The sequence below is a fragment of the Pan troglodytes genome, chromosome 5, assembly GCF_028858775.2.
Source record: "Pan troglodytes isolate AG18354 chromosome 5, NHGRI_mPanTro3-v2.0_pri, whole genome shotgun sequence".
NCBI classification, from domain to species: Eukaryota; Metazoa; Chordata; class Mammalia; order Primates; family Hominidae; genus Pan; species Pan troglodytes.
The window spans coordinates 160,507,568-161,084,283 of record NC_072403.2 but is presented as its reverse complement, the minus strand read 5'-3'; the positions used below and the strand labels follow the sequence as shown (position 1 = coordinate 161,084,283).

Below are 576,716 nucleotides of genomic sequence, written 5' to 3'. Positions count from 1 at the left end.
GCCAATTCTTGTACCATTTCTCTAATAGGTCTTTTTGTATCAGGTCTTTAAAAAAAATCATAGAAGGAAATTTTGCCTTGTCCAAAGTGGTTTGAAATATCTCACATGGGAAGGTTTCTCAATGAGAAAACAATTATGTAATTACACTCATGTTTATCTCATTTCTGTATACTTTGACTTACTAGAATTAAAGCTTCTTGCTGAAGGAACTTCCCAGAAACTTCCCCAATCCTAAAACAGAACTTTGGAATGGTACCTTCAGTTGGGAAAGCTGATGGCTTTAGACGTAGGGCTTTGTGTTGGCTTGTGAAGTGTCAGTGGGAGGGGAGCTTGACTGCATTTTAGTCACCCATGTATAACTGGCTTCTAGTAGACAGACCTCCTACCGGCTCACAATCTACGGAACCTGCTTGTCACCCATACCCTAAATCACTGTTCTTCCCCCAGGTGACTTAGTAAGTGGTTCACACACAGCTTGCCAGCACATGAAGGGAGGAGTACAAATGGCCCCTCTGGGCAGCTGCGACTGCCCTCTCAGTGTCCCCCAGCACTTCTGACCATGCTGGAGTGGCACAGAGATGACTCAGTGGTGCTCAGCTATACTCAGAAAGCATTTAGGCAATTTTCCCGAAAGCTGAGCCTGGTCAGCTTCAGAAATCTGCCCTGGCCCTGCCCTTTTAGGAGGGCACAGATCACTCAATTTTACAAAGCCCATTGAGATGTAAGCCCACACCCAGAAGTTCATATTTGACTGCTGAATATACCCCATTGTGGCTTTGTATATGTCTTTGCTGCCAGTGGGTATTCTGTAAAAGGCCTGTTTGTATAAGCTGGTGGAAAGGGTTTAAGTATGACAGAATTGCTGCGTTCTGGGGAAGCGAGGATGGAAAAGCAAGGTTTTCTAGGGCTCAACCAGAAGAGCCTGGAGACTTGGCAATCAGGTGTTTGTGGAGAAGATAGGAAGAGGTGAGCAGGCGTAGCAAGAGACAGACAATGGGGGAGGGAGGGCTGACAGCTGGAAATGCGAGTTCATGGAGTCCCCTCATTGGAGATGGGGGTGAAAAGGGAGGGGAGGAGGACAGGAGTCAGGCAGAGAGACCCACTCAGGTGCTTCTATGGAGCTGGGGTCATTCACGTGCACGTGCCTTTCTGGAGTCTCCCCTTCCTCTCCCATAGGACCCCAGTAGTGCCCTGTGCTTCAGTGTGTGAACCGTGGCTTTTATTTTCTCTATTCTGATGCTTTGACATCCGGAGCCTTGTGTCCCCTGGAGGGACTGCCCCTTTCAGGGTTAGCCAATTCGTAGGGATAGTAAACAACCCGCCCAAGGGCACAATTTTCAAATACAAACCAACCAACCTAGAGTCCACACCCCAACCACCTTCTTTGCTGGGCTCTCATACTCTGAGTCACTACCCATCTGCCCTAATCCCCCCAGGCCCAGGTACTAGACAACTAGGGACAGACCCTCTTCCCAGAGCCCACTGAAATAATTCAAGCCATCCGATGCTAACTAGCTTACCCCGTCTTTCCTGTTCCTTCCCACAGAAACCACAGTCGAGGCGCTTGCCTGTAGTTTCTCTGCTCCCTCTGCCTCCTGATGGTCCCTGGTTCATCCCCATGTGGCCCTCATGGTGCTGTGCCCTCCTCCCCTTGGGAACTGTGAGTAACAAACTATCTTTTTAATGGCGATTGTCTCTCAATCTGTTGGTCTCACCATACCTAAATAGTAACAAAGTCTGTTAAAACATTCAGTTCCAAAAAAATCTCATGAGCCAGTGCCCTGCCCCAGTCATGTCCCCATAGTCCTAGGTCACCCCTCTGACTGCTCTCCTCTCTCTCTTAGTATTAGAGACATTGTCTGGGTGATAAGTAAGTCATTAAACAAAATAAAAGTAAGAACTTAGTTACCAGGTCACAAAAGAGCCCAATACTGTCTTAAAATTATGTATTTAAGGCTACAGTGAAAGCTGAAGAATTGATTTTCTTAGATGTCCAATATTTGGCTTGGGAGCAGAAAGGAGGTGACATTAACAAGGAGATTGGATATCCATTGACTTGGAGAGATCCAGGCCATAAATGGGCTGGGCTTGGGTGGCCATCCTGAGAGATGCAAGGACAAGAAAAGTCTAAGATTTATTGAATGATTACTATATGCCAGGACTGTTCCAAGGACTTCACAATGTATTTAATCCTCCAACAAAACTTTGAGGAAAATACTCTTATTCCCATTTTAAATATAGGAATGGGGCCAGGCACGGTGGCTCATGCCTGTAATCCCAGCACTTTGGGAGGCTGAGGCAGGCAGATCACGAGGTCAGGAGTTCGAGACCAGCCTGACCAACATGGTGAAACCCCATTTCTACTAAAAATATAAAAATTAGCTGGGCGTGGTGGTGTGTGCCTGTAATCCCAGCGACTCAGGAGGTTGAGGCAGAAGAATCACTTGAACTCGGGAGGCAGAGGTTGCAGTGAGCTGAGATTGTACCATTGCACTCTAGCCTGGATGACAGAGCGAGACTTGGTCTCAAAATATATATATATGTGTGTGTGTGTATATATATAAATATATATGTATATATAAAAAATATATATGTATATATATAAATATATATGTATATATGTATATATTTTATATTTATATATATTTATATATATATTTATATATACATATATTTATATGTATATATATTTATATATATACATTATATATATATGGAGACTGAGGCATAGAGATGTTGAGTAACTTGCCTAAGCTCACATAGCTAAGTGGCAGAGATAATCTCGAAATCCAGGCAGTGTGGCTTCAGGGCCTATGCTCAACCACTACCCCGTCTAGTACAGTAGAAATAGCCAGACAGACTCATAAAGACACTTTGGTTCTACCAATTTTTAGTTGTGTGAATATGGGTTAGTAATTTGACCATCTATGATATAAGGGTCCAACTATAATATGAAGGTGATAATATTTATCCATTTTCTCCATATGTAAGTATGATAATACTTATCCAATAGGATTATTTTGAGGAGTAAGTAAGATAATCATGAAAACTGAGCACCATGTCTGGTGCATAAATGAGTGGTAGATAAATACCAGTGTCCCTTTTTATTCCTAAGCAAGACATAGCTGGCCATTGCATTGTTACTGTACACTGGTGATCCCATGGCTGCCCATACCTGGATTATTCTACATGGGCAGATTTAAAAAACTGGAAAATGTGTTACTAAGGTGGGGTGCAGGCAGGCAAGGCTGACATTCAGCCAGTATGCTCTGTATGCTCCTGTCAGTTGTTAAAATATGGAAATAGGTCCACATGGGTTGGTAATTTGATGTTGTCCTCAGCCTTTTCCAGGGGTCCCTGTCACTCCAATCACCCAGTTTTCTCTGCAGGGACACCTGGCCCAGGCCAGGCCTCCAGGATGCTGCGTGCAGAGCCCTGGCCGGTGCCCATCCTGGTCCCTCGGCGCCTGTGCTGTCCTGGTTGTTAAATGCTCAGATAACCACTGCAGGCAACAGCAGCAGAAGAGCTGCATTGCAGCCCTCAGGACTTGCTGAAGACCCCAGATCCTTGGGTGTAGGCCAGCAAAAGCAGGAAGCATAAGCCGGGCATTCTGCCATCCTTTTACGTGCTTAGTGATCAAAGAGAGAAAGCAAGAAAGCAAGGTTTTCCTCCTTCCTTTCTTCCCCCTCCTCATCCTCACCTTCGAAAAGTTACCTCTTCAGAGGCAGGTTAACATTTCTAGGCCGTTAGCAAAAATGAAAATGTCTATGTTTATGAAATCAATGTTCCAAAGTGGATCTATGCCACATTAATTTGACCTGAGAGATAAAAATCACCTCTTGGGCTCAAGTCAAATTGCATGTGGGCTCTGAACCATAATGACTTGCAATTACAAGGGCCACTTCTTGAAAACACCCTACCACAAATTCCATCTGCACTGGGACCACCCGGCCTCATTCCCATTTACTATCAGTCTGGATACAGTTGGCTTTGATTGTATCTTTTGAAAACGTAACTGCAGTTTCCTGTGAGCTGAGCCACGAAGCCAGGAGGCATCTTAACAATCACATTTGAGCTGTCACAGTGGAGCACGGTTAGGTTACTTTGGAGTCTGAGCCAAGACTTTATCCACTTTGCTGCAGGCATTTGGGGGAAGGCTTCTGAGATTTGGCAAACTAAGCTAAAGATTGTTTATGAAGCATATTTATCACACCACTTTCAGAGAGAAACACCTGAATCATATTTCCTTTTATATGTAAAAACTGGACAGCTAGCCAAGTAATTCTTCATGCATAATCTTGGGCTGCTTTCTCAAAAATCCTGTAATGTATCCCACTTTACAGATGAAGAAAATGACATTTAGAGACATTGATTTCCTTGCTCAGTGGTGGAATGTAAATAAAATCTTTCTATGTAATATTTTGCCCTCAATCAAATTGCTTGGAACTGAGGAACAAAGATCAGTCAATAATATTTCCTAGGAGGTAAAAATCCTTTAAATTTATTTTGACTTTGTTTTTAACGAGAAGGTTGATTAACTCATATCCGCCTTCTTAATACATTGAAAATCTAAGAAAGGAGGATGATAAGTTTGTATGTGAAGGCTTGTCATTTTCATATATTGCAAGAACTCGGAAGGGCCTTAGCGATTAGCTAGTCCAGTTTTTCCCAAAGTATATGTCTTAAGGTGTTGGTAGATGTTATGCATTAAGAGAATTTCATGATCAGATAAAGTTCAGAACAGTCACTTATACAGTTAAACGGGTGTGTTTACCGTAGGGCTATCCGGAGATCAGGAGTTTCTTTCTCTCTCTCTCTCTTTCTCTCTTTCTGTCTGTCTTTCTTTTTTTTTTTTTTTTGACAGAGTTTTGCTCTGTTGCCCAGGCTGGAGTGAAGCGGTAAGATCTCAGCTCACTGCAACTTCTGCCCCCTGGGTTCAAGTGATTCTCCTGCCTCAGCCTCCTGAGTAGCTGGGATTATAGGCACCCACCACCACACCTGGCTAATTTTTGTATTTTTAGTAGTGACGGGGTTTCGCCATGTTGGCCGGGCTGGTCCCGAACTCCTGACCTCAGGTGATCCACCCGTCTCGGCCTCCCAAAGTGCTGGGATTACAGGCGTGAGCCACCATGCTTTGTTTAACAGACCGACATGTTTGGGACTAGGAATATGCTGCTAAATGCTTGACCACCAGTTCTTTGGAGAAAAAGCCCTGCTTTTGCAGCAGCTGCTGATTTCTGTGGTGTAAATATTCCCACTACAGCCAATATCCAGCTACCAACATATCAATGATTGTGAAGTTGGGGAGAGATACATAGCAGCACACATTCCCCAGCACTTCCACAAGACAGTGCAATAGACATAAACAAGAGCACACCTAACAGTAAAAGGTGGTAAATTAATTAGGAAGTCTTGTGTTCTGTAATCATTGCCTTTTTAATAGAGTTTATTTAATTGGAAGTTTATGCAGTTTAATTTTGAATAATGACCATGTTTAAAAACAGGCTCACAAACTTCCTAGACATTTAACAATTGACTTTTGCAAGCTGGAACAAGCTAGCTCCAGCACACCACTGCTTATGGTCCCCAAAAGGATTTGGGTGGGTGGGAATAGATCATGTGGTGCTCCACAAAATTATTTGACCCAAGACCCTTCCTTCAGGTAGTATTTTATAGGATTTGTGTTCTGCAGAGAACACTTCAGTAAGCGCTGAGCTAGTCCAACTTTGTCAATTTTTTCCCCCTAATTTTTCTTCATTTTCAAAGCTCCCATGGTTTCCCGACTACTCACTGGGAGCTTAACATACCGCACTTCCATGAAATTCAATTCAATAAATATTTATTGGGCTCCTGTTATGCACAAAACATTATGCGAGTACTCCAGAGAATTCTAGATGACTAAGACTTAGTTCCTGTCCTTGGGGGGTAAACTGTAGGACACAGACACAAAGAACCACAGAGGGAAGCAACATAGGCTGAGTGCCCCTACAGCGGTACAAGCCATAACTTTGAGAGGTTGAAGAAAACGAAATCACATCCAGCTGGAGATGTTAGGATGGGAGACGCTCAAGTCCAAAGGGGGCCTGAGATTTAGCTGTGCCTCTTGCCTGGGACTGGAAGAGACACAGGTAGACAGAGGAGCCGGCGTGTGGTTCTCTTGTTCAAAGAGTGTGTACTCACTCATTTACCACTTCATTCAGCAGGCAAGGATTGGGAGGTTCTGGGGCGAGGCCAGTAAAGCCTGTCTTTTTAAAACTTTGCATGTTTTCATTACCAGCTGCGTCGAGCATCTGTTCACATACTAGTTAGCTATTTGGGTTTTCTCTTCTGATGAATTGCTTGTTTGTATCTTTTGCCCATGTTTGACAGGCTTTCCTTTTTCCTCCCTTGCCAGTTTGCAGGGGTTTCTTGTATATTCTTTTGTGTAAGTTATAGATATTTAAAATGTTTTCCCCCAGTCTATCACCCACGTGTTTAATTTGTCTCTGTTGTCTTCTGGCGGCAATGTAGTGTAGTGGTTAAACCCGAGGGCTCTCTCTTCAGCTCCTAAATTACTGATGTGGTCTTGGACAAGCTATTTAACCAACTTGTGCCTGACTCCTCACCTCTAAGATACAGTAATGACAGCTTCTACTTCTTATGGGCGTTTCTACTTCTTATGGGCGTTAGGAAGATTAGTTTAATCAATACACATTAACAACTTTACTTGATAAATATTAAGCTTTATTTGTTGACCCCAAATCTTTAATTTTGATTTCGTTAATCTGTCAGTTTTTACTTTTCTGGTTTATGTTTTTGGGGGATTTTCCCAAAAATCCCCCAACATTTTCTTCTATTAATTTTATATTTTTATTTTTGCATTTATTTCTTTATTTTGTCTTGAGACAAGGTCTCGCTGTCACTCAGGCTAGAGTGCAGTGGTGTGATCATGGTTCACTGCAGCCTCAACCTCTGGGCTCAAGCAATCCTCCCACCTCAGCCTCCTGAGTAGCTGGGATTACAAGGCACATGCCACCACGCTCAAATAATTTTTAAATTTTATGTAGAGATAGGGTCTTACTATGTTGCTCAGGTTGGTCTCAAACTCCGGGGAATAAGTGATCTTCCTGCCTCAGCCTCCCAAAATGCTGGGATTATAGGCATGAGCCACTGTGCTCAGACCATTTATCCTTTAATGGTGTGAGGTAGGCCTCTAAATTTATTATTTTTCATGTAATAAGCCAATGCCTTTTCTAAATAATCCATCTTTTTGCAAGCAATATATCTTATGATTTCTTTTACTTTTAAATTCTATTTTCTCCAATATTAGTATTAGATTAAATATATTATATGTTAATATTAAAACTGCTGTCTCATCTTTCTTTGATCCATATTTGATTAGTTTATTATTTTTCCATCACTTCAACTTTTCTGTATTTTTAAAAAACATGTGTCTTGGAAGTAATATTAATAAGTAATATTAATTACAAATAAGCTATTACCAATATTAATAATCAATAATAAATGCTAAAAGTCTCTGCCTTTTGATCTGTTTTAACTCTTTGACATTTTAATAATTACATTATGTATAACATGATATATAATGGTATATAATAATCATCATATTAGAATATATAATAAATATTTCTGCCATCTGATTTCATGTTTTCCATTTACCATGGCTTCTTTTAGCTTATTCTTCTTTCCTATTTTCCACTGGCCATATCAAATTTAAAAGTTTGATAATATCCAGGGATGGGGAAGGTGCCTGGAAACAGCCGCTGTTGGTGGGGCATAAAATGGTGCAAACATTTTGGAGGTAATTTGACAAATATCTATTAGAATTTAAAAAGCACACGCTCTTTGATCCATCATTTCTACCTCCGGGAATGCATCCAATGGATAAGGACTTTTATTGTAACATTTTTTGTTGTAGTAAAAATCCATACTCTTTTCAACCTTCTGTACTATTTGAATTTCTTACTATGAACATGTATCACTTTTATCATTAAAAACATACTATATAAAAATTATACATATAATTTATATAGTGCCTTTGTATATATATTTATAATTTTTATATAGTACATATATAGGTGTTTATATATACTTGGAAAGGAGAGAAATGTAAAGATCTCACAAAGCCAAACAAAGAATTTCTTTGTGAAAAATCTGGGAACCTCTAACCTAATGTATCACTTTAATCATTTTCTAAATAATATTGTATCTCAACGAAATAAAAATGGGGTTTTCTCTATTCTTATATCATCTTTCATCTGATTTTCCAAAAATTCAATGTATAGTTTTTCTCATTTATTTCTACAGGTGGATTATCTAAGCTAGGAAGAAGTTAAAATAGCTTGACTAACTCCCCACAGTGAGTTAATGCAGCTGTAGGCAGAGCTCTGAGCTCTGATTGGCCACCATTACCTCTGGGAGGTGCACTCATCTAAGAGAAACATCACCGAGGTAACAGTGACTTTCATTTGTCAGTCATTGTTCAGTGTTTTGCATATCTGTATCAGGAGGAATAAACTCTATCAGGAATTTATCAATAAATTTCATTTATTTTTAATTTAATAGACTGTTTCAGTCCATTTTTGTGTGGCTACAACAAAGTACCCGAGACTGGGTAATTGATAAAAGAACAGAAGTTTATTTCTCATGGTTCTGGAGGCTGAGAGTCCAAGATCAAGAAGCCAGTAGAAGTGGTGTCTGTTGAGGGCTGCTCTCTGCTTTCAAGATGGCGCCTTGTTGCTGCATCCTCCCCAGAGGAGGAAAGCAATGTCCTTACATGGAGGAAGAGATAGGAAGGCAAGAGGGTGCTCCCTTCATCCCTGAGCCCTTTTATAAGGTGCTAATGCCATAGATGACTTAATCACCTCCCAAAGAACACACCTCTTAATATCACCACAATGGGGATTAAGTTTGAACATGGATTTTGGGGAAGAAACGAAGATTCAAACCATAGTGTGGACCTTTCAAACTGGCCAGTCATCTACATGGCTTGGTAATCAATGAAATTTGACAATTTTACTGGCTTTCTATTAGAAAGAATTGCGTAATATTCCATGAAATTTTAATTTTGCATTGCATTCTTGAAACAGCCCTAGAAGCTTCAGAATGAAAGCAATGGGAAGCATGGGTTTGGCATAGACAGACTTGTTGAAGCCATGTTCCTGAGGTCTGGAAGCAAGGATTTGGTGATGGAATTCACAGAGTCAAGAGGGCTTCAGAACAGGGAGTCTAGGCAGCCCCCACTTCCAGCTTTGATTTATGTTCTGTTCAAACGAAACATCTTGCTTCCTGAATGACACTTTGGCTTAATTTCACCAGAGTAGCAATTCTTAATCCAAAGCAGTCAAGAAGAATTTGCTCAGTGGTCAAACAGCATTTTTCTGCTTGGAAACCATGAAGGTCCACTGTTGCACAATATTCTTGAGCAAACAAGGTAAAGGTGTCTATAGGAAAGAGGAAAACCAGTAAATGTACCAGACTAGGCTGGGGTCAGCACAATTCATTCACCTTACAACTGCCATTCCAGTCTAGTCCCAAGGAGGCAGATTTAATTTTGGTTAATTCTCAACTTTTGAGGAATATATTATTCACTACTTCCTCTATGCCTCCAAAGCACTTAGTCCATATTTTCGTTAATGTATTAGCCACATTCTGTCATTGTTAATAATTTATTCACCTATTTCCACAAATAGACTTTAAGCCCTTGCGGGTAGAGACTGTGTCTTCATCTTCACATTTTTCAAAGTCAAATGGAATGCCTGGCACATATTAGGTACTATATATTGTCTAAAGAATAAAAGTATAAACCAATGACTGAAGTCTACTTATATTCTGATCATGTAGTTACAAGATACTTTGAAGGAATAAATATAACATTCACCAATGCAAAGATTCAAAATAGGTGTGTGATATAATATTAGAAGACAAGATACAGCAAGGGGCTCTTTTTTGGCTCAAAAAGAAAAATCTAATTTAAATCAAATCTAAATCGTTATCTCTAGATTTGGACAAGTTACAGCAACTTTCATTCCGATTATTCATTACCTAAACTCCTGGCCACTTGGGTGACTGGAATGTCAAAGGCATACAAGTTTGCATTATTTAAAAATATTTTCTTAAAGCTCTTTGCTCTTTGGGATATTAGTAAGGTCACAGAAAAAGCCAGTGTCACAGGTCAATTCAAATCCTCTATTTTCGTTCACAAAATTTTCCTTTATGAGAGGAAATAGTTTGAATTATTACCCACCTTGAATCATTAACCCTAATAATTTGTTTACTAAATGTAAATTTTTTTTTTTTTTTTGAGTCTGGATCTTGCTTTGTCTGCCAGGCCAGAGTATAGTGGCACCATCACAACTCACTGCACCCTCAACTTGCTGGGCTGAAGCAATCCTCCCACCTCAGCCCACAAGTAGCTGGGACTTCAGGTGTGCACCATCACATCTGGCCACTATTTTAATTTTTCATAGAGACAGGGTCTCACTATGTTGCCTAAGTTGGTTTTGAACTTCTGAGCTCAAGTGATCCTCCCACCCTGGCCTCCCAAAGTGCTGGGATTACGACCATGAGCCACCAGACCCAACCCGAATGTACATTTCTTATTTCAAATTAATTTAATGAACAAAATAATGCCAGTTATAATATATCCCTAAATTTCAGTTACTCCCACTACTCATTTATATAATGGCAACTTAGAAGGAGAATTTATATACTAATAGCATATTCACAGGCCTCTGTGTTGAAAGGAACTTGTATTTCAAGTGAGGGGTAAAACATCTTTTATCAAGCCAGTAGGGAGGAATTAATTTGAATTAATGGGATTTTAGGAATGGATCTTTAGACAATTGGGTATAATTGGTTAATAATTTTTAGAGTTGGAAATAATTAGATCATAACTTCTAACAGAGAAAACCTCCGGACTAGATGAGTAGTGTTCTTTACTCTGAGATTCAGTATCAACATTTGCACCACTTACTCATCAAGGAGATTTGAGGATGGGGGCAAGCACAGAAGACAGTAAGAGACACCTGCCACATGGCATCTCAAAAGGTCAACGTTAGGACTCAGGAGAAACAGATGAAATCAAGATCGTGATCAATAAGATCAGGTACTTTGGTTTCTTAGATGTAATGATGGCATTTATGAGAAAGGACTGATATGGACCTGAAGGAGAGAAGAGTGGGGCCTGGGAAATGATGCAGAGAAAAGGATACCTGGTTCTAGGGATCAGCAGACTGTCCCTCACCCCCAAATTTAGGGGTGGTTTGAAAAATAAGAGAAGCACTTTGAGTGGTAGTCCTTGAATTCCCAGGGGGGACCAAGGGCTCCACCCAACATGACAGGAAGCTTTGTGATATAACTGGCACTTTGACATTCCCGCTGCGAGGCAATTCTGTTTTGTTAAGATACTGGTCATTTTCTAAATGGGAACATCAAGCCACCTGTCTTTCTAGATTTTGCCTGCCAAACGACTGCCATCTCATGAGCAAGAATATTTCTCCTAGACAGAGACTATACTAAGCTTAGGGCCCTCCAGGTATCTAGATGGGTGGAAGGGGAGGGATGAGCTTCTGGAACTGTTCCTAGCTAGTGAGACAGAGCAGGGGCCCCTCTTGGGGACCTGCAGCCACCTCACCACCCAACAAGAATGGAATTAAAAGAAAATCTTGAGTTCCTTCAAGGGAAGTTGCAGGCACTTAGCTAGCCCTGAGAAGTAAATGAGCAACTTGATAAGCAAGAAGGTAATAGTAGCTTAAACAGTATCCAAGGACGTTAGAATCACGAAATGTTTGGCTCCTCTACAGAAACTAAAGATAACATCTTAGCCTATGTCCCTTAGTTGTTTTTCAGAATCCTAGAACCCCCCACCCCCACCCAAATGGATCTCCTCCAGATAAGGGGGAACCAAAGACGGAACTCTTTGTTCTAAATTTCTTCTTGAGGGGCCTGGAGGAGGTCACATCCCTGGCCCAGAACATTCTACTAATCTCAAATTTTTAGATGACGCTTTGCCTTCTTAACTAATTGCAAATCAGAAAATCTTTGAATCCACTTATGATCTTGCTTGGGCTCATGCTTGGAGATATCCCACCTTTTGAGGTCCAGCCAATGTATAGCATCCATGTATTAATTTATGACTTTGCCTCCAACCTCTGCCCCCTGTCTTAAAAAGCCTTTACCCCTAAGCCATCTGGAGGTTTGACTCTTAAGCAATAGCTGCCAATTGTCCTTGCTTAGCACCCTGCGAATAAATGCCTTCCTTTCTCCTGCTGCAAACCTCAGTGTGGATATCTCATCTTACTGCGCTGGGCAGGTGGAGTCCAGTTTGGTTAGATAACATCAGGGCCTGGGAGAGTATGCATTCCTGTTATAGTCACAGTAAGACCCTAATGCTTGAGGTGACTTGGATGAGTTCCTTGAGCTGAAGGAGTTGAACGAGAGTGTGTGTCTTTGCATGGCACCATTCCTGATGTCCAAATTATATTTGTCGATGGAAGCCGAATTAAGTTTAACTGACTTCCTGCCTTTTCCTCAAGGATGAAATCTGTGAGAGAATTGTTGCTGCTGCTACTGATGATGATCAAGATATTTAAATTGAACCGCATTTTAAGGTTTTAGTCCTTTATTTCATAACAAACATGTGACGTAAATAGGTAGCTACAATTGCACATTCCAGCTAAGGTAGCCTCCCAAATTCCCAGAGGTTATCTAGGCATGCAAATTAAATTTAGCTGAATGCAAATGCACTTCCCTGTTTTGTTTCAATGTCCTGCAAATGAGAAAAAAAAAAAAGAGAGAGAAAGACAAAGAAAAGGCCTTTAAAACATTTTCCATCTTTCTCGCTTTTCCATATCTTTCTGACTGGGGTAGTTCAAATTAGCATAACTCTAAGATACTATTTTAGATCACTTCTTCAAGTCAGTGCTCTTAAGACTGATATTGTCAAAGGGCAAAGGCTAAACCTGATATATATGTGCTGCTGCAGCCCCTGTAACAGAGCCTGGAACTCACTTAATTTTTTTTTTTAAGTGATCCAAATGCCCAGTTCAGAGTTGTTAGATTGGAAGACTGTACACTTATTCCAATGATTCTACCATTAATCTAATCCCTTTTGGAATTCTCTTATTGGAATTCCTATCCTAGACCAAGGCATGTGGTTTGAAAGATTTATTGGTGGCAAACTTTGGTTTTGCGAGAGAATCTATTTAGAAAATGCAAAAGGCATCTGGTGCCCAGTCTGGTAAATAAGTTGAGTAATCTAACTTTTTAATCTGATTCATATGTGATTAGAAATGAACGAGACTAATTTTCTGATGTATTTCTCCATAAACTATATCTGAAAGCGATTCCAAAACAGAAATTTCACAGATGTTTCGAAGAATGGTGGTACCACTGGAATATGTGTGTATCTAGGTGGGCAACCACCTTAAATGGAATTGCATTCCTATTATGAATATTGTTAAAAAACCTTACAAGGTTTTGAGACTAAAAAACAAAATTCCAAGCGGTCTTTATTCCATATTCATGGGCACTGCCTGGAATGGGCCTGATTGTTGTGATGAGTTTGAGTTTGTGGCCATTCTTGCTGGTCCTTCAAGGTAGCAGAAAGGATGGTGCTCGTACCTTAGCTGCTTGAGCCAATTATGTTTTTACTGGAATTGGAGTAACAAGCTTCTGTGCTACCTATTAACTTCCTACATGCTGAGATGAGAATAGCTTGAAGCTGTGGAAAAATGCTGATATACTTAAAATAAAGAACCAAAATAGCCATATAAAGAAACCTCAGGGAATTTTAACCAAGAAATTACTGCCAAATAAATCTGCAGCCAGTCAAAATGCTGAATATTTTATTTTGAAAAGGAACTATATTTTTAGTCTCTGCCATGCTTGTCAACACTCCACCGTAATAATAAACTAAACCATTCATTAAAAAAAAAAAGATGGAAGTGACCTTTTTCACAAACCCAATTAGCCACACCATGCATTAGTGGAGACAGAAATGCACAAGTGACTGTTGGCGATCATAAACACGAGGTCAGGGCATTTGTAGTTCATAACAAGGAATAAGAAGCATCTACTGTCAGATCAGAGTTCCACCAAAACTGTTGGCTTCTGTGGGCCCTTCCCACAACAACAAAAGATGAGCTGAAAAATAAAAGTCAACTCTGGTCATGCTTCATGGTAGTTCAGTAATCTTTTCTTCTCTCTTTTCTTCTTGAATGTTCATTTTATTGCATTCACTGTTGTGAGGTGAAAGGCTGAAGAAACTAATTATAAAAACAATATGCATCCATCTGAGATAATTTGGAAAATAAGCCAATAATAAAAAAGAAAATAAAAGTTACCCATCCCTCACCATTCAGAAATAATCGCTGTTAACATTTTGATATATTGCCTTCTTATCTTCTTTAAATGCATTATAGGTAAATTATTTAAAATACAATTAGGAGGATGCATATGATTTTGTTTTTTTCCCTTAGCATATTATAAACATTTTCCTATGTGAGTAAATACTCTTCAAAAAGATAATTTGTAAAGGCTGCACAATAGCCAACCCCATGCATAGAACATAAATTCATCATTGGAATTCCTATTAATAGATATGCAACTTCTTTTCATTTATATTAATACATATCTATAATGAATATCTCTTTATAATGTTTTATGTACTTGTATTAGTCTGTTTTCACACTGCTGATAAAGACATACCTGAGACTGGGTAATTTATAAAAGAAAGAGGTTTAATGGACTCACATTTCCACAAGGCTGGGGAGGCCTCACGATCACGGCCGAAGACGAAGGAAGAGCAAAGGGATGTCTTACATGGGAGAAGACAAGAGAGCATGTGCAGGGAAACTCCCCTTTATAGACCCATCAGATCTTGTGAGACTTATTTACTATCAGGAGAACAGCACAAGAAAGACCCACTCTCATGATTCAATTACGTCCCATGGGGTCCCACCCATGACACATGGGAATTATGAGAGCTACAATTAGAGATTTGGGTGGGGACATAGCCAAACCATATCAGTACTGTTATGATTGTTTCCTTAGTATGCATTCTGAGAAGTGGAATTCCTAAGTCAAAGGGTTCTGTGCATGTTTTAGCTAGTAAGTTTCTTGTTAAAAATAAATGATGCTTCTACTAATACATTGAAAACTATTATAATAATTACCCCCCTCCATCTACTTTTCTTTCAAAGATAAGCATTATCCCTTGAACCTCAGGATTATCAGTCCCATCTCTACTGGGTGCTGCCATATAAAACCAAACATGATATATAGGTTCACTGAGATGGATAATTTGTCTCTCGCCTCACTGTCTGCCAGAAGGAATATGGTGGAATTTGCTAAGGGATTCAAATGTATATCCAAGAAATGTGACAAATACTTCTGGGGTGCCTGAAAAGGTCAACCTCCATCCTTAGACAGGTGTCTGCATAAGCTTTCCTGAACAATGGGGCTGGGCATTTTATTTTTATAACAGGTAGATCAGGGATATCTGACTCTACCCAAAGCACTCAGATAGAAATCACAAAAGTTTGACTTAAGAGGCTACGAGACTATATTCCATGAAGGTGACTTCTTCTAGAAGACTAAGCTGCAGCAGCCTTTTTGGGCCATGAGGACTGGTGATGAAGCAGAGAGAGCCAGAGGCAATCTGCAAAGGAAGCCAGAGGAGGGAGCAAAGGGACAGAGGGAAGCAGAGAGACATTGGGGTGGGATAGGGAAGGGAGAGAAAAATAGACAGAGCAAGCATTTAGTTACCAAAGATTTGACTTCCTGTGTATATTCTTCAAGTTTCATGAAATACTCCTCTCATCTTGCAGTAAGTTCCCTTTTACTCAAGCTGACTGAAATGTGAGCAAGTTATCCTGACTCAAACAATGGGACTGATGTTGATCAATCTTCCCACTGTGGCAATCTAAGGCACATGCTCTTTGTTATATGGCTAGGTGCTGGTCAGTATATATTTTTTAAAACAAGAATGTATAATTGCTGAATGTACCTTAATTTGAAAATGTTTTTTTTCTCCCTGTAGATAGGTCATATTGGTCAGACCACATGCTGACATGTGAATTTGTTCCCACCAAATGAGTCAGTTGAGATTTTAAAAAGCAAAAACAAAAAACCCAAACACCTCCCAATTGTTCTGGAGGATAAAAAAAATGAGCTAGTTGGTCTTACTGGCTTGTACTAACAAAAAATAACCCAAAAAAACCTGGCTTCAGTATACTTAAAACAATAACATTAGCTCTTTCTGCTATCCCAGTGGGAACAGAGTTGTAATAAACTGCACATTGTCCAGATTGGTGTGATTTTAATCTGGTAGTGGGATAAAAAATATTTGTTACATGGTTTAAAGTTGAAATAGCAAGAACAAGTCTTTCTTATTCACATTTTCTTAAGAAGCTCTCTGTGCATAGAAGAGTGTGAGCCTGGGATGGGACAGGTGAGACACACTTTGAGGGATGTCAGCTCCTGCTCATTGCTATCTAGATAACGTATATACTAGAACTGAGACAAGACGCTGGGGAGGCTGGAGTGGCTTTGGCTTTTGCTTTTATTTTGGAATAGCAAAATATAGATGAGGAGAAGACGATGCAATTTTTGTAGGAGAAAAGAGTGAAGGGACAGGGTGAGGAAACAGCAGAAGTTGTTGTTTCTCTTTCCCCGTCTTCTTCCAAAATTGAAATACTGAAGTATCTTAGGCACAGTTTTCTGTGAAAATGCACAGAGATTGTGTCTTAGTCTGTTTTGGGCTGCTGTAAAAGGACACCCAGAGCCTGGGTATTTGATAAGGAACAGAATTTTATTTCTTATAGTTCTGAAGGCTAAACATCCAGGACTGAGGGGCTGGCATCTGGTGAGGGCCTTCTTGCTGTGTCATCCCATGGCAGGAGCAGAAGGGCAAGAGAATGGGGACACATGGGAGAAAGGAAGCAAGAGAGGGCCAAATTTGCTTTTCTAATAAATCCACTCTCACAATAATGAAACTACTCGCATGATAGCAGCATTAATCCATTCATGAGGGCAGAGCTCTCATGACCTAATCACCTCTTAAAAGTCCCACCTCTCAGCTTGGTTGCATTGGGGATTAAGTTTCCAACACATGCACTTTGGGGGACACATTTAAACCACAGCAGATGGAGATGTGCATGTGGGAGGATCACGAGGAAGCACTCTTGGAAAGAGCATCTATGAGGAAATAAATAAAGCAGGTTTGGGAAAGGCAGAAGTGAAGCTGCAATACAGCTACAACAGAGGTCTCAGCTGATCTCATGGTTTCTGGAGCTGGGCTGGCCCTTCGGAGTTAGCTCAAATTCAGGCAAGGGGAGTGGTCCTTATACTCTGCATTATCTACCAGTCATTGGATGTGGGCTGCTCCTGTGTCTTCAGCAGGGGGCATAACCTTGGGCAAAGCAGCTTCTTTCTACTTAGAACTTTTCCTGTGGAGGTTCAATTGTGAGCTGTTTGCAGCCAATGCTCCTGACAGCTAGAAGCAAATGCCTCATCCAGGGGGATCTGAGCAGTGCACCACAGTAGCCACTGGAGTCCACACCTCCCACCACTTGGGGCCACTTGCTTCATATAGTAAGTTTATCCCAACTGGGATAAGCTCCTCCAGGGTTCCTGGATAACTCTGCCAAAGATAGGTTATTAGGATAAACTATAGCCCCTGCTACTGCACCTGGTCCTGAGGCTTCAACTTATACACATTGTCTTTCCTATGACCCATTCTTGATTCCCTTCACCCTTGGCTAGCACCTGTCTTGGTCGAGGTGTCTTGTCTGGTGTGAGCAGACTTCATTCCTGAGAGGTCTGAGCCCCTGGCCACAATGCCCTGCTTAGGCTATGGCTGCTGCATTTGCCCATTTACCATTAAAATTAGGCCTGGAAGTATAAAGAGACGCTTCATTATATCACTTAGGTGCCCAATATATTCCTTCCTGCCCTATTGTATCACTTCAGTCACACCTGTGATGATCTGGGTCACTTTGCCCAGATGATTTACAGCATCAAGGATGATGACCTTTTCCTTGTCTGCTGGTCTCTTGGCACAAGGCTCTTGAAGTAACTGGGTGGCAGCTACAGTTTAAGGTTTACTGAGACCCTTACTTTGTTCCCTGGTGGAAGCGTTGCCCTCTGGGGATCAGGATCTCTAGACTACAGAGCCAACTGTTGCAGGGATGGGCAATTTCAAGTCCCCATGCTGGAGTTGTGATAAACAGGGCTGCTCCTACTTCCACCCCTTGGTTCCTCCTGGACCTGGGTTATAGAATATATCAGGGGACACAGCTCAGTAATGTTTATTGATTTAGGATGTGTACAGCATTCTGGAGAAGAGTGCTCCATATTTGCAGAGTGTCATTTCTAAGCTAGCGCCTCAGCTGCACCTTCAAAAAGCTGTTTAATTTTTATCAGGCACAAATGTTCTAGGCGGGACTGTATGTGATAGAATCAGTGGATCCCGTGGTTAAGTGCCCACTGCTATACTTCCTTTGTTGCATAGTAAGACCCTTGTCCAAGACGATGTTAAGCAAGATCCCATATCAATGGTCCAACACTCAGTAAGGCCTGTGATCATGGTGATGGCTGAGGCTTGGCAGGCAGGAGAGCAAACTTGTACTTGAAATACATATTTGCTCTCAGTCAATATGAACGACTGCTCATTCCTGGGTAGAAATGGTCCACTGAAGTCAAGTTGTCACCAAGTAGCTGATCTCCTTGAGGAATGGTGCCAAACTGGGGTCTCAATGTTGGCTTTGTTCCTGTAAAGTTGGTTGCAGCAATAGCAGCACTATTGGGCCCAAATATAGCCTGCATTCCTGCCCCCATGGCCTCTGTCCATGAGCCCATTGTGCCAACACTTGGCATAGCTGGTGACAGAAGCTGGCTGTTGTCAACGGGTCAAATCATTCCATCTCCTTGGTTGTTTAGTGAGTCTTCTATGATGAATGTTCTGTGATGGACATTAACATGGGAAACAAAGTCCCTCCCACGTGATTTCTGCTCCCCTATGTCCATCTGCAGCCTCTTCTCCAGACCCCCTTGTCTCTGACCTTCCAAACTTTCTTTTGACAGATCCAACCAACCAGTCACATGGTTTATCACTGTCCATGAAACCACCTATCATCTTGACTCAAGCTACTCTCTTACCACATCGTGGATGACTAAGTGTGCTGCCTAAAGCTCTGCTCACTGGGAGATCCCTCCCCACTGCTGCTTTCAGTGCCATTTGTGAGAGGGTCTGTGACACAGAAGCCACCTGTCTTTAGCTTGTACTCACACACCAAGACAACCATCCATGGGTGAACCCTGCTCAGCCTTTTAAAAAATTCCTTTAGCTTCTCAAAAGGATCTCCCTCCCCCATGCAGCTGAATTGGTGAGCTCAGGGAGAGTGCATGTGTGGTACTGTTAGATGTCATGTGGGGTTGGGCCACCTCTTCATGCAGCTTCATTGAGCGCTCTGATCCAGATGTACCACTGCCGTCTTATGATGCATTGCTGTTGGGCATGCCGCTGAGCTTCTTAGTGAGGCTTGCTCCCTTCTAACCAGCTCTGTCCTTGCTGCTCAGGTGAACAGGCTTTTTGGCTGCATGTGGAAGATCCATTCTGGCATGCTCACCTCTACAAGCCTCTTCTCCCCTTCACTGTTTGCTGCAGCAGCTCTAGCATTTCTCCTACATTTATTGCAAATATATTTTCAAGAGGCTGAGAGCCTCCTAGCAGCATATCAGCATCATCTTCTGGGATCCTTGCAGGAGTGTTGAATTCTGAATTACAAGATGATGCTCCCATATCAATGAGCCCTCCCCCGCTTATCTGAGTTGATCTTGTCTTCCTTGACGCATCACCTTGGGATCCAGCCCCATGCATGTCCCCCAAACCCCAGCTCTAGCTAGCACTAGTCGGCTAGGTCTTGTGGCTTTTTTTAAGCATAGAGACCCTGTCCTGGCTTAATAAGCTCAGCACTTCCCATGCTGGCTCATGTGACTTGATCCTGTGTATTGGTGTGATGTCCAGGACAGATAGGGTAGATCCTGAGAGGCTCTCGTGCTGTCTTTAAGTTAGAGGATCCTGTAATGTCTTCAAGCAAGAGGTCAATGTCAGTCTTAGTAGAAGGCAGTAGACTACTTCTGCAATCCCAGAGCACCAAAATGCTCTGGATTTTTAAAGTTCTTGAGCACATCAAGACAAATCTTCACATTGCAAGTCTTAGGGTCCCCCACGCACTCTCAATTTTTTGTAAATAGAATAATATGATTTTTGGCAATTCTGTATGCTCCTTTTTCCACTCAAAAATATTTCCAGGATATCTTTCTATGTCAACATAGATACATTTACGTTAGGTTAAACTATATGAAAAGACGGATATTCAAATGTTTTGAACCTGCAAAAATGGCACTAGAGTTTAACCTAATGGAACTTGTTCTTCCTGCAGAATTCCCATTTCGGTAAATAGCTGTTCCATCTTTCTGGTTGCTTAGGCCAGAAAACTTGGAGTCATTTTTTTCCTCCTTATTTTTTTCTCAGACCTCTAAACCAATGTGTCAGCAAATTCCATCTACTCTACCTTCAAAATGTATCCAGATCTTACTCAAACTGTTTCACCTTCATGGCTACCATTCTGAATCATCATTTCTCACCTGGGTTATTCTAATAGCCTCCTAACTGGTAACCTTTCTACTGCCTTTATCTTCCTTCTAGCCATACTTTAAAACAATTTTTAAAAATATTTTGTAGAGACGGGGTCTCTCCATGATGACCAGGCTGGTCTCAAACTCCTAGCCTCAAGTGATTCTCCAACCTTGGCCTCCTAAAGTGCTGGTATTGCAGGCATGAGGCACCGTGCCCAACCCCTTATACCCAATCTTAACAAAGGAGCCAGAGGGATCCTGTAAAACATAAATAAGATCATGGCTCTTGTCTGCTCAAAATTGTCCAAAGATCTCCCATGTCACTTAGAATAAAAGCTAAAGTCTATGACAAGCCCTGTGTAACTTGGCATCTCTGATCTTGTTGATCCTCTAGTTTACTTCTCTGCTGCTCACTTGCTTCTCTTATTCAACCAGTCTCCTTTCTGTTCCTTGGGCACATCCGGCTTGCTCCTGCCTCAGCACCCTTGCATCTGCTGTTCCATAACCCTAGAAGGCAGCTTACCCTAATATCCATGTGGCTCTCCCTTTTCTCCTTCACATTTTTACTCAAATGTCACCTTCCCTCATCTCCCTATTTTAAATGCATCCTCCTTTGGCCTCCCTAGTCCTCTTGCCTGCTTTATTTGTATCCATAGTGCTTCTTGACATCTAACATATATTTTCCTTACTTATTTTGTTTACTGTCTCTCCCCACTAGACTGTAAGGTCAAGGAGAGCAGAACGTTTTGCCGGCTTTGTTTACCTCTGAAGAAACTAGAATAGTGCCTGACATACAGTTACCATTCAAAAAAAAAATGTTGAATGAACGAATGGATGAATGGATCATTCTTAATGACTTCATCATCTTTATAGATCTTAATTTACCCAGTTCACTCACTGGTGGACATTTGTTTCGATTCGTTTCCATCATGAAAAAAGCATCCTCAAATATCCTTGTGAAAACATTTTTGGGGACAATCTTCTAATTCTAATGGAACTGATGTTTCCCAAAAGAGAAAATGGAGTTTAATAACTGTAACAACACTAATAAACAGAATTTCATTGTTTTGACTTTATCCTAGGGCTACAAAGCTTGCAAAATACACATGAGAAAATAGATGTCAACTGAAGAACCACAAATACATTTCCTTCTCAAAACGTTGAGGTGAGGTTTGTGTGAAGGCATGCCGAAGTACATGAAGGAAGTTAAGAGAAAAGTTCTTATCTTTCTCCTGTGTACAATCCATCCTCCCTCTTTGTTATTTACTGTCTTGGCAACAGCCGAGAAACTCTAATTTCACTTTGACTCCTCTTTAATCCCCATCACCACAATCCATCATAAGGTGTCATCTTCATGTGTGAATGCTGGTGCTTATCATCTCTTACATTTTTTTCTTCTCTATATTTCCCTTCCCAGTCCCTGCCTGCCCTATTTAGCTCTTGTCTTAGCTGAATCCCTGCAAAGCTAAAAGCTAAAAGAAAAGCTGAAAGAATCATTTCCCCAAACTATTTCCCCAAATTCCGTACCCAAAGGGATTCTAATCTGGAAACCTTCTTGCAGAATGAACCCATGTCATCCAGGGTCTGGAGCACATTGGGGCAGTCACTGAAAAATGCTTAAATTAAATTAGGACTGGGTGCAGTGACTCATTCCTGTAATCCCAGCTACTCAGAGGTCTTGAGCCCAGGAGGTCGAGGCTGCAGTAAGCTATGATCACACCACTGCACTCCAGTCTGGGCAAGAGAATGAGATCCTATCTCTGAAAAATAAAAACGTTGCCTCAACTGCATAAGTGATTTTGTTTATGAAAACATGTGAGACATTTGTGGGGGACCCCAGGAAATATTTGGATGGAATTTAGAGGTGCCCAAGGTCTTGCACGAGCAGGTAGGGGTAATAAGTCATTACATTTTGGATTATTGCTGTTACTGTAACAGCATCTGCATATCCTCAGTGAGGTCCGCATTGGACAGAGACAAATGCAGTGACATTTTACAAATCTTAAGCTAGCAACCAGCACTGAAGTGTTTTTTATTTGTCAATCCCTGCATGTCAGAAACAATTGGAAACTCCTTAACCCATAGTTTCAAGATGTTTGTAAATTCTTTTTTCTTTATTTTAGATACTTTATAGTCTAAGAATAATTTTTATCTCCAGCTCATCCTCTAGCCAAGTGTCTAATGCCTTTGTGAATTTATAATTCAAAATTAATTCCCCCCGAGTTAGCCTTGTATAAACAAATGATTATAGAAATGAGAAAACAAATGTCAAAGTAAAATATTAAAGAGTACAGAATTTCACGAATGAAAAGACATAAAAGTGTTGCAATCTGGGTGGGGCAGGGAATTGGAGAGGAGTGTGGGTATGCAGAAAAACGTTATGAAAGTATTTCAGTAAGTGATTGGGTAAGAAGACAGAGTCTAAGTTAAATCAGGGCTCAACTTGTTGGCTTGTGGCTTGGGCAGTATCATCTGGTCAGCAGTGGCCAGTCCAATGTCAAAATCTTTAAGTGGACATGTCCCAGCTCCTGTGGCCAGCCAGAGGTGCTAATGCTGGCCTTCACTGGGCAAGTGTGTAAATCCAGAACAAAAATTCTAATGTAATATTGCTATTGTTATGTAGGGTATGTATTTGTAGGGATTGTATGAATGTAGTAAGTTTTGTCATTACTATATCACTTTAAATATGCTTTATCTGATTTTAAGATATGTGAGATTAAAGTAATTGACTTTATTAATGGAACAGAACAGAGGCCTCAAAAATAACACCACACGTCTACCACCATCTGATCTTTGACAAACCTGACACACACAAACAATGGGGAAAAGATTCCCTATTTAATAAATGGTGTTGGGAAAACTGGCTAGCCACATGCAGAAAACTGAAACTGGACCCCTTCCTTACACCTTATAGAAAAATCAACTCAAGATGGATCAAATACTTAAACATAAGACCTAGAAAACCTAGAAGAAAATCTAGAAGAAAACCTGGGCATAAAATCCTAGAAGAAAACCTGGGCATAAAAATCCTAGAAGAAAACCTGGGCAATACCATTCAGGACATAGGTGTGGGCAAAGACTTCATGTCTAAAACACCAAAAGCAATGGCAACAAAAGCCAAAATTGACAAATGGGATCTAATTAAACTAAAGAGCTGCACAGCAAAAGAAACTACCATCAGAGTGAACAGGCAACCTACAGAATGGGAGAAATTTTTTGCAATCCTTCCATCTGACAAAGGGCTAATATCCAGAATCTACAAAGAACTTAAACAAATTTACAAGATAAAAGCAAACAACCCCATCAAAAAATGGGCAAAGGATATGAACAGACAGGCTTCTCAAAAGAAGACATTTATGCAGCCAACAGATATATGAAAAAACGCTCCTCATCGCTGGTCATTAGGGAAATGCAAATCAAAACCACAATGAGATACCATCTCACGCCAGTTAGAATGGTGATCATTAAAAAGTCAGGTGCTGGAGAGATTGTGGAAAAATAGGAATGCTTTTACACTATTGGTGGGAGTGTAAATTAGCTCAACCATTGTGGAAGACAGTGTGGCCTTTCCTCAAGGATCTAGAACTAGAAATACCATTTGACCCAGCAGTCCCATCACTGGGCATATACCCAAAGGATTATAAACCATTCTACAATAAAGACACATGCACACGTATGTTTATTGTGGCACTATTCACAATAGCAAAGACTTGAAACCAACCAAAATGTCCATCAATGACAGACTGGATTAAGAAAATGTGGCACATATACACCATGGAATACTATGCATCCATAAAAAAGGATGAGTTGATGTCCTTTGCAGGAACATGGATGAAGCTGGAAACCATCATTCTCAGCAAACTATCACAAGATCAGAAAACCAAACACTGCATGTTCTCACTCATAAGTGGGAGTTGAACAATGAGAACACATGGACACACGAAGGGGAACATCAAACACTGGGGCCTGTTGGGGGTGGGGGACTAGGGAAGGGATAACTTTAGGAGAAATACCTAATGTAGGTGATGGGTTGATGGGTACAGCAAACCACCACGGCACGTGTATACCTATGTAACAAAATTGCATGTTCTGCACATGTAACCCAGAACTTAAAGTATTAATGATAAAAAAAAAGAGAAAACACATACACACACACACACCTACAAGTTATTGGCTTTATTATATTTTAAAGTTTATTAGAGTTATCATATAGATTGAATGCTAGGAAAGAACGTTCTTATTAAATTTATTAAATCTGCATGATAGGCATTTGAGCAATTCAGATGTGTTAAATATCTAATTGTAGTTCGAAGTGTCTAAGAAAATTTTGTTATTTAAGATAGGACATTTTAGTTTTTTAACTTATGAACTAATTTAAACATTTATCAAGGAATGTGAAAATAGCTCTTCTGATTTTTGGACAATTGCTATATTTCTAAATAAAAAAGAAAGAAGATTTGCAAACTGAATTTAAATGTTCAGAAAAATGGAGATTCTTAATTTATAGCTTTAATAACTTGAATACTAATGTTAAATCCTGCTACAGTCAATGATTGGGCAAGCAGACAGAATCTTTCTTTCTGGACATACAAACTCTGATTTTTAAGAATTTCAATGATAATTCCCATTGTGATCTCAGAGACACAGAGTAACTTAGTCCACATAGACCGAGTTCCACATTGGGGAAACGTGCCATGGGGGACGGGTTGTGCACGTGCAGTTCCCATGTGGGTCATGCTGTTCCTAGACGCTGACTGGAATGTCTAACTCACTCCTCATTTTTCAAAGTTTCATCTTTTCATAACTGCTTGAATTCTTCAAGGTCTTTCTTCTCCCCCACATTGTTTAGACTCATTTATATTGCCATATGTAGTCATTTAATATTCATTCCATTCTATGAATGTACCACTGTTATTTATTCATTTTACTATTGATGGAAATTTCAGGTTGTTTTCAGCTTTTTATTTATTATAAGCAATTTCTACTATAAATAATCTTATACTCATCACCTGTTTGCACATGCAAGACTTTTGCTAGTATCCGTAAATGTCCAGGATTGGAATTGAAGGGTGAATTAAAATAGGTGATGCCAAAGATTGTACTGATTTCTGCTGTACATCAGCATAGGAGACATCCTGTTGCTTTATGTCTTTATGAATACTTGATAGTGCCAAGATTTTTAATATTTGCCAGTCATGTGGGACTAAAATTTTATACCAGTGGGGTTTTAATTTGTATTTCTCTGATTACAAATGTGCTGAGCATCTTTTAATGTTTTTAATATTTGGTTTCCTTCCTTTGTGAAATATTCATTTTGGCCCACTTTTTCATTGGGTTATTTATTATTTTTAATAGACCTTGACACACAGGAAGAGATACATATTGTATGTGTTATTAATTCATAGGAGTTCTTTATATATTCATGATCCTGGTCCTTTGTCAGTTTGATGTGTGGCAAATATCTCCTTCCAGTTGATGGTATGTATTTTTTCTCTCTTTTAATGGCTATTTTTGATGAACATAAATTCTTTTAATGTAATTTATTTTGTCAATATTTTCCTTTATAATTTCTATCCTTTGAATTGTGTTCAAGAGTGGCCTAAGTACCCTGAGGTGATAAAGCTATTCTCCTATATTTTCTTCTAAAGATTTTTTGTAAAAACACCCTTTTATTTTGAAACACCTTCAAGCTAATAGATATGTTGAAAAGATAAAAATAGTACAAAGGACCTCAGTATACCCTATTCCCAGATGCACATATTATTTACATTTTACTCCCATTTTCTTTTGCATTCTCTCTCTCAACTTTTGAAAATCTCTTTCTTGAAACCTTTAATGGTAAAGTAAGTAAATCATGGCCCTTTACCCAAAATGCTTCTAATATATATTTTTAGGAATAGGGATATGTTTCTAAAAGTTTAAAAAATTTGCTTCCCCCATTTAAATTCTTGGTCCATCAATAATTCATTTTTGAGTAAGTTATGAGGCAGAGATACAATATAAATTTTTATTGAAATATCTAAGAGTCCCGCACTCTCTGCAAATAATCCAACATTTCCTCTGTAATGTTACTTGCAACAAATATCAAGATTTCACATGTGCATGGATCTGAGTCTGGGCCCTTCAGTTTGTCCCTTTGGTCTGTTTGTCTGTCCTATTAAGACAGACTACATTATCTTAATTACTATAGCATTGTAGTAAGTCTTGATATCTGGCTGGGGAAATCTCTCTACATACTTTGTCTTCTTTAAGGGTGTTTTAATGACCATAAGATCTTTACTCTTTTATATAAATTTTAGAATTAGTTTATCAATTGCCAGGAAAAGTCACTTGGGGATTTTGATTAGAAATTCATGAAATCCATTGTTAAATTAAATAAGCAGGAGGCCAGTAAACTGAGGTTGTCTTTGTACCTTGATTTCCTATGCAACAAACTGCAGCCTAACTTAGCGTGTACTAAACTCAACACTTTTTTCTAACAAATGGCTGGGTTTCAGCCAATCACAGGTAGCCAACTGATTACATCATGAGAAAATAAGCCAAATGCCAGCTGTAGCGATTCAGATGCTTTCTCTACTTGGCTTCCATATTCAGTCTATTTCCATAGCTCACTGCTCATGCTTCTGGGTAGAGCTCTCTGAACCTCTTCTGGTTCTGAGTGCTGCCTGATTCATGAAATGTTCTTTGCTCAAATAAATTCTGCTAAACTTAATTTGTCTGAAGTTTTTCTGTTAATACTATAAATCAATTTTCTAGGAACTGACATCTTTGCAAAATTGAGCCTTCTGATCTATGAAGTTAGTATGTTCCTCCATTTAGTTATTTTAAAAATCTCTGCAATAAATGTTTGTAGAATATTTTTGCAGAAAAATATTGCACATCTTTTTCATATTTATGCATCAGTATTGTATATATTTCTTGATATTATAAATGGTATTTTTAAAAAATATAAAATTCTAAATGTTTGTTATCAGTATATAGAATACAAATTGGTATTATAGCTAGTAAGCTGGCTAGAAGCTCTAATGTTAATAATATATCTGTAAATTTTTTAGGTGGTCTATGCATACAATTATATGATTTGCATATAGTAACAATTTTGTTTCTTTTTTCCCGATATTTATATCTTTCATTTGTTTCTTATTTATCTAGGATGACTAGGACTCTTAAAATAATATTGAATAGAAGTGAGAGTAAATGTTCTTGAATTGCTCCTAATTTCAAAGGGAATAATTTGTAGTATTTCAACATTGGGTGTTTACTGTCATTTTTTTGTGAAGGTCTTTGATCAAACTAGAAAGTTTTCTTCTATTCTTAGTCTATTGCATATTGAATTTCATTGAATGCTTTTCCTGAATCTCTATGATGATTAATTGGCCCTCTTTAATCTGTTAGATCTGTTATATTAATAGATTTTTCTGAGTTTGAACTAACCCTGCATTCCTAGAATAAACCTAACTTGATTGTGATATAATACATATTATGTAGGATTATATTATATAGAATTCAGTCTGTCAATATTTTGTTGAGAGTTTTGCTTCTATTTTTATGCATTAGTTTTTTTTCCTGATTTTACAAATTTTGTAAAATAAGTTGAGATAATGTTTTCTCTTTTTCTGCTTGCTGAAAGAATTTGGTAAGATTGAAAGTATCTATTCCTAAATTTAGTGAGAACTCACCTGTAGAAACATTTAGGCTTAGAGTTTCTTGTGGGAAGATTTTTAATTACTGACTTAATTTTGTTAACAGTTATCAAGCCAGTCAGATTTTCTATTATTGCCTGAGTCATTTTTGGTAATTTATATTTTTCTGAGAAGTTGGCTGCTTCATATAATTTTTCAAATTATTTTTATAAACTTACTCATAATATTCTTCTTTTATCTTTATAATTACTGCTACATCTGTGGTTTGGTCCTCTTTTTATCTCAGTCTTAATATTGTTTATTTATAACTTCTCTGTCTTTTCTTGATCAGTTTTGCTGGAAGTTTATCCATTTATTAGTGTTTTTAAAGATATAACTCTTAGCATCTTGATCCTCTTTATAGCTTTTATGTTTCCTATTTTATTAACTTCTTCTCTTGCCTTTATTATTTCTTTTTTCCTACTATCTTTGGGTCTATATTGTTTTTCAAAGTTAACTTCTTAAATTGAATGTTTAGTGCAGTCATCTTTAATTTTTATTTCTTAAATATAATCAACATAATGATTATAGAAATTTATAAAATAAGTTGCCTTATCTGTACTGCTTTTTTCCCCTCTACTAGTTTGGAAGTTATGCAGTTTATTTCTAGTCTTTTAGTGTATCCCTAGAATTTTTTCATGTATATTTAATCAATGCGTCTAATGTTAGTGAATATTTTATTCTCTTGAATAATCTAAATATATCCATATGCTTTTCCTTCAATTACCTCTCAATCAATTTACATGCTATTATTGTCAGCAGGTAAGAGCTATATTTAACTCAGTCTGGTTTTTATTTTCTCATCTCCATAAATTAGACATTGTTATCTCTAAGTTACTTCATGATTAAAAAAAAAGTCATCACCATTTTGCGTTCCAAGGTAATTATTGCAAGTCCTAATTATTGCAAGACTTATACTGGCCTTCATTGTCCTAAGGAGTGCAGACTTTTAGTCTAGGCCTGATTTGGAGGATACAAAAACTATTTTAAAAATCAAGTCTGTGAAACTATTGCTGTTTCTGAGAACTGTTTACCTCAGACAAATTTCCCCTTGATTGAGATGATCAAACAACGGCTACTCTCTCACCCTTTCCTGTTTTCATACTCTGACACATACTGTGTTTTCTTTCTAATGAAACAAGTCTGGGGAATTTTCTAGTACCCCTAAAAACCTGCTTTTAAAAATAAAGTTCATGAAATATTTCCCCTCTTACTGGGATTCCACTGATTTCCACTGGTTCCCTTTCCTTTCCTTGCACCTGAAGCCTTGGGTCTTTATTGGCAAATAAAGTATTTGGGTAAGGCATGAGATATTTAATATGTGAAAACAAAAAGCCTCAGTAAATAGTGGAGATGTGGGCTCTACTTGTCAGAGTGCATTCCATGTGTTTCCTGAGTAAACGTTTCAGAAAAACCCTTAAAGACAACAGACTCTAATCAGGCCAGCACAGCACACACACACAAAAAGGCCAAGTGAAAGCGTAAGATAAGAGAGAATTATGACTATTCTCTCTAAAAAGGAAAGCTCTATTTCTGAAAGTGTAGAGTCAAAACAGTTGAATTCTTCATCCTTACAGTCCTGCTGGGAGTGAAGAACTACCAGATTTCTGACCCGAACAAGAGCAACGACCTGCCTCCAAGCTGTCGGACTCTAAAACTCATGCCCTGATGCAAATGACCCTCTCAATGGATCCCTGGTACACACGTTGGGTTCCTTGATTTTGGTCTCACTCAAAGTTTATTGTGTGTCAAATTTATAAAAAGGGAAAAGCCCGTCTGTGACCAGATGAAGAGACAATGCAACTCTTACCTGGCTATGACGGTGCTGGATCACAGCAGGCCTGCAGGCCCTCAGGGAGGCAACATAGCTTCCCTGCAGACGTCCTGCGGGTGCTGGGGTGAGAAGACAACAGGCCTTTGGAAGACGTGGCTGCAAAGTCAAGCCACAAAGTGACAATGATGACCTCTGACTGAGAATTAGAAGACTGAAGGGAGAATGTTAAAATGTGGTCAAGATTTTGATTGCAAAATCTACACTCAAAATGATCTTTTAGGTTGTTTTTTTTTTTAAATCCATAAAATGGGTTTATCTGAGATAAAGAGACATCTCTTTGTTCAGTATGGGGAAATTTCTTCCATAAATATGCAGTAATAGAGGATGTTTTTCACTTTGAAGTTTACTGCTTATAGTATTTCTAGATCTCAACTTGTGAACATTACCAATATTGCAACATTTTGCTTCATCACTGAGTGTTTTAAGTTTTACCTCTCATTTCTTGAATGGTTGTAGAGACTGTCAAATGGAAGTCTGGGGCATATCTTTTCTAAACTTGCTTAGAATCCTTCTAGAGCTTATCTTTTTCTTAAGATTGAGGGCTGTCATAGATGAATTTAAATTTCTTTCTATGTTTCCAATAGAAAATTCATGTTTAATTTCTAAATGAATATAAGGTATTCTTTTTGAGAGTAGTTTTATTTTTTTAATCATAATCACTTAAAAATATCTAAGTGTTTTGTGAGGATAGAAACTTTATAATTTTATATTTGTATTTATTTATTTAGACGTTGTCTCGCTCTGTCACCCAGGCTGGAGTACAATGGCACAATCTTGGCTCACTGCAACCTCCACCTCCTGGGTTCAAACAATTCTCCTGCCTCAGCGTCCCAAGTATCTGGGATTACAGGCATGTACCACCATGCCCAGCTAATTTTTGTATTTTTAGTAGAGATGAGGTTTCGCCATGTTGGCTAGGCTGGTCTCGAACTCTTGACCTCAGGTGATATGTCCACCTCGGCCTCCCAAAGTGCTGGGATTACAGGCATGAGCCTGTAATCATGTATTTAGACATATGTTCATGTGTGTGCTTTATTTTAAATTATATTAATATTTTTCCAGTGTCCCCAGTGTGCCAGGTACTACTGTGTCTTACATATAGTAATTTATTTGATCCTTATGAAAGCCCTATGAATATGTACTGTCATTATTTCCATTTCGTATGTGAAGAAGCCTGGGCACAGAGAGGTTAAGTGACTTCCCCCAGTCACACAGCTCATGACGCCGGACCTATAGCGCTGCTGACTCTCGTGATGCTCTGCTGTAATATAATAACTCTCTGGCCAGATGCGCTGAGCATTTAACCTGTTTCCCAGGTTCATCCACATGTGGAAGCTGCATTGACTTCTAGAACCACCAGGACGTTATACTAAGCCAGACACCAAAGGACAAATGCTGTCTGATTCTACTGGCGTGGCGTCCCTAGAATAGGCAAATTCATGGAGACAGAAAGTAGAATGATGGCTGCCGGGGGCTGGGGCAGGAGGCGTGGGAATTGTTTAATGGGTATAGGGTTTCATTTTGTTGGGGAAAGGAGTTCTGGAGATAGATGGGGGGCTGGTTGTACCACATGTAAATGTACTTACTGCTACTGAACGGTGCACTTACAATGGTTAAAAATGCTATTTTTTTTTTTTTACCATAGTTTAAAGCACCCCACTAAAATTATCTTCAATAGGCCAATGATTCAGGGAACACAGAGCATCTCCTGTTACTGGGAGCTGCTGGGTAATGGAAAAGTTGTGTTCAGCTACTTTGAACCCTTCAGAAGCAAGGGAGACTTCAAACTGGGGATTGACCTGAGAGACAGCTATAACTTGGAAAACTGTGCGTGGCTTTGATTTTCTCATGTGCATTTCACCTTTTGGTTTCTGCTGTGGATTGGTGGAAAAGAGAGGCTAGAGCTGCGTCTGGTGGGAGGGCTGGAGACCGTGGCTACGGCGCACTTCTACCGTACTGGGAGTAGGGGAATTGGCTTGCCTGCTGGCAGGCCTCCCCGGGCTCGGCTCTGTGAGCCTCTCTCGCAGGTCTGGGCTTCAGTTCTTGGACATTTTTGCCCCTGAGTGACCGTGTCTGGCTGCTGTGGTCTCTGTGTGTCCCAGCCTGCTGCCTCCCTGCAGTGCTCCAGGACTGGGCCTCCACCACAATAATAATCACCACCGTTTTATCAGGCACCAGGGCACACACAGTCAGGTGTAATCTTCACAGCAGCCCCTTCAGGTCAGTGCCAGTACCCCCAATTATCAGAGGAAGACCCTTCCTTCAATCCCCACTGATGAAATTAGGGCCCCCAAATACACTTTCTCATAGTACCCTGTACATTTGATCCCAGCCCTTTCCTCCACGTAGTTGCCAGATGGGCGTAATTTGTTGTGATGTCTAGCTCCCCTGTTAGTAAGCTCTGCCTCCGTTTTTGTTCCTAAAAGTAACTCCAGCAAGAGGCAACACAGTGCTGGGCTGCATTAGGCTTTTGGCCAACATTTATAGAGTGAAGAAATGAGTTGCATAACATGTCCAAGGTCCTGTTGCAAATCAATGACAGGTTAAAAAACAGGATTAAAATAAAACCCTATCACATATCTCTTCCTTGTTCTCTGTTTTAAAAATTATATATGTACGCACACATGTATATATGTATATGTGTGTACATATGAGTGCCTGTGCGTATCTGTGTATGTGTGTATGCATACATGCTTTTTAAAAAATACGGCAGGAAGGGCTGGGTGTGGTGGCTCAAGCCTGTAATCCCAGCAGTTTGGGAGGCCCAGAGAGATGGATCACCTGAGGTCAGGAGTTCAAGACCAGCCTGGCCAACGTGGTGAAACCTGTCTCTATTAAAAATAAAAAAAATTAGCTGGGCGTGGTGGCAGGCGCCTGTAATCCCAGCTACTCGGGAGACTGAGGCAGGAGAGTCATTTGAATCCGGGAGGCAGAGGTTGTAGTGAGCTGATATTGTGCCATTGCACTCCAGCCTGGGCAACAGGAGCGAAACTCCATCTCAAAAAATAAATAAAATAAAATAAAATAAAAATAGGGCAGGAAGAAGAGAAGAGGAAGACCTGCAATTCCCTAAGGGAAGAAGCAAGCGGGGGTGAATGACAGCCTTCAGTGACAGGCAGGGGATGTCAGAGAGAGTCAATGCCAGAGGCTTGGCTCCTGGTTGGGCCGCAGAGGCCCTCAGGGTGACAGCCCTCCCTCCCAAGGCTGGGATACATCAAGAATCAGGTGGAACTATTGATTGAGATCAGAGTCCATCAAGTCCCCACTGCATGAAGCTCAGTTCTCCTCCACACTGACTAGGCTGTCTCTGTCAGCACCTTCCCCCACTGTCCCTGTCCCCTGCTATGGCCTGAATGTTTGTGCCCCCCCAAATTTATATGTTGATACAAAATCCCCAATGCAGTAGTCTTAAGAGGTGGAGCCTTTGAGAGGTGATTAGGTCATGAAGGCTCTGCCCTCATGAATAGGGTTAGCGCTCTTACAAAAGAGGCTTGGCAGAGCTTGTTTGCCCCTTCCCCTTCTGCCATGTGAGGAACATACAAGGCATCATCTATGAGGAATGGGCCCTCACCAGACACTAAATCTGCTGGCGCTTTGATCTTGGACTTCCCAGCCTCCAGAACTGTGAGCAATACATTTCTGCTGTTTATAGATTACCCAGTCCAAGGTATTTCACTGTAGCAGCCTGAAATGGACTAACATATACCCTATTCACACATTAACACACACACTCAGACACGTAACACGTACCTGCACACACACAAACACACCCTCAAATCTACACATATGCACACTCACAGACACATACACTTATACACACCCACACAGATCCACATATGAACATACACACACACACACACACACACAGACTCAAACCTGCACATACACTCACACATACACCCACACATAGTCACACACACTTGCCCATGTGGGAGTCTGAAAACATTTTCATGCTTTCTGAGGCTCCCTATTTCCCGTGGAATTAAGTTCAAACTCCTTGGCATAGCATTTGGGGCCTGTCACATGGAATCTGAACATGTCTTTCTGACCCTTTCTTCTCCCACATAGCTCTATCCATGACATCCATCAGGAGGCAATTGGGTTCCCAGCCTGGATTTCACTGGTTTGCAGGAAGGCTGTGAGTTGGAAGCCTGACATCGGGAGCCCTCTTTCCTTGTCTATGCCATCAAAGCCTTCCATCATTGTGACATCCCTGAGGGCTGTCTAAGGGAGCAAACCACCTGGTAGGACTTTTCACATGTTTGCTCAAGATTTTTTAATCTGCCCTAATCCTCCCTATACCAGTTCAACCCTTCAAAAAAACGCAGACAAAAGCACTACTTAGCAAATCTTTCCTCAGTCCCTTCACTTAGGGGAAAACCCTTTCAAGCCCTTCCTCCATACAGAGAACTTCCATACACGTCTCTGTATGCCACCCTGTGCCACATACCAGCCCCACACTGAAGATGCTTGGCTTACTTCTTTCATGAAGTCTGCAGTCCTCGGACTCAGGATGGTTAAGTGCTGTGTTTGTGTCATTTCAAAGAGTTTAACAGGACACCTTGTACAAATCAGGTGCTCTAAAAAATCATTTATTTCTCTTTGATATAAAAAGGCTACTAGATTTTGTGGTCAGTAAATTCTTCCATAGTTATTTGGCTCAATTGATAACATTGTGTGTTGAAATGTATCTAAGGCAACCATTTGAGTGTAAATCTCATCTGATCGGGAAAAATCACTAGGCCAATAACTTCTTCCTGAGGTTGGTTTACATGAATAGCTCTTCCCTGGGCTGGTCTTAGGGGAAATGGAATCCTGGGGAGACCAGATGTGCAAGGGTATCAGGGAAGGGCCAGTTTTATGGGATCAAGTTCTTGGTGGGAAGCAGGAAGAGGCAGCTAGGTCATAAGATAAAAGTGAAAATTTTAGAAAAAGGAATGCAGGGAAGGAAGGAGACAGGAAAAAAGACAGAACTTGACAGAACTTAAAAGTCCCATTTCTCTTAATTAAACATTTTTGCCTTGGCTGGGCATGTCAGGCCATAGGGTCAAAACTGAACTAAGAGGTTTGTGCAAAAGTATTCCCATCACACTTTCTAAGTATTTGTTGAAGTGAAAGTGTTCTCACTAGAACAGTTCAGTGATTTTTGCTTCGTTGTCCATTATTTTAAAAATGATCTCCCACATGAATAGCATATCAGCTTTTATATAAGCTACCATGGGTTATGAGCTCTTAAGAGGAAAATGTCTATCCCAGTAAAAAAAAATATTATTATTGCTACTTTACTACTTTTGAATTCAGCTGAAGCTTCGTGTTGGGGCCACTGGGACATCTTACATGCATTGCTTTGATCTCTACGTTATTTATTTCCATATCAGCATGAGTTTTTCCTAGGGAATCTCTAGTTTCTGGCTGAGGGACTCTTTGGCAGTGCAGATGCTGTGTCGAAAAGAGTAGGTCCCTGGGATTTGCCATACAGTTCAGCATGTAGATTTACCTTTGAAGGCTTAAAAACTATCCGAAGTGGGGTTGGGAAGAAAAGAGTTATTTTTTTTCCTCTTACCTCTGAGTCCAATTACCTAATAAAGATTCATCATTCCTTTTGTCCGAGAAGCCCTGTGACCTAATTTTGCTCCTTGCCTCGTTTCAGATATCGCAACCCATTTTTGTGCATTCTGCTTCCCTAATGAAATCCACATGTCTTAAATCAATAAAGCCATTGTTTAACTTCCTTCTCTTAAGCAGTGCCTTTTGCAGGGTCTATTTTGTTTGCATACTTGTTTGTAGGAAACACGTCTCCTTATCTAGAATCTTCCCCTTCTCCCCCCAACTTTGAGATCTTTTTCTTATCCTTCCTTTTAATGATTATCAGTTTGATGGTGTGCAGCTATTAAATGCTCTTTAATGGACTAGTCAACAGAAAATTTTGTTTATACAGGTTTTCTTTCTTGTTAATTGTTTGTTTTAGATAGGTCAAAAAATTAACAGTGGAAAATTCAATGTGTTTGTTCAGTATCTTTGTATACACTTAGAATGTAAAAACCCCCTGTGCAAACTTCAGAAACTCAGGTTTTATTGCCTGTTTCCAGACCCCCCAGTCTGTCCCTTTTTCCATTCAAGAGCCACCACTAAGGACTACTGAGTATTAGATCTTTTTGTACTTTTGAGGCTCCTAGATCATGACAAGACCCTCTTAGTGGTTTTCTGTTCCTAATAAACCTAAAACTCATGAAAGTTGCCTGATGTGAAAGTCAGGCTACTTTCACAGGGAACATTTTACTTATCTCAAAATCCAGGGATTCAACATAGAAGCCAACTTGAGTGGAAGAAGAAAACACCCATTTGTACCATCTCTGGGGCTTTGAGCCTCGCTGTAAATTCTAAGTAGTTCTCCATCCCATCACTGACTTTCAACAGAGTTGGTCAAGGGCTGGCCCCACAGCACTTCCTGTGAATCTGCTGGGACTCTTTCCTTTCTGGTTTCTCATGGAAGAAAGTGTGAGCTGGGTTATCAAGTACGTGCTTGAATATGGAGGATGAGGATGAGGATGGTGGAACACTGAGTTCCACTTATCGTCCTACAAATTCTCTTGGATTCAACCTTGCCCAATGGGAGAACTAGAAGAAGGGATAAACAAATGGTGGGTCAGACCTTCTACTGTTCACACATTCTTTGTGACCCCGTTGTTTTTTCTTCCTTCATTATCTTTCTTGGCCTTTTTGTGGGCTCCTGCCTGCATCTCTTTTTCTCATTTTAAGCCTCTTGCCAGAGTCAGGGCAACTGTCCTCTTCCCACATCATCTTCGTTTTCTGAAGTTTTATTTAAATCATATCATAAAAAATGCCTTTTCTTTTTCTGAAAAGGTCTACTGTTACCATTCTGGACTTGATGTGAGAAGGTGAGCTTGGAATTAAATCCTCACACGCAGCAAAAGTAACTAGCTAGTCACTTTAAAAATAAACAAAAACCCAAAACCCCAAACCTTTCCTCTACTGCTTTATGGACATCTTTCCTTTCAGGGCAGTCACTGAAATGTAAAGGAATGAGCACAATGTCCTGCTTTGTTTATCTGAGAAACACCAGCAGCTCCCAGACGCTTCTGTTTTCTTCAAGAAAGACAGAAAGAGAGAATCTGGCCGTATTTGCTGTGACCAAGGGTCAACCCCTTCTTCTGTCTTCCATATTCTCTCCTGCTGGGCTCTTCCTTCTTCTGAAACATTCCCTGTTCGATGTCTAGGATGACCTCTCTCACTTCAAGTCCTTTCAAGAGTCAAACATTTCCCACGGGTTGGCCTCCCTTGGCACTCCACTTCCTTTCTTTCTTTGAACTGGGGAGGCAAGAAGACAATCAAAGTGGAGCCAGAAGGCCAAGCTTAGCTTCACGGTGCCTGATGTCCTGTAAAAGGGGACACCATGTGGAAAAGCCGAGAGAGTTCCAGGAGTAGGGTTCAAGACATTCTGCTTTCTGCTGGTGACAAGATCCACAGGTGGTTTGCAGGACTGCAGTAAGCCTGGAGAAGCCTCACGGACCCTCCACATCTAATACTAGTTTGAGGCCAAGCTCCCCATCTCCCTCTCCAGCACACTCTTCTCTGTACACGGGTATTTGTTTCTACCTCTTCCCTTAATTGGCCTAGGCAGCAAAATGGGGTGCTCTGAACATTATCAGGGGCTGCACGGGGATTGCAGTGGTGGTGGCACAGCAGAGCTGGTGTAACCAGCTGGTCACACCCTTATTGTTGTCATCATGATTTACTGACTGGGCGTTGCTGCTATGGTTAATGTATGCCTGAGTTAGAAATGGGTCTGAGATGTCTTAAAACAAGACAGATTGTGTGTAAGGAGAGGAACAGCAAACAGGTTTCATTTTGATTGCTAGTCCCAGTACTGGCACCTAGAGTGAGAAGTTAACAAAGATTTTGAAGCTTTCTTCTGGCCCAACAAGCGAGTGATTGGTTATGGGAGGGGGGAGTGGCAGCGAGAGTGTTTTCCTTTGGGTTTACTTCTTCTGCTACCAGAGGAGGACATGATTGAAAGGCAAAGGGATTAGCCTTCTCCCTTGATTCCTGGTCTGAGCCTCTCATTCCTTGGTATGTTTCTCAGGGGCTCTTTGGTGCCTCCCAGTCCTGATGTATCCAGTCTCACCCCATAAGTTCATTGGAAAGAAGAGTGAAGAGAGAACCAAGGGAGCAGAGACTCAAGAAAGAGAACAGAGCCTCATACGTCACACTCCCAGGGAGTATAAGGAGTGTGTGCCCAACTCCTCCACCCGTAGCTGGGAAAGTTGGAATGATTCTAACCTCTTTGTGCGATAACTCCTCAAATTCTAGCACGGGGATAATAGAGGCTTGTTGTGAGAATTAGATGAGATAATGTATAAAAGCTGTTGGAATATTTTACTGGCTTTATAAATGTCAACTATTTTCATTAAAGTATATATAAGCTCTTGCTTTTCCTAGTATAAGCTCTTCTCCTATGGTGGCCCAATGGCATCCCTAATGATTTCACCATGCCCTGGTTCATGTCAGGGTTCCTCCCTTTTGGGATTCTCTGAGCTTCTTTTGTAGATAGAATGTGTGGCTTTTGGGGAAAAAGAGGCATTGCAGGATCGGAGCATAAGTCCAGAAGGAACCTTGACAGTCTTCTAATTCCCACATTAGAAATTCATAGGATGGAGCGAGAGCTGGGCTGGAGAGGATTTTCAGCATTCCTCTCCAGCCCAGCAGGTCGATGGGGACTTTGATAAAACCATAATGAAGATGATGAGGGGTGCAGGTTCTTCCTGCTTCCCTTTCATCCTCTCCAACTTCCCAGCTGCCCTTCCTTCTGGTACCCAGGGCCACCTTCAGTGTGTGGTCCAGGATGGATCCAGGCCTTTTCTCATGAGCTCAATAAACCTCATTCCCTGGGAGAAGCATCGTGATTGGGCTTTAGGAGGTCATCTGATTCTGGTGATATTTACTGGTAGAAATGGCTGATATATGGGATCACTTGGCAGTATTTAATACCTTTTAAAAGAGAAGCCCATTAACCAAGATTATGGTAGAATGTGGTACATTTTTTAGCTTGGAGGGCCTTTCATTCTCCACCAATATTTCAGAAAATCAGGAGTTAGTAAATCAGTACTGTTGGCTGCTAGTCACTGATTCAGAGAGCCTTCTCCTCAGCCATGTTGGGGTTTTATTAAAAAAATATTCGGGAAGGAGATTGTCTACTTCATCACATAACTCTCCTTGACTGTTCAATAATCCTCACTATCAGGATGTTTTCTCTTGTATCTAAGCTAAATCCTGTCCGTGTTGTTTGATCCATTTTATTTCCTCTTGTCCTGCCCTTAGTGGAAACAGAAAACAGCTGGTGACTGTTTCTTGCATACAACAAAGGATTCTGGCTTCTAAGCCTATTCAATTAAAAGGAAACTCACTAAAGCAGCCACCCCCATTGCAGAGCTCTGGGGCCCCAACTCTAACTGCTGGGCTAGGGTCTTGCACTTCAGAAAACCAGAGGCACCACCATATACCAGTTTTATGTCCTTGCCGTGTGTGTGACAAATCCTGTGTTTAACTTGGGCGAGCTTCAGAAGGTTCTCGTTGTACCACATTCCAACTAAGAGCCTGCCACAGGAGGCCTGCATTTGAACTCTGTTGATGTTCTCCACAACCTTTCAGACTTCCCTAATGGAGCCGACAAAGTAGCTGCCACGGAGGACATGGATACTGTCACCATCGTGGAAACATAGTGTTTATCCACTTGGAAAAAAGGGGGAGTATGGAGAGTGTCAATACATAAAACTGCAGGGCCAATTCCCTGTGCACTCTCCTTTATACTATTCAGCATTTCATTTCATGGAGCAAGACTCCTTAGCCAGCTTGGTGAAAAAAAAAGGGGAGACACGTTTCATTTGTAATGAACTCAGGACTCTGACTTGAATGTGGTTAGAACACAAGTCTATGCCGAAAGGTTCTTGCAAATGCAGCAAAAACACTCTGAAATAGGAATCAATGTTCAGGTTTTTCCCTGGCAAGTTTATCTTTGCTGTGTCATCCACTGCTTTTCAAGTAGGATCTAGGGACTGGTGTAGAGTTCCAGAAAGTAACTCATAATAATAAAAATGAACATTTAGTGAACACACATGCCAAGTATTTGATGCATATTAACTCCTAATCCTTTCAACAATGCTCTGAGGTAGGCACTGCTGCTATCCCCATGATAAAAAGAAACTGAGGCACAGAAAGATTAGGAACTTGCCCAAAGTATCTGTTATAGCAAGAGGTAGAGACATAACTTGAATCCAGGCAGTTTAGTTCCAGAGCCCAGACTCTCAGCCAAGCATGACATGACATCTGTGCCCAAAGCCATGAGTCAAATATGGCCACCGCTCTGAAAATTCCTGTTGCTCAATGATGAGTAGTTCGACACATCATTTTTTTTTTACAATGATAAAACAGATGTAGCATGGAGTCTTACGCAAACATGCAAAATCAAAGAATTTTTAGTATGCAGTGAATTGCTTCGAGCTGCACCTTGGGGTCCCCTGGGGCATGTACTTCACCTCCTCTGATGTCTGGGGTAGTACTCTGATGAAAAATGTAAGAGCTACAGTGGCGTGCCTTACCTCTTCCTCTTCTCAGTTCCCCTGCACTGAAGCCAGAGGTCAGAGGTCAGATGTTAGGTGCTGATAAGACAATCTCCTGTCATGTTTTTTTCGACCATTGCTCTACCTCCTTTTTTCTAGTATGGTCAAGGATAGGAAAGGGGTTGTGATGGTTAATACTGAGTGTCAACTTGATTGGATTGAAGGATACAAAGTATTGATCCTGGGCATGTCTGTGAGAGTGTTGCTAAAAGAGATTAACGTTTGAGTCCCTGAGCTGGGGAAGGCAGATCAACCCTTAATCTGGTGGGCTCAATCTAATCAGCTGCCAGCGAATATAAGGCAGGAAGAAAAACGTGAAAAGGAGAGATGGGCCTAGCCTCCCAGCCTACATCTTTCTCCTGCGCTGGATGCTCCTTGCCCTCGAACATCGAACTGCAAGTTCTTCAGTTCTGGGACTCTGACTGGCTCTCCTTGTCAGCTTGCAGACAGCCTATTGTGGGACCTTGTGATCATGTAAGTTAATACTTAGTAAACTCCCCTTTATATCTATCTGTGTATCTGTGTATCTATCTATGTATCTATGTATGTATGTGTCTATTATCTATCTATCTATCTATCTATCTATCTATCTATCTATCATCTATCATCTATCTATCTGTCCTATAGGTTCTGTCCCTCTAGAGGACCCTGACTAATACAGAGGCAGAGCTGGGTCATGCCAGTGGCCTTATCACAGGGTGAGGAGGGAGCATTTCCTTAGATGCTGGGGCCCACATCCCAGAAGTAGGGTCTGTGTACCGTGGCTGCTCAGTCACTCTTTGTGTCCTTCCCGGGCTCCTGATGCCCCACCACTGGTGGGTTGCCCTCCCTCCCCAGTGCTCTGGGCAGGAAGAAATGGAGCTACTCTCCATGCTCGTCTGCATCTCAGCTGTCTGTTGACGACACCACAAAACTGTCAAAAGATGAGGAGAGTCCTTTCTGGTCTTGATATGTGTTTGTGCCACACTTCACCACACTTCCTGCCTTTCTGGGAATCAGGAACACAGGGTTCAGCAAAGCGGGACCCTTATCAGCTCTTCCCCCATTGCCTGTTTACAAGAAGAAGCCAACACACAGCTGGAGGACCTCCTGTGGGTGGGGCTTGAACACCACCAAAAGCTGTGCTCCCTTTCTCACTCAAGGCTCAATTGCTGGTGAGCAGCAAGTTTGCGTTGGCAAAACAAATTCACTCTGCTGACCTTGTTTTACTCCTTTCTCTTCCCCATTGGATTATTACAAACAAAATGCTAAGAAAGACTGTGCTTATAAAATGCACCTGGATCACGAATAGTGTGCTGAACCAGAGTCTCATTTGAGAATTTTCTCCTTCTACTGTTTATATGACCTTTTTCTCTTTCATGTGTGTGTTTTTAATTAAACCTTTTATTTTTAAATAACCATAGATTCACATGCAGTTATAAAAAAAAACAAAGAGAGATCTCCTGTACCCTTTACCCAGTTTCCCCCAATATTAACATTCTATAAAACAGTAGTACAGTATCACAACCAGGATATTGATATTGATATAGTCAACGTACAGAACAATTCCATCATTGTCAGGATCCCTCGTGTTGGTCTTTTATAGCCACATCTATTTCCCTCTCTTCTTAACCACTGCCACCCACTAATCTGTTCCCCATTTCTATAATTTTGTCATTTAAATATGCATGGAATTAAATGTGGGATTGGCTTTTTTACTGAGCATAATTCTCTAGAGACTATGTGTATCAATAGCTAAATTCTTTTTATTACTGAGGAGTATTCCTTGGTAAGAATGTACCAAAGTTTGTTTAACCATTCACTCATTGAAAGACATCTAGGTTGGCTGGGTGTGGTGGCTCACATCTGTAATCCCAGCACTTTGGGAGGCCGAGGAGGGCGGATCACGAGGTCAGGAGTTAGAGACCATCCTGGTTAACACAGTGAAACCCCGTCTCTACTAAAAATACAAAAATTAGCCGGGTGTGGTGGTGGGTGCCTGTAGTCCCAGCTACTCAGGAGGTTGAGGCAGAAGAATGGCTTGAACTCAGGAGGCAGAGCTTGCAGTGAATCGAGATAGCACCACTGCACTCCAGTCTGGGCAACAGAGTGAGACTCCTTCCCCCACAAAAAAGAAAGACATCTAGGTTGTTTTTAGTTTTTGACTATTAGTAAGAAATCAGATATAAAAACTTGTGCTCAGGTATTGGTATGAATGTAAGTTTTATTTCTCTGGGATAAATGCCCAGGAATGTAATTGCTGAGTCATATGGTAGTTGCAAGTTTATTTTTTTAAGAAACTGCCAACTGTTTTACAAAGTGGCTATACCATTTTACATTCCCACCAGCAATGCATGAATGATGCAGTTTCTCTGCATCCTGGTTATCCTGATAGATTGCAGTAATATCTCATTGTGGTTTTAATTTACATTTCCCTGATAGCAAAAGATGTTGAATATCTTTTTGTTTAACTTCATTGTCATCTGAATACCCTCTTCTGTGAAATGCCCCTTATGTCTTTTCCCCATTTTTCAACCAGGACTGTTGAGTTTTTTTACTGATGAGTTTTGAGAGTTCTTTATATATTCTAGATACTAATCCTTTGTTGGATATGTGGTTTGCAAATATTTACTCCCAATCTGTGGTTTGTCTCTTTAACCTCTTAACAGTGTTTTTTGCAAAACAAAAACTTTTAATTTTGATGAAATCAAATTTATCAATTTTTCTTTTATGGATCATGATTATGGTATCAAGCTTAAGAAGTCTTTGCCTAGCTCTAAATCATGAAAATTTGATTATATTTCCCCCTAAACATCTTATAGTTTTACATTTAAGCCTGTGGCCCATTTTGAATTAATTTTTGGAGAAGGTGTGAGACAGAGGTCTAGGTTCATTTTTTTTGCCTGTGGATGTCCAATTGCTCTAACACCATTTATTGAAAATGACTCTTTACTCTGCTGGACTGCATGTTCATCATTGTCAAAAGTCGATTGGGCATATTTGTCTGAGTTGAGTTCTTCCTTTTTTTTTTTTTTTCTGGAGATGGGGTTTCACAACGTTGCCAAGGTTGAAGTACAATGGCTATTCACAGGTGCAATCGTAGTGCACCCCACCCTCAAACTCCTGGCCTCAAGCGATCCTCCTGTCTCAGCCTCCTGAGGAGCTGGGACTATAGGCACTAGCTATTGTGTCTGGCTTGTGTGAGTCCAGTTTTAGGTTCTCTATTCTGTTTCATTGATCAATGTGTCCATTCCTCTGCCAATACCATACAGTATTGATTACTTATATAATATTCCTTATTTCAGAAGTAACATTTAACATTACATATTATGTAATGGCTCAAAATTAGATAGATTTCTCCCACTATTCTTTTTTTCAATTTTTTAAGCTAGTCTAGTTCCTTTGCTTTGTCATATATATTTTAGAACAATATTTTGTCTCTCTTGCAAGGACTTTGATAGAAATTGCATTCAAACTTTATGCCAATTTGGGGAGAATTGATACCATTATGTTGAGTCTTCTAATCTGTGCATATATGTCTATTTATATAGATCCTTTTTAATTTCTCTGATCAGCATTGTGCATTTTTCAGCATATGGATCACATATATAGTTTTCCAGATTTACACCTAAGTATTTAATTTTTAAAGTAATCATAAATAGTATTATATGTGTTTTAATTTTCTTTGTTAAAAATAAATTTAATTGTGTATATTTGAGATTTACAACATGATGTTATGAGACAGATATAGATAGTAAAATCATCATCTGTGAGATGATAAATACGTAAATTTGTTTTACTGTAGCAAATATTTTACTATCTATGGTAACATAGTTGTGTTACTATAGATAACAAGAGCAGCTACAATCTACTTATTTAACAAAAATTCTCAATACCATATGATTTTATTAACTGTAGTTCTCCTGTACATTAGATCTCTCGTCCTGTTCATCCTATGTATCTGCTACTTTGTGACTTGACCCCATCTCTCCATTTCCTCCCTTCTCCTGTCCCTCACTCTAGTAACCACTGTTTTATTCTATATCTCTGTATATTTAGACTTTTTTAAAAAAGGATTCCACATATAAGTGGGATCATCCAACATTTTTCTTTCTGTGTCTGGTTTATCTCAGCATGATATCCTTTAGGTCCATTCATGTTGTGGCAAATGGTAGGATCTCCTTTTTTAAGGCTGAATAATATTCCATTGTGTGCGTGTGTGGATACATACACCAACACTACATTTTCTTTTTTTCTTTATCCATTCATTTATTGACAGAGACTTGGGTTGTTTTCATATCTTGGCTATTGTGAATGATGCTGCAGTGAACATTGGAGCAGATATTTTTATGAGGTAGTGATTTTATCTCCTTCGGGTATATACCAGAAAAGAGGAATTTCTAGGCCATGCAGTAGTTTTAATTTTTAATTTCTTTAGGAACCCCCACACAGGCATACCTTGGAGATATTGTGGGTTGAGTTCCAGACCACCACAATGAAGCAAATATTGCAATAAAGTGAGTCACACATTTTTTTGTTCTCCATTAAAAATAAAAGTTATGTTTATATTGTACTGTAGTCTATTAGGTGTGTAATAGCATTTTGTCTAAAAACACAATGTACATACTTTAATTAAAAAATATTTTATTACTAAAACATGCCAATGATTATCTGAACCTTCAGTGAGTCATGATCTTTTTGCTGGTGGAGGGTCTTGCCTTGATGTTGACTATTGACTAATCACAGTGGTGGTTGCTGAAAGTTGGGGAGGCTATGGCCATTTCTAAAAATACAACAACAATGAAGTTTGCCACATCAATAAACTCTTCCTTTCATGACGGATTTCTCTGTAGTGTGCAATGCTGTTTGATAGGATTTTTACCTGTAGTAGAATTTGTTTCAAAATTGGAGTCAATCCTCTCAAATCTTGCTGCTGCTTTATCAACTGGGTTTATGTAATCTTCTAAATCCTTTGTTGTCATTTCAACAATGTTCACAGCATCTTCAGCAGGCTTAGATTTCATCTAAAGAAACCATTTTAGTTGCCCATCCTTAAAAAGCAACTCCTCATCAATTCAATTTTTATCATGAGATTTTGGCAATTCAGTCCCATCTTCAGGCTCCACTTTTAATTCTAGTTCTCTTGCTATTTCCACCACATCTGCAGTTACATCCTCAAATAAAGTCTTGGACCCTTCAAAGACATCCATGAGGGCTGGAATCAACTTCTTCCAAACTCCTGTGAATGTTGATATTTTGACCTCCTCTCTTCAATCATGAATGTCCTCAATGGCATCTGGAATGGTGAATCCTTTCCAGAAGCCTTACAATTTGCTTTGCCCAGATCCATCAGGGGAATAACGATCTATGGCAGCTATAGTGTTACAAAATGTATGCTTAAATAACAGAACTTGAAAGGCTAAATTGCTCCTTGATCCATGGGCTGCAGAATGGATCTTGTGTTAGCAGGCATTCATCTCCTTGTACATCTCCATCAGAGGTCTTCGTGACCAAGTGCATTGTCAATGAGCAATAATCTTTTGGAAGGAATATTTTTCATCTGGGCAGTAGATCTCAACAGTGGGCTTGAAATACTCAGCAAACCATGCTATAAACAGATGTGCTATCATCCAGGCTTTGTTTTTCCACTTATAGAACACAGGGAGAGTAGATTTAGCATAATTCTTAAGGGCCCTAGGATTTTCAGAATGGTCAATGAGCATTGGCTTCAACTTAAAGTCACCAGCTGCATTAGCCCCTAACAAGAAAGTCGGCCTGTCCTTTGAAGCTTTAAAGCCAGGCATTGACTTCTCTTTAGAAATGAAAGTCCTAGAAGGTATCTTTTTCCAACTTAATGTTGTTTTGTCTACATTGAAAACCTGTTGTTTTGTGTAGCCATGTTCATCAATTAGCTAGATCTTCTAGATATCTTGGTATAGCTTCTATATCAGCACTTGCAGTTTCATATTGTATTTTTATGTTACGGAGATGGTTTCTTTCTTTAAACTTCATAAGCCAACCTCAGCTAGCTTCCAACTTTTCTTCTACAACTTCCTCATCTCTCGCAGCCTTCAGAGAATTGAAGAGAGTTAGGGCCTTGTTCTGGATAAGGCTTTGGCTTAAGAGAATGTTGTGGTTGGTTTGATCTTCTATCCAGACCACTAGCACCTTTTCCATATCAACAATGAGGCTTTTTCGCTTTTTTATCATTTGTGTATTCACTGAGTACCACTTTTAAATATCCTTCAAGAAATTTTCCCTTGCATTAACAATTTGGCTAACTGTTTGGTGCAAGAGCCCTAGCTTTTGGTCTGTTTTGGCTTTCAACATGCCTTCCTCACTAAGCTTAATCATTTCTAGCTTTTGATTTAAAGTGAAAGATGAGAGACTCTTCCCTTCACTTGAACACTTAGAGGCCATTGTAGGGTTATTAACTGGCCTAATTTAAATATGTTGTATCTCAGGGAATATGGAGGCTTGAAGGAGAGAGATGGAGAAACAGCCAGCTGGTGGAGCAGTCAGAACACACACATTTATTGATTAAATTTGTCATCTTATATGGGCATGGTTTATGGCGCCCTAAAGCAATTACTGTGGCAACATAAAAGATCCTTGATGAGATCACCATAACACATATAATAATAATGAAAAAGTTTGAAAATATCGTGAGAATTGCCAAAATGGGACACAGAGACAGGAAGTGAGTACATGCTTTGGAAAAATTGTGTTGATAGACTTGCTTGACACAGAGTTGCCATAAACATTCAATTTGTAAAAAAGAAAAAAAAAGTAGAATCTGCAAAACATTACAAAATGAAGTATGTCTGTAGTGTTTTCCATAATGGCTGTACAATCTATATTCCCACCAACTGTGGACAAGGGTTCCCTTTTCTCCAGACCCTCACCAACATTTGTTATCACTTTCCTTTTTGATAATAGTCATCCTAACAGGTGTGAAATGATACCTTATGGTGGTTTTAATTTACATTATATTTTTACTTTTAGTCCCCATGTGTTCATTTCTAATATATAGAAATATAATTGGTTTTTGTATGTTAATTTTGTGTCTTGTGAACTTGCTGAACTCATTTATTTACTCTAGAAGTTTTTTTGTATATTCTTGGGATTTCCTATGTAGACAGTCTTACCATCTGCAAATAGGAACAGTTTTGTTTCTTTTTTTCCAATCTGCATGCCTTTTATTTCTTTTTCTTTTTCTTCACTTATTGCTCTGTCTAGCACTTGGAGCGCTATGTTGAATTAGAGTAGTGCATGTGGATATTCTTGCCTTGTCCCTAATCTTAGGTGGAAAGTGTTCAATGCTTGTAAATGACATAAACACACCAATCAAAAGGCAGAGACTGGCAAAGTGGATTTTAAAAAATCACCAAAATCTATCCTATGTACAAGAAACTTGCTTTAGTATAAGGATATAGGCAAGTTGGAAATAAAAAGAGAAAGAGAAAGTGGATTTTCAAGCAAAGAAAATTACCAGACACAGATAAAGACATTATATAATGATCAAAATGTCAATGCATCAAGAAGACATAATAGTTCACTCTTCTTTAGTTTCCAAGTCTCTGGAGATTTTCTTATCTTTCTGTTACTGATTTCTAGTTTGATTCTTTTGTGATTAGAGGACATACTCTGTATGATTTCAACTATTTTAAATTTATTGGGAGTGTGTGTGTGTGTTTATGACCCAGGGTATGTTCTATCTTGGTATATGTTCTGTAGGCGCATGTAAAGAATGTGCATTCTGCAGTTGATGGGTGGTGTTGCTACTATCCTATGGGGTGAAGTCCTGTCCCCTTTTCAGCTTTGTCTGACATCACCCTGGCATGAGGTAGGGGTGGAGAGTGGGGCTGGGGTACCTTGTTGCAGTTTGTAAAGACGAAAGTCTAGGCTCCCCTCTTGGCTTTTTCTGGTGTGAGTGAGCCATAGTTTTTTCTGCGGTGTTTGTAGGAGAGTGGTTATTGTTTAAAATAACCAGTCCTACTTGGATGCCCTTTCCTGGCCCTTTGGCTAGAGAAAGTAGGCTTTGATTGAGACTTTCTTTTGTCTGTGCCCATTGGCATTCCCAGTTGCCAGCTTCTTCAGCTCCAAGTCTGGGCTTTACGAGGCAAGAAGAAAACCCAGGGAACTCACCACCATGTCATTCTTTGGGTCCCAAGTTCTCCAGCTGATTTGCCCTCTTCTTTCTACCTTTCAGGGTTTCCCGATGTTTGTTTTATACAGAATGTTCAGGGTTTTTAGAAGTACTTAGCAGAAGGAATAGGGGAAAACACTTCTACCCCATCGTCTGGGAAGTAGAAGTCAGTCTTTCATGGTTTGACAAATGCTGTTAACATGGAAAGATACATGATGTTCTAGATCTCTCCTGATTGGTTGTCCAATTCTTTCTTTTTCTGAAAAAGAGTCCCCAAATAAGGCCAAATAATTACTTCCCTTTGGGAGAGTCTTGACGTGAATGAGGCTGCGATGTTGCTTGGGTCACTGTGAGTTTGTTAGACTCCACCCCCTACCCTTCTTTTTCCAGAAAGTAAAACTTGGGCTTCCTGTATTTGTCTAAAGCGGTTTGTTCTTGGAGTATGTTCTGCATCCAGAGTGCCAAATATTTTCTGGAACTGAGGTCTGGACACAGATTAAGGATAAAGTTAAGGCTACTTAGGTGAAGTAGCCATACCACGTGGAAGCCAGAGTTGGAATGTGAGTGGTCGCAACCAGGAGAAAGGCCCTGTATTAATTTGCTAGGGTTGCCATAACAAAGTACCATGGACTGGGTGGCTTAAATAACAGGAATTTATTTTCTCACAGTTCTGGAGGCTAGAAGTTCAAGATCAAGGTCTCAGCAGGATTTCTTTCTTCAGAGGCCTCTCTCCTTGGCTTGTAGATGGTCATCTTCTTCCTGCATCTTTAGGTGGTCCTTCCCCTGGGGCCTGATCTCCTCTTTTTATAAGGACGCCAGTTAGATTGAATTAGGGCCCACCCAAATGACCTCATTTTAACTTAGTTACTTCTTTGAGACCCTGTCTCCAAATACTGTCACATTCTGAGGTACTGAGAGTTAGGACCTCAACATGTAAATTTGGAGAAACATAATTAAGCCCGTAACAATCCCCAAATCAGGAAAACGAGAGATGGAGGCAAAAAAGGGTAGAATGAGCCCCATGTTGAGAGACTTCAGGATGGGCCAGGTCAGCAGACGAAGTTCTGTGAATTTTGCTGAATAGTTTTTCCAGCTGACCCTGATGTGATGTTTAATCCCTGTTCCTCTTCCAAAGGGTCCTGGCCTTGCCTAATTCAACTTCTAACTTTTGTTTTTTAAACCAAAAAGGAAAGTTAGGTGCCTAGGGAAAATTTCCCAGACACTCAATATATGTCAAATATATTTTAATTTTTTATTGTGATATACAAGTGATATACATAAACTACACCAATCTAAAGTGTGTCGCTCACTGTTTAAACATGTGTACATATTTGTAGCCACCATCTGGATCAAGGCATCACAAGTCCAGCACTCCAGAAAGTTCCTCATACTCTTTCCAGTCAATCCCTGCCTCTCCACCTGGAGGTAACCACTCCAGACATGTGCTCCTGACCTTCATATAAGTGAAATAATAAAAGACATATTATTTTGTGACTGGCTTCTATCTTCTATTGTGAGACTCATCTGTGTTGTGAGTATTAGAAGTGTGTTGCCTTTATTGCTAAGTATTATCTTATTATGTGGATATAGCATGAGTTATTTATTCATTCTTTTGTTGACAGACATGTGAGCTATTTCCAATTTGGGGCTATTTTACATAAAGCTGCTATGAACATTCTCGTACATATCTTTTGGTGGATCTATGGACAAATTGCTCTCAGGTACATAAACCTAGGAGTGGAATTGCTGGGTCATTTCAAAGCTACTCATTAAATTAAATTTGATAAACATATACATGAATTTAAGTCAATTCTTCCTTTTGTTAGGTTATTTTTAGCATCAATTCTGTGGACTCCAATCATGACTTTCATATGTCTTTGCAATATCTAGTTATGTCATAAATTTAATTGAAGGTGCAATAAACTATTTTTAAAATGCCCTCTTAAAAATGTACTGATTGACATTTTACATTAGCAGTAAGATGCAATAAGGTGGGAGCCATTAAAAACAAAATAGAAGATGTGTCTTGAGACCTTTTGGTGGGGTGTCACCAATCAAAATACAACAGTTTTTTTTTTTGCCACAGGCTTTATGGAAGGAAGAGATAAAGTACAAACTGCCCAGTAATGGTATGAATCATACAACTTCTCTTCCTTCATTTCCTAGGGGACTGTTGACTTTTTGGCTATAAGAGAGAAACAGAATTGATAATGTATGATCAGAATGACCCTTGATCATCGGGAGTTCAGAGCTGCTGAGTGATTTTTAGACTGAGGTGAAGTCGAGGCTCAGAGAGGGAAGGTTTTAGAAAGCTGCTCCAGACACCATGTAGCTGTGTTGGTTCCTGAGCTGCCCAGGGGAAAAATACACACATCTGTGACAACAGGATTGAGCTCCTCTGGATTTTCATCAACCCTTCTATTGCCTGGACTACAGGCTCCCAATGGTGTGCCCAGACTTGGGTTCCTTTTTCTCAGTGAGGCCTGGTGGGGTATGGGGTTTCCAGAGCTTCCTGGCCTGTTGTTTCTGGCTGTGAGTGGCCCTGCTTATTTACCTTGTTCCCCAGTGTGTGGTTCAAATACGATCATGTTTCCCATGCACCATGACAACAGAGAGGATGGGAAGCACTGTATTGGACCATGTTCCCTAAAGTTCAGTTGTACAATGCACCCCACACTTTTCTGGGAGAACTTAAGTTTCATTGATTCCCGTTTCCAGAGGCTCGATACACAGAATCTTCCTTTCTGTTCCAACTTTTTTCTTCGGTGCCCCACATGAAATAACTTTTGTAAACAGGTATGGTATAGACAAGCCATCCGCTTATTTCCCTTTCAGGCCAAGCACTCCCAAGAGAACTGTAAGACCTGGGGTAGACACGCATGATGTCTACCTGGGAGGACATGAAAGAACTGGGCATCTTGTGGCCATTTGCTGGGAAACGGCGAAGACCACTATAGACATGGAAGTCCTCTTCTGTGGATCAGTGGCACTGCCCCAAGCCATAGAACAAAGAATGATGACCAGAGAGGGGTATGGGGGTTCCTAATGCTGGTGAGGAGTGAGGGATGGGCAAGGAGACCTGAGCCCACAGGATCAGCAGATTGCTACCTCTCCTTCCAGAGACAGAACACAAGGGCCACTGTGGAAATCTTTACTTGATGGGGATCAGTTTGGGGAGCAGTACGCAGACCCTTTCTGCCCCAGTGCCTTTTGCAAATGCCGTTGGGGCAGTGAGGGTCTGTGTACTGCCCCCTGTATGATTATTAAATGATTATTAAATCTAAGTCATTTTTTAAAAGAGAGAGATATAGAACCACTGATTATAGTTTTTGATGAGCACAAGATAAGTGGCCACCACCTGGAGCTGATGTGACTCTTGCCAGGAGCAAGGCAACTCAGCATTTTGAAACTTTTCTGCCTAACCGTAGTGCAGAACTAGGTATGATTTCTCCTAGCTCTTATAGAATATCTAAACTAGCTAAGGGATCCCCTGTTTCTGCCACTGTGGATACCAGCTGTCTGGGGGAGCTATGGCTGTTATGTAATCACCAGAGACCTTAGTCTGTGTCACTAGCAGACTCCAGGGAAATTTCTTCTGTAGCACACATCCCCTGGGGTTCTGGCCTGATCCCAGGTTCTCTGAGATATGGTGTCTACTCTGCCTTCTCCTCTCCGCCCCTGCCCCACCCTTGATGCGGGTATTTAAGGAACTTAGGACAATTTGGAACTTTCAGGGCTCAGCACATTGTGACTGGAAAGAGAATAGGGTTTGGGATCAGACAGACCCGTGCTGGCCATACAGTCTTGTTATTTACATTTGCTAAACCTGTGTCCTCATCTCCCAAATGGAAAAGATAATAGGATTCACTTCCTAGGTTCTCATGAGGCTTCAGGGAGAAAGTGTCTAAAGCACCTGGCACACAGTAGGCTTTTCAATGATGTCCTGTTCCCATGTCATGGTTTCTCTGTGCCCTCAGAAGAGCATGGGACTGAGGGTGTGTGAAGGCTCTGCTTCAGCAACTCAAAACCAAGGGCATCTCAGAGCTAACCCAGGACCTACATTCTGAACCACTGGCAAGTGGAGCAGCTTCCCAGGGAAGCTCCAGGTTGGCCCAATAATAGACTGAATCTGATGAAATTAGAATGGAGCCAGGCCAGCTAGACAGAAGACAGTAACTAGAAAGTCAGCAGCCTGTCATGAAAACTAAATGGCCCCATCTAGGACAGTAAATAACAATCTGGAGACTCGGGGCAGCATGAAATACCTTACCATCTATGCAAGCAATTTACTTCTTGACAGGATCAACATTTTCACATCTCCACTAATGCTAGCAACTGCCACTAAGAAAAATTAAACCTCATGGTTCTTTGAAGCCACTATTTAGTCAGGTTTCTGTTACTTAGAGCTGAACATAAACACTAACCAACCCAAGATGGGGTGATGGTGAAGAAGGTTCTAGAAATGGAGTAGCAAAATCAATCAAAGAACCAAAGAGATGAGAATGAAAACTTGGTTGGAAGAGATGCAACACTTGGCAATCTGCATTTTGTGGGGAGACAGAGATTTTATGAACATCCAGAACTCATTTGCATACATCCCTGGGCCAAATGGGTATCTCAGGGAAAGAGAAATCACAAGTAGCCTGATTGAGCAGCCAGTGCAAGTCCTATATGCAAATTAACACTTTGGGCATATCAGGCAATCGATAATGAACTTTATTTGCCTGGCTTGCCATCCGGGCTGGATCACACCTAGGGACACATAGTATTGCCAGTTTCCTAATATAATCTAACTTTAAACATATTACCATCATTCTGGATGTAACAACATGCTCTTAGTTTTCCTTTCATAATATCCTGGATGGACTCCACTTGCCTTCCTGGAACCAAGCCCCCATCGGGCAGTGGAAAAACCAAAGCTTGAAGCCACAGCCATTTGCTTAACCCAGCACAACTAAGCAGCTGGAAGACCTTGACCAAGCCACCTAAATACCCTGTGCTTCGGGTTTCTCATCTGTCAAAAGACAACAGCCATCCTGACTTCAGTGGATTGTCATAGAGCATGGCGGAAAGGGCTTAGCACAACGCTGGTCACGCTGCAGGCAAAGAACTAATGAGTGGTACCTACTCCCTGCCTTGCCAACTCCCCTGTCTCCCCTCACTGCTCATACTAAATTGACTCTGAGTTTTACCTGCTCTTTTAAATCTGACATCAAACCAGGAATTCTCCACTTTGAAACGCTTCCATATGTGGACTCTGCCTGTGCTGGTACCTGAGATTGCTTTCCCATGCATCAAGTGATGAGTTTGGCCCTTTCCTCTCTGCAACCTGAGTTCCTGAGCTATCACTAATGATTGCTAATGGTCAGCATCCCCCATACTCTGTGAGGCCCTGAGGTTAGGACCCTGTTGTGTCTGTTGTTCTATCTCCAGCCCCTAAGACAGTTCTTGATCCATAGTTAATGCTCATAGACTCATGAAACAAATGAGTGAATGAATGAAGTCCTTGAGCATCGCATAGGTAGCACGGAAATGTCCTAATAAAGTACTTTGTGTAGGCAAAGGCTCAGAAAACTTTTGTGGAACAAACACATTTCAGTCCTACCTTCCCAGCTTTGGTGACTCTAATTGCTATGAATTCTTACCACTTCCTTCTTTTTTTTTTTTTTTTTTTGAGACAGAGTCTAGCTCTGTCGCCAGGCTGGAGTGCAGCAGTGTGATTTCGTCTCACTGCAACCTCTGCCTCCCGGGTTCAAGCAATTCTCCTGCCTCAGCCACCCAAGTAGCTGGGACTACAGGCGCATGCCACCACACCTGGCTAATTTTTGTATTTTTAGTAGAGACGGAGTTTCACCATGTTGGCCAGGATGGTCTCGATCTCTTGACCTCGTGATCTGCCAGCCTCAGCCTCCCAAACACTTCCTTCTTTTTCAGCAAGAGAAGTAACCAGGGCAGCACAGAAACCCTCTAGAGCTATACAACCTTGTAACTATGTTTTATAATAGCTCCGTTCTTTCACAAACCTTCCTCCTTCCTGACCTACTCAAGGGAGGGAAACTGGGAGCATTATCAAAATATCAGTAGCTTATCTCTGAAAAAAACATTTTTCCCTGGCTGTCAAATTGAGCATAGCTAAGCACATTTAAGAGATTACAATGGAACCTTGAAATTATACCTTGTAATAGTGACAACTACCACCACAACTGACATTAACAAGCTCCAGGATATGCCAGGCAGTGTCCTAAGCATTTTATTTATCAGCTCTTCCCAACAACCTTATGACAGAGGCAACATCGGCATTTTACTGATGAAAAAACCAAGATACAAAGCGGTTAAAGAACTTGCCTAGAGTTACTAGTAACTGATGAAGCTGAGATTTGAATCAAGGCTATCTAATCTAGAACTGGAACTCTTTTTTTTTTTTTTTTTTTTGAGATGGGGTCTAGCTCTGTCGCCCAGGCTGGAGTGCAGTGGTGCGATCTCGGCTCACTGCAAGCTCCGCCTCCCGGGTTCACGCCATTCTCCAGCCTCAGCCTCCCAAGTAGCTGGGACTACAGGCGTCCGCCACCACACCCAGCTAATTTTTTTGTATTTTTAGTAGAGATGGGGTTTCACCGTGTTAGCCAGGATGGTCTCAATCTCCTGACCTTGTGATCCGCCCGCCTCGGCCTCCCAAAGTGCTGGGATTACAGGCATGAGCCACCGCTCCCGGCCTAGAACTGGAACTCTTAACCACTGAGCTATACCAAAGTTTATTATTATTATTTTGGCCCCAAAATTGGGTAACACTGATCCAATCAAAAGACTTCTTAGTTTTTGGCTTACTGAATAAAACTCCTGAAAGTACAATTTCACATACATGTCACCCCGCTTCCCCCAACTGGCTCTCAAAGATAATATCAAAGTGAAATTCTGCATTAGCTTGCGTAGTCCTATTATGGCCTAGTAAATGTTTTTCTATTTTGTTTAGAAGAACTTGTAATCTGGTTCCCATTCTTCTTTCTTTGCATGTTTTACAGAACACATCGTGCTTGCAGAGAGAGCAAACCATGCCTGTCTCTTGTGGAGCCCACAGTGCTATGTGCTTAGTGTGGCAGTTGGGCCAGGAATGAAAACAACTACACCATAGTAACAATCCGTCATTCTGTCCATCTGCTACCCAAGAGGGATCTTAAAATAGTTTCAATTCACCTTTAAAATCCACTGCTCTATGAAGGGCTTGTAACACTTGGCGGCCTTGGAAGCCTGCCTGAGAAACAGGACCGCTATTCGGACTACTGGTGTCCAGCTGTAAGCCTCCTTGGAGGGAAACAAGCCATCCATTCATTGGGCTGTTGTGAAATTTTCCTTCCCCACCAGCCCTCTGAGCCAAGAAGCAGAATACCTGGAGGAATGGCATTCTGAATTTTTGTTCTTCCTAATGTAGGGCCTGAGTTTTTATTTTCTTAATGGCCTACTCTTTTTTCCTTCTTCCTGCTTAACCCTCTTCTGCTCCAACTCCCCAACCCTACAGCTTTCCCCTTCTTTTAGCTTTTCTTTCTTCAGCTGAGGGATTGGGTGTGAGTCGAGATTTTATGGTCTAGAATTTCCAAATTGATTGATGGGGTAACTATCCCCAAACCAGCACAGTTTTAATTAGGGTAGGAGTAATGAAATGGGAGACTCCCTGGACCCCTTTGTGGGACTTTCAACAGGGGTGTGGCTTGTTTGCTCTGCCACCACATGCTCAAACCACTTACAGGAGGGGAGCATGCCGGTGAGCAGGTGCCGGAGCCAGGGTGAGCACTTTTGGGCTCTGGCCCCATGGCAGTGTCTACGAGTATTACAGTGCTCTTTCAGCCCTGCTGTCCAGGGATGGCTTAAGTGTTAAACAGCTCAGTGAAGAGTCAGGGTGACAGCCTTTTTGGGATTCTGCACCCAGTGCATCCCAAATTCTTGCCTTGCATCCAGGAAGAATCAGGTTACATGTACTTGAAAGATGGTGAATGCGGGGATTTTACTGGGTGATGGAGGTGGCTCTCAGTGGGATGGGAAGCTGGAGAGGGGATGGAGTGGGAAGATGATCTTCCCCTGGAGTTCAGCCATCCTGAAGCTGATCTCCTCTCCAACCGCCCCCAGCCGAACTCCTCTCAGGTGCTTCCTCTCTTCTCTCATTCTCTGCCATGCCGCTCTGCTGCTCTGCCATGCTTCTGCTCGTGGAGCAGATTTTTATGGGTACAGGATGGGGGGTGTGGTGGGCCAGGGTGGTCTTGGAAAAGGCAACAGTTGGGGGCAAAAACAGGAATGCCTATTCCCATTTAAGGCCTTGGGTGTCCAGGCTTGAGGGTGGGGCCTTTGCTGGGGAACCACCCTCTACTACCCGGTATTTCCTTGCCTCCTGTGCATATCAGTAGTACGAGTGAAGTGAGACCTTCCTGGGCAAACCCAGACATCTGGTCCCTGGGGTTAGCTCTGGCTCCACTGAGCAGCACCAAAGAGCACGGAGATGCTCAGCATGTGGCAGCTGGAGAGAACAGCATCACCCTTTGTTGGCTCCTGGTTCTGGTGCCTAATTGTGTTCTAGATCTCGACAGGGCACGGCCAGTGGGGATTAAAACAGGACAGAAGATTCTCCTTTTTGCTATTTCCATTTTTTTAAAGGTTGCATTCTCAATATTCTAGTAGTCTAGCCTATCAAATCTCTGTGTGAATTTGAAAGTTAGATCGTAAAATTTCAGTCTCACACATTTTTTTTTCCATTTTAATTTTCGTTTAGGCTGTGAAACCTAGCTTAAAATAAACAGAGTAGTTTTTGTTTCTTACGGGAGATGGCATAGGCCTTAGATTATTTACTGTCTCTTTCTGAAGAATTTAACGCAAACATGGATATCGGACCAAATCATACAATTTATATCAACAATATGAATGACAAAATTAAAAAGGAAGAATTGAAGAGATGCCTATATGCCCTGTTTTCTCAGTTTGGTCATGTGGTGGACTTTGTGGCTTTAAAGACCATGAAGATGAGGGGCAGGGCTTTGTCATATTTAAGGAACTGGGCTCGTCCACAAATGCTTAGAGACAGTCACAAGGATTTCCATTTTATGGTAAACCAATGCGAATACATATGCAAAAACAGATTTGGATATAATATCTGAAATGTGTGGCACTTTTGCTGACAAAGAAAAGAAAAAAGCCAAAACTGTGGAACAGACTGCAACAACCACAAACAAAAGGCCTGGCTAGGGAACTCCAAATTCAGCTAGTACCCAAGGAAATTCAACACCAAATCCTCAGGTCCTCGATTACCCTCCAAACTATATTTTATTCCTTAATAACTTACCAGAAGAGACTAATGAGATGATGTTATCCATGCTGTTTAATCAGTTCCCTGGCTTCAAGGAAGTACGTCTAGTACCAGGGAGGCATGACATTGCTTTTGTTGAATTTGAAAATGATGGGCAGGCTGGAGCTGCCAGGGATGCTTTACAGGGATTTAAGATCACAACATCCCATGCTATGAAGATCACCTATGCCAAGACATAACATTTGGGAGAGTCATCTTTAAAGGACTTGGTGTTATTTATAGTGTTTGTTTTGCTAACATTTGGTTGGGTCATTGTAATAGAGATTAGGGGAAGTGAAAGTGAAATTTTTGTGAAGGACTTAAATTATCTAGTATTTCTTTAGCCTTGGTGAATTATGAAATACGAAGGCCTTAATTTTGTACAATAAACTTTGATTTGTATTCTGTGAAAAATAAATAAATAAACTTAGAGCTACGCTTCATATGCATTCTCTGGGGATAATGCTATCAGATCAAGAATATCTTAGAGGTGTAATTGCATATATTCTCACTTGTCACCCACACCAAAGCCATGAGGTAGGTGGCACAGTTGAATCATTTTTGAACATAGAACATGCCATTTTGATTTAAAATCAAATTATGGCAACTAGAGCTGGGCATGGTGGCTCATGCTTGTAATCCCAACATCTTGGGAGGCCGAGGTGGGAGGATCACTTGAGTCCAAGAGTTCAAGACCAGCCTGGGCAACATAGAGAGACCCTTGTCTCTACAGAAAAAGAAAAAATTAGCTATGCATGGTGGCACAGCTGTAGTCCTAGCTACTTGGGAGTTGGAGGTAGGCGGATGGCTTGAGCTCAGAAGGTTGAGCCTGCAGTAAGTTGTGATCGTGCCACTGAACTCCAGCCTGGGCAACAGAACAAGACCTTGTCTCAAAAAAAGAAAAACAAAACAAAAACAAAAAACAAACAAAAACCAATAAATTGTGGCAACTAGGAAGAAAAAGGGTATGGAGAATCAATACCATTAAACATAGTCTCAACTTTTGGTTGAAGTATAAACATATAGATATATCATTCTAAAACCTACCATTTGTTAGGTGTTTTTTGTTCTGAGTAATCATAGCAAGCAGTTATGTTTGCAACCAACAGCCATTTGCACCTGTGCCCCCTGAGTCCCCTGTCCAGAGCCTCACCAGCAGAGCCACCTGTATTTAATACTGAAAACACTAGCTTTCCCAGCTCCCCTTATTGCCATCAGCATCTAGTTAAATCCCGGTGAATTAAACCTGAATGAAAGTCTTCCCTGGAGCTTCTGGAAAAAACCTTCCTCTTTAGTTAAAAGATCTATGCAAGGGAAAATTAGTGCCTCTTCCTTTTGGATAGAGACTGAGCTGCAGCAGTTCTCTTGCAACCTCGAAGGGACAATCCTGAAGATAAATGACAACTCACTGAAGGTAGCCGAGCAGAAAGATGACAGTCACCTGGGTTCTTTTCCACCTCATTAAGCCACTAAGCCAACACTGAAAATACCTACCTCTGGGCTTCTTGTTTTATGAGAAAACTAACATCTTTATTTTTCAAACCACATTTAGCATGATGTTACTTGCATCTAAAAGCATCCTTAATGATTCACCATATAAATGGTGTTGCTGTAGTTCACTGTCAGACTTAATTTCCTTTTTATAGGAAACTTTTTGTAACATTTCTTTTAATCTCTTGAAATTAAACATCTAGGTAACAAAACTTCTAAACATAATTTTGAAATTCAATAGAATATTCTTAGTGGAATATAAATGAGAAATGTTAAAAAATAATTTTAAAGAAGAATATACATTTAAATATGTAAATGCTTGGGTACAACTACAACAGATGACATGATAAAGTAGTCAGAGCTTGCATACCTATGTAGAATCACTGAATATAATGGTTCTCACATGTAGCATGTTACAGGTGTGCTTCGCCACTGGCTCAAATCCCAACAGAGGTGTAGACATTAGCATTGAGATTTTTCAAAAGGTGAACAGCTCTTGGTAAAGTTCCAACCAAACAATCTACAATCTCACATGGACTTATGTGGTAGCTGCATTTTTGGAAAATTCAGTGTACCTTTAGAACTGTACAAAAATTACTTTGTAACACAGAGTTAGGATCCAGAATCACAGATCTATAAATATGTTTTCATCAGATATGAATATCTGATGGTACAATTGGGAGTCATGTGAGACTTTGGACAATTCTTTGCAATGCAGAATTAGCCTAGACATTGCAACATGTCTGGTGTCTCACCCAATAAACATTGACGGTGGCCCCCTGATTATTGTGACAACCAAAACATGCCCCCATAGGTTTAGAAAGCATCCTCTGGGGACAGTCCTGCAACCGTCTCCCTCACCACAGAGGACAATGTCCTGGGGCAGGCACTCTTGGTAGTTTGCTCTGCATAGATGTCAGAAGCACTCCTTATTTCTGACTCTGCAAGTCTTAGACATGCTTCCATGGGTGGGTAGGTGGAGGGAAAGTACAGAAGCAAATGGTGGATTGCTTAGGATCGGTGCTATTACTGTATTTCAAGAGTCACTGGTTCATTGCTTTCTCGGTTTGTGTGCATTTTTTTCAAGGGATCCCCACTATGTGCAAGGAATGATGGTAGACACAGAGTTGACTAAGATTTCCTTCCTGCCCTCAGGGAGGTAGAAGACTAAAATAGAAGCAGAGAAAAGTATCAAATTTTAAGATGGCGCAGGTGTTCTTAGCCTGAGGTCCCAGAAATGTGCTTCAGGGGATCCTCTAAAACTCTTGAAATTACAGACAACAATGCATGTATGTGTGTGTGTGTGTGTGTGTGTGTGTGTGTGTGTGTGTGTGTGTGTGTGTGTATTTTTGAATAAAGGGTGTATAGATTTAATCACATTCTCAAAGAACTCCAAGACACAATAAAGGTTACAGCTGATGCACAGGGCAGGCTGATACACAGGTGGCAGCCTATCTGATGGATTTTTGGAAGTTGCCCTCTGCTCCAAATATCTCTTTTACTCACATTTCTTTCACTGAACTTCTACCGATAGAGATTCATTCTAATGAATGGATAGTTAACATGGATCTCTCCAACACTGACGCTCCAACAACTTTCAAGAAATGTCTATTGAGCTTCTGCTGAGTAGCAGGCACTGAACTAAGGACCAGGGATGCAGCAGTGAACAGAATGGAGCTCACAGCCTGGTGAAGGAGCTGGAGTAGGAGCAATATGCAGATACAGGGAGCACTGAGGGGCAACTTGACCCCAAGGCAGTGGAGAGGTTCTCAGGAAGAGATAAGCAATCCTGGGCTGTGCTGATGTAGCTTGAGTAACAGCTAGCCATCTTGTGTGAACAGAGGGTCCCAGTCCATGAGGACACTGCCTTGGGCCTGAGGACACTGCTTTGGGCCTGTGGACGTGGGCAGGCTGCTGAGGTGGGAGGTGGAAAGCCTCTTCCAGCATGGGGCCTCAGCTGTGCCTCAGTTTTGCTTGGGTGGGCCTCTGGGGGAACAGGGGGCCTTGCAGGATGACCCTGATAGCATAATCTGCGTTTTGGTGTGTATTTAAGATTCCAGTTCACATGGGTTTCTAGTCATATGTTGCAAGAGTGTTTGTAAAGCAGGCTGCAGACTCTCTGGGATTGAAGGGTGAAGGGGGAGGGAGGTTTATAACCTGGAAACTATGTGCTGACTGTGGCCCTGTTGAGATGCAGTGTGGTTTCTATGGGGTTCCTTCTGGACCTCATACATTTCAGTTTCCCCTGGAACAAGGCCTTTGCTGAGAAGGAAAACATACATTGGCCATGAAAATGCAGAAGCGCTCCCTGGGTTGCTCCAAGCAGCTCTCTAAGCAGAGGCTTAACTTGTCCTGAGGCCATCTTGTCTTTGGAAACCCTAACCAAGCAAAACACATATCTTTTTATGCCTTTCCTTTCTTTACACAGACATTGACTAAAAAGGAGCAGGAATAACTGCCAATTCAGTAGGCTCCTTGCTCTTTTGTGCATTTTAAAGGCATTTGGTGTTTGGGATTTGGAAGAAAGTCATGAGAACTGAGAAGCTCTGGCTGTCTTGGCGGGAAGCAGGCTCATTGTTTGCAGAGAGAGCTGGTTTCCATGGTTTTGGACTATAGACAGCTGCGTTTTTGTTTTTCGTTTTTTTTTAAAGAGTAGTTTCTACTTGCAATTGGATCTAATAAATAGTCAAGGTAGCCAGTCTCCCAACAGCAAAAGGTCTTTGAGTTATTTGGAAATACCCTAGTATGTTATCATTCACGACCAACTGTACCTGGTTTTTAGTTATTAAAAGTCATGCATTCTCTCAGGATAGGGCCTGTTTGGCCCAAATTCTGCTTTATCGAGGGCAGCCAATTATATTTCAGGCTTAAGGTTCTAGTCTTAAAAGTAAACACATTCCTTTCTTTTAAACGACAGGAGACTTGGGATGGTCTGGGATAGAAACGCAGGGTGGGGACCTGCAGTCCTGCAGGCCTGAGAGGCAAGTGCTGGAGCTGAGGCCATGGGAGGCTCATGGTTTCCCCTCCTCCCCTAAGCCCGCCGGCACAGCAACCATATGGTGCACTGTAGGGAAACCAACAAGTGAAAAGTGGCCATTTTACTTCTGCCACTGAAGTAGGACACAGGACAAACTTTTGCTTCTTTTTTTCATGACCTATAAAGAAGAACAAACTAAACTAAAATGAAAATAATATTTTTCAGCCAGGTGCAGTGGCTCATGCCTATAATTTCAGCACTTTGGGATGCCAAGGCAGGCAGATCACTTGAGGTCAGGAGTTCGAGACTGGCCTGTGGTGAAACCCCATCTCTACTAAAAATGCATCTCATGCTGAGGCATGAGAATCGCTTGAACCCGGGAGGTGGAGGCTGCAGTGAGCTGAGATGGTGCCACTGCACTCCAACCTGGGTGACAGAGCAAGACTTCATCTCAAAAAAAAAAAAAAAAAAAAAGAAATAACTTTTTTTTTTTTTAATTGGGACACTGACTTGGAATTTAGAGGGATCAGGGAATGAATTTAATAATTTCCATGTTAGCAGCAATATTAAAGCAATTACAGGGTCCCTTGTATCTCGAGCAGCAGGCTTGGCATAGTGGATGGAACAGTGCAAAAGTCTAGGTCTCACCAGCATGCCAACATTACCTGTGGCCCTTACAACCTTTTAGCAGAAACCTATACTCTTTCTAAACAGGGGTGAACTGTGTGATTATGCTCAAAACCTTTAATGTTGCCCCAAAAAATCTTCTGTAGGATGTTATGTTCTTTTCTCCCTTTCCTGAACTTATGGCTGGTGTTCTGGCTTACTTTTTATTTTGTTGGCTTTATTGTCATTGGCCCTTTGCTTGCTATTAGATTTTCTTCTGTCTAGATCTTGGTTTCCAACTGGATTTTTAGTCCTTTGGGATCAGAGACTACCAGATCATTTAATTTTCTAATGTGCTCTGTTTCCCCACCTAAGATGGATTTCTGAGTCTGGCACAAAACCAACTGGGAATACATCAGACTTTCCTTCCAATGACACTTTTGTCAAAGAGAACAAGAGATAACCCTTTCCCCATCTTCTTTAAGCATCATGGTTGTTGTGGGTTAGCAGTTTCTTAGGATCACTTACACACAAATTTACCACCAAATATATAAACTGCAGAATGGGATCTATTGGAGAGCCTTGGTAGAATTAGATTAGTGGTGACTTAGAGTGGGATTGGAGAAGCTGAGGGGCTGATGCTTTAATCAGTGCTGTAAGCACTGCAACAACTTGTTTTTTCGCAGCCACTGCCTGTCCTTTTGGCTAGAACAAGATTTCTCCCCTAAGTGACTTACATTTTCTCACTCTCAGTGGAAGATACATTTGGCTCAGGAACTATTATTTCTCTTCCTTGGGGACCAATCTGAAAGTAAAAATATTAATCATCTTCATAATCACAGACATTTCTTTTCATGTAACATAGCACCAAACCCTTCATGGCCAGGTAGGTATGTTCAAATTAATTTGACTCACCCTGAAAAGAGAATTCCTAGGAGAAGAAGAAACTCAAAGATGTGCCCTCCAGGGTGAGGGTCCCAAAGACCTTCAGCCCAAACCCATTCTCGCCTCCCTGCAAACTCTGTAGCTTGGTTGACAGATGTGGTCCAGACTCAGGAAGATTGTCCTTAACCCAATCCAATCTTGTAAAATGATATGTAAGTCACTTTCTCAAGTACACTTTCAGGTAATCAATACTATTTAAAAAAAACTCATTGCAAGCTCAATGATAGCATGTTAAAATTAGTGCATTTAATGTTGTTTTCCATTTATCGGAAATCTGAGTTACTGCTATGGTGAAATAAAAAGTGTCTACCTGTAGTCTATCGATGTATGTAAGAGAAGATGATAGATGGGAAGGTAGATAAGAGTGAAGAGGAGAGTGGATGACAGGATAGAAGAGGAGGGAACAGGAAGGGACAGGGGAGAAATGGCAAGTAGACACACACGTATGGAACTGGTTAAAAAAAAAAAAAAAAAAAAAAAAAAGCAGCCCCCACAGCATGCTTGGAAGTGAGAATTGATTTTAGTCACCTCCCTTTTTCTAATATTCAGTGTCTTCTGCAATTGAGAATGTTAAGTTAGAAGGAATACTGGTACATGATGTATGGTGTATGGAATTTGGAATCAGAAGACCTCGATTTGAATCCCAGCTCTGCTTTCTTCTAAGCAATGTTGAGTTCAGGTAATTTACTTCATTTCTTGCATCTGAGTGGCCACATGTGTGAAATACAGATAATACCCCCTCAGAATTACTGTAAGGACTCAACTATTAGGTTGATGCAAAAGTAACTGCCGTTTTCGAAATGACTTTTAATGGCAACACCGCAATTACTTTTGCATCAATCTAATAGCATGTGCACTTTGAGACCATCAAAGAATGCTAGTTATTATCACATCCAGAGTCCTCTTAAAAGAGTCTTGTTGCTCTGTAAGAACTTACCCGCCTTGAAGACAAATAACAGACATAAAATAGGTACTCTTCATTGTGTGTTTCACTATACAGAGAAACTTAATATCTTGAAAGAACCTGAATAAGCAAAGATGTAATCATATTTTTAAAAATGTTAACATGTATTTCTGTAAAATGTGAAAGAAGTACTCATTTAATATATATTTTTATTTTAAAAAGTTTTAAAATTGTATATAGTTGGTGGGTACAAGTGCAGATTTCTTCCATGCATACATTGCATAGGGTGAAGTCTAGGCTTTTAGTGTGCTTATTACCCTAATAGTGAACATTTTACCCAATAGGTAAGTTTTCAACCCTCACCCTCTCACCCCTTCCCACCTTTTGTCATCTCCGATGTCTATTATTCCACTCTGTGTGTCCATGTGTATCCATTATTCAGCTCCCACTTCTAAGTGAGAATATGTGATGTTTGACTTTCTGTTTCTGAGTTATTTCACTAAGGATAATGGCCTCCAGTTCCATCCATGGATGTTTCATCCATATTGCTGCAAAAGACATGACTTCATTCTTTTTTATGACTAAGTAGTATTCACACACACCACAGAATACTACTCAGTCATAAAAAAGAATAAAGTTATATATATATCTTTTAGATATATATATATGTGTGTGTATATATATGTATATTAATATATATATGAGATCCAAAATATGAGATCTAGATGTAGATCTCACATTTTCTTCATTCAGTCCACCATTGATGGAGTTAGGTTGATTCTATATCTTTGCTGTTGTGAATAGTGCTGCAATAAACACATAAGTGCAGGTATCTTTTTTTTTTTTTTTTTTTTTTTTTGAGACAGAGTCTTGCACTGTCACCCAGGCTGAAGTGCAGTGGTGCAATCTCAGCTCATGGCAAACTCTGCCTCCCAAGTTCTAGTGATTCTTCTGCCTCAGCCTCCCAAGTAGCTGGGATTACAGGCATCCACCATCATGACCGGCTAATTTTTTTTTGTATTCTTAGTAGAGACAGGGTTTCACCATGTTGGCCAGGCTGGTCTTGAACTCCTGACCTCAGGGATCCACCCACCTCAGCCTCCCAAAGTGCTGGAATTACAGATGTGAGCCACTGTGCCCAGTCAGCATTTTTTTGATATAATAATATTTTTCCCTTTCGATAAATACCTAGTAGTGGGATTGTGGATTGAATAATAGCTCTATTTTTAGTTCTTTGAGAAAGTTTCATACTGTTTTCCATGGTGGTTGTTCTAATTTACATTCCCATCAACAATGTATAAGCATTTCCTTTTCTCCACATCCTCACCCACATCTATTGTTTTTAGCAGTTTTAATAATAATAATAACCATACTGACTGGTGTAAGATGGTATCTTATTATGGTTTTAATTTGTATTTCTCTGATGATTAGTGATGGTGAGCATATTTTAATATGTTTGTTGGCCACTTTATGTCTTATTTTTTTTGAGACGGAGTCTTGCTCTGTTGCCCAGGCTGGAGTGCAGTGGCGCGATCTCAGCTCACCACAACCTCTGCTTCCCAAGTTCAAGCGATTCTCCTGCCTCAGCCTCTCTAGTAGTTGGGACTACAGGTGTGCACCACCATGCCTGGCTAATTTTTGTATTTTTAGTAGAGACGGGGTTTCATTATGTTGGCCAGACTGGTCTCAAACTCCTGACCTTGTGACCTGCCCACCTTAGCCTCCCAAAATGCTGGGATTACAGGCGTGAGCCACTGAGCCTGGCCTCACTTTATGTCTTCTTTTGATGAATGTCTATTCATGTCCTATGCCCACTTTTTCATGAGGTTATTTGCTTTTTTCTTCTTGAGTTGTTTGAGTTCCTTGCAGATTCTGGATGTTAGCCCTTTGTTGGATGCGCAGTTTGCAAATACTTTTCCCATTCTGTAGGTTGTCTGTTTACTCTGTTGATTGTTTCTTTTGCTGTGCAGAAGCTTTTTAGTTTAATTAAGTCCCATTTGTCTACCTTTGTTTTTATTGTGTTTGCTTTTCAGGACTTGGTCATAAATTCTTCACCTAGGCCAATGTCCAGAAGAGTTTTTCCTAGGTTTTCTTATTTTTATGAAAACGAGGGTTTTTATAGTATCAGGTCTTATGTTTAGGTTGTTCATCTACCTTTTGTTAATTTTCATATGTGGTGAGAGGTACGGATCTAGTTTCATTCTTCTGCATATGGCTATCCAATTTTGCTGGCACCATTTATCGAATAGAATATCACTTCCCCAATGTACATTTTTGTTGACTTTGTCAAAGATCACTTGGTTGTAGGGATGTGGCTTTATTTCTGGGTTCTCTATTCTGTTCCATTGATATATGTGTTTATTTTTATAACAGTACCACACTGTTTTGGTTACTATAGCCCTTGTAGTATAACTTGAAGTCAGGTAATGTGATGCCTCCAGATTTGTTCTTTGTGCTTAGGATTACGTTCATTATTTGGGCTCTTTTCTGGTTCCATGTGAATTTTAGGATCATTTTTTCTAATTCTGTGAAAAATGACATGGGTAATTTGATAGGAATTGCATTGACTCTGTAGATTGCTTTGGGTACTATGGTCATTTTAACAATATTGATTTTTCCTGTTCAAGAGCATGGGATGTGATATGGTTTGGCTGTTAAAATCTCAACTTGAATTCTAATTCCCATAATCCCCACGTCAAGGGAGAGACCAGGTGTGGGTGATTGAATCAGGGGGGTGGTTTCCCCCATGCTGTTCTCATGATAGTGAGTGAGTTCTCATGAGATCTGATAGTTTTATAAGGATATCTTCCCCCTTTGCTGGGCACTTCTTCCTGCTGCCTTGTGAAGAAGGTGCCTTTCTTCCCCTTTGCCTTGCACCATGATTGTAAATTTCCTGAGGCCCCCCCAGCCAAGCTGAACTGTGAGTCAATTAAACCTCTTTCCTTTATAAAATTACCCAGACTTGGGCAGTTCCTTATAGCAGTGTGAAAATGAACTAATACAGGATGTTTTTCCATTTGTTTGTGTCATCTATGATTTCTTTCATCAGTGTTTTGTCACTCTCCTTATAGAGACCATTATTCTCCTTGGTTAAATGTATTCCTAGGTATTTTATTTTTCTTATAGCTATTGTAAATGGGATTGCTTTCTTGATTTGGTCCTTGCCTAGGTCATGATTGTTGTATAGAAATGTGTCTGATTTCTGTATGTTAATTTTGTATCCTAAAACTTCGCTAAATTCATTTATCAAGTCTAAGAATTTTTTGGGTAGAGTCTTTAGGGTTTTCTAGAGATAAGATTAATCATCAGCAAAAAGGGATAATTTGACTTCTTCTTTTCTGATTTTGATGCCTTTTACTTTTTTTTTCTTTTGCCTGATTGCACTGGTGAGGACTTCCACTGCTATGTTGAATAAGAATTATGAAAGTGGACATCCGGCATTAATCACAATAGCAAAGACTTGGAACCAACCCAAATGTCCAACAATGATAGACTGGATTAAGAAAATGTGGCACATATACACCATGAAATACTATGCAGTCATAAAAAATGATGAGTTCATGTCCTTTGTAGGGACATGGATGAAATTGGAAATCATCATTGTCAGTAAACTATTGCAAGAACAAAAAACCAAACACCGCATATTCTCACTCATAGGTGGGAATTGAACAATGAGATCACATGGACACAGGAAGGGGAATATCACACTCTGGGGACTGTTGTGGGGTGGGGGGAGTGGGGAGGGATAGTATTGGGAGATATACCTAATGCTAGATGACGAGTTAGTGGGTGCAGCGCACCAGCATGGCACATGTATACATATGTAACTAACCTGCACAATGTGCACATGTACCCTAGAACTTAAAATATAATTAAAAAAATAAATAAATAAAAAAGAAAGTGGACATCCTTGTCTTGTTCCAGTTCTTATAGGGGATACTTTCAACTTTTCCCCATTAAATATGATGTTGGCTGTGGGTTTGTTGTATGTGGCCTTTATTATGTTGGAGTAAATTCTTTCCAGGCCTAGGTTCTTTTCATCTTTCTTGAAGATTTTTATCACTAAGGCATGCTGAATTCTATTGAATGCTTTTTCTGCATCTATTGAGATAATTATATGGTTTTTGCCCTTAATTCTGTTTATTTGATGTATAACATTTATTGATTTTCATATGTTGAAACATCCTTACATCCCTGGGACACAACCCAACTGATTATAGTGTATTAACTTTTTGATGCACTGTAGGATTTGATTTGCTAGTATTTTGTTGAAGATTTTTTCATTTATGTTCATCAGGGATATTGATCTATAGTTTTATTTTTGTGATGTGCCATTGTCTGGTTTTGATATCAGGTTGATACTGGCTTGTAGAATGAGTTAGGGAGAATACCTTACTCCTTAATTTTTTTTTAAATAATTTCAGGAGGATTGGTATTAGTTCTTTGTATATTTGGTACAATTTGGCTGTGAATCCATCTGGTCCTGGGCTTTTTTTGTTGGAAGATTTTTTACATTACTGCTTCAATTTCACTACTTACTATTGCTCCATCCAGGAGTCCTATTTCTTCCTGGTTCAATCTCAGGAGGTTGGTGTGTTTCCAGGAATTTGTCCATTTCCTCTAGATTTTCTTAGTTTGTGAGCATATAGTTGTTCATACAGTAATAATAATAGTCTCTGCTGAGGCTATTATTTCTTTTTCTTTTTGTATTTCTGTGGTATCAATTGTAATGTCTCCTTTTTCACTTCTGATTGTGTTTATTTGGATCTTCTCTCCTTTTTCTTGGTTATTCTAGCTAGTGGGTTATCAATTTTGTTTATCTTTTTGAAGAACTTACTTTTCATTTCATTGATCCTTTATATTATTTTGTTCTCTATTTCATTTAGTTCTGCTCTGATCTTTGTTATGTCTTTTCTTCCGCTAACGTTGGCTTCGTTTTGTTCTTGCTTTTCTATTTCCTTGAGGTGCAACATTGGGTTGTTATTTGTTATTTCTACTTTTTTTCCAAAGTATTTTTTAATTTTAATATTTGTGGGTACATAGTAGGTGTATATATTTATGGGTTACATGAGATGTTTTGATACAGGCACATAATGCATAATAATATTATGTAAAATGGGGATATCTATCCCTTCAAGTATTTATCCTTTGTGTTACAAACAATCCAGTTATGCTCTTTTAGTTATTTTAAAATGTACAATTAAATTATTATTGACCATAGTCATCCTACTATTGTATTTCTCGATGTAGGCATTTAATATTATAAATTTAACTCTTAGCACTGCTTTTGCTGTATCTCCCAGGTTTTGGAATGTTTTATTTTCATTTTCATTCATTTCAAAAAATATCTTAATTTCTGTTTTAATTTTTTCATTGACACAGTGAGTTTTTCAGGAGCATGAATTTTAATGTCCAGGGGTTGGTATGAGAAAGCTCTAAAGTACCTTTTGGTATTGATTTCTAGCTTTATTTCACTATGATGCAAAAAGATACTTCATGGAATTTTGATTTTTAAAAACTTGTTCAGGATTGTTTTGTGGCCTAACATGTGATCTGTCTTGGAGAATGTTTCATGTGCTGATGAAAAGAATGTGTATTCTGTAGTTTTGGGGTAAAATGTTTAATAAATGTCTGTTAAGTTCATTTGGTCTGAAATCCAATTTACCCCAATGTTTTTGTTAATTTTCTGTCTTGACAATCTGTTTAGTGCTGTGAGTTGGGTGTTAAAATGCTCCACTCTTATTTGTATTGCTTTATTTCTTTCTTTAGGTCTAGTAACATTTATTTTATGAATTAAAGTGCTGCAATGTTGAGTGCTTATATATTTAGAATTGTTATATTCTCCTGTTGAAGGATCCCTTTATCATTACATAATGACCTCCTTCATCTTATTCTAAATTGTTTTTTATTTAAAGTCTGTTTTATCTGTTATCCGTATAGCTACTCGTCAGTTTTGGTTTCTTCTTGTGTGGAATATTTTTCCACCCCTTTACTTTTAGTTTATATGTGTCTTTATGAGTAAAGTGAGTTTCTTATAGGCAGCATATACTTGGATCATGACTTTTTGTCCATTCTGCCAATCAGTATCTTTTAAGTGGAGCATTTAATCTATTTATATTCAAGGTTAACATTGATATGTGAGGTTAACATTGCTTTGATCCTGTCATATTGCTAATTGTTTTCTAGTTTTTTAAAAGTTCATTTCTCTCTTTTTCTCTGTCTTGTTGTCCTTGTGGTTGGATGAAATTCTATCATGTTGTCATTTGATTCATTTCTTTTCCTCCTTCGTGTGATTGTTTTATAAGAACAGTGCATTTTACAGTTCCATGTGTTTTGTGATGGTGAATATTGACCTTTTGTTTCCATATTTAAGATCCCTTTGGACATTTCCTGTAGAGTGGGTCTAGTGGTGACAAATTCCCTCAACGTTTGCTTGTCTAGGAAAGCCTATATGTCTTCTTCATTTATGAAGCTTATTATGGCAGGATATAAAATTCTTGACTGACAGTTATTTATTTTATTTTATTTTTTTCATTTCAGTACTTTGAAAATGCAATCTCATTCTCTTCTGGCCTGTGAGGTTTCTGCTGAAAAGCGTGATGGTGTTTCCTTCATAGGAGACTAGACAATTTTTCTCTTGCTAATTTTAAAATTATTTCTTTCACTTTGACTTTAGACATTCTAAATATAATATGCCATGATGAAGTCCTTTGTGCAATGTATTTACCTGGAGATCATTGGGCTTCCTGGATCTCGATGTCTAAATGTCTTGATAGACTTGGGAAGTTTTCATCAATTATTTTCTTAAATAGGTTTTCTAAACGTTTTGATGTCTCTTCCTCCTTGGGAATAGTGATAATTCATAAGTTTGCTTGTTTTATATAGTGCCAGTCATCTTGAAGACTTTGTTCATTTTAAAATTCTTTTTTCCTTATTTTTGTCTCACTGGATTATTTCAAAAGACCTGACCTCAAGTTTTGAGATTCTGTGTTCTACTTGGTGTAATCTATTATTGAATCTTTTGAATGTATTTTGCATTTTCTTCAATAAATGTTTTAGTTCCAGAATTTCTGCCTTTTAAAAAGATATCTGCCTGCTTGGTAAGTTTCTCATTCATAGCCTGAGTTGACTTTCTAGTTTCTTTGTATTGGTTTTCAGATTATCTTGCATCTCATTGAGCTTCTTTAAAATCAATATTTTGAATTCTTTATCTGGCATTTTGGGGAATTCGTTTTGATTGGGATCTGTTGCTGGGCAATTCTTATTGTCCTTCGATGATGTCATATTTCCCTGTTTTTCATGTTTCCTGTGTCTTTCTGTTGATATCTGCTCATCTAGTATAGTAGTTGCTTGTTTCATTTTTTTTGAAATTGCTTTTGTGGGGGAGAATTTTTTCTTAGGAATGTATGTATGTTGATTGAGTAAACTACTTTGAATTTGATTTTGGTTGCCTGTGGTACTGTGATCTTTGTGTGACTTCCTTGGCAATATACAGTATCAGTGGTATCTGTGATTTCCTTGGTGACTTAGGGTACAGTTATTAGTTGAGGTTGTGGTGAAGTTTTGCTGGGGACTTGGACACCAACTGAGCCAGTCTTCAGGCCCAAGTATCAGCAGTGGAATAAATGTGCCTCTTTTTAGGCACTGGCTCTGGTGTTAGTGGACTCTGGAGCACTGATTCTTGGGGCTCCAGGTGGCTTGCTTAGAAGCTAGTAGTAATAGTAGTGGGCTAGGTGTGTGGGTGGGTTCTCAGGCCCCTGGGAAGCTGGTGTCATGTGGGTGATGGCAGTAGCAGTGGTGGAGCAACCCACTGGGACCCAAGCAGTTCAAATAGGTATTGCTAGAAGCTGCAATAGGTTGGGTGAGCCAGTCCTCCACCCCACAGATGCCTGTAGAAGGGTAGTGGGTATTGTCCTAAGTGTGCTTAAGGGCGCTTGGTCTCCCCTGTCCCTTCCCTGGCTGGGTGGCAGCTGCAGCCTCATCACCTCTACTTGGTCTGAGGGTGGGGCACAGCCCAGGGTTAAACTCTAAAAATCATGCTAGCTGTGGGCTTGTGACAAGAGAATATGAGGGCCCACTAAGGCAAGCAGTGTGTGCAAGAAGCTATGGGGAGTGCAGCCCATTCAAGTCTGAGTTTCATAGCAGCCCATAGCAGAGTGGTGGATATTGTTTTAGGTATGCATAGGGGAACCTGGTTTTCCTGTCCCTCCTTGGCCAGGTGGTGGCTGCAGCCATGTTAGCCCAAGCTCAGCCCAAAAGTCTCAAGCCCAGCATTAATGTCTTAAAATAGTGTCTTGGGCTTGGGACCAGGGAGGATGGTATCCATCCCAGGCAAGCAGCATAGGCCAGAAGCTGTGGGGAGTGTAATCTACTCACATCTCAGTTTCATAGCAGCCCACTGCAGGGCAGTGAGTATTCTCCTGGATGTGCATAAAATAGCCTGGTTTCCCTGTCTCTCCTTGGCTGGGCAGGAGCTGCCACCATGTCAGCCTGAACTCAAACCAAGGGTGGGGCATAGCACAGTGTTAAATTCTCAAAATGGCACCCTCGGCTTACCAGAAGGAGCAGGGCCTTAAGGGCAAGAAGCTGTGGGAGGTAATACACATTTTTGGAATGTCTCCAAATGTGAAGTTCTGAGTAGCCACTGGTAGGTGAATGAAGGAATAAGCCCTGCAGAAGTTCACAGGGTAGCTGGGGGAGCCAGACATGAATGCAAACTCTGAGGGCAATATTAATAGAACTGAGTAAATAGCTATTAGAATGAATAGACAATTAGCTAGAATGCTTTTATCCACAATAACTTTGGATCAATGGGGATTCATTATCTGTAACCTCCAGGCTCTTCACTCTGAACATGGACAAAGACACCTGGATCATTGAGATTCTCAGTTAAACAGCACATAGCTGAGTATACAGTCACCAGAAATCCTAAGATCTTACTTGAATGGTCATTGTATTGTCTTAGTTCTTACAATCTCAATGATTGGTGCTTCTTTAATGACTGAGAGTCTGGCTTGGGTGCCCCTTCTCTTTTTTTCCATGACACCCTTTGGCTGAAGAGAATAGACACAGCAGTAAAGGGAAGGACAGGAGAAACAGTGTCCCTGGAGGGTCCTTAAGACTGGTCATTTCCTTATGCTTCTTTAAGAGTTGAATGTGTGATGAGAATTTCCCCTTTCTGAAGGTGCAGGCTGCTGGGAAAGAATGTGTGTGCAGGGGTAGTGGTGGGGGAGATGTGTGGGGAGATAGGACAGGAGCACACTTCTTTCTGTTTTATGCATGAAGGGAAAACCACACAGATCTATCCCATCGTGCTTTAAGCCTCCTTAACACTGGAAAGCACTATCTCTACTCAGGGCACCAGCCACTCTGACCTTGAATGTTTTCTATACAAAGTATACACATCAATAGACAGCTGGCGTCCACCATTTTTAACTACACTGGACCTGTCTGGGAACAATAATAAACCTTTATCATCCCACGCAGCATTTCCAAGCATATGGTCATTGATGCTTGCTCCAAACTTGTTCAATAAATTTTAGAATAAATTCTTTTTTTCTTATGTTGGCTTAGAATTCAAATAATTTCTGTTGCAGTGTGATCTCAACCTCAGTGCCAGAAGCTTTCCTATGCAGCTTCCTTTTCTTTATATAGTGACTGTGATTTTCAGTGTATGGATTTGTTTGATTCCTGTGATCCCAATTATTCCTCAGCTTATGAAGATGTATCTAACCTGGTATCTGTAGAGTTAATGTTCAGCTTCCTTTAAAATCTCTTAGCAACTAGTATGATAGATGAAGCCCAACAAAACACTTACGCTCTTGCTTGAGGATGTCTATCTATCTAAAATGTTATTTAAAATTATAAAAATTATATACTTCACACACACACACACACGAAATGCTTGTCCATTGAGTGAGTGGATTTAGCTGTTACTCAAAGGGGAGAAATATGTAACTTCAGGTCATTTTTCAGGCTAAGAATTAGACTTCCTGAGTTCTGGGTAGTACGAGGGTTTGTTTCAGATTCCTTGAATCAGAGCCCTGAGTCTGCACACTGGCCCCATGGCAGTTACATTACTGGAATCTTGATCTCCTTCCAAGAATGCTCAAAAATTACATGAAAAGGTTGAGTGAGCTGACCTGAAAAAAATTAGATGAAAGAAATAGTGTTTTTCATCTTTAGTATGTTGCTGTTTAACTATCAAGGACATCTAGATTTCTAGTCATCAAATGCTCAGTGACCTTCAGAAGTGTGCTTTCCTCCCCCAGTAGACAGTAATACTGTAGTTGCCGAAGTCAGAATACACAGGTATTTACTTGCCATGTAATCAGCATAATTGCAGAGGATTGTTCTGTGTATAACTTGGAAAGTATTTTTTAACCTCTGGAAGCTCTGCTATCTAATTACTGATTTTCTGTTTCACTTACCACTTCCCTCTACACATAAATCTGTGATGATGTTTTTAACAAATAAGATCCACTAAAATTCTAGATGATTTGCAGGCATCCCAATTTCAGTTAACCTTTTCTTTCACAGACTAGTTTAGGTTATTACCCCAGTAGCTAAACATACTGTATTTATCTTTAGTTTAACAAAAATTCTAACAAAACCACTTATTAATGATTAGTTGGGTTCTCCATTGCTTACCAAGCTATAATGCTGTTGAAAGACAACTTTTAACTCCTGCATGGGTGTGTCACACTTCAAGTTCTTGAAAAGCTCTATAGGCATTTTCTTCCTTTTTTCCTTTCTTATTTAATTAAATTATTTGCGTAGTGTGTCAGGTTTAGCTGCTGGAGGTTTTATGGGAAATGTCACTTGCAGGCTGCAATGTGCTGTAGGTTAGAGCTTAGCCATTCTTTTCAGAATTAGCGAATTCAGCATTCCTTTCTTTGGACCTCCCCTGGGCACCAGCCTACTTTCTTTAAGGGAAATCATCAAGGTTTCACTTGGCTTTTTCATACCTCCCACTCTCCTCCATCCAAACTCCAAGTACTCCAAGGTCATGACCACTTGGAGGGCCTTTTGCCAGCAGTGCTGTGGACCTGTGGCTGGAGGAACCTCTCAAAGACACAGGCAGACTTTACTACTGCTGATGATCAATATACCATGAATGCATGGACAAAGGAAGAGAGGCAGTCATGCCCAAGAAGAGAGAAATGAGAAAGCCAGGAGCAGCATCAAGGTGATGGGAAAAGCTAACCTCCTATCAAGGTTGGAGGAGACCAGGCACATTTCAGAGCTACTGCAGAGGGGCAGTAGCACAAGAGCCCAGCCACAGTTTCACGCTAGGCCTGGGGTATCTGCAGGTATCTTGGCCTGGTTTATTGGATCTGTCTTCCTTCTTTGGGCAAATACAATCTAGTCCCAATGAAGAAAAGCTTGCTGCACGTTTCCTCCCCAGGCTTTGGAATGCTACCAAAACTGGAAAAGTAAATTCCATAAATCTCTGCTCATCCAGATCTTTCTTGTTCTGAAAAAAAAAAAAACAAACAAAAACTCAGCATGAGTTCCACAACTCCTGCAGCCCACACTGCATTCTCCCTGTGAGCCTTGCAGATTCGGGTCTGAACCATAAAATTCAGCAGTTCATTATCCTCTGACATGAACCATTCAAGAGGGAGTGTGGAACTGAGAATTCCCTGGGCACAGGATGGGGGACTGGGGGGCTGACAGCCGTGTCCAGGGCAGCTCTGCTCCTGAGCACCATTACAGTTGTACTGTCTCGGTATCCTCCTCTGCATCATTAGAAACACAGGCTCAGTATCTGTAAGTTGACTTGTTGCTGTAAAGACTTCAAATCTGTGCATTGCTTTCTCACTGGGCTTATTTCAAGTCCCAGGAGCAGAAATTGTGTTTTATATTGTTTCCTCTTCCTCTTCACACGGCATCAGTAGTTTGCCTGTTCGTTTATTTAACAAGTATTTATTGAACCTTTGCTATCCACAGGCACTATGCTGGTGGAAGGTGGGCATGCTGCTGGTCCTTTGACAGGTCAGTGGTTCTCACACTTCAGCCAGTATCAGAATCACCTGGAGGCTTCTGTTAAAAACAGATTGCTGGGCTGCACTTCCAAGAGTGTCTGATGGTCCCCAAATTGGTTGTTTTTTTTTTTTTTTTTGATGGAGTCTCGCTCTGTTGCCCAGGCTGGAGTGCAGTGGCGCAGTTTCGGCTCACTGCAACCTCCTTTTCCTGGGTTCAAGCAATTCTCCTGCTTCAGACTCCTGAGTAGCTGGGATTACAGGTGCCTGCCACCATGCCCGGCTAATTTTTTGTATTTTTAATAGAGAAGGAGTTTCACCACATTGGCCAGGCCTCATGATCCTCCTGCGTCAGCCTCCCAAAGTGCTAGGATTACAGGTGTGAGCCACTGCACCTGGCCCAAATCTGTATTTTTAGTAAGTGGCCAGGTGATGCTGAGGCTGCTGGTGTTGGGGTGTGAGGACCACATTTTGAGAAGCATTGGTTTATTCACATAGCAGTTGGTGACAGCACTGTTTTACCCAACGGCTCTTAACAGCTGGCATCTAAACTCCTCCTGAGGAAGGATCTTCCTTTGTCTGAAAAAATTCCTTTAAAAACCTGCTTGGATGGGCAACACCTTTGGATGCCAGCCAGCAGCAAGATGTCAGGAAAGGAAACATGCTCTTCAGTATACATTGGGGAATTGGAGGGTTTCACACCTGAAGAAGAGGGCAGATGAATGAAGAGGGTGAGAAGAAAGGAATGAGAAAAAGGGCCAGGCAGGTGAGGGGCCAATCATCCATGTGAAGGCTTGTTTTATGGGGCTTCCTTGTGTGCTGTAAAACCTGTCTTTGTTTATTATCTTTTTTTTGAGACAGTCTTCCTCTGTTGCCCAGGCTAGAGTGCAGTGGCGTGATCTCAGCTCACTGCAACCTCCGCCTCGCAGGTTCAAGCAATTCTCCCTGCCTCAGCCTCCCGAGTAGCTGGGATTACAGGCACCCGCTACCACACATGGCTAACTTTTGTATATTTAGTAGAGATGGGGTTTTGCCATGTTGGCCAGGCTGATCTTGAACTCCTCACCTCAAGTGATCTGCCCACCTCGGCCTCCCAATGTGCTGAGATTACAGGCATGAGCGACCATGCATTGCCTGTCTTTGTTTATTCTCTATTCCCTCCTTGCCCTCCCCCAAACCTTGAATCCAAAGAAGCAGGAACCAAAGGGCGTAGAGGCCACAAAAAGATAAAGCTCTCTAGAAAACACAAGAACCCTAAGGAGCATCTTGAGGTTCCACAGGCTAAGGAACTGGAATTCGTGGTGGGGCAGAAGCCCATGTGGCCTGGCTCTCCAAGGGGCCAGAGCCCCTTGATGGCTTCTGAGTAAGCCACGGCTGAAAGCTAAGTTCTCAGTGAGGTCTTGAAGGCCTGAACAATATTTATTTTATTTTATTTTACTATTTTGTTTGAGATGGAGTCTCTCTATGTTGCAGGGTGGTCCTGAACTCCTGGGCTCAAGCTCTCCTCCCACCTCAGCCTCCCAAGTAGCTGGGACCACTGATGTGAGCCGTTGCACCTGAAATTTTATTTAAAGTGTTTTTATTTTAAACTTTAAACCTTAAAAGAAAGAATGAAGCTGAAAATTCCATAAACATGACCATAATCAAAATTATAGCTTATTGTACTAGTGCTATGAACTTTCTCAAATGTATAGTTTTCTTTGGTCTTTACCATAGTCTTGTCAGAAGAAAACACTAGTATTAGTCATATATTCCTATTGGGAAACTGTGGCATAAAAGATGAACAATAAAGCCATGGTTTCAAGCCCGGGTCTCCTGACAGCCAGTCCAGGGGGTTTTCCTAAGGAGATGCTGGGAAAAGCCTTTGTTCTCAGAGCTCTATTTTCCTCTCAAATGAGGTAGCTGCAGAGTTCAATTTGAATTCTGAGCAAATTAATATTTGGAATAGTATCTCAGCATATCCCAGGGAGAAGGTTAAATCATTTTGTCCCTAACTTAACGTCCGACTCTCAAACCCAGAGCCTTAGCTTTTTCCTTAAAAACCTGCCTGTCATTTGCCTGCAGGAGGGAAACAGGGAGGGCTGTGATCAAACCTAACTCTCTTTACATTTGCAGCCGCATGTTACACTCTGATATCAATCTTGTAGCTGGAAAGGTCTATATAAGAAATAGCCATGGCCAAATTCTCTGTTTTTTGGCAACCCTTACTCCATCTGTCTTGATAGCTGACAGGCAAATCAGTTTTATTCTAAATCAAAATGATGGGTGTCCTAGCAGTTCCTGGCCAGGCCAAGGAGAACTGAGGATGGGAGGATGCAGAGGGCCCCTCTCCCTCTTAACTCTCCTCTTCAGGTATCTTCTTTAGCCAGGTGAGATCAGGTTTAAATTAGACTCTCTAACAGGGAGGAAGAGGACAAGACTCCACAAAACCCAGGCCTGAGCAGAGTTTGTGATTCAAAAGAGGTGAGCCTTCACACTGGGGAGCAGGGTACTGAGAGTGAGGCCTTCTCTCTCCCCATGTCTCCAAACCCCACACATCTAGTCTTGACGGCCAAAAATCCTCACCAGAAGAAGGTGCTAGCATTTATTACGCCTTAATGTATCTGTCTCAGTTCCTTCTCACAATTACCTGTGAAGTACATATGCCTCTTTCACAGAAGACAGATCCTAGGTCTCAGGAACCTGAAGTTACCTGCCCTCGTTAATAGGTGGCAGGATTGATATTTGAACTGTTACTACAAAGCCCATATTCTTCTCCACTCTTCCATCCCCTGGTTCCCCAAAGCCTGCCTGTGAGAAAAGAACAATGAATGACTGTTTTCTTAAATACAAAATCACATCTTTTTAAATTTGGAGATTATGGTCTTAGTTTTTTGATGTGAAAATATCTATTCTTTGCCCCAAATCCTGGTGACGGTAGATAGTAATTCCCTTCTCTCCTCTTCCTTTTTTTGCTTCATATTTTTACTTGACCAATGGGGAAAGGAAGCTGACAGTCCTATTTTGGTTCCATGTTTCTATTAATTTTTTTTTCTTGGTTCATAAATCAAAAGTCTGGGACCCCTGCTTTACACAGGGGTAACTCATCATAGCAAAAGAATAGCATAGCGGCTGGAACGCAGGGCCGCAGCCGTGTCCTAGGTAACATGCTGATCATTCGATTTAGGATTTACTAACTGACACTGTACAATTGGTTCGAGTTTGGTGATAAGCTTTAAGTATGACTACTAGGGACTTCTTAGTCAAAGGTCATCTCTTCTCTAACCTGAAGCTTCTTCTTCCTTTAAGATTCCCACTTTCCTTCCTGGTTGTGCCCGTATATCTGGGTTCTAGTTTCTTAACTCAATAGAATGTGTTAATCAGCTAATATTCTTCTGAACTCATTTTTATTCTGTTCTATACACAGTTATTTTTCTAGGTTGAAGCTTGAACATATTTTTTCTATATTAAATGTTCTCATGATTTTTACAAGTGGTATGAAATTGCTACAGGCCATATTAAATATTACAATGCCCTTAAACTTGAACAAAGCCAGTCTGGGACAGACAGTAAGTCCACAGCCTGACAGGCAGCCCCCCCTTGCTGACTGTACATTCCGTTGCGTTAATCAGCCGTGGGACAGAGCCACTGCTGACGCCGCTCCTCTTTTGAACACCATCACCTGTGGGCTCAGGGCAGCTGCAGACCCTCCAGTCCCGGGAGCCACATCTTCAGACACAGCTCTGTGTCTGTGCCATACCAGTTTCAGGGCCTCCGGAGTGTCTCTCAGCTCTAAGTCCTGCAATTTCCTTTATGGATGCAGTAAATCATTCCACACACCATGGAGCAGAGGAACAGTCTGAATTATTAGACCTACCTGCTTGGCTCCTTTAGAGGGGGATTCTCATATTGAATGATTTTCCCTCTTCACTTATTATTATTTTTTAGATTTTTTAAATGTTTTTTTGAGACGGAGTCGCCCTCTGTCGCCCAGGCTGGAGTGCAATGGCGCGATCTCGGCTCACTGCAACCTCCACCTACTGGGTTAAGTGATTCTCCTGCCTCAGCCTCCCAGAGTAGCTGGGACTACAGGTGCACACCACCACACTCAACTAATTATTTTTGTATTTTTTAGTAGAGATGAGGTTTCACCATGTTGGCCAGGCTGGTCTCGAACTCTTGACCTCAGGTGATCCTCTCGCCTTGGTCTCCCAAAGTGCTGGGATTACAGGCGTGAGCCATGTGAAATGTTTACATACAACACCCGTAGAGTGTTCCTTAGAAGCTGACCAGGGGGATTCTGGTCATGTTGGGCCACTAGTGTTGGTTTCCCAGACGTGGCAAGTCTCTGTCACTTTCTTTCTCTATCTCTCCTGTTTACTCTGCCCTCCTGTTTCTCACTCCAAGTTCTCCGCCTTCCTTTGCTCAGTGAAAAAGAATTAGTTCACTGCATTCATTCAGCCACTCACCCATTGGCTCATTTGTTCACTCCTTCATTCTGAATGCTGCATTTAAGTGCCATGGACACTGCAGTGAACAAGACAAGGTGTTGCCCTCACAGAGGGTGTGGTCTGGGGGGTGAGACAATGGTTAAATGGGCATTTACAATGTAGCGTGGTGAGTGCTACCCTGGGGGAGAGCACCAAGGGGCCCTGTCTAGCCTTGGCCAGGCCAGGCAGGGCTTCCAGGAGGCCTGCACTAAACTGAAGTCTGAGTCCTCAGCACTGGGGAGGGAGCCAGGCAGCTAGGCAAATGCTAGTGTCTTTGGCTCTCTGGAATCTTTGCTTATGGGCCGTTATGTTTTCTGTTTGGTGACTTTAAACTGGTTATCTGACCATGATAGGAAACTTGGTGGCAGATGTGACAGGTAGAGGAAATAATGGCATGCAGAAGCTGAGAGCGCATCCCTTAAAGGGGCAGAGATGCCTGATTTTGATGCAGTTAAATAAGCAAAAGTGCAAATGGCCATTTGAGTGTGTACGTGTGTTTTGTGTTGTGTGCTCTTGTGTGTGTGTGTACTACTCATTTCTTGTTTCTCGTAATTAATCCAGTTTTCATATTCTTGTGAATTAAAAGCATCACTGAACTGAGACTAGATTTTCCCCAAAACCAAAATAAGGTGCTGAATTAAGAGTTTAAGAATTTAGGAATCTTTGGTTTCAAAATCAAGATCAACACTGTCTCTTGCCCTTTGATTTTTCTTTTTCTCTTGATGGGAGCATTATTTTGATATATTTTTGCCATTCAAGTATTCATAAAAGATTTCTGGAAGTCACTTTTTACCTTAATGAGTTGAAGCATCATTTCTGATCAAACTTGCTTTGCTTTGTAGTCTTCTTTTCACTCCTTGAATCCGTTTTCATACTTAGGAATACATGGATGCAGAGAACAGAAAAACATCTTAGCAGGAAGTGGACTATGCTCCATGAGTTACATCATGTACATCTTCCTTCTTTCCATGATGTGGGTTTGTTAAAATTCAAGTCAGGCAATTTTAACACAGGATGGCATTCGGTACGTTTTCCTGGCTGCTGCGTCAGAAAGAGGCCATACATGGCTACTCTGATTGTTAGTTAGTACAGGTGCAATTATTCTTAGTCAAAGGTCTTGGTTTCCCTTAATCTCTAAAAGGGAGAAGAGAATGGGAATCTGTCCTCCAGCTAGATTATGAAAAGCAATGAAAACGGTTGTTAGAAATTGGTGATTAAAAATCTAAACAATAGGATGACTATAAGTAGCAACAATTCAGTGTGTATATTCAATTAGCTAGAAGAGAGGACTTCGAATATTCTCAACACAAATTACCCGGATTTATTATCCATTGTATACATGTATTGAAATATCACAATGTACCCCATGAATATGTACAATTATATGTCAGTTAAAAATAATAATAAAAGAAAAAAGCCCAAGCCAACCAATCAGGTGACAATCCAAACTCTAACAAAACTTCCCTAGTAATTGGAAAAAAATTGATTTTGATTTCTAGCACATAAAATCTGTGCATTTCCCTTACGTAAATAATACCTCAATAAAAATAAATTATTAAAATATATACACAAAAAAGCTTTCTAAAAAACCCACTCCTCTTTCTGGCATCTAGAAGAGTTTAATTGAAATTCATCCTGAAATTGTAAGGGAAATTGTTTAAATAAATGAATTAGCTGCCTAACTAAAGCCTACCCCAGTCCAATGATCTTTTACCATATTACTCGGTTTTATTTTCCTGATAATATCCATCATTATCAAATTATCTTTCTTATTTGTTTCCTTATTTATTACCTTTCTCCCTTAGAATGTTAGCTTCTTGAGGTCAGAGACTTTGTCTCGGTAACTGCTAAATCTTCCTCTTCTAGCATGGATCTTGGCACATGGCAGGGTCTTCATAAGCATATGTTGAATAAATGAATGAATATTTCCATCAGCAACAACTTCCTTGGGTACATTTTTTTTTTTTACTATTATATAATCAAGATTGCTTAAGTAACTTGGGTTCGGGGGCTGAAAAAAATTGAATTGTCATAGGCTTAAGGATCAGGAGCCCAGAGCCCACTGACATTTGTGTATAAACTTCGGTTAGATGTTAGATTGCACTTAATGTCAGTTTGTCGTGTGAAAATGCAACGTTAGTTTTTATGACATACTAATAGCTCCTGAGGATTGTAATTAAATAGAAGCAATTTTTGTGAGATATCAGTATTAGGTCTGGAAATAACAGATTAATGAATAAAGAAAACAGAAGATAGTAAATAGGGACTTTGACACAACATAGGCTCTTACATTTATGGAAATGGAAGTAAGTGACATTTGAGGGATTAAAAAAATCATTCACAAGTATTTTTTTATCCACACAAGTGGATTTGGCTTACTGAAACCCTGATTACTATATAGAATAATACTTTAACTCAATCATAGGGGAAGAGCAAGTTTTTTCATCATACATATTTAGTGGAACTGAAAGCTATTTTAGCAATGTGCTCTTATGTGATATTAGGTCATTTTCTTTGGAAAGAAAGCCCTTTTCAGCAGAATTTCAGAATTACTCTTCACATTCCAAGGAGGAGATGGTGACATTGTATCATTAAAAACATGAGAAACTAGGCCCAGGGGAGCCTGTCTCAAAATCAGGATGGCGTTCCGAGGATCAGCTAGAATACAACGTGGGCCTTATAATTCCCAGCTGTCTCCCCTGGATTTTCTCAGTTATTTGATCCAGTTGCTTTCCAAGTGGCAAAGAACCTATTTGATCAACATACCTTTTTTATTCATCAATGTAAACTCTAAATTTTGCTTCACATGGGCTGAATGGAATCAAATAAGAAACACTTGAGAAGCCTAAAATAATTTTATAATTGAGAAGTGGATCTTCCCATCTCTGAGGAAAATGACTGTGATGAACACCTAACAGTATGGCAGAGAATGGGATGGAATGAATGGAGGCACTGAAGCAACAGAGATGACGCAAAGCGGCTCAAGACCTGAGAAAGCGCTGTTCAAGTGGCAGCTGCAGCTTGTCCACCCTCAGCCTGGGCTCCCTGGGGCAACACAGACCCAAGGTGAGCTGAAATTGTACCCGCAGTTCTTCTTGAGCAAGAAAGGGTTTTCCTGGTGGAATTCCACAACTGAGTTGGAAAAATAAAGATTAAGATACAAGCGTGTGCCAAGGGACAGAGAACGTGACTTCTGTGAAGTGGAGAGAAGAGAGCTATGCTGCACAAAGTGGAAAGGAAACTTTGTCACCGTTAAATAAATGTAACCAGAACAGACTCAAGGAGGGCTCTGAAGGGTGGAGTCCACTGAAGTTGTGTACAATTCATTATGGAAGCGAGACTCGAATAATAGCTGACTTAGTTTAATTTACATAGGTGAATCAATAATTTGCCTGAGAGATCCAATTTTGGGTTTAAATGATCGGAATAGTCTTGCCCTAAAATCAAGCTCTGTCCAGGAGCCCTAGTGATTGAGGCAGTGGAACAGCTCTGGGCTAAACTGGTTGGGTCAGCTCTATCCACGCCTTTGTAAGCTGTTTTAACCATTTCACAAGAGTGAGGCATGATGTGAGGTTAAGGGAGCTTTCCTGCAATGGGAGGCTGGGGAACGGGACGGCTCACCCACAAGCTAAGGGTCTGGCTTGAGCATTTGTGGTTCAAGTGCATGCATTTGCAAGGTACGGTTTGCCTTGCGTCAATGAACCTTTAAATGTCACCTGAGATCAGTTAAAAGTAAAATATTAAATATGTAGCAGCTGTGAGTGTATTGTAATTTATGTGAAAGTGCTTTGAAAACTTAAATGCTGTAGTGTTTAACCTTTTTCTTTGGTAACAGACCATTTTGAGAATCTGATGAAAATATGGACCCCCTTCCCAAAAGAAGTACACACCAATATGCTTATACCTTTATGATTCTCTACACAAATTCAAGAAGTTCACAGATATTCTGATGTCACAGCTTCCCTGATATAGAGATTTATAAGTATAAAATGTTATTGAGTATTCTTTTTACATATTAAGTGAATGGTGGTATGTAGAGTTGTATATTTAACATGATCTCAATGAATATTATATGTATAGAAAAGGATATACGCACATGGAACAGACTGGAAGGATATGCACTAAAATGTAAATAGTGCTTATATTTGGGTGATGAGATTGTGGGTGATCTTAATTTTCTTCTCTAAGTCTTGTTTGAAAATTTTTTCACTATTTTATTGTTAACAAGTGTCGCTGTGCCTTGTGACAGGCTATAGAAATACTGGGCAGAGCTTTCAAAAGCAAATCTAGGCTGGGCGTGGTGGCTCATGCCTGTAATCCCAGCACTTTGGGAGGCCGAGGCGGGCAGATCATGAGGTCAGGAGTTCGAGACCAGCCTGGCCAACATGGTGAAACTCCATCTCTACTTAAAATACAAAAATTAGCTGGGCATGGTGGTGTGCGCCTGTAATCCCAGCTACTCAGGAGTCTGAGGCAGGAGAATCGCTTGAACCTGGGAGGCAGAGGTTGCAGTGAGCCAAGATGGCGCCACTGCACTCCAGCCTGGGCGACAGACAGCAAATCTAAAAAGACCCTGTAGTGGAACCTCTTTTGGGTGGCGGCTCTATTCACAGTAGTCTCCCGTATTCTCTGTTTCACTTATTGCAGTTTAAGTTACCCTCAGTTAACCTCGGTCCAAAAATATTAAGTTATTTGGCCTGGGGGTGGGTGGTAGTGGGTTGGGGGAGGGGGAAGCACATTCACTTACTTTTATTACAGTATTTTGTTATAAGTGTTCTATTTTATTATGAGTTATTGTTAATCTCTGATAGTGCCTAATTTATTAATAAAAATTAAACTTTTTTCATAGGTATGTATGTATAGAAAAACACATAAGCATATACACGGTTTGGTACTATTCTTGAGTCCAGGCAACGACTGGGGGTCTTGGAACATATCTTCCTTATCCACGAGGACTACTGTATTTACCAGTCTCTGAGATCTAGTGATTTATACCATGGGAACATTCCTCCTGGCCTTCTGATTGGTTCAAGGATGGGGGTCCCTGACTAGCTAAACCAATCATTGTCTTTCCCCAAGACTTTTCTGAACTGTAACTAGCAAGAAGCCAGCTCCTCTGTGGTGACAGAAGCTGTGAGAGTGAGGTTTGGAAGCTTTTTATTTTTTGGTAAGGGAAAGGGGGCACATTTTCTGCTGGTCTGGAAAAGAGAAAAAGAGAGAAGGGTGGGAGAGAGAGGGAGAAACACCAGGTAGCATTTCAGTCCCTGGTTCCAGTTGCCCTTGAGCCCCATTGCACCCTTGTCCTGCTTGCATTTTTGCTTTTTCAATTCTTTTTCTGATTTTATAGATACCCTTCTGCTCTTCCAATAGATTTTCTTTTTGTCTGAACTTGTTAGAGTTGGATTATTTCTGGCACCCGAAACCAACAAGTACATACAATTAACAAAAGTATAAGTAGTCATATAATATAACTTGGATTATATTTATAACCCCAATTGTGGAGTACAGAAAATCACCAATATTACTTGACACACAAAGTGATTGGCTTTGTGTGCCTGGCCCTGTGCAGGACAGAGGGAGGGGGAAAAAAAAAACCCAGACAAATTGAAAATTTTGGTTCAGATCCTGAAATCATCTCGTTTGTTAAGGAGGCAAAACTTGTCTTCTTGGCTCTATGCAGAAACAGACAATAGGGGATTGTTTAAACCCTAGGTTATGACCATTTAAATTACAAGTCTATTCTCTCATTTATGAATGTGATGCTTCAGATAACACATTTACATGGGTATAAAAGAGAAATATCTTTTCTAACTTAATGAGCTGGAAAAGAATCTCTGCATGAACTTGGCAAACTGAAGATATCTGAGCTCTGCTAAAGAGAAAATCCAGCAAATCTGTAGAGATTCTCTACAAGAATAATTACTCTCACATGGGTTTGTGCTCTTCACAACCAATTCTATTTCAACAAATGTTTAACTATAATGAAATTAGCAAGAGATACTGGGACAATATTCTAGAAACATTTGACCTAGTGGAATTTCATAATGACCTTCTTAATTAAAATATAACCCACCTAAGTGAAAAGCTCCAGCTTCAAATCTGGTCCTACCTGTATCCACTATGAAAGTGTGGAAAATTATATCTGCCTTTGGCAAATGTATGTTTCTACTGGGCTTAGAAATGGCCTGTCCAGGATAGTGTGCTAAGCTGGTGATGATGAAATCATTTCCACCTTTGGAGGCTGGTTATGGTGGCACAATCAGAAGGAAAGAGTTTTGAGGTTTACATCTAGAGTGACTATAAGATAATGAGATTAAATTTTTTTTTAGTCTCATTTAGACTAAATTTAGACTCAATTTTTTTCTTTAGGCAATGTACTATAACCTACATATTCTAATTCAAGTAAAAGCTATGTTCACGTTTCTTGAAGGTTGAGAGATATTGTTATCAAAGCATTTTAGACTACGACTTTGAGTAATTTGATCTTACATGACTAATATCTTTAGATGATTCTAGATTTTGGATTTGATGCTATAGCTACGAAATAAGTATTCGGGGTAGGGCTTTCAAAATAGTTAAAATCTCAGTGTTTATTGTAGGTTTTTATCTGAGTTACCAAATTACTTTTCAGAAATGTATCAATTTTACTCCCATCAGCAGAGCGAGAGTGAGTACCTCACTAACCTCTCTCCTCATCTCAGGCATTCACATACCTAAATATGTTTGCCCCAAAGCATCTCCAGTGATGCCACGTTGCTTCTGTTCAAACTTCTTTGATTACTAATGAGGATGAACACTTTTCTTGTTTCTTAGCTTTTGAAATAGCTAAGGTCCGAGAATGAATGTGTCATTTGCACATTTTTTTTTATTGATTTATGTAAGTTCCTTAAGATTAGCAGTTTCAGTTTTTTATCTGCCATGTCTGCTACAAATGTTTCCCCTCATTTGTTTACTTTTTAACTGAGTTCTTTTTTATTTGAAACTCAGAGATTCTAGTATTTTTTTCTTTGTGATTTCTTTCATTTTGCCTATGTTTAAAGTTCATCTCCACCCCCAAAATCAAATTCATTTGATTTACTTTGATAGCATAAATAAATCCTGTCAATTCACTGGAGCACAAAGATATATTTGAAGTAATAAACTCATTTTAATTTTGAATTGTATTTTTCATTTATGCTATTTTAAAAAGAAAGAAAGGAGAAGCCAAGAAAAGAGGGCAGATAGAAAAGGCAAACATCGGTACTCCCAGGATCTAAGAGTGTTTGGGGGATCCAAGGCTCTATGTAGAGGCAGAAGCCTCCAGTGACTTACCTCTGCCCTGGCAGTTACTTCTGGGTTTCAGGTTAGTGTTCTGACCAGTCTGGAAAATAGCTAGAGGCCTGGATTTGCTGACAACAGCCCCAGTGCAAGTTATAACTGAAACAGGAACCTCTCCTATCTCACCTGACCATCACAGGGGTTAAGTACCTGGAAATCCAGAGATGAAATGAAGAGGAGTCTTTGGGGGAAGGGAGGTTAAGTGGCAGAGAGACTGCGAAGCCTGGATTCCTGACTTCTTTTCCTTCTGCCCCACTCCTCCCCTTCTCCACTCGATATCCTGCACCCAAGAGTTGGATACTGATTTACAGGGAGTGGGAAAAGGGGACATTTTTAATTTGTATTCAACCAAGTTTATGTCTAAACCTAACCACACTGCCCTTTTTTCTCTTTACATCCTTGAAATTCAGGTTTGTGCAAAAAGGCGTAGGTAGAATGTAGTAAAGATCAAATCAGGTAAGACACAGGTTTTAGTTTGGTAGGGTCTTCTCATTTCAGGTTTGTGTCTGGAATTAGAGCCTTCAAAACTGCCCCAAATGAACAGTAGTTGTCTCTATTATGTTTAATCAAACTCTCAGACCAAGAGTCCAACTGCTGTTCACCGAGGAACCCTGAAGTTATTATGTGATAAACATATTCAATGAATGATGAAAATGACTTTCTATACATTGGCTATGGCAGCATAATGTAGACAAAAGAGTGCTAGATAAGCAGCCAGAAGGTTCTAGAATCAACTATACCCACTATGTGACCTCTTGAAAATCAATTTGCCTCTTTGAGCCTTAGTTTCCTAATCCATATAACCATCTACACAGAGATTAGAGATCTGCAAAGAAGTAGGCAGGGCTGGGGGAGATACACAGGGTGCTAATTAATTTAGAAGAAGGAAAATGATTTCTTCATGTCACTTTTGTGTTCTGAAATGCCCAAGGCTTACTCATTGCCCTTATAATAAATAAAAATTTCTTCCAAAATTTTTAGCAATCTGGCTCAATCTTATCTTGCCTCCTACAAGCAATAAAAAAAAGCAAGAGCATGTTACATTCGAGTGTGCATCCTGGTTTTGCTCCTTACTGTGCTGTCATGGGCTCATTGTTTAACTTCATGGAGCCTTTGTTTCCTGTTATACACATAGGGATGACAATGCCTCTTTCTTGCAAATCTGCTGCAAGGGCCGAGTGATATTTCTGCTTATGATCTGCCTTGCTATTATCTGCAAATTCCGCTGCTCTAGCTCAAATCCCACATGAGGTCTTCTCCTTACTGAGGTCTTTACTGACCTCCCATGTAGCCCCTATGTGTGCCAATAAATTTTTGTAGATGAAAATAATTTAAACTGAGAGTTACCTGAATCCTTTTCTAGTGTGGCCGGCCTTGATAACAGGGCAATGCCTCTTTCTTGACATCTTCCTATATCCTTGTTTTTTGCATTAAACACACTTTCTACTTATCTTTATTGTGGCAATTATGGTATTGCCTGAAGGTTATCTGGGACAGTCATCACATGGGTCACCTCTTGATTACTGAACCAGAATTGTCATCATGTTTTAGTTATACAACAAACTCAGGAAAGATGATCTGATAAAGACTGATTTTAAAAATACAACGCTAATCTAAAAATAATAGCAACAAAACTTAAATCAGGCCAGAAGACCTGGGAACGCTAATAACTTATTGATCAACAGTGTGTATGTACACTGGTAAATGTACCAGGTAAATGCACCAACCATGAGTTTCTTCTGGGCCATACTGCTTTAAAGCAATAAAGGAAAATGAGCAAGTGAGAGAGAGAAAGGAGGTTTGGAAAGAACTTGTGATTTCTTGAGTAAATTGTTATGGATACGGCGCCCCCTAGTGCACTGAACAACACAGGTGCCCCAGTGTGTAGTAGCTGAGAGCTCCGGAGCTGAGCAATCTCATCCCCATCACCAACCTTACTTGAAACACCTGCGATTTCTGTTTCATCATAGATTTCCTTTCCACTGCACAAGCAACTGTAGCCCAAGGAAGAAAGGGGGACAGATGTCCTTTATTTGGTTGGATTTAATCACTGATCCTCATGGGAGTCATGAATTAATTCAAGGTACCCAAATAATATTGAAAAGTATAAAAAATTTTACCTTGAAAAGAGTTTCTACTTTTTCCCGAGATAGAGAAATGTAATTAGGAGAATAAGCAAAACTGAAAGATGAATCCTTGTTATTTTCTAAAAATGTTATTTGTCCCCATCTTTTTTTTTTATCAACATGTTCGTCATCTGATGCAAATATATTTTCTTCAAGCACGATGCACGGACCAAAATTGAACCACAGCAAAAGGAAAACAACTCTTCCAATGAGGAAAAATGTAATCCAATAATTTGCATTAAAGCATTGTTTCTCAAAGTGTAGTCTCCAGAACACTACTTCCACAGGATATCAATGGGTCTTATGCAAATAAGGGTTTCATGGCAAATACTTTTGAGAAATTTGAAATTCAACAAAAGATCAATTAATTTTTAAAAATGCTTCAGTATGCATGAGTCCTTAGTATACTCTGAATATACTACCATACTGTGTAACACCACACTATGAACTGCAGCACTTCCAAAATTATTTAACACGATTTTTTTTCATGCCTATCTCACACACTTGGTTCATGAATTATCCTTTGAGAATACACATTGGACTAGAATTTCACTAGTTTCCAAAGATGGACACCATATAGGAAAGTGTGCCAAAAGGAGAAAAAGCAAATAGTAAATCTGATATGTGCAAAACTTAAGGTGACTATAAGGAAGTTTGTGGTCAGTGTCTTAACTCTCTTCTGCATTTGAAAGATTAGTAATACAACACATTAAAGTTTTTCAACATGGCAGTCCTATGGGGAATCAACCATGCTGGAAACATCACCAGCCCACAAAATCATTGCCAGATTTTTCCCACATCACAGCAGTAACGCTACTTCTGAGAATGAGAAATGACCCTCCAAGAAGTTTAGTACCCCCGTCCTGCCAGGTTTCCAATTTTTACTAACACTTTTCTTTGTGCACAACCTGTATTAATTCACATGGATGTTTTAGGCTCATTATTACCATTAGTCATGGGATCACAGATACACACAGTAGTTTAAATAAGTTAGAGGAAGCCTGTATTTAGTACAAGCTGTGAATTAGAGCTGAATCTTGTAACTTGCAGCTAGACAAACTCGTCCCAAAGAATGCTTGAGAAAAGTGGAATTCCACAGCCTGGTTTATCTTGGATAATGGCACAGTAAACAGAACAGTGGAAACCAGGCCAGGAGGAAGGGACCGATGCTTCTTCAGGACAGGTCCTTGCTGCATTTGCTCTATCTCATGCCCAGGAGGATGTGCCTACTCCTGGGAGCTCAATTCACATTTCAGAAATGCTGCTGTCTATCGACTCACAGCATACTGGGCAATGTCACTTGCAGACATGAAGGAACGGGGGCTTCAGGCAACCTGGAATGACTATATGTAATTCTATGCCCTCTTGCTGGGGATACAGTGTTTTGTGGTGAGAACAAACCTTTTATCAGCTTAGGAAGTGTTGTGGCTCAGTCTTTTAGCATTTAGGGGTCAAGGGTGGGAAATGGTTCATCCCAGAAGCAGCTCTTGGTTTTCAGTAGATGTTTTATTTTCTTTCTAATGTTTTCCAGCTGAGTCGATTTCAGACAGATGGAGGTCAAATGATTTACACTGATGCCCAGTGAAACAGAACAGCTGGGACTTGAACTCAGGGACTTGACTGGTGGGCAGCCCCCAGCCTAGTCAGTCAAATGCTCTCCTCCCAGGTTTTTACTGCCTCTCTGGTTGCACCTCAAAGGCAGCCTGCTGTGTCTGGCAGGGCCCATCTCCTGGGCCGTGTCTGCTCATGACTGGAATAAGAGGCCTGTGACAGGTCAAGTCTGAATGTTCTGGCAGAGCGGCACAGGGCAGACTGCTCCACCCCTGCTCAAAGCACACAGCGTCTGGTGAAAGCCAGATTGAAGATAGCTAAATGCGCATGCCAAGATTCCAAAAGGAAAAACTTAGCTCACAACTTTCCTTTGCATGGTGATTTTTCATCCTCTCCTTTTTCTTTTTGTGAAAAGGGAATCCCCGTGTTTACAAGTTGAAATCCAAAATGCACAAGTGGTCAGTTCACAATTCTGTGACCCACGAACATCTGTGGGCCTGGGTGTTCCTTGGGAATTTGCAGTGCTTGGAGCAGTGAGCCAAGCCTGCCCTGGCAGAAGGGAATTCTCCAGTGAGTCAAATAGTCCTGCGAGTGCCCGGGGTCTGCTTCTCCTCTGGTTCTGCTTTCCTGGGACATGTCTGTACTTGACTTCCCCTAGTTTTATGAACTGCATTTTGACTATATTTTTGGAGGTGGGTCCATCTGAAACTCGTTACAGGAAGTAGGACAAGAATCTTCATTTTGCCTTTAAGAGAAATAAAACTCTGTAATCTGAGATGGGCAAACATGCTCCAAGTCTGTTTACCAAGGAACAAGAACCTCTCTGTGTCTTTTGAGCAGACAGAAAAATTAAAAATAAAATATTTATTTGGGATTTGTCTCTGAGGACTTAAGTGACTGAAAACCAATAGGGCCTCCCCTCCCTCTGTGGAAAGGCGAGTTCCAAAGCCCTGGCTCCCAGGAGAGCCCTATGGTGAGGCTGCTCCAGTGCAGCAGGTGGCAGTGGGTGTGGTTGAAAGTGCCTCATCACTTTCATTCTGGATCCTAGGTCTGTAGATGGGCTTTGGCTATATCATCTTTTTAAAGTTTTAATTTGGTAGCTGTTTCAAAAGTTAAGGGAACCCTCAATGGGCAAAGTCAGCATGTGACATATTTGTGTCTCCTCTTTTGACCTTGGTTTTCCTTGTCTGTAAAATGAGGGAATGGACCAGATCACTGCTCCAGAGCCCCAATGCAACTATAGGAATCTGCACTTTGAGGCTTGCTTCTCTCCTAGTAGGAATTCAGTTCCTCTGCCCTAACTTTTCTGCTATAGTCTGGGTGTTATGGGCTGAATTGTGTGTCCCCCACAAATTCATATATGAAAGTCTTAACCAAGTATCTCAGAATGTGAGCATTTTTGGAAATAGGATCTGTATTAGTCTGTTTTCACACTGCTAATAAAGACATACCCAAGACTGGATAATTAATAAAGGAAAGAGGTTTGATTGATTCACTGTTCAGCATGGTTGGAGAGGCCTCAGGAAACTTACAATCATGGCAGAAGGGGAAGCAAACATGTCCTTCTTCACATGGTGGCAGCAGCAAGAAGAAGCGCCCAGCAAAAGGGGAAAAGCCCCTTATAAAACCATCAGATCTCATGAGAACTCACTATCACGAGAACAACAGCATGGGGGTAACCACCCCCATGATTCAATTATCCATCACCGGGTCCCTTTCACATGTGGGGATTATGGGAACTACAATTCAATATGAGATTTGGGTGGGGACACAGCCAAACCATATTAGGGTCTTAAACGAAGTCATTAAGTTAAAATGAGGTCATTAGAGTGAGCCCTAATCCAATATGATTGCGGTCCTTAGAAGAAGAGATCAAGACACAGACAAGCGCGGGGGAAGGACACGGGAGGATGCAGGGATAAGGTGCCCTCTGCAAGCCCAGGAGAGAGGCCTCAGGAGGAACCAACCCTGCCAGCACTTCAATCTCAGACTTCCAGCCTCCAGAACTATGGGACAATACACTTCTGTTGTTTAAGGCAACCAGTCCGCAGCACTTTGTTACGGTAGGCCTAGCTGACTAACACCACGTGATATCACAATGAATGTGCTGGGCTGTGAAAGAAGTTCTGTGTGTTTTTCTTAACAGACTTGGATTTTTGGTTTTAGCCCAAAAAAGACTTTTCTGTAGCAGGATATTTAAAACATTATGTTTGTTTATTTTTTAGAGATTTCTTTATCATCTGATGTGAAATAAGCTGTGTTAGTAAAATAACTCCTCTTTATCTTTACTTGAAGGGGGTTTCACAATTTTGACCCAGAGGGCTATTTTTCTTAATAGCTATGGATTGTCATCCTGCTTTTTTTTTGTTTTGTTTTTTTGTTTCTTTCTTTCTTTTTTTTTTTTTTTTGATGGAGTGTCGCTCTGTCACCCAGGCTGGAGTACAGTGGCATGATCTCGGCTCACTGCAACCTCTGCCTTCCAGGTTCAAGTGATTCTCCTGCCTCAGCCTACTGAGTGACTGGGACTACAGGCGCGCGCCACCACACCCAGCTAATTTTTTGTATTTTTAGTAGAGATGGGGTTTCACTGTGTTAGCCAGGACTGTCTCAATCTCTGGACCTCGTGATCCGCACGCCTCGGCCTCCCAAAGTGCTGGGATTACAGGCATAAGCCACCGCGCTCGGCTGTCATCCTGCCTTTTAAGAAATACTGTCATTATCTATAAAATTCATTTAAGGCCAAATAGCTCATTGGATAAACCCGCAGGTGATGGCACATGTATAAAGAACTTCAGACCACACAAGCAACCCCAGATACGGCACGGTCCAGTTTTTCTTGAGTATTTTTGGCTCTAAAGTTGATTGAGTCAAACATCATTTGATTGAGTTACAGAAGGACAAACAAAATGAACAAAGGTCACCACTTATCACCTGCTGTTTAAGATTCTCATATTCTTACTTGAAATAAAGCATGCCATTACCAAAGTGGATTTTTCTTTCCTTTTGTATCAGCATTCTGATTCTTTTATATAACAGTCACATATAATTGGAATGTAGCATCAGACACACAGGGAGCACAGTTTGTTTCTCTTTGTCAGCTCCATTTGACCACAGCAGTGAAATGTCCCAAGAACGGTGTTTCAAGATCAAGACTACTCACTTGAGAGCTTAGAGTGGTCCAGGTTTTGAAGTGCTACATGTCTGAGAAACAGATCATCGTAGACACTGAGAACTGGGGCACATCCTTCCTTTCCTACCTGACGGTAGACATGCCCCGTAGATGCTGGATAACAGAGACAGATGATTCAGATGTAGCACCCCGACATGAAACCAACTGTGGAAATACTGATAAAATCACCTGTTTGCTTTTTAAAATATGCAACAACATGAGTAAATGACTAGTTCATTTTATCAGCCCCCTTTTTTTTTGCTGTCGTATAATTACAAGAATGAAAATTGATACACTTTTTAAAATACAGCTTTTCAAAATCCCATCTTGAGGAAAAAAGCTTGGCCAATTAAGAAGGCTGAGGGGAGGAACTGCAGGCACTTTTATTTCCAGCTGTCAAGAGGATGGAAAAAATATGTCAACTTATGTATATTTATTTATTTATATGGGTGATGAATAAGTTAAGGAACGCTTCATCTCAAACACAGATTGCTTTTATTTTAGCTAAGTTAATGTTTCAGTTCCATATATATTTTTGAATTTCCATCAATGTCAAACACCATTTTTTTCTTTCTTCTTAAAAAAAAAAAAGATTTACAAGCACTTTTACGGCACTCAAGAAAGTAGGCTGAAGGTTCATAATAATAATTTTCCTTTTAAAAAACATCCATCAGACCAAAATAAAATCATTTTAATTAACTCCTTCCTGAGTAACTAAAACCTTGGAATGTGCTGAAAGGTTATAATAAATAAGACAGTCAAAGATCAACTAGCTTAAAAGGTATTTTTTAAATTAAACTATGTAAAATGTACAATATGTTTCATGAAGTACAAACTGTTGGGCCCAGGGCCAAAAAAAAATGTTGTCATGTTTGCCAAATAAACTGAAGTACCTTGACTTTTAGGACCTAGAGGGTGTTGGCTGGGACAAAATAACATTAAGGCCCTGTAAGTAAATCCGTCAGCATCTTTTTTTGTGAAGTTATAATGATCACTGCTGAAAAGAAATGCCTTTGAACACACAGGTAAAAGTACCCAGATAAACTTGCAGTAAGAGGATGAATGTTTTTGAACGACCAATTGTCCCAATGTTCTGACAAGAGCAGAGAAAACACAGCCAACTCAACTTTATTTTCAGATTGCGAGATTGCACAGTGTGTAAACTTATCATCATTCTTTATATGGAATTTCATAGAAATGACTCACAGGGTACCAGGCAGCAGTTCTGGTACTGGTTTTGAATATGATTGATAGCTGTTCTCCAGGTTGCTTTTGAAAGTATGCCTAATGGTGGGGCCCTGGTCTCTCTGAACAGGACAAAGGATATTTCCTCCTCTGAGAACATTTCCCTTAATCGCTTCTCTGCCCCCGTCCTCTGAGGCAGAAAGAAGGCCCATGAGCGGCCAAGTGCTGGACTCTGTGCCTCTGTGGTCCCCGCCTTCCCTGGACTCCTGTGGGCTGCAGCCTTCTTAACAAACATCTCATGATAAAGTAGCTTCAGTGCTCACTCGGCAGGTTCCAAATGACTTGCTTTATATCTTGGCTACAGTCCAATTTTAGTGAAGGCAGAAAAAATTCGAGAGACTTGGTGGTTTATGAAAAGTAGAAAATGTGTAGCTTGTGTAAAGTCAGAGTCTTATTTACTATTAACTACTCCCAACTCACACATTTGCTAGGGCTGGCTCTAGGGGACAAATATGAAATAGACAAAATTTGTTGCAAGTATCCTTCCTGCTGCCACCACTGAACCTCGGCTTCTTAGCTAGCTGTTTATCGTCTTCCCAGGAGAATGTGTATTTTCAGCATTTTTTTTAAGGTGAAAATATTTCAGAACTCAAAGCAACAGATTTCTAATGACTGAACCAAGGCATCATTGATAGGTGGCAGGGGAGGGGCAGTGGGAGGTGGAAAGAAGACATACCTTAGGACAGTGAGACTGCCCAACATGTACTCACATCACGTTGGAGGCAGCCACTTACTTACAAAGCTGGCCAAGCAGTCTCTGTCCCAGAAGCTCTTGCTGCTTCTTTTTGATGTCTCAAGTAAGAGTTCTCAGGAGCACACAGGTCCCATAAGAAATGGGACTCTACCTGCACAGAACTCAGGTAGTTCTCGGGTAGCTCTGCCACCTGCACAGAACTCAGGACCCCTTTTTACTGAAAACAGGTACCTCTTAGGGAACTAGAAGTTACAATAGTACATAGTACCAGGTCCTATAGGACCCAACTTGGCCAGGGTGTGTTTGATAGATTACACACCATCTGTGGTCAGGCTCAGAACTTCTGCTGTAGGAGTCAAATGCCTGAGCTAAATTGGTTCCTAGAACTTCCATTAAAGCAGTGTTGGGAGAAGATGTTTCATATTGGGTGCAAAAGACACAGCCATGCCCTTTCCCTGATGCCACATGACCTTCAGATTTATCGGTCTTGTCTACATTCTTCCTTACACAGCAAACAAATTATTTTCCCTGCTAGAGTACTTTGATATCTGTCAGCATGGTGCTTTGAAATGGAATGTCTCAATGGAGCTGGCCATGCACTTTGACCTTGAAAGGTACTCCAGGCTGTGGATTGGTTGGGGATGCGGCACAAGCTGACTTGCTCTTTCAGAGATAATTACACTGCTCTTGGTGAAAGTGCCCCCTGAGAAGGACCAGAGGCAGAACTCTACCCATGCGGGTAGAAACCACTTACCCATGGAGATCCTCCTCCTTTAAAAAAAAAAAAATTAATTGAGACAGAGTCTCACTCTGTCACCCAGGCTGGAGTGCAGTGGTGTGATCACAGCTCACTGCAACCTCAAACTCCTGGGCTCAAGTGATCCTCCCACCTCAGCCTCGGATTATAGGCTCAAGCCATGGCACCTGGCTCCATCCTCCTTTTCGATGTCCTAATCTGTCTTACCTTCTCTTAGATCCTTCCAGAGGAGATACCCTGGTCTCTGAAGTGGTTTTGTATTTCCACTGAAATATACAAGTCTGGATGTCTCCTACCATTGAGGTAATATTTTTATAAGTCATTTTACAAATGATAAGTTATTAGGCTAGGGGCTATATTTCTCCCCCTTTTCCCATGATATGGGGTGCGGGGAAAGCTGTTTTATGACAAGATGCCTTGGGATGGAGCCATCTAGTGTACCCGGGAAAGACCCAAAGAGCCAAGAGAAAACACAGAATAAAATTAAACAAATAAAACCCGCAAAACCGGGCATCTCCCAATGACCCCAACATGTGGGAATGTTTTGTTCTTTTTAATGCACCCAAGCATTAATTTAGTCCCTTAAGGATTTTACTTCCCCAAACAAAGAACTTTCTGGAAAAGGGAGATAAAGCCATAGAGGCAACACAGTCACATCACCTCTTATAGATATCTTCCAGCCACTTTTCATCATCCTGTTCTTCATCGTCGATTGGCTCCTCGGTTTCCAGTGGAGTTGGGATAAAGAAGTGTGGCCTCAGGGGGGGCTTGCTGACATGAGACTTAAGTCCAAACTTGCGCTTCAGCAGGTGGAACTGCTCTTTGACGTAGTGGTAAAACTCGTACTCGTATCTCATCCGCTGGTAGAGGATCTGCACAGCCTCAGGAGAGGGGACAGTCTTCTTCACCGTCACAGTCATGTTTCCAAGCTTCCTGTGCTCTGGAAGAGAACCGGGGTTGCACATGAGCCATCATTTGCAGTAGCTTAGAAGGGATCCCGGCGAGGACCCACATTACCTGTACAACTCTGGTAGCACCTAAGGAAGCAACTGCATATCCAAGTATTAGAAGAGAAGAAGGGTTCCTGACAAGATTTGGAAAGACTTACCAACTCTAGGTGTTAATGTCAACATGAGTTGACGAAGCACAAGCTATCAAATTTCCTTTCATCAGATGTGAACCATGCGATTGGCCCAAATTCAATTGTTAACTCTGAGTTCTACATTCTTTTGAACAGCAGAATCTATCCATTTTCCCTCTTTTATTTCTTGATACACCAGAAAACGGCTTTACCCTCAGAAGGAGGCATGGAAGAGCTGTCTAACCACTTTCTAATAATCTTGTTTTGTCAGTTTTAAAATATTGACATAAAGTTTAATTTGATACAAAATCCATTTCCATTTTACTATTTCAACAATGCATTTGTCCAGAAAAGGAAAGGAAGGGCTGCCAGATTTCTTAAGTATAATTTACAAATTTTTAAAATTTATTTTTATTTTTTGTAGAGACAGGTTCTTACTATGTTGCCCAGGCTGGTCTCAGCATCAAGAGATCCTTCTGCCTTGGCATCCCAAAGTGCTGGGATTATGGCACGAGCCACTGCACCCAGTCTAAATATAATTTTAACCCTTGTAAATTTTAAATTTTTTATTGTGGTAAAATATATACAAATAAAATATGCTTAATTTTATACTAATGCTTAATAACAAAATATTTTATATTCATTGCTGAATAGCATGAAAATGTTATATATAGAGTGTACAATTTTAACTATTTTTAAGTGTACACTTCAGTGGCATTAATTATATTTACAGTGTTGTGCAACCATCACCACTGTTTTAAAAATCCTTTCATGAGTCTATACAGAAACTTGATAGCCATTAAACAATAACTCCCAATTCCTTTCCTTTCCTTACCCCACCCTACTTACCCCATCGATTAGATAGAACCTCTAATCCATGTTCTATCTTTATGAATTTGCCTATTCTCAGTACTTCATGTAGGCGGAATCATACAATATTTGTCCTTTTTTTGTCTAGCTTATTTCACTAAACATGTTTTCAAGGTTCTTCCATGTTGTAGTGTGTATCAGAGCTTCATTCCTTTTTTTTTTTTTTTTTTTTTGAGATGGAGTTTTGCTCTTGTTGTCCAGGCTGGAGTGCAATGGCGCAATCTTGGCTCACTACAACCTCTACCTCCCGGGTTCAAGTGATTCTCCTGCCTCAGCCTCCTGAGTAGCTGAGATTACAGGCATGCACCACCATGCCTGGCTAATTTTGTATTTTTAGTAGAGATGGGGTTTCTCCATGTTGGTCAGGCTGGTCTCGAACTCCCGACCTCAGGTGATCCGCCTGCCTCGGCCTCCCAAAGTGCTGGTATTACAGGTGTGAGCCACCATGCCTGGGCCAGAACTTCATTCCTTTTAAGGTTGAATAACATTCCATTGTATAGATAGAACGCAATTTGTTTATCCTTTCATCCTTGGAGAGACACTTGGGTTGTTTCCATCTTTTGCTTATTATAATGAACATTTGCATTCTAGTATCTGAGTCCCTGTTTCCACTTATTTTGGGTATATACCTAGGAGCAGAATTGCTGGGTCATGCGGTAATTCTAAGTTTAATGTTTTGAAGAACTGCCAAATTATTTTCCACAGTGTTTGCACCATTTTACATTCCTACCAGCAATGTGTGAAGGTTACAATTTCTTCGAATTCTCTCCTACGATTGTTATTTTCCTCCCTTTTTAAAATTGTAGCCATCCCAGTAAGTGTGGAGTGGTATCTCACTGTGGTTTTGATTTGCATTTCCCTAATGACTCCTGTAGTGATGCTGATGCTAATGGTTTCCCTAATTTCTAATGACCTTTTCATGTGCTTTTTGACAAGCATGTGTCCAACAAATGCTGTTTGTTTGTATATCTTCTTTAGAGAGATGTCTATTCAAGTCCTTTGCCCATTTTTGAAGTGGGTTTTTTTTTGTTTGCTTTTGTTTGTTTTTATTGTTGAGTTGAAGGAGTTATTTACATATTTTAGATAATCTGCACATATATCAGGTATATAATTTACAAATATTTTCTTCCATTCCATAGGCTGTCTTTTCACTCTGTTGATAGTGTTCTTTGATGCATCAAAGTTTTTAATTTTAATGAAGACTATTTTATCCATTTTTCTCATATTGCCTGACTTTTGGTGTCATATTAAAAAAAATTGCCAAATCCAAGGTTGACACATAGAAGTTTTTAATTGTAATGGAGACCATTTTATCTGTTTTCTTCTTATTGCCTGTCTTTTGGTGTCATATTAAAGAAGCCATTGCCAAATCCAAGGTCATGAAGATTTGCCCTCACATTTTCTTTTATAATCTTGCTTTTGACTAAAATTTTTGTCATCAAATTTGAATAGGTATATAATTTACTAAATACAGTTCCAAATGGCTATTTCCAAAATCAGACTCATCTGAAAGGACATAGACTTCCCAATTTTTAGGATATTTGAGGTACCTTCTGAAGCCTCCAGTAGCAATTCTAAAGAAGGAATTTGAAAAATTGTCTATGTAGAGGCTAAGAAGGGTAGTGGGGGATTGGGGACAGGTGGGGATGGTTCATAGGTACAAAAAAAATAGAAAAATGAATAAGACCTATTATTTGATAGCACAACAGGGTGACTATAGTCAATAATAATTTAATTGTACATTTAAAAATAACTAAAAGAGCCGGGTATGGTGGCTCATGCCTGTAATCCCAGCACTTTGGGAGGACGAGGCAGGTGGATCACGAGGTCAAGAGATCGAGACCATCCAGGCCAACGTGGGGAAACCCCGTCTCTACTAAAAATACACAAATTAGCTGGGCATGGTGGCGTGCACCTGTAGTCCCAGCTACTCGGGAGCCTGAGGCAGGAGAATTGCTTGAACCTGGGAGGCAGAGGTTGCAGTGAGCTGAGATTGCGCCACTGCACTCCAGCCTGGCGACAGAGCGAGATTCTGTCTAAAATTAATAATAATAATAATAAAATAACTAAAAGAGCATAACTGGATTGTTTGTAATGCAAAGGATAAATGCTTGAGGGGATGGACACCCCATTCTCCATGATGAGATTATTATGCATTGCATGCCTGTATCAAAACATCTCATGTACCCCATTAGGTATTAATTAAAATAAAAAATAAATAAATTCTCTATGTGGCCAACAGCCTCATTGAATAAGGGTATTACTTTTCAAACTGACTCTTTTGAAAGTCCTTTGCCAGGTTGGGTCCTTTGCACAGGGGAACCTAGATCCTTGTAAATAGATAACATGGTCTTCATTGAAATTAAAAACATAACACACATTGAACACTCTAGAATTTCTGTTAAATAACTTGGCATAGACTCTTCTGAAATGGGCTCCTAACAGAACATTTTATAATATCTGTCTTCTCTGAAGATATGAACTCTAGCTAATCTGGGGCGGGTCATTGTTCACAGGTCTTAGGTGTTCATTTTTGTTTTTTAAATAGAGCTAAAAAATCTTATGAAAGACAGACAAGAAATAAAGAGTTTTAAGTCAAACATTGAGAGGCAGAGGAAAAATAATTCTCTCATTGAAAGCCTCCTTCAATCCCTTCCTCTTAGAGCACTATACATTGTGTAGGGTTTTGTTATCTGATACACAAAAAAGTAAGACTCCTGTGATTTAAAATAAATTCATTACTTAAATTATTTGGCCCAAACTGGCAAAGGATCCAAGGGGATAAGCAAAGGGGAGCCTAGATCCTTGTAAAGAAGTAATTTGGAAATCTGTTCTATTTCACAGCCTCAAAGCTCTTGGTCGTAAGGTTGAAACAGTAATTTCCTAAAAACAATGGACAGCAAGTGTAATCATATAAATACCCTGAGTACAAAACTATCTGAGAAATACCAATCACATTTTACTAGTCTTCAATCACTTGCAAAATGTTGGTCTATATAATGGATTGAGTTGATTTGCTATATAAATGATTATTAATTTCAGGCCAGAAAAACTTTGGGAATATTCTTTAAAGTTACAGCATAATAGATTTATACATTTCTTTCTTTGATTACGATTAGGTGACTGGGTCAACTGCCATAAGGTTACTCCTAGTTCGTGACAATAAAACTCTCTTCCCTGAATGCCTTCCTCTATGGTTAGGATGGGGGAGTTGGTGGATGGGCAGAGCAGGTAAATAACTCTGTCAAAAGTGACATTATATCCTTCCGAATAGACATTTCTCAAAATAAGACATACAAATGGCCAAGAGGTATATGAAAAAACTCAACATGCTAATCATCAAGGAAATGCAAATCAAAACCACAATGAGCTATCATTCTTACTCCAGTTAGAATAGCTATTATTAAAAGCCAATAAATAACAGATGCTGGTGAGGATGTGGAGAAAAGGGAACTCTTATACACTGTTGGTGGGAAGGCCAATTAGAACAGCCACTATGGTAAACAGTATGGAGAGTTCTCAAAAAACTAAAAATAGAACTACCATGATCCAGCAACCCTTCTACTATGTATCTATCCAAAGGAAATGAAATCAACATATCAAAGGGATACCTGCACTTGCATGCTCACGTGTTTACTGTAGTAATATTCGCAATGGTAAAGATATGGAATCAACCTGTGTCCATCAATGAATGAATGAAGAAAATGTGGTATTATACACAATGGAATACTATTTGGCCATAAAAAAGAAAGAAATCATGTCATTTGCATCAACATGGATGGAACTGGAGGTCATCATGTTAAATGAAATAATCCAGGCACAGAAAGACAAAGATCGTGTATTTTCACTCATATATGGGAGCTAAAGAAGTTGACCACAAGGAGGGAGTAGGATGATAGATACCAGAGGCTGGGAAGGGTGCCTGGGTTGGAGAGTGGGCTGAAGAGAGGTTGGTTAATGGGTACAAATGTACAGTTATATAGAAGGTGTAAGTTCTCATGCTCCATAGCAGAGTAGGGTGACTATAGTTAGCAACGATGTATTGTATATTTCAAAGTAGCTAGAAAAAAAAAACTTCAAATGTTCCTAACACATAGAAATGATAAATACTCAAGGTGATGGATACCCTAAACACCCTGATTTGATCATTGCACATTCTATGCATGGAAAAAAATATCATACATATCCCATAAATATGTAAAATATTGTATATCAATAAAATGTGATATTGTGTCCTTCAAGTACAAGTGAAAAGAACCAGGACATATTTGCGTGATTAGTTAACTGATATGGTGCGAGATGGTGACAGTCCTGGCTGAGCCTAATGCTTTGTGGTATATTTTTATAGTAACAGCTACAGTTAATGGGAACTAATGTGTAGCAAGCACTGAGCTAAGCACTTGTACACACAATCATACTTAATCCTCACAATAACCCCTTGATGGAAGAGCCATTTTACACATGTGGAAACTGAGGCCAAGACTATAACTCATTCAAGGTCATGCAGCCAGAAAGTGGCAGAGGTAGGAGGCTCCTCATGACAATCAGCTGCTGTGCTTTTGCTGTGTTGTTTCTTGGTGTGGACAGGTGAGAGGGCTATTACTGCTTCTCACACCTTTCTTCACAGTGTGGTAGAGCATAATGGTCAATGTCCAGGCCTAGAGCCTACTACTCCTCATGCTGACTGAGGCACCCAAACTTAACAACAGATCTCACAGGAAACTGGCAGGTGTTTTGGAGGGAATGGCTAATGGCTTTATAGTTTGGGAGGAGAAAAGGGCCGATTAAAAAAAAATTGGGCACGATCATCTCTGGGTCCAATACTCAGAGTCAGTGATGAAAACCACCCCAACAACCACTATTTGGAGAGTTCCACCTGAGAGGTAAAACTGCGTCCTGGTGGTTTATTTAGATTAAACTTGTAATTATGTGTTTCCAGTAGGAAACATTCTATCCCAGGCAGAAATTGACCTAGGATTTACCATGTTCAGAAAACGACAGACTTCTGGTGATAACCAGCATCTAAAATCCCAGTGCACTCCATCGACTCTATGACTGGAAAGTACTGGCTCTTATGATTCCACTCAGAGCCCCCTATGTTGACATATCTTATCCAACTTTTATACAGTAATGAGAGGTCTTAATAAGACTGATATTTGATAAGATCCCAGATAGCCTTTCCAACCAAATTTTAATTGCATGTCACCTTACCAGCCTGACAAAAGTGCTTTGGCTATTTGATAGTGCTAGTCAGAACATGAGGAGGCTCAGCCCTATGTTTGCTAGAACACTCCACAGAGAGGACAGACTTTTAAGACAAGAGGGAAGGGGGACTTTTTCATGTTTGGCTACAAGGCAAGAGCTTTAAAAGATCCTTTCTTGAATAGTTAAGGATCCAGGGAGGGTGACTGCCAAATATGGCAACTTGGTATGGCGATATTTCAAATTGAAGGCCATTGGAGACCAGTACATCCTGGATGAAGCTGTTCTCTGAAGTTCCCTTATCTACCTAGAAATTGGACCTGCCAAAGAGGAACAAAATTGCCTTCAGTCGCCTCCCCTAAAATTTCATTAACCAGAGAAGATCAAAACTCATGTCACAGAGGAAGGGACTGAAGATTAAACACCACACTCAGAGCTCAGATGAACGTTGTCCCAAACTATTGCCTGTTCTTGGGTCCCATTCAGTTCCCAAAGAGAATTATTTACCTTCCATTGTCTGAGCATTGGGCCCATTCATTCCCCTTAAATATCATTTACTACTCTTCAAAATTGCCACATTTAACCTCCATTTCCCCTTTCCCTATGAAGAAAGGTATAGAAAAAGCTGGACCTCCCTGGGTTATGAGGTAACCACTCTCCTGTGATTTTCTCCTGTGTAGCATTTTATTTTTAAGAGGTAGGGTCTTGCTCTGTTGCCCAGGCTAGAGTGCAGTGGTGGCTCACTGCAGCCTCAAACTCCTGGGCTCAAGCGATCCTCCCCTCAACCTCCTGAGTATTTGGGACTACAGGAGTGAGCTACCATGCTCAGTTTCATGCATATTAATAAATTTTATTCCTTTTTTTTCCTGTTAATCTGCCTATTGTAAGTTCATTTTCAAGTAAGCTTCAGAGGGTGGAGGAGAAGCTTTTCCTGTTACCCCTCCAATAACAACAGATTGTCTCGTGTATTTCAGTTGCTTCAGTCTTCTTTACTCTTCTTAATCCCTCCCTAAAACCCCCGTCTAAACGTGAGGGTCAGTATCAGCTGGTTTGGCAGATTCTTATGGGATCTAATGTTTCCCCAAGCTCTAGTTTTGCATTAATATCCAATTCTTGCTTCATTTATCTACCCACCCTGCCTCCTTGGAGTTTCCTTCTCTCCCTCATCCACCCCCTCTTCTTCATTGTCAACCTCTCCCTCTCAACTGGCTCCTTGCCATCAAAACTCACTTCCCTTCTTGAAAAAACCCTTGTCTCATGCACCCTCCCTCTTTCATCTTTTCTCTCTCCTCCCCATCACAGCCCAACTTCCTGAAGAGCTGTCTACATTTGTTATAACATTTTCAGCTTACGTACGTGACTGAACTCACCAAAACCTGCTTTCTGTTCCTTCTGCACTCCATTCAGTTACTCTCGCTTCCTTGTTGGTAGCTCAGAGGGCGCCTCTCAGCATGACCCCATCACACTGTGGGCCACACACTCCATTTTGAAGCCCTCTCCTCCCCCTGCATCTGCAACAGTGTTTTCCTGGCACCCTCACCTCCCTCTGATCACTCCCTTTCCATCTTCTCTATGCCCTCCTCTTTCCCAGCCTGTCTTATAAAGACCAGTCCTCCTCAGGCTCTGTTCCAGCCTCTTCCCTTCTCCCTGGTTACTCCCTGGGTGGCAGCATCCAACCCTCTATCCTTTAGTCCTCATAGCACTGTGAACAACAAAATGAACAGTTTATATAAACAATGACAGCTTTTTTGACCTTCGTTTTCCACAGAGCTGCCAAATTTAGTAAGGTTAATGACATTGCCAGAGGGTTATGTCGCGGTCAGAAACAGGAGTGCTATTTTGTGCCAGGAGAAACAGAGACTCAGATTCAACCAATATTGATGGGGAACACCCATTATGAGTTTGGATCATCATATACATTACTTTATTTGATATTCTCAATAACCCTGTGAGGTGAATATCATGACCCCTCTTTTGCAGATGGAGAAATAGAAACTTACCCAAGGTCACATAGCTGGCTGGTAAGTGAAAAAACGAATTTGAATCTGGGTCCCCATCTATGTTGAGATTTTTCCCTAACTTTCAGTACTGCACCATAACCAGGGCAGCTTTCATGAGCCTGTAGAAAACTATCACCTTCATATGGAAAGACCAGAGGTGGTTTGTCTTGTATAATAAGCAGAGAATTCTTAAAAATCTCATTTCAAAGACATATGGATGTGTGTCTTGCTGTACGATAATCGGTGCTATGGAAAAGTCATTCCATTGCTAAGTGTTCCACATTTTTGTAAAATGCCAGACTTTCCATCCAAACAAAACAAAGCTACATGGACTATGGAATCAGCCTCTCTCCGGATTGCCATAATAGCAGCTCTAGAGGAAGTTGTTAGGATTTTTTTTCAAACTGTTGTTATTTCAGCCACAAAACAATTATGCTTTAAAAATCTATACTTATTAGTAGCATTCCTTGGGAAGGGAAGAAGCCCTCGTTAGGTGAGCACATACTGTCGGATTAACCATGAAGAAGTGAAGACCTCACTCCATGAGCATTCTCTGATCCTAGCAGGAACTGAGAGTAACTTCAAGGGGCTCATGTCTCTTGTGCCCACTGATAAACATTTTAAAAGAAAGAGACGAATACAGAGCTCCTCCCTTTAAGGCAGGGTGGCAAAAAGGCAGCCCAAGATCGGACTGGCAGGCAATGTGTGGTTTGGCCCGTGGGGTATTTTTTTTTTAGAAATGGATTCAGTTGTTGTAAGGCTTGGTCTATTTCATATGGAAAGCTGGATTTCTGGCTTTTCTCAAAGGGCGGCTACATTCTTCTGGAGCCAAGTGTGACTGCCCCCGTGAAAGAGGCCAGGGCTTTCCAGTTTGCCTCAGACCCTAAATGCCGGTTCATTCTTTTATGTTACCTGACTGGCTGTTATAGAAAGTCGAGTTTTATGCTTCTGCTTTAAAGATTCTAAAATTTAGGCTTTCATAAACCTAGAGAGTAAGTGCTTCTCGTCAAAATCAAGGCTTCAATTAGGCCTCACTGGTGTGCCCAATATCATCTTCCTTTCCGCTTTCTGCAAAGATTTGTTGAATAGCTATTCTGCACCATGCACAGGAATTGTCGCAGTGAATGGGGCATCATCATCATCACCATCATCATCATCATCAGTTGGCACTTTGAGAGCTTTCTCTGTGCCAAGAATTGTAAGATATCTAAACACACATTTAATCCTTATAAAGCTCCCAGTGCTGTAGAGGTCTCTTATTATCACCATTTAAAGCTGTGGCATTGGAATTTAGAAGTTTGTGCAGGCTCACACAGCCGGTAAGTGGTGAAGCCCGAAGTTGGGTGTGGGGAAGTCTGACTAATGAGCCCAGGTTCTTAACTCTCCACATTGCTGACAAGTGGATGGAGCTCACAGTCTAAGGGAGATGCCTGCTCACAAGGCTTGTCACCATGGGGGCAGAGAGGGCATCTCACTCTGATTCATTTGCTGGAGTCAACATTTCTTCTGTTTGGTCAGAAATCCTCACCAGGGAGACCAGGCTTAATGGGCTTATCTTAAATACTCTGCATGGAGTTGGGTCTTTCATACTTACTATAAGATCATGAAGATTTGCCGTATGTGCTGTGTGTGCACGTCTGAGAGTATAGATTCTGTGTGTGTTTCAATCAAGAGATGGAAAACTTTTAGGAGGTCTCTGAGGCACTATCCACCTCCTAAAAAATTTTCTCTAGATTTTATTCTTAACATCTCCACCAGGTTTCATTTAGCTGTTCTTCCAAAGAGGCTTTTTATACTGAGTGATCAGGACAAAAGCGATACCCCATTTATCTTTGTATTTCCACAGCGCAGCACCTGGGGAAACACAATTCTCCTCTATACAGGCTTCTTGAGGGAATAAAAGAAACCATCAGAAGGACGAGGGTGCTGTCAGATTCAAGGAAGGCTTGGCTGTGTCTGTGAGATGGAGACAGACAGCTAGCTGGGCACAAAGGCAGTATCTGAAGGAGTTTCACAGAAATTCCTAGGAGACCCACAAATGCTGGGTCCTTAGCGAGAAGCAGTCTACCCTCCCATCTGGCTGGGGTCTGTACATTTCAGTGTTTAACTTTGTGGTTTGGTTGCCTTTTGGGACCAATAGTGCTGGCAAGGCACATTTTTCTGCCTCTCTACTTTAATTCATCAATACTTTTTGGCAAAAAGAAGCTGTGGCTTCAGGATGTTTTTGATATTTTTTTAAAAAGTTTTTTCTTATTACCTTTAGGGGTTGGTCAAATAATCCCCTTAGTTAATTTCATGATAATTACTGAAATTTTCCTCAAAATAGGCACTGGTTTTGAGCTATGAAATGTTCAGAAGAGGGAAAACAAAGTAAAAAAACAAACTTTGACCTTTGTATTTAAAGAACACAATAGAGATTGTTTTTTCTTTATAGACATGTCCAATCAGCCATAGAGTCAGGGCCACAGGGGGATAGACTTCCAGGCTCTGCGCTGTCCCTGGGGAGGGAGTGGCAGGGACACTACAGAGTAGTTATGGTCCTGAGTGGAGATTCTTCTAACAGCCAGCACCCAGTGACATAAAAATCTGTAGTTGGCCACCCAATGTTGGTAGAGAATAAAACCTGGCATGAGGCCAGGAGGGGGCTGCTTTCTGTATTATTAAAACTTTACAAATAGTGGCCCGAACAGTGCAACTTCTCATACAAGTCCTGCGGAGAAGCACATCCCTCTCATTTTCATAGGGCTCTGTGGATTAATGTGCTTTCACATCGCCCCTCACTACCTTGCTCAATCTTCCCAGTACCCATTTTACTTACAGATACCAAGGGCCCCAGAGGTCACAAGACCAGCTCAAGGCTGTACGGCCAGGACGTTTCAGTCCAAGCACTGGAAAGTGGGCTTTCTGATTCTCAGCCTTGCACCTTTTTGCTACACCACAGGTTGTTAATTTCCAAATTGAGTGGAAATCTATAACCACCCACTTCTCCTTGCCCTGTGTGTATTCTGGCATTCAGGGAATCCATTGAAAAGAAGGGCTTGAGTGTTCTAAGATGAGGGGAATGCTTTGGTAAGTCTGGGAGGATCTGGTGAAAAACTTACAAGCCAGCAAAAATGTTTTCACACTGAGAGGGACTGTGTCTTTTTCATTTTTAGTTCCCCAGTGTCCAGCTCCATGCCTGGCACCTAACCACCCTCCATAAATGTTTGTTGATTTGAAACCTGTATTTTAAATCCATCTGCAAGCCTGGATTAACCCAAAGGGCAACTTTCAGTGTTGACTATGCATACTTCACTTTTTAGCTAAATTCCTTCCTTAGTTGAGGGTCCTTCCTGAGCAAACTTTCCATTTCTGGAAATTGAATTTCTGGATAGCAGGCTGACAGAGAAGGTTTGGATCACAGGTTGTTCTGGAGAGGTAGTGGTATTTGCTTTTCTTAGCCACTCTGTTGAAGAACATTATGTTATGGTGACAGAACGCTTGCAAATACTTAACCAAGCTTAAGACATGCCATGATAAGGAAGGTTCACCACAAACACAAATAGCTATGTAGAAGCCACCGTCTTGCAGCTAATGAATTTGTGCTGGGTGTGATATTTACCCCAGCCATTAACTGAAGATTCAAACACTGTTGGGTAAAAAGACATTTATTTGTGTGACCTGACTTTGCTGTATGAATGCTGGTCACTTACTTAACTTGCCATCACTTTTGGTACTTTTTAGTGATGTTTCTCCATTAGCAAAATGAAAGTGTTTTATTTAGAAGGAAAACAGTCATTCAATCACATTCATTTGACCTATGTGCCAAGGACTTTGCTGTGGATACAATGTGAACTGTGGCTCTTTGGTCAGTCTTGAACACTTCCTGGTGGAAGAACCTAGCCCAGGCTTTTGGGAGTATCCACAGAAAGCTGGTGGCTCAGGGAAAAGGCTGCAGGGAAAAAGTTCTACTGGGACCTTGGAAACACATCTCTGCCCGGCACCAGGCACACCCATCTGCATGAAATGCATATGTCAGTGGATTGCACACAGATTCTGGTTTGCCAACTCAGGGGCTCCTCCCAATGCCCTGCCAAACAAACACTGGGAACTTAACTTCTGGATGTGATGATAAATATCACTCGCCAGTAACCTGTCTGCATGCAAGACTGGGCAGTGACAAGCACGATGTGCTCACTGCCCAAGATTTTGCTTTGATTTTGTTTTACTGCCCAAGATCTGAACATTTTTGCAAACATAGCAGCTTCTCTACCTCTGCTGCATTGACATATGTTTGAACTGGTTCATAATCTTCAGTACTCCTAAAAGTCCCTTTAATGTAAATAAAAAGGAAATCACAGACCTGTTCCTGGGAGTCCCCCTTCCCACCTCTCTTCATCTGTCAAACATGCATAATGGAAAAATGATGTAGCCCTGGCTCTGGGCCAGAATAAACAATCTGGAAATACTGTATAAACCCAGCTGCTGCACCGGAGGACAGAGGCCTCGCTTTATGACCTCCGAGATGGTTAACCATATGCAAAATAACAAAAGCTCACCACCAACTTGCAGTGTATTTTGATGCTGGGCTGGCTCTGGCATTCCTTTCCTTGATCCGAGTGTATGCACACTCCACGCTGACCAGAGCCCTCTTCCCTTAACAATCTGCACTTGTTTTAACCTGGTCCAGCAGAGATTATGTGCACCAAACAAATACTAGTTTAATAACAACCAAAAGAGGGGCCAAAGTTTACCACCGAAAAAAAATAAGCATGGTCAAAAGACAGGCATCAATTCTACAGCTTCAGGGGAGCTGAGTGGTGATCAACTGAGAGGCCTTGCTGTTTTAAGATGCGCCCTGTCTAAGAAACTGACTTACTCATCTCAGGTTAGATTACAGCCAGAGATTTCCAGCACATGGGGATAAAGCACACTTTCTCAGGCAACAGGTGTGCCGAAAGTCACGGTCAAGTGGAGCACTCGGCAGTGGGAGAGGAAGTACCGTCGGTGTACTCCCCAGGGTTGGCAAACGCCTGCCACCTCCATTCCCATACAGCCCTGCACCACGCTGGCCGCTCCCAAAACTGTGTGAACATGATGCTTGTCACAGATAGAGTAAACTCATTTCCTGAATTATAGGGGAGGCCACACAGTTCAAAGAGATGAAATACAGCTGCAGGGCCGCCGGACTCCCTAGGGCTGCCTCCAGCGGAAATGAATGTGTGTCACTGCGGCTCACAGCGATATGTGCTGGGCTGGCCGGGCCAGCGCTACATTTGCCACTCAGATATGATCGATGGCATGTTAAGACCACCTTCCTGGTGGTATGGCCACGAAGGGAGAAAAGAACAAAAAGCACTTCATGGCTGCCTTGGTGCTGAGGGTTGATAAAGTAAACAGAAAACTTTTGGGGTGTGTTTTGCAGTCTTTTATTCAGATCTGGAAATATAAATAATTAAAAATAATTTGAGATCACTTGGACCTTCAAGAGAATCTTTGATCTATGTAGCCAAGTAAAAGTTCATGATTTACTTTCTTGTTGTTTAAAAATGCAGAAACCGCTAGGTTCCTTTGATGAAAGAGAATGAAGGGTTTCTAATGCACACACTTTGCTTGGATTTTTGGAAGCAGGGAACACAGTAAAAGGAACGAGGAAGAGAAAGTATTGGCCTGTGTGGGGTAGGTCGCTGAGGGCCCACCAAAACCAGGGCACTGGGCCCCTGTGGAATGGAAATCAGCCCTGTGGAATGGAAATCAGGAGGAATGCATTTTCAGAAACATCACGGAGGCGGGTCCTAACCCCATGGAATTGGAGATGAGGGCAGCTCGTTGGACGGGCTTCTAGGTTATTGCCTGGGGGATCCAACTCCACACTACTTATGCTCAGAATCTGCCGAAATTGCTAGCGGGGGTGGGCGGTGGTGGTAGTTAGTTATTTTCTTGCCTGGATTCTTTTTGCTTAGTCATCAATGCTGTACTGAGCACCGACTAAGCTCAATGCTTGATTCCAGGAAATAAGAGAAATAAAATAAAATAAAAGCTAAAAACACAGGCTCTTTCTTCTAGAAGGAGTACACAATAAAGGGAGAGCAAATGTGCAATCCTTCCAACAACTTCCTGGGCAATCTGGAGATCTCTGTTTCACTGCGGATGGGAAGGATGCTCCTCACAGTGGGGCACCACAGGAGGGAGAGAAAGGGGGATCACAAGGAGGGGGCACTGATGGCCGCAGATGTCCACCTTTCGTGTCCTTCTGCAGAGCCAGGTGAACACCTTGCCGGACAAACTTAATGTGCAACAATTCACCGGAAGGGCCCGACACTTGTAGAGGTTTCGGTTCATGAGTTGCTGATCAGCATCCCAGCTTCTGTTGACGTGGGAGCCTCCCAACCTCACCCTCAGATCCTAATGCCTAGACTTGAACATGACAGGGCTGGAGGAGATGGCCAAGCTCAACTCCTCCTGGCCCAGACACACACGCTGAGGGTAGTGAGTCCTGGGGTGGCTTCAGTTCCCTCCACAACCACCCCCCTAAGTCAGCAGCTCTGGCTTCCTGGCTTTCCCTGCTGCCTGTATTTACCGAATGAAGGGCAAGTTGCTATGTTTCTTTTCTCCCCAAGTTCAGCATCATGGCCCAGACCATTAAAAAGCTGACAGATTTGTTTGAAAGTATGTGCTACGGTAAATACATACTTGTTTGAAAGTATGTGCTACAGTAAAATTTGTTTGAAAGTATGTGCTACGGTAAAATTTGTTTGAAAGTATGTGCTACGTGTGTGTTTTCCTCAGCACAGTTTTTACCACTAAAATACTGGCTTATATATGAGGATGGCAATAAAAGAAGGATTTATTTTCACAACAACAATTGAAGCAGATATTTCTGTTTAAAAATATCTACTTCTAAAAAAACTTATTGGAAAAATTACTATGTCTTTATCAACAACAAAATGTATCTCTTTCTTAAAATATACTTTTAATTTGATATAAGTATTGAGAAATGTGTTTTTATTACTTTTGTTACTTTATTTGAAATCGTATTATGAAGGCTAGACCCAGTGACTGATAAGGATATCCTGATCAAACTGGTTTTTCATCTGGATAAAGAAGATCGAGAGAAATACTATTGCAGCAGTTCTAAATTCTTTTGGTATCTGAAAATTTCATAAGCTCTGCTTTTGCTTTATGGACAGGATTCTTTTTCTCTACTCCTCATAGTCTGTGTGGCATTTGCAGGCCTAGGGTACTTCTCTCTCTCCCTCTCTTACACATAGACACACGTGCACGTGCACACACACACACACACACACACACACACACACGCTCCTCCTTTGGCAGGGAGGAGGCCCTCTCCTGAAATCACACTTCATTACCTACATCTAGCCCTGATGATGTTAAAGCCAGTTGCTGACACCGTCACTCTGGGCACTCCACAGATGGTGATATGGCCACAGGACAGTTCCTTGTCTCATTTTTTCATGTTGGTCTATTACTTTTTTTCCTCTGGGGTTTCATACAGATCAAGCTACTATCTAGATCCACACAGGATCATCAGAAAGCCCTTGGGAAGTTTATAAGCTTTGAGCTTTAAACCTTATTTCTTGGAGAAAAATAATTTAAAACATAAACATTTATTTTTCTGATTGTGATGTACCCATATAAACATACTATGTACATGTATACATGATGTGCAGCTATATGTATATACTTACCTATATGTACATATATACATATGCAAATACATAGTAAAGTTTTTAGGAAACTTAGGAAAACAAGAATATAAAATAACTTTCAATCAAGCCACAGTTATGATTGTAGTAGTACATTTCCTTCTAGTCTTTTTCTTATTTATGCCTATTCATTGTAAAACACATCTGTGCCATATTGTTTATTTAGTTTTATCATCTTTAAAATTTAACTAACCATGACCATTTCTCCTATATCTTTAATTATTACCAATTACATTTTGCAATGTGTTTTTATATGCTCCATGTTATAGATGCCTTAAAGGTCATATAACCATCTGCTACTGTTAGATGATTGGGTTTTCTGTTTCTATGACTCTCAATAATATGAGATGCACATCCTTGTTCATAAGCGATCATGTGCCTTTTTGCTTGTTTCCCTAAGGTCAATGGCAGCTTCAGATATTGAGCAGTAACTTTTCTTCTTATAGCTGATAAGGTCTTCAATTCTGCCAACTCTAAGATACCACCTATCTTCTATTGTCAGAGATCCTGAAACTTTAAGACATTTTATTGTTACATGAAATCAATCTATCACCTACCTTGCTAAAGTTTCAAAATGCACAGGGCCTTTTGAAATCCTGCATCTCCTGACTCTGAGAATGTAAAGGAGTACAGCAGTGCCCTTAATATGGGAGTATGGTTGCTCGTAAAACATTTAGTGCACTTGAAATTCTTAGCAAATTACACCACATGATGACTACAATCACGGAGAAGAAATCTTTTCTCATTTTTGGATTCTATGAACTGGGTACTCAGATAGGGCTATCACAGAACTTTGTATTTTTATAGTTAATTCAAAATGCATTTTCTTTAACAGAATGTATCCTATTGCATTTTTTGTTTTAAGATTATATTAGTCACAATCATCAGCCTCAGTGAGTGAACCAATGGTGAGTCTCAAGAGCCAACAACCTGGATGTTCTCTCTGGAATGTTAAACATGGGGAAATTTTGATAAACCCTTGAAGGGCTGTGAATGAAGCAGCTGTTCATGGAGGCCGAACATGTAGATAAGTGAGATATTTAACCTTCTGTCCAGGCATTAAGAAGTTAGGTTAATAGGAGGTGCTACTCAAAATAACCATTCCCAAGTCAGGAAAGTGTGAAATGAAGTTCCAAGGATGCTGTCAATTCTACTGGGAGAGTTTGCAATGTTACTTTAAAATTAAATGTACTTTATCTGGGCAACCTGTAGCCCACTGGTAGTACTCAGTCTTAGGGGAATGCAAATTAACAGTCCTACCTCTTCCTTCTCTCCCTGTTAAAAATCAGATTTGCAACTGCACACTAAATAAGACAGTGTGAATATCTAAAAACATCCAAATTGCTTTAACCAGGCAAAACTCTAAGAAAAAATGAGATGAAACTGCAACCTTCCCATTTGTATAGGAGGCCCATTTGTTTTGCTTAAGGAAAGTTTGAAATTGATAAGCTAATGTCAGTAGACACCAGGACCATGTGAGGGAAAAATGACTGGGTATCATGGCTATGACTTTGAAAAGCAGGGGTAGGCTGGGTGCGGTGGCTTAGGCCTGTAATCCCAGCACTTTGAGAGGCCAAGGCGGTGGATCACTTGAGGTCAGGAATTTGAGACCAGCTTGGCCAACATGGCAAAACCTCGTGTCCACTAAAAATGCAAAAATTAGGTGGGCATGGTGGTGCATGCCTGTAATCCCAGCCACTCAGGAGGCTGAGAGTCGCTTGAACCCGGGAGGCAGAGGTTGCAGTGAGCTAAGATCACGCCACCGCACTGCAGCGACATAGCGAGACTCCATTTCAAAAAAAAAAAAAAGAAAAGCAGAGTAACAGAGTTAAATGTTTGATATGGATACTGATATACTATAAAAATGTTACAGACATATTAAAACTTGCAAATGCAGTCTGGGAAAAAAATTAAAACATTTTAATTAAGTTCTTTCATTTTTCTGACATATGAGAGAAGAAAAAGAGAAGAGCACTGACATGCATTAGGTTTTAGGTCAACAACAGGCTATAAATGAAGGTAGTTGAGATGACTTCTTGATCTGAACTTTCATGGCCAACGGCTGTGAGAAACTGCAGAAGCTTCTGATGTCAGATGGAAGAGAAGGGACTGATTGTCAGGTCAGACTTTTGATGCAGCACAAGCATGAAATTGCGGTGCAATGCACTGACCATTAACCACCAACCTTCCCCTTTGATAAGACATGGGTGGGAGTGATAAAGGGGAAATGAAAAAGAAACAATCAGCCAGTGCTAGAAAGGCCTTTACATGAATTAGAAGCAGGTAAGAAAGAGGTGCTAGTGTTACTAAGAAACGTGCTCATAGGTATCATTAGGTTCTAGGATTGGTTCACTTTGGAAACTGCATTAGAGACAGGTGGGGGAGGGGACAGGAGAAACGGGTAACTTGAATGACATTCAAAGCATTCTTAAAAAGTGTGTTCAATGAATGGAAAATCAAAGATGTTTGAAAGAGAAAAGTCAACAAATGGAAAAGCTGTAACCCATTCCATTTTAGTTTAGTTTTATTGGGGCATGAAATGAAATTTCATGATGTTCTAAAAACAACAACTTAACTGCATAAAACTGAATAAGTGAACCGGCATTAAATCCATACCGTATTTTTAAAAATCTCATTTTGATATAATAATAGTAACTGGTTAGTTAGGTCATAGTCCTCTTCCTCAAGTCATGCACAGTTAAAGAAATATTTCTAAAAATTTCTAATTGCTCCTACATTCTAGCAAAACCATACATCGACTTGCTGGTTAATTTATGACTTTCTAGTAACCTTTACTCTCAAATGGCTTCTACCAAATGATTTATTTACTTGGTCTATGCTGAGGTAACCTCCTGGCTGGGCTGACTGCCGTCCTTTCAGCTCGAAATGCAAAGGATTGAGTCCCCTCACTAAGACATTTCTTGAGTTTCTGTGAGAGCCATGGGTTCTCATGCGATAAACCGTGAGTCTTAGGTTCAATTTTGAAATGTCTCTCTTTCAGATTGCTTGAGCCGGGGAGGTCTAGGCTGCAGTGAGCTGTGACTGCACCACTGTACTCCAGTCTGGGCAACAGAGTGAGACCTTGTCCAAAACAAACAATAAACAAACACCCAGAACAAACAAAAAATGTCTCTCCTTCCTCATCATTTCTCTTTGGAGAAAAAAGAAAATCTTTGACAATTTCTGACCCACGGAACAATGTAAAGTGGCAAAGTTTCACACTTTTGCCAAAGGCTTCTAATTTCAAGCCTTTTTCTGGTCCACGGTGCTGCTTCACCTCACTCTTGTCTTTCCTGCCCAGTTTCCTCTCTTAGATTACAAACTTAATCTACTAAATGCCTCCCCCCCACAATAGCAGAGTTTTATAAGATCTGTATAAAGTCATTAGTTTTCCCATTAAGCATCGGTGTCCCCCAGCTCCAGCCTGTAAGATGCACACAGTATCTGGAACCACAGAAGATTGCTAAGACAATGTTAGGTGTCTGACACCTTTTAGCTATAAGTGCAAGATGATGTGGTTGAACATCAAAGGCTGTGGAACATGCAACCAGGAATCAGCATATCCTCATTGAAAACTTTTACACCATTTCTACCAAAAAAGATTAAATTCTAATTGAATGCTACTAACTCATCACTTCTCGAGTTTTACATGTGACAATAAAATGAAGGCCTACTGGTTACTGGTTGGCTAGAAGGGAAAGCAAGTGAAAGCTCTTTGGCTCTTCTTTGGGTAGATTTAATTCTACCGCACCCCCCTCCCTTTCTGAACATTTACAAAACCCTCAAGTACTTTTCTTTCCCTCCTTCTCCATTTTTTTCCCACGAGGTCCAAAGTCCCAGGGAGAGAGCTGCTGGGCATGGGGGGATGGGGTGAGAACAGGGTAGGGAACCACAGCTGCTCTCAAATTGTGCTGGTGTCTTGGACAGGGGTGACAGATGGTGGCAGGAGAGCCATTATTCCCACCCTGCCAAGCTCATGACAGCCATTTCACAGAGGTCATGGCCAGGCTCCGCCTGACAATACTTGTGCCAATGTTTCTAAGCTTCTGTGACCAACTGTCCAGAAAGGCACTAGATATGAGCCCCAATTCTTGTACTTTTTAGCTGAGAGAATGCTTTGAAGGCTTTTCAACCATCAGGCTTCTGTGCATTCCCTGAGGTATTTAGACCCGGTGCTTCGATAAATTAGTGGTTGCAACTGAGCACATAATTCCTTATATCCACTTAGAATGTTTATGAGATAATTAGTTCTCAATTTCATACAGCACCATCGGTTCACCTCCTGATCAGACAGATACATGAGTGGCTATTTTTTTGGAAGTATGGCAAACATAGTTGAAATCAGTTGACATTAGGTTATACCTCATAGAGCATATAGTAAATAAGTCATATCCATAATTGTCATAGAAAAAACACACAACACATAAGTTTGGGTTTATAGCCACAAAGAGGAACATAGAAGACAGGGAAAAATATGACCCTGAACATGAGCATGGAATGTTTTCAAACTTATTGATATTCACAGTCTTTATTCATAGCATCTTGATGGGATTCATGAGTAACAAAGGGCTTTGTGGAAATATCTGAAGGCCAATAATTCTTTTTAACAGACTAACAAGACCAAATTACTATTAAATTGATTTCAGTAGTTGGTAACCATACTTATTTCTGGTAGACTACATATTTCAATAAACAACTTTAAAAACAAATGTCACTGAATGTCAATTCACTATAAATTTAACAGTGAATATGTCATAAAATATTTTTATATCTAAACAACTAAAATAATAATAGGACCCTAAAAAGACTTTTAAAAAGTGTTCATTAATCAAGTTTTGTTCTATATGATAAATGATGTACTCTAAGAATTTTTAAAACTCCAATAGATACTTGCTGTAACTAAACTGGAAAGGGTTCCCATTTTTGCTTTGCTATTTTAGAAAAATAAGGAGTATTCCTTGGATTGTTTGCTTTCTTAAATTCCACTCTCCGATTCATTAAAACCCTTATGAAAACCAAAGTTGCTGACATGACTGAAACAAATGGCTTTACTGTTAACCAGATTGAGTCTTTGCAAGCACTTTATTAAAGCGATTTTAGTAATTCCAACTAGTAAAGTCTTCCCCCGCCGACAAAAAAATTAAACAAAGTAACACATTTAGAATATCAATGAACATCACCTCAACAGAACCACTAAGCTTTCCAGAAACACTGTGTTCTTGAGAATTCAGCAGAATAACATTTCATAGAATCCTACTTTACTAGCTACCCCATCTCCCTCAGATAATCATGTTTTAGATTTTGCCCTTTTCAGAGAGAGAGAGAGACCAGTTAAGAGCTTACGAGCACGGTGTTGCAAGTCACCTGGGCCTGGGTTGAATGTTCAATCAGTTGAGTGCTGCTAGCGACCAGCTCAGTAACATAGAAGCGTTATGAATCATCTCTAAGTTGGTGGTTTCCTTATCTGTACAATGGACATAATAATAGTATCTTCCTCACAGGGTTGTTCCTAGGATTAAATGAAATAGTACATCTAAAGGACTTAACAAGATTCCTGAGACACAAGAAGCTCCCAATGAGTGTTAAATATAATAACAACAACTATTAATATTATGACTGTTATCCTCAAAATATATTCCCTTGAAACATCAGTATTCTGCCACTGAAATAGAAAAATGCTAATCTCCCCAAATGAAACAATTAATTTCAATTTAGTTGAAACTTAATGTGTTAATGATACTTTATGAAATTACAGACATCAAGACTTTGAGATGCTCTGCTCCTATAAAATTTTAAGGTCTGGTGGTTCAGTGAAAGTAAAGATTCATATCCCTTACAGTATACATGTGCATTTATAGATCAACTTTCCCCACCTATACATTCATTAGCTGCATAAAATTCCAAAGCACTTCTTGATCATGAATACCGTATAATCTATAATTATTTAATTCTGTAAAAATGTCAAAAATATATTTTGGATGTTTCACATATTTTTCCCTCCCTAATAGAGTTCCATTTGGGTAGTACTATCTCTTTTCTATTCATTTTTTATCTTCTACTATATCTTCTTGCCTGTATTAGGTAAATAATAAACATTCAAAAATCATTCATGACTGCAGCATCTGAAACACTTTAATAAAAAAGGAAGAAAAGTAAAGTTTTGTCAGACACCCCCCCATCGCCACTGCAATAGCTGGATGGTTTAGGGCAAAGAGAAAATGCAGTCAGATACAAAGTGGAGATACAAAGGGGAAACCATAGCCTGCTGAGATCAGGAACTGTGCCATTCAATCCTCTGCTCAATTTCCTGGGCTATGTAGTTTAGGCAAAACCAATTCAGGTTTGCTTTCTTACGGAATGACATGCTATTTAACTAAGTAATGAAATGCACAGAGGATCCACTTAAGATCTTGGGTCAAAAGACCCAATGGTGCCCCTGAATTGGTGTTAGAAAAATCAGGACCATTTGCAGGCCTGTCACTTCTCTGTGTTGGCCTTTCCACTTTTTCCAGAATGCTCGCCACCACTTGGCAGAGGCACCCATGGGGTTCTGAGGGCCTGCCTGACTTTCTACATCATGTCTGGTCAGCTGCATCTTTCACAGGGATGACCAGTGTGTGGCTGTAAGCTGTTGTGGAATTCTCTCCTCTTGAGCATAGATGTTTCTCCAACGATATGGCTGTGAAATTGAGATCACAATGACTATTAAATGAGACTTTTCTTGGCTGCTGAGTCCAAGCTCATGGAATCCATATTTCACCATGGAGGCTTCTGGTCGATGCTGGTCTGTGGCCTTCACTCTTAGCATTATTCCTCAACTCCACCATCTTTCCCTGGGTTGCCTGATCTGTGTCTCTAGACTGAAGCCACCTGATGTTCCCAGAGCTTGGACTGCTTGTGCCTTCTGCCCAACTGCCACCCCTGCCTAGATAACCACCTGCCCAGCAGTCTCCCTGGCTCTGGCCCCACAACTAGCCTTGGCATGTGGGCCTTTACAACACTTTCAACAAAGGAAAGAATTAGGAAGAGATGCTAAAATAGTCAGTCACACCATAGTCCAAATCAAATGGAAGAAAAGGCACACCAATTCACCTCCACATCCAGTATTCTAACATCTTCTGACTCTCAATGTTTTTGTACAATTCATGATTTATTTTATAAAAACTCAGAATCAATTTATATTTACCAGAGGCATGATGGTTTTGGCTAATATGTATCCAAAGAAAAGTCCAAAGTTTTATTTTTGTCATTTTATTTTGGAGGATAGTGTAATGAGGAATATATTTTATTGAAAAATATCAAGCCTAAACTTCACTCCTGAATAATGCTGGTGTTTACCTCTCAGAAAGGATCCTCATCAGTCACTAGAAAAAGCAAATAGGCAAATGTCATTTTAACATTCCTTGTGGTATGTAATGTGAAGGAGGTTGACTAGAGTTGGAGTGTCCACACTTACCAAACATAAATCAATGGCTTCAAGATATCACAGCATGAAGACTTTATTAGGTGCCATCTGTAATCACTCAATGAAAAACAAATAAAGGATGCATATTTCAACCTCAGTTCTTGATATGAAAATAGCTGATGAGTCCCCATCCGATTTGCTAAACCATCATTATAATATTTAATCTTACTACTACAGCGACTTGTGAGGAGGAGGGTGTGTCAGCTACTGCAGAGTTAAGACAATGTGTTTTCAGATTCAAGACAGTTATGCTGCAATGGAAAAGATCTATGAGCTACCTTCTTGTAATTCAATTATTTTAAATACCTGCATTCAGGCCTGGAAAGCCAAGTCCTGCCCTTAATGGTGTTTGTACCGTAGTTCATATGGTAGATAAAATGTCAAGATTATTAAAGAGTTAAGTACAGAATTATAGAACTTTAGTATTTCAGGGCTAGAAATCTACACACATTTTATAGCTTCTGTATACAAGAAAAGGCTGTGTGTGTGTGTGTGTGTGTGTGTGTGTGTGTGAGAGAGAGAGAGAGACAAGGTGAGTTTTTAAAAAACTACTGGCTAGAATTTGCCAGGTGAACTGATGAAATCCAAAGGACAGTTGCCAAAAAGAGGTTAGATATCTTAGAGAGAGGGGCTGGTAAAGTGACAAAAAGTGGAACCCAGGATTTTGTGTGCACACAATTGTGCTGCCCCCTCGAGAATGATGTTCTTTACTTGCCCCATTTTCATCAGTGTTGCTGCGGGTGCAGGAAAGAACACGGAAGAGAGAGGGATAAAAATTCTGTGTGCTCCCAGCAATTCCACAGTAAGCCAGTGGGCTCTCCTTCTGCTTCCATATAATTTGTATCTGAACATTCAATTATTTTCCTAAAATTCATGCTTTTCCTGTAATTTAAAATGCTACGTGCTTACTATCTAACAGTTGGGAAATGAAGAAAATAAATTACTAATAATCCCACCACCCAGAGATATGACTAACAACATCAACATTCTGAGCATTTCAATTTAATCATTTCCTGTGCTCACATAGTTTTTCTAGTAAAACTGGTATCATATTGTAAATACGATTTACTATCCTTTTCTCCTTTACTTCATGTCACATCATATTTCAAGCAATCAGCTATGTCATTTAACTGTTTTTGGTATATCAAAATGTATTTAGCTATTCTTCTATTTTTACAGTTGTCTTTTTGTTGTACAATGGTAAACTATCCTGTGAGGAACATCCTTATAATAGTTTTTATGTACCTGTATGATTTTTTTTTTCTAGCATTGAAATGGGTCAAAGATTGTAAACATTATTTCCTAGCCAAGAAATCAAGGAATCACTTATATTTAATTAACACATCAATTTTAATATACAATTTGATGAGTTTTGACAGCTATATATACCTATACCCCTACTACCACAATCAAGATACAGGATTTTTCTATCAGTTCTGCTGCTATGGACATTTTGAAGGCTTTTAAGATTATCACTAACTTGCCTTTACCCCAGGGGTTAACAATGTGCTCTCCCTCTAGGAGTCTCCTGAGGCGCCATTTATCTTCATCCTCATCATCGGGGACTCCATGACTGCTCAGTGTTTGTTCACATAACAGACAATAATAATTTCATAGAAAATATGGTCTCATTTTAATATGCACTTCTTAGATTATGAATGTGGTTGGGTTATTTCTTAGTGTATTTGTTGGTAACTTGTATTTCTCTTTCTCCATTGTTTTCTGTTAGTGATTTTCTTATGGATTTGTAAAAAATGCTTCATGTTTTGGTAAAATATAATCATATGATGTCATTGTTGCAAATATTTTGCCAACTTAAGTATGTTTTAAACATGCTTAAAGTTTCAATTAAACATATTTATTCTTTACTCTGTCTCTCTCTCTCTTTTTTTTTCTTTTGGAGACAGTCTCACTCTATTGCCCAGGCTGGAATGCAGTGGCCCCATCTCGGCTCACTACAACCTCTGCCTCCCAGGTTCAAGCGATTCTCCTGCCTCAGCGTCCTGAGTAGCTGGGATTACAGGCATCCGCCACCACGCCCAGCTGATTTTTGTATTTTTTAGTATAGATGGGGTTTTGGTCAGGCTGGTCGCGAACTCCTGACCTCAAGTGATCCACTTGCCTTGGCCTCCTAAAGTGCTAGGATTACATGCATGAGCCACCATGCCAGCCCTTTACTTTCTCTTTGTATAAATATGTGTTTTACTGCTTTTATGCTCAGTAAATCCTTAGCAAAACCCCATCCCCCCAAAAAACAGTCAACTATATTTTCCTCTATTCCTTTCATGTTTTCATTAAAAAAAAATAATAATAACTCTTTAGACCATCTGGAATTTATTAAGGCCCATGATATAAGGAGACTATTTTTTCCCTAAACATTTAGCCAACTAATTTAGACCTTTATTTATTCTTTCTTTTTAATGATCTTTACCATAGAGCACATTACCTTTTGCATTAGCAACTGTTTCTGTTACTGTTTCACTGACTTGTCTATCTGAGCTTGTGCTTTTACACCATTATTTTAAACCCAAGAGCTTTCTAGTATTTTTGAATCTTGTTGGGCAAATCTCCTCTCATTACTTTAAAAAAAGATCACTGGCCATGTCACTTGTTTATTTTTTCCAGATGAGCTTGAGAATCACTTTAAGTTAAAAAAAAATACTTTAAATTATATGCTAAGGTGAGGAAAATGGCATTTTTGTGATATTCCATATTTTCATGCATGAACATGGTCTGTCCTCTTGGTTTGCATTTCTTTGGTTGTTGTTGTTCCCAAAGTAAAGTTTGGTGCTCACATTTCAAGTAGAAATTCTGGGCTAGAATTTCTCACAAGGGCTTGAACTGTTAATGAAAAACTCTGACCTCATTTAAATACCCCAAAATGGCCAAGGGGTGGGAGAACACATAAGATTAGATTTCAGAGAGCCAAAAGGACTTTTAAATTTTGAAATGCTCCATAAATGATTATGAAAATGTGTTTCCTTGACTCTGACTAATGAGCCTTAGTGTGGAAAATCCTACTTCTATTGGATTTCTAATGAAATCCTAAATCTATTTCATTAAAGACATAAAGACTATAATTGCAGCACCATTCTGTACACATTCCTTAATTTTTCCTAAAAACTCAATGCTATTTTGACATTAGCAACTACTAGCAAACTATGTCTAAGTATTAGGCATAATTTTTTTCCCCTTTAGTTAGCTTACTCCATTTCACAGATATGTAGAAACAAAGTCTGGCTTCAATTTGCATCTGAAATGGGGTGTGTATATATTTTTACTCTTGGTTTGTATTAAAAATAAACTAGAAGAGCAAGTGGGAATGTGCCACAGGATGTGGTCACTCAACTTCATGTGACCTTGACATTTGCATTTGAAAACAACTCTAACTAGTGACTTCAAAGGTGATTTTCAAAATAATGCACAAGGAAAATCATTCCTCTTTAACTCCAAACAGAGACACGGCCAAGAAGTCAAGTCCACTCAGATCAGTAGGCACTAGATGGGCAATTCTACTGCCACCAGAAAAGCTGAAGCCAGTAGAGTCCTCATGCCACACTTCACAAGGAATCACACCAGGGAATGCTGGAATCTGCATCATGAGAGACTTTGGAACAATTGTGTTGGTCTCTCCTTTCAAACTCAAAAACTTGACTAAGTTGAGCACTTGAAAACCCTGCCCTATTGCAGACGGAAATGGAAGAATCAAATGAGATGATTAGAAAAGTGCCTTGGAGACTGTACATCGGTGCACGGGCACATTATCTCCATTAATCCTCAAAACAGCTTTGTGAAGTCACCATTCTCTGCTTTCAGATGAAGAAACAGACATTCAGAGAGGTTAAGGAGCCTGCCGACAGTTAAACAGCTGGTAAGAATTAGAGCTGGGATTCAAACCCATGTCTACTGACTGCAAAGACCATGATTGCCCTATGTACTATACCATTTTCACATCTCAGGAAAGGAGAAGAAAACTTCACAAATAGAAGATGTCTTCTTGTTAAAGAGCAGCTTTTAGCTTCCTAGCAGATGATCCAGAACAAGCTGAAGTGAAACAGGATCCCAAAGATCAGCCAATTCCTTGGCCTGCTAACAGGCAGTGGTGGCCCTACCCCTGGCCAGTAGACTGGTTTTGGGACCAACTTATAACACTAATTGTGTGTGACCTGCATATTCCCAACAGAAAGAAGCCTCTGAGCTTGCTTTTGTTAAACTTCCAGGATAGGACTGAAGCCATTCTTGCTTACATTTTGTTCACCAAATAAGACTCTAGGCTCCATAAACAGGGATGCACGATATACTCCAGGCACAGGTATGTTCTAAGTGCATTAAAGCTGTGTATGGATTTGAAGGGAAAATCTCTTTCCAATTTTCTATTGAATACTTCTTGACTGTGGCCTGCAGAAAACAATAGTTGTTGACAGTCACATGCCTGGCATTCAGCAATCTGGCTTCTATGATGGTTTCCCAGCTCTATGGTGAGCTGGGAAAATATCTAGAACATATCTAAGCAGATATTCTGGGAGATGGCTTTTTTTAAGGTATAATTGAAAGGACTTCAAGCTTCCAGACTTGGGCGACTGGCAAAATTGTGGCACTGTGGAGTAATCTGCATCCCTTTAAATAAATAAAACACAAAATCCTACATAGATGATTAAAGAAAATGGAGAACTAGAAGGGGGTTGCCTTGCTCTTAAAACCCCATCTCTCCTTCTCAGAGATTTTTGCTGGCTTTAAGCTCAGTCTTTCAACTGCAGGAGAGAGATGTTCTGTATATGAGAAGGCAATAGTGAACCAGAATAATTTGGGGCTTCCTGGCACCTTCCAGTCACCTCCCTGCGGTGGACAAGAGAATTGTTACTAAGCCTGTGCCTAGAGATCCTCAGGGTACCCACACACACTTCCTGGTGAGCACCATCCGTCTCCTCTCTGTTCATTGTGTGACTAGCAGGGTTGGGTGCATCATCGGGGCTCAAAAATATGTTTGCCCTTACTTTTCATGACAAAAACCACAATTACTTTTGCACCAACCTAATACAATAAATTGAGTTTGTGGACCAAATAAATCCCTTTTCCTTATTTCTATGTAGCATTGCATCTTAAGTAAAAATGAAGTTTAGTACACCATGAAGGGGAACTCATGGAAAAATAAGGAACACAGGAGCAACTCTCAAAATAACAACCCAGTTTCACAAAAAATGACAAATTTCAAATGCACAGGTTTCTGAGCCCCAGATAGCTAATGCTACTGCTTATAGCCAGGAAAGCCTGTCCACACATCCACACTTTGTGTAAAGACCCTGCCCTGGGACTTAACTTCAGAATGCCTAAATCTCTCTGAATCTGAAAATAGGACTAGATTATAAAAGCAGTGCTCGATTAGTTATACCCCTAATAAAAAAAAAGGTACTTATCAACTTACAGAATTTGGCATACAGTTGAGACATTGATTGTTTCAGCAATGTGTGCTCACTAGGTGCTCACTTTGTAAAGCAAAACAAAACAAAACACTAAGCCTTTGATGCTGGCATATTGGCCTTTTTCTCTTGGGTGGATTCCACTTTGCAAGTGTTTCCTGCCCCAGATTAATCTGATATCCAAAGCACGTGTTATTGGAAGAGCTTTTCGCTATTTGTGCCCAAAACATTAGACTACTGAGCACATTATTAAGCAAACTTGGATCCTTTTTAGGAGCTCTCCAGATGGGTTACTGCCTTTCAGCTGCGCCCAGCATTCTTGTCTCTGGTGGTATTAAGCTGGAGCCACAGGCATGCAGCAGACGCCATTTCCCCAGTAAACCCCATGGCCGAATGAGGCAGAGCGGGCACCAGTCACACTTCATATTAAGTTCAGCCTATGGATGCTGATATCTGAATAACATTCCCACCGACCCTCATCCCCCTCAAAAGCAAAATGTAGAAATGCAGCGAACTACATTTGAGGTTGAAGCCAGCAGTACAGATCCAGTTGTTCAGACTGTCATTTGACATTGTGTTTCCTCACTGATACTAGGGAAAAAGAGAGTGAGGGGAAATGGGAGACTTTAACCACAATACCATAATGGAGGCCACAAATAAGCTACTGTATGTCAACAGAAGTCAGACACTGACAAGAGGTTTTTTTTTTGAAATGAAAAGACATTGACATTTTAAAAGAATATGCTAATATTGCTTGAGATTTAAGAACTGGTAGAAGTCTCAGGCTGAACAGAGGGAAATGTTTAGCAAAACCCTCATGAAATTGATTCAAGTTTTACGAGGAATTAAGTTACAGTTTTTGACTCTGAACCATTAAAACCAACCATTCAGCCAAAAATGTATTTGGGATTTAACATTTTCTTTTGGAAAAACATCTTAAAAGTGATGTACCCTAGTCACTTAAAGGCTGTGAAACTCTATTTTAACAATATGATGGGGCCCACTTTCAACCAAAGCAAAGCTAATAATAATATGGTCTAAGATCAAGACTAATAACACATGTGGTTTTGTATCTACTTATAGACACTCTGGGAGTTGTGTGGTCTTTTGTGATAGCCACTGGGACTGATTCTGAGTTGGTGAAAGTAAGCTAATCTTCCATGGCTGATGCCAGGAACCAACGCACATGCCCTATTATACTTAGGCAAACAATATCCTATGTTATAATGTGGAAATATAGAAGCATGGCAGAGCCAGAAGTCAACCCGCATAAACAAAAGGCTTGGTCACCATTTGGAGTGCCAGCGCCACATCCTGGCTCTGAACAAGATGGCCGGCCTCAGGGCCTCGGGCCAGTTCTCCCGACTGACAGCAGCCAGTGGCTCCTCCTGGTGGCTCTCCGTCAGATGACGCCTGTCCACATCAAGGCTCCCACCAGAGTGCTTCCTCTCCCGTGGTAGGGCCAGCCCTCAGAAAAGGAGGCCACAGCACTGGCCTTCCACACAGACTGGAATGCTCACTGTTCTAGGGGATGCGGATGCCTGTGAAAATCTGAAAATTCTTTGCTTCCCAGAAAAAAAGCAGGAATATGAAAATTTTTTCTGATAAACTGGATGGCAGCCAGGTGTCGTGGTTCACACCTGTTATGCTAACACTTTGGGAGGTCAAGGTGGGTGGATTGCTTGAACCCAAGAGTTTGAGATCAGCCTGGGCAGCACAGTGAGACCTCACCTCTATAAAAAATAAACAAAATAAGTGGGCATGGCAGCACAAACCTGTGGTCCTAGCTACTTGGGAGGCTGAGGCAGGAGGACCGAATTTGGTCCCAAGAGGTTGAGGCTGCAGTGAGCCGAGATCATGCCACCATACTCTAGCCTGGGTAACAGAGTGAGACCCTGTCTCCAGAAAAAAGAAAGAAAGAAAGAATGAAAAGAAACAAGAGAAAGAAAAAGAAAGAAAGAAAGAAGGAAAGAAGGAAAGAAAGAAAAGGATGGTGATGGAGCAGCTGAAAGATTCCCTGAAAGGCCAGGTGTGGTGGCTCATGTCTATAATCCTAGCACTTTGGGAGACCAAGGAAAGAGGATCACGTGAGTCCAGGAGTTTGAGACAAGCCTGGGCAACACAGTGAGACCCCATCTCACATTTAGGAAAAAATATATATCAAATCAAATAAAAATTCCCTGAAAACCATGTGGTGGACTTCAGGTTAAGAACTTCTGCTGTGGGCCACACTTAGTGTTGTAGGAATGGCATAGTTTGTGGCGAGGAGGAAAAGTACTACTGAAAATCTGCTCTTTTGCAAAAAGCCCTCACTCTTAGTAGCACAGGCCATGCCTGGACATCCACCATGAATGACTCCTTCCTTTGAAGTGGAGTGACCTGCCTCAGAGCCCTGCTGGACCACGGGTGGCAGGGTGGCGCAGTGCTATGCCTGGGTCCAGGTCCTGGTGCAGTGTGGACCAGGGCAAGCTACCCACAAATAGGGTTTCTCACCATATCCCACGGCAGCCAAGATTTAACCCTCTGCCCACATTGCTAATGAAAGGAATGGCAGGAAGGGCCAAAGATGTGAGATAATGAACCTGCTTAAATGGCCAACAGTTCACATCACATCACCTGTATTTTTAGTGCACCAAATTTAGATGAATAAAATAACATACTTCCTACTAAAAAAAAGCTCTTTAAAATAATTATCAGTACATGTATAGTAAAAAGTGCCTAAAATGATTTTTTTTCTAAGGAGCCTCCCATAAAATAGTGACGTCATATACAAACTTCAGTTTCCTCATCTGTAAAATGGGAATAATAAAAGTGCCTAAGTCACTGGATTATTCTGATAATTACCTTAGGTAGCCCACATAAAATGTTTATCACAGTACATGCATTCAGTATTAATTCAACACATTTTTACTGTACACCCACTACGTGGAAAGTACCGTTCTAGTATTTCTGTGATCACTATTCTCATTATTAGAAATTCCCCTGGGAAGGACAAATTGTGTTATTATCAGCTGTCAATATATTGTATTCTAGATCATTCTAGATCTTTGTTCTAGAATGATCTATTAGGGTCCTCGGGGAGTGGGCCACAGGACAGTCGAGTTTTAGGAGAGGACGGTTCTGGTGCCAAGGGTGGTCAGCATGGAGAGGGTGGTCTAGGGTGTGGGAATGGAGGCCTGGAGGCAGGCATGAAGCGGGGGAATCTGTCCAGGAAGATGGAGTAGCAGGATGCAGAAGAGAAACTCTCTTTGTTCTGGTCATGGTCTCCAGTTGTGGGAGAGAACAAGCGATGAAGAGGCATCTGAACAGCGGCGCATTTCACCATGACCAGAGATTGTCACCAACACTCTGTGTCACTGTGGAAAGGATCTCCATGACTAAACTGAAGGCCTGGTGTGCAGGGGCTACCCTGGAGGAGAGGGGTTCCCTCCAGAAGAGCAAGGGGCATGGACAAGGGGACAAAAGGTAGAACATCCCAGCTCCAGGTCTCTTCCTTGGCTATGAACCTCAACAGGCCAGTCAGACTTACTGGCCTCACTGCATTTGTGCTCCTATCTCATGCCTTTGCCCTCTGCTCTCCTGCAGATGTTGCAGCGATAGCTCGCTGGGCTGGAGGTCCAAGAGGAGGTGTTCTTTGCCCACTAGTGAGCCAGCAGATTCCAACTCCTCCTGGAGTGGATCACAGGCAGCCAGCAGTGGCTAGCAAGAGGTCCCAGGCAAGGAGGAAGTCAGCACAGAGATCAGGACTATTAAATGCATCAATATCCATAAAGCCCTCATGATGCTGTCTGGCCCACAGTAAGGGCACCATCACTAGTGTTTGTTAAATAAATGGCCCAGCTGCCTCTCCCTCAGGAAATTTCCTTTTCAAGGCCGGCCTGGGAAACATGGACTTTCTTTAGGTTTTATTTAAAAGGGCAATGTTTCTGTATAACAGAGGTCCACCCAGGGTCTTACGGGGATGCACAGGCTGTATCTCACAGCAAGGAGGAGGCTGTCACGCAATCCACTCACTGGGGCAAAGAGTGTCTGTCTCTACTATCACAACTTAGTAAGATGGCTGAGAAAATGCATTCAGATCATGGAAACAGAAACCAGTAAGGAGAGGCCTTGGGAGTCTTTACCTGGATGTTTCTGAGCCCTTACAAAGCCACGCCGTGGAGTTCAGTTTGTTGGCACCTGTGCTTAGGGGGACCACATGCTGGAGAATGCACTGAATCGCAGGTCTTTCACTGACTGACTACATACAAAATACAATTTTATTTTAATTAATTAACTAATTAATTGAGAAGGAGTTTCACTTTTGTTGCCCAGGCTGGAGTACAATGGCATGGTCTCAACTCACTGCAACCTCCGCCTCCTGGGTCCAAGCGATAATCCTGCCTCAGCCTCCCGAGTAGCTGGGATTACAGGCATGCACCACCATGCCTGGCTCATTTTTGTATTTTTAGTAGAGACGGTGTTTTACCATGTTGGCCAGGCTGGTCTTGAACTCCTGCCCTCGTGATCCGCCCGCCCGGCCTCCCAAACTGTTGAGATTACAGGGGTGAGTCACTGCGCCCGGCCTACAGTTTTATTTTTACAATGCTTACCTGCTAGTATCTACAGACATTTTGCAGGAAAAAATACAAATAATACAGGTAAAAATCAGATCAAAATACTGGAAAGAAAGAATGAGACAAGTGAAAATTAAAATGCTAGGGTGACACTGTGATATACAAATGGAATCAAACTAGTTTCAGTACTTTATTTAAAAAGCTATTAAATACTTAACTTTGTTACCGCCAAGGTTTGAGTTGTTTGAGTTGGAAGAGCTCAGGTCTGTATGAAAAAGAGAACAGTGGCAATTTTTATCTTTATGCCTAACCAGCCTTCAGATCTGGGGGTGGTGGAGGAACAGGCCACCCAGCGACCCAGGTAGGCATGTCCAGGTATTTGTCCCAGACACGCTCGGTGAGTAACCATGTTTTACATGCTGTTCTGAAAACTCTGCCAGGCAGGAGGTCAGAAAGGAGAGGAGGATGGGAGAAGGAGAGCCAGTCACGACTTTTGATGGAAGTGACGGGTCATGGCCCCTGTCTTCAAGAAGCCTCTGTGGAGTTAACTGCCAAAAAAAAGAGGACTCCTCCACTTCGTGCAAATGACAGAGGACAGAGCACAAGCAAGCCCTCCCTTAAGGGGCCACAGCGACAGTTTCCTCGCTGCTCAGTTGTGGCCCTTCTCACTGTCGTCCTTTTTTTTTGTTTGATCACAAAAATAGAAAAAGCTACAAAGCGTGGTGGGAAGCCCACAGGGTTTGGAGCCAGACAGACTCTGCCTTGCACCAGCTATGAGACCCTGAGTATGGTCCTTAGACTTTAGACTGTCTGGCTGTGTTTTGTCCTTTGTAGAATAGCAATGCTAATATCTAACTTGCCGTGCTGCTGTGACTATTAGAAATACACATGTATAATCCCAGCACTTTGGGAGGCTGAGGCGGGTGGATCACCTAAGGTCGGGAGTTCGAGACCAGCCTGACCAACATGGAGAAACCCCGTCTCTACTAAAAACACAAAATTAGCTGGGCGTGGTGGTGCATGCCTGTAAACCCAGCTACTCAGGAGGCTGAGGCAGGAGAATCTCTTGAACCTGAGAGGCGAAGGTTGCGATGAGTCAAGATCGTGTCACTGTACTCCACCCTGGGCAACAAGAGTGAAACTCCATCTCAAAAAAAAAATGAAAAGAAAAAGAAATATGTACATATATCACAGCGCATAGTGTCTGGACAGGGATGGTCCCTAATACATGTGGCTCTCTGTAATGCACGTGTGTTACAGGAAAGGCAGAGAACACAGGAAAGTCTACAGGAGAAACTAAAACCATGCAGAAACCACCACAACTAACAACTGCAGTTCTCTTGGTATTTTTCCTTCTAGTTTGTTCTGCTAAGCATATTGTGTGTGTGTGTATACAACAAGTACATAAAAATATTGTATAATATAAATATAAATATTGTGTCAGATTTTTCATTGTTTTTCTATTTTCCAATATATTAACATTCTTCAAACTAAAACTCCAACCGCCTCACTATATTTCATTGCATCACTGCAAAATCACTTATAAAGCTTTCCCCAAATATTAGACATCTTCCCCCCCCCCCAATTCCTTTCTACAACAAAGAAAGGCAATCCAGAGGACAATGTTCATCTTTGAAGGCTCTTTGTCCTAATCCAGGGTTTGCTCCTCATAGCTGTTTGAACGTCGGCAGATTTTGAACATGAACAGACCCTCCAGGTCTTCCCCTGGAAACGGGGAGGAAGAGGACTTCTAACTGCATTAGTTTCCTATGATAACAAGTTGCCACAAACCAGGTAGCTTAAGACAACAGAAGTTTATCCTCTCATAGTTTTGAAAACTAGAATTGATGGGTAGGAAGAGTTGTGTTTCCCTCGAGGGGAGAATCCTTCCTCCTCTTCTGGTTTCCAGGGGTGGCTGCAAATTCTTGGTGCTCCCTGGCTTGTGACAGCATCACTCCAGTCTCTGCCTCCATCTTCACTGGCCTTCATCCTTGAGCCTCAGTCTCTCTCTCCTTTTAAGGGCACAAGTCATTGGATTTAGGGTCCACCCTAATCTAGTATGACCTCATCTTAACTTGATTACATCTGCAAAGTCTCTACTTCCAAATAAGGTCTCATTCACAGATATAGGGGATTAGGACTTCAACATATTTTGCAGGGGAAGGGGTCTCAATTCTTGGGTAACGTTAGGGGATTCACAACACTACCTAACAGAGATGTGAACAAGTGAACCAATGTAAGTCTAAGGTACTTTGCTAACTGTAAAAGCGCTATCCAAATGCAAATTGCCACTTTTAAAGGTTTTGGGTCAAAAAGGAACCAGTTTTAGGAAGACAGAGTTTCTCTCTCTTTAGGTTTGGGCGTCTGGCCATTGCTATGGGGCAGCACATGTTTGAGCTTTGAAGCCAAGAAGGCCAAACCCTATGGAAGAATCATGGCGCCTCGGAGGCCCCAGATGCCTTAGGAGTGGTCTTGCCCACTGGCTGGCCTTCTACCTTGCTGACCCAGGCAGCCCACGCTGGGAGGAAAATCTACGGCAGTGCTTCTCCAATAACCTTGGATTGTTTTCCCTACCTAATCCATTTCAGATTGACACTTTTGTAAATGACGATAAAAATAAATTGTCAGAAAAATGACCACAGCCACGTAAAATTCCCATCAAAGCTTCCAAATGCTGCTTCTTAATTTCTGCCCTTATCTCGTCACGGGCTGGTAGCAAGCAGCTTGCGGACTGGCACTGGTCCGTGGACCACACTTTGAGTCGCGGTGCTTGGCTGTGGCCAGGCCGCCGCAGGCACAGGGGCCCCACTGAACACATTCCTGCTCCCAGGCAAGAACACTCTTCCTTCTGTGCTGGAAGAGTGTTCGCCAGCCTCCAGCCTCATTCCAGGGGTCCTGCCTGGCTGGGGAAAACCCCCTCCCCCACACCTGGGCCTCCGTGTTTTCTTTGAGTTTGTTTTCCCACTGATTGACTTTCCCTTCAGTCTGGGCTTTAACAACAGTTTTCTGAGTGAACGCAGGCCAGCAACCCTGACACCACGGCTCATATGGAATGTATTTAGAGCGGGGAAAAAACTCAAATGGAGTGGTTATACGATTTTGAACTGGCTTGGACATAACATGGCTGGAATTTCGGAGCTGGCTTTTGTTTGCATTCGTCATGAAACATTTGTTATATGAGCTGCTGCTCCTGCTACCGGAGCAGCTGCGGCAGACGAGCCTTCACGATGGCTGCTTTTCCTTCTGTCCATGAGCAGACTGGCTGTGCTCACCCCCCGAGGCCTTCACTCCCCCACTCCATGCCTGTGCCGCCATCTGTGCATAACCTGGGGAACACGTTTCCCCCAAACTGACACCTAACAGCACAGGAAACAAAGATGTCCTTTTCCACCAGGTTATGTGGAATGATACCTTTAAATGGTCATACGCTCTGCCTCTGATCACAGGAGTCTCTTTTTATCAGTTCTTATAATTTACATTTCCTCCCACAAGAAACCTCCAGTACAGCCCTGATTTGTCTTCTAGGTAATTTTAAAATCATAGTATTAAGTGTGGAGCTTCATCATGGTAATGTCATCCAGTAAAAACCCAAAAGGGATTAATTAATCAATTACCGTTAAAGGAACTTGTTTTTGTTAGTTTTGCTTTTGAAATTTTACCAGTACTATAATCCCAAGATACAGATGCTGAAGGCAGTGCTACGGTAGCTTGATTCACATCATGGCTACACAGATACTGCATAAAAGATATGTGTGTGACAGATCTAGCTAAGAACTGTAAACACAAAACTGGCAGCAGAATCTTAAAGTTCAGGTAGTTAGAACATTCCCAGTTAAATGTAGTGGGCTGATTACATGCCTTCAATGCCTGTCCTTTGAAAAACTTCTCTAAAATGACAGTGAAGGAATGATAATTTTATTAAAGATGGCATTTTATTAAAAGACGGATAAAATGCTGGAGAAGGATTATCAGTGGAAGGCAGGCCTCCACCAATTTCTGGAAGATGAAATGCGGTTGGAGGCACGCATCCGATTAGGCAAAGCAGACGAAGAGAGTCTGAAGTGCTGACGAAAAGGGACATGGCTCGGGAGTGTCAGCTCACCCAGCTGAGAGTCAGAGATGGAGTACCACTGGGTGTCCCCGACAGGAGAGCTGGGTCTGAGGCTGGCAGTCTAGGTATGAAGCAGCTGGGACCCCAGTTCCCTCCATAGGCAGGGGCAGGCAATCTTAGGATCAGTCTCCAGAGAGTTTGGGCAGAGGCTCCATACTGATTTGCTAACCCAGAGGAGCGGGAAGGAGAGGTATGGGCTAAAATCCCAGCACTGGGGAAACTGGTGCATTCAGTGGGAACCTTCAGCGCCTGTTCCCACACCAGCAACCAGTTGCATGCATGCTCCACTCTCCTACCACACTTCATCTCCCATCCCCAAAGCAAATGTTTGGATAATTTTTCAGTGGGAAAACTGGACAAACTCCAGAGAGAAAAAAACTACAATCACTAACAAATATTTTTCCAGCAAAACCTCTATTGCTATTTGATTATCCTCAAGCGAGGTCCACTGGCCAATGAGCCTCCTTCATTGCACAGCACTTGCAATTAGCTTTTCTTTGCTTTTTTTTTTTTTAAAGATGGGGTCTTACTCTGTCACCCAGGCTGAAGCGCAGTGGCACAATCTTGGCTCACAGCAACCCTGCAACCTCTGCCTCTGGGGCTCAAGCGATCCTCCCACCTCAGCCTCTCAAATAGCTGGGACTATGACTGTACACCCCCACACCCAGCTAATTTTTGTATTTTCTTTTTGTAGAGACAGGTTTCACCATGTTGTCCAGGCTGGTCTTGAACTCCTGAGCTCAAGAGATCCACCCACCTTGGCTTCCCAAAGTGCTGGGATTCCAGGTGTGAGCCACCATGTCCGGCTGCAATTAGCTCTTTAGTGCCTCACTCTTAAAATGAAAGACAGACAAGTGTCAGCAGAGGAAAGCCTTCAGACTGAAAAAGAGAGCCCAAACCAACCAAAACAGTACAAAGGAATCTGGAGCAAATAGAGATACAGCGGGGAATAAATGAAAACGCTTAAACCAATCTCTATAATTTTTAGACTTTTAAGGTAATATTGCATCCACCCACTAACAAGAACAAGATGTTATATAAAAAGAAGAAAGAAAGGCTGAAAAAGAGAAGATTCAACAGAGTGGCTGGAATACAAATTGAGGAACTCTTCCAGAGAAAAAAATGTTCAAAAGATGGCAATTGAGGGAGGAAAAAACAGCGAAGCGCATAGAAAGGATGAATCTAGAGGTTCAAGTATCTGACCACTAAAAGCATTCCAGAAAAGAAGCAGAACATGGTGGTAAAATCATCAAAGAAACAAAATGTTAAGAATTCCCAGAAATAGAAGACAAGAGTTTTAAGCCTGAAAGTATCCACTAAATATTTAGCACACATACCGAGTCATATTGTAAAATTTCATAAAAGGAATAAAGAGACAATCCAAGGAGAGAGAGAGAGAGAGAGAGAGAGAGAGAGAGAGAGAGAATGAGCATGAATATGAGAACCAAACTAGCCATCAAGTTAGAGTAGAATACTGAGCTTTTCAGACCTTCAATGACTCAAAAAAATTTCCCTCCCATGCACCTTTCATGAGGAGGCAACTTAGGAACATCTTGAAGTAAAATGAGTTATTAAATCAAGAAACAGCATCCCCGAGATTAAGAAAACTGGACCCAACTGAGAAATATAGTAAAGGGAAGCAGCAGTAAAGCTGTGTTTAGAGTAATGAACCCAGATATACTAGGAGCAGGAGCTTTCTCGGTGGAAAGAGGAGAGGGCCTCTGGGGGAAGGGAGGGCAGGTTGGGATGGAGCTTAAAGAGCTGTCGGTGGAAAGAGGAGAGGGCCTCTGGGGGAAGGGAGGGCAGGCTGGGATAGAGCTTAAAGAGCTCTGGGTGGAAAGAGGAGAGGGCCTCTGGGGGAAGGGAGGGCAGGTTGCGATGGAGCTTAAAGAGCTCTGGGTGGAAAGAGGAGAGGGCCTCTGGGGGAAGGGAGGGCAGGTTGCGATGGAGCTTAAAGAGCTCTGGGTGGAAAGAGGAGAGGGCCTCTGGGGGAAGGGAGGGCAGGTTGGGATGGAACTGACATACTTATCTGGTAATTAATATTTAAATAATACCAAAAGTAATACTGAATGCAGCAGATCTAATGGCACATACGAAAATTTTGGCACATACAAAATTTTTGATAGGTACAAATAAATCTAGGCAAATAAATGAAGGCAATAAATAATTCCAGGAAAAACAATTAAGTTGTGCAAGAAATGAAACAAAATCATGATGTACTACTCAGATCAGCAGCCAACAAAATGTATATAGTCACAGCAACGTCAGCAGGACCATGCATCTCAAATGTGGGTATGACCATCTTAGGAAGATGGAGAGGAGCAAGGAAGTAGAAGTAAAGGTAATGGAATAAGAGAATGAGATCATGACCCCAGTAAATCAAGAAACAGCAGCCTGTGCATACTAGTTACAGATAGCGCGGTGATTATCCAAAGAAACATCTAGCTGCGCTGAAAGTGATTGGCTCTGCAACATCAGACTTCATCTTTGGGAGGGTTGGAATAGGAAACTGCTGCTTTTCATTATACATCTTATAGGACTATTTGATTTTTAATTATACACATGCATTACTTAATAGATATAGCAAAAAATGCAGGGAGGTAAAATCCTAGGTACACATGTTTTGAAAAACAGTTCTGGTAGAGTCTGGCTGACAATGCAGCAGAAGCATCTAGAAGCGTATGCTATGGTAAAGACGAGGGGCGGGGTGAGACCTTCAAGTCAAGTGAAACTACCCCACCTGACAAACAACCCTCTCTTCTTCTCATCAGTGGGGGATTATGTTGGATTTTTCTATGCGTTTGTAGGTAATGAAATGAACGTTCTTACTAGAACCCACAAGAAACCACACATAAAAATCCCCAGCAATGGTATATACACAGGTATATTTCTAGCTTTTTGCTGTATTCTTTCACAATTCTGTGCCATTTGCAAGATGTGAAAAGCTAGGACATTATGTATTGATAAAAATGTCTGAGACATGAAAAATATACAGACCAAGAAATATTTTTATTTGAAAAAGATTTAGCCAGACAAAAATAGAAGCTTCCATTATAAAATGTTGAGTCATGCAAAATGGGTAAGGATTGTACTTCGCCCCGGCAGGGGGTACATTTTATAAGCAAAGAATGTCAGAGAGCTAAGGCCACGAGCCAAGGGCCCAAAGACAGTTTTGAAATCCTTTGTCTAGTGCTCTTTCCACATCACCACATTAATTCCTGGGGTGGACAGGGACCTTGACAATTTAAGCATAAAAGAACAAACTGACCACAAGGTCGTTTTTATAAAGATCAACCATCAACCCCTGGGGTCAAGTTTCCAATCTTTGCTCAAGCTTTAGAAGCCTTTCAGCTTTGTGGAGTTATCAGGAAAGTCCAAAAATTGAAATTTGTGGTGACTAATTCCACCCCCTACAAATACTCAATGCAGAGCATATTACTGTCAGCTCAGCTAAAAACTGCTCAAAGTAGAAGTGATTAAATTCTAAAGTAGAAAAAAATTCACCTCCAAACACAGAAACACACTGGTACCTCCCCCGCACACCCAGATATTATTAGCCAGCTTTTTGCCTGGGGAAATGAATCATGAGACAGAAAACTGTACAACCCCCAAGTCTGACCACACTGAGTAACTGGGGTAGACACAGAGGGGGGCATCTGGGGCTCTCCCGAGGCCAAGGTTGGGACCCAGAAGGGATGAATTTCCCTGGGTGCACAGGGTGGGAGGGAGGTGGGGCTGGAAGAACTTGCTCTGGAGGGATGATCCCGATGGCTCCCAGCGAAGAAGGCCAGGAAGAGCAGAGGATGGTGCCAGGAGGATGATGTCGGGGGACACAGGCAGCTCAGGCCTGGATCAGGCAGTGACTGGTAACAGAAGGAGAGTCCATGCTGGTGGGCCCAGGGGAACATAGGTGGTCAAGCAGGGCAGTACTTGGTGTCTGGGGATGCAGTGTGCGACCTCCTGTATTCGGTGCGAGGCACATGGGGCCAGCAGGAGCTGGTGTGAGCCCGGGTCTGAAGGGTGGTGGGATCTTAGTGGGGAAGACTGGGAAGACAGCAGGGAGGAAGAACTCAGGCTGGAGGAGGATGGGAGCCTGGGAGGATCCCTGCCACACTGTTAGGAAGCCAGGGAGCTTGGGTGGTGGTGAGGATGGGAAGAGGGCAGGGAAACGGGGGGAGGGTGACACAGGCCCTCCGGCAGCAGCGGCTTGGCCACTGGCACTGAGATTGGTATGAGTGACTCAGTGCCAGGTTGCGCCACAGAAAGCTGAGGCTGCGGATCCTTCTGCCTCTGGTAGGGCCGTCTTAAAGGCAGGGTGAGTGAGCCTGGCTCCGGGAGGCTGGGTCCGCAGGCAGGGGCTGACGGGGGCTGGCCCAAGCCCCAGCTCTCCTCACTCTGAGTGCTTCTATGCTTTCTCACCTCCACGCTTCCAATCATGTTATTTTCCTCTTATTAAAATGCCTCCTTCCACGTCCACTTGGCAAACTCCTACGCACCCTTTAAGGCCGGGCACAAATGTCTCCACAGGGTTACGCGCCCCAGCCCTGTTAGTGACGGCCTTCCAGCTAGACATGATTTTCATCTTTATACTGCCCTTCTCCAGGAAAGGGACATCACAGACACTCAGATATTTATTTGCTGGAGGTGTTTGTTGAATTTTTCTGGTAGTTTCAGATTATACCTATTTAAATATTAGTTTTCAGAGAAGAGAAATATTTTTGTAAAGTTATTCCTAGAACATCAATGTCTGTGAAGGAAGTTCTATTTTCCTGTTAATCTTTCATAATAAAATTGGAAATGCTTTCTCCTGGAGGAGAGATGATCCCAACGCAAGAACAAATCAGTAAGCAAGAGTAAAACATGTTTAAAGATTACATAACTTAAAGTAATTATCTTTTCCAATAAAACAAATAGTAATAGTTGAAATAGGCCAAACGCACATATATTATGCTGCAATTTAAGCTTTCATAAAGTAAATTAAACAAGCCTAGAGGCTGAATTCTTGTGAATTGGTGATGTTTGTGTAAACTGAATGATGTTATCAGCCTGTGGTTATACTGTTCCCCTCAGAAAAATGTTCACTAAAAAAAATCACAAGTGTTTAGAAGTTAATTTAAAGGGGTTTACATTATGTGTTCATTTTTAATGAACTATTTGCCCAGTAGCTACAGTTGAAACAGTTATATGCCTTCAGCTTAGATTTTTTTTTTTCTTTTTTTGAGATGAGTCTTGCTCTGTGGCCCAGGCTGGAGTGCAATGGCTCGATCTCAGCTCACTGCAACCTCCACCTTCCGGGTTCAGGCAATTCTCCTGCCTCAGCCTCCTGAGTAGCTGGGATTACAGGCATGTGTTGCCATGCCTGGCTAATTTTTGTATTTTTAGTAGAGATGGGGTTTCACCATGTTGGCCAGGCTGGTCTCGAACTCCTGACCTTGTGATCCACCCGCCTTGGCTTAACAAAACGTTGAGATTACAGGCATGAGCCAGCATGCCTAGCCCAGCTTAGATTTTTAGACACTATCTTAAAGACCTTGCACTGCTATTCCCTATGTCCCCGCAACCCCCACTGGAAAGACGTCAGGTGTTGTCAAACAGATCTATTCTCAAAATTATTTTTTTCTGTGTGTATTGCCTCGTATTGGCTTAAGATAACACATCTTGTGTGTGTGTTAAGATAACACACACGCAAGATCCAGTGCTGACATTATTAGGATCTGAGCCTGGGACATGGCTGCTGAAAAAAAAAATCTTTATAGAGAATATCGATGGTAAATGAACCAATAGTAAATTGAAGTCCTGTTTTCATCAATGATAATTGAGTTTTTAAAAACAATCATCTATGATAATTCCTAAACTCATGTTTCTTAGTGAATAGACAGATACGTTGGACAGAGATAATCTATATATTTAATTTAAAATTTTTTTTTTGGTAGAAACAGGATCTTGCTGTTGCTCAGGCTGGTCTTGAATTCCTAGGCTCAAGTGATCCTCCTGCCTTGGCCTCCCAAAGTGCTGGAGTTACAGGTATAAGCCACAGTGCCCAGCCTAGATTTTATTTTTAAGCTCTTGCCTTTAATGGCAATACATACTATGAATGCTTAGTACTCACTAACTTCTGAATTAATGATTAAATATAAAGAAGAGTTTTAGAGGAATCACAAATTTATGTTTTGTGATGAGCCTGGAGACAGAAGCGTGAATGTCAGTGCTGTCCCTTAGGACTTGGCGAGACTGTGAGCAAGTTGTTCAGCCTCTTTGAGCCTTGGTTTCCTTGTTTAGAAAATGAGAAAAAAAATTGTCTTCCTCAACTTCAGGGGATTTGTGTAAGAATCAAATGAGATCATCTATATGAAAGTGTTTTATAACTGCAAATTGTTATACAAGTAATTATGACTTAGAAACTTACTGATTTTGTGATCTTAAGATGATTGCATCATGTATGAGTGCTATATAATAAGGAGTCTAGTTGTTTGAACATGGGTAGGTGCACACACACCACACACACACACACACACACACACACAAGATCCAGTGCTGACACTATTAGGATCTGAGCCTGGGACATGACTGGTGAAAAAAAAAATCTTTATAGAGAATATCGATGGTAAATGAACCAATAGCAAATTGGAGTCCTGTTTTCATCAATGATAATTGAGTTTTTAAAAACAACTTAATTGCCTTCTAAAAATAGCAAATCTGAATTCCTCCTAACCATCATTGTATATTTGGGAGTTTCCAGAATATTTTTGAGTTTTGCTGTAGCACAGAAGCAATAGAAGTGGAAAATAAAAATGGAAATTAAAAATGAAAGAGAGAATTTGTTTAATTCAGGCTTTCTAAAATGTTAGTTTTTAAAACTAAAGCCAGAGTTAGTGGTGTATCTATATAATATATACATTATATAGTATATAATATATTATATATTATAATATAAAATGTATATATTATAATATAAAATGTATATATAATATATTATATATTATAATATAATATAATGTATACAATATAATGTATATATTTTACATATAATATATAACACAATATATATACATTATATATTACATATAATTTATATATAATATATAACATACAACATATACATTATATATTACATATAATTTATATATAATTTAGATATACATATATATACTTTTAACTCACATAAACTTATTTGATTGCAAAACTCCACCCTCTTCCCCTAGTCGCCACTGGCTTTCATAAAGTGCAGTTTGAACTACTGCAATCAATTGGACTTGGAATCCTTTTCATATCCAAAAATCTCATTTTTAGGCCTCAAATTGGACATAATTGTACATCTGTGTTCAAGCGTTATGTAAACTCCCGTCTGCAGAGCAAAGTCTATTAGGGAACCTAGTGCACTTTCTTGAGAAAATGGAGAGACATCGCCACCTGCTGGACAGAAGTTATTAATTCATTAATTTAGTGTTCTGAAGTACGTAATTCTGCACATGGAAAACAGTTTTTCAAGAGCTGAATCTTAGGAATCTTACTTAAAAAAACTCGATTATCATTCTATGTCTATTAAATAACATGGTATATAACAGTCAGCAAAATTCAATATTCAGCATAAGTTAAGGGTAATTGGCCCCAATAACGTCTCAACAGTGGGTTTCATTTAGTGAAAAGTCTTAGCTCCCTAATATTTCTGGTAAGAGTTCAGGCATAAAAACCTCATCAACTTGGATTATGTGTGTCTTCCAGCCCCTTAGCATGTCACTGTAGTAATATTTCCACTTAACTTATTCCTTGCAATTGTTTCTGGAACAGGCTATTGACTAGAATATAATTGTTCGTTCCTCTCTGCCCAAGTCAGTAATACAGAAATATTGTTTCTTAAAGGCATGAGATTTCCTTGTAATGTATCAGCTGTAACTGGTGAAACAGGTCAAGGATAATCATTTCCTTCATTCGTTCCTTCCAATTTTTTCCTCTTTCACCTAGAAGTTACAAAGAGAACCTCAAGTCCAGTTTCTCTCAGGGACAGCCCTGTCTCTCCTGTGATGGGCTTGGTGGGCAGGCTAATTACTGAACACTCACCATATAGTAAGGCTGGGCTAAGGACTCTACATGGATTGATCAGTCAAGACTCACAAGAACCTATGAAGTACATAAGATTATTTATGCATCTTATCCAGGTGGGGAAACTGAGGCTTAGAGGGGCTATACCTTGCCTCTGGTTATGCAGTTAAGTGGAGGAGGGGGTCTAGCATGCGGGCTGTCTATCTCAGAGCCTGTGCTCTAATCATTATGACATACTGGACTGGGCGTGTGTGGATCATGCCAGTAATCCCAGCGCTTTCGAAGGCCGAGGCAGGTGGCTCACCTGAGGTCAGGAGTTCAAGACCAGCCTGATCAACATGGTGAAATCCCGTCACTACCAAAAATACAAAAATTAGCTGGGCATGGTAGTGGGAGCCTGTAATCCCAGCTGCTTGGGAAGCTGAGGCAGGAGAATGGCCTGAACCCAGGAGGCAGAGGTTGCAGTGAGCCGAGATTGTGCCATTGCATTCCAGCCTGGACAACAAAAGTGAAACTCTGTCTCAAAAAAAAAAAAAGATGGGGGGATAACTCAGTGGTAGAGTGTTTGACTGCATTATGACGTACTGTCTTCTCCACAGGTGTGTGTGTGTGTGTTATGAAGAGAGAGGGATGGAAATCGTGACCAGAGAGTTGGAGTTGGGACCCCTGTCTTGATCACTTGAGCATCAGCAGCTCCAGGGAAGAACACATTCTGAAGGAGGAACTCTCCAGCTAGGATTTCATCCTGTCCTAGAGGATACCAAGAGGTGGAGACCACCCCCACAACTAAACTTGAGGATTACTAAGGCAATGGGGACTGCCTAGGAATATTTTTGAGGGGGTAAAGGCACCCCATAATTGTGCTAAGTAACAAAAGACAGAACAAGCAGCCTTAACACATTCTGCATGATACACTGGTATTAGAATAATAAGATCTTAAAGACCATCCACTTGAAAACTGGATTTGCTCCGGGTCATATGGGCAGAACCATGGCAGACAAAGAACTAGAAGTTCCTCCTAACTCCCAACTCAATGTCCTTTCCTTAAAGAATAACTGTTCTTTATTATAAATAGGCCAAGCTTTTATTATTTAGTATAGAACTCAGGCTGATATTTTTATTGATGGATTAAAATTTGAATTATTTCTGTAGCATACTATTTAAAAGTTTTCTTCTACATATTTGCTATCATTTTCTAGCAAATATCCTCAAAATTGAAAACTGCAACGTCAATGAAATCAGTGAGCACACTACCATCCTTCTAATGGGAGGTCTAATTTATCATTCATGCATAGTAAAAAAAAAAAGCATAATATTTAAATGTGTACTCTGTGATTGTTTATAAAACTATTTAAGTATAAATATTCCAAACAAAGCACTTAGCTTATAAATGAACTTAAATCCTCAAAGTTAGGATTTAAGTCACTCGTTTGGAATTCGTTACATATTTTTCCTTTGTAATAGTTGGTGACCATATTCTTAAGGCAGCCCACAAAAGTCTAGTAAATTCCCTACTGTGGCTCCAGTGTTTACATTTGTAATGGAAACGTGTTGAAAATGAATACTAATGTAGTGCTAGTCATGGAAAGTATCTAAAACACAAGGTAAAAGGATTGGACACATGAGTTTTCAAGTCGCTAAGAAGGGAGAAGGTAATGGGTTAATATTAGGTCATAGAGTTCTATGTCTGGATGCTAGGTGGCACTATTGAACCAGAACAGCTCGGTTATTTGCCAAGTCAAGGGTTTATAGAGGGATGCTCATATGACTGTTCCTATTACACATATTCACATGTTCCTTGTCTTTCATGTGTTTATTTATTTTGGCCCTTACCACCACTGAGATTTTAGCTCCTAAAAATTATGACTAGAAAAATATTGATGGCTCACAGCATGTCTTTAAGAGTTAAGGAGAAAAAGTGTTCAGAAATACATTAATATTCACTGCTCAGAAATATGTGAGTCTTGCCCCTTACTTACACATTTTTGTGGATGACTATGGATCATTCTCTCAACTTCTCTGGCCTGGCTTCAGTTTCTCATTTTTACTTTTATTTTATTTTTGAAACAAGGTCTTGCTCTGTCACCTAGGCTAGAGTGCAATGGGTGTGATCATCATAGCTCACTGCAGCCTCGACCTCCCCAAGGCTCAGGTGATCCTCCCACTTCAGCCTGCCCTGTAGCTGGGACCACAGGCACATGCCATCAGGCCTGGTTTTTTTTTTTTTTTTTTTTTTTTTTTTTTTTTTTTTTTAGATGGAGTCTCACACTGTCACCTAGGCTAGAGTGCAGTGGTGCAATCTCCGCTCACTGCAACCTCCGCCTCCCAGGTTCAAGCAATTCTCCTGTCTCAGCCTCCAGAGTAGCTGGGATTACAGGCACCTGCCACCATGCCCAGTTGATTTTTTGTATTTTTAGTAGAGATGGGGTTTCACTATGTTGGCCAGGCTGGTCTTGAACTCCTGACCTCGTGATCCGCCCGCCTTGGCCTCCCAAAGTGCTGGGATTACAGGTGTGAGCCACCGCGCCTGGCCTTTTTTTTTTGTATTTTCAGTAGAGACGAGCTTTTGCTATGTTGCTCAGGCTAGTCTCAAACTCCTAGCCTCAAGTGATCTGTCTGCCTTGGCTTCCCAAAATGGTAGGATTACAGGTGCAAGTCACTATACCCAGCCTCAGTTTCTCATTTTTAAAAGGTGATAAGTAATAAACAAACATAATAGAGATTAATCAATAAAAAATAATTATGTATAAGATGACATATGTGATCATATGTAATAATTATGTATATGTTCAACCAGTGAGGTTGCTCCTACCGAGTAAAGCCTGCTGGGGCCTTGATACTCCCTAATTCAAACTCATGGTCAGGATTGAGCAGTGTTTTCTGAATGCCCACTCCACAGTACTTGTCCTAATAGCAGCAGCTGCGCACCGGCTGGAAGAAATACCAAGCATATTCTCTTGGTTATCCATCTTGCTAAAACTCTAATTTTTATTTCATCTCAAGTACTTACTATCCTAAGCTTCTGAGATACTCTATTCTGTCTCCATAAAATGCAAATATTAACATAAAATGACTGTTTAAAAAAAGTTTTAAAGGCTAAGTTTCTCCAATATTTTTGGTAGGAGACAAATTTACTTGATGTCAGCATATATTTCTACAAGAAAGGAACAGAAGAAAAGACAGTTATGCTGTTATTGAGAAAGGTTATTAACCTGTCTAAATGGTGAGTTATTGGGACAAGTAGTATTGATTTGAAAGAATCAATGAATATCATTTCAATCTAAAATAAGTGACAACCCATATGACTAACAGACATTACGATTTTTACTAGCTCTCCGAATAGTCATTGCTATTAGTGTTTTTTCTTCTGTAATGAGACTGGTATACATATTTTTAGTATTGCTAGAGAGGAGTTACCAGAAGTCAGCAAACTCCTATTTTTTTGTTTTTGTTTTTGTTTTTCAATAACAGGACAAACACCAAAGAAAAATGGCCAGTGGTGTTTTTGCATCTTAATTCAGCTCTTCAGATGGTTAGTTAATCTACAATGAGTTAAGGGTCACTAGATCCCTTAAATCAGTATCTTAGATTTTAGCTTTTCTTCTCTCTGTTCTCTAATCTACTCAGTTATCAAATTCTTCAATAAAGGGAAAGAGTAATGATTTTAGTATGCCCTAAGACATGAACTTAGACTAAAAATACAAAGATGAGATGGTGAAGTAACTAGAAACTTGCAGCTATTCTTTCTTTAACCTACTTGACACCAACTCAGTTGTGGTGATGAGAAAACAATATGGGTGCTAAGTCTTCCCTGAGGCTAAAATATATTGAGAAACTGGCCAGGAGTGTGTGTTGATCTCTTGTCCTCTGCCTCAGGGGACACGGAAACTTGTTGGGATAGAGGAACTGTGGACTAGCTTGGTCTTCAATGTTACCGTAGAAACATATCACAAGAAGATGCCCAAGAGAACACAAAACACAGTAGAAGTTACTGAAGCAACAACTCAAAGGTTCATTTTATTGGGCATATAATGTGTGGCAGCTGAGAGAGTTATGCTAGGGTGATATTTAAAGTATTTGACAACCAGCTCCACTCAAGAACTGAACTCAGAACAGTCGCTGAGTGTGACACTGGCCTGGGGTCCTGAAGATCCCTCTTGTGCCATGAATTAGTCCTTTCGTTACGTCACTGTTGGAAAAGGCAGGGGTAACAAGGACGGGCAGCCAGGTTGGCAGGTGCACCCTGAAGGTCGTATAGAAGTGTTTCACTGTTTTAACCGCTAGTCCAGCTGGACCACGTGGACTGGCCAAGTGGCCTGGCTTATGGAAACCTTTCATCCCACTACACAGGAAAACCAGATGTCCTTTATTCTCTTTGAGATATTTACTATGCCAAACTCTGAGGGAAAAATAATCTTTAATTTATAGGTGGAAAGATCATGGCTGAAGGTAAAAGAGTTAATAGTAACTTGGTTTTCAGAAATCTTTTCTCCTTGAATTAATGAACTTTCAGATCACGGAATAAAGGCCCATAATTTCTGAGAAGGCACATATTTAAATGGAGAAAATAGGAAGTCAATATGATATACCATGACAAGAGCCACTAAGTGGGTCCTCTGGGCTAAGCTTTTTATAGGTGGTTTATCTGTATTCAAAAGCATGAAGATAAAAATACCCTCATCTAGGTTCTCAGGTCCACAACCCCTGTGCTGGGTTTTGCATCCTGTGAATGGTGTGTGTTCCAGACCTCAGGATGGATGGTGATGTAACTGGAAGAGGACTCTCACGTTGGCTCCTCCTCCCAAATGCTGGGACAAGAGAGTGCTCATTAAAATAAACAATAATAATAAAATAAAAACACATACATTTATTTCATACACTGGCTCTGAGGGTCAGAAATTCAGGGGTAGCTTAGTTGGGTGGTCCTGGCTTGGGATCTCTCATGAGACAGCCATTAACATGTTGGTTGGGGCTGCAGTTATCTGAAGGCTTGACTGGGGTCATAGCAGCTGCTCCCAAGATGGCTCACACACGTGGCTCTTGGTCTGAGGTCTCAGTTCCTCACTATGTGAACCTCTCTTCATCCATAGCAGCTGATCTCTCTCAGAGCAAATGACTGAGCAGACAGTAACAAAGTTGGAAGCCATAATATCTTTTATGGAGAGTGTTCATCTTATGTGTCACCAGGATTTAGTTTGCCCTTTATCTCAGACTGTGTATTAGACACACACACACCACACACCACACCACACACACACACACACACACACACACCATACAACAAGATAAAGCCAAAAGGAGAAAATGATTAACATAAACCTTTCTTCTTCAAAGGAGTCTAATTTAGGATAAGACCTCTCCTTGCACAAAGAACGGAGTTTATGTTGTCTTCTAGAAATAAAAATCAGTCACATCAAACTCTTTACATTAAAATTCTATAAACTCTTTAAATGGCTTGTTGTTGAAAAGACAAAGGAAATCCTAGTTTCACAACCCCACTCAGGTAAATGGGATTTGAACTCTAATGAGAGCTGGGAGGCCAACGCAGCCTCCACCAACTATCCACCTTCCTTCAGCAAGTCCCTGATGGTGGTAGGGCCACCTTGACCTTGTGCAACAGGATCCAGGGCTCTCTGGGCAAAGACCAGTTTCCCTGGGCCTTGGGACCTACCAGTGATGCAGGTGGGGTTCGGGAACCCTGTGGAATGTGAGGCAGCAGACTGCATTTGGGGAGCTTTCATCTGCTGCTTCCTTCTTTCTTTCTTTCTTTCTTTTTTTTGAGACGAAGTTTCGCTCTTGTCACCTAGGCTGGAGTGCAGTGGCGCGATCTTGGCTCACTGCAACCTCCACCTCCCAGGTTCAAGAGATTCTCCTGCCTCAGCCTCCCAAGTAGCTGGAATTACAGGCTCCCACCAACACACCTGGCTAATTGTTGTATTTTTAGTAGAGACAGGGTTTCTCCGTGTTGGCCAGGCTGGTCTCGAACTCCTGACGTCAGGTGATCCACCTGCCTCGGCCTCCCAAAATGCTGGGATTATAGGCATGAGCCACCGCACCAGGCCTATCTGCTGCTTATTTCTACAGGGCAGAATGCCTTCTTCCATCTCAGGACAACAAAACAGAACAATAAACAGATCACTGAATGTGTATTCAAGGCTTGTTGTCACAGCAGTAGATTAAGGAGAATAGGAAAAAACAAACAACGTTGTTTGTCTTTCTCTTTGGATAAAATGACAATGAAAAAATAAATGATGGATTTCTGAAAGTAATTATACTTACGATGATACCACAGGCAGCCCTTGTAATTGCTTTGCCACATTCTATTTCTTGCTGCTATCTGGGGACCACTCGGTTTGTTAGGATAAAATCATAATTGTATTTTCAATTTGCTGCTCTATCTATTCCACTGTCAGGATTTGATACACTAGAGTGCTTTTATCAAATGGAAGTTGGGCCAGAGAGAATTCATCACAAGGATGGCTCTTTCGTACTCACGCATGTTTCCATCAATGGAGTCCAGGTGCACACACACGGATTCATTTGTACCCACCCCAACAACATGCTCAAGACAAGGCTGATGGAAAATGTTGCCAATTTCAGTTTCCAGCAACATGCTCAAGACAAGGCTGATGGAGAATGTTGCCAATTTCAGTTTCCACAGGGAGAAATGGAGCCATTAAGCCTTTGGAACATGGTGCTTTTATGTCTGAACATGAAGCTCAAGATTTTGGCATCTGCAGCTCCTGGTTCTAACTTTCCTTTGCAAGCCCAGGGAACTAACTGCCCTTTGTCATCAGAAGAGATCATTTCACTCCTTTATTTCCTGAGGCCTTTTCAAGGTGAGTAGCCCTGGACACAGACCTCTCATGGAGAAGAGCTTGCTTACAAATGAAGTTACCTGGGTCTTTGTAGATACTGAGCACGCCCTTGAAGTAATGAGGTAAAAATCTTTCCAGTAACAGCAGCACATCTTCCAACTCTTCAAGAATCCCCACGAGCAGGAAGTTTTCATTCACGTTCAGCTTTGCTCTCTCAAGGGCCCATTCACCAGGCTCCCTTTATGGATATAAAAATTTATTTAAAATCAGACATTCATATTTGAAATGCAGCAACAAGATGCTGAGAGTTTACCCCCTCTACCTCCCACCTTCACTTGCATAAGTCCAAATCCTATTTCCCTCAAGGACCAGCCCAGATGTAGCCCCATCCAGGGCCTTCCCAGTCCTTCCAACTGGTGTCCTGCCCTGCTCACCATTCCTTCTCTGTCACTTTCATCCATGCTTCATGCCAAGCCCAGGGCCTTGAATTCAGAGGCCCTGCCTAAGTATTGTGGACAAATGAATGCAGGCACAAGCAGTTAGGTTCTAACAAATACTAATCAAGGGGTGAGTAGAATGGTTTTTTAATAGGAGGACCAAACTGAACCAATTAAATGAATTTAGGAGTTTTGAAATATGAAACTTACCGACATAGTATTTATGTAGAACTCAAAAGAGCTGTCAGGTCATGCCTATTAATCATCTTATTCTTTGGAAGAGTTAAAGAGGAATCTTTGGATTTTTGTTTTGTTTTATTTTGTTTGTCTAGATTGCAGAAGGAAAACAGCCTAATTTGTAAAAATCAGAGAGCTGATTTGTAGACCAGCTCTCTGAACTGACACTAAGGCGAGTGAGAAAAGCCCAGGAGTGGGGCTCCAGGCCTGGCTGTCATTTATCATTTGGGGGAATTGGGCAAGCCAGGGTTCTCTTTTGAAAAATGGTAATAATCACCCTTACCTAGTTCAAAGCATTGTTGTAAAGACTGTGCAAGGTGATATGATGAAAGAGTTATAAAAATCATTGTGTGTGTATCAAGGTGTGGTGTCATGAGTCACCTCTCCAAGATTAGAAAATTTAAAAATCTGAAAAATACTACACGATTTAAAAAATACTTTAGGGAGTTCAAATCATGTTTCCTGTTATAAAGATATTCACTGTGATCAGCAAGTGAGTCATCCAGCCCCAAATCTTCCCAATACCTGAAGCACTAAATGTTAACCAGGAGGTATTTGTTATTGAGGCAAGGGTCAGGGGCAGGGGAGAGGCCACCTGGACTCAGGGGGCTTATGGTGAAGTCAAAAACCAACACTCCTAGTTCTATAATTTGGACTATAAGCAAACTCTTTTGTTATGGCAAATGAAACAAGACAGGAATAACAACAATACGCCTAAAAACGAAGCAGAAATCATAGCATAAGCAAAAAAGTACAATGAATGCGTTGCCGGTGTAGAAGTAGCAGTTCTCCTTTGGCCTTTTCAGAAACACAAGGACCCTCTAGTTAATGTTTCCTTTGGGGAATAATGTCACTTCTGATAGCAGGGGTTGATTTCCTACCAAGCAAATATAATGCTTCATTGTTGCTGCCATTTCTTCTCCAGGCTATGACATTTGTCTAGCACAGTAGATTTCAACTATAGCTACACCAGAAGCATCTGGGGAGGCTGCTACACACGAGACTATGATTGGGTGGGGGTTCTTAACAAGTATACAGGGGTGCTGATGCAGGACCTGGGCAGATCACACCCTGGAGGTCCTGACTATCTGAGTAAGTCACTCTCTAAAGAAGGTTGTGCCTTCAAGTAAGGTTGACAGGTGATCATTATAAAACACTTTCTTCTCTGCCTACTAAGTATGTCCACTATGGGATTGGGGTGTGGGCTTCCAGCGTCTCAGACCCAGTGACACATGCCACGAGGGCAGGTTGTTGGTTAAGTCAGTCACTGTACAGGAGCAGGCTGGGTGTTCGTTCCTGGTCTTCACGATCACATTTTATGTGACATTTTGTCATTTTATCCAAAGAGAAAGACAAACAACATGGGATGAATAGTGACAAGTATGTTTTAGGTATAAACAAGGGTTTGGTTCCAGTTACAAAGCTTTATATGGTGGTCTCCTGAGGCCTCTACAGACCTTGATTTTTAAATTTCATTATTTATAGGACATTTGGAGTCTCAAATATTATCTTGAAAGATTAATAGTAAACAGGAACTGAATTCCAGAAGGTTGAGAGACTAGGGATACAAAAGATTCCCGCCGAGTACCAGGCTGGTGGGGTTCTTGCCCTTGTTGTGCGTACGTGCATGCCATGAGCCTGCTTTAGCCCTTACCTGCATCTGGGATGCTGTCCACAAAAGTACGGAATGATGTAAAATAACCTGGGGTTGGAGCACTCGGGATAGTTTTCAAGAATACACTCATTGATATCCTAGAAGAGAAAATACAGCAGTCAGATGTCTTGTAGTCTCTGCAAGGCTCTATCAAATGCCACACAGTTTAAGTAAAATTCATGATTGAATTACACAGGCACGCCTTGAGAAGATGAAGAGAATTCATAGATTTCATGAGAAAACTTCTTTTTTGCCTCCCAGCATCCTGCTCCACTGGCCAGGCACACACAGGGCTGGGCCATTTTAGAGAGTGCATGCTCTGTTGAGTAAACTGCATCTCTGCACTTCCTGGTGGCTCCGAGTCTTAAGTTTGGTCACAGGCCTTGGGAGAACAGTGGTACCCACTGCGCTTCGTGGTGGCGCCACCAGTTGCCAGCCAATTAGGTATACAGTTGGCAATTAATAAATGTTCGTTGCATGAATTTAGGGCTTCTCTGTGTATCCATGCATCCAACAACTAAGTACCTACAATAGTCTCATAAGAGTTTGCAAATTTTAGAGCAGCTGTAAAATCACTTCTAACATTATATTAGCTTAAAAAGTAACAGGATGTTTATATACAGACACCTTCTCACTTTCAAAGGCAACAGTTGTGACTTCCAGGTTTTCCATTTCTCTTATATGAGGTTGGACATGGTGTTTCTGAGGGCATTACCAGAGCTTGAAATGGCTTGGTGGGGGTAAGCAGAAGGGCTCAAAACCAACTTTTATCAAGGTAGATTATATTAGAGATTCTAAATAAGACATGCTTCATTCTCAGGTATTTCTAAGGAGAAAAGATAACTCAATCTACAAATAAACCAAACAGCTGTAGGATGTTTTTCCAGAGACTATACTGGCAAGGCAGATTAAGACTGGACACAACTCCCAAATATGGTTGATGAAATTTATGAGTCGGTAGAAGCTACTGTATCTGATATACATGTGTGGGTGTAGGTGTTTAGGTGTGGGTGTTTAGCTAGTAACAATTTTTTTAGTTCAAATTGGGAATGAGAGAAATATAATTTATGCTTTTTCTTAAAAACAATAATCCCCTCATACTTCTTCAGTTTATATACCAATTAAGTAAATTACACAATTACAATAACAAATTCAATGGAAATAAACAGAATCTGCAAAAAACACAATTGAGAGTACTCAAGCACTTGAGTTTACCATGAGAGGCGGAGGTGCAGTTTCCAGGGAGGAACATATGAGAAGCGAATGGGGGGTGCATATGTCTGTCCAGCCATGTGGTGAGGGTGATTAAGAGCATCTCATTGTGTATGAAAACCCATTAAAATGCAAGACACTAGACCTGAAATACCTTTCTAAGAAGAGTTTGACACTGACAGATGTGTGTGTGTGTGTGTGTGTGTGTATATATATATATGGATATTCATTGCTGCAATGAGTTTATTTATTACAACAAAATATGGCAGAACTTACATGTTCACGAACGGGGGATTGGTTTTAAGAGAAATTATGGTACATTCACACACTGAAATACTGGATACCTGGAAAGAATGAGAAGGATCTGTGTGTGCTATCCTGAAAAGTCTTGGATAAATTTTCAAGTGAATGAAAGTAGACTACAGGACAATATAAACATGTAGGACAATATAAAAATCAACATGTTTACATAAACACAAAAGGATCTGGAAGGAGACACAGCACACGATTGAAAGCAGTTTTTTCTGGTGGTTGGCATAAAGGAAGATGAGAATATACTGAATTTTTCCTTATTCCTTTTTTGAAGTGTTAGCTTTTATTACAATGTATGCATCTTACTTTTTTTTTTTTTTTTGAGACAGAGTCTTGCTGTCCCCCAGGCTGGACTGCAGTGGCGTGATCTTGGCTCACTGGAAGCTCCACCTCCCGGGTTCACGCCATTCTCCTGCCTCAGCCTCCCGAGTAGCTGGGACTACAGGTGCCCGCCACCACATCCGGCTAATTTTTTGTATTTTTAGTAGAGATGGGGTTTCACTGTGTTAGCCACGATAGTCTCCATCTCCTGACCTTGTGATCCGCCCGCCTCGGCCTCCCAAAGAGCTGGGATTACAGGCGTGAGCCACCGTGCCCGGCTGCATCTTACATTTATTGTGAGAAAACTGTACAGAGATTTACACACTGTGAAACAAACCAAAGCTTGTGCGGGCGGGTGCCTGTGCTTTGCCTTAAGGATGCTCTGAGCCCCCTGCCCTGCTCACATTTGAGGGTGTCCTCTGGTAGTTGGCCTCCCCTTGGAACCTGAGCCTTTAGTCCGAGGGACCCAATAACCCTGGTGGCCTCCCTCTGCAGCAGTGGCAACAGGGAGGGGGCCAGGAGCTGGGTGAGAAGCAGAGCCTAGGGTGATTCTGGCCAGGACAGTGTTCATCTGCTGAGGTCGAGATTTCACAAAGAAGGACGGAGTAAAGTGATGGGGAACATCCAAAGAACTGTCACATACGCAGTCAGCCCCCCAGAGTCCTGCATTAACAGGAGGAGCAGGGCATCAGAGACCGCCAGAGCCTCCTACAGAGGCTCTCGTGGCACCTGCTGCTTCTCCAGAGCTGCCCTTGAGCAAGTACTTGGGTGCTTATTTGTTTAGGTTGTAGGTCCCTCAGAGCACAGACTGTTCACTGCATCTCCAGTGCTCAGCACCCTGCCTGGACAAAGCAGGAGTGCAATAGATACTGAATGAGTGAGTGAATAAATGGCAGAAGGAGAGAGACAAGGCACACTGCTCCAGAGCAAGAAAGGAAGCAGACACCTCTTCCATTTGCTGACACTGCCAGGGTTTTGTCCTCAGCAACCCCGGGCTCGCAGGAGTAGACAGAGGGCATCAGCTGGCTGGTGAGGGGAGGGCGGAGGAGGCGCTGGGGCCTAAGAAGGCCACTTCCCTATTGGAATCCACAAATAACCTCACGAGGTCAATTTATAGGAAGACATAAATTCCTAGTTTTAAAAGTGCAGTTAACAATTCTTTTCTTAGACCAAGACGCATCCTGGGGGATTTCAAAGAGTTCCATTTGAGCCCATTAGGTTGATGAACGGCATTCATCACAACCCATCTATGGTGATGCTATAGGAGGATATAAATAAAGATGACTGGACCGGAAGATCCAGAGGAAGCAGAAATGAGCTGAGAAGCCCCAGGCATGGAGCTGCCAACTGCTTGGCCACAACCACAATAAATGGGGATGCTGCTGCCTGGCAGCCTGAGGACCAGGGGCCTGCAGGAAACTGCTCCTGGCACCTCCTACCCAGTCCACTCTTAGCAGAACCGAGACCTTCAGTGAGCAACATTTCAGCCTCCTGGGAAACTAAATGAGACCAATGAGCTGCGCTTACAGTGGCCTGTTCTGACGGATGCCTTTCAGTCTCCTAGGACCATTTGGTTGCCCTGGTGTTCATGATTTATCTTTGGTCTAAGATTTATTATCCCGCATTGTTTTACAATCACCTTTTAATACTAAAGTTCTCTCAGCACATATATTTTCTAAATGATTATGCAACTTCATTTTTTCCTTCCATGTAGTGCTTCTGGGGTAAGATTGCTTTTTTAAAAAAGAAAAAAAAAACATTTAATATGGATTTCAAACTTTTGTTTAAGATTGTCACTGCATTGATGACTTTAGCCAAGCCAGCCTGCTTGCCAGCACCTGATCTACGACTTGCTCCTCTGGTTCCTGAGTCTTGGCACACACCATGGGCACCCCTGCAGTGCCCTTCCCTGCCAAGTCTAGCCCTTTTTATCATTGGGTCTTAACATAAGACCCCACGCTGCTCAAGATTTTGCATTATTAGGGAAATGAGATCATCTCTCTGAGTAAGCATTCCAGATAACTATGAGAATCCTTTTCATTGCCAACACTGTACAAAAATTAATCCATTTGTGTTGCAATGTATTCTAAACTGTACTATTTTAAAAACCATATGCTTTCCTCCCTCTAGACTTTCTTTGTGGGTTCGTCTTTTTCCATTCTGATCTTACAGCAAAATCATCTTTTATCCACTTGCTCCTGTAATGTTTCCACCAGATGGATGGTGATGGGTGACTCTCATCTTTTGAGTCTAAAGGGCCGGCTGGTCTCAGAGGAAACTCCAGTCACTGCCTCCAGTTCCAGAGAGTCCTTCCTGAGGCCTCTCTCACCCTTACTTCCACACCCCCTCTTCACCCCCACAGGATGATGACAGCAGCTTCTCAGCCAGCAGCTCTTCCTTCCACCTCTCCTCCCTGTGTGCAGCCTCCAGAGGTGCCCCAGTCTGCACTTCCTTGCTCTCCTTGGAGGACTCCTATTGACAATGCAACAGGGATAACAATGAGGCACCTGATAACAAACTGTGATTTCCCTGGCCAGACTTCCAGGGCATTTGATATGCAGGGCCAGGAATCTGCATTTGAAAGAAACTCTGGTGACTCTGAGAGGATGGTCACTCTTCATGAGCTGTCAGTGTATTAGGTGATTCATCTCATGCCTTTGCTCTTCCTCTCCCTTGCCACCTCCCTCCTCACCTAGTCTCAATAGCAGGCCCAGGTTTCTGGCGGGGAGAGTTAACATACCCCAGTCCACCTGGGCTAGCGCTCACTTGGGTCCAGGAAAAGGAGACAGATAGGACCATGGGCTTCCTTCCATGCTGGCCATTCACTGCCAGCCACATCTGGCAGATGGGGTCCCTGGGACAGGGCTCAGGTGCCACATCGCATACTCTCTTCCCTGTTGGCTGGAACCCAAATGTCTCCAGGAGTGGGGTCTGTCTGGAACCTCATCCATCAGCTGGGACCTGGCACTCTAACCTAGTTCTAGTTCTTAGGCTAGATCTGCTCCCAACATCGGGAGTGGCCAGAATTCTTTTAGAAGTGGACAGACTTCCTCATGGTGCCCATGAAAGGACTTCCAAGCTGGCCTGAGTGCTCCTGGCATCCTGAAATAACCTTCCCACCCACCTTGCAGGGGCTCCTCTGTGTATCGGCACTTGCTTCACCCACATGAGGGCTTGCTCTAGAGATGAGACACTGCGCTGGAGGCCTGGACACCTCCTACTCCCTCCCTGTCAGCGAATTTTCACAGCCCTGCCTCCTTCTCCCCACTCTGCACTGCCAGGCCCACAGGCCTCTCGTCTGCTTCTGCCTGAGACAAAAAACTGCTCTTTTATTTCTCTGTACATCAAGAACTAGACAACTGCTTCCTCTCTTGGATTTCAGTTTTAATTTTAGAAAGGGTGGAAGGAAGAAATTCCCAGGTGGAGTTAATTTTATCACAAAAGGTGAACTTAGAGACGATTCATATTTTACTTATCCTTTTATAAGACAGCACCTTGTCTGAAAGCCACTGAACTGAAAAAAGACTTATTGGTGTTTTGACACAGCTCCATGCTTGAAACATGGATCAGTTTTGTCCATATGGCCCATGGCTTTCAAAGACAGGATTTCTGGCTGCTTTCAATAGCAGAATCCTTAAGAGGCCATATGCAAAGTTCCCTGAATGAGGAAAAGGAGATTTGGGTGCTGGTCTCGGCTCCAAGATTAATTAGCTCCAAGATTAATTAGCTGGGTGTCCTCAGCTAAATCGTGCCATCTCTGAGCCTCAGTTTCTCCAGCTACATAATCTCAGTCGATGAAACTGCAGATGGACGTACCTGGTACCAACTTTTTTTTTCTCTTTTTTTTTTTTGAGACAGAGTTTCGCTCTTGTTGGCCAGGCTGGAGGGCAATGACGCGATTTTGGCTCACTGCAACCTCTGCCTCCTGGGTTCAAGTGATTTTTCTGCCTCAGCCTCCCGAGTAGTTGGGATTACAGGCAGCCACCACCATGCCTGGCTAATTTTTTGTATTTTTAGTAGCGGCAAACTCGAACTCCTGACCTCAGGTGATCCACCTGCCTTGACCTCCCAAAGTGCTGGGATTACAGGCATGAGCCACTGCGCCTGACAATAACCAACTTTTAAGAATAGTTTTATAATCTCAAGATCTAGAAAAAGCTGTAATTTCTTAGATACCAAAACTTACGAGTTAATACAAGGCTTTTACTCTGCATTTATCATTTAAACTTTTTCACCTTTCATGAACGGCAGAGAGAGAAAACCACCAAGGTTGGTATCAGACAAACCTCAGTTCAAATCTTGGCTGTACCTCTTGTGAGTTGTGGAGTCTTTGGCAAATGTTCACTTCTCAAAAGCTCAACTTCTTCATCTGGTAAAATGAGGACAATAATACTTGCCTCATAGACCCTTTGCTAAGATTAGAAATCATTTATACCAGTTACTTTACCTGCCACTCACCTGTTAAGATTATGCCATCTTTATTATACCTTCAGCATTTCAATTCCTTTTTACTTAATCTTATATTCAAAAACACCATTCCTGGTGATTCTGATAGTTTTTTTTTTTTTTTTTTAAATAGTGACTCTGGCTAACTCACAGAGAAAACAGAGAGGAAGAAAAATATGGAAACATGTAATGTGCTATCTATGTCAGTCAAAACAACAATACAATTTAATGGAAACACAAACGGTATTATGCAAAATATACCACTGTGGAACTTTGGACTTCTTATAGCTCATCTTACTCTGCACATGACGCAATGTAACACGATGATATAAAAAGCTCTTTTTCAATGTGGACTTAAAATTGATTTTTGGAGCCAGTCTTCACACGCTAAAAATATGGATATTATGGAAAAGGACGGTTTCTTACGCTGGCTGTGTTAGAAGTGGGAGAGAGAAAAATGACTGTCATTCACCATTGAGGCAGTACCCAAATCCTCGACCCATAAGTGGACCACGGTAATCAGAGTACAAGTTTAATGGGTTAAATGGAATGGATGTGGTCTAAGTTAACTTTTATTGCCTCATACACTCTTCCTTGTAAAAGGCTTTTTTCCAACCTTGTAAAAAAATCTGAGCCAGAACCAGAGGAGTCAAACAAGACTTTTTAGTGAGGCTTAATGGATTTGAAAGTGGCAGATGGCCAGATACCATCATTCTCCCATTCCATGCTCATGTCTAGCGTGAATCACTGATGACACACTCTAGTTGAGATGGGAAGTGTCCTTCAGAATTCTCAATACAGTCATCCAGGAAGCACCAGCATCAGGCAGAGAAGCACGTTGCTCTCCCTGTTGTAAGCACAGCTTGCGATGTTGGATATTTAATATCTGTGGCATCCACCGTAGTGGCTTTGTGGTCCTTTACACTACTTCTGAGTTTATGGCTATGTGTCTGATGGCAGGATGGCAGATAAAGAATTTCTGGATAAGTGAGACATAATGCTACCTTTAATTATTTCATTTCTTTTTCATATGAGTTAAGTAAATCCTTAATAAACAAACTGGCTTTAAAATTATTGGGAAAATAAAAATGGAAATGCCTTTTGTTTGTTTGTTTTTTGAGATGAAGTCTCGCTCTGTTGCGCAGGCTGGAGTGCAGCGGCACGATCTCGGCTCGCTGTAACCTCTGCCTCCCAGGTTCAAGCAATTCTCCTGCCTCAGCCTCCTGAGTAGCTGGAACTACAGGCATGTGCCACCCACACCTGGCTAGTTTTTGTATTTTTAGTAGAGACAGCGTTTTGCCATGTTAGCCAGGCTGGTCTTGAACTCCTGACCTCAGGGGATCCACCCTCCTGGGCCTCCCCCCAAAATAGAAATGTCTTTGGAATTGTCAGCATACATGCTTTTTGGGGGGGTATCTATCACCTCAAACATTTATTCTTTGTGTTACAAACAATCCAATTATATACTTTTAATTATTTTAAAATGGACAATTAAATTATTTTTGACCATAGTCACACTGTTGTGCTAGCAAATACTAGGTCTTATTAATTCTGTCCAACTATGTTTTTGTACCCCTTAACCCTCCCCACTTCTCCCCGCCACCGCCATTACCCTTTCCAGTGTCTGGCAACCAATCTTCCATTCTATCTCCATGAGTTCAATTATCTTAATTTTTAGCTCCCACAAATAAATGAGAACTTGCAAAATTTGTCCTTCTGTACCTGACTTATTTCATTTAACATAATGACCTCCAGTTCCATTCAACATGACCTCCACGTCGTTGCAAATGACAGGATCTCATTCATTTTTATGGTGGCATATCAACATTTATTTTAGCGAATATCCTCATTCATTGGGAGCACTAGTCCAATGGAGCTCTTAAATTCTGAAACTGAAACACTTACGGACACAAGAGACCAAACATTTTTTGAAGTCATTCATTTGGATTCCAAGAGTGTGAGTTTCCAGTTTCTATTGCATTGAACTAAAGACAAAGAAATAGTCACAGTTGTGTTATTTTTTTTTTTTTTTGGTTGAGACGGAGTCTTGCTCTGTCTCCCAGGCTGCAGTGCAGTGGCACGATCTCGGCTCACTGCAACCTCTGCCTCCCAGGTTAAGCGATTCTCCTGCCTCAGCCTCCTGAGTAGTTGGGATTACAGGCACATGCCACCACACCCGGCTAATTTTTGTATTTTTAGTAGAGACAGGTTTTCACCATGTTGGTCAGGCTGGTCTCGAACTCCTGACCTCGTGATCTGCCCGCCTCAGCCTCCCAAAGTGCTGGGACTACAGGCATGAGCCACTGGACCCGGCCAAAATAGTCACAGTTTTATGCTGAAATGTTCCATTATAAGATGAAGACCAATATAGTATCCAGCTCAGTTTTCATTAGATTTTTGGTAGGCTCTTTTCAATGAACTACAGCAAAGTTTACTAAGCATTTGAGATGCCTGTAGGCAGGACCCTGTGGAAGCTGTAGTGCCTCTCCCCCAGAAATATCCCTGCACTTCTTCTGGTTAACACAGTGTCACTCAAACAAGAAACCGCAGTCTTTGAGGTTCAAGGGGTTTTGATGCTTTTCAGAGATGTGGAGCCCACAACTACAATGGTTTCACAGAGAGTCTGGAAAACACGTGGAGCCTAACCAAACAAAAATAACACATCCTGATGGAGTCAAACTGGCTAATAGACAAACTGGTTGCTTCTATTTCTATAACAAAATATTTATCATAGTTACATTCCAATTCAGTTATAGAGATTAGGGAAATTGTAGTACATGTCATTGTAAATAACTGCAGTCATTTAAAATGTTTACAAAGAATATGTAACTATAGGAAAAATGCTTACCTGAGAAAGTCAGGATAAAATTATATATATAATATGACTACAACCCTAGTTTTTTTTTAAAAAAACTTATATTTTAAAGATAGATGGGAATAAAATAAATTTAAAAAAATTTAAATGATTGGATCTAACATGGTAGAATAAAAGATTTTCCCCTTTTTCTATTTTGGTCTTAAAATCTTATTTGATGTATATGTGCTATTGAAAAAAATTCAAAAATGTTTGTCAAAGTAATATGTACATGTCAAAAAAAAAAAGAAAAAAGGTATAATGAAAGCAACTGTCTCTTGTTCTATGCCTCTCTGCCTCTCAGTTGCGTCCCTCAGAGGTTAAGAATCCCATTTAGCTGGATTCTATGTCTGACTTGCTTGTTTTACTCCCTCGTTTTGCTGAAGTAATTCCTCAAGTAACTTTTTGCTTTGCTGTTTTCTAGCTTACAAGGAATTTGTTGCTAATAACGTTCTCAATAACTTGCAGGTGATGTGTGTCTGTCTGTGTGTGTCTGTGTGTGTGTGTGTGTGTGTGTACGTGCGTGTGTGTTTTAACATCAGAGAAGATTGAGTGCTCTTTAACATTTCTGTCTCTAACCCTGATTTTCTGAAATCTCACATGGTAGACCTAGCATTGTGCTGAACACTTAGCAGGCCCTTTTAATCTGGGGCCTCATGTCTTTCAGGCTTAAGATATTGGTTTCTGTGTGTGTGTGTATGTGTTTAAATAATCTTCTCTCCTTCGTTTTCTGCATTCTTTAATTCTAGTTTTCCAATTGGCTTTTGAAACTTGAATGATCTTTTATAATCGTTACTCTTTCATCTTTTCTTACTCTGTCTTTTTGCTCTTCTAAGAGATTTTTTCATCTTCCATGTCCTTCCACTGAATTTTTGATCATGACAATCATATTTTAATGTCTAAGCGTTCTTTCTTGATGCATGCTGATTTTCTTCTTATAGCATCCTGCTCTATCTATGGATGCAACATTTTCTCCAGTCTCTCTGAGGAAACTAAGTAAAGCTCCCTCTTAAAGCTTTATTCTTTTTCCTGAAATTTGTCTCCCTTAGGATTATTGTTTCCATTTGCTTATTTTAGCCCCTGTCTTTTAAGGTGCAGTCTTTCTTCAAATAGCTATGGATGTTTTCTTGTCCATTCGTATTTAATGATGAGTCAGGAAAAACTGATGGAGAGCTGTGCTGACATTGGTAGCGTTTATCAACCAGTGGGCTGCACCATCCTGCTGGTGATTATTTAATGGCCAGGTTGGGAGGTCTTTTCTCAGGAAACATTCAAATACTTTGGGAATGAATCAATTTTTCACCCAATAGACGGCTGCTGGGTGCTGGGCTTTCCCAGGTAGGGATGAAATAAAGGGCTTCTCTTCCATATAGACAGCTCCAGTCCATCCTTCTGCTGTCAGCCTCTTGCTTTATCCATCGTCCCTGGCATTTCCAAATAAGCCTGGAGTCTTATTCAGCTGTATTTTCTCCTCCAAATGCACTCTAGACTGTGGCTTCCTGGCCCAACTTTATCAGTTACCAACATTGTATGCCTTCTCCCAGGTACAAGGGTTTCAACCTTGTTTTTCCGCTCACTGTTGCATGTCTGACCCTTTAACATGTCCTTATTATCATCTTAAGGGTTAGGAGAGAATTAAGTGCTGCCCACTTGCCTTCTTATGCTGAAAATTGTCCAACAAGGGCGGGTTCCACCCACCTCAAGCACACACACCATGAATCATGTACAGATGGAGAAACTGAAATAAAATCAATGCAAAGGAAAACTTAATGGCAAACATCTAAGACCTTAGAAATACTGATTGCAAATCCCTGTAACTTCAAAATGGAATCTTATCTTTTGACTCAAACATTAATGCAACATTTTCACATGTTAAAATGTCTATAAATATTAAAAATGCCTTATTTTTTGCAACATAAATTCCTGCCTCTGTGGGAGATTTCAGTTTTTCCCCCTCAAGGCTATAGCAAATTGGCAGGAAAATCTCTCACTAAATAAGTTAGCTCACAGACTGCACAGCAAGGCACCATAACCAGCAGCAACAGCTGGTGACGTACCAGCTGTTAAGTAAGGTAATTTCCTTACCCTAACCTTACTGCAGCAACAGTTTATCTCTTAAAGAAGCCAGGAGGCAAGTTTAAATAGAAATTTGGGAGTATGAGCAACATGGGAAGAAACAGACTAAACAAATAGATCTGGGCTCTCACTGCACCTTAGAAAGAAAAATGAAATACAAAAATGTAAGATAGCAAGAGGAAGCAACTGGCCTCTTGGTTTTTCAGGCTCCTTTGCTCCTTAGGAGTAGGGACAGATTGGCTTCTCTTTCTTACAGCCAAAAAAAAAACCCCTGTCTTAAATGTTTGCCTGGAGGTCGGGCGCAGTGGCTCACGCCTGTAATCCCAGCATTTTGGGAGGCCGAGGCAGGTGGATCACCTGAGGTCAGGAGTTCAAGACTAGTTTGGCCAACATGGTGAAACCCCGTCTCTACTAAAAATACAAAAAAAAAAAAGGCCAGGCTCGGTGGCTCACGCCTGTAATCCCAGCACTTTGGGAGGCCGAGACGGGCGGATCACGAGGTCAGGAGATCGAGACCATGGTGAAACCCAGTCTCTACAAAAAAAAAAAAAAAAAAAAAAATACAAAAAATTAGCTGGGTGTGGTGGCAGGCGCCTGTAGTCCCAGCTACTCAGGAGGCTGAGGCAGGAGAATGGTGTGAACCCAGGAGGCAGAGCTTGCAGTGAGCCAAGATTGCACCACTGCACTCCAGCCTGGGCAAAAGAGTGAGACTCCATCTCAAAAAAAAAAAAAAAAAAATATTGGTTGGGTGCGGTGGCGTGCACCTGTAATCCCAGCTACTCAGGAGGTTGAGGCAGGAGAATCGCTTGAACCTGGGAGGCGGAGGTTGCAGTGAGCCAAGACCACACCACTGCACTCCAGCCTGGGCAACAGAGTGAGACTCCATCTCAAAAAAAAAAAAAAAAGTTTACCTGGAATGATGTCTTCATCACTTTTTGGAATGTTTAAAAAACAGTAGTTGAATGCATGAAGTTAGCCATGATTTTGTGATAGAAGTCCAGTTAAGAGAAGTCATTCATTCATTCTCTCTACTGGAACTTGAAGTTCCTAAAATCATTCAGAAAAACCTGTCAACTACAGACAGAAGATAATAAATGAGCATAACATACCAAGACAGAGACGATGTTGACTCTGTGGTTATGGAAAGTGGGAAAAATGCAAAATGGAAGATCAGTTCAGTATTTATGGCATAGAAATCAAAACCACAATGATATACCATCTCACACCAGTCAGAATGGCGATTATTAAAAAGTCAAGAAACAACAGTTGCTGGCGAGGCTGTGGAGAAATAGGAACATTTTACACTGTTGGTGAGAATGTAAATTAGTTCAACCATTGTGGAAGACAGTGTGGTGATTCCTCAAAGATCTACAACCAGAAATACCATTTGACCCAGCAATCCCATTACTGGGTATATACTCAAAGGAAGATAAATCATTTTACTATAAAGGTAGATGCATGCAAATGTTCACTGCAGCACTATTCATAATAGCAAGGACATAGAATCAGCCCAAATGCCCATCGGTGATAGACTGGATAAAGAAAATATGGTACATATATACCATGGAATACTATACAGCCATAAAAAGGAACAAGATCATGTCCTTTGCATGGACATGGATAAAGCTGGAAGCCACTATCCTAAGAGCAAACTAACAAATTAACACCGGAACAGAAAACCAAACACTACATGTTCTCACTTATAAGTGGGAGCTGAACAATGAGAACACATGGACATAGGGAGGGGAACACATACTGGGGCATGTCAGTGGGGCTGGGGGAGGGAGAGCATCAAGATAAATAGCTAATGCATGTTGGGCTTAATACCTAGGTGATGGGTTGATGGGTGCAGCAAACCACCATGGCACATGTTTCCCTATGTAACAAAACTGCACGTCCTGCACAGGTATCCTGGAACTTAAAATAAAATTTATAAAATATTATGGTATAGGATGAGTGCAAGAAACGCCCACTGTGAGTGGACTGCAGGTGGTGGTCCTGTCCAATTGTTTTCAGTTAGTTACAAGGACCTCTTTGGCCACAGTGGGGACCCTCCATGAGGCAACCCTCTTCAGCCACCCTCAGGTCTGCACTGCTCCCTCTTCAAATCTGCCGCTGTCCTGGGTGTGATTGTGTTAGTGTGAACCTTGTCATTACTGCCTTTCCCCAGTCTCTCGAGGGCCTTTCATCCCTCAGTCATCTGGGGCTCTCTCTGGCTTTCTTCTCTGATTCCCATCCATCAAACATGGCTCTCAGCTAGGTGTCTGGTGGAAATGAGTTCATAAATTAATGCACACAGAAGAATAAAGAAATAAGTTATCAAGCTCAATGTGCTTCCAAGAAATACTTGCATTTTAGTGGAAATCAGTCCTTTAAGAAATGAGGTCTAATGGTGGTGGAGAGAGGGAGGGAGAGAAGAAGGAAGGGACTAACCTTTATTGAGTACCAATCATTTTATTCAGTAAAAGCTTGTGGAAGGAATGAAAAGTACACTGGAGACTTTACTAATTCTATCTCATTAAATGAGCAAAGTTCGGGCCCACTGTCAATTTGGTGAGAGGCAGAGAGACACTGCTGAGGTTGCATGCCCTTTTTCTTCTCAGAAGGCTCCCAGAGGTCACCTTGAACTTCCTGTCAGATCCTGAATTCTTCTCCAGCTTCTGGAGTCTTCTTTCCTCTACAGCCAGGGCCGCTCAACCCTCTCCAATTCTATGGCTAATCCTGGACCCAGAAGAGAGGGATGTAAGGAGTTCCCAGTAAAAGGAAACGTCAACATACACAGAGGGTCTGTTGGGCAGGTGCTGGATGGGCAGGGCTCCAAGACCTCCTGCCCTACCCAAGCCAGAAGAGCTCTGCTTCGCCTGGGTTTACATATTGGGTTCTCTGTAAGGCTTCATTTGATACAAAGGTTCTAGATCTGAGAATCATTGCTCTAGGCCAGCATGCTGAGGCTCAAGACATCTGATCACCAGCCTGGGCAACAAAAAGTTGTCTCTACAAAAAAGTTAAAAAAAAAAAATCAGCTGGAGGTATAGTGGTTCATGCCTACTGTAGTCCCAGCTACTCAGGAGGTTGAAATGGGAGGATCACTTGACCCTGGAGGTCAAGGCTGCAGTGAGCTGTGATCGCACCACTGCATTCCGGCCTGGGCAACAGAGTGACACTCTGTCTCTCTCACACACACAAAAGGCACGTGATCAGCTAGCATGACCCTATTCCTGTGCCCTAGTTCTGCCCATTGTACTTCTTCCTTGTTTCTGAGATTCGGGCCCACCTGGTTCTCCATTTCTTAACTGAAGCCATGTTTTGCTGCCTGTATCTGAGCCTCTGTCTTACAAGCTTGCTCAGTACTCCTGGTTCATCTAGATTCTATAAGAGTGTGGTCTGATTTGCTTTCACTAGGTACTACCTCCAGTGGAATAGAGTCTTGCTTGTGAATATCAAGCCAGTCACCAGGTCCGGTTATTAGCGTGAACTTTTATGTTACCTACTCCTGGATTTGGGGCCCCTTCCTGGGGCACCATGGGCCCTTCATCATGTCATTGCTGCTTCAACTTGCCCACTACCACTCTGTGTTCTGTCTGCCTCAGTGTGGACATCCAGCTCTTACACTGCTCCCCACTTCTTTATATAAGCAGGTCCAGGAAGTCTGATCTCAATAACTGGGTCATGACTGCTGGCTCCCAAGATTAAAGAGCACCTTGTGGAAAAAACAAAAATGTGAGAAAACCTTTTTCTTCTTCCTCTCCCTTCTGCAGCCCAGCTGTTGACAATTCTATTCCTCTGCCCACTTTACCTTCAAAGAAAAGAGGGAGCTACCACATCCATGTTAACAAGGGGAAGAGTAGGTTTTTTTGTGTGTACAATAGCATTAAATACTATGTTCTATTAAATACTATATTCAATACTATATTAAATACATTAAATACTATATTCAATAGCATTAAATACTATGATCTATTTTCTAAGTGCCAAAAATATCTTTTAAAAAACATGGCATCATTTACTAGAAAGAAATTTAAGTTGCTGTAATTCGGTCTATAATGTCATTATCAGGCATTTCCAGCAAAGCGTGTCAATTCCTTGATTATTTTGGTTGTCATTATCTATTGGGAATGAATAGAGGCCCTGCACGTCTATTAAATGCTGGGGACACCAGCCTGGCCCTCAGGAAGGCACACAGGTGGGGTGCTGGGCTGGCTCCCCTAATTCCACTCTCTGAACCTTCTAAAAGCCACACCTGCAGATTTAATGCTCTTCCAGGCTCCGGGGCAAGAAGAGCTGCCAAATACGCAGAATTTTGCCAGGTTATGTGGTCATTTGATTAGGCAAATAAAAGTCTACAGATTTTAGTGCAAAACCACTGGGCCCAACCCAGTTTTGTACAAACATTTTCAAAGGTAAAAGTGGAATACATTATCAGTCACTAATTCTCACCATTATAGTGTTTTTGGCTAACAATCATTTTCCTTCTGTCTATGATGTCAGAAACCTTAGCACAAAGAATGTCTTTCAGCAGAGGTTAGCCCCATTGGGAATTATTTATAAAACTACTAGGTGCCTTAATTTTTTTTTTTTTTTTTTTTTTTTTTTTACCAAATTGGACATCAAAATGACGTTAAAATATTTTGGCAAAAATTTTGGGGCATAAATTTTACATAATCATAAATTATAAGGACTGAATCCAGTGGTTAGTTGAATACTGAGGAAAAAGGGGTGGGAGAGCACTATTATTATCTTTAATGCCATTGATTAGAAATGAAACGCAAGGTAAACTTCACTTGGGATTCTAACTTCAAGTTTTCAACCATACTATTCTAATACAGTTTAAAGGCCTTCTATAAAGGTATAGTTCCATAGGCCATAGTTCTATCATGCCACGATATGGTCTACTGCAATTTTATTTCAGAGATTCTTAATTTAGGGTAGTTCAAAATGATTCGCTCATTGTGTTTAAACTATTCAAGCTGGAATCTCCAACCAATGAATGCCAAGATTCTTTAATTACATTATGAATTAAGGCATCTACTGTACATAAGGCATCACAGTAAGCACTCTGGCTTTAAGCGGCCAATGAATAATTGGATTGATTTTCCTTTATTTGTAGTTTATAATATGTAACTATGCTAATACTTATATAGAATATCTTCTTGGTAGTTCTCATTATTTTTATGATTTTTTAAAATTAATGCCTTTGCCTTATATTAAAATGTGTCATATGGCCAGGCGCAGTGGCTCACGCCTGTAATCCCAGCACTTTGGGATGCTGAGGCAGGTGGATTACCTGAGGTCAGGAGTTCGAGACCAGCCTGACTAATATGGTGAAACCCCACCTCTAGTAAAAATACAAAAATTAGCTGGGCGTGGTGGTCTGTGCCTGTAGTCCCAGCTACTCGGGAGGCTGAGACAGGAGAGTTGCTTGAACCCGGGAGGTGGAGGTTGCAGTGAGCTGACATTGCACCACTGCACTCCAGCCTGGGTGACAGAGTGAGACACCATCTCAAAAAATAAATAAATAAATAAATAAAAAGTAAAAATAAAAATGTATCATGTTATTATTCCTACACTAAATTTATTTAGTTTTTAACTGGTAACTCTCCCCAGTCTCATTATTTTCAGCCTCTACTTTTAGTAAATGAACCTTTCTATTTTTAATAAATTAATCATTTACTTTTAGTGAAATTAAAATACTTAGATTTATTTCTGCACCTTACATTGCATTTTTAAAAATTTGCTATTCTTTTTTTCCTGCATCTTTTTTCTTTTCATGTCTTCTGTTGGTTTAATAGAGTTTTTAATAATATCCCTTCCCTGTCCTCTACTGCTTTAGAATCTAAGGATTACATTTTACCCTTAAGTTTTTTTTTTAACATTGTAAGATTTTTTTTCAAACACATGGATGACTCTTACAATTTAAGAAAATAAAAATAACAAAGGAGCTTAAGATACTTTCATTACTGAGAGAGTCTGAGGAAGGGAACAGAATTTTAAAAATTCATTTGTAAATAGATGATGAGAAAGATAAGTAAATGGAAAAGTCATTAAATTTTTTTTAACATTCAAACTTGATTAAATTTTTTCTAATAAAGCATGAAGTAATTTGGTTTTCTTATATTCCTCCAAATCTGAGATGAATTTTAGCAACTTTATCCATTCAACACCACTCACCTCTTTTTAAAGTTGCCTAATTGTAATCTTTTCTTAACATACAAACAACTTTTAACACTTAATATTCAACTCATTTTACTAACATTGTTTTACTCAACAGCTCTGTTCACTGTTGCTTATTATGCCCTTGTACCTTAATTTCCCCCATAATTCATCTTTTAATAATGCTTTTAATGAACTCAGTAAGTAGGAAACTCTCTGTGTCTGAAAAAGGTCAGTGGAATGATTGTTTAGCTGGGTATAAAATTCCAGGTTCACAATTTTTTTATCTCAACACTTTGAAGATATTACTGTACTGTCATCTGATATGTATTGTTGCTGACAAGAAGTCTGCTATGAGCCTAACTATGATTCCTTCATTGGTCATCTGCTTTGCTTCACTCTAAAATACTTGTGTGAATATTTAAGTTTGTTTAATCTGTTCAGTACTCCCAGTGTACTTTTAGTATGAAGGATCACATCTCCAGGCCAGGCGCGGTGGCTCACGCCTATAATCCCAGCACTTTGGGAGGCCAAGGCGGGCAGATCCGAGGTCACGAGATCAAGACCATCCTGGCTAACATGGTAAAACCCTGACTCTACTAAAAATACAAAAAAATTAGCCAGGCGTGGTGGTAGGTGCCTGCAGTCCCAGCTACTCAGGAGGCTGAGGCAGGAGAATGGCATGAACCTGGGAGGTAGAGCTTGCAGTGAGTCGAGATCATGCCACTGCACCCCAGCCTGGGTGACAGAGCAAGACTCTGTCTCAAAAAAAAAAAAAAAAAAAGAATCATCTCCAATTTTAGAATGTTTTGTCCTTTAATTGCTTCAAATATTTCTTCCCTAACATTTTTCTATTCTCTTTTTTCTGGATCTCCTATCAGATGCCTGTTGAAACTTTACAATATTTTTTCCATGTCTCTTAACTGCTCTATCTATCTATCTGTTTCTGAATTGCATTCTTGGTGAATTCCTCTTGACTATTTTCTAAATTAATTAATATTCTCTTTAACTTTATTTAGCTTAGAGCTTATCTATTAAATTTTTACTTCAATAACCATATTTTTCATTTTACTTAATTATTTTAAAGATATCCTCATGTCCTTGTTTCATGTCTCTCTTATAATTTTCTGCTATTTTTAAATGGAAGCTATTCATTCTTTTGTCTTTTCAAACATCCTAGGCACACTTATTTTAAAGACTTTGTCAGGTTGTTCCTTAAAGCCATCTGGAGTGTATTCATATTCCAATACTAGATTTTGCTGCCTGCCTTTCTTGGTATTGGATTTTTTTTTCCATGTTCCTTAGAATGTATGGTCTGTAGGCTCATTTTGGGTGGGACATTCATAATCTGTCTCCGTCTCCTTCCTCTCTCTGCTGCCTCTCTCCTCTCCCTGTCTCTCTTTCTTCCTCCTTCTCACCCTCTGTCTTACTCTAGTGGTTTTGTGGCTTCTACCATCTGGACTCCCGGGTCCTGAGTCCAGAATCAGGTCTTAGTTTTACTTCCCATCTTATGAGAGCAATGAGAATATTACACATTTGCTTACAAAGGAGCAAATAGTTTGGTTCACTTCTTACTTGTGAGTTTGTGGTTTTGTTTTTCCACCTCTGTATATCTCTAGCCTCTTATAAAGGCATAGTTCCAGGCAGAAGATGAGCAGTTGCTACGTTTAACTTCCTTTACTTGGAAAGTGAGGGGAAGTGTGGCTTCTCACCCCATGCCTTGGTTTAAAGCACTGAGCCTGGTCTGGCCCTCTTGTTAGCCAGGACACTTCTAGTCTCCTTGACCTTGTCCTATTCCTGGCTGCCACTACTGGATTCTGGACCAGAGCCCAGCTGGCCTGTGGATTCATCATTGCTCACCACTCAGGAATTCCTCCATGCACGAGGATGTTCTTATTTTATAATAAAGCTGGTAAATCCTTTGGATTCCCTCTTTTTATATTCTATCAATCATTACAATATATTTGGGGTCAAGAGAGTGTGAACTCAGTATACCATCTTGATTGGGAGCCCTGTATGGGCTATTCATGCTTCTTTGCTACAGTAAGGTCTATCAGAGGAAATGCTGAGTGTAGAGGCACGGATAACCTGGGATGTAAGGAGTGAAACTTGCAAAGTCAGAGGAAAGAAGTTGAGTAAGATGTCAAGTCTGTGCCAAAGCAAGGTCACATGTTTAGAGAAACATAATCATTTTTGCTCTATATGTCAGAGGGTAAAGGACAATGCACAGTTTAAGTCAGACATCAAACAGCATTATTCCTGAGGGTTCTTCTTACAGACCCTGTGAGACACTGTTACATCATAGCAGTGACTTTGTCTTAATGGTGTTGCTTTGAGTCTATTATTAGTGTTGCATGTTGCCAAAAGTTCCAATATTTGAAGTATGCCATGAATATAAAAAGTTATAATCTTTGTTCTACATATTCTGTATCAGAATTATATTCTAACCTAGAAGATTTGCTTCTCTGTATTATGGTATCCACCCAGTGCCAGATAGGTGTTCTATTATAGTTTCTAAAAGTGGTCTTTGAAGATAATGAAATTTTTATTTGAATTATGCTATGCCTAGCAAATCACCATGGAAGTCTGGGTGTCTAATGAAAGATTTCAGATGATACTACTGTTTTTCAATAAACAACATCATAAAAATTTCACCAGTAAAGTCCAGAATACAAATACCATTAAATTTTGAACAAAAAGTACTTAAGTGATCATATAGATAAAGATATATCATTGTTGATACTTTTTCTTGCTAGATATCTGCATGACTGAAATGACATTAAATGACCTATAAACTACTCCCTGCTGGAAAAGGTGCATTCCAGATGCGGGCTCCACTTAGAGGAATAACGACTTCGGGATTTTGCATCTTGGTTGTCTGTGATTCTCATCTCTACAGCCCAGAAGGAGCCACATGGCTGGATCTCTGCCACTGGCTGACTGCTGTGAGTGCTGCCTTGGTTAACCAGGCATGCACCAGCCACCTGGGCTGCAGTGCTATGCTGCTTGCTGCATTTAGACCAGCACATACATGGCAGCAGCCTCGGCCTATAAGGGGCTGCGCTGATTATATTCTGAAGCATACAGTCAATGGGACTATCTATCCTTCTAATATTGACTCATCTTGAGATGCTGATGAAACTCTTAAAATAAGCAGGAGGTCAGGTTTATGGATGGGCCCGCATCCCTACCCGCTACTTAGCCACACAGAAAATGGAGAGATCACCATTGTGAGTTTTCTCTAGGAGGGGCAGTGTGATATTATATGAATGCACTGCCAGTGCATCCTATGGGGGCTACAATTTTGCTATTCTCAAGCTTAAAATAATCATGGAAATATACTTTAACTTTTTTGTGCTCTGCATGTAATACCAGAAGGAAAAGGTGTTTATAAAACGTAGGCCAGAGATCAGAAGGAATACTGCAGATTTTGGTGAAAAGTTGAATTATGAGGTGGAGAGAAAAGAATCCTTCACCTCAAATCTGTTCATTTCACCTGTTATAAGAAGCCCACAGCATAGCCCACGTCTCCACGGTTTAGTACTTCCTGGAGGCAGTACTGAACAGAAAACTCAAGCTCAAACATCTTCCCAGCCAAAATGAAGCTTTGTGACTGTAAGAATGGCAGGAATTCCTGAGAAACCAAGAATGTTCTTTAAGGGATTTATACCATAAAAGTTATTTATGGCCCCTTTGGGCCACACAAGTTTTGAAAAGCCACAGAAACTGTCTTAGCCTCAGAATTTTAATGATTTTGCCTTCTTAGCTGAAGAGGTTCAGAATTTTGTTTTCTTTCACATGCAATAGTCTAATAGTTTTGGCTTAAGAACGCAAAACAAACCACAAAAGTCACACTTTCAACCTCTGGTTATCCAGGGTATAAACAGCACGTTTGTGGATTTTTTTTTAGGCCGGCCCACAGCTTCTCCTTTCTGTGCTCCATGATCCTGACTTAGAAGGTCATTAAGGACTTGTAATAAGTTCAATAAAGAGATGCTGAACCTAAATAAAATAATTATTTTAAATTAACAGGGAACTTCGGTTTCTCAAGATCCTAGTAGCATGAGTGACTAAGAATTGTCTGTGAAATGGAGCTTCACTGGACTATTCTCTTTTGTGAGTATTTAAAATTTTCCATAATGTTATAAAAAGCAAACAAAAAAATCCCAGAAAAAATAAATGACTGTTAGTATAGTGTGTTCCCCAGTGTCTGTTCTCATCTTCAGAGGATATGAACCAGGGTTTATGTTGGTTCACTAAATGTATATATCCTAAAACATAGATGCATATAATAAAAATATTAGAGAACATTCTGTAAGGAAGCTCAATTTTTTCCTGCCTTCATTTTCCCTTTTTCTAATTCATTTTTTCATTCATTCATTCATTCACTCATTCATTTTCCATCTGTCTCACTCTACTTTAAAGCTTCTTGGACTGTGTTTTCAGTGGGTCAGGTTCTTTATGAATCCTCAGACCTTTATAGTTTTCCATCCTAAGTTTGTTTAGAGATCTCATTTCTGACCCTTTCATTGGTCCTGCTTCCTGGATTCTTTTTCTTCTAAAATAAAACATGACTACATGGAACCCAAGAAAAAAAGCTACAAAATCAAGCCCCTTTATTATGCTGGTATTTGAGATTTCTCTCATAGCTTTCTTATAGAATGTTCTCTATTTTTATTATATGCAGGTACATCTTAGGGTATATACATTTAGTGAACCAACATAAACCCCAGTTCATATCCTCTGAAGATGAGGACAGACACGGGGACTCCAAAAGCAGGGAGGGAGACGGCAAAGGCTGCAAGCCTTCCTACTGGGTACTATGTTCATTATCTGGTGCCAAGATCAACAGAAGCTCAAACACATGCAATACACCCTTGCAACAAACCTCCACATATACAACCTGAATATAAAATAAAAATTCTAATTAAAACATAAAAAATAAAGGCTGTGTTATAATAGCATTTTTTTCTCTTATTACTCTTTCCTTTCTCTTATTGATATTCCCTCCCCTTTTTAGGTTAACTACCCATGAATCAGACCAAGGCTGTATAAACACACAAAAAATTCAAGTCACTAGAATAACTTCTACACACATAAGTACTGAAATGAAGAACTACTAAAACAGAATTTCCCAGATCTATCTTTCCTCAAGTTGAGAACCAAAGCCAAAGAAAAGCAAATATACACTCAAGTTAAAATATGTTAATTACTCTGATGATGAAGAGATCAATTCCACAGGGTAAATGTAGAACTATATTTATCATTTAGACACACAAGAGAAAGAGTCTGTAGGAGGAAAAGCAGTCTTCCTGGTGAAAAACTGATTAAACAGGGCAGGTGCGGTGGCTTGTGCCTGTAATCCCAGCACTTTGGGAAGCCGGGGCAGGCAGATCACCTGAGGTCAGGAGTTCAAGACCAGCTTGGCCAACATGGCAAAACCCCATCTTTACTAAAAATACAAAAATTAGCTGGGCATGGTGGCAAGTGCCTGTAGTCCCAGCTACTTGGGAGGCTGAGGGAGGAGAATCGCTTGAACCTGGGAGGCAGAGGCTGCAGTGAGCCAAGATCATGCCACTGCACTCCAGCCTGGTGACAGAGTGAGATCCTGTCTCAGAAACAACAATAACCATAACAAACCTGATTAAACATATAATATTTAGGAGGGGCTCTTTCTCTTCCTCTTTCTTATCATGAACAGTTTTCAAAGCCAGAGAGTGGAAGAATCAATTCTCTATGGCGATCTCAGCACTTTCAACACTCAAGGTATAACACTCAGTGAATGTAGCATCCTTCAACGCTGCTCTTACTGGGTTCCCAACATCTGCTGGGCACTGTGTTGTGTGCAGTCTGTCCCCACTCTGCCCCCACCCCCTGCTGAATACAGGCTCCAGAGCTGGGACAGCAATTACCAATGCCCACAGGTGCCTGCCAGGTCATGTGAATGCATGAATAGGGCCCTGTGCCTGCAGATACTGAGGGGTGGAGAAATGCAGGGCAAACTAGGAATGCACACGCCCTGTCTCCAGGGGGCAGATGCTGTTCAGCTCCAGCCAGTCTCTGCCACACAAAATTTGTCCCAGGGTTGCCCAATATTCTCACCTGTCAAGAGAAGCTAGAAATTTGAATTTGGATCTTTGTGTGAGATCTCTCAATTCTTAAATGTTGGTACTACAAACAACAACAAAACCCATATATGAAACAAAACACATCGGCAAGTCACATGTGACCCACAGGTAACTGGTTTATGCCCCACTGTCTTTAGTCATAGCCACTTCAAAATAAGATTTTATAACCTGCTGTACTATGTTTCTGGCAAGAATAATGCTAGTAGATAAGGAACAAGTAGAGTTTGTAATGCGACTGGAACACAGAAGATATCTGTGAAATAGAGAAGAAAACCCTGGCTTAGCCATCAGATGATCTCTGTTTGGGTCTTGCTTCTGTGCTAGCTGCTGAGTCACAATGGGTGAAGCACTCCATCTTTTTGAGCATCAGGTTTCTTACCTCTAAAATAAGAACAGGACCGAGGCTGGGCGCAGCGGCTCATGCCTGGAATCCCAGCACTTTGGGAGGCCGAGGCAGGCGGATCACTTGAGGCCAGGAGTTCGAGACCAGCCTGGCCAACATGGCAAAACCCCATCTCTGCTAAAAATACAAAAATTAGCCAAGTGTGGTGGTGCGTGCCTATAATTCCAGCTACTTGGGAAGCTGAGGTACGAGAATAGCTTGAACCCGGGAGGCGGAGGTTGCAGTGAGCCGAGATCGCCCCACTGCACTCCAGCTTGTGTGACAGAGTGAGACTCTGTCTCACACACACACACACAAGATAAGGATAGGACAAATTCTTTTACAGGATGGCTATGGGGATTAAAGAAAAAATATGTGAAAATGCTTTACAGACTACAAGATAGCATTCTGCAGAGGTAAGGGGTGAACAGGCACTTTGAGTTTTGAATCTATAGATTAAGGGCTATGAAGGGTTCAGCAACATTGGATGAAGTGGTCCTGGAAATGCAAGGACTTGAGGATTCATCTTGGCCCTGAAAGAGAAACTGCAGTGAGCAGGGCAAGGAAAACGGGAAAAAGGAAAAGAGCCTGGTGGTGGGGACAGAAAGAAAAGCTGTGGGGTCTTAGAGAGTGTGCTTTCCTTTATGAGGAAACAAAGTAGGACTGTAAAGACCACAATGAAACTCTTGACTAGCGAAGAGGTGAATATCCGCCTGGTGGATTATTTGTGGCAAATTTAAAATCACAGGTTGGCTTCCCAGTCTTGGAATAGTTTCAAGTGACCAACTGACCTCCTTACCCTTGAATCAGAGAATAAGAACTCACTTCAATATTAGTCCCCCAAAAAACACAATCAGAGGAGACCATGATGCTAGAATACTTTCATTAATTCTAAGATTAAACAGAGAGGCTCTTTGGATTATCAGCAGTTTTCCACTATCAGAACCAACATTTTCTCCTATTAAAGTGAATAAATTGTTTTTCATTAATTTACAACCATTCCACCAAGAATGTAGAAACTTTTACTATGGGGTTGTTTACTAGCCCACTCTCGCATTGCTATAAATATCTGAGGCCAGGCACAGTGGCTCACGCCTGTAATCCCAGCATTTTGGGAGGCTGAGGCAAGTGGATCACTTGAGGCCAGAAGTTCGAGATCAGCTTGGCCAACATGGCAAAACCCTGTCTCTACCAAAAATACAAAAAAAATTAGCCAGCGTGGTGGTGCATGCCTGTAGTCCCAGGTGGTCGGGAGGCTGAGGCACAAGAATCGCTTGAACTTGGGAGGCAGAGGTTGCAGTGAGCCAAGATCATGCCACTGCATTCCAGCCTGGGTGACAGAGTGAGATTCTGTCTCAACAACAACAAAAAAAAAAAAAAAAAAAAAAAGGAAAGAAATATTCAAGACTGGGTAATTTATAAGGAAAAGAGGTTTAACTGACCCAGTGATCTGCAGGCTGTGCAGGAAGCATGGTGCTGGCATCTGCTCAGCTTCTAGGGAGGCCTCAGCAAGCTTCCAATCATGGCAGAAGGTGAAGTGGGAGCAGCCACATCGCATGGCAAAAGCAGGAGCAAGTGAGGCTCAGGGGAGGAGGGGCCACACACTTTTAAATGGCCAGATCTCCTGAGAACTCACTCACTATCATGAGGTCAGCACCAAGGGGATGCTGCTAAACCATTCATGAAAAATTTGCGTCAATGATCTGATCACTTCCCACCAGGCCCCACCTCCAATACTGGGGATTACAATTCAAAATGAGATTTGGGTGGGGACAAATATACAAACAGTATCAGCTTGTTACTGGTTTTATCCTTTAGTAACTCACACAAGTCTCTAAATTCTTTTATCCTTAACTTTTAGCACTAAGTTCTAGACAGTTTCTCCAAGTATAATAAGTCTAAGGATGCTAGTTTGGTTTAAAAAACAGAGAAAAATAAAGTTTCAATATAAAACAATTTTTTTTTTTTTCAAAAAGAGTAACCAAACTTTTAAAAACTCCCACTGGAGAATTCTCAACGGTACTAGACTATTATGCAGATGGTGCCCAAGATCTTCTTGGCCCCCAGCCCAGGGCCACCCTCCTTTAGGAAGATTGTGTTTTTAGCTGATGACCTGTGCCACTAGGTCTGATGGAAGGCTCAGGAGAAACTCATTCTTCTTATTCCACTTTCTTGCCCTGGCCTTGTTAGACGTAGAAATCGAACTTACTGACATTCAGAATTTGGGCATTTAAGATGTTAACTGACCTAGAAACAAATGCACTAAGAAACAAATGTCACCTCCTTTGGTGCTCCTCCTTGCCAGTTGGGATTGAAGGAAGCAAGTGGTTATTAGCCTTGAATGCTGAGCCGCCCAAAGGGGTCTGTGGATAGAAATGTATTTCAATATAATTTGTTTTCTTTGTAATCCTAAGTATTTTATGATATGCATTTAAAAACATTCTGAGAAGAGGTCTGTAGACTTCACTAGACTGCTAAAGAGGTTCATGACACAAAAGAGGTTAAGATTCCCTCAAGTATTGGTTATTTCTTTCCTGGAGCAGGGGCCATCCATGTGCTCCTGCTGTAAAATGTATTTCCTGACCTGTATTCTCATGCTAGGTCTCTGCGGCCATGAAAAAAAGTCAACAGAAGATTATTTTCTACTGAGGTTTTTAAAATTCTACCTTAAACGCTTGGTTAAAACTTCAATTTCAAAGAGTTGGACAGCAAAACTACAACCACCACCAAGTTTTCATGCAAATAGAGTCCTCTGGGTGGTCCAAATGCTTAAAGGAATCTGTATTTGCCATTTAATCTAGCACAGTGGTTCTCAAAGTGAGGTCCACAGACCCCCGGCAGGACTCTAAAACCGTTTTTTTTTTTTGTTTTTTGTTTTGAGACGTAATCTCACTCTCTCGCCCAGGCTGGAGTGCAGTGGCGCGATCTTGGCTCACTGCAAGCTCCGCCCCTCGGGTTCACGCCATTCTCCTGCCTCAGCCTCCTGAGTAGCTGGGACTATAGGCGTCCGCCATGACGCCCGGCTAATTTTTTTTGTATTTTTAGTAGAGACGGGGTTTCACCGTGTTGGCCAGGATAGTCTCGATTTCCTGACCTCGTGATCTGCCCGCCTCGGCCTCCCAAAGTGCTGGGATTACAGGCGTGAGCCACCGCGACCGGCCTCGGGACTCTAAAACTCTTTAAGGGGTCCACAAGAACCAACTGGTTTTCATAAGAATCTTAAGGTGTTCTTTGCCTTTTGATGGTGTTGACATTTGTGTGGATGGAGCAAGGCTATGATCATAAACAGCTGGCTCATTCACAAGAATGCAGACAGTGGACCAAACTGTTCCACAGGTCATGGTATTCTTCACCACCACACTCACGACAATAAAAACACCAGTTTATCTTAAGGATGTTCTTGATGGAGCAGTAAAAATTATTTATTGTTCTAAACGTCAACCCCTGAGTACTCATATTTTTAATATTGTGTGAAGAAGTATGGGAAGTTTGCATAAAGCACTTCTGCTACTGACCTCCTAGCAGTTTGATGTAGTCTAAGGATTCACTTTTCAGGGCAATATGCTTAAATGTATATAATAAACAGGATTATAAAGGAGACCTAATCCATTGAATTATTTATCAAAATACTACAAAGTTGTGATAAGTAACATATATGCTTATTCAATGTATTGAATGACAAGATTTCTCAATGGGTCTAATATCTACCATGACATTGATCCAAGAATTATGTTAGTATGAATGATTGAGACATCTCCAGTAACAGTTGATATAAAATATCTATGAATTCTATAGGTGGGAATTGAACAATGAGAACACTTGGACACAGGGTGGGGAACATCACACACTGGGGCCTGTCGTGGGGTGGGGGGAGGGGGGAGGGATAGCATTAGGAGATATACCTAATGTAAATGATGAGTTAACGGGTGCAGCACACCAACATGGCACATGTATACATATGTAACTAACCTGCACATTGTGCACATGTACCCTAGAACTTAAAGTATAATAATAAAAATAAAAATTTAAAAAAATTTATGAGTTCTATTGGTGGCATGACAGGTACTGTTAATACTGCCACTGTTTGATGCCTACATTCAAAAATGAACATTTGCAAACGTTAAGTTGGTAAAACTATGATGTATTTTTTGCCACTATCATTCACAGATCCTCTGTAATTTACCCATGAACTTTTTGTGGGGATCTGTGGACCCCATATAGAGAACACCTGCCTCAGAACAAACTTTTGATTCTTGACATAAATAGCATCTGCAGTTACTCATTGTCCTCTTATTTTTCTTAGCTTTCGGTCACCACCTGATATATATTAATTATCTGTCTGTTTACTACCTGCCTCACCTCACTAGGATGTCAGCTCCATGACAGGTGGGGCTTTGTCTCCCTTGTTCACTCCTGTTCCAGGGCTTAGGAGAGTGCCAGCCCACAGGAGACGCTTAGCCAATATTTTCTTGAGTGAATGAATAGATACGATCAGCTTCCAAGTCTTACTGAGTCTACGTGGAACACTGCTCTTTCCACTTCTAGTTCCTGCTCCTAGGAGAGTGTCACTGTGTTCTTCAATATTTATGTCTCTTATAAATATTGCAGTTTGCAGCTAGTCTCATGATTTAAAGTGAGTAGTTTTAGAGAGAAGTTGCGCTTTGAAAGAACCTCTTAATCAATTAATGCCGAGCCTCTTTGCACTTTCCCTGGGACGTCTGGGGATTGTCAGGATCTGCTACTGTTTCCTGCTGGCTTCCACAGAGAAAAGGCAAATGACTGAAACACAAGCCAGAATTTTCTGCAAAATCCCCAAAGTAAAGCTTTTGTGGGCTAAGATGGAAAATATGAATCTGAACGTCTGAATATCTGGGATTGTAATTTTATCCAGGAAAACACACTGGTGTCACGTGAAAGAGGTCAAGCAGCTAATGGAAAAATACCATCTAGTTACCTTATCATGAAACATCTCCTTTGGCTTCTCGCTCTTCATAGGTTGATCTGCTTAACTATTTGGATTTAAAAGAAAGAAAGATCTCATGGCATCAAATCTTATTCTTTGTCTTCAAATACTTTTATTATAAAACCAGTTCCTGTTTATTATATAAAATATGGCCAAGCAAAAAGAGGACAATAAAAAGCTACCATAAACCTGCCACACCAAATAAATCTTTTAAAATGAAAGATATAAAGAATATAAAAATATGGTAGATATAAAAGTATGTTGGTGTATAGCACCTTTCAGTAACTTTTATACGAAAGCCTGGTTTTCTTACTGTAGGTTGTCCTGACTGTAATGCCGAACTCCAAATAAAATATTTAAAAGAACAAAGGAAGCAAAAGTCTTTGAACTTTCTTCCCCTAAACGCTTAATTTTTTTTGTACTTAAATGTGAGATTCCTCCACAAAGAGGCCAATGTTTCTTTAGTTGGATTTTCATTGACTTAGACATTCTTCCATCTAAATTCCAAATGGGGAGGGATGGAATGAACAAGGGAAAACTCATTTGATTATCCAAAAAACTCAGGAGAGTTTGTTATTTACCATGTGAATTGGTAACTTCTCACTGACTCCTTTATTTGAGGAAGCGGCATGAAGATGAGACAGTGTTAGGTGAGACAGGCCCTTCAGCCTCTTTAATTAGAATGGGAAAGGACTGGATTAGCTTTGGCTTCTCAGTTTTATAGGCTCCCTTCTTGGGAGGCTGAATGCGATTGCCTTAATTTAACAAGGTCTCTGTTCACCCGGAAGGACTCATGACAGAGTTGGGGACCTATATGATCTCCTTTGGCACTTTTGCAGTTGGTAGAACAGATACTTCTGTTAATGCAATCCAAGTTTGTTTTCAGTTTCTCTGAACAAGGACAAAGGCAAATCCCTCTTGCTTTCCTTTTATTTTGGTAATAGTCTCATGGCTTACTTTTTAATTTAATGCCCTAGTCTTCTTTTAAGTCAGTTTATAAGTGTTGGTAACATGCTAATGCAGTTTGTTAGAAGTAATAGAAATTCAGGACTTGGATTTCTTTTGGAACTCAGCCAGCTTCTTCAAAAAGGAAGGCTCTGAAATTTCCAACCTCTTAATAATTCATTCTCAGTCCTTCCCTATCTTCACCATTCCTTTTGAATTTTTAAACTTTTTAATCAAGGTTTTCATTTGCGGGGGGGGCCTTTACTGAAGTCAAGTAATTCCACCTTCATGAAGTTCTCACAGACCAGAAGTAGCTTCTTCAGAAGTCTAGAGGCCTCAAATGATAATAACAAAAACACTGAATTATGTGCCTCTTGTGTTTTCAAAGCCTTTGAACCTCTATTACCTCATTTTTATTGGCTGAGGAAGGACTGCTGAGGTTCCTGCATTTCTGAGAAGGGCCATTCCAGAAGGAGCAGGTGCTGGCTGTAAAGCTCATTGCTTGGGTCACTCCTTGTTGGCACAGGAGCATTGGAATAAGGGTGGGAGAGAGTGACAGACTTGGAGTTTCTGCCCAGTGGATCAGTGAATTAACAGGAGCAGAGGACAAGGAGGAGAAGGAGAGATGGAACTGCATCCTTGGGAATAGGCGAAGTCTACTTTGAAGGGTGGACTTGGAAATGATGAAGCGGAGTGGATTGGCATTTGGTTGGGAAGAGGTGGGGAGGGTGGGACAGTATTACATGTTGTAGGAATCTACAGCTTCAGATTAGAGACCAGGGAAACACCCTCATCTGCCTTCCTGCCAATCTTTCGGAGAACACAAGAAAGAAAGTTAATTGTGGTTATAGGTGTTGCTATTGTTTTTTGCTTTTTTTTTTTTTTTTTTTTGAGACAGGGTCTTTCTCTGTCACCCAGGCTGGAGTCCAGTAATGTGATCTTGGCTAACTGCAACCTCCACCTCCCAAGTTCAAGCAATTCTTGTGCCTCAGCCTCCCGAGTAGCTGGGACTACAGGCACACGCCACCATGCTGGGCTAACTTTTGTATTTTTAGTAGAGACAGGGTTTCGTCATGTTAGCTAGGCTGGTCTCAAACTCCTGGCCTCAAGTGATTCACCCGCCTTGACCTCCCAAAGTGCTGGACTTACAGGCATGAGCCACCGCACCCAGCCTGTTTTTTGACTAAAGGGAGTAAACCAGGTAATTGATGCATGATGCAGGCTCTGCCTAACTGTTCAATGTCAAGTTTCAGTTCTTGCTACCTCCTGCCTCAAACTTTATACCCCAGCACCCTTCACTGCCTTTAGTTCCTCCTCTGTATCAAGCTATTTCAAATTATACCCTCTCTGCTTGGACCTTGTACTCATCCTGCAAGACTCAACTCAGGTGACACCTCCTCCAGGAAGCCTCACAGACACGAGCTCCCCACACCTCTGGTGGTGCTCCTAGATAAAGCTCTGATGTTAGAACCCTAGCTGTGTGTGCCTCTCTCCTTAGACAATTCCTCGAGAGCATAGTCCATATTCTGTTTTTGAAGCTGTAGCCCTCACCACTGAGCTTGGCACAAAGTAGATGCCCATGTCTGTTTGGCTGAATGAATACACGTCTGATGAATGAAAACACATGATGAAGAAGATCAAGAGTTTTGGAGCTACAGATGTCACTGCAGTGTTAGTGTCATGGCAGTAGGAATTCTCATTCTATTCAATGATGTTTCCCAAATGGTGGAAAATGTGCCTGTCACACGGTGGGTCCTGAAACAAAATTTTTAAAATAAATTAAGAAGGAAGAAACATTTTTGGAAGTGATGTACAAGTGGCAAGTTACAGATTCTTTTGCCATGTCAAAAGATTTTAAAGAGCTTTTCTTGAAGGCAAGCTTTCTTTTCATGAGAGACCCGCTTTTTCATCTGGAAGGAAGCTTCAAGGCACAAAGTCTTCTGCAGCTTACTCATGTGCAGTAGAAATTTTTTTTTTGTTATTCACGTTACACAGTCTGCAGTGAGCCTAAGACCCGAGTCTTCTGAAGTCTCAGGGCCATGTAGGGCACACCACTTGGTGCAGAGACTGCAGCGCCCTGTCCATCCTGACCCTTCCTGGGTTGTTCTTTGCAGAGCTAAGCTCTCAGGCCCCAAGACGCAGTGAGAGAAGAGCCTGGAGATCTGGAAGCTTCTGCATACCTCCCTGCTTCCAAGCAGCATGCATATTTTATTTTCTAGACAAGCTGGGAGGATAAACAATTTCCCAATAAACTGAGAGTGGCCAGGGAGGCAAGTAATTAATGTATCTCCTGGTTTGTGGGTGGGAGTTGGCAGGAAGCACATCAACCAGATCCCTGGGCTGTAATGGATGTCACAGTTCTCTTAAATGGTCATCTTGAGGTTAAAACACATTTTTCCAATAGTGTCTGCCATTATAAAATGTAAGATTCAGAAAGATACATCTGTATGAAGCACAATCTTTTGTATTATTTTGTAGATGTTACCAATCCTTAATCACCAGTAGGGTGATGTATATCAATCAGCATCACCTTCAACAGTGAATAGTTACTGAGCAGTGTGGTGTGCAGGACACTGCAAAGACAGGGAGCATAAAGTGATTGCACTCTCTGTCCTTGAGGAACTTTCTATCCAGGTAGGGAGACATAAAAATGATGATGACGGCAATTCAGGGAAAAGCAAAACACAGGGCATGGCAAGCTCTCCACAGGGATTCCGAGGAGAAGGGTGGTTTCTGGAATTTTTTGCATCAGAAATGTGTCAGGGAATCATGAAGCCAATTGTCTGTAGCATAGAGGTTGGAGAGTCGGCTGTAGCATCAGATGACCCGGCTTCAAATCAGTGGTGTACCGGCAAATGCGTAACAACCATCTTTTCAGAAACAAGCAAACAAACAAAGGTCTGATGTGTAGCATATGCAGATTTCCATGGTGTAAATACTCCTATATGGCCAAATTTTCAAGCTACTGTCTTTGTGTCAACTGACTAGCGCAATTCCTAAAAATAAAAAATTGACTCGATTAGTCTGAGCCAGCTCTAACACACCACTAGCTGAAATCCAGGCTCTGTTACTTACTAGTGGTATGAACTGAGGCAAGTTACTTAACCTCTGTAATCCTTGGCATCTCATCTGCAAAACAGGTATAATAATACCAATCTTAGGGGGATGCTGTAAGAATTAAATGAGATATTATATGTGTGGCAGCCATGAATCTCTCCCACTGCTGGAAGAGTAAGTAACCAATGGTCCCAGCTGCTTTGTTCGATTTTATCACCTCATTTGTGCCAAGGGCATGCTTCCCGTAGGCTAATATCAGGCAGTGACTAGTGTGACAAGTTGTCTAAGGCAGGCCCATTCCTGCAACACACAGGACTCCTCTGATGAATGACTTTGGCTGACAACTTCCCCTTGGCCTGACTGAAACTTTCTTAAAACTACACTGTGTTCTGAGGCTCTCCTTACCCAATAGTCCTTCCCCTGTTCTTTATAGGAATCAGATCTACTATGGGTTTGATGGCTCTTCCTGCCTCCTTTTCCCTTCACAGGCATTTCCCCCAATAAATCTCTTGCACATCCAATCTCATCTTGGTATCTGCATCTTGAAGAAGCCCTTTAGCTTGTGTATATGGTATGTGCTCAATAGTATTTGTTTTTTAAGAGAAGAGTAATGTGGAATCTCCTTGCCCTTTAGGTTCTGAGGACCTACCTCTTCCTTTGGTAGGTGATCCTGAAAGAGAACGTGACAATCCCGTGCATACCTCTGCATGCCTCACCAGGCCAATGCAGACCAGACTTCCCCACCACTATCTTCATTTTTTCCACTTCTTTCTTGCCCCATATGCATATCCATCTTGCTTCTACCCTTGTCACTAAATGGAAACTGCTCTTGCCAAGATTAGTGGAAATCTAATGGTTACGTTTTCTATTCTCATTTTAGATATTCTTCCTTGAAGCTTCTGACAGTCATGAACCTCTCAGAACTTTTTTCCTCTGATTCTCTGACACCACCACACCTCTATATTGTACTCTTCCTGGGACTCTTGTTCAGTTTTTGTTGTTGTTGTTGTTGTTGTTTTGCTTCAAAGTCCTCAGTTGGTGCTAAAAAATGGGTGACTCTGGGCTCTTTTATCCTCATCCCTGATACGCACCCCATGGCTCTAATTCAACAACTTCAGCAGATAATTACTGAGCACCAACATTGTTCCAGACATGATCTCAACCTTCACAGAATATTTTAGTAGATTGATTACCCTCTCTTTGGATACTGATAACTTCCAATTCCACATATTCAGCACAGCCCACTTTTCTGCCTGCTGGATGTCTCCATTCATATGTACTGCAAGCACCTGAAACTCAGCATATCCAAAGCAGAATTTATTTTTCCTGCACATCTGTCCCTTTATTCCCTACCCTCAGCAGTACCTTGCATCAGCTTACTCCAACTAGAAACCTAGAATCATCCTGAACGCCTCTTCATCCTTTAGCTCCATAGCCAATTACTCATGAAACAATTGTTGATCTTATTACATAGACATGTCTTTATCCATTCCTCTTGGTCTCATGTACCATGACAATCCTATTTCAAACCAAAATAGTTTATTTTGCTCTACTCCAAACATCCTCCCCTTGCATAAGATTCTAAATGAAAATCTTGGCTGAGTGCAGTGGCTCATGCCTGTAATCCCAGCACTTTGGGAGGCCAAGGCAGAAAGATGGCTCAAGGCCAGGAGTCAGGACCAGCCTGGGAAACACAGCAAGGCCCCATTCACTAGGGTAGTGCACACCTGTAGCCCGAGCTACTTGGCAGGCTGAGGTGGGAGGATTGCTTGAGCCCAGGGGTTTAAGGCTGCAGTGAGCTATGATTGTGCCACTGCACTCCAGCCTGCAAGACAGAGTGAGATCCCGTCTCTAAAAAACAAATTAATTAAAAATAAATAAATAAATGCAAATCCTATCATGTCATGATGTCTAGGACTTTTTATTGTCTTTAGCATAAAGCTTCAAATATTTAGAATATCTTTTTAAGGGCTTTGATGATTGATCTATTGCCCACCTCTCCAGCTTTCATATCACACCCCTGTTCTCATCCATATGAGATTCTTGCAGTACTTGGGACCCTTGACCTATGCACATATTGTTCCCACAGCCTGATCATCTCTCCCAATACTTGTTTAATGTCTGTTTTCCCTGATAGATTATATACTCTGGGAGGGCTAGAACCACATCTGTGTTTTTCATTAGTGCATTCTCAACATCTGCTAAAGGGCTGGCTACAGAGTAGGTGCTGTGCATTTGTTGAAAGGAAGAATGAAGGAATTGACCATATCAGAATATAAGTAGTCTAAACATTTATGCACATGATGTATATAATAATCAGTTGCAGATGGGTAGGTTCCTGAAAAGATGTTGGTAACAAAATGCCAGACCCACCGGGTTTATTTATAGTTAAAGGAAAAAACCCAGGAAGAACAGTTTAATTTTTTTTAAAAAGAACAAGTCAAATTTCAGCCACTGGCATCGATGTTATCGTGTGTTTGTACACATGCATGTGTACACTGTGTGATGTGGGGGTGGTGGCGATAGGGTCTCCTATGGTGATTTGGTCACCTTGACGACTACGTCCTCCTTTTCTGGACAAGGAATGAGGTTGCACTAGGCTGTCTTTAGATTGGTGAACAACAGATTGGAAAAGTTTAGGTAACAGCTGTCACTTCTGAGTTTTATCATTTTGTTTCAGAACTTAACAAACGCTCTTTTCAGACATTCTTGTACTTCACAAATTTCTTCTTGACATTTTATTTCCTACATTCGCTTTTCCTGGTAAACACCCCATAGGGCTCAGCCTTTGCTGGCAGCATGACAGCAGGAGTTAACTCTGTGTGACATTTCCAACCCTCCTGCTCCAGCCGTAACAACTCAAATGACTGGCTGAGATGAGATAACCTCTATGTTTCTTTTCTGCCTTGAAATATTATGACTAATTGAGGTATGATTTTTTTTTCCTTTTATCAACTCCATGGGATCCCATGTTAAAAGACCTTGATGACGAATCCTGTTCTTCCATTTGGCTTCTTGCTTCTGATTGTTTTCATTCCTGCCTTGTTCCTAGCCTCCTCTTCTACTGTGCCAATGACGGTAGGCTCACAGGTCAAGGGCCTACCCAGTAAGACTCCATTCCAAGAGCCGCTGGTAAGATGTTTAATTGTTTCTTGCCACAGCTTTGTCACTTGCAAAAAGGGACTAATAAGGCTATCTTGGTGAATAGCACATTCTTGGAAGACGGTTGACTTAATGAGGTGTTTTGAGTTTTTTAAAGCGAAAAGCCCTTTGAAAACTTGGTGTTAACTGATGCCGTAATGTAAAATTATTTATTTTGACTGAATCTTAAAATTCTCAGTGCTCAATATGGCTTTGCAAATAAATTAAATACAGACTGTGCTCTGCAGAAACCTGACTTTCTCTAATCACATTTAGAGAGAATTAAATGAGGTATCTTTTATCAAAAACATTTAAATCAATACTGGATTAAAAAGGGAGGCCCAAGTAGTTTTAGGTACAGGGAATGAAACAAATAATATCTTGCCCCAGTTTAGAAGAGCTTTCCCAGGAAAAGGAAACCTTTTTGAAAATTAAATTCTGAAGATTTATTGGACTAATGACAACATTTTACTTACCTGTAATGATTAGTATCTAAAAGCAAGTGATCATAAACCTCAAGTTTAAAAGCACTGTTAAGGCTGCTAAGCATAACAGAAGTGCTTCTTTTTGATAATAACGTATTAGTTTGAGTAAACTGGTGTAGCTTAATTTCATCAGCTATAATGGAGTGATGTACTCTGAGACCCTCTGTGCCCTGGGTAGAAACTGTGAGATTGAACAAGCAACAATTAACTTTGCTGAGGATAACAAAGCATCCTACTATGGTTTCAATGTGGTCACTCCAGAACTCAGGTGTTGCCAATGTCATAGTATTAGGAGGTGGGCCTTTAAGAGGTGATTGGGCCATGGGATCTCTTCCCTTGTGAATGGGACTAGGTGGCCTTACAAAAGGGCTTGACAGGTTGGGTGCAGTGGCTCATGCCAGTAATCCCAGCACTTTGGGAGGCCGAGTTGGGCGGATCATTTGAGGTCAAGTGTTCGAGACCAGCCTGGCCAACATGGAGCAACCCCGACTCTACTAAAAATAAAAAAATTAGCCAGGTGTGGCGGTGCACGCCTGTAGCCCCACCTACTTGGAGGGCTGAGGCAGGAGAATCACTTGAACCCAGGATGCAGAGGTTGCAGTGAGCCAAAATTGCACCATGGCATTCTAGCCTGGGCGACAGTGTAAGACTCCATCTCAAAAAAAAAAAAAAAAAAGGCTTGATAGAGGGAGTTCACTCGCTTGCCCTTCTGCCTTTTTCAGTGTGAAGACAGAGCATGCTTCTCCTCCAGAAGAACCATCTTAGAAGCAGACAGAAGCCCTCACCAGACAACCGAGCCTGCTAGCACTTTGATCTTGGACTTAGCAGTCTCCAGAACTGTGAGAAAGAAGTTTCTTTTCTTTATAAATTACCCAGCGTCAGGTATTTTGTTACAGCAGCACAAACAGATAAAGACATATCCATTTTATAGCCTAGAAAGACGTGTCCAGCTTAATCAACAGCAGTGACCCAGAGGCACCGGAGATGCTTGCACAGGAAATACAGATATGCACATTTATATGAATGAAAAATATGCAAAGGATGCACTGATGTGATCATATATTTTTCAAACTGTGAATCAATCAAATATGTATGCACTTAGTCATTTACTGAGCTAATAATTTTTGAGCACTTATTATGTGTCAGACCCTGTGTGTGTGTTTAGGTGCTGAAGGAGTACAGGTGAAAAAGACAGGAAAGTTCCCTACCCACATGCAGCAAATTCTAAGACCTTCCTATGCAATAAGCTCCACGGAGGCAATGGCATGTAAATAAAGCAGTGAAGATGACACCTGCCCTTCAGGAGCTGACAGTCAGGCTGGGAAGGACTAAGGAATCAATGACAGTGTCACATAGGACAAAAAGAAGCAGTTAGGCATAGTGGTTAAGAACAAGGCTTCTGAAGCCTGTCTGCCTGGGTGAGCATCCTGGTTCTATCACTTAATGGAGGCGGCTTCACTGTAGGCAAGTTACTTAACCTCTCTGAGCATCAGGATTCTCAACTCTAAAACAAGATCACAGTCACACCTTTTCATAAGATCATTGTGAGGATTAAGCTGAGGATTCTAGTGCTAAACAGTACCTGGAATATAGTGTGACTTCAGGAAAAAGAAATGGTGTAAAGCACATGGGCAACTGGAATTCTAGAAAAGGGAGAACATCTCAAAGGCTGGGATCATGAGAGACTGCAGATGAGAATTTGAACGATGGATAGGAGGTGGAGAGAAAAAAGACAAAGGTCGTCTTTCAGGCCAGGTGTGGTGACTCATGCCTTTAATCCCAGCACTTTGGGAGGCCTAGGTGGGAGGATCACTTGAGCTTAGGAGTTTGAGACCAGCCTGGGTAACATAGTGAGACCTCATTTCTACAAAAAAAAAAAAAAATTACAAAAATTAGTCAGGCGTGGTGGCTTGTGCCTGTAGTCCCAGCTACTTGGGAGACTGAGGCAGGAGGATGGTTTGAACCTGGGAGGTAGAGGCTGCAGCGAGCTGAGATCCCAACCACTGCACTCCAACCTAGGCAACAGAGGAAGATCCTGTCTCAAAAAAAGAAGAAAAAGACAAAAAAGGCCTTTCAACTTAGGTTATCAGCATAAGGACAAGAATAGAGACGAGGATGAGCTTTTTCTGAAAGATGATGTCAGAAGCTTGGTTGGATTAGCGTTTATTTGGGAAAGCAATATGTCAGGGCTGGCAGGATAGGTCCAGATTGTTAAGAGCCTTGAAAGCCAGAGAAAGGCCTGTAGAATTCACCACAGTGGGCAGAAGTCACCAAGCTTCTTAAGCAAGAAATTAAACGATATGATGTGAAGTGCTGCTTTGGGAGGCTAATCTGGCAGCACTATGCAAGCTGAAAGAGAGGGAGAATGTCTGGAATTTGAGCAGAGCAGTTAGGAGGTATGGGAGAGTTGAAAAAAGTTAAAGACTGTGGTGTTGGCAGCAGCCGTGGAGAGAAGACGGGGACATCTGAGAGACATTCTAAAAAAAAAATAAAAAGAATTTCACTGCCGATTGGACTGACTAGATTAAGGAAATAACTCTTTTTAAAAAATCAGGAGCATGGTATATAGGTGATATATGTAGGCTATTCCAAAGTTTTAAGTAACAAGCAATCATATTGGACACAAATAGATTAGGCAAGATGTACGAAACTGACCACACAAACTCTTACCGGATACCCAAGAGAGACTGTGAGTCCTTGATAAAGATGAAGGACCAAAGGACTTAGGGAAGGAAAGCAATATTGTGAGGCACAATAAGCCCATTTGGGATGGGCCAGATACGAAACCCACCATTCCAAACAAAGAGTTACTCGAGCTTTAACACCTGGGCTTTGCACATAAAAGTAAAAGGCATATGCTGATTTATGAAATTAATGACCTAAATTTAATGAGGGAAGCAGCTGGAAATAACAAAGTTAAAATCTCAGATACATCTTAAGCCAAAACAACTCAAGTGAGGGGGTTTATTCCCTCACTCCAACTTAGTTTCCAAAAATAAAAGAAAAATAAGAGTCGCTGCTTACTGACCACACAGAGCTAAGAGTGGGCATGGCAGGAAGAACAGTGTCATCACTTTGAAGTTCTCAAGGCCAAAACTTTAAAGGGAAACATCGTGCAATCAAGCATCAACATTCTTTGCAAGGACCTTGGCATACTTGCTTCCACATTTGTAGCTGAATGGATGGACTGAAAATTGCTCAAAGTACAGGGTCTTAGTCAAAGATTTCTCCCTTTTCCAATGTCAAGTGTGCTCAGGGTCAATTCAAAGACCTTCCCAGTACTTCTTCAACAGAAGTCAGGGAGATGTGGGGTCTCTGTGTCAGAGGTGAATGAGCCCTAGCCAAAGACCACCTAGGCTTGGAGCAATTCAAATTTACATCTGCTGCCGTAATTAAAGCAAAGTAAAATGGGTATCTCACATGACTTTAAGCCTCCAGTTGTTTTTCATCTTTCCTTTGTATTGCAAAACTGTGAATTACGGTTCTAGTCTGCATTTATTACAATTTGTTAAATGTGGTCACTGAGGAACTGACTGCCAGGGAAACCACACCCATGGGAAAGGACACAAGACAACATCCAGTCCAGAAACCTCAAGAAAGGACACACTTGAATTTACTCTGGTGACACAGGTGGTTGAGAATGAAGCCACTCTGGAAGTGGTGGGTTATCAAAAAGGACACGTAGGTTACAGGTGCATGCGGGGCCGAGGGGTGTTAATATGATAATCTTTGTCTTTTTCCTTAGGTTTTTCTATTACTAGTTGTTGAGACTGATGCTGCTTATATTCTCCCTGAGATGAAATCCCAAAGGATCTGGATCCTAGACATCATACTCTAGTAGAAGAATAAAAGTAGAAATGAGCGAAATTTGGCAATTAGCAATTTAACTTTTACTTCAATTATCTGACTTCTATGAGAAACCAATTTTTTTTAAAAAAAATTTTACCTTAAGTTCTGGAATACATATGCTGAACGTGCAGGTTTGTTACACAGGTATACACGTCCCATGGTGGTTTGCTGCAACTATCAACCTGTCATCTAGGTTTTAAGCCCTGCATGAATTAGGTATTTGTCCTAATGCTCTCCCTCCCCTTTCCCCCTAGCCCCTGACAGGCCCCGGTGTGTGATGTTCCCCTCCCTGTGTCCATGTGTTCTCATTGTTCAACTCCCACTTATGAGTGAGAACATGCGGTGTTTGGTTTTCTGTTCTTGTGTTAGTTTGCTGAGGATGATGGTTTCCAGCTTCATCCATGTCCCTGCAAAGGACATGAACTCATTCTTTTATATGGCTGCATAGTATTCCATGGTATATATGTGCCACATTTTCTTTATCTAGTCTGTCATTGATGGGCATTTGGGTTAGTTCCAAGTCTTTGCTATTATAAACGATGCTGCAATAAACACACATGTGCATGTGTCTTTACAGCATATGTAAAGACTATATACTATAAAATGTATGTGATGTATAATCCTTTGGGTATATACCCAGTAATGGGATTGCTGGGTCATTTTTATCAACATTATATTTAACACTGTTCTAGAGATACAACAAAAACAAATGGATAAGAGTTATAAAAACTAGAAAAAAGAAAGATAAAATTATTACCTGGGGATATAATTTTATCTGGTAAACTGAAAATAATCTGTGAAAATTTCTTGACAAACATAGAATTCACTTACTAAGGTGACTGAGTTAAAGGTAATATATAGAAATTAGTAACAGTAATAATATGTAAAATTGCAACAACAGCAAACCAAATATCTAGAAATCAACTTAAGAACTGTGCAAGATCTAAATGAAGAAAACTTTAAAACTCTGGAGAGATATAACAGAAGTTCTGAGCAAATGGAAAGGCAAAATACATTCTCAAATAATAAGACTCCACATACAGACGTCAATCCTCCCTACCTTAATCTAAAGCTCAAAGTAAACCCAACACATAGGGTATTCTGGGTATGAATGTGGGGTGGGGGTAGAGGACGGCTGAACAAGCTGATTTTCTTTACTTTCTTTTTTTTTTTTTTTGAGACGGATTCTCACTCTGTCACCCAGGCTGGAGTACAGTGGCGCGATCTTGGCTCACTGCAAGCTCCGCCTCCCGAGTTCACACCATTCTCCTGCCTCAGCCTCCGGAGTAGCTGGGACTACTGGCACCCGCCACCTCGTCCGGCTAATTTTTTTGTATCTTTAGTAGAGACGGGGTTTCACCATGTTAGCCAGGATGGGCTCGATCTCCTGACCTCATGATCCGCCCGCCCTGGCCTCCCAAAGTGCTGGGATTACAGGCGTGAGCCACCACGCCCGACCCTGAACAAGCTGATTTTAAGGTTCCTAAGGAAAAATGAACAAAGACAAAGACCTAGGACAATTGGGGAAAAAGCTGAGTAAAGAGGAAAGACTGGACCCTGCCAGATAATAAATTGTATATATAAATAGTTACTCTATATTATATAATTATACTATTGCATATTATATAATAAAAATATGTATTATGTAATTATACAATAGGTTACAACAGTGTGTATATATATAAATATATAGAATAGTGTTCTGTATATAAAGATACACATTAATGGAACAAAATAAAAGCCAAAAGAAAAAACAGATCCCTCTAAAACCAAGAATTTCTTATATAATAAAGGTGATACTTTAATGAGGAAAACACAAATTATTGTATAAATGGGATAATTCGTTAGCCATCTGGAAAAAAAAGAAACTACATTGATATGTTATACCTGACACCAGAATAAATTTCAGAAGTATTAAAGATTTTAATTTAACATGAATAACAACAAAACTCTAGAAGACACCATGGAGAATATTTTTTATAGTTTCAGAGTTAATAAGATCCTTCTGAGTGTAACACAAAACTCAGAAGCCATAAAAAGAAAAAGGTTGATAAATTTGACCACAAAGAAATAAAATTCTGCATGTAAAAAACATCAGAAAGAAAGTTAAAAGAGATTACTAACTAGGAAAACAATACTTGCAATTTATATCAAAAATAGTGGGCAAATTTCTGTAATTTTCTGAAAAGTTTCTAGAAATCAGAATGTTAGCAAAATGGGCAATGATAAGATGAGAAAGGAAAATACAAATGCCTCTTAAACATGTGAGAAGATGCTCAACTTCACTCATAATGAGAGAAATGCAACTTATCCTACTGACACATAATTTCTCATCTCTCAGCCTGGCAAAGATAAAAACGTATGATGACATGGTGTGCAGGTGAAGGACTGAGGAACTGAATGATGCACAAGATGGACCATGCTCCCGGAATCTGGATACCAGAAATACATGGACATGTCCATTCTGATGTACCCTTGACAGCAGAGTATGAATTGGAAATGTGCTGGAGCCAGATAGTAACAGCTTATGAGAGGCAAATGCCCATCTCTTAACTCTGCTGTATTCAGTGATGTCATGTTCGTAGTTTGAAATCACCATGGTGAGAAGTATTTACACCACAGAAATTGGCAAAGTTACAAAACAACCCCCCACCCCCGCCAGAGGTGGTTATTAAACATTTATGAGCATACCACTACTTATAATTTCTGAAGTCTCTGCCAGTTTAATACCTTAAAAGTGACATATTGCTTTAATTTGCAATTCAAAAATTATAGATGAGGCTGAGCATTTTTAGATTATCTGGAATTTTACTTGTAATTTTTCAATGGGGAATTAGTCTTTTTTTTTTACTGATTTATAAGACTTCTTATATCTTAATATCTTTAAGAATAAATTCTTTGTCATATTTGTAAATATTGTCTCCATTCGATTTGCCTGTTAATGTTGCCTATAATGCCTTTTTGTGAAATAAACTGTTAAATTATCTAAAGACAAATCTAAAATTCATTTCTTTTGTGATTTCTTCCATTGCCTATGTGCTTTGCCATCCTCTAGCTCAGTCACGTCTCCTTCCACAGGATAGACAACTCACAGCCTCCGTGGCTCAGATACACATCCTTCTGATTTCTCACATTTTACCTTTTTAATCCATCTGAATTTATTTGATGTATGTTGGGTTCCTTAACGGTCTGATTTTTCCTACACTATTTACTCATAAACCTATCTTTTCTCTATTGGTGCATGATGCTTTTTTTTCTAACTGAAATTTTATTGAGATAACTGTAAATTCACATGCAGTTGTGAGGCTCTTTGATCAAATAATAATATTATTATTATAATGATGATAGCTAATATTACATTTAAAGATCAGAAAGACATAGGAGTGTTTTAAGCAAGACAATGACAAAGTCAGATACACACTGGACACTTTGATCATGGATTGGAAGAAGATGAACTGGAGACAGGTTGACAGTATCTGGCACATTATAGGTGTTCAGAATATGTTGAAATTGCACATGCAAGTAGGGAAAAGAGGCAAACATCGTTGGAGCTCCACACATCCTCGCATCTGTTATTGGGTGTTTAACAGGGAGCTGTGACGGGTACTGCGAGACAAGATGATATTCTATTATCAAGTTACATTTTAGTTCAAAACATAAGACTTACAGACATGAAATAATTTGAAGGGTTTAAAAAGCAATGTATGAGAATGTAAAAAAGAAATACCTGAGTAATAGTTACCAAGAGAAATAAAGATGAGCGGTCATCAAGGCTGGTTTCGGCTAATTTTATTGCCTTGGTTTAGGACCCTTGTCTTCATCTCACAGGGTTTTTATTAATAGTGATAAGACATAGAATGCCATCGATTATACCTGACATTTATCATCAAAGTTTCCTTTTTAGTTGTTGAACTTGATAACTTTGTCTTATACATCTGCTCTTTCTACAAGTCTTATCCAAGCGGTTAATTACAAAACCCGGAAGTGAGTGAATAATGCTCTGCAGAGGGTAACGGGACAGCCGTCTTACTATAAAAGTCAAACCAGTGTTATTTCACCTCTAATGCAAAGGGAGATGCATATGCAAACTTTTAGCTGAATGTTGATACAATTCCATTGTGTTTTTACTTTGTAATATGAAATGCAGAGCCATTTTTTAGGAGCCAATGCCTTACCCATTAGGCGGCTGGGGCTTCTTGCAGATCGGTGTTTTAAAAGCTTTGCTTGTCATGAAATTGAGTAAGCTTTGGTTAAAATTCTTTCATTCAACTGTGAATATCTGCATGGGTTTAGGATCAGAGAAAAAGCGGTTTGTTCTAGAGGCTGTGTGATTTTGTAGCCAGTTAAGCCCCCACCTGTTCCATTTATTCCTGGCTGCTTTCCCAGAAAGCACATGGGATGAAATCAAACTTCTTATGAAATTTCTGCCAAACCACTTCTACTGGTATCTGAAACACTCATTGGTCAATCAGAAAAGGGAACAAACGTTGTTTGTTACATGTGCTTAGCAAATCTCAATGACTATAAACCAGACCATCACAATGTCCAGACTAGATTATTTATTGTATAACTTGTTCAGGTATTTATTTTTTTTAATATTATAAGGCAAGTTTGAACTTTCAACTGCATTTCAGGAGATTAGGCATCTAAAATACCTGTTTCTATCCAAGCTTATTCTGAAGCTCCAAGATACTTAGCATGGCCTTGGCTCCCCACCTACCCACCTCCTTTTAATAATAAGCTCATGCTAACATCGACATCATGCCCCATGCTTTGGGAAGAAGCCCTCAATATGGTGATAAATGGTCAGACATTCCCTCTTCTTACTTTCCATCCTCCTTATAGTCAAAAGTATTTTAGTCCTGTCCTTCAACTTCCAGCCATTAGAGGGCAAGGCTGCCGCAGCTAACAAATCCTGAGTCTTGTTTTGAGAAGCCTGAGTGAAGCAAGTATTTTTCCAATTACACACTATCTAATTCAATTTACATTTATTAGAAAAACTGCCAGCTATTTCATGTTAATATTGACATTTTCATAAGTACTCGCAATTAGAATTCAAGCTGAGATTCCAACAAATCTCTTAGATGTTTTACACTTACTTTTCCTGTCTTCAGACTTTGCAAAATATTTTGAAGAACACGTTTGGAGATCATTCAGCCTTTGGGGAATTTATACTGTGTATGTAAAACAGCTGGGCAGGGAAAAAAATATTACAAATGGCAAAGCAATTGAGGACAACTATAGAGGCATGCCAACTTCTGCAAAAATAAGTGTGGGGTATAAAATTCAAAATGTTAACAAACTTAAATGGAGCCATTAGTTTTTTACTTTATATAAAACTTCATCCCATAGCTTCTTTCAATAGCAAGCCCTCTGACTGCATTCAGAGAACATTTCCTGACTGCATTTAAAATGTAGTTCTACTCACCCACATCTTTTAATTTAGCATTTACATGTCTTTGTATGAATTGGCCTGCATTTAAAGAATGTCACATGTCTCTTTGAAGAGATGGCAATGGACTCCAAGTGCCTCGTCAACCTAAATAAAAAGATGTCCAGATGCTAAAATATTTTATTTATCAAAGTGCTCATTCTGTTTTACTGTTTAAAGCATGGCTCCCTAAAGTGAGATCTGAAATGTATACTATAATGCACGCCTTGGTTTCTGGATAAGAAATATTATTTACTTCAACTTTAGAAGAAAGTCTGACTTAAGACATTTATAGAATATTCATAAATACAACACATAATATTGCACTATATCATCAAACCTCTTTAATGACATTCATTTGCATATGCCAATGAAAAGCCTAACAAATAAAAATGTCTAAGGGGAAGAAGGCAAATACAGGTTTTTCCAAATGGGCAGAGGATAAGAAGGTAAGGTTCCATAAGGAATTCAGGAGGTGCGTCTCTCAGTGAAAACAGCTCCTGCTAATACAGTCAGGAACGGATACGTTGTTAATTCCTCAGGAGTTCTCAACCTCAGCTACACGTTGGCCTCACTTCTGAAGCTTAAAAAAAAAAAAAAAAAAAAAAATCCCAAAGCCCAGGCTGCACCCTAGACCTATTAAACCAGAACTTTCGGGTGTGGGACCCAGGCATCAGTAGTTTTTAAAGCCTCCACAAGTGGCCAAGGCTGAGAACCACCGCCTTAGTAAATGTTAGCCACCTGCCCCAGTAGGGGTGCAGCGCTGAGCGCCAGCGGCGGGACACAGCTGCAGCAGCTCCGCTGACTCACAGCGAGGGGCGGGGCTCATAGCAGATGAGCTCAGCTGACAGGTGGCCGGCGGATGCACCTGGCTGTGCTCTGGCGGCCCTTGCGGTGCGTGCTCCTGATGGGACCTTGCATGGAGACAGCAGGTCAGGCAAACCTGCCTTGGCAGCCATCAGAGCAGCGTTGCTTCCCCCACAACTGGGACATCTGGAGAAACACTTTACTGTACCCAAGCTCCTCACCTCCCTAAGCCCTCCGCTCCTGCCAAATAGGCGGTTCACCAGAGTGAGCCTCTTGCTCTCAGGCTTTTACACACTTTCTACAGTGTCACTTCACTTGGAACAGTCCCCTCTTGCTGTCCCCAGAGCCTTACTTCTGCTGCATCTTCTTCTACCCCTAAAGACAGCACCCACCTCTCCTCTGTCCGCCTCTCCTTTTCTGGGAAGCCGCTCCCAACAACCCCAACTCTTGCTGGTTTCGTTCCTCCCCGCAATTTTCAGATTGCTAATTTAACACATCCCAGCCAATGACAAGTCCTATATGGCTGCACTGAGCTATTATTAATATCTCCTTGTTGGTATTAAGCTTTTCAAGTTTGGGTCTTCTGTTGCTAACTAGGCGGCAAGCAACTGGAAGCACAACGATGAGTCTTCAATGTCTTTGTAATTGCTCCCTCATTGCTGCCCCTGACCCGACTTGGAGCTGCTCTTTGCACATGGTTGATGTCCCATAAAAACTTGCTCCTTGGTTTATCTTGCACTTGGATCACTGCAGTAGCCTCTGATCTATCTAGCTGGTCTATCCACATCGACTTGAAGCCCTTCTCTACTCTGTATGTTGTAGCCAAAGTGATTCCTCCCACAAAATGTAAAAGATTCAGGATGTCCTGTAAACATGCCTCTTTTGCTTTAAGTCCTTTAGTGCCTCTCCAGGGATCTTTAAGACGGTCTGGGAGGCTCTGTGGTGCCCACCACCTGCCTGCCCACATCACTGCACCCAGCTCTTTCCTTTCTTCCTCAGCTCGCCCTGCTTCAGCTTCCCTGGTTCTTCCTCCGTGCTGTGTTCCCTTCTGCCACAGGGCTTTGTATGTGCCCTATGCCTGGGTGTTCTTCCTTCTCCTCTTTCCCTTCAGATATAGCTCAACCAACACTTCTCTGACTTCCAGACTTGCCAGCTGCCCCATTCAATGCCTGGACAGCGCCATGTCTCTGCATTGTAGGATGCAGCCTACATCCTACATGTAGGATGTGATGCAGCCACTACTTCACATACATCTGTATGCTTTTGGGATGAATGCCTGTCTCCCTGGCAGTCTGTGAGCTCCATGAGGACTGACAGTGTCCATTTTAGCTCAACATTTTATTTCCAGTTCCTACAATAGCTCCTACTCCACAGAAAGTACTAAATCAATGTTTATTGAGTGAATGAACGAATGACGGATGGATTGGTGGATGAGTCACTAGCAGAAGAAAAAAAAAATGTATGACTGGCCACTTAGTTTTGCAGACTAGGGCCAGGAAAGCCATGGTTTGGTGCCACTGCATAGTAGAATGCACAGTGGCAAGCACTTATAAGTGGCATAGCCAAGTGTCAGAATGCCTGTCACACCCATGTCCCCTCCACAGTTCCCTCTCCCCCCTGCTAAGTTGTCCTTGGTGACACTGTGGTAGGCAAAATAATGGACGTCGAAGGTGTCCATATCCTAATCCCTGGGACCTGTGAATATGTTACCTTGTATGGCAAAAAGGACTTTGCAAATGTGAGTACGGTTACAGACCTTGAGAGGAGACACTATGCCGGATTATCGGGGTGAGCCCAATCTAATGACATAAGTCCTTAAAAGTGGAGAGCCCTTTCCAGCTGGGCTAGAGAAATGAGATGGTAGAAGGAGAGGTGTGAAGCATAAGAGGGGCTCAACCCACCGTTGGTGTCTTTGAAGATGGCTAAAGAGAACTGAGAACCCCTGGGCAGCCTGGGCACTGACACTTGGGTGCTGGAAGTGGCTCTAGGTCTCAACAACTTCTGGTTTCCATGTGGCTTAGCTGTGCTGTGGTTCATGTGCTTCCCATGGGGCCTGGCTCTGCCTGGCATTCGTTTCCTAGTCTTCACTGGCCTGCAATCCTTTTGTCTTCATTCCCACAGTTCTCCTGCCCCCTGGCTCCTGATACAGAGGTAACCTGGGTGACTCGTAAGCCCCTTGTAACTAAGGTAGCCTCATGCAAGTTCCCCTTATTTGTGGTTTGATCTTAACCACCACTCAGCCTCTCTGGGATCGCCATCCTGGTTCATAAGAGGGGAATGAGGAGTGCTCATACCTACACCAGGAGAGGCTGTGAGGGCGGACACCCTAACATGAGGCAAAGCATGCTAACCTGCTACACACTACACACATGGCTGCCGTTTGGTGGTAGCACAGGTGGCAGGGGGTAGCATTCTATTCTAGCTCCAAAATCCCTTTGTTGGTCCCTCCTCTCCTCCCTTGCCCCTTCCTTCACCCATCTTGTTTTCTGTTTGCCTGAAACTCCCAGGGATACCCTCAGGTCTTGCTAACCCCCAGAAGTGGCCTTTGGTCCTAAAATCACCTGTGACTCCTGCTTTAGATACACCCAGGACGAATGTATTTCGCAGCGTATCTCTGAAGCTGGGGCTTCCTGGTCCTCCATGCTCCTGGATGGCTTGCCTCAGCCTGGCGGAGCATTCGGCTCTGGCGTGCCTTTCTCGTTACTCCTCGGAGCGGGAGAGTGCGCGTGTATATGACTTTCCAACCCAGGGCCTACAGGAGCTTAGGTTTCCAAGTAAATAAACACAAGACAAATGTATGCCAGCGGGCTGGGATCAAAACACATCTCCAGCTGTTGGGAACACAAAGAGAAGTAGTTTCCTTAGAAACAGGTTCCCGGGGGAAGGAATCTAGTGAGGCAATTTGAGACCACAGCAGAAGCAGACCTGAGGGTTCAGGACCCAGTATGTCCTGAGCCCCAGGAAAACAGCAGCCTCTATGGACTCCCTGAGCAGAGGAGCTCCAGTTCTGGAGGAAAAATGGCCCCTTTAGGTCATGTGGAGCCAGTAACGGAGCCAAGAGGGTGGGAGCGTCAATACTGAAATGTGTTCTGGAGAGTTTTAGCTTCCAAAGCACTTCTGTGTAGAATGCTCAATAGACTCTCCCAACAACCCTGTAATGCAGGCAAAGTAGGTAATATGGTGCCATTGTACAGATGAGACAAGCAAGGTTCACAGAGGCTAAATCCAAGTCACCTAGCTGAGGCAGCTGAGAAGGGAATATAAAGACACCTTATCTTAGGCCCCTGGCTCAGCCTACAATTGGAAGCTAAATTTGAACTAGTTGAAGACCAAGAGCGTAACTTTCTTACCGTCACGTATTTGGAAAACACAGATATTTAGTGAAACACTTAAAAAGCAGACAATCCAAAGCCCTTCTTCATTTTATTTATTTAAGAAAAACAATGCCTTAGAAATAGAGGCAATGCCTGAGGTTTCTTTCGCTCAAAGGACAGTCTCAGCTGGTTGGGACAGAGTGGAAATTTCCACACGCTGGTATTTCATATGTATACTTTCAAAGTTAAAGGACATTCAGAGTCCAAAACTTTCAAGTAGATTAAAATGCATAGCTTTCTAAAAACCTTTGCTGACTCTGGCCAATTTTCAGACTTCTCCAGAATCCAACAGGGCCAACATGATTCACTGAATTCTTTATGAATTAAGGAGCTGTAAATTACACATCTTTTCTTTTAAACATGCATTACTTTCCACACTTTACAGCCAAGCCGAATAAACAGTGTCACAGAGGCAGTGTTCTCTCTGGGAAGATTTTCTCCCTTTTCTTCCTATTCTTCAAATGGAGGATGGCCTAGTGAAGTGGCAATAATGGTTAGGGCAGCAGCCCAATTTGACATTTTTGAGAACTTGATGTGTAACCAGCAGGGTGAAAATGACAGCATAAGAAATCCGCTTTCATGGAAGCTCCAAGATTGGAAAAGGGAGTGGCTTCAGCAGGAATAAGATGTTCTCCCTCATCTGGAGATGACAACAGTTGCTCTTCGTTAGAAAAAGCTTTCCACCATTCATTAAATATGGTCTGTGTGCCAGGTGTTTCCCTACCCTGGAAATAAAGGAGGCTGGACATGAGCTGGAGAAGAGTCTCAGGTGCTGGGATGTGTCCAAGTGTGCCTGGGTTCAGAGGACCCCCACCCCCAAAAAGGAGGCAGCCACCTCCACATTGGGGAGTTTCCAGCTCTGGACAAAAAGAAATGAGCCTGAGACAACTGCCTTTTCACAGTATGGCTGCTAGAAGTTGAACTTGCATCTATGCGAGCACTAATTTATTTAAAAATGATTTTCCAGGAAATGCAAAGGAAGAAGAGTTTGGAAAGAAATAGAAAGTTTGAGAAAAGCTAGTTGTTCCCAGAAAATAAGGTATAGCTATAAGATGCTTGAATATTTGAAAACAAATTGCTGTAACAGCGATGTCTTTGTAAAGATGGAGAGACGATGTTACATCAAATGATTCTGCTTCAAAAGCGTGGGACTCAGCCCAGTCCTCTTCTCCCTTTACCCTTCAGGAACGTAAGGTCTGAGTGGGCAAACAGCACCGAAGTGGAATCAGGAGGTCTGGATTCTCCTCCTGGCAGGGACTTTACCCCACCCCGAATCCCAGGCCCGTTCCCACACCTGTAAAATGAGAGAGTCCTCATCCTCTTTGGGGTTCCTGCAAATCCTAGGATTCCTTTACCCTTTCCATTTTCTTCCAAACCACCCTGCCTCACAAGATGATATTATTTCATCCTCAGAGCAGGCTTGGAGGCAGGCGCTGGCCACTCCCAGCTGTATGCTAAGCAGCTCTGTGAGGCTCAGGGCCAGGGGCAGAACTGCCCGAATTTTGGCAATGGGATAAAGCAAGGGGCTTTAGAGCACTGAGACCTGGAACGACGTGGTAAATCAGCAGACCCATTTCAGGCCAGCAACCAAGACCCTGTGGGCATGCGGTATGCAGGGAAGGGCCTCCGAGGGGAGGGGTGGCCCGCAAGGAGGGGACAGTGGGCTCCTCACAGCTGCCTGCGCCCCGCTGAGACATAAACAACACCCTCTTTTGAGTCAAACAACTGACTACCCAGCCTTTGCCAAAATGAGGACAGACTCTTCTGAAAGGGGGCAATTTTATTTCAAGGGTCTAATGGGACCAAGGAGATGGAATTGAAAGTTTCAGCTATTAAAAAAAGGCAATAGACCGTCTTCTTCCAAATAAACAAACTATCCTTTGAACAAGAAGACAGCCTTCTAACCAGGTCAGGCTGGAACCAGATCATGAAGGGGACACCCCTCCCCCCCACCACCAGGCTCTCCTCTCTTGAATCTGAGCCCCCCGAGTTTCTGCTGTGCTGCTTTGGGAAGCCCAGTGCTTTCCTGCTGGGGCCTTGCCAAGGATCGATCTGATGACCTCATCTGACATAGACCCTTCCCGAACACAGTGCTTACATTTGGAAAGGAGCCCCTACAAATTTCTAAGGGCAGAATTCCAGGGAGGGAAATCTCTCTACAATCTCTCAAGTCACATAACAAAGGCAGTTACCAGCTCTTCAAAAATATAACACTTGCCCCAACTACCAACTTTCAATATTTTATGACCTTTTAAAAAAACTCCAAACCAGGCTGGGCAAGGTGGCTCACACCTGTAATCTCAGCACTTTGGGAGGCTGAGGTGGGTGGATCATTTTAGGTCAGGAGTTCGAGACCAGCCTGGCCAACATGGTGAAACCCCGCCTCTACTAAAAATACAAAAATTAACCAGGCGTGGTGGGAAGCACCTGTAGTCCTAGCTACTGGGGAGGCTGAAGCAGGAGAATCGCTTGAACCCCGGAGGTGGAGGTTGCAGTGAGCAGAGATCTTGCCACTGCACTCCAGCCTGGGCAACAGAGCAAGACTGTGTCTCAAAACAAAAAGAAAAACGAACAAATGGAAACTCCAAACCATAATTTTTTCCCCTCACATTTGCCACCTTTCTCTCTAATGATTGCAGCTTATTATTTGTGTGAGTGTGTGAAAACTGCATTATATGAAATGATTTACAGGATGGCAACAGAAGCTTGACAGAGCGGAAGAAGCTAGAGCATTCCTCTCAACTCTTACATTAATATTTGAAGAGTAGTGTTCATAAGACGTGTTTCTGTATTGTTGGTTTTTTGGCATTTTCTGCTGTCCTTTGGTTCTAACTTTCTTAGCACGAGGATTGAATCAGAACTATGAAAAAATTGTCTGGATTAAATGGAATGTATGCTGTTTTTAAAAGAACATATAGATATATTAATCAAGGTCCAAAACAAATAATAAAGATAGAGAAGACATTATTCTTGTAGTGTTTCTATATTCTGAATACACGTCTCACCAAATAGAAAACATATAGTCATATTCATAACCTATGGTTTTTTATTTTATTTATTTTTAATTATTATTATTATTATTTTTTGAGATGGAGTCTCGGTCTGGCACCTAGGCTGGAGTGCAGTAGCACGATCTTGGCTCACTGCAACCTCTGCCTCCCGGATTCAAAGGATTCTCCTGCCTCAGCCTCCCAATTAGCTGGGATCACAGGCACGCGCCACCATGCTCGGCTAATTTTTGTATTTTTAATAAAGACAGGTTTTCACCATGTTGGCCAGGCTGGTCTCGATCTCCTGGCCTCAAGTGATGCACCTGCCTCGGCCTCCCAAAGTGCTGGGATTACAGGCGTGAGCCACTGCGCCTGGCCTCATAACCTATAAATAAATAGATTAGGGTTTCGCCATAAAAACTAAAAAAAAAATGGGAAAAGCCACTTTTAAAATATATCATCAAAGGAAGAAAATAAAAATAAAAATAAAATCATCAAAATATTTCACTGAAGCCTTAGGTAGTTGATCAAATACTGAAGGTGAGTGGAAAGCCGTGGGTCTGGTGTAGTCGTCTGGCCCTGGCTGAGACACTTAACTTCTCTGTATCTCAGTTTTCTCTACTCTAATCATGGATTTGAAAACATGAACGTGACACTGAGGGGACATCATCCCCAAATGCTCCCAGCCTCTGAACATCCACTTCCATTATGTTTTTAAAATGAGATGAGGAAGCAGCCGTCCTGGCCGTGGCCCTGAGATTCGGTGCTTTTCTCCAGCGGCAAGGCTGCTGCTGACGGCGCATCAGCAGTGGCCTCAGCTCTGGGCGATCTTCCAGCTTTGGGAACAACACCTCTGACTGATCCTCAACACTTCCTTCTTTCCTGCTTGTGCCCGACAACAGCCCAGGATGGGTCAGGGTGAACCCCAAGGGCTCTCTCAGACACAGAGACCGGGATTTCAGCCTCCTGGGCACCAGGCTGTCAGCTCCTCAGTACATGTTTCTCAACACAGGGATGGGAAATGTACCTTTCGTTCTGGTGCTGAAAGAAAGACGCGCAACTCCGCCCTCCGTTTTTGTTACCAACCTCTGTGCTGCGGAAATAATTACTGGGCTCGAGACTAACATCCCTTATGGAGCTGAGGGTCCCAAAACAAGTCCAGAGAAAGCAAACAATTACTGGTGCAATGACAGGGTTCTATCGCGCTGTGGTGGAAAGAACCCAGACTGTGAAGGCAGGAAACCCGAAACAGTCGGTCGCAGTTGCGCCCTTACCTGAGAGGTGACTGTGGCAAATCCCACAACCTTTAGAATCTCAGGATCCTCATCTGAAAACACCTCCCCCTCCCAGAGTGGTCATGGGAACTGAATGGGCTGAGGGATGAGAAGGGGCTCTGCCGCCCTCTAACAGACACCCCCCAACACCTTTGTTCTTCTTAAGCACTACAGTGCTAGTCAGGACTCCTTAGGAAAGACTGTTAACCGCTCTGGGTCCCAAAACCTAGCACTAAAGACAACTGAGCAAAGCAAAATCAGAAAATAATTTGAGGAAATGTTCATTAGGATCTGGGTCACCCGGAACCAGTTTCTCTCGCCAAGACCTCCTTCCTGCGGAAGCACCCTCTCTGCGCCACGCTCCACGGAGGCGCCAAGCAGAAGGCCTGGGAAGGGAAGAGTGAGCCTTCCCTGGTGGAGGGGCCACTCCTCAGGCAGTGGGGAGACCGCCTTTTGCATGCAACAGGACTTACCAGGTAGCGCTCCTCCTGCCTCATGCTGGGGGTGCGGATCATGTGATTTTGTTCCCCTCTCCAGTCTCCAAAGCGACGGAAAAAATAGTTGGATAAGAACCGGTTGACGGGGTCTCTAATGATGTTGATGTAGACAGGCTGGTCTCCTCCAAACCTAACACAAACATTGAGTTCGTTACAACCCATCACTGCAGGAGGAAAACAGAGCCTACTTAGACGACATCTCCCCTCCCCTCTAGGTTAACTTATTGAAAGATGACCTCCTATGCTAAGTTGCCAATGACACGTAATAAGCAAACGGTGTTTCCTGATAGGCATTTTATTATCATGCAGGAAGTGGGGAGGATGATACCTGTTCCAGGTACCTGTTGAGGGGCTGTGAGGACATTTCATAGTATAGCACGGTACAAACCACGCCATTGTGCGTGTTAAGGAAGAGATGGTGTCTAGTTTTCTCACCAGGCTGTAGGTTTCTTGAGGATGGGGGCCACTCTGTATTGGATTTAGAATTTCCAATGGCTAGAACAGAACCCACAGGGACACAATTGGCCCTCGGTGAATGTTTCAGTTGATTGGTAGGTTCTGACTGCCTTGCTGGGTGAGATGGCACTTCCTCTATATTGTAATTCAAACAGTTCCGGGTCAGGTGCTCTGCAGTAAGGGAGTGAATAACAGCCAGTCTTCACTGAGCACTCGCTGTTCACCTTGTTCTAAATACCTCATGTAACCAGCTTGCTGAAGCCCCATAACACGTCAATGGAGTAGAAAAAATAATTATCCTCATTTACACTTGGGGAAACTGAGGCAGGAATAAGGTTCATAACTTGTAGCTGAACTAGGATATGGGTCCAGGCAATCTGGCTCTAGAATCTATGCTCTTAATTATGGAAAAGTGATTTCCGGAGTTGAGGAAATTTTGTGTGGGATATCAAGAATGAAACAAAATTCAACATAATTATCCTCAAGTGATGGCAAGTGGCTTCAGATAAAAATAAAGCAAATAGCCAGGTGTTCCATTTTAATTCCTTCCATGAAAGGATTAGATGAATCCACTAAATCTTGGCCCAAGAACAAGGTCTTCCCGAGGCAAAGTGATGAGATTGGCTGGATTTGTCTTAATGATTCCTTCTTTTTCTCTTTGAACTGCTTGAAAGCAGTAGCCTTGAGGAGTCCAGGGAGAGTGCCCCAGTCTCTGGGCAGAGGTCATGCTCTGGTGACCTCCTGAGGGGCCTGCAGGGTTCTCTAGCCCTATGGCCTTGTGACCTTCTGAGGAACGTGCCTGGACATTCTGACAGGGGTCAGAAAGAACTAAGAGAAAACAAACCGACAGGACCCCGCTCCTGCCTCTCTCCAGCTGGCAGACTCCATTCACCTTTCAAAACCCAGCCTGGAGTCACATCACATCCCTCAGCAATTAATGCCCAACCCAGGGTCCATGCCTCCCTCCTCTGTGCCCCGGGCCCTCTCTCTTGCACTGTGTGGAAATGTGTGCCTCTCCCATCAGACTGTGGGCCTCCTGCAGCCAGGAACGACACGCTCTGGCTCAGTGTGTGGCACACAGTAGGTGCTCAACAAATGATGACCAAATGAAGAAATGAACATCTGAGTGTGTGCCTCTCAGTTGTTAACGTTTCTTCCCATATCATGGGGCTCTGTTGTCAGAGGAAAGTAATAACAAGCCCCTATCCTTTTCTGTGTATGAATTCATATAATGTTGTTCCTGGTTTATCTGCATTTTTAAAAAGAATCTTCAGAGAGAAGCATCCAAAGGAACAACTCTGAGATGGTGGAATTTCAGGCACCAGGACATATGAATGACACCCTGGAGCCCTTAAATACTACCACATTGGAACACACACACTGCTCATGGGTGAGATTAGCCTTGCAATGCAAATCTTGTTGGTTCTCAGAAATACACATTCATGTAACTGGATGAACAACTAACTGGAGTCCCAGGAGTTAGCTGTGCCAACCACCGGCTAACTACGGTACACACCCCAGATTTATCCCCCTTTTAAAATTAAATTGGGTTTCATATCTATGATAAACAGCAACTAAAGTAATAAAGCAAGGTCTAGGAAGACAAGGCTTGCATACCAAATATGCACCTAATTAGACCCTCAAAATTGCTTCATGCTTTTAAAAACCTCAACTGTTCTTTTATGGTCATGTGAAGAATGACTGCTAGTGCTAGTTAGCAGAAATGCCCAATCATGTGAATCCATGCACAGCGTCCCATCAGGAGATGGCTCTCAGCCTCACCACTGCCATCTTTGATCAATGGCGAGAGAAGTAAGGACTGGGAAGTCTTGATGAGCATGGATGACTTGCTCTTGTTTGCACGTTGCAACCCGATGCAAGACTTCCAGAATAATTTTCCAAAATGGAAGTTTTAGATGGCTTAAGAATGTATTGTCAAGTATCAGATAATATAGTAGGCTCTCTCTAGAAGTTTCTAACTATGACAAACAGGTGTCTTGTATATATCTTCCCCTTTGCAGAAGGCAATAATGGTTGCAGGCTGCCAACCCTCTGTACACACAGCTTCCGCCAAATTGGGAATATCTGGGGTGACACGTCCGTTATACAGAAGAGGCCAGAATACCACCATGCTACCATCAGGGACCAGAGCATAGCACATGTCCTAGTGCCTGAGTAGGGAAGCAATTTCCCTACCCTCATTCCGTCTTCTTTCAGCATCAGTTTCTCCTCTAAGTAATTTAAAACTCTGGTCAGAATTTCTGGCTACTATTTATAAAGTCCCTGGGTCACCTGAACCTTTTGCTCACTCATGATTTCATTTTGGGGCTGAGAATGGTTTGTACCCTACCATCCCATACAGTGATTTTTAAAAGCCTTGAGAGAAGATTCCACAACCTCCCTGTGAAGTCCACTGTATCAGTTGAAAAGTCTTTCTTATACTCAGCCAATATTTAACATTTTCCTTTTATGCACATTTCCTTTTGTTTGAACCATTTGACACAAAGGATTTGCGTCTCCTATGCTTTTACAATGCTTAGCCTTTTCAACTTCAATTTTAATTCTTTTAACTTTTTGTTGTTTCTTTCAAACATTCCTTTGGCTTTTATCTTAAGACTTATTTCCCTTCATTTTATAATTTAAAGCTCTAATTTGATCTTTATGGAGCGCTAAAAAATTGTGGTGACTATGGCTGATCACAGCTTCTAAGTAGTGCATACACTAGAGAGTAGAAGAGTCAGGCCATATTTTGTTTTTTGTTCAACAACACACCCTTTTGTCCTTCAGTCACCACAATTACTCCTGCATCTTTGAAGCTCTCTTTTAAGTCATCCTAAAATAGCAGGCATTACCAATTTCTTCGACATTTGTTGACAGATCCCATTCCCCGACTCTATAAGCACTCCTCTGGGCTTCCTTTGGACTCTGCAACTGTGTCGTATTTTTTAAATTTTTACTTATTTTTTTTTGATGAGAAGATGAAGCTCTGCAGCAGGGAATAATTTTCTAGGAAGCATAACTGCATGTTTCTCACTCTGAGAGGCATTTCCAAACACCTCATTCTGAGCATTTTCATCAGCATTGGTCCCACACTGCTACCTCAATCAATTAATCAACCCATCGATAATATTAGTCACCTCTTCAAATTATTAGTCACCTTTGTGTAGTCACAGCTACACAAAGCACTAGGGTAAAAATCTTAGGTATATTTTCATCAAAATTTGAAAGGCATTCTTCCTGAGGTAATAATTATTGCACATATTAAATCAATACTTAAGACCAGAATTATCCCGGAGAATTAAGACTGTTTTGTACTCCAATTATAGTAGAGATTACTGTGATTGGAATCAGTTTTTGAAAGTATCTCCTGTTCTTCTAAGAAATTCTAGTAAAATGTATATATTTGCCCTTTTCATCATTTTAAAGTGTACAATTCAGTGGTATCAAAACATTCACATTGTTGTGAAGTCATCATTATCACCCGTCTCCAAAACGTTTTCACGTTCACAAATGGAAACTCTGCCCATTCAACAAAAAAATCCCTTTTCCTGCTTTCCCCACCCCTGGTAACCACCATTCTGCCAAAAGCCTACCTCCTTTTTAGCCTCTGGCCTGGAAGCAGAGGTTATCTTTGTGCCACTATCTACATTAAAGGGTGAAAAGTACCATAGGCCAGAGGCCCAGGGCTTTGACCCTTGTCAGTGAGGGAGGAAGACACTTTGAAGTGAGAGAAAGGCCATCATGGAAAAGAACAGGACCTTTTGGGGGCAGAGTGAGGAGTGGCTGAGGCGGAGAGGGGTAGAGCTGGCTGTTTATTTTTGAGACGGAGTTTCGCTCTTGTTGCCCAGGCTGGAGTGCAATGGCGTGATCTCGGCTTACTGCAACATCTGCCTCCTGGGTTCAAGCGATTCTCCTGCCACAGTCTCCCAAGTAGTTGGGATTACAGGCGCCCATCACCATGCCCATCTAATTTTTGTATTTTTAGTAGAGATGGGGTTTCGCCGTGTTGGCCAGGCTGGTCTCGAACTCCTGACCTCAAGTGATCCGCCTGCCTCGGCCTCCCAAAGTGCTGGGATTACAGGTGTCAGCCACTGCGCCCAGCCAAGCTGGCTGTTAAAGGGCCCTTTGCTGGAGCCCGTCACAGTAACAAGAGTCCCTGAACGTCCAGTGGGGGCCAGCATGGTGGGGAGGTCTGGCTTCTGTCCTCACACCCCCTGCAGTGGGCACTTCCATCTCCTCTGCCCAGGACTAGACTCCCCCCCGCCCACCATCCATCACAAAACACAAGCAGAAGAGACAGCTGGGCTCTGCTCTCCGGTCTGTCCCAAGGCAGGAGAGATGGAAACATTTGCTGTGAGAAGCTGAGACAAATGGGGAAGGAGGTGGGTAGTTGGGTCAGGGCTCCCACTCACAGAGGAAGATGAATTGACAAGGCATGAAATAAACAGTAAGGAATAATCAGGAAATGAGGGAAAGTCCAGATTATACTCATCCCTGATGGGCCAACACAGCTGGTGGCCCATGCAGCGGCAGAGATCCACTCCCCATAGAGGGAAAAGCAGAAACATGAGGAAGAAAGTGCCAATTTAGGAAGACGAGTCCAGCCAGGGTTCACAAAGGCAAAACCCAGAGAAAACTCGCACTTGTAAATGGAACTTCTGCGCTGTATTTAAGGAGGCAGAGACGGTGTTAACTGCTAATACCGATTTTTACTTTGGTGCTTTCTTCAGAGTTTGCAGTGTCTGTCAAATGATAAGAGATTTGAAGGGCACAGAATTGAAATGGATCACTTGGCTAAGAAGAATAAAAAAGTCAACATTTACAAATAAGATGTGAAAACCAAATTGACTTGTGGAATTAGCAAAGTCTGATTTGTTTTGTTAAATAATGCCATCAGAGGGCAGAGTTTGTTCACAAAAGCTGATACAAAAAACCTGTTCACATCAGTAATTGAGACTTCACTTGTAGGGAAGAGAAAAGGTGTCCAAAATGCACCCCCTTGCACATCACACCCCACTGCTTTTCTGGTGATTGACTAATTTTCACACTGTTTGTTTGTTTTTGCAAGTTACTATTGGCACCGGAACCACCATCTGAGATACAGGAGAAGACAGAAATGGAAGCAAAGGAAGGTGAGGGGGTCATGGCAGAGAAAGGAAGAATGATGTGAAAAAAGGATAAAGGAAGTGGTGGTTTGAAATTATTTAGCATATTGGTGTCTCTCATAATGCATTTGGACTATTTTGACAGCATCAGGTTCTGAGGCAAAGCTTCTTAAGGGTTTCCCTGCAAAAGCACATTTGGAAGGGTGAGGGGCATTGTAGATTGCAAAAATATTTATACCCCCCCCAAAAAATAAAAGCTTAGAAAACAAACAAAATTGGGGGCAGGGGACAGACAAATTTGAATTGTAGTCTGTCGCAAGGCTTTCTAGTGTGTGGATCTAAGATAGATTTGGAGGGATGCTGTTGATGTTGGAAAGTTGATCTTTTTCAGAAACTGCTTCTTAAAGTTAACTCTGAAAACTGAAAAAAAATACCTGAAACCATAGTATGCAAATATTAAAAATCCTACCTAAACATCCTAACAAAGAGAAGCACCTTTTAGGCCAAGGTAGTTTTAACTCAATTCTCCAGATAGTCCAGGTGAAAAACATTTGCCTGGCTTGAATTTCTAGGGAGTTCCACAACTGTGTGCAACAGCAACCCAGTGTGCAAGTCAGGAATCCCCACTGAAGCCTGAGATCTCTGCTGAGAGCTCGCTGTGCATAAGTCCCCGGGCAGGAAACCTTCCCTGAGGCAAAACACCTGATCGGTCTGAACCAATTACTTCCCATCTCTGGATTAATAAAACTAGATATGGTTCCTTCTAACTCTAAAAAAGGAAAAAGAAGAAACAGGACAAGAAGCCTAGAAGGTGAAAAAAAAACGAAGTAGGTCAGCTAGAGAAACACCAAGTGCTCACGGGATCGCATTGTACATGACTCAAGACTGTCTAAATTTCAAGGTAAAAATGCCATCTTTAATGGAATAAAAAAAGAAAGGGCAATTAGCTATGGTATAATGCCTTACCCTTCAAAAGTTCTGACCATTTGTGTGCAAAAAAAGTGTGGGGAGGGAGGCCTGACTTTCATCCTTACAGTCTGCTTGCCAGCAAGTACCGTGCGGCATGTTAACGATGTGTGGAGGATTGGAAATATCAACAATAATATTAGGTTGCAGTGTCAGTTCTTCTCATGGGAACCTCATTATCCTGAAACAAGCAATAGGTCTGTCAGCAGCTGTAAGGGTAGGTTTCTTAAGATGAGCTTCATTATCTTTATAACTTATCAGTCAAAATACATCTAAAAGTTATTTTTTAAAGTATGTTAATATCCTTGGCTTTGCATGGTGGCTCACGCCTGTAATCCCAGCACTTGGGAGGCTGAGGTGGGCAAATCACTTGAGGCCATGAGTTTTGAGGCCAGCCTGGCCAACATGGTGAAACCCCGTCTCCACTAAAAATAGAAAAATTAGCCAGGTGTGGTGGTGCATGCCTGTAATTCCAGCTACTCGGGAGGCTGAGGCAGGAGAATCGCTTGAACTGAGGTTACAGTGAGCTGAGATTGCACCGCTGCACTCCAGCCTGGGCGACAGAGTAAGACTCCATCTCAAAAAAAAGTAATGTCAAAGGCCTCTTAAGAAGTTCCAGCTTAGTTGTTTTTCTCTGTCAATTGCATATTGACAGAGAAATTTTCCTTAAATAAAGCTACTCCCTTAAACAATGAAAAGCTGATTTTTTAATGTCCCATGTTCTATGAGTGGAACAATCATAATCTTGTCATATATTAAAGTTCAACTGATCATTCTCTTCATTTTTATGGAAGGCTGGTAGCTAAGGGCCCAGGCCCTGGTATGTGGGTGTGAAGAGAGGAAGAGGTTGCTCCTGGGGAGTCAGTTCTGGCTTTTTATTGAAAGCAGCAAAGCTGGTCAGGCAGTCGCTTGTTATTTCTGCTTAAAACTCTTGACTGCTGTTCCAGTCCAGTCGTGTCCATCCTGGGTTGCACTGCATCCCTTTCAGTTCCTCTTGGCCCTGCTCTTCTGCTGGTCGCTGTGCTGGGAATGCTCTCCCCCTTCACTTGTCTAAAGCTGACCCATCCCTCACCTCCCCGAAGAAACACCTTCCCAGAGTCCTCATCCCACAGGGAAGTTCCTGCTTCCCACCTCCGCTAGGGGAAGCCCTGTGACCACCCTCTCCTTACATCTGTCACACTTTAATGGAAGAAGAACTTAGAGTCTCCCAAAGGCAAGGAAAACATTTAATGTTGACTGCAGAAGTCCCAGTTCTCATGTAGTGTATAGAAGAGAGAAGGTAATCCATAGACATGTGTTTAATTGAGTAAAATAGAACTGAGGGAGGAGAAGCAGAGCCCAGCCCTGTCCTCAAGGTGTTTCCATAGAAACCGAGTCAGGAGCTGGGCAGTGGGCTCAGCCTGAGACGTCTACAGAATTGCCTTTTTAACTGCCACTCTGAATGTATACAGCATCTGATATGTTTTGGCTCCGTGTCCCCACCCAAATCTCATCTTGAATTGTACATCTGTAATTCCCATGTATTGTGGGAGGGACCTGATGGGAGATAATTTGAATCATGGGGTGGTTTCCCCCATACTGTTCTCGTGGTAGCGAATAAGTCTCGCAAGATATGATGGTTTTATCAGGGATTTCCGCTTTTGCATCTTCCTCATTTTCTCTTGCCGCCACCATGTAAGAAGTGCCTTTCAACTCCTGCCGTGATTCTGAGGCCTCCCCAGCCACGTGGAACTGTAAGTCCAATTAAACCTATTTTTCTTCCCAGTCTTGGATATCAGCAGCATGAAAACGGACCAATACAGCATCCTTCTCTCAGAAGGCCTTTCCTTCACAGGTTCAGAGCATCCCTATATGGTAGGGATGACTGAGAACTGTCCTTGTTTTACAGATGGAAAAATAGAAAACAGAGACCCCCAAGAGGTTGAACAGCTTGCTGAGAATCATGACCAGTTGGGAGGCCAGTTCTGACACCAGAGGTCCTGACGGCCAGGCCAGCACTGTTTTCTGTAGACATGGTATCTTCTAAAAGGCATTTATCATTTTTTTTCCTTTCAGAATTAAATGAAGACTAAACTCCTGTACACGTGTTTGTTGGTAGAGGTCATCACAGAATATGGCCACCATACTGTGATCTGCCAACCCAATTAAGATACTGGCCATGGCTTCTAATTTGTGTTTTACACTGTTCAGAGATAAATATTTAAAATTTGTTGCATTGCAATCTGTTTGGTTGTAAAGATTTGACCTATGAAGCAAGAAGTGTTCATGAATGAGGTTTAAGGATGTCAGGGGTGACTCAGAAGGAAACGCGCTAGAACAGCAAGGATCAGGGAAGCAGCGCTTTTCTCTTTGCAAGTCATAAAATACAATGCCTGAAAGAGCTAATAAGCCTTGTTATCTAATCATGTCTAATAATATGCATGTGGCCTTCTGGAATTAAGAGGCAGGGCACACACCCTGGATAATCCAGTAACAAGCCATTTTATAAATGTGGTTGAAAACACAGTCCTAGCTGCCCAGCACCTGGCCCTGGATTACTGTGGAAAATTTGCAGGAGTCCTGTTACCATCCCAGGAACTCTGGTTATCAGGAAGGCCCAGGAAACTTCAGGGAACACTTGCTTTTAAAGATAAGGCAGCAGCTCCTTTTCTCTGCTTAATAACTTGCTTTACTGAATCTCATTCTTTGCACTTAACTTGCACAGGACCTGCTGCATAGCAGGGAAGTCCTTGGATGGCTGAAATCTTCTTCCAGCCAGGTGGGTTGTCAGGCACCCTGGACCAGAGCAGCAGCTCCTCCAGACCCAGCTCCCTTGGTGCCTCGCCTGCAGGAGCCACTGGGTCAGCACTAACTAGCAGATGTTGCCTGCTGCCCTGGGTCCTTTGGTGCTCTCGTGTGGACCTGCAAGGAACTGTCAACCCCATGTTAAGATGACAGAAGTGCCCGTCAGATGGCTGACAAGGGAGGCCCGGAGGTTCCCAGGCTGGTCTCCAGCAGATCTGCCTCTGGATCCAGTGATCTGTCAGCTATTAGATAGCAGCTGTGTATGCAGACTTGAGCCAGCACAGGGAGAGCAAAACACTGAGGGCCATCAGCAAAGGAGTGAGGCACAGTGACAATCAACCTATGCTAATGAAAGACTGGGGAAGAGGACACTCAGAACCTGAAGCTAGTAATTTAACAAATAGGGAATCTAAACACCTGAATTTGAAGATTTGCATTGTTATCAGAAGACCACAGCTGCTGGAAACAAAAACCAGAATTTTAAATACCTCCCCAGCATCAAACATGTGAGGCTTAGAAAATCAAATGGTTTACAGTCACGCATTGCTTAATGTCAGGGGCACATTCTGAGAAATGCATCATTAGGTGATTTCGTGGTTGTGCAAGCATCATAGAGTACATACACAAACCTCGATGGCACGGCCTACTGCGTATCTATGCTGTAGAGTACAGCCTGTTGCTTCTGGGCTACAAACCTGGACAGCATGTGACTATACTGAATACTGGAGGCAACTGTGACACAATAATAATCATTTGTGTATCTAAACATAGAAAAGATATGGTAAAAATACCATATTATAATCTTATGGATTAATGTATATATGAGGTCTGTCATTGACCAAAATGTCGTGATGTGGCACACGATTGTATTAAAAAGACAGACAGAGGCTGGTACTTTGGATCCTAGAAAATACTCATTACTCTAGCACTAAATTATTTCTAGAGTTCTGTGCAGGTTCAAATTGTACAAAAATGTGCAATAAAATATTTATGCTAAAATACCCATCTCCTGCCTTCTTATTTGTTTCAATACAAAATCTGATTCCTTTTTAAAAAAGAGCTATTAGGTCAAATGGCTTCTCATTAAAAATAATTCCAAGTTTTTATAAGATTTAAGACAGTAGTCTAGGAAGAAATGAAGTTTCTGTTCAAATATTTCAAATTTTGATCCCTCCGTAGCAAAAATAAACGGATTAAAAATGTCTTTTCAAGGGCAATTGCACTGCCTTGTAAATAAAGGTAGATTTCTAAAGTAACTGTTCATTAGAAGAAAATGAAAGAACCATTAAACTGGAAAATGTCTTACCTTGAGAAGTTGAGGAAATGAACATGTCGGGTGAATAAATAGGGTTGTTCGGCAGTACTTATATTTTTAATCAGTTCCATCTATTAAAAAAAGTACAAAATTAGCATATATAGGATCTAATTTACCAAGCCATATTAAGTTAAAGGTTATGTATCCCACTCTTTTTTTTTTTTTTTTTTTTGAGATAGAGTCTCGCTCTGTCGCCCAGGCTGGAGTGCAGTAGCTCGATCTCGGTTCACTGCAAGCTCCGCCTCCCAGGTTCACGCCATTCTCCTGCCTCAGCCTCTCTGAGTAGCTGGGACTACAGGCGCCCGCCACCACGCCCGGCTAATTTTTTGTATTTTTTAGTAGAGACAGGGTTTCACCGTAGTCTCGAACTTTTGACCTCGTGATCCGCCCGCCTCGGCCTCCCAAAGTGCTGGGATTACAAGCGTGAGCCTCCGCGCCTGGCCAATATCCGACTCTTTTTATTCCCACTTATTCCCACTGGACCAGCGGTATAAGTGCAACATTTATCAAGTTTTACATAAGGCTCCTTAGCGAATAAAACAGTGCTATCCAAATTGATAGTCCTGTGTCTCATTTAGTTGATTGTTACCATGAAAGCAACGTGACAGATTAAGTAATTTCGACTGGAGAAATCAGTGTGTTGCTGTACTAAAATGTAAATAAAAGAATGCCTTCTATCCCTTCCTTTAAAGTCAAATCAAGGAAGGAGGTTAGTCATTATCTTATTCTGTAATGATATTATTGGGATATACAAAAATATTGAAACAGGTGCTGCAGAATTTAAAAATGGAATAAAATGAGGTACTACTTCATTCTTGTGCTCCTTGACTATGAAATTTATAAGGAAAATATTCTATAGGAAACACATAAACCCCCAAATGTCTTGGTGTTTTGGTGTGTGGTCATCTGAATTATTTATTTGCAGTTATCAGCAAGGCAAAAAGTAGTTTATATTCATATAAACTAACTTTTATGGCCTTCTGGAACATGTCATGATACAGAAAATGTTTAGTAAAATCTGTTAGAAATTCCAAGCATTCTTATGACTCCCTAACTTTCTGAACTTCTCTTTCCCTAGTTTTTCTGGTTGGCCCCATCAAAACGAACACACTGTGGAATTTTTTAAAAGCACATTGCAGCTTGCTACTTTGGATTAATGTCAGAAGTGCAACATTTCATGTTTTATGAAATAGTTCAAGTTGAAAAACTGGAAACAAAACCAGTCATTCACATGTGAACCGCAGTAGCAACAAGAACAATAAAATAAGAGTCTGGAACTCCAGGTTTGTCTCGAACATGACAGAAAACCCGAGTCTGCCTTGTTCCTTCATGTCTAACACAGGGGCTGACACATATATAAGTGCTCGATAAATATTTGTTCAATGAATTAACTCCAACTAGTACACGCTTTATAGATTATTACACTAGGATCTCAGTGTATAAACCTTGTAATTAGATATTCAAGCTCACAACGATTGAAGGAATGAAATTGAATTTTAAAGGTAAATGACTCGCAGTTCATAAACCCTGTGCTTCTGTTAGTCAGTGGCAGGTATGAGTGAATAATGGTCTGTCTGTCCTCAAGCCTCAGTATAAAAGGAAATTGAATCCTGCCTCTTTATCTACTGTTTATCCTCGACACACCACCTGCAAGTGCTTGTTTTTGGTAGTAAAACTTCCTGCGTGGTCACATTGTTCATTTTGATTTTTGATGCATTTACTAATGGAATTACTGGTTTGGAGACATAACCATAGGTAATTTATCTCTGAGGGTGCCTGCTTGGAAAAATAACTCTTGACTGTGTGTATGTTTAATGTAAAGACCATTAACGCTTTTATCTCTAGGTTATTTTATTCAGATATTTCTCTGCACACAGAAGAGTCATACAAGAAAGCCCCCTAGTACTGTACAAGAAAACTGGAAGAACAGGTCAGAAGGAAAAACGTTTCTTTCACATATTCCACATTAAATTATATTCTCTAAACACATGTCAATGTGTTAAATTTAATGGAAGAATAGTAGTAGTTAGATTTTGAGAACAGTGTCATAATAGTCATAAAGCTGTCTATTTCAGGAGGAAAAAATGGATTAGCAGTGACAATGTATAACTCTTTCTAGACGTATCTTTAAACATAGAATCAAGGTACTAATGCTCGTGTTTATTGTATTAGCACAGTGAAGGCAGAGGGTACATTTCAGCTCTCAGCCGGTTTGATCTTCACAAATTCTAAGACTTTCCTTGTTTCCGGCGACAAGCAGTCATATTCTGAACTCGTTGCTGCCATCGCTTGAGGTCTCTTGCCTGGTCCTCCCCCCATGGCCAGCAGCCTGCCTCTTCCTTCACCTAAATCTTATTTGCAGGAGAGGCATCGGGGGTGACAATGGCACCACCTAAAATCACCAACGAGCCACCTCTCCTCTCCCTGGCTCATGCGGGACCACTCCTGGCCTTTATTCTGATTCCATGGCATAAATTCACTCATCATTCATTGAGTACTTATTAGGCACTGGAGATAAAAACACGAATAAGATGGGTGGGGAGACACATGAAGAAGACAGTGGAATATGTCCTAATGGTGCCCTCAAACTCCACCATGGCCACAAACACACTTAATCCTCACCCATCTTTACTCTTTATCCAGCCTCATCCATCTCTGGACAGTCTGGTTCAGGTTACTGGTGCTCGGCATATTCCCACCTTTGATCCAGCTCTTTCCCGGACTCCCATAATTCAATGGTGTGTTGAGCCATGTGAATTCCACCTGTGCTATTTCCCTCAACTGGCTCTCAGGACCACACATGCTGTGGCCAGCCAAATGAGAGCCCTCCTTGTTCCTTCCTCACACTAAAGCCTGACCAAGTCCAAGCTCCAGTTTAAATTCCCTCTTTTAGAATGTTCTTCTGCTACTCCTTGTGTGTCTAAATACTAACCACTCTTCACCTCTGGCTAAAATATCTACCCCTCCAAGTAGCCTTTCTGGATAGCCCTTTTCATTCAACATCCTTTGATCTCCCCTCTGTATCAGGCAATGTTGCTCAGGGTTATGGCTATAGAGATGATGGATTTGGTTCTTGCTGTTAGGAAGCTGTCAGAGTCTTGTGGGTGAGGTGGACTAAGAGGCAGGTACAATCATGTGATAACCACCATGAGGTAGATGGTAGATAAGTGAAGCACCTCTCTCTACTTTCAGATGGAGAGGTAATGCTTCCCCAGGGAGGTTTCCCTCAGTAGTCTGGAAGGGCCTAGAGGAGTTAGCCAGGAAAGAAAGGGATTCATGGCATTGCAAATAATGAAGAGCAGATACAAAAGGCAAAACATAAAATGATATGGCACCAAGGAACTGCAAGAGTTCAGTGTGCCAGAGGTGTTCAGTGATCCGAGATGGGATCAGCAAAGTAGCAGGTGAGACTAGAGAATCAGGTAAGAGTCAGGTAATGGAGGGCACTGCAGATCACAGCAGGAATTCTGACATTTATTCTGTGGGTGATCAACAGCCAGAAAAAATTCTTTTTTCCAGATCTGAGGACAGGGTGGAGAATGTGAAGAAGGGTAAGGATTAGATACAGAAGCACAGCCAGGAAGACTGGGCAATAATCCCAACAGCAAATGACAATGGCATGAACTGAGGTCGTGGTTTTCAGTGTGGTCCCCAGACCTGCAGCATCAGCATCACCTGAGACTTGTTAGAAATGCAAATTCTCAGGATCCACCCCAGGCTTTCTGAATTAGAAGGAACTCTGGGGGAAGGGGTGCCAGCAGTCTGTGTTTTGCCAAGCCTTCCAAGGGATGCTAAGGCACAAAAGTGTGAGAACCACTGAACTAAGTCAATGTAAGTAAGACAGAAGGGGAGGTTCCGGGAGGGTTAAGGAGGTGACTACCTGCCAATGGAAGGGAGGCAGGGCAAGTGGCCAAGAGAGCTTCCTTCCCAGATTCCTGGCTAGGACAACCGAATATGTGATGGTATCCATTCATGGAGATGGGCAATGCTGGGGGAGGAAAAAATTTGGCTGCAGATAAGGGGGGAAATGGGCTTGGTTTTGAACATGACCTTCCATAGCAATGCATCTGAAAATTTTTCAGGACATGCACTTTCTACATTACATTGTAGTTGAGTTTGTGCACGAGTCTGAGCTGAAATGTAAATTCTGTGAGGGTTGGGGGCAGGCTTTATCCCCTAGAAAGCCTACTCAAGGTACTTGGACAGAACATACACCCCACAAATATTTATGAAATGAAGCTATCATCTTTAGAAATCCTTTTTGGAGTCAAGAAATGTATAGTTAACTGAAGACAGAATTATCTAGTACTCAGGCTATGAATTTCGCCTTTCTGAGACAGACCCATATGTTCATTATCCTGGTGTCACATGGAGCAAACAGTCTTACCATTATAACATCCAGGACATAACACCATCAAACAGACTCCCATTTTCTGAGTGCACCAAGGTGCTCTTTATACATATGGTGTCATTTAATCCTCACAAGAACCCCATGAATAAGTATTATTATTATTATTATTATTATTATTATTATTATTTTGAGACAAAGTCTCTGCTGCCCAGGCTGGAGTGCAGTGGACAAGAAACCCACGGATAAGTAGTATTATTATTATTTTGAGACAAAGTCTCACTCTGCTACAGGCTGGAGTGCAGTGGACAAGAACCCCACGGATAAGTATTATTATTATTATTATTATTATTATTATTATTATTATTATTTTGAGACGAAGTCTCACTCTGCTGCCCAGGCTGGAGTGCAGTGGCGCAATCTTGGCTCACTGCAACCTCCCCCTCCCAGGTTCAAGCGATTCTCCTGCCCCAGCCTCCTGAGTAGCTGGGATTATAGGCGCCTGCCACCACGCCCAGCTGATTTTTGTATTTTTAGTAGAGACAGGGTTTCACCATGTTGGTCAGGCTGGTCTTGAACTCCTGACCTCAGGTGATCCACCCGCCTTGGCCTGCCAAAGTGCTAGGATTACAGGTGTGAGCCACCGTGCCCAGCCATGGATAAGTATTATTATCCCTACTGTAGAGGTTAAGAAACTGAGGCACAAAAGGCTGCATTGGTTGCTTAAAGCCTTATCCACACAAGAGGTAAAGCCAGGATTGAAATCCAAGTCTTTCCAAACCCTAAACCCTGTTTTTTATTTACTGGCTGCAATCTATTCACCATTCCCACCGAGATTTGATCTATACATAACCTTTCAAAATGGAAGGAACAGATTGGTTAGCACAAAAGTCTGAAGAACAAAGAAGGTTTATGGAATATAAATTTTCTTCTTTTCTTGTGATGTGCTGAAAATTTGAAAGAAAGTTCTAACAGATGGAAAAGCATTATGAAATAATACAAAAATAAAAGCTTTAAAATGCCAGAGATAATACTTTTTAAAAGTTCTAGGTGGGAAAACTGAGTATATATCCTAACAAGAACAGAAAATTAATTTTAAATACTAAAAAAGATAACTATGTAATGAAAGATATCTAAAAGAAAAAAAATCAGATCACAGCATATCAGTAAGTAATTCCTAATCTTTTGCTTTCAACCTGACTGGCTGGGATGGTGCAGCAGAAAATCTTTACCTGCAGTTCTACCAACACAGTCAGACTTTGCTCCTGACTTCTTGGCAAATATTTGTCAGCAGAGGCGGTATCTAACCCTACGTGGTTCATAAGTGAATTCTGTGTCACTCATGAACACCTAGACGTCTTATAATTTTGCAAAGCATTTTACAGAAAGGACATGTTTTTAACATATCAAAGCAAAATAAGGAGTAGCTCACAGGAAGAGCCTTGGCCCTTGAACCTCAGAGCCTGGGAAGATGGCTGGAGGCTCCGGTGACCCTTCCCTCTTCCCACAGTATGGGGTAGCCCTTGTAAGCAGGAGGCAGGAGGGCCTGCGGGAAGCAGTCAGCGCAACACACGCCTGCAATGAAGAAGAAGTCCACCAGGGGGAGCAATGACATGATCAACGCAAAGAGCCTGGGTCTCAATTACAGAGAAAATCTCATGGCTGCAACTGGAAGGAAAGGAAAAACTTATTTTATTTTTGCAGGCCTTGCTGCTTCTTCCTTGTTTTTCTTTTTTTTTTTTCCACCAAGTTTCTATTAGCGGACTCAGTTTCTGTCTGTAGGGCTCCAAGACTAGACGTCTGCAGGGCTGTGTGAACTAATCCCTGTGGCATGGAAAGGGACCAGGCTCCTCTCTTTGGTTTGACTCTAAGGTCCAGTTGGAGCACTCTCATGCCTGTGGACACTGTCCCCACTCCTATAAAGTCGGGAAGTTCTGACGGTCATTCTAAGCGAGGCTTTTCCAAAACATGTCAAGCCAGAGAAAGGTTCCTGGGATAAAGAGAGAGGCTCATGAGGAGACAACACTTCATAAATCTTCAGGGACGCATGGAGTCTTCAGGGGTTTGAGAGAGTCTCAGGTGACAGCGGGATTTTCCTAGCGTAGTAAAGGATTCACTTCAATAAAAGGAAAACTTTCTAATAATCAGAGGCTTTTGTGAAATCATTCCTTGCTAGGGCTGTGCGTGAGGACCTCTTCGGGAGTTTTTCCCCTGCAAAATACAAATGACTTTGGCTCTGCCTTTACAAGTTTAGCTCTGTATTTTGCAGTGGGACCTGAATACACATATTGTGAGAACGCTCCCCAGCAGATTTTGGTGCCTATCGTGATTAAGAACAATTTTTTATTAACCCATGTATGCCTAGTGTTCCATTATTGGAACGCTAAGCATGTGGGAGTTATTTACATCCTACTGCTCAAGGTCATTGCCAAGGTCTGATTGCAAAAATTTAAAAAAATTGCTACCTCAGGCATAAATGGAATAGCTTCCCACTGTCTACAGAAGAAAGTTCCAACTCTGAAGCCCAGCATTTAAAGTTCGGGATTTGACCCCCGTTTGCTTTCAAGTCTTATTCTTCCACATTATTCTTAATTTACACTATATTTTAATCAGATTCCTGTACATACTTATTCCTCCTTCTAACATGGGGCAATAATGCTTTCCTAACAATGTTGCCTCGAGGATTAGAAATAGGGTGCACTAATATCTAGTGGGCTGTCTGGGGTTTAATACGCACATTAATACTAGGTTCTCAATAAATATTCATCAAAGTGAATGAACAAAAAACAGAGAAATCTGCTGTAAAAATGAATGAGTGCACTTTTTTTTTTTTTTTTTTTTTTTTTTTGAGATGGAGTCTCACTCTGTCACCCAGGCTAGAGTGCAGTGGCGCAATCTCGGCTCACTGCAAGCTCTGCCTCCCAGGTTCAGGCCATTCTCCTGCCTCAGCCTCCCAAGTAGCTGGGACTACAGGCACCCGCCACCATGCCCGGCTAATTTTTTGTATTTTGTTTAGTAGAGACAGGGTTTCACCATGTTAGCCAGGATGGTCTCGATCTCCTGACCTCGTGATCCGCCCGCCTTCGCCTCCCAAAGTGCTGAGATTACAGGTATGAGCCACCACACCCGCCTTTTTTTTTTTTTTTTTTTTTGAGATGGAGTCTTGCTCTGTCGCCCAGGCTGGAGTGCAGTCGTGCAACCTCGGCTCACTGCAACCTCTGCCTCCTGGGTTCAAGTGATTCTCTTCCCTCAGCCTCCTGAGTAGCTGGGATTACACGCATGCACCACCACGCCCGTCTAATTTTTGTGTATTTAGTAGAGACAGGGTTTCACCATGTTGGCCAGGCTGGTCTCGAACTCCTGACCTCAGGTGATCCAGCCGCCTCGGCCTCCCAAAGTGCTGGGATTACAGGCGTGAGCCACCATGCCTGGCCCACCTTCTTGATTAAACAGAGGCCCGATTAACCATGCCTTAGGGATCCCTGTAGCCTGCAGACTTTTACAAACTTAACATGATTTTTTTAGGTGAGTTGGGTTTTTTCCCCTAAGTCTCACTGCTTTCTAGCCACCATTCAGACTTGAAACTTGCAGGAGGCAAGAGCAGCAGGAGAGGGAAGTTTAAAATATTGTAAGGAAATAGTGTTTTGATAAAGAAGCTAAAGCTATCTAGGGCACATGGGCATAGGATCTCTCTCTCCTCCACCCTTTATATAACTCTTCAAGGTTTTAATAATTTGAATAGCTGTTGGAGGGTCAGAACAGATGTTACGTTTATAGTGATATAGTAGCCTTTACTGTTACAACTGGTGGGAGGATGTGGACTTGCCTAGTATTTCACAGACAATGAACTGGAGTTCTGCAGAATGCAAATGAGTCACAAACACTCATTAAGACTCCCCTGAACAATGAAGACTGCAAAAACGCTAGGTGAAATCCAGGCAAACAGTTTGTTTGCAGTTTTGTTTTTAATTTTCGAAGTCTTCAAAATGCGAATAATCATTGTGAATTGATTCATTCGGGACAAGGCACGCAACGTTTACCAAATTTATTGAACCATAATATTTTTTTTCTTTCAATGTCTTAGAGGACTAGGATTCTCAGGAACATACCTAGGGCAATGCTGGTATGATGATTTCGACAGAGCTTCTTAACCCTGGCTGCATCATAAAATCTCTTGTGACACTTCATTAAAGAAAAAGTTTTCTGGGCTCTACCCCAGAATCTCCAGGAGAAGGGCCACTGCAACTCTAGGTTTTAAAAGGCTCTGCTGAGATTCTGCTGTCCAGCCAGAGGAGATAAACACTGCATGATGAGAATGGCTTTTGGACTAAGGAAGGCCTAGGTTCAAGGCCAAGAGCCACTGATAGTCATTACAATGTATTTGGAAAGTTACAATCTGATTGTCTTAGGTGTCTCACCCATAAAACAGGGAATCATACCCACTCAGTAGTATATTTTTAGGTCCAAAAAGTTCAATGAAACAATGAAGAAAAACAATGCATGTTGTAGGTGCTGTATCCAACACGTAATCCTCAGTTTCAACAGAAATAGAAATAGTAAAATTATGTGCCTTCTCAATATGCTGGTAACTTTTGCTTTTCTTTAAAGAGAATGAAAGTAATTATGGATTCTCATAGTTGTAATACACCTGCAGCACTCTGACCTTTCTTGTATTTAGAGCAATGCTCAGAAAGATGGTGTCACGTCTTAACCAAAGACGGTTATGTGTTTTTTTGGCAATCACATGCCATGTCTTCTGGGGAAAAAAATTCCCTATTTTTCAAAGCTGTATATAATCTCCATTTTTCAAGAGATAATTTAAGCCAGCTTAAGACCTGAAATCTAGTTTTAGAGCATAAATGCAATGATGTCATCACAGGTTTGCATGATGAGCTGTGAGAAAGTCCAACACTTGCCCAGCAGCCATTGCCCATGCTCTGCTGTTGAGGCGATATTTCCCAAAATATGAACTTTAAAGGTATTTCTATTTCTATAAGGACAGATGTAGTGGGATTTTTATAGGCATTCTAACATTTGGTGTCTTCACACTCCGTTTCCTTTTTAATAATCCCTTCAGTGTCTTGTTCCATTTAATAGATTTAAAAAATTTAGCTGTGTGTGTGTGTGTGTGTGTGTGTGTGTGTGTGTGTGTATGATCACAACTACCCTCCAGAGAGCAATGCATGTGTGAATTTGACTGTGGCCCAGAGAGGTGCCTTTTTGTATGAATGAATAGATAATCTGGTCTTAGAAATGGATAATATTCCAAAGTTCATTTGTAAGTCAGTAGTTTGAAACTTGGAGCACATTTTCTCATAAAAGAAATTCTCTACACGGTGGATAAAGTCCCAGGCCAGCCCACAAGAGCCTGTTTAAGTCATACTGCACCTGAAGTGGAATTGTTATTAACTCTAGAGGACAATGATTCTATGGGAACAAATTTTCAGAATTCTACCATTTATAGGTGAGAACAACTGACTACAATTTCCACTAGTCTTCTAAACCATTTCCCCCTTCATTCCTCTAATAAAAAAGGAGCTATTCATACCACAAATTATTTCTTGAATATATATTAAAATAATATTTTTTCTGTTTATGCACGTTGAAACTTTAATAAAAGCAATACAAGGACAAAAAAAGTGTTTCTCTAAATGTTGTTGAACTTCAAACTGGGTTTCTTGTCCTTTTATTTCCTGGCTTCTCTCTCTGCATGCCAGAGCCAGATGGCTGCGGAGAGGTAATAGTTACTGTTATTATGTTTGTTTTCACATTAAAATTATATATTTGTTTTTTCTACCTTATCTTTACCTTTGCCATGCGTTTTTAAAACTGTCTTACAATTTAATAGAAATCTGGAATAATGAAGTAATGAAATATATTCTAGGTCACTTTGACCACAGGAATCAGAAATGTTTCAACTACACAATACACAGATTATGCTAGAAGTTGTACAAATATATCACAGAATCACAGGGCTGGAAAGAATCTTAAAAGACTGTCTAGTCTCTTCTCTGGCTTCCAGACAAGCCAACCATTCCAAACAGATGAGAGTTAGCCTATATTTTAGAAGAGAAGGATGACTTCGTCTTTAACCCTTTCTGGATCTAACAATCTACACATTGTTAGTAAATTGCTGTTAATTTTTATTCTAAATTATTCCATTCATAGCTACAAGTGTATTTTACTTTTTCATGTTTGCTCCTCATAGGAAACAAACTAGGTTGATCTCTATAAAATCCCAAGGCACATTTAAATACTGTACTTTGTGTTCTTTCTTCTAACAATTCCTGAACATCCCAATGTCTAATCCTTGAGTTACTTTTGTCCTGCTCTCTGCGGGTAGTTTGTTGTCTCTCCTGCAGTGGGAACTAAAATCTAGCAACTGTGTTTTATGAGGCATCTGGGAACTGAGTATGATGATATTATATTTAAGTGTAATCCTATAGATAAGCAGGCCATAAGAGTTAGATTCAAAAGAACACCAAATTTAATAATTATAATAAAATTGCAATAATGTATTTATTTATAATTCCTTTCTTTCAGGCAGTTAAAAAGGCATCACCAGCCTAATCACATTAGCTCTTCGATCAAGTAAGGTAATCAAAGAGAACCTGCCCCTACTATACAATCTTATACATAAAATGCAATATCCTTAAATGCCACCAAAGATCATTCTTTTCTATGGAGACCCTAATATGGAACCTACAAGGTATAACCTTAAAATATTGTTTGCTGATTGGTAATGACTCTTTAACTATTCGTGCTGGTAATGGCTATTTAAACTTGATACTGAGTGATTTTTTAATGGAAGTTTGCAAAGGAGTGGGCAATTTGATCTCTGTATTATAAAAGACACAAAACATAGTGGCTTTAGAACAAGTATGGTTGGCTATGTTACTGTCTTAAAACAGTTCTACTTTCCCCCAAGATAAAATGGAAATACACAATTGGTAAATTAAGAATGAGATTCCCTCTGTTTGTGAGGTTCTGAATGTCTCAAAGCTGGAGATTATGTCCAAAGAAAATGGACATGGATGGAAATTTTTTTTTTTATTTTTTTTATTTACTTATTTATTTTTTATTTATTTATTGAGACAAAGTCTCGCTCTGTCTCCAGGCTGGAGTGCAGTGGTGCAATCTTGACTCACTGCAACCTCTGCCTCCCGGGTTCAAGTGATTCTCCTGCCTCAGCCTCCCGAATAGCTGGGACTACAGGCACGTGCCACCATGCCCAGCTAATTTTTTTGTATTTTTAGTAGAGACGCGGTTTCACCATGTTGGCCAGGATAGTCTCGATCCTGGCCTTGATCTCGATCCTCGGGCTCCCAAAGTGCTGGGATTACAGGCATGAGGAAATTTTTATAATGATGATCTCAACCTGATAGTGAGCCATGTTCCTTGTTTCTTCCCAACATGCAGGTACCACTCATTGGGTGGCTGCTCATCCTACGTATGTAAGGGGACAGAAGCCAGTTTCTGAGACCAGGATGACAAACCCAACTCTGTAAAATGACCATGAGAACACTCTATCTGACTTTTCTACATTAGCAAAGCACCCCCACAGAGACTGTTGCCCTTACCTCTATACAGGTTTGCAAAGTAAACCTTCATAGCTTCTTGGTAGAGGACAGCACTCCCATCCTTACCATCAGCACGTCCACTTGTACAGCTCAGCTACACTAGGGCAAAACTGCTCCTGTGAAGTGGGGTCATTCTTTTTCTACCACTGAACATTCCAAATGCTGCTCTCAAAGCCTAAGATCCTCTGAGTTTCCCATAGCAGGAAGCTCATGTCCCTCATCAACCAATACAACCATAAAGATCCTGGACATTGGTGAGAAAATGAAGAGGGAAGAATATTAAAATAAAATCTTCTCATTTTGATGGTGAAGATGTCAGCATTATTTATAGCTCGGTGGTATGACTCTTTGAGATGTATATATTGCTAATTTTAGCTAACTAGGCAAGGGCAAGTACATACAGTCCTTCATCAGTCCTAATGGAAGTATCCCTTCATGGAAATTCCCTGGTTTATAGAGTTCTTATGGAACCCTTAACTTAAATTTCCTTCCACATTCTGGCAAAAATACAGCATGAAATCAAAACTCTGGTATTTACTCATCAGGAGTCTGAAGGATGACCTGTAAGGCACTCACTAGTTACGCAAATGAGCTGAAGCAAAACACAATTTAACAATGTGCAAAGTCAACTTACTTGTTCATTTTTAGTAAGCCTGGTTTTGTTGTGAATGTCTGATGTGACCAAATTAAATCCGTGCTTCTCCGACAAGATTCTCAGAAGCAAGACCACAGTACGGCTCCCACACTTGCCTACTCTGTTGTACACCACCTGGCTTGGGAAAGGTAGTACCTGGGAAAAAAAACAAGAGAACAAACGTGAAACGTCTGTATGGAAATACTTAGGATTCTTCCCTCAATTTCAGAACAATAACTGTTTCATATAATAAATCTGAGTGAAAAAGGCCTATAATCAGGTTAATGAAAAGGATGTATATCAGTTCATCAGAAGTGATAAACTATATTTATCTTCAGAATATAACAAGAGAAATGTTGGTCTTGTTAACTCTCTGCACTGATGAAATTTCAGGCAGTCTCTAAGATTGATTATCAAACTTGTTTTGTTTCTTTTTAAAAACAAAATACATAAATATGTTCCTTAATGACAACATTTTTTGCAATTATGCTTTATCAGAACAACTTAATTTATAGAGTTATCAAGAAGTGGAGTGGAATTCCAGAACTCTTAAAATGCAATAATAGAAAGACAATTTGTAAATGGATGATGGATTTGAATAGACATTTCTCCAAAGAAAATATACAAATGGCCAGCAAGCACATGAAAAAATGCTCAACATCATTAGTCATAGGGAAATGCAAATCAAAATCGCAATGAGATACCACTTCACAGCCATGAGGATGGGTATAATAAACAACCAAGAAGACAGTAACAGGTCAGGAGTGGAGTGGAATTGCTGGATCATATGGTAACCGTAGGTTTAATTTTTTGAAGGATTGCTAAACCATTTTCAATACAGCTATACTATTTTATATTCCTACCAACAACATATGAGGGTTCCAATTTCTGCACATCCTTGCCTACACTTGTTATTGATATATATGTATTTTTTTATTTTTTTAGACAGGGTCTCACTCTTCTGCCCAGGCTGGAGTGCAGTGGCATGATCCTGGGCTCACCAACCTCCGTCTCCCGGGCTCATGCGATCCTCCCACCTTAGCTTCCCGAGTAGCTAGGACTACAGGCACACACCACCATGACTGGCTAATTTTTGTAATTTTTTTTTTGGTAGAGACAGGGTTTCACCATGTTGCCCAAGCTGGTCTCAAACTCCTGAGCTCAAGCAATCTGCTGGCCTCGACCTCCCAAAGTGCTGGGATTACAGGCATGAGCCACCACGCCTGACCTGTTACTGTCTTTTTGGTTGTTTATTATACCCATCCTCGTTGTTGTGAAGTGGTATCTCGTTGTGATTTTGATTTCCATTTCCCTGTAACTAATGATGTTGAGCATTTTTTCATGTGCTTATTGGCCATTTGTATATTTTCTTTGGAGAAATGTCTATTCAAATCCATCATCCATTTACAAATTGTCTTTTTATTATTGCATTTTAAGAGTTCCGTATATATATTCTGGATTTGCAAATACATAATCTACAAATATTTTCTCCCATCCTGTAAGCTGTCTTTTCATTTTCTTTATGGTGTCCTTTGAAGCACAGAAGTTTTTCATTTTGACTGAGTCCAATTTATCTAAATTTTCTCTGGTTGTTTTCGTTTTGGTTTTATATCTAAGAAACTATTGCCTAATCTAAGATCATAAAGATATACATTGATGTTTCCTCCTGAGAGTTTTATAGCTTTATTTCTAACATTTAGGTATTTGATCCATTTTAAGTTACTTTTGTGTGTGGTGTGAGTTAGTTGTCTAACTTCATTCTTCTGCATGCAAATATCCAATTGTCACAGCACCATTTGTTGAAAAGACTCCTCTTTCTATTCTTTCCCCACTTAGCTGTTTAGTACCCTTGTCAAAAATTCACTAACCGTAAGTGTATTTGGGGTCGTTATTATTTCTGGATTCTCAATTCTATTCCCTTAATCTATATGTTTATACCCATGTCAGTACCACACAGTCTTATTATAGCTTTGTTCTAAGTTTTGAAATTGGGAAGGGAAGGGTAAGTCCCTCCAACTTTGTTCTTCCTTTTCAAGATAGTTTTTGGCTACTCTGTGTCCTTTGCATTTCCATGTGAACTTTAGGGTCAGCTTGCTAATATCTGCCCAAAAAAGTAGTTGAGATTATGATAAGGACTGCATTGAATCTGTAGATAAATTTGATTACGACAGCCACCTTAACAATATTGTCTTCCAATCCATGAACATGGATGTCTTCCTATTTATTTAGTTCTCCTTTAATTCGTTTCTTTGATGTTTTGTTGGTTTCATTGCTCATGCCTTATACTGCTGTTGTTGAATTTATTCTTTTTGATGTCATTATAAATAGAATTCTTCTCTTAGTTTCATTTTGGACTGACTGGTAAAAATACAATTTTTTTTTGTATTGGTAAAAATACAAAAATACTGATTTTTCTATATTGATCTTATATTGCACAATCTTGCTGAACTCATTTATTAATTCCAATAGTTTTTTTGTGTGGATTCTTTAGGATTTTCTATAATAAGATCATGCTATGTGCAAACAGAGAAGTTTTACTTCTTCCTTTCCAATATGAATGTCTTTCCTTTCTTTTTCCTTTCTAATTGCCTAGTGGACAATGATTTTTATATACTATTATCTACTTCTTATCTTGATATACTACTGTTTATCTATTTTGATACAATATTATATACTATTTATACTATTATCTACTTTATTATACACTTTTCATAGCTATTATGAAAAGCATCTATGATTAATCATTTTTATCTGCAATAAAGATATTTCTCCATTTTGAATGCTCAGCATTGATCAACAACTGACAATAATCAAAGGATTCCTTCATTCAGCACATACTCGTAACAGAAGGTCATTTTAAAAAGCTCAAAACTAAATAATAAAGCACAGTAGAAAATCATAAATACACTGCAAACATAAATATACTATGGTAGGTCATTTGAATTTTTGCCTTTGCAATTATAGGTTAATTTAATTTTCCTGAAATATTTGTATGCAGGGTAGCATTTAATAAATTTGAAGCTTAAAGGCTAGTTGTCACTGGAATAAAATATAATATCTATATCATTCACTTAACAACCAGTCACACGCCATTTTGGTGCAATTTTTCCATTATGTATTTTTTTCTTATGAGTAATACCTTGTTTCTTGAGGGCCAGTCTACTATGTGTCCTCACAGTGCCTAGAATGTGCTTTGTACATAAAGAGCCTAAACAGACACTGAATGAGTCCTGACTGCTCTGAGGAATTTAATGTGCTGCTTAACACTAATTAACACAACGATTTCACTAAAATGTGAAACCAAGAGAATCTTCAAATACAGCTGCTTTATCTGACCAAAGGCTATTTGAAGTCATCAGAGAAAATAAAAAGATGTTCATTTTAATAGGTCATTGTTACTTATGGTTTAATCAGTGAGTACTTCAAAAGCCTGTTCATTGGCAACAATTACAGAAGTCCAGATATTCAGAAAAATAAATTACATTCTTGGCTACAAGGTTATGATCAGGAAGGTTGAATTAGGTTTCATGTTTAGTTTAATGATACAAATAGCATTTATAAGTTGGAGTTTCCATTACAACCAGGCTGGGGTATGAAATTATGGCTACGACAGAGCTGCCAACATAAACTCAGAGTTTAATTCCTCCATAGAAACAAACTGTCCAACAATTGGGATAGGTGCATTTTTTCCCGTCTCATAGCACATTATGGAATAGCAAGGAAGAATGTGTTACATCTGAATTAATGACCTAGAAGATGGGAGTTACCACATAGGTAAGTACTTTATTACAAGAGTACAGGTGCATCTTGGAGAGTTTAAGTGAATAACTGAGGCACTTACCTAGAAAACTTAGGTGAAATCACTTAATTTCTCCTGAATTGTTTGGGTAATCAGCACAGTAGCAGGCTTAGTATCTATCTGATTCTTTTTACTAATAACCAAAGATGTTATTTACCTTTAGGCTATTGGGTAATTCATTTTTTAAAAGATGTTAATTCTAATTGTTTCATTAGTTTGTGGCAAGCTTCCAACTAATAGTTTGAAAGTTTGTTATTTAAAAAGAACGCGTCTATAAGAACAAAACATCCTGTATCATTTCTGCAGCTGGGTCTATGGTAATAACTTGAGATAAAGGAGGGCTTAACATCCTCACTGTGACGGTACTTCTATCATTTCTCTAAATACCAATACACACCTACATGATATGAACATAAAAGCAGGAAATGTGTTTTCACTAAAATTTCTGGAATCAGCCTTGTGAGTTTTAAAGACACCTAATGCACTACCACAAACGTTAAGTAAACCTGTCTGAAATTTAGGGTGGGGTTTTTAATCATTTTCTAAAAGAACCTATGTAATGCATTGAAACTTGCCAAATTAAGCAGCTAGATCAATGTGTAGATGTTGGATACAGTGTTAACAAGAAGCAGATTCCTCCTGTTCCTGGTAGAACTATAGATTTGTTTCTGATGGCCAGGCATGGTGGCTCATACCTGTAATCCCACCACTTTGGGAGGCTGAGGTGGGTGGATCACCTGAGGTCAGGAGTTCGAGACCAGCCTGGCCAACACGGCGAAACACTGTCTCTACTAAAAATACAAAATTAGCTAGGAGTGGTGGCAGGTGCCTGTAGTCCCAGCTACTCAGGAGGCTGAGGCAGGAGAATCGCTTGAAGCCGAGAGGCAGAGATTGCAGTGAGCTGAGATCGCGCCATTGCACTTCAGCCTGGGTGACAGAGTGATACTTAGTCTCAAAAAAATAAAAATAAATAAACAAAAAGAAAATAAGATAGATTTGTTTCTGAAGGTCTGCTTTAAAAATGTTCATCACCTTTTATTTGAAATGCACTTTCTGGAAAGATGGCAAAAAAAAAAAAAAAAAAAAAAGGACTGATTTTTAAGGAGGGAGGGACTGACCCTGTCCTAGGTTGTGTGCCATGTAAACCCTTTTCATCCTTGTTTAACAATACAGAATCAAACAGCATAACTGTCTTTTACTCTGGCTGTGCATTTCTCTAAGAGTGTAAATTATCAAATGGCTTAAGTATCATTAGTAGCATCCAAGTAACTCCCTCTGTGTGCCCCCCATACTCCCCGTGGATCACAGATTCCTAACATAATGGAGTTTGAGGTCCAGAAGCAATTTAGAATAATCCATCCATTCAACACCCCCTAGCCACAACTATCACCCTCTATCACCGCCCAATCTGTGTTTGATTTGGATGAAGTTTTCCTTTACACTATGTAGATATTACAACTATTTTTACATGAGTAAACTGAAGCCCAGAAATATCATTTGGCATCTTCAAGGTCACAAAGCTAGAGTGACACATAACCATGAAAGCCCAGCTCTCGGCTCTCCTGACTCCTAAGATGACACTTCTTTAATATACAAATCAAATAGTGAAGAGAATTTTTAGTTTGACTTCTGTGACAGAGATCCTCTTTCCTTTTTTATGTCTTGCATGTATCCAACCTCATTGAATACACTGTTTTTCAACAGTCGGCGATCACAACCAGTATCATCAGCCATTACTCAGCCATGACTCAAGTCCCCGGAAGGCTTAAGTGGAACTGACAGGAGCAGATTAGCCTCTCTCTCCTTCCTAAGGACTCTTTCTAGAAAGCTAATGGAAGCCCAGAGTGTCAATGCAGCTAATTGGAGAAGAAGGTGGCAGGATGTATACTTTTCCCTTCCCTCCTTCCCCTGATATATCACAGGCGGTCAAAGTAGACAGCTGCCTCAAATATTGTCAACTGCTTCCACTGGGAAAGGAAAAAACCAAGAAGCAGTAAGTTACAGTAAAATGTATACAAAATCCGAAGTATATTTGGAATGTCTATCAGGACAAGCAAATGCCCTCAAATGATAAACTCAATCACTGTGAAAAGACTTTTAAAGACCTCTTAGGATCAATCTCGAAATCTTCATTATCCTTAACAGATACTTGCAATTGTCAAGCCGAGAACTCTATCCTCTACTTTAATGTTCCTATTATCATTTGCACAGAGAGTTTGAACGCTCACTCTTTCTTTAGGTGCCCTATAGAGAAGTACACATGAAACTCCTCAAGCACCCTCTCCCTCCCCCAAGTGATTCTTCATTCTTGGCAACTGTGGTTATATGAATGTTATGTCTGTGATTTCTATTTTATGGCCAATTTGTAAAAGTGAAGGGGCCTCCAAAATCTTTCATTCTATGAATTATATATTTTTATGCTGCCTGCCTTGTAAGTTCTGCAAATGCCACAAATCCCCAGAGCCTGACAGGCCTGTGTGGAGCGTGCCAGATAAACAGAAATCTTTCCAAGATCCTGAGCACGACAGGAACCACCACCAGATGACATCCACAAGTTCAATAGCTTAGCCCTGGTTTGAAATGGGGAGAAGAGAAGGAAGGCTTTCTAGGTAAAAAGTAAATGTGGTCTGGACCAAGACTTTCATAGTCTATGAGACCCAGAGTCTATAGAGCTCTTCTGGGGATTGGTAATGTTGGAAGAATTAACATCAGTGCTGCTTTTAATTCTCTGCAAAATGATACTTAATATAGTACAAGCTGTGGTTCGCAAATAACTGTATATTCAAATTCCTCACAGAACCTTTAAAAATGCAGATTTCTGGGCCACACTCTAAGACGAACTGAATCACAGTCTAGGATGAGAGTCAGGAGTCTCTCTCTAAAAAGCTCACCAGGGCCCTCTGCCACCTCCATCAGCTTTGAGGAAGTGCTATCACAGAGGACTCCCAGCTTTCTGTATTAAGTGGCTGAGTGGGTCCTTGCAGCCTTCTGAGGGATTAAGGCTGGGGAGAAGGTTGCCTGCGTGATCCTGGAGAGGAGTTGGGGCGAAGGGCACTGTTGTGTCTTCCTGGGGTCTCATTGTGTGTTGATGAGCTCCACTCACATTTACCAGTCATAATTAACCGCATAAGTATGCTCACACTCTCCCAGGCTGGTTAGAGAACAGGTGTGCTGGTTAACTGAATGTGTAGGTTAACTGAAATTTATACTAAATGCTGTCAAAGCATTAGACCCTTAGCACGAATATTATACTGACTGAACTGACTTTGCTTGACGAATAAAACTGCAGTTCATGATTTTTCAGCAACTCCATTTCATGGTTAATCAAACTAACACTTGAAAGAGTCACAGCCAGGGCTGTGCAAGGCCTGAATTCAGGGACAATTCTGTTCCTCACTGTCCATAGGACTGTGAGCAGTTTAAATCCACTCAGCAAATCCTCATGTTAAAGTTCCTAGGACACTGTGGTGCTAGAAGCCAGTCACTTCACATCCTTGAGCCCCAGTTTCCTCACTTATAAAAAGGGGAAAGTTAGGTTATAACCCAATAAATGATATTTTCTTCTGAAGCTATTAAATTAATTTCAGTCTATATTGCTACCAAGATATAATCTGGAAAACGCCTTAAAAGTTAAAACTAGATTTTACCGTGTTTCCTTGTGGAATATATTCATTAAAGAAACAGAAAAAACAAAGTTCCAGTAATTTGTGCTGATGACATAGGTTCCAACTCCATAGGCGTTCCCAGTTTTATTTTGGAAACCTTGGCTGTCCTATTCTTGTTTGGGCTTGTCCCATAATAAATCTACCTTTATCTTCCTTTTATCTTTCTCTTCCTTTCCACAGTTTTAATCATTTCAAGCTTCCCATTTTGAGATCATCGCCAAAGCCTCCCAGAACTCGGCAGTGATTCTCACTGGCCTTTGCCCGTCAAACCATCTGAGCCACACACATCTGTTTTCTAATTACCATCATCTCTCCTGCTCCCAGTCTCCTTTCCTCCATTCTAGGGGAGGAAATACACAGAACCCATCTCAGAATTCTATTTCCCCTCATTGCAATCCTCCTGAACAGAAGGCTCTTTCCATCCACAACTCTCAAATGACATCCTGCGTGCTTCTCATTATTCAAGCCCATCTTCTCCAAGAGCTATGCCAAATCTGAACCTTTGGCTTTCTTCTCTTCCCCTGTTCCCACTTGAAACAATTCCATGTGTAATGCTACCTACAGAAAAATAAATATAGCCATAGATCATTTACAAGTCCATCTGGGTCTATCTGTTATGTGCATAGTGGATAATTAATAAAAATAATCTATCTGTTATGTATATAGTAGATAATTAATAAAGAGTATAGACTAGACTATTGGGATGAAAATACGATTATAGTAAGTGCTGTAGAACCAATGCTGTCATATTTATTATTATAAAGGATGCTCTTTCAGTTATCTCTTAAAACTATAAGAAAAATCTACCAATTTTTTTCTTAACATTCATAATATTTTGAAACCCCTGATTTGCTACGTTACAGAAGAAAAAGTATGTTGAAGTCGAAGGTTCCCTGGACTGAAAGTTATGAAACTCTGGCATTCCCCTTGGCTTTATCACTCTAAGTAGTTGAGTGACATGAGCAAATGATCCTGAACAACTTCTCTAAGTCAAAGTTTCCTCAAAGTATAGAATGAGGGCACTGAACCTAATGATTCCCAAGGCTCCTCCCTGTCCATGTGCCATATGTTAACCGAGGGCTACACAATACTTATGGATGACCACAGGGTTATCTGAGTGGCATCCTGCACTTCTAAATCTTAATTCCATTCTGTATACCTAATGTCCTGTTATCTCCATAACGCATATCATCACTATGCTATTCCCAGAACACAACAGCCTGCATACTGTACCAGAATTTTCATACGAAGAAGCAATTTTCACAACCAGCCATAAGTCATTTTCTAGATGTAATGATTAAGCTACCATAGTTGGATCCTTGAAGAGTGCTTCAGGAAAAAAATACAAGACTTCCAGTTTGAGAAGGAACTCAAATTTCAGGTGACACTGGTGAATGCTATCAATGCCATAGACCAAAAGATGAATATTTTCAAATTTCAAATTAACAAATATGAAAAAAATATACATATGAGGAACAAAGAGATTCACTTTTAATGCTGCAGTACCCTTTAAGCTTCTGTGGTCAGTACACAAATAATAGGCAAAAAGCAGCCATAAACTGGGTATCTCATTACCACAGAATGTTACAGTTTCCTTTTTTTTGAGACGAGGTCTTGCTCTGTTGCCCAGGCTGGAGTGCAGGAGCACAATCTCGGTTCATTGCTACCTCTGCTTCTCAGCCTCCAGTGATTCTCATTCCTCAGCCTCCTGAACAGCTAGGATTACAGGCACACAGCATCATGCCTGGCTAATTTTTGTATTTTTATTACAGACAGGATTTCACCCTGTTGGCCAGGCTGGTCTCGAACTCCTGGCCTCAAGTGATTCACCTGCCTCGGCTTCCCAAAGCGCTGGGATTACAGGCATGAGGCACCGCGCTCGGCCAAAAATGTTACAGTTTCTAAAATTCAAACTGCAGTTCGGTCCATAGGAATCCATGGAATACTTGTATGTTTGACAGAGAGAGAAATGAAATCCACATGCCACACACATGAAATGTAAGCACAATGGGAGAGTGCAAGTTTGCGAGGCTAAACCTTCCTGAAGGCATATTTCCAAGTGGGACTTGTCTTCCTTTTGCATACACACAGTAGCCCTACTGCACTTGTGCTTGACAGCTTCTGTCCACTCTTCTAAGAGCCCTTTCAACTTCTCTATGGCTTTTATGATCAAAATTAAGTGGAGAAACCCATGTGGACGTGGAAGTCCTGTTTAACCTCATCTTCCCGTGAACATGTTATGCATGTGGATGTACCCTGTATGTTTTTGTTGTGCTCAAAAACATTATGAGTAATATTGTTGCAGTCACATCAGACTTGTAGCCATTTCTAACACTTTCTTACATGCTATGTATTCAGTCGTCCAAAAGTCCTTATTAGACAAACTCTGAGGATGAAAGTAGGAGGGTTCTCAAATTAGTTCTAGTCTGCAGTTGTTCCATTTTTAGTATTAATCAATTCGATTGGCTTTTTACATTAACTTTTGGACCAGAGTACGGAATTACAAAAATGCATTTGGATAGATAATCTCTCCACCAGACCCACACACTTAATTTGACTCTCCATTCAGATCTGTAATACATTTTTGTTTAATCACACAAATCTCCAAATAAAACATGCATAGACACTTTTGTTTATACAGACTTCTAAGGTTTAAGAGTCTGCTCTAAAGCTAAGTTTCATTTCTCTATATTTATCCTATTTTGTTTTAGTTAACAATTTATACTCTGAGTCCAACCTCAAAACTCATTTGCTGTTATACAAATAGAGGAGTATTGATTATTGATTGGAGGTTTCATAATTTATAGCAGATATTGTTGGCATGGGCCAACCACTCGATTTAGAATGATCTTCTCTGGATGTTAGTGGGGAAAGAGTCCATTATTCTCATTATAACCCTCAGAAGAAGAGACTGCCCTCACTGAAAATAGTATAAAGGCTGGGGAAACAGCCACACTTGGCTGCCGAGACTCCTCTCTCATCAAAGCACTGTGCAAAGATTTTAAGACCAAAAGCTTGGATATACTGTTCACTGTGAATCACATCATTATTTTCCATTTGAAATGTCTGAATCAAATGTTAGTTTCTTGAGTGTGAATTGTACTGAGAAACTTATTCTTAGATTCAAATGATCATTGTTTAAATCTCTTAGCTGAGTTTTAGGTTTATATAACATAACCCATAATTTAAAATAGTGTGGCAGATTGGTACGATAATGGCCCCTGACCAGTCACACCTTTTCCTATCCCTGCACCGTGTAACTTCCTTCCACACGGCCCTCTAGACTGGCCACATGACTTGCTTTGGCCATTAAGACATTAGTAAGTGCAATACAAACAGATGCTTGAAAACAGCCTGCATGTGGGGGCTTCACCTCTCTTTCCCCTAGGAGGTTTTCCACCATCGTATGAACTTAGGCTAGCTTCCAGGAAGATAAAAGGTGGCACAGAATATTGAAAATTCTGTGACTAAATTCAGCAAGTAATTATTGAGCATTTACTGCGTGCTAGTCATTTGGTTAGGCATAAGAAATTGGTTGACTGCTGTAATTATTTGATTGCCTGTCTCACTAGATTTTAAACTCCGTGACTGCAGGGGCCACATCTGCTTTTTCTGACTATTGTATCTTCAGTGTTCAGCTCAATGCCTGGCACATAGTAGGCACTCAATAAATAATTGCTGAATAAGTGAATACAACAAAGGTTACAACAAGTCTCTTGCCTGTAAGAACTCACAATCTAACAAGGGAATTGAACACTGACACTGCTTGCGCTGATACCATGTGGTAAGTGCCCCACTAGAGATATGCATACAGTGGTATGAGAACGGAAGGGGTGATCAACTTGGCCTTGAGAACTCAGGGAAGGAGTCACAGAGAACACGGCATTTGAACGGAGTCTTGGTATCTCTAGAAACTGTATGGCTTCAAAGCGATAGCCATTTTCCCTTTGCAAAGTACACCTACCCAATTCTTGTTTATTTGCATCAATAAGAAACTTTCTAGCCTCCCTCCCATGTTTGATTTGGCTATGTGGAATTGGCTTCTTGGCATTTTTCACATTGTATGTGTGTCTGTGTGTTGCATGTATGATATGCAAGGAAAACACACCATACAAAATTCATCAACTCTCTGGCCTAGTGTTTCCCCTCATACATACCGAGCATAGCAACACAGCAGGACAACTGAGTTGCAGCTCAAGAACAAATGGGTTAAACACAGCTAAAGAACTTCTCTGCTTTATGTTACATCTCCATGTATCAATACGAGGATGCTTGTATCTGCAGGTAACCAAAAACCCAACGAAACTCAAACAATAAAGAGAACACATTCTCTCATAAATAAATAGGAAAATATATTCTCTTACAAAAGTCCCTAGGTATGGAGGTTTTAGGCCTCATTCCATACTTTTGTTCCATCTCACTCTTCCATCCTGGAAATGTCAGCATTGTCCTCAGACTAGCTTTTCTTATGTTTCATGACGGCTGCTGCAGTTCCAGCCATCCCATGCAGAATTACAAAGTCTGGGGCAAGAAGAGACTATCTTTCCTGGGTGCTTCCTTTAAGATCTGAAAATCCTACCTAGAAGGCCCTGAGAAAATTTCTCATGTTCCGTTGGTTTGGTCTAACTTCCAGTGTACATCTCAACTAGCCATGAGCAAAGGAAATAATCATGCTAGGCTTAGATTAATCAGGACTCACTCATGAGCTAGGGTGGAACTGCCTTCCTCTTAGGGTAAAACTTGAACAAGTCAGATTTCTGCTAAAGAGGGGGAGGCTGTGGGAGAATGGATATGGAGTAAGTAACCAGTAGGGTCTGCTGTACCCCACCACTCAAAGGCCCTGTTGTTCTTGATTCTTCAAACACCTGTTCATGAAAATCTCCATTCCTCATCTACAGAAAAGGGAGTAAGAGCAGCAAACACCAAGGACATTCTCAACATGTGCGAAGGATCCATGGCTGTGTCCTATCCATATCCCCACAGCTGCTCCCTGCCCTAGGCATAGATTTGCTGATAGCTGGAGAAGAGGAGAGATGAAATACATTCCTTTCTACATAAAATGACATTGCTTCCCACACTGAAATGAGATAGAGAATTAGCAACAAGGTGAACTTGAGCTGGGAGATTAACTCCACACAAGAATCCAGAAATCATAAGGTATTTTTAGCTAGAGATGGCAATAAGACATTTAAATTGCTCTCAGATGAAATTATGTCTTAACTGCCTACATGTTGGGGGCTTTTCACAAGTATACCTTTTTCATAAATGAATTAATTTTGAACAAATGTGGCATGGAATCTAGACGCAATCCACCAGCATAGATCTGATCATGGAATGTTCTTTTCCACAGTATCTATCGGCTGGTTTTTGCTTTCATCTGTTACCTGGTCCTGGGTAAACAGATTTCTCAGAAATCTCCACCAGGATGGATGGGGGAACCCATTTCCTATAGGGAACTGTTATTACATTCAGGCTATCAAACAGTGCTAAATAAAATAAATCATTCAAAAAATATTTTTATAAATTGATACAGATATTTTCCATCTCTTGGGATTTTGTGATCTGATAGAAAGAGGAAAAGAGAAAGACAGTTTATAGAGCAACAATTGTCTCTATAGCTAGACTCACTGGATGGATATAAAACTTCTGACTTCCCCTATAATGGTCAAGAAGTTGGACCTGACTAAGCAATAAGAAAATCCTCATCAGGAGAGTTTAGTTAAAGAAACAAATGAAGGAAACAGAAGTTTAAAATGAGGGCAAGAGCCCCAGGTTTTAAGAGTCTATTGCTGATCTCAGACTGTAGTTGCCCTAGGGTAATAGAGTGAAAAAAAAAAATCTTAGTGATGGGTTGAGCACTTGCTTGGGTCAGAGTCTGGGTAAGGCCACTGTCCAACCTATGTCATTGTAGTGCAGGAGCTCATCCTCCACCAGTGACACAAATATCTACCCCCTCCAGGCCTTCACTGGGGACTGTACCCTTGGATGGAGAGCTGCTTATGTCTATCAAAGGGCTGGCTGAAAGATGTCATAAGTAAGGGAGATTGTTTGAGGACACAGACTCCATCCATTTCTCTGTACATTTTGAATTTTTAGCCTTGGTCCAAGTTGGACCACAAAAAGCTGTCTATTGAAGCATAACTTCTTGGCCCCATCTAGAGCTGCTTTGACTGAGTGACATTTTGGCATCATATCCTTGGCAGCTCTCAAGTGACACCATATGATAGGACATCTCACAATCCAGTTCTGTTTTGGAATGGGGATGTCATTGAGCACATTGTCTTCTATCTTTCTCATTTTTTTTTCATCCCAGGGCTCTTAATTTCGTGGTGCCTTTCACGCAATATTTCACTTAATTTGTAAAATGACCTCAGAACCATGAGTATTAGTGCTCCCATATTAAAGAAGAAAAGGCTGGGAATTAGGGGGATTAAATAACTTGTTCAAAGTCTATTCCAGAGCTGGTACTCAAGCTCTCTAATCCACTACACTGTAGGACAAATGACTGTATTATTTTTTCTTCTCATGGAAAATGAGAACGACATTACCATTTATGGCCCCATTTTTTCTTGGCTACCAGAAAATCCAAAGTAAAGTTTGTTCAACTATGGCAATTAGTGGTATGATGGTTTATATAATTGTTTTTTCACCAATTACGCTAACCTGATGAACTCACTAGCCTGTAAGGCTATGGGAAGGCCAAGACTTCAATGTATTTCTATGATTTTTCCCCTTCCTCCCTCCCACTGGTCCTCCTCCTCCCTTTTCCCTCCCCTTTCTCTCTCTCTCTCTTTCTCACTCTCTCTGTTTTGTTCTCTCTCTTTGCAACTGTACTTAGCTCAATACATAACGGGGATGTAAGGACAACTGAATGATGGATGAATTCTTACCATGCTCCAGCAGTAATGTCTTCAGAGAATATTTTAAATTCAGAAGGTAAATATACCCCATTATTGTATTGTTAATTGCTTTCTTTCATCCCCATAGAGTCCTCACCTTCAATATGAAAAAAAAAACATTTTTTCAAACCTATTACTAACTATATAGAATATTTTGAAATGACAACCCCCTATAGCAGATTCTGCTAGTTGCTTACCTAATATCTACCTTCCTCTCTTCCCAAAGGAACCATGACCTCATTCTAGGTAACAATATGCCCAGCTAAAAATAGTCACCCTAGACTCACTTGAAGTTGGGAGTGATAGAGTGATGGAATTCTGTCCATTCATTCAACAAATGAATGAGTTATAAATGAACACTGCTGAGTTGGCCTCTTGGGCAATTTTTAATGACAGACAGATTCCTCTGGCATTGTTTTTCAGTCCTCTGCCTTGACTTTGCATTCTCTTCTCCTCCCTGGAACACAGACACCATGCCTAGAGTTGCAGAAGCAATCCTGTGACCATGAGGCAAGAAGCATGAGGGCCATGCTACAAGCCAAGATCTGCAAGCTAATGAAGACAGAGAACGAAGATAAGAGGTAGACCCCAGTGATATCACAGTGCCACCACACCAGACCTGGACTGCTTAATGCATGAAATAAAAAGGGCTCTCCACTTGTGTGGGTCACTCTTGTCAGGTTTTCTGTTTGTTAGCCCAATGCATTTCTGATATAGGCCTTTCTCTTTTTAATTTTTTGCTAATTTTATTCATTTTTAAAAATGGCTACAGGTATTATCCTCTGAGAAAATCAAAATCAAGTGCACTCACAGTGAAAAGAGTTCTAAGTCTCATATCATTCCTTTTGATCCTGTAGTACACTGACATTGTAGTAACAGCACTATTAGCTTCGAAATGCTGTATTGATGATCAAAATATGTCAGTGGAAAGGATCTCATAAAGTGTGCTGCTTTCTTTCTTCAATTACTTTAAAAGTCTGTCATTAAACATTTCTGGGGGTAGTTTATAAAATATTTATGGTTGGAAGCCAAAGGTAGCTGGAGAAGAAGAAATGTTTGTTATAAATATATTTCTCTACTCACAAGCTGTCAAAGGAACTCACTGTAGTTTTTGTAATCTGCTGGGTCACGGTAAAGCTCCCTTCTGTGAATGTATGTGGTCTACTTAAAACAACAATAATGACCACACTCATTTGCTCAGAAGTCCAGCTAAACAATCTTTCAGCCCCTGTGTAATTTTAGTGTAAGTGCATTAAAAATTCCAAGTATCTTGCACCTGGAAATTATGTGGTCAATAAACAACTTTTGACCTAGTTGTGAGAGTTGCTCTCAAGGTTAAACTATGTTCATCCAGTCATCATGGGGAGTGACCAAAGGGTCACTTGCATCCAAGGGCAGAAATGCAATTTTATTTTTCAGGAATTTATACACAATTCCTTTGAAGATTCAAGAGGAGTAATATTTAGTAGGCTTTGACATTAAACGTGTAGAATTGTGACTTGGAAATATTCCCCCCTTTCTTCCACTGGGCAATGTTTGCAAACAACCTACACATTGGTAACCTTTGGAAAAAACCTACTACTATAAACTTTAAAGGTTTTTTCTCTTTTTCTTCTTTCTTTTTTTTGTAGAAAGTTTAAAAGTCATTGTGAGTTGCAAGTCTTTCATCTGCATTTGTCCCTTTCTTTTTAAAGTTGTTCCTTATCTGTTGAAAAAGCTTGTGCCTGCTTTTGCCTGAGAATTGTAAACCGCTCAACTCAGATTGCTGGAAGCACCTTAAACATCTGCTCCCCTCAGACAGTTGCTGTCCTGCCTTCATCTTATATGCTTTAATCGGTGGGCTCTTCTGGACTTTTTTTATGGGGGCAAGTAGTCAGGCCACAAATCAGTCTCCTTCTTTTTCTCTCATACACACAGAGCTCAAGTTCATTGTAAAAATCATGTTTAGTACAGAAGGGACCAAAACAGGAGGGCACATCATGTCAGCAGTGTTTGCACAGCTAATTCCATCAAACGTCAGTGAAAGCTCTGGGGTAAAAGCAATGCATCAGTTTCTGCATGAGGAATTCAACATAAACATGAATATTAGAAAAATAAGTGGAGACAAGAAATTCTTTGAAAATGCCCCAAAGTAATAGAATCAAGCAGGCATAGTCACGCCTGCTTTTCTTATTTAGAATCTCAAAAACATGCATTCCACCTTCTTTCAGCCCAGCCCCAACCAAGAGAATGCAAATCCTGAATTCATGCAGCCTGGCTGAGAGAAAGCTGTGTCTTTCCAGGAGAGGCCCAAGAGCTATTGGGTTGGGGTCTGTTACCCACAGGCCAAGTTTCTTCTCCGGAAGGGAGTTGTGAATTACCAAGAAATGTGTTCCTGGGAAGTCCAGCCCACATGTGACGGCCTAGGGGAAATTCAGAGTGTCCCCCCACACTAACGTATCTGAGGATACAATTGGGGCAAGGGCATTGCTCTGCTCAAATGCAATGCACAGGAGGACAGCCAAAGCCAAGTGCCAATCTCCTCTCCCCTTAGGACTTAAGCAAAACTGTGTGGCTGGCAAAACTGTCTTCAGTGTCCTCTTCTCCCCAACTCCCCTTTCATTCCCTGAACTCACAGCTGCTAACTTCCTACTGTGTGCCTGAGGATGCAGTGATGGAGAAGCTGCTGATTGTTTCCTAGGGATTTCTTTGTGAAAAGGGCTATGTCAGAGATAAGTACAAGGTGATAAGGGACCAATGAGTAGGGACATCTGGCCCTGAAGTGGGGGTGAGCAGGGCAGGGACGAGGGGCTGTCAGAGAAGGGCCTAGAGCAAGAATCAGGAAACTTAGGTCACATATTCTTTGTTTTGATTACAACCCTTTAAAAAATGTCAAAACAATTCTTAGCTTGTGGGAGGTAAAATACTACACTGATGTGGCCTATGGGTCATAGTTTGCTGACCCATCTTCTAGAGAAAATAATACCTGTGTCAAGTCCCTTAGGATAAGACATAAAATTAACTACTGTTTAGTAAGCACTTGGATTTGTCAGGTCTTAGACCAGCTGCTTTATAAAGCTCATTTCCTTGAATCATCACAATACCATAAGAGGGCTATAGTCATTAGAAGGAAATATTATCAATATTATTTACTGGCGAGGAAACCGAGGTCCAGGGGCATTAAATCCTTTGTTGAATGTCAGAGCCCTCAGCCTAGCTGAAAACAGGAACCCCGGCCTATCTGGCTTCCAAGCGACCAACTACAATCCAAGTACAGTTGTATATCTAAGTCCTGCCCTGGACAAAGGCCCCCAGGAGTGGGGAGGGGCTAAAATTCTGAGCACACCCTACTGGCCAATCCCTCATCCTGGGTCAGGTGATGGTCTCGATCTCCTGACCTTGTGATCCACCCGCCTCGGCCTCCCAAAGTGCTGGGATTACAGGCATGAGCCACCGCACCCAGCCAAAGCCTATTATTCTTAAAACTGTAACTAAAAATAATTAGGAAGAGACTCTAGCATTTTGCTTATATCCCTGAAACACAGAACATGCTAACCCTTTAAACACTGATTAAAAAACATGGAGTAATCACAATGAGATACCACTTTATAGCCACCTGGCTGACTATAATCAAAAAGATGAACAATGACAAATGTTGGCAAGGATACAAAGACACTGGAAGCCTCCTACATGGCTGGTGGAATGTAAAATGGTGCATCCACTTTGGAAAACAGTTTGGCAGCTCCTCAAAAAGCTAAACATAGAGTTACTATATGACCCAGAAATTCCACTCCTAGGTGTATACCCAAGATATGTCCCCAATGGCTTGTATTGAAATATTCGTAGAAGCATTATTCATAATAACCCAAAAGTGGAGACGACTGAAATGCCCATGAAATGATAAGCAGATAACTAAAACATGGTATGTCCATGCAATGTCACTATTTTAAGCATAAGCATTTTTTTTAAGGGTGGGAGTTGGGTACAGGCAGCTGGACATTAAAAGGCTCATGCCTGTAATCTCAGCACTTTGGGAGGCCGAGATGGGTGGATCACTTGAGGCCAGGCCAAGAGTTCGAGACCAGCCTGGCCAACACGGTGAAACTCCATCTCTACTAAAAATTAAAAAATTAGCCAGGTGTCATGGGGCATGCCTGTAATCCCAGCTACTTGGGACGTTGAGGCATGAGAACTGCTTGAACCTGGGAGGTGGAGGTTGCAGTAAGCCGAGATCGTGCCACTGCACTCCAGCCTGGGTGACAGAGAGAGACTCCATCTCAAAAATAAATAAATAAAAAATAATAATAATAAAAAAAGAAGGCCAGGTATGGTGGCTCATGCCTGTAATCCCAGCACTTTGGGAGGCCGAGGCGGGCAGATCACGAGGTCAGGAGATCGAGACCATCCTGGCTAACACAGTGAAACCCCGTCTCTACAGAAAATACAAAAAAAAAGTACCTGGGTAGTCCTAGGTACTGAGGAGGCTGAGGCAGGAGAATGGTGTGAACCCGGGAGGGGGAGCTTGCAGTGAGCCGAGATCGTGCCACTGCACTCCAGCCTGGGGGACAGAGCCAGACTCCGACTCAAAAAAAAAAAAAAGAAAAAGAAAGATCATCTCTATGCAAATGAGGAATAGTATTCTGCCATAGAAAGAAATGAACTGATACCTCCTACAACATGGACAGACCTTGAAAACATTATGCTGAGTAAGAGAAGTCAGACATAAAAGGCCACATATTGTATATTGTATGATTCCATTTATATGAAATGCTCAGAATCCTGTAGGCAAAATCATAGAGACAGGCAGCATACTAGTGGTTGCCAGGGGCTGGGGGTCATGGGGGCTGTGGGGAGTGACTGTCAGGTACAGAGTTTCTTTTTGGAGTGACAAAAATGCTTTGAATTGGACAGTGGTAATGGTGGCAAAATTTTGTGAATATACTAAAAACCACTGAATTGTACACTTTAAAAGGGAGAATTTCCTGGTATGTGAATAGAATTACATTTTTGAAAAAAATAGTGTACATTTTATCTCTCTTCCCCACCATGAGACTTTCCAGTGCTCTCTTCCCCACTCCCCTCTCATGCTAAAATCTGAGGTTGTTTCCTGTGGCCGATGTCCTCCTTACTAATTCTGGCTCTGATGATGCTGGGTGTTTGAGAAGAGGGTGGGGACTGGAGCCCTGCTCTGGGTAGAGATGCATCACATGGCTGGGGCACAGGGTGGAAGAGTGGGGCATGGGTGGCGGCAGTGGGGACAGCAAACTGGAGGGAGATGGGGCTCCAGAGGCACCAGACCATGGGGAGTGGCACTTCATGACCGCGACTGGATGCTGAAGGGCCTCTGTCCCCTTCCTGTGCTTCCATAACCCACAAGGATGCTCCAGGTCCATCCTGCTCAGAGGAAGTTTCTCTATAGCTGTTCACCTGGAGTGCAGAAAGCTTGGTGGGTCCCTCCTCCCAGGGATGTGTGCATTCCAAAGGATGGCTCCAGAGAGGGAAATGCTTAATTAATTCTAACACAATACCTGTTCCTCGTAGGCTGCCAGACAGAGAGTCCCTGGAGAGGTAGAGTTTTTGTTTTGGGGCTCCAGCCTAATCTCCCCATACGGATGGAATGCTTTTTTACAACCACCCAACAAACAACAAGCATACTATACAACACACAAAATCACTTAGGAAAAAGCAAGTTATGATTGCTGTTGGACCCAAACACTCACATCTTCTCCATCTCTGGGGGATTCTCCTGTTCACTCATTGGACTTACAATTATTAGTACAGAGCTTGGCACTAAATTATTCTCAACTCCTTAATCTGTATGTATTTAATCTTCCCAGAGAGACTACAGGCAGGAGCTCTGTCTTCATGGAACTCTTCCCCTTCCAGGCAAAGGATGAAGCTCAGCCCAGGGACTCTGGATTCTGTCTGCCTGGTTGCCACCAGCAATTGGCCATTAACTGATGTTATTTAAACCTTCCTTGTTAGAACTAATTAATAGACTCCTCTTGTGTACTATCAAGAAAATGCCTCTGAGACTTTTGCAAGTAACTGCATCTAATTACCTCTCCAGCCATCTATTTTAGGTGCCAGAAATGCCTAATGAGGAGAGCTTATAAAGGGGTCTGTAACACTCGCTGGTAGAGGCTCACTTAGCTGCTGTTTGTCCTTCTGACGCTCCTGATGGGAACAGGGTCAGGGTACAGAGATTTATTAAAAATAACTTACCATCTCTTAAAGAGTCCCAGTCTTGCTTTTAAAAGAGCAGGCAAGAAATCACAAGGAATTATTAAAAAACAAAAGCACTGGGAGGTTGAGACGGGTGAATAGGTTGAGCCTGGGAGTTTGAGAGCAGCCTGGGCAACATGGTAGAACCTCATCTCTGCAAAACACAACAAAAACTAGCCAGGCATGGTGGCATGCACCTGTGGTCCCAGCTACTCAGGAGGCTGAGGTGGAAGGATTGCTTGAGCCCAGGAGGTTGAGATTGCAGTGAGCCAGGATTGGGCCACCGCATTCCAGCCTGAGTGACAGAGCAAGATCTTGTCTCAAAAACAAATAAAAGCAAACAAAGAAACCTCTCGAGGGTGGGCAGGAGGGTTGGAGTGGAAAAAGGGAGGGAAGAACTTTGCTGCTACCCCTCCATCCTCAGGGCATCAGAAGAGGGTGAAGCAGGGGGCCTCCAGAGAGACCACATTGGCCAGTGTGGAGGATGGAGTGGTGGGGGCGAGGCTGGAACCAAAGACATCAGCAAGATCTGTCTCAAAACGTACAGCAATTAGGACCAAGAGGCTCACAATGTGTCCTCTAAAGGTCAACAGCTAGCATCAAAAACCCTGAAGATGAAACAAAATCTACCATGTATTTAAATGAATGGAAACATAATTGGGAGTCTAATTTGTGTAAAGATAGCTGGGTCTCAGCCAATCACAAGCCGGTCTAAGCTTCAGCCAATAACAGGCTACCAACTGATCAGACCACATCCAGTGAACGCAAAGCTGAGCTGTAAGGAATCAAGTTTTTTGTGTACCTGCCTTCTACTCTGTCTATAAATACTGCCCATGATGCAGAGTACAGCTCTCTCTGAACTTCTTATGATTTTGAAAACTGCCTGATCCATGAATCATATTTTGCTCAAATAAACTGTTAATTTATTAAAATGTTTCCTTTTAACAATGTTATTCTAGTAAATATGGGCCTTTAAACCTGTGTCTTCCTGTCTAGTCCTCAAACTCAAATTAAGCCATTTTAATGGATGACAGTAGTCAGAAGCCACCTGGCAACACCCTGGAAAGTCTAAAAGGCTTAACTGGTGCCATAGCCATTAAAAAAGGAAATATGTTTTAGAAATAATGACCATAGATTACTTGTTTCATCAAACAGGACAAAATATTTAGAAGAAAAACATCAAGAACAAACTTGGCACTGAATAACAGTCTTCAGAAGACAAACTATTTTGAAAACTTTTGGGTTCTGCATTTTGCCATGACCACCATGGTACCTGTGGGACAAGATTATGAAAGCATAATTATTTCATTATGTAGAAAAACCTTAAAGACATACCTTCTTCCCTGCTGGACTGGGAATTCACTGTGGCTATAGAAGCAGGTGTTCATAGTCATCTACTTGTAGCCCCTACCAACAGAAGTGTACACACACATACACACACACACGGCTCTGACACTGAGCACACTATGGAGAGATAGAGGGGTTCTCCCAGCTTCTAACTGACTCTGACATTTCCTTTGGCTGGGCTGGAGCAGGTAGTGGGAGCAGGAACTATTACAGCTGTGAGCTGGCAAGACCTCTGGTGGTGGCAGCCATGTTGGAAGGCGCTCAGTGGCAGTGAGGAGGTAGCAGAACCCTTGACAGCCATGTTGGAGAGGAGGTGGAGGTGCACCCCATGGTAGAGGTATCTGGAGGAGAAAGACACATCCTAACTGTGTGGGAGGAAGCATTTGTATGTAGGGAATGCTTGGGAGTTGGAGACTGGGTATTAAGGGGGTTCAGTTTCACTTTTCTTGCAGGAAATCAGAGTACTATAGTAAAGATCACAGGCTTACAGCAACAGCCATGCAAAGATGGTGGTGGGAATCAAAATGAACCAAAAGTTGGACAATAGAAATATCTTGGTTTTCTCTATTCATGTTCATTAAAGATACATATTTATACATCTCCTAGTCTATTCCAGAAAGGATGCAAGGTGGCTAACAAAGCTATCTTCCAAATAACAAAAATGCACAAATTAAAAATAGAACTAAAAAAAGTTTAACAATAAAAATAATAAGATACGGAAAGTAAAGAAAAAAGGATGTGCCTAGGGACCTAGCATGGTGCTAGGACTGAGTTCAAATGCACACCATAACGAGGTTACCGCTGCACCTCTGACATTTTATTATGTATGGTAGGAGCCATCTAGAGGAGCCTAATCATAAAATATAGTTAGGAAATATGGACTCAACCACACACATTTCCTGTGATATTTTAATCATCATAAGAATGCAAGTAAGAATAATAAAAAAGAGAGTATTTTGTTTGATAAAGAAAAATCTAAAGATGATGGCCCTATAAAATTTACATCAAAAGCACCAGCAGGCCAATTTTTTAAAAAGCACATTGTCTGCAGACAAATTCAGGTGTCAGCTGCTGAAGATCACTGAAGAATGAGGTGCTATATTAAATCAAATGGCTCTTTAACAGCTGAAAGTAGCAGAGATAGGCTGGGGGAAAAGCGATTAATTTTGATTACGTATGTAAGACAGGATAAAAATGCTTCTTTTCCAAGTACACTCTCAAACAAGTCTTTATAAGCTTTTTACATGGAAATGGTATCTTAAAACTCACTTAAGAACATTCAGTGAAGATTCTGAATGAGAAACGAAAGTCCAATTGATTTGGGAGTAGTTCCAGGTTAGTATTCAATTCATAGAGCAGTGGGGTTTTCCTCCTTACCGATGGTTTTGCAGCAAATACTAAGGTACTTCTGGAATTTTAACCCCATGAGGGCTCGGGTTTCATTCTTAAGGTCATCCGGCCTCAGTCACAACAATGCCCCTTCTGGTGCATGGCACATGTGGTTTGCAGCCACCCGGGACCCACAGTTATCAATGCACAGAGAGGGCAGTATAGAGTATCAAGCAAGAGCGACAGAGTTTTAAGAAAGATCAAGAAATGCTGCTTAGGTCATTTCTGAAAATGAGTTCCACGGTCTACCTGCCTTAGAGTCACTGGGGACACACGTTAAAAATTCAGATCCCCAGCTCCACAGAATCACACTCTCAGGTGAAGCCTGGGAACCTATATTTTTAACAGCACCCCAGGTAATTCTTCCATTGAGGAATGGTCCAAGCAACCCCGCTTTTAAGACTCATGGGGTAAAGACGGTCTCTTTATATACAGTTAGTATGTGACTTCAGCTTTTGTGAGTTCAAGGACTGTGATAATAAATACTGAATTCTATTCATTAAATGTTTATTCAGGTCCTGCTATATGCATGGCCCTGTGTACTAGGTAATGGGCTAAATGCAGCTATGAACGTAAGTCCCAGCTCTCACAGCAGTGTATACAGTTGGTGGATGAGAGAGAGGCAGATATTCCAGAAAACAGAGCAAATGGCTGAGGGGGAAGAAAGGAGGGTGGGGGGGTGCTGCTGCCCTAAGTAGCCTTTCCTCCCCAGGCCACTGTCTCAATCTGGAGCCTACAGGGTGACTGTCACAGCCTCCAAGCCCTGCCTAGGACCCCTCCCCTCCTCTTCCCTTTCTTCACTCCTTTCTCCTCTTTGCACACTGCACAAGGCTAGGCCATGGTGTCTAATCAGACCAGAGGAGCACGTGGGAACTGGAAGGGAGGAGGGGAAGGAGGGCTTGAGGGATTGGCTCTAACTATGCAACGTGATGAGCAAGGCAGGAAGAAATTGCCTCTGTGTTAGTCCACACTTTCTGTCAAGGATGGGTTTTGCTATACAGCTAAATTAAAATGGCTTATCCATGCATCTCAGCGCAAGTTACAGGCCAAATACATATTACAACACTGTACTCAAAATCTGAGGCCTACACAACCTGGGAAGCGGTGTGCTCAAATGCAAGGTGCTGGGGCTATGTGGGGGTAGGGGTCAGTTTCAGGGTAGGGCTGAGGCATCTTCCACAAGGGGTGTGACTCAAAACTGCTCTCAGAAGTGGAGGACGTGAAGGAGTGGCAGAAAGGAGGACGGGAGCTCAGATGGGTGGCAAGTTCTAGGGCCTAAGGTTGCCCTCAGCTTCCTGGGCAAAGATCCGCCAGTGAGTGAGGCATTAAAGAGGGGGCGGCACCCAGGATCCAGAACTATGTCTGCACTAATACTGTGAACCCCAGACAATCTCTTCTCCCCGTTTCACTCTCTATAATGAAGCAACTTAGAGCCAATGCCCCATTCTCCCTCCCCTTGTTTCCCTTCACAATTCGCAAAATATACTCACGGGAGGATATGTGTTACGGTGGATCTATTACAATACAGCATAGTGCCAGAGTGCAAATCCCAGTTCTAGCTCTTACCCGCAGCATCCCTTTCGGCAAATTACTTAACCTCTCTGTGCCTTAGTTTATCCATCCGTAAAATGGCTAGTAATAATGCCAATATTATGGCCTGTGATGTTTAAATGTAAACTACCCAAAACAGTGTGTGGCACGCAGTAAGTACTCAATCAATTTTAGCTATTATTCTGTCCCTATTCAAATTTCCTGCCAAAACAAACAACAAAAGCAAACAGCTGAATAGATCATTTACTTTGAAAATAGAACTGCATGAAAGCAGCTTAAATGTTTAGAGAAGTGACAGTCTGTTGGCTCTGGTTGCTGGAGAAGCTATTTGTTTCGTTTCTTTATAGCACTGAGTAAAACTAGGTAACATCTATGTCCCACCACTGGCTTAAGCATCCATTCCCTGCTAGAAACCCTCCCCCACACCACCCTTCAAATCAGGAGTCCTGCTTCTTCTTGGGCAAACCTGAGTTGAGCTTCCATTTCAGCCTGGTGTTAGGACAAAAATTTATCAAATACTGACAATATGTTAGCAAAGGATTTCTCTGGATTCTTATGCATTCCTCTATTTTTCATATTTGAGCCAATCTTTTCTTTCCAAGATTTGGTAATCATGTTCACATAATAACAGTTGCACTAGGATACATTTCTAAACTACATGTAATGGACGTTTATCGTTTGTGGCTGCCCAAAGTCTTTGAAATACCTTATTAATATTTTGACAGCTTCCCACAGTGGGAATCCTGACTTTCCAACATTTCCTGCTTTTTTTGAAGGTATGAATTGCCATTTTGAAATATGCAGACATCCTTGTTTGGGGTCTGGGACTGGCTGACCTGGGAGGTAGGGCTTTTTTTTCCTACCCTCTCATCTCCATTTATGTTACCAGCCAGAGAAGCAGATATGATGGCTAGAGCTCCAGGGGCCATTTTGGAACATGAGGCAATCTTAAGCATGGAAGACATACACGCAAAAATGTGGTTCCTGGATGACTGTGGGGATGTCATACCACTCAGAGGTACCTATCTTTAGATTTGCTAAACTTCTATCTTGTATAGGCCACTTTAATTTTGTCTTTTCTATGACATGTAGTCCAATTTAATCTGCTATCATTTGAAGGTTTGTGTCTTCCCAAAATTCATATGCCGGAAGCTAATCCCTAATGTGATAGTATAAGAGGTGGGACTTTGGGGAAGTGATTAGGTCCTGAGGCATAAACGGGATTAGTGCTCTTATAAAAAAAGACCCCAGAGAATTGCCATGCCCCCTCCACCATGTGAGAAGGCACCATCTGTGAACCAGGAATCAGGCAGTCATCAGACACTGAATCGGCCAGCATCTTGACCTTTTGACCTTCCACCCTCCAGAACTGTGAGAAATAACTTTCTGTAGTTTATAAGCTACCCAGTCTATGGTATTTTGTTATAGAAGCCTGAAAAACATAATCTTTTATATTACATATATAAATATCAATGTATATATTAGATTTTATATATTTAGTTCTATATACCATATTTCAGGGATCCCCCACCCCTGGGCTATGGACTGGTACTGGTCCGTGGCCTGTAACGAACTGGGCTGCACAGAAAGAGGTGAGTGGTGGGCGGGCGAGTGAGCATTACTACCTGACCTCTGCCTCCTATTAGATCAGTGGCAGTATTATATTCTCATAGGAGTGCGAACTCTTATACTATCACATTAGGGATTAGGTTCTGGTATACGAATTTTGGGAGGACACAAACATTCAAACCATTGCAAATTAAATTGGACTACATATCATAGAAAAGACTATGAACTACACATGCAAGGGATATATTAATGGTTGCACGTTCCCTGTGAGAATCTAATGCCTGACCATCTGAGGTGGAACAGTTTCATCCTGAAACCATCCTCCCCACCCACCCCCCAATCCGTGGAAAAATTATCTTCCACACAACTGGTCCCTGGTGCCAAAAAGGTTGGGGACCACTGCCATATTTCATTTATCAAAGGTAGAATCGAGTTTCGGGTAAGATTTCTGAACTCTCGTATGAGAGTATAAAAGTTAAGACTATACTTAAAAGTTAAGACTGTATTTAACAATATTGCAAAAAAAGAGAAACCAAACCTTATGTATCTCCTAGTACGGTACAATGGAAAACATTCAGCACCACTTATGACACATTTTCATCAAAATACTGCATTGGAATGAAAACTTATTTCCCATAGTTCTGGAGGATGGGAAGTCCAAGAGCAAGTTGTATCTCTTCCTATAAGGGCACTAATTCCATTTATAAGGGTTCCACCCTCAGGAACTAATCACTGCCCAAAGGCTACCCTCCTACTGCTATCACACTGGTGATTAGACTTCAACATATGAATCTTGGGGAGACACATTTAGCCCCTAGCACCATAAGTTGGTAACCAGGACAGCTAGAAGATGGATGTATATAGGGCTTTGTAACCTATACTTTCATTTTTGTACATTTAAACTGTTCCATAATTTTAAAAAAATTTAAAGACAATAGTCAATAAAACTCTTATATTTTCTAGTAGACTTAATATTTTTCCTTGGTTTGATAAAATGACTTTCGTCTAATATGGCAGATTCTTCTCTACAGAAGCAATAATTAATAAAATTAGAAATTTGTATGAACTGACATAGGAAAGCCAAAGCATTGGAATCAGCATTTCATGTTAAGAAATCAAAATCCTAGGAAAAGGATAACTACTCACTATTACGGTTTTCTCCTGAAACTCCTTATTGTGTCCAAAACATTTAGGGACATTCATTACTGACAATGAAATTATCTTTTGTAAATCAACAGAAATACATCTGATCCATTCTAACGGGTTCCTTGGTCATTCCAATCCTCAAAAAAAAAAAAAAAAAAAAAAGATTTTTGGTCCCAAATACGGACTGTAGAAATTGCTTGCTCCTATAGATACAATGTTTTACATAGTCCTGGAAATGAGTCCTGTAGCCTGCAGGTGGGCAGAGTCTAAAATAAAGGCATTCTTCAAGCTACCCTTCCGATGCACAGTCAGAACATCAGAATCAATTCCGGATGGATGTTTGCAGAGGTGCTGTCCTGGCCAGGGACGGGATTTTCCTTGCTTAAGCTATTAGTTTCCAGTTGGGCAATTTCCCTAATGATTGGCAAGCTGAGGGGCCCATAAAAGCCACTGGCATTGCAAGTCCTTACTGGCTCCACTAATCCAGTAAGAAATTTCTGCACAGAGTTATTTGAGATCTCTAAGGTGCTCTAAAACTTTGCTGTGTGAAGTGAGAAACAGGGACCAGGCATTAAAATAACCTGGAAGTGTGTCAGAAATGCCAAATCTTGGGCCCCTCTCCAGACCTACTGCATTTTCACGAGATTCCCAGTGGATTTAAGTGCACATTACCACTGATAACTGATCCTTTAAATAACAACTGAGGTGCACCCTGTATCTGCTCTATAGTACTTCACAGGGGACAGTTCATTGTGAAACAGCCACCTTGTTGGCATTCTGTAATAGAATTAAATACTTATTCTCCAAAGAGAGTTTGTTAAAAGTGCTATCTGCTGTGCTCATCAGAGGGTGTTTCATCACAAGATAAAAATAAAACACATCCTCTTGGGAATAATCTACCACACCTGACAACTCCTTAGCTTCATTTGTTGCCAAAATATGAACAGGCTCTGACCGGTCAGGGAGGATTTTTCTCATTGCTTGTTTCTCCTTGTGGATAAATTATGGAAGCCATTACAGGCAAAAGCAATGTAGATAAGAGTTGCTTCTCCTTGATCCTTGTGTTCTCTTAAATTGCACACTACATGGCTAGAGTTATTGATTAACAACAAGGCCCGAAACTCTTCAAAGTACAGACTTTAACGAAGCATGGTTCAGGACTTATGCAGGGATATGAGCCTGCTCTGCCTTCGTCCTTTTCTTCTGTCACAGTTAATGCTGTTTTATGTCCTCTGATAAGCAGCCTTGAGATGAAAAGAAACAACTCACGGATTGAAACTTTCACTGAGGTATTTTTTCAGTGGCTTATTTGAACTCAGGAAAGCCACACAAGGTGCCACATAAAAGACGCATAGATAGAGTATTCCAATTTATTTTATTTTATGTTTTGAAATAGACCCTCGCTGTGTCACCCAGGCTGGAGTGCATTGGCATGATCTCGGCTCATTGCAAGGTTCAGATGATTCTCCTGCCTCGGCCTCCCGAGTAGCTGGGATTACAGATGCTCACCACCATGCCCAGCTAATTTTTATATTTTTAGTAGAGACAGGGTTTCACCATGTTGATCAGGCTGGTCTTGAACTCCTGACCTCAAGTGATCTGCCCGCCTTAGTCTCATAAAGTGCTGGGATTACAGGCGTGAGCCACTATGGCCGGCCTGAATCTATTTTAAATGATCATTTCTTTGCTGGCAAAAAGGATTTGAGGCTGTTTACCACTTTCTCCATCCTTCTCCCCTCCAAAAAGCATGGAATTAATAAGACAATTAATACAAGAACAAAAGAAAGATGTAATTTAAAAAGGAATGGAGACAATATAGAAAAGACAATTCCGGTTTCACGACTGATTTTTTTTTTCTGATAATTACTTTCTATCTTCTGTTTCTCTTTTTAGCTTCTAAATTTTCATTTGTGACTTTTTGGGAAAGCTATTTGTCCTGAAAGCCAAAATTTTCCAACGCCAAGTGATTGAGAGGAGAGTGATGTGGAATTCTAAAGAGTAAAACTTGAAGGGGAAGGCATCAAGTGTATCAACAGAACCAAAGATTACTAAGAATAAGGTAAGAGCTAGTTGCCTCCCAAAAGGAGACAAAGGTTCAGTTAGTCAACAGGATAAGGATAAAGAGGGACAAGATCAGATTTCAGAAGCTGTTTGGGTCCCTAGGAAAAGGTCTAGTGGTTCTCTCCCTTGGGCCAAGTGATCTAGGGAGGAACAGGTTGACAGAAATCGCAGATAATGTTCTGGGAGTCCTACAGAACAAGGAGCTGGCCTCCCAGGGTGTGAGCTCTGAGGCTCTACCTCTCAGAGAGAGGTCCAGCTTCTCATTAGAGCTTGAGCTTCAGAGTGGTGATGACTGAGTGACCTTCTCAGACACACGATCCTGGGGCAATTCATGATAAGAACATTTCTGGAACTTTTCTGAAGCTCTGAAAAAGGGCTAGAGGTGCCTGGGGTCAGGGCAAGGGGGGATGCAGGGCCTCTGGGCTTTACCAGAGACCCTGGAGGGGCCAGGGCCAGCCAATTCAGACGTGGAAGCAATGGGCTGAATCCCAAGACCAGGCCTAGTGAACTGAGACAATCCTGGATAGAGGACAGCGCCTGGACAAGGCTCTGTTCCCCAAAGGCCCCCTGGGAACTTGGATCGGCCGGAAGGAGAAAGGAAGAAAGAAATGAGAAGGGGAGACCCCTGAGAAGCTGAGACTAAACGATTAGAAACAGACACCTTTCTATCATCAGTGGAAATGGGCAGTTCCTGTGCTGGGTTTATTTACCTTAGGATGCATGTTTAGTAATACCTTAAATCATGTAAATGTACCTTATTTAACCCATAATGTTACATTTTTGCACACCTAACTCATACCTTTTATAAATATACATATATAAATGTAGAAAAATTTAGTAGAAAGTTGAACTTGCTCTGATTGATGAGACAGCAGGAGAGAAAGACCCATGTAAGGGTTCTGAGTTGATTTGCTAACTTTCTTTAAAGATGTGAGTCTGTGGTTATGACCTAAAGAACAGGTGGGCTGCAGTATGAGAGAGACGGAGATGGCTTAACTTGTCCTTCACACCCTGAACAGGGTTCTGAAGGAAGGAAAGAAAGCTGAGTAGAAGTGGGGGTGTCAAAAAAGCATCCTGCCTGTAATGCCAGCACTTTGGGAGGCTCAGGCGGGTGGATCACCTGAGGTCGGGAGTTTCAGACCAGCCTGACCAACATGGAGAAACCCCATCTCTACTAAAAATACAAACTTAGCTGGGTGTGGTGGTGCATGCCTGTTATCCCAGCTACTTGGGAGGCTGAGGCAGAAGAATCGTTTGAACCCAGGAGGCGGAGGTTGTGGTGAGCCAAGATCATGCCATTGCACTCCAGCCTGGGCAACGAGAGTGAAACTCTGTCTCAAAAAAAAAAAAAAAAAAAAAGGCATCCCAGGCTACCTTGGGAGATTTAAATAATCTATTTTGATTGTGAAATGTATGTGTATTTCCCAAGGTAATCAAATTAATGCTAAGTTCCAATAACAAGAAGCAAACTTCCAAATCATTAAATAGCAAACACTTCTTCCCCAAAAACAATGCAGAACAGTGCCTATTGCTTTTCCCCAGTAAGCTTTGCTAGTTCTTTCTATATTTGCATAATTAAGACAATAGTTCTTAAAAGATTATACACTATCCTGTGAAAATGCAGCTTGCCTATTTAGCAGTCATTTGAACACACCATATCTGCTATCATTTTTGCTGTGGCGGGGGGGACAGTGCTTGAGGAATTGCTACCTAGCAAAAGATTTATCTTCATATAGATACTTTGAGCACAGCAAAGTAATCACTTAGAAGGCAGGAGCACTGGCTGGCAATTTTCTAAGTGGAAGTGGAGGTGATCTGCCAGCACACGTCCTTGCTGCTAGAACGACACGTTAAACAACGATGCAAGAATAATGTAGATCCTGAGAGCCGCTGCATCCCTGAGGACCTACAGGCTCTACTGCCAAAACAAAAACTAAACAAAAACTGCCCGCACAAAGCACCTTTGGGTGCCTGCAATTGGAATACAAGTAGAGTCTTTTTAGAGTAAGATGGGAAATTTTTATTTTATACATATATGTGGAAGAATATTAAAAAATCAAACATCTACTTTTGGTGCCGTTACCACCATTAAAAGGAAACCATGACCGTATCTGAGCGGTAGGAAGCGCACGGGCATCTCTCTATATGAATGGGACTTTTGCAATTCTGTTGTTCAGACTGCTCAGGACCAAAGGCAAATGAAACTACCTATTACATCCTTTAGCAGCCATCACAATGATTACCATTAAAGATCAGTGCTCTTTTAAAAAAGTTCAATTACTGCCTATTAAATTTGAATTTCTCACAGAGTGAATTGAAGAGGAATTTTACCAAAATATACTTATTCTCAAAGAGAAAATTACAAGATAAATATTATTTCCAATAAAAAGTGAAATGTAGCATAATACAAAACAATGTATGAAAACACATCCTTGTAATCCTTAATTTTGAATGAATGATAGCTTTGAGCTATAATTCAAGCATTCAATGGTCATACAACCATAAAATCAACAGTAAATAATTAGATGATTAAGAGTAAACTGTTGAAACATTTTTTGCTAAGGTTTAAGAAAGAGATTCACATGAACTGATAGACTAATTTAAGTTCTTGGACCTCCAATAAATGGATGATTCAGGTTTATCATCAACAGCTTTTTGTTATGCTGTAAAAATATTTTGTTCTTTTTGAACTAATCCTAATTACAAGATCATTTGTAACTAAAATAAGGGAAAACTGATCTTTCATTGGCACGTTTTGAACTAGATATAGGTAGCTGAAAATATGTTGTCTGCATAACTCAGTAATTCAAATGACTCATGTTCACAGAGTTAAAAAGAGAATTTGATATTAATCATTAAAATATAAAATTATAAATCTAAATTTGTTTAACACACATTCAAAATATAGAAGCCCTGTATTTCAATTAAATGGCAAAGCAAAATAATTAAATGTAATAAGCAAAAGAATAACTTCTGTCATTTGGGATAGCAATGGTTGACTTTCTCATACACTAAAATAAAAATATATACCACCAAACGCCCAAGATTTTGAAATGGAAATGATTCTTTTGGTGACTTCGCTAATGTACTAACTGGCTTTGAGTACACAGTAATCACCAAGTGGTTGTTTAGATTTCTGATTAGATGAAACATTATTATTCTAAAAGGGTATTCCAATATATCATCAATTAAAGATATACTATATATACCTACTCAAAATAATTAGTAATGAGAGCATATTTTTACTAGGAATAAAAACTAGTTAAAACAAACTTTTCTGGCAGATTTAAAATTGATTTGACTCGAGCCAAATGCCAGAAAACATATACAATTACACTTAGCTAAAATGAGACCCTGGTCAGGAGTTTGAGACCAACCTGGCCAACATGGTGAAACCACATCTCTACTAAAAATACAAAAATTAGCTGGGCGTGGTGGCAGGCACCTGTAATCCCAGCTACTCGGGAGGCTGAGGTAGGAGAATTGCTTGAACCTGCGAGACGGAGTTTGCAGTGAGCCAAGATCGTGCCACTGCACTCAAGGCTGGGTGACAGAGCAAGACTCTGTCAAAAAAAAAAAAAAAATATCCCTGGAAACACCCTGACATAAATTACCAATGGACAGCTGTCAAAATAATATCTATAAAAATTAGCAATTCAGATCAGTAAAACACAGTTCATCAATTAGCCACACTGGGGAATTTAAATTAGGTCATGAAATTCGTTAGCACTTTTCCATTCTAGGGCTCTCTACGTATTGCAGAGTTGCAGAATGTTCTCTGCATCGGGGATTTTTACACCCTGAAACTAGTACCTGAGCCAGTGCTAAATAAACCAAAGAAATGACTGAAGGCCATAAGAAAATGGTCACCCTTTTCTTTCTTTGCACTAAGAGGTCCTTGAAATGAGGTGGTTCTCTTTCGTAATGTAATTGTTCCTACAATCATCTGTCACATTCTTGATCTTTATAGAGAAAAAGGCCCATGTCAGCCTATCTCCCTTCTGAATTATGAATGTCAAATTAGTAGGGCTCATTAAAAGTGCATTTTTCCCCTATGTGTGTTGTGGTATCCCTACAACATATGCTTCCTGAGATCTGGAGTAACATTTAGTATAAGTACACCTCTATAAGGCATCCAGAATGATATTTCCTTGTAGGATATAATTCAGTGTGATCTCCAAACTGTGGCCTGCAATATACTAAATTTCTTATCTTAAATGTAGTACTTTTCAATAAACAACTGCTTTTGATTTTACTTGGATAATTATGGCTGAAAAGTATACTTAAAATAGCATCAATTCCCGTGTTGGCCAGACTGAATACAAGTGAAAACACTAATCCTACCAAACAGATTTTTTTTTTCTCTCACATTATTTGTTGTGTGCACATTAAAGAAAATCTGTTATTTTGTCTTACCGTAATAAAATAAATAAAATATATTCATAATTCTTGCTTTAATCCCATCTGTGGTTAACCAGTTTAGAATAACTTGAAATGGCAACATCAGAGGTCAGAACACACACTTTTGAAGGCTTACATAACTCAAACTCTGCTTGTTGCTGTAACTCCTAGAACCCTTCCTCAGTATTTGCACAGGCATTTATGTGTGCACATCAAACCCACTAACTCATACCATGCCAACAACTGACTAGACTTTCATTAATCCAGGATAGACTAGGCCTGTGCTAAGCATTTTAGATGGTTTCTTTCAATTAATTCTCTCAACAACCCTATCAAATAGGATCCTTTGTACATGAGGAAACAGCATAGCAGAAATTCTGAAATCTGTCCCAAATCACACAGTAAGAGGCAGAGTCTTCAAGTGAATGTAGGTTCACTAAGCTTCAGAAGTTAAGCCCCCAACTACTATACTATCACCTTTCATGACAAAAACCACAATCACTTTTGCACCAACCTAATACAATGGCAGTCAAGCTAATAACATCTCTCCTCAGTGACCATCGTGTATCTGAACACATTTTGAAACTTTAGAAACATCAGTTAGATAACCCTCATACCTTGTCCATTAAGTGGACAGATGACAAGCCCAGATCAGTTATTTTTGCCCATTTTTTGCTATATTCACACACGATGAAGTTAATTTGTAGCAAACAATCATATTCTAAATCAAAGAACCTGAAGTCCTCATAAACTACAGTCTGCACACTTCTCATTATTAATGCCCTGACATACCACTTCACTGGTATATTCTTTTTGGCCAAGGGGAGGAAGACATCTGGTTTTGAAGAGGAAGAAAGAAACGGGAGAAGCATGAAGATCAAAGCCAGGCAGGTAAGTGACTCTGGGCAAGAAGCATCCACCTCTCCAAATCACCTGTGATGCTTCACGTCCTACAGCACCGCGCTAGAGGCACTGCATCATGGAATCATGCTGGATGGGGCTTACGTAACTGACAAGTTCATTCTGGATACCTCTGACTGCCAGATGAAAGGATTCCTCTAGGCACATATAATTAGTACATATCCATTAAGCCAAAAAAGATGTATAAAATATGTTCCATGCCCTTGAGGAATGACAATATAGCTGGGGAGATAACAATATATGCATACTGGTAACAGTATGATGTATAATGATGTGTGCCAGCTATTGTTACAGAAGAATATTATAAGGTCAGAAGTGACATTCTAAGTGCTTTGCAGTTTTGCACACTAAGATCTCTAACAGGAGCCCAAGGCTGCCTTCCTCTTAGAGGAGGTGAAGTCTTAAGATCATATATTCCTCAAGGACAGAATTAGGCTCTGGTAGTAGGAAATGATACTCTCAAAGGATGGCACAAAGGTGTTTCAGGCTGTTTTCCACTTGGCTCCTTCCCTGGGTCTCCTTCTGTTGTTGGCTGGCTTCACATTGCTCATTTTTCTCTCATGTCCCACACAGCTAGTACAGAAAGTAAATGACTCCCAATTTCCCCTTAATGGGGGCTGGGGAGGGGATGGGAGCCAATGGGGAGTCTAGGTCTCACCCCAGGGAAAGGCAGGGGGGGAAGGTCCAGCTGGTTTTGCTCTACCCTAGGTTTTAGGGGGATACATTGACAATTCTGTTTCCATGGGGTGGAGGAAGGGGAGCTGAAGGTCAAGATGAGGGTGTGAGCCTAGAAGAGAACTGCCAGGGTCTCCACCCAGTCTGTCTTTCACTAGGCTTTAGGCTTCAGGGGCAGAGGAGCCCTGCACATAATCAAACCAGTTTGCCAGAGCAAGAGGCCACATGGGGGTTCATTCGCAGGGTGTCAGGGACCTGGGAAGAGAGAAGTAATGACTCAGAGGTTTGGAAAACAGGCCACTCCATCTGTACCCATCAGTGCGAAGCCAGCACCTTATGGCTCCCAAAGCACGTCTAGAAATGTTAACTAGATTTCCTTTTCACAAAAATGTGAATGTGAAGAATACTGGGAAATCATTACTTCCTATTTTATAAGTGAGAAAAACAAAACTCAGAGAGAGAGTACTTGGCTTTGCCAGGATGAGGACTAGGAGGAGTAGGAGCCGGGACTTGGACCAGGATCTTCAAACTCCTGCTGCTGATGCCTTCCCAATATTGAGCTTCTGCCTAGGGCGGCTGCAGGAGGTGGAGGCTTCAAGGAAAGCCTTACAAGATGGGGAATCTGAGCAGGAGCACCCAGTGAATGCTTTGGAGACAAGAACCAAAAATTACTAAATTGGCTGGGTGCAGTGGCTCACACCTGTTATCTTAGCACTTTGGGAGACTGAGGACTTCACTTGAGGTCAGGGGTTCGAGACCAGCCTGACCAACATGATGAAACTCAGTCTCTACTAAAAACACAAAAATTAGCTGGGTGTGGTGGTGGGTGCCTGTAATCCCAACTACCCAGGAGGCTGAGGCAGGAGAATCGCTTGAACCTGGTAGGTGGAGGCTGCAGTGAGCCAAGATTGTGTCACTGCACTCCAGCCTGGGTGACAGAGTGAGACTCTGTCTCAAAAAAGAAAAGCATTACTAAATTGTAAATAAGAGTCAATAACCACTAAATAATATTCATATTGGAAATAATTTTTGCTAATTTTCTTATTTTATTATATATATAAAATAAGAATGATCTTACTAGATTCAAGAACATCAACTCTAAAGTATTAGGCTGTCCCTCTAAACAACATTGCACTTTTCCTAATCTACTGTGGATTCATCATCCATGAATATATATCAACTTTTATAGGAACTGATTTATAGTTTTGGCCTGTACTGTCATTTGGGCAAATGAAGTCCAGCTGTTTACTATCCCCCACAAGAAACAAAATGTCCTTCAATTTGTCTTTGATATATCGTATTTAAGATTTGAGGCACTTTGAGTCTATTTAATTTCAGACCACAGTTGTGTTCAAGGCCTTGGTGAAGAGTTTTGTGTTCACCTCAAACACACTGCTTCTGATTTTATAGGCTTTGATGATTTTCCAGAGTCAATGTCCCTTCTGACAAGAATCATAATTAATTTAGTCTTTGCTTCTACCTCCCAAGATCATTTTGGTTATTAGTTTCTGAATGTTCTCCAGCCAGTTATGCCTCTCTTGGTCTTTGTTGACTAAAACTGCATAGAAACTCTCTGACATAGATAAATCATGGCTTGCACAAGACACTGTTATATTCTGTGCTCCAGGGTGTCCAGTACTTTGACAGCCTCTTTGGGCTGCAGTATTGTCCTGGGAGGAAGCCCCTACATTACAGGTGACAGAGACTCTGAGCTTAGTAGATAGTCCTGTGGTTCAGTAGTACCAGAAAAAATATTAGAGTCACCTGCATATTAGAGTCACCTGCAAACTCAGATTTTTCTGAGCATTTCCTCTTCCAGGTCACCAGTAAAAATGTTACAACGAATCAAATACTGAGAAATAGTGCCTGTCTGCACGTCTCAAACTGTCTGTCCCCATTAGTTTTTACACCTATTAGTTTATAAAATAAAGTTGAATTAAACGAATTCAGCACATGTTCCTGAGTGCAAGATCACAACCCACAAAGGAAACATATTTTCTTGAATAACTGTATGCTTTCAGAAAATTTAAAAATAATATTTTGTTAACATGATAAAGAATATGTATCTTAAACTAAAAATTACAATTATACTCAATGACAGAACATTTTTAATATTATTAAAACTTGAAGCAAAAGAAAGATACTGTCTATAACCATCATTCATTCATTTGACATGTACTTATTGTCAACTAAATAGGTACATGTCCTAAATGTGGGGGACATGATAATTAATACACAGTCTCCCACCATGGACTTTACATTACATAATATTATTCTGGATAATGTTATAAAACTTAAAACAGAATTGGATAAAGAGATAAAATGCATGCTTTTGTCAATTATGTGATTCTCTATCAAAAAAAGGAAAAATAAAATAATTGAAAAATTATTGAAATAAAAAGTTCAGTAACATGACATTATATCAGTAATTTTTCAATATTACAACCATAAATTTAAAACATAGTGGAAAAATATTCCATCCAGAATAGCAACCAAAAAATAATAAAAATACCTATAATAACCTTTAGTGTGAAATGTAAAGACCCCGTATAGAACCAAAGAATGTTATAATAAGGAACATTCAGAGAACAACAACAAGCTCTTGTAAATTAAACATATGAGAACAGCAAGGAAGAAATGCAACAGAAGGAGCGGAAGACAGTTTCAAAACTCTTCTAGACAGTAGAGCAAAAAAGACAAAGAAAAGAAAAAATGAGAGGAACAAGGCCAAGAAACACAGACAACTACTCCTGGAGGTCCAAAATCCAAGTAAGAGTAGGTTCAGAATGACAAAAAATGAAAATGTAGAGGAAGAAACAGGCAAGGTGGCTCACAGCTACAATCCCAGCACTTTGGGAAGCTGAGGCAGGAGGATGACTGAAGGCCAGGAGTTCAAGACCAACCTGGGCAACAACGTGAGACTCAAAATTCATTAAAAAATGTAAAAATTAAAACCAGGCGAGATGCAATAGCTCATGCCTGTAATCCTAGCATTTTGGGAGGCTGAGGCGGGAGGATCGCTTAAGCCCAGGAGCTCAAGACCTGGCTGGGCAACATAGCTAGACCTTGGGTCTATTAAAATTAAAAAAAAAAAAAAAATTAGCCAGGCATGGTTGCACATGCCTGTAGTCCCAGCTCTTCAGGAGGCTGAGGTGGGAAGATCACTTGAGCCCAGGATTTCAAGGTTGCAGTGAGCTGTGATCACACCACTGTACTCCAGCCTGGGTTACAGAGTGAAATCCCATCTTTCTGGAAAATAAAACATCAAGCAAAGTTTCCAGAACAGGGTATCTGTTTCTAGACTGCAAAGTCCACCAAGTATCTGGAATGGTACATGAAACTTATACACACCAGACACAGAATTATACAATTTTAGAACACGAAGAATAAGAAGCTTCCACAGAGACAGATTAGATGTTCATATAAAAAATCAGGAATTCGTTTTCTCAACAGAAATACTGGAAGCTAGAATAAAATTGGCAAAACCTTCATACTCAGAGGGGACATGATTTTGTGGCAGAGATAGTCAATGCTCAGAGTATTCATATGCTCTATCTTGCAGCCCTCTGTCAGTTAAGTGGGGCCTTGCGACAAGTTCTGGCTAATGGACTGCTCACAGAAGTGACACAAGTCAGCCAGGCGCAGTGGCTCACGCCTGTAATCCCAACACTTTGGGAGGCTGAGGCGGGTGGACCACTTGAGGTCAGGAGTTCGAGACCAGCCTGGCCAACATGGCAAAACCCCCATCTCTACTAAAAATACAAAAATTAGCTGGGCATGGTGGCGGGCGCCTGCAATCCCAGCTACTCAGGAGGCTGAGGCAGGAGAATCATTTGAACCCGGGAGGCAGAGGTTGCAGTGAGCTAAGATCACACCATTGCACTCCAGTCAGGGTGACAAGAGCAAAACTCTGTCTCAAAAAAAAAAAAAAGTGACACGGGTCACTTCTGGGCTGAAGGGCTGAAAAGTCTCCCTACGTGCCCCTCTAGTTCCTCTCTGCTCTGTGCCACATTGGAGGTCCTGTGTTGAGACGGTAATGCCACAAGATGGAAACAGCCTGGATCCCTGAGCTATATAAGCTATTTCTTATACAAGCAAGAAATAAACTCGAATGTGCAAAGCCACTAAGATTTTGGAGTTTATTATAATTGCATCACCCTAACCTATCTTGATTAATATGGATTTCCAATCTGGAATTCTATATCACGTCAAACTATCAATTAAGGATAAAATACAGATATTTTCAGAAATGCACTATTTCAGATGACTTCTGTCCCATGCGCCTGTTCTTGAGAAGCTACTGGAGGCTGAGGAAAGAAGGCAGAATGATGGTCCCCCAAAGATGCCCATGTCCTCATCTCCAAATTCTGTGAATATGTTACCCTACATGGCAAAAAGGACTTTGCAGATGTGATAAGTTAAGAATCCTGAGCTGAGGAGAGGAGCCTGGATTACCCAGGTGAGTCCAATGTAATCACAAGGGTCCTGATAAATTAAGGAAGGAGAGAGGAGAAGGAGAGTCTGAGATCTGAGGATGCAACAATGCTGGCCTTGAAGATAAAGGAGACATAAGTCAAGAAATGCTGGTGGCCTCTAGAAGCTGGAAAAGTCAAGGAAATGGATTTGCCCCAGAGCTTCCAGAAGGAACGCATCTCTGCTGACTCTTCAATTTGAGCCCAGTGAGACCCATTTCAGACTTCTGACCTCCAGAACTGTAAGACAATAAATGTGTGTTGCTTTAAGCTACTAAGCTTGCTGTAAATGTTACAGCAGCAAAAAGGAACAAATACAACATGGTAATGCAGGAAATAGGAGTGAATACATGTAGTAGTTCATTTTCATGCTGCTGATAAAGACATATCCCAGACTGGGCAATTTACAAAGGGAAGAGGTTTAATGGACTCACAGTTCCACAAGGCTGGGAGGCCTCACAATCATGGCAGAAGGTGAAAGGAACATCTCACATGGTGGCAGACAAGAGAAGAGAGTTTGTGCAGGGAAACGCCCCTTGATAAAACCATCAGATCTCGTGAGACTTACTATCATGAGACTACCAAAGGAAAGACCTACCCTCATGATTCAATTGCCTCCCACTGGGGCCCTCCCCCAACACGTGGGGATTATTGGAGCTACAATTCAAGATGAGATCTAGGTGGGGACACAGCCAAACCATATTGATACAGAAGAGAGTGAAAGGAGATCCCAAGACACACCTGAGCATGAGGTTAAGCGAGCAACCCGTTCTGATGGGAGCAGGCAAGAAGACCCCAGGATAGACTTTATCAACTCCACACTGACACAACACCTAATGTGTGTGAAGGCTCCAGGGAGATTTACACAACTGAAGAAGAGTTCAAGGATAAATTGGGGATCATAGAAAAGTATGTAAATAAATTTACAAAACAAGAGAATTATTTGTTATAAAGGAAATGAAAAGATAAGCAGGAAAGGAGACATAATCATAATGGCTCAGCTGTCACTCCTGTCTACCTAGTTGCAACAATAAAATCACTGGGCATTGATTTAGCCCCAATAACATACACCTAGGCAAGAAGGACAGATGGCACAGAAGGGTGATGGGGGTGGGAGGTGGGTCAGCTGCAGTGAAAGAGCTAAATCCTTCTCTTGCACAGACAATGCCTAAAGCTGAGTGAAATCCGGAAGCAGCAACATAACAGGTTAACCAGGGATATGAAGTTAATACTAAAGAACCAGATAAAAGAGCAGAAAGTGACGTGCAGGGCACCATCGGGGACCACTGTTTTCCAACGAGCACTTTGGTTGTGTAAACTCTATGTGTTACGTGCATGCACGACTTTGATTAAACATACAAGGACTGATGAAATATTTGCAACAAATGTGACAGGAGCCTTGAATATTATTAATATACTATAAAGACTAGATGGGTGAAAATGGTTCATTTTAGTTGCCCTTGCGTGGTGGCATTGTGGGTAATTATTTTTTCCTGCTAGTCTATAATTTTCTGTACTTTCCAAATTAAAACACAATAGAAGCATGCATAATTTTTAAAACAAAGAAATGATCATAAAATCTAATAAAAAGAAAAGAATTAGGTAGGCTGGGTGCGGTGGCTCACGCCTGTAATCCCAGCACTGTGGGAGGCCGAGGCTGCCAGATCACGAGGTCAGCAGATCGAGACCATTCTGGCTAACATGGTGAAACCCCGTCTCTACTAAAAATACAAAAAATTAGCTGGGCGTAGTGGCAGGTGCCTGTAGTCCCAGCTACTTGGGAGGCTGAGGCAGGAGAATGGTGTGAACCCGGGAGGCGGAGCTTGCAGTGAGCCGAGATCCTGCCACTGCACTCCAGCCTGGGCGACAGAGCGAGACTCCGTCTCAAAAAAAAAAAAAAAAAAAAAAGGATTAGGTAGCTATATGCTATATTGGGAGCTGCTAAGATGATTAAGTTACTACAACTTTCAGAGCCCTGAGGCAACTGCCACTCTGCCAAGGAATGGTGGCATGGGTTTTCTTAATTTGCTAAAGCAGTTTCTTGATTAAATATGCTTTCCAACAACAATGTGCCATTTTAAAATTTCATGCTTCATTTAAAGCCCTTCATTTTTGTTATAGACAGCCCAGCCCCAACAACCAGTTAAGCTCATGATTTTGTAACTGAGGCTGGTCTGGATAAGGCTTGGTGAACATCTTATCAATGATAACTGGCCCCTGGGGATTGGGGTGGGGAAGATACTAAAAGAACAATTACATAAACTACATATTTTTAAACCTGTGGCTTCACAGAATTTTTTAATTAAAAAAATGAAAGATGTGCTTAATAGCACTAAACATTCGTGGAGGAAGAAATGAATTCATTATGTTCTTCTTGGGCAAGAGTAGACACATTACATGCTCATAAAATTGATAAATTTAGGGCTGTGTCTGAACTTGGACATGGATCTCCACTGAAAGTTGAAATCTCAGAAAGCAGCCAGCTGGGCCAAACACTTCCACATAAATAGTTTAAGAAATGTGATGAGTGCGAAGTAAGAGTGAAGTGGGAATACAGGCGACTTCGGGATTAAAAAACAATAACCCTATTATGTAAGGTTGATTTGTTTTCCTTTTGCAGATTCTTTTACCTTATAAGCTATTAATTACCCATCTCCAACAGAATACCAAAGCATAAAGTTCTTTATAGCATACAGTGGTCTCAGAAGCTCTTATAATTATTTAGAAAGAAAATGTTCACATCATTAATTTTCCTATCACTTGCAATGATAAAAAAAATGAGAGGGTGGAAGGGACTCTTTCAAGGTCATGTTCATCAGAGTGAAACTGATTCCTAACTCCCAGCCTCATTCTGTCTTGCTAGGTCTCTCTTTCTCTAAACCTGATATATTTATCATGAATCATTAAACACAAATCTATTACCCAGTGCAATTGATTCTTCCATAAAATGAAAAGCAGCTTCACTTTTATACTTTCGTAGGATTTTTTTTTTTTTAAAGGACTTTCGGTAAAGTCAGGTTTGAAACAGAGAACAATATATTCTTAAGAAAAACAAAATGGCAGGGGATTGTGAAAGGCCTTGCTTAGTGTCCTGAATTAGCCCAAAGGCATCAAAGCAGGGATACCTACAAGACCTCAATGTTCTTATAAGGTAAGAGATTCGTATCTGGTCTGTCAACTGGCATGTAATTGCTTTTAAAAATCCAAAGAAGCCAGTTGCAGTGGCTCATGCCTATAATCCCAACACTTTGGGAGGCCGAGGCAGAAGGATCACTTGAAGCCAGGGGTTCAAGGCCAGCCTGGGCAACAGAGTGAGACCCCATCTCTACCAAAAAAAAAAAGTTAGCTGGGCATAGTGGCACACACCTGTAATCCTAGCTACTTGGGAGGCTAGGGAAAGGAAGATAGCTTGAGCCCAGGAGGTCAAGGCTACAGTGAGCTATGATTGTGCCACTGTACTCCAGCCTGTGTGACAGGGCAAGACTGTGTCTCTAAAAAAATAAATAAATAAATAAAAAGATAAGGCTGGGCCTGGTGGCTCACGCCTGTAATCCCAGCACTTTGGGAGGCCCAGACGGGCAGGTCAGGTCTCAAACTCCTTGAGGTCAGGAGTTTGAGACCAGCCTGGCCAACATGGTGAAACCCCATCTCTACTGAAAATATAAAAATTAGCTGGGCATGATAGTGCACACCTGTAATCCCAGCTACTCGGGAGGCTGAGGCACAAGAATCACCTGAACCCAGGAGGTGGAGGTTGCAGTGAGCCGAGATCATACCACTATACTCCAGCCTGGATGACAGTGTGAGACTCAGTCTCAAAAAATTTTTTAAAAAATTTAAAAAATAAAATAAAAGTGTAACTCCAACGAAAATAGGGTGTGGGGTGGGGTGGGGGACTGGGAACTAGGCTGGCTCTAAGTTATAGCAAACTGAGTTACCAGAATCTACATCAAGGAAACAGCTATAGAACCAAGGACCCATTGCTGGGTGCTACCATGTGTCAGGCATCATGCTAAGTGCATTCCAGTGATCTCATTTCAGCCTCACAATCCTAAGAGGTGGGCATTACTATCCTCTTTTAGAAATAGAAAATTGAAGCTCAAAGAGATGAAGTACTCATTTAGAGTACCTAGGGTAACTAGTGACATAGCTAGGATTTGAACTGAGATCTGATTCTAAAACCGATGCTTCTCAGCCTCCTCCCAGGCACCAAGAATGAACAGAAAGTTCAGAAGGAAGCATGCAGCAAATTAACACCGTCACATGTTTTCAGCCTAAGGGGTGGGTGAGTGCATTGGACATACTGGATATATATTTTACTAGTCTCATTCATTTTTTTTTGTGTTTGGAATAGTTCATAATTAAAAATAATTGAAAAGTTAAAAATAAAGAGGTTTCATCATTTCAGCCTTAGACAAAAATAAGAAAGTATTATAAACTTCTTGAGAATGCCAGTTATTTGTTTTTCAAAGAAAATCAGACAATGTGGGTTTTTACCACATCAGATGTTCTTTACAGAACAATGAATAGGAGCGTGGAACCAGGGGCACCCTCTTACCAGCAGCAATGGCTTCAGGAGCTGTGGCCACATGCAAGCATGCTAGGCAGGGCGGCCCCACACACAACACAATTTTGTGCCAGAGATTTATTTGCTTCTTGCAGGTCCTCACAGAGAAGAGGAAAACCAGGTGGATAGGCTTTGAGGTTTTGGGAGACAGAAACAAGAAATTCGTTTTTCTCTGAAATCTACTCTTGCAAGTAAAAGTGATGCTAACCAAAGGAGACTGTGTATACACACAAAATCCAGCAATCCTGCCCTCTGGGAAATGGGGACTTTTGGATCCAGAAATCTTCTCCAAGGTCACCAATGCTTAACCAAGCCAACTGAAGGTCATTGTACTCCCAATACCTTCTATAAGTAATTTACCTACTATCATTATAATATATTTGGGTTTTCATCTTTAAGCTCAAAGCAAGGAATGGACATCATGGTTTCTTTACTATAGAACATGGAACCTCTTTCTGTCAATGTGTCTCCAAATCTAAAGAAGTTATTAAAAGGGGAAAAAAATGTAATCTTTCTTAGGAACTTGTGGTAGTTTTGTGTATTAGTCCATTTTCACACTGCTGATAAAGACATACCCAAGACTGGGCAATTTACAAAAGAAAGAGGTTTGATGGACTCACAGTTCCACATGGCTAAGGAGGCCTCACAATCATGGCTGAAGGTGAAAGGCACATCTCACATGGCAGCAGACAAGAGAAGAGAGTGAGAATCAATGAAAGCGGTTTCCCCTCATAAAACCATCAGATCTTGTGAGATGTATTCACTACCACAAGAACAGTATGGAGGAAACCACCCCCACGATTATCTCCCACTGGGTCCCTCCCACAACACTTGGGAATTATGGGAGCTACAATTCAAGATGAGATTTGGGTGGGGACACAGCCAAACTGTATCATATTGTTAGCCTAACGGTTAGTTAGGCTGAGAAGTTTCCTGTAGAAATAGGGGCACATTGTTAGAAAGACAGCAGACTTCCTTACTGTTTTTCTTTGTTGCTCTCATGTCCCTCTGTTGTGTGGCAACAGGATCTCCGTCTTCGGTAACTTTGTCTTAAATGAATTGTCACTGAGATCCTTTTCAGAGAAAAATATGATGTAATATAATATGTTTTTTGTGTAGAAGATAACACAATTTGAACAGCAGGAATGAATTTTAAATAGAAGAAATTGGAGAGAATGTTGGGGCTGATAACACAGCTAAAAACATGAGAATGATGAGGAAAAGTGAAGAAAGAAGGTTGGGGGAAAAACCTGAGTGGTATGGAAGGTTGGAAAAAAAACTTAAAAATGCACTGAAATGCCAGGCGCAGCGGCTCATGCCTGTAATCCCAGCAGTTTGGGAGGCCGAGGTGGGTGGATCACAAGGTCAAGAGATCGGGACCATCCTGGCCAACATGGTGAAACCCCGTCTCTACTAAAAATACAAAAATTAGCCGGGCATGATGGCGCACACCTGTAGTCCCAGCTACTCGGGAGGCTGAGGCAGGAGAATTGCCTGAATCCAGGAGGCAGAGGTTGCAGTGAGCCAAGATTGCGCCACTACACTCCAGCCTGGCAATAGAGCGAGACTCCATCTCAAAAAAAAAAAAGCACTGAAATTATCCTGATAAGCTTCTAAAAATGGTTTCAATGTTTCTTAAATCAAACCAAATAATGCCTAAAAGGCATAATACTTAATTGTATCCTGGTAACTGAAGATATTAAACTCAGTCCATTTGCATTGCTACCTGGGGCTGCTGTAACAAAGTACCACAAACTTGGTGGCTTAAAACAACAGAAATTTATCGTCACAGTTCAGGAGGTCAGAAATCTGAAATCAAGGTGTCTATAGGGCTGGCTCCTGCCTAGGGGTTTGGAGGGGGAAGCTGCTCCATGCTTCTCTCCTGGTTGGTGGCTGCCAGCCATCCTTGGTGTACCTTGGTCTGTGGCAGCATAACAGCATAATCCCAATCTGCCTCCATTGTCCCTACGGCATTCTCCCATGGGTCTCTATCTCTGTGTCCAAATTTCCCTCTTCTTATACAGACATCAATCATTGTCTTTAGGGTCCACTCTACTCCAGTATGACCGCATCTTCATCTGCAAAGAGCCTAATTACAAACAGGATCCCACTCACAGATTCTGGGGTTAGGATTCAATGTATCTTTTGGGAAAACATAATTCAATCCATGACACCATTCAAAACTGGATTTGTGACTGATCATTCCTTTCCTACTACACAATTACGTAGACATGGACTCCACTGCCTATCATCTTTTCTCTCTTTCCTGTTAAAGCCAAGCTCCTCAAAGCAGTTCATATCTCAATTTCCCACCTACCACTCTTAAAACTCCAGCAGTGAGGCCCATCCCTTCTCATCCTTTCCATCCTAGACTTTTTTTTGAAGAGACAGAGTCTCACTCTGTCACCCAGGCTGCAGTGTGGTGGTGCAATCATAGCTCACTGTAACCTCCAACTCTCTGGGCTCAAGCGATCCTCCCACCTCAGCCTCCAAAAGTGCTGGGATTAGAGGCATAAGCCACCATGCCCGTCCCCATCCCAGGTTATCTGACCTAGTTAGTTCCTCCTATTCAAACTTCAGGACTCGCACCTGGAAAAAAGGTCCAGTTGAGCTTCCTGCATTCTCCTTGTGTTGAGTGTGCATCCTCATCATAGCATCCAGCAGCCCACTTAGCATACTTACTGTATGAATCTGTTTGCCAGCCTGTCCTTTGACTGGACTAAACTCCTGGAGGGCATAGACTGTGCATTCTGTGGCCTGACAGCCTCAGCACCCAGCACAGAGCTCAAGACAAATTTGATGCATAGTAAACACTTGGATGAATGCATGTCACTTAGACTTAAGAATCTATCAGTCACAGAACCATGTGCTCTCTGTCTTTGATTCCATCAAACCTCATGACACAACCAGATTATAAGCTGTTAGATTACAGAGATCATCTTCAATTCTTTAAATGTCTTCCTAATCCCTTAGACTAAGTAGGCATTAAACAATCAATACTAAAGGGAAATTAGCTTCTGGGGGTGTAGGTAGGAAGGACTCAACTTTATTGAGCAATGGTTCACTGCCAGACACTGCAAAGCACTATACAAATATTATCTCAGTTCATATTACTACTTCTCATTCATTTGGAGATTGCTGGACCAGCATAATAATTGTAAGCCTTCTTCTAATGAACCCATTTTACAACGGAATTTTGAATACTAATACTTTATATGCAAAAATAATATTTTATATATAAAAATGCTTTTGTATATAAGTGTAGATATCAGTAATATATCTTAACCCTCAATATACTATTAACATCCACTGGACCCACTTTTAGTTTTTTAGGTTTTATAAATTTCAAGCAATTCTAGCTATTTGTATGGATTAATATTTTATAACTTTATTCTTTCTTAGAGATATTCCAAAGAAAAAGAGAAAATACTTTTTTTTAAAAAAAGAAAGAGAATAAAACTCATTCTACCTTGCAACTACCATATGGGTCCAGCAGACCGTTTAAGAAAATCTAAGATCCATTATGGCATCTTTGTAATTTTATTATTCCTATATCTTGAAACATTTTGCTATTTTATCATCTCAGGAACAACTACCCACCAGTTATATATCAATTATTCCCAAATAAGGTTTAAGAAGACTAAAGTAATAGAAAAACATAAGAACAATAGAATAGATTAGAACACTGCCATTCAGTAGAATGTTCCTTGATGATGAAAATGTTCTATTTTTCTTGTGCAAGACAGTAACCACTAGCTGCATATAGCTACAGAGAATTTGAAATGTGGCTAGTGCAATGTAGAAACTGAATTTTTATTTTTTTAAATTTTAATTAATTTAGATTTAAATAGCTACCTGAGGCTAATAGCTACCATATTAAACAGTGTGAGCCTAGGGGAATGATTCATTAGTGAAATAAATTGTCACTATTGCATCATCCTCCATCTTTCTTATTGTGTTACCCAAAGTATTACATCATCTTTTTGGAGGATATAAAAGGAGACTAGAGACATCATCTTTGTAGTTTGTTTTAATTTCATTGACTAGAGTGGAGAATTTCAAATTTTTCATTCTTGCCTATAATGACAAAAAGAAGATAACTGACAGAAAGAGAGATTTCACAAACAACAGAAACATCAGAGATGAATGCAAGCCATCACACGACGAAAACATCAGAGATGAATGCAAGCCATCACACGACGAAAACATCAGAGATGAATGCAAGCCATCACACGACGGCACTGAAGACTCTAATGATGATGATGAAATTGATCATGGAAACGAAACGTCAGACTACGACTCTTCAGATGATGACATGATAGATTAATTCCCTTAAACTCTCTAAATATATTGAATGAACAATATATTTCTAAGGACAAAAAGAAAACATGCTATTCTTATACAGTCAGTCGTTCAAGAGGAAGGATTCCCTCAAATAATATTTTGTGAAAAGAATCCGGACCATCCTGTTTTGCTAAATGCATGTGGGATGGTATTCTTTCACCTTTTCAAGTTTGTATACCAAAATTTACTTTATATACAGTTTGAAAACGTTCAGGTGCTGAAGGTAGCTAAGTATACAAAGGTTACTGGAAGAAAATGGATAAAGTAGATGTGAAAAAGTTCACTGCATTGATTTTAAAAAATTAAGTGTCCTTTGAACCCAAATGGTAAATGGTGATGACTATTTTTTTCTGGTATACTGAAGGTTAAAATTTGTGTATTATACTAATCAATGTACCAGATTGCTTATTTAAAAGCACAAAAATTTAGAAATAAGGTAGAAAATTATTGTATTTCTACTTAAATTAGTAATTTTGAAATGGTTAAAAACATGAGCACTGGAGCTATACACACAGCCCTGGGCTGGAATCCCAAGTCCAATGCTTACTTAGTGTGTGACCTTTGGCAAGTTAGCCTGTCCCTCTAAAATCCAGCTCCCTTATCTGTAAAGTAAGGATTTAAAAATTACTTCCTCTCTTATATCATTTATAGAGATTAAATTTTGCATGCAAAGTGCTTAGCATAGTGTGTGGCACACAGGAAAAAACAGATATGGATAGCGATTTTATTATCTTTGAGGCGGTTAGAACAGCTCTCCTTATCTATGGGGTTTGGGATGTCAATGTATATGAAATGATATCCACATCTTGTTTGTTACCAACAGAACTTATCATTGCTGCTGCCCGCTGCTTGCACCACGTACCCACGTCCCAGGTGAAGTGAAGCCAAGGAGGGGAAATGTCAGCTTCTCGGGTCTGTGGACACTGCACATGATGCTGCAGAGGCCACGGCACTGAAGCCTTTAAACCCAACTTTAATCTTCTCTCATACCAGAAAATTTCTTTTTCTGATTTTTAGATTGAGCAGGTGTTACTTTAATGAACTCAAATTATGCATAAAAGTATAAGGAACTGGGTAGAAACTTCCCAAAATCTCACCACTTGGAGAAAACACTATTACCCTTTCCAGGCTTGTCTCTGTAGGCATACATACAAACATATGCATGCAATTTCACAAAAAGAGCTATCATGCTTTTGTTTTGTACTTAAAATAATCTTTCTGTTTCATTTGCTAGAAATCTCCATGGTGATTCTTAGTCAGTGCTCTAACCTTAAACCACTGTATTCTGTGTACACACAAAGCAGTGGTAAAATGTGGCAACCGAAAGAAAATATTAACATCGACCTGTAAATAGCGGCTTAGTTCAAAAACCGAGGTGAGCTGTGAGGTTCAAGTGGATTTTAAAAACAAGTGAAAATCAGAGGCCTTTGTTTTTTCTTATGAAAATATTGGAGAGAATGAGGACGGGGGCCCAGTATGTGTTGTGTGGCACACCCCATTCCCTAAATGGCTATTACTTGTGGAATGTGAAACTTGTGAAATTGAACGTTTAATAAAATGAGAACTCGCCTGTAATGTCAGTATATTTTCAGGGTTTAAAAATCTTATTTTATCTAGATCTCAACTCTTTCAGTCTTGGCATCAAAAAGTTATTTTTGAGCGCTAAACAAATATGAAAAAGATGGGTCTGGACTGAGTCTTGCTTTTCCCTGCCAGGGTAAGGGTTCATTCCAGAGGCCAGGCATGTGTGAGTCCTCATCGTCTGCATGTCACCCTGTCCCTGGATAAGCCAGTGGTCTACAGACCTAAACCACTGAGGCCCCACCCCAGGGGACACTTAAGGGACCTTTATGCGGAAGTCTGACCTCATCACTTCTGAGATTCATTTCCACCCTGCCAGAAGCAATAAGAACGGATGAGAAGATGTTCACATACCAGTAATATTTTTACCCGTTTTTATATTCTTCTTCTTATGGCTACTGCTTAGAAAATCAAAAGTGTTTTGCTACTCCAATCCCAGATAATGAAAATACAGTTATAGTGAAAGATTCTGTATTAGGTAAACTTCTGCTGATTTAAAGAGATTATGCTCCCAATTTTCAAACTTAGTAAAGAGTTTATAAAACTGGATTTACTCTAAAGCGGTCTGAATAATCTGCTATAACCTGATCATTTTTGCATATTACAAGGAGCTTTAGTTAGGGGTTGGGAGAGATATGGGGGAGTTGAAGACCAGACTGTAGGGGCAGGGGGAAGAGGCACAGCTAGGGAAGACCCTATGGGAGAAGGGGAAGTGAAGCCAGCCAACACCGAATCTAGGCACTGACAGTCCCAGCAAAGAGGCAGGCAGGACAGACAACCCAGCCACAGCAAGACCAGCAGGAAGACCAAAGTGTTGACTCAGGCTGGCCACCAAGGAAAAAGGTCAAAAAGGCAAGTTCATAAAAAAAGGGTCTGGGTCTTCAGACCAGGTAAAATCCTGTTTATCAAGCCAGGAACAACAAGCCATTGAGGAAAACAGCTGATGGGTCCCATTGACAGAGCCACCTAATCCAACTCAATAATATCATGACAGGGCAGGGGGCTATGGAGTGCTTCACCTTGCCCCTCCCTACTTGGGAGAAAAAGGAAGTCACTGGTGAGGACACCTACCAGGACCTTCGGCACCATTCTTCTTTTCCTCCTCTATTGTCCCTCCTAGGCAGGTAACTGACCCCTCTAAAAATGTTTTCTCTACAAGAAAACTTACAATGATGAGTCATCATTACATTAATAAATAAACTTTAGATAATAGCCACATCACTCTCTCTAGGCTATTAACAGTAAAAACACCACAGAAAATGTCTAAGGAAATGGTTCTCTTTATATTCATGGCCTTTAGAACAGTGGCTCTCCAATGTGAACTCCAGACTGACAGCATCAGCATCATGTGGGAGCTTGTGAGAAATGCACATGCTCAGCTCCCACCCCAGACCCACTGAATCAGACACTCTGGGGCCTGGGCCCAGCAATCTGTGTTTTAATAAGCCTCCAGGTACTTTCGATGCAAGCTAAAGTTTGAGAATACTGGCTCAGTGAAAGAACCTGGGATGGAAGCCAGAAGACCTAATTCAGATTCCAGCTCTGGATTCCATGGTCTAATTCAGTGAAATTTAATGAATAGTCATGATGTGCCTCTGTGCATTGAGGCTAATACAAGAATGTGAGGATACTGAGACGAGTTAGACACGGTCCTTATCCCCAGAGAGAACATAATTCTCTATATTCCTTTGCTCCTCTAGAATAGAGGCTATTTTTGTTGTTGTTGTTCTTGTTTTGTTTCATATTTGTATTTCTACCACCTGCAGCTTCACAGGCATTCAATAAACAGGTGGTGGATCAAGTGGTAGAACCATTCCACGACTGTGATAAATACTGCTGTACCACTCATCAATAATTTTAATGTTACTGCAGTACAGTTAACAGCAGCCACCCTTGATTTAATGTTTATCGCATGTCAGTGTCAAGTGTTCATCGTACATCAGCTCATTCAATCATTTTAGGCATCCTGTGCTGTAAGCAGTATTTTTAGTCCCACCCTGCACATGAGAAACTGAGGCTCAAAATATTAAGTAATTCATCCACTGTCGCACAGCTAGAAAGTGGCAGCGTCAGTGTTGAATCCAGAAATATCTTCTTCCAAAGTTCATGCTCATGAATGTGGGGGTGGTCTAAACATACTTTGGGGCTGATTTGTTTGGATCTGTGTCCCCACCCAAATCTCATGTCTAATTGTCATCCCCAGTGTCGGAGCGGCCTGGTGGGAGGTGACTGGATCATGAGGGTGGATTTTCAGGGTTTAGCACCATCCCCCTTGGTGCTGTCATGGCGACAGTGAGTTCCTGTGAGATCTGGTTGTTTACAAGTGTGTGGTACCTCCCCCCATCCCTCTTGTTCCTGCTCTGGCCATGTAACATGCGCCTGCTTCCTCTCTGCCTTCCACCATGATTGAAAGTTTCCTGAAGCCTCCCCAGAAGCTGAGTAGATGCCTGTATCATGCTTCCTATACAGCCTGTGGAATTTTTTAAATTACCCAGCCTCGGGTATTTCTTTATAGCAATGCAGGAATGGACTAATACAGGAGTATATTTCCCCAAAGCCTCTAAGGTTGGGGGTTCATTATCTTCTCACCGTGTATTTACAACTGCATTTTGTAGGCATCACCTTAAGTGGTCAAAGACTAAGAAAATAACCAAGTACAGGGAGAGCTAGAGTGCTTGTATCTACACTTTAGGATTTCACAGGCCAGAAAGAACATTCTTGAAGTGACAGATAGAGGGTTGCCAACTTCTTATTTTGCCAAGCACAACCCCTTCCCAAGTACTGATCAACAATCCCCATCATTTCCTAGAAGGAAAAAAAATGATGTCAAAAAAGTACAAGGGACATACGGTTAGAATAAAGGGTAATTGATTGCATTGCATGTATTTTCTTATATACAATGATCAATTTGTTCTAGTTTGCTCACTTTTCAGTAGATTAGCATTCGGTTTTCATTAAGCTCAAGAAAGTAAACAGTGTTAGGGAAACTATACTAAAGGATTATTCTGCCCCTTAAGTCAGACAAAACTGCTTACAGGAAAAACAAAAGTGGACTCCCAGGCCAGGCCAGGGCAGCCTTGAGGTGGTATTGGCAGGGCCTCAAGTGGAGTATCCCAACCCAGTTAGGCTGGAGAGAACAGGACAGATGTGAGTCTAGCCCCAAAGCCCGAAGATGGGGAGGCCGGGTGTGGCTATCACACTGTGGGCCAGCATCGATGCCAAGGCAAATGAAAATGAGGTGCACACAGGAGAAACTGCCAGAGGTCTGAAGTCAGTCTCAGGCTCCAATGCCTGGGCAGCAACAGCCACTGATTCAACAATGGCTCCTTCTCCCTGTCATCTGGGCTATCATCATGCTTTTCTGCTTCCTCCTTGTTAGAAGTTAAACATCAATTTCACATATGTCATCTACTGTTTCTTGTGAATGATTCACGTCCAGGAGAGATCTGTTCTGCTTGTTGGAGGCTGTAAGTAAGATAAAAGAAAAAGGGGACTTATATCACAAGCAAAGATCTTACCTTACTAGGAGGTGGTCCATGGTCATCCAAGTAAGTGGAATTTCCTAGAAAATAAAGGAAAAAGTTGATGAATCCGTTTTTTAAGCCCCAAATGAATTTAGTGCAAAGTTATTGAAGATAAGCATTCCAGTTATACAGTATTTCTACTCAGACAACAGTACCAAAGAAAAATGGGGAATTAATCACTGGTTTGACTGGATTTTGCTGATATTACCATGTTTGATTAATAGTTTCAGCTGTTACAAACATTCTACATGCATGGTTATGTATGCACACAAACATACATAACACACGCAGTAACACGCACCATTATTCTCACCCATTATCTGCTGAGTTTAGCTTAGACCATTGGTACTCAAATGTTACTGTACTTCAGAATTACCCGCAGGGCTTGTTGAAACAAGACTGCCCAGCCCCAGTCTGAGAACCTGCATTTCTAACCAGTTCCCAAGAGATACTGATGCTGCCGGTCCTGAACCCCATACTCTCTTTCTCCAATTTGTCTTAAAATTGTCTGTTTCTCTTCTCTCCTCAGGCTAGCTTGCTTCCAGAGCTTGATTTGTCTTCACTAATAGCCATTTACTGGCATGTGTGTATTCAGAGTGCACGGCTATTGTTTCCTGATGAATAAAAGACTCAGAGGGATTTGGAAGGGAATTAAAGTTTACTGACTTCCTTTCAGTAGCAGCTACTCTGCTAAGTGCTTTACAGGTATTTATCTATTTAATGCAAATACCAGAGATGGATTAGAAGTGTCCCCTTTTAACAGAGGAGAGAACAGAGGCCTGGAGAAACTCAGTAACCTGTGCACAGTCACACAGCTGGTAAACTGCAGAGAGGAGAGAAGACTGGTTTTTCCAGAGCATGTTCAGGCATCTACCCATCTGAAAAGCCTACCTAGAGTCCTTCCTGCCATCTCAGGCTTCTGTGTGAGGCAGGCACTGTAAACATTACCATCTGGAGACGTCTGATCACCTGGGGAGCCAAAGATGCAATCAGTATAATCGAAGGCGCCTATCCAAGAGGGGTAACTCTTGTGAGTCTAGGGAAAATCATCTCACCAGAAAAGTAAAAATGACCAAACAAGCTAATGGAATGAAATGTAGAAAATCATGGAACGGAACCGCAAGAATACCTCTAGAGAACAGTAGATGATTGGGGAATAAGGTCAGTGTCTTAGTCTGAGTGGATGAAAGGTGCTTTTGACAGCAGAGAGCAGAAATGACTTAAGAAACTGGACTAAGAAGGGGGAAGCAGGGCTTAAGCCAGGGACATTTGAACTGGGGAAATGTATCCAAACATAATAAATAAGCGGGTTCTGGCTTATAGGTTTTTCCATACTGAGTCATCATCCTTCCCCTTTTCTTTGTCATCTTCTGATTTATAGCCCACTTGGTGTTCACAATGGCCATTTGTATATAGTAAAGGAACATCGGGGTCCAGTTTTAGTGTATAAGACACTTAAACACAAACACCCAGCATGCCCATGATTGGGCTATTTTAGGACCCTTTTAAATGTGAACATGATGAACAATTTGTTAGACCTTAATTAATGTACTTCTGACCTAATTAATGCACCACTGGGAGCGTGCATGAATAGGATGTAAGATCTATGTTGGATTTAGTAAAGAGGTTATATGTGTCAAAGAATTCAGAAAAATAGCTGCCTGTGCCTAGAGAACTATTTAGAAATATTCTAGCACCGTGCAGCTGGTGCGGCTGCCTGGAGCTCCCATCTGCTCAGCATGGGAATATGCCTTCCCCAGGGGAAGCGTGAGAAATCCCAGCACACACCAGCATGTTCTCCAGGAATCAATCTCAAGGACTGAAGACAGCCTCAACAACTAAATATTTCTAAAATACTAAATTCTCCATAAGAACTGAAATTCCTAAAAACTCCTAAAAAAGAACGATTTAAATGCCTGATTCCTACCTCAAACTCCAGGCTCGGGTACCTACTAACTCCTTGGCACCTCGGCTTGGATGTCTAAAGGCATCTCACACTTCCCCTGTCCAAAACAGAACCCTATTTGCTCCAATTCCATCCTGCAAATTTCTGCCTCCACTGTCTTCCTTATTGGGTTATACAGTATATCCCTTCCTCTAAACGTGTTCCATTTTTCAGGCCAAAGCCCAAGAGTTGTTCTTGATCCATCTTTTTCCCCTATGCTATAGGTACCAACCCAAAGACAAGTCCTATTGGCTTGGCTTTCAAAATATAACTCAAATCTGACCACTTCTCACCAGTCCCTCTGGGCCATATGAGAGATGCCTTGTGTCTCTATCACTAATTTCCTCTCCTACTCATATAGCAACCAGAGAGATCGTTCAACCTTATCTACTAGATCATGGTAGCCCTCTGCTTAAACTCAATTTCTCTACACACAAAAGAGTCAGCTCCTCGCCATGGTCTGTAAGGCCCTGCATCACCCAGGCCCCACCGCCCCCTCCATGCACCACTAGCCACCACAGCCTTCTCTGTGGTTCAGAGCACTCCAGCCTCTTGTCAATGCGGGGCCTTTTGAACTGGCTCTATCCTCTTCCAGAAAAGCTCTTCCCCACCCTCTTAATTCAGTCTCTATTCAAATGGAACTTCTTTATAGATGCCCACTCTGAATACCCTGTCTAAAATAGCACACTCATTTACTTGTTTACCGTCTTTCTCTTTCAGCTAGTGTACAAGCTTTATGAGAACAGGGATTTGTGTGACCTGTTCATTGCTTCAGTTCCTAGAACAGAGCCTAGAAAATAGCAGGTACTCAGTATTCACTTAATGAACGAAATACCACATTAACTAACTCTTTATACCAAAATCTTAGCAATGGCTTGTAAGAAGGAACTATTACTAGTACATTAGCCCAGTTTGCTCCTTAGCCAAAGGGTCTGCAATTTTTTTTTTTTTTTTTGAGACGGTGTCTCACTTTGTTGCCCAGGCTGGAGTGCAGTGGTGCAATCTTGGCTCACTGCAACCTCCGTCTCCCGGGTTCAAGCGATTCTCCTGCCTCAGCCTCCCGAGCAGCTGGGATTACAGGCATGCACCACCACACCTGGTTAATTTTTTGTATTTTTAGTAGAGACAGGGTTTCTCCATGTTGGCCAGGCTGGTCTTGAACTCCTGACCTCAAGTGATCTGCCCGCTTCGGGCTCCCAAAGTGCTGGGATTACAGGCGTGAGCCACTGCGCCTGGCCCAGTGTTTTTAATAAGTGAACAGAAGCACTAATCATGGAGTTTGGGGGAAAAGACCTATTTTAGATGACACACATTGTGCAGAAGTCCATCTCATAATTTATCCCCTTATAACTCAATGCCATGACTTAGCTATCTGTATGATACTGGGTCATTTTCTTAATTTCTCTGTATCTATCTCTTTTTGTGTAAATGAAGAGAATGATGGTATCCAGGTCATAGACATGGTCTGGGATTAAGTGGAATAATGCATACAGAGCACCCAAGTCAGGATCAAGCACCAAGAGAGCCCTTGATAAAAGTTAAATATTGTGACTGTTGTTACTGTCATTGTCTATTCAACCTCAGTGGAAACAGAAAGTCCAGTCTGTTAAGCTTCTACATGGATGTGTAGAATACTCAACGTTTCCATAAGAACTGAAGTTCCTAAAAACTCCTAAAAAGAATGATTTAAATGCCCGATTGCTTCCTCAAACTCCAAGCTCGGGTACCTACTAACTCCTTAGCACCTCAGCTTGGATGTCTAACGGCATCTCACACTTCCTTCTAGACAATCCTTCTCACTACCTTCCACCTGGTATTGGTCTAAGTCCTATGGCATACCTTTGACTCAACAGTTAAAACCTTTGTTAGTTCTAAAAGTGAGAAATACTGAAAATAAGAGAACAGTGTATCACAGCAAAATGGTCAGTTCTATCTCTTTTCTATTCAATGACTTTTTGTTTTAAGGACACTGGCTTTGCAGCTGTCTTAACAGTTATGTCTACACTAAATGCTTTCCCTGGTAGAGTTAAGCATTGCCTCAAAATTGAGATGCGCGGATACGCATGACAAAAGTTCCTAAGCATGGTAAGAAGAGATGTGGGCAAGGTGGGCTGCACTAGTTCTCTACCTCCTCATTAGGCATTCTCGCATCTACATATTCAATCAGTATTTACAGAGCACCTCCTATTCTGTAGAAGGATCTAGAAACCAAATAAGAAATGAAAATCCTATTTTTTGCCACTGGATTGTATAACAACCTTTATTGAGTGTTTACTACTTGGCAGGCACTTTGTAAAGATCATTTTATCTAATCCTCACAAGCGCCCCTCAAAGCAATATTAGTCAAGCATTTTGCCCACATCTCCAGTAAACAAACAGTGGAATTCAAACCCATACAGGCTGACTACTGTTGACACCTCCTGCTCCATAAAATGCAAAAATATTCTAATATAATTCGTCATTTTCTTATCTTTCCCCTTCCTTCTTTCTTTCTTTTCCCTCCTTCTACCTTCCTCCTCCCCCATTCCTTCACTGTAGAAGACTTTCATAATCAGATGTCACATCACAGAAATGAGACAACTCTTTTATTTTTTTGAGATGGAGTTTTGCTCTTGTTGCCCGGGCTGGAGTGCAATGGCACAATCTCGGCTCACTGCAGCCTCTGCCTTCCAGGTTCAAGCAATTCTCCCGCCTCAGCCTCCCAAGTAGCTGGGATTACAGGCACCCGCCACCATGCCCAGCTAATTTTTGTATTTTTAGTAGTAATGGGGTTTCACCATGTTGGCCAGGCTGGTCCCAAACTCCTGACCTCAGGTGATCCACCTGCCTTGGACTCCCAAAGTGCTAGGATTGCAGGTGTGAGCCACTGCGCCCAACCAGAAATGAGACAACTCTCTTTAATGCCTCTTTCTGTGCACAGAAAGGAACGGGGGTCCTCAGTGTTGGCACCTGGACCATGGGCCCTGTTATCTCGGTTATCTCACCAGCAGATCACCGTGCTCCCATGGTTTCTTAGAACTCAGAGGCTATAAATGCTTTGCCCTTATAAGAGAGGTATAGAAAGGGGGAAAGAAAAGTTGCATAGACAGAAGGTATTTCTTTAGCAGGAGACAGTGAGTTTCTCTTCTTCTAGGGTATAACTATTTTATTATTTGATATTTAGGTAGAGTTTTTCATCCTAGGATTTTACGCTTTCATCAGAGTGCAAAGTCAACAAAACTGTCAGAATTTTAAAAAATGAAGTTGGTAACTTGCTCCCTGTGGAGATCAAAGGATGAGTGCTGTTATCAAAACGAGCTTTCCTGGAGAGGCTCCCAGGCATCAAAGGAGCTTCTGGCTACTCTGCCTTGTCAAGGAGTCGATGGTGGGTGTTAAGTTGTGGGGATGGAAGGGCAGCCCCAAATTCTCCAGGCCTTTGAGCATGGAGCTCAAGATCTAAATTCGCGGAAGGGAAGAAAAGGCAGAAGTGGGCTGGCAAGGGTCTGGACCAGGACAGAGGACAAGCACGCTCCTGACACCCTCCTCCACATGTCCTGTGTATACCCACCCAGGGCACCCCAGGCTCAGATCCAGACGGCAGCACTCTGCCAGGCAGGACATTCTTATTTTCAGAGGCCTCTATGGGTAAATCAGTTCATTTTTTTCTGAAAAGTAACCTATACCTTTAGAGTTTTGATTCCAGCCTTGTTTTCATGGCTCAAGTCCCTCTGTTGGGGATCATGAATTACAGTGTCTTGTCAAGCGGGAAAAACTTCACACATTCCCATTCCTATCATCAGCCAAACTTTCTGAGTTTGTCACCTAACTGCCAAGAAATCACTAGTGAGGGCTGGCCATAGAGCTTAACCTCTTAGAGAAATTTAAGCTTAACCAGGCCCCTCAGGTAAGTGGAGGAGACAAAAGGTGGCTTTGACGCCCTAGTCCATCCCTGGGAACTCCATGCTGCTGCTCTATACCTTGCAGATGGTGGTGGTTACATACTCTATACACTGATAGAAGAATACACCAAAACCAACAACACTACACTAACGGTTTAATTTTTTTTTTTTTTTTTTAGACGGAGTCTGGTTCTGTCACCCAGGCTGGAGTGCAGTGGTGTGATCTCGGCTTACTGCAAGCTCCGCCTCCTGGGTTCACACCATTCTCCTGCCTCAGCCTCCTGAGTAGCTGGGATTACAGGCGCCCGCCACCACACCCAGCTAACTTTTTGTATTTTTAGTAGAGATGGGGTTTCACCATGTTAGCCAGGATGGTCCCGATCTCCTGATCTCGTGATCCACCCACCTTGGCCTCCCAAAGTGCTAGGATTATAGGTGTGAGCCACCACACCCGGCCTAATATGTTTTTTAAATGACCTGACTAGAAGGCAAGTGATCTCAGATTTTGCAACCAGCTAAATTACAACACAATCTAAATTTCACCTTATCCATCTAGCCCTTCATGATGGAGCCCTCCCAGGGAGGTTGTAAATGTAACATGAGGGATCACATGGAAAGGTACAAAGGCGTTACATCCAAGTACACAGGAGTTAGTTGGAGCACTTGGAGGACTTTGTATGTACTACCTGAGTCTCTGCATGGCAGTATGTTATCAAGATCTCTTTACTTTGGCAGTTTTATAAACTATTTTTAGCAAAGATGCATTTCAAGAAACTCATGTGAAGTCTGATTCTAGGAATTAGGAGGCTAGGATTTGTAACTCAGAATCTGAAGATCACTGTTTACTGTACTACACCTGGGTCTCAGCTGGCAGAACCAAGGCATGTTTGCCTTCCAAGACCACCTAAGTATTCTATGACAAGACAATGGATATGAAAAGTCAGAGATCTGGCTGGGCGCAGTGGCTCATGCCTATAATCCCAGCACTTTGAGAAGCTGAGGTGGGTGGATCACCTGAGGTCAGGAGTTTGACACTAGCCTGGCCAACATGGTGAAACCCCATCTCCACTAAAAATACAAAAATTAGCTGAGCCTGGTGGTGGGTACCTGTAATCCCAGCTACTCAGGCAGCTGAGGTGGGAGAATTACTTGAATCCAGGAGGCAGAGGTCACAGTGAGCCGAGATCGTGCCACTGCACACCAGCCTGGGCAACAAAGCAAGACCATGTCAAAAAAAAAAAAAAAAAGAAAAGAAAAGAAAAAGAAAAAGAAAAAAGAAAAGTCAGATATCTTGCACCTAGACAAACAGGTTAAACTTCACCTTTGTAGTAGAGAATGCCCCACGAAACACAATTTCACTCTGAATACACTGCTGTACCTCCTCAAGGTTTTCCAAGTACACATCAGTGAAAATGAAATAAGCTGATAGGTTATTGTAAGGAATGCATGAGAATAATTTTGTTCTATGAAAAATGTTCAGAACAACGCCAGCACATGATAGGCACCTAGTAACTGTTCACTAGCAGTACTAGCTGCACTACTACAAGTAGCAGTAGCAGTACTAGAGCCGCCTTCACTGCCTCACCATCTTCTCACTCAAGGTTTAGCCCTCTCTGCACATTCTACTCGCCTGCTTTTAAGAAATGTTGCTGTCAGGGCCCAGCCTTAGCGATTCTGATTTTAATTATTCTGGGACAAGTCCATGGTATTTGGTATTTTTAAAGTTCCTCACATAATTCTATGTCTAGCCAAGGTTGAGAGCCACTGAGCTGCAAAACACAAATTCATGTACTTCATAATCCAGGCTGAATCCCACTTTCCAGAAGTAAAACATAACAGATTTTACTGAGGCTCATCTTCATCTCAGGCCACTTCCATCATTTCCGGTGGGAGATTATACAAAACAAGCTTCTTGTCAAAAGAGAATGCTTGATGGAGCGTGGATGATCACAGAACTCCCAGTGACAGGGGAGGGTGATCAAGCTGTTCTGGTCAGCACCTGCTCCAAGGGGGTGCAAGGAAATTGGAAAGGGCCAGGCCTAGCTCACAGGTTGCCTGGGAGTGGGCTGGCACAGGGCACCTCCGGGCATAGAGCTTATCCCCTAAACCATATGGGAGCCTAAACCTTTCTGGGGCCCTAAAGATCTTTTCAAGAATAAATTTCAGAGCTTATAATTTCAGAACATATTGTTCCTGCAAACAATGTATTGTTCTGTTGAACCTCTTGTTTTATGGGTAAAAAGAGGAACTAAGAGCATCACCCTCTATCTGTCCAGAGTTTCTCTGGGCCCCACTTGACTTAAACCACCAGGGGATATTCTGTCAGTCCTGGAGACACTCATACATGATCCCCACACTCATATATAATCCCCACACTCATACCTGACCCCACCACTCATACCTGAACCCCCGACTCATACACGATCCCCCGCACTCATACACGACCCCCGCACTCATACACTACCCCCGCACTCATACACGACCCCCCTACTCATACACGATCCCCCACACTCATACATGATCCCCACACTCATATATGATCCCCATACTCATACATAATCCCCACATTCATACACAATCCCCACACTCATACCTGATCCCCACACTCATACCTGACCCCACCACTCATACCTGAACCCCCGACTCATACATGATCTCCTGCACTCATACACGACTCCTGAACTCATACATGACCTCCGCACTCATACACGACCCCCGCACTCATACACGACCCCCCTACTCATACACGATCCCCCACACTCATACATGACCCCCCGCACTCATACATGACCCCCGCACTCATACACGATCCCCGCACTCATACACGATCCCTGTACTCATACACGATACCCACACTCATACACGACACCCCACTCATACACGATCCCCCACACTCATACAAGACCCCCCTACTCATACACAATCTCCGCACTCGTACATGACCCCCCGCACTCGTACACGATCCCCACACTCGTACACGATCCCCCCATTCATACACGATCCCCGCACTCATACATGACCCCCCCGACTCATACACGATCCCCCGTACTCATACATGAGCCCCACACTCATACACAACCTCCGCACTCATACACGACCCCCGCACTCATACATGACCCCCGCACTCGTACATGATCCCCCACACTCGTACACGATCTCACTTGTACACAATCCCCTGCACTCATACACGATACCCGCACTCATACACGACCCCCCCACTCATACACAATCTCCGCACTCATACACGACCCCTACACTCGTACATGACTCCCCACACTCGTACACAATCCCCACACTCGTACACGATCCCCCCACTCATACACGACCCCCGCACTCATACACGACCCCCAACTCATACACAATCTCCGCACTCATACACAACCCCTACACTCGTACATGACTCCCCACACTCGTACACGATCCCCACACTCGTACACGATCCCCCCACTCATACACGACCCCCGCACTCATACACGACCCCCCCACTCATACACAATCTCCGCACTCGTACATGACCCCCCAAACTCATACACGATCCCCACACTCGTACATGATCCCCGCACTCGTACACGACCCCTCGCACTCATACATGACCCCACACTCACACATGACCCCTCACACTCATACCCGACCCCGCACTCATTCATGACCCCTCACACTCATACACGACCCCTCGCACTCATACACGACCCCACACTCATACACGACCCCTCGCACTCATACACAACCCCTGCACTCATACACGATCCCCACACTCAAACACGATCCCCTGCACCCACACACGACCCCAGCACTCGTACATGACCCCCCACACTCGTACATGATCCCCCCACTCATACGTGATCCCCCGCACTCATACACGACCCCCACACTCATACACGACCCCCCAACTCATACACGATCTCTGCAGTAATACATGACCCCCCACACTTGTACACGATCCCCACACTCATACATGACCCCCCGCACTCATACACGATCCCCCGCACTCATACACAACTCCCCGCACTCAAACACGATCCCCCGCACTCATACACGACCCCCACACTCATACACGACCCCCCAACTCATACACGATCTCTGCAGTAATACATGACCCCCCACACTTGTACACGATCCCCACACTCATACATGACCCCCCGCACTCATACACGATCCCCCGCACTCATACACAACTCCCCGCACTTAAACACGATCCCCCGCACTCAAACACGACCCCCCGCATCCACACACGACCCCCCGCACCCACACACGATCCCCCCACCCACACACGATCCCCCCACCCACACATGACCCCCTGCACTCATACACGACCTCCACACTCATACATGATGCCCCCACTTATACACGATCCCTGCACTCATACACAACCCCCCTACTCAAACATGACCCCCCCTACTCATACACGACCCCCACAATAATACATAACCCCCCACTCATACACGAACCCCACACTCATACATGATCCCCGCACTCATACATGACCCCCCCTACTCATATATGACCCCCCACGCTCATACATGATCCCCCACACACTTCATGGGCCCACAGGATCCGAAAGTAAGAAGGCTCTGGAAAATCTGAAGCAAAGATACCCTCTGGTCTCATCCCTGAAACGCACCCCCTCTTTCCAGGCTGTACGACTGGGATGGAGAGGAGATAAGGAAATGTGGTCAGCACAGAGGAGCCCAATGCCATGCCCACGTGAATCCAATAGAGAACAACAACAACAAAAACAACAAAACGAATAAGGAAGAAATTGGTAGAATTGCTGACAAGAGAAAGGACTATGAAATGAATGATCAGGGTGCTGTGTATTTTAAATAGCCACAATCAGACACAATCACGCTTATGCAAGAGGGATGGTGAAAAGGAGCCACAGGGGAATCACTTAATGGATTCAGTAGAACTGACTAGTGACAAAGAACATGGCCCAGGGGTTGTAGAGTCAATCCTGCAGGCTCCAGAATCAAATGACCTGGGTTCAAATCTCAGACCTGCCCTCTACTAGCCGAGTGACTTTGGAAATATCACTTAATTTTCTTGATGTTTAATGGCCCCATTTACAACTTGAGGACAGTAAGTCACAGAGTTAAGATAATTAAATATATTGATATAGTTTGGATGTCCCCTCCAAGTCTCATGTTGAGATATAATCCTCGGTGTTGGAAGTGGGGCCTGGTGGGAGGTGTTTGCGTCATGGGGGTGGATCCCTCCTGGCTTGGTGCTGTCCTTGTGGTAGTGAGTTCTTGTGGGATCTGATTGTTTAAAAGTGTGTGGCACTTCCCCCACTCTCTCTCTTGCTCCCATTCCTGTCTAGTCCTGTGAGACCCCTGCTCTCCCTTCGCCTTCTGCCATGCATATGTAAGCTTCCTGAGGCCTCCTCAGAAGCAGATGCCAGCACCATACTTTCTGTACAGCCTACAGAACCACAAACCAATTAAACCTCCTTTCTTTATAAATTACCTAGTCATCAGTATTTCTTTATAGCAATGCAAGAACGGCTTAACATATATATTTAATGTAAATTTAAATTTAAAATCAAATGTAAATTAGATGTATTAAATGTGTGCAGCACTTATCACACTGCCTGTCCAGGATATAGTAAATGCTCAATAAATGGTCGCTACTTCCTCATCTTATATTACCAAATTTTATCAGTCATATTTAGTTTCCTTGTTTGTTTGTTTTTTTGAGGTGGAGTCTTGCTCTGTCGCCAAAGCGGGAGTGCAGTGGTGCGATCTCGGCTGACTGCAAACTCCGCCTCCCAGGTTCAAGCAATTCTCCTGCCTCGGCCTCCCGAGTATCTGGGACTACAGATGCGTGCCACCACATCCAGCTAATTTTTGTATTTTTAGTAGAGATGGGGTTTCACTATGTTGGCCAGGCTGGTCTTGAACTCCCTGACCTCAGGTGATCCGCCCACTTCAGTCTCCCAAAATGCTGGGATTACAGGCGTGAGCCACCGCACCCAGCCAGTTATATTTAGTTTTACAATTCTATTTATTATACACAAAATCAAAAGGAATCCTGAGGTCAGGGAATAGTTTATTGTATAAAGGACAAATATTAATATAAAATAATTATTTGATATTTTCTATTACTTTCCAATACTGTCTTGATATATCTTCTAAAATTTACAAAAAATTCTTTGCAATTATCTGAACTACACTTAACAATATTCAAATGAACTTCCAGAACCTCAGGGGCTATAATTTATTCCTGACTCTGAAGCCTTGCATTAGCAGATCTATTTTAGTCTGAATTGGTCTCTGAAGAATACAATGTTTTAATTCTAGATCACCTTATGGAAACTATAACATGCATTACTGTCAATGTCAAAGAAGCTGCCGTGACACTGTGTCAGTTTTGATCAAACACAAGCAATTCCTTTCAGAATCTTTCTTCCACAGGTCCTTTTCAAATCATAATCATAAGCAATTTAAATCCTTTCCCTTTTATTCAGAAGCAGCCATTTCCCACAGGATTCCGGTTACCTATGACACGATCATGTGGCGGCATGTCGCCCCGGGAGTCCGGGCCTTGATAAGACACTGTTAACGAAGGAGTCACTATTGAAGACAATGCTGCAACCCCAGCTTTGTCCCTGCCAAGAAATTATGCTAATGCCACACTTTCCACTGTTAAACCATGGGTTGCATTTCTCTAAGAGGTAGCTGTCAGCACACACCAGCCGTTGCTAACAATGAGGAATTTGTGTGCTGTGTAAATGTCTCCAGCAGCTCCATTGCTTATAATTAATGCAGCCCCAAAACGCTGTGATGAAGGAAAATTGCTGGCACAGCTTTATTTAAGCCTTAATAAAATTATTTTCCACTGAATTAAAACAAATGGCTTTATTAACAATCAATATTTAAATATTTTTACAAAAATATCTGCTTAAAAAAATCTGGAAGGCTCACCCAACCGGTTAACAAAGGCAAACATATCCCGAAAAGTACTTTCTTGATCTCAAATGTGAAAAATGAGCATTCCAGACACTGAAAAATAATATCCTAATTAAAATGCTATCAATTATGATTTAGAAAGTCATTCCATTTCTAATTAAACTTAAAAGCAAATTAATGCTCTTCCCTTACTATTTCAGGCTCAAAAACACTGCCTTGTTTTATAACACATCTTTTTTCCCCATTAAATCTGAATATACATTTTAGAATGTCAAGGGTAAATTTGTAGAAGGAAATTACTTTCGGAATCAAATGATCAGTGCACTGCTGCTATAATAACAACCAAAATATAAATATGTATAATTTCCAAATTAGCTCAGGAATTCATCATAATGTTATATGATCTTATGCAGGTAGAAATGGAGCATCAAAGAGAGATGGAATCACTTAAGGTTTCTGTTTCATTCTATTTGAAGTAATTGCTACAGTCAACTGATCTCACCTGTGGAACGCTAACACACCTGCTAACGCAGCAGCCCCAGCCCTGCACATGGCAAGCCTCTAACCAACAGCCAGGTAGGGCCTCTTCTATCAGGACCTAGGTGTCATGTGGCTGCCACAACGATTGACACTTTCCATCATGTGCTTATTGCACGAAGCACCCCTGATAAGTACAGAGCAGGTAAGGTGAAGATGACTAAGAATCTACCCTGGAAGAAAGAAAACAAGACAAGGCTGAAAACACCAGCATCCTCATTCTCATCATCAGTGATCAGCATTGATGCTGTTCTCAGCACTGTGCAAAGCACTCTCTGGACCTCATTCTACAGCAACCTAGGAGGCAAGAACCCCAGTTTACAATAGAAGCTGCTCAGGAAGGTGAGGTGACCTGCACCATGTCACGCAGCTAATCATCAGGAGCTCCCGGGTTTGACACCAGTAGCCTGACTCTGAAGCCCTGTTCCACACCCACACACTCCCTGCCTTGCTTAGATTCCCATCTGGGGGCCACGGCAGGCTTGTGAGATCTTCATCCCTTTGAGGCTGATCTGTCTAGATCAGGGGTGGCCTAAGCAGAGTGGGGTCTCAGCTCTGGGAGCAACGTCCAGCACCCCCCCAGCTAGATGTGTACTTCAGGCAGAGTGTCCCTCACCCATCGAAGACAAAGAGCTGCTGAAGAGCCTCATCACCCGGGAACCCAGGGAGCCAGCACAGTACTCAGCGGGGTGATAACAGGGGGTGGAGAGGGACAAGTGAGATGGGGGCCCCCATCTCAGCAGCCACTCAGAGCCTCTGGCCACCTCCTGTCTTCTTCTAGCTGACGTGTCCTTTTCCTGGTCCCGGTTAGCTACAAGATGGCTGCTCTGCAAGGGTGTGCCCATTCTGCAGAGTCACCATTACTTTGAAATATTTGATATAAAAAGCGATCTTGGATTAGAAATCCGTTCACATTATTGCAAGAAATTTCAGCATCACATTTGTCAGCAACAGAAAAGGAAACTCTGCTCGATTCTTTAAACATAATTTCAGTTGATGGGAATTTTTGAAGGGTGGTTGCGATAAGCTGAACAATGATTCCCCCAAAGTTGTCCTCGTCCTCATCTCCAAAACCTGTGAGTCTGTTACTTTATGTGGCAAAAGAGACCACGAGTCAAAGAATGCAGGCAGCCTCCAGGATGCTGGAAGATCCTAGATTACTTGGGACGAACCAATGTAATCACAGTGTCGTTGTCAGAGCCAGGCAAGACAGTCAGAGTGGGAGGAGATGTGACACTGGAGTGATGTGTTTTGCAGATGGAGGAAGGGGCCACGAGTCAGGGAATGCAGACAGCTTCTAGGAGCTGGAAAAGGCAAGAAAACAAATTCTTGCCTAGAGCCTCCAGAAGGAACACAGCCCTACTGACATCTTAATTTGAGCCCATTAAAACCCAGTTCAGACGAACTGTAAGATAATTATTTTGTGTTATTTTAAGCCACTACATTTATAGTAATTTGTTACAGCAGCAATAGGAAGTTAATAGTTGTGAAAATGATTTTTTATTTTTTGTCACTTCTTTCTATGAGCAAAATTTCTTGTAAGTGGTGACTCTCTCAAGAATTTGAAGAAACATTTATCCAAAAGGCTCATCTGAGAACTGAATGAAGCATTTCAAGTTGGAAATCCGAAGAGAGGTCATCACTCTCAATTATAAACTGATACATTTTTTATTTGGAGGTTTCCCACAACTTCAAAATTTAATATCTTCCCTAATATTTTGTATTTTGTTTTACTAATAATTACATAATAAAATGTGGTGAAAGTTTTCATCAAGCCTCATATAGACACCATCATCTCACCAGTTTACTTCAGTGTACCATCAAAATATTATCATTTTTTAAATATTCCATGATTTGAAAAGTTTTGATGTATTGCTTTACTTAACAAATACATAGAACATCAACAAATAAGAGTGTTGTCTTTGAAAGGGGGCTTTAACCCAACCAAACTGCCATTGTACTAAGCCTGATTTTCTCTCAAGCTTTGTTACGAGTCAGTACATTTCACCCACGACATGCACGTGCATGCACACACACAGCCACATACACGATTTCAGAACAGAAAAATAACCATAGATATAGTACACCACACCCCTCAACTTACAGAGGAAATAAAGCAATGAGAGGTTAAGTAATTCAGCTAAGACACACGGCTGGTTAGTAGTGAAGGCTAAGAACAGCCCCAGGTGCTTGCTCACTCCACAGCATGACAACCTTACTACCTGCCATTTTTGACCCTAAGTGGTCACAGTTTTCAAGCTTGCTTACCTAGCTTACTCTCCAAACTTGAATTGGAGTGAGTGGGTTTCTCTTATGTAATGAAATTCTTTCTCTAAGGACACACATATATCCTCATTGAGAGAACTTTTCTTAAAAGCTTCAAGCCTTGAAGTCAATTCCTAAAAGCAATACTCCAAGTGTCCTGCATGTGGCTGCGGGGAGTTTACAGCCTACCACGGTTACTACACTAATGTAGAAGTTCATGCTTTAGCATGCTTGTTGAAAAGAAGTAATACTTGTGAATATCAATTTCAGTAAATAACTCAAACTCATAGGAGACCAGGCCTGTGCAGCAATGTGAGTGAAATGCTAGCTGTCTGGGAAAGTATAAAGGGAGTGTGACAGGTGACAGGTAGAAATCAGAGGCAGGACAGTCACTACTGCACCCATCTAAGATTTACTGAAAATCTCTATGCTGGGCATTGTGCTGGATCCTGGGGATACAGTCTTAGTTTGGACGGTTGTAACAAATTGCCACCGACTAGGTGGCCTAAATAGCAAACATTTCTCACAGTTCTGGAGGTAGGAAGTCTAAGTTCAGGGTGCTGGCATGCTCAAGTTCCAGTGAGAGCCCTCATCCTGCCTGTGTCCTCACATGACAGAAAGAGAGGGGGACAGAGAGAGAGAAGGACAGAGAGAGAGAGAGGGAGAGAGGGAGAGAGAGAGAGAGAAAGAGAGAGGGAGAGAATGCTCTGCTGTCTCCTTCGTCCTTATAAGGCCCCCAATCCCATCATGGCAGCCCTACCCTCAAACCTAATCACCTCCTAAAGGCCCCACCTCTGAATATCATCACACTGGGGGTTAGGGCTTCAATATATAGATTTTAGAGGGACACAGCCATTGAGTCCATAGCACTGTCCCTCCGAAGTCTGCAGAAAAAGAGGTGACAGACATTAAACAAAGGATGATAAAATAAGTATTGATTTATGAGTGTGATGAGTCTTTCAAAGAGTAAATACAGAGTGATGTATGTGAGAAGGGAGAACAGAGGCCCTGAACTCCAGGAAGAGCAGGAAAGAGGGTGAGAGCATCCCAGGAGATGGTGGGCAGCCTGTGCTGGGCCCCAGGTCAGGAGAGAACAGGCCACTGTGAGTAACCAAGAGAAGACCGGAGTAAATGCATCCTGTAGTGGAGTCAGGCACAGCTCCATGTAAAGGGAGTCTCCCCAGCTGTATCTGGAAGAAAAGAGGGACGCTGACAGCAAGAGAAGGGCAGGCGCACCTGGCCAGGGCACCATGCACCTGCAGCAGGGTGTGGCACTGGGAAGAGTGCAGGGCATCTGCATACCCAGGGGACTGCTGGATGGTGAGTCTAAGTTAAAGATGTGTTTACGACTTGAAACCAAGATCAGAAGAGGTAGTCTCATTCAAAAGGCAAATGGAAGTCCTCGCAAAGATGCCAAAGGGATTGGGGCACATCTGAAATGAGCTTACATGCGTGCAGAACTTTAATGTTGTCACACATCATCTCAGCAGCCCCTCCCATCAACCCCAGGGGTCAGGAGGGCACTGAGACTCTCACCCTTCACAGGAAAGGAAGCTGAACCCAGGTCACATGGCTGGGTAGTGTCAGAGCTGGGCTCAGACTGGGTTCAAGTCTCAGTCCAGGGCGGTATACACAGCAAGGCAATGGGTAGACTGGTTTCCTGCTGCCACTGTGTGTGTGTGTGTGTGTGTGTGTGTGTGTGTGTGTGTGTGAAACATTACCACTGTGAAGCTGGGGGAAAGCTAAACCCAGAATCTAATAGAAGTAGTCTGTGAGGACTAAGTAGGCCTTGGTGACTTTCTATGAATGAAATAATTCTTGCTGGGTTATGGGTCACGTGCATGAAGGTTGCTGTCAATGCACACATAATTTTAAATGGGTAAAATAAAATTGTGCTTCCAGCTCTGCCTCCTGTTTGATGGGTTTCTGGCCCATGGCCTGGTGTGACTGGTCATGACTGTGTCTTCCACATTCTAAATGCATCAATCCTATGTTTGACAGAGAAATGACTCATCACTTGCCAATTCTTCTCATGCTTTAGGGAAACGGGTAAGAAGGAACATTCTACCGGATGTTTCAAATAAACTGCATTAAAATGATATGCATGTGAACAAGAGACTTGAAGAGTTGCTCATAAATGCTGATGCTGATTTAGGAAGCGTGTGGATGAAATGCGTTTGATGCCAGCGTCGGTCTTATACAGATGTTGTGGGACAGATAGAACCATCCCATCTGGGATTATGCTTTCCTATAAACTTTCAAGTAACACAAGGAAAGGATCATAGTTTCTTCTTTATTAGGCCTTCAAATGTAAAATAAGGTTTTGAATAGAGCAGTGGAAATTATTGAAGTCATTTGGAAAGGTAATCCTCACAAAATTAACTAGCAACCTAACACATGACCCTGATGGTGTCTATTAAAAGGGAGTAAGCTTTAATAAATTCATCACTCTCCTTTTCCTATCATCTCTCTAGTTCTATTTCACGTCAGCTTTAATAGGATTTACGTGAAATTTTGTGGTTCACAGAACTATAATTTTGGAAGATAAACGAGGATTCCCAGACCTCCATATGTTACTCTGTATGCACAGATAAACACAACACCAAAAAACAAAACTATACCAAAGCCAAACAAATAGGTGCCTTAACATCAGAAATTCCTTTCCAAAGATAGGCTGAAGGCACAAGGGAAAGAATGCAGGGGAAGAATGTGAGTATGGCAGCCAACAGCCCAAGGTAGTGATCTACTTATTGGACGTAACCTTGGCAAGGTCTTGCAGTTTCTGAGTTTTAGTTTCCCTAGAGGTAAAGCAGGAAGAATAAAACTTACCTCATAAGGCTGGGGAGGTGTGAAACAGGGAGTGGTTAAAATAATCATTTATAAACTACCTGGCATACAAACATAAAGTGTAACTCTTACGATTATATTTAAAATAGAGCCAATTTAAGAACATGGTGCATTAAGTAAAACATCTTCCAAGTAGTCACATACATAAACATCAGTCTGGTGCTGAAAGATGTAGCCCTTGTTACGCTCTTAGAATGGCCTGTCACAGTCTTCCTGCACATTTTTCAGGATTTATGATGGGGGGGTTATACCTGGGCATAAATTAATGTAATTTTCAAAACCCTGGCAAGGTTTGGGTATTCCTACACTTGTAGTATGATTCTGAAAAATAAAGTCTACTGTGGCTCATAAATACTCTTTAGTACTTAGTAGATCGGTTTCTTTTCTAGAGAAGTCTTAGTCCTACCTTTCAACAAAATGAGTTGGGATATCCTTTCTAAAAGCCTGGCTGTTTTGAATTGCTCATAAATCTAGAAATATTCACGGTCTTTTCAAAGACAAAGTGAGTCACTCACTTTTGAATCACCGAGTTTGAGGGTTGATGCAGATTACAGGGCTTGAAAGCAAAGGCCAGCACTAGCTCTGTTGGACAAAACCAGAGTTCATCTTTGCATCAAAACAAACATCAAGTTTTCTGGTTTTCAGGGAACTAATGGAGAAAACACATTCGTGAATTCCAAATATATCCAAACCTACTTAACATCAACTTACTTGTTGGAAAATGCTTCTTAATAAAACAATTTTTCCCCAAAAGCAGAAAACATCAATTGAGTGAGTCTATCCTTACTAAAAATAAAGTCATTATCATGGTGCAAAAGGGAGCAGAAGCTCATCAGAAGACAGAGCTTTTGTCTAAGGAGTGGCCTGACATGGAGTGGGGCCTCAGATCACAGTGTACTTCGCAGAGGAAGTGATGATGCCAGGACTGCTCATCAGTGGCAGGCTCATCAGTGATGAGCAGTCTCTGACTGAGACATTAAGAAGATTACTGTGTTGGATGGAGGGAGGCACAGGATGACCTTCCAACCTTACTTCCAATTCTCAGATTCAGGGACTCCCTGAAGATCCCTTACAGCAACAAGCACAACAAACTGCTCGTCTTTTAAAAATCACCTTATTTATCATGTAGATTTCAATCCTACAAACAAGTGTGTATTAGTCTGTTCTCATGGTGCTGATAAAGACATACCTGAGACTGGATAATTTATAAAGAAAAAGAGGTTTAATAGACTCACAGTTCCACGTGGCTGGGGAGGCCTCACAATCATGGCGGAAGGTGAAAGGCACATCTTACATGGTGGCAGACGAGAGAATGAGAGCCAAGCGAAAGGGGTTTCCCCTTATCAAACCATCAGATCTCATGAGACTTATTCACTACCACGAGAACAGTATGGGGGAAACTGCCCCCAGGATTCAATTATCTCTCACCAGCTCCATCCCACCCAATCTCAAGATGAGATTTGGATGGGGACACAGCCAAACCATATCAAAGTATGAATAATAAATATCAAGAAGAAGGATATTAATGATATCAAGAAGACATTTTAACATGGGTATGACTCTTTATAAAGAGTCGGTGCTATAGCACAGAATTTTGCAAATAAAATGGCTTTCAAAAATACATACATACGTACATATGTGTGTGTGTGTGTGTATATAAATATATATTCAACAATGCCTCAAAGAAAGGTAGAAATGGGAAGGGAAAGCTGTTTGATTAATGCAAACTGGGTTTTTCTCTCAAGAATGACTTTATGCCTGCCAAATGACAAAGGTTTCACAGATTTTTCTCTACTGTGACTAGCAGGCAAATGTGTTGGTTTATGCCCAGTGCAGTGGTAGGACCTGGGGTTATGTGGATATGAGATTGTCTGATCTCAGGACACAAAGACTGAAGTTAGTTGAGCATAGGAGAAGTGAAAGATACTTGCTTTCACAGCTGAGGTTTTACTAGAGAAGCCATAGAGCAGGCAGGAAGAACAAGACTCTGGTTGCCCTCGAGGCCATGACCGTTTCAGAATCAAGCAAAGCCATTACAAACCTAAAGAAAAAAAAAATGCCTTGTGGAGGTCGTAAAAAGATAAATCAAAGGAAGGTACATGTAACAGAGAATAATTGAAGAAATCACTCAGCAATGGAGGAAATATATTTCATGATAGTACAAAGAGGCACTGAAGCAAAAACAATTTGTAAGGATTATAAAAATAATAACACAGGGTTATAAATGAGAAATTGAATATTATAATGAAATTGTGCTGATGAAAGCTGGAAAGAGAGAATGAAGTTATACTAGCTAATAGAGATATGAAGCAGTGGAAAATGAATGTTTAGGTAGGGAAGCCTTGATATTTTTCTGAGGTACAGGAAAATAGAATGCAACTGGCATTTATTGTCTATCATGAGTTGTTCATTAGGCAACTCACTAGGTAGTGCTCTCATTCAATCTTCAGGTGGATGTGGTTTTCGCATCTTGTAGACGAGGAAACAACCCTCAAGGGGTCAAAAAATTTCCCCAGGAAGGGACAACTAGCCAATGGTAGACGCAGCACAGATTTGGAAGAGTCGGTTTCCACAGCCCATAGTTGACTTCCTTATTTTACAGATCTACCCCCGACTACTGGTTTTTTCTGTCTGTCTAACATCAGCAATTTAATAAAGGGGCAGATTTTGAAAAATGTCTTTCAAATAAATAAAAGAGAAATAAGGTTTGGGAGCTCATCGTAGGTTTTCTAAAGAATGTTATTTTATTTTTTAGTTATCACTACATTTATTTAGTTATCACTAAATATTGATTATAAAATAATCAATATTGTCATGGAACAAAGCAGGGGAGAATTTAAAGTCTAATTAATTCTTTCTTTCCCCAATATGTATATGTATTTGTATATACATATATATACACACACATATACATATACATACACACACATATATTCTAGTTATATAAATAATGTCACATAAGGCTGTGCATACATGTAAGAGATAATTGTCTAACAAAGCATGCTTTCTCAATTTAAAAGCCTCAGACATACATTCCATGCATATTCCCCAAAATATTTAAAGTCAAGTTAACAAAAGTTTGTTTCCTCACCTGGAGTGTTTTTATCCCATCTTTCCACCTATCCAAATTTTAGCCATTCCTATCCCCATTTTCTTTCTTAAGTCCATTTTTCAACACTCTAAGCCACATTAATTTGCCTCTTCTCTGAATTCACACACACAAAAACACACACACACAATTTCAGCAAGGAAAGAATGGGTCAACGCCGGACCTGGATGCTAATCACATTTGATTGCTGTATGTTTCATTTCACTTTGGCATGGAGCCAGCTTGTCTAACAACCAGGTGTTTTCTCTCTCTCGCTCTCTTTTTTTAAAACATTCTTTATATTAAACGTAATAAGTAAATGACTTTTCCAAAAAGAACAAGGAATTTAAGAAAACACCCGACTTTTCTCTACAGTACCTCTGATCACAAAATTAGACACCACACTGAAAATGCAACACTTGATTCATTTCTGTGGGGAGTCTTTCAAAAGCTTTAAACACGGTGACCCCATGCCCAAAAGGGCATTTGAAAGACAATTTCAAAAGTAAGCCCTGCTGTTACTCCACTCCAGAGACCATTTTGAGCTTCTTTTCCACCACTAATGTCACAAAAATGACCAACACACCAGGAAAGAGGGCTTGCATTTCGAGTCAAATCCCTTTAACAGAAGTCATTCTTAAACATGCCACACCAAACAGATGGAGTCATCGAAGTACTGTATGTACCACCTGTGCTTTCATCCAAATGCCACCTGCAGTACAGACCAAATGAACTTTGACCACTTCTAGGCCTAAAAATCGCAGAGTACAAAGTCGCATTTTGAGTTAGCTTACCTAGATTTTAAATCTTTTATGAATAAAACAACTATATAAATAATGCACACCACATTTTAAAAATTTTTATTAGCACTTGTGGAGAAAATAGACATCAGCCTTTCTGAATACTGAGCATTGTGTACTGAGGGCAAAACAATGGAAACCAGAAAACCATCTCAATGCCCTGTAAACTGGACACTAGACCAAACTATTTTGTCAAGTTACAATTCCTCCCTTTACTATAACTATTGATCATGACATTTTCTGAAACAACCAAGGATAACTACTAATTATTGCCTCAACACATAACATTCCTGTGAGGGTTAATATTGAGTGTCAACTTGATTGGATTGAAAGATGCAAAGTGTTGGAAGTTCCAAGATGGATGAATAGGAACGGTTCCAGTCTACAGCTCCCAGAGTGAGCAATACAGAGACGGGTGATTTCTGCATTTCCAACTGAGGTACCAGATTCATCTCACTGGGGCTTGTCGGACAGTGGATGCAGCCCATGGAGCGTGAGCCGAAGCAAGGCGGGGCATCGCCTCACCCAGGAAGTGCAAGGGGTCGGGGAATTCCCTTTCCCAGCCAAGGGAAACTGTGACACATGGCACCTGGAAAATCAGGTCACTCCCACCCTAATACTGCGATTTTCCAATGGTCTTAGTAAATGGCACACCAGGAGATTATATCCCACGCCTGGCTCGGAGGGTCCCACGCCCATGGAGCCTCGCTCACTGCTAGCACAGCAGTATGAGATCAAACTGCAAGTCGGCAGCCAGGCTGGGGGAGGGGCGCCTGCCATTGCTGAGGCTTGAGTAGGTAAACAAAGTGGCCGGGAAGCTCAAACTGGGTGGAGCCCACCACAGCACAAGGAGGCCTGCCTGCCTCTGTAGACTCCACCTCTGGGGGCACGGCACAGCTGAACAAAAGGCAGCAGAAACCTCTGCAGACTTAAACGTCCCTGTCTGACAGCTTTGAAGAGAGTAGTGGTTCTCCCAGCATGGAGTTTGAGATCTGAGAACAGACAGACTGCCTCCTCAAGTTGGTCCCTGACCCCCGAGTAGCCTAACTGGGAGACACCTCCCAGTAGAGGCCAACTGACACCTCATACGGCCGGGTACCCCTCTGAGACAAAGCTTCCAGAAGAAGGATCAAGCAGCAACATTTGCCGTTCTGCAATATTTGCTGTTCTGCAGCCTCCGATGGTGATACCCAGGCAAACAGGGTCTGGAGTGACCTCCAGCAAACTCCAACAGACCTGCAGCTGAGGGTCCTGACTGTTAGAAGGAAAACTAACAAACAGAAAGGACATCCACACCAAAACCCCATCTGAACGTCACCATCATCAAAGACCAAAGGTAGATAAAACCACAAAGATGGGGAGAAACCAGAGCAGAAAAGCTGAAAATTCTAAAAATAGAGTGCCTCTTCTCCTCCAGAGGAATGCAGCTCCTCGCTAGCAATGGAACAAAGCTGGACGGAGAATGACTTTGGCGAGTTGAGAGAAGAAGGCTTCAGACGATCAGTAATAACAAACTTCTCCGAGCTAAAGGAGGATGCTTGAACCCATCGCAAAGAAGCTAAAAACCTTGAAAAAAGATTAGACAAATGGCTAACTAGAATAAACAGCATAGAGAAGACCTTAAATAACCTGATGGAGCTGAAAACCATGGCATGAGAACTACGTGATGCATGCACAAGCTTCAGTAGCCAATTCGATCAAGTGGAAGAAAGGGTATCAGTGATTGAAGATCAAATGAATGAAAAGAAGCAAGAAGAGAAGTTTAGAGAGAAAAGAGTAAAAAGAAACGAACAAAGCCTCCAAGAAATATGGGACTATGTGAAAAGACCAAATCTACGTCTGATTGGTGTACCTGAAAGTGACAGGGAGAATGGAACCAAGCTGGAAAACACTCTGCAGGATATTATCCAGGAGAATTTCCCCAACCTAGCAAGGCAGGCCAACATTCAAATTCAGGAAATAGAGGAAATGCCACAGAGATACTCCTCGAGAAGAGCAACTCCAAGACACATAATTGTCAGATTCACCAAAGTTGAAATGAAGGAAAAAATGTTAAGGGCAGCCAGAGAGAAAGGTCAGGTTACCCACAAAGGGAAGCCCATCAGACTAACAGCTGATCTCTCGGCAGAAACTCTACAAGCCAGAAGAGAGTGGGGGCCAATATTCAACATTCTTAAAGAAGAGAATTTTCAACCCAGAATTTCATATCCAGCCAAACTAAGCTTCATAAGTGAAGGAGAAATAAAATTCTTTACAGACAAGCAAATGCTGAGAGATTTTGTCACCACCAGGCCTGCCTTAAAAGAGCTCCTGGCTCTCCCTCCCCCTCCCCCTCCCCCTCTTTCCACAGTCTCCCTCTGATGCCGAGACGAAGCTGGACTGTACTGCTGCCATCTCGGCTCACTGCAACCTCCCTGCCTGATTCTCCTGCCTCAGCCTGCCGAGTGCCTGCGATTGCAGGCACGCGCCGCCATGCCTGACTGGTTTTCGTATTTTTTTGGTGGAGATGGGTTTTCGCTGTGTTGGCTGGGCCGGTCTCCAGCTCCTAACCACGAGTGATCCGTCAGCCTCGGCCTCCCGAGGTGCCAGAATTGCAGACGGAGTCTCGTTCACTCAGTGCTCAATGGTGCCCAGGCTGGAGTGCAGTGGCATAATCTCGGCTCACTACAACCTCCACCTCCCAGCCACCTGCCTTGGCCTCCCAAAATGCCGAGATTGCAGCCTCTGCCTGGCCGCCACCCCGTCTGGGAAGTGAGGAGCGTCTCTGCCTGGCTGCCCATTGTCTGGGATGTGAGGAGCCCCTCTGCCTGGCTGCCCAGTCTGGAAAGTGAGGAGCGCCTCTTCCCGGCTGCCATCACATCTAGGAAGTGAGGAGCGTCTCTGCCCGGCCGCCCATCGTCTGAGATGTGGGGAGCGCCTCTGCCCCCCCACCCCGTCTGGGATGTGAGGAGCGCCTCTACCCGGCCGCGACCCCATCTGGGAGGTGAGGAGTGTCTCTGCCCGGCCGCCCCATCTGAGAAGTGAGGAGACCCTCTGCCCGGCAACCGCCCCGTCTGAGAAGTGAGGAGCCCCTCCACCTGGTAGCCACCCCGTCTGGGAAGTGAGGAGCGTCTCTGCCCGGCAGCCACCCCGTCCGGGAGGGAGGTGGGGGGGTCAGCCCCCCGCCAGGCCAGCCGCCCCGTCCGGGAGGGAGGTGGGGGGCTCAGCCCCGTACCCGGCCAGCCGCCCCGTCCGGGAGGGAGGTGGTGGGGTCAGCCCCCCACCCGGCCAGCCGCCCCGTCCAGGAGGGAGGTGGGGGGGTCAGCCCCCCGCCCGGCCAGCCGCCCCGTCCGGGAGGTGAGGGGCGCCTCTGCCTGGCCGCCCCTACTGGGAAGTGAGGAGCCCCTCTGCCCGGCCAGCCGCCCCGTCCAGGAGGGAGGTGGGGGGGGTCAGCCCCCCACCCGGCCAGCCGCCCCGTCCGGGAGGGAGGTGGGGGGGGTCAGCCCCCCGCCCAGCCAGCCGCCCCATCCGGGAGAGAGGTGGGGGGGTCAGCCCCCCACCAGGCCAGCCGCCCTGTCTGGGAGGGAGGTGGGGGGGTCAGCCCCCCGCCCGGCCAGCCGCCCCATCCGGGAGGGAGGTGGGGGGGTCAGCCCCCCGCCCGGCCAGCCGCCCCGTCCGGGAGGGAGGTGGGGGCGTCAGCCCCCTGCCCGGCCAGCCGCCCCGTCCGGCCAGCCGCCCCGTCCGGGAGGTGAGGGGCGCCTCTACCCGGCCGCCCCTACTGGGAAGTGAGGAGCCCCTCTGCCTGGCCGCCACCCCGTCTGGGAGGTGTACCCAACAGCTCATTGAGAACGGGCCATGATGACAATGGCGGTTTTGTGGAATAGAAAGGGGGGAAAGGTGGGGAAAAGATTGAGAAATCGGATGGTTGCCGTGACTGTGTAGAAAGAAGTAGACATGGGAGACTTTTCATTTTGTTCTGTACTAAGAAAAATTCTTCTGCCTTGGGATCCTGTTGATCTGTGACCTTACCCCCAACCCTGTGCTCTCTGAAACATGTGCTGTGTCCACTCAGGGTTAAATGGATTAAGGGCGGTGCAAGATGTGCTTTGTTAAACAGATGCTTGAAGGCAGCATGCTCGTTAAGAGTCATCACCACTCCCTAATCTCAAGTACCCAGGGACACAAACACTGCGGAAGGCCGCAGGGTCCTCTGCCGAGGAAAACCAGAGACCTTTGTTCACTTGTTTATCTGCTGACCTTCCCTCCACTATTGTCCTGTGACCCTGCCAAATCCCCCTCTGCGAGAAACACCCAAGAATGATCAATTAAAAAAAATAAATAAATAACAGTAAAAAAAAAAAGAGCTCCTGAAGGAAGCACTAAACATGGAAAGGAACAACCAGTACCAGCCACTGCAAAAACATGCCAAATTGTAAAGACCATCGATGCTAGAAAGAAACTGCATCAACTAACAAGCCAAATAAGCAGCTAACACGATAATGACAGGATCAAATTCACACACAACAATATTAACCTTAAATGTAAATGGGCTAAATGCTCCAATTAAAAGACACAGACTGGCAAATTGGATAAAGAGTCAAGACCCATCAGTGTGCTGTATTCAGGAGACCCATCTCATGTGCACAGACACACATAGGCTCAAAATAAAGGGATGGAGGAAGATCTACCAAGCAAATGGAAAACAAAAAAAAGCAGTGGTTGCAATCCTAGTCTCTGATAAAACACACTTTAAACCAACAAAGATCAAAAGAGACAAAGAAGGCCATTACATAATGGTAAAGGGATCAATTCAACAAGAGGAGCTAACTATCCTAAATATATATGCACCCAATACAGGAGCACCCAGATTCATAAAGCAAGTCCTTAGAGACCCACAAAGAGACTTAGACTCCCACACAATAATAATGGGAGACTTTAACACCCCACTGTCAACATTAGACAGATGCACAAGACAGAAAGTTAATAGGGATATCCAGGAATTGAACTCAGCTCTACACCAAGCAGATCTAATAGACATCTGCAGAACTCTCCACCCCAAATCAACAGAATATACATTCTTCTCAGCACCACATCACACTTATTCCAAAATTGACCACATAGTTGGAAGTAAAGCACTCCTCAGCAAATGTAAAGAACAGAAATCACAAAAAACTGTCTGTCAGACCTCAGTGCAATCAAACTAGAACTCAGGATTAAGAAACTCCCACAATACCGCTCAACTACATGGAAACTGAACGACCTGCTCCTGAATGACTACTGGGTACCTAACGAAATGAAGGCAGAAATAAAGATGCTCCTTGAAACCAATGAGAGCAAAGACACAACATACCAGAATCTCTGGGACACATTTAAAGCAGTGTGTAGAGGGAAATTTATAGCATTAAATACCCACAAGAGAAAGCAGGAAAGATCTAAAATTGACACCCTAATATCACAATTAAAAGAACTAGAGAAGCAAGAGCAAACACATTCAAAAGCTAGCAGAAGGCAAGAAATAACTAAGATCAGAGCAGAACCAAAGGAGACAGAGACACAAAAAAACCTTCAAAAAATCAATGAATCCAGGAGCTGGTTTTTTGAAAAGATCAACAAAATTGATAGGCCGCTAGCAAGACTAATAAAGAAGAAAAGAGAGAAGAATCAAATAGACACAATAAAAAATGATAAAGGGGATATCATCACCGATCCCACAGAAATACAAACTACCATCAGAGAATACTATAAACACCTCTACGCAAATAAACTAGAAAATCTAGAAGAAATGGATAAATTCCTGGACACATACACCCTCCCAAGACTAAACCAGGAAGAAGCTGAATCCCTGAATAGACCAATAACAGGTTCAGAAATTGAGGCAATAATTAATAGCCTACCAAACAAAAAAAGTCCAGGACCAGATGAATTCACATCCGAATTCTACCAGAGGTACAGAGAGGAGCTGGTACCATTCCTTCTGAAACTATTCCAGTCAAGAGAAAAAGAGGGAATCCTCCCTAACTCATTTTATGAGGCCAGCATCATCCTGATACCAAAGCGTGGCAGAGACACAACAAAAAAAGAGAATTTTAGACCAATATCCCTGATGAACATCGATGCAAAAATCCTCAATAAAATACTGGCAAACTGAATCCAGCAGCACATCAAAAAGCTTATCCACCATGATCAAGTGGCCTTCATCCCTGGGATGCAAGGCTGGTTCAACACATGCAAATCAATAAACGTAATCCAGCATATAAACAGAACCAATGACAAAAACCACGTGATTATCTCAATAGATGCAGAAAAGGCCTTCGACAAAATTCAACAGCCCTTCATGCTAAAAACTCTCAATAAACTAGGTATTGATGGAACATATCTGAAAATAATAAGAGCTATTTATGACAAACCCACAGCCACCATCATACTGAATGGGCAAAAACTGGAAGCATTCCCTTTGAAAACTGGCACAAGACAGGGATGCCCTCTCTCACCACTCCTGTTCAACATAGTGTTGGAAGTTCTGGCCAGGGCAATCAGGCAGGAGAAAGAAATAAAGGGTATTCAATTAGGAAAAGAGGAAGTCAAATTGTCCCTGTCTGCAGATGACATGACTGTATATTTAGAAAACCCCATCGTCTCAGCCCAAAATCTCCTTAAGCTGATAAGCAACTTCAGCAAAGTCTCAGGATACAAAATCAGTGTGCAAAAATCACAAGCATTCCAATACACCAATAACAGACAAACAGAGAGCCAAATCATGAGTGAACTCACATTCACAATTGCTTCAAAGAGAATAAAATACCTAGGAATCCAACTTACAAGGGATGTGAAGGACCTCTTCAAGGAGAACTACAAACCACTGCTCAAAGAAATAAAAGAGAACACAAACAAATGGAAGAACATTCCATGCTCATGGATAGGAAGAATCAATATCGTGAAAATGGCCATACTGCCCAAGGTAATTTGTAGATTCAATGCCATCCCCATTAAGCTACCAATGACTTTCTTCACAGAATTGGAAAAAAACTACTTTAAAGTTCATATGGAACCAAAAAAGAGCCTGCATTGCCAAGACAATCCTAAGCCAAAAGAACAAAGCTGGAGGCATCATTCTACCTGACTTCAAACTAAACGACAAGGATAGAGTAACCAAAACAGCATGGTACTGGTACCAAAACAGAGATATAGATCAATGGAACAGAACAGAGCCCTCAGAAATAATACCACACATCTACAACCATCTGATCTTTGACAAACCTGACAAAAACCAGCAATGGGGAAAGGATTCCCTATTTAATAAATGGTGCTGGGAAAACTGGCTAGCCATATATAGAAAGCTGAAACTGGATGCCTTCCTTACACCTTATATAAAAATTAATTCGAGATGGATTAAAGACTTAAATGTTAGACCTAAAACCATAAAAACCCTAGAAGAAAACCTAAGCAATACCATTCAGGACCTAGGCATGGGCAAGGACTTCATGACTAAAACACCAAAAGCAATGGCAACAAAAGCCAAAATTGACAAATGGGATCTAACTAAACTAAAGAGCTTCTGCACAGCAAAAGAAACTACCATCAGAGTGAACAGGGAACCTACAAAATGGGAGAAAATTTTTACAATCTACCCATCTGACAAAGGGCTAATATCCAGAATCTACAAAGAACTCAAACAAATTTACAAGAAAAAGTCAAACAACCCCATCAAAAAGTGGGCAAAGATATGAACAGACACTTCTCAAAAGAAGACATTTATGCAGCCAACAGACACATGAAAAAATGCTCATCATCACTGGCCATCAGAGAAATGCAAATCAAAACCACAATGAGATATCATCTCACACCAGTTAGAATGGTGATCATTAAAAAGTCAGGAAACAACAGGTGCTGAAGAGGATGTGGAGAAATAGGAACACTTTTACACTGTTGGTGGGACTGTAAACTAGTTCAACCATTGTGGAAGACAGTGTGGAGATTCCTCAAGGATCTGGAACTAGAAATACCATTTGACCCTGCCATCCCATTATTGGGTATATACCCAAAGGATTATAAATCATGCTGCTATAAAGACACATGCACACGTATGTTTATTGCGGCACTATTCACAACAGCAAAGACTTGGAACCAACCCAAATGTCCATCAATGATAGACTGGATTAAAAAAATGTGGCACATATACACCATGGAATACTATGCAGCCATAAAAAATAATGAGTTCATGTCCTTTGTAGGGACATGGATGAAGCTGGAAACGATCATTCTGAGCAAACTGTTGCAAGGACAGAAAACCAAACACCGCATGTTCTCACTCATAGGTGGGAACTGAACAATGAGAACACTTGGACACGGGGTGGGGAACATCACACACCCGGGCCTGTTGTGGGGTGGGGGAAGGGGGGAGGGATAGCATTAGGAGATATACCTAATGTAAATGACGAGTTAATGGGTGCAGCACACCAATATAGCACATGTGTACATATGTAACAAACCTGCACATTGTGCACATGTACCCTAGAACTTAAAGTATAATTAAAAAAAAAAAAGAAAGATGCAAATGTTGTTCCTGGGTATGTCTGTGAGGGCGTTGCCATTTGAGTCAGTGGACTGGAGAGGCAGACCCACCCTCTATCTGGGTGGGCACCATCAAATCAGCTTTCTCCATCTTTCTCCCATGCTGAATACTTCCTGCCCTCGAACATCAGACCCAAGTTCTTCAGCTTTTGGACTCTTGTTACATCAGTGATTTTCCAGGGGCTCTCAGGCCTTTGGCCACAGACTGAAGGCTGTACTGTAGGCTTCCTTACTTTTGAGGTTTTGGGACTTGGATTGGCTTCCCTGTTCCTCAGCTTGCAGATGGCCTGTTGTGGCACTTCACCTTGTGATCGTGTGAGTCAATACTCCTTAATAAACTCCCTTCGTATATACATCTAGCCTATTAGTTCTGTGCCTCTACAGAACACTGACTAATACAAAAATGCTTTCACAGTCTTAGAAGGCATTGTGTATGTTTGCATTACACAATATATTCTATAATGTTGCTACAAGTAAACACACTCTTTGCAATCAACACACACTTGCGTTTTTTTTCATTTTCGCCCAAGTGTTTTTTGCCTAATGAAGATTCCTATTCACTGACAGGAGAAACCACTATCCTGTGGTTTCTCAACCACTAGCCACCCAGACCTGGATCAGACAGAAAAAATAAACAAAGGTGGAGAAGCACTTGCTGTGCTTCTTCCTCCTCAAACATCTGGGAATTTTTTTTTTTGAGACGGAGACTCACTCTGTCTCCCAGGCTGGAGTGCAGTGGCATGATCTCAGCTCACTGCAACATCTGCCTCACATCTGGGAAATTTCATAAGGGGTAAGAGCACTTCAAGACCACCTGGAATCTTCACCATGAATAAGCTCTACAATATCGGTCAAGCCACTCAGCTTTTCTGAGTCCCTTTTCCTCATATGCAGAATTGGAGTTAAGATGACTATAACCGAGTATCTAATGTCATGGTGCAAATACAGTCTGTGCTCTAAGTTCTGCCCTTGGTAAGTTAGATACACTTACCAAGTTGTGTTAATTGACTGTGCATTCACGGGAAGGAGTAGATATAATGTTGGCAGAACTTACGGTGGGCGTAATACATTCGCTGTGCCTTAAAGGATGGCTATGACTCAACTCAGTTGTGATAAAAGGAATATACATTTACAGTGGGAAACCATATAGTCAAGAGAATGACAGGCAGAATCAGCTTGGTGTGTATGTGTGTGCTTAGGGGGCTCTGACCGTGAGAGTAGCTGCGGCTCTCCTTAGAGCATCCCTACAATTTGTTGCAGAGCTTGTGGTGAAAATTCACAGTTGAAGCCAAGTTCTGTTCACTGAATGTGTTTAACAATTTCAAGATGTTGTTAATTGACTTCCTCATAAAAATTATGAAAAGCCCAAAAAATTCTAAGATGACATACTACTACACCTACATTCATTCCCTCCTTTAAATTATATATAATAGGCATATATTTTATATATTATGTATATATAATATATGTAATAATATATGTAATTTATTATATAATGTAATATATATATCACAAAGCTCTCATTGCCAGTATTAAGTAATTCAGCTATAATAAATTATTTATTCTAAAATGTTATCTCTGATTTTCCTCCTCAAAAAAGGAGGAAAAAAGAGAAAGTCAGGGATTCAACCACAGTAACAGTTTAGATCCCAATTCTCCATAAGCTTTGGTATGAAGACCAACCTGAAATGTAACTTAGGGCAAGTTTATACCTGTCATTTTTCTATTCTAGTCAGTTCAAAGGCAGCCTTCCTGACCAAGGCAAATAACTCATGCATAAACACGTGATTTACCCAGATCATCTCTGACATCCCACAAGAGATTACATGGGAAAGCCCGCCCCCCAACCCTAGTCCCATCTCTTCAAGAGGTAGCTACCGCCTAGTCACTGGCCTTTATTGACTAAGGGAAAAGCCCCCATGCAGGACATGCTAGGTTGGTGGCACCTCTGCACATACCCTATCACCTGTGGCTGTCTCCGACGAATAGGACTTAGTAGATGCGTACTTTGATATATAACATTTTATTGCACTACATTATGCTGATGAATGTGGTTCTGGTTTTATTTGTTTAGCATGAATCATCTTTGTGAATGTTTCCCCTATTTACCTTACATAATATTAATCAAAACATATTTTTCGGCTGGCCACAGTGGCTCACTCCTGTAATCCCAGCACTTTGGGAGGCCGAGGCAGGTGGATCACGAGGTCAGGAGTTCAAGGCCAGCCTGGTCAAGATGGTGAAACCCCATCTCTACTAAAAACTACAGAAATTAGCCGGGTATGGTGGCACGCACCTGTAATCCCAGCTACTTGGGAGGCTGAGGTGGGAGAATCGCTTGAACCCAGGAGGTGGAGGTTGTAGTGAGCCGAGATCGCGTTACTGCACTCCAGCCTGGGTGACAGAGTGAAACTCCGTCTCATAACGAAACAAAACAAAACAAAACCCCATATTTTTCAGCTGTAAGCAATTTGACTAGGTTGTAAAAAGTTAGAATTGATCACCAACATACAAAAGAGGAAATGTGTCATCTATCAATTGACTTTTTTGTCAGGTCCAGGTGCTGCCCTAGTTCCTGCCAGCTCAAGTGTGTATAATTTACACAACACAAACTGTATTGCCCAGCATCTGCAGTGGTACCCGTGGCCAACTCCAGGATACATGTCTTGCTGGGCTTTCTAGTGAATCTCATCGTAAGGGTCTCCTTTTTCTCCCGAAGTATTAATATTATGAACATTAGTGAGCAAAACTCAGGTGAAAAAATGCAGATTTCTACCTGTGTGCAAGTGCATGGAAAGATGAAACTGCCTTCTGCCAAAACCACTTCCAGAAACTCATCCCCACCTTCCTTGGATCCTTTTTTACTCTGATTGGAAACTGCCATTTAATTTTCTTAGTTATCTGGCTTTCAGGCTCCAAATAAGTCCTTCTCCCTGGGAACAGTGACCTTCCCAGCAGAGAGCTTGTTCCTTCTCTCCCGTCTGTTCCCACTGGCCTTCCTCACCTGGCCTTCACCAGAAGTGGGTATTTCTTTAGCTAAGACAGCCCACTACCTGCTTTCTGTGAGTGAATCCTCCCCTGGTGAGAAAGGGCAGTGATCTGAGAACAAAAGGAAATTGTTAGAGCACTATGAGAGGAGATAACAAATCCCTGGCGAGGCAAGTAGGCTGCAAAGCAATGACTGTTTGAAGCACACTGTGTAAAAACCAGGAAAGACCCTGATATGGTTTGGCTGTGTCCCCATCAAATCTCATCTTGAATAGTAACTCCCACAGGTCCCACGTGTCATGGGAAGAGAGACCCAGTGGGAGGTAAATGAATCATGGGGGCGGGTCTTTCTCGTGCTGTTCTCGTGATAGTGAATACGTCTCGCAAGATCTGATGGTTTTAAAAAGCCTGTACAAGCTCTCTCTCTTTGCTTGCTGGCATCCACTTAAAAACACATGAAAAAATGCTCATCATCACTGGCCATCAGAGAAATGCAAATCAAAACCACTATGAGATATCATCTCACACCAGTTAGAATGGCAATCATTAAAAAGTCAGGAAACAACAGGTGCTGGAGAGGATGTGGAGAAATAGGAACACTTTTACACTGTTGGTGGGACTGTAAACTAGTTCAACCATTGTGGAAGTCAGTGTGGCGATTCCTCAGGGATCTAGAACTAGAAATACCATTTGACCCAGCCATCCCATTACTGGGTATATACCCAAATGACTATAAATCATGCTGCTATAAAGACACATGCACACGTATGTTTATTGCGGCATTATTCACAATAGCAAAGACTTGGAACCAACCCAAATGTCCAACAATGATAGACTGGATTAAGAAAATGTGGCACATATACACCATGGAATACTATGCAGCCATAAAAAATGATGAGTTCATATCCTTTGTAGGGACATGGATGAAATTGGAAACCATCATTCTCAGTAAACTATCGCAAGAACAAAAAACCAAACACCGCATATTCTCACTCATAGGTGGGAATTGAACAATGAGATCACATGGACACAGGAAGGGGAATATCATACTCTGGGGACTGTGGTGGGGAGGGGGGAGGGATAGCACTGGGAGATATACCTAATGCTAGATGACGAGTTAGTGGGTGCAGCGCGCCAGCATGGCACATGTATACATATGTAACTAACCTGCACAATGTGCACATGTACCCTAAAACTTAAAGTATAATAAAAAAAAAAAAAGAAAGATAAAAAAAAAAAGACGTGACTTGATCCTCCTTGCCTTCCACCATAATTGTGAGGCCTCCCCAGCCACGTGGAACCGTACGTCCATTAAACCTCTTTCTTTTGTAAATTTCCCCGTCTCGGGTATGTCTTTATCAGTAGCGTGAAAATGGACTAACACAGACCCCTAGAGAATAATTAACATCGGAATAATTAATATCTACTACAATGCAAAAATATTTCAGCAACAGAGGCTTCTAAAATGTTTTCCTACCTTTAATTTATACCCTCTTGACCCAGGTTTTGTGTATTACACCATGATCTCACCCATCCACATATGAACTTCAATTCATCAGGAAATAGAAGCTCAGCCCTCCCCCAGCTATCCTTGCTCCTTCCCCCACCTGATATTTTTATTCCAAGGCAATACTTTCTAGAGTTTGCCAACACTGACTTCTACCAAAGCATGGTAATATTAAAATTAAGATTTGTTCCATAATGAATCACCTTTTCCTAAAATGAAAAACTAGGACTGTGTTTCTGTAGACAGTATACTGTAATGCTGAGAATGTAAGTAAATATGAAGAAAAGCACATTTAGACAAAATTAAATTTTCAGTTCTATAAAAGGAGAAGACAAAGAGTAGCTAAGATCTTCTGCGGGGAAAATAGCATAGCCTTTCCGGAAGTATGTAATTTATCATCTTGAAATAGATTGGGCAAGTTCCAACACAGCCACACATTCAGAATCATGTCCATATTCTGTGTGCTCACAATGAACAAGTCCACGCCCCAATTCCAAGATCCTACAGCGTGGGCTCAGCGGTACAGGGACAGGTGCGCAGCTCCAGGACAGATGGTAGCAGAGGAGCTGTATTTGGCAATGCTCACTGCAATGTTTCTAAGTCATATTTTTATAACTGAATCAAAGTGATCTTATTCTGAAGACCCACAGGCTTGCTTTTTTATTTAAAAAAACCCTTTTGTTTGTTTTTCTGTCAACTACCCGACACTAGCTATCAGACTTAATCATGTGTGATATCTATTAGGGAAGAAAGAAAGAACTTTCTTATATGATGCAAAAGGTTGCACATTTTTGTCCTTATGTATCTGGAGGACTGGAAATCTAAAATATCACCCCAGTATTTTGGGTATGCAGGGGATAGGGAAGTGGCTCTGGGAGCAGAAAGTGTACTCTTGGAGTACAGGAGTCCCCTTCTGAAGAACAAATGGCTTTAAGAAAAACAAACAGCCCCATTAAAAAGTGGGCAAAGGACATGAACAGACACTTCTCAAAAGAAGACATACATGCGGCCAACCAAACATATGAAAAAAAGTTCAACATCACTGATCATTAGAGAAATACAAATCAAAACCACAATAAGATACCATCTCATATCAGTCAGAATCATGATTATTAAAAACTCAAGAAAGAACAGATGCTGGTGAGGTTGCAGAGAAACAGGAACGCTTTTACACTGTTGGTGGGAATGTAAATTAGTTCAACCATTGTGGAAGACGGTGTGACGATTCCTCAGAGACCTAGAACCAGAAATACCATTTGACCCAGTGATCCCTTTACTGGGTATACACCCAAAGGAATATAAGTCATTCTATTATAAAGATATCTGTATATGTATATTCATGGCAGCACTATTCGCAATAGCAAAGACATGGAATCAACCCAAATGCCCATCAATGACAGACGACAGACTGGATAAAGAAAATGTGGTACATATACACCATGGAATACTATGCAGCCATAAAAAGGAAGAAGATCACGTCCTTTGCAGGGACATGGATGAAGCTGGAAGCCATTATCCTCAGCAAAGTAACACAGGCACAGAAAACCAAACACCACATGTTCTCACTTATAAGTGGAGCTGAACAGTGAGAACACATGGACACAGGGAGGGGAACGCACATGCAGGGGCCTGTTGGGGGAGGGAGGGAGAGCATCAGGAAAAATAGCTGATGCATGTGGGGCTTAATACCTACGTGATGGGTTGATAGGTGCAGCAAACCACCACGGCACACGTTTACCTATGTAACAAACCTGTATGTCCTGCACATGTACCCCAGAATTTTAAAAGAAAAGAAAAGAAGACAAGTGTCCTCATTCATTCAACAGGTATTTACTAAAGTCATGTGACAGGCACTGTCCTCGGTGCTGGGCATAACACATGGGGGTTGGGGGGTTCTGACCCTCACAGACCTTACAAGTCTGGGGAGGTTTGGAGATAGGAAAGCAGTGGGCAGCTAGGGAAGCCCAGTGGAGGAATAACCAACTCAGGCTCAGGGCGGTCAGCAAAGGATTCCTGGGGAAGATGCTACCTGAGCTTCAATAAAAAAGATAAATAGGAATTAAGGGATAAAGGTGGGGATTGGCAAGAGAGAAAGACATTCCAGGCCAAGTGAACAGTTCACTAGGCAGCTCCTACCCTACATGCCCTCAAAGCAATCTCCTATGCTCCAGATCTCTGAGGATTATGATATTTCTCCATACAAGTGGATAAAGTAAAAACAGACTTGGCTTACATGGTGAGAGACTGTAATATATATTTCAGTAAAATCTCCAGATTGAAAATCAGTAAGTCTGAGAACAGGAGCCTCAATGGAACATGAACAGGCCTAGGCTCTTTTCCTGAACTCTAATCGTTTAAACACACATCCAGATCCAGGGCACGCAGCACAGGCCTTGGCAGCAGGAGGGCAAATAAGAGATTAGCATTTAGCCAAACGCAACATATGTTTCCGATAGATTCAGTGTAATTTGTCTATTTACAGTGACTGTCTTTTTCCCAGAGGAAAAATCAGTGGGCTCTGTCCATGTTTGTTTCTAAACATTTCAAACACAAAATGTTCCCGACTCTGCTTTGCTTGAGGTCCTTTCTTAATGACAACACTGGCATCAGTCACAGATTCACAACCGTGGGTGCAGGTAAAAACGCCTTTTCTGGACAGAGATGAAAGAGCATGATTGCTGGTTTGCTTAATCCCTTTTGCTGCTAATTAAATCAGTACCCAGACATCATCCTCGGATTCCTTGCATCTGGTTTGAACAAAGGTAAGAAGTCATCGTTTGAAACCTTTCCCAGCCACATGCAGTGTGGGCCTCACTCACTCGGCCTCATCAGGGGCAGCCCCTCAGTTGGCAGCCACGGTAAACATGCGGTCAACACCAGCCACTTCTGTTTCGGCACTTGCCCTCTAAGTTGTCGGAGCAGTGAGCTGGAGGGCTCCCCTCGGCTTTAGTGACTCCCTCGTCCCCATGTACACATAAAGTCTCCAAAGGTTCAGGAAAAATTGCACGAACCCAGATGTTCTGATCATTCTATTCCCAGCCATCACCTCACCACAGGAAAGCCCAGTCACAACATTCTTCTTATTTCTATGGGCTAAAATCGTGATTTACATCAGCATTGATTGACCATAAAGGTCGCCTGGCTGAGCAGAAAAGTTTGCCAACAGTCTGCTTAGCATAGTTAAATTCTCACACAGTTGTATCTGTATGCATAGAGATATACATTATATGTATATATGCATAGAGATTTGCATGAAAAGGTATTTAAAATGCTAATGTTCCCTTTTTAGTAAATAAAGCAGTATCTGTGAGTGGCTGGATTTCCAGGAATTTTCTACCTTGTTTTTTCTAGTTCAAGATTTGCATTTTTTTCTTCATAATTTTTTGTGATGTCCAAATTGCTTTTATACTGGTAACATTTCATTTTATCATCAGTAAAAACTATAAGTAAATGTGTATGTATATATATGTGTGTGTATACAAATATATTATACATACTTCTTAAAGTAAATCCAGCTGGCTAGTCTGTCTCGAGGCTACATGTCAGGGATGACGGATGCTAAAAATCCATGACAATAACCATTTGTTGCTCAAAATGTCCAGGAGCAGGAGCGAGCCTGGCTATCAGGGTCCACAAAGACTGGCTGAGCCTTCCTCTGCCCCTACTAACACCACCTCCAAACAAGAGCAGGAAGTCCTGAGCCATCAGCTTCACAAGGGTGAGTTCTGGAATGGCACAGATGCCATTTAAAGCCCATTCTGAATGATATGGGGAGTTTCAAAGGCAGAGCCTAGGGGTTCTGATGCTTTGCTCTACCCTCCAGCCAAGGAATCCCATGAGGGTTGCCAGTAGAAAGACCACAGATGATACAATGGGAAAATCTTCTCTGGCTTCTAAATGCAGCTCTGTTGAAGGCCTCATCCGAGTGGGACAACGGGAATCATGGTGAGGGCAGGTATCAGTGTAGAGTCCACGACATCAGTGATACCACAACCACACTTCAGAAACTGCTCATCTCTTTCCATCATTTTTCCCTTCTTCGTTCCTCTGTAATCCCATATGTCAACCTGGAGGCTGCACTTCCAGTTGCCCATTGAGACACTTCACAGACCTCCATCCATTCCTGCAACTTTTGGTGTTGTTTACTAATTCATCTGGGAAGCATTTTATGTTGCCCTTCAGAATCATAATGAGGCCACTATTGCCAAGGATTTATTTTCTTTAAAATAGTGAAGTGTGGGCTTTCTTAGATTGGTTGTCCTAACCCAGATGCTTGGGTCAGGCTGGAGCAAGCGTGCTTTTTTGGTTAGTTTGCTCTCCGTAGATGAAATGTGCTGGTTTGCCTTGGACTCTGGTTGATTCTGCTTCTTTAGTGTCAGAAGGGTGGCTATGGCCTACATATGCAAAGAAAATAAATTCTTCAAGACGGGGTGTAGCATGATAGTTAAGAGCAAACGCTGGTCCAGGCTGCTGGCACTCAAATGCTGGCTCCACCATGGGCTGCTATGAAGCCCTGGGGAAGCTACTCAACTTCTCTGTGTCTCATGTGCCTCTCCATACAACTGGAATAATAATAGTACCTATATCACAGAATTGACTAAAGTATAATTTTCAAAAAGTGAAAACACTACACTCATAGAAATATAAAGTGGGTAGGCATCAAATATTTATTTAGCTCATTAACCAGGGAACCAGCAAGGTGAGAATTAGTATATATCATAGAGTGGGTATATATCCCCAGCACACACACATATACCACATAGAACAGTATCTGGCACATAATAAGCAGTAAGCACTGTATAACTATAACTATATATATGTAACTATATAACTATAGTTATACACTATATAACACCATTATTATGCTGTAACTAAAATAAAATTGCTCTTTCGGTCTGCATCTGATACGGTTTGGCTCTGTGTCCCCACCCAAATCTCACTTTGAATTGTAATAATCCCCACGTGTCAAGGGCAGGACGAGGTGGAGGTTATTGAATCATGGGGGCAGTTTCCCCCATGCTGTTCTCATGATAGTGAGTGAGTTCTCACGAGATCTGATGGTTTTATAAGGTGCTTCCCCTTTTGCTCAGCACTCATTCTCTCTCCTGCTGCCCTGTAAGAAGGCACCTTCCACCATGATTGTAGTTTTCTGAGGCCTCCCCAGTCCTGCAGAATGGGGAGTCAATTAAATCTCTTTCCTTTAAAAATTACCCAGTCTCAAGTATGTCCTTATAGGAGTGTGAGAACGGACTAATACAGCATCCATCAAAAGAGGCATTTTTTTCTCAAGGTAAACTGCCCGGAATAAACTTGAAATGTGGCAAAAGGAGTTTGCAAATGCCTATTAATATTGCCTTTTTCAACTAGATGACATAAATATACTATTTTCTACTTCATTGGGATGATTAATTCTTATACTCAAAGAAGGAGGTTTATGCAGCTTATGAAGGAGATGAATTTTTAAATTTTTACATTCAGCTCTATGGCTACAATGGTTAATTTTAGGCGTCAACTTAATTGGAATGAGGGATGCCTGGATGACTTGGTGAAGCATTGCTTCCTGTGTGTCCTTGAGGGTGTTTTCAGAGGAGACTGGCATGTAAGTGGGTGGACTGAGTGGGGAAGATCCACCCTCAACAAAAGCAGGCACCGCCCACTCATCCAGAGCCTGAACAGAACAAAAAGGAGGAGGAAGGGCAAATTGTCTCTCTTGCAGAGCCAGGACACCCTTCTGCTCCTGCCCTTGGACACGAGGACTCCAGGTTCCTTGGCCTTTGGACTCTAGGACTTGTACCAGTGGGCCCTAGGGCTCTAGGGTCTTTGGCCTCAAACCGAAAGTGACAGCATTAGCCTCCTTGGTTCTTGGGCCTTCTGACTTGGACTGAGCCACACTACCGGCCCCTCTTGGTTATCCGGCTCAAAGAGAGCCTATGGAAACTTTGCAGCCTCCTCAAATGTGTTAGCCAATTCCTGTAATCAATTGCTTGTCATATGTCTCTCTCTCTGTGTATAAGAAACAGAGTTTGAAAGTTTCTCAAAACTTTCAAACCTATTAGAATAGTGTAATCTTTTTTTTTTTTTTTTTTTTTTAGATGGAGTCTTGCTCTGTCACCAGGCTGGAGTGTAGTGGTGCGATCTCGGCTCACTGCAACCTCCACCTCCCAGGTTCAAGCAATTCTCCTGCCTCAGCCTCCTGAGCAGCTGGGACTACAGGCACGCATCACCACACCCAGCTAATTTTTGTATTCTTAGTAGAGACGGGGTTTCACCATGTTAGCCAGGATGGACTCGATCTCTCGACCTCATGATCCGCCCACCTCGGCCTCCCAAAGCGCTGGGATTACTGGCGTGAGCCACCATGCCCAGCCTTAATCATGTTTTTTATAACTGAAAATAAGCCTTTGTGCTTAGTTCAAATTTGCGGGAAAAAACATTGAATTTTTTTTAACAACCAAGAATGGGTAGAATAACTATACCATGGTCAGGGCAGAACAAGACTCTGCTGTCTTCCTTGACTGTCTAAATTCACCAAAGCTAAGTGTTAAAGCCTGAACATCTTCCAGGTATCTCCTAACAAGTAAAATATTTTGTTTGCTCTGTTTCTCATACATGTGACTTACTTCTTAAAAAGATTCTCCCAACAGGTATGACAAGTTACTTTTATATGACCCTAAGATTTTTTTCCGTGTCTGGTCAGGGCCAATCATTCCATTCCAGATAAGCAAATTTGCTGACAAAAAAATCTGGCTTCCTACACTTAGGTTATAGGGGGTCACCCTGCCAATCTCTTTAACCCATGGCAAATTTCAAAGCAAAAGCTCTGTCCAGCGGGAGATTATAGAAAAGACTCAATTCATCTGCACTGAATGAACCCACTGATGAGTATTTATCCAGAAATCACTTCATGTTTTCCAATCAATCTTCTGTGCCAGTGAACATGAACTGCAGATAATTTACCCAGAACAGGCTCTCTGTGTTGGAGATAAAGCTGGAGCCCCTGAAACTATTCATTAGAACAGTAAAAAATATAATATTCTCTTTGGGTCAAAACAACTACTTTCCTCACAGTATCTGTATTACTTCCACTTTTTAAAAAGAATTCTAATGGACCATCTGTGACAGACTCCAAGAGAACCTCCCAGTTCTCCCCACCTCTTGGTATTCATGTCCTTGTGTAAGGAATAAGGAGGCCAAATTACAAACAACCACACGAGGGGAAATTTTAACTGGGCCAAAGGTGACAGGGAGTGACTGGGTTTCAAACATCTTATGTCAGGCCTGAAAATGAATGCTGAGGCAGCAACTATATTACACAAATTTATAACAGCAAGGAACCTTGGGCGGCCCCTGGCCAACATTCAGCAGGCAACTGAGGCCCACAATCCACCAGCCCAAGTTGACCTGAATCCTGTAACAACCACTTGAGTTTGCTAGAAGCTCCTTCCCCAGTCAAGCTTTGACTCACCCACAGCCCCAGCTGACACTTTGACTGTAGCCTTGTGAAGCAGAAGACTCTGTTAAGTTATGCCAGACTCCTGGCCCACAGGAACCTGGAGATAATAAGTATGTGTTGCAATGAATAAGGTGTTGCTTTAAGCTGCTAAGTGCCTTCCCATATTGTTATATTGCTACAGATAACTAAAACATCATCCTAAAAGATAGCAGGTCAGAGGTCGACAAGCTAAGACATTATGGCTTCCACTGATATCCAAGTGGACTGTTCATGTCAGACGGACATATTGCTGAAGCATGGCCTCCCAGCTCACAGTGGGACTCACCAGCCTGCCTCACTCAGGAGAGCCCATGCCTGGCTGGTCACTCACTTCCTTCTGGAGATCACCAATCTGCCACTTCACCTTTGAAAGGCTGCTACCCTCTGAAGGCAACTATCCAAAGTCTTTTCAGTGTAAAACTACCTGCATGCCCCATGGCACATGGTTAGGTTTCCAGATTGTCACTGCTGAAAGGGACTTTGACAACTGTTTCTACAGTTCTCAAATTATAGTTTCATGTGCATCATATTTATTGCACCACACACTGAGCTAAGCATGGTGGATGCAGAAATGAATGGTACATGTTTCCCGACCTTGACAGGCTCAAAGTCAAATGGGAAAGAGGACTATTTTATTTATTTATTTATTTTTATTTTTTATTATTATTATTATACTTTAAGTTTTAGGGTACATGTGCACAATGTGCAGGTTAGTTACATATGTATACATGTGCCATGCTGGTGTGCTGCACCCATTTACTCGTCATTTAGCATTAGGTATATCTCCTAATGCTATCCCTCCCCCCTCCCCCCAACCCACAACAGTCCCCAGAGTGTGATGTTCCGCTTCCTGCATCCATGTGTTCTCATTGTTCAATTCCCACCTATGAGTGAGAACATGTAGTGTTTGGCTTTTTGTCCTTGCGATAGTTTACTGAGAATGATGATTTCCAATTTCATCCATGTCCCTACAAAGGACATGAACTCATCATTTTTTATGGCTGCATAGTATTCCATGGTGTATATGTGCCACATTTTCTTAATCCAGTCTATCATTGTTGGATATTTGGGTTGGTTCCAAGTCTTTGCCATTGTGAATAGTGCCGCAATAAACATACGTGTGCATGTGTCTTTATAGCAGCATGATTTGTAGTCCTTTGGGTATATACCCAGTAATGGGATGACTGGGTCAAATGGTATTTCTAGTTCTAGATCCCTGAGGAATCGCCACCCTGACTTCCACATTGGTTGAACTAGTTTACAGTCCCACCAACAGTGTAAAAGTGTTCCTATTTCTCCACATCCTCTCCAGCACCTGTTGTTTCCTGACTTTTTAATGATTGCCATTTTAACTGGTGTGAGATGGTATCTCATTGTGGTTTTGATTTGCATTTCTCTGATGGCCAGTGATGGTGAGCATTTTTTCATGTGTTTTTTGGCTGCATAAATGAAAGAGGACTATTTTAAAGTAGCATAAAACTTTTTAAATATTGGGAAAGATAGCAATTAGAACACTCATACATTGTTAGTGGGAGTACAGAGTCATACAGACACTTTGGAAAATTGGCAACTGCTTATAAAGTTAAACATGTTTCCACTCTATGACCCAGGGATTACACAGTTAAGTATTTACCCAACAGAAATGAAAGCATATGTCCTCAAAAAGATTTTTGTACATTCTTGTACATAGATGAAGAATATTCATAGTGGCCTTATTCACAATAGCCCCAAACTGGAAACCATCCAAATGCCCAACAATAGGACAATGAATAAATAAACTGTGATATATTCATGAAATGGAATACTGCTCGGCAATAAAAATCAATGAACCACTGATGTAGTGGATATCTTTACATATCACAACACGGATGAACCTCAAAAATATTATTTTGAGTAAAAGACATGGAAGAGAAAAAAGAATACATACTCTAGAGTTCAATTTCTATGAAGTTCAAGAACAAGCAGCCCTATGAGGCTGCAAAGAAACAGAAACGCATATACACTGTTGGTGGGAATGTAAATTAGTTCAGTTAGTTTCAAACTGTGGAACAAGTTTGGAAATTTCTCAAAGAACTGAAAACAGAACTGAAAACAGAACTACCACTCGACCCAGCAAAACACATTACTGGGTATATACTCGAAGGAATACAGATCATTATACCAAAAGATACATGCACTCTTACGTTAATCACCATGCTATTCACAATAGCAAAGATATGGAATCAACCTAGGTGCCCATCAGTGGAGGACTGGATCGAGACTATGTGGTACACATACACCATGGAATACTATGCAGCCATTAAAAAAAAAACAACAATGAAACCATGTTCTTTGCAGCAAAGCTGGAGGCCATAATCCCAAGTCAATTAGCACAGGAACAGAAAACCAAATGCCACATGTTCTCACCTGTAAGTGGGAGCTAACCATTAAGCACATATGGATATAAACATGAGAACAATACACACTGCAACCTACTAGAGGGGCAGGAAACGACAGGAGCGTGGGTTGCAAAACTACTCACTGGGTACTATGCTCACTACTTGGGTCCAATATACCCATGTAACAATCCTACACATGTACCCCTGTATCTAAAATAAAAGCAGGAAAAAATACAATAAAACTCAACTGAGAGAAAAAATAAAATAAAATAAGAAATAAATTAATTGATTTAAATAAAGAACAGGCAGCCCTAATCCTGAGTGGCTGGAGCAGACAGGGAAGGGGGAATGAGGTAACTTTCTGATCAGTGGACATGTTCTACATCTTGACTGGATCAACGGTTAAGCAGATGTGTGTGTTATCAAAACTCATCAAACTGTACATGTAAGATATGTGCACATTACTGCAAATTTTATCTTAATAAGAAAAGAATATATTGAAAACAGGCGAGAACTGGGTTCCTACTGCATCTTTGAAATTCTCTAACTGTAAGACCTGGGGCAAGTAACTTATTCTCTTTAAGCCCCACTGTCCTCGCTTGTAACATAGGACAACAGCCTTACCTCCCAGGGCTGTTTTGAGGATTAAAGAGAAAAAATGTGTAGAGTATTTAGTTTAATGTCTAGCACATTGCACAATAAATAAAAGTTATTTTCATTCTTGCTTTTAAAAAAGTGACATGGAAGTACATAAACAGTGCTAAGTCATACAGAGATGAGGAAACAATTCTGCCTCAGTGACAAAGTGGGTCAGAGAAAGCTACCTAAAGGAGACGATGGTATAAATTAGTGCTTGAAATAGTATTTTACCAGGTGAACGAAAGGGTGGAGAGGATCCATCCCTGAACCTTTTTAACCAAAGTTACTCTGAGCCTTCTAAATTAAGCAGCTTTCACGGGGCTCAACGTATCTGAAATGAATTAATTCAGCAAGTATTCATTAAGTATGTGCTCTATGCAGAACATTATGCTAAGTGCTGTAAATGGGAGAAAAAAAAAACAAAACACAAAAACCATAAATACCTGGATTATACTGGAAGTGTGGTTAATTTCAGCTAAATGGAAAACCTAGGCAAATTACAAATGTATTTGAACTTGCTAGGCCCATTTGCATTGGAGCATGGCTAGTGAGGTGTTTTAGGGAGATGATGTAGTTTTAGGTAGACAGAGCTGGGTCTGGAATCTGGAATCAGCCACTTTCCAGTGGCTTCTGCAAATTACTTCACCTCTTAGAGCCTCAATTTTCTTACCTGCAAAATGCCTAAGAGAGTTATCTTCATGATTAAATGAGACAACCTGTGTATTTTCCACCAGACAAAACCAAAGTAAATAACTGACACTTGAAAACATTAGCTCACTTTTGGGAAAGGCTACAGAAAAATCCAAAGACTTGAGTGAGAATAGTGCCCCTTAAGCTGAAACTGCAATCATATTGATTGGATCACTGCCATTTAAAAAATTAGTCCTTTTAAAAATATATATTTTCAGGGTTTAAAGAGATCTATATTTTAAAATCACAAAACAATTCCACAGTAAGGACCAATATCTTCTGAGTTGGCCAGAAGTCCCCTAGCAGAACATAAGTGACATTGGCCTGGGCCAGTGGCCTTTGCTGTCTTATGTAATAGGAAATGGAGCCATTCAGAAGGGGATGTGGACTTTAGGGGCACCTGTCTCACTTACCATCTGCCTCCCATTCCCCCTGTGATCAGTCAAAACATTTTCAAAATATTTTACCCAAATAAGACACTTGATAGACGTTGCTTTCCTGAAATTTTAATCTGGGAAATGATGTTTGTTTAGCTACAGGAATCTTCAGGTGCCTAGACCACATTCAAATTTAGGGTTGCAAAATTTCATTTCTGGCAATAATTACATAGGCGTGTTCTTTATTTTATTTAATATCTATTTCCGGCGTTTTATTTAGCTCCCAGAACCACACAGAGTATGTCATCACCGCGACAGAGTGGTTTGTAAACCCACTAAGTACTACTCACCAGGATCGCCACAGACTAGGCCTGTTATAAGAAACCTCTTAAAATATACAGACGAGGGCCACGCTGTATTTGCCTTCTCCAAGGGTAGGAATTAAGGCTAAGTGCAAGCATATGCCTGCCGAGGAAATGGTCTGACACTTTTTAAACATATCAAATGCTCCAGCAAAATAAAGCAGTACATGGTTTAAATAATATTCCCACTTTGCTGGGATAACCACAGAGGGAGGGATGTGCAGATGAGAAAACTCCCCACCACCTTCCTTCGGGCTCTGTACTCCCTAGCTCCCTTCTACAGGCTGGACCCCATTTTCCTCAACAAAGTCAGCCGGCGGCCTCCACACTGTAGTGATCATGGCCTGACCTCCTTCACGCACTTCTGACTTGAAACACAAGCAGCTAAAACCAGTTTTTGCAATCTCTCTCAAATAGCTAGATCTTGTAAATAAAATAATGATTGGTGTAAGACAGTTACATATAACAGATGTGTGCATATGACCGTCTGACTGTCCCTCAAAACACAGATGAGAAAGGATGGGTTGGAAAGCCCCTTCTTGTCTACACAACAAATTAACTGAGGCCTACCTTGCTTTTTCCTGGAAAGTAATTAAGACAAATTTTCCTTATTTCACTGACACTTTCTATACCATAATGGCAGACTTTAGAGATCCTAAGAATGACAGCAAAAACACTATGTGCTGCTCTGGGAGGCCCTTTTGATTTTTGTTGTTGTTGTTGTTGGGACAGAGTCTCACTCTGTCACCCAGGCTCAAGTGCATTGGTAAGATCTCGGCTCACTGCAATCTCTGCCTCCTGGGTTCAAGTGATTCTCCTGCCTCAGCCTCCTGAGGAGCTGGGATTACAGGCACGTGCCACCACGTCCGGCTAATTTTTGTATTTCTAGTAGAGATGGGGTTTCTCCATGTTGGCCAGGCTGGTCTCGAACTCCCTTTCCGCAGGTGATCTGCCCACCTTGGCCTCCCAAAGTGCTGGAATTATGGGTCTGGGCCACTGCACCCGGCCCCCTTTGGCTTTTAATTGACACATGATTAATGTACTGCTATTATAGTATTTTAAGGGTAGTGAAAAGTTAAGTGTTCATTCTTATTCTTCAGAGACTTATTTGTTCTAGGTAGACCAAAGAAAATAATTCAGAAAACTGCTTACACAAAGAAATATGACACAGCTCTTTTGCATCTTCCCTGGAAAAAGCAGCAACAATTTGCTATTTATTCAAACACATGACAGAAAAAAAAAAAAAAAAAAAACAGACCCCCTTGAGCAAATTATAAAGCACAGCTAGGGAGAAAATGAAAAGTGCTTTGAAATTTTTAAATAGTAATTATCAAATAGTAATTAAACCAAAGTAGAACAGGAAACAAACCAATCTATCAACTTAGGGGATTTTCTGTCTCCTTAGTTACACGGAATAGCACTTCCCACAGATGAAACTTGAGGCAGGGTATAATTCTGGCATTAAAATAATCAATAATTCATTTTCTCCTTAAGTATTAAATTAATTATAAGAGAAGGAAATTATGTAAATACATGCAGGTATGGAAATTTGTTTAATGAATATAAATTAATTACTGATGCCATAAGAAATTTTCTAACATCATTTTTATGTATTCACTTAATAAAAGGAGATCTTTCTCTGCTTTTTAAGAACATTCTTCACAAGCTATAAGAAATACATTTTATTCTATTTCAAATCTTACTAGTCTTTTTTTTTTAATCTATCAAAATATCAAGAAGAGTCATTGTAATTTTACAATTTTGTTTTTGTTGGGTTTTTTTTTTTTTTCATTTCAAAATGTTCTTGGTCATTGGGAAGAATGCAAAGCAGAGATGGTCACGCACAAAGAAAAGTTTTCATTAATAAATACCAGAGGCTACAGCATGGTAAGGACACACACCAAGCTGTGCGACCACCACCCACCAGGGTGACCACTGAAGGGGAAGATGCAGTGAACGCAGTGGAAGACTGGGCACCCGGGTGTCCAGCTGCTGGGGCTCCACAGGTGAAGGACTCAGTAGGTGAGGGGCAGTCCCAAAATGCCAAAGAGCATTAGTTGACCGTAAGCAACACAGGTTCAAACTGGGCGGGCCCACTTATATGCAGATTTTTTTCAAAATACAGTCAGCCTTCCATATCCAAAGGTTCCATCTGCAACCAGACACGGATTGAAAATACAATATTCTTGGGGTGTGAAACTTGTGGATGCGGAGGGCTGACTTTTCGTATCCACAGGTCCCTCAGAGTCCACCGTGGGACTTAAGTATGCTTGGATTCTGGTATCTGCAGGTGGGCCTGGAACCAATCCCCTGCAGATACCGAGAGCCAACTGTACTGGCTTCCTTCTGATGCTAACCACTAGGATATGACGAATAGCTAAAGAATTCAGCTTTCAGAGCACCTATTGGCATTCTTGCACATACAAAAGAGGTGCATTCTAGCAAATGTAGCCTGAAAACTGAACGTGTAAATCAAACCGCATTTTCCCATGGACATTCCTTTTGAAACAGGGTTTGGATTCACATGGGGCTGAGGGTCTGGGAGAAACCTGGCTCCAGTGGTTCCAGCATGAGCACCAGAAGCAGCATCTCTAGCAGTGCAGCCCCAGATGCAAAGTCCAAGTTTCCATCCCAGGATCCTAGAGGTTGCCTGATCTCTGGGAACGTACCTTCCTTTGGGTTCCTTCTGCAACTATTCCTTTTGTTCCTCTTGCCCTCTCAATATCATTGTACCAAACCTCTTGTATTAGATACCCTCTGTTTGCAATAGCCAACGAGTTTCTGTTTCCTGACTGGAGTCCGACTCAGACAACATTCCCTTCAATACCTAGCAAAGTGAGTTTTGCCCAAAATAGGGAAGTAGGGAGGTAGTGTGGTACCATGAAAAAAGCTCTAAATTTGGAATTAGAACTAAGTTGAAACCTCCACCTTACCATTTACTGGCCAAAAGACCTTTGGGAAGTTACCCCTTTTTACCTTCTCTGTACAATGGAAGCAATACTAGCCACATACCAGGGAAATTGGCTGAAAGCTTCTAGTTCTAGTTCTCAGCCTTAACTGTACCATAGCATCATCTGGGAAACTTCTTCAAAAATACCACATTTGGGATCCTCCAAATGTTGGAGGAGAAGCTGATATCAGAGAAGCTGATAATCCATTTCTGGTGGGATCCAAGCATTGGTAGTTGCAAAATCTTCCCAAGTGACTCTGCCTCACAGTGTGATTTGAAAACCATAGGTGTAGCAGCATCAACGTCACCTCTTAGAAAGGTAGACTCTCGGGACTCACCTCAGCCCTATGAAATCATGTCAAAAGATGAAATTACAACAGATTTATTTTACAGATTGAATAAGCTTTCATTTTTGACTCTAGAATCAGGCAAAACCTCATTCTATATAAAACAAAATAGGTGTTCCAAGGAGCTGAGCAGAGAGGTTGGCTTTAGAGACAGAAAAGGGTGAAAGAAAGCAGAGACAGAAAACAAAAAAGTGAACTGGTGGTTTCAAAGTTACTTTCCTCAGAGGGTTAAAGGAGAGGGGCCTTCCTGATTATGCTGACTCAGGTTGATTGGAACCTCCTCTTTTTTAGGAAAACTGGCCTGTTTCAAAGTTCAGTTTGTATACACGGCACTTAGCACTAAGTGACTCCATTCTGGTTTGATCTATTCTGCCGGGGCCAAGTGCAAGAGGCTAATCCAAAACAATGGCCTCCCATAAACTTTGTTTAACTGAATCCACATTTTGCCAGATTCCAGGTGATTACTCTGCACATTAAAGTTTGAGGAGTGCTTGGTCTAAAATATAGTAGGTACTCAATGAACAACAGTTGAATCCGAATATTAGCCGGTTAAATAGATAATGAAATTGAATATTGGACAGCTGCACACGGGGGCATATACCTATTCAGAACAATTCAGGGGACCTGCTGGGGGCCTGCTGGACCCTTTATTTTGGAGCCTTGCACTGCAGTCACACTATCCTGGATGCCTATGCCCTCACATGCAGTTCAGCAGCTTCTAACTGGTCTCCCGCCTCTACTCTTCTTCCTCTGTGATTCTTCACTCTCCACACAGCAAAGTGATCATTAAAAAAAAAAATTCTGTAGAGACAGGGGTGACAGGGATCTTATTATGTTGCCCAGGCTGGTCTCAAATTCTTGTTCTCAAGTGATCTTCTCACCTTGGGGTCCCAAAGTGCTGCGATTACAGGCTCGAGCCACCATGCCTGGCCCAAAGTGATCATTTTAAAGGAGAAGGAGAGCCTTGACACTGACAGTGACGTCTATGGACCAGCAGCAACAGCAACAGCAACAGCAACAGCATCCCAGGAAGATGTTAGAAATGCAGAATCTCAGGCCCTGCCAGGCTTCCTGAATCATCGTCTTCAGCTGAAGTCCCTAGGTGATTGGAATACACCTGTTTGGATACTCTAAAGGCTTTCTGTTATCTTAGGAGGAAACCTCACATTCCTAGCTGATCTGGACCCACTTCCTCTCTGACCTCGTGTCCTGGCACTGTCCCCACACTCACCATCACCTGCACACGCTGGCCTTCCTTCTGCTCCTTGAGCCCACCCTGCCCTTTCCAACCTGGGGCCTTAGAACTAGCTGCTCCCTCTTACCCCGCCCTCAGGCCTTCACGTGGCTGGCTCCTTCGCCCATACGGCCCCTCCTGAGAGTGGCCTGACCTGGCCACCTATTTAATGAGTCACCTTCCTTCACTCTATCCCTAGTTGCTCTCTATCATATGATACTGATTTAATCTCTTCAAGGCATTTGTGAACATCTGAAAAGATCTTATTCATATGTTTACTTATTACCTTCCCCCTCCAAGAATGTAAGTTCCATAAGAAGAGGGACCTTGGCCAGGCGCGGTGGCTCATGCCAGCCAAGGTGGGCACATTGCTTGAGCTCAGGAGTTCAAGACCAGCCTGAGCAACATGGCGAAACCCCGTCTCTACAAAAAATACAAAATTTAGCTGGGCATGGTGGCACGTGCCTATAGTCCCAGCTACTTGGGGGACTGAGGTGGGAGGATTGCTTGAGCCCAGGGAGGTGGAGGTCGAGGCTGCAGTAAGTTGTATTTGCACCACTGCACTCCAGGCTGGGTGATAAAGTGAGACCCTGTCTCAAAAAAAGGAAAAAAAAAAAAAAAAAAAAAGAGGGACCTTGTATCTCTTGTTCTCTGCTGTACCTTAGAACCCAGAAAAGTGCTTTGTACTTAGTAGGCATTTAATAAATATTTGTTGAATACATATCTTCATATTTTTCCACTGCAATTCCCAATGCAACAATGAGTTCAATGCTAATTGTTAGAAAGAGTCTTTCCTTCCCACCCCTTGGGATTCCAAGTGAAGGAACTTCAGCTACAGGATATTCCTGGCCTGACATCTCTCCCATCTCCTTTTAGTAACCTGTCTGATAGATGAACTTTTGGAGAAAGCAAGAAAACATTTCTGGTTTTTAGAACAAACCTATCTCCTTGATTCTGATACTCTTTGCTACTAGGTTCTCTGCATGGAGTAGGCTTTGTCCCAGGAAGGGGTGAGGATATGGATTGAGGGGGATAAGTTCAATTTGGAGGAGAGTTAGGGAGTCTTTGGGATGCAAATCAAAAGCCATTTTTTTTGTCATGAATTACCTGTCTTCAATGGTCCAAAATTGCTCCAAAATTCAGGAGATAACTAAAGGGGTATTATGTATTAAGCCACCTAAAATGCTAACACACATCACAGTATATATATCAGGTGTACTGATAATATCTATCAGTATACATGGGATCATTTGAGAACTATAAGTCTTCCTCAAATATCCATGGAATGATCTAGAATTCTGTTCTATGCCCTCATGAGTTATCAGCTGAGGAAAATGATCCTGATTCTTGTGGTTTTCCATTACCACTTCTAAAGAGAATTACTCATATTTTCTTGTAATCCAGTCCCCCAAATGTAAGTGTCTTCAAAGCTTGGCTCTGTTGAGCATCTGTTTCACCTGAAAATGTCCTGCTTTCTCACTCACCTTGGGGGAAATACCTTGGCTCCCCAGGAGGTCACCTGTGTACTCCTGGACCATCCAACCCCTCCCCTGTCTGGATACTTGGTGGACCCAATGTCCCTCTTTTTGCAGGGCCTCTGTGTTTCCAGTGGCATCTTAAAATAGTAACAAGTCTTAAAGAGTGGCAGATTTACCCTAGGAACAATTAGAAAATGTTCATCAAGTTCAAAAACCTCTAATTTCCTTCAGAGCTAGATGTAACTTAGAGTTCTAATCCAATCCCTGTACCAAGAATCCAATGCTCAGAGAAGTTCAGTGATTGGCCCAAGGCGACTCAGCGAAAAGGTGGCCGTGCCTGAACGCTGGAATCAGTTCAAGATGGACCATCTCAATCGTGAATTTCAATAAAGGAATTAGGTAGTTGTGTCAAACACTGCCAGATGCCAAGTAGGTCCTATGAAATTTGTGTTTGTTTGGGTTTTTGTGAGATGGAGTTAACACACGCAAATGTGAGCCAGACATAAGAAAAAATGATGAAACGCTGCCAAGTCATTACAGTACCAATAACAACTATAGCTAAGAAAAGTAACTGATGACTCAGAATAAATAATTTCCATACACATTAAATTAGCATTGGCTTTTGGCGAGAACATCTTTGAGCACACGTAGCTGCAGGGCTTAACTGAGAGTGCTGTCAAGCAGATGCTCCCCCAACCCTCCCGTGTGGGTTTGGGCTGCTTTTCCTCCTCTTCCGCAAAACATGATGAACTCTGATTGTTCAAATTAAAGAAAAAATGAAACTCCCCAAAATTCTGCCTTCAGTCACCACCACCCAGACCTGTAAATCAGCACTGCTCATTTCAGTAAGTTATTGGCCAGACAACAAAAAAGGTGGTTTCCTTGAGTCCTCACTGAACATAATTGTGTGCCATCATTAGAGGAAAACACATACCCATCTTTAAATTAACCAAAGTTTCTAACATCCCTTTTTAAAAAACAGCCATAAATTTGAAAAGGAAAAATATTTTCCAAGGAAAGCTGATTGCTCGGAACTTCCTACCCCACACACTTCCGTATTTGTACACAAACCTCAATACTTAGGATTCAGAAATGAATCAACCAGGCCTCATCTTGGAAAACACTAAAGCCCCCCGCAAGTCATGGAGACTGGCCAGTATTCCCGGAGTGCCAGGGATGCCTGGCTTGGTACAATCAGAGTGCCCATTTTGCAACATGACAAATGACAGATTGGAGACTCAGAAAATGATGGCATTTGAGCTCTTCGAGACAAAACCACTTGAAGGATAAGTCATTAAACCTTAACAAGCCAAGACAAGAGGTGACCAGGGACTAATATTCAATACCAGGGGACCAGGGACATGTTTGATTAAGACACAGACTCTCTGAGAAAGCTTACTAGGCTACTGCCTTTCTCCCAACTGGAAAATAGACTGTTGACCACCTTCTATGTCAGTCATCCCTCAGTATCCAAGGGGTACCAGTTCCAGGAACCCCACAGATACCAAAATCTAAGGATGCTCAAGTCCCTGATATTATATGGCATAGTATTTGCATATAACATACATACATCCTCCAGTATACCTTAAATAATCTCTAGATTACTTATAGTACTAAATACAATGTAAATGCTATGTATTAATAGTTATACTGTAATTTTTATTTGTATTATTTTTATTGTTATATTATTATTTTTTAATGTGTTTTTCTGAATATTTTTGATCATTGGTTGACTGAATCCACAGACACAGAACCTGAGGATCCAGAGGGCTTAGTATATTGCATAGGGATCATAACATGTTTTATATTCCTATTTAATTCAATAAAAAGTTTTCAAGTTTCTTGGGATAAAATTTAGAGTTGGTAGCAACATATTGCCTTAAAGATTGACTATTTATTTGTATACTTTGGGCACTGCATATTAATAGGTCATGCTAAATGGCTGTTTTCTATTAGCAAATTGTGGAAGAAATTTATCTTTAAAAGTGTGGATGCCATGATAGCAGGGTCTGTATTTTTCAAATTTAAAAATCCCCCCACATAGCATAGTGCCTAGCTCATTGTATGCCCTCAGTAACTGTTTTTTGTTTGTTTGCTTTCTTGTTTTTTTTTTTTTTTTTTTTTTTTTTTTTTTTTTTTTTTTTTTTTTGAGACGGAGTCTCGCTCTGTCGCCCAGGCTGGAGTGCAGTGGCGCGATCTCGGCTCACTGCAAGCTCCGCCTCCCGGGTTCACGCCATTCTCCTGCCTCAGCCTCCCGAGTAGCTGGGACTACAGGCGCCCGCTACCACGCCCGGCTAATTTTTTGTATTTTTAGTAGAGACGGGGTTTCACCGTGTTAGCCAGGATGGTCTCGATCTCCTGACCTCGTGATCCGCCCGCCTCGGCCTCCCAAAGTGCTGGGATTACAGGCGTGAGCCACCGCGCCCGGCCTGCTTTCTTGTTTTTTGAAACAGGATCTCTCTCTATTGCCCAGGCTGGAGTGCAGTGGCGCAATCTCGGTTCACCTCTTTCTCACAGGCTCAAGCAATCCTCCCACCTCGGCCTCCTGAGTAGCTGGGACTACAGGCGTGCACCACCATGCCTGGCTACTTTTTCTATTTTTTGTATGGACAGGGTTTCGTCATATTGCTCAGGCTGGTCTTGAACTCCCGAGCTCAGGCAATCTGCCCACCTTGGCCTCCCAAAGTGCTGGGATTACAAGCATGAGCAACTGTGCCCAGCCTCAGTAACTGTTTAATAAACCAAGGACTAAATGAATGAGTGGCTTCCTTATTGGAAATAATGCTGCTTTGGTAAAGAGAATGCTTCCTCAGAAATGATTTACTTTCACCTAGAAAAATCTAATGGTTACCTACTGGTATCTAAGGGTTTTCCTGTAAGATGTAACTAAATGGTAATAAATTGTTTTATTTTTAAAATGTGGTCAAGGAATTAAGATTATTTTGACATTGGATGTTATTTATCTTTGTTTAAATGTATTCACGGTTAAAATGAAATGAACCTTATAACTTTATGTGACTTTTTCTCCTGGGTATATTAGTGCTATTCTTTTGAAGTCTTTAAAATCTGTTAAACAAAGTAAAACCATGGAGACAATAAATGGAAAAAATTACATATCTAAGACAGACTCTTACCCATATTGTTTCAATAACAGCATCAATTTATGAACAAAAAACAAGATGGTGAAAAGGTCAACACAGCAACTACCTCTGTCAAAATCAACCATTTCACAGAATGCTCATATTGATAAGAAAAACACTTCATTCTTAAACTGTCATGGTTTATGCCAGCCCTTAAGACTGTGCTTAGATCTTGAGAAATGTTTTTCCCTTTAACCTTTTTGATGAAATGGGTGGTTTTAAAGGCATGTTTTTCAAAAATAATATTGAGATTCATGCATGTTGAATTTTAATCACTCTGCTTCTCTGAGCTGGAGATCTAGACAGTGAACAACTCTGTGAAGTTTATAGGTGGGCAGTTGGAAAGGTGACACTATTTCCAGCAAAACTAGAACATCTATAACCTGCTTGTCCTCCATCTAAATTTCCCTGACCACAAGGTATCCTTTTCATCTTGAACATATACTTTTTCTCCCTGGAACTTTCTGGTTCTCCTCATTTAAAGCCTAGGCTAAGTTTTCTTTCTATAGGTTCCACAGTTGGGGTTCGTTTTTTGGTTTTTGTTTTTTCAGATAGGGTCTCTCTCTTTCACCCAGGCTGGAGTGCAGTGGCACGATCTCAGGTCACTGCAAGCTCTGCCTCCGGGGCTCAAGCGATCCTCCCAACTCATTCTCCCAAGTAGCTGGGATCACAGGTACATGCCACCATGCCTGGCTAATTTTTGTATATTTTGGAGAGACAGATTTCGCCGTGTTGCCCAGGCTGGTCTCCAACTCCCGAACTCGAGCAATCCGTCTGCCTTGGCCTCACAAAGTGCTGAGATTACAGGCATGAGCCACTGCGCCTGGTCAGGTTCCACAATTTTAAAAAACATGCTTATACTATTTTTCTATCATTGTAGATAACTGTTTCATTATACCCTATGATACTGTCTTCATAGTCCTAAATGAAGCAGTGGTGAGAAGGTCATGAATGATCTGGTGCTTTTTCTCAGGAGGACAAGGGGTCAAGATGATTCCATCAAATGGTGTTGGATAAGGGAGCTCCTATACTTTCTTTTCTTGTTATTAACAATTTGAGATGAAGGCTTTTTCTCATGCTTTTCTACCGGCTATTTGTTCTGACAGTTATGACAAAGAAAAGATAGAACTACAATACTGTCTTGGCATTGCTTGTTAATTTTAAGAAGCAAGTTGAAAAACAAATCAAAGAATATAATACTTCAGGAGTTTTGAGTCCTTACCTAAATATCAACTAAAACTCATCTGACCGAGCTCCAAATAGAAATTGACTACACTGCACCACTGGGTATCCCAACTCTAATAAGGTATTGTATCCTAAGGCTCATGCCACTGGATTTGCATTTTCTAATTCACTTTCCAATGCAAGATTACTTGGACTTCTGCTGAAAATGCTCCTCCAAACAACTAAATCACCATCAGGTTTATAACCAACTCAATGTGTGATAGTCCTGACACCATCACCCCAACCTAATGCGGCAGTGCAGACCTGGGGATGTGCTGCACATGGTTATTTCACTCTATGGGATGCTGATCAGTTTTTGGTCTGTCTCAGCTACATCTTTAAATTACACTTGTGCTGTACTCAGATCCTAAGGGCTTCGTACTAAGACACGTAAATTATATCCATAAGCAAGATGTTCAGTTGATAGTTTTTTCAAGGATTAAAAAAAAATTAATATGCACACCAAAACTTGGCATCCCATTTTGGATGATTTCAATAAAGATCTCACAATATCCTCAGATACATCTCAGAGTCAGGAAGAACACATTTAAGGTGTTTGGTTTAAAGTCAATTAATATTCTTTTGGGAGGCCGAGGCAGGTGGATCACCTGAGGTCAGGAATTCAAGACCAGCCTGGCCAACATGGCGAAACCCTGTCTCTACTAAAAATACAAAAATTAACTGGGCGTGGTGGTGCATGCCTGCAATCCCAGCTACTTAGGAGGTTGAGGCAGAATCGCTTGAATCCAGGCGGTGGAGGCTGCAATGAGCTGAGACTGCGCCACTGCACTCCAGCCTGGGCAATAGAGAGAGACTGTCTCAAATAAATAAATAAATAAAGTCAATTAATATTCTACCAAATGTATTTATAAGTATTAGACCCATTGTTTATCATCAGGTTGGGTAATTGAGTTTAACTGCAGTGAGTCAAAACTGAATTGGAATCCACCACTTACTAGCCCTATATATGACTTCGGGAAAGTATTTAAGCAATCTGGGTCTCAGTTCCACCCCACCTACTCTCTTTTTTATTTTTTTTAAGAGATAGGGTTGTACTCTGTGCAGGCTGGAATGCAGCGGCACAATCATAGCTCTCTGCAGCCTTAAACTCCTTGGCTCAAACAATCTTCTTGCCTCAGCCTGCCGAGTAGCTGGGACCACATGCATGAGCCACCGCAGTCAGCTAGTTTTCCTTATTTTTAAAATAGGGGATAACAATTGTTCTCATCTCTGAGGGTTACTGTTAGGATTATATGACTTCTTATTTGTCAGGCACTTAGCACAATGTCTTGCTTCCGATAAGCACTATATAAATGTCTGCTAAGTGAAAATAGAAAATACAATGCCTGGCACTCAGAAGGGATTCTATAAGTGATAACTAAATCTGAAGCCAATAGCAATAAAGACTTAATAAAACAAAACTAAACTATAAGGCGAATTTCCTATAATAATAAAGTAAAAAGAATACTTGTCTGTGAGTCATGAAATGACTGCCCCAGTCACAAATACACCCTGTGGCTGTGGAAAAGACACTTCCTCTCTCTGCACCTGAATTTTTTCATCTGCAAAATGAGAGAATTGTACCGCAGAAGTTACAGTAGCTTCCAGATGCTGGTATGTGGCTGCGAAACAGTCGGTGCTGGTCTAGTCTGTGAGAAAGACGAAAGCAAAGGGCACAAAGGGCAATGTGTTGATCTGCTTCCTGAAGTTATATTTAATCATTTTAAAGGAATTTCCTTCAAGATTGATTCTTCCCACCCCCCCCCTTTTCTTTCTTTTTCTTTCATCTTTCTTTTAATTTTCCTTTCTTTTCAATGTAAAAATTTCTTTTCTTTCATGCAATGGTGATGAAAGCAGAATTTTACTGTGGCAAAATACATATATAATTTACCATTTTTAAGTGGACAGTTCAGTGGCATTAAATACATTCACAATGTTGTGCAGTCATCACCACTATCCCTCTCCATAGCTTTCTCATTAGCCCAAACTGAAACTCTACACATTACACAACAGCTCCCATTTCCTCCTCCCCCCTGTCTCTGGCAACCACCATTCTATTTTCGTTTCTATGAATTTGACTACTCTAGGTACTTCAAATGAGTGGAATCATAAAACAGTGTCTTTTTGCATCTTGCTCATTTCACTTAGCGTAATTTCTTGATGGTAGAATTTTTAAAAATGTTTTTACTTGACAGTCCCCAAGTAATGCTCTTCCTAGTTTCTAATCCAAAAAACCACTGGACTAGAAAACCTCTAAGGTCTCATCTAGCACTAAGGTTCCATAGTTCTATGATCAAGGGCAGTGGTCACATTTTCAGTGCATTGTGGCACCCAACACATTGTGGGTGAGTGCTCCCGAAAGGAAACGATGCGGCAAGACCCTGGGGCTGCTGCTCAGTCCGGTCGTCTTTGTGGGGATAGGATTGGATAGAATATGTGTTGGGTCTATCACTTCCCATATTAATTGCCATATCTCTTTTGTGCTCTAAACTAGTTATACTATAAATGTAGAAATGAAAGGATAATAGAAAATACAATTTTTGAATGCATGCATCATGTTGCCAGACAAAACCTGGCCCACTTGCCACAAGCTGGCAAGAAATTGGTGGGTGTGGTCCAGTTTCCAGCAAATTCTACAAAGCACCTCCTCATGTCTGACCTTTGAGCAATTCAGTAAGTCACTCTATTAAGGGAACTATTTTAGGGAGGTATTGGTTTCTCCAATTACTTTAAAAATCACAGATCTCAGGTTTTGCTGTTTTTCACTCACCCAGCCTCATGGACAAGAGGCTTCCTTCAGGAGTTGTAGGCTTTATGTGGCATTCATCATCCATCTTTAAAGTGTAGTGCCTGGTGGTTTTCAAATGTTAACAGAGTGATATGCAAGTCTTTTCCCGTGCTACTAACCCCAGGATGTTCTTGCACTTTAAGTCACAAACTATGAAATTACTTTTTAAAACACCTTCCAAAATAATAGTCCCTAGGTCAGACCAAAGCGAGCAGAGAAATACATAATGATGGGTTGGTAAAATTGTTTTGTGTTTTGAGAATTGAAGCTATGAGTAACTATTAGAAAGAAGAGGAATACAAAGAACAAAGTCTTAAAACATGTGTTTCTGAATATATAAAAGTGAGCCCCCAACCATTCCAAACAAACTGAGGGTAAAAATAAGGAGAATACTCGTCTGTGAGTCATGAAACCAGGAGAACACAGTGATCACAGGGAGAGGCTGGTGCAGAGTCCAGCAGAGAAATGATGGCCTCAAAAGGGCAAGTAGAGATGGTGAGAGTGGGGTGGATTCGAGCTGGATTTTGGAAGTAGACTGAACAGCACAGAGAACACTTAATTCTTGTGTCTGGAATCTCGTACAATATATAATTAGCCCATGTGCTCTGCCCGCTTCACAATGATGCTCACACGTGGCTGAAGATTTCTGCATTTTCCAGATAGGGAAGTTTGGCCTAGAGATGGTCATTAGTGCACAGGGTGCCTGCTCACATGGCTGTGTGGGATGAGCAAGGCCAAAGCCATATGCATGGTTACAGCGGACCCAGGTGCAGAGGTGCACGCCCATATAAAGATGTACATTAAGACCTCTTTCCTCTAGCAATGTGAAACATGGTTAATCTTAAACGTCACTAAAATCAATCCATCCATCCATCCATCCATCCATCCATCCATCCATCCATCCATCCACCCCAGGGCTTAACTTGAAATGTCCACTTTGTCCCTGGGTACCCTCAGCTAGATCTGGGGCACATCTCTTCTTAAATGAATTTTCCACTTCTTACTCCAAGGAATTGGTGCCATTGTGTTTCTGGTAGGTTATGTATATTTTGAGTAATTCCTGCTTGTTCCCTCCCAAATAAATAGCATGTGCTTTCTAATTTTTAAGGAAGAGGAAAATCTGTTTTCAGCTGACTTATTCAAATGGAGCACTAATGAAAAGTTAACCGCAATGTACTATTGGTTATAAAATGTTACTGTAACATTAAATTGTTTCTGATGTTGATCTGATTAATTTAATGATTCATTAAGACTTGAAAAGTGTCTGATACTTAGTAGGTGGTCAGTAATGATTACTTAATGAATACTTTTGCTCCAAAGCTTAATAATAATAATAAACAATCATCATCATCATTGCAAATACTTTTATTTGCTCCAAGTGTTTTATGTGCATAAATTCATTTAGTCCTCTCTCCATTTTACAGGTGAGAAAAGTGAAACCAAGTGGTGCCAAGTAACCTGCCAAGGACATAAATCTAGAAAGTGAGAGCCAAGAATTTTAACCCAGGCAATCTGGTTCCAGAGTCTGTGCTCTTAATAGCACATTATCTGCTTGTCTTAAGTGAATGAAACACGGGTTTTTAAAACCTAAGGAGCATACGATAATTTAAATATTTTCCCAAAATATTATACTGCTATAACTAGCTCTGCATGCTTAATTTTTCCAGTAATATAACGGCGTTATTAACTTATGATTTTGTTCTGTCTGTGCTCTTTCTACACATAATTCTTGACCTCAAGTCAGGCATTAAAATAAAAACCAGTGAAAGAGCACAATTATAGTGTTCTTTGTAAAAAATAAATAAATAAATAAATAATATAGACTAACAAAGTATTTAGGAGCATCCACCATCAGACCTACGTTGAACAAATATGTACTTTGACAGACGTCATATATCCTGACAGATATATTTGACAAATATATATATTTGACAGAAGTCAACATATTTGACTTCTGTCAAATTACGTATAATTCAGAAGGGATTAAGATTCAGAAAGTGAATGGTTCAAATTCATTCTTAAACATATGGCAACATTTGACAACCTCTACAAAAAAGCTTTTTTTCTCCAAAAAGAACAAATGAAAATAGATTGTTATAGGAAGAATTTCTTACTCTCCTTAATCCAATCACTTCAAAAAGTCATAAAAACAAAAACACACTTTTAAAAATACATGCTTGAGGGTAAAAATTCTCTACCATCTGTTTTAGTAAACTGCATATGTTCATCTAAATATCATGTCAAGTTTTTCTTTTAATGAATACAGAGTACAATCTAATTCACAATTAGTGTTTTTGTTGTTGGTTTTTTTTTTTTTTTTTACAAACTAGAATAATTTCAAAGTTAAGAAAATGGCAAGCCAGGATCATGACTAATATTCTCACTGAATCCTCTCTTTGGGAGTTTAGACGCTTTTTTTTTTTTTCCTTTTTTGAGACAGAATCTTGCTCTGTTGTCCGAGCTGGAGTGCAGTGGTGTGATCTCAGCTCATTGCAATCTCCACCTCCTGGATTCAAGCAATTCTCCTGCCTCAGCCTCCCGAGTTGGGATTACAGGCATGCGCCACCATGCCTGGCTAATCTTTGTATTTTTAGTAGAGACAAGGTTTCACTATGATGTCCAGCTAGTCTCAAACTCCTGACCTCAAGTGAGGCCACCTCTGCCTCCCAAAGTGCTGGGATTACAGGTGTGAACCACCGCGGCCGGCCCCAGACTCTTCTTTTTTCAATGAAAGGCTACAGACTCCTCTGTTAGAAGAACAAATCTCACGTAATTTTAAAAATTCAGAATCTAATTCCACTCTACAAAGTAGAATTAAATTAGCAAATCTATTCCGATGATAATTGGAACTGTCCAAAAGTCCATTTGCCAGCGTACCCCAAAGTGAGTCATACTTTATGTCATACATAAACCACATGCACTATAGAACAACAAGCATCTTCTGCATTTCAGGCGGTATCAACAATGCCCTTATTTATTGGTAGGTAGAATAATGGCCCTCAATGATGTTTATGGCCTAACTCCCAGAACCTGTGAATGTATTACCTTGCATGGCAAAAGAGACTTCGGGAGATTATCCTGGATTATCTAGGTGGGCCCGATGTAATCACAGAGAGGCAGAACAGAAAGTCAGGGACTGAGCTGTGATGATGGGAGCAGGGTCAGTAAGATGCAACATGAGAGGCACTGAACCTGACTTTGTTGGCTTTGAAGATGGTATTAGGGGGCATGAGCCAAGGAATGCAGGCAGCCCTTTAGAAGCTGAAAAGGCAAGGAAACAGATTCTGCCCTAGAACTTCCAGAAAGGAAAGCAGCCCTCCTGGCCCCTTGATTTTAGCCCATGGTATGTGGATTGTTTTAAGCCACTTAATTTGTGACAATTTGTTACAGCAGCATAGAAAACTAATACAGGTACATAAAGTTGAAAGTTACACCATGCCAATGATTGCCCAGAAAATTGAAATGGCTCATGAAGTTTAGGTATCTAGGAAGAATAGTGTTCAAAGAAGAACAAAACTGTGAACAATTCAATATAAAAAGTACATGTCATTTTTGTATAATGACAATCAAGTGAATATTCTATAACCTATGTAGTTAATTCATTAAAAAAAAAAACATGATGAATAAAAACAGGAGCCTGGGCACCATGGCTCATGCCTGTGATCCCAGCACTTTTGGAGGCCGAGGCAGGTGGATCACCTGAGGTCAGGAGTTCAAGACCAGCCTGGCCAACATGGCGAAACCCCATCTCTACTAAAAGTACAAAAATTAGCCCGGCATGGTGGCACATGCCTGTAGTACCAGCTACTTGGGAGGCTGAGGCAGAAGAATGGCTTGAACCTGGGAGGCGGAGGCTGCAGTGGGTGGAGATTGCACCACTGACTCCAGCCTGGGTGACAGAGTGCAAGGCTCCATTTCAAAACAAAACAAAACAGGATGCTCTTAGACAGAACTCATTTATCTATCCACTGTCAAATTCATGCTCTTGTCTCTGATTTCCAGGTCCCAATCTTGACTCATTCCATGATATCTTGCAGGACTAGCAGCTCTCAGTGTCTCTTTGTGACACCTCTTAATAGCTCTATCTGCCCCCTCCTCAACCCTATTCCTGCAACACCCCTACCTACAACTCTGCTTCTCATAATTCAAATGAGGGAGGTATTTCCCCCTTGTAGAAATTCACACTGAGGCCAACCTTCCCTGTATTTCCTCTTTTCCCAGATGCCACATTCTAGAGCCTTCTCCTCCCCCCACCATGGGAAAACATGGAGAAGCTGGTCACTCTCTTCTGCATCTATTAGGCTGAGAACTCTTCCTTTGGGCATAAAGGCAGCTGAGTCAGCTTCTGTTGAGCTCATGGCAATGTTACGCCAATATCTTGCTCTCTTGAGATTTGTATACCAGCAGATCCGTGGAAAGATGGATGGTCCCATAATGCATTACCAGAACTTCTTCCTGGGCAATTTCAGATAGCTTGTGAACTCCAGGAGGTGCTTGAGACTCAGGAAAGTACAGACAATAAGCCATAAAGTATTTGCCAGCTATGCCAAGGATTAGACTTCTCTTTAAGTGCCTACGTGGCTCAAGTCCTAGGCTTAAAAATGTTTTGTATCTAACTTCAATGCTTTTTTGGGTAAGTAGGCACCCACTGTTTAATTAACAATGTGCTCCTCCAAAGGGGATGCACAAAGGACCTGTGTTCCTATCTTTGCCACTACTGAAGCCAAACAAGCAATTTAAATACAGCCTGCCCAGCAAAATAACTTCAGCCTCCAACCGAAATAACAGAATGTGCTGGCCTACCATCAGGGGACATATTAGTCAGACTGCCAACCCACATCCCTCCCACTTTTGGTGTCCACTGCCTGTCTCTCAAGTCTAGAAAGGGGATGTGTCACCCCACCCCTCACCCCCATACCATGCCACAGGTAACCATGATTCAAGTGACCCAGGAAACTCTATTGACCAGATTCTGTACTAAGAAAATACCATCTACCCCCATTGAATCTGACTCAGTGGTAGTGAAAATAAATAATGAGTAAACCTCCTAGCAAAAACCATCTCCCAGTAGCTCACACCTCTTCAATGTATCAGTGATCTCTACTGATGATGGTGATTGGATGTGTCAGAATGGTATCCACCCCTCCCAGAGGTGGATCTCCAAAGCTCTCCAATAGCAGCAAGTTTCTTATACTGCACAGTCTAAGTCTTCAAAGAAGACTCTTGTTTTGCTGACCAAGTACTGTACATTGGCTCTGAGCTTGTTGAGCAGGAGGCCAAGGAAATGTCTCTTACTGTACCTATACTGCACAATCACCTAGTGACTGGGACATAGATCTTGGCCTGAATCATCTTCTTTTCAAAGCTAGGTAACACCCAGGGTTATCCAACACATTCCTGTGATTCAACCCTCAACACCTAACTTCTCCAGACCATCTGAGCATGCTTCTTCAACATAACTTGAACTTAGGCGTCCAGAAATATGAGTTGAAGTTCATGAAGCTAAATACACTCAGATGCTCCTAACAAGCCTAATAGTTGAGTTGCAGTGGAAAAATTCTCAGAACATTAAGTATATCTTCAAATTTTCCTGCTATTATTAGTCCTCCACTCTCATTTCCTTCCTCTATTTCAGCTTTTTCTGTTATCTCCTTGTATCAGTCAAAGCCGTGCTCAGATTCCTAAATCCTTTCTTTAAACCTAACATGGATTCCGTTTTTTGATTATTTGTAAGTGACACGAAAATTGCTTGCAGACAAATAGTGGAAGACTAGAAGTCTACCTGGAGGAGGAATAGCATCGAACATCCTGCATCATCAACTGAAGGTGATTTTTCTCCTTTCATTCATTCTGCATCTAAAATTCTATAAAAATCTCTTCGCAGTCTACAGAACACAAGATAAAATCCACCAGAGAGCAATGTTAACTGATACCCTAGACACGGGGGCTAATCTTTGTAACACATGAGGTACAGTTTAAGAAAGCTATTATTTCCTACCCTTCCAAATTAAGGTACACTGCTACCAATACTAATATCACATTTCTTTTTCTGTGCTATCAACTTAATGATGAAAAGGAAATGTGAGTAACAGGATAAGGCAGCACCAGTAGGTAATAGATTAAGAAAGAAAATATAATTCTCCTCTAAATTATGCTTATCACAAAAAAGGTACAGTTCCTCTGTGGCTTAAAACACAGGAGGGCAACTGTTCTCTGGAGGCAATCAGATTACTATTGATTTCAAGAAGATCTGATGTTAGCTGGAGATATAAAAGGCATTCTTAGAGCAAACGGCCACAGATTAATTTATAGGTAACTATTTTCCCAAGGGTAACTTTTATAATGTCAGTGATAAACTTCCTTTCTTTCTAGTTTGCTTTATTTAGATAAAAATCTCTCTAAATCATTCTTTCAGATTTTGTCATTAACCTTTCTGTAGTCTGAAAAAGCATGTAGTTATTGCAAGAAAAGTACTCCAAAAATTAACATTTCATGTGATATTTTACATTTTTCAACTAAAAGAGTAGTCTCTGCCAAGTCCCTCTTCTAAAACTAAAGGAAATTATCTCTACCTCTCTGGTGATGTAGACAGATGTGGGGAAACACATCACTCTCAGTGTGTGTCCACATGTGCACATATACCCACTTACCCACAAATACAAACACACCCAAGTCATTTAAGAGCCAGGTAAGTAAGAGCTGTAAATACATTACATCAGCTCTATTAGCACTTTTTACTGGTTAGGTTATTTAATTTATTAATAAAAACAATTAAAATCTTATTTATTCTTTACACACACACAGAAATGTTTGCACTATCCATAATATATATAGTTTGCCTTTTCAAGTTCTTCCACTAAGATTTTTGCTTTCAATGCAAAAGTAACGTTTTATCCTTATTAACTATGCTTCACATTTGAGATCACAAACCCCCTCCCAAAATAAGGGAAATCAGGTTTGTTTGTATCATTGAAGAAATGGCAAATTACTCATATTCCCCGACAGAGATATTTCATACCTCATGGCTACTGAGGCTGTAGAAGTCAAAAACCTGCCTTGAGACAATGCATGGGGCTTGGTTTTACAGACTATGCAGAATCCTATATTCTCTCTCTCTCATTTCTCTTTCTATACATTCAGTCTCTTTCTCTCCTTACTTCAGTTTCATCTATCTTGTCAATTAAGAATTATCACGTCTTTTTGGGGTCAGGGCCAGTGGATCAGAGCAAAGGAGGCAGCCCATAAGTGTGAGAATTGGGTGTACACAGAGGCTTGAGCAAAAATGTAAGTATATTGACAACAACATAGGTCAGTTTCTTCTCAAAGAGGGAGTTATAAATATGGAAAGAGGAAAGAGTAGAACAAACCTAGAGTGTTAGATTAGGATTGGAATACCAATGTAAGCATAAGATTTTTCAAGTATAGACAGACATCTAGAAATTGATATAGATGTGTGTGTGCATGTGTATACACTCAAATATTTTTCTATCTCTGTTCCCTAGAAGCAGCAACCTTCCAGTAGCAATGTGCAAACACAGCACCCAGATCTTGGTTAATAAACACTATTCTCTACTAAAAAAACCAGACAGCCTTAAAGAAATAGCTGATTATAGTGCAGGGAACATAAAAGGTGAGTCTGAAACATCTTGTTTTATTATAAAGTAAGGGAACCGCTCAAAGGATGACGGGGACATGTAGAAAGAACACAAGACACAAGTTGATGAGATTCCCACTGGCCAAATCTGGGAAAACTTGAGCATCAAAATAAATGCGGATAGTAATGGAATATAGACCATTGAATCAAGTAAGATGCCATGAATCTGTACTGATAAAGATAAATGAATGAATAATAAGTAAACGGGGGAGAAAAACTTCTACTTCACAGTGGAATACCAACTTATAAATCTACAAAGAATGAGAAGGTAGAAAATCACCATTTGGCAGCAATTTGGTAATAATGGCATCCATTTGGTAATAATTGATTCTGACGAGAATCATCAACGGATGCTAAAATGAGTAGATAAAATTCTAATGAAGAACAGAATATTTACATAGTTTTTAGTGGCTCCTTATAAAATATTTATTAACTACCTGTTAGTTACTAAGCACCAAATACTTGTTACTTGAATTTATCATGTAGAAACTTGGCAGATGCCATTTTATTGAAGTGATAAAAGTTAATATCACCAGTGATAAGACAAGTCAGCCTCATGTACTTGCTAACATGATGCACTGAGAACTCAGCCTCCCTTCTGCACCATTTATTTCTACAAAAAAGACAGCATAATTTGCATCTAACTATGAGGAAACATCCAACACTACCAAATTAAGGGACAAGGTAATTCTACAACGTTATTGGATTAGACTTAAAAAAAAAAAAATACAGCCAGGTGCGGTGGCTCATGCCTGTAATCCCAGCACTTTGGGAGGCTGAGGCAGGTGGATCACCTGAGGTCAGGAGTTCGAGACCAGCCTATCCAACATGGCAAAACCCCGTCTCTACTGAAAATACACAAAATTAGCTGGGCGTGGTAGTGGGCTCCTGTAATCCCAGCTACTTGGGAGGCTGAGGCAGGAGAATTGCTTGAACCTGGGAGGTGGAGGTTGCAGTGAGCTGAGATCGTGCCACTGCACTCCAGCCTGGGTGACAGAGTAAGACTCCATCTCAAAAAAAAAAAAAGAAAAAGGAATAAAAAAAAATACTACATGACAATTACATGTAATACATGATCCTGGATCAGATTGTAGATCTATCTATACAAGACATTATTGAGATACTCAATGATTTTTTTTTTTTTTTGAGATGGAGTCTCGCTCTGTTGCCCAGGCTGGAGTGCAGTGGTGCGATCTCAGCTCACTGCAAGCTCCACCTCCCAGGTTCACGCCATTCTCCTGCCTCAGCCTCCTGAGTAGCTGGGATTACAGGTGGCCACCACCACACCTGGCTAATTTTTTTTTTTGTATTTTTAGTAGAGACGGGGTTTCATCGTGTTAGCCAGGATGGTCTTGATCTCCTGACCTCGTGATCCGCCTGCCTCGGCCTCCCAAAGTGCTGGGATCACAGGCATGAGCCACCGTGCCCGGCCTGGGATAATCAATGAATTTTTAATGGGGTTTATGCATTCAATAGTAGAGTTATGTCGAGGTTAATATCCTGATTTTGATGGTTGTTCTGTGGTTAGGTAAAAGAGAATTCTGAATCTTTTAGAAAACAGATTTTTAGAGGGAGAACAAGTTTGAGAGGTAAATGAGGCACTGTGTCAACAACCAACTTTCATATAGTTCAGAAAATTAAATAATAATGATATACAGAAAGAGAATGTGTATATGCACACACACACGTGTCTTGAGAGAGAGAAAACAAGTATGATTACCTTGAGTTTTGTGGCATCTGAGTGAGGGCATATGGGAATTTTTTGTTATATTCTTGCAATTTTTCCATAAGTTTGTAATTATTTCTGAATAAGTATATTTAAAGGAAAAAGATTAGAGGATTTTAGTATGTCGATATCTTCAAACGGTTGTCACTAAGCACCTACTGCATGCCATGCTCTGCAACACAAAGGAGCCAGACCTGACCTTTAGCTACCTAGAGGAACAGGGGAACACAGATAATACGATGTGAACAACCTGAAACTAAGCTGGCACCCAGAGAGAGAGGCCCCCATGGGTACAGATGGGCCTTCGGAGCATTCTAGAAAGAAATAGCAGCTCATGGAAAAAGCTGAAGGGTATAAACCCCCAGAAGAGTTAGGAAATCAGAAGCAGAGTTTCATGGAAGGAGGTGTAGATAATAAGGCTACTCTTAACCAGAACTTCCAATGGAAGATGCTATTTTTTTCTTTTTCATACACAAAAAGATTCCAGGCAGGCTACATTATGTTTGGTACAATGAAAGAAGAGAGTGTTACTGATCTTGATGGTCATACTCATTATGTGCTAACATAAGTTATTAGTGATACATACACAAAATAATGCTTTTTAACAGCCACAACATATTGACTTTTAAAAACAATAGCAAAAAATACAACTCCAGTTCTTAACTTGTTTAAGAGCATAAAATACGTAATTATCCACCTGGATACCCTTTCATCAGAAAAGTTACAAAGTCTGTATAAGTTGTCAGTAGGTGAATAAGAAAAAGTAACGTAAGAGATTCCTAACATCTTTCTATCTCTAAGTCAATAGATTTTCCAGTCCGATTCGAGTCACAGTCGTGATTACTTTTGCAAATGTAAGAAGTATTAGGTAACAGGGCTTAGTTTTCTGACCCCAGGGTAACCACACAGTGAACATTATGTCAAATCGTATTTTGTCCTACTGAGTAATGAGAAAGCATAAATCAAGAACCCACAGTGGTATTTTTACAAGTTTTGTTTTTTTTTTTTAACATTTAAACCATACTTGCTTTGCATTTCATTATTATCTCTGCTAACAGGATCAGTAATAGAATTCAGACTATTTTTCAGGCTGAAAAGCAACCTAAATTGAAATCTATTACTTTCTTCTGCAAATCTGCCCTACCTTTGTGATGCAAAGTTCGCTCACAGAGCCCAGCGGGGTTTTGCTTCAAATGCAGCCTCTCCATGAAAGTGAAAATTCAATGAGTATTAACCCTTCATTTCTCAGGTCTGAACTCATTTTTTTCCCCAAAGAGTGGTCTTACATTACATAAGAACCCAGATTTTGATTATCCCCAGACAGAAAACCAGGATACTATATGGGCCTGAATACCTTAGCAGTTGGGCACTGGAAAGCAGGAAGAGAGGAGCAAGACCACTTTCTCCTTTCTCATGTCTCCCTCTCTTTCAAGATAATCCTCTGTGTATGAAGTTCAGACACAAAAACACAGGTATGAATGTTCACAAGTATACAATTTGAGTGGACTCAAATGATGTTAATTTATCATCTCAATCACATCCAATGAACAACATAATCCTGTCCTCAAATAACTTAAAATTGCCTCAAATAGTTCACATTTTTCTTAATATTTGGCAAAGACTCTTTGAACTTGGCTACCAGCCTAAAATTTCCTTACAATCACATAATTTGCCCCAGGGTTAAAAGCCAGCCACCCAGGTTTGAAACATTTACGTCTGAACCTGCAATTTGTTGGCCACCCACACTGGCTCATTAAAATGTTGGAACCAAATTTGCTTTGCCAGCTTAATTATCAAAGCCAAGAAATCCATTTCCCACCAAGTGAATTAGGGACAGAGTTCTCTCTCAATGGGAAAATGAAGACCTGTGTTTTACCCCCTTCTCTAGGTTACTTAATTGCACCTGTCTACTTCCAATGAAAAGTGATATTAGAACAAGTCGTGTGTACACACCGAGGGTCCAACCTAGCACGAGGCCAGGCCAGGTGTCTCCTTCACCCCAAGTCACACTTTGGCAAATAAAATGAAATCATTTATTTCAGTGGCCTAAGACACATCGTCGACTGCAAGATGTATGCCACTTCACTTCAATCTTGTGTTTTGAACGTGCTCCATTCTAGCTCATTTTATCGTATGTGGCTATTGGAGACAGACTTCCGACAGGCTAGCAAAGTATCAAAGTCTCCTGGTGAAGGTCTTATTTGTTCTAAGGGGAGTAAATGTAACACATCAGGTAAATGTTCATCCTTTAGCAGGTGGTTGGCAAACTTCCTGTAAAGGGTCAGATAGTAAATATTTTAGGTTTTGTGGTCTCTTTTGCAATCACTCAACTCTGTCATTGTAGTGTGACAGCAGCCACAGACTATACTGTAAATTACAAATAAAATCCTAATCTGTCTGAATGAACTTCCTCTTCAACCAGGGCACTCTTAAAATTTAACCTGAGACTGGTTCAGGCCGTGATGGAAGTAGGACATGCCTCATGATACTTCTCCAGCATTCATCTCAACACAGACCTTAGGTCTCATAAGAAACACTTTACAACCTATTATCTCTGAAGCGTACTACCCGAAGGCTTCCTCTGCAAATAAGAACTCTGGTCTTCATAATCCTTTATCTTAACCCAGACATTTCCTTTCTATTGATCCCAGGTCTTTAGATAAACTCAACCAATTGTCAACAGAAAATGTAAATCTACCTATAGCCTGGAAGCTCCCCCACCCCTTCCAGTTGTCCTGACTTTCTGAACCCAACCAATGTATTTCTTAATGTACCTGATTTCAATCTCATGTCTCCCTAAATGTATAAAACCAAGCTGCACCCCGACCACCTTGGGCACGTGTTCTCAGGACATCCTGTGGGCTGTGTCATGGGCCATGGTCACTCATATTTGGCTCAGAATAAATCTCTTCAAATATTTTACAGAGTTTGACTCTTTTCGTCAACAATACCTAAGCAAATGTGCATGGCTGCGTTCCAATAAAGCAGTATTTACAAAAATAAAAGAAGGGCTAGATTTGGCCCACAGCCAAAGGTTTGCTGACCCCAGCTTTAGTATTTCTTGGCTTTGCTTTCTAGTGAAAGTTAGCCTTTATTTAGCCAAACCAAAACCAAAAATAAACAAACAAACAGAAACACTGGAAAGGGGTTTCTGAAAGAGTAGGCCACGTGCCACCTGCACCAAAATCTCCTAGCATACTTCAAAACCATTCCTATCTCTGGACTCCAATCCCAATTTACTCAATCTTGATAACCAGGAGTGGGGCCCGGGAATCTGGATGTTTACAGCTTTCCCTGTTAACTCTTACAGCGCCAAATTTAAGACCTTAAGGGCCATGACTTCAAGGGAAGATAGGACTGCATCTGTTGGGGGTAATGGTTTGTGGCAACTCTATTATCCAAATAGAAAGCTCAAAAGAGAGATATATTCATTCCAGGGACCATTTGTTACCACCCCACAAATGAGTGTAACATTCAGCTGTTTGTTGAAAAAAAATTTTAAATACAAAAAAAAGGAAATAAATGTTCCATATCCTATTCTCTGTTTCTCCGATATCATAGCCATTTAAACTCAGCTTTGGTTTTCTTATATGTAAGTAAGTGGATATAAACCTTAATTGCTTAATACTTTACAACTCACTCCTCACAAGTCCATGCACATATACTTGAGGGCATGACTCTTTTGTTGGGTTTTGGTTTCTCAGAAAACTTTTCTTTTAATAGGAACCAGCTATTTACTATGTTGTATAGAATTCTATTAACTTCTTTTACACATTAGGCTTTGTAGAAATGCCCTCATCAGGGGTCTAAAGATAGTTGCTTTTTATCCTGTCTCTCCTTTCAGTAACATGCTCAATTTGGAATTTAATTATTCTTCCCCAAACTGAGACACACCTCTCAAGTGTGTGCAAGGGTTCCCCTCTTTGCATAATCCACTTGTCTCTCTGGGTGTCTAGTCATATTTCTCCTGAAATGATCATGTTGATATCAGCTGTCATTCATCCTCCTCCTCATGGTGACCATGTGGCTGCAATTCACTGCTTGAGACCAATCAGGGGACTGTGGTGCATTACAAAACATTGGTTTGCTTTTCTTGACATCTGAGAATTTTAACTCAAGTGTGCAAATCCCAGTGAAAACAACACAGTGTGTAATTTCAAGTGCTCTATCTACACCCCAGCTGGCCCATCCTGAGGCACCCAACAATCCCGTGTTGCAGAATGTGGGTGCCGTGTAGGTCACAGCCAATCTCCCTTAAAGAGTTTATGCTTTGGCACGAAACACATCAGGTCTGTAGCTCATAAGCAATGAAATGTCCCAGACAGGAAGATAAGAAAAAAGGTGGGAAGCTGAGTATAATGAAAAGAAAAGCAGACTCAGGACTCACAGCCTGTCTCTAACCACAAAGCCTAGGATAATCTGATTAGCAATAAAATTCTCCCATTCTAGAATTTCAGTTCATATAATCAACTATTTAAATCTGAAGACAGGAGTTCACACAGAATAGGAAAAACATGAGAAACACTGATAAAAATAATGTATCCAAACCCGAACTCATTTTCTCCTGACCAAGACCACTATTTGTTCTGAACTCTTTTTTTGTTTTTGTTTTTCTTTCTGGCCAAGACAATTTTCATATTTAATGGCAATGATATTTTTAAGTATGTAATATACACATTAAAATTAAAGGGTGATTTTTCCATGTGGTATGTATTTTTTCAGTTAACAAATATTTATTGAGGATCTACATGTGCTAGCTACATCTACACTGGGACCGTATGGTTAAAAAAAAGCAGGGGAGTGGGGCAGAGGCTTGGCTTCCTGCCCTCTTGGGGTTCACTTGTCACCTCCACCCCAAGCTTCAACTCCCCAGGCCTTATTCCAACATTGTCTTCTTTCAATATTTTATTTATTCAGCTCAATATTCAAAAGGCATAGAAGGCTGTACAGTGAAGAGCATCCCTTCCATGTGTGTCGTCAAGCTCCTCAGTTTCCTCCCTAGAGGCAACTAATACTATTAGCTTCTTATCTAGCCTTCCAGACAAATGTTATACTATTTAAGCAAACAAGCATATTCTCCCTCTTTCCTTTTCTTTAAAGACAATCAATATTCATGTATATGCTCTACTTTGTACCTTGCTTTTTACAAGTAAGTGTTGGAGTTCATTCCATATTGGTGCATCTTGTTTATAGCTACATAGTATTCCATTGTGTGGATACACCATGGTTTTTTAAATAAGTGTCTTTAATGCAGATTTATGTTGCTTTCAATCTTTTATTATTACAAACTATTAACGTATATCCTATCATTCACATATGCACACACATCCTAATATACAAAGCCATGCTATCATCATTAATGGAGTAAGTTGGCTTAGTGTATTTCTTGCACATACAGGGGGTCTCCAACCCATAAGCAGAAACAACAGGGGCTGACCCTGACCCCTCTACACCAGTGAAGCCCCCATCACCCTGAAGAGATATGTTGAAGAGAATTCACTGCCATTCAGATCCTGTTGTGCTCTGTATCCTGGAAAGTTTCCTTGTGAGAAAGGAAAAGCAAAGAATCCAGTAGAGATTCTGGAAATCTGTAAATAATCATTGTGCTTTTCTGAGGTCTACAAACAACCACAGTGAACCGCATCAACCCCTAGTGCAGCCAGAAGCTGACTGGGTCAGCTGCAGGGTTAAGAGCTTACAGAGTCATAACCCTGATGTCACACACAGAGTTCAGGCATCGGGTGTCATAAATCTGCAAGAATTTCTTGCTCAAAGGCCCTCTTGGCATGATTTTTTTTTAACGCAGTTAAATGTTCAGAGTTTTGCTTCATCTCTCCATGCAGCTGCAAACTCTACTGGCTCACATGCCCCTACAAGAAGGCATAACTGGTGTGTTTCCTTTTAAATCAAACACCTCCTATAGGTACTTTGGCAGCTCTTCTAAGTCTCTAAAAGCAGAAGGGGGCAGAGAAAGGACCACCCACACAGTTAGGTTTATTTGTACAGCATGATCCTTACAGCGGGCTGTAAAGGACAGCTCCTCCCCACACACCCCTCATACAGGTGGCTCCTCCTGCCCTCTGTTCTGGGGACTTCATCATCAATGCAAACTGTGTCATTAGTGTGAACAACCAGAGTCCTGTCCTTATTACCCCATCATTTAACTTGGTGATGGCAATTTATTGAGCACCCATAACATGGAAGGTGCTATAAAATTTATTAAATTTTGAAATGATGGAAAGTGCATCGTGTAAATGAATCCAGATGGGTTCCTGGAAAGGCCGAAAATATTTTTACAGACATGAAAATGAAACAGTTATATTTTATCTCATATAAATGGCAAAGGGGGGGTGTGGACTCAAAATGTATGACTATTAATTGAGTATTCATTTATAACATATTAAATTAGTTCACAGATTGTAATAAAGGCTTCAAAAATTGCCTGATATAGAATGGCCCTTTCAGTACCCTGGTCTAGAGCAGGTTTGCTTTACATTGCCTCAGAAATATAAAGATGGCACAACTGAAATTCAGCATAAATGGTGAAGGACACATTCTATTTCGTAATGGTCAAGTTTCTTGCCAATTAAAATTTCTTCTGGGCTGGACGTGGTGGCTCACTTCTGTAATCCCAGCACTTTGGGAGGCCAAGGTGGGTGGATCACAAGGTCAGGAGTTTGAGACCAGCTTGGCCAACATGGTGAAACCCCATCTCTACTAAAAATACAAAAATTAGCCAGGCACAGTGGCAGGCGCCTGTAATCCCAGCTACTCGGGAGGCTGACGCAGGAGAATCACTTGAACCCGGGAGGTGGAGGTTGCAGTGAGCTGAGATCATGCCACTGCACTCCAGCCTGGGCAACAGAGCAAGACTCTGTCTCAAAAAAAAAAAAAAATTATTCTGTTATAGGAACTATTGGTGGCAATGGCTTATATTAGGTTGGGGGCAGTATGGCCTAATTTATAGAAACCAGGCACAAAATTTAAAAGAAAAAAAGGGTTCTGGGAGATAATAGGACTCAGCAGTTTCCCTCTCTCATTTCCCATCCCAAACCATAGCCAACTGAGGGCACTTACTGGAATTTCGCTAGCAACTACATGCTTTGTAAAATGTAGAGAATTTTATGTGCACATTAAAACCATAAGAATAATTACATAAAAATATAAAATACAAACACATAAGAAAATCTTACAATGTAAATACGTGTGTGTGTACATACATGTGTGTATATATACATGAATACCTTAACATGAAAAAGAGGCACTATTAAATTGTTGATCTCTATGATCCGATAATTCTGCATTGGGGGATATGCTAAAAGTAAATGCCCCCTTATCATTTACCAATAAAAAGGAATTTTTTGAAAGATGTTTATAGCAATGTGTAGTATCCAGGCTCGAAGACGACCTGTCAGTGATCTCCACCTCCTGCCATTCACACCCATGAATAGTCCTCTCCCATGCTGTATCAGGATTGGTCTGTGCGACCAATAAAATATGGCAGAAGTTAAACTATATTACTTCCAAGATTAGGTTATAAAAAACATGACTTCCATTTGAGGGCGCTCTCTCTTTCTCTTTCTCTCATCACTCATTCCAGGGGAAGTCAGCTACCATGTCATGAGCACCCCTATGGGGAGACCCATGTGGCCAGAAACTGAAGTCTCCTGCTGGCTGCCATGTGAGTGAAGTTGGGAGTGGATCCTCCAGCCCCAGTGAAGCCCTCAGATGAGACTGCAGCCCCAGGCAACAGCTTGACTGCAACCTCATGAGAGACCTAATGAGCAGCTAAGCCACTCTTGGATTCCTGACCCCCAGAAACTGCATGAGATAGTAAATGTTTATTGCTTTAAGATGTTATGTTTTGGGATAATTTGTTACATTGCAATAAATAACCAATACATGGTGCTATCAAGTTAGTGTAATTATAATAACAGAGGTACTCAAACTTGGAAACTGCTAAGCAAATTATGATATATTATCTTGATGAACTCATGGATATTTTTAAAATTACAAGCATTTTTGTGTTTTCTCTAAGCATGTGTGTACAAAATGGCTTGAAAAAACAAAGTGCAGATACATGCACTAATTAAACAATATAGAAAGTATGCATGTATGCATTTTCTCAAAGATCACTGAGAATTTGGAATTAAATAAATAGCTACCCTTAATCATTTCCTGGATTACTTTTAAATATACAGAACTATACAAAGAAAGAAAAAAAAATCTGCAAATATAAATTGCAAATGCACTATTTAATGTGAATGGTGAATGTTAAAGATCATAGCACTGTGACCTGACATTGCAGAATGAGGGAACTGATGTCTCTCCATGAATAATCGTGGTAGATTGACGGAGATTTTAAAACATGCCTGCAACCTCTCTGACACTCCTTGCACCAAGAGGTGAGATGTATTTTGCCTCCCTTTGAATTCGGGCTTATTAATGGCTTGTTTGTTAGCAATAGAAGTTACTGGAAGTGAAGACCCGCAGCTTCCAAGACTGCATCACACGAGTCCTACAGCTTCTGCCTGGTTCCCTTGGGACACTCATTCTGAGGGAAGCCACCTGTCATGCTGAAAGTCTGACTACTCAAATGCTGCAAAAGCCATGTGTAGACACCAACTGCTATCCATGTGGGTGAGCCAAGTGACTCCCAAATGAGAACTGCCAAGCTGAGCCCTTCCCAAATGCCTAAACCACAAAGCTGTGAACAAAATAAGATAGCTTCATGTCACTAAGTTTTAGGGAATGTGCTAAGCAGCCATAGTAACCAGAATGAGACCAATTTTTAAAATGGCGCCAATTCTCACCCATTCCGATATCCATACTTTTTGCTATAAGACATTGAGAAGCAGAGTCTCTTTCCTCATTTTTTGAATCTGGGCTGGACTTGTGGCTTGCTGTGGTGTGCAGAGAAGAAACGGTGTGCTGGTTTTGAGCTTAGGCCTCATATAGCCTCTGCCTTTCCACTCTCATAATACCCAGGCATCACTAAAAGAACAAGCCTAGGTTTGTCTGTTGGAAGATGAAGGACCACGTACAGGTGAGCCAACTACTCCCAGACCAACCAGCTGGGGAGTCACAACACATAAGTAAGTCCCCCAGGTAAGACCAGAAGAACTGCCCAGCTGACCCATAGATCATGAGCAATAATCGATGTATCCTTTGTATGCCAGTGGGCTTTTGTGGTTGTTTGTTACACAGCATTATTGTGGCAATAGATAGCTGATATAATAATCACATTAAATCAATGTATAGATAAACTGGTGTACCTTTCATAAAACTTGAAAATGTCAGCTTGGAAAAACTCAATGTCATCACCTCACATATGTCGATTTCTTTTATGACTTGATGCAGATTAATTAGTATACAATACTCCCAAATTTCTTTGGGGAATTATTTTGTATTTTAGCTGATAATCTGTAATTCATAAGGATAGATATGAAGGGATACTATTTGAGAAGTAGTTTTAACACCAGAGTCAGGTTCACTGGCAATGTATGGTGCTGGTAGTAATAATTTTATAGGCTTTTTAAAAAAAATTGCTCTTCCTCTCTGGTGACACCTTGTATTATAGTTTTAGGGACCGTAGAGAGAAAAGAGAGTTGAGCCCACATCCAAAAAGGCCAAGGCCAGAACTACCCTGGTACTTATTTTGACCCCACACTGCTTAGCAGATGGGCATCAAGGTTCAAACAGAGCCAAATAGCAGGATGGATTTTACCCACACAATTTTCCTAATAATAGCCATGCAGTAATTATGTGCATGGCAACTATGTACCAAACTACTGTGGGGATCTATTTAAGTAATAGAAACGGAGATATCTACATACAATACTTATTACTCATAGGAAAAGACAAACTTAAATACTATTTACATCAATTCAGATAATGCACTACCACTAAAGCCAATAGCAAACCATATAATGAAGTGTTGAAAGTACAGTTTTTGAACCATATTTATGGCCTTTATTCTAATCCTGATCTATGGGAGTTTACCAAAAATTTCCAAAGGCAACTATAATTCTAAGCAGGCTAAAAATATATGGCTACTGGTCCACTCTCTTCCTAACCTTTTAACCCCATGATGGTCAGCCATAATGTTCAATACTGTGGTCAGAGTCCCAAAGTTTTAATGTTCAGCTTGCTTCTGGCTACTGGGTTTTATCTTCTAGCTACTAATTTAACCCAACTGCATCCTAAAATTGACTTTGGCAATGCATTTTAAAATGTGGGAAAAACAGATAAGATGGCTCTGTCTCCTCCCTGTCCTCCAACAGAGAACACTCCTTCCCTCTCAAATTGATACCAACTTTCTGTACATGATACTGTTGCAGCTGCCAATTTATATCCAGCAGCAGAATTGGGGTGAGGATGGATATGTATACACACTGGGCTGAACAATATAATATTTTAAAAAAAGATTAAGACAACCACTGGAATGATGCCACAAGGCAGTACATGTGAACTGGAGACTAAACTGTGGCTTTGGATGAAGTGGCATTTATGGTGTCTTCCAACCCTGAGACTCACTGATGGGTATGTACATGAATGGCAAAGGTATTCAAAAGACAGAGAAGCTTCCAGCAGGTTGAGATAATCCGAAAACGTAGGACTGCTATAAACAATGACACCTCAGAGGCAATCAGCACACCTAGCTCCTAGCTTCTACTTTCCAAATACCCTTCCCAGTTCTGTTTCTGCTAAGGATATAGAAGACTGCCAGAGAATGCCACCACTCCTGCCCTAACAATAAGAAAAGCAGATAATCCACAAAATCTAATTTTTTGAGCACGTTAGAGTGTTGAGATGGAAAGGCAACCAACTGAACTGACTTTCAAAGGGTGACACGCACCTCTGAGGAAGAAAGGACACAAGCACTGTTTCAGCTTTGACAGTGTATGGGAGAAAGAGGTGGCAGCAAGAAAAGCAGGTAAGAAAAAAAAAAAAAAAAAAAAAAAAACTAAGGTTTTAAGAAATTCCGTGTGGTTTAGTGTGACAGATTAAGACTTCTGAGATCCCCAAACACGAGAAGTCTGTCCCTATTTCCTACTCTTTTTCCACAGGACTCTGAACTCCCCTGAGAAACTCTGAGGACAGTGCCAAAGGCCTGAGTGAGCTGTGCTCAGGGCACAGGCCCTGCTAAGGTTTGAGTTGGTGACAGGAGTTTCCTGACAAGCCCATCTGCACTTCAGGCCTCGCTCGAGTACAAGGTGATGATTAGTTGCCAGTGAGGGACAGTGTCTTAGTCAGCATGGGCTGCTATAACAAAATACCATAGACCAGGTGGCTTACACAACAGATATTTACTTCTCATCATTCTGGAGGTGGGGAAGTCCAAGATCAAAGGGCCAGCAGATTCAATTCCTGGTGAGGGCTCTCTTCCTGGCTTGCAGATGGCCACCTTCTCACTGTGTCCTCACATGCTGAAGAGAGGGAGTTCTGGTGTCTGTTCTTCTTCTAATAAAGGCATTAATCCCATCATGAGGGCTCCATCTCCATGATTTCATCTAAACCTAATCACCTCCCAAAGGCTCCGCCTCCAAATACCATGACATTGGGGGCTGAAGCTTCAACATATGAATTTGGGGAGACACTAGAACATTCAGTCCATAACAGCTGGTATTAAATCCACCCATATCCCAACGCTTCTTTAATTTATATCAAGCAAAAGCCATCTCCTGCTGGGGAGGGACAGAAACCTGCCTACATTCCACACCTGACCCTGCTTCAGCATGAGGCAAAAGCCATATGCTACTAGGCGTGGGGCAAGAAAGCCTCCCACCCACCTATCCCCATCCCAGGTAAAGGGTGGCGGCTGCCAGGGCAGGAGTAGAAAGCCCATCCCCCTCACAAGCAGGCAAAAGCCATCTCTCCTAGGAAAGGGGTCATGTTTAGGATCTTATGCTGGTAAAAAGTATTTTTAAGAAAAGTAAAGGAAGGAAAACATTTGCCTATGAGGGTGGAGGAATAGGGTGTCTGTTGCTCTTGCTGGTCCCAAAGCCACAGAACATAAGTGACTGGGTAAGAAAAGCGAATGTCCCCGAGAGGGGCACTAGGCTCCCTCACGGCCTGCCTGGAGCACCCTTTCTGTGTGTGGACACCCACTGATTCCACCACGAATGTCTCTTACTCCTCTCCACCTTAGAATGCCCATGGAAACTCCAGCACAAGGGTGCCTGTCCTTGGATGTCTTAGCCATACCACTGATACCTGTAACCCCAACCAGCCCCAGCCCTGCCTCCCACCCTGGCTTCCCCACCGGCTTCTGTTCATGGCCTACAGTTAAGTATTCATTGACCAGGGCTCAAAGTTCAGTTCTATGAACAAGGCGGTGTCTTGTTGCTACTTCCTGGATGGTTTCTTCTCAGCTAGAAAGTGAGTTCAGGGGGCTTATTCCCATTCCCTTCTTTAAACCACAGCATCGATAGATATCCACACCTGACATCTTGTTATATCACAAGCATCCAGGGTGATTCTGCAATCCCTTTCAGATATACTAGACACATCCCAAGCTGGTTACGGGCCACCCTATCATGATTTCCCAATATGAAAATACAGCCTTTCCTTCTTGCTTCTTACCCAAGCCCCCTAACACCCTTGCTGAAGAAATCAAAGCTGTATCTGTCAATGTACCACGCACTGTCTCACCCTGAGTTGCCCCTGGCATAGTTTATCTTACTGCTCCAGCTCCCTGTCTCCTACTCCTGACCTGCTTGCTGACCTTCCAGAGGGAAGAGAGAGGAAAACCAGTATTTACTGCACACATACTAGGCAAATATACACTCCATTCTCATAACTTCATTATCATCCCTCAAAAGAAACAAAAGCTCAGGGAACTTGTTAATGACCACATGGTTGGTAAATGGAGAACTGGGATTGAAACCACTAACCCCACAGGCCTGGCTTTTCCTCCATTCCTTGATTCCTCCTTTGAAGGCCTAAAGAGGTAAGGATGATGAGAGCAGTGTTGCCTCTCTCCATTCCAATTAGGCAATGTGGCAGAGGCTTAATCAGATGTATTTTTCCAGTTGTCTATCCAATGTATCAGTAAAGGGGCTAATGCTTCCCACTCTCTGCAGCTAATGGAGGAACTGACCAGACTCATAAGAGAGGTATTTTCTAGGCTTTGACAAAGTAACTCTCCCTCTTTTGGGGGATTTTTCCTTCGCTCCACTCCTTTATACCTTAGAAACTTGAATACTTAGCTACTTTCAATACATAGAGATTAAGAGAGACATAAAAGGAAACTGCTGTGGTTTAATGTCCCCTCTACAACTCATTTTGATTGAATTGCTCTTGCAACAGTGTTGAAAGGTGGGACCTTTAAGAGGTGACCAGGTCATGGGGGCTCTGGCCTCATGAATAGGTTAATGTCGCGATAGTGGGAGTGGGTCAGTTATCAAGGGAGTGGGTTCCTGATCAAAGGATGAGCCTGGGCCCTCCCTCTCTTGCTCTCTATCTCATGCACTTGCATCCTCGCCATGTGATGCCTTCTGCCGTGTTTTGATGCTGCAAGAAGGCCCTCACCAAATGCAGCCCCACAATCGCGGACTTCCCAGCCTCCAGACCAGTGAGTCAGCTCAGGCATGCTGTTACAGCAACAGACTAAGATAAAAATGAATTTGAAAGGCATAGGGGGCCGGGTGCGATGGCTCACGCCTGTAATCCCAGCACTTTGGGAAGCCGAGGCAGGCAGATCACTTGAGGTCAGGAGTTCAAGACCAGACTGCTGGGCAACATGGTGAAACCCCATCTCTACTAAAATACCAAAAAAAAAAGCCAGTGGTGTGTGCCTACAGGCACTACTTGGGAGGCTGAGGCAGGAGAATTGCTTGAACCCAGGAGGTGGAGGTTGCAGTGAGATGAGATCGCACCGCTGCACTCCAGCCTGGGTGACAGAGCAAGACTCTGTCTCAAAAACAAAGAAAGGCATAGGGAAGGTAAATCCTTTTAAGTTTCAAGACTAAGCTTGGATAGTGACCACTTTTAAAATAATATAGACATGAGGCAAATGCCTAAAGATTAGTCTGATTTAGCATGAGTCTACAACAACCAAAAGGTGAATCCAATTCAATATTCTCCTCAAAATTCACTTTGAATAGACATGGTTCAGGTTATAAACAGTAAAGCACGGGCTACTTTCAAACTAAGCCGCAATTATACTATATGCATGGACAAAAGAAAAAAAAAGTGTCCCTTTGATTTCTCAAAATGTATATTTAGGCCAGCAAAGAAACTGGTCCTCCCAGTTCCTGTAAAGCTGAGCCCACATCTTTTTTTCCCCTTGAATAAGCTCTAGTACATCTGTAAAGATAGTAGAAAAAGACCGACAATTGCTTAAGAGCACCTAAGGTAGAATTCTGCAGTTAAAGCCTCTATTCACAGGCTCCATAAAGTTTTTCAGTAGAGATAAGAATGTGAAAAATGTTTTGAAGTTATAAAACCTGTGTTCTAACCTCCTTCATAATCTGGGTGTTCCAATCATTCACCACTTTTCAAGACACAGCAGAGGAAATTTAAAATTTCCAAAGTGCCAAATGATTTGAAGGACTATGAAAAGTTTAAGAAAATGAAACTTTAAAGCCTGTATTCTGAATACTGTTGGAAAATTACATCAACTTTCAATTTCCTCTCCAAATGTGAATAGCCTTAAAAAGAGAGGTACTCTCTATTCTGGGAAACTCATTCCAGAAATCCTCACCATTTTATTGTCATTTTCACTTATAATCAAATGACCTTTTACGATACTGAGTTTTAAAGACAGAATTTTTCTCCCCTTTTTATGTCATGCCTTTTCTACATACCTTTTAGAAGAAGAACAAAACAAAAACACAAAAACTTCCACTAATTTTCCAACATCTCAGGCTTTTTCCAGTTGACTTTGGATAGTTGATCATGGAATCAAAACTGCAGGCAGATTATTCATTTCCTATTCTTTTTCAAATTAACATGATTTGTGAACATTTCTATACAACGTAACAAACAGTGAAATATTTCTCGTTCAGAATCCCTTGAGGACATTTACATAAACAACCAAATTGCATAATGACTTGGGGATACTGAAGAATATCCTTCAAATGTGAAATTGGAAATAAACAAAATTATATGGGAAGAAAAATGTGAAGCCCTTAGCTATACGAAATGGTCTACTTCATGTACATGTGCATATCAACCCTCGGATACAGGATTTTCATCACGTGAAACTCAAAAATATAAATATGCAAACATAGAGGGACAGCACACTGGAAAAATACTATATGTGAAAATTAGAATTTTATATAGTTTGCAAGTATATTTTCATTTTATGAACCATATCCATATATACATGGTTTATATACTGGAAAAATATTATATGCAAAAATTAGAATTTTATATATTTCGCCAGTATATTTTCATTTTATGAACCATATAGATGGTTCATAAAATGAAGTATATATATATTTATATATATATTTACATATAAAAATAGTAAGCACACTGAAAAAGTGCTTAGCAATTACAATTTCATGTTTCCCATTAAATATTTATTTTATGAATCTGAACTCTGATTTCAAAATAATATGAAATCACATTTCCAGTATATGATATTCTCACATAAACCTTAAAGACAAATGTTTTTAATACTCATTGGAAAACAAATGATAAAATTCCAGCTTGACTTCTCCCCCCTGAAACACACTTCCAGAAAGCCTTGCCTGTTTAGGGAGGAAATGTAAGGATGGCACGTACATGGTGCAGGCTGTTTACATGGGACACTTATTAATTAAGCCTTGTAAACACGCAGAGGAGCACCAGACCACTTCACCCTTGCATGTGGCACTGCAGTCACCAAGGGTGGCCTTACAGCAGGTGGAATAAGAGGGGCCCATGACCCCATCTCACACACACACAGTGCAGACAGACAACAGGGGATATGGAGCTGAGTGGGGGAGGGGAACATTTAGAGGGCATCATCTTGCTGGGAGGGTTTATAAACACAATCAGCTGTAAACTCCTGAATGTGAAGAGAAGGACCATTTCCCTCTCTCCATCTCTGAGATGAGAGCATTCTATATTGGTCACTCCATCTGACTCCTGATACGACAATGACTCAGAGATTCATACAAGCCACGTCCCGAGTTGCAAGAGTTTTTCAAAAGAAGGCCAGTTGCCCTGTCTTCAGTTCCTGCGTTTCCCTCATTTCTTTTATTTATTCACTTAACAAACATTTACGGGGTCCTTATGTGCCAGGCCATTGTAGGCCTTGAGGATACAGTGGAGACAAACCCCAGACATATTCTCTGGCCGCACGAAGTGCATAATCAAGCCAGGGAGATGATGGAGTGCTAGGAAAGAGTTTCACAAGGCAACTCAGGGAAGACTCTCCTGAGATCTGAAGGACAAGTCGGGGTTAAGTAATGTCAGGAGACTTTCCTAGGTGAATCCTGCATGTGCAAAGGTCCTGCAGTAGGACGTAGCAGGGGAAAATCAAGAAGGCCTGTGTGGCCAGAGCCAGAACAAAGTGAGGAATGATGGAGAAGCAAGAGGAGCAGGTAGGGCCTCCTCAGCCACACTGAAGGAGTTCTGGGAGTCAGGGAAAACCTCTGAGGGTTTGGGGGCAGGGTGGGAGAGTTGTGGGGGCTGGGAGGCTTTATCTGATTTACATTTTGGAAATTTTATTCTGGCTCCAGAGGAGAGAACATTCAGCATGAAATCTGAGTTGATATAGGTAAGCTAGTTAGAAGACTACTACAGAAACCTACGGGAGATAATTTTGTGGCTTCTATAATGGTGTTAATAGAGGAGTTGGACAGAAGTAATAACAAGAGGTATTTGAGAAGTAAAGTCATCAGGACTAATGATAGATTATGTATAAATTTCTGTTAGGGTTGATGCCCAAAAATGAATATGGACTCTGGCCAACATGGAGGAGAACCAGGTCTCTAGAATATCCCAGGAATGGTAAGAACCAAGAATCAAGATCTTGTAATTCAGTTTGATACCATGCCTAAGGTTTCTTTCTTCCTTTTCCAAGAAGGAGAGTAGAAATGGAGAAATGGATTGAGAAAGAAGAGAGGGGAAGGAGAATTACTCTTGATTCTAGGGAGATTCTATGGATCTACAAAGTACCAGCCTTCTTTGGCAGAAAATACTATAATCTGAAAAGTCAGCAATTGCAACAGTATCATCTGATTCCACAGACTCTAAAATCAAAACTCCAGCCCCTGCCACAGGATTTATTGGGAAGACACACTCTCTAACGATAATAAAAATGATGATAATAATAAAAATGTTCATACCATCACCATCATCAATAATATAAAATAATTACCATTTATTCAGAGCCTTGTAGAAGACAATCTAACAGGCATGTTTAATCCTTACAAAACAATGAAGCTCAGAGATGTTGAATCAAAATCTGTGCTAGCAAGGGGACCAAAATAGCCTCCTTCTGGGTCTACCGTTCTGCTCAAAGCTCTAAGACCCCTTTCACGATTTCAGTTCTAAAATTGTTCTTGCCTATTTGGGTGAAGGGATATGTTTACTCCTGAGAACACCTTGGTCTCTTTTAATTTCTTCATGCTTCCCAAGCATAAAACCTGGGACAATATATTAGCATTTCCTCCCACCCTGGCCCTCAATTCTCATCACTTACAAATCTGGCTGTAGTTAAGAGCCAAGAGAGTGTATATAAAATTCTCCATATAGAGGGAAACAGCATGAGAGAGAGAGAAAATGAATCAATGTGCGACTTAAAGTGATCTCTGAAGCCCTTAGCCCTTAATTTTGAATTGAGTTGCTGCAGATAATCTTTCCTACCCATACTTTTATGCCCAGATCCATCAAAGTCTTGCTCCATTGAGCCTTAAATAAACTTACATATACATTGTGTTCTCACAAGTGAAAAATTAAAATGACAAAAAGATAATTTCAAAAATATGGCAGATGGTTTATTCTTGATTTGCTGATTTATTAAATTCTATCTAAACTTTCAAAGTAATTCATCTTTGTAAGAACTACAATTCCTTGGGGTTGGGGGGAAGCATTGTGATGATGCCTTAGGTTAGCTTCCCTAGAAGCAGAGTCTGGGATAGGGATTTGGATGCAGTTCTCCAGAGAAGCAGCAGCTATGAGCCTTAGCAATGTACACTCAACAAGCACTGGGCAATGGGAGCATTTGCCCCGCATGGGGACTTGGGCAGGATGTCAACAACATGCACTACAGGCTGTTTTCACAATGTGAAGCTGCTTACATGGAAAACTTTTCAGTATATTAAGGGTCTGTGAGGTATTATGCACCCTCTCCCTTTACAGATGAGAAAACTGAAATTTAAGAGTGATAGAATCACTCATGCAAAGCCAGAGAAACAATTAGCAGAACCAGTACTTTAACCCAAATCTTCAAACTTCAACTTCCATCTATTTGACCTGACAGACAGAGTCAACCTGACAACCTGGAAACTCTCCCAAGAAAAAATACCTAGAAATGTTGGATAAAATATAATAAACATCCTATTACAAGCTTGGTTGGGCTCAGAGAGAGAATGAGATATGCCGGGGCCAAAAAGAAAGGGGAGAGTGACTGCTAAGCACGTGCTGATGCTCAGGAAGCCCCAGGAGGATGAGGGTGAGAAACCAGGAGCTTGGAAGTTGATGGCCAAAGAGGGTTGAGGGTTTAATCTTGGCTGCAAAAAGTGGAGTGGAATGAGAAGCAAGTACCTCCTGTAAAACAGAGACCTTCACACATCTACCACACCCTGTGCAAGGATGCTGGCCTCATTATGGGCTCTGGGTAGAAAAAGAAAGAAAGAAAAAAGAAAAATCCTCCCAGAAAATTCATAATTGGAAGCTCACTGCCATTTGGGTTGTGAAAATCTACCCTACCATCTAGTCTAGGAACCCTCATTATAAGAGATTAACATAAGTGGTCTCAGATCAAAGATGTCCTGGAGCACTTGTCAGAAGTAAACACTAAAACAACTCTGTAGAGAAACACCCTTAACAAGACCCCATGAAATCCCACAGATGAAGTACACTGAAATCAAATCAAAGCTATAAAATTAAATTAAATCAAAGCTATAAAATACCTCCGGGGGAAAAATCCCCCAGGAATGCATCAATAGACACAATACACAGCAAAACTAGATCCTCATGTTCTCAAAACCCAAATGTTCTTTCTACTATTTAACTTCCAAGAGACTAAGCTGATGAGGCAGCTTCACTCCTGATCAACCTCACTGATGGAGTTGCAAGCTATGCTCCAGTTCATTAACTTCAAAGATCTATTCAGCTTGTCAAAAAAGTTGCTCTTTGAATTTGATTTTAAGAGAAAAGTGGAAGCTCCTCTAATTCCTAAAAATAGAAGAATTTACCAATATCTTTCTTAGATAATTTAAATATAGATGCAGCCAGAGGCAAGCAAGTGGAATAGTTTTCTTCTTGAATTCCCTCAGGGTTTTAAGATTCCATGAGGATTCCTCCAGAGCCACATGTCTCCAAAAGCTTTCCAAAAAAAAAAAAAAAAAAAAAATCTGATCTGAAAATGTTATGTAATCATTGGCTATAATCAAAAAGAGGGTGGGTGAGGAGGCTGCATTCTGTGCCAACCAAAACAGTAACTATGCAAGAAAAACCCTACCCCCTTTTTTTTGGCAATCCCTCGAATTGTGAATCAGAGATGATACAAATATACCTTGCAAAAATCTAAAGTGGCCCATTATAAGCAACTATATAATCATTCCTGGTAACCAGTAACACAGGTCACAGATGATAGCCCAAACTCTCATACCATAAGACAAGGACACTTTCCAACTCAAACTCAAAGCCAGATTCTTAAATAAATAAGGGGAAAGGAAGTTCTTTTCCTGCATAAAAAGATTATTTGACTGATTTTCAATGCTCTGCTCTAATTAAGGACAAAAGATGGGGGAGGAAGAAAGATGAAGTAAAAATGTGAAGTAAGGGAAAGAAGGGAACCTTCAGTTCTGACTATGATACAGGCCCTGTGTTCGGTAATTTGCAAATAGTATTTCAGTGAATCCTCACAAAATCCTTATGAGGCTGGCTTCTGAACCAGACTTACAGATTTAAAAACCCAGTGAGGGTCAGTAACTGCCCATAGAGCACCACTGAGGAAGAGCCTTATCCATGTCTTTCTGATGCCAAAGCCCAGCATTTTTATTAGACTCTGTTCATAAAATCCATATTCAAATTAAAGACTCATGGAAGCCAGGAAAGTAAAGAATCTTCCTCATCAGGATGCAGACAGCTCTCGTATTCACCTTAGGGTTTGCAATTTTAATGTCAACTATTTTTATAATGGTACCTGACAAATTTAATAGCATTGATATTTATTGAAACACAAGAGAGAGAAAGAGGGCGAGAGGGTGTGAGAGAGAGAGTTCCTCTGATACCTCCTTCTAATTCTACTTCCCCATACAGGCCAAGATTAAGATTCAAAATATTTTGCAATGAACATCACCACCAATCAAAAGGATGCCAGCAATATTTTGCATATAGGTAAAATAAAGGATTAAGTACAAGCTTTATCAGCATCTAGGTACTTTCTGATAAAGAATGAGTATACAAATAGGAATTGCAGGAAGAGAGAGGTAAGAAATTGGCAAGAAAATAAGAGAAAAAGGGAAGGAGGGAGGGAACGGGGTTGGAAAAGAAAAGGAGTGATGGGGACCTAAGTGCAGATAAAAAAGGCAAACTAGAACACTCTTTTTCTTAAATGGTTTAAGTAGGGAGGGATGCAAATACATTCCCTGAACAAGAAGGGACCCCTGAGAGTAGAGTTTTACCACTCAGTTGCCGGGAACCACCAACTTCGCCCACCTTATCAATGCTTCCAGCTAGTATCTATTAACTGACCACTTTGGGCCAAAAACCTTGCTACAATGATTGACAGACACAAAGGAAAGCACACAGTTGCCTTGGCCATCAGGGAGCTGAGCGTCAATCTGTGGAGATAACAACTTGTAAGCAAATAACTCCCCCATCCCATGCCTCAGAGAAGTCTTTTAGTATGTGACCACGCTAAATTACTACCTTAACCTGGGATGCCTGCCCACCTTCCCTCTATTATCCAAACCTACGTAAATTTTAAAGCCTTTATTTAAATCCTATCTCCTGGCCGGATGCGGTGGCTCATGCCTGTAATCCCAGCACTTTGGGAGGGCAAGGCAGGTGAATCACCTGAGGTCAGGAGTTCGAGACGAGCCTGGCTGACATGGCAAAACCCCGTCTGTACGAAAAATACAAAAATTAGCCGGGCATGGTGGTGCATGCCTGTAGTCCCAGCTACTTGGGAAGCCAACGCAGGAGAATCGCTTGAACCCGAGAGGCAGAGGTTGCAGCGAGCCGAGCTCGCACCACTGCACTCCAGCCTGGGTGACAGAGCGAGACTCCATCTCAAATAAATAAATAAATAAATAAATAAATAAATAAATAAATAAATAAATCCTATCTCCTCCTGCATTGCTTTTCCTGACCACTCCAAGCCTCGTTCATTTCCCTCTCCTCTGTCATCCTAACACTAAAGAGTAACAAATGTTTATGAGCACTGACTCTGGGCTAAGCACCTTCGGCAGTGTTTGGCCCTGGTGAGCATCCCTTCTCGAAGCTCTCCCCTTCCCTGGCCCCCATAACATCACTGTCCTGGTTGTCCTCCAGCATCTGTGTCCTTTTGAGGCTCATCACTTAAATATGAGTGGTCCCCAAGGATCCATCCTTGGTCCTAGTTCTCACTTACACTCGCTTCCTAGGCTACTTCATCCCCATCCTCTAATTTACAGGGCAATCATGCTGATGATCCACAGCCTCTATCTCCAGGCCACGGCATGCTCCTGAGAGCGTGATCTGTATCATTTCCTCTGAGATAACCCAACCCACCTGCACCACAAACTCAGCCTTCCCCAAACACAGCCCGTTAGCCTCCTTCCCATTCCCCACCACTAAGCCCACTCCTCTTCATATATTAGCAAATGGGGAAACAGAACAAACCAATGAAATCTCTTCTTTCTAAAAGTAGCCACTCCTCCCCTTGGCTCTGAGGGAAGCTCAAAGCTGAGCTGTGTGGTTAGACTCACCCTGAGTCCACATTCAATCTACCAAGTCCAGGAGATTCTCATTCTCTAATGTCCCGTTCTGCCCTCCATCATGTGCCTGCTCGGTGCAGGCTCTTTTCTTCTCTGGGCTGGATTACTTGTATATCTGCCCCCAGCCTCCACCTCAATCTCTTGCACACCATTCCCCCAACACTGGCTTCCGGGTGAACACTCTCAAATTCAAACCTGACCATGTTGCCCACCTACTTCAAATGGTTTGCCATCCATTAGAATGATGGCCAAACTCCCAACCCCTTAATGGAGTACACCAGTGTGCTCTTTACAAACTTGCCACTGCTTACCTATCTGGCCTCATCATTTGCCACCACTCCTACCCTCCTAGCACCCATCTCTTCATCCCCTAGGCTCTAGACATGTTGAATGGTGGGCTGTTCTCAAAATCATCACACTGACCTTCTCGCATATTGTTCTTCTTGTCTGAACTGCCTTCCTTCCCTCCTTCCTATGAACAACTCCTCGTCGTCTTTCAAAACTCAATGCAAATATCACCTCCTCTGGGAAGACCTTCACGTTTATTCCAACTACCACCCCTCTACGCTCCCACAACATTCGAAGCATACATTTTCCATCACATACCTTATCACTGTGTACTCTGAACACTCACTTTTCTTACTGTCTTCCCTTCAGAACAGGTGCTTAAAATCATTAAGGCTTTGTATTCCCAATGCATACCACAATGCCTAGCACATAGCAGGTGTTCCATAAAAGCTTGCTGAATAAATCAATAACATATTAGGAATGTTTTTTGACACAGTTCTTTGTTTTTACAATGTATTGACCTTTGGATTTATTTGTAAGAACTAAAGTATATAAAGCAGCATATAAAATAGTGCTTTCTATTATTTTGTTGTTGCTGTTGTTTTTGTGGGGTGTGTTTGTTTGCTTGTTTGTTTGGTTTTTGTTCGTTCATTTTTAGAGACAGGGTTTCATTCTGCTGCCCAGGCTAGAGTGCAGTGGTGTGATCATAGCTGACTGCAGCCTCAAACTCCTGGGTTCAAGTGCTCCTCCCACCTCAGCCTCCTGAGTAGCTGGGGCTACAGGTGCATGCCACAACACCCAGCTGACAGTGCTTTCTAAACTATTAAGAATTATCGGAGAAGGTTGGGCGCGGTGGCTCATGCCTATAATCCTAGCATTTTGGAAGTGGCCGGTGGACCACCTGAGGTCAGGAGACCAGCCCAGCCAAGATGGTGAAACCCCGTCTCTACTAAAAATACAAAACACAGCCGGACATCATGGGAGGCGCCTGTAATCTCAGCTTCTCGGGAGGCTGAGGCAGAAGAATTGCTTGAACTGGGGAGGCAGAGGTTGCAGCGAGCTGAGATCACGCCATTGCACTCCAGCCTGGGTGACAGAGGGAGACTCCATCTCAAAAAAAAAAAAAAAAGAAAGAAAAAAAAAGAATTATCAGAGAAAGTTGGTTTTTAAAGGGCAACACTGCGGCATGAAGAGAGCCTGTACCGGGGAAGCAGGTGTACCTGGGCTTCACCTTGAAGCCTAACGGGTATCAGTTTTTCACTTCAGCTTCAGTGTGCTTCACTCTCTCCCTTCCAGCTCTTTTTTTTTTTTTTTTTTTTTTTTTGAGACAGAGTCTTGCCCTGTCGTCCAGGCTGGAGTGCAATGGCACAATCTCGGCTCACTGCAACCTCCGCCTCCCAGGTTCAAATGATTCTCCTGCCTCAGCTTCCTGAGTAGCTGGGATTACAGGCCCGTGCCACCATGCCCATCTAATTTTTGTATTTTTAGTAGAGACAGGGTTTCGCCATGCTGGCCAGGCTGGTCTCGAACTCCTGACCTTGTGATCTGCCTGCCTCAGCCTCCCAAATGCTGGGATTCCCTTCCAGCTCTGAACCTACGATTTGAATTATAAAACTTCAACTTATATACAATTATCAAGAAATGTTTCTGTTATCAAGAAAATTTCTGTATATAAAACTTCAACTTATATACAATTATCAAGAAATGTTTGACCAAAATCTTATGTCCCTTGTAGGTGTATGGATAAATATACTGAAATAAAGGGCAAAGTGCCATGCTTCTCATCTCAATCCTCATCCTAGAGAGGATGAGGATTCAAAACTACCCTTCAATTTCTTGGGCTGTGAAACCACATGGGAGCAGTCTGCCCATGCATCTCAATGGGAATTTTGGTTCAATTATCCACCATGCTGTCCTATCTTGTTTGTTCAGTGATTAAACCACAGTTACTTTAGGCCTAAACAAGATTAACTAAACTATAAATATTTTCCTGAGGATAGCATATGCAGGTGTAGTTAAAAGCCAACCTTTTGTTCTGCTTATAATAAATTGTCTCTGGAAATAAAACAAAATTAATGGTTGTTTATCACTTTAACCAGCCCGTAATGAATCGGCAAAATAAATGAGTCAATATTATTACATTAACATTTATCATACCTGACATAACAGGTATACAAATCAAGTCTGTGTCATGGTTTTGTAGGTCTGTTAGAAGGCAAAAATACATCATCTCAGCAAAGATGGAAGATTTTAGAGCAGAACAAACCATGGACTACAGACCCACGCCCATCCCACAACCCCAATGGAAGAAGCTATTCTACCTAAGGGTATAGTTGGGTTTTTTTAAAAGTCCCTGGGTAAAATACGGCAGGCGTTGAGAGGACTTTTTTTTCATATATAGTAGAGAAAAAAAACTTTTTAAGACTTAGTAATGTGCCCTGCCCAAAACCTACTCCTTAAGAAAACACGTTCACACTAAGTCCAAGAAATCAAACAAGGAGATACTTTGCATCACAAATCAGAAGCACATCTGCCATGAGATGCAAGTGCTTGTGAGCAAAGCAGCAGGCCAGGCCACCCTTAAAGTTAACCAGCCAGGACAGGCCTCTCACCGTCAGGGCACTTCCTGAACACATCGAAGACCAGGCAACTGAGCCTCTGTCTCCAGCCACACATTGGTATCACAAGCTGGGGACACCCTCCTGTCCCTTCTCATTCAGCGCACACCTCCATCCCAAGCCTACTTCTCAAATATTTCTTACTACAGCTTTGTAAAGTTTTGAAATTTAATTTTTCATGATGAAAAACATAGTACAAATCATATTACAGAAAATTACAGAAAGGCTTCTTTGCAACTGGACCAGAAACAGAAGTCAGGAAACTGAAGACTGGTTAGGCTCTGCCTCAACAACAGAGCCCTTTAATATTTAAAAACAACATGAGTCAGTCTTTAGTATGACTGACTGCCTTTCCTTAGAATGTGGAAAAGACAACGCAGCCGTCAAAGAGGCTGTGGACCTGTGTTCTTAGCCAGTGAATGCTCAGAGACGAAAAGGAGTGTTTAAAGGATGAAGGATACCCACAGCAGTGTGGTAGAAACAGAAGGAATAAGTTCCCCAACTTCCACCCTTCATTAATTATTCCATGTATTTAAGGGCCTCAAATGAAAGACCTTCCACACAAAGCTTTTGTTGGATCATCCAATGTTCTGAGTTTATTATTCCACCCGATGTTCTTTCTGTACAAGCAGCCACTTCTATCTGGCCAGAGCTAGGTAAATGGTCTGGCTCTGGGATCGAGCAAGCAACATAGGAGCTAAATTTTCTGGCAGTAGGGCTTGCTGGTCTCCCAGGAGTTCATCAACTATTTCTAAATGGGAGGACACTGACTTTTAAAAAAAGGTTGTCTTATAAGATCATCAAATCTCCTAAAGCTGACAACACTTACAAAAGAAAGAAAAGGATTCTGTATTTTCTAATCACACCACTCTAGCATTTTTTACTCAAAAAGCAGCTTCATTAAAAATAAATTTCTCTTCAGTGGAATAAAAAAGTAAGATACTCTCAAAATTCAAATAATGCAGTTACTAGAAGAAAAACATTGTCACCTGCTCTTCAATCACAAGAAGTATAAGAAACTTAAAGCTGTTCTGAGGAAAGAGAAGGTTCATCTTGAGCCATCAAACACCACTCACCTAAAAATGTAGGTAATGACTCAAGAGTTTTCTAGAACATCAATTTGATATTCAACTAACAGAGATAAAAATTATTCCCAATATGACAGCATCAAATAATTCAGGAAAGTTGAAAGTATCTTGGAGAAATCTTGTGATCAGCACTGGAAAATATAGAAGTGTAAGTGTGTGTTGGTACAACCACTCCAGAAAACTGTTTGGCAGTGTCTATGAAAGCTGAACAGAAACATACCATACAAATCAGCATTTCCATTCCTAGGTACTCCCCAACAGAAATATGCGCTGATGTTAACCAAAACAATGTTCACAGCAGCACTATTCAGAATAGTGCCAAACCAGAGACAACCCAAAAGTCCATCAATCAACAGTAAAATGGAAGGTGGTATATGCAAACAATGGAACTCTGTAAAGCAGTGAAATTGAACAAACTGCAGCCAAAGAAACAATATGAATGATTCACAAATATAATGTTGAGCAGAAGCAGCCACGAACTCAGAAGGAGACATACTATATTATTCCAATTGCAGTCATGAGCCAAATATACAATGATGGGCCCACAAGATGATAATGGAGCTGAAAAAGTCCTATGGCTTAGAAATGTCATAGCCATTGTGATGTAGTGCACTGCATTACTCACCTGTTGGTGGTGATGCTGGTGGAAACAAACCCGCTGCACTGTCAGTCATATCAAAGTCTAGCACATAACATTTCTCAGAATGTGTCCCCATCATTAAGCAACACATGACTGCATATGAAGTTCCAAAAAACAGGCACTCCCCTCTGCAGTTAGAGGCGGTGGAGGGTGAGGAGGGGGGTTTCTGGGGACCTGGTCTATCCTGTTTGAGCTTGGTTTGGGTTATATAGGTGAACTCACTTTGTGAGAATTCAGTAAGCTGTCACTTACGATTTGTGTACGTTTCTTTATGTGTTTCACAAACATCACCCTTATTTTTAGTAACTTTTTTTTTACATATTACAAAAGTAACTCCTATTCAATGTAGAATATATTAAAAATACACATAAGAAAAAAATTACTTGCTCATAATCTCTTCACCCAGAGATAACTACTGGCTACATTTTTAGAATAAATATACAGGGATCATTCCCCATCACTATAATCTTGTTTCTCTTAATATTAAAAATCATTTCATGTCATTAAGTGGTCCTCTCCATCTTTCTCAACTGCTGTATCACAAGTCATACCATACACATACAGTACAATAAATTATTTAATTACTCCTTGCTTTTCTTGATGTTTAGGTTGCTTATAATTAATCATTATTGCAATCAACACTGTAAGAATCATGTCTGTAGCTAGACATTTAACCACATCTATGATTATTTCCTTAAGATAAATTTTCTAAAGAATGTTTAGATCAAAGGATATTTAAAAAATTATCCCCAGGAGGAAGTTTTGCTAATTTACTTTCCTATCAGCTGTGTTTGAGTCCCTATTCATGTAACATTAATTTTTGAATAGTACAGCAAAAGACAGTCAAAGCAATGTTGTGTTAAACATTAAATTTGTCTCTCCCCACATATAGGAGTTTTAAAATAGATCCCAGAAAATGGCTAAAGTTAAACTATAACATTTCCCATAAATTGAAAGGCCCAGCTACATGAGACACACATCTCTGCCTGAAACGTGAGCTCCAGCAGTTTTGGACAACATCCTTGAGCCACAAGCTGACAGCAAAAAGGTGACACAGGGAAGGCACTTTATGGCCAGGTGGACCTCATGTTCCCTTTCGGAAGATTTTTCAAAGTTGTCTTGATCTCCAGTCCGAAGTGTCTGGGAGGATAGTTTACACAGTTCACAGGCCCAGGCGACTTTGGGGTTTGCTGAGCACTGAGGGGCTTGGTGTTAGCAGGAGAGCAAGACTGTGAGCTCTCATTGCCAGCCCGGGGTCAGCTCTGAATGACGCGCAGCCTCTTGCTTTTTGGTCAAGTATGAAACTCACATAACTTGAATCTATTTTGGTCTGCACGGTGCCAAGCATAATTTATTCAAGGATAGACACTATTTTCAAACTCACATTAATGGGAAGTATCATTCTCTAGGTCATCAGCAACAGTGAATACCAATATCCTGAAATTCCATAAGATTGGAAAGAAGCAGAGAGAGACATCCATCTCATCCTTTGAGCTACCTGCTGACTCCTAGGCTCTCGTCCCCTCTTCTCAGACCCACTTTCTCCGCTTCCTCTGAGGATTTTACAATCTCTTTCCTCTTGGATGCTGCTTTCCAGAACCAAAGGTAATTAGATTAGACTATTTGAGAGTGGGGTTTCCATTTGAGTTTCCTAAAGTAAGTGTGCAAGCTTAGATACAGCATCCTGCATCATGTGATTGACGCGTTGGTCCTGACTTACTCGCTCAACAATCGTTTACTGAGTTTTGTGCTGATAGATATAAGTTCCCATGCAATGCATAAGACTGGCAAGAAGAAAACAGGAAAGCTAACCTCCAGGATCCTGGTGTGAAATTCCTGGATTTACATGTCCCCCTTATTGTTACTCTAGACTGAGAGGAGGCAAGAGGAAGTATTTATTATTTCCATCCCAAGAAAAACAGAAAATCTAGGAAAAGTGGTCACAGAACTTAGGACAACAAGAGTATTGTACTGAAATGTGCTTCTCACAGTGCTTAGTGATCAGTACTGTTGCCAGCAGTACTGATTACAGAATAGAACTCATGTTTGTTTTTTCCCCAACGAGCAATTGAGTGGAAATAATGACCTCGAGTGGCATTTCTCTGACCCTACGCACTTCTTATGTGTTGTCCACCAATAAATGTAAACTCCAGAAAACATATGTAACAAAAATACATTTATTCACATGATAGTTTTAATATGGAAGATTGTCTAAAACATAGAGTCCACATCCTAGGAAAATATAATGGAAGAGCAATATTGAATTCTTCTCCTCTATCTTTGTGACCAATGCTCATCCATACATTCAGCAGAGTTTCTCAACCACAGCACTCCTGACATTTGGGGCCAGATAATTCTTCCTGCGGGGACTGTCCTGTGCATTGCAGGACATTTAGCAGCAACCCTGGCCTCTACCCACTAGATGCCAGTAATAATCTCAAGTCTCCAGGCAATGCCAAATGTCACCTGGAGAACAAAGTCACCTCTGTTGAGAACCACTGCACTTGAGGGAGTCAGAGTGGTGGAGTCAGAAAAGCACTGGATTGAAAAAGGTTCCAGTCCAGATTCAGTAGTCAGCGAACTGTAACCCTGGTCACTGATGTGTTGTGAGGTTCCACTAACGCATGCACCTTTAACTGTTGCGCAGACCCTGAGGGAGAGATGTGCATGTACTCAGATACAACCTACAAAGGAGTGGAGACGCAGGAACGGGCAGAGAGAGAAGGCAAACTGCGATGCAGCTGCAACGGAGCTCACCCTGTCCCACAGGAGCTCTGGAACTGGGATGGCCCATCAGAGTTGTCCCAGATTGACGCAAGGGGATCAGACCTTTGTATCCCCACATCAACCAGGCATTGGATGTGGGATGCCCCGAGAGGAGAGGCATAACCTTGGGCAAGGAGGTTTCCTTCCACCCGGGGCACAGCACTCCTTCCAGGCTGAAGGAGGGACCCAGCCATGACACATCAGTAGCCATGCTCAGAAGCTGGCAGCCTGAGTGCCTCTCTGAATGGTGGCACATCACAGCATCCGCTACAGCACCTTAACAGTGCAGGGCTGACATTCACCAGGCACAAGGTGGGACGTGGAGGTGATTCAGGGCACGGACTTCAAAATCAGATTCGCCAAGGAGGTATGCCATCTACCCCTGGGCAACTGCCTTACCCTCATCTGAACCAGTGGCCTCTTTTTCAGAACCTTGTGGTCTCTACTATTCCAGAAACAGCAAATATAGTGAAGGATTATTCTACATCTGACATCATGAGGCGCTGGAGAGAGCAGACAGCAAAACGGGGTCTCTACTCCCAGAAGCTTTCATTCAAGTTGGAGGCACAGAAGAGCACGGAGTGAGATTAGCACGGGCATGAAGGGATCCAAGGTAACCACTCAATCCACCCAGCGAGGCTGCCGCCTTAGGAGGAGACGCTACATGAACACTGTCAGGGAACGAGCTACAGGAAGCAGCTAAAGTCTGACACCGCTGCAAGGATAACTACGATAGCAATGCGAATGCATTATTCCCAGAGAAAGAAAAGAGCTAAAGAAATCAGCCTTCCCAGACAAAAAGGATAGGCACTTAAAGCTGGAAAAAAAAAAAAAAAAAAAAAAGAATCCTGAAATCTTGATGACAGAAAAAAGCTTTTGGTTTTCACTGACATGTGTGATATTTATTTATGAGTCTTCATTATGAAAATATTTTTGGCCAGGCACAGTGGCTCATGCTTGTAATCCCAGCAATTTGGGAAACTGAGACGGGTGGATCTTTTGAGGTCAGGAGTTCGAGACCAGCCTGGTCAACATGGTAAAACCCTGTCTCTACTAAAAATACAAAAACTAGCTGGGTGTGGTGGTGGGCGCCTGTAATTCCAGCTACTCGGGAGGCTGAGGCAGGAGAATCACTAGAACCTGTGAGGTAGAAGCTGCAGTGAACTGAGATGGCATCACTGCACTCCAGCCTGGGTGACAGAGTGAGACTCTGTCTCAAAAAATATATATTTTCAATGTTGCATTATTTTCTTTTAATTCAATGATCAAAAACATTTATATAAATAAAATACTTTTGAAAGTGTGTGTGTGTGTGTGTGACAGAGAGAGAGAGAGAGAGAGAGATCTGCACAAGAACTCTAGATCCTTGCTACTCAAAAGTGTGGTTCATATAGATGCTTCCATTGGATGCAGCTTCTAAGAAATTCAGTGGGGTTGGGGTGGGCCTGAGATTCTGCATTTCTAACAGTTCACAGGTGATGCTGATGCTGCTGACTCAGAACACACATTGAGGAGGACAGTTTCTAGATCATTCAGCTAAAATGGTTGTTAAAATTCAGGTGAAGAAATAATTAAGCCTTCTGGAAAGAAAAAGAAATATGGAAACAATATTGTGCCAAGAACCTAGTAGCTTAAATGCTGCTGTCTTAGCAGCAAAGTGAACCCTAATTAAAACTCTCAGCAAACCAAAAGATATTTCCTTCAGCATTTAAACGTTATTGCCACTGGATCTAAGACAACGCTAAGTAGGTATCATTCACGGGCAGGCATAGGTAGCTACATGGACTCTGGATGTATTATTTACAACATAAATACCACAAAACAAGACCTGAATAATATTATTCCATGTGAAAATGGGCCAGCCCTTAACCACAGCATTTTCCTGAACTAAACTGGCACTCACAACCATTCACTTCAAATGTCAGAGCTGAGCCCTTAAGTAAAAATAATTTGCTACAGACATCATGTTGATGAGATCGTTACTGAACATTTGTAATAAAGGAGTAAGATTTGATCTTAAAATTTGATCTCAAAATTAGTTGAGTTTCTCTTGACAATTTTATTCTAGATGCCTGGCATCATTCAAGGATTTTATCTTTTTTTTAAGAGCTCTTAAGACACGTTATAGGTCAACATTTTGGATCATTTTTTATCACAGCCACGCAGATTGGATGTGTCAGAAAATTATTATATGAGGATAATAAGTGATCTGTACAAACGGCTCAAGTTTATGAATGTAAGCAGAACTTTATGAAATGAATTATAGCATAATAACAGCATTTTTAAAAGAAATTTCTGATTATTTCAGTGATATTTTCATATAATAACCTTTCCTCAAAGTGGCTCATATCTAAATAGTTTAAATAAGGTTTATCCTGGCTAATTAATAAAATAACTTTCACTAAGTGTGTGTGTGTATATATATATATTTTCTAGTTGAACGATGATATGGTTTGGCTGTGTCCTCACCCAAATCTCATCTTGAATTATACTCCCATAATTCCCATGTGTTGTGGGAGGGACCCAGAGGGAGACAATTGAATCTTGGGGGGCAGTTTCTCTCATACCGTTCTCGTGGTAGTAAATAAGTCTCACAAGATCTGATGGTTTGATAAGAAGAAACCCGTTTCACTTGGCTCTCATTCTCTCTCTTGCCGCTGCAGTGTAAGAAGAGCCTTTCACCTTCCCCTATGATTGTAAGGCCTCCCTAGCCATGTGGAACTGTAAGTCCATTAAACCTCTTTTTCTTCCCAGTCTCGGGTACTTCTTTATCAGCAGCATGAAAACAGACTAATACAAGCAATCTATTTTTTAAAACTGACTTAAAAATTCAAGAATGTAAACTATTTTAAAATGATCTAACAGGAAGAAAGTACTCACAAAGATTTGTCATGTAATATCAGTGGCTTTGATTACAATTTTTTAATAGCACTGTCACTATTTGGGTTGTTCATGGATAGGAAGAATCAATATCATGAAAATGACCACACTGCTCAAAGCAATTTATACATTCAATGCTATTCCCATTAAACTACCATTGACATTCTTCACAGAACTGGAAAAAAACTATTTTAAAATTCATATGGAACCGAAAAAGAGCCTGAATAGCCAAGGCAATCCTAAGCAAAAAGAACAAAGCTGGAGGCATCATGCTACCTGACTTCAAACTATACTACAGGGCTACAGTAACCAAAACAGCATGGTACTGGTGCAAGAACAGACACATAGACCTATGGAACAGAATAGAGAACCCAGAAATAAGGCCACACACCTGCAACCATCTGATCTGAGACAAACCTGAAAAAAACAAGCAATGGGGAAAGGATTTCCTATTTAATAAATGGTGCAGGGAGACCTGGCTAGCCATATGCAAAAAATTGAAACTGGACCCCTTCCTTACACCATATACAAAAATCAACTTAAGATGGATTAAAGGCTTAAATGTAGAACCCAAAACTATAAAAAACCTAGAATAAAACCTAGGCAATGTCATTCAGGACATATGCATGGGCAAAGATTTAATGATGAAGACAACAAAAGCAAAAATTGACAAATGGGATCTAATTAAACTAAAGAGCTTCTGCACAGCAAAAGAAACTATCAATAGGTAAACAAACTACCTACAGAATGGGAGAAAATTTTTGCAATCTATACATCTCACAAAGATCTAATATCCAGCATCTATAAGGAACTTAAATTTACAAGAAAAAAACAACCCCATTAAAAGCAGGCAAAGGACATGAACAGACACTTTTCAAAAGAAGACATACATGCAGCCAAAAAACATGAAAAAAAGCTCAACATCATTGATTATTAGAGAAATGTAAATCAAAACCACAATAAGATACCATCTCACACCAGTCAGAATGGCAATTACTAAAAGTCAAAAAATAACAGATGCTAGTGAAGTTGTGGAGAAAAAGGAATGTTTTTACACTGTTGGTTGTGGAAGACAGTGTGGTGACTCCTCAAAGACCTAGAGGCAGAAATACCATTTGACCCAGCAATCGTATTACTGGACACATACCCAAAGGAGTATAAGTAGTTCTATCATAAACAGACATGCACGCATATGTTCATTGCAGCACTATTCACAATAGCAAAGACATGGAATCAACCTAAATGCTCATCAGTGATAGACTTGATAAAGAAAATGTGGCACAAACATACCATGGAATACAATGCATCCACAAAAAGGGATGAGATCATGTCCTTTGCAGGGACATGAATGGAGCTGGAGGTCATTATCCTTAGCAAACTAACACAGGAACAGAAAACCAAATACAGCATGTTCTCTCTTATAAGTGAGAGCTAAATGATGAGAACACATCGATACATGGGGAGGAACAACACACACTGGGGCCATTTCGAGGGCAGTGGGTGGGAAGAGGGAGAGGATTAGGAAGAATAGCTAGTGGATGCTGGGATTAATACCTGGGTGATGGGATGATCTGTGCAGTAAACCACCAAGGGACATGTTTACCTGTGTAACAAACCTGCACATCCTGCACACGGACCCCTGAACTTAAAATAAAAGCTGGAAATTTAAAAAAAGAAATAATAGTATAAAAACCCTTTTATCTAAAGTAAAGTTAGTCTAAAAATTGAGAGTTGAAACTCTTTGAGGCAAATTTAATGAAAAGAGAATCATATACATCCTGTTAGGAAAAAAAAAAAAAAAGATCTGTCATGGTAGAATTTTCATTAAGCAAAAATGTCTTAAGATTGAGTTCCAATGGTACTATATTATTTAAAAAGCTAACATGATATTTTTGTCTGAACAGGGCAAAATAAAATAATTCTTGTTTTCTACCCCTCAAAATACCCATAAAAACAAATTCTATAATTCTACTTCTCTATATCCAATGACGGTTGCTCAATTCATACATTTTTTATAAGCAAGGGATCAATAATGAGTAAACGTATATTTTAAGGAACTACTTTTTTAACATACATGGTTTGGGTATCAGTTAGAGTGTATTCTTTTCCTAAGCATTTTTTTCCTCAACATCTTATACTATTCAAGTATTCAAGTGCTGCCCACAAAATATATAGAAATATCTTGAAATCTCATCCAAACGATTAATTGTGTTAGTATAGCTTTGATGTTAAGAATATTTTATTGTAATTCTTTTTAACCAGAAAGACATGTACTATACTTCTATTATCCAGAATGTTCAAATAATCAGCGTGCCATATTCTTCAACCACTTTGCACAAATGGTAGTTCACTGGTCATTTTAATAGTATGTAATTTCAATAAAGGCAAATTAATATAGCACTTTAGTCTTTATAAAGCAATTTTCATTTGCATTGCCTCATTTAACCCTCACAACAACCTTTGAGGTAGGCATTATCATAGTCCTCATTTGTATATCTAAGTAGTCTCAAAGATATTATGCAGTTGTCCCCAAATCATCTAGCTATTGAGTAGTAAAATCAGGAATCAAATCTTGGGCTGAGATGCTTTTCTCCTCTTGATGCATAACATGAAGTGTGACACAGACTATAAAAGATAATGGTCTATAGCATCTTAATGCCTAAATGCATGTATGCTTTTTTTTTTTTTTTGAGATGGAGTCTTGCTCTGTCACCCAGGCTGCAGTGCAGTGGCTCAGTCTCGGCTCACTGCAACCTCTGTCTCCCAGATTCAAGCAATTCTCCTGCCTCAACCTCCCTAGTAGCTGGGACTACAGGCACACGCCGCCAAGCCGGCATGTATTTTAGTCAAGACAGGGTTTCACCGTGTTGCCCAGACTGGTTGCGAACTCCTGAGCTCAGGCAATCCGGCTGCCTCAGCCTCCCAAAGTGCTGGGATTACAGGCATGAGCCACTGCGCCCGGCCACATATATGCTCTTCATTATCCGTTAAATATTCCATGGCCATGCTCTGCTCTTCCTGAGTCTGCTAAGTCTTCTACACTTCATGTCCACTGCTAAGACATTTCAAAGTGCCTTGAAATAAAATGCAGCAACTTGCTTTTACCAGTCTATTGTTCCTACCTGACTTGAGGCAGAATGCTTGCCATTCACCAGGCATTCATCCATTCATTCAACAAATATTTACTGAGCTTTTACCATATCGCAGGCACTGTGCTTTCAGTTTTTCTAAGGGTGTCTGTGGACACACACACAAGATAAACAGCCAATATATATACAATTTTCCACTTGTTCTTTCCAATTAATACTCTGATTGCCACCAAATCTAATACCTTCCAGCCAGCTTAGATACAGACAGAGGTATGATTTGCCTGATATAGCTTCCCTTTTGGGAGACAGTTCCTCGTGAATGGGTACACATCTCACTCACTGGTGGAACTTGAGAGGATTTGAGATGGTGTGTTGGTTAGTAAATACTGCCTGGACTTATGTCGAGAGAATGTTATTTCCTTCAAAATTTTCATTCAATAATTCCGATTACATAAAAAGAGTGTCATCGTTTGGGGCTAGTGTTATGTTTAAACTCTTCATAACTTGATAATCTCTCTTTTTAGCAGAGAGAAAACTTCAGGTTCAGAAACTTAAGTGGGCAACTTTAGTTAAAATTTAATATATTTTTTCATAGCATTTATTTTTAGTGTTACCTTTTTCACAGTGAGTGAAATGTGGTTACATTTCCACATCGAATATGGATTACAGTTTCTTTTATAAATTATTCACATATAAAAGTCAGTCTATATTTAAAATGATGAAGCGTATGAGGGTTGGGGTTTCATGATATGCCATAAATTACGGAGGTAGGACAGAAATCACTGACATTGGGGAAAACTCATAGGCAGAGAAAGCAGTGGATTGATCAGCAGCAGCCTATTTCTAGGCCGGGTTGTGTGACTTTGAAGGTATCATTGAATCTTGTAGCTCATCATCTTCATCTGTAAAATGTGGGGTTGGATGAGATCTATAGTGCAACATTTTTCTGTCCCCAACCCCTTGGGGACAGAAAATTTCCACTGCACAGGGGAACCTTACTACTGCAAGGATGGCAGACTAGGAATTAGAAGGTTAGCAGGAAATGTGTAGTTATTTCAAGTTCCCCAGGCTTCCACTCCCAAGTGTTCATGTTAAGAACATGCTTAGGGGTTGAGAATCACCAGACAAGTTCATCTCTAAGGCCTCTTCCAATTCTAAAACCACAAGAAGCTCTGATTTTACATATAAATGTGCGTGCACAGATATCAAGGACATTTGGTAGCTGTGAGAAGAAAATATGCCCATAATTTTTCCTGAGAAGGAAGAATTATTTAAAATAATGATACGTCTGCTTCTTCAGGGGAAAGGTGTACATGGGAAAAACTCCAGGAGAGAAATGCTTTTTGCTGGGTTGATTAAAACTTGCGCTGTTAGTCAATGAGAATATGACTTATCTGGCAAAACTATCAGATTACAGAAATGTTATTTGTGTATATGTGTGCCAGAGATATTGGAGGTTCAGTTCCAGACCACCAGAATAAAGCAAATATGACAATATAGTGAGTTTTTTAGTTATCCAAGGCATATAAGAGTTATGTTTATGTTACACTATAGTCTATTAAGTGTGCAATAATACACTTATGTAGAAAAATAATGTATATACCTTAATATAAAAATTGTAAATGCTTAATTGCTAAAAATGCTTACAATCATCTGAGCCTTCAGTGAGTCATAATCTTCTTGCTGGAGGAGGGTCTTGTCTCGATGTTGGTGACTGCTAATGGATCAGGGTGATGGTTGCTAAAGCTTGTGGTGGCTGTGGCACTTTCTTAAAATAAGACAACAACGAAGTTTGCCACATTGATGTACTCTTCCTTTCACGAAAGATCTCCATAGCATATGATGTGGTTTGACAGCATTTTACACAGAGTAGAACTTCTTTCAAAACTAGAGCCAATCCTCTCAAGCTCTGCAGCTGCTTTATCCACTAAGTTTATGAAATATTCAAAATCCTTTGTTGTCATTTCAACAATGTTCACCGCGTCTTCGCCAGGAGTAGATTCCATCTCAAGAAGCCGCTTTTTTGGCTTATCCATAAGAAACAACTTGGCCGGGCACTGTGGCTCATGTCTGTAATCCCAGCACTTTGGGAGGCCGAGGCAGGTGGATCACCCGAGACCAGGAGTTCGAGAGACCAGCCTGACCAACATGGTGAAACCCTGTCTCTACTAAAAATACAAAAATTAGCTGGGCATGGTGGCAGGCGCCTGTAATCCCAGCTTCTCGGGAGGCTGAGACAGGAGAATCTCTTGAACCCGGGAGGTGGAGGTTGCAGTGAGCCAAGATCGCACCACTGCACTCCAGCCTGGGTGACAGAGCGAGACTCTGTCTCAAAAAAAAAAGGGCCGGGCGCGGTGGCTCACGCCTGTAATCCCAGCACTTTGGGAGGCCGAGGCGGGCGGATCACGAGGTCAGGAGATCGAGACCATCCTGGCTAACACGGTGAAACCCCGTCTCTACTAAAAATACAAAAAATTAGCCGGGCGTGGTAGCGGGCGCCTGTAGTCCCAGCTACTTGGGAGGCTGAGGCAGGAGAATGGCGTGAACCCGGGAGGCGGAGCTTGCAGTGAGCCGAGATCGCGCCACTGCACTCCAGCCCGGGCGACAGAGCGAGACTCCGTCTCAAAAAAAAAAAAAAAAAAAAAAAAAAGCAACTCCTCATCTGTTCATCTGTTCAAGTTTGATCATGAGATAGCAGCAATTTAGTCCCATTTTCAGGTTCCACTTCTAATTTTAGTTCTCTCGCTATTTCCACCACATCTGCAGTTACTTCTCCACTCAAGTCTTGACCCCCTCGATGTCATCCCAACTTCTTCCAAACTCCTGTGAATACTGATATTCTGACCTTCTTCCATGAATGACAAATGTTCTTAATGGAATCCAGAATGGTGAATTCTTACCAGAGGATTTTCAATGTACTTTGCCCAGATCCATCAGAGGAATCACTATCCATGGCAGCTATATCCTTATAAAAACTCCAGCCTGGGTGACAGAGCTGAGTTTCAAAAAAAAAGAAATGTATTTCTTAAATAAAAAGATATGAAAGTCAAAATTAGTCCTTGATCCATGGGCTGCAGAATGGATGTTGTGCTAGCAAGCATTAAAACAACATTAATCTCCTTGTACATCTCCATCAGAGACCTTGAGTGACTAGGTGCATTGTCAATGAGCAGTGACCTTTGAAAGGAATCTGTTTTTCTGAGCACTATTTTTTTAAAGCCCAATAAGGGGCTTAAAATAGTCAGTAAACCATGCTATAAACAGATATGCTGTCACAGGCAGAGTAGATTTGGCAAATTCTTAAGGCCCCTACAATTTTCAGAACGGTAAATAAACACTGGATTCAACTTTAAGATACCAGCTACATAAGCCCCTAACAGGAAAATCAGCCTGTCATTTGAAGCTTCAAAGCCAGGTACCGGGTTCTCCTCTGTAACTAAAGTCCTAGATGGCATCTTCTTCCTATAGAAAGCTGTTATGTCTACATTGAAAATCTATTGTTTAGTGTAGCTGCCTTCAACAATGATCCTAGCTAGATCTCCTAGATGACCTGTTGCAGCTTCTACATCAGCACTCACTGCTTCACCTTGCACTTTTATGTTCCAGAAACAGCTTCTTTCATTAAACTTCATGAACCAACCTCTGGTAGCTTCCAACTTTTCTTCTGCAGCTTCCTCACCTCTCTCAGCCTTCATAGAACTGAAGAGAGTTAGGACCTTGCTCAGGATCAGGCTTTGGCTTAACGCAATGTTGTGGCTGGTTTGACCTTCTATCCGGACCACTCAAACTTTCTCGGTATCAGTAATGAGGCTCCTTAGCTTTCTTACCATTCACGTGTTCACCGGAATAGCACTTCTCATTCCCTTCAACAACATTTCTTTTGCTTTCAAAACTTGGTTAACTGTCGCTAGAGACCCAGCCTTCAGTTTATCTCAGCTTTCGGTCTATTTCAGCTTTCAACATGCCTTCCTCACTAAGCTTAATCATTTCTAGCTTTTCATTTAAGGTGAGAAATGTGCAACTTTTCCTTTCACTTCAACACTTAGAGGCCATTGTGGGGTTATTAACTGACCTAATTTCAATATTGTTATGTCTCAGGGAATAGGGAGGTCCAAGGAGAGGGAGAGAGACAGGGAACCACAGGTAGGTGGAGCAGTCAGAACACACATATTTATTGAATAAATTTGCCTTCTTATATGGGTGCAGTTTGTGGCTCCCCCAAACAATTACAATAGTAACACCAAAGATCACTCATCACAGATCCCCATAACAGATATAATAATAATGAAAAAGTTGAAAATATTGCAAGAATTACCAAAATATGATACAGAGGCACTAAGTAAGCATATGTTATCAGAAAAAATGGTGCTGACTATTCACAATAGCAAAGACATAGAATGAACCTAAATGCCCATCAATGGCAGACTGGATAAAGAAAATGTGGTACATATATACCATGGAATACTATGCAGCTGTAAAAAAGAATGAGATCAAGTTCTTGCAGGAATGTGGATGGAGCTGGAGGCCATTATCCTTAGCAAACTAACATAGGAACAGAAAACCAAATACCACATGTTCTCGCTTATAAGTGGGAGCTAATTGATGAGAACACATGGACACAAAGAGGGGAACAGCAGACACCAGGGCCTCCACTGGAGGGTGGAGAGTGGGAGGAGGGAGAGAAACAGAAAAAATAACTATAGGATACTAGGCTTAGTACCTGGGTGATGAAATAATCTGTACAACAAACTCCCATGACACGCGTTTACCTATATAACAAACCTGCACATGTACCTCTGGACCTAAAATAAAAGTTTTAAAAAAAGAAAAATGAGAAGTGGTGCTGATAAACTTGCTCAACAACAGTTTGCCACGAATCTTCCATTTATTTTTTTAAAATGCATTATCTGTGAAGTACAATACAGTGAACCACAATAAAACAAGGTATTCCTGCATAAGTGTGTGTGTGTGTGTGTGTGTATATATATATACACACACATGTATTTGTATATGTATGAGTCTATAATAAAATACAATAATACCTCACTGATCTATAACTCAGTGTCTGGAGACCTCCTGTATCTGGAATAAACCTGAGTAAATAAGCAGCCAAAATAAATACCACAAAGTCTTTCTGCTGAGTTCACATGCCCTCCAAGAACTCCACTCACAGCAGTTCACAGAGGCAGCTAACAGGAGGGGGAAAAAACACTGAGAAACACTAAGTTAAACAGAATTGAAAAGGATTTCTTTCCTGCAGGACTTAGGGGAGGCTTTAAAATGTTAAGACGTGTTGAGAGCCCACAAGGGAAGAATAATTCACTATTCTGTAAACTTATTTGACCAAAAATGTCCTTTTCTCTCAAAGCTATACTAATATTTCCAGCCATTGACACCTACATTTCTAGAGTCACTTTAACATCTGAATTTTCCAAGTGTTTCCACATATATCACATCTCATTTTGTCCTTACGACATCCCGTGGAGCAGGCTGAGTGGGAATTATTATTTCCCTGGCGTGGTGGGAGCAACAGAGGCAGGACCAGGACCGGAATTCTCTCAGGCCTGCTCATTCCTCCAGATGTCAGCAAGTTCATGGGTGTCAATGCACGACATTCTCCCAGACTTCCCTCACATGTCTTCCCCAGAGTTGGAGATTTCCTTTATCTGGTGAGGAACCAAGAGGAGGAACTAACGTCAAAGAGATTCCCTTGAAAACACTCTGAAATTCTCAAAGTATTCTTGAAAAGAGCTGTGATGAAATTTAATGTTACGTAATGCTTCTCCTCAAGACTGTATTTCATTTGCTCAATAGAATGACAAGGGTCTGAAATCCACACTTGAAAAGGAGACAAAAGTGCTGAGTCAACGGAAGAAGTACAGTGATGTTTCTGAAATAATAAGGAATTTTCCAGGAGGCTTGAGGTAGCACTTTCTGGTTGAAAAAAAAAAATGTGCCACAAAGAACATTCTTTGGTTCTTTGTGGAGAGAAAAAGAGAGAAGTCCCACAGCGGCATCCACAGCGGGTAAGGACAGCCACAGCTATGGCTGCAGCCCAGGAGGGTGGGCTCGGCCTTGCAGATGAGGGCAATGGGCTGAGCTGCTGTGACCACCATGAGGATGGAAAACAGAGGGAAGAGAGGGGTGATACGCTCAACCAATGCAATCTGGATTCTGGATGGGACAGAGGGGGGCAGGCCTTGGTCGTCATCAGAGATGACCAGAGCTCTGGCTCAAGGCCCCACTCCCTACCATGTAATGGCTTTATAACCCTCGGCAAGTTGCCCCAGGCCTGGAGTTTCAATTCTTAAATCAACACAATGTCAGTGATGACGGCTTACTTACAGGTGCCCTGGACAGACCCTGCGAGCCTTAGGACTCAGGTCTGTGAGCCTCCGACCATGTTCCTGCCAGGCCCCACACTGATGCAGGGATTGTCACAGGGCTGCACCCCACACCAGAGTGCCCTGCCTGACGTGGCCTGGGAGGAGGGGTCAGGGGCTGAAAGAGAGGCCATGCTCCATTCACAAGTCATGGTGCCAGTGTTCGCCTCAGGAAGGGCACCGTTGTAGAATTAGTCCCAAGGAGTGCCTTTTTCTGTCACCCACAAGGCCCTGGTATGTCTGCCTGGGCCCTGGATCCTCACTCAGGACTTTCAGTCCTTTAGTCAAATCACTTGATATAAAAGAAAATAAGACCAAGAAAAAAATCTCTAATAGGCAAAATCTCCACACCTTGCTTCTGAAATTCTTGTTTAAAACAGAAAACAAAGAAGCTTAACAACCCTTTCTGAGTGGCCTCGGAAAAAAATTTGGAACTAGGGCTCTGTACTCCAGGAAATCCTTATGGGAAAGGAGGCTATACCTCTATTCTTATAGCTAAGGTGAAGGTTAAAATTTCAGTTTATCATTACAATTATTGTATTATTTTTATTTTTTACTTTTCAATTTTGTTGATATGTAACTACCACTATGCATTGCTTAAGAATGGGGACACATTCTGAGAAATGCATTGTTAGGGCATTTCATCATTGTACAAACACCAAAGCGTGAACCTGCATAAACCTAGATGGTACAGCCTACTCTACACCTAGGCTAGATGGTATAGCCTATTGCTCCTAGGCTACAGACCTGGACAGCATGTGACTGTACAGAATATATTGCAGGCAACTGTAACAGAATGGTATGTACTTGTGTATCTAAATATACCTAGGCCAGGTGTGGTGGCTCATGCCTGTAATCCCAACACTTTGGGATTACGGAGGCCGAGGCAGGTAGATCACCTAAGGTCAGGAGTTCGAGACCAGCCTGGAAAACATGGTGAAACCCCATCTCTATTTAAAAGGCACAAAAAGTAGCTGGGCGTGGTGGCGGGTGCCCATAATCCCAGCTACTCGGGAGGCTGAGGCAGGAGAATCACTGGAACCCGGGATGCGTAGGTTGCAGTGAGCTGAGATTGTGTCATTGCACTCCAGCCTGGGTGACAGAGCGAGACTCCGTCTCAAAAAACAAAAAATTAACATGGAAAGGTACAGTAAAAATAGAGTATTATAATCTTATGAGCCCACCATCAGAATAAGCATCTATCCTTTACCAAAGCATCATTATGTGGCACATGACTATACAATAAAAGTCAATTAAAATATTCACACTGTGCTTTAGCAAAACGAATCTTTTATGTGTGTTTGGCTTCACCTTTGTTTGATTTGGTATTATCTGAGAGAAACTGAAAATTGCATAATTCAATTAAATCTTATTTACTTATTCAGAGTCATCCATCAGGCTTGCTTATGTAGAACACAACTGAAAATAAGAGCTAATGGCCTAACGTCTAAAAGAGGTAAAGAGATAAAGATGAGGCATGCTGTTCCCTTATTCATTAAGAGCAGTCGGTATTAAGTGCGGTAAGTGAGCCGGCACACCAGGAAAAAACGGCACCTGTCTCCAGGAGAGGAAACATCCAGCAAGCACTCGGAGCTCCAGTGAGGGCCATTCCTGCTGTTTTACAAATTCCAACACGTTCTGTATTTGCTCCCTGAATTTACTGCCTGTTAGAATCAGCAGGTTAGTGGGATGGAGAGCTGCTACGACCAGCCACTTGAGAGCAGGGACAAGGCCAAGGGACCACACAGGAGATGCAAACCTACAACAGACCCAAGAGTGCACCCAGCAGGACAGACCAAGGCCAGGTAAGGGCAGGACAGCGGGTCCCACCCATCATGACGGATCCAGAGGAGATGACTGTATCACAGCCAGATTCCAGAAACAATGTCTTACGAGATTCAAACGATGACTAATAGTTCCACTGGAGAAGAAAGCCATGTGTAATATGTTTTAAAGAGATTTCCAACAAATGGTTAAAGAAAAAAGGGGAGGGTATGATGGTTAAAGCTCTAAACTTTCACTTTCTAGAAAACACCATTATCTGGAGCTCTTCATTCCATGCTATTCCAGATAAGTAAGGCCTTACAGTATGTTTTACTACAATTATCTCTCTTTACGTCTTTTCAAAATGCCCAACTCCAGCTGCTGTATCTCATTAAACTTTAAGTTTCACTTCAAAACTCACCACGTGCAGAAAAGAATGAGATGATTCTGCACAAAACTGGTCGTCACAATAAAACAGCTTTATTTCCAAGTCCCTGAAAGGCTCAGTTGCGTCATTGACCACACTCCCACCCTCAAAAATCCACCACAAACACTTCTGCTGAGAAAAGGATTGAACACATAGGAAAATGTAAGCTAATGGTCATATTTTTAAAAATCTTGGAAGAAGATCCACTAAGGGCCTGAATGAGAACCAGAAAGTGCTCCTCTTCTGGAAACCAGGACTGGAGGTCTAAAGCAAAAGCCAGAATTTCTCTAACACAGAACAACACCAGGCTAGTATTTAAAGAGATCTTTGTTGTCTATTTTTTTTCCTTCAGAGGAGGCAAATTTGCCCTATTAATTCAGCCAAAATAAATAAGGACAATTCTCTGGAATTCACATGTCCTTTAAAAAATGCAGAAAATAAAGTGTAAGTAATAAAATTTCAGCTCATAATTCCTCCAAGTTATAAAACAATAGCAATAACAATCAAATATATATGTCCTGTTCTCCTAGAACAAGGTATAAAATTCATATTTTACCAGGCCGGGTGCAGTGGTTCACACCTGTAATCCCAGCACTTTGGGAGGCTGAGGCAGGCAGATTTCCTGAGGTCAGGAGTTCGAGATCAGCCTGACCAACATGGTGAAACCCCATCTCTACTAAAAATTTCAAAAAAAATTAGCTGGGCATGGAGGCGTGTGCCTGTGATCCCAGCTACTCGGGAGGCTGAGGCAGGAGAATTGCTTGAATCCAGGAAGCAGAGGTTGCAGTGAGCCAAGATCGTGCCACTGCACTCCAGCCTGGGGGACAGAGCGAGACTCTCTCCCCCACAAAAAAAAAAAAAAAAAATTTAATTAAAAAAAAGAGTTACAATCAACTAAAACCAACACAGTTTTCAGGGATGTATGTGTGTATGCACACCCACATGCACACACATACACATACACAGAGGTAGTTTCACAGTGACTGAAGTTTAAATTTCAGGAGCCCTTACTTTTATGAGCTCCTTTCCAAGTCTGAGGGGTGGCTCTAACAATAAACGCACATGCTCACGTTTTTTTTGCAAAATCTGCAAAAGGAAACTGCCATTGGTAAAGACCACCACCTCGCTCCATCCTAACTTCCCCTTCTCCACACAACCTCTCACGCTGGGCGACACTGCACTGGAGTGGGCATTTTTTTTTTAACTGACAATGTTTTATTCTTTGTCCCAAAGGAAGCTCTCAAATTCACGCAATATTCAAGCCCTGCAAACCTTGGCAGAGAACAATAAATACAAGACCAAGAATACTAGTTACCTCAGGTAGAGGGCGGGCCTGGGAGGGACGGAGAGGATAGCATATGTATGTTTAAGATATTCTCAATATTGGGAAACCCTTGTTAGAGGTGAGATCATTATGAAGTCAAGGAGGAATTAACAAGCTTTTCTTTCATGCACTCTTTTTTTTTTTTCTTTGAGATGAAGTCTCACTCTGTCAGACTCCAGGCTGGAGTGTAGTGGTGTAATCTCGGCTGACTGCAACCTCCGCATCCCAGGTTCAAGTGATTCTCCTGCCCCAGCCTCCCCAGTAGCTGGGATTACAGGTGCCTGCCACCATGCCTGGCTAATTTTGTATTTTTAGTAAAGACGGGGTTTCACCATGTTGGTCAGGCTGGTTTCGAACTCCTGACCTCAGATGATCCACCCACCTTGGCCTCCCAAAGTGCTAGGATTACAGGCGTGAGCCACCGCACCTGACCTCATGCACTCATTTTTCTCTGAAATTCACAAATCCTCTAAAAAATGCTGAAAAGAAAGTCTGAGTAACAATTTTTTCAGCTTGTATTTTCATTCCATTCCCCCCACAGATTTTTGTTCTAACAGATTATACTTCACGCTTGAAATTACTGTATTGATCTCTCTGTTCTATTTCTACATGACAAAACTATGTAGGCAAAGTAAAATTCATTAAAAAAAAATTCTTGTGACCATAATGCTTTAAGAGTTTAAACTATATATCCTGAATTTGAGTTATTATTAAGATTACCTTTGTTTCACAGTTGATCAAAACAATATAAAAATTTTACACATTTCACAAATAATTAAAATCAAAAGTGGAATCTGATCATAAATACATTGAATAGGGCCTTGTCTATAAGTAAATTTCACTGATTTCAATGTTATTCCTATTTATTCATTATATTTTATATATATATAAAATAACCTTGTTCGCTTTAACAGACAGGAATGGAGAGTGTTTAGTTATAGCCGTGTCACACGCTTCTTTAACATCTTTCTAAATCCCATAGTGATCTGTTGGTGATCTACCTGAAGGGATAACTAGATTAGATCCTCCTTCACTTTGGTTGAAAGCCAAGAATAGGAGCCACGTGACCTGCAAAAGGGTTTGCTGTAGTCACTAGTCATTCACTTTCTCCATGCCAGGATTTTGAATTCTTCCTTTGGCACCTGGAGGTGTTTGACACCAGCATAGAGTCAGATAAGCTTCTTTATAAAGTCGGGGAGGACAGAGGGAAAGTGGTGGGAATTGGGCCACAAGACAAGTTCTCAGGGAGATCAGTTTTAGGGAAGAATAATCTGGCAGCAGACATTTGGCAATTTGATTCCTCTTAGACAATCCCTGCTCAACGCCCGCCCCGCTGGAAGTCTTTGCGTTCATGGCGCCCCACGTACAAAAAAACGCTATTCTGAGCCCTAAACCTGGCATTTGGTGCAAATTCACACCTTCACTCTGACATCTGTCCCTCACACTGTCCTTTTGTTCAGTGTAAAACAAAAGTATGGATGCCCTACAAAAATATGTGAACAAAATGTCACCCAACGGAAAGAATTTGAATATTTACCTTTCCCTGTGTACTAAAAGAAATGTAGTTTTGTGTGTGCATAGAAAACAGTCTTCTGGGATTTGCATTTACCTCATTTATACTTGAAAAATAAATTAGACTCTTAATACACACATGTCATATAATTCCAAACATGAAAAACAATCACTTTTTTTTTTTTTTTGAGACAGAGTTTTGCTCTTGTCACCCAGGTTGGAGTACAGTGGCACAATCTTGGCTCACTGCAACCTCTACTTCCCGGGTTCAAGCGATTCTCCTGCCTCAGCCTCCTGAGTAGCTGGGATTAAAGGCATCTGCCACCACAGCCGGCTAATTTTTGTATTTTTGGTAGAGATGGGGTTTCACCATGTTGGCCAGGCTGGTCTCGAACTCCTGACCTCAGGTGATCCGCCCATCTCAGCCACCCAAATTGTTGGGATTACAGGCGTGAGCCACCAGACCTGGCCAACAATCACCATTTTAAAATTCATATAAATTTAGGTAAAATTAAAAGATATGGAAATTTAAGTCTCAAATTGTAACGCACTTCATAATTCTTTCAACATAGATCCTATTTTCTATAATTTTTTTTAAAATTCCTTAAACAATTTTGTGAGATCACGTACCCACCAATGCCTAGAATAAGAATATGTCAAGACTTGCAAAAGTTTGCTGAATTGGAAAAAGAGGTTCTCAAAAAAATGTTAATAAAGTTGTAGAAAAATAGTAAAATCAATTCCATCCTCTAATTGACAACTATTGTAAAATTGGAAGTATGTTTGATCTTTTCTTAAAAGTTCCTCTAACAGATAAGGTTTTAAGACATTCAAAATATGTTCATTTGGAATTTTCCCCTCTGAGAAAGATTCTGGCCCAGATCTCATGTCTTAGGGATGGGGAGTAACACTGAAAGCTCAGAAGGGGCTGGACACGGTGGCTCAGCCTGTAATCCCAGCACTTTGGGAGGCCGAGGTGGGAGGATCACTTGAGGCCAGGAGTTTGAGACCAGCCTGACCAACATATCGAAACCCTGTCTCTTCTAAAAATGCCAAATATTAGCCGGGCATAGTGGTGCACACCTGTAATCCCAGCTACTTAGGAGGCTGAGGCATGAGAATCGCTTGAACCCAGGAGGCAGAGGTTGCAGTGAGCCAAGATTGTGCCACTGCACTCCAGCGTGGGTGACACAGCAAGACTCCAACTCAAAAAACAAAAAAGGTCAGAAGGGCCCACCCAAGGTAAGTTCTCCACCAGGCCCAGCCAACCCCAAGCAGGCTGCTCAGTAAGAGGGAAGAAGGAACCAGCACATCGCCTGGCTCCTTAATCACCCACCCAGTGCGATTCACACTGATTTGTTATACCTTGGGCACACAGCATCCTTCAACTGACTGCTGTCCTGTTCCTGCCAAAAATAAGGCTGCAGAAACCGATAAAGAGAAACCACCAGGCACAAACTCAATATTCTATTCTCTCTCCTTTCTAAACACATAAAACCAATGAAAAGTAGGACACCTAAACTGTAAAGGTTCAGCTCCCCAGGGAAATACCACCACTGAGCTGTGGTTTGATATTACGCTTTCACTTTTATAAACAGCCAATGTATAGCGCAGCCTCATGAAGAACATTTCCCCATTTCTGGGGGAAAAAAATATTGAAGGAGGTATTGTCCCTATGATTCTCTAAGATCGAATAGATATCTCCTTTTGGGGGAGGTAGGAAGACAGAGGCCACCCTTTCCCAATGAGCTAGTGTGCACCTTAGACTGGACAATGGTAACATATGATACATTTCACTCCCTTTTTGCTTTGGCCTCCAGAAAATTCAACTACAAATTTAGTAGTTACCTGCAAAAACTCTCTCATTTCAGGTACATGTTATAATTACCTTAGTAAACATAGATCATCCAATAAATTCTAGACCATGTGTAAGTTCAGACAGGCTCAGTTGGGGCATGGAGCACCTGTTTGAGCTGTTTTCTTCTTCATCTCTTCTCTAGAAAGATGCCTTTAAATTCTAATAGTCGACTCATTATCTAAAGGACTATCCACCTACCCACTCCATCTCAGCACAGTTCAATTTTCTGTGACCTAAACTTACTCTCTTCCAACTATATTTTAACAAAATTAAAGATGTAGAAACTTGCTTCTGGTTTAGAAACAAAAATGACTGGAACATTTTGCTTTAGACCTCTCCAGAGCAGGTGGCAGAACAGGGTGGGGCTGGAGGTCATCCAACAAGCGTTGGAAGGCTGAACAGCTCTACAAAAAGCTACGCTCAGAATGCAAGCTCAACAGCCACAGCCTATGCGACTTTAGGTAAAATGGAAGCAGAGCCACTTCTATAATCTTCAATAGTGGCACAAAGAAAATAAATCTGCCTTACTCAATAAAGAGTCATTTCCAAACAGCAAGAAATTACAGCCTCAATGCCAACTTAATCTATGACAAAATGGTATGATCAAAGTTATTGAAATAACTGAAACATAAATTCAAGATATGTTATATCCTATCCTAATAAAAGCACACTGGAGATTTTTCTTTCCATTTTAGCTAATCAGAAAAAACAAACCATCAGCTTGTAGAAGGCTATCATAACAGGAAAATGTCAGCAACAAGGCACAGTGACATGACTCTGTTCTACTAAATCAATACCTGCAGGATAAAAGTTGTTTGTCTTGTCAAACTTTTTTTTTTAATCAAGATGAAAGTTACTTTGAAAGTCAGATCTCATTTAAAAAGTTGGAAAAGTATTTCAGTATTTTGCTGAAATATGCTTTCCTGTGGCATGAGGCGAAAAGGCAAAGGACCTCGGTGACATGTTGACCTCTCCCTCTGCCCGCTGCACCAGCTGAGCAACCCAGGGCCATTCATGTCTCTGAATTCAGGCTCCTTGTCTGCAAAGGAAGCTTAACGCCCACCACTCAGGAGAGGGAAGAGGTGCACGTGACAACAAAGGTGCAAGTACTTTATAAACTGTAAAGCACTGTTCAAATATGAGGACTGTATCAGACGCCTGCCCTAGGCTCTCTCATGGCTTCAGCTCTTCCTTTCTGTTTATAGAGTTGAGTTTGTGAATAAGAAATCTGCTCTCACTCTGTGGTCTAAAAATGTTCGGTGGCTTCTCATTGCATACCAGTTAGTGTAACATACAAGTTCCTTTTACTGTAGGCGCCTACCTTGCAGCAACCCTCTTCCCTTCCCCTACCATGGTTTCTGGCCAGCCACTCCGTACTGCTTCGTGTGCCCAAAAATGCCACAATTTTGCCCAGTGGCTTGCCTTTGCACGTGCTCTTCTTTCTAGAATCTAGAATGCCCTTTTCCCACATCTTTACATAGAAAATGCCTATTTATGCTTCAATGCCCAGCTCAAGTGTCACCTTTTCCCTGAATCCCTCTCCTTCTCTCTTCTCCTCTGTGCTCCCCATGTTATGTGGGCAAATCTCTATTACCAATAATGTCTGCACGAAGATGATGAATTTATACACATCTGTATCAGAGGATAGACCAGCAGCTCTTGCAAGAAGCTTTATGTCATTAGCACACTCAATTTTTTTAATCTTGAAAAAATTAAAATCTTATCCAATGATCGCAGGGTCAATGTTTTAGAACTCTTAATCGTTCTTTACAATTTAAAGTGAGGCAGTCAGAGATCTTAGGACATACAGAAAATATTTATCTAGTCCTTTGAAAGAACAGGAAATGCATAAAAATAGCCAGTAAACGAAAATGTAATTTACATAATCTTAGAAGGTCTTTTCCTATAAAAAAAAAAAAGTGACAGAAAGAGTAGGGATCTATACAACAAACAACCACTGTTTGTGAATGCCTAGCGGCAGAATTTTTATGAGTTTGTTTGAAGACAACACACACACACACACACACACACACACACACACAGGCTCCTACATTCCTATACTCCCATCTGCCACCTGCTGTGCTCAGGCTTCTGAGTGACTGACTAAACTGAAGACATGTATGTGTATTAACAGGTATTACAAATGCAAATTTCCACAGTATTCCAGGCTGGAGAATACCACACAGCAGTCTCTTTATAATTTGATGGTGGTTGTTATAGAACAGAAAGAGTCCCTCTAAAGTTCCAACAGAGACTCAGAGAGGTTAAGTGAATTACCCAAGGTCACACAGCTGCACGGTGGCAATGCCAGGACACAAACAGAAGACTTCTGATTTGAAGCCCAATGTTTTGTTAACACTACACTGCCTCTTGTGATATGAAACATCCCATTAAAGGCAAATTCACAGAAGAAAATGTAATTTCCTAAACAGAAAATATACCTCTACTGGTCCATCTTGTTGGCCTTTAAATGTCTGTGGCGCCTTGAATTTTGTAGACATTAAAAAGGACCACAATTCACAGGAACTAAACAAATGATCACCATCTAGCTGCTTATACAAATAGTGTTCAAATGAGTGCTGTCTGTGTTCCTGAGATACCCCAAACAGACAGCCAGGCTGTTGTTGAGCAGCTCACCCAAAGGGTGTATGTGCAAGGCTGCATGCAGCTGTCCAGGGGTTGCGTTTTTTGCTCAAGACCCAGTAGGAATCCAGGAGGCTGAGATCCATACAGTTGCCCAATCCTGCACATGGGCAATCCAGGCCAACAGAGGTCCAGGGAGGACAGTGGCCATGTCTGCCTGGCCTGAGAGCTAGCAACTACAGGTTCCACAGATGTGGGGACAAAAGTTCTCTCCAGAAACAAGGGCATCTGTGGACCTGTGCTGAGAATCATAGCTGAGAGAGGCAGCAGGAGGGAGAGGCCCAAGCACAGGTTCTAGTATCGCGAAGAGGGACCAGATGGCCTCAGAAGCACTCCCACTGCCAAAATTTAGGATCAAACAACAAACAGGGCTTTCAAAAGTCCTCTAAAAAGCTTTCAACTCAAATCAATTCATTTTAATGTTTTAAAAATTCATTTACTGTTAAAGAAGGATATCATTCAAAATGACGACTTTGTTTCCAGACAGACATGCAATATCATTGAGTTAATTTACTTTACACCAAAATAAATGCCAACAGGATTTAAAAAATAAATGAAAAAGTGAAATAACAATAGAATGAGAAGAAAATATAGAGAATTTGTATCTGATGGGATATAAGTCTTTTCTAAGCCTAAAAGCAAAGAAAAGAATAATAAATGGGAAAATGTAATTAATGCACAGGAAAAATAAAAGAAACTGACTTTTAGAACAAAAGGACAAATAAAAAGCCAGGAAATTATTACTTGCATGTATGTCAAAGGGTTAATATCCTTCATCTCTAAAGAACTCTTAGAATTGATAAGAGAAAGAGGAACACATCTACAGAGAAAAATTGCAAAAGAAATTTAAAACTGCAATTCCCAAAAGAAGACCCATGTCTTACACGCATAAACTGGTTCACTTTCACTAATATTGAAACAAATGCAAATTAAAGAATAAGAGTATCATTTTCACCAATCAAATGAGTAAAGGATTTTTAAAAGATTGCATCCAGTGTTTTTAAGGGTATAGGCAAAACAGGTAATAGACTCCTAGTGAAATATACAAAGCCATATCAATGTGCCGGTTTGTAAAATCAGTTTAAAAATTGGTATACATTTAACCAGCAATTCCAAGTCTAGGAATTTATCCCAAGGCAATAGGGAAGTCTGCAACAATTTAATAATGTTCACCACAACCTTATCTACAACCACAAAAAAAACTAGAAATGGGCCAAATATCAAAAAAGCCTTCTTATAGGAATTAATAGTACATTCACAGGCCACTCTGCCACCATGAAAACCAATGTTGTAAAAAAATATATAAAGATGTGAAACGATATCTATGATACTACAGAGTGGAGGAAGCATGTAACCAAAGCAGTTGTGAACAAAGAAATTAATGTGCGTTTTATTTTCTTTGTGCTTTTTTCCTGTATCCCAGTATTTTACAATGAGCATGTATTAACAGTTTTAATTAATTCTTAAAATTGTGTTTTTAAATAATTACACAGAATCATTCTAATTATTCACTCTATGTGCATCCAATTATTTTCTCTGGCTATAAAAAAAAAACTTTACCTAGAATATTTGTATGTCAGGAAACTTTGGTAATGAATTCTGATAGTATGCCTAACAGTCAAAAGGTAAAACGGTACCGAATCTGCAACAACTATTTGAAGAAACTTCATCTCTAAGACCAGTTGGTTTGCTCTCAATGCTTATTAACAAACTTGACATTAGGTCAAAATCTGTATGTTCACAAAACTCCAAATAGCCTATATTTTAATACTATAGTTTCCAAAGATAAATAAAAACAGCCATTTTAAACTTGAAATCATACAAGGGTGGGATTCTCACTTAAGAAATACTTAATGTTCTTAAATTGGAACAATCAAACTGGTGAATGAAAATTCAGTTTAAAAGATATCTATGAAATGCTTAATAGCACAGATCTTTAATGAGCTAAGCTGAACCCTGTCATATTTGTTGTTTACAGGTATTCATTATTTCCCAGAAATGCTATGGTATAGACCTTTGCTACTCAAAATGTGGCCCTCCAACTGCAACCTCAGCTACACCTGGGTGCTTGCTGGAAATGCAGAATCTCAAGCCTAGTTCCAGACCTGCTACATCAGGATCTATAGCTTAACAAATCCTCGAGTGATTTGCATGCACATTAAAGTTTGAGAGATGCCAGAGTAGAGAAGCTGTAAGCTAAAGTGTTATAAATCATAGACAAATAAAGATTATAGATTAGGATAAAGCATCCCTAAATAGTACTGTAAGAGGATTTACTGCACAAACAAAACTCTCCGACCCTGTATCTGCTACAGTGGTTCTTTACTTTGGTTGCATATTAGAATTACCCATGGAGCTTTTAACACATACACCCTTGACCAAATGAACACATATCTATATTCTCCAAAGTTCTCCAGGTTATTCTATCATGCAGCCAGTCTTGAGTACCTCCTGATCTACTAGCATCAACAGGGCCTTTAGGAAAGAGATAATCAGTCTAACCATATCCAGGCATGACCAATCACTGCCTCTACTACCTCTTTTAACTCCCCCTGTTCAACACACCTCATACGGGATCTTAAGTCCTTCTCTGTCCCTCCAGGTACAACACAGCCCCATGAATACGGTGATTATCTTAGCACTCAGCATATAACTGGTGCTTGATGAGCATTTGTTGAAGGAATGAACCTGTCTAGATGGAAAAGAAAACAGAGGAAGACTGCCAAGCTAAATGTAAAGGAGGGCAAGTGGGTGCGTGGGTGAGAGCAAGTGGGTGAGTGGGTGAGAGCGATAGGAGAACATGTGTCTCTGATCCTTTAAGGCTCATTGATGTGAGACTTCAATGAAGAATAAGCCTTGTGAGCAAGACTTACTCTGCAATTAACAAAGTCAACTATCATTCTGACAAGGTGACAGGGAAAAAATCTGGGGAAGAGAGGCTATATTTTGGCACAGACACGCATTATGCCATAAAACAAATGAAGTATGAAGATATAAGCCTAACAAAAACCATACGATCATCTCAACAGCTGCAGAAAAAACATTCCGTAAAATCTAACATCTTTTCATGATAAAAGCCCTCAACAAACTAGGCATCAAAGGAACATACCTCAAAATAATAAAAGCCATATAGGACAAACCCACAGCCAACATCATACTGAATGGAGAAAATTTAAAAGAACTTCCCCTATGAACTGGAACAAGACAAGAATGCCAACTCCCACTACACTATTCAACATAATAGTAGAAGTCCTAGCCAGAGCAATTAGGCAAGATGTTGCAGGAAGTCAGGGACCCCGAATGGAGGGACTGGCTGAAGGCAGAAGAACATAAATTGTGAAGATTTCATGGACATGTATTAGTTCCCCAAATTAATATTTTTATAATTTCTTACGCCTGTCTTTACTACAATCTCTGAACATAAATTGTGAAGATTTCATGGACATTTATCACTTCCCCAATCAATACTCTCATGATTTCCTATGCCTGTCTTTACTTTAATCTCTTAATCCCATCATCTTCGTAAGCTGAGGATGTATGTCACCTCAGGACCCTGTGACGATTGTATTAACTACACAAATTGTTTGTAGAGCATGTGTGTTTGAAAATTACCGATGTCATTTTTCACAGAATTAGAAAAAACAATCCTAAAATTTATATGGAGCCAAAAAGACCCTGAATAGTCAAAGCAATCCTAAGCAAAAAGAACAAAGCTGGAGGGATAGCATTATCTGAATTCAAATTATACTACAAGATGATAGTAACCAAAACAGCATGGTACTGGTACAAAAACAGACATATAGAGCAATAGAAGACAGTAGAGAACCCAGAAATAAAGCCACATACCTACAACCAACTGATCGTAAACAAAGTTGGCAAAAATATACAATGGGGAAAGGATACCCTATTCAATAAGTGGTGCTGAAACAATAAGTGGTGTTTGAACAATATGAAATCTGGGCACCTTAAGAACAGGATAACAGCGATTTTCAGGGAACAAGGGAGATAACCTTAAAGTCTGGCTGCCTTTCTCTTATTACCCAAAATGGGTAAGAGAAATACCGCTGAATTCTTTCCCCAGTAAGGAATATTAATAATTAACAGCGTTGGGAAAAGAATGCATTCCTAGGGTGGGGCCTCTAAAATGGGTGCCCTGGGAGTGTCTGCCTTATGCAGATGTAGATAGGGATGAAACACACCCTAGTCTCCTGCAGCACCCCCAGGCTTGCTAGGATTAGGAAATTCCAGCCTGGCAAATTCTAGTCAGACCGGTTCTCTGCTCTTGAACCCTGACATTCTGTGCACAGCAGGACATGGAAGTTCATTAGTGATTCTAGTTTCGCCCTGACCTTCTGCCTTGTGACCTTTTGTTGCCCTTGAAGCATGTGATCTCTGTGACCCACACCCTATTCATGCACTCCCTCCCCTTTGAAAACTGCTAATAAAAACTTGCTGGTTTTACAGCTCAGGGGGCATCACGGAACCTGCCGACATGTGATGTCTCCTCCGGACACCCAGCTTTAAAATTTCTCTCTTTTGTACTCTTTCCCTTTATTTCTCAGACCGGCCGACACTTAAGGAAATAGAAAAGAATCCACGTTGAATTATCAGGGGGTGGGTTCCCCTGATAGCAAGAGAAAGAAATAAAAGGCATCCAAATTAGAAAAGAGGAAGTCAAATTATCTCTGTTGGCTGATGACATGATCTTATACCTAGAAAACCCTAAAGACTCCTCCAAAAGACTTCTAGATTTGATAAATTACTTCAGTAAAGTTTCAGGACACAAAATCAATGTACAAAAATCAGCATTTCTATACACCAATAATGTTCAAGCTGAGAGCCAAATCAAGAACTCAGTATCATTTACAATAGCCACAAAAAATAATAAAACTCCTAGGAATGCATTTAACCAAGGAGGTGAAAAATCTCTACAAGAATTATAAAACATTGATTAAAAAAACTGTAGATGACACAAACAAATGGAAAAGCATCCCAAGCATGTGGATTGGAAGAATCAATATCATTAAAATGCCCATACTATCCAAAGTAACATATAGATTACATGCAATTCCTATCAAATTACCGATGTCATTTTCACAGAATTAGAAAAAACAATCCTAAAATTCATATGGAACCAAAAAGACCCTGAATAGTCAAAGCAATCCTAAGCAAAAAGAACAAAGCTGGAGGGATAGCATTATATGAATTCAAATTATACTACAAGACTATAGTAACCAAAACAGCATGGTACTGGTACAAAAACAGACATATAGAACAATAGAAGATAGTAGAGAACCCAGAAATAAAGCCACTTACCTACATCCAACTGATCGTAAACAAAGTTGGCAAAAATATACGATGGGGAAAGGATACCCTATTCAATAAGTGGTGCTGGAAAAATTGGACAGCCATATGCAGAAGAATGAAACTGGACCCCTTTTCTTACCATATAAAAAGTTAACTCAAGATGAATTAAAGACTTAAAGGTAAAACCTGAAACTATAAGAATCCTAGAAGAAAACCTAGGAAAAACTCTTCTGAACATTGGCCTGGGCAAAGAATATATGGCTAAGCAATGCAACAAAAACAAAAATAAACAAAAGGGACTTAATTAAACTAAAGAGCTACTGTACAGCAAAGAAAGAATCAACAGAGTAAACCAACAACTTGTAGAATGGGAGAAAATATTTGCAAAAATGCATCCCACAAAGGACTAATATCCAGAATCTATACAAGGAACTCAAACAACTCAACAAGAAAAAAGCAAATAACCCTATTAAAAAGTGGGCAAAGGACATGAACAGACATTTTTCAAAAGAAGATATACAAGCAGCCCACAAAAATATGAAGAAGAAAATGCTCAGTATCACTAATCATCAGAGAAATGCAAATTAAAACCACAATGAGATACCATCTCACACCAGTCAGAATGACTAGTATTAAAAAGTCAAAAAACAACAGATGTTGGCAAGGATGGGGAGAAATGGGAACATGTACACACTGTTAGTGGGAATGTAAATTAGTACAACCTCTATGGAAAACAGTATGGAGATTTCTCAAAGAACTAAAAATCGAACTACCATTCGACCCAGCAATCCCACTACTGGGTATCTACGGGAAGGAAAAGAATCATTATATCAAAGAAACACCTGCCCTTGTATGTTTATCATAACACTATTCACAACAGCAAAGTCATGGAATGAACCTAACTGTCCATCAACGGATGACTGGATAAAGAAAATATGGTCTATATGCACATGTCTTTTGCAGCAACAGGAATGGAGCTGAAGACCATTGTCCTAAGTGAAGTAACTCAGAAACAAAAACTCAAATACCACACATTCTTACTTCTAAGTGAGAGCTAAACAATGGGTACACATGGACATACAGAGGGAAATAACAGACAATGGGGACTCTCAAAAGCAGGGAGGGAGAAAAGGCTTGATGACTGAAAAATTACCTTTTGTGTACAGTGTTCACTATTCGGGTAATGGGTACGCTAGGAACCCAAACCTCACCATTATGCAATATACCCATGTAAAAAACATGCACTTATACCCCCTGCATCTATTAAAAAAAAAAAAGGATAGAAGCCTGCCCAGCAACCAAATTCAGCTCTAGCAGTTTCTCCTGACCACGCTAGGAAGCACCCCTGAAAACATGGCTAAACATACACTCTATGCCAGAGTTTGGGTCAGAGACAGAGTGCCACCATGGTAACTGCATACATTTCAAGACCCTTGCATAAAAAGCACATGCCTCTCTTCAGCCACAAGGAATAGGAGAGAAAGACAAAGATGCTTGAATAAAGTATTCTCCAAATACATTTGAACAATTCATCATCTTATGAGACCCAAAATATTATCACTGATATCCTTTGCCCAGGTGAAAAGAGGAGACAAAAGCCAGAGGTTACGGATCTTAACAAATATTTCCTGTTCCCTCCCTTTAGTTTCCGGGAAAACTCTTTATCTCGCAGCACGAATGAAGAATATAACTACAAACATTTCAGGGTCTCTCAGGCCTTGGATCTCTGCTCTACAAGCAAACAAGAACAGCCTTTTGAGTTGGGAAATGCATGAGCAAAGAAAACAAGGTGGCCTCAATCCTGTTATCTGCCAAAACAAAATAAAGACACTGCGCCATTTGGTTCTTATATTTATGTGGTTTTCTGGAATCGTTTCTCCATTTTTACCTTCGCGTCCCATGCAGCTGTTAGAGAGCTGCTTCTATGGACTGTTGGGAGAGCACGCAACACATTTTCAAGAGTAACCCATGTTAACCCCGCACTGCTGAAGTTGGCTCCACACTCGGGGGTTATATCAACATTTCCTCCTTCAAGCAGATCTTCCACACAGGAACTCCTCCCTCCACCTGCTAAGAGGTGACCACACCACAATCCCCGGGCCGGGCTGGCAAGGCTGCAGGGGTGAGTGTGGCCAGGCCCAGGTTGCTCAGGTGCCCACCCTCCTTCCTCAGCCCTGCCGGGCGTTCTCCACCAATCGGCACTTTCTGGTTTCTTCCCCACTGTGGTAAAAATAACTTCCTCTTGAAGTATCTAAATCTGTATGTGATTTTACACACTTTTTTTTTTTTTTGGCACGTTGTCGGATGAATTCTGACACTAAAGCAGAATGAAATTGCAAGAGATCTGCAATCACATTTCTGTAAAGCTCTGACCAGATGAGTCAGTTCCACTGTTTTCTCGAAGACTGAGAAAATACTTCCAGGCAAGACACTGCATTCTAAGCACCACAGCAGTTCCTTCTCCCCTAAGCTTCTTAGGAACTTGGCAGTGTGGTAGATGGAGGGAGGCGGAGCAGAAGGCAGGGTGCTGTTTGTTGTGATCTGCCCATGGCTTACTGGCTGTGTTCTGAGCAGAGAGGGCGTCTCAGGGGACCCATCAACCCACATCGACGTGGATCCCAGAACTTGGCCGCACGTGCTTGGAGGAGCTGAAGCAGGGCTCCAGCCAGCCCGCTGGGGGCCTTGAAGCCAGGCTCTGTTGCACTCCTGCTAACACCCTCAGAAAAGCGGTGGGAGGAGCAGTCATTCTCAAATACCACAGTTTCGAAGAAGATCCCTTCTGACAGTAACATACCACTGCACAAAGTAGGCTCACTGAGGGAACTGGAAAACTGTTCAGTTCTGTGGCTTTTACGGGCCATGTAGACAGAGGAAGGGGGCTAAGATGTGTAAGGGAATCAAAACCATTTCATTTCTCTTTGTGCTTACTGGCCAGCCATGTCTCCTCTTCTGTGACTGCTCCTGTACTCTGCCCATTTATCTCGTGAGTTGGTTTATCTTTTTCTCATTGATAAACTGAACTTTTAAAGACCTGCATATTAGTTCCATTTCCTGGGGAGATGTTTGTGGTTTTTTTTGTTTTTTGTTTTGTTTTGTTTTGTTTTGCTATGTTTATGGGGTGTTACTGTTGAGCTTTCACTTTAATATAGTTTTTTTTTTCTTTGTGGTTTTTACTTTCTGTGTCTTCAAATGACTTCTGATGAGAAAGTACTGGTAAACAGACCTATTTGTCTGGACAAGATTTATGTGTGTAGCAGAGCAGGGTAGACATAATAGTCATTTTAGTATCTTCAATTATTTGAAGACTATAAAGTCCAATAGACAAGCCTATATAGCTTCCAGAAGAACAGCAAAAAATGGATGGAGGCTAGAAAGGAGTAGCTCACCACACTGTGAAGAACCCTCTTATCCACTGGAGCTGCCCACAGTGAAATGGGATGGTCAGTAGCAGGCAACCGGGAGGAGGCTGTGCAAATCCTCATCAACAACACAGCTTTCACCTATCACATAGTGAGACTCTAAACTCTGGAAACCCATGTCTTACTCTGCTTCTTCTCTCTTAAGACTTCCTGGGGACATTCTGCTTCCCCTAATTTCTAGAGCAAGTTCTGGCGGAGGTGGAGGAAACGCGCTGCTGATTTTAATTTTAGAAAAAATTTAACTATGATTAAGACTCAGAAAATGACAATGATGGCCTAAAATGTTTTTGTGTATTCTACTTGCCTTGGTCACTTGACTTCTGCAATTTTTAAAATAAGTGTTTGGGTCCAAAGAAAATAGCCTTATATTTGTTTCAGTTGCTACAATTATATGACCTCTTGTCTCTTTCAGCACATGATTTGAAGAACAGCAGAGATCTTAGAACGATCTACTTCAGTGATTCTCAAGAGAAAAGAAACACTCTCCCCTGGGAGTGCACAGAAAAATTACCTCAGGGACTTTTTTTTTTTTTTTTTGAGACAGAGTCTCGCTCTGTCGCCCAGGCTGGAGTACAGTGGTGCGATCTTGTCTCACTGCAAGCTCCACCTCCCGGGTTCACACCACTCTCCTGCCTCAGCCTCCCGAGTAGCTGTGGCTACAAGCGCCCACCACCATGCCCGGCTAATTTTTTGTATTTTTAGTACAGACGGGGTTTCACCGTGTTAGCCAGGACGGTCTCGATCTCCTCACCTTGTGATCCGTCCGCCTCGGCCTCCCAGGGAGCTGGGATTACAGGCGTGAACCACCGCGTACGCCGCATTCTTTTATTTTTTATTTTTATTTATTTATTTTGGGATGGAGTCTCACTCTGTCGCCCAGGCTGGAGTGCAGTGGTGCGATCTCGGCTCACTGCAAGCTTCGCCTCCCGGGTTCACGCCATTATCCTGCCTCAGCCTCCCTAGTAGCTGGGACTACAGGCGCCCGCGACCACGCCCGGCTAATTTTTTTGTATTTTTTAGTAGAGACGGGGTTTCACCATGTTAGCCAGGATGGTCTCGATCTCCTGACCTCGTGATCCACCCACCTCGGCCTCCCAAAGTGCTGGGATTACAGGCGTGAGCTCAGGGACTTTTTTAAAAGGACTTCCAATGCCATGCCCTTTCTCCCTCTCCTGGCCACTGAGATGTATTCCCATAGGGACAGTCAAGACCCTATGGAAACACTGCTATGGATGAGGGTCCTAAGGAACGGAAACAGCTGAGAATCATGGATCTAATGAAACTCCTTCATTGTAGAGATGAAGACACTGAAGCCTTGGAGGCTCACATGACTTAACACCGACAACTGACTTATTGTCGGGTCGCCCTGCACACCCAGGCCTAGTGCCCCTTCCATCCAGCCGCATGGCTCTGCCTGACGGTTCTGTTTATCCAATGGGAAGGCATTCATGTCAAACAGCCTTTGTGTTAAAGCAGGAAGCTCTGTGCTGGATGACAAGGTCAGGGTTTTTAAGGTCCCCAAACAAAATACAACTTTCTACGAAATAATGTAAAATCAGCATTTGCCTTCAACTGCTCAAGGAACTGGGTGATTGGCCATGCCAGATGGTATGGCTCTCACTTGCCGCAACACCTACTGGAGGCTAACAGAGCAAGGCAACACAGAGAGGCTGAGCTTGGGAAACAAGCAAGTGAAGACACAAGATCTGCTTCTGCGGTTCACTGCTCTTGCTCTGACTGTCAATGAGAGGGAAGTGGGAACTGAGAAAAGAAAGCGGGCGTACTACTGGACGTGGTAGTTTCGTCATGAATGGGGGAAGTTCTGGGAGCAGGCACAGTGTATGCCTGGCATTGTGATTATTTCTGAAAGGATGTATCTTATGGATCACTAGTGCAATCCTAGAACAGCTGGCTATCCCAGAGAGTAAGCGCCAGCATACTCCCTCCACAAAGCTATTTTTATTTTGTGAATGCAGGAACAAAAAAAGTAGTGTGGATAAATTCAAAACAGAGGAAATCAGGCTGTGCAAAAAATGTGTCATTTAAAGACTATCTCCAGGAAGCAGAAGAGAAGAAGCAGGAAGGGGTACATATATGTAATTAGTGGGATGGATGAATTACCGGAACTTGTCAGGTGTTGAAGAGCCCTTGCCAAATACTAGTGAAGTAATTGTGTATTTCTAGGTTTGATTGCTTCTTTCAATTGGAAGCCAGGTTATCAGTGAATCTGTATACTCCCCCAGCTGTGTGCTGATATGAGTGTGTGTGTACACTCATAGTGTATGTGTGCTAAATGAAGAGGGAGTTAAAGGGAAGCAAAGAACAAGCTGAGAAAATTGGCAATTGTTGAACTTAAATGTCAGGCCTTGGGTTAGAGAAGTATCCTGTAAAACAGCAATTATTAATCCTATTGTATACATCAAAACATCAGAGGTTCAGAGAAGTTAATAAAATTATTCAAGCTGTCCCAGCTAATAAATGGTAACACAGTGCTTCACACCCGGAGCTGTGCTCCAAAACCTATATCCTTCCTACTGCCTGATGCTTCTGCCCCAAAGAAGGCCTTCCGTGAATATTTGTTGAATGACTGAACAAAGGAATTCATATGTCTCAGAATATTCTCATTTTTCTTTCATCAAGATTATGAAAATTGTACTCCTTGAACTAAAAAACAGCAATGGTGTTTCCAGAAATGCAGTACAGTTAAAGGTAATAGGTTATTTAAATCATCTATTAATGAATTAACTAAGAATTGCCTAATCAAAGCCATGACTTAAGGTTATTATAGTATCTTTCACCAAACAAGTGTAAATGAGTTGGTGCATTGAGACCTAATTTTACAGTATGGTCATGTTGCAGTTCTAGGTTAAACTCTGTTCAGTCCCTATTTCAAAAATCACATCATTCCACTGTCTCATCTCCTTCATGACTTAAAGTCATGCTTGAAACATACTGGCTAATTTAACACAAATTGCTACCTAAAGAAGACACTAACCTACAGAAATAACAGCTATTCTGCAAACTTCCAAAACAACTGGTCTAGGATTTCAGAAAATGACAAGTAACAAGAAGTTTGCATTCTAACTGTATGCACACAAATCTCTAAACTGATCTCAGCTATTCTTAATTACAGAGAGAGCTCTAAAAGTGTAATTCCAAATGCCCAAAGGTAAGAAGTGGACAGTTATCTCTGTGCACAGAAGGAAATGTTTGTGTTACCAGGTATGATGGCTTGTGCCTGTAGTCCCAGCTTCTCAAGAAGCTGAGGTGGGAGGATGGCTTGAGCCCAGGAGGTTGAGGCTGCAGTGAGCTCTGATGGCACCAATACACTCTAGAATGGGCAACCACCTCTAAACAAAACTATATGTACTCATATGTCATAAGTGGTTGTAATGTATTTGCTTGGAGCATCAGCTTCAAAGAGCAAGAAAGAAATAGGCTAAAGGCATCAACTGAGCTAGAGTCCTTCTTGGCATCCCTCCCCATATTCTCTAAATAGAGACCAAACAAAGCAGGATTTGGAATCCTAGTGAAGAACAGTTGCTCAGCAAATATACTGAATCAACAGCCACTTCCTGAGGGCCTGTGTGGAGCACCCAGAAGAGATGTCAGAGCAGGGATGCGAAGCACTGAATAAGCTTCCTCCCTTCAAGGTGCTTGCTCACAGATGATCACAATACAAGGTAGAATGTCAAAACTTCATAAGAGATCATGAAATAAACAAATACTTACAGGAGTTTAGAGATCCTAATTGGAATTGTACCTTCCTAAACAACCAGTACAAAGACATTAGCAGAAGTCTAAGCAGGCAGCGAGACAACAAAAATGAACCAGTGGCAGTTTTGGGGAAATTATTGACAATCAATATAAACCCTGAGACAGACCAAGAGGTATGGCGTAGCTTCAAGACTAAGCAGCTATATCTGGTTCCCTGGTAATTTTGAATGACAGTGTATTAGTCCGTTCTCATGCTGCTATAAGGACATACCTGAGAGTGGGTGATTTTTAAAGGAAAGAGGTTTAATTGACTCACAGTTCCACATGGCTGGGTATGCCTCAAGAAACTTACAATGATGGCAGAAGGGGATGCAAACACATCCTTCTTCTCATGGTGGCAGGAGAGAGAAGTGCTGAGCAAAGGGGAAAAGCCCCTTATGAAACCATCAGATCTTTGCAGCCATAAAAAAGGATGAGCTCATGTCCTTTGTAGGGACATGGATGAAGCTGGAAACCATTATTCTCAGCAAACTATCACAAGGACAAAAAACCAAACACCGCATGTTCTCACTCATAGGTGGGAATTGAACAATGAGAACACTTGGACACAGGAAGGGGAACATCACACACCGGGGCCTGTCGTGGGGTGGGGGGAGGGGGGAGGGATAGCATTAGGAGATATACCTAATGTAAATGACGAGTTAATGGGTGCAGCACACCAAGATGGCACATGTATACGTATGTAACAAACCTGCACGTTGTGCACATGTACCCTAGAACTTAAAGTATAATTTGAAAAAATCACCATTTTTCACCTGGATGATTACCAGAACTATAGAGACGACATCTAGCTCTGTGGAGGTGGCAGGAAATGTGAATTATGTGTAAATTACTTCAACATTTTGATCTAAAATATTTAACAAAATTTAATAAATTAAAAATGCTCATAATTGGAATACTGGACCCCAGTAATCCAGTTTTGGGGAATGTGTATTAAAAAAAAAAAAGAAAAAAAAAAGAAACCATCAGATCTCATGAGAACTCACTATCACAAGAACAGCATGGGGGTTAACCGCCCCCACGATTCAATTACCTCCCACAGGGCTCCTCCCACAACATGTGGGGATTATGGGAACTACAATTCAAGATGAGATTTGGGTAGAGACATAGAGGCAGACCATTTCAGAGAGTGTTGCCAATTATTCAAACTGAGGCCAAGCAGCATCTAATTGACTGCAGTTATTTTAGAGCTTCTTATTTTGATTATATATATTTTTGAAACCTACTAAAATTTTCTGTCATTTTTGTAAAAACAATATTTCTTCTTAAAACTCATAAGTTATTTTACTCAAGAGAAACATACGTAGCAAATACTGTTCCTATATATTTGTCCTTCATATTATACCACAACATGAATACAAAATAAATTGCATATGGATTCCAATTTCATGAGAATGCTTAAGATTTCCTTGGTTGCTTCATATATTGTATAAGGAACATAATAAACCCAAATGTTTTCTCCTGCTGAGCTCATCGGCTCCATTCTAGTGAGCAAATATAAAGACAAAATATAACCATTGTACTATAATCTGCTGTTCAAAAATTAGCTAAATTCATATTCCACATACAAGTCACAGCAATCTTTGTGACATCTCTAAAATAGGTTAAGTGTTAACTATCCATGAATTATCATACCTTAGAGATAAATGTAAAGTGTTTAATATTCAAAGTAATCCATAACTGTAAAACAAGACCCCCAGGATTCTTTAGAACAGATCCTTGTTTTCAATCCATCTTTAGAGTTTATTTAGGTTTTACTATATACCCAGATACCGTACTTAACACTTTAAAACTCATTTACATATAAAACTAATTTCTTGCTCCTTGATAAGGTGAACACCTATAATATAGTGAACAATACATAACGGTATTGTATTTCAGTCAGTATCATATTTCCCAACCCCCAAATTAATAGCAAGATCATATATCTGAAAAGGGTCTACTGTTAAGAATATATAAATAATGTTTACAACTCAACAACACAAATACAAACAACCCAATTCAAAAATAGGCAACTGAGGTAACTCAGGAATGGAAAACTCAACATCATATGTTCTCACTCATAAGTGGGAGCTAAGCTATGAGGATGCAAAGGCATAAGAATGACACAATGGACTTTGGGGACTCAGGGAGAAAGGGTGGGAAGGGGGTGAGGGATAAAAGACCAGAAATTGAGTTCTGTGTATACTCCTTGGGTGACGAGTGCACAAAAATCTCACAAATCACCACTAAAGAACTTACTCACGTAACCAAATACCACCTGTTCCCCTAAAACCTATGGAAATAAATTTTTTAAAAAAAATCAGTGGCCGGGTGCGGTGGCTCATGCCTGTAATCCCAGCACTTTGGGAGGCCGAGGCGGGCAAATCACGAGGTCAGGAGATCGAGACCATCCTGGCTAACACAGTGAAACCCCATCTCTACTAAAAAATACAAAAAAATTAGCCAGGCATGGTGGCGGCTGCCTGTAGTCCCAGCTACTTGGGAGGCTGAGGCAGGAGAATGGCATGTACCTGGGAGGCAGAGCTTGCAGTGAGCTGAGATCGCGCCACTGCACTCCAGCCTGGGCGACAGAGCGAGCCTCCAATCTCAAAAAAAAAAAAAAAAAAAAATCAGCAAAATGTGAATAGACATTTTTCCAAAGAAGATATACAAATAGTCAACAAGCACATGAAAAGATACTCGACATCATTAATGCAAAACACAACGCCAATGAATATACCACTTCATACCCATTAAGATGGCTATAATAAAAAAATGGAAAATAAGAAATGGCAGTGAGGATGTGAAGAAATTGGAATTCTCATACTTTCTTGGCGGGGGATGTAAAATGGTGCAGCCACTGTAGAAACAGCTTGGCAGTTCCTCAATAACTTAAACTTAGAGTTACCATATGATTCAGCAATCCCACTCCTAGGTATATACCCATAAGAACAGAAAACAGGTGTTGAAACAAAAGCTTGCAACACAAATGTTCATAGCAGCACTACTTACAGTAGACAAAAGGTGAAAACAACCCAAATGTCCATTAATGGGTGAATGGATAAACAAAATGTGGAATATCCATACAGTCTTATGGAACATTTTATTCCGCAATAAAAAAAATTCTTAGGAAATATTATTTAGCCATAAAAAAGAATTAAGTACTGACACATGCTATAACATGGATGAACCTTGAAAACATTATGTCAAGTAAAAGAAGCCAGTCACAAAAGACCACATATTATATTATTCTATTTATATAAAATGCCAAGAATAGGCAAATCTATACAGACAGAAAGTAAATTAGCGGTTGCTTAGGACTGGGGTTGATGGGGCAAAAGTGTTGGATAAAGGGTATGGCGTTTCTCCTTGTGGTGATGAAAATCTAAAATTGTGGTAATGGTTACACATATCTATAATATATTAAAAGCTATTAAACTATTAAAAACTTTACATGGGTGAATTATATGGTATATGAATTATATCTCAACAAAGCTGTTTAAAAACTAATAGCAAATGCTGAAATGTTGTTCATTTGGAATTCTCTTGCAAAACAGTTGCTACATTGACTTTTGCAAATAAGAATTTTTGTGAAATGTTAGTGTTCCTGTCCCTATTTCTGATAAAAAAGGGATTTATGTATATCACTGTTTGCTTAAAGCCGAGTTTCTATGTAATACAAATAAATGTATTTATGACAAAATTCATTTGTGGTCAAGTCTTCTTTCCAAAAAACAAAAAACAAGCAGTAACTCCTAATAATTCTAGCAGCTACAATCCATCAAATAAGATGCGTTTTCATTGTCCATCATGGACACCCACCAGTACAGCTGCAGGCCAAGCTACTGTTTTTGCTCCTTCAGTCTCCCTCTGAGGAAGCAAAAGATACTATTTCTTTTGGGACTCAAAGAGCTTGACCACTTTCTTTCCAGTTTCTCCAAAACAAAACTAACCACTGTCTTAAGCCTGGATTGATGACAGGGAATTTGAAGAAAGACAGTATTTAGATAACCCACATTTATATGTGTTCTTAGACAATTCATACTAAGACTAGTCTACATTAAAAAATAGTTTACAAGGCAGATTGCTTTTCACCATTCATGCTATTTGTTTACAGAACGGATTACCATAGCTGAATTCCATTTTCTACCCTTTCTCTAATACAGTGCCACTGTGTCCCCAACCAACCCCACAATATAAACTTGTAGCTATGAACAAGAATATCATTTTTTCTATGTCAACAATTTCTATTGATAACGTCATATTTTATGCATTCATTTCCTAGATTACTGTTTGGAGCCTAAAGTACTATATTTATACCATGTGTAAAATGCAGAAGAAAAATAAAATTTGGCTTTTTAGCTTCAAAGAAACTATTTTGTAACAGATATGGACCTCTATTTTCACATTTTCCTTTAAATGCACTTAAACTTAGAGAATTTCAAATTCAATAACATGACATACTTTTCATTTTTTGACTCTAAATTGCCAGGCTCATATATAATATATGTAAAGATTGGCAATTCTGAGAACTAAAGTTCTATATCTCCATTTAAAGTGGTATAAATTAAAAATGGAAAGGAAAGCATATCAGCTTGGAATGAGTCCAACAAGTTTAGCTCCCATAAAGTCTAAATCACATATCCAAGGCTGGATGATAAATCATTAGAGTTTGTCGGTTGTACAAGATCAGTAGTAAGCCATCTGGCTTATTCTGTTTATATCAATGAGTCTTATTCCAAGTTTTTGATATTTCCACAGCTCATAAGTAATAAGGCTACTGGCAGCAAGGCTGCATCATAACCTAATTTCTGGGGGAGATTTTATTTGATTTTTTGTTTGTTTTCCATAGCAAAACAAAGTTTGAATGCCATTTCAAAAAAAAAAAAAATTCACTGAATTGGAAAGACCATGGTCTCCAAGCTTAAGTGTAGCATTTGCTATATATTTCTATTTACCCCAATGTATGTTTGTGCTCCCCCTCCACCCAATCTCAGGGTGGGAAATCAAGATAACAGTTATCCTTGCATGATTTTCCTCCCCATCACTTCCTTTACTCTTTTCAAATGTGTTACAGCAGAACATTCTCTAAGTAGAACATACTCTGCCTTTCCCCAAATTGACTAGGAAGAAGGACTGTTCACCACTGTCTCCTATGGGGAAGAGAAAGCATCATCAGTGGCTCTGTTCTCGTCCTTCCCCACACTATGCTTTCCGGTTGCCCCACGTCAGCCTACTCCTCACCTACTCCTCACGTCACACCTCTCCTAACCTTGGAAGGTCTAAAGCCAGCTGGGGTGGGTGCCGTTGGCTGGTCCTTCCCTCAAAACGGTGGGGCTTAAGTAGCAAACAAGATGCATTTTTAAAAGTTGAAATTAAAAACTGAAACCATGTACATTTTTAAATCACATTTTTAAATACTTTAAAGTATTAAAGTACCTTTAAATACTTTATAAATCTACCCACCCCGCCTCACATTCCTCCTTTCTCTCAAATACATGGGAAGCCTCCAGAAAGCAATACTTTGTTGTTGCTCAACAACAATGGTTCTCAAATTCTCTGCGTTGGAATCACCTAGAGGACTTGCTGACGCACAGATTGCTGGGCCCTGTGCCTAGACTTCAGCAGCTTTGGGATAAGACCTTAGCTTGTACATTTGTGACAAATTCCCAGGTGAGGCTGATGCGGCAGGTCCAAGGACCCACATTGGGAACCACTAGCCTAGACATAGCACAACTGCTAAAGAAAGAGAAAACGCCCGGAAGATGCGAGTCCAACCAACATTACTCCCAGTTGTTGTCCAGCTCAGGGAGGGTCTAGTTCCCTAAATAAATGGAGGCCACATAGTGGGGATTAATACGGAAAGGTAGAGTTAAAGCAGACCAGCTGCTTGAATTATTTCCCTTCTCTGCTGGCTCCTCAAGATACTCAGAGTACAAGTATCAAGAAAAGGAAAGTGGAATTATGGATGTAAATGTGATGGATCGTTTTTAGCCAGTCCCGATCTTTAGATTCCCATTTGCATCTTGGCTGTCCTTCCATTTTCTCCCTTAAACTGCCCATAGTGCTATGCAATGGGTACTGCAATCAGACAGACATGGGTTGAAGTCCTGCCTCGCTTGCTATGTGTCCTTCATAACTCTTTGCCCTCATTTTTTCCATACAGAAAATGGAAATAACAATAGAACCTACCGACAGTGTTGCTGTGCAGATTGAATGTCACCCTGTGTATGCACTGACTGGCACATGCGTGATAAATATTAGCTTTTACTATGAATGCTACTGTCTCTTGGCTTTCCTATGAGAATATTCAGTACGATAAATATCACACTACCTGTTTGATACAACAGGTTGGGTCATTAATTCAACCAATATTTATTGAGTGGCCATTGTGTGTCAGACATAGAATATTGTATAAGTATACTGAAATAATACTCTGTAAAGAAAAGTGTTTGATATAAACATATTTTGATTTGGAAAATTTTTACTTTACATGAACTTACATTTACGAAAAATACTTGCTGCCAAAATTGGCTGAGGAAATTGAGAGGATGTGTTTACTAACCACAAGTTTTGTTTTGACAGACACTAAAATAAAAGAATGGAGGAAAACAGGGGAAAGTAATTCTGCAGACACAGTGGCCTTATATTATTAAAGGTATATTTTAGGCCATCCAAAATACCACAAGCCCACTTTTCCCAAAAATCATTATATTTACGTAACAGGGAACAAATTTGGCCAAGGGTATTCTATTTTCAGTTCACAATGATGTCATTTTGAACCTATCACATCAGTCAGAAATATAATGATCAGCTAGTAACAGGAGCAGCATTCAATCTTTCAGTTCTTCCTAGTTTCCTGAGCAGAAGCTGAGAATTCACCCTTCTACCAACTGACCACCCAAATTTATCAGGCCTCATTGTTTGGAAATATAAAGTGAAAATGTTAATGCAATATATGTTGAAATGTCTTGATTTTATCCTCAGTAGTACCTTTGCTCCTTCCTCCTCCCAGAATTTCCCTTCCTCAAGAAAGGTGTCAGAACCCCAAAACTTTAGGAGCTGGGTGGAGGTTTCATTGACAGTCAGGTGTGGCTTCTAATTCTGCCATGAAACACCAGGCCTATGAAGTCTGAGTACCCTACACGAGGCCAGGTGCTTTGAGGACAATGAGCACAGATGACTTCCATCCTGGTCCATTACACTTTTCCCTACACCCCTGGCCTCCATCTATTACTTAAAAAGAACTTCCACAAGAATTCACTGTCAGATTTAATGGAGAAAGACCCTGAGCCTCAACGCTTGCCTCCCAATGTCTGTTAACAGGGATTGCTGCTGGTGATGAAAATACTGTTAACTTTTGTGGCACTAGCAGGTGTCAGAGAGTGGAGGAAGCTATGAGACTCCACAATACAGAACTTATGAAAAGAAGAGGTTTGATTCCCTAATAAAGGATATATTGCCCCAAATCCTCTATGAAACCAAATGCTATGGAAATCTACTTGGGCCAACTTTTCCTGTAATCTGTAGTTCCCCAAAGTTTATAAAGAAATAAAAGTGTAACTTTTAAAATATGAGGTCTTGTACAAGGTAAAGAATATTATTTTATCCACATCTACATTTCCAAATGCCCTAACACATTTGTAACTTGGCCGATGTGGTTTTGTTTTTGTTTTGCTTTGTTTTGTTTGTTTGTTTTGGGTTTTTTTTTTTTCCTTTTCTTTTATCTTTTCTCCAAACGGTCTACTATCTAGACCTGTGGCTTCTGCCACGAAGTGACGTTTGGGGTAACTGTGGCAGCCTCCAGCTGGCCCGGGTCATTTGGCCCATTTTCTTTCCAGCACTTCGGTGGCTCTGCTTCCCCGCACTCGCTCTCATCGTGCAGATGCTCAGGCTTATCACTTCGGATGCTTGCAAGAAGCTGGAGCTCTCCCAGCCTTCACCCCCGCACGACCTCTTCTGGCCACAGACTTGGGAGGGATCTGCATCCTCCCTTGGCTCGAACGCGAGTGCCAGCATCGTCCTTGCGACCTGGGCTTGCGCTCGCCTGTCCCTGGCACCCCTGGCTCCCGCAGCCGAGACGAGGGAGCTGCGGGGTCACGCCTTCTCGCTGGAGCGGCTCTTTCCCTCCCGTCAAACCCCTTCCTTACTTCTGCTAAAGACAGGCGGCCTCTCTCCTAATAAACCACACACACACACACACACACACACACACACACACACACACACACACACAAGTTTTGACTTGAGCTTGAGACGCACACAGCGCCGAGGATCCTCGGGTTACTGGGGGCAACACTGCTGGCCAGGCTGACCAGCGCCCTCGGGCATCCCCAAACCCCTGGATGCAACCCGTTCCCCGCGCCAGGCTAGCTGCGGGCGGCGGGGTGGGCAGTGGCAGCCAAGGGACAAGCCAGCCCGGGGACAGCGCGGAGCCACTAGGGCCGGGGGGCAGGCGGGGGATCTGCGGGACAGAATTCTCAGAGCGGACGGTGGCAAAGGGCTAAACCCACCCACACTCCCCGGGGCGCGGGACGGGACTGAACTGCGGTCACTAACAATGCCACGGAGCGGACCGTCCCTTCCCTTCGCCACTCCCCGCGCCGCCAGGCCTGAAGATACACACACTCCGGCACACCCCACACACCCATCCACTCCGCCCCAGTCCGGATCGGGATGGCGGAGGTGGGGCGGGGGGAAGGTGAGCGGTGCCTCGCCCCGGGGTACCTGCCGGCAGCGCAACCCAGCGGCGCCCCCGCCTCGGTGAGGACAGTCGGACGCGCGGGAGGAAGAAGGCGCTCCCGACCGCGGCACAGATGCTCACGGGCTTAGCACCTGGAGAGACCCGGGGCGGCGGCGGCGCGCGGTGGCAGCGCGAGAAGTCCCCGCCGCGACCCTCTCCCCGCCGCACAACTTTGCGCAGTCGGCGCCGCCCTAGCGCCTGCCCAGCTTCCTTACCCAAGTACTGCCGCAGGTCGAGCAGGAAGCGAGGGGGTCCCCCGCTGAGCTGATAGAGGAGGGAGCCCAGGCTGAAGACCAGCAGGGTGGCCATGCAGAAGCCGTAGTCCCGGAGGGAGAAGCGCAGGAAAGGCAGCAGGGGCACCCGGCGCTTCCAGCTGCCCAGGCCCGGAGGGGCGCCCCCCAAAGGGGCCCCATGGGGCCAGGGATCCGCGCCGCCGCCGGGATGCTGCTGCTTCTTCTTCATCGCCTGCTCCGCCGCCTCGCACAGCCTGCCCGTGCCAGGAAAAGGTCACCCATCCGCCGCGAGGAGGAGAGCCCGGCTGGCCGGCTGCACATGGGGAGGGCCGCGCGGAGGGCAGCCGGGTGGGGGCGGGGAGGGGCCGAAGTTGCCGGGCTCAGGAGACTTTCTTCGGCATGGTCCCCGCCGCCGCGGCCCGAGCGGCCGAGGTGTCCGGCCCCGGTTCGGGGCGCTGCCCGTGACGGGGCGCCGCGCCCGTCCCGCGCCCGCTAGCGTCCCCACGCCCCGCGCCCCGCCGCGCCTCGGGCTCGCTTGCGGCCGCCCGGGCTCGCCTCCAGCGCCAGCGTGGACCCCCCGGCTTTGTGTCTGTAGGTCTCGGCGTGTTTTGTCCCGGTTCAGGCTTCTCTAAAAAACGGCAGGGAGGAACAGGAGGCGGACACCATCCCCTCGCTCCACCTCCTTGACAGGGGTTTTCCTCCTTCTCCTCCCCTTTCTCCCTCCGGCGCTCCGCAGCACTCTCCTCCCTCTCCCCTCCCTCTCCGCTCGGGTCTCGGGATTTCGCTCGGGTGTCACGTTACTGCTTCTGCTGGGGGCGGAGGGGGGGAGGCGGCGATTATTCGCAACAAGGAAGAAAGTTTCTGGGTGTTTTCTTTTTTTTTCCTTCCCCCGTTCTTTACAATCTGGATGCGGTTCCTGCGCCACCAGCGACCTCTTGGGGGCCCCGCTGACTTCCCTCTTGTAAACAGTCACCGGCAGGAAGAAGCACGACTGACTTTACTATTTACATTTTTTTCAGTTCAGAAAGTTGATTCTCCTTATATACCCCGTGCGAGCTGCTTACCCAAGGCCGATAAAAGGTACTAAAATACAGGCTGAAGACTTTGCTGAAATGGGAAAAGAGCAAGCGGTGCGAGTTATGGTCAAACACGCCCCAGAGGGCCAGGCGCAGCGCCTGAACTCCCGGGTAGAGTAGCCGAAGAGGACGCTCTGTTCTTGCTTTTCCTGGTCCTACAACTGCTCCACCTCGCAGTGCCCAGAGAGGCAAGTGGGGGGTGCATAGCGGACTCTAGGAGGTCATTGCCCTGGCAGACATGGCCCAGTCCGCCTATACGCCGATTTCATTGCTGCCTCTCTTCCCTCCATGGGAAAGCTTCTGGACCTGGAAGAACCTCCCGGGGCAGAAAAGGCTCCATCGTAGACATAGATCCTCTGATGGGGTGGTTGATCCACGGAAGGGCTGCTCTGATCAGCCACACTTTAAGAATACTATATCACTATTTATAGAAGCTGTAGCACCTGAGGGCTGTGTGACTCACCCGAGGTCCCAAAGCTAGTAGTAGGAGTTGGGTTGGGAGTTGCACTCAAATCTATTTGACCCTCAGACCCACTATACTAACCACTGCACAGCAGTACTTCCCAGCCAGAGCCCTTTTCCTTCACGTCCCATAGGAGGATGAGATTTAATTCATTTAGTTCAGGCCACGTTGAGAAATGGGAACCTCAGTTTCTGGTGCCTATCATTTCTGGCTCCCTACTCATTTGTATATTCCAGTAATGAACAATTGGATTTAAGGAACCAGGAGCCAAGAACCTCTATGATTCTAAGACTAGGCTCCTGAAAACCTTCATCAAGTTGGGCATCTGAAGAATTTTCTGTGGAAAATTACAAAATATTATCCTAGACAAAGAACTTACTCGTTAAGAATATGTCTTAACCTCAGCTACTCAGGAGGCTGAGGCAGGAGAATCGTGTGAACCCGGGAGGCGGAGGTTGCAGTGAGTCGAGATCGTGCCATTGCACTCCAGCCTGGGCGACAGTGCAAGACACAGTCTCAAAAAAAAAAAAAAAAAGAAAGAAAGGAAAGAAAGAATGAATGAATATGTCTTAACCATGTTCATATATGAATGTCTCTGGTTCATGATTTGAAACATATATCATGAGCTAGAGAGATGTGTAGATGAGGTGACAGGTGCTGCACACACACAGAGACACACGTACACACACACAACTCTACTGTCCAATTTTACATTGTCCTAGCCCACTTTCTAAGGGATGAGAAGGCTGTTTTGGGGCCCCAAGAGAAGAGAAAATCTTTTGTTCTGTCACAGAAAACCCTGAATAGAGTGTTAATCATTTGCTTTACATTTATCTCATGAATCAGGGTTTTATTTGGATTAATATGCACATTTTAGAAATGTGACTTCCCCTAAGAGAATTGAGTAGATCAGTCATTGCCCATTAATGTGAATTACTTTAATCAGTACAATGAGTAGCCCAGAACAGACTCCCAATTAATAACGTTTGAGCTTAAGAAGAGGGACTAGGAGACAGAAGGAGCAAAGCAGTGTTCATAATGTTTCAGGGACCGCCTTCCACAAACTGGACCTGTATCTGAGGCCTGGCCCTGTAATCTGAACACTCACTGGATATAAAATAGTGTGCAAGACCCTCTGTGTTCACAAGTCCCACCCCCAGGAAGTTCAGAGACTTTTCTCACAGCATGCTGTGGGAAATACCCCAATTTTTTCTCCTAAGGAAAGGAATCTGAGGAACAGGGAGATGGAGCAGGAAGAAAGGAAACAAACATTTGAGAAAATAAGTAAATATGAGAATAAATGTTGTTTTAAAAAACGATGAAAAAGTTGCAAGGAAAGTACAAGGGGGCAAAGTCCAGCTTAGAAGAAACAAGCTATGACATGAACTATTTCAGAGAGAATAAACAGGTCAATCTTTAAAAGATTGTGTTAATAGACTCACTGCCTAAAAAAACTCACAGAAGAAAAAGAAGAGATATCAAGATACAAAGAAGTTTCACATGGAAAAAAATGCTTTATATTTTCACCCAACAAAAACTTAGTTGTTTGGGTAAAACTTTGTTCTTTGAAGTCCCATAAATATCCCTTCAGAAAAAAAAATTAAATTTAAAGTACTTAGACTAATGAATGGTATCTTTATTCAAAGCAGATAAATCTAATTAGAGGAACTTGTGAACGAATTTTATTATTAGTCTTATAATGAAATATACTTTATTCAGCACCTTGACCTCCGTTCAATATCTTTAGCTTCTCAATTCCTTCTCTCTCCAGTGACTCATTTGACCTTGTCCTCACTGATGACTAATTGCACCTCCTCCGAAATCTCCTTTTCCCCCTTCACAACCTTCTATCCTTCTGTTTGGCTTCTTTGGAGCCCACCCTGTTTTTCGGTCTTTTCAAGAACTGTCAACTCTGTGTTCATCCATCTCATGTGTTTACTTCTTTCTTTATCCAGTTTTGATTCCTGATCCATCATTCTGATCTCCTTCTTGCAAACACCCCTTCATTCCCCCTATTTCTCTCATCTTATATCCTACAGTGCTTGTCTGGTGAAACCCAGGCTCAGTTAAACCCAACCATGCAACTGGACTGGATTGCAGAAAAACACACAGCGCTGGTAAGTGGCTTTTCTTTAAATTAGAGAGCACAGATTTCAGACAGATGCACACCCATGGCTGCCCAGCAATCCCACTCACTAAAAGGACTATTCCATAATGTCTTTCTCTTCAAACCTCCCATCTCCACCCTCTGCTTTCTTCCCTTCAGTCTCAGGGGATGACCTGGATCAGCCTTTGTTGAGAAAATAGAAGCAGTAGGATGAGAGCTCACTCATTTCCTACCAATCTGTGCCCCGTGCTCTTGGCCTCCCTCCCTGTTTCATCGTGTTCCTGCTTCTATCAAGGCCATGCTGCCACGTGTGCCCTAGACTGCCGTTCTCACCAACCCCAGTCCCACACCCAAGCCTGCCCCCTCCATAGCCTTCTGCATCTCTGTAAATCATTACACTCTCAAGTCACTTGGGCCCCAAACCAGAAGTCTTAGTTTTTCTATTAATAGTTCATTCATTCTTGTATCTAAACCATCTGCAAATCCTATAGGATTCAAAAAAAAAGTCCAGTATCTGACATCTTTTGCCACCCCCCTGGGCCAAACCACTGTCTTCTCTCACCTGGATTGTTGCAAAGGCTACTTATATTCATCCTGTTTCAGTTTAGCTACATAGAGCTGGAAAAAAAAAAAACCCAAATTTAAAAACCAGTGGCTTAAACAGAAAAGAACTTTATTTTTTTTCTCTCTCTCTCTTTTTTTCCTTTTTGAAACAGAGTCTCCCTCTTTTGCCCAGGCTGGAGTGCAGCCACGCAATCTCAGCTCGCTGCAACCTCCTTCTCCCAGGTTCAAGTGATTCTCCTGCCTCAGCCTCCCAAGTAGCTGGGATTACAAGTGTGTACTACCACACCTGGCTAATTTTTATATTTTTAGTAGAGACGGGGTTTCATCAAGTTGGCCAGGCTGGTCTCGAACTCCTGACCTCAAATGATCCACCCACCTCGGCCTCCCAAAGTGCTGGGATTACAGGCATGAGCTACCATGCCTGGCCCATTTCTCTCTCATGTGAAACGAGTCCAGAAATAGGCCGTCCAGATTTGGTGTGGTATTTCTATGCTATCCTCAGGGACCCACCTGAGCTTTCTGTTCCACCATCCTCAGCATGTGGCTTCCATTTTAAAGGCTGTCTTATGCAATGTAATCAGCATTTCAAAAAGGTATGAAATCTTCATACCTCTTTGATATGTTCATTGCAGCATTGTGCACAATAGCCAAGATATGGAATCAACCTAAGTGTCCATCAATGGATGAATGGATAATACTATTCAGCCTCAAGAAGGAAATCTTGTCATTTGCAATAACACAGGTTAATCTGGAGGATATTATGTTAAAGGAAATAAGCCAGACACAGAAAGACAAATACTACATGATCTCACTTATATGTGAAATCTAAAAAAGGCCATCTCATTGAAGCAGAGAGAGGAATTGCAGTTAACAGGGTTTAAGGAGGGAAGGGTAGGGATTGAGGAGATGTTGGTCAAAGGATACAAAATTTCAGCTAGGCAGCAGGAATAAATTCAAGAGTTCTGTAACGTAGTGACTATAGTTAATAACGTATCATATCGTATACTTGAAAAGTGTTAAGAGAATAGATTTTAAGTGTTCTTAACACAAATAAATGATAAGAATGCAGAAGGGGAGAAAAACAAAACAAAACAAAAAGATCTCCTTATGGTTGCAGATGGCTGCTAGAGTTCCAGCTATTATGTCTATGTTCCAGGTTGGCAGCAGAAGGAAGCAAAAGAGCAAAGAACTCCTCCCAATTGAGTAGGCTCTTTTTAAGCAGTGCTCCAAAGTATGCTATAAATCTACCTTCTTATAGGTCATTGGCCAGAAATTAATCACATGACTCTGTCTAATTGTAAGGGACAGGGGACAGAGTATCTAGGAAATCTAGACTTTAGCTGGGTGCATTGCTGCCACAAATAAGAATCAGAGTTCTATTGCTAAAGAAAGAAAGGGCAGATGGCTACTATGTGTCAATCAGCAATTTCTGTTGTTCCTCCTGACTGGTCTGCCTGCTCCCAGCCTTTCACCTCATATTCCATTCTCCTCAGAGCAGCCAAAATAGCCATTGCTGCTCAAAACTTGCCAGTGGCTTCCAATGCACTCAGAGTAAAAGGCAACATCCTAGAGTAGCCTCTAAGGTCTTACTCAGTCTGGCTCCATTGTTTCTCTGACCTCATCTCTTATCACTTTTCCTGCTCACCCTTACCTATCCTCATTCATCAGACAAGACAAAAACTTGCTCCTCTATTAGGACCTTTGCTTTCACACTTCCCTCTGCCTAGAAAGTTCTTTTCCACACCTCTGCATGGCTTGACTTTTCACTTCCTCCCAGTTTTGCTCAATGTTGCCTTATCAGAGGAGTTTTCTGGGACTACTCTCTGTGTAATGCACGTGTGCATCCACATTCCTTATTCTCTTGACCTCTTTAGCTTTCTCCATGGAATGTACCATAATCTGAAATGTTAGTATTTTGTATGTGTTGTATATTTCTCCCCCCTAGAAAACAAGCATCTTGAAGGCTATGATTTTGTCCCATTTGTTTATTGTTTTCTCTCCAGTACCTAGAATAGTGCTCACAGATAGTGATCACTCAAGAAATATTTGTTGAATAAAAAGATGAGTTTTTTATAGGAAGGGTTTGATGTTCGGTGAGTCAAATCTCATTGATTCCGTGGTGGGCCAAGTGCGGATGAGACGTGGAGGTCATAGAAAGTAGGCCTCCGTGCTGCGAGAACATTCAGATAATCATCAAAAGAATTGTTTGCAGTTGAAGATGTATTCACTGAAAGAAAGGGTGAATGAATGAATGAGGCCCTCACCACCTCCGTGACCCCTAATTAGCAATGCAGCTACTGCCTGTGATTATGAACGCCTCATGGAATCATAAAAGAGATGTGAGTCTATTGGCTTTGCCTGGTGTTGCCATTCCCCTTGGCCAGAGAGGCTGCTGCTCTTTAGGACTGCTGTTCATTTCAGGGATTGGGGCCATCAGTCTCTTGGAGAACCAAGCTGTCTGAGCTTTGACCTTGGAAAAGAAAGAGAGAAAGAAAGAAACTGGAGAGTTGCTCTGGTTTTTGGGGCAGAAATGCACTGAAAACCATCTGGGAAGGTAGTGCTTGCCTTTGCCTGAACAGTGTCTCAAAAGCATATCTGACCAGAGTGTATGATCTAGAGGCACATTTGGATGGGAGGATTATAAAAACTGCACTTAGTAGCCAATAAGCTATTGCTTATATTTAAACTCCTATGCAATGACACAACTTTTGAAAACTCAGCTTTTAACTTATGCTTAACAACAACTGTATTTCAAGTCAAAAGTGCACTGCACAACTGGTCCCTGAGACCGGCCAGTGTGACACTATTAGCCACCTAAAGGCTCTTTTGGAAACAGTCTCAGTACTGTCTCTATTTTTCATGAAGTATAGTAGACCATTAGTATAAGCAGAGGGAAAGGAAAAAAAAAAAGTCAAATACTTACCAGTGGCTTTCATGTTATTCTCAGTTGCCTCTTACCCTGCCATGAGTAGAATCTATACAGTCGAATCTCTGACTAACCTTAATTCCTCATTTCCAAGATCCTTGTCAATTTACAATGTTAAGCTAGCGCTCTTCTCATTTTAGAGGTCATTGTCTGGTGTTAATGCATAAAAGCTGAAATCGATGTAGAAGTGATATCCTTTTTCCTTCCTTCCTAACAATGTCATTAATCCTTGTTCAATGGGCACATTACATATCTTCCTGTCCTTTTAGAAAAAAAATATTACTCAAGCTTTGCAAAGTACTTTAAAATAATTTTTTGAAGAACAGCCAAATACTAAACTATGACGATAAGAGTCAGCCCTCTAGTGAAGAATCTTAGTAAAGATTCCCAAGGTCATTTTAGTAGAAAAGTTAAGAAAATATTACATTGTGAAGCATAATCTTTCAGCCCTGAAAATTACTAACCTTCTGACCTAGAGTCAATTATTTAATCTCTTTGTGCTTTCATTTTCTCTTCTGTCAAGAATGGATGATAAAGCCCATACTCCCGGGTTCACAGGGCTCTGGTCTGGTTCAGAAGCGCGCTTACCTGGCTGGGAAACTACATCACCAGCTGGCTGCTTTTCTCGATGGTACTTGCTGTGAAGTGGTCCAAGACATTATTCCACCCAGAGAAACTGGACTGCAGAATGATGGTACTGCAAACTCTTATTTAAAAAGTAGGCTGGGCACGGTGACTCACGCCTGGAATCCCAGCACTGTGGGAGGTGGAGGTGGGTGGATTACATGAGATCAGGAGTTCGAGAGCAGCCTGGCCAACATGGTGAAATCCTGTGTCTACTAAAAATACAAAAATTAGCTGGGCGTAGTGGCGGGCATCTGTAATCCCAGCAACTTGGGAGGCTGAGGCAGAAGAATCGCTTGAACCCAAGAGGTGAAGGTTGCAGTGAACCAAGATCGCACCACTGCAGTCCAGCCTGGGTGACAGAACGAGACTGTGTCTAAATAAATAAATAAATAAAATAAAGAGCAGGCACTTTGAAGCATGGGAGAAACATGGGTCTTGATCCACAACTTATATGGGAACAAATGTGATTTGGCAAGTAGCCTGAGTAGATTCTGAGCCTCATTGTCATTACCTGTGAGATACGATAAAGCACATAGCATCCCGTGATGGGATTAAATATATTTTAAGTGTGAGTACATGTAAGTCAGAATACATGTAAGTCAGATTATTTTTAAAGATAAGAAAACTAGAATCTAAATAAATTACATAATCTGCACAAATTTGCATTATTTGTGACTGACATCACCAGAACTCAAATAGAGGTCTCGCAAGTCCATCTCTAAACCTTTTTTTTTTTTTTTTTTTTGAGATGGAGTCTCACTTTGTCATCAGGCTGGAGTGCAGTGGCGTGATCCTGGGTCACTGCAACCTCCATCTCCCAGGTTCAAGTGATTCTCCTCCCTCAGCTTCCTGAGTAGCTGGGATTACAGGCACCTGCCACCATGCCCGGCTATATATATATATTATATATATAATTATAATATATTATATATATATTTTACATATAAAATTATATATATATAATATTATAAATATATAATATATATTATATATAAATATATATAATATATATTATATATTTATATATAATATATAACATATATATAAATTATATATATAAATATAATACATATATTATATATATTTTATATAAAATTATATATAATATATAAAATATATATATATATATATTTGTATTTTTAGTAGAGATGGGGTTTCGCCATGTTGGCCAGACTGGTCTCAAAACTCCTGACCTCAGTGATCCACCCACCTCAGCCTCCCCAAGTGTTGAGATTACAGGCGTGAGGCACCGTGCCCGGCCTCTAATACTTTTTCCACAATAAAATGGATTTCATTTCGGCCACTGACCTCCTCTGAGTATCCAACAAACCTATGAACCTACCTCCTAGAAAAGTGAATGTATCTTCTGTATATAATTTCAGCACACCCATGGACCTTCTAGGGGTCCATGGACTCAGATTAAGAACCTGAGCACTAAAGGCTGTGGTCTCTCCTGAATATGCCTGAGTGCATTTACTAAAGGAGAATCTAATTTTTTGCCCTTATGTCAGAAGAGAAAAGCAGATTTTATGGTACTAAAGCAGTCTGGAAAAAGTCTTTAAAAGAAGTTGGAAATATAGAATTTTTATTCACACCGTCATGGTCTTTAAAATATTCCTGGGGTGCTAAAGAGGTTCCAGAATTGGAGCTGTATTCAGACATACATTCATTCAGCAGATCCTTACTGAGGGCCCAACGTGTGCCTGGCCCTGGATTTGCAGTGGGGCCCAAGACCAGCCCTGCTCCCATGAAATTCACATCCACCGTGAGGGGAGATGGATGGCGAATAAACAAATATATTATGCTAGGTAGTGTTAAGTGTTATTGAGAGAATAAGACAGGGTGATGTGACTAAGAGTGATGGGTTGAAAGGACAAGTCTACTGCAGACTGCGTGGACAGGGACAACTTCTCTAAGGAGTTGACCTTTGCAATGTGACCTAAAGGATGAGAAGGATCTTCCTGGGGAAGTTCTGGGGCACAAGCATTTCATGCAGAGAAAACATCCATTTAAGGTCTTTCTGCCTCATATCTTCCCTAAAATGGAAATAGACTTGGTATGTGCCACCGTGATGGGAGTGGGTCATTGAGAAAACAGGTGACATGAGATGAGGCTGGAGAGGTGGGTGGTGCCAGTCCCTGTAGGGCTTTGTAGACCAGGGTAGAGAGTTTGGGTTTTATTCAAGGTGAGATGGGAAAGGGTTCAATGATCAACATGAGCTGATTCATGTTTTTAATTCATCACTTAGGGTGCTGTGTAAGGTTGGCTTGTTGGCAGTGAAAGTGGCAGTAGGAAGATGAGTCATCCAGTAAAATGGTGAGGCTGGCTGGGCTCAGGCTGGTAATGGGGAGGACAGAAAGAAGTTAAACTCAGGATGTGTTTTTTTGGAGGTCGAGGGTATAAACTTGTCAACGAACTGGATGAGGGGAAGTGAGAGAAGAACTAAGCTAAGAATGATACCTAAGGTTTTTGTCAGAGCACCTGGAATGATGCTGAAGCTATTTCTCTGTTTCTTGAAATGCAGAAAACTGAAGCAGGAGCAGGCTTGGGAGAGGGACATGGGTGGCCAAAGTAACCAAGAGTTATGATCAACTATGTTAAGTAGGCAACTGGATATATGAATTTGGAGCTCCAGGGAAAGGTCATGGCTAAAGACATAAATTCAGAAGTTATTTCTATCAATGTGGTATATAAAATCACATAATTGAATAGAATTACCTAGAGAAGCATGTAGATGGAAGGAATAAAAGATGGCACAGGACAAAGCCTTCAGGAAGTCCAACGTGCAGAGGTCAAACAGAATAAGTTCACCCAGCAAAAGAGATTGAGTGAGTAGGCAGAGGGCCCAGAGGAAAACCAGGAGAGTGTGGTGTCACTGAAGCCAAAAGAACAAAAGTATTCCATGAAGGAGAGAACGATCCTCTGTAACAAATGCTCCTAAGATGTTGTGGCAGAGACTCCTGCTTGTCCTCTGTACCCATTTTCTCCATTTTTCTTTTAGCGATAGAAACCACTGAGCTGTAGCTAGACACAAAGCCACTTACATGGAGACTACATTCCCCAGTCTCTTACATGGAGACTACATTTCCCAGTCTCTTTTGCAGCTAGGTGTGACCATGAGGCTGAGCTCAAGTCAGTGGGGTGTGAGAAAAAGGAGCTTATGCAATCTGCTATACTTGGCCTTACAATATTGGGTGTGCACACCACCTTTCTCTTTTCCTGGTTTTCCATAGGCTGGAATGTGGACATGGAAGGGGCTCAGCTTCAATCATGTGCATGAGGACAGTACTCCAAGGAATATCAGAGAAATTGGTGAAAGGAACCTGGGAACCTGAATGCTCTTAAGCAGAGCCATCCATCTGCTGTGGATTGCCTACTGCCATTTGGACTCCCTTGTGAAAGAAATAAATTAAATTCTCTCTACAATCACTGTATTTTGGGGTCTCTATTTTAGCATCATAGCCCACACCATAAATAATTCACCTATCAAGAAAGATGACAGACACTTTGGGAGGCCAAGGTGAGCAGATCACCTGAGGTCAGGAGTTGGAGACCAGCCTGGCCAACATGGCAAAACCTCGTCTCTATTAAAAATACAAAAATTAGCCAGGCATGGTGGTGCATGCCTGTAATCCCAGCTACTTAGGAGGCTGAGGCAGGAGAATTGCTTGAACCCAGCAGCAGAGGTTGCAGTGAGCCAAGATCACACCATTGCACTCTGGCCTGGGTGACAGAGCAAGACTCTGTCTCAAAAAAAAAAAAAAAAAAAGAAAAGAAAAAGAAAGAAAAGAGAAGAAGAAAGAAAGAAAGATGACAGAGGAAACACCCTGGAGCCGATTGGTGAGTTTGACAATTTCAGAGGTATGACTGGGATAGGAGTAGACTGAAGAGCTAATCCATTCATTCACTCTTTCATTCATTCCACATATTTATTGAGTTTTCATTCTGTGTCATGCACTGTCCTAGGCTGCGAGATACAGCAGAAAACAACAGAGATAATGCCCTTGTTCTCATGGCACATGTGTTCTAGTGGAGGAGACAAAAAGTAAACACATAAACAGATAACGCATAAACAGGTCAATGTGAAGGCCAGCTAGTGACCTGTGCTAAGAAGAAAATAAAGCTGAGATCATGGAGAGGAAGTGCTACTTTAGAAACAGTGCTCAGGGGAGGAATTTCAGAGAAGGGTACTTTTGAGAAAATTGAATAAATAGAAATTAAAGGGAAAGCTATGTGGAAATCCTGGGGAAGAGTACACCAGGAAGAGGGAACAGAAACTGCAGAGTCCCCGAGGCAGGAATTCACTTGCTTAAGGAATAGAAATAAATCGGATGTGCTATAGAGCACAGCACATGAGGTGATCAAAGTGCATGAAGGAGATTAAATTGGAGAGAAAAAAAGATGCCAGATCATCAGAGTCTTTGAAAACTAGGAAAAGGGGTTTCAATTTTTTTGTAGGTGTGATGGGAAGCCATTGAAGTCATCATAGGGGGTTTAACCAGATTTTGCATTTTAAAATACTGATCCTGCTGCTATATTGAATGTGAGGGTAAGGGTGAAATCAGTGGTTGATTCAAGTCATCCAGGCCAGAGATGATGGTGGTTTGGGCTTGAATAACAGCGGTGAAGGTGGTGAGAAGTAGTCTGATTTGGGAGAAGATGTGTGTACGTGTGTGTGTGTTGGAGATGGCTATAGAATGGCTACAGAAACATCTTTGGGATGATCTACTATATAGGGGTGCAGAGAAATGGGCAGCAGCTGGGAAGCTTATAGGGATTTAGGAAGTCTCTCTCTCTGTCTCCTTTCCCCTCTCTCTCTTTTAAAGATAGGAAATACCAGATTTAATGTGGTAATTGGGATGATCCAGTAGAAAGGGATTCATTTGTGGTGCCAGAAAGACAGGTGAAATTTACAGGAAAAGTATGAAGCCACAATTAAGTAGAGGGCTTATAGTCTTTAATGCAAGCAAAGACACTTCATTCATCGAAGAAGGCAAGATGTACCAGAAAATTTATTGGTGAGAAAATACAGAAAATTTCATGTGGTGGCATCCATTTAATCAATGAAATGTGCAGCAACTGAGAGTGAAGATTTGGGCAAGAAGAGAGGTAGGAGGTTTCAATAAAGAGAACCCATAGTGGCATGATTATTACAGAGTGAGAGACATACAACGAAAGTGCATGGGATTGCTGAACAGTTTGAGCTCATTTAAACTTGGTGGTTCTGAATTTCAAGTGAGTCAAGTCAGCACCAGTGCTGTGTTTTCTGGTGGCTCAGTTTGGTGACTTGCGTGCAGGTGCTGAGTAGGGGTTTAGTTGTGCTTAGATATGGCTGAAGTTTTATTAGGGAAATGGAGAACATGCCAATAGTGTTAGGGATGCTTGCAAAAGAGCAGTGTGATGTTGGTCCCTGATACGGTTTGGCTGTGTCCCCACCCAAATCTCATCTTGAATTGCATCTTCCACAATTCCCACGTGTTGTGGGAGGGACCCAGTGGGAGGTAATTGAATCATGGGGGCGGGTCTTTCCCATGCTATTCTCATGATAGTGAATAAGTCTCGTGAGGTCTGATGGCTTTATAAGGGGGAGTTTCTCTGCACAAGCACTCTCTTTGCCTGCTGCCATCTGTGTAAGATGTGACTTGCTCCTCCTTCCCTTCTGCCATGATTGTGAGGCTTCCCCAGCCACATGGAACTGTAAGTCCATTAAACCTCTTTCTTTTGTAAATTGCCCAGTCTTGGGTATGTCTTTATCAGCAGTGTGAAAACGAACTCATACAGTCCCTGAAATCTAAACTAAGAAAAAAATAAGGAAATAGGGGAACAATAATCCAGATTTTATAGGCCTGAAAGTAATACAATTGAGGGGAAGCCCTGTTAAAGATGAGAAGACAAAATTATGAATACAGAATTAGGTATGAGACAATATTGATTTAGAATGACAAAATTAATTCTAACAAATTATGAATTTATAATGTTGATATTTATCAACATAACAAATCCAGAAAATGTACATATTTTTATTAACTGCTTGAAATGCTTTTATTATATATTTTCTTATATAATATACATATAAAAGATGATATAAGGTGATCAAAGAGTGTACAACCAACCCGTTATTATATTATTATATTATGTGTTGGTTGCATACCCTTTGATCCACCCCTTCACATGACAACAATTTTGTAATAATTTTTTAAATTCTGGAAATAGATAATTCAGTCCTTCCTCTAGCATGGGGAATGGAAACTGAAAAAATGTTTAACTCTAGATATCTGGGATGCAAAAATCATGTGATTTCAATTTCACACACACATGTGCTTGCTGTTTTTTTTCTTTGGAGATGGAGTTTCGCTCTTGTTGCCCAGGCTGGAGTACAATGGTGTGATCTCGGCTCACTGCAGCCTCCACCTCCTGGGTTCAAGTGATTCTCCTGCCTCAGCCTCCTGGTAGTTGGGATTACAGGCATCTGCCACCATGCCCAGCTAATTTTTTTTTTTTAGTAGAGATGTGGTTTCACCATGTTGGCCAGGCTGGTCTCGACCTCCTGGCTTTTTGTAGTATAGCTATAGGTTTCTGCTGTCCTACTGCAGGAATTTTGATCAATTCTATTTTACATGATTCCCATCATAAAAGAAAAAAATCCACAGGGTGATTTTCTGTACATTACATCCTTGAGAATATTTGTTGACAGGAGACAACTTCTGTTTTGCCTGGGCATCACTGAGAACAAAGGCTTCACTGAAGCAATTGCTTCCCTACATTTTTAACCTTGTTTCTTCTCCACTACCTGTTGCTGGCAGAGGCCTGTTGCTAGCATAGACCACATGGCACAAGGTCTTGTGGGCATAAGTCCCCCAGCCCTGCAACTTTGTGTCACTACATGAGAAGAGTGGAGCCAGTGTGCAGGCAGCAGGAGGAATCCTGCAGCCATTATGACTCTGGCGATTACATGACTCTCTTCACAGGTGGTTGTGAGCCCTTTATCCCCACTAAACCCAATATAAATGCATTCCCTACTAAACTTTCCCTCAGTGGCATCCCTACAATGCCCACAGCCCCTCCAACACCATCTTCCTGCAAAGGTGTGATAGGAGGGAAGGCAGAGTGGAAAGGGAAAGGGACATCACTCTTCATCATCACTGTTAAATATCTAAGAGCATATATTGAAGTGTCTCAGTCTATGTCCTTTGCCCGTTTTTTCTCTTTAAGTAGGACTGTCTTTTCTCTTTTAATTTTTAATCGTTATGAATTTTAAAACATTTGCTTTGTCTGTATCAAGACATGTAGAATGGTCTAAAAGTCACTCTGAGAATGTACTTGCCACAAAAAATTATCTGACCAGGTGAATACAGTTCATCCTTGAACAACACAGGTTTGAACTCTGCAGATTTTATATGCCGATTTTCTTCCACCTCTGTCACCCCTTGAGAGAGCAAGATCAACCCCTCTTCTTTTGCCTCCTCTTCAGCCTACTCAACATGAAGACGGTAAGGATGAAGACCTTTATGAAGATCCACTTCCACTTAATGAATAGTAAACAGATTTTCTTTTCCTTATGATTTTCTTAATGTATTAGTCCGTTTTCACGCTGCTGATAAAGACATACCAGAGACTGGGCAATTTACAAAAGAAAGAGGTTTAATTGGAATTACAGTCCCACATGTGAGGCTGGGGAAGGCTCACAATCATGGCAGAAAGCAAGGAGGAGCAAGTCACATCTCACGTGGATGCCGGCAGGCAAAAAAAAAAAAGCTTGTGCAGAGAAACTCCCGTTTTTTTAAATCCATCAGATCTTGTGAGACCCATTCACTATCATGAGAACAGCATGGGAAAGACCTGCCCCCACGATTCAATCATCTCCCACCAGGTCCCTCCCAAAACACGTGGGAATTATGGGAGCTACAAGATGAGATTTGGGTGGGGACACAGAGCCAAACCACATCACTTAATAACATTTTCTTTTCTCTAGCTTATTTTATTGCAAGAATACAGTTTATAACACATATACAAAATACATGTTCATTGACTGCTTAGGCTATCAGTAATGCTTCCGGGAAATAATAGGCTATTAGTAGTTAAGTTTTGGGGGACTCAAAAGTTATGGTGCATTTTCGGCTGTGCAGGGGGTTGGCACCTCCAACCACTGCATTCTTAAAGCGTCAACTGTACTTAGCTGGAGCCCCTTCCAGGCCTTGCACTGGCCTGTGCTGGGCAGGGGCCCTAAAACTTAGGCTTTGGTGGCTTCATAATAAGTCTGGCTGGGACCAAAAGACCGGAGGTACAGCTGAATGTGAAAAGGTTACTTTCCTTACTAAGAAATCCAGGCCCTCCACAGCTTCCTTGGCTCCCCAGTTGTGCCTCACCACCTTCTCTTTTCCTTCCCCAGCTCCATATCATTTCCTCTCAGGTACATGTGGTGCATCATGGAGGGGAGACGATGCATGGGGATTGGCTAGAAAGCATAAATCCTCATCTTTTGGTTCACAATTAGGTCAGCAGTCTCTTTGAGACTTGGTTTCTGCTTCATTGTGGGCTGGGAGTTCCCTTTGCAGGGTGTGAGTGAGGAAGGAAATAAGAGAAATACAGGAGAAAATATAACCTTAGGAATACTTTGCAGTGTAGTCCTGCTACAATTGAAGAAGTCAATTACAATATCTTGTGGATATTAGATTTCTCAAAAGAGGAACAGCCGCATGTAACTGTCATTGCTGGTGATGCCAAGGTTATAACTAAAATTCTCTCAGGTCCTGCCTTACTGGAAGGCCCCTATGTCCTCTTTATTTATTTGATGAGGGCTGTCGAAAAAACCGCCTCTTCAGAAAGGTCTGCATCACAGATCTACTTGAAACTTCCCCCACTGAAATATCCCCTTTAAATTCTTCCAGGAGGCTGGTTAAAACTGGGGGGATCACTTGAGGTTAGGAGTTCGAGAGCAGCCTGGCCAACATGGCGAAATTCCATCTGTACTGAAAATACAAAAATTAGCCAGGCGTGGTGGCACGCGCCTGTAATCCCAGCTACTCGGGAGCCTGAGGTGGAAGAATTGCTTGAACATAGGAGGCGGAGGTTGCAGTGAGCTGAAATCACACCACTGCACTCCAGCCTGGGCAACAGAGCGAGACTCTGCCTCAATTAAAAAAACAAACAAACAAAAAAGGAACTGTTTTGTCAGAACAAACATATTAACATGGCTTAGTTTCTAAAATCAGCTTAACAGTCTACTTAGGGTACTAATGAAATGTGAGCGAAAATAGGTATGTTTTGATGGTGAAGCAAAGTCTGAGAAGATAAGAACAATTAGGAGAGTGGCAAGTATAACATACTTTTATTTATTGTGAAAATAAATCTAATTTCACAGATTAACCTAAATGTGAACCTTCATCTTATAATTTTGTCCTGTTAGCTGCTGGGAAGTGAAATTTCTCATTAAACAGGAATTTGAGGGAATTTTTTTCTGTCTGGAAATTTAAAGCACTCCCTTAAGATGAAGCATTATTTAAGTAGAATATTTCTTCTTCATTATTTGCAAAAATGAAGAGACAAACCTAAAAATCCCACTACCAAATTACCATCTCTAGAAATACTAGATAGTAGAAACTGAAAGATATGCTCAAATGTAAAGTTTTCCTCCAACTGGAATTTATTCTTCAGAAAGTGGATAATTACATTCCAGCTCTTACAAAGTTGTTCATAATAGGAGATCCTATCCCAATTATTTAGAACCACAAAATATTTTGAGAAAGTCATATAGTTTGAAAATGGGCTCAGTCAATGCTACTTTGGAGTGCTTACAGAATAGGTAGAAAGCCCAGAAAAAAATTAATTGAAATATAATTTATATACCATAATATTCACCTATTTTAATTGTGCATTTCAATAAGGTTTAGACAATGTATACTGTCATGCAACTCATCCTTACACTATGCTTTAGACCAATCCATCATTCCAAAATGTAATTAATCCCTGCTGCCACTCCCAACCCCCAGCACCAGGGAACCACTGATTTGCTTTCTGTCACTAAACTTTGCTTTTCTAGATACGCAAATGGAGACATACAGTGTACTCTCTTGCCTTGCTCCTTTCACTCATATGACATTTTTTGAGATCTATTCGTGTCTTGCATGTGTTAGCAGTTCATTCATTTATTTTTGTACTTTTTTATTGTGGAAAATACACCTACCATGAAATTTATCATTTTAACCATTTCTAAGTATACAATTCAGTGGCATCATATACATTCACAATGCTGTGCAACCACCACCACTATTCATTTCCAGAACTTTTTCTTCTTTCCAAATGGAAACTCTATACCCATGAAACACTAGCTTTCCATTCACCCCTGCCCTCTGCTCCTAGCAATCATCACTCTACTTTCTATCTCTGTGAATTTACCTATTTTTACCTCATATAAATCCTGTATTGGGATCATACAATATTTGTTCTTTCATTTCTGGCTTATTTCACTTAGCAAAATGTTGTTAACATTCATCTTTGTTGTAGCATATCTCAAAATTTCATTCTTTTTAAGGCTGAATAATACTCCATTGTATGGCTATTGGATTACCTTTTACTGATCCAGTCATCTAATGATGGAAATTTGGGTTGTTTTCATCTTTTGGCTATTGCAAATAATGCTACTATGAGCATTGATGTGCATATTTGAGTCCAGGTTTTCAATTCTTTTGGGTGTATTTCTAGGAATAGAATTGCTGGGTCATATGGAAATTCTATGCATAACCTTTTGAGAAACCACTATACAGTTCTTTCTTTTTTTATTGGAGCAATTAGAGTGGCTATGTAAAGATATTTCACCATGGTTTAAATTTGCATTTCCTTGATATCCAATGATGTTGAACATTTTTTATATGTTTGGTTTAGCCTCTTATATATCATCTATTGTAAGGTATCCCTCTAAATCTTTTGCCATTTTAAAATTGAGTTGCTAGTCTTTTTATTGAGTTGTAAGAGTTTTTTTATATTCTTTTTCAAATACATGTTTTACTAATACATTTTCCTAGTCTTTGGCTTGTCTTTTTATTTTCTTTAAAATGAAATGCATATATTTTAAAAATTTGATGCTGGTCCAGTTTATAACATTTTTCTTTTGCATTTCATGCCTTTTATGTCCTATCTAAAATTTTTGGCTTACTTCAAAGTCATAAAGATTTTTGTTTGATTTCTTTCTAAGTTTTATAGCTTTAGCCTGGTTGTATATGTCCATCATCCATTTGGGTTAATTTGTGTCTATGGCATAAAAAAGGAGTATTCATTTTCCCTCAAAATATGTTCACTTATTCTCATTCCCCTTATTGAGGGAAAAGGAAACAAAAAAGCTGTCCTTTCCCCCATTGAATTACACTGACAAATTGATCATATATGTGTGGACTTTCTGGACTCTCAGTTTCATTGATCTACATGTATATCCCTATACCAATACTATGCAGTATTGATTGCTAATTTTTTTTTTTTTTTTTGAGACGGAGTTTTGCTCTTGTTGCCCAGGCTGGAGTGCAATGGTGTGATCTCAGCTCACCGCAACCTCTGCCTTCCGGGTTCAAGCAATTATCCTGCCTCCACCTCCCAAGTAGCTGGGATTACAGGCATGTGCCACCACACCTGACTAATTTTGTATTTTTAGTAGAGACCGGGTTTCTCCATGTTAATCAGGCTGATCTCGAACTCCCGACCTCAGGTGATCTGCCCACCTTGGCCTCCCAAAGTGCTGGGATTACAGGCGTGAGCCACTGTGCCCAGCCTTTGATTGCTAATTTTTATAATATGTCTTAAAAATAAGTATTGTATGTTTTCCAATTCTTTGCTTCTTTTTAAAAATTGTTTTGACTACTTTAGGTCCTTTGCATTTTATACAAATTTTAGAATCAGCTTGCCAATTTCCATATACAAGAAAATATCTGCTGGTATTCTGATAGGAATTGCATTGAATCTGTAGATGAATTTGAGGAGAATTGCCATCTTAACAATATTAAGCCTTTGTCTATGAACATGGTATATCTCCATTCATTTAGGTTATCCTTAATTTTTGTTAGCAATATTTTGTGTTTTCAGTACACAGGCTTCAAAATCTTTTCTTAAATTTATTTCTAAGTATTTTAAATGTGATTATAAATGGCATTTTTAAAAATTTAAGTTTTAGATTGTTGTTAGAGGATGGACCACCTAAATTCACTTATGAGTTCTAGTAGTGTTTTGTAAATTCTCTATGATATGCTAATACATGATCATGACTTTTTGTAAATTAAGTTTTACTTTTTCTTGCCCAATCTGTATGCCATGTGTTTCTTTTAATAGTCTTATTTTGCTGGCTAGAATCTTCAGTATAATATTGAACAGAAGTGGTAAGGGTGAATATCCTTGTTTTGTTCTTGACCCTTGGTAGAAAGTATTCAGTCTTTCACCATTAAGTGTGATGGTAGCTGTAGTTTCTTTGTTGATGACCTTTAATAGATGGAGAAGGTACCCACTATAGTTTGGCTTGTTTGACTCCTTCAAGTCTCATGTTGAAATTTGATTCCTACTGTTGGAGTTGGGGCCTAATGGGAGGTGTTTGGATCATGAGGGCAGATCCCTCATCAGTGGCTTGGTGCCATCATCACAGTAATGACTGAATTCTTGCTCTGTTAGTTCCCATGAAAGCTGATTGTTAAAAAGAGCCTGGCACCTCCACCCTTTCTCTCTCTTGCTTCCTCTCTCACCATGTAATTTCTGCACATGCTGGCTTCCCTTTCCCTTCCACCATGAGTGGAAGCAGCCTGAAGCCCTCATCAGAAGCAGATGCTGGTTCCATGCTTCTTGTACAGCCTACAGAACTGAGAGCCAAGTAAACTTCTTTTCTGTATAAATTACCCAGCCTCAGGTATTTCTTTATAACAACACAAACAGACTAAGATAGTTCCCATCTATTCTTATTTTGTTGAATGTTTTTTAAAATCATAAATTGGCAATGGAATTTGTTAAGTGTCTTCTCTCTGTTTATTAAGATTTTTCCTAATTATTCTATTAACATGGTATAGTGCATTAAATGATTTTTGAATGTTAACCCTACCTTGCATTTCTGTGATAAACCATAGTTATTCATGATCTATTATTCCTTTTGTATGTTGCAGGTTTCAATTTATTCATATTTTGTTAAGGACGTTTGCATCTATATTTATTAAGTATATTGCTCTGTAGTTTTTCTTCTCTGTGATATATTTTTTCATCTTTATATTGAGGGAAATCTTAGCCTCATGAAATGAGCTAGAAGTTTTCTTCATTCTCTATTTTTTGGAAATTTTTTTTTTGTAGGATTGGTATTATTTATTTCTTAGGTGTTTGATTTAACAGTTAATTCATCTGTGCCACAACTTTTCTTTGTGGAAAAATTTTTAATTGGTAATTTAATTCCTTTACTACATATAGAGATTTTTTTCAGGGTTTCTATTTCTTCCTGAGTCAGTTCTGGTAATTGGTGCCTTTCTAATAATTTTTATATTACCTCTACGTTGTCAAAAATATTGATATAAAGTTGTTCATAGTATTTCCTTAGTATCATTTTAATTTTTGTGGGATATATAGTAATGTCCCCTTTTTCATTACTGATATTGGTAATTTGTATCTGCCCTACATTTTATTATCAGGCTAGCCAAAGTTTAATTATTTTTGTTCATTTTTTCTAAGAAGTAACATTTAGTTTCATTTATTTTTCTATATTTTTAAATTTTATTAGTTTCTATTTATTGGTTTCCACTCTGATCTTTTAAAAATGTTCTTCCACTTACTTACTTTGTGTTTTATTGATCTTCTCTTCCAGTTTTTTAAGGTAAGAACTTGTATTGTTTTTAGACCTTTCTTCTATTATAATATACTCATATAAAGTTACAAATTTTCCTTTCAGCATTCTTTTAGCTACCTTTAACAATTTTCATATGTTGTATTTTTATTTTCATCCAGTTTCAGAAAATTTAAAACATTTGTTTTGATTTCTGACACATGAGTTACTTAAAAGTGTGTTAAGTTCTACATATTTGGGGATTTCTCAGATGTATTTCTGTTGTTAATATCTAATTTAATTCCATTGTGGACAGATAATATATTTTTTATAATTTTAATCCTTTTAAATTTATTGAAATTAATTTTACGGCCCTCCATATAGTCTATCCTGGTGATTGCTCAATGTGCACTTAAAAGTAATGAATATTCTGCTGCTTGGAAGTGGAATGTTATAATATATGCCAATGAGGTCAAATTGGTTGATATTATTGTTCATGTTTTCTTTATCACTACTGATTTTCTATTTTTAATATCAATTACTGAGAAAGAACTAAATATGCAATCTGTCAATCTGTCATAATTTTTGCATTAAACATATATTTTTAAAATTTTAAAAATATTTTTAACAGAGATTCAAGTTACCATCTGATGCAGATTCCTTTCAGCCTAAAGAGATTTCATTAGCATTTCCTGTAGTATAGTTCTAGCAATGAATTGTGTCAGTTTTGGCTTATCTGAAAATATCTTTATTTTCTCTTCACTTTTGAAGAGTTTGGTGGCTATAGAATTCTTGGCTGACCTTTTTTTCTCCTTCAGGAGTTTGAATATATCATTCTATTGCTATCTGGCCTCCATTATTTCTGATGCAAAGTCAGCCATTTCTTGTATTGTTTCACTGTTTAGGTGATCTGTCATTTTTCTCTTGCCACTTTCAAAATTTTCTCCTTGTCTTGCAGTTTGACTATGATATTTTTGGGTGTGGTTTTGTTTGTACTTAGCCAACTTGGTGTTTTTTGAGCATCTTGATGTGTAAGTTAATATTTTCACAACATATAGAAAGTTTGGATCCACTGTTTCTTCACATTTTTTTCCAGTCTTTTTTTTCTTTCCTTTCCTTTGGACCCCATTTGTGCAAGTGTTGAAATACTTGATGTTGCCTCACATATGTCTGAGATGCTATTCATTTTTCTCCCATCCCTTTTCTATTTGGGTTTTCTGTTTGTTTGTTTGGTTTGTTGGTTGGTGGTTTTTGGACTGACTGGGTAATCTATTAATCTATATTCAAATTCACTGATTCTTTCTTCTGACATCTCAAATCTGAAGGTAAATTTATGTAGTGAATTTTTAATTTCAATTATTTTACTTTTTCAGCTCCAGAATTTCCATGTGGCCTTTTTCATAGCTTCTATTTTTCTATTGAGATTTCTTATTTTGACTCATTGTTAGTGTATTTTCTATTAATTCTTTGAACATATTATGTTGAAGTCTCTTTACACTAAAATCTAACATCTGGACCTACTTGGAGTCAGTTTCCATTGACTGTGTGTGTTTTAAACCTGTATATTTGTTCTGTTTCTCTGAATGCCTAGTAATTTTTAAAGTGAAAACTGGACATGGTAGATAATACACTGAAGCAACTCTATATTTATTTCATTTTTTTCCTGAGGGTTGTTTTTTGTTTGTTATAGTAACTTACCTCTATTCAAGCTGAGAAATGTCTACACCATGACACACAACTTCTGATGTCTTTGCTCAGATTTATGTTTGCTTTTTTTAGCCTCATTCCATAAGTCTTCCTGTGCCTGCATAGCTTAGCAGTTGGCTAATTATTTGGCAGAGATTATACCTAGACATTTTGGGCCCATAAAGCTTCTATCCTTTGTTACTCAAGCTCTGTGTAAGTTGAGGAGTGCTTTCAAAGGCACAGCCAATTACAAAGTCCCCTTTGACCTCACTTTTAACAAGCTCTCTGGGTTCTCCATATATGTGTAGTTTAGCAATCATTCAGAGATTTGTGGAGAGTTTTATTTCAGCCCTTCTATGGCTCTCACTTCCAATATCTCACATTTAAATTTCTAGCTGGTTGCCATCTTCCTTGAATTGAAATAGTTGATACTGTCTGATAAAGCTACAAATTTTGTGCTCCTACCCCAAACTGAATCTGTCATCTCCACCTGGAAAAAACAGGTTTTCACCACCTGTTAACAACAACTCAACTACTACTGGATAATGGTCTTTACTACTTGAGCTGTGGAAGAGAAAGGATGAGAACCCTTTCAAGTAAAAAGCCCACAGTCTTGTCGATCTTACTTCATGCAGTAGCAGTTTTTCATGAGTAGATTTTCCTTAATTTGTTGTCTGCCTTTGGTCATCTTCTAGTACCTTGTGATGGTTGTTTTTAATGGTTTTGTCCAGTTTTTTTTTTTTTTTTTTTGTTGTTGTTGTTTTTCACTAGTTTTCTGCTTGGAGACAGGAAAGAAATTTAACACAGACCTTGTCATCCTACCTAGGAACTTACAAGTATAACTACATAATTGCAGAACCTCAAACATTTTTAAAGAGCAATACTAAAAGTGATTTGGTTGTGAAGATCTTACAAACACGTAACCTACACGATGAACAACAACAGCAGCAAAAGTCTATCCTAATGTTTTGCAAACAGTGCCATTGATTATCTACAGGGAAGCCTTTCTCTCTACTTCTTCCTTTCTAACAGAATCAGAATGTGTTCACATATTGTAAGATGTATGTTGCATATGTTTCTTCCCAGTTTTAAGGGATGACTATTAATTAATCCTAATCAATCATGATTAATATCCATTTAGAATTATCATTATAAGTATGGTTTTATGATAAAACCCTGGCCAATGATATAAGAGGAGAAATCTGCCAGGTGGCTTCTGGAAAGGTTTTTTTCTTTCTCATATAAACGGACATAAGACAGAAATGCACTCACTGTCCTACTTTCAAAAGATTTTTGATGAAGATATAATAATTGGAGCTGCTCCAGGAGGACAAAGCCAAGGACTGGCTTGGTGATACGATAGGATTACTAACCATCCCAGTTTACCTGACACTGTACCAGTTTTAGCACTGAAAGTCCTCTGTCCCAAGAAATTTTTCAGCCCTGGAATAACCAGAAGAGTTGGTCCCCCTACATTGCTCTGCTACTGAATTGACCAACCAACACTGGTGTGACCCTACTATCAGACTTCTTAAAATATGAATAATTAATTTGCTGTTCTTCAAGCTATCTCTAATTGAATAGGCTATGATGTACAGCCAAAAGTGTCCTGTTATAGTACCCAAATATAAACAGCTTTAACCAATTCATCCTTGCATACCCATTCACAACAAGTTAAAATAAGTCTGCCCTAGGAACTTTTCTTTTCTTTTCTTTTTTAAGAGGGAATGGAGAAGAAGATGGTGAGGAAGAAAAAGTGGGGAGACAGGCAGGTTGGGAGACAGGCAGGGAAGAAGATGGGCATGGGAAGAAGACAGATGGGAGAGGGAGTGGAGAAGAAGGCAGTGAGAGGGAAGAAGACAGGGAGAGAGAGCAGAGGGAGGGAGCTAAGGAGAGGGAGCAGGGAAGGAGACCTGGAGAGGGAGCAGGGAAGGACTACAGGAGAGGGGGCCTGCTCTAGGAACTTTTGATGCATACTAGAAATGTACATCGTAATTGTAGTGGTGGCCAATGTCAGTTACCCATTGAGAGAAAATAAGCTGTGTGAAATCAAAGACCATATCCATCTTGTAAGGAGCTGTATTCCCCATCATCCCCAGTCCTCAGCCCATGGAGGTAACCAATAAATATTTGGTGAATGAATATTACTCATTACTTTTACTGAAAATTCTCAGGCTAATAGGAAAGTGGCCCCTCGTGCCAGTAGAGTGAATTAAACAGTGAAGTAAACTTTAAAATATTGATTTGTAGATAAATCTGGTAAATCTGGTATATCACAAATCAGAATGGGCCAGAGGATCTGAAATCTTGTTGAGGAAGGGTGAGTAACAGAGGGAAATCAGGAGAGTAACAGAGGGAAGCCGGCCTAGAGTCTGAGAGTTTGGGGGTGAGGAAAGAGGATATGGCTCATGAAAAACTCTAGATATTGATAGAAAAGTGTACATTTAAATAGAGTTAAAGTTTATGGGTAACTACAAGTCAGATAATGTATAATTTTAATTAACTATGGAATATTGCAATATGATCAGGAAGGGTAGACTTCAGTTTTAACTGAATGATGCAGATGGTGAATGGAGCTGCAGCAGGGGCAGCCACAGGTCCACGGGAAAAGGGCAAAGTGATCTCACAGTGAAGATTGGGAGTGGACAGTCAGTCCGGATGGCTGGCTGGAGACCCTGGCAAAGGCTTGAGGGTGCAGCCAGCAGGAGCCAAGGTGAGGCTGAGTCAGCCAGGGGAGTGGTGCTGGGAGCAGGGTTGAGCCAAAGGGACAGATCATGAATTCAACAGCTACATACCTCAGCTTCAGGGATCAGCTGGGTGCCCAGCAAACTAGTGGACAGGGCACTGCCTCAGAGGCAATGACTAGAGGACACCATGCTTAAGACTCTGAGTTCCCTTTCTCTGCTCATATCCTTGCTTTATCTTACAGGAAAGGCAGGGGAGGGGAAGTCTATCTGAGAGGCAGAACTGTTTGATTTACTAGAGAGTCAACATAAAACACCAAACTGGACTAAACTTTAAACCAGATTGGACATTTCACTATTTTTTTACTGCTAGCCAGTGATTGGGAGCTTATGAGGAAGACTGTAATAGACGTAGGCTAAGTAAAGAAGTCTTATTTTTTCCATACATGAATTGTTGTTAAGTTTTTTGGCCCTCCTCCCCCACATACATATCCCATGTGGACTGTAAGAGAAAAAGAAGGAGCGTGGCTTTCCAGGAAAGCTGGAGCTGGAGAGCAGAAGCACTGGAGCAAGAATGAAATCAACAGACTTCCTGGATTACTCAGAATGAATGTCTCTGAGGCCACAGCAGTGGGAGTTTTGATCCCAGAAAACACTGGAGCAAATCTGAATTTGCTTTGGTGATTCAATCCAGGGCTGTTCGTCTGTGTTATTCTGCTTCCCTCTGCTCCTAACCTCTTCTCTTTACTATTTTTCATCATGAACAATTGGCTCTGTGTACATTTTCAATGAGTGTAGCCCACTGGTTGGGTAGGGAGTCAAGGGTTAGATAGCCAAGCTTCCCCTTTACCCTTGGGTCTCATTTCCTGCTCTGGTTGGAAATCCCAGAGTTCCAATGATAACTTGATTTGTACTAAGGCATCTGATGTTAATGGTAATTTCTTCTCCAAGGTATTTATGTGTAAACTTGAAAAAAAATCATCAAAATCTAGAGTCATGAATTTGTAAGGTGACAGTTTATATAGTGGCTCTAACGTGTCCTATATACAAGAATAACCTGGGAAATATGTTTGAAGACAGTGGAAGATAGTAATTGATAAGACACCAAGGAGAAGAACTTCAAAAGGACTGGGGACCCAATGAGGTCAATGATGGCCTGGGAAACATTTATAATAGGAGAGGCAGACCAGACTTCTAGACCATAAACAACTCCAATGTCCTTGTCTTAGGGTCTAAACTCTAGCATTTCTCATTGTGGTCTATGCACAGACTGCGTTAGATTCACCAGGGGCACCTATTTAAATTGAAAATTCCTGGCCGGGTGCAGTGGCTCATGCCTTAATCCCAGCACTCTGGGAAGCTGAGGTGGGTGGATCACTTGAGCCCAGGAATTCAAGACCAGCCTGACCAACATGGTGAAACCCTGTCTCTACTAAAAATACAAAAATTAGGCAGGCGTGGTGGTGGGTGCCTATAATCCCAGCTACTCAGGAGGCTGAGGCAGGAGAATAACTTGAACCTGGGAGGTGGAGGTTGCAATGAGCCGAGGTTGCACCACTGCACTCCAGCCTGAACGACAGAGTGAGACTGTCTCAAAAAAAGTAAAAGTAAATAAAATAAAATAAAATAAACTGAAAATTCCTGAGATCCACTCTTTCTCCCTCTTTTTTTAAAAAAAAACTTTCTTTCTTTTTTTCATTCTTTCTCTTTCATAAGTACATATAACATAAAATATGTCATTTTAGCCATTTTTGAGTATTTCATTCAGTAATATTACATACATTCACAATGTTGTGCAACCATCTCTACTATCCATTTCCAAAAGATTTTTGTCATCTCAAACAGGAACTGCACCCATTAAACTAAAACTCCCCATTTCCCCCTCCCTTCTCAACCTGTAACCTCTATTCTACTTTCTGTCCCTATGAATTTGCTGAGGCCTGCTCTTGACCTTCCTGGATTGTTCTCTCAGAGCCAGGATGGCAGAACTGACAACAGAGAGGAGGAGAGGAGAACAAAAGAGACAGAGTGATTTGAAATTGCAGGTCCTTTCTCTCTTCTTGTTCATTATAAGCAAATGCTCATAACGTTTTCCGGGATTTTTCAGGATTTTCCCTGAAGCTGGCATTTTCCTTCAGCTTCCTATGAAGCTTCAAAAGGCAAAAGCTCTGATGAAGTCGTGTTTGTATTGTCCTCAGCTAATCACACACGTTGGACCCAGCAGGCACTGAAAACACCATAAACAGCTATTGAATGATGCCTATCTTACTTCAAAAGTAAAATTTTAGCTTAGCTTTTCTTTCTTTTCCTCCTTATCCAAAAGCGGGCCTTCCTACCCCTTCACAGGGATTTTCCAGGTGAGAAAGAGAAAAGAGAAGTAAACACGCAACGGAGGTCATCGCCTGATATGGTTTGGATTTGTGTCCCTGCCCAAATCTCATGTCAAATTTTAATCTCCAATGTTGGAGGAGGGTCCTGGTGGGAGGTGATTGGATCATGGGGGTGGATTTCCCCCTTGCTGTGCTTGAGATAGTGAGTGAGTTCTCACGAGATCTGGTTGTTTAAAAGTATATAGCACCTCCTGCGTTGTTCTTCTTCCTCCTGCTCTGGCCATGTAAGACGAGCCTGCTTCCCTTTCCATCATGACTGAACGTTTCCTCAGGCCTCCGCAGCCATGCTTCCTGTACAGCCTGTGGAACAATGAGCCAATTAAACCACTTTTCTTTATAAATTAAATTACCCAGTCTCAGGTAATTTTTTATAGCAGTGAGACTATACACAGCCTATTAGCAAAAAAAAAGAGAAGACTGATGCGAACTAGCTGTTCTCATCCTTCCCTTTTAATTAACTCTTGTTTCTATATCATCAGAACAACATATAAAGATTGTGGGCTGGGCATGGTGGCTCACGCCTATAATCCCAGCACTTTGGGAGGCCGAGGTGGTCGGATCACCTGAGGTCAGGAGTTCGAGACCAGCCTGACCAACATGGTGAAACCCCGTCTCTACTAAAATACAAAAAAAAATTAGCCGAGTGTAGTGGCGGACACCTGTAATCTCAGCTACTTGGGAGGCTGAGGTGGGAGAATTGCTTGTACCCAGGAGGTGAAGGTTGCAGTGAGCTGAGATCGTGCCATTGCACTCCAGCCTGGGCAACAAGAGCAAAACTCCGTCTCAAAAAAAAAAAAAAAAAAAAGATTGTGGAGAAATCTTTCTTGGCACTTCTTTATAAAAATACACTCCTATTAAAATTTAATGATATTCTGTTAGTACAAAGTTGTTTGAACCAGCTTGGTTTCCATTTTTTATTTTCTTAGGGCTATATATATGTTAATATCACAATTTACATGACTAAAGTGCATTCTCTCAAATATTTGAGAGATTATTTTAAGTAAGAATGTGACAATATCCAGATGACTTGTATCCCATTAATTCACTTACTTGTCCTATCAACATTCACTCAACAAATACTCATGGGATCCCTCTCAAGTCAGTGCTAAGGATGTAAGGACAAATAACCCTGGCTCCATTTCTCAAGTTGCCTGAAGGCTTTGCATACTGGCCTGTTTTTCATTTGAAATCTTGCCGTGCTTTGTATTTAAGAATGACAAAGGAGGCTGGGCATGGTGGTTCACGCCTGTAATCCCAGCACTTTGGGAGGCTAAGGCAGGCGGATCACGAGGTCAGATCGAGACCATCCTGGCCAACATGGTGAAACCCCGTCTCTACTAAAATACAAAAAATTAACCAGGCCTGGTGGCACGCGCCTGTAGTCTCAGCTACTCAGGAGGCTGAGGCCAGGGAATCGCTTGAACCTGGGAGGTGGAGGGTGAAGTGAGCTGAGATGGCGCCACTGCACTCCAGCCTGGCAAGGCAACAGAGCAAGACTCCGTCTCAAAAAAAAAAAAAAAAAAAAGAATGACAAAGGACCAATTAAATAACTTAGTATTTCTATGATCCTTTCCACAAGGAAGCTTTAAAATTTAATTTCTGTTTAGGGTATTCATATTCCTCTCCTCTCCCCTAATCAAACCACACATTCCTCTGATTATTCTGTTTTCAACATGATGTGGTAACACAAAGTACATCTCAGTCAAAGTAAAAGTTCTGCAATCATTCATTCATCAAGTACTTGTTTACTATTTTGGGTCAGGCACTGTTCCAGCATTGTGCAAATAGAGTAGTGAAGAAGGCAGGAAAAGACTCTGCCATTCAGGAGTTTCTATGCTCCAAGAGGAGGATGACACCACTAGCTGCTTGTCCAGTAACCTCCTGCTGCCTTATTCTTAGCTATTAGAGCCCTAATGTAGTACAGGGTCATAATGTGCACCACTGAAAATATCTGCTTAATCTTCCTCTGACTTGAGGATAGCAAATTGACCCATTCTGGCATAAGTCTAAGTCATCAGATAGGACTTCTTTAAAAGATTTCAAAGTCATGCTCCTTTGCCTTTTGCTCCTCACTCTTCATCCTTCTTGCCTAGAAACATGAAAGTGATGCCTGGAAGTGGAGCAACTGTCTTTTCTTGTGGATATGAAAGCCACACTCATATAGAGAGGGAGCAGGGAGCTGGAAGAAACCTGGTTTCTTGCTGCTGCCAAGGGAGCAATGCACCACTTACTTAGAGATATATAAGTGCCTCCTTGGTGGTAGGGTTTCTGTCATATGATGTCAGAAACCCTACAACCAGTTAGGGTGAGTCTGATTGTTGCAGGTTGGGGTCCCTAGAGGCAGACTCTGAAGCAGTGATTTGCATGCAGAAAGTGTATTAGGGAGTGTCCTTGGGACAGCACCTGTGGATCATGCAGAGGGAAAAATTCCAAGCCTGGGATGGCCCTTCAGCCTTGTCTCAAGGTGGATAGATGGGGCTGGGCCTTTATATATGTGCAATGCCTAGCCATTGAATGCAGGTGCCCAAGGAAAGGAGTATGACTTTAGTTGAGACAACTCTTTCCAGATGAGTCAATTCCTAAAAAGGGCTGACAATGGGATGCTGTCTGTGGACAGCACTTTCAGAAACATGGGAAATAAGTTCTTCATTCCTAAAAGAGAATCAGGGAAGCACATTATAGCACCCACAGCTGTCCATCATATATGCCCCTCGAATACACTTATAAATGCAAGTTTCACAACCAGCCCCCTTGGATACCATCAAGTCTCTTTTCCTGGGAGAAATTTGTAAGCAAAAGGTTAACAGGGTAAACTATGGCCCCAAAAATATTTAATAGAAAGGAAGAGCTGCATCTGTTCTTGGAGTTGCCACTGAAGCTCTTTAAATCCTTCTTCTATTATCCATTTTACATTCCCCTTGCCTTCAGCTGGCACGTTTGCTGGTCTCAGTGGCTTACCTGGTAGTGTGACCCAGATCTGCACCACTGAGGGGTCTGAGCTGCTGGTCACCATGCCTTACTCAGGCCACCACTGCAGCAATCACCCTCAAAACCAGGTGAGGGACTACTGAGAGATGCTTAAGTGGATCACCAAGTACCAAACACCTTCTTTCCTGCCCTTATTATATAAGAGCTGCCAACCTTCTCCTAATGATCAAGGTCCATTTTCCGTAACAAGGCAGTCACTCCTTTTCTTTCCTGCTGGTCCTTTGGCACATGAAGCCTTAGGTGCCTAGACAACAGCCATAGCTTATAAATCAATGGGACTAATGATGTGTTCCTTGGTAGAAGCATTTCTGTTTGTGAATTAGAATCTCTAAACCCACAGAGCACAGAATTGCAGAGACAAGAAGCACAGATTCCCCGACTGAGGCTGATGCTAAGCTAACATGATCATTGAGAGAGTATTTAGGAAAGTCCGTTCTGTGAAAATGACAATTATACTGAGAGCTAAAGGATGAGAATGATGCAGTCAGAAGAGCTAGACAAACACTTTGTTAGATGGCAACAAAAAGAAACCACAAACAAAAAATCTAAAGTCAGAACAAATTTAGTTTATTACAAATCAGTGCATCTGTACTGTAGAGAATGTGGGGAAATGGGTAGAAAGTGGACTTGGAGAGATAGGCAGAGGCGAGATTATGTGTGATCTTTGAGGTGATAGTGAGGACTTCACATATCTTCTAAATATGAGGCAAAATCACCAAAAAGTTATAAGTGGGCCTAGCGCAGTGGCTCGTACCTACAATCTCAGCACTTTGGGAGGCCGAGGCAGGTAGATTGCTTACGGCCAGGAGTCCGAGACCAGCCTGGGAAACATGGCAAAACCCTATCCCTACAAAAATATACAAAAATTAGCCGGACATGGTGGTGCATGCCTGTAGTTCCAGCTACTTGGGAGGCTGAGGTGGGAAGATCATCTGAGCCCGGGAGGTCGAGGCTGCAGTGAGCCATGATTGTACCACTGCACTCCAGTCTGGGTGACGTGAGATGCTGTCTCAAAAAAAAAAAAAAAAAGTTATATGCAAAATAATGTCACCTTCTGGATTACAGTTTTAAGGGAGTAAACTGGGGAAAGTTGGGACACATAGCTGGCAAGAAGCTACTGGTTTTTAATTTTCCTAAATCCCCTCATAAAAGCCCACAGCAATTAGGATAACAAGCACATAAAACCCGGACAATATCTATAACAAAACTAAATGAAAAAGTAACCTCATTAACTTCAAAATATAGGTGAGTTCTATCCTGACAGCTTTAAAATATGCATAAAATCAGCGTTTATGAAGGAGAAAGCAGATGGAAACAATGGTACAACTGATGGACTGAAGAAACTTCAGAATAACCACAGGGCTCACCTGCAGCTCCGAACGTCAATCTGAGAATGGTAGCTAACACTGGGAAGAGTTTTCACCCTACAATAGCAAGCCAATTGTAAGGCCTTAAGTTGCTAAAGTGGTCTGGACCTATGAACCCTTAAAACTAACCAGCAAAAGCCCCCTTCCAGGACAACACCCCACACAGAGGTGAAATTCTTGGAAATCAAATCAAAATTGAGCAGGAGAGGGTCAACAGAGACCAAGGAAAAAAGAAAGTCTGGCTAAAAATAGCAAGAGGGAACAAAGCCAAGAAATTTCAAAATATAAGCAATTGTACAGTTGTTCCTGGATATCCATGTGGGATTGGTTTCAGAACCTTTTGAGAATGCCAAAATCTGCAGATGCTCAAGTCTGATGTAAAATAGCATAGTATTTGCACACAACTTATGTACATCCCATATACTTTAAGTCATCTCTAGATTCCTTATCATACCTAACAAAATGCAAATGCTTTGTAAATAGTTGTTATACCATATTGTTTACGGAATAATGACAAGACAAAAAGTGAACATGTCAACACAGATGCAATTTTAAAAAATATTTTCAAAAAGATATTTTCAGTCCTTGATTGGTCGAGTCCATGGATGTAAAGTCCATGGATACAGAGGGCCAATTGTATTTTGAAACATATTACAAAACAACAGAAGAGGAAGATCTAGGATCCATGAAGTTGGAAACATTAATCTAAAATTCAAAAAATTAATTTCACATAAAAATGAGCAAGATAAAGGAATTAAGGTCATATTAAGGGGAAAAGAAAAAAATGCAAAATAGTATTCCTAAAAACAATGAAAGCATGCCAAAGAGACATGTGCACAAATAGATGAAAAATATAAACTGATATTTTACAACACTATAAAAGACATTTAAAAAATGACGCAATAACTGAAAGGACAGAATAGAGCAGAAGAAAATTCAGGAATGAGAAGACAGAACTCAGAAAACAAGTAAAACTTCTAAAAAATTTATTTCTGAAATAATATCTAAGCCAGAAAAAAGATAATGAATAAATAGAGTAGAAAATGCTTTCAGAAAAATTAAAATTAAGAAGAGTAAAACTTTAATATAAAAATAATGGAAGAATAAAGAGGTAGAAAGGGTTATAAAGAAAGCCACAGATACAGAAGGCAGGCAAGAAAGATCCAACATACATGTAATAGGAAGCTCTGAAGAAGAAAACCAAATTTAGGGAACAGAACAAACAATAAAAACTACAAAAAAGAAAGGAAACATTTTCTTATTCTAAGTAACAATAAAAAGATTAATACTACATATTGAAAAGGTACAGTGAATCCTCAGAAAAACCAACTCAGAGTGACCAATATTAAAATAGATTCGAATTAAATAATTGGACTTAAAAAATTCCTTGAGCACTTCGCAAAAGGCCGGGTCACCTACATGAAGGAAATAAAATAGATTGCCCTATAAAGGTTTGACAGCAATGCTTTATGCTAGAAGAAAAATGGAATATAACATTTAAGATGCTCCAGAAGAGGAAATGTGGATCCAAGAATTTTATATCTAGCCAAAAAGGCTGCCGAGTGTTAAAGACCACAGACAAACTATGATCAAAATTTAAAAATTCAGAAAATACTGTTCTCATCAGTTCTTCCTTGAGAAACTGGAGAATCATAGAAAAAAAATCAACATAAAGTTAGTGGTAAGCTCTAAATATATAATTATATGGAGAATTAACAGTAACTGAGAAATGAAAGGAAGAAAAAAGTAAGTTAATATAACTTCTGACAATACAGAAATAGAATAACTAAAATGAATGGAAAGAATTCTCAGAAAAATAAACGTAAAAGTATTTTCAGAATCATATTGCTAAAATCATGATATTGTTAATCTTAGATTGTTTTATGTGTAATTTAGAATAAGCCAAATGAGTAATTATGTGAAATTCTCATTTATCATCCCCATTCTTGACAACCAGGATGTGTGGTATGGGTGAACGGAGGAACAAGTTTCATATTGAAAAAATTAAGCAAAACACCCTGTAGTTTTGAATTCAGAAGCCCTGGTACCTTTTAGTGAGAAACACTATATCTAAATCAACATTGCTACGGTTGGTCATTCTTTCCAGGTTTTTTCAGTGTTCAAAAGTAGAATATATGTCTTTTCCTGATTACACAATGTAAACCTTCTGGATCTTAAATGTCACTCCGGGAAGTCCCATTCGGGACTTGTATAGTCCTGAATGGACTGAGTTTGAAAATACTGAGAAAATCTGAAGTGACTAAAGAAATCTGGAATTCAATTTTCTGAATCATCAGTGGAATGAGAGTTAGAGGCAAAACTCATTCAGTTACAGAAAAATAACTCTATTTTCTCACACCAGCATTTATGATTGTAAATTTTGTTTCTACAATATTTCTGTTACCACAATGAAAAATAAGGCAGAGTCACTAATTGAGGGTGGGGAGGGATAGGGTGCATGGGCTGTTTAAGCAGAGAAAGAAGATTTAAAATATTATCACAGAGGAGAATAATAAACTTACTAGAAAACAGGGGTACTGAGCAGTATTGAGTGCCTTTTGAAGTTTGTGGCTATGAATAAAATGTCAATTGTTAAGCTGGTTGAAATGACAGATTCAACATTTTGCAAGTAGAAAGTTGATCTAGTCAGGGTTAACCAGTGAAGTGCTGTGTTGCAGGAAGGTGAGACAGGCAAAATTGATGAGAGTAAACAATTTTGATATGTCATATTTTAGCATCTTAGAATAACATGAAAAATGTAATGTTTCAAAACAAATAGAAGCACTGGGTGCAAAATTTCCTCAAAGACTGAGCATGGTAGCTCACATCTGTAATCTCAGCACTTTGGGAGGCCAAGGCGGGTGGATCACCTGAGGTCAGGAGTTCGAGACCAGCCTGGCCAACATAGTGAAACCCTGTCTCTACTGAAAAAACAAAAAATAGCCAGGCGTGATGGCAGGCACCTGTAATCCCAGCTACTTGGGGAAGCTGAGGCAAGAGAATCACTTGAACTTGGGAGGCAGAGGTTGCAGTGAGCCGAGATTGTGTCACTGCACTCCAAACTGGTGACAGAGTGAGACTCCATCTCAAAAAAAGATTTCTTCAAGGAGGTTATTTTTAAAAAATAGCCACTGCATACATTGCAGAAGTATGAGCAAAACTGGAAAATAATTTTGTTACCTCTATTTTGTAATTTAAAAACTTATGTTTAATTTTATGCATGAATTTGCATCGTGAGTTAGAGAAATTGCTTTGAAGTTAATGTGTATTGGGCTTAAAAATTCAATGTTTCATCTTAATGAATGTAATTTATTAGTAGGGAAACATGTGACTAAAGTAAACTTACTTATTTCTCACATAAGAAAAATAAACATGGCCAGCCACAGTGGCACACGCCTGTAATCCTAGCATGTTGGGAGGCTGCAGCCAGCAGATCATTTGAGGTCAGGAGTTCGAGACCAGCCTGGCCAACATGGTGAAACCTCATCTCTAGTAAAAATACAAAAATTAGACAGCATGGTGGTGCATGCCTGTAATCCCAGCTGCTTGGAAGTCTGAAGCAAGAGAATCGCTTGAACCCAGGAAGCGGAGGTTGCAGTGAGCCAAGCTCACGCCACTGCACTCCAGCCTGGGCAACACAGTGAGACTGTAGAAAAAAGAAAAGGGAAGAGAGGAGAAGAGAAGAGAGGAGAGGAGAGGAGAGGAGAGGAGGAAGAGAAAAATAAATGCAATAGAGCATTGCTATGGACTGACTGTGTCCTTCCAAAATCCATATGTTGAATCCCTAATCTCCCATGAGATGGTATTGGGGCCTGTGAAAGGTCAATAGGTTTAGATGAGGTCATGAGGGTACAGACCCCGTGGTGGATTAGTGCCTTTCTAAAAGGAAGAAAAGACCAGAGCCTTCTCTCTGTCTCTGCCATGTGAGGTTACAACTAAAAGGCAGGTATCTACAAGTCAAGAAGAGGCCCTCACCAAGAACCTGACCATGCTGGCATCCTGATTTCAGACTTCTAGACTCCAGAACGGTGAGAAATAAGTGTTTGTTGTTGAAGCCACTTATTATATGATATTTTTCATAGTAGCCCCAACTGACTAAGATACATATATAAAATATTTCAGAATTTTGGAACCGGGAGTACAATTAATGCTGCAAATATGTGTAAAGTTCTCAATGATGGAATCCACTATATTTACATCCTGCTTTTCAAAGAAATGGAATATTTATAGGACATTAAAAATTATTCATTTTTTTAAAAAAAGATTTATGAAACATTCAGAGCATGACATAGTTTAATTATACACCCTTCCACAAGAAGGTTAAAGAAAAATACCATTCTTTATTGGCTAACTCTTAGTTATTGTACAAGTCTCTGCCAAATGTCATTTCCTCTGAGAATCCTTTCCTGATCCCCTGAGTTTGGATTAGGTGCCCTTCTGCTGTGTTCTCCTAGCATCATGAATTTACCTCTAGTTGCAGGTTATGGGAACAGCCTGTTTCTTTCTCTCTCTTCCTACCGTACTGTAAACTCTTTGAGGATAAGGTCATGCTTTGTTCATCAAAACATCCTGGCATTAGCCCAGCCCTGCTCCAAATAAGGGCTCTGTGTCTATTTGTTGAATGAATAGATAAATCATCTCTATAAAAGCCACTAGCTCACTATTAAAAGTAATGGAGAAAAACACAGGTACTTTTGCACCAACCAAAGAGATAATTGTAAAATAGGCTTTAGAAAAATGCAAGGGGTGGCCAGGCATGGTGGCTTATGCCTGTAATCCCAGCACTTTGGGAAGTCAAGGTGGGATGATTGCTTGAGCTTAGAAGTTTGAGACCAGCCCGGGCAACAGGGAGATCCCATCTCTATAAAAAAATAAAAAATTAGCCAGGCGTGGTGGCATGTACCTGTGGTCCAAGCTACTTGGGAGGCTGAGGTTAGAGGATCACTTGAACTTGGGAGGTTGAGGTGGCAGTGAGCTGTGATTATGGCACTGCACTCCAGCCCAAGTGACAGAGCAAGACTCTGTCTCAAAAAGAAAGAAAGAAAAGAAAGAAAATGCGAGGGTTTCCGTCCTAATTTTATTAAATCAGAAGAAAGAGGAAAAAAAAAAAGAAGTAAAAGGCTAGAGTTTTTCAAATTGCCCATGTGTTAGAAATGTTGGAAACATTTAAAAAATATTCAGAACACTAAAGCAAAACAATACATTTTGCCAAGAAGGAAACAAGAATGTGACATTAAAATTAGCATTGCCATTCTAGAATTTGAAAGGCAAATATCAGAGGAATTTTTGAGGAGGACAATAAAAGCTTTTGTTAACATGGAATAGAATAAGTACATACATAGTACATACAGAGAATTTGTTGAAATTACTTCATTTTATGCACACAGGCTAGTGAGCCCATTTTGGCACTTTTATTCGTTGTTGTCTTTGTCCAAAATCATGCGCTCTGAGGAAAACTATGAATTGCTTTAAACATTAACAGATGCTGGATTTAAAGAGTGATCAACTTCTAAACTGCTGATTACCATGGAAAAAGTAAATACATATTCTCTGTTCTGTACCAAGTTTGAAGCTATTATACTATGAAGAGGTTTCTTATGTTTGAGAACACATAAAATATGTGACACAAAAGCAGTGGCTTCACGGCTGTTCATTTTCCCTTTGTATTTGGAATTGGTTGACGTCAACCAATTTTTGCTGTAATGTACCCAACATGATGATAATAGCTAACAGTTATTGAGCGCTTACTATGTGCCCCGTATTGTTCTATAACATGTGCACGTATTACTTCATTTAAGCATCATAATAACTTAATGGGAAGCATTATCCCCCTTTTACAGATGATGAATTTGTGGAGAGAAATTTGCCTAAGGACACAAGCTAGTAGCTGAGGCATCTGGAATTTGAACCAAAGCTGTCTTGCCCTAGAGCCTGAGTTCTGAGTTGCAATAAAAGCCAACTTGGTTCAAGTTAGCAGAAAAGAGAGCTGTTCAAAGAATAGTGGGCAGCCCACAGAATTTTGGGAATGCTGGAGAGCTAGGCACTGGACTGGATAGCCAGGAACAATCCCAGAAACCCCAGCGCAGAGCAGCTCTGGTGAGAAAACCACTGTGGTGGCCCCAAGCACTGACCACTAGATGTTTGATACACCAGATACAATCAACCATTTCCTTGCTTTTGACATGAACATGCAACAGAAAGTCTTTTACTCTTTTTTATTTTTATAATCAAATTGAATATGTATCACTATTTCACCAATGTCATTCCACTTTCCACTGAAGCAGAAAATTGTATTTATCAGTGTTTAATGAATGAACTGGATCATATAGGCATGGTGGAAATGGTTCTGTATGGTGAAATATTGTTTCTGAGCTAAAGAGGTCAGGATGCGGCCTAGGGGAAGAAAGGTGTGGGAAAACACTCCGATTTTCCTGTGTTTTAAAATCCTTGTTATATTTTCTCCATCATGTTTGGGGAGCCACTCGTATGTGAGGTCAGGTAACAAAGGCTATTCTTTTTGTTTGTTTGTTTGTTTTTTAGTAAAGGGGTCTCACTGTGTTGCTCAGGCTGGAGTGCAGTGGCACAATCATAGCTCGCTGCAGCCTGGAACTCCTGGGCTTAAGCGACCCTCCTGACAAAGGTTGATTTTAAGAGACAAGAAACCCCTAGGAGCAGGGCTTTTATGAAAGGTCAGGTGGAGAGTTAATTACACCCCCTAACCACAGCATGCAGGGGCTGGAGAGCCAATTGTATGAATCTCTTCCCCAATTTCACATTCAGTGACACCATATTGGTGGCTCAAAATAGGTTAATAAATAGTGGGGATATTGATCATACACCATGGAATTTGGCAAACACCCCGAGAGCACCAATTATTAAACATTTACCAGCAACAGAACTACTAGAGTGAAAAATCAACGAGGTCCATACACAGTGTTTCCTTCAAAGAAAACAGCATCTGAAGAGTCATGGAGGAGGATTGTGATGGTTACTATTGAGTGTCAACTTGACTGGATGGAAGGATGCAAAGTATTGTTCCTGGGTGCGTCTGTGATGGTGTTGCCAAAGGAGATTAACATTTGAGTCAATGGACTGGGAGAGGCAGACCCACCCTCAATCTGGATGGGCACCTTCTAATCAGCTGCCAGCATGGCTAGAATAAAGCAGGTAGAAGAATGTGGAAGGTCTTGACTTGCTGAGTCTTCCAGCCTCCATCTTTCTCCCGTACTGGATGCTTCCTGCCCTCGAACATCATCAGACTCCAAGTTCTTCAGCTTTTGGACTCCTGGACTTACACCAGTGGTTTGCCAGGGGTTCTCTGGCCTTTGGCCACAGACTGAAGCCTGCACTGTGAGCTTCCCTACTTTTGAGGTTTTGGGACTCAGACTAATCCACCACTGGCTTTCTTGCTCCTCAGCTTGCAGATGGCTTATCATAGGACTTTACCTTGTGATTGTGTGAGTCAAATCCCCTTAATAAACACCCTTTCATATATACATCTATCCTATTAGTTCTGTCACTCTAGAGAACCCTGACTAATACAAGGATGAACCTTAAGCTCCCTAGAGACATTTATTTTAAAATGAATAGCTACAATAGTGTCACCAGTGATATACTTTAACAACACATGGAGTTTAGAATTCAATGTATTATAGTTCATAAGCTGAAAATATATTCAGAGTCAAAGAACTCTAAGAATTTTGACTTGGAGGATGGAAAACAAGAAAGAGACAAAAATGGAAGAAAATAATATTCTCAGTAAGCAGTAACAACCAGAGCACTAAACTAAGAATGCATCAATCAAGATGTTACTGATTACTCTAAGAAATGAACAAATCACTGTCAGCCCAATGCATGCAGATTCCTCTCTCCTTCTACTTGAATCTGCTCCCACTGAGCTGCTCCTAATGGGAGGAACAGCCTAGCATCCCAGCACAGTCTGCAGATGAAGACATGAGGTGGTGAGGGGTGTCAGGGAGAACCACGAGCCTTGATGGGGCTAAAGAAGTCAAAATAAATTCTCTACTTTGTAGCCCAAAGTGGTACCCAGTGATCAAGAAGAAAAGCAGAGTTCGATTTTACATCCCTTATGGTTTCTTTTCGGATTATCCACAGGTTGCCTGGCCTTGGTGGAAGTCGCTGAACATCTGTGCTCCGTCTGTCAGATGTTATGGCAATGTTCAATGTGTCCAACAATTGTGTCCTGAGGCTCCAGTAGCCTCCATCACATAAGCCAAGTGGACACAGGGCAGTCATTCTCCAGAACTCACTAGACATGCTGTCTTACCTTGGGGTTTCTAGACACATTTGTATGTATGGGAGAACATACCATCACTCCAAACATGAGGGTCAGTGAATGTTGCTTTTCTATTGCAGGCTTCTGGGACTGCCTGGCTGATACCATTCGTGTCTGATGGAGGGAGTCTTATGTGATGGCTGTCTCCCTCTCTGATGCCATTATATTCGCCAGCTTGGGCTGCCTTAACAAAATAACATAGACTGGGGGCCTTAAGCCACAAAAACATATTTTCTCGATGTTCTGGAGGCTGGAAATCCAAGATCAAGGTTCTGGTGACTTGGTTTCTGGTGAGGAATCTCTGGCTTGCAGACGGTCACCTGGTCACCTTCTCACTGTGTCCCCACATGGCCTTTCCTCAGTGCACGCTCATGGTGGGGGAATGGGGAGAGAGCTCTGGGTGTCTCTTCTCCTAGGGACACTAATCCTATCAGATCGGGGTCAACTCTTATGACCTTACTGTATCTTAATGAATTCTTCAAGGCCCCTTTCCAAATACGGCAACACTGGAGGTTAGGACTTCAAAACATGAATTTTGGGGGGAACCCAGACATTTAGTTCCTAACAGCGACTGACCACAGCATCCTGGGATAGAGTGTCACTCAGCATTCTGGGATAGAGTGTCACTCAGCATTCTGGGATAGAGTGTCACTCAGCATTCTGGGATAGAGTGTCACTCAAGATCTGGAGACAAGTGCTGAACACAGCATCTCTCATTATTGAATATTAGGATGCCTGTGGATTTTCAGCTGAGTTTTCCCACATAATGAGGAAAGAAGCCAAAGAGAGATATCCTTTTTGGTGCCTGAATAGTCAGGACTGAGGACAATGGGGGAAGATGATACGAATAAAGGTGCGAGATCCAAAAAGGGGGAGTGGGGAAAATTCTACGTGAAGACTTTCATCTGGTCCATTACCCCTCTACAAAGGGTTTTTTCACTCAGGCCCAGAGTTACTCTTGGGGCCGTGTGGCTGGGAGTACAAACAAAGCAGGCCCTGCTGGGAAGTCAGGAAGCCTCTGACCACATCTATGCTAGAACATCTTACTACAGAATATAAAGGGGAACTTGCCATGCTGTACTGTGGTACCCCAGGCAGTGAGGCCAAGGAAAAACTAAAAGGCTTTTTAAATGATCCCTAACTTTTAAAATTAGGGATAAAAATATCTTTTTTTTTATTTTTAAATTTTATTTATTTATTTTAGAAACAGGGTCTTGCTCTGTTGCCCCAGCTGCAGTGCATTGGCACAATCATAGCTCACTGCAGCCTTGAACTCCTGGGCTCAAGCAGGAATATCAATTTTAAAACAATTAATGGTATTAACATAAAAAATTAATACTATTAAAATATTTATTAATTAATTAAAATTAAGAGTCATACTTTAAAAAATATTTCTTTAATTAAAACACAATTCTTACTTCTTCTTTCAGAGAAATCCCAACTCTGCAACCCCAGTGATAAGTCCCCAGCCAGGTCCTTGGAGTTGTCATGGAAACATGTGCAGTGCCTGCCATCTGAGTACCTGGGTGTTACTCTGGATGCTTTCACTGGGGAGCTAAGCCCGAGACCACCTCAGTTGTGCTTCACCAGCTCTTTCCTTTTCTTTGAGCAGTCTGATTATTTTTGTTGTTGTTTGCTAACATGTGGGCTTTGCCCACTATTTAATTATTACATTCCATCATTACAGAGGCTGAGTCTGGACTAGCTATTTGAATGAAAGGCAATGTTTAATACTGACATTTTAATCAGTGGAACTTTCTGTCATAAAATCTCTATGAGACAGTCATGATTTGCTAAAACTAATATACATCTTTTGTACAGCCTGGCATCTGTGTATAATTGACCGATTTATTAGATGTTTGTGGTTCATTGATTTTCTAGACAGGAAAAAAAATTGGATTGCAGTTTCTAACTGCTGTTTTCCTCAAATTGATCATGTTGGCTCTCATAAATGTTCCCTTTGTGCTCATGTTCTTACTGTTGCAAAAAAGAAACTGTATTATATGCAGTGTGGTGTCACTGGCCTTGGATTTAGAGTCGGAGTTGTTTTTTTCTTCCTCCTGCAGAAGCTAGCTCTTTTTTTGTTGTTGCAAAGTCTTTTAAAGACAGTTTTATTCAGAGAAATTTTCCTTACAAAAGGCTGCTTCTTCTCTGAGTATACATCTCTTCAGTTAAGCATTATTCCTATAAGGGAAATTTTCTGAAAGCGACTTTGCTTGATTTACAATGATGCCAAAAAGATAGAATTATTGACAATTGATTTTGAGATGATATCCAAGACAAAGATGACTTTCAGAAAATTTTTCTTTACGCTATTGCTGATAATAAGACATTTCTGGCTTAGATGGGAGTTTTAGAAAAAGAAGCCACAGTGTTAAAGCATCAGGACACAAAATGATTAAAAGCTAATAGTTGTCCCTGTTTCCTTGCATAAAATACGATGCAACATACAGGGTAAGGCAAGCCATATTTAATAGACATGAGTTTAGAATTATTGACCATTTTTGGATGCATGGGAAAAAAAAAGCTAGAAGTAAAAACAAACAAGGAGAAAAGAGAAACAGAGGAAAATATGTTTTAATTCATTCGATGAAACCAGCCTAACCTTAATGCCAAAACCAGATGAAGGCATTACAGGAAAGGAAAACAATAGACTAGTATCTCTCAGGAAAATGGATGCAAAAATCGTCAATAAAATATTAGTAAATTGAATCCAACAATGTATAAAACAAACAATACGCCATGACCAAATGGGATTTACTCCAGATATGCAGGACTAGTTCAATGTTTGAAAATCATAATGTATTCAATCACAACAACAGGCTAAAGAAGAAAAATTATATGATCATATCAATAGATGCAGAAAAAGAATTTAACAAAATCCACCATCCACTTACGGTAAAAACTCCAAGCAAACTAGGAATAGAGGGAAACTTTCTCAAACTGATAAAGGACATGTACAAAAAATCTACAGCTAACTTCATACTTAATGAAGAGAAACTAGATGCTTTCCTTTTAATTTAGGAAGGCAAGGATATCTGCTCTCACCAGTCTTATTTTAGATCATACTGGAAGTCCTAACTAGTGCAATAAGACAAGAAAAAGAAATTAAAAGCGTACAGATTGGGAAGAAAGAAATAAAGCTGTCTTCGTATATAGATGGTATGATTGTCTGTGTAGAAAATCCAAAAGAATCAGCAACAACAAAAATCCCCTTCTGGAATTAGTAAGCTATTATGTAAACGTTGGCAGATACAAGATTAATATTTAAAAGTTAATTGCTTTCTTACATATCAACAATGAACAACTGGAATTTGAAATTAAGAAATAATGCCATTTACATTCACACCAAAAAATGGGTATAAATCTAACAAAATATGTATAAGATTTATATGATAAAAGCTATAAACCTCTGATGAAAGAAACCAAAGAATATATGAATAAATGGAGAGATACACCATGGACATGGATAAGATTTAATATTGTCAAATATCCCTTCTTCCCAACTGGATCTATAGATTAAATGAAATTCCAATCCAAATACCAGTAAAGGTTTAAATTTTTTTTTTAATTTTGACAAACTAGTTCTAAGTTTGTATGGAAAGGCAAAAGACCCAGAATAGCCAACCCAGTATTGGGTTTCATTAAGTAAGAAAGAAAAGAATACAATCAGAGGCCTTACACTATCCAACTCCAGGAAGTACTATAAAGCTACAATAATCAAGACAGCATGGTATTGGTGAAAGAATAGACAGATAAGTGGAGCAGAGTACAGAGCCTAGAAATAGATCCAAACAAATAAGGTCAACTGATATTTGATGAATGAGAAAAGTCAATTTAGTGGAAAAAAGATAGTCTTTTCCACAAACGGTGTGTGGGAGTGGGGAAGGTGAATATAGGAGCTCTGTATTTTCTGCCCAGTTTTTCTGTAAGCCTAAAATTGCTAAAAGAAATGAAGTCTATTAATTTTTAAAAAATCGATTCCAAAGAAAGGGTAAAGGGAGAGATATAATCATATAACCATATAAACTTTGGGGTAAGACAGAAGCTTTGACATTAAACACATGAACACACTAGAAGAGGCTTAAATACATGAAAAAAATTACTAGGAACATCTATATTTTGTAGTAAATTGGGTCAAACCCCAAAATGGCAGGAAAAGAAGCAGCCAGAAAGGAAAATAACATACCCACTCAAAATAAAAGAAAAATAACAACCACTACAAGGCAATCAAATGAGTATTCTAAAGGGCCATGATATAAGCAAAAACACAAATAACTCTTAAAAAAATCACCCTCACTGAGACTGTGTACAAGCTGGGTCAACAGCCCACTATACAGGTGTCCTATGAAAACCAATTACAGCAGCCCTTTCCAGCTCAGGGGATGTTTCCTGAGCCTTTGCCTCAATCTCAGTAGAATATTTGAAAACCTAGAGGACTCTGGAGCCAGACAGAGCATGTTCCAAGTCTGGATTCCCATGTACTAATGGATGCTTTTGGGCAGAAAATAACCTCTCAAAGACCGTAAACCAGGGCAGTCAAGCAGAGACTTGGCGTCCAGGCCCTCTGATCACACTGCATGGGTCAAATTCTAGTTCTGTCTCTCCATGGAGGTGAGACCATGAGAATCCAATGAGAAAATAAACATGCATTTTGGCCGTTCATCTGATCTGGTTTCTACTCCATTGCTTACCACATAGATTCTTTCTATGGTTGGCCCCCTTGCATTGCCAGTTCATTTGGACAAGACAGATGATATTATTTTGGTTTCACACCCAGGATGCTGCCTCTTGTCTCTCTTTCATCCTTTCATACAATGCTGCTTCTGTCTCCTGCCCAGGTCTCCGGGTCTCCGAATTCCAGCCAAGAATCAGTGTGCTGATGCTGCTTGCTTTGAAAAGGAGAGTAGCTCCTGTGAACTGAACCTAACACACGAGAATCAAGGCAGCATCATTGTATCTGCAAGATTAGGGTAACAATTATTTACAACTCAGTAGGAAAAGATAAAGAAAACATTCTCTATGTAGTGGCAATGTGGAAGTTCAAACAAAATGAAAATGAAACTAACTTATTTACACAAATAAGAGGCCCTAGGCGGTTACTGACAGGCAGCTATGCAGGTCGTGACATAGGCAGTGTGTATTGAACAGGCTCCTGAATCTAAGGAAAGTGGGGGGAATACGGCCTCTCTGCCTCTGGCTGCGGGACTACACAGCTGGCAGCCGACAGTAGGAGCAATTTTGCATCTGCTTTTTTACAGCCTAGTGACTGGGCAGGATTTTATGGCCAATAGCAGTAAAAATCTGGCAACTATACATTTGGAGCCCAGAAATTGAATCACCAAAACAATCCAGGGAAAAAAAAAAATAGAAAAGTGGTAGAAATGAAATTCACCCAATCATTAGAAAATAAGACAAGAGTATTTTTAAAATATAGAAGTTTGGGACAAGGGCAAAGTTTGGCTCTAAAACAGAAAGGGAATTTTTTAAAATGCAAAAAGGCTTGGGGAAAGGAGCACCATGGAGCATTTCCAAAGCTTTAGGGAATGAATGAGACGTATTTCAGAAAAACCCAAAATTGCACAATTGCTTTTTGGAATTAGTACAAGATTAAATTCGAGATGTAAAAATAAAGGAACAATGAAAACAGAGTGACTAATTTCTCTGTATGTGAAATAAATATTTGCTTTCTTAAGGGAAGAAAAGAAAAAAGAATGAAAAAAATCACAAGTATTCAAGGAGAAGACTTTTTATTAAAAAAAATACTTAAAGCACTAAAAACGATCCCAATATTTATTAACATCCAGCTAATTAAAATCATGACACTAGAGGTCAGCCTCCTAATTCTGAACAAATTATATTTACTATAATATCATATCAGTGAAGTTTATAAGCAGCAGGTCCATGAAGTCATTGCCATTATTATTTTAATTATTGGTAATAATGGTAGTAGATGTTGCTTTTTAGTGAAGAACTAGGTTAGCAGAGGAAAAGATCTGACCTAGATTCTCTGAACTATTGTCAAGAGTATTTGCTCATGTCAGAAGAATTTTTAACATCTAAATAATTTATTTAGAAGAGAAATTTCTTGTTGAATAATCACATTTTAACAGCCTACTCTCAAAGTTCAAGAATTTTCTCTCTGCCTAGCATTTCTGAGTACAGACTCTGATACCAGGATTCCTGGGCTCAAATCCTACCTGTTTCTGATTTGTTGCCCAACCTTAGGCAAATCACCCATTCGCTGCACCTGTTTCTTCATCCATAACCTCAGGGTGTTAATAGCATGTACTCTATAAGGTTGCTGTGAAGATGAAGAGAGTTAACATAGGGGAGGATCCTTGGAAGCCAGGGGAGGATCCTTTGAAGCCAGAAGTTTGAGACCAGCCTGGACAACAAAGTGAGGCCCCTCATTTCTACAAAAAACTTTTTAAAAAATTAGCCAGATGCAATGGCACATGCCTATAATCCCAGCTACTCAGGAGGCTGAAGCAGGAGGATCACTTGAGCCCATGAGCCCAGGAGTTCGAGGCTGCAGTGAGCTATGATCGCACCACCGCACTCTAGCCTGGAGATAGGCCTTGTCTTTGAAAAAAAAGAGCAAGACCCTGTCTTTGAAAAAAAAAAAAAAAAACTCAAAATATGTAAATCCTTTAGAGAAGTGAACAAAGTAACTGAAGGGTCAAAAAAAGAAGAGCAGTAGATCATGGATTTAACTGCTTAAGAAATACCTCTCCAACCCACCCCTTTCACCCTGAGCCCATGCGTGGTGCCCAAGAAGTCCAGATATTCTCCCATGCCCTAGCAGGGTCTGCAGTAGATCTTCCAGGAAGTGCTCCAGAGGAAGCCAAGGAGGCTCTGAAGCAAGGCTGAGAGGTGAATCCTCTCCAGCCAGCCTGACCCTAAATAGAGGTGGGCCTGGGAGGAAACTGCAGCAGTGTTGAGAGGTGACAGCATGCTGGCAGCCCTCATAGCCCTCGCTTGCTCTCGGTGCCTCCTCGGCCTTGGCGCCCACTCTGGCTGCGCTTGAGGAGCCCTTCAGCCCGCCGCTGCGCTGTGGGAGCCCCTTTCTGGGCTGGCCAAGGCCAGAGCCAGTTCCCTCAGCTTGCCGGGAGGTGTGGAGGGAGAGGCGCGGGTGGGAACCGGGGCTGCATGCTGTGCTTGCGGGGCCAGCGCCAATTCCGGGTGGGCGTGGGCTCGGAGGGCCCCCCACTCGGAGTGGCCGGCCGGCCCCGCCAGCCCCGGGCAGTGAGGGGCTTAGCACCTGGGCCAGCAGCTGCTGTGCTCAATTTCTCACCCGGCCTTAGCTGCCTCCCCCAGGGGCAGGGCTCCGGACCTGAAGCCCACCATGCCTGAGCCTCCCGCCCACTCTGTGGGCTCCTGTGCGGCCGGAGCCTCCCTGATGAGCGCCGCCCTCTGCTCCACGGCGCCCAGTCCCATCGACCACCCAAGGGCTGAGGAGTGCGGGCGCATGGCGGTGAGAGGTGACAGCGTGCTGGCAGTCCTCACAGCCCTCGCTCGCTCTCGGCGCCTCCTCTGCCTGGGCTCCCACTTTGGTGGCACTTGAAGAGCCCTTCAAGCCACTGCTGCACTGTGGGAGCCCCTTTCTGGGCTGGCCAAGGCTGGAGCTGGCTCCCTCAGCTTGCAGGGAGGTGTGGAGGGAGAGGCGCGAGCAGGAACCGGGGCTGCGCACGACGCTTGCGGGCCAGCTGGAGTTCCGGGTGGGCGTGGGCTTTGCAGGCCCCGCACTTGGAGCAGCCGGCGGGCTCTGCCGGCCCCCAGCAATGAGGGGCTTAGCACCCCGGCCAGCAGCTGCAGGGGGTGTACTGGGTCCCCCAGCAGTGCCGGCCCAGTGGCACTGTGCTTGATTTCTCGCTGGGCCTTAGCTGCCTCCCCAGGGGCAGGGCTCGGGACCTGCAGCCCGCCATGCCTGAGCCTCCCCCGACTCCGTCGGCTCCTGTGCAGCCTGAGCCTCCCTGACCAGCCCCGCCCCCTGCTCCAGGGCGCCCGGTCCCATCGACCACCCAAGGGCTGAGGAGCGCGGGCACACCACGCAGGACTGGCAGGCAGCTCCACCTGTAGCCCCCGTGCGAGAGCTACTGGGTGAAGCCAGCTGGGCTCCTGAGTCTGGTGGGGATGTGGAGAACCTTTATGTCTAGCTAAGGGATTGTAAATACACGAATCAGCACTCCGTATCCAGCTCGAGGTTTGTAAACACACCAATCAGCACCCTGTGTCTAGCTCAGGATTTTTGAATGCACCAATCGACACTCTGTTCCTAGCTACTCTGGTGGGGACTTGGAGAACCTTTGTGTGGACACTCTGTATCTAGCTAATCTGGTGGGGACGTGCGAACCTTTGTGTCTAGCTCAGGGATTGTAAACGCACCAATCAGTGCCCTGTCAAAACAGACCACTCGGCTCTACCGATCAGCAGGATGTGGGTGGGGCCAGATAAGAGAATAAAAGCAGGCTGCCCCAGCCAGCAGTGGCAACCCAATGGGATCCCCTTCCACACTGCGGAAGCTTTATTCTTTCGCTCTTTGCAATAAGTCTTGCTGCTGCTCACTCTTTGGGTCCACACTGCCTTTATGAGCTGTAACACTCACCGGAAAGGTCTGCAGCTTCACTCCTAAAGCCAGCGAGACCACGAACCTACCAGGAGGAACGAACAACTCCAGACGCGCCACCTTAAGAGCTGTAACACTCACTGCGAAGGTCTGCAGCTTCACTCCTGAGCCAGCGAGACCATGAACTCCACCAGAAGGAAGAAACTCTGAACACATCCGAACATCACAAGGAAGAAACTCTGGACATGCCACCTTTAAGAACTGTAACACTCACCATGAGGGTCCATGGCTTCATTCTTGAAGTCATTGAGACCAAGAACCCACCAATACCGGACACAGCAGGACTGGCAGGCAGCTCCACCTGTGGCCCCGGTGGGGGATCTACTGGGTGAAGCCAGCTGGGCTCCTGAGTCTGGTGGGGACTTGGAGAACCTTTATGTCTAGCTAAGGGATTGTAAATACACCAATCAGCACTCTGTATCTAGCTCAAGGTTTGTAAACACACCAATCAGCACCGTGTCTAGCTCAGGGTTTGTGAATGCACCAATCGACACTCTGTATCTAGCTACTCTGGTGGGGACTGGGAGAACCTTTGCGTCCATACTCTGTACCTAGCTAATCTAGTGGGGACATGGAGAACTTTTGTGTCTAGCTCAGGGATTGTAAATGCACCAATCAGCACCCTGTAAAAAGGGACCAATCAGCTCCCTGTCAAAATGGACCAATCGGCTCTGTAAAATGGACCAATCAGCAGGATGTGGGTGGGACCAGATAAGAGAATAAAAGCAGGCTGTCCGAGCCAGCAGTGGCAACCCACTCGGGTCCCCTTCAACACTGTAGAAGCTGTGTTTTTTTGCTGTTTGCAATAAATCTTGCTGCTGCTCACTCTTTGGGTCCACACTGCCTTTATGAGCTGTAACACTCACCACGAAGTTCTGCAGCTTCACTCCTGAAGCCAGTGAGACCACGAACCCACCGGGAGGAACGAACAACTCCAGACGCGGCACCTTAAGAGCTGTAACACTCACCGCGAAGGTCCGCAGCTACACTCCTGAGCCAGCAAGACCATGAACCCACCAGAAGAAAGAAACTCCAAGCACATTCGAACATCAGAAGGAACAAACTCCGGACACGCCTCCTTTAAAAACTGTAACACTCACCACCAGGGTCCACGGCTTCATTCTTAAAGTCAGTGAGACCAAGAACCCACCAATTCCGGACACAGTGTGAGGCCTAAGTAGCAGGGCGGGTGACCCTGCGCTTCGATCATGCTGAAAACAAAATGGAAGGTACTCCAGTGGAGCCATTTGGGCAGCAGACACATTGAGGGCAGGACCCCGTGCCCAATGACTTAGAGGGCTGGGCTGCCCATAAGCCAAAAGTCAACAGGCACAGCAGTGACTGCCTAACAGCCCTCAGACCAAAGGATCCTCACCGAAATGGACAATCTTCAGGAAACGTCCACCAGCACCTAAATGTTACCAGGAAAAGGGAAGGAGGAGAGATGGGCACCGAGAGTCCGAGCGTGGATTCATAGAGAGACTGGGTTATGTTTTAAATCTGAATCAAGCTAGTCTTAAATGGCAAAATTAAGTTTTTTCAACTATCAGTAGAAATGGAGGTTTAACAGAAAGTCAAGATCAGTCTTTAAAAAATAAAGAGAAACTGGCCAGGGTAGCACTTCTCAGAGCGTCAGTCCCGACTAAGGTGGTGATCGTTTCAGTTTGCCCAGGATGGTCCTGCTAGGCGCTTGTCCCAGGGAGATCAGTGGCTCCCCTTTCACTCTCAGCAGGTTTTGATTGAGATGATTTTAAGGTTTCCCTAGTCATGACCTGCTCAATTTCGAATGCTTTGTCTAGGATTGCTGAGGATTGTTAACGCAGGTTTATACCACGGAATAACAACAATTCTAAATGACAAAATGGAGCTGTGCCTCGAATGGGGTGCAGAGCAGAGGTGAGCTCTCAGAACCAAGAGCAATATTGAAAACAAAGCTGTCAGCTCTCCTGGAGGACCTGGAGAAGAGCTTCACCTAGCATGCAGCCCAAGGTGAATTAGACAGACTGGACTAAATATTTAAAGAAAAGCATTCTATGGATAATTTGTCTGGATTTTTTCAGGATGGGATGATTTTCTCCAGGGATGACAGTGACAAAGTGATGCTTGCGGCAATAACCAGAGCCATTGAAAGACAACCTGGAGCCAGACAGGGGCCAGCCAGGTAAGCAACACACTCACCTGTCCTCACGGCCTCTGCCAGGGACGGACACAAACAAGGCCCTTGAAATGAGGCGAGCCAGAAAGAGGGGGACATGACAGAGGCTGAGAAGGGGATGGAAGTCCTGAGATGGAATTTGTTTTTTTGAAAAAAGTAGAAGGATGAGGAGACAGAGCAGGTGCCCAGCCTGGAAGGCTGTTCCGCAGGGGTGAGGAGACCTGGGGAAGTTGGATTTCACCAGACACAGCACAGTATGCCCAGCACACTAGGGCCCTGCCATCGAGTGCCAGTGTCCTAGGCCCCATTGTTCTTATGGAACATGAGGCTGCAACCCTCATCCCTGACACACCCAGAGACTCTTTGATATTCATTTTCAGAACTTCTCTTCCCCTCCTCTGTCCCAACAACGGAAGTTTTCTAGCCAGACACTTGACTTGTAGGAATTAGACCCCCAGGGGCCCCCACCTCGGAGATAAGTTGGATAAATGTGTTTATAACTGGACAGGGAAGGGGTCTGCTGCCTCCATGCCCAGATCTTTGGCCACAGCAGTGAGCTTATGCACCAGGCTGTTTGCTGAGCTGGCTTTGCCTGGTCACATGGATGAGGACAGAAACAGTTGCCCCAACAGCTCAACTTCCAAACAAGTCCCATCAACTCCAGCCTGATGTTACCAGAAAACCATCTGCCCAGCAAAGGGGGGGCAGGAACCTGTGTCCCCCACCCCCCAACACTGCCAGTCCCTGCTGCCAACCCTTTCACAGAAAGCATAGGGTGAGAATTGTTTACAAGAGCCTGGTTTTTCAAACACCAAGCTACATAGAAATCCTGGGGAAAGGGATCAGGGTTAGGGATTAAGGCCTAAGAGGCTGGGCCACTGGCAGGGCCAGTGAGAGCACAGGGTACCAAGTGCTGCCTTAGGCCTAGGTGAGATGGACATTTTTAACTGGACAATGACTGAAAGAATACTTGGCTCTGATTAGGTCATGTGTTGGGCCTGAGTGTGTAGACTCCTATAACAGTGCAAAGTCATCAATACGACACAGAGCAGTAGTCTCAAATAGGATCCAAGAATCTGCACTTGGTGATTTTGAAGAACATTTGGTGTACATGCCTGTATTAGTCTGTTTTCACACTGCTGTAAAGATACTACCTGAGAGTAGGTAATTTATAAAGAAAGCAGTTTTAACTGACTCACAGTTCTGCATGGCTGGGGAGGCCTCAGGAAATGAAGCAAGGCATGTCTTGCATGGCAGCTGGAGAGAGTGAGAGTGAGGAAGTGCCACACTTTAAAACCATCAGATCTCATGAGAATTCACTTGCTATCAGGAGAACAGCATGGGGGAACTGCCCCCATGATCCAGTCCCCTCCCACCAGGTCCCTCCCTCAACATGTGGGGGTTATAATTCAGATGAGATTTGGGTGGGGACACAGAGCCAAACCATATCAATGCCTTTCCTTGAAGGAACATTGAATGTTATTGGAATTGATTTTTGAAGGCCAAAATATCAAAGCTGGAGATTCTCTTTTGAATTGGGGGTGTGGAATCCAGCAATCATGTGAACACAATCTTTGTCAGCAATCTGAGCTCAGGCCATGCACAGTGGCTCATGGCTGTAATCCTAGCACTTTGGGAGGCCAAGGCGGATGGATCATGAGGTCAGGAGTTTAAGACCAGCCTGACCAAGATGGCGAAACCCCGTCTCTACTAAAAATACAAAAATTAGCCAGGCATGGTGGCATGTGCCTGTAATCCCAGCTACTCAGGAGACTGAGGCAGGAGAATTGCTTGAACCCAGGAGATGGAGGTTGCAGTGAGCAGAGATCATGCCACTGCACTCCAGCCTGGGTGACAGAGCAAGAATCTGTCTCAAAAAAAAAAAAAAAAAAAAAAATCTGAGCTCAGATTAAATCAAAACAACTTAGTTTTTAATGATGGCCAGAAACAACTTTTTTCCACCTCCATTTGATGTTCTTTATTCATCATCTTACTCATTGCAAATTTTTTTTGCATTTTTATGTTTCTTATTGTTTATCTAAACGACATCATAATTGATCATTATTGAGATCTATTATATTTGACTCTTCTCGTTTATTTATTTCTTTATATTTTTCCAAGAAGTGTGATGGACTTTGGGATTTCCTTCTTGGGGAACTCTATGTTTCAAAGTCAAGTGGAAGTTGCCTGAGGACAGTCTCCTTTCTGGGTTTTGTTTTTGAAAACAAAATAATCGAGAGTCTTTGACAGAAGAAACAGAGACAGGTAACCAATTTGGGGGTGAAGGAGAAGATAAGGGATGAGAGAGAATGATTAATCTAGACAAGAAGGGAACAGTAGTTAGATTTTTAGTTTTAGCAACTGAAGGAGGGTATAGAACCTCAGAGGAGCAGGAGGGAGTGCCCATCTCCAGCAGCTGATCCCAAAGCACTGCACCCTCCTGTCTAAGGGGTGGCACTCAAACTGTGGTGCAGCTCCCAAGGCCTACGAAGCCTTAGGCAAGTGTAATCAATATCAAGGTTGGCCAGAATGGGCCACAGAGAAGTGGAGCTTCCCAAATGTTGTGCCTTGTGTAAGACTATAGAAGCTGTAAAGGGATCCTGGCTGGCAATTGGGGGTGATAGAAAGAAATAGAGAATCAAGTCCCAGTGACGACTGCCTTTAAGTTTTCTATCAGAGTTAGATTTACATGTATTTTTGAAAAAAAAAATGAAGTTAATGGCATGTTTCATTTCTTAACACTTGGTGCAGGGGAATACACATTGATCACACAAAAAGAAAATTCACCAGGAATGGTACAAATCATGGAAGTGCATAAAAACGATCCTAACTCTATCAACATTTTAAATTCAGCTCTTTCAATTAGAGTTGCAAACAACTGTTGAAGCAGACAAATTCAAGTTTCATTTCCAATTGTTATATCCTCCTTGTAGTGGATGCTCCAATGGGCCTTGTGTTTGGAAGGAGGGAAACCAAGGGTAAAAGAGAGGCAAAAGAACAAGCAGCTACTCCGGAGGCTGAGGCAGGAGAATGGCGTGAACCCGGGAGGCGGAGCTTGCAGTGAGCTGAGATCGCGCCACTGCACTCCAGCCTGGGTGACAGAGCGAGACTCCGTCTCAAAACAAAACAAAACAAAACAAAACACAAGAAAACTGTCTGGCAGATTGGCAAACTAACATCTAAATTACTGAGAGGGCCAGGCGTGGTGGCTCACGCCTGTAATCCCAGCGCTTTGGGAGGCTGAGGGGTTGGGATCAACTGCGATCAGGAGTTCAAGACCAGCCTGGCCAACATGTTGAGACCCTGTATCTACCAAAAATACAAAAATTAGCCAGACATGGTGGGTGGGTGCCTCTAGTCCCAGCTACTCGGGAGGCTGAGGTGAGAGAATCACTTGAACCCGGGAAGTGGAGGTTGCAGTGAGTGGAGATGGCACCCCTGCACTCCAGCCTGGGTGACAGAGCCAGACTCCATCTCAAAAAAAAAAAATTATTGAGAGGAGACTAATATTAAGATGCCTTAATGCTTGTATTACTAATATTCCAGTACAGACACGTGACAATTTTGCCATAGCTCTACATCTCAATGGGCTTGGTTTTTTTTTCGTTGTTGTTTGTTTGTTTTAAATCTTTGTTTTCCAAATTAAAGATCTCTTTTAAATGATGTTATTTTAAGTACCATTGCCACAAGGCCTTCTAATGTAAGTTGTGTTTAACATGGAATAGTTTCTGACTCTGTGAGGAGTGGAGGTCTGTCTCTTTTGAGTAGAGGTGAAATTGGCATGACTTGTCATCAAGAAACTCAAACAGTTCATGTTCAGCAGAAACAAAGATTATATTTTTTGGTTATAACCTTTTAGGAAAGGTGCTATTGACTTATTAGTCACATTTTATAGTAGCCAGGAGGAAAAATAATTGACTAAAAAGAAAGCTGCTTATGGATTTTTGAAAGACTTCTATTTTCATATTAGTATGTTGAATATTTAAATATAATTTGTACTCTTTTAAACAGATATTTGCTCAGTTTCAATGGAGTTTCCAAAAGTAAGAAATTATTTAAATTGAGGATTAATCTTTAGCATTTATACTTCCTCATCAACTAAGATTATTGTACAGTGTATACAACAAAAAATTCTAAAATCTACAGGAAGATTATTTTTGTGAGAGAGGCAGAATTCTGGAGAGCTGAATGTGTTTATAGGTCATTTTTAAGAGACATTTTACAAAATAATTACTTGTTATTAAGTCATTTGCAAGAAAATAACACCATGATGCATCTATAAGTAAATAAAATATCTGATTATGTCAGGGAACCATTTCACCCACATTTTTAGTACTATCCGTAGTATGTAAGAACTGAATAAGAGTATTTCTGGGACAAAGAAAAAGAGGAGGTTTTTCTAAGAACTTGCTCAGTTAATATTATGCATCTCTGTGCATGGCAATGCAGCGTATTTAGTCTTAGAATAATTTTCTAAGAATTCTTAGAATAATTTTCTAAGGAAAAGACCTTTCTGCCTGAGGACCCAGATTCAACTGGGTTTACTCTGGAGAACTGAGTCTTTACCATGTCTCTGCTAAATCCAGAAATGTCAGCATCAGCCTCTGTCTGCAGGGCTGCAAGGCCTTCATCAAAGCTGTCATGAGGACATAAATCTTGAATGGGAAGCAAGGTGAAAAGTGCTTCAACTCATTGCATTTCAGTCTCTGTGGTCCTTAGAATAGTTTTTTACTGAAGTGAAGTTGAAGATGAGCCTGCAATCTTGTCTTGGTAACCCCATTTAGCCCTTGTTCTGTCAGCATAAAGTACAGAAAGTCCTCATTATCCAAGAATAATTGATACCAGGAAGGATCCACTTCACAGTGAATCTGCACAAAATGGGAACCAAAATTTAATAGTAAATAGAAAATAAAAAAGAAAGTTTGACTAGGATCGTATGAAAAGTGAAGCTAAAATTATGAAAATTGTTTTATATTACATTAAAAACTTTAAGGTTATAATTGTATCTGTTGTGATAATTCTTAGGATAAAAGAGTAATTAACTACTTATTGCTTTTTCAGGGGTAGAATTTTTCCACAAAGTTATCTGATAGCAAAGTTTGCATTTGTCTTCCTTTGCAAACTAGAAAGAGGATCATTTTTCTTTGCAAATATATTCAAGAATTTCCTCACATTTTACAAGATCTTTTCTTAATCCTTTTTTATTAAAATCATTCTTTTCCAAGTATCATCATCCTTGTCAAATTTCTCTTCTTCAGTTGTCAACTGTTCTAATTCTGTGAGATCCTTATTTGCCAGTAGCTTTGTGAATAGGATAATTCTTTAGTATTCTTTTCAATGACTTTATGTCATCTTATAGATGGCAAAATTGGTAATTTTTCTGAGTTAATTTGCATTGTATTGTAGAATGTTTATACCATAAAATTATCATCAATACTCAGATAACCAAGATTTTGAAGCATGGCTGGAGACTGCTTTGTAAATGGGGTCAGGTGATTGTTAGAATTTTCCAGCTTGCTACATCTTTTGCAATCTCATAATATCAGGGACTTGATAATGAATGTTTAGACAATGAGAATACTTCTCTATACAACCTTGAAGTTGAGAACAGTATTGGTAGATGGGAAAGGACCTATAGCCAGTTGTTATTAGTTTCAAAAAAAAAAAAACCACAAACACCTTTGTCTCCTATTAAAAAGTAATTGAAAAACCCTGATCTTTACTTTCTTGCTATTTTTCACATTATCAAAGAACTTAACCAATGTGATGGAAAGGAAGCTCCTTTCTATATTGCCACACAGAGACAGCCTGTGCAATGATGAAACACAGCAGGACATTCTTTGAAATACATTGACAGTTAGATTTTATTTTAGCAGTCTCTCCTGACACTCCCCATAATGGCTGTTACTTGCAGTAGCATTACCCAGTGTATTAGTCAGCGTTCTCTAGAGGAACAGAACTAATAGGCTAGATCTATATATAAGGGGAGTTTATTAAGGAGTATTGACTCACACCATCATAAGGTGAGGTCCCATAATAGGCCGTCTGCAAGCTGTGGAGCAAGGAAGCCAGTCCAAGTCCCAAAACCTCAAAAGAAGGGAAGCCGACAGTGCAGCCTTCAGTCTGTGGTCGAAGGTATGAGTCCCAAAGTTGAAGAACTTGGAGTCTGATGTTTGAGGGCAGGAAGCATCCAGCACGGGAGAAAGATGTAGGCCAGAAGACTAAACCAGTCTAGTCTTTCCATGTTCTTCTTCCTGCTTTTATTCTGGCCATGGTGGCAGTTGATTAGATGATGCCCACCCAGATTGAGGTTGGGTCTGCCTTTCCCATTTCACTGGCTCCAATGTTAATCTCCTTTGGTGACACCCTCACAGACACATCCAGGAACAATACTTTGCATCCTTCAATCCAATCAAGTTGACACTCAATATTAACCATCACACCCAGTAAATTTTCAGACTCCTGACAGAAATAGCCTCAAATTTACAATGTATAAATGTAAAAGTGTTTAAGAATTCATGGACATCAACATTTCTCTTTGACAGGTACCTAGAGAGAGAAAAGACAGCTTCTGGTTTGGCAAGGACTACAGGAGTTCATTTTGGGGGACCCATTGTTTATATCCTGTAGACACAGGTGAGTGTAGTGGTTAAGTGTGCATACTGTCTGGGTAGGGATCCCAGCTCTGTCTCTTACTAGCTGTGTAATCTTTAGCAAGTTATTTAATTCGACTTTTCCTCAACAAACAAATTATAATAGTGCCTATGAAACAGGATTGTTATGGAAGTGAAATGAACTAATATTTGTGAAACAATTAAAATAGTGAGGACCCATAGGAAGTGCACAAATAATTATTTTTTAAAATAAATGCCCAAATATGCAAATAGTACAAATCATTGATTACTAAAGAAACTTTAACATCAAGGACCATAAGGGAAGCAATTTCTCAGAGGGCTTCTGGTAGCTTCCTATTAACCTATGCAAAATTTCTAGGAATTTTACCAAATTAAGCAAATTATGCAAGAGGTATTCAAATTCCATTTTAAAAAGTTACAGAGCATTGCACGTGTTTGTAACATAACTAATAATCTGTTTTGAGAGTGGGCTTTCTTACTGCAGACCCAGGATAGGTTCAGGGCTTGAGTCTTCTGATGATCACTGTGGATCTACCATCTGCTCTTGGAATTGAACACATGTTTGGGCACCTGCATCAGTTCTTCCTGTGTAAGTTCTAACCACAGAGGCACCACTAGTCTACAGCACTTAAGGGCAGTGGAGTGGGGTGGGGTTGCAGGACTCTTTTACTCTGTCCCTCCCCTGCATTTGACACCCAAGTCGGTCACTTAGTGAAGCCCAGGAACAGCCTCTGAGAGGCTCATTGGAAGCCAGTTTTTATGAGCTGAGGATGGATGAGCATGTAGCATCATGAATGATAATGTAGTCAGATGAAATACATTGTGTTAAGGACCTTCAGAGGCAACAAGATCTATGTCGTTTCCAATTGAAAAGTCAAGGCATTGTGAACCACAATGGTATTACTCCTTTCATCTCACTGGGAAAGACAGGAAATTAGCCTGGAATGGAACATTTGAAAATAAAGTCTGGGAAGATGGTTCCTGGATCTGCACAGGAAGATATGGTACCTGGACACTATGAGGAATCGTCTTCTGGTTGAACTGATTTGATGATAACCAAGCATGTAGGCCCCTCCTCTCTACTCATTATTCTAAATCTTCATTGATAAATCACAATTCCTTACATGGGCCCATGAATTGTATAATACATTTTAATAAAATTGTTTGTGTAATTGGGAGCCCCATAAAAAATATCAGCACAGGGCTGTACACTTTGAGGATTACCCTGGTAAAGAATGCGAGCTTCAGACCTAGACTTCCTTTGTTCAAATCCCAGTTGTGTGCTCTTGAGCAAAGTACCTCATCTCTCTGGGTTTTTTTTTTTTTTTTTTTTGAGATGGAGTCTCACTCTGTCACCCAGCCTAGAGTTCAGTGGCGTGATCTCGGCTCACTGCAACCTCCACCTCCCGGGTTCAAGCAATTCCCATGCCTCAGCCTCCCAAGTAGTTGGGATTATGGGTGCGCAACTAATTTTTGTATTTTTTAGTAGAGGCGGGATTTCACCATGTTGGCCAGGCTGGTCTTGAACTCCTCTCTGTTCTTTAGTTTCCTCATGTACAAAATCAGAAGGATACAGCACAGGTTGTGGTAAAGATTAAATAAATTCTTCTATGAAAGCCAGTGCCTGGCCCATGGTATGAACTCAATTATTATTTGTTATCATCTATTTCCTCCAAGACTGCATATTCACGTGGCTTTTGATAGTGTTGTGAAAGAGCTTTCTTGAACGTTTGGCCATAACATCTTTAAAGCATGTCATTCCATCACATGTTAAAGTGGCCTGTTCATGAGAATGATACAATGGACTTTGGGGACTTGGGAGGAAGCATGGGAAGGGGGTGAGGGATAAAAGACAACTAATAGGGTGCAGTGTATACTGCTTGGGTGATAGGTGTACCGAAATCTCACAAACCACCGCTAAAGAACTTACTCATGTAACCAAACACCACCTGTACCCCAATAACCTATGGAAAACTTTTTTAAATAATAAAAAAAATTAAGTGGCCTGTTTGGGTCAGCCAAATAAGATGGAAGAATGAAATAGAAAAAATAGTAAAATAAGGAAAAGAGAAGTACGGGAAAGAATCAAAGCTGAGTGGGGGGGAAGGTGTAGGAAGAAGAGGGAGATAAAGAAAATATGAATGATTATGAAAAATTATTCTTAGCATTTTAAGTGCTAAAAATCATTTTGTGACTACTAGTTTGTGTATACTGGCCCCTGTTGATTGGATCCTAGAACTTAAAGATGGATTTGTTTCTTACCACAAAACAACAACAACAACGAACAAAAGCAAAATAAACATATACACACAAAGGAACATACAAAAACGCTTTGGAAGTGATGGATATGTTTATTACCTTGATTGTGGTTATAGACAGGTGTGTGCCTATGTCCAGACCCATCAAATTGTATACATTAAATGTTCAGGGTTTTTTGCAAATCAATTATACCTTAATAAAGCTGTTAAAAAAAAAGATGAGTTCGTCTATGTTGTCCTTTCGTCTCTCTCAACCATCTCAAAAATGACTTTTTGAGAGTCAGAGATACCTTGATGAGATTCTACAATATCTACCTAGGATCTCACACTGTCTCTCTAATAATTAAAAAGGAAAAGTATTTAAGCTAAGTAACCCCAAGATAAGAAAAAAACATTGCCCTGATAACATTAAATTAAATTCTGCATCCTCAAACTCTAAGATTTTTTTTTATTATATATTTATTTTTTGAGATGGAGTCTTGTTCTGTCACCCAGGCTGGAGGGCACTGGTGCTATCTCAGGTCACTACAACCTCTGCCTCCCAGGTTCAAGCAATTCTCCTGACTCAGCCTCCCGAGTAGCTAAGATTACAGGTACCCACCACCATGCCCAGCTAATTTTTGTATTTTTAGTGGAGATGGGGTTTCGCCATGTTGGCCAGGCTAGTCTTGAACTCCTGACCTTAAGCGATCTGCCTGCCTCAGCTTCCCAAACTGCTGGGATTACAGGCGTGAGCCAGCGTGCCCAGCCCTAAGTAAGATTTTAGAAAAAAAATAAAGTATCCTAGTTATAAAGGTTACTGGGACCAGGAAGTTACCCTTTTTATTTCTGAAGGAACTTCAGGTTTCCCTGAAATGAAGGAGGTACAGACGGGGTCTTAACATCAGTGAGAATCACAGATAAATATGACTCCATTTATGGGGCTTTAAATTACTTTCCATAAAAATAATGTGGCATTTTTATTTATATATCACTGGGTAATGCTTAAACTTAATGTAATTAGTGCTAAGGGGCAGCTGGAGTTTTATATATTATTTTTATTTCTGGAAGGTAATCCAAACAAGAGCAAACCACAAGTCCTTCTAACACTGCAATTCCTGCTCTTAGTCTATTCTAAGCACACATACCTCAGTCCCATTGAAGATGCATCACTGAGATGAATTCAGGTTATCCTACGAAAATAGTATAACCTGAGATGGAATGAACAGCAATTAATTTCTGCCATTCGAAAACATCTTGCGCAACAATGAATATCAGTCTCCCACCCCACCTCTGCCCAACCTGCAAAATCATGGTTGAACAAAACACTCTAAATTACATAAATGGACACATAGACTCCCAGGCTCTGCTGCAGAATGTGTTTTGAGATTGCAAACATAATTTAATCCTTGACAATTTCTCTCCCTCCCTCTCGTCTCCACTTTTCTAGGCCAGTATAGATGTTTCTGTTTTCAAGTTTTGTTTCGCTTTGATATAATTTTTGTTGTAGTGAAACAAGAATCTACCTATTCATGTGGGTCCCCAGCTACCAAAAGCCTCCTCTTGAGGGTTCCCCATATGCATTTCACATGTGCTTAGAAATGTGTCTGGCCAGGTTTCAGGTCATCTTCCATCTATCCATTCTGATACCTGTGTCAGTAAGAAGGTCTTTTAGCACCTCTATTTCTTCTTTAATTCTGAGTATTTCCTGTTTCCTTTTCTTATCCCTCCATCCTGTCTGGGCTTCTGGCAGTTTGAGCCCAGAGGTCCAGATTTAGAGTATAATTAGTAAGCATTCCATCCCTTAACCCCAGGGTCCTTGGGAGCAGACTGCTCTGCTGGCCCTGGCCCTGCCCCTGCAGGATATCACCCCTGATGCTGCCTCAGGAGAGCCCCACCCAGATTCTGCAGGGCCCACCACACCCTCCAGACCTGGTGGTCTCCTTCTGGGTAGTGCTGCTGTAGGCACAGACCTCTGCCTACGACCACAGCTTCAGCTGCCACCAGCGATGCCTGGGAAGCTTCCAGGTACCAACACTGTCTGCTGGCCACTGTCCCCTTCCCTACCTCTCTCATATCACATTCCTTTAGGGAATTACCCAAGCAAAGCAAGTATATCCCAATGTTAGCCTAAATAAATAAATAAATGCTCCAATTATGACTTACAGCCCCTTCTCTTCCTAGAACCCAGATGTAGAGTCTTGTGTACTGATGACAGATCTGTGAAACTGGCACAACACTGTGCTCCAAATTCCTCCCCACCATTGACCATGAAGCTTCTATGGCGGTATCAAGCTGGTTGTGCCCGGTTCCTTCTTCCCTTAGGATGAATTACCTCCTAGGAACCTCCTTAGCCTCTGGAAATAGGCTTTCATCATCTCATCCTACCTGCCCACCAGACGTAACCAGAAGTGTCTAAATCCCAGGAGTGGCCGCAGTTCTGCCTCAGGTAAGACCTCTCTTCCTTTGAAAAGAACAAAGTCCATTTGAGACTGAGAATGGGATGACATGCTTCTGGACAGTTGCATGTGGGGAGCATCTCGTGGTATTTACAGACCTGAGGTATGAAGAATGCAGAGGGAATGAAGGAGCCTTAGCCAGGCCCTAAACTAAAAAACAACAAAACTAACTTCTAAGTAAATGAAACTTACCCTGTTGCTCTCACCTAAGTGAGAATGGTTGGTGGTTTTAAAGTATATTTCAATGGCTCTTTACCCAGCATGTATTTTGCTAAATTTTATACTAAAGTTATAGGTTAGCTTTGACATAATTGCAAATTTGTTTTCTAAGCTATTCTAGGAAGCTTAATTATGGAGCCCTAAAGGAAGTTGAAACTTCCCTGTGAAATTTACAAAAATCTACTTGTAATTTAATGTACAAGCACATTACAATGTAAGTATAATCTACAAGGTATACTTAACACACCACACATGGTGCACATATCTGCATATTACAACATACAGAGCGTATCCTATAGGGACCATTCTTGAGATTTGGGGTGCTGACTAATCATACTCTTGCTCTCCTCTGGGTTCTAATCAGTTTGCTGTGTAAACAGGAGACAGATGGGAGGTCACAGAGTGCCAAAGGGTTAGGGGGAGAGTGAGGCTTCCTTCTTCTCCCCCAGCTGAATCTGACTTCCCCTCGCAGCCACAGACAATGCGGCTGGGGAGTTTCAGTCAGGAGAGGCCCTTCCTGCTGAGCTCACCACGAGGGAAGGTGAAATGGGAGGAGGTGGAGATGTGGACCTGCTCCCTGGTGTTGGATTCCACTTCTGCTTTGGCTCAGTTCAGAGCCTGTTGGACTCTTCCATCTGTCCAGTTAAGAAAGTAACTTCTTCCAAAAAGAGGAACTAGTAGAGGAAGAAAGAATTGAGAAGCTTCCTGATTTAGTACGTCCTGAAGTTAGTGACCATATTGGGGGAGAGGGAGGAAGCTCTTATTTTAGGCATTAAAATGAGTGTAAGAAAATAAAAGTGCCTTCCTTTAGGAGAGGCAGAACTAGTTTTTAATATTTTATGGAAGCTACTGGAGAGTTAGCATAAGCTGTAGAGAGGTCATCTTTAAAGCAAACATGGTATAATAAGCCATATCTTAAAATGTAATTTTAAACTTAGACCAAACTATTCTATTTTAAATTGGGACTTTTTAATAACAGAATTCTGTCCAGTTTTTTATGATCACATGTGCACATGTACATGTGCACACGGGAACACACACACAAATAGGCAAAATAATGAAAGGATATCCACAAAGACAGCTCTGTGTGAAATTCAATGTGGCATTGTTTTTATCCTTTGGTTTATCAATTTTTTTCCCTGAGATTTCCAAAATGTTACTTTTCTAATAAGAGAAAAAATGTGTGTGTGTGCGAGTGTGTGTGTGCGTGGTGTGTGTCCATGCACGCATGTGTGCTTGCGCACGCGTGTGTACATTCACATGTGCTTGTGTGTGCGTGTGTCCACGTGTGTGCTTGTGTGCACGTGAGCCTGTGTGTGCATGTGTGTGTATGCACGTGTGTGTGCACGCACGTGTGTGTGTTTAAATAAACAATTCTGTAGCTCCTGAGCATATTCTGGCCTGATGCGTAACAGCAGGAATAAACGAAGTCAAACCTTCGCTGTCCTGGGGAAACCTTGGCGGCAGATGAAGGACTGGGAAGAGTAGCAAGGCTAAAGCCAGCAAAATTAAAGCAAGACAAGCCCTTGATTCCTAGAGAATGAGGCATGAGGACAAGTGACCTAATATCGGTCACATGTCCCCATAAGACACATGGAAGTACATTAAAAAACTGTGAAGAAAATTAAAGCAAGTAAGTGATGACAGCTAAATTCATTCTGATTGTTGGCATTTTGGGATGTTTATAAGTTGGGCTTTTATAGCTGGTGGATTTCACCAAAATATTGTTAGATGGCAATAGTTCATTTAATTCTTTATTTTTTCCATGTTAAAGTCATAGTTTTAACTTAAAACATTAGAGGGGGAATCAAGGAGATGTTGGTAAAAGGGCATAAAATTTCAGTTAGACAGGAGGAATAAGTTCAAGAGATCTGTTGTGCAACATGGTGACTGTAGCTAATAATGCATTGCATACTTGAAAAGTGAACGCCTTCACCACCAAAAAAATGATAAATATGTGAGGAAATGGATATGTTCAATAGCTTGATTTAGCCATTCTACAATGTACACATATATCAAAACATCATGTCATACCCCATAATGTATACAATTTTTATTTGTCAATTTTAAAATTTTTTAAGAAGATAAATTTAGAAATGTACATTTAAGACCTTATTTTTACAAGTGTACTTTTATTATGAAATATACAAATATAGCAAGAAGGAATAAATTTACCCTATTTCAGACACAACCACTGTTAATATTTTGGTGTAAATTCTGTGGCCAAGGATATTGTCTTCCTGCAAGAACTTGATTCTAAGCCACAGATACATGTCTTATATGGTGATGGCAAGGTAAAGGAGAGAAGATAGAAGAATACAGATGAAGGACAGATCAGGCAAAGCAGATTCTCTTCAAGTAGAAGCTGCTGATAACTTTTCTGCCCTTAATTTAATAATATATTCATGACAAAGAGATAGTTGTCTTGGTTGATTTTACTATAGTTGTCCTATGCACAGACACATCATGTAGGGGGAAGACAGTGAGCTTGAGCTTGCTAGAACTTCACTTCCAGACCTACCACTCACGATTCTGCGTCCTTGGGAAGGACTTAGATTATTACTTAAACAATCTGAGTCTTGTTTTCTCGTCTGTAAAATGGAATTACCAATGCCTATTTCAAATGGCAGTTGAGAGAATGAAATATTGGACACATAGTACTTCCACATACTTTTTTTTTTTTTTTTTGAGAGAGGGTCGTGTTCTGTTGTCCAGGCTGGAGTGCAATGGTGCAATCACAGCTTACTGAAGCCTTGGACTCCTGGGCCAAAGTGATCCTCCAGCTTTAGACTTCTGACTACAGATAAGTGCCACGCTTGACTAATTTTTTTTTTTTTTTTGGTAACAATGGGGTCTATGTTGCTCAGTCTGGTCTCAAACTCTGGGCCTCAAGTGATCCTACCGCCTTAGTCTTCCAAAGTGCTGGGATTACAGGCATGAGCTACCACACTCAGCCCCTTTTTAAAAGATTCTTTTAAAAATGTAGTTTGATTGGTAAAGTTTTACCCATTCATCTTTCCACTTTAACTGCTTATGCTTTGTTATGGCATTGCTAAACAGGGTGCTTGTGTTTGATACCTAAAGAAACAACTGCTGCCCTTAACGTGGCTCTGAACCTTCCACTAAATTACATATTTTTGATCATGGAGAATTCCTTTCTAAATTTTTGGTCTATGCAACTGTAACCTCAAACATGTGAATTAGTAACTATAGGGGCCAGAAAATAGGGACCATTAAGCCAAATTTGAGCTGCTCCTTCATTTCAAGAAAGGGAGGAGTATTACTAAATTGCAATTTGAGGGATGACTTCTTTCCTAGATGTCAACAAAATGAAATTCCACTTAGTAATTGCTGAAAGAAAAGATTACTATCCATGCTGTAATTTATATTTATCTTTCCTTTTAAATAGATCTTCTAAATTGAGAGATGAATGAAGGGTATCAATAAACCATTTAGAAGTCAAAGTTGGTAAATGAAATTTTATTTTCATCTGGGAGAGTTTACCTTATAAATTTGTTCCAGGGGAAAAGCTCAAATATGATGGAATCAAATGTAAATTATAAAATCAATTATTTAGGTGAGGTGGGGCAATCAATAAAATAACTGGGCTTCAGGACGCTTTGGTAGCTAGGCTGTCTTCAGAATATCCAGAACAATTAAGAAGACTCACTAACTGTCATTTTCTTTATTCCTTAACTTTTTTTTTTTTTTTTGAGACTGGGTCTCGCTCTGTCACCCAAGCAGTCGTGCTATGTTGGCTCACTGTAACCTCTGCCTCCCGAGTTCAAGCGATTCTCCTGCCTCAGCCTCCTGAGTAGCTAGGACTACAGGCGTGCACCACCATGCCCCGCTATTTTTTTGTCTCTTTAGTACAGATGGGGTTTCACCATGTTAGCCAAGCTGGTCTCCAACTCCTGACCTCAAGCAATCTGCTGCCTCAGCCTCCCAAAGTGGTGGGATTACAGGCATGAGCCACCATGCCCATCCCCTTAACCTTTAAAATTACTGAATTGCCTGTCACCAAGTAAAGTCCTAAGGATCCTCAAAAACTTGAACTCATAGAGAATGCTTTGTTTAAGACCTGGGGGTGAGCAGCTGTTAGTAAACACAAATGCTTAGATGCTACGGCTACACTAAAATTGTGGTGAAAATTTAGAATAGTAAAGCATTATGCCCTATATGCCTTGGCTTAGAATGGAATTTTTCAAAAATCCCAGTGGTCACATTACTGTTACTTATCCTAAAGAGATATTGTTTAAAAGTTCTCCTCTGCAGTAAGTATCACAAGCCCCTGTATGAGTTGATGGGAAAGGCAGGACCTTGCAAGGCTGAGTGTATTAGTCCATTATCATGCTGCTAATAAAGGCATACCTGACATTGGGTAATTTATAAAGGAGAGAGGTTTAATGGACTCACAGTTCCACATGGCTGGGGAGGCCTCACAATCATGGCAGAAGGCAAAGTAGAAACAAAGGCATGTCTTACATGGTGGCAGGCAAGAGAACATGTGCAAAGGAACTCCCCTTTATAACACCATCAGATCTCATGAGACTTATGCACTATCATGAGAACAGCACTGGAAAGACCTGCCCCCATGATTCAATTACATCCCACCACATCTCTCCCACGACATGTGGGAATTATGGGAGCTACAATTCAAGATGAGATTTGGGTGGGGACACAGCCAAACCATGTCACCGAGTAAGACCATGATGAGGAGTCATAGCCACTTTAGATGCTGTCACTTGGTGAGCAAGTCAATGTCTCTAGACCCAGTCATTGGCCATTGCGTGTCCACAGGGATGTTCACTATCAGTGAGGAAAGGGTTTCACGGTACCCACAGCTTGCTTCTAATTCTGAGGACTTCCTCTTTTGCAGCCCCCTCTCCTGTCTAGGCCCCTGGTGGTGTTTGGGCCCCTGAGGGAAGAGGAAAGACTAATACTGTCCTCTCCTATGGCCCTTGGAAAGCCGAGGCAGTGGAATCTACTAAAGAGGTTCATCGTCCCAGCAAATTTTATCTTCACAGTTCAGAATGCTAGTGCTGTCTCTCCAGCACCAGCCCCATGTCCAGATGGCATGGGCAAATGCTTGAGAGCCCTGCCAGGGCCACGGTATTACTGAGATTCCCAATTGCTGATGACCCTTGAGGTTTTTCTCCAGAGAGTCTCATCTAAAACATCTTTGTGTAGGACCAGTTCACGACAGACTGATGTAGTGACCTGAATTAATTAATCCACTTACCTATGACGAATAGTGCCCTAAGGAACGCGATATAGACCAAAGAGGGCAAGGCTGGAAAGCTCTAGAACACAGCCCATAATGTAACCATAGAACTAGGAAGAAAGCTGTGAAAGAAAAGGTGATCTCCCCAATTCAGAATTTGTCATGTCTCAGAACTTCCTCTTTCTACGCTATTATGGGTCTTGCTCTCAAGATAATTCACTCAGCACAGGCTTTCAGAATTTCTGCTTTTCAACAAATGAACCAAATTCCTTTAAGCTAGCACCAGCCTCATGGTTGGCTGCCTCTTTTCTCACCTAATGTAATTATTTCCTGTGAAGATGGATTGGAGTTGAGATTTCATAATGCTGCCGTAACATTTCTCTCTCACTCTCCTGCATCACACTCACAGTGACATTTGGGCCATTTTTTGCCTCTGCATAAATGCACAATCTTGCCATCCATCATGCCAAGGGCAACTATGAATGAAATGAGCATTAAGCATATTAGTTTTCAATGCTGTTAAAGCCATTAAACATATTAGCAGACCCATTACTTTATTTTCCTACGGATTTTTTAGTATTGTGACCTCCAGTCATGAAGAAAATGCGAAGCCTTCCCAAGCAAAAGCCGCTGTGAATGTGGGTAGGAGGTGAAGTTCACATGGGCCAAATCAGATCACTAATGGAAAATTATGCTGCCGCATGACATGGGCAAGTGTGAGATATCACACAACCAAGGAAGACACTGGCCTGTGCATGCTTTCCCACGCACCCAGTCGTACACAACTCATTAATTTGAAAACCAAAAAGAGGAAGCGAAATTAGGAATTTCAGTCTCCGTCTACCTCTCTTCTGATCTACCTTTAAATGGCAGCTACAGAAACAGAATAGTCTGAAATGCCAGAAAAATGTAAAAGTTCTTCATTTAAGTTTAGAAAAAGGAAGCTAAAAATAACCTCTAATTGAAGGAGTTATTTCAGAACCAGACTTAAAAACATTTAGCATAGTCTTTTAATTAATTTATTCTGAAGATAGTGCTGAAAATATATCTATCTACCTAATAGCAGAGAGAAAAATCTCCAACTTTGCCTTCTGGCTAGATTCGTTTTACCCTTACTGATATTTCCTCCCCTTATTTGTAGTTTTTGTTTGAATTATCCATGGTCACCTGTGGTCTGGAGATTGATGATTACAGTGCAGTACGATATTTTGAGAGAGAAAGAGAGACCATAGTCACATAACTTTATTTTATTTTATTTTGTTTTATTTTATTTTATTTTATTTATTTGAGATGGAGTCTCTCTTTGTCACCCAGGCTGGAGTGCAGTGGCACCATCTCAGGTCACTGCAACCTCCGCCTCTTGGGTTCAAGAGATTCTCCTGCCTCAGCTTCCCGAGTGACTGGGATTACAGGTGCCCACCACCATGCCCGGCTAATTTTTTGTATTTTTAGTAGAGGCAGGATTTCACCATGTTGGCCAGGCTGGTCTCAAACTCCTGACCTCAGGTGATCCACCTGCCTCAGCCTCCCAAAGTGCTGGGATTACAGGCATGAGCCACCATGCCTGGCCCACATTCACATAACTTTTATTACGGTATATTGTTCTATTTTATTATTAGTTATTATTGTTAATATTTTGCTTGCTTAATTTATTAATTAAACTTTACATTAGGTATGTATAGGAAAAAACGGTGTAAACAGGATTTGGTACTGTGATGGTTAATATTGAGTGTCAACTTGATTGGATTGAAAGATGCAAAGTATTATTCCTGGGTGTGTCTGTGAGGGTGTTGCCAAAGGAGATTACTATTTGAGTCAGTGGACTGAGAAAGGCAGACCCACCCCCAACCTGGGTGGGCACCATCTCATCAGCTGCCAGTGCAGCCAGAATAAAAGCAGGCAGAAGAACGTGGAGAGACTAGACTGGTTTAGTCATCTGGCCTACATCTTTCTCCTATGCTGGATACTTCCTGCCCTCGAACATCAGACTCCAAGTTCTTCAGCTTTGGGACTTGGACTGGCTTCCTTGCTCCTCAGCTTGCAGACGGCCTATTGTGGGACCTCACCTTGTGATGGTGTGACTCAATACTCCTTAATAAACTTCCCTTTATATATATACACATCGATCCTATTAGTTCTATCCCTTTAGACAGCCCTAACTAATACAGGTACTATCGTTTGTTTCAAGCATCCGCTTGGATGTGTCCCTGCAGATCAGTGGGAATACTGAACTTATCATAGAAAAAGCACCACCCTCAGTATCTTTTCGGATATAATGTACCCACGTGAGAAAAAGGCTTTCTGCAACAAAAATGGTGTCATGGGAGTTGAAGGAAATGATTTAAAACGTTTGCAAGTTACTATTGGGAAAAGTTAAACCTAATGTAAAATTTTAAACTAGATCCTCAGATTTAAAAATTTCTAGCCTTCCAGTATTTCATGTGTAACCTTGAGGAACACTTTGAGCTGTAAGAAAATGAAGACCTATTCTTAATCATAATGACATTTGTTGTTTTCATAAAGGGTCAGTGGCCTCAGTGTTGATGCAAGCAGCTGAATAATGTCATCAGGGAGCCAGACTCTTTCTATATTTCTGCTTATTCATTCTTACAGGACTTTTTGTTCTCATAACTGCAGCCTCACTATCACAACATGGCTGCTGAAGTTCTAGACATCACATGCATAGGCAAAGCCAAAGGAAAGAGGAGCCCAACAGCTGAGGTCCTCTGAAAAAGAACAGGTTCTTTCCACTAAATTATGAAATCATTAGACTAGAAACTGTATCTATTTTGTCTTTGTGTCTTCTACCTTCCCTGGACCAGCTCCAGTAAGGACACATAGCAGATGCTGAAATGGTAGAATTAACAGGAAACCATGTAGTATATTCTAATCATGTTTGTCACCAACTATTAGTCAGTGGATTTTTTTTTCTGGTATACTCTGCTCAGTGTATCCACATTCTCATCATCCTCACCATTTGCCATTTATAAGGTGGATAAAATGGTAAGGTATAGATCACACAGTGTGATCTCGATGAACAGACCTGCTAAAAGGAAAGTACCTCCTAAAGCAAATTCTGCCTTGTTTAAAAATAAAAATGAATTAACACAAAGCATAGTTGGCCTATTACCACAGCTCAGTGCTAAAGGTGATTTTCTTACTGTGGGGCATAACAAAAATATCTTCATTTGTGACTTTTTTTTAATCCCTGAAGACTTAAACATAAATATGACCACCCCTAAACCAAATTGAAAGAACATAAAAACACTTTGCTCCTTTTCTCCATTTTTAGACAGCTAGGCCAAATGGTATGTACTTTTAAATGGCTTTTGACATATATTGTTGGATTCCTCCATAAAGCTCTCTGTAAGCACTTATGAAAATGTCCCTAAACAGAAAAATTGTGTTATTGATCATTTGTTCCTGTGTTTGGTGTCCTTGCTTTTCTTCTTTGACTTGCTAAGTTAGGGAAAGTGAGCTATGGATATGCCTGACTATAGACGATAGACTGCTGGGAGCTTGTTGTGGGGAATTGCTAGGGTTTGCTTTCTGTATCCCTAGTCCCCACATCTGTCACCAACCAGCAGCACTAAAATTTTGCCTTTAAGAGAATCTCCCATTGTGTAGCCTTGCTCAGAAAGATGAACTGCTTTCTTGCCAGAGCCTTTCTTTTCCCTCCCATAAGGGCCATGCTCTGCCAAGCAGATACTCTCTCCTGAAGTCTTAATGTTTTGTGACTCTAGCAAGGCCAGTGAGTACTCTTGGCATTCATTTGTTATGTGAAAGTAGTGGTGTCTGGACCAACCTCTTCTTACTATCTAATCCTTCCACTAAATTCCATTTTGTTCTTAAGATAGCTAAAATGGGTTTCTGCTGTTTGCACATGTGGATTACTTGGTTTCCTTTTTTAAATTAATGACCACAAATCCCAAAATGTCTGTCAATGATGCCCAGCAGTCATCTGTGGTTCTCCAGGAAGCCACCCCTCCACTCTCTGAGATGAGCATTTCATAACATCTCTCTCCTCAGGTTTCCTTCCTCAAATCTCAGCCAACTACCTTGACTCATACTCTTCCAAAAAGAAAGACATCAGACTTGAACTTCCTCATATTCCCATCACCAAATTACAACCTCACCTGCATCCATATTAGCTTCTCTATTTTTCCTGCATGAGAATTGAGTAATCATCTCCACTCCTCTCAGAGACCACCTTGGATCATGAAGTAGAAGCTTTATGTTGAGGAAAGCAGGGAAATAAAATAGAAGGAGTGTGGATTCTGGCAAGATGGATGTGATGGATGCCACAGTATGCTGCACAAATATGTGCCTCCAGGACTGAAGCTCTCATTCTCCCAGCTTCCAGGAGTGTTGGCATCAGACTGTTGCCAGCTGGTCCCTTCTCTGGCATGTTCCCTCAGCTGAAGTAAGCACCATTGTTTAAGGCCAAGCCCCCTTCCTTGTAACAGCCCTCCTCCAATGACAGGTCACTGTAAAGGTGTAAAGGCCCATCTCCCTTGCCCCAATTCTGGACAGCTTTGCAGAGCTATCATAGCTCCAGAATGGATCATAGGATAGGCTGAGATCTTTATTGATTGCATCACAGCTTGAATTTTCTTTTTCTGAAAATCCTATTTCCTTCACTCCTGTGAGCATGCCCTAATGCACCTATCAACAAATCTTTTATCAGAGTCTGCTGCTTGGGAAACCTGCCTAGTAACAGCTAGTGCCAGAAGCAGTCTGAGAGAGCAGACTCTAAAATGAGATTTTGGAGCTAGATCACTTGCAGGCAGCTGGCAATGATGATCCCATCACAGCTGGTAGTTACTGGTAGACCCTGACATGTAGTAGCATGCAATTGTTAAAAATGTTACCATGATGAACTGAGATATTATACTGATGTAAGGTAATTTACTGACAGGTACAATGTGTGAGGCATTTTAGAGATAGAGAAAAAAAGGATAAGAAATATAGAACATAAAGGCCATTGCTAGGGTCAATCAGTGCTTTGGAGAAAAACAATGAAAGACTGAGAGTAAATTAATCAGCAAGTAAAGGCCGAATGTAAGAGCCAGAGGGCCTCCTTGGGTACACATAAAACAGCTTTTGATTTTGTCAGAGTGACTTCAGCAAGATGGTGGAATAGAAAACCCCCTGGCATCATACCCTCCACACAAATACAACAAGAAACAATTCAAAGACAAAAATACCAACCTGTATACACCAGAACTCTAGGGAGAAGTGGAGAAACCCCCTGGACCCACAGAATCAAGAGAAGCTACGACCAACCCACAGTTGCCAAGGTGAAAGGAGGAAACTGGAGGTGGAGATTTGATTTCTCCATCAGTTTGGGTATCTTCATAGGAAGCCCACTCTAGTCTCTTCCCATGAGAACTATTGGGAGTACCAGGAGGGCTGAATAAACTGGGGTGAACTGGGGACAAAGCAGGGCAATGATCACATCGATTGGCATGTGGGTCTTAGCAGCTCAGTGCTCTAATCAGTGGGCACACAACATTGAAGACACTGGCTGGTGCCATAACACCATAGGGGGCACCATCCATGGGAAGGCCCAAATCCCTAGTAAAATTTTTCACAAAGCCCAGGTACTCATGTGGAGCCATCCTCTGGCCCAGAAACAACTAAAAGGTTGGGAATAAGTTCTGATGCCCACTTAAGTCTTCCCCAGAAGAAACAACAGCAGGACAGCAATATAGTTTCAAGGCATCATTTATGCTCCAGTGCCTACTATATAAGTCTTCTCTAGACTGGGAAACAAAGGCAGGGCAGCAGTGTATTTCCAGAGTAGCATTGAAGTTCTGTGCTCACTCTAAGTCTTCTAGACCAAGAAACAAAGACAAGCCAATGAGTTAGTTCTAGTGTGATGTTTTAGTTCTGGTGCTCACTCTAAGTCCTCCACAGAATAAGAAGCAACAAGCAGCAAATGTTTACATTCTAATATTAGGAAGTAAAGTTCTAACATTGGCAAAGAACAGCTGCAAAAACTAAAAGAGGTGGCTGTCTCCTCAAATGCCCAAGCATCAATGTAAAGATGCAATGATTGTGAAAACTCAGGGAAATATGACACCACCAAAAGAAACCAACAAAGCTCCAGCAATGGATCCAGAAGAAATGAATATTTATAAAATATCTGACAGACAATTCAGAACAATCTACTTAAGGAAGTTCAGGGAATCACAAGAAAATACAGATTAAAAACTAAATGAAATTCAGAAAACAATCCAGGAACAAAATGAGAAATTTGACCAAAAAAAAAAAAAAAATTTTTAAACCAAATAAAAATGCTGGAAATTAAGAATACAATAACTGAACTGAAAAATTCACTAGAAAACTTCAATTGGAGACTTGATCAAACAGGGAAAAGAATTAGCAAGCTTGAAGACAGAATGTATGAAATTACCCAATTAGAAGAGCAAAAAGAGAAAAATAATTAAAAAGAGTAAAGAAAGCCTACAAGGATTATGGGACACCATTACATAATTGGAATTACCAAAGGAGACAAGAAAGGAAAAGACCTAGAAAGCATATTTATGAAAACAATGGCTGAAATTTTTCTAAATCTGGAGAAATAATAGCATTCAGACACAGAAAACTCAGAGGTCTTTCCAAATTTATCAGTCAAATTCAATCAAAAGAGGAATTTTCTGGACTCGCTGGCAAGATGGCTGAATAGGAACAGCTCCGATCTGTAGCTCCCAGCAAGATCGACGCAGAAGGTGGGTGATTTCTGCATTTGCAACTGAGGTTCATTGCACTGGGACTGGTTGGAAAGTGGGTGCAGCCCATGGAGGGGCAAGCCAAAGCATGGTGGGGCATCGCCTCACCTGGAAGCACAAGGGGTTGGGGGATTACCCATTCATAGCCAAGGGAAGCCATGAGAGACTGTACCTGGAGGAACAGTGCACTCCGACCCAGTTACTGCACTTTTCCTATGGTCTTTGCAACCGGCAGACCAGGAGATCCCCCCCGGGGCCTGGCTCCGCAGGTCCCACCCCCACGGAGACCAGCAAGCTAAGATCCACTGGCTTGAAATTCTCGCTGCCAGCACAGCAGTCTGAGGTCGACCTGGGATACTGGAGCTTGGTGGGGGGAGGGGCGTCTGCCATTGCTGAGGCCTGAGTAGGCGGTTATACCCTCACAGTGTAAACAAAGCTGCTGGGAAGTTCGAACTGGTGGAGCCCACTGCAGCTCAGCAAGGCCGCTGCAGCCAGACTGCCTCACTAGGCAGGACATCTCTGAAAAAAAAGGCAGCAGCCCCAGTCAGGGACTTATAGATAAAACCCCCATCTCCCTGGGGGAAGGAGGGGCTGTGGGTGGGGCTTCCACAAACTTAAACGTCCCTGCCTGACAGCTCTTAAGAGAGCAGCGGATCTCCCAGCACAGCATTCACACTATGATAAGGGTCAGACTGCCTCCTCAATTGAGTCCCTGACCCCTGTGTATCCTGACTGGGAGACATCTCCCAGTAGGGGCCGACAGACACCTCATACAGGAGATCTCTCGCTGGCATCTGGTGGGTGCCACTCTGGGAGGAAGCAACAGGCAACAATCTTCGCTGGTCTGCAGCCTCTGCTGGTGATACCCAGGCAAACATGGTCTGGAGTAGACCTACAGCAAACTCCAGCAGACCTGCAGCAGAGGGGCCTGACTGTTAGAAGGAAAACTAACAAACAGAAAGGAATAGTAGCAACATCAACTAAAAGTACTTCCACTCAGAGACCCCATCTGAAGGTCAACAGCATCAAAGACCAAAGGTAGATACATCCACGAAGATGGGGAGAAACCAGCACAAAAAGGCTGAAAACTCCAAAAACCAGAATGCCTCTTCTCCTCCAAAGGATCAAAACTCCTCACCAGCAAGGGAACAAACTGGACAGAGAATGAATTTGACGAATCGACAGAAGTAGGCTTCAGAAAGTGGGTAATAACAAACTCCTCTGAGTTAAAGGAGCATGTTCTAACCCAATGCAAGGAAGCTAAGAACCTTGAAAAAATGTTAAACGAATTGCTGGACACATACACCCTCCCAAGACTAAACCAAGAAGAAATCGAATCCCTGAATAGACTAATAATAAGTTCTGAAATTGAGGCAGTAATTAATAGCCTACCAACCAAAAAAAGTCCAGGGCTAGATGAATTCACAGCCAAATTCTATCAGAAGTACAAAGAGGAGCTGGTACCATTACTTCTGAAACCATTCCAAACAATAGAAAAAGAGGGAATCCTCCCTAACCCATTTTATGAGGCCAGCATCATCCTGATACCAAATCCTGGCAGAGTCACAACAAAAAAAGAAAATTTTAGGCCAATATCCCTGATAAACATCAAGGCGAAAATCCTCAATAAAATACTGGCAAACAGAATCCAGCAGCATGTCAAAAAGCTTATCCACCATGATCAAGTTGGCTTCATCCCTGGGATGCAAGGCTAGTTCAACATATGCAAATCAATAAATGTAATCCATCACATAACAGAACCAATGACAAAAACCACATGATTATCTCAATAGATGCAGAAAAGGCCTTTGACAAAATTCAACAGCCCTTCATGCTAAAAACTCAATAAACTAGGTATTGATGGAACGTATCACAAAATAATAAGAGCTATTTATGACAAACCCATAGCCAATATCATACTGAACAGGCAAAAACTGTAAGCATTCCCTTTGAAAACCAGCACAAGACAAGGTTGCCCTCTCTCATCACTCCTATTCAACATAGTATTTGAAGTTCTGGCCGGGGCAATCAGGCAAGAGAAAGAAATAAAGGGTATTCAATTATGAAAAGAGGAAGTCAAATTGTCTCTGTTTCCAGATGACATGACTGTATATTTAGAAAACCCCATCGTCTCAGCCCAAAACCTCCTTAAGCTAATAAGCAACTTCAGCAAAGTCTCAGGATAAAAAATCAATGTGAAAAAAATCACACGTATCCTTATACACCAATAACAGACAAACAGAGAGCCAAATCATGAGTGAAGTCCCATTCACTATTGCTACAAAGAGAATAAAATACCTAGGAATAAAACTTACAAGGGATATGAAGGACCTCTTCAAGGAGAACTACAAACCACTGCTCAAGGAAATACAAGAGGACACAAACAAATGGGGAAACATTCCATGCTCATGGATAGGAAGAATTAATATCATGAAAATGGCCATACTGCCCAAAGTAAGTTTTATATTCAATGCTATCCCCATCAAGCTACCATTGGCTTTCTTCACAGAACTGGAAAAAAAAACTACTTTAAATTTCATATGGAACCAAAAAAGAGCCCACATAGCCAAGACAATCCTAAGCAAAAAGAACAAAGCTGGAGGCATCACGCTACCTGACTTCAAACTATACTACAAGTCTCCAGTAACCAAAACAGCATGACACGGGTACCAAAACAGATATATAGACCAATGGAACAGAACAGAGGCCTCAGAAATAACACCACACATCTACAACCATCTGATCTTTGACAAACCTGACAAAAACAAGAAATGGGGAAAGGATTCTCTATTTAATAAATGGTGTTGGGAAAACTGGCTAGCCATATGTAGAAAGCTGACACTGGATCCCTTCCTTACACCTTATACAAAAATTAATTCAAGATGAATTAAAGACTTAAATGTAAGACCTAAAACCATAAAAACCCTAGAAGAAAACCTAGGCATTACCATTCAGGATATAGGCATGGGCAAGGACTTCGTGACTAAAACACCAAAAGCAATGGCAACAAAAGCCAAAATAGACAAATGGGATCTAATTAAACTAAAGAGCTTCTGCACAGCAAAAGAAACTGTCCTCAGAGTGAACAGGCAACCTACAGAATGGGAGAAAATTTTTGCAATCTACCCATCTGACACAGGGCTAATATCTGGAATCTGCAAAGAACTTAAACAAGTTTACAAGAAAAAAACAAACAACCCCATCAACAAGTGGGTGAAGGATATGAACAGACACTTCTCAAAAGAAGACATTCATGCCCCAAAGAAACATGAAAAAATGCTCATTATCACTGATCATTAGAGAAATGCAAATCAAAACCACAATGAGATACCATCTCATGCCTGTTAGAATGGCGATCATTAAAAAGTCAGGAAACAACAGATGCTGGAGGGGATGTGGAGAAATAGGAATGCTTTTATGCTGTTGCTGGGAGTGTAAATTAGTTCAACCATTGTGGAAGACAGTGTGACAATTCCTCAAGGATCTAGAACTAGAAATAACATTTGACCCAGCAATCCCATTACTGGGTATATATCCAAAGGATTATAAATTGTTCTGCTATAAAGACACATGCACACGTATGTTTATTGTGGCACTGTTCATAATAGCAAAGACTTGGAATCAACCCAAATGCCCATCAATGGATAAAGAAAATGTGGCACATATACACCATGAAATACTATGCAGCTGTAAAAAAGGATGAGTTTATGTCCTTTTCAGGGACGTGGATGAAGCTGGAAACCATCACTCTCAGCAAACTAACACAAGAACAGAAAACCAAACACCGTATGTTCTCAATCGTAAGTGGGAGTTGAACAATGAGAACACATGGACACAAGGAGGGGATCATCACAAAATGGGGTCTGTCAGGGTTTGGGGTAGGGGGAGGGACAGCATTAGAAAAAATACCTAATGTAGATGATGGGTGCAGCAAACCACCATGGCACATGTATACCTGTGTAACAGACGTCTATGTTTTGCACATGTACCCTAGAACTTAAAGTATAATAAGAAAAGAGAAATTTTCCCTGGCACATTATAGTCAAATTATCAAAAATCAAAGACAAAGAAAGGATACCCAAAACAGCAAGAGAAAAGAAACATTAAATTCACAGAGTCCCAATACAGATATCAGTAGATTGTTCAACAAATACCTTGAAGGCCAGGAGAGAGTGGGATGTTATATTCAAAGTGCTGACAGAATTACTCTGCCAACTAAGAATACTGTGCCCAGCAAAGCTATCCCTCAAATATTAAAAAAAAGACATTTCCAGACAAACAAAACTTAGAGAATTCATCAACACCAGATCTGACTTATAAGAAATACTAAAGAGAGTTCTTCAATCTGAAAGAAATGGATGTTAACCATGTAACAAGAAAACATCTGAAAGTATAAAACTCACTAGCAAAGGAAAACAGGCAAATTGAGAATACTTTAGTACTGTAATTGTGGTGAGCAAACCACTTATATCATAAATATAAAGACTAAAAACAAAATTATTAAAAGCAACAATACAGCAATTGGTTAAAGTATAGGCAATATAAAAAGATATAGATTAAAACATCAGAAAAGTCAAAACGTGTGTTTTGGGGGGTGGTATCAAAATGTAGTTTGTTTTGATACTTTTCTTTGCAATCAAAGTTAAATCATTTTCAGTTTAAAATAACCCGGGATAACTGTAAGATATCTGTGTAAGCCTCATGGTAATCACCATGCAGAAACCTATAATACTCACTAAAAACTAAAAAACCAACATACTACCAGAAAAAAATTACCCACAAAAGAAGAGAAAGAAGGAAAGAAAGAGAGACAGGGGAGCTATAAAACAACCAGAAACCAAGCAACAACATGGGAGTAGTGAGTCCTTATTTATCAGTAACAACACTTAATGTAAATGGGCTCAATTCTCAAATTAAAAGACACACAGTGGCTGAATGCATAAAGAAATAAGACCCAACTATACGGTGCCTTCAAGAAACACACTTCACCTATAAAGGCTCACATAGACTGAATGTGATGGTATTGGGGGAACCAGCCCCCAATATTTCAACATAGTTCTTTCTATTTTCCATAAGTGTCAGCCAGTCTGAGAAATAAAGAGAAAGAGTACAATGAGAGGAATTTTACAGCTGGGCCGCCGGGGGTGACATCACATATCAGTAGGTCCATGATGCCCACCTGAGCCCGCAAAACCAGTAAGCTTTTATTAGGGATTTCAGAAGGGGAGGGGGTGTATGAACAGGAAGTAGGTCACAAAAGTCACATGCTTCTGAGGCCAGTAAAGATCACAAGGCAAAGGGCAAAACAAAGATCACGAGGCAAAGGGCAAAATTAGAATTACTGATGAGGATCTATGTTCAGCTGTGCACGTATTGTCTTGATAAACATCTTAAACAACAGAAAACAGGGTTTGAGAGCAGAGAACCAGTCTGACCTCAATTTCACCAGGGTGGGGTTTTTCCCCACCCTAGTGAGCCTGAGGGTACTGCAGGAGACCAGGGCGTATTTCAGTCCTTATCTCAACCGCATAAGACAGACACTCCCAGAGTGGCCATTTATAGACCTCCTCCCAGGAATGCATTCCTACCCCAGGGTATTAATTATTAATATTCCTTGCTGGGAAAAGAATTCAGTGATATGTCTCCTACTTGCATGTCCATTTATAGGCTGTCTGCAAGAAGAAAAATATGGCTCTATTCTGCCCGACCCCACAGGCAGTCAGACCTTATGGTTGTCTTCCCTTGTTCCCTGAAAATTGCTGTTATTCTGTTCTTTTTCAAGGTGCACTGATTTCATATTGTTGAAATACACATGTTTTACAATCAATTTGTACAATAGTGGTCCTGAGGTGACGTACATTTTCAACTTATGAAGATAACAGAATTAAGAGATTAAAGACAGGCATAAGAAATTATAAGAGTATTCAGAACTGATAAATGTCCATGAAATCTTCACAATTTATCTTCAGAGATTGCAGTAAAGACAGGCATAAGAAATTATAAAAGTATTAATTTTGGGAACTGATAAATGTCCATGAAATCTTCACAATTTATGTTCCTCTGCCGCGGCTCCATCTGGTCCCTCCATTCGGGGTCCGTGACTCCCCACAACATGAAGGTGTGGAAAAAGATATTCCATGCAACTAGAAACCCCAAAAAAGCAGAAGTAGCTATGCTTATATCAGATAAAATAGACTACAAATTTAAGATTGTAAAAAGAGACAAGGTCAATATATAATGATAACAGGTCAATTTGGCATGAGGATATAACAATTATAAATATCTATGCACCCAACACTAAAACTCCCAAGTATATAAAGCAAACATTAATAGAGTTAAAGGAGAAATAGATTGGAATAAGTAATACTAGGAAACTTTAACACCCCACTCCCAGTAATGCACTGATCATCCAGAAAGAAAATCAACAAAGAAAGAGTGGAGTTAAACTATGCACTATAGTTAATAGGCCTAACTAACATTTACAGAACATTTCACCCAAATGCTGCAGAATACATATCCTTTTCATCAGCACATGGAACATTCTTCAGAATAAAACATATGATAGGCCACAAAACAAGTCTGAAAAAAATTTTAACCTAGAAATTATATTAAGTATTTTTCTGACCACAGTGAAATAAAACTAGAAATCAAAATCAGTAAGAGGAATCTTTGAAAATACACAAACACCTGGAGATTAAACAACATGCTCCTGAATGACCAATGGGTCAGTAAAAAAATTAAGAAGGGAATTTTAAAATTTCTTAAAATAAATGAAAATGAAAATACAACATACCCAAGTTTATGATATAAGGCAAAAGCAATACTAAAGAAGGAAGTTTATAGCAACAAACACTTATATCAAAGAATTAGAAATATTTCAAATAACCTAATGATGCACCTTAAGGAACTAGAAAAGCAAGAATAAGCCAAGCCCAAAATTCACAGTGGAAAGAAATAATAAAGATGAAGGCAGACATAAATGAAATTGAGACTAAAAAAATACAGAGATTAACAAAACAAAAAGATGGTTTTTAAAAAGTTAAACAAAAGGGACAAGCCTTTAGCTAGACTAAGGAAAAAGAGAGAAGACCCAATTAAATAAAATGAGAGATATAAAAGGAGACATTACAACTGATGTCACAGAAATACAAAGTATCACTGGAGAATATTATTTAAAACTATATTCCAACAAATTGGAAAACCTAGAAGAAATGAAAAAATTTCTGAACATATACAAGTTACCAAGGTTGAACCATGAGGAAATAGAAAACCTGAACATACCAATAGTGATAAAAATATCCCCATCAAAGAAGAGCCCAGGACCTGATGGTTCCATTGCTAAATTCTACCAAATATTTAAAAACCTAAAGATTCCACAAAAAACTATTAGAACTGATAAATTCAGTAAACAATATGAAAAAGAAATTAAGAAAACAATTCCATTTACAATAGTTACAAAGAATATAAAATACCTACGAATCAATTTAACCAAAAAAGTTAAAGATCTATACAAGGAAAACTATAATATACTGATAAAAGAAACTGAAGAGGACACAAAAAATGGGAAAATATTTCATGCTCAATTATACATAACTACAAAAGACCCTGAATAGCCAAACCAATACTGACCAAAAACAACAAAGCTGGAGGCATGACACTACCTAACTTCAAAATTTACCTCAAAGCTATGATAACAAAAACAGCATGGTATTGATATAAAAACAGACATGTAGACCAATAGCGAATTCAGATATAAGTCCACACAAGAACATACAATGAGGAAAGGATAGTCCCTTTAATCAATGGTGTTGGGAAAACTGGATAACTATATGTGGACTAATGAAACTAGACCCCTATCTCTCACTCTACACAAAAATCAAATCAGAATGGATTAAAGACCTAAATCTAAGACCTGAAACTATCAAACTATTACAAGAAAACATTGGAGAAATGTTATAGGACTTTGATCTGAGCAAAGATTTTTGTGTGTGTGTAAGACTTCAAAAGCACAGACAACTGAAGCAATAATAGACAAATGGGATTACATTGAGCTAAAGAGCTTCTGTATAGTATAGGAAATAATCAGCAAAATGAAGAGACAGCCAAAAGAATGAGAGAAAATATTTTCAAACTACCCACCTGACAAGGGACAAATGACCATAATATATAGCCAAACCAATACAATAATATATAAGGAGTTCAAACACAAGAGCAAAATAAAACAAAACAAAACAAACAACAATTGGGTTTAAAAAATGGGCTAAAGATTTTTTTAAATGGGCAAAAGATCTCAACAGACATTTCTCAAAAGAAGACATACAAATGAGCAACAGGTATATTTAAAAATTTTCAACATCATTAATCATCAGAGAAATGCAAATCAAAACCACAATGAAATACCTTACCACAGTTAAAATGGCTTGTGTCAGAAAGACAGGCAATAACAGATGCTGATGAGGATGTGGAGAAAAGGACAGCCTCATATACTGTTGGTGGAAATGTAAATTAGTACAGCTACTGTAAAGAACAATATGGAGATTCCTCAAAAAATTAAAAATAGAATTACCATAGGATCTAGCAATTCCACTACTAAGTATAAAAAAGGAAATGTATATATTCAAAAGACACCTGCACTTCTATGTTTATTGCAGCAGTATTCACAATAGCCAAAATATGGAATCAATCTAAGTGTCCCTCAGTGGATGAATGGGTAAAGAAAATGTGGTATAAATATATAATGGACTATTATTCAGCCATGAAAAGAATGAAATCCTGTCATTTGCAGCAGCATGAATGAAAATTGGAGTGCATTATGTTAAGTGAAATAAGCCAAGCATAGAAAGACAAATATCACATGTTATCATTCATGTGGGAGCTAAATGAAAAAAAGTGGCTCTTATGAAGATAGAGAGTAGATTGGTGGTTACCAGAAGCTGAGATGGGGAAGGGGAAAGAGCAAGGAAAGACTGAAGAGAAGTTGATTAATGGGTACAAATATATGGTTTCATAGAAGAAATAAGACCCAGTGTTAGATAGATCAGTGGGGTGACTATAGTTTATAGTAATCTAGTGTGCATTTCAAAATAGCTGAAAGAGAAGAATTTGAATGGTTCTAGCATAAAGAAAAGACAAATATTTAAGGTGGAGATCCCAAATTCACTGATTTGATCTTTATAAATTATGTGTCTGTAATAGGACACATGTGTCTATAATTATGTGTCCTGTAAAGGAAATAGGAATTTCCTTTTCCATAGTTCCATAGGAAAAAATTTAATCAAGAAGGCAAAAGACCGATATAGTGAAAACTACAAATTGGTACTGAAATACATTAAAGAAAATGCAAATAAGTGGAAGGACATCCTGTGTTCGTGGATTGGAAGACTTAATATTGTTAAAATGTCTATAGTATCCAAAGTGATCTAGAGATGAAATGCAATATGTATCAAAATTCCAATTGCAATTTTTAACAAAATAAAAATAAAAAACAATCCTAAAATCCATGTAGAACCACATAGGACCACAAACTGCCAAAATAATGTTAAGAAAGGAGAATAAAGCTGGAGGCATCACATTTCCTAATTTCAAAACATATGAAAAACCTGTAGTAATCAAAATAGTATGGTACTGGCATTAAAAGAGACATATAAGCCAATGAAACATAATAAAGAGCCCAGAAATAATTCTACACAAACACAATCAATTGTTCTTTGACAAGAGCACCAAGACTACATGATGGGGAAAAGATAGTGTCTTCCACAAATGCTGTTAGGAAAACTGGATATCCACCTGCAAAACAATGAAATTAGACCCTTATTTTACATCATATATTAAAAAATCAACTTAAGATAAATTAAATATAAAAATGTAAGAGAGGAAACTTTACAATGACTAGCAGAAAACTTAGGAGAAAAGCTTCATAACACTGGACTTGGCAAGAATTTCTTGAGAGGACATCACAACAAAAGCAAAGATGGAGAACTATATATAATATATATATGGACACCATAAGAACAGTATGATACACACTTGAACCCCTAACATCCAGTAAATATGATGGTATTTAAGATGGAGTGTTTGGGAGATAATCAGGGTTAGATGTATCAATAGTAATGAAGATGGGACCCTAGATAAGGCCATCAAGTGCAAAATTGGAAGAGAGCCCTCACAAGAAAGCAAATAAACTTGAACTTTGATGTGGACTTCCCAGCCTCCAGAACTATGAAAGATAAAATTTCCTTTTTTGAAAAACAGAACTGGATAAGATCTGTCATAACTTAGTTCCAGTGACATGTAGAAACTTCTATATAACTCTAATCCCTCTCCACCATTTAAAAAAATCCAAATATTATACCTATTACAGGTATATTGCTTACAAACACAATATTACACTTTTATAATTATTACTTTATATAAAACATATGTCTTTTAGAGAAGCTGACAGAAAGGATGTAGTTATAGAGTTTATTAAACTTCCAATTTACTATTTCTGATTCTCTTATTTTCTTCTTTTGGATTCAAGTTACCATCTGGCATCATTTCCTTAGTGCAATAAAGCTACATTCTCACCTGCCTTTTTTGTTGTGTTATTGTCAAATATATTACATTTCTGTATGTTATATACCCTACAGTACAGTACAATATAACACAACACAATACATATTGTTTCATATAATTGTCCTTAAATCAATTAAGAGAAGAAAGGAGAAGCAATATGGAATTGCTTTGTCTTTTAGAATTACCTACTTAATTATCTTACTGGCACTCCTTGTTTATTTATATTGATTCAAGATACTGTTTGCTGTAACTTGCTCTCAGCCTAAATAACTGTCTATTTCTTAGAAGCACATCTGCTAGCTCTTCTTTATCACCTTTTCACCTTCATTTTTGAAAAATCGTTTTTTCTGGATCTGAGATTCTTTGTTGACAGTTTGTGTGTGTGTGTGTTTTGTGTTTTTTGTTGTTGTTTTTTTTTTACTTTCAACAGTATGAATATGTTATTCTAATGTCTACTGGCCTCTGTTATCCCTGATAAGAAGTAAGCTGTTAATCTTATTAGTGCTCCCTAGTGCATGATGAGTCATTTTCTCTTACTCTTTTTTGAGATTTTTCTCTTTGTCTTAACTATGATGTGTCTGTGTGTGGCTCTCTTTGCATTTCTCTTACCTGAAGCTTGTTGAGCTTATTGAATGTGTAGATAATTGGGGATTTTTTGGTGAAATTCGAGAAATTTTCAGACATTATTTCTTGATTTTTTAATTCACATATAAAAATTGTATATATTTATCATATACGACATGTTTTGAAATAAGTGTACATTGTGGAATGGCTCACCCAAGCTAATGAATACATCTATTACTTCACATACTTATTTTTTTATGGTGAGAACACTTAAAATTTATTCTCTTAGGAATTTTCAAGAATACAATACATTGTTATTAACTATGTACCATGCTGTAAAATAGATCTCTTAAACTTATTCCTCCTATCTAAATGAAATTTTATGTCCTTTAACCAACATCTCCTCAAGTATTCCCCAATCCCAAACCCTTGGTAACCACTATTCTACTCTCTACGTCTATGAGTTTAATTGTTATACATTCTACATATAAGTGAGATCATGTGGTTTTTATCTTTCTGTGCCTGGTTTATTTCATGTAACACAATGTTCATCCAGTTTACCCATATTGTTGCAAATGACAGGATTTTCTTCTTTTTTATGGATGAATAGTACTTTGCTGTGTACATATACCACATTTTCTTTATCCATTCATCTGTTGATGAACAGTTAGGATGATTCCATATCTTGGCTATTGTGAATAATGCTGTGATGAACATGGGAGTGGAGATAGTTCTTTGATATACTGATTTCATATACTTTGGATATATATTCAGGAGTGGAATGGTGGTCATATGGTTGTTTTATTTTCAATTTTTTTAGAAACTTCCTTTTTTTTTTTTTTTTAAATAATGGCACTAATTTGCTTTCCCACCAGCAGTATGCAGGTGTTCCTTTTTCTTCACATCTTCTCCAATACTTGTTATCTTTCATCTTTTTGATAACAGCCATTCTAAGAGGTGTGAGGCCATATCTCATTGTGGTTTTAATTTGCATTTCTCTGATGATTTGTGATTTTGAGCATTTTTCCATATACCTGTTATCTACTTATATGTCTTCTTTTGAGAAATGTCTATTCAGATTATTTGCCTATTTTGTAACCAGGTTATTTGTTTTCTTACTATTGATTTATTGGAGTTCCTTATGTATTTTGGATGTTAACCTCTTATCAGATGTACAACTTGCAAACATTTTCTCTCATTCCATATGTTGTCTCTTCACTCTGTTGATTGTTTCCTTTGCTGTGCAGATTTTTAGTTTGATATAATTCCATTTGCCTATTTTTGTTTTATGCTTGTGCTTTTGGTTTCATCAACCTTTATTTGTTTAGATATTTTTCTGTATTTTTCTTTCTCTCCTTCACTTCTGCTATTCCCATTACACATATGTTGGTGCATTTAATGATTTCCCACATTTCTCTGAAGTACTGTTTGTTATTTTTATTCTTTTCTTGTACTCTTCAGATAGTATAATCTCTATAAATCTATCTTCAAGTTTGCTGACTCATTCTCCTGTTAATTCAAATTTGCCGTTGAGTACTTCTAGTGATGTTTTTATTTGTTATTGAAATTTTCACCTCCAGAATTTCCATTTGATTATTTTAAAATGATTTCTCTCTTTATTGAAATTCTTTATTTGATGAGACACTTTTTTACCTTTCTTTAATTTTTAGATATAGTTTTCTTTAGTTTTTAGATCACCAGTACCCTCAGTTGTGATCTTTGACCTCTCTCCAAGTTAATGATGCTGTTGTTTTGGTTGTTTATTTGTTCAGTGACTTGGCAGACCTAACTATGTGAAGTTTATTTCTTCTGAAGTGTGCAGCCTTTGATGTCCCTTCTCTGATTTTTTTTCTTGTTTTATAGTTTATTCTGACTACCTAGGAGTTGCCTGTAGGTCAGTATAAGCCACTTATTTGTCAGAGACTGTGCTTAAGATCTTCTAGTAAGTTAGACTTTTAACCTTTACCATGGGATGTATGTGTAGTATGGAGGCTATCACAATTCAAGGAGTTTATCTTTTTCTCCTATATTCAACCAGGAATGGGTAGCTTGTATTTTCCTTCTCTGATGTCTCCTGAGTGTGCAGCTTTGTCATGAAACAGTCTTTCAGATTGCCAGGGATGTATTATTTTTATTTTTATTTATTTATTTATTTTATTTTATTTATTTTTGAGACAGAGTCTTACTCTGTCATCCAGGCTGGAGCACAGTAGCGTGATCTCAGCTCAACCTCCATCTCCCGAGTTCCAGCAATTCTCCTGCCTCAGCCTCCCAAGTAGCTGGGATTACAGGCCCTCACCACCACAACTGGCTAATTTTTGTATTTTTAGTAGAGATGGTGTTTCACCATGATGGCCAGGGTGGTCTTGAACTCCTGACCTCAAGTGATCCGCACCCCCTCAGCCTCCTAAAGTGTTGCGATTACAAGCATGAGCCACTGTACCTAGTCTTAATTTTATTTTTAAACCTGACTTCCTATGAGTTGTTCTTGGGTCAGAGTAATTTATAGTTCAGTAATTTATAGTGTTTGGTCAGGAATTGTGCTTAAACCCCTTGTGTCAATGAAGCTTTGTCTCTTTTTGATGAATCTGCATGTGGCTTTGGAAATGTTTTCAGGTATGCCCTGTGCCTTTCTCCGATTGCTCCTGAGTGAAGCCCAGCACATGTGCACAGTCTTCCTAACTCCTAGAGTTGACTATTATCCCATCCGGGCCCTTCTTAGATGTTCTTTCCCTATTTCTCTCTGTTAAACTTTGGCTTGTGCTGCCATTTTGTTTTTTGCTACTCATATCAGGAAGCTATCATTGCCCTCTTTGAAAAATTTTTAATTGACAAATAATAATTTTCTATACCATAGGGTAAAATGTGACATTGTAATACATGTATACATTGGGGAATTAGCAGATCAGGCTAATTAACATATCCATCCCCTCATATATTTACCATTTATTTGTGGTGAGAACATTTAAAATTCCTTCTTTTAGCAATTTTGATACATACAATACACTATAATTAACTGCAGTCACCTTGCTATGCACTAGATCACCAGAAATTATTCCTCCTGTCTAATTTGTAAACCAAAAATAAAATTCTAAGGTCCCCAACCACCTGAATGGACATGCTCATCAGCCAGGGCTCTTTTAAAATTTAACCTGAGAGATGGTTTCAACCCCCATGAATGAAAAATGGGGGTTGAACATGCCTCATTATACCTCTCCAGCATTAACATCGACACAGGCCTTAAGTCTGATAAGAAACATTTTACAACCTATTCTCTCTAAAGCCTAGTACTTGAAGGCTTCCTCTGTAAATAAGAACTTGGGTCTCCACAATGCTTTATCCTAACCCAAACATTTCCTTTCTAAATTGAGCAATGAATGATTCATGAATTGGGCAACCCCAGAATCACAGCAGAGTCACAGAGACTCCAGCGCAGCCACTTGGTAAAAGAATATTTATAGACGAAAAAGGGGAAATGACGTACAGAAATCAGAAGTGAGGTACAGAAATAGCTGGACTGGTTACAGGCTGGCGTTTGCCTTATTTGAACACAGTTTGAACATTTAGCAGTCTCTGAGTGGTTGAAGGATGGCCACTGGGATTGGCCAAGACTCAGTTATTGTTACAGGCACATACTCCTACGTTACGTTTTCAATCTTGTCTGACTATTAAACTAGGTTGCTGTTCATCCACAGGGACTCAAATATAGAAGTATGGAATCCTTCTCAGGCCACGTTTAGTTTGCTTTAACAATTCCCCCCTTTTGGTCATTTTCTCAAATTCGAGAGATTGACCAAAACCTTAGTCATTGATGTCACCATCACCATTGTAAATGTACTTACATGGTCTTGAAACCCACTGGGAAACAATAGAACAGTGGGTTTTGCAAGAAGGGAACAACGACTGAGTAGGGGTACCTCTTTATGCTGGAACATTCTGTTTACAGGAGAAAAACAAAACCTGGTCTGCTCTAGGATCTTTGTGTTTCCTTGAAGTTTTAGTTTAATTATGTCATATTTAGCACAAGTAACTCCATATTAGTTTGGATTGGTCTGTTTGGGCCTACTGCATGAGCTCAGTACAAAATAATGGCCTCCCATAATTTTGTTTAAAAAAAAATTCCCCTTTTTGGCAAGGTTCTCACTTAGGTGAGATTGTGACCAAAACTTAGGGCCTTAGCACCACTCTCAATTACCATCATTTTGAGTTTCCAGTCTCAGCATGTCATTTATAGGTTGTGGTGTCCTTATGGTCACACATTTCTTTCAGCTTTCATCATTCTAGTTGAAGAGAGACCATTTGACATTCTAGAGATGGCTGCGTGCACACATTTAAAAACTTTGAGAGAATACAGCGCAGCAGGGAGACTATTATTATGACTATTGGGAGGATAATATCAAGAGTTTGGAGTATGTGCCTTATACAGGGTTCCCATAAACCAAACCGCTTAAAATTAAATAGATTAAAGAATGAGCTACATGAAGAGTCTGCTCACTTGACTAAGTGGTCTTTTCATTAATCCCCTACAACTGAATTTTTTATAATCTACATTCGATGTATTTCTTTCTTTTTCTTTTCTTTTCTTTCTTTCTTTTTTTTTTCTTTTTTCAAGATGAAGTCTTGCTCTGTTGCCCAGGCTAGAGTGCAGTGGTGTGATCCTGGCTCACTGCGACCTCTGCCTCCCAGGTTCAAGTGATTCTCCTGCCTCAGCCTCCCAAGTAGCTGGGACTACAGGCAAGAGCTACCACGCCCAGCTAATTTTTGTATTCTTAGTAGAGATGGGGTTTCACCATGTTGGCCAGGATGGTCTCTGTCTCCTGATTTTGTGATCCATCCACCTTGGCCTCCCAAATTGCTGGGATTACAGGTGTGAGCCTGATGTATTTCTTTATAGGCCACAAGTGCCAGCAGCTGCACAGATACTTTTTTGTTTAGCTAATTCTATTATTCAGCATAACTTTCACAGGAGAATTTAAAGCCTGTTGGGTAATGATTGCCTTTACATAGAATCTGCTATGGAGTCTATTATGAGGGATACATTTCTAGTTATTGCCTCTTTTATTCTAAATAACAGAAACAGGACCTAACAAATGATGTCCTAGAAGAGTGAAGGCCGCCTGGCAATGTTCTCTTTAAATCCTGATGTGGGTTAAGAGGAGTTTTGGCTGATTATGAGACAATATATGTACCATTAAAGTTTCTCACTTACATTGGGCCTTCATCTTTTATCTATTAAAGTATAAAGTTATTCATGTATAAGGCTGGCTGCAAAATCCTTCACAAATAAACGTATATGCTGTAAGTGCACATAATAGACCCCTTTTTCACTTCTATTGTTCATAGAGGCATAAGCAAGAAAAAAATATTCAAAGATAACTGTTTCATGATAGCAGAGAAGTCTTGATCTGTGATTTTGGAAAAAGTTGTTCACATTAAGGATGCCATCTTCTGGGGAGAAACTGTCCTGGTTAGCTTTACCTTAAGGGTCCCAATGAGTGTACAGTTCCAAGAGTGTGGAGGGACACTGCTCAGTATTGAGATTATGAACCCAAAGTTCAAGGTCCCCAAGTTTTGCTGTAGTGTGGATGGCAAAGACAGTCTTTCTCTGATGTTCTCAGAAGACCCAATCTTTGAGTTCTAGATTATGAAGGCGTTGTCCTCAGTGAACCATAAAAAACTTTCTTTATGGGGTGAAAATACACTGTAGCATAATAATCTGCTGTTATAACATCAGCCCTTTCACATTGGAAAGCTGTTTTTTTTTGTTTGTTTGTTTTGTTTTTGTTTTGAGATAGAGTCTCGCTCTGTCACCCAGGCTGGAGTGCAGTGGCGTGATCTTGGCTCACTGCAAGCTCCACCTCCTGGGTTCACACCATTCTCCTGCCTCAGCCTCCCGAGTAGCAGGGACTACAGGCACCTGCCACCACGCCTGGCTAATTTTTTTTTTTTTTTTTTTTTGTATTTTTAGTAGAGATGGAGTTTCACCGTGTTAGCCAGGATGGTATTGATCTCCTGACCTCATGATCCGCCCACCTCAGCCTCCCAAATTCTGGAATTACAGGTGTGAGCCACCATACCCAGCCTGCAGAACCTTTAATAACAAAAGCTTTAAGGACTCAGGAAGAACAAGGTGGCCATCATGGTTCTCCATGAGTCCATGCTTAACATTAGATTTATGTCCTCTTGAATATCAGTTATTTTTCCAATTTAGGTGCATAGCACTTATAACTAATGAGTTATCATAGGTAATCTGACTTAGACCATGGAGTTCATTCAAATTATATATCAAAACAAGTTTAGTATTGGCTGATTTAACATGATAATCTGGCAAAGTGTTTTCTTGGTATTTAATTAATTTTTGTTCTACTTGGGTTAGCAGTTTTATAAACCAATCTTTTTATTAAAGTTTCAGGAATTCTTACCCAGTCCAATTCTTGAGGAATTGGGGAATTCATGGGGAATTCTTACCCAAGATATGATTTTAAAGTTATTAGAAACCTGTTTTCAAGAGTGCTTTTCAGGGTCCTTTCCATTCTTTCACAAACCTCTTAAAAGACACCATATTATAGGATTTTGCATGCTTGTGAAGTTTTCAGAAACTGCATCAGTATCAAGCAATTAACTGCAGAAATGACTTTAAATAGTGATAGTTAAAGACACAATTGACAAAGAAATTTGGTTATCTCTGTGGGCTACAATAACAACATAATAACCTTAATTATGATTGATAGCATATACTCAGAAATATTAGAATTCCCCATTCAATTTTGGAACACATATTACTATCATTCACTAAAATATAACCTGAAGAGTAAACATTATTTTTATTTTGAAAATGCTTCCTGTGATTTTTATATCAAATAAACCAAATGTCACTGTTGCATCAGTGCATTATTGATGTCAAACCCAATTCTTAATAAAACCTTATAGGCAAATGTATTCAATATTAATCAGTTTGACCATAAGGTAGAATATTATAAACCTTGTATAACCTTTTATGATTTTTTTAAAGAGCAGATTAGTGCTCTAAGAAAAACCTGTTGTGCTTTTATTTCAATGTTAAATTTATGGAAAAACCGAATAATACCCCTTTAAATTTAGTAAATATTTTCACACATAGAATTTTTTACAAAGTTAATTTTTATAAACCTTCCACATTTTATTTAAATCTTTAGCTTTATTTAATTTAAAACAATCCTTTAACTCTCTAAACTAGGCAAAAATTTACATTCCCTTACCTTCTTATAATCTTGTACCAAAAACACATTTCATTCTCCTTACACATCTTGTATGTAAACCTATGTTTTCAGTAGTCTCAACTTTCACTTTTGGTGCATAAATTTTCTTTTATGAATCCTTTTATGACTTACACAGACCACCTATGACATGCTTGGACTTTCTAACTTGTCCTAAACATCCCCTCTTTTAAACAACCAGTCATTTTACTTTAGGACAAGAACTTACCATACAAGATCCTTTCTTATATAAAATCTCCTTTCTTTATAACCTTCTTTGCATAGTTCAGGGGCATGGCTAATTCTGCATATTCCCAGGCCTTATTTAGAATTTAATGTCTCCAAAGTAAATTGAAAATTTTCCAAAGCCAAAGCAGTTTATGACCTTAAAGCATTTAGCAAACCTAATATCTGACCTGCCTAATTTAGACCAAATGTTTTTATTTTGTCAATAATCTTTGAAGCTGTTTTTCTTTCCCCAAAATTACTAAAGTTACATGAACTAAAAGGCATTACAGTTTTTATTTTTCTTTCAAAATATTTAAGTATTTATTTTTGTTTAAGCCAATTAGAGCTCTTTTATATAAACATTTACATATACAACACATATATAACTACACAGACAGACAGACTGAATATTAGTACTGTAGTTGTAAAATTTTTCATTTGCCAGTTTTTAAGTTTCTTAAGTGGTTATTGGCTTTAGGGTGGAGTCCTTGGACGAACAGGGCCAGGAAACGGGCTCTGGTGCCTCCTGTTTTTCCCAAGGAGTCCAGGCTGTTAGAGCTTGAATATTCACTTTTAATTAAGCTGGCTTTTAACCATAGCACTCTTTAGTAAAGTCCTTTTAAAATTTCTTATGACCTGACTTTAGCTAGTCCAAACAGTCTATATTTCTGGCTTTTGAACTTTACCATAGGTAACTTCCCAGGTACTCAGAGAGGAAAATTTAAGATAGTCCATGGAGGAGAAGAGAATCCACAAGGTTACACAGATTTCAAACCAGAAAGCACTCATTTCCTAAGCTGGGAATCAAACCCAGACTGCCACAGTGGAAGGGCAAAACCTTGTCTACTGAGCCACAGTGCAGGGCAGTCCAATTGCTCATCCCAGAAAGAGTCTAGAGTAGTTAATTTTGAGCTTGCAAAGCCTTTTAACTACTCAAGATAATTTTTAGAGCTATGACATGAACCCTAAAATACATGTTCCCTGGAGGGTGGAGACCAAGAGAAAGTACTGCCACGTGGTTACAAGCTCAAGCCCCCAAGGACATAAAACAAGATGGATACCTCATCCAGTTTCTTGTTTGTTTCAGGGACCCCTGCAGAAAAGTTCATTACTGGCCAGATTGCTGGGCCATCTTGAGCAGCAAGCTTATGGGGTCCTATGCCCATGTTTTATCCTAAGGTACCCCTCAACATAGAAAAACAAATTCATAGCACAAAATACACCAGATTCATTATGGCTTAAGACTAGCCTCAGAATTCTTTTTTGCATTAATCAAAACTTTACAGAGGAGATAAACCGTGATTTTTACCATTCACTCAAGCAGTTTGCACAAAGAGAGAAGCCAGAAATCTGACTGGTAAGAAATTCTTACCCTTTTGCTGGCATGCCAGGCTTCTGGGTTCCGTTTCCCTGAGTGGCCCTAGTGACCCAGCTCACTATACCATAACCCTGGGGGCCAAGCTGCAACACAAAAGAAAACATTTTTCTTTTTCTTTTAATGCACTTCAGTGCATTGTTTTTCATTTGGAACATTCCATTGTAACTTATCTTTAGTAAGATTTTGACATTTCTGCCAGACTTTGCTGCCTCCCAGGCCTAATGTATAAGCCAAAAGGAGCTCAGTTTTCCAGAAATTAAGAATCCCATTTTAACCTAAAATATTGGCTTTACTCTCAGATTCTCTTGATTAACTTAGACAATGATTCCTCCTACCTAGGTGTGCAAGAAAAATGAAACAAAAGGGTAGAACACAAAAGGCTCCATGAATTTTAAAAGCCAAATTTTATAACCCCTGCAATATTACTGCTTACTACCAGTTCTTTTCTGACCCAGTCAGATGTAAGAGACGTCTAACTGGATCCAAGCCAGTTAACCTCCAGATCAAATCCCATCCTGGACCTAGTCCAGTTTCTGTCATGACTTCCAAACCCAGTTTGGATCAGAAATTTGCTCAAAGAAACTCAGAGAGCTCAAAACACAAATCCCTGGAGCTCCAAAATCCAAGAGGGAGCTTACCCACAATTCCCAGCTGCTGTGAGAGATCAGTGGACACAAGTGGGTTCTGCAGTAGCCTGCATGTTCACTCAGCACTTCTGGGGGTGGCTAGAAGCTCCACTTCAGATCCTGCTTCTGACACCATCTGATAAAAGAAAAACTTCAGCCAAATTCAATTTAAAGGAGTTTAATATGTTTATTTGCAATTAAACTCCTTTAAATTGAAGTCAGCTGAAGTTTTTCTTTAATCAGTCCATAGACAAACTCAACCGTTTGTCAACCAGAAAATTTTTAAATTTACCTATAGCCTGGAAGCCACGCTTCAGGTTGTCCTGCCTTTCTGGACCAAATCTTAATGCATTTCTTAAATGTATTTGATTGATGTCTCATGCCTCCCTAAAATGTATAAAACCAAGCTGTGCCCTGACCATCTTGGGCACATGTTCTCAGGACCTCCTGAGGGCTGTGTCATGGGCCATGGTCACTCATATTTGGCTCAGCATTAACCTCTTCGAATATTTTAGAGTTTGACTCTTTTCGTCAACAAATTGACACTTTGCACTTTTTAACAAACATTTTCGCTTTTCCCCTCAACTCTCCCGCAACCTCATCTTCTGGAAACCACCATTCTATTCTCTACTTCTTGAGTTAAACTTTTTTAGATTTCACATATAAGTGAGATCATGCAATATTTGTCTTTCTGTGCATGGTTTATTTCTCTTGGCATAATGTCCTCTAGATTCATCCATATTGTCACAAATAACAGAATTTCCTTCTTTTTGAAGGCTGAATAGTATTTCATTGTGTACATGTACCCTGTTTTTCTCCATTCCTCCACTGATGGACACTTAGGTTGATTCCATGTTTTGGCTATTGTGACTAATGCTGCAATGAAAATGAGAGTGCAAATGTCTCTTTGACATGCCGATTTCAATTCCTTTGGCTATATACTTAGAAGTGGGATTGCTGGATTTAAGTGCCCTCTTAATTGCTGTCCACCATGAATTAAGATCTCCATTATTTCTACAACACCCTTAGGCATGAAATTCTCTGCACTATTTTCCTAATTGAGTCAGTTCCCTTGGGCAGGACTACAGAGCTTTGTCCTTAATAAAGGCTACTGCTCTCCTATGGCAGGAACTCTGCAGACTGCACAGGAGCTTGGGTGTAGATAATAGCTTCCTTATCCTGGTGACATCCCTGCTCTATTGGATGCTGGACGGAGGGAGAATGATAATCTCCAGCCTTCTTAGCTTGCCTTCTCCTTGTGGAACCTCTGCCCTGGGAATGACAGGGGAGGGACCTGGAGCCCCAGTATTCTCAATCTGCTGGTTCTGAAATAGTATTTCCACCCTATGAGTAGGGTATAAGATGGGAGCCTCAGCCCTTTGGGCTATGTATGATCAGAACTTCTGTATGAAAGAGTTTATGCAGGAGGTCGTGTATGATAAGAACAAAGCTTCTCATCATAGGGGAAGTGAGAAACAGCAGCAGCCTGCATTCCCAGGGTGAAGCTGTAGCCCTATTCTGGGACACAGGAGGGAGAGGGATCCCCTGTGTCATATTCTTGGGCTTCACTGCCTGAAGTTGAGTGCCCAGAGCAGTGTTTCCATAAGTCAGAGCTTAGAGAGGGGAGGGAGGAAGCAGTCATGGCTCAGAGGACACTGTTAAAGTCAACTAAATATGGCCTGAGGAGGACTCTGTACTTGAGTCCTTGTGAACAAACTGCAACCTAGTTTAGTAGGCAGACAAGATTGAAAACCTAACTTAGGAGTATGCACCTGGAGCAATAGCTGAGTCTTGGCCAATCCCAGTGGCTGTACTTCGACCATTTATACACTGCTGAATGTTCAAGCTGTGTTCAAATAAGGCAAACACAAACTTGGAACCAATCCAGTTGTTCTGTACCTCACTTCCAATTTCCGTACATTATTTCCCCTTTTTGTCTATAAATATTCTTCCACTACATGGCTGTGCTGGAGTCTCTGTGAATTTGCTCTAATTCTGTGGGCTGCCCAATTTGAGAATCATTCATTGCTCAATTAAACTCCTTTAAATTTAATTCGGCTAAAGCTTTTCTTTTATCAATACAGACTATGCTGTTACCAAGGATTTAGTAAATTTTCTGGAATAAATATTTCTTCGTTTTCTGTATGCCCTCAGAACAATGTGCAGAAACTTAAAAAAAACTATTTTCTTTAACTTCTTTTTTAGTAAAACGATTGTTATGCTTAGTAGGCTGCTGTGCTTCTCACTTCTTCTTTCTGGAAATCTGTTAGCAATCACTGTCAATAGATTCTTGACAAAGATACCAAGGGAATTTAATGGGGGAAAGGATAATTGTTTCAACAGTTGGTGCTGGAACAACTGGATATTTATATGCTAAAAAATTACCCTTGTTTCTTACCTCACACCATAAAGAAAAATTGATTCAAAATAGATAAAGACCTTAAGGTAAGAGTCAACAGCATAAAACTTCTAGAAGACATCAGAGAAAATCCAAGCAGTCACAAGTTAGATAAAGTTTTCATAATTAGGCTTTCTGGATACCCAGAGGAGGGTCCATATGGCATTGTTCTGGATTCCATTGTAACTTCAAGGGAAACTTTCACAACGTCTGGAGCCCTTGATATCCTGCAAATGAAGGAGGAGGATGTCCTCAAGTTTCTTGCAGCAGGGACCCAATTAGGTGGCATCAACCTCGACTTCCAAATGGAACAGTACACCTATAAAAGGAAAAGTGACAGCATCTGCTTCCTAAATCTGAACAGGACCTGGGAGAAGCTTCTTCTGGCAGCTGGCGCCATTGTTGCCATTGAAAACTGTGCTGATGTCAGTGTCACGCCCTCCAGAATACTGGCCAGTGGGCTGTGCTGAAGTTTGCTGCTGCCACTGGAAGTCACTCCTATTGCTGGCTGTTTCATTGTTTCACTCTTGAAACTTTCACTAACCAGATCCAGGCAGCCTTCTGGGAGCCATGGCTCTTGGCAATTACTGATCCCTGAGCTGACCACCAGCCTCTCACAGAGGTGTCTTATGCTAACCTGCCTACCATTGCTTTGGGTCACACAGATTCTCCTCTGCGCTGTGGACATTGCCATCCCCTGCAACAACAAGGGCACTCACTCAGTGGGTCTGATGTGGAAGATGCCAGCCTGGAAGTTCTGCATATGCATGGCACCGTCTCCTGTGAACACCCATAGGAGGTCGTGCCTGATCTCTATGTCTACAGAGATCCCAAGGAGATTAGAAAGAAAGAGCAGGCTGCTGCTAAAAAAGCTGAGGCTAAGGAGGAATTTCAGGGTGAAGGGACTGCCCTGGCTCCTGAGTGCACTGCTACTCAGCCTGAGGTTGCAGCCTGCTTTGAAGGTGTGCAGGTCACACAGGTGCCCCCTGTGTCTGTTCAGCAGGTCCCTACTGAAGACTAGAGCACTCAGCCTGCCATGGAAGACTGGTCCACAGCTCCCACTGCTTGGGCCACTGAATGGGTATGAAAAACCACTGAGTGGTCGGTCTTAAGCCATTTTCCACAGGCTCCTAAGCAAAATGGAAATAAGGTTGTTGGAAAATAAACATCAGTTCTTAAAAAAAAAAAAAAGCTTTTTATAATTAGGACATAAAAGTACAAAGTATAAAATAAAAAAAATTGGATTTCATCAAAAGTAAAAACTCTTGGTCCTCAAAAGAAATTTAAGGATATGAAAAGGTAAGCCACAGACTAACAAAATATTTTCAGATATTTTCAGATACAGAATTTGTATCTGAAATATATAAATAACTCACACAATTCAATAATAAGACAAATAATCCAAATAAAAATGGGCAAAAGATTTAAACAGAAACTTAATCAAATAAGATATAGAGAAGGAAAATAAGCACATAAGATAGATGTTCAACATTGTTGTTTATAAAGGAAATGTAAATCAAAACCACAATGAGATATCACTACACACTCATAAATATGGTTCTAATTAAAAAGGCCAATCATACCTAGTGTTGATGAGGAAGCAGAGCAATTGGAATGATCATACACTGTGGGAACATAACCTGGAACACCACTGGAAAACTGTCAGTTTTTTAAAAACAAACCTGGCCGGGCACAGTGGCTCATGCCTGTAATCCTAGCAATTTGGGAGGCTTAGGCAGGTGGATTACCTGAGGTTGGGAGTTCAAGACCAGCCTGACCAACATGGTGAAACCCCATCACTACTAAAAATACAAAAATTAGCTGGGCATGGTGGTGCATGCCTGTAATTCCAGCTACTCGGGAGGCGGATGTAGGAGAATTGCTTGAATCCAGGAGGCAGAGGTTGTAGTGAGCCAAGATCGCACCATGGTACTCATGCACTCATAGCCTGGGCAACAAGAGCAGAAACTCCAAAAAACAAACAAACAAACAAACAAACAAAACCCATAAACCTGTTCTACTATGCTGCCATTTCAATCTTAGGTATTGCCTAAGAGAAATGAAAGCATGTGCCCACACAAAGACTTGTACATAATCTTCATAGCAGCTTTACTCTTAATAGCCCATAACTGGACAGAACCCAAATGTCCATCAACAGGTAAAGGAATAAATAACTGGTGGAGGACCAATACAAAGATGTACCACTCAGAAACAAAAAGAAATAAACTATTGATAAAGACAAATGAATGAGTGTCGTAAGTATTATGCTAGGTAAAAGAAAGCAGAAACAAATGCCTATAGACTCTATAATTCCATTTATATAAAATTCTGAAAAAGGCAAAACTAGGTTAGTGCAAAAGTAATTGCAGTTTCAGATTATAAATTTTAAATCATTATAGCTAGGCTCAAACACATCTTTATTAATCAAAATAGGAATCATTACAATCAATGCATTTTTGCCAACGATAAGTAAGTTTTTTTATTCCTGTAGCACAAAAATCCTTGCTTCAGGATTCGACAAACTCTTGGAAAGCATTTTCTGCATCCTGCTGGTTGTAGAAGCGTTTTCCCTGCAAAAAGTTGTCGAGATGCTTGAAGAAGTGGTGGTTAGTGAGAAGTCAGGTGAATATGGCAGATGAGGCAAAACTTTGTAGCCCAATTCATTCAACTTTTCAAGCATAGGTTGTGCAACATGCAGTCAGGCATTGTCATGGACTCAAATAAGAAAATTGCTTGAATCTGCCATTCGTCTAACATCATTTCCATGGTCTAAAATGAATGGTAAGTGGTAAGTCATTAGCAAAAAAACATAAAGTGAGAAATGCATATTAAAATGATTTATAACATAACTACATTTATTTAAGAATGTATTCCAATATCAAACGGCAAATTCCAATAATGCAAAAACCACAATTACTTAATATAATAATAGAAAGTATGTCACTGGTTGCCAAGAGCCAGGTGATGGTAGAGGGAGGTGACTGTAAAGAGGTTGCAAGGGGATTTTTAGGGGCCATGGATATGTTCTATGTCAAGATTATTGTGATAGTCCTACAACTGCATACATTTATCAAAACTCATCAGATTGCTCACCTAGAATTAATTGATTTCATTTTGCATGTAAATTATTTTTGATGCATTTAAGTTTCCTCCATGTCTTTTTGTGACTTGATAGCTTCTTTTTATTACTAAATAATGTTCCTTTGTCCAGTTATACCACAGTTTGTTTATCCATTTGTTATTTGAAGAACATCTTGACTGTTTACAGTTTTTGGCAATTATTAGTAAAGCTGCTATAAACATACTTTCATGGGCGTCCATGTGAAGAGACCACCAAACAGGCTTTGTGTGAGCAATAAAGCTTTTAATCACCTGGGTGCAGGCGAGCTGAGTCCGAAAAGAGAGTCAGTGAAGAGAGATAGGGATGTGGCCGTTTTATAAGATTTGGGTAGGTAAAGGAAAATTACAGTCAAAGGGGGGTTGTTCTCTGGCAGGCAGGAGTGGGGGTCACAAGGTGCTCAGTAGGGGAGCTTTTGAGCCAGGATGAGCCAGGAGAAGGAATTTCACAAGACAATGTCATCAGTTAAGGCAGGAACAGGCCATTTTCACTTCTTTTGTGGTGGAATGTCATCAGTTAAGGCAGGAACTGGCCATCTGGATGTGTACGTGCAGGTCACAGGGGATATGATGGCTTAGCTTGGGCTCAGAGGCCTGACATTCCTGTCTTCTTATATTAATAAGAAAAATAAAACAAAATAGTGGTAAAGTGTTGGGATGGCGAAAATTTTGGGGGATAGTATGGAGAGATAGTGGGCGATGTTTCTTAGGGCTGCTTCGAGCGGGATTAGGGGTGGCGTGGGAACCTAGAGTGGGAGAGATTAAGCTGAAGGAAGATTTTGTGGTAAGGGGTGATATTGTGGGGTTGTTAGAAGAAACATTTGTCGTGTAGAATTATTGGTGATGGCCTGGATACAGTTTTGTATGAATTGAAAAACTAAATGGAATAACAGAAGGAGAAAAACAGGTATAAAAGGTCTAAGAATTGGGACGACCCAGGACATCTGATTAGAGAGTGCCTAAGGAGATTCAGCATAGTCCTGCCAGCAAAGATTATTTATTTACTTCAAGAGTTAAGAGTGGCAGTTTGGGGATAGCACCAGGAGATATCAGCTGTGATGGCTTGGAGAAACAGCGTAAACCAGCAGTGTAAACAAGAGCAGGGCATGTATGAGTAGTTGAGAACGGTGAATAGGAGTATGACTAGACAGAAGATAGTAGGGATGACAAGTTTTTTTGGGGCACAGTCTAAGTTGGTCTGGTGTCTGGAATGAGACTGGGGCCTAATAAAAAGGAGTGTCTATACAGGAGCTCAAATGGGCAGTACCTTGTAGCATTCTGAGGACAGGTCTGACTTCTGAGAAGGGAAAGTGGTAAAAGTATTGTCCAGTCCTTTTTAAGTTGGTGGCTGAGCTTGGGAAGGTGTGTTTTTAAAAGACCTTTAGTCCGTTCTACTTTTCCTGAAGACGGAGGACCATAAGGAATATAAAGGCTTCACTGAATACTAAGAGCCTGAAAAACTGCTTGGCTGATTTGACTAATAAAGGCTGGTCTGTTATCAGACTGTATAGAGGTGGGAAGGCTAAACTGAGGAATTATGTCTGACAGAAGGGAAGAAATGACTGTGGTGGCCTTCTCAGACCCTGTAGGAAAGGCCTGTACCTGTCCAGTGAAAGTGTCTACCTAGACTAAGAGGTATTTTAGTTATCTGACTCGGGGCATGTTGAGTAAAGCTAATTTGCCAGTCCTGGGTGGGGGCAAATCCTTGAGCTTGATGTGTAGGGAAGGGAGGGGGCCTGAATAATCCCTGAGGAGTAGTAGAATAGCAGATGGAACACTGAGAAGTTATTTCCTTGAGGATAGATTTCTACGGTGGAAAGGAAATGAGAGGTTCTAAGAGGCGGGCTAGTGACTTGTACTATAGCATAGCCTGCCTTTGCTGATGTGTGGCGATTAGGCCTGGTGGAACTGCCATCAATAAATAAAGCGTGATCAGGGTGAGGAACAGGAAAGAAGGAAATATGGGGAAATGGGGTGAATGTCAGGTGGATCAGAGAGATACAGTCATGGGGGTCAGGTGTGGTAGCAGGAATAATGTGGGAGGCCAGATTGAAGTCTGGGCCAGGAACAATGGTAATTGTGGGACTTAATAAAGAGTGAGTACAGCTGAAGGAGCCGGGGAGCAGAAAGTATATGCGTCAGGTATGAGGAAGAAAATAGATTTTGGAAGTTATGAGAAATGTAGAGAGTGAGTTGAGCATAGTTTGTGATTTTTAGGGCCTCTAAAAGTATTAAAACAGCAGCAGCCGCTGCAGGCAGACATGAGGGCTAGGCTAAAACAGTAAGGTCAAGTTGTTTGCACAGAAAGGCTACAGGGTGCGGTCCTGGCTCTTGTGTAAGATTTCTGACCACACTAACCATGCCTAGGAAGGAAAGGAGTTGTTGTTTTGTAAGGGATTGCGGTTTGAGAGATTAATCAGACATGATCAGCAGGGAAAGCACGTGTGTTTTTATGAGAATTATGCCAAGATAGGTAACAGATGAGGATGAAATTTGGGCTTGACTGAAGTAATGGGGGCTGTCTGTGAAGCCTTGCGGCAGTACAGCCCAGGTAATTTGCTGAACCTGATGGGTGTCAGGGTCAGTCCAGGTGAAAACGAAGAGAGGCTGGGATGATGGGTGCAAAGGAATAGTAAAGAAAGCATGTTTGACATCCAGAACAGAATAATGGATTGTGGATGGAGGTATTGAGGATAGGAGAGTATATGGGTTTGGCACCATGGGGTGGATAGGCAAAACAATTTGGTCGATAAGGCATAGATCCTGAACTAACTTGTAAGGCTTGTCTGGTTTTAGGACAGGTAAAATGGGGGAATGGTAAGGAGAGTTTATAGGCTTTAAAAGGCCATGCTATAGCAGGTGAGTGATAACAGGCTTTAATCCTTTCAAAGCATGCTGTGGGATGGGATATTGGCATTGAGCAGGGTAAGGGTGATTAGGTTTTAATCAGATGGTAAGGGGTGCATGATCGGTCGCCAAGGAGGGAGTAGAGGTATCTTATTGTTGTGGGTTAAGGTGGGGGAATACAAGAGGAGGATGCAAAGGAGGCTTTGGATTGGGAAGAAGGGCAGCAATGAGATGCAGCTGTAATCCAGGAATAGTCAGGGAAGCAGATAATTTAGTTAAAGTGTCTCGGCCTAATAAAGGAACTGGGCAGGTGGGGATAACTAAAAGGAGTGCTTAAAAGAGTATTGTCTAAATTGGCACCAGAGTTGGGGAGTTTTAAGAGGTTTAGAAGCCTGGCTGTTAATACCCACAACAGTTATGGAGGCAAGGGAAACAGGCCCTTGAAAATAAGGTAATGTGGAGTGGGTAGCCTCCGTATTGATTAAGAAGGGGACGGACTTACCTTCCACTGTGAGAGTTACCTGAAGCTCGGCATCCGTGATGGTCTAGGGGGCTTCCGAGGCGATCAAGCAGCGTCAGTCTTCAGCCGCTAAGCCAAGAAGATCTGGGAAGGAGTCTGAGAGCCTTGGGCCAGAGTTCCAGGGGCTCTGGGAGTGGCGTGGCTGCCAGGTGAGTTGGACAGTCCGATTTCCAGTGGGGTCCTGCACAGATGGGATGCAGCTTAGGAGGAATCCTGGGCTGCAGGCGTTCCTTGGCCTGGTGGCCAGATTTCTGGCACTTGTAGCAAGCTCCTGGGGGAGGAGGTTCTGGAGGAACGCCACGCCTGGCCGCTGCAGTTCAGGCATTTGGAAGTTCTTGTGTGCTGGAGATGTGGCTGGGGTTTGTCTCACAGTGGAGACAAGGAATTGCAACTTGTTTCTATTATTGTACACCTTGAAGCTGAGGTTAACTAAATCCTGTTGTGGGGTTTGAGGGCCGGAATTTAATTTTTGGAGTTTTATTTAATGTCAGGAGCAGATTGGGTAATGTATTTTGAGAATAAGATGGCCTTTTGACCTTTTAGAGTCTAGGACTGTAAAGTGTCTCAGGGTTGTTGCCAAACAAGTCATGAACTGGGCTGGATTTTTATATTTGATGAAAAAGAGCCTAAACGCTATCTGATTTGGGATAAAGAAAAAGGAACATTAACCTTGACTATGCCTTTAGCTCCAGCCACCTTTTTAAGAGTAAATTGCTGGGCAGGTGGGGAAGGGCTAGTCATGGAACGAAACTGTAAGCCAGACCAGGTGTGAAGAGGGGAGGGGATAAAAGGATTATAGGGTGGAGAAGCAGAGGCTGAGGAAGAATTGGGACCTAGCTTGGCCTGGTGAGGAGCAGCCTGGGGAGGAGGGGAGAGGTCAGATGGGTCTGTAGAAAGGAAGATTAGAAAGACTCAGCGACGCTTGGGGTTGGGACTGAGGGGACAGGTGGGAGGGAAAGAAGGAAGATTTGGGATGAGTTGCACTGGGAACAGAGACTAGAGAGGGACTGATATGTAAAGGAATGCCTGGACATCAGGCACCATAGACCATTTGTCCATTTTATGACAAGAATTATTTAGATCTTGTAGGATGGAAAAGTTGAAAGTGCCATTTTCTGGCTATTTGGAACTACTGTCAAGTTCGTATTGGGGTCAAGCGGCATTGCAGAAGAAAATAAGACTCTTAGATTTTAGGTCAGGTGAGAGTTGAAGAGGTTTTAAGTTCTTAAGAACACAGGCTAAGGGAGAAGAAGGAGGAATGGAAGATGGAAGCTTGCCCATAGTGAAGGAGGCAAGCCCAGGGAAAAGAGTAGAGACACGGAGAAGGGGTGGGGGGTTCTTGCCCTCCAGAAAAGCAGAGAAGGGGTTGGGGCACAGAGATATGAGGTCAGGGCACAGAAATAAGGGATTGGGGCACAGAGATATAAGAGGTTGGGGTGTGGAAATAAGGGATCGGGGCACAGAGATATAAGAGGTTGGCACATGGAAATAAGGGATTGGGGCGCAGAGATATAAAAGGTTGGGGCACAGATATATGAGGTTGGGGTACTGGCCCCTCCTCCAGAAAAGTGGGACTTGCTGCTAAGGGTGAAGAAGGGGTTGGGGGTTTCTTGCCCCCCAGAAAGGTGGAGAAGGGGTAGAGACATGGAGAGAAGGGGTTGGGGTACTTTCGCCTCCCCCAGAAAAGCGGGACTTGCCGCTAAGGGTGAAGGACCAAGGCAGGCGTCCCTGTGTGGTCTGACACCTCTGAAACTTGGGTGAATGATCAGAGAGGCGTCCCTGCAATGATTAAACACCAAGGGAAGGCTGCCTTCCCAGTCCGTGACTGGCGCCGGAGTTTTGGATCCACGGATAAAATGTGTCTCCTTTATCTCTACCAGAAAATGAAAGAAATTGAAATTAAGAGAAGGGAGAGATTGAAGAGTGGAAAGGAGAAAGTGGTTGAGGGATAGTGAGAGACGTTGGAGAAGAGAGTAAGAAGAGGCTGCTTACCTGATTTGAAATTGGTGAGATGTTTCTTGGGCTGGTTGGTCTGAGGACCTGAGGCCGTAGGTGGATCTTTCTCAGGGAGCAAAGAGCCGGAGGACAGGGGATTGATCTCCCAAGGGAGGTCCCCCGATGCGAGTCATGGCACCAAATTTCATGCGCGTCTGTGTGAAGAGACCACCAAACAGGCTTTATGTGAGCAATAAAGCTTTTAATCACCTGGGTGCAGGTGGGCTGAGTCCAAAAAGAGTCAGTGAAGAGAGATAGGGGTGGGGCCATTTTATAAGATTTGGGTAGGTAAAGGAAAATTACAGTCAAAGGGCGGTTGTTTTCTGGCGGGCAGGAGTGGGGGGTCACAAGGTGCTCAGTAGGGGACCTTTTGAGCCAGGATGAGCCAGGAGAAGGAATTTCACAAGACAATGTCATCAGTTAAGGCAGGAACAGGCCATTTTCACTTCTTTTGTGGTGGAATGTCATCAGTTAAGGCAGGAACCGGCCATCTGGTTGTGTACGTGCAGATCACAGGGGATATGATGGCTTAGCTTGGGCTCAGAAGCCTGACACATACCTGTGCAAATTTTTGTGTGGCCATAAATTTTCAGCTTAATTGTGTAAATATCAAGGAGCATGATTCCTGGATTGTATGGAAAGACTATGTTTGGCTTTGTAGAAACTGCCAAACTGTCATCCAAAGTTTTCATGCCTTTATACAGTCCCATTGGCAATGAATGAGAATTCCTGCTGCTCCACATCCTTGCCAGCATTTGATGTTGTCAGTGTTTGGGATTTTAGCCATTCTATTAAGCATGTAGTAATATCTCATTTTAATTTGTAATTTTCTTATTAAAAAGTCATGTGAACATCTTTTCACATGCTCATTTGCTATCTGTATGTCTTCTTCAGTGAGGTGTCTGTTCAAATATTCTGCCCATTTTTAAATTGGGTTGTTTGTTTTTTTATTATTAAGTTTTAAGATTTTTTTGCATATTTTGGATACAAGTCCTTTATCAAATATGTGTTTTGCTAATATTTATTTCCAGTCCGTGGCTTGTTTTCTCATTCTCATGACAGTGTTTTTCACAATGTAGAAGTTTTTTATTTTAATAAGGTCCAACTTATTAATTTTTTCTTCTATACATTGTACTTTTGATGTTTTACCTAAAAATCCATCACCAAATCCAAGGTCCTCTAGATTTTATCCTGTTATCATCTAGAAGTTTTATAGCTTTTGCATTTAACATTTAGGTCTATGTTGGATTCAGTTGCTACCATTTCGTTGAGGATTTCTATATCTCAGTTTTTTTCCTTTCTTGTAATCATTTACCTGGCTTTGGCATATGGGTAATATTGGCCTTATAGAATGAGTTTCCTCTCTGCTTACATTATCCATCTAGCTGTTCTTGCAGGTTGTCTACTTTTTTGCATTAGAGACCTTCACATACTAGTTATATTTAAATTCCCTATTTGATATTTAAAAATCTATGTCATATCTGAGTCTGATTCTGATGCTTGCCTTTTCTTTTCAGATTGTTTTTTCTTACCTTCTATCATGACTTGTAATTTTTTTATGAAAGGCAGCTATAATGTACTGGGTAATAGGAACTGAGGTCACTAGGCTTTTAATGTGAGGTTCTATGTTAGCCTGGCTAGGAGCTGACCATGTTTAATGTTTGCTGTGGCTATGGGTGCCAGAGGCTTCCGTTTCCTCTAGTTCACTTGTTTATTTTGCTCCTCTGTTGTCTTTGGATTTCCTATGAACTCCTTAAACAGAGTCTGTGTCTTACAGTTCTCTCAGTTGTAATCCACTGTCATGTTATAATCCATAATAGAGTCCTGTGGATGTGGTGTTAAGATGCTGGGGCAGGGAAGTGTTCTATAATCTTATGATTAAATCTCAATATTTTAGTGGGCCCGAATCCCTGGGCTTGGCCTTCAGAAGTCTTTCTTAACCATTTTCCATCTCCTTTGTGATACAAGAAAACTGGGAGGTGGAGGTGAAGATGGAGGCTAGGATTGTCTAATTGTCCTTTCCTCAGGTCAGATAAGGCTATAGTAAAGTTGTTTCAAAGAACTACTTTGGTGAACACTCTGTGTGTATTTCAAAATGGCTACCTTTAATAGGGGCATATTTCAAAAAGGTTACTTTCCCCTCCTTCCTGAAACAGGAAGGGATTTTTCTCTGATCAAAGAACATGGTGCGATTCCTGGAGGTAAAACCCACAAAAGTCAGGGGCTTCACTAAGATTGGAACCCCAGGAGCTTTTAACTCTTAAGCTAGACCACACTCAGCCTCCTGGAATTTGTCAAAATTACCATTTAATATTTTCATTAGTTACTGACCACAGCAGCTTCTGCTCCTGGTAAACTGAACTTGGCTGTGATTTTGTTTGTCTTTCTAGTTTCGTGAAGGTAGCTTGCCTTGTGATCTCAATTCTCTGACAGATCTAAGAAAAGTCATTGATTTTCAGTTTGTTCAGCTTTTCTCTTATTGTGAGAATGGGAGTGATGACTCCCAAGCACTTTACACATTGAAACTGAAACAGGAAGTTGCGCGCGCTTGCTTTCTTTTCTTTTTTCTTTTCTTTTCTTTTCTTTCTTTCTCTTTCTTCTTTCTCTCTTTCCTCTTCTCCCTTCTTTTCCTTTCTTATTCTTCCTTCTTTCTGAAGCAAATATAGCAAACTACTAACGTCTATTCAATCTCAATGATTCATATTCTTCTAAATTCAGGCAAGAGGCAATGGTAGTGGCATTCTTTGGAAGGCAATCTGTGTTCATTGAGAAGTGAATTTACATTCCAGTCTTACTTTACAACCACTGAGATAAAATGGGCTTCAATTTTTATAACAATATCTACTCAGCCAAATGAGCAAGAGAGCACACAGGCCTCCAGAGCTCATTACTGGTTTTTTGGAGCCTTAAAAAAGTATTTTAAGGCATTTTATTATCTAATACTGAAGTGTCTTTGATGGGAAGATAGTTCTTCGAAAGCCATTCCCTGTGTGTCCTATTCACCTGCCTTCCTTCCAGGAAGCAGTCAATAAGATTAATAAGAGTTTTCAATGAGTTAGACTTGGAGAAAAAGGCCCCCAGTTAACTAATCGTGTCTACATAGTGTTCAAATTGAAGTACCCTATTAAACCAAAACACCCAGATTTTTAAGTTAAGATTTTTCTTATCACTATTAAGTCATTATTATGATAATAGTGACAATAACTAAGTACTTTGGCCTCTTCAGCATGTAATTCTAATAATGTTTAGTTTTATGTATAAATGGTTTAACCACACCTACTGCTAAAATTTTTATTTTATCTTATTCATAAGGAAAATTTATGCTTTATTAGCGATTTACATCCTGCTAGGATCCTGTAGACTAACTTTGCATTCACAATATTTGTTTTTTCTTCACATAGTACACCCCAGATAGTTTGTCATAAGCTTAGATTTCCCTAAAAATAAGTTACCTTCCAGCTATAGCTGCTTCTGAATGTTAGATTTCTCTCCTTGCAGTGGCCAGATTTTGCCATATGCCCTTCTGCTGGAGGTGGGATAGGATTTGGTGCCCGTGTTAGTTTTCTAGAGCTTCCATAACAAAGTGCCACAGACTGACTGGCTTAAACAACAGACATTTATTTTCTCAAAATTCTGAAAGCTATGTGTCCAAGATGAAGATGTCAGCAGGGTTGGTTTCTGCTGAGGCCTCTCTCCTTGGCTCGCAGATGACCATCTTCCCCCTGTGTCTTCACTTGGTCTTCTCTCTGTGTGTTTGTGTCCTAATCTCCTCTCCTTATAAGGATACCTGTCATATTGGAATTGGGCTCATTCTAATGATCTCGTTTTAACTTAAAGACCCAATCTCCAAATATAGTCACATTCTGAAATACTGGGGGTTAGGACTTCAACATACAAATTGTGAGTACGGAGACACAATTCAGCCCATAAGGGTGCTGGAGGCAGTGAAGAGTGGAAAAGAACATTTTTTTGAAACCACTTTGTATTTGAGGCAATTTGCAAACATTATGTCATCCTCACAAAGCCTTATGAGGTAGGAGTTATTATTTCTGATTTACAGATGAGGAATCAGAAACACAGAGACAGGCAGTAACAAAGTGGAAGAGTCAAGATGAACACCTGGGTCTGATTGGCTTCAAAGTCCGTGTTCTGTCCACCAGCATATCCTTCATCTCTGCTGTATCTAAAACTCTTTACTCCTCTGGGCCTTGTCTTTTACAACCTTCTCCACTGAATGACTTGTACTGTTGGCTTCGCTGCCCACTCCCCAAACCAAATCATCAACCAGTAGATTTGGGGAAATGAAGATGGTCCATTGCCATCAGAACTGGTAATGGTCCGTGATATGGTTTGGTATGTCCCCACCCAAATCTCATCTTGAATGATAATCCCCATAATCCCCGTGTGTCTAGGGAGAGACGTGGAGGGAGGTGATTGGATCGTGGGGGCATCTTCCCCCATGCTGTTCTCGTGATAGTAAGTTCTCACGAGATCTGATGGTTTTACAAGGCAGTTTTCCCTGCTCTTGCTTGCTCTTCTCTCACCTGCTGCCATGTAAGACATGCCTCTTCCCCTTCCACTATGATTATAAGTTTCCTGAGGCCTCCCCAGCCATCTGGAACTGTGAGTCAATTAAAACTCTTTTCTTTGTAAATTACCCAGTCTCAGGTAGGTCTTTATAGCACTGTGAGAACAGACTAACACAGCCCTTGTCCTAGAGTAACCTGAAGACTCACCCCTTCCTTCCTGCCTCTGGGTCAGCACAAACTCAGTAACCTGAGTAGCACATCTGCTTGGGCAGTTTCCCTTGATGGATCTTCTCAGTCTGGGGTGCTCCAGATATCACTTAAAGCAAACCAATCCTCAGGAATCTGGTGCCATGTTCAGATGCAGTTGCTGTGGGGATACCTGTTTTCCTTAGGCACTGTGTCCTAGAATCTCTCTTCTAAATTAGGAACATTTTCTCAGCTAGGACTCATGGTAAAATAATCTCTTAGCACAGGCCTATCCAGGGCTAAAAACATTGATGAAACATTTGTGTTGCTTCTTTTGAAACCTACAAATAGGATCAGCCTTGCATGTAGGCAGAGGAGACAGCTGCCCGTGGGATGGTTTCAGGACACCCAGGAAAATATCCTGGGTTAAAGAACTTTGTCTCCCACTCAATGCCACTCTTGTGTTTTGTGGGTTCAGTTTGCTTTTTAATTGCCTAGATTTTTCACTCTATTATTGTGAGATAAATTATTTTTGTATTATTGAGCAATTAACTCATATTCCATTTACAATTCTCAGACTAAATCCCAAGCAACTGCTTCCTCAAATTTTCCACATTTGCAAATGAGTTAGGTTGATTTGCAAAGGGTTTAGAGCTAATCCAACCATTTGATTAATACCGATGCTGATACAAGGGCCAAAAGAGAGTCACTGAACTTCGGTTTTCAGCTCTGCCAGGCAAAGACACACATATTATTTCACATATCTATTTATGCAGGCTGTCCTCCCAGGTTGATCTGCTTCCATTTAAGGTAATTTCTCAGTATTTGCACTGCAGAGTAAATATAAATGTATAAAAGCTTGGGTATTTGCCATTATACAAAATAAAAATATAAGTATAGACAGAAATTATTAGAACTGGAAAGGGATTTAGAAATCATTTATTTCAACCTGATTTTATGGCTGAGACAACTCAAGTTTAGTAAAATAAAGAAATTCATTTAAGGCTTCACAATTAGTTAATGGCAGAACTAGACATTCACTCCAAGTCCTGGCCTCTCACGACAGCACTATTTCCTACTATATACTGTGAATACTTACGTAAGTTCTTACATATGTTTGTTATAAGTTGTCCCTACCTCCTTTCCGAGTTGGATTTAGAAAAAAACATTGTTTTTTCAGGCTGAAAATAAGTTAGGAGAAAGCTATGTCTTATTCTTTAAAGATATTCAAGTAAGTTATGATTTATGCCAGCTTTAAAAGGAGGAAATGTGATATTTAAAATGGCATATGAAAATACCATCTATTTCCTAAGTTTTATTCCAATTTACAGTAAATATTTTTAAACCTCTGCATGTAGTTCCTGTACTTCTATGATGTAGCTCTGAGTCTAAACTAACAGCTGAAAAAGAAAATACTAGGCAACAGATGCTATGCCAAAAGCAGGGTCATTTACAGAAAACGCCCTGAAACATTCTGAGGATCACTGTCAAAGGCTATGGACCTAAAGTTAGATCTGTTTTGGTTCATGGGGTCACACCGACACAAGTAATGTTGCTGTTCTTCTGCCAGGTTGATCTAACCTTCAGATAGTCTACGTCATTCTTGGGAGCAGGTGCTTACTCGGATGCAGAAGACTTCTCAGATCCTGCCATCTGGGGTCTTGTTCATCACATTTGGAAATGATTCTTCCATCCCTTACACTTTATAGTAGCTATTATCTATGACTACCCTGCTCTATTGATGGCACGTGCTGTCTAGTACTTATTTGTGTTCCTGTTTTTTCTCTCTCATTAGATCAAAGATGACCATTTTCAGGTGTTCATGCCCATTACAGGACCCAAGGCAGTGCTTTAAGTGTAATATATGGCCCATAAATTAATTGCAAAAGAAAATACAATATATTTAATGTGTTTGAGAATTTAAAAGTTTAAGAGGAAAGGTGTATTTCTTATAGATGTGTATAAATGGTCATTTTTCTTATAATCACACTTTTCTGTCCAGTAGATGGATTTATCCATTGCTCTTGGACATTAACTTGTATTAGAGAATATAATTGACATGGAAGATGTCTGTGGGAATGCCTAAAATACTCATGCTTCTACTGTAGCAAAAGAAAGTTAGACTGGCCCAAATTTCTTAATTTACAGGTAAGGCAATCAAGATCTGGGAAATTATCTCTTGTCAAGGTTAAAAAGCAAGGTAATGGCAGATTTCTGTATTTGCTATAGTTGTCAAATGGGGATTTTTAAAAAAATGTATTTGTGAACTGTAAGAATGCATGCACCTGCATGCACTTCTGTTTTTTGTTTGTTTGTTTGTTTTTTGGCTCCATGCTTGACATTAACTTTTAGAAAATAATTTAAATTATAACTGGAGTACTTACAGTTCCTACATGAGAGTGCCATTACCTTAGCTTAACTTTGTGAAGACTGTGCTGGTACTAACAGGGATTAAATATTGATACAGATTATTTCGGTTGGGAAAGAAAGACAGCACAAAGGGATAGGCCTGGTATTCTAATTTCTCATGATACAGTGGATTTTTTTGCTGGGGCACAGAGGGGGTCTCACTACATTGCCCAAGTTGGTCTCAAACTCCTGAGCTCAAGAAATTCTCCTGCCTTAGCCTCCCAAGTAGCTGGGACTACAGGTGCATGCAACTGTGCCCAGCTTATCTTCATTGCACTTTAACAGATTTCATTCCCTTCTGGCTGGCTTTTATCCAGAGCCCGAATCCCCCATTACAGGACTGTCACCAGCTCACATTACTCTATGCGTGGTCATGGTCCTCAATGTAATACCTGACACTGGGCTTCCTCTCTCATGACCATAGCTCTCAAATGCTCCCTACCTCCTTTTCTTTCTTCCCAACTCTTTGCACCATACACTCTGAAGGCCATATTGCAGAAGCTTTAAAGATGTTGTAAACTCAAACCAACAAAACAAATTCTTTCCTTTTTCACAACTCAGAAAACCCATGGAATATATACAAGATTAGTAAAATAATGTGCAATGCGTTCTGGTGTCTTCTCTTTTTAAAAAAAAAATTGGTTGTGGGACAATTGCATATCCACATGCAAAGAAAAATGAAGTTATATCCTTATTCATATCATATACAACATTTAACTCAAAACAAATTATAGACCTAAATGTAACTGAAAACTATAAAACTTCTTGAAGAAAACATAAGAGTAAATCTTTGGGACGTTGAGTTGGGAAGAAATTTTTTTAGATAAATTTTCTTTAAAGAATTGATAAATTGAACAAAATCAAAATTAAAAATGTTTGTGCTTTGGCCGGGAGCGGTGGCTCGTGCCTGTAATCCCAGCACTTTGGGAGGCCGAGGCCGGCGTATCACGAGGTCAGGAGATTGAGACCATCGTGGCTAACACGGTGAAACACCATCTCTACTAAAGATACAAAAAATTAGCTGGGCATGGTGGCGGGCGCCTGTAGTCCCAGCTACTCAGGAGGCTGAGGCAGGAGAATGGCATGAACCCCGGAGGCGGAGCTTGCAGTGAGCCGAGATCGCGCCACTGCACTCCAGCCTGGGAGGCAGAGCGAGACTCCGTCTCAAAAAAAAAAAAATAAATAAATAAATAAATAAAATTGTGCTTCAAAAGATATCATCAATAAAATGAAAAGATATGGCTCAGACTGGAAGAAAATATTCGCTAATCATGTAGCTGTTAAATCAAATTTAGCCTAAAGCTGCCTCCTTCATATTTTAAGTTTGGCCTAAGGGTTTCTCTGTACCTCCTGAGCTATAGTGTATCGTAGCCTGAATGGAGTTGTATACAGACTGTAGCCACCACTTGTGCCAATCACTGAGTTTTGGCCAATCAAAGGTGGCCAACTGTTCAAACTGTGTTCAAATAAGGCAAAGACGGAGCTGTAACCAATCCAGCTGTTTCTGTACCTAACTTCTGTTTTCTGTACCTTGCTTTCCTTTCTCTGTCCATAAATCTTCTTCCACTATGTGTCTGTGCTGGAGTCTCTGAGCCTACCCTGGCTCAGGAGACTGTCCAATTCGCAAATCGTTCTTTGCCCAATTAAACTGTTAAATTTAATTTTGTTACATTTTTAAAAAACATATCTGATAAAGAAATATATCAGGGACTCTCATAATTCAATAATCAGATTAAGAACCCAATTACAAAATGCACAAAAGATTTGACCATATATGAATGGTCACTGAGCACGTGAAAATGTGCTCAACCACATCAGTCATGAGGGAAATTAGGACTACAATGAGATACCACTACATACACACCCACTAGAAAAACTGTAATCAGAAAGACTAACAATACCAACTGAAGGGTGTGAAGCAACTAAAACAATCATACATTGCGTGTGGGAATGTAAAATGGTACAACCACTTGGAAAATAATTTAGCAGTTCCTTAAAAAGTTAAATATAAGCTTTTCATATAACACAGCAATTCCACTCCTAAGGATATATTCAAGAGAACAGGAATATATTTCTACCCGAAGACTTATACACAGACGTTCATAGCGGCATTGTTTCTATTAACCTCAAACTGGAAACAATCCAAATGTCTGTCAGTTGGTGGTTGGATAACATAATGCAGTATATCCATACAATGGGCTATTCAGCAATAAAAAGAACATATTGATACACAGTTAACATGGATGGACCTCAAAAACACCAGTGAAAGAAGTGAAAGAAGCCATGCATGAAAGACTGCAAAATTGTATGTTTCTATTTATTTAAAATATCCAGGACTGGGTGCTGTGGCTCACGCCTGTAATCCAGCACTTTGGGAGGCCAAGGCAGGTTGGTCACTTTAGGTCCGGAGTTCAAGACCAGCCTGGCCAACATGCTGAAACCCCTGACTCTACTAAAAATACAAAAAATAGCCCAGCGTGCTGGCACATGCCTGTAATCCCAGCTACTTGGGAGGCTGAGGCAGGAGAATCGCTTGAACCTGGGAGGCAGAGTTTGCAGTAAGCCAAGATCGCACCAAAAAATAAAATAAAAATAAGATATCCAGAAAAGGCACACTTAAGGAGACAGAAAGCAAACCGGTGGTTGCCTATGGCTGAAATACGGAAGCAGAGATGAACTGCAAATGGGCAGGAGGAAACTTTTTGGGGTGTTGGAAATGTCCTAATACTGGATTGTGGTAATGGCTTTATAAGTAAATTTACTACAAATCACTGAATTGTACACTTACCATGGGTGATTGTTATGGTGTGGAAATTTTGCCTCAACAAAGCTGCTTTAAAAATTGAAAATGATGCAGGTCAAAACCTACTAAATTGATGTCTTGACTCACTAATGGCTCCATGAGCTGTTGTGGTAACATTGCCTAATTTTATAGTAAGGAAACTCTCCTAAGCTTCTCACTGGAAGTTCTTAAACTTAAGAAGTTAAAATTCTTAAACTTAAGATCCTTAAGCTCTCTTCACTTCTTGCCTTAACTGGAACTAAGATACCAGTTTTATCTGCCAATGCTATGTCCAGATCTCCTGCAAACATAGGCTCACATCCTTCCGTGAAGTTCCTACAGCAGGGGTTTTCCCTCCTCTTCCCCCTTCTCGCATCTAATTAATGGCAACATTCTCCAGTGGTACTTACTTAATCTTACTGGCTTCTCTTTACTTCTACTCCTCAGACTTATTGTCTCTTGCCTTGATTACTGAAACAACTTTTATTTGGTTGCTTTGACTCTAATCTTCTTTACAAGAGATATGCCCTTCCAAAGCAAAATCTTTACATGCTAGTCCCTGTTTAAACATTTTAATGGCTTCCAGTGCCCACAGGATGAAGTCTCAACTCCTTAGCAAGGCAAACAGTGTCTGGCAGACAATGATTGATAAAATTCGTTGAAAGAGAAAATGAATGTGTCTCGTGTCATTGATTTTTCTTTTACTTTCATTCTATCTATTTGTAAGTATGGGTGTCTCCCCTACAAATAAAACTCTCCTCTAGAACAAGGATTTGTGTGTTTAAACTCATTTGTCTTCCCCAGCCCTCAGCACAATGTACTTCACACAGTGGGAATATGATGTGCATTTGTGAGTGGATACATGGAAGAGTACTTCTTGAAGAGCTGTGTTAGGACCCAAGAGTTGCTGGCTCTCCAGGATGCTCTTGGCTTTGGTGTAACCTGCAAAGCAAACAAGAGGCTCCTAGTACAATATGCAAACTCAATGAATGTTCTACATTCCTGAAATCTGCCTGGGGACTCATCATTCAGGCATTGTTTTGACTTAGGAGAGTTGATGAGCTCGGTTCTGGACTCCATTCAGCAGCCTCCTCTTGCCAGGCACTCCTAGAATCTTCCAGAGAGGAGGAGGAACACATGTAGCATTTATATTGAATGTAGAGATTTAACAGATACCATCCACATGTGTGGTAATAGTTTTTATCCCAAATGTCACTAGAAAGGCTTTGTCCATCTCATCAAGCCTGGAAAAATGACAAATTTGTGTTACAGAAAGTAGTAAAGGAAAACGTCTCGTTGTCCTTTCCTTTCTATCATCTTGAAAATAAACACTGTTGATGTACATCTTCTTGGTTCACTGCTAAAATAATGAAGCACCTTGATGAATTCCTCTGCTGCCTATGTCTAAAAGGATCATATTCCTTTTATTCTAAAAGTTTGGCAGAGGCATTTTTCAAAAGATGAGCTGGATAACTATTTCTTACACAAAGCTCTTAAAAGAAAAAAAATTACCATTACATTCAGCCAAATTAAGGCTGCCTTCTGTTAGGAAAGAATAGAATTCTCATAAAAAACTTTATATGTGATCATTTTGACTTTTATCTTGGCCTTCAAAGTAATAGATTTAATTAGATCATGTTCTTCAGAAAGAAAAAGAGTAAGATAAAATAGCTGGGACTTGTGAAGAACAAAAATTTTCATTGAACTACTCAGACAGAATCATTTCTAAATGTTATCTTTTGGGTTACGTTTTAAAATGGTCTTAATATTTTTATAGCTGTTTCCCTGTATACCCTGTTCTTGCTACCTCCTTGGTTTTGCTTATGCCATTGACTTATTCTGGAAAACCATTCTTTCTTTTAAAGTGCCCAGTTTAAGTGCCATTTCCTCTAGGAGGCCTGCCCCTAAAACTGCAGCTGTCTCTGAGTAAGCTTTTGAAGAACCGTTTACTGCATTTGAACAGATAGTCACAGGGGGATAAGGATGGGGGAGGGGAACACATCAGACTCTGAGGTGTAATTTGAAAAGGATATTATGATATATTTTAAAATTTCAAAATAACCTATTATTTGTTGTTAGGGCTAAGCAAACAAATCAGTCTTCTTGAGGCAGTGAAAATCAGCCTCTCTTGCCCTTTACCCTTCTTCAAATCAGAATCTCTAGATGGAATGTTTTAAAATTGAGTGAAACTAACATGGAGTCTACACCACACAGTACACTTAACATGGAATAGTCAACAGGTGTAAACTCTTAGCAGTTTACAAAGGGCTCACGCACATTTTTCAATTGGTCCTTATTAAAATCTTGCAGGTGGGATCAATATTACCACTTTCCTCTTAGACAAGGTAGCTGAGTGTCAGAAGTTCCCCTCTGTCAAGACATAAGTAGTAAGGAGAAGACCCAGGCTGGGATTCATATTTAGTGTGCTTTCTTTTGTACCAAGTTATGATCTCTAATTTTTAATGTCTGATGTCTCTGAATTTCTTGAGAATTTTTTCCCTCCATTTCCTCTTTGTGTCTAGTACAATTATGGGTGGGTGGATAGAGTTGCTACAAAGAGACATTTAAGTATAATATATAAAGCTGTTACAGGATTAAAATTAAAGGGAAAAACATTTTTGATTGTCCAACACCCTGTTAATATATTTTAAATTAAGAAATATGCAGAAATCCTAAAGCTTTTTAGATGTTCATCACAATTATTCATTTGATACAGCTGGAAAAACTCAGAAGCCAAAGATTTTTATCACAGTTATAAATCAATCATAGAAGCAAAAAGAAAAAAAGTTGCTGTGATTCCTTTTCTGTTCAATAAGAATTATTTTTCTTCTCAATACACATTTGAGCATGCTTATTTGTATTTTAAACAGACTTCTCAAATGAAAACCAACATGGTTTCTGCTAAAAACGTTAAGACAATGAGTAAACTAGTTATCAATTATCGTTTTTCACATAAATATAGACTTTCTTTCTCAGGTTTCAGTGATGGAGCAAAGTATAATAACTAGACTAAGAGGGTCTCTACACAATAGAAATATGTAACATTTTTGTATGGCAAAGTGGAGCACCTGTGCAATCTAGTTATGGCCTCTATGTGAATTTAGAAACAAAGGGAACTCGTGTGGTGTCTTAATTCTAGATAGCTATCAACTGAAATTGAAGTAAATATTGCAAGTTAATCAAAACTGACTCTTCCTCAGGCTAGGAAAACTGGGTCTCTTGTGAGCTCTCACTAATGAAGACAAAATAAACAATGCTTGCAGTTAATCACTGGCACGTGAACTACTTGCAGTGGGAAAATACCATGTCATTCCAAGTAGTCTTCAGATGCATAAGGACCACATATATGTTTCTTCAAAGTTTGAAACTAAATAAATTTTAAGATTTTTAAAAGTAATATTTCCAAATAAATGATTTTCCCCCATACATTTCCAGCTCCGTGAAGAATGTTTTTTTTTTGTTTTTTTTTTTGAGACAGTCTCGCTCTGTCGCCCAGGCTGGAGTGCAGTGGCGCGATCTCGGCTCACTGCAAACTCCGCCTCCCGGGTTCACGCCATTCTCCTGCCTCAGCCTCCCGAGTGGCTGGTACTACAGACGCCCACAACCACGCCCAGCTATTTTTTGTTTGTTTGTTTGTTTGTTGTATTTTTAGTAGAGACGGGGTTTCACCGTGTTAGCCAGGATGGTCTTGATCTCCTGACCTCGTGATCCGCCCGCCTCAGCCTCCCAAAGTGCTGGGATTACAGGCGTGAGCCACCGCGCCCGGCCTGCTGTGAAGAATTTACCAAGTGATTATTGAGGCTCTACTATGTGCCAGGGGCTTTCAAGTGCATTATTTTATTTTCACTCAATTGTTACAGTGATCGTGGTCCCTTGACACAACACTACATTGTTTTCAACTACCAATGATTGGCTGAAAAAAAAAAAAAATTGAGAAAGTTTCGGTAAGGTGTGGTTTGGTTTTGTTTGTTTTTGTTTTTGAGACAGTCTCACTCTGTCTCCCAGGCTGAGTGCAGTGGTGCAATCTTGGCTCACTGCAGCCCCGACCTCCTGGGCTCAAGCCATCCTCCCACCTCAGCCTCCACAGGCATGCGCCACCACATCTGGCCAATTTTGTTTTTTGTTTTTGTTTTTGTTTTTTAAGAGATGGGTCTCTGGCTGTTGCCCAAGGCTGTCAGTAAGATTTTTATTGTCATTTTGTAGAAAACACAAAGAAGAAAAATCAAAACTGCAAAATTTCAAGAAATATGAAGATTATCTTCATTAGAACAAGCAGTACAAATAAAAATGCCATCAAAATAAATTCTTTTGCCCCTAAATGAGACTTTATATTTATCAAATTCCCTGTGTTTTTGTCATACTAATTAGTTTATTTGAAAGCTGGACGAATTAAAAGAATTACATGATAATTATTTTGTGCTAGAACAGATCAAACTTCTGCAACTTCCCCAGTGTTACAGCCCTATAATTTTTCTCTCTAAATATTTTTAAAACTTACTATTAATGTTTAAAAAGGTTTTTCAAATGTCATATTTAAATACTTTCTCTCCAAGGACTACATCATCCTTCTACTAATTAACTAATCTGATGGCTTCTGGCCAAAATAAACTCTTTAGCAAAAATTACGTTCATGTGTTTACCACAGTGTAGTTATTTGAATACTTGAATTCCAGGAAATTTTAAAACATGTTTAGGTAAATAGTTTTTAACATTATCCAAATGGCTCAGTTAACTTGATTTACAAAATTATGAGCAATTTCTGTTGCAAAGCAAACTTTAATTTCTGCAGAAGCTTATTGCACCAATCTCTTAAGAATAGCTCTTACTATGGGTCATCCAAATTTTTTGAATTGACCTAAATAATTAATATACAGCTATTTCCCAGAGACATAGCATAAGTAAAACTCCAAACACAATTTAGAGTCAGAATACCTGAGTTTGAATGAAAACTTCTAGTCACTACTGAGACTCTGATATATTTAGGAAATGTTACTCATTTTACTGAACCGTTTGTGGCTTCAATTTCATAATCTATATGAAAATTCTATGTAAGTAGATGTTTAAAAATTATTTGCTTTAACCTGGGGTGTCAACACCCACATTTGTGACTGAGCCAATAAATGTCAAATGCAGCAAGCAAATTATTCTTTGAAGCTCGTTTTCGCTGTGCTCTTAGATTAGGATTTCTGGGCTGGGGGCCATGGCTCATGCCTGTAATCCCAGCACTTTGGGAGGCTGAGCTGGGGCAGATCACCTGAGGTCAGTAGTTCGAGGCCAGCCTGGCCAACACTGGTCTACTAAAATACAAAAAAACCCTGTTTCTACTAAAATACAAAAAAATTAGCCTGGTGTGGTGGCATGCACCTATAGTCCCAGCTACTCAGGAGGCTGAGGCAGGAGAATCATTTGAGCAGGGGAGGTGGAAGTTGCAGTGGGCCAAGATCACTGTACTCCAGCCTGAGCAACAGAGTGAGACTCTCTCTCTCTCAAAAAAAAAAAAAAAGAGAGTTGGGGTTTCTGCTTTACCTCAGAATAAATCAGAGCATATTCACTCCTAAGCAGTTACTGACCCCTCCACCTGCCCCTGGCACCCTTCTGTGTGCAGGCATGGCCTGATACTCATCAAGCTCACGCTTCCCCAAATATTCCTCATCACCACCACATTCCGGCTTCTCTAATTCCTTGTGTTACACAATCTTTCTCATATGCATTTCCAAATTAGTTAATTTATGTAAAAGTACTTATTTTCCATGGTTTTTGAAACTAAGTTATCTGAGAATATTTTGTCATGATTACAAAAAAAAGGCACTATAAGATAATCATGTATCAAATAATAAGCTTTATTACCAAGTCACACACACACAAATAGGATGATCAAATCATTTTTTTCTACCCTAAACCTAGTATGGGTAACACAAACCCCTAATGGTGCCTAAAATAGCACTGTGAAGGATGCCTCACTGACTGTCTACATCAGAGTCATATGGGTATTATAGAAAATGCTGGACTTATCCCCTGACCTGCAGAATCAGAATTATCTGGAGCTACTTGGAAGTCTACATGCCATTTAAATTCCCTAGGGCAATGTTACGACAGACCTTTGAGCATGGCAGCAAGCATACAGACAATACTTGAATATGTTTGGATTTATTGAGCAAATCAGCATGTGTAATTACATTTTGACTCTTCTGCCTTTTATTTCTCCTTTTCATCCATGACTCATCCACTGTTCCTCTGTAATCCACCACTGACCCTTTGAGCCACTTTGTCCAGTTCCAAAGCATGTCCTGAGCACCACATGATAGGGGTGGGTCCTTCTTGTGAACACTGTCTTGAGCTCCTTGTTTTTATTTCCTCCTCAAGCCTCATCGCATTCTGCAGCTAACCCCCTCACCACAGATGAGGCATGTGAATTAAGTTTGGACGGGGTGACATGAAGGGAATAAGATTGCTTGTATACAGTAGAGCCGATATCTCCACAGAAGAGAACACAGGCAAGAAAGAAGCTTCATGAGAAATTTCAGATTCGTGTTCCTCAAACAGCTTCTATGTTTTTGAGTCATGAATTAGCTGATTTCTTTTCTTTTCTTTTTTTTTTTTTTTTTTGAGACGGAGTCTCGCTCTTTCTCCCAGGCTGGACTGCAGTGGCGCTATCTCGGCTCACTGCAAGCTCCGCCTCCCGGGTTCACGCCATTCTCCTGCCTCAGCCTCCCGAGTAGCTGGGACTACAGGCGCCCGCCACCGCGCCCGGCTAATTTTTTGTATTTTTTAGTAGAGATAGGGTTTCACCGTGTTAGCCAAGATGGTCTCGATCTCCTGACCTCGTGATCCACCCACCTCAGCCTCCCAAAGTGCTGGGATTACAGGCGTGAGCCACCGCTCCCGGCCGATTTCTTCCCATTATGCTATGCCACCAAAAATACCAACAACACATCTCCTGTAAGCAGAAAAGAATGCTTTAGGCCCTTTGAGTTAAATATTGAAAAAAAACAAGTGTCAAAGGATTCTAACCAAAAAGTCAAGTTATTCAGAGTGAGATTAAGCTAATGACGTATTGTTCATCTCTCAGCTAATCTGGCAAACTTCTCTATAACATCGCCGGGTCTATGAGACTCTTCCTGTTGGTTACTAATTCTAGATAAATGACAACCAGGCAGGTCTTTGAGCTCTCTTCCTTCATGATTCCGAAGAACACTTTTTCAGACACCAGGGACCAAATAATGAGCATTCTGTGCTCTCTGAATTCCTTGGCCGGACCTCAGAAGTAATATAATGGGTAATGCCTCGGAGACCTGGACAGCCCCGTGAAAGCAGCAGCCAAGATGAATTAAGTTGATAACAACAACATACACAGTTCATTCGACTTTGTACAACAACAATAACGAGCTAAGATTATATGTGAATCTCTAAATTCTTTTACATTTGTTTGTGCCATCATCTTGAAATTTTGAACTGAGTTTTATTTTGAGAAATTTGTTTGCCAGGAGAAGTGAGCCTGGGCAGAAAGGTTATCATCTGAGTAGAGGTGGTACAGGAGAACAGCTATTACAAAGAGCTCATAAGGTTTCTTTTCTTCCTACCTTGATGAAAATTATAGTATGGAAACAAAGGCAAATACAAAATGCAGCTGATGTTACATGTTTTTGGCAAATCCATTAGGGATCTTATTGTTGAGCTCATTTCTAATTATTTCTGTTCTATTCTTACCCTCCTAACTTGTTTGCCTTCCTAGTCATGACCTTGGTCCTCTTCACACTGACAGGGCCATTTCCTAGGCTGATGGGACTCGGGACCTTCTTTCTCTGGCACATTTCAGGGATGATCTTCCCACCCAGAACCCAGGTCATGATCAGCATTTTAGAACTGTTTCCAGGATGGTCACTGGGAAAAGTCACTGCATTCAGCTCAATAACCTTTATGAAGTATAGACTAAAACATGGAGTAAGAAATAATAAAGAGGTCAGGCGTGGTGGCTCACACCTGTAATCCCAGCAGTGTAGGAGGCCGAGACAAGTGGATCACTTGAGGTCAGGAGTTGTAGACCAACCTGACCAACATGGTGAAACCCTGTTTCTACTAAAAATACAAAATTAGCTGGGCGTGGTGGCACACGCCTGTAATCCCAGCTACTTGGGAGGCTGAGGCAGGAGAATTGCTTAAACGTGGGAGGTGAAGGTTACAATGAGCTGAGATTTTGCCATTGCACTGCAGCCTAGGCAACAAAAGCAAAATTCTGTCTCAAAAAAAAAGAAAGAAGGGAGGAAAGAGAGAAAGAAAGAAAGAGGAAAGAAACAGGCAGACAGATTCTCAACACATACTTTAATCGAGATCCTATATGTATAAATATATTTCTCCTGATGTCATATACATCATTCATGAGAATTTATGGAGTTTATTTTGTTTCTTGATTCTTGATCTATAGAACATGGCTCACCACTCAGGGCCACCAAAAGATTAATTATAAAGATTCGGAGGCCCCTGGGTAGCCAGTTGCTTCGTTTTCTCCCGAAGAGGATGGAAAATGTAGCAGATTTGCCATAAGGCATAAGACACTCTAGCAAGATAAGTCATGGTTGCTGGCCTTTCACTCCTTTCTCTAAATTCTTACCAACTGCTACATAAATGTATGTTCTAGGAAAATGGGACATGTCACCTGGGCAATGACCCTTGGCTCCTTCTAATGGTCCTTGGCAGTAGAAAAGTGAAGAAACACCACTCTTGGGAGACTACCTGAAAACCCAGAGACCAGGGGTCAGAGAACTGTGGTATCTCCCAAGGAAGTTCAGTCTTGAGACAGAGCAGGAGAGAAAGTCTGAGGATTTCCTTGCCACTCTCTGGAACCCAGGAAGAGCTCCATGGGCACTTGATGCCGCCAGCTATGCTCCAGAGAGGACAGTGTGTCAGAATCTTCCCGAAAGAAGAAAGAGTTCACACCAGAGGCCAGAACCACTTTAGAAGGTGCATTTAATGTTCTGAGTTTGGGGATATGGGAGGCAGTCAAACACGAGTTTTAGAGGCAGATTGACTCGAATTCTGATTCACTACTTGCCAGCTGAGTGATGGAACCTTGGGCAAGAAATTTATTGGTATCCATTTTCATCATTTACAAAATGGAACTATTTATACCTTCTTCATAGGGCTGTTGTATAATCTAAAGAAGATAACATTTATGAAAACATTTGTGGCACATCCCAGTATTGCTACTTACAACTCTATGACCCTGGGCAAGTTATTAAACTCTGTGCCTTCATCTGCTCATCTCTAATATAGATGAGATGACAGTAATTACAGTACCTGCCTCATAGGGATCTTGTGAGTATTAAATGAGAAAATACATGTAAAGTACTTAGAATTGTTTCTGGTACTTGCTGTCAGCTATTTTAGTAATAGCAATAAATGTTAGCTCTTGGTAGGAGTAAGCATGGAATAAATTGACGTTATAATCATTATCATCATCATTATCATCATTCAGAGACCATAAAGTGGTTGGTTTAAAGAAACATTCATTACAAAATTTTGCAGGCTCGCCAGATTTGCTCATTGCAGAACATAAACTTGATCTCCCTTCCTCTTAAACGGCTTCACCCAGTCATAAGGTGATCGAAGTGTTTGTAAATAGAAACCTCCAGATCAGGCCACAGGGTGCATATCTGAGACTTCTTCGTGCTTAAACTTCAGTCAAGAAACACAAAACAACTGCACAGAAGCTACCTGGGCCTTTCCAGCAACAAGAAGGTTGAAGTAGCCGGATTCCAATGAGGCTGTCCAGGTAGAGCATCGGATGACTGGCATATCATGTAAACATTAAAGAACGAGAGGACCTTGAGGACTTTAAAGATAAAATAGATATCTTGGTGGCTGTCTCACTCAGCTTCTCACCCAGGGAGAGGTTCTTCATCAATGAGAATTCCTGTTCCATTCTTCTCTTTGGGGAGAGCTTGCTCAATGCCTGAGCCATTGTTGGACAACTTGAGTTATTTTAAAGTTTTTTTATATACTGAACTAAAGTTGGCCTTCTGGAATCTTCTACCCAATGCTTATTTCTGTCCTCTGAATATAAAAAAATCAAAAGTCAGTGCCCTCTTCCATACAAAGAACTCTTCACTCTTACAGGCAGTACTTGAATATGTTTGGATTTATTGAGCAAACCAGCATGTGTAATTATATTTTGACTCTTCTGCCTTTTATTTCTCCTTTTCATCCATGACTCATCCACTGTTACTCTGTAATCCACCACTGACCCTTTGAGCCACTTTGTCCAATTCCAAAGCATGTCCTGAGCACCACATGATAGGGGTGGGTCCTTCTTGTGAACACTGTCTTGAGCTCCTTGTTTTTATTTCCTCCTCAAGCCTCATCCCATTCTGCAGCTAACCCTCACCATAGATGAGGCATGTGATCTCACATGCCACAAAGCTGCTCTCACGCTGCCTCTTCATTTTCTCATCTGTAGCTCTTCTCACCATTTTTCACCCAGTCTTCTTAATTAGTTTCATGAAAATAGGAACATTCCCTCCATGGTGGACATCTTTTATAGCTCTTCTAACCATTTCTCACATTAGTATCATGAAAATGGGAATATTCCCTCCATGGTGGACACCTGTTATACTTGCCGGTCTACTATCCATTTTTCTCCCTTTCTATTCATAGGATTCCTCATTCATGTGGAAACCTACCTTATGGGGCTTAGATAGATATAATCCCATCTGCTGCCGCTACACCCTCCAAACCAGGAGTGGGCACATGGCCTGTGTGAGGCCACTCACCCCAATTGGTTCAGGGATGTGAGCCAAGCCAGGTGAATGAGACCCCACTCTAGGACTCTGCTGGAACTAATAGGAAAGGGATTTTTATTCTGATGGGGCTCTGGTTCTGCTAAGTTAATAGAATGTACATCGCAGGTGAGGGCTATGCTTGCTACCATTTGGTAAGAACCTATCTAAGAAAGACTAACGCAGGAAATGAAAGTCAAGAGATTGAGAGAGGCAGATTCCTGCCTGCACTGAGCACTTGGCTCCAGCTATGACAGAAGTGGGTTTTTCTCTGGAATTTGTAAGTATGATAGTCAACATATGTTCTTTTCTGGTTTTGAATTTTATTTATGTGACTTTTTTACTTAAAACAAAATTAATTAGCACACTGCCCTTGCCTAAGCTGTGATGAGAACAGACCAGGACCTAGAGTCCAAACCTGCTCCCCCAAGCCCCTCCCTCGTAGCTCTGCAGTTCCCCTGAGATTAGGCCCCTGAGCAGTTGATGTTATCAGTTGTCTTAAATTTGGAATCCCTTGGTTGCAAGAAAAGAAACCCACATTAACTAGCACAAATGTTATTACATTTTATCAGTTGCCTTAGTTTGGGATCCCTTGGCTGCAGGAAAAGAAATTCATATACATCGCACAAATAATAATATTCACAACAGTGCAATCATAAATGGGGCCCTCCTTCCTTTTAAATTGGATCTGATTTATTTTGATGCAATGTCTCAACATCCTGAGATCACTTTAAGTCCTGATTCCATCACCTTTTGAATTAGCCGTTTCTGGCAGGTGTGTAACTTCTGTATACATTTATGAGTATGTCTTTTCTGGCTTTATTTAAACCACTGATACAAAAGATGCATAAGACAAGGCCTCAGAGTCCTGTGGTCCACCACTAGGAATCCATTTAGGTTAACCTGACTATTCATTAATATCCTTTGGGTCTAGTTAGCCAGCCAGCTGCTAAACTATCTACCATTTCTGTAATGCAGCTCACATTTCACATATGGTTTCTAATCCACAAACCTATCTCAAAGGAGACTTTGAAAATACTTTTCTTAAAAGAGAAAGTAATAACCCACCACACCTGGCATCCACTAGACCTTCACTACTTGCCAGCGCTAATTTCTACTAAAGAACTAAAGAACATGTCATTCTGCATTGTCACCGCCTTTCCAACAAGACTGAGTTCCTTGAGCTGGCTCGGGTCAATGCCTGCAGCATAGTGATGTTCCCTTGACCCTTTAGTTCCCACTGTGGTTTTACTGAATCAAAGGATGAAAGCTTCAGAATAAATAGATAAAACAGAGAATAAACCCAATAATGCTTTAATGAATTAGGTTTTAAATGTTTTATTTTACCTTGCATATTGATATTTGAAGAGAAAAGTTTATTAATTAGGAAAGAAAGAGAGAGATTAGGGGAAGGGGGACAAGAGATGGAGACTTTGGCAATAATCCAGAGAGATTAGCTTGGCCCTTTTGAAGAATTTATGATGATGGCACAGGGTTTTGTTACATTGATAGTTTTTTCCTCTAAAACAGGGGTGTCCTTAGTACTATTCTTATGCTTACAAGCCATAATTAGGAAATTAGAGGGTAATGAATGGATTAGACCGAAAGAGGAAAGATAGATAAAGGAGATAAGCCAGGATGAAAGGAAACGAACTGCAAAGTGGCAAAAGACAGAGAAAAACTGAAAACAAAAAGGACAAAACTTGCCTCCTTTCCAGCAGGTGAATCAAATCATCCCCTTCCTGGGTCACTGGCCCAGCCCCAGGGAAGATTGTGATATGATTGCCATGGGGTGGCCTCCAGGAGAGAGAAGAAGTGAGCTGTTTATATAAACAGCGCATCTCGCTGTTTGGATTACATAACATAGGTTACTGAATGTGGTTCAGATGAACAGGAATGCGTGGTCATATCTGTGGTCAACAGTTTGCAGTGTGTCTACCAACAAATTATTATTAGGCTTCCTGTGTGCTAGTCATTGCAGTAAACATTTTTTTAAACAAAATATCTATTTTAATTTCCATGATAACCCTGAGAAATGATATATCGCTCTCCTTTTTTTTTTTTGGCAGATAAGGAACTGAGGCTTAGAGATATTAAATAATCATCTTAAGTCAATACTTAATTTGTGATGTAGCCAGAATGTGATTCCAGACATCCTTCACAGGCTCCCAGGGTCCTGAGATTTCATGGCTTGACTTACAGCTCAGTAGGCACCAACAGGTTAAATGTGTTTATCATTGCCTCTTTTTCAAGACGCCTATATTCTTTTTTAAAAAAACTGTGACATTGAACAGTATGTTGTTACTCAGTTTTTCCAATAAAGTTTGTAATAAACTTCAAAGTTTGGATTCTCACTTTAAAGCAAGGGACAAACCCCTTTGTAACTGGACAAGATATTCATCACTCTGAGGTTTGAAGGATATTCACTTGCTCGTGTATTGAAGGATAATGCAGCTGCCTGCAATGAACCCCTGATCACAGTCAGGGGAGGGGGATGGAGAAAGGGGCCTGATGGGAACAAATGGAACATCTGGCCGAAGAATTCAGATTTCCTCCTTTGGATTTTCCCTCTCTCAAGTGCCATTCATTGCATAACCTCTGATGATCAGTTATGATCCTTGGAAGTAAAGCCAAGTTGTTGGTCATACTGTCAATATTTCTTCGGTACTATCATTCGTATTGTGAAAGCCATATGAAGGAAAAAAAGAAAGAAAAATTTTAAATGGCCACTTCTCCCAGAAAGTTTGCAACTTGCAATATTTATAAAGGTTATTAGTGGGTTCTGTAACTGGATGTTACTTCATTTCTTTAATAATTAATCAAACATGAAATGAATCTATTATTATGGATAATTATTTAATGAAACCATTAGCATAAAGTTCCTAAAGCAGAATGCCAGCACTTCAACTGTAATTCAAAGATGTGTTTTTCCCTTAGAAACTACTTTATAGACAAGATGGTTTCTAAAAAGCAACACTTTTCACAGGAATAAAGCAGCACATCTGCTCCTAAGCCCCGTTTTTCTCCTCCTCCTTCTGCAGGTTCCTACCTTCCCCTCTCTGCTTCATCACTTCTCAAAGCACTGCTACAGAAAGTTGATATTAAACTTAGAGTTGTATTAAGATATTAAACTTAGAATCATGAGTTCTGATTCTGAGACTCTCCAGGTACTAGAACTGTCCCTGGAAACTTACCCATCCTAAGAACTAGGAAAAAGTTACTTCCAAGCATTGGAGAAATTCAGATTGTTCTTCAGCTGCCTTAGGAGATAGTTTAAGGTTCCCTTTTATCAGACCCCAGAAGCAAATCAGTAATGGAGTCCCAAATTAACCTTGTCTTTTTGATTCAGTGTGAGCTGGGCCCATTGGAATCACTGTCAACCAAGGCCCCCTGGCAAAGACAGGCCCTAACTCAGATCTGGGAGGCAAAGTTAAGACCAGAGGTCTCCCAAGCTTAGGGCTGGCCTACATTAATTGCTTGCTTAAATCTTCATTCTTTACATGTTCTTCTTCTTCTGCTCTGTTCCCTGGACACTCGTGAGGCATTGGAAATTGTACAGCAAGCAAGAACCTGTAGAGAAAAGGGACAAGGAGCCGTGGGAATAAAGTGGCCAACCACAAAATGATCATGATACTTGATGACAAAGGAAAAGGGACATCTCTACAGGAGATGAAAGAAGATTCCATCCAAGCTGTGGAAACCTTATGAGCAAGAGGAAAGTCTGTGAATACAAGAAATATGGCAAGCCTGAAGCCATATCTGACACATGGAAAGTGGCCATGGCAGGCCTACAGTGGCCGAGTGGCATCCAACTGGCCAGGCTTCACTCACTCAGTCTCAGCAGCCCTGCCAGGACCACGGAAGGTAGCTAAGGATGGCTCTCCAATCAAAGCTCACTGGATTGTCAAGAAATAGAAACCCACTGAAGCTAGCTCAACTGCAGAGGAGATTTATGACACTGAGATGCGTCTTGGAATCTAAGGTTGGTAAACAAGATACAAACCCTGACTTCTAGGATCTGCAAAGCTTCCAGGAATAAAATTTCCATTTGTCTGTGCCAGTGTGGCCTCTTCTCTTGACTTCTCACTCTATGCTTCCTCCACCCCCTTCTCTCCACAGGTTCATTTCCTCATCAGGCTCCATGATATTCAAAATGCTCACTCTAAGTCTGAGGTTCCCATGACTTTCCTGCTTCTAAGCGCTCTTGACTGATCAAAGTCTCTGTATAAAATAGTTTGAATTTTGAGAAAATGAAAGAAGGAGAATTAATTCTTCCTGGGAGACTTGGTAAAATCTTCAAAGGAGCTGATTTACTGCTATGCTTGGAAAAACATACTGAGTTTTTACAATAGATAAGCATGGAACAGCCTTTTTTCAAAGCATTTTGATATTTGAATCTCCCAATAGTGCCATGAAGTATGTTGAGCAGATTATTTATATTATATAAAAGAGAAAACTAAGTCCTACAAAAGGTAAATTAATTGACCAAGGCCATGTAGCCAGTGTGGGATAAATTCCAGACTAGATCCAAAGTTTTCTGACTTCTAATTCACTGCTTTTTCTATTTGTTCATGTGTAGACATGAAAGAATGGGTCTCTTTCATTGCCACTGATAAAATAAAAACTTCAGCTGAATTAAATTTAAAAGAGTTCAATTGAGCAATGAAAGATTTGTGAATTGGGCAGCCTCCTGACCCAGAGTATGCTCAGAGACTCCAGTGCAACCATGTGGTGGAAGACGATTTATGGACAGAAAAAGGAAAATGATGTACGGAAAAGGGAAGTGAGGTACAGAAACAGCCAGATTGATTACAGTACAGCGTTTGCCTTATTTGAACATGGTTAGAACAGTCAGCTACATTTGATTGGCCAAAACTCCATGATTGGCACAAGTGTGGGCTACGGTCTGTGTACACCTCCATTTGTTATAGTTCATGATGCACAGAGAAACCTTTAGGCTGAACTTAAAACATTGTCAGGAGGCAGCTTTAGGCTAAACTTGATTTAATACCATCAATAGCCCTAGAACTGGGACTGATACTACTATAATTTTAACTTGCCTTTCTCAAGTTCAATCTCTGTCACCTCCTTTGCAAAAACTCATATATTTGTAGAACATATCTGTCCAAGTCATGATGGGAAACCAATGCCATATTTAAACAATTTGATTTGGGAAGAGTTTAATAAAGAGATTATTTAGAGGTGCAGGCAGGGTTTAGGGGAACCAACAAAGAATAGTGCAGGATTCCCAAACTGGCAACAGCACAGATCCATCATCACTACCCCTTGGTCTGAGGGGCAAAATGAGAGCCGAGTCACCAGAACATCGAGAGGGTAGCATGGAGAAGTCACCTGGTAAAAGCTGTGGCTTTCACAGAAGGACGCAGCCAACCCCTGCCAACAACCACCCTCTCTTCCAGCTTTCAGAACTCCTGCCAGTGAGCCCACTGATTCATTGGCTGATTCCACTGGAAGCCAGAGGGTATGGGGAATCCTTGTTGACATTAAGCTTCCTAAGGCAATAGAGAGAAACTGAGGCTGGAGAGGCAAATGACAAACATCCAGTACAGGGAATAAGGGGAGAAATTCAACATGGGAGGCCAGGCGTGGTTTCTGATCTGTTTTGTGTCACTCTCCTTTCTCACCCACACAGGCCTCTAAAACTGCACTAACACATGCATACACACACGTGCACACACACCCCATTCTCCTTCTCCTTTCCTCTTGCTGTTTCCTTTTATATTTTGGAAATCTGACCATTCAAGTCAGTGCCCTGGGTTTTCAGCCAGGAATCCACTCCAGGTCAATGGAGCCAAATCAATTGGTCTCTTGGTCATTGCAAGTCCTGAACTGAACTTGAGGATGCATGCCTGCCAAGGTGAAGGATGAGTTGCAAAGGAAGCACTTATATAATTCTATAGTATTCCAAACCCTGTCCTTTTCAAGACCTTCTTGGTATTGTCAGAGTGGCAGCTCTATGGGATCATTTTTAGGAAAACATCTTGGCGATCCAGACTGAGGTTTTTCATAAGCTCTGGCTGGGTGAGCCAGTGACGCCATTGTGGACCAGCTGCAACCAATCTGCTGTCTTCCATGCTAGGCCGAGGGGCTAAGGTGGGCCAATCTGAATTTGTTACGACAGATCAGTGCATCACAACAGTAAAAAGAATGCTCTTAGAGGGCACAACCTGGAAATATTATCTTTCTTCTTCTTTTCTTTTTTGTCTGTTAATGTAACTGGGCATCCAAAAGTTTGTTTTTGTGGATAAGTAATTCCTTGATTTATTTTGCTAACAAATGAAGTTTGCCTTAATTTCCACTTCTGAAAATTTCATAGACACATGAATTATATTTGTGACCTTATCCAGTGATATTTTTCCTCTCAGAGTCTTGATAGGAAAGGCAATTTTATTATAAGATAGAAAAGTGACAGTTTAAAAGGGATGGGAAGGTAGTGGTATTTATTATATATCATGATTAATTTTACAATATCTGATACTTTAACAACTGTGTGCCCATTAGAGTAAACCAAAATATTATTATTATTATTATTATTTTGAGACGGAGTTTCGCTTTTGTTGCCCAGGCTGGAGTGCAGTGGCATGATCTCGGCTCACTGCAACCTCCACCTCCCAGGTTCAAGTGATTCTCGTGTCTCAGCCTCCCGAGTAGCTGGGATTACAGGAGCATGCCACCATGCCCGGCTGATTTTTGTATTTTTAGTAGAGACGGGGTTTCATCATATTGGTCAGGAAGGTCTTGAACTCCTGACCTCAAGTGATCCGCCCGCCTTGGCCTCCCAAAGTGCTGGGATTACAGGCGTGAGCTACTGCACCCTGCTGAGTAAACCAAAATATTATATTCAAATAATACTGAAACGATGTTTCTTAAATAAGAGGTCTCAACTCAATGGTGGGCAGGTGGGATGATCCTAGAGAGTTATCTGGTGTGCCTGAAGGTGTTTCCCCATCCTCTACCTCATGGCTGCCACCCCAGAGCCCCTCATATCCCTTCTGGCCAGTTATTCCTCCCAGGGGGAGGCTGCCCATTCATGTGAGACTTTCCTCAGTCCTGTCTCATTGCTTTTTACTTCTCCTACCATGGGCAACAAGGAGTTCAGTTGTCTTGGGATTATTTTATCCTAGAGACATCTCAAAACAGTGCAAGGAGGACTCCAGGAGTTTTTAAGGTAGAAGAGCAAAATCTCCCACAATAGGGCAATATTTTGCAGAAAAGGAGATTTTCAAAGGGAAGAAGGAAGTCGATTTTTTGGGAAACAGAATGTCTGGTTTTTATCTTCCCTGCCTTGCCTTCTAAATTCTTTTTTCTTGGCTGAACTTTTAGAAGCTGGGAGGAAGTTTTGAGTAAGTTTCTAATGTGTCAACTGGCAAAGTTAAAGAGCTTCACAGAACAATGGCTAGCTCTATCTAATGATCTCTACTATATGAAGGTTTGAATGTTAAGTCAGATATAGGCAAAACCATGAAGTAGGAAGTTTTCTCTTCTCCCAGCTCCTCTTCCGTCTCATCATGCTGGCTAGTTTCTCAGAACGCATCCTTCTGTAGCTCTTATTCCTAGCCCATGGTATCCCTTGGTCACAGCCTTTGCATTTTTGAACCCATCGAAACAATCAATTCACTTGATTTCAATTCTCTCAGTATCCAACCAAAGGAAGTTAGCTAGTTCTCACAGATAGGAGCAGAGAACTAAGGAGTTAACAGGTAACTAGGCAGGTAATACATTTGTGTTTAAACTGGGGCGTCTTAGAGACTTTGCTCAAATATAGAGAAATTACTGGCAATTTGGAGACCTTTCATGTGTGACAGGTCAGTTGTGTTCTAGGGAGACAAGCCTTTTGGGAGCCTTCCATTCTTGTCATTTCCACCTCAGTTCTGCTTCTTTCACACAGGGTTGATGCTTACAGTTTAACTGCAGGAATTGTTGGGAGGTGGTGTCAGAACCTCCAGACCTGAGACCCAAATGTGGGAGAATTTTGCCGTTGTTTGGTTTTGTTTGTTTGGTCTTTGAAACGCACAAGCCAGACGCCACTCAGTAAGATCCAAGATTAGTGGCACTGCTTGCTGCCTGATGACTAAGGCAATTAAATAAGTCTCAGTGCTGGCACAGCACCGCAATAACAAATCCCATAGTGTCAAACGCCTCTGCCAGATGGATTGCTCAAACCTTTGGAAGCATTCTCAAGTACACATAGTTAATCACTGCAGGCCCAGTTCGTGGAAAAATGACATGGTACTTGTGTGGGTGGAAGGTTCCTGTCACTTTCCTTGGGCCATCAATCCCATTGTCAGCTTCTATAGCCAATATTGTCCTGATTCCCCTTCTTGGGGCTCAAGATATTTAAGTATTAGAAATATGATGAATTTAGGAGATCTTGTGATATTTTTTCCAAATATTTTAGATTTTTCTAGAACAGGCCTGATTTCAAATATCCTGTACCATTGCCTTGAAAAATACATCATACTCATCATATTGTGTCTCAATTTTTACTTTAAAAGCAGGTTATAGCATTTCTTCTATTTGGCTTATTGAAGAATGTAAGTTACTTGCCCAAGAGGGATGCATATATTGAAAAGTAAGTTAAGCCTTGTGAAAACCTAATTAAATCTAATATTAAATACACTTATGCCAATAAATCAACAAGGCATTTATTTTTTCTTCAATCAGTGTTTACCACGTTCAGGGAACTTGATGAGATAGAGACTCAGCATGCTGTGATCTCTCTCTTCAAGGAGTTTACAGTTTAATTGAAGATGAATGCACTCGTGAATGATTGTGAACAAGAGGCATAGATAAGCAAGGGTGATAATTGGCACAGATTGTTACTGTTGTAGCAGTTCAGGAAGAGAGAAACAAGTATAGGAAGAAATAGTCAAACAAGTCTTAGAAAGGGGGTGGCAGATGGCCTTGACCTCTAAGGTCTTGCTGGACTTGGATAGATACAGAGGAAGAGTGTCCATATAGGAAAAATACTGAAGCCAAGAGACTGTGGTGGGCATATATGACAAGATTAGGCTGCAGGGGTGGAGGGTTTGTCTAAGAGAAAGGAGACAAGAATGAAGATAGGTAAGGTTGGAATATGGAAAGTCTCAGGACAGGCAGAAGCACTCAGACTTAATAGAGTAGTCTGGGGGGAAATCACTAGAAAGTTCTGATGAAGAGTTAAATTTCACGACCCTTAAGCTGGATAAGAAGCAGGATAAACTAAGGTCTTCCATCATGATTCAGATGATAGTAAGGAGGCCTTAGACTAACTTGGTATAAGTGAAATGGAAAAGGAAAGAGAGATGTAAGTGATATTGAAAAAGATCTATTAAGACTAGGTGCAAGAAATAAAGGAGAATGGGTCATGGTCTACTCCAAACCCAGCCACAGTGTCTGTGGTAATCAGTGAATAAATCTACATTACGTGGAATTGAGAGAATGTTGATGCCACTGACAGAAAGGAGACTTCAGAAAGTAATCTATTTGGGTTTGAATTTATGATTGTAAGATGATGAAGTCCAAATTAAAGTATCTTTTAATCAATGAGGTGCGTAGATGTCAGGTGAAAGATCATAAAAAAAGAATCACTGGCAAGAATGTGATGCTGAAGCCATGATAAAGGCTGAACATTCCCAGGAAGGGAGGTTTTTAACCCTTAAATTTGAAGACTGGTTATATCCTACATGGAAGGTCTGTCCGGGGATGAGCAACGTTACAATAGCAGAGCTGTGGGCATAATTTTACCAACTTGATCAAATAGCATTTTAGCATTGAAACACTGTGTGAGAGATAGTTTGAAAATATATTGACTTCTGCTAAATTTAAAAAATGAAATTTCAAAATTAATGAAATGTGTTTCAAACCTCCAGGCTGACACATTAAGCGAATCAACATGGTATATGGGTGGGAGGGGGTTGAGGGTTGAAAAATTGCCTATTTGGTACAATGTTCATTGTTTAGGTGATGGGTACACTAGAAGCCCAAACCTCACCACTACATAATATATCCATGTAACAAACCTGCACATGTATCCCCTGAATCTATAATTTAATATATATATGTGTGTGTGTGTGTGTGTGTGTGTGTATTTTTTTAAAGGCAAATATAAGCATGTTAAAAAAAAAAACATGGTGTGTGGCATAACTTGTATCTTCCACCACCTCTGTTTCTAGAATACTATGCCATGATTAAGTAGGGTAGGTTTTTCTGTGGAGCTCTGACATACATTTTATCACAACTATCTTGCTGTGTTGCAGTTGTTATCATCCTGATTCTTATATGAGAAAACCAAAGACCACAGAAATTTGGTGGCTTGCTTCAGATCAAATAGTCAGTAAATGGCAGAAATAAGGCTATTACCAAGAGTTTCTTGTTTCAAATGCCATGCTTTTTCTGCTATGTGATGAGAAGTCATGTTCAATGGCAATGCAGAAAAGGTGGGACCTCATCCAAAAAGCCAGATGAACAAATTCCTGCAATGCTAGGTCTGCAAGAAGAGTTACAAGGGCACAGACTGCTAACTTCTTTTCACTTTCTGTATCCCACAGGGTATATGCACATGCACACATTTGCACACACACACACACACACACACAAAAATCTGCAAGGCCTCTTGGGATCACGAGGTGAATTACAGTCCATTGCAGGTACATAGTTGTAGGATACATGAGGAGTAATTATGCTGCTATATATTAATACTTAATAGATATTGGTGCTTTGCTATTTACAAACTTTCAAACCGTTGATACAGATGAACAAAGTTCCTTTTCAGAGCAAAAGCCCACCATTTCTACTCTTCACCAACAGATGGCACCATGATTGTGCACAGACATTTTAGTCTTGGCTTAAGTTTGTTACTCTGTGGCCAAAATCATAAACTCAGGCAGGTAAAGTAAGTGAATGAAGTGAGACCCAGGTAAGGCAATAGGGAGTGAAACTGTGAATGACTGTGTCTGCCCAGTCAAAAGTGGACAGCCAAATCTCAGTTCTAGACCATTGCTATCACGCAGGTTAGAGGCCCACTATTGTAAGATACCCTGATTTTTCAAGAGAGTATGAAAATTCATGTGAAAAGTCTGACTTTCGTTTAAATGCTCTTGGTTTTTTAATTTGGCAGCTAATTCACATAGCAGCACTGTGTAGATGAAACACATGCACATCTGCAGGCCAGATTGTGCTTGTGTGTTTTGTTTTGTTTCTTGAGATGGAGTCTCGCTCTGTAGCCCAGTCTGGAGTTCAGTGGCATGATCTCAGCTCACTGCAACCTATGTCTCCCAGGTTCAAGCAATTCTCCTGCCTCACCCGCCTGAGCAGCTGGGACTACAGGCGTGCACCACCATGCCTGGCTAATTTTTGTATTTTTAGTAGAGACAGGGTTTCACCATGTTGGCCAGGCTGGTCTCGAATTCCTGACCTCAGGTGATCCACCTGCCTTGGCCTCCCAAAATGCTAGGATTACTGTCATGAGCCACCGCGGCCGGCCTGTGTTTGTGTTTTTTGAGTTAATTAACATCATTAACTTCATCATTTCCAAAAAGTGCAAATTAGGAAGAGTGATGAGAGTCATAAGAAGAGAGCCAAGAAAGTTAAGAAAGTCTGAACTAATGCCGTCAATATGTGTGTTCTCTGGAAAAGCCTAACTTTACACAGATATGGATATTTTAATTGATTTGAAAGTGATACTTTGGATTCATGAACCAATGGACTTACAAACAGCTTTTAAGATCCTTATGTGTCATCAAGACAAAAGTGCCGACAGCAAACATTTATACTGTGAACCTTCTTTAAAAAGAGATTCTCTTAACATATTTATATAAGGGATGCTGCTCTGTGACTCCAGGAAGGTTGAAAGCCTCTGAAATATTTTAAAAGTTACATCAAACCGGCCGGGCACGGTGGCTCACACCTGTAATCCCAGCACTTTGGGAGGCCGAGGTGGGCAGATTGCCCGGGCTCAGAAATTCGAGACCAGCCTGGGCAACACTGTGAAACCCCATCTCTACTAAAACACAAAAAATTAGCCAGGTGTGGTGGCATGTGCCTGTAATCCCAGAGACTTGGGAGGCTGAGGCAGTAGAATCACTTGAACCTGGGAGGCAGAGGTTGCAGTAAGCCGCGATTGTGCCACTGCACTACAGCCTGGGCGACAGAGTGAGACCCCATCTCCAAAAAAAATAATAATAACTAAAAGTTACATCAAACATGAATTTTGAAGGCAAGATTAGTTGAGAAAAAAACAATTTTATCACTAATTAAGAGAGGGACCGGAGAAAAGGTATTTTGGTATGGTGATAAAACTATATGGGATTTGTAATCAGAAGGCCTGGACTTTAATCTTAGCTCTGTTATTTATATCTACCTTACCTTGGGCAAGTCTTGTAACATTTATGTATTTAATTTCATTTTTATAGAGTAGGAGTTAATAATTACTTTCCTTACAAAATTGTATTAATTGTAAGTATATAATAATACAATGTTTCTAAATCAAAAAATTAAACAAGCATTTAATTTTTTAAAAAATTGCTGTTAAAATTTTAATGATAATGAAGAAGAAGAGGATGATGTTGGAGAAGAATAAATATATCAGATGAAGTGCATAAAGCAGAAATCATTTGCACTCTGTTAAAAACAAATCTTTCCCGGCTCTGTCTAGACTGAAAGGGAATACGGACTTCTCAGGGACATTGCTATAAAGGATACTAGTCCCAAAACAATGTGAGCATGAGAGAACAACTGCATCCCAAAGCAGTTCAAGCAAAACTATCCTCAGGGCTGGGACTCAATGAGTCCTGGACAGTGATTTTTAACAGTTTACCCTTACTTTTATAATTAAAATCATTTTTGTTGCATTGAAAAACTTGACTAGAGAATGAGATATATGGGGGTGCATACATCTGCACTGTGATTTTCAATACAGAAAGGTGCAAATGACAAGAGGAGGCCAACTGCCATTACACTGAGGGAGAATCCAGTGCTAGGATATGGGTAGTAAATGAGGGATCCCAATGAAGTAGATACTATACTGCCACATTTATATTATTTTATATTAAATTTGTATATTAGGTTGGTGCAAACATAATCATGGTTTTTACCATTACTTTTAATGGCAAAAATATGTGATTACATTTGCACCAACCAACTATATATATATATACACACACACACACATACACATATACATGTATATATATACAAATTTATATCATTTTATAGCTAGTCTTTGACACCGTATATGTCATGATTTCTTCAGCTAATTTATTAATTGAAAAAGATTTTGAAGGAGACATCCATTTCAGCCATGATTGAATAATTAGAGCTGGATTTACCCTCCCATCATAAACTACTAGAAAATTGGCAAAATAATAAGGAAACGGCTTTGGGATATTAGGCAACAGGCAATGCAGGGATGTGATTCCTGGGAGAATAGAGACAAATGAAGTGAACCCAGCTATCTGCTTGAGGGTATTTCTGGATCATGAATCTTGGAGAGAGATTCATTTTACTTGAGGAGACACAGACTGAATTATGAGGAGGCTAAATTGGCTACAACATGTAGGGCAGAGTACTGGGGAGTGTGGGGAAGTTCATGGAAGAAGAGCTCATGAAAATTTCATAAGGATCAACACCATATTAAAAGTAAATGGTTCAAACATTTTGATTAAAAGAGATTGTCAAATTGGATAAAAAAGAAAGACAACTATATGCTGCTTACAAGAAACTCATTTTACACATAAAAACACAAATAGGTCAGAAGTTAAAAAGATAAAACAAGATATATCGTACTAACATTTAAAAGTAAATAAGAAAAATATTGTTTCTATGTTAATACCAAACAAAATTAACTTCACAGCAAAGAATATTACCAGAAACAAACAAGTTATTTCATAATGATAGAAGTTAATTAATCAAGAGAACAAAAAAATCCTAAATGTATGTACACTTAATAATAGGTCTTTAAAATATATGAAACAGAAATGAATAAACTGCAAGGAGGAATAGACAATTTACAATTATAATTGGAGAGTTCAGAACCCCTACACCTCTTTCTCAATAATTGATCGAATAAGTAGACATAAAATTAGTAAGGATATAGAAGATTTAAACAACTCTGTCAACCAAATTGATCTAATTGATATTTATAGGATAGTCCACTGAACAACAGCAGAATGCTCATTTTTCTCAAATGCACACACAACATTTACTAAGACAGACCATATTCTTGGGACATAAAAGAAGTCTCAAAAAATATAAAAGGGTTCAAGTCTCACACAATGTATTTTCTGACCAAAATGGAATTAAATTATAATCCATAACAGAAAGTAATCTGGAAAAAAATCTTCAAATATTTGGAAACAAAGTAACACACTTCTAAGCAATCAATGAGTCAAAGAAGAAATCAAAAGACTACAAAGTATTTTAAACCAAGTGAAGGTGAAAACACAAAATTCCCATACTTGTGTGATGCAACTAAAGCAGTAATAGAAAGTATTAAAAAGGATAAAGAAGTATTAACTGTTTTATAGTAACAAATACTATACTAATAAATTTGACGATATAGATTAAATGGGCACATTCCTTGAAATATAAATGGCTAAAGTTCCTATAAGCAAGAATAAATAACCTGAATAGGACTTCTATCTATTAAAGAAATTGTAGTTAAAAACTTTCCCACAAAGAAAAGTCCAGGCCCATATGACTTAACTGAGGAATTCTAGCAAACATGTAAGAAAAAATGAATACCAATTTTATGCAAACCCTTCCAAGAAATTGAAGAGAGGAGATTATTTCCCAATTCCTTTTATGAGGCCAGCATTACAAACATATTGCAAGGAAAAACACCCTGCACATATATGATCAATTCAGTTTTGATAAGGTGCCAAGATAATTCAGCAAAGAGAGACTTTTTAAAAAATGTTTCCAGAAAATCTGGACATTCAAATAAAAAATAAATAAATAACCTCAACTCTTACTTCATACCATATACAAAACAGAACTTGAGTTGGGTCATAGTCCTAAGTGTAAACTGCAAAACTATGTAACTTCTAAAGGAAACCTAGGAGAAAATCCTTGTCATACTGGCATAGGCAAAGGTTTCTAAAGACATAAGAAGACAAACCCACTTAAAAAACTGAGAAATTATACTATGGCAAAATTATAAACTTTTATTCTTTGAAATATACCTCAAGCAAAATATGTAAACAATCAAACTAGGAGATCTTTGCAGGACACACCTCTGTAAAATGACTTGTATCAAGAATCTATAAAGAATCCTTGTAACTCAGTAAAAACAAAACCAAAAACAAAAAAAAATGGGCAAAAATTTTAACAGATGCTTCACTGAAGAAATACGGTTAGAAAGTAAGTGCTTAAAAAGATGCTCAACATCATTAATCACTGAGAAAATGCAGATTAAGAACACAATGAAAATTATGCACTTATTGGATTGGCTAAAATTTTTAAAACAATACCAAGTGTAGACAAGGATCCAGAGCAAATGAAATTTCATATATTACCAGTGAGAATATAAAATTGGAAAGTTACCTTAGAAAACAGTTTGGCAGTATTTTAGAAAGCTCAGCATACTATTGGAGCCAGCAATTCCATTCGTAGGTATTGAATTAAAAGAAATGAAAGATACATATTCACAGAAAGACATGCATGCAACTTTATAGCAGCTTTATTCATAATTTTGAAAAACAGGAGTTATTTAAATGTCAATCAATAAATGGATAGACAAATTGTGGTTCATTCATACAATGAAATATTACTCAGCAATAAAGAGAAACAAACTGCCAATACCACAGCATGGATGAATCTCAGATGCATATTGCTAAATGAGAGAAACCAATCTGGAAAAGCTATAATATAGTGTGGTTCCATTGATGTGAAACTTCTGGAAAGGGCAAATCAGATCTATAGCTGCCAGGAGCTGGAGGTGGAGGGAGGGGATTGACTACAAAGGGCCACAAGGGGAACTTTCGGGGTGATAAAAATAGTTTATATTTTTATTGTGTTAGTGATTATAGGACTATATACATTTGTCAAACTTTATTGAGTGTACACCTAAGAAGAGTGAATTACACTATTGGAAATTGTATCTCAATAAACCTTACTTGAAATAAAGAATATAATGGGAGGAAAATGGTTACTGTATAGAGTGATAGGTGCAGTCTAGGGAGCAGTACAAGCTCATAAAGATTCACAGGATCTTTACCATGAGAACCATGCTTTGATCATCTTTAATCTTATATTTGAACAAGCTCAGAAGCTCCTATGAAATCTGATTTTCATTTAAACCTAACCATAGTAACTTAATGTACACAGCAACTTCCATACCTGAAAATACCCTGAAATGTATAGTCGGCTGACACCTGTCTCCTCGTCCATTCCAGGAAGGGAAATAGTTGAAAGTCTGTGTGACAGGAAACATTCTGAAAACAAAAGCATGTTCTATGTCCCTAAAACAAAACAAAACTGCAAATAGTTATCTCTATGCACTCACTTAGATTAGTTAAAATTTAGAAGACTGGCAGGACTAACTGGGGCTAATGTGAAGCAACTGACGCTTGCAGACATTGCTGGTGAGGATGCAAAAGGAAACAACAATGGTTCTGCATGCTTCCATGTACATGAAATTCCTTTATAGGGAAATCTAATCAATGACAGAGAGCAGGTCAGTGATTGCCTGGGGCTGAGTGTAGAGAGGGCGTCTAACTGCAAGGGGGCACAAGGAAACTTTTGGGGTGCTGAAATGTTCTTCATTGTAGTGGTGGTTACAGGGGTGACTATATTTGTCAAAATTACTAAACTCGACACTTAAATGGCTACATTTTATTACATACAAATTATATCACAATAGTGTAGATTTATTTTAACAAGACTTTTAAAGGCATCTATCTCATGCAGTGCAGTAGACTAGATATACTTTTTAACTCATTCAATAAAAACAAAAATATAGGTTAATATTTAATGCTTACATTGTTTCAGTTATGAACTTGCTATTCACAGCTAAGATACATAGTAGGTTATTATTGTTTTTTCTTTTCCATGCATTAAAAAAAAGTATTTTTCATTTAGGTTTGTGGAAATAAAAACCCACCAATGAAAACAAAGGCTATTTATTCAGAGCTTGCAATAGCAGGGGAATCAACCACCATCACTTGTATTTTGGCAGAAACTCAAGGCAGGCAGAGGAGTGGGGAAATCTTTAGAGTGGAAAAAAGAGGTTTCAGGTGTGCTCTGGTTAGAAGCTGTTGGCATCAGGAAGTTGGAGGCAGGCTAACAGGAAGTGGGGCATCCTGTGTGATTGGTTAAAGGAGAATATTTGGCTTTCTCTGATTCATCCTAAATTGGAAGCAGGAACTGCTGAGACCAGCTCGGTTGAGGAGACCCTAACCCAGTGGCACTAGAGGAATTAAAGACACACACACAGAAATATAGAGGAGTGGAGTGGGAAATCAGGGGTCTCACAGCCTTCAGAGCTGAGAGCCCCCAACAGAGATTTACCCACGTATTTATCAATAGCAAGCCAGTCATTAGCATTGTTTCTATAGATATTAGATTAACTAAAAGTATCCCTTATGGAAAACAAAGGGATGGGCTGAAATAAAGGGATGGGTTGGGCTAGTTATCTGCAGCAGGAGCATGTCCTTAAGGCACAGATTGCTCATACTATTGTTTGTGGTTTAAGAACACCTTTAGTGGTTTTCCACCCTGGGTGGGCCAGGTGTTCCTTGCCCTCATTCTGGTAAACCCACAACCGTCCAGGGTGGGCATTATGGCCATCATGAACATGTCACAGTGCTGCAGAGATTTAGTTTATGGCAAGTTTTGGGGCCAGTTTATGGCCAGATTTTGGGGGACGTGTTCCCAACAAGGAACAAAAATTAAGGAAGTTGTCAGTTATTAATCAAATCCTGGCTGTTTTTTAAATTATTATTATACTTTAAATTTTGGGATACACGTGCAGAATGTGCAGGTTTGTTACATAGGTATACACGTGCCATGGTGGTTTGCTGCACCCACCAACCTGTCATCTACATTAGGTATTTCTCCTAATGCTATCCCTCCCCTAGTCCCCCACCCCCTGACAGGCCCCGGTGTGTGATGTTCTCTTCCCTGTGTCCATGTGTTCTCATGGTTCAACTCCCACTTATGAGTGAGAACATGCAGTGTTTGGTTTTCTGTTCCTGTGTTAGTTTGCTGAGAATGATGGTTTCCAGCTTCATCCATGTCCCTGACTGTTTTAACTGACTGTTACAGGGACTGTTTGCCTTCATGGACCACTTGCTAGAGATAACAGTCTAACTTCCTACAAATCTGACTTGTAGAAAAATGGCTGGTTTCCTGGGCTGGTTACTGTAGATAATGAATTAGTTTCTGGGGCTGGTTACTCCAAGTTGTGGGTCAGAGTTCTATCTTTGTATATGGTCTGGCCATTGTCTGTATATTCAGTCTGTTGGGTTTCTATGACCTTATCCTGAATGTAAGCCCTAAGTCATCATCAGATATCTCAATCTCTTCTCAGTTCTATCACTTTAATCTTCATAAGGAAAATTACTGGGGATCTTTTAGTCTGTCTCCATCTAAATGCCTGTGTCCTGGGGAGCACCCTGCCCTGTCCTCTGGGGGATGTCTTTCTCCCCTTTCCTGTATGGGATCTCTTCATTCCTACTCTCCATGCCTTCCTGTATCTTGGTTCATTCTCCTATTTTGGTGGTATGTATTAACTTCTCGAGAAAAATTGCATGAGTGGTAAAACTGTGGGGAGTTTGCACTCCCAAAACTCACCTTAGCCCAGCTTTGCTTATAAATAATATGGATAGGTAGAAATTCTTTTAGAAAATGTTTTTCTTCAGAAGATTTTCCTTCAGAATTTTAGGCATTGCTCCATTGCTTTTTTTTTTTTTAACCTTCAAATGCTGCTGTCTTTTTAATTTTTTTTTGAGATGGAGTCTCGCTCTGTCACCAGGCTGGAGTGCAGTGGCGTGATCTCAGCTCACTGCAGCCTCTGCCTCCCGGATTCAAGCAATTCTCCTGCCTCAGCCTTCTGAGTAGCTACCTCAGCCTTCCGAGTAGCTAGGACTACAGGTGTGTGCCAGCATACCCTGCTAATTTTTGTATTTTTAGTAGAGATGGAGTTTCACCATCTTGGCTAGGATGGTCTTGATCTCCTGACCTTGTGATTCACCCGCCTTGGCCTCCCAAAATGCTGGGATTACAGGCGTGAGCCACCGCGCGGGCCCTGACTTTCCTTTTCTTAGAGCACCTAGTTTAGAAAACTTGCAATTGTAAATTCTTTCTCTGCCCCCTTGGAGATGTAAATCTTCTCCCAGCTCCTTGCCAGTTTTACAGCCCAGGAATGTCTTTCTCAAGGACCTGTGAACCATCCCTTTGAAATGTAATCACTGAGAAAGATGGCCCTCTCTGTGGATGGGTAGGAGCCTGGCTTTGATAAACACAGGCTAGCAAACACAGATGCCCAATCACATTGACCCACCTCTCTCCACCCTCTAGTACTTTTCCACTGGCTGATTCCAGAGTTTAAAAACTCTCCCACCGTTTGTTTTTGTGGAATTGAGTTCAATCTCTTTCCCCTATTGCAACAATCTTGAATAAAGTCTTCCTTGACTGTTTAACTCTGGCTGGTGCAATTTTTCTTTTATGATATGTTTACATTTTTTAAAAAAATTATTTGGATCAGTAACTAATAAAAGCAAATATTTTTTCTGAAAAGAGATCACATTTTTGACACATCGTCTAACTTAGTAAATGTTTCTTGAGCAGTTGTATTGTAATTGCATTATGCCAGGCATTGAAGACACAAAAATAAGCAATAAATTCAGAAAAAGGACAACTACTTCCCAAAACATCTACTTACATCATTGAATTTGATTTGTTTACTTATAACTGAGACAAAGACTAGCTTTGAGACTTCAGACAAATCCAGATCCCTCACTGTACCTCTGTCCTGTTCTCAAAAAGCAATATTGGACTACATGGTTTCTAAATTTCCTGTTTGACTCCTGGATTCTGAGAAAGTTTTGAAATAACTCAACAACTGGTTTTTGGCAATAAAATTGCTAAAATAATTTAAAATTTTTTACTTTAAACAATTTAAAAAATGTTAATAGCTTATTTAAAATTTTGGTAGAATTAGATAATAATAATACGGAATTAAACTAAGCATAGCTGAATACTCTGAGAGGTATTTATAAATCAATACTGGAGCCTTATCTGAAATCCTACCAATTTATTTTTCATTGCAGGATGTAGTTTCAAGGTCCAAAAATGTATCTCTGGAGAATATTACATTTTGGAGCCTGCTAAAAGTTTTTCTATAAATATTCCACCAATTGAAAGAAAACAAGCCATCAGCAATCACTCTGACAGATTTATCGAGTGGCTCAGAATGCTGGACTCTAGTCCCAACCCTTGACAAGTTATGAAGGCAGCAGAGTCATCATTCAAATGGATTTAAGTGCCCATTGTGTGTAAAGACCTTCCTTACCTCTCAAGGCCAACAAGTTAAGATGGATAACAGGAGTCTTTTAGCCTTAAAGGGTGCTTGGCATAGCAAAATACAAACGTAGAAAAGATAACTTCACTCCAACTCCTGGCTGAGCTTATCCCAACAGTGCTAGT

At 41.0% G+C, this 576,716-nt stretch overlaps 1 protein-coding gene, 3 long non-coding RNA genes and 1 pseudogene across 5 annotated transcripts; 4 read left to right on the top strand and 1 right to left on the bottom strand.

Moving 5' to 3' along the window:
- The first annotated feature begins 57,767 nt into the window (after window positions 1–57,767).
- LOC748329 (U2 small nuclear ribonucleoprotein B''-like) lies at window positions 57,768–58,470 on the top strand (annotated as a pseudogene).
- Window positions 58,471–96,263: 37,793 nt separating this feature from the next.
- On the bottom strand, window positions 96,264–428,922 carry UST (uronyl 2-sulfotransferase). Its single transcript, XM_016956447.4, has 8 exons — window positions 428,676–428,922; window positions 286,067–286,110; window positions 231,958–232,113; window positions 219,387–219,466; window positions 208,746–208,899; window positions 154,076–154,173; window positions 151,828–151,985; window positions 96,264–99,421 (listed from the first exon to the last, which is right to left on the bottom strand). The coding sequence occupies exons 1-8, from the start codon at window positions 428,920–428,922 to the stop codon at window positions 99,138–99,140; spliced, it is 1,221 nt and encodes a 406-aa protein (XP_016811936.1). The 3' UTR covers window positions 96,264–99,137.
- LOC104007023 (uncharacterized) lies at window positions 140,507–146,732 on the top strand. The gene is made up of 2 exons (XR_681090.5): window positions 140,507–140,755; window positions 145,529–146,732. It is a non-coding gene; the product is annotated as an uncharacterized LOC104007023 (long non-coding RNA).
- Window positions 208,578–220,672, top strand: LOC107975352 (uncharacterized). Its single transcript, XR_001718825.4, has 3 exons — window positions 208,578–208,748; window positions 214,294–214,357; window positions 220,474–220,672. It is a non-coding gene; the product is annotated as an uncharacterized LOC107975352 (long non-coding RNA).
- On the top strand, window positions 428,879–439,908 carry LOC104007022 (uncharacterized). Of its 2 annotated transcripts, XR_681089.3 has the most exons (6): window positions 428,879–428,966; window positions 429,713–429,773; window positions 432,272–432,349; window positions 436,353–436,523; window positions 438,705–438,772; window positions 439,690–439,908. It is a non-coding gene; the product is annotated as an uncharacterized LOC104007022 (long non-coding RNA). The 2 variants fall into 2 exon arrangements; XR_681088.4 differs by lacking the exon at window positions 438,705–438,772 and having other exon boundaries at window positions 439,690–439,907.
- The last annotated feature ends 136,808 nt before the right edge of the window (window positions 439,909–576,716 follow it).

What these genes read in the sequence shown, in the direction of transcription:
- UST (XM_016956447.4), bottom strand. Translation starts at nt 428,922, where the DNA reads ATGAAGAAGAAGCAGCAGCATCCCGGCGGCGGCGCGGATCCCTGGCCC. An exon ending in CGACCTGCGGCAGTACTTGG is followed by an intron (nt 286,111 to 428,675) that starts GTAAGGAAGCTG and finishes TTTATTTTCTAG; the next exon opens with GAAATTCCACTTACTTGGAT. An exon ending in GGCTTACTAAAAATGAACAA is followed by an intron (nt 219,467 to 231,957) that starts GTAAGTTGACTT and finishes TTTTTTTAATAG; the next exon opens with ATGGAACTGATTAAAAATAT.